The 576,716-nt window shown below is 43.1% G+C and overlaps 1 protein-coding gene across 2 annotated transcripts; it reads right to left on the bottom strand.

Annotated features, from left to right (window-relative positions):
• Positions 1-238,169: 238,169 nt before the first annotated feature.
• On the bottom strand, positions 238,170-524,258 carry fndc1 (fibronectin type III domain containing 1). Of its 2 annotated transcripts, XM_041182867.1 has the most exons (23): positions 524,046-524,258; positions 490,789-490,983; positions 490,527-490,613; positions 417,486-417,554; positions 409,024-409,197; positions 408,666-408,764; positions 407,515-407,638; positions 371,766-371,956; positions 356,573-356,680; positions 349,928-350,116; positions 345,232-347,079; positions 343,150-343,268; positions 342,898-343,009; positions 341,806-342,207; positions 331,204-331,287; positions 326,280-326,408; positions 294,218-294,448; positions 286,480-286,591; positions 281,431-281,510; positions 278,573-278,602; positions 251,967-252,128; positions 242,461-242,583; positions 238,170-240,270 (listed from the first exon to the last, which is right to left on the bottom strand). In XM_041182867.1, exons 1-23 carry the CDS (start codon positions 524,107-524,109, stop codon positions 240,140-240,142), a joined length of 4,863 nt encoding a protein of 1,620 aa, XP_041038801.1. In that variant the 5' UTR covers positions 524,110-524,258; the 3' UTR covers positions 238,170-240,139. The 2 variants fall into 2 exon arrangements, with proteins under 2 accessions (XP_041038801.1, XP_041038802.1); XM_041182868.1 differs by lacking the exons at positions 490,527-490,613; positions 490,789-490,983.
• Between the last annotated feature and the right edge of the window lie 52,458 nt (positions 524,259-576,716).

Raw genomic sequence — 576,716 nt, 5'->3', positions numbered from 1 at the left:
AGGCTTGCTCACACTCCTCCCCCTGTCTACACAGGCACTGCTGAGTGCTGCTGCTAAGGCCTTAATTGGCCCGCCCGCGTAAAATCACGGTGCGGTGCCCATCATGGGCAATGGTCGGCTTCTCGACTGCCCCCGCCGAGCACCCCCGCCATGGGCCAAAATCCTGCCACGGGAGTCAGACGCGCAGTCTCCCACGCGACTCTCTGAGCCCGCTCACCAGTTTGACTGCTCCAACAACATCCACTAAATTCTGCCAGATGTGTCCATTTCTGGTTATTACAGTTTAGGAAGCAGGTGAGGGTCCTTGAGAGGGTGCAGAGGAGGTTTACCAGAATGGTTCCAGGGACGAGCGATTTTAGCTACAAGGTTGGGTTGGAGAAGCAGCGGTTGTTCTCCTGGGAGCAAAGGAGGTTGAGGGGAGATTTGATCCAGGTGTATACAATTATAACAGGTTTAGATAAGGTAGACAAAGGAAGCTGATTATCAGATGATCGCACAAGGACTAGGAGACAGTTTCTGGGCAAGAACTTTTTTATAAAGTGAATGGGAGTGAGCTGGAATTGGCTGCCTATGAGGGTGGTGGAAGTGGTGATAATGAATGATTTCAAAAGGAAATTGAATGAACACTTTCAGGGCAATCGGGATAGGGGGGGTGGGGATTGGAAATGGGACTGACTAGATTACTCTAGAGAGCCAACATGGGCTCAATGGACCTAATGGGCTCCTTCTGTGCCATTATAACTCTATGACTAATTCAACAATTTTTTTTAGCTGAGAATTTCATATTCTAAACCTCTTTTTCGACAAAGACATTTTTTCCTAACCTCTTCATTCTTTTTTGATTATCCTAAATTGTGCCGCTCGTCACCATCTTGCTAACAATCCATCATTAATCACTCCACAAAAACATTCCAAATTTACAAACTCTCCTTTAGGTTATCACTTTAATATTCTCTTCGCCAGTTCAGAAAAATAAGCCTTTGTAGTTTAAACATAAATGAATATACTGTTTGAATTGCTACTTGAATATTTGATTTCACAGTCCATTCATAAAGTAATTTTAAAACCTTTTGAATTTTCCATTACAAGCATCAAAGTGAATAGCATGTAAGTCCAGACATGGTTCAAACACACTGTCATGTTTTATATTCTCACAGGGACTATAACCTCGGTCCAATTTCCACATTATTTTCAGTTGGATTTTCAAGTGGGTGAGTGCTTGCACAGATAGAATGTGGTAACATATTAATGTAAGTTTTTAAAAAAGTGAAACATTTTTAACAAAGTAATATTTTCTAATTTTAGCTGAGATAGTCTTACCAAGTGAGGAGTCTGAATTAATTGTAGAAACATGCAGAATGACATAGCACAAGTCAAACTGGGAAAGTAAATTACAAGCTTTCTGAGTTTTTAACCTCAAGCGTCTAAGACCATTACCCAGCACCAAAGTAATCAAGATGTGTTTTTTTATTATATCACAAAGTGAGAGCATAGTGACTTGTGCTCATTATTCTCATACAGGAAGTGAATGACTACATTTGTGCCACCGAGCTGAGGAGATACTTTCTCAGTGGAAGACCTGGACACCCTGGGTCATGTTTGTGATGATGTGGCCCAGAAAGTTGTCTGTTTCTATGATTGCTGCTCTTTTTTAGGAGCATGGAATTATATCTTAAATAATTCAAGCACTGTTTCACTCTTGAGTCTGATGGGGTTCAGTTTCCATCCTGGGTGCATTCTAGGTCAACGTGATGTCTGGCGACTATACAAAGATTTTCCACCCAATATGGTCTTATAAGGCCTCAGCAGAACTCTTCTCAGCTGAGGCAAAAGCAAAATACTGCAAATTGCTGGAAATCTAAAATAAAAACAGAAAATGCTCAAAGCACTGAAGAGGTCAGGTAGCATGATGAGCTGAAAGTCGCTGTGAATATGGGTTGGAGAATTTAAATGGAGGGAGAGATTTAGGGAGGATAAGAGGTTAGTCAACTCAAAGGAGAGAGCACAGAGGTGAGATGGAGTTTGAAATCAAGTTTGATTGTGGAGGGGGAATAAAGAGGGAAAATCCATCTTGACTATTTATGTGAACATGTTCAAAAGTGAATTTAGTAAATATGCAGCACTGCTTCTTACTCTGCACAAATGGGATATGGTGGAATCTGCGGACCCTGATTCCTAGGCCTGAACCTTCCAGACTCCACCTCCCCACCCCCACCATGGTGGGGCTGATAAGCTATTGAAATCTCCATTCATATTGGCGAGACTGGAAGATCCCGCCAGCATGAGGGGCTGGAAAATCCTGGCCCTAGTATCCAAGAACTGCAATAAGACAAACCATGCTCAAGGTGACAGCAGTGTGTCAAATTTCCTGGTAGTTGCTTTCTTTAAATGTTTTGTTTTTTAAAATCTTTTATTATTTTAATATCTTGTATTGGCATTAAATGGATTGCGCTACAAGAGTTGGTAATTGAAGCAGATAACATGTCACCATTAAAAATTAGTTAGCTGATATTGTTAAGGGTTACTTCTCCCATTCGAATGTCTGTTCTCAAAAAAATGCACATTTGACCGCCTTGTCCTTCCAAACTACCAGCCCATCTCAAACCCCCCTTTCCTCTTTAAAGTCCATCTTTCTGGCAACTCCATGTTGGAATCCTTCCAATTAGCTTTCTGCCCCACCATAGTACTGATACACTCTTATCAAAGTCACAAATGATATCCTATGTAACTAAAACAAAGGTAAACCAACTCTCCTCATCCTTCTGGACTTATCTGCAGCTTTGGACAAGGCTGACCACACTATCCTCCTCCAACACCTCCCCTCCACCATGAATGTGGCTATAGCCAGACAATTACCTGCATTGACTTCTCTTCCACTCCCACACCATTACCCTTGGAGATCCCCAAGGACCCAACATTAGACCCTTTCTATTTCCCATCCACATGCTGGCCCTCAGTGGCATGCATGCTGATGGAACCCAACTCTACTTCACAAACACTATTCTCGACTCTCCGTTGTCTCTAATTTGTGACACTGCTTGCCCAACATCCAATACTAGATTAGCAAAAACATTTCTCCAAACTAAATATTGGGAAGACTAAAGTTACCGACTTTAGCCACCACCATAAACTCCATTCCCTAGCCACTGAGCCCATCTCCCTTCCTGGCAACTCCCTCAGGCTTAACCAGACCATTCTCAATGATGGTGTTGTATTTGATCTGGAATGAGCTTCCCATTGCATATTGGTTCCATTACCAAGGCTGCTTACTTCCACGTTTGTAACAGCAGCCTATTTCAACTCTGCCTGTTTGATTTGCCGCTGAAAGCCTTGCATCTTCTAGCCACCATAATCTTCAGCTCATCTAAACTTTTGCTGCCCATAACTTAAATTGCATCAAGTCCTATTCACCTCCGTGCCCATAGACCTACACTGGCTCCAGGTCCAGCAACACCTTGATTTGAAAATTTTCATCCTTTTTTCAAATCTCTTCATTTTTATCTCTAATTTCATTCAACCCTACAAACCTCTAAGATCTGTGGGTGTACCTACGTCACATGGCCTGCAGCATTTCAAGAAGGCAGCTCACCACCCATGGACAACAAATGCTGGCCTAGCCAGCCACGTTCACATCCTGTGAAATAATTTTTAAAAGTTGTGTATTGCTATAACTCTGACCTCTTGTACATCCTTGATTTTGATTGCTCCACAATTGGTGGCTATGCCTTTGCTACCCAGGCCATAAGCTCAGGCAGCTCAACATCACTTTTTCAAGGGCATCCAGGGATGGGCAATAAAAGCTGGCCCAGCCAGTGAAGCCCACATCTTGTGAATGAATTTTTAAAAACTCTATTCCTAAATATCTCTATCTTTCTACCTCTCTCTCCTCCTTTAAAACCTACCTAGTTGATAAGTTTTTGGTCATCTATCTTAATATCTCATTATATGGCTTAGTTTCAAATTTTATTTGATAATGCTCCTATGAAGCACCTTGCATTATTTTAGTAAATTAAAGGCCCTACATAAATGTTAATTGTTGTTAGCTTGGTGAAAGGAAGAGGAATAGTGAGGTATGGGAACTGGGTGGACACATAGTGCTGGATTTTACCATCGGCGAGCGTAAAATAACGTGCGGTGATGTTGGGCAGAACTCCCGACATCACCACACCCCATTTAAGTTTTCAGGAAGACAGGGGCGCAGCAAAATCAGCTGCATGCCTGCCGACCTGTCAATGGCCAATTGAGGCCGTTGACAGAGCAATTAAAGTAATTAGTGGATCTGTCCGTCCACCCTTAAGGTTGGTGGGCAGGCCAGGAGCCCCAGTGGGAAGTAGAGAAAACATAAAACCTCATCCACAGGTGGGATGAGGTTTCATGTAGGGTTTTAAAAATTTTAATAAAGTTTTTTTGGAAATTATGAACATGTCTCAACTCATGTGACATTGTCACATGAGGGGACATGTAAGGGAAATTTTTTTTTCTATTTTTAATATTTTTGAAAATAGAGCCGATCTCCCTGAGGCAGCACTAAGCCTCAGGGAGATGAGTGCGCTCTTTCGTGTGCATGTGCGAAAGAGCGCACTCTCGATTTTAGGCATTCCCTCCCCACCCACACAGGGAGCGCATAGTGCTTCCCCACGGACGTCATGCTGGGTGGGCCTTAATTGGCCCGTCCATGTAAAATGGCGCCGCGCCACCGATCGGGTGCGCCAATCGGAAGCGCGCCCTCACGTTCCCACCCATCAACCTCCCCCCCCCGACAGGGTGAAAATTCAGCCCATAGGATAAGAACTACTGTTTGTGTGAGGGACAAACATCAATAAGGAACAAAAACAAAAATTGCTGGAAAAACTCAGCAGGTCTGACAGCATCTGTGGAGAGAAAGACAGAGTTAACGTTAACTCTGTCTTTCTCTCCACAGATGCTTTCAGACCTGCTGAGTTTTTCCAGCAATTTTTGTTTTTGTTTCAGATTTCCAGCATCCTCAGTATTTTGCTTTTAACATCAATAAGAAATTGTTTGGCTGAACAGCCTGTATCTGTGCTGTATTTTCAATGCATGTTATAAATTACATTCAATTAATAGAAATTACATTTAACACAAATTGAATTCGTGAGATCTTTTGTGCTAGTTTAGAATACTTCATACTAGAAGTCAGCCCCATCCATAAAACTGGTTGCATCCTCAGGGTGAATTAATCACCATTGAGAGCTTTCATTAACAGTGCTCGTTTGCAGGCTTTTGAGAAGCTCTAAAAGTTAAGTTGCTTCATCTGGGCACGAGGACATTAATAAGCATGTTTTAAAGTATTTGATTTTTTAAAAACTTACAAAGAAACAGAGTACTGTACCCGAATATAATTAAATTATTCTGTATATTTTTATGTCATGTTCAGTGATTTAAAATAGAGCTACTCACAGATGGTGAATTGACACTGATAAAAAAAGCTTACTTTTTTTGTAATATGTCTATTTTCAGATCTTTCATAAAACTGCACTAAATTGCCATTCTTAAATATATAAAGGAATATTTTTATAGACAAAAATAATCTTTAAATTACATATTAAAACAGTGGCTCATTGCACTGGTTCATGGCTGATTTTGTGTTTATTGATATGTGAATCAGTTGTATGGAAACTTGAGAAAAAAGTAGCTTTCAAAACTGCAATTTTGGGCACAATTTGCATTTGAGATACTGACTGCACCCAGAGTGGAAACTCTACTTCGTTATACTTAAATGCTTACTAAACTGGTAATATGTAACAGCTTGGAAGAAAATACAGGCTGAATTTTACTTGTATAAAAATGTCTATTTTTATTAGATTTGTCAACCTATTCTTTGGCCAAGATCTTATTAATATTGCAAAAAATGGAGCTAAGAAAAGAAAATGTACTTAATAAAGTTTAAAAAGTTAGCACTGAAGCCAAATTTTCCATCTGGTTCTTGTGGTGAATGCCAAACAGTTACACCATCACTGACAGGTCATTAGAGTCAACAAAGCCAATGTAAGTCACAAAACAGCCACATAAATTTCAGGAGGTGTCTGGATAAAAACTAAACTACTTACATGGAAGGAATGAGCTCACAAATCAATGGAGAACTCAAGTCTGCAGCTTGCTTACTCATTGCTAGATTTTTTAGTGTTCAATGCCAGGGATGAGCAACAAATGCTGTAGGACGCCTACATCCCATGAACGAATAAATAAAATAAAGTACCATTGAGGGTGATTGTGCAGTTTGGAATGCATCCGTGACACTGTGGGGCAATGGCTGACAAGGGGAAGGGTGGGACACAGCAACATGTGGAAATAGAGTCATAGGCCTGGATTTTTGCTCCCAAGGCTGGTATGCAGAGTTGGGAAATTTCCTGACCCGCTGAACCTGTCTTGGAAGAAACTGCTGAGTGGCTGGAGTTTCATTCTGGGAGGGTGGGGGCAAGTTGGAGTCAGGCCTGCTGACCCCAGAATCAGTAGAGATGCAGAGGCCGTACATGGGCAGGTTCAGTTATGGTATGAAAGGAGAATCTATAAGGAGTTCCTGCTATGTGGCAGGAAGTAGAGGGAAGTGCTGCTGGAGTTGTCCAACTGGTTGCTGTTGCTGGAAGAGATGGCCCATCATGGGACTTCCATAGGAAAATATAGACTTTACTGCTGCCTGTTCACCTTGTAATGAAGGAGCACACTTTCCAAAGTTAAGGCTGGAGGGGAGGTGATGGCGCAGTGGTATTGTCCTTGGACTAGTAATCCAGAGACCCAGGGTAATGTACTGGCGACCAGAATTCGAATCTCACCATGGCAGATGGTGAAATTTGAATTCAGTAAAAAAAAATTGAAAGTAAAAGTCTAACGATGATCATTTGTACAAACTCATCTTGTTCACTAATGCCCTTTAGGGAAGGCAATCTGCCATATTTATCTGGTCTGGCCTATATGTGACTCCAGACCCACAGCAATGTGGTTGACTCTTCAATGCCCTGTGACCACTCAGTTCTCAAGGGCAATAAATGTTGGTCTTGACGGTGGTGCCCACATCCCATGAACAAATAAAGAAAGACATATGGAGATAGCAGCATCAGTTGCTCATGATATTCTGCACTGACTCAGGGATGACTGATAGGCACCACATGCAGAATCTTTGCCTTCCACTGACCCTCTGTCCACTCATCTCTCAGGCCTTGCTCAGCACCCTCACAGGGTAGTTTGTGTTCAGGGGCTTTTTTAATCATCACACCAGAATGTCTCAAAGGATGCTAAATGAGGAAGGAGCAGGAGGGATAGCACACCGCTTTGAGGAGATCCAGAGATGTTGGTACACATTGCACCCGAGTGGCTAGTAGAATCCCCCTACAATCACTTAAAGGGCATGGCAGGAGATAGCCTCTGCATTGAGCGCAGCAGGAGACCATGCTAGGTATTTGATACAATGGAGGAAGAGGTTCCATGGCCAGCAGATTGAATTGTTCATCAGAAGCATATAGAGGTCCAAGAGATGGTGGCTCACATCTGAATGCATACCTATGGTGGGAGACTTGGCAAATACCTCTCCTATGGCCTGGAGGCTTGTAGGTTCAAGTTCCTCCTGTAGGTGCACACAGTAGAGATGTGAAGGACAATACCACTAGCTGCCTCAGATTTTTCAGACCCCCAACACAGGTCCGTGGTTGGCTTCTGGAGAACAAGAAGGTGGCCAGTGGTCCCCTTTAAGCAACCATACACAGTCGCCAAGAACCAACAGCTACTGTGGACCAGGACCCTTCAGCTGTGAGCAAGCATCTGGTCACTCCAGGAATCATTTTTTTTTCTGACTTTACCTGTTACTTGGCCAAGCTTTTAATATCTGATACTCTGCAGAGTTTCACTTTTTTGCATGCTTGTTTGTTGGGGAAGGGGGGGTAGTTTGGAGGTTGTGGGGGAGCGGTACGGATTGTATGTGTGTTGTTTTTGCATTAGTGGCTAGTTGGACATAGTTGTACATTTTAAACCTTTTGTTAATAATTTCTGCATCTTTACCTGAGTTTTAAGAAAAAAACTAACTCTTTACCTGTTAACCTAAGGAATATGGTTGGCTTAGTTCTTGCATCAAACTGTACACAGTTAAATATATTAAATTGGAAATATCTCCTCTTTTTTAAATTCAAGCTCTCTTATAACCAAATCAAGATTGAGACAAAGAGATGAGTCATTCACCACTGCTGATTTGATCGTAACAGTAGGAAAAAAGTTATCATCCTAAAGAGAGAGTTCCTGGAGCTAGGGAGGAAGTTAAAGAGCAGGACCTTAAAGATAGTAAGCTCTGGATTATTGCTGGTGCCAGTGCTAGTGAGTATAGGAGCCAGAGGTAAAACAGATGAGCATCTGACTGATGATGGAGGCTTTCAGATACCTGGGGCATTGGGAAGCTGTACGAGATGGACTGATTGCATTTCAAAAGGGTGATTGATGTCCATGCAGAGTTGTTAACTAGTACTGTGGGGAGGGTTTACATTAATTTGGCAGCGGGGCTGGGGGGTGGGGGTGGGGGGAGGAAACTGGGTGAAGAATTAAACTGGAGACACAGAGGCCTAAGGGGGGAAAAACAACATTGGAATAAACAGTTCAGAAATAGAGGGATCCAATATGAGAAATGTGAGGCAGACTACGATGAGCTTGGAGTGCACATGCATAAATGCACAGTGCGCTATAAAAAATGTCGGTAAGCCGCAGAAATAAGCAGCCACGTGGGATCATGATATGATGACAATAACAAACTGACCACTGTTTTAGACTTGGCACAAACAAATGGAGGAATAGGCACTTAGTAAAAGAAAGTTACTTCAGATGCTGGAACTCAAACTGAGATTGTTCTACTCTGAGCAGAGAAGAAGGTTAGGGGAGATTTGATAGCTGTTCAAAATCATAAATGGTTTTGAAAGAGTAAATAAGGAGAAACTATTTCCAGTGGCAGAAGAGTTGATAACCAAAGGAAGTTAATTGTCAAAAGATCCAGAGGTGATATGAGAAAAAAAAAAATTAAGCAGCCAGATTTTATGATTTGGAATGCACTTCCTGAAGTGATAGAAATATATTTAACAATAATTTTCAAAAGGGAATTGGGTAAATTCTTGATGTGGAAAAACTTCCTGGTTTATGGGGAGAAAGCAGAAGAATGAGGCTCATCAGATTGCTCTTTCAAAGAGTCAGCATAGGCATGATGGACAGAAATGATCCCCTACTGCGTTGAAGCATTCTATGAAGTCTGTTGTTACTGAGGTCAGACATACCAAGCATCTCAAGATGCAGACTGCATCCATCCAGGCAAAGCCTATCATGCCTGTGAAGCTGTTACACATGATTCTAAAACTAACAAGTTCAAGTTAATGATTAGTAAGTGTCAGCTTTGAATGAGTTGTTATCCCTTTCCCCTCTGAGTCAATAGGTGGTGAATGCAAGGTCCATGGCAGAGACTTGAGCACAAAATCTAGGCTGCTGCTTCAGTGCATTTCATGAGATGAGCTGCAGACATAAACTAGAGTTTGGGCTAAGAATTTAGAGTACATAAGTTCAAATTCCTCCATAGCAGTTTGGGTATTCAAATACAGTTTAAAGACTTAGAAATAAAAACTTGGTATCAGTAAAGGTGACTAGAAAGTTGTTGAAATTTTGTAAAATCAAAACTGGTTCAGTAATATCTTATGGGGAAGGAAACCTGCAGTCCACTCGTCTGGCATATCAGTGATTCATAGCCACGGGAGGAGGCCATTCAGTCCCTCGGATTTGTTCTGCCATTCAACTAGATTATGATTGACCTGTACCTCATTTTCCTGCCTTTGCTCCACATCCCTTGATATCCTCACCTAACAAAAATCTAGTAATTTCACCCTTAAAACCTCAATTGTCCTAGCATTAATAGCCTTTTAGAGGATATAGGTCCAAATTGCTACTATCCTTTGTATGAAAAAATCTTCCTGATCCTGCTCCTGAATGGCCTAAGACCAATTGTAACATTACATCCTCTTGATCTTAATTTGCCCCACAGAGGAAATAGGTGACCCATAACAGGAGGGACAAGAGCAGAGTCAGAGGGGGACAAGCACATGTGCATCTTCTGAGATCTCCGGAAGAGACAGTACACCACACCATGGGGCCGACTGTGACTGGGGCCATTACATCTGAAGGCACTGAGAATTTTCAAGATGACAGTGTTTTCCTACCTTATGCTCCTTCTCAAATTCCCCCACCTCCTTATCCTGCTACCTGGTATGATGTAGAAGCTGCAGGTGGTGTGGCCATGGGTCTCTTGCTTTCACCCCACCTTCCTTATCTGCATTGATGCTCTCAGAATCCAAGAACTGCTGCTGGGTCTGTCACTGCAGCCTCACAAGGGAGGGCAAAAGTTACACATGATCACTGAAGAAGAAGCACCATCACTTGGTTTGACAATTGTAGCCACCAGATCAGACACTGGTATTGTGCATACCTTAGAGACTAGTATAAAATCAGGATCTCCATGTGGTAGTCACCAAACAAAATTCAGATGAGGACTTTGATATGGCAGTGTACTGGAGAATGCTGATGGTCATGCACACCACGATGCTTGCTGCATTAGCAGGCCTGCCAGACAGCCTGTTGTCACTGCCAAGGGGCACAGAAGGTTACAACTCCATTTTGGCACAGCTTCGTGCAGATCTTGGAACGCATCCTTTCCAGCATGGATATGGTTGTCCAACTCCATGACAGCATTTGCAGGCCCAGCCATAATGCAATGTTTGGTGACCGAAGTTTCAGCTTCCAATAGGGCAGAGTTCAATGCTGCAGTGGAAGCTCAAACTGAACTGAGGCCATGAGATTCATGCTTGTCAATAGGAACATGCGAACAAAGGAATTAGGAGCAGGAGTAGATCATTCAGCCCCTCAAGCCTGCTCCACCATTAAACAAGATCATGGCTAATCTGATTATTGCCTCAGCTCAACATTCCACATATCCCCGATAACCTTTGAATCCCCTGTTAGTCAATAATCTATCTACCTAACTCTGCCTTAAAAATATTCATTGACCTTGCCTTCACCGATCTCTGGGGAAGAAAGTTGCAAAGATTCACAACCCTCTGAGAGAACAAATTTCTTCTTATCGCTGTCTTACATGGGAGACCGCTTATTTTTAAACTATGCTCCCTGCTTTGTTTTCAAGAAGGAGTTAGGAGTCTTGGGGTGAAAGGGATCAAAGGACCCGGGGAGAAAGTGGGAGCAGGCTATTGAGTTGGATGATCAGCCATGATCATAATGAATGGCAGAGCAGGCTCAAAGGGCCGAATGGCCTACTCCTTCTCCTTGTTTCTATGTTTCTAGTCTCTCCCACAAGGGAGGATATCTTTTCAGCATCCACCCTTTCATCCCCTTAGGATCTTATATGTTTTAATAAGACCACCTCTCAATCTTCTAAACACCAATGGATACAGGCCCAGCTTGCCCACCCTTTCCTCGTAAAATAACCCCACCATCCCAGGTATCAGTCGAGCGAACCTTTACTGAACTGTTTCTAATGCATTAATGTCCTTTCCTAAAAAAGAGACCAAAGCCATTCACAGCACTCTACTTGTGGTCTCACCGATGCCTTGTAAAACTGTACAAAAACATCCCTACTTTTATATTCCATTCCCCTTGTAATAAACAACAATATTCCATTTACTTTCCTAATCACTTGCTTTAGCTGCATACTAACCTTTCCTGATTCATATACTAGGGCACCCAAATCTCCTTTTACCTCAGAGTTCTGCAATCTCTCTCCATTTAAATAATGTACTGCTTTTCTATTCTAACTGCCTAAGTGGACAGGTTCACATTTCCTTTATTATACTTCATCTGCCAAACATTTTCCCATTCACTTAACCTTTTCCCTTTGAAGAATTCTTATGTCCTCTTCACAACTTACTTTCCTACCTATCTTTGTGTCATTCGCAAATTTAGCAATTTGGTCCCTTCATCCAACTCATTGATATAAATTGTAAATAGTTGAGGCCCCAGCATTGATCCCTGTGGTGCTCCACTTGTCACATCTTGCCAACCTGAAAAAGACCAACTTATCTCTACTCCCTATTCCTGTTAGCTAACCAATCCACTATATGTTTTTACTCATTCACGGGATGTGGGCTTCCCTGGCTGGGCCAACATTTATTGCCCATCTCTAGTTGCCCTTGAGAAGGTGGTGGTGAGCTGCCTTCTTGAACCGCTGCAGTCCATGTGGTATAGGTATACTCATGTTAGGGAGGGAGTTCCAGGATTTTGAACTAGTGACAGTGAAGGAACGGCAATATATTTCCAAGTCAGGATGGTGTGTGACTTGGAGGGGAACTTCCAGGTGGCGGTGTTCCCATGTGTCTGCTGCCCTTATCCTTCCAGGTGGTAGTGGTCATGGGGTTGGAAGGTGCTATTGAAGGAGCCTTGGTGAATTCCTGCAGTGCGTTTTGTAGATGCTACTGTGCATCAGTGGTGGAGGGAGTGAATGTTTGCCAATGGGGTGCCAATCAAGCAGGCTGCCTTGCCCTGGATGGTATCAATCTTCTTGAGTGTTGTTGGAGCTGCATTCATCTAGGCAAATGGAGAGTATTCAATCACACTCCTGACTTAAGAACATAAGAAAAAGGAGCAGGAGAAAGCAATTTGACCCCTCAAGCCTGCCCTGCCATTTAATGAGATCATGGCTGATCTGCCCCAGGCCTCAACTCCTCTTTCATGCCAGCTCCTCATAACTCTCAACTGCCCAATATTTCAAAAATTTATCTACCTCCTCTTTAAATACTTTCAGTGATCTGGCCTCCACAACTCTCTGGGGTAGAGAATTCCAGACATTCACTACCCTCTGAGAAAAGAAATTTCTTTGCATCTCAGTTTTAAATGAGTGTCCCAATATTCTGTAACCATGTCCCCTAGTTTGAGATTCGCCCACTAGTGGAAACATCTTCTTGACATCTACCCTGTCAAGCTCCCTCAGAATCTTATACATTTCAATAAAATCACCCCTCCTTCTTCTAAACTCTAATGAATAAAGGCCTAGTCTGTTCAGCTCTTCTTGATAAGTCAACCCCTTCATCCCAGGAATCAACCTAGTGAATCTCTTTTGAACAGCCTCCAATGCCAGTATATCTGTTCTTAAACACCGGGACCAAAACTGCACACAGTATTCCAGGTGCGGCCTCAACAACACCCTGTACAATCGTAACAAGGCTTCCCTATTTTTAAACTCCAACCCACTAGCAATACAGGCCAAAATTCCATTTGCTTTCTTAATTACTTGCTACACCTGCATGCTAACTTTTTGTGTTTCATGCACAGGAACACCCAGATCCCTCTGTGCTGCACTTTTTTGGAGTCTCTCCATTTAAATAATAGTCTGTCTTTTGATTTTTCCTACCAAAATGCATGACCTCACACTTTCCTACGTTAAACTCCATCCACCAAGTTTTTGCCCACTCACTCAGCCTGTCTGTATCGCCTTGCAGATTCCTTATGTCCTCATCACAACATGCCCTCCCACCTATTTTTGTATCTCAGCAAATTTGGATACATTACACTCTGCCCCCTCCTTCAAATCATTAATACAGATAGTAAATAATTGAGGCCCATGGATTAATCCTTGTGGCACTCTGCTAGTTACGTCTTTCCAACCTGAAAAAGACACATTAATCCTGACTCTCTGTCTTTTTTGTGTTAACCAATCCATGCTAATACATTACCCCCAATACCGTGAGCTCCTTTCTTGTGCAATAACCTTTTATGTGGCACCTTATCGAATGCCTTCTAGAAATCCAAATACACTGCATCTACCTGTTCCCCTTTATCAACTCTGCTTGTTAAATCCTCAAAGAAATCTAGCAAATTTGTCAAACATGATTTCCCTTTCAAAAAACCGTGTTGACTCTGTTTAATTGCATTAAGCTTGACAAAATGTCCTGCTATTTCTTCCTTAAAAATAGACTCTAGCATTTTCCCAAGGATAGATGTTAGGCTGACTGGCTTATAGTTTCCTACTTTTTGTCTCCATCCCTTCTTGAACAGGGGCATCACATTAGTGGTTTTCCAATCCGCTGGGACCCTCCCGGAATCCAGTGAGTTCTGGAATATTTTGACCAATAACTCCATCATCTCTGCAGCCACTTCCTTTAAAACCCTTGGATGCAGGCCATCGGGTCCTGGCGACTTGTCTGCCTTTAGTCCCATTAGTTTGTCAAATATTTTGTCCATCGTGATAGAGACCTTTACAAGACTTTTCCTCCCATTAGCTCCTTGTTTATCTGATATCTTTGTTTATAGTGTCCTCTACTGTGAAGACTGATGCAAAATATTGGTTTAAATTATCTGCCATTTGCCTGTTCCTTGTTATCAATTCTCCAGTTGCATCTTCCAAGGGTCCCATGCTCACTTTAGCCACTCTCTTTTTATATACCCATAGAAGCTCTTGTTGTTCGTTTTTATATTTATTGCCAGTTTACTTTCATAATCAAATTTCTCCCTCTTTATTAGCTTTTTAGTCATCTGCTGCTGCTTCCTAAAAAATTCCCAATCCTCTGGTCTACCACTAGTTTTTACTGATTTGTATGCCTTAGTTTTTGATTGGATACTCTCCTTGACCTCCTTTGTAAGCCATGGGTGGTTCATTCTTCTCATCACTTCCTTTTTTTCGACCGAGGTAAATTTTTGCTGAGCGTTATGAAATATCTGTTTAAATGTCTGCCACTGCTAATCCATTAACCTTCCCCTTAGTCTATTTTCCCAGCCCGCTTTAGGCAACTCTTTCTTTATACTTCTGTAATTGCCCTTATTTAAGTTGAGGGCTCTGGTTTGAGACCCAAGCTGCTCGCCCTCAAACTGAATTTGAAATTCCATCATGTTGTGATCACTACCCCCCTAGAGGGTCCTTAACTATGATATCTCTTATTAATCTTACCTCATTACATATTCCTAGATCTAAAATAGTCTGTTCCTTGGTAGGTTCTGCAACATTTTGCTCCAAGAAACAATCCCTGATGCACTCTACAAATTTGTCTTCCATGTTACCCCTGCCAATCTAATTTGTCCAGTCAATATGCAGATTAAAATCACCCATGATAATTGTAGTGCCCTTCTTACATGCCTCCATTATTTCCCAATTTATACTTTGTCTTCCAGTGAGGCAACTTTTCGGGGACCTACAGACAACTCCCACCCATGACTTCTTCCCCTTGCTATTCCTTATTTCCACATCACTATCTATTGCACCTATATATCTACTCAACACCACATTGATACCTTCCTTTATTAACAAAGCTACCCCACCTCCTTTTCCTTTTTGCCTATTTTCCCAGAACATCGAATACCCTTGAATATTGAGTTCCCAGTCTTCGTCACCCTGCAACCATGTCTCTGTAATGGCTGTGAAGCAATATCCATTTATTTCTATTTGTACCATCAACTCATCTTTCTTGTTACAAATGCGGCATGCATTCAGATAAAGAGCTTTAAGCTTTGTCTTTTTACCTTTATTGGTCATCCAGGTTCTAGTTTCTGCTGCATTCTTCTGCTTATATTTTCTGCCCCTTCTTGTCACTCTTTGATTATCGTTCACCTCTTCACTACCTTCACCTTTACTTTCATTTATTTTTGATTTTTAAAACTTCCCTTCAATTGTACCCTCTTCCCCACTAATTAGTTTAAAGTCCTATTTACAACCCTAGTTATACAATTCGCCAGGACACTGGTCCTAGCATGGTTCAAATGAAGTCTGTCCAATTGAACAGCTCTCTCCTTCCCCGGTACTGGTGCCAGTGCCCCATGAATCAGAACTCATTTCTCCTACACCAATCTTTGAGTCACATATTTGCCTTTCTAAACTTACTTACCCTACACCAATTTGCATGTGGTTTAGGTAGTGATCTGGAGATTATTTCCTTTGTGGTTCTTCTTTTGAATTTAGCAGAGAGATGCTCGTAGTCCCTCAGCAGAACCTGTTTTTCTAGTCCTATCTATGTCATTGATACCCACATGGACCACAACAACTGGATCCTTCCCCTCCCACTCCAGTTCCTCTTCAGCCCATAAGAGGTGTCCTTAACTTTGGCACCAGGTAGGCAACACAGCCTTCAGAACTCTCTGTCTTTGCTGCAGAGAACAGTATCTATTCCCCTAACTATGCTATCCCCTATTACTACTACATTTCTCTTTTCTCCCCCAACTTGAATGGTACTCTGTACCGTGGTTCTGTGGTCAGTTCGCTCATCCTCCCTGCAGTCTGTGCCCCCGTTCACACCGGGAGCATGAACCTTATACCTATTGGACAAGCGCAACAGCTGAGGTTTCTCCAAAGCTAAATTCTGGATCCCCATACCTGCTTCACTTGCAGTCACACTCTCCTGCCCTTGACCACGGACCAAATTTGATGTAATTAATCTAAGGGGTGTGACTGCCTCCTGAAACACAGTGTCCAGGTAACTCTCCCCCTCCCTGATGTGTCACAATGTCTGCAACTTGGTCTCCAGCTCATCACTTGCTGAGACTAAGTTCCTCGAGCAGCCAACACTTGCTACAGTTGTGGGCACTGTGGATTGCATTAGCATCCACCAGCTCCCACATAGTACAGCTGCAACACATCGCCTGCCAGCCATCACTATTCTATTTAATTAATTAATTTGGATATTAAATATTTTAAAAGTGAATTTCTTAATTGTACTCTTCAGCTAATAACGTCTCCTGACTTAAACCACTTGGCCAATTAAAAGAGACACAAAGAGGTACCCACCTGTTATGACTGATGCAGTTGAAAAAGCTGAGTTATTTAAAAATCCCAGGGGGAAACTTTAAACAACTGTCATAACCTATAATTTTAAGTGTTATGTTTGAGATGTGACTCTAAATTCAGGAATCAGACCATCAGTTCTCGAGGTTTTACATTAAACTAAGTGAAACATTTTATTAATTTACACAGGTTGAAACTATATATACACATGGCTACAAATTATTACTATCATAACTTTTAACAAATTCCCAAATTAACCTCCGTTAAGGCAACAGCAACCCATAGAGTTAATCAGACATCAGGCAAAGCATTTTCACCTTATGAATTCAAAATTCAAAATGGGGTTCTTTCACTTTGGTTGCTATGGAGCCAGTTGGAGGCTTAAAGCTACCTTTTGATCTCACATTGCCCCTGCTCTGCACACCCAAAAACTGCTGAAGTTATACCTACCACTCCCATTGAATGTTAATTCGTATTGTATCAACAGCCTCTGAACTAAAACTCTCTAACAATAAAATCCCTTTCATAGTACCAACTTTATTAGTAATATAAACATATTGCTTGGGTATCTGCTAGATAGACATCAAGTTTTCACCCCGCTTTTTGAATGCTCTATTCAAAAAAAGGAAATGCACTCTATCTCTCTTACATATCAAAACTAGTACACATCAAAGCACCCAGACTAGCTGACTTTAATTCAATTAAGACACACCCACATACTAAGCCTCTATTTTAAAAGAAAAATATTTTCCAAAATACTATATACATTAATAGTTTCATGACACCAACCAGTCACCTACCTGTTTCCCTGTAACGTCACACTTTGGCTCTGACAGGTTGAAGGGGTTCTCTGCCGCAGGTTCGTATCTCCAGCCGCCACTGCCCTTCTCATGCAGATCAGCTCTCCGTGTGTTCCCGGCTCTCCTCTCACTGTTTTAAACTCTGAAAATCCCAGCTCTCCTCAACCTGTTATAAACTGAAAATCCCAGCTCTCCTCTTGCTGTTTCAAACTTCTGCCTTATAGATGGCGGACATGCTTTGGGAAGCTAGGAGGTCAATTACTCTATGCATAATTTCCAGCCTCTGACCTGCTCTTGTAGCCACAGTATTTATATGGCAAGTCCAGTTCAGTTCCTGGTCAATGGTAAACCCCATGTTTAATAGGTGGATATCCATTTACCAAATCAGGCAGCAGAAGACATTCTGTGAATCACAACTGTTTATGGTTAAAATATAGTTCAGTACAAGTACCAGTCTCCACTCTTCCCTTATAGATTCTCTCGCTGTCCAGAAGTAAAAACCCTCTTACTAGAGAAACCCCCAGTTCTTATGTACAGACTTCAATGAGCATCACCTGCTTGCAATTCACTCCGATGCTTGTCTTGGTTTACTCTCAAAGGGACCTGCATTTCTAACATTGTCAGATTCCCTTTCTTTTAAGAAAAAAACTAACAATTACATTTGGACAAAGGCACCTAGATGTAAATATGGGAAGAAAATAATTACAAATTCCCCACTATTGGATAGCGAGACTTCCTTCTAGAACCTTCAACAATTTTTCTATAGAGGCATCCCTCTTAGTGAAACAATCTGATAGTTGATGTCTAGTATCTACCAACCTTAGCTTGGAGATTCCTTTCCTTTCCAACATCTGCTTTAAACTGGCTATGTCTATCCTAAGCCTGTCTTCATTTACACTTTTTGTAGAATGTATATTATCCCACAAAGATCAGTTATCAATGTAACATTCTATTGGTATTGTTCTTATAGTTTCTTTTTACATAGCATTTCCTCCAAGATCTTGGACAAGTGGAACGTTATGTCAACAACATCAACGAGAAGAAGAGTTTCCCAGCGGCAGGTGTGCCCTTCACCACTCTTATTTTTTTTGCCTCCCATGCCAAGGGGCAATGTTTTCCATTCTCTCCCACAAGAAATATCACAAATCCTCCTGCACTGGAAAATCCATTGCCCGGGTTTGCATGCGAGGCAAAACTAAAAATGGTTATTTTCACATCATTGGGATCACCTGAAGGTGGAAACTTCAGCATGCACTTCTCTATTTTTTAATTTTTTAAAGTTTTATTTGCTTTCAAGATGTCCTCCACTTTCAGACTTTTCACGACAAGATGGGCAGGCTGGTAGGGAGCGGGCACAGGCTGGCACAGAACCGATCACCATCCGCAATCGGCTGTGCGCCGCCATTTTACGTGGGTGGGTCAATTAAGGCCCGCCCAACGTGACACAGGCCCAGTAGTGCTCAGCACAACCTGTGCAAGTGCAGGGAGAGTCAGGGCCTGAGCTCTTTCGCTCATGTGCGTGAAAGAGCGCAGAAACCTCCCTGAAGCATGGAGCTGCCTCAGGGAGATTAACTTCAGTTTTAAAGTTGGGAAAAAAAAATTATTCAGGCATGTCCCCTCATGTGACAGTGGCACATGACCTGGGACATGTTTATGACTTTTCATTAAAATTGTTATTTAATTTATAAAACCTTCATGAAACTTCATCCCACCCATGGATGAGGTTTCATCAAAAATGCGAAAGCCGTCTGGGCTCTTCGTCTGCCCGCCCACCTTAAGTTTGGATGGGTAGCTTTCTCAATAGGGCTAATTGGCTTGTAAATGACCTTAACAGGCCATTGACAGTTTGGCGGGTGGACAGGCGACTCTGGTGCGTGCCTGCTGAACAAAAGATTGGAATGATGCGCGGTGACGTCGGGCATACATCGCTTTACGCATCGGCGTGTGGGGGTGGGCCCTGCATGCCGAACAGAAATGCTGGCTCAAGTTCTAGCAGTGCATCTAGTCTTGTCTGTGTGCCTAACCAATTGAGCTGTCCGACGAGACTCCTCAGCTATTCCATTTTATCCTTGGTAGCAGCAGCATCTTTCTGCCTGGATGTGGTAAGACTAATTGTGCAGGGATTGGCATAAGGCTGTTGATGTAAAATTGCATCTGATTCACTCTGCTTAATCTCCAAACCTGCATATTTGAAAGCCCCAGAAGCTTGACTATCAATTTTAAATTCCTTCCTAATTTGACTAATAACATTTTTCTTCAAAGTCATTAGTGCCCCCAACAAAAATCATCTACATGCATCATACAGATGCCCAAAGGTTTTCCAGTACAGTGCCAATAGAGCTTGGCTGGCTCCGCCTTCAGTTGTGAACACCCTAACTTTAACAGAATTGCATTTACCAAAAATTACTACACCTGAAAAGCGTCACTTAACCCATAAGCACATTTATTCAGTTTCCGGAGTTTCCCTTTATTCCTGGTGCTTCCTTTGAAAGTTGTAAGAGTACTTCCCTCTTGAGCAGGTTACCCTGAAGGAATGCCGCTTTGATATCTATGGAGTTACACTTCCAAGAATAAGTTGTTAAAATGGCTAAAAGGATCTTCAAAATCACATTTCACCAATCGGTTCCGTGGGAGAGTATATCCTGATCTCTCTATCCCCCAAGCATTCCACAAAACCTCTGGCTACCAACCTAGCCTTGGCCCTATGGGCCCCAAGTGGTAGGACCTTTTCTGTACAGATCCATCTGTGGGACAGAACAGGTTGTCTTCTATCATCAACGTCTGAATATATCCCAAATTCTTTCCAGCTTTGTAACTCTTAACTTACCGTCTTTTATCACCCTGTCTTCTAATCTATTATTATCTACAAACACCTCTTGATCATGGGGACTTCCTCTTCTGTCCTTTGTCCGAGAAGGCTCTCCATTACTCATGCTACACTGTTGCCTTATCAGGCAGGGGCCTCTTTTCTCTTGTTGAGAACTCTCTGGACTATTCCTATCAGAATGTCTACTACAGATCCCTTTTACTGTACATGATCTTTTTCTCCTCCTAAACCTATCTCCTGAATCAGTACTCAAACTTGTGCTATGGTTTCTTGCTCTCCACTCTTGTAGTCCCTGCTGCCAATCTACGGCCCTCACTTCTTCTCCCTCATCTTGGACATTTAAGTAACTTTTATATTTGCCAGTAGACTTTACTGCTCGTCCCAATATTGTGGCCTCCCTCTATTTGTCTGTACCACTGCAGAATTTCCAGCACCTCTTGTGAAGGTAGCTGGAAATGATTGTTTCCCCAAATATTTTTTTAGAGCAGCAGTCATTTGCACCTAAAGAGATTCATCACCATGAAAGTGAGCACCCGTCAAAACCAGGAGCCTATCCATACCTGAGATTTGTGCACAATCTAATAATTTGAATGCAAGTACAGACTCCAGAATTCTTAGGTCAAATTTCTTTAGTCTTTTATATAACTTCTCAAAATCCATGACATATTCTTCTATGGACCGATCCATCTTCTTAAATGTATCTTAAATTGACCGCACCTCATAGGCTACTAATAAGTCATCTTTTTTGTAAATTCTGTCCATAAGTTAGTAGAATCAGCAATCCCTCTTCAGTATCTAGTTACATTCAGTTCCGAAAATACTTTATTTCTAATCTTACCTCTTCCTGGTAAAGACAAGGCCAAAGCCATACCTTGCTTCCACTAGGCTAGAGGAGTGACCTGAGTCCACATCTCCACCTCATTCTTCCATTGCCCTTATGATTCCAGTTCCAAAAATCCTGGTGGGTAATCATAGATTGTCATCCTGCAGCATGACTCAGCCATTTCACCTTAAAAGCCACCAGGAGTTTTGCTTTTGTCAGGAACAGGGATTACTTTCTGTTTTCTTTATCTTCCCACCTGAAGAGATCAAGAACCATCCTCTGCTACCATGTTCACTAGATGGATATCCATTTAGCAAATCAGGCAGCAGAAGACATTCTGCGAATCACAACTGTTTTATTGTTAAACTATAGTTCAGTACAAATACTAGTTTCTACTCTTCCCTTCTAGATCTTCTCACCACTCAGAAGCAAAAAAACCCCTTACTGGGGAAAAAGTACAGGCTTCAATGAGCATCACCTGCTCTCACTTCACCCTAAAGCTTGTCCTGGTTTACTCTTAAAGGGACCTGCATTTTTGACATTGTCATCCCAGGATGTTGATAGAGGGGGATTCAGCGTTGGTAATGTCATTGAATGTCAAGGGGAGATGGTTAGATTCTCTTTGTTGGGGATGGTCATTGCCTGGCATTTGTGTGATGTGAATGTTACTTGCCACTTGCCAGCACAAGCCTAAATATTGTCCAGATCTTTCTGCATACGGACACAGACAGCTTCAGTACCTAGGAGTTGTGAATGGTGCTGAACATTGTGCAATCATCAACAAACATCCCCAGTTCTGATCTTATGATGGAGGGAAGGTCATTGATAAAGGAGCAGAAGATGTAATTGAGCAATTAACAAGTTGAAATTTTCCTAAGGGGTTTGAGTTCATGCAGCTCTTTGCACTGGAGTTAAATGGAGAAGTCTATGAGTAGGTGAGGGTTTCTGATGTGCCTACATTTTCCAGGACATTACCAATCCCTCCCTACCCACCAGTACCCACACTAATGTGCTCAATCATATTAAAATTCTCCCCATTATCACTTTTGATTCATCGTGGCTGAGTTAGAATCCTAGAAACCCCTATTGTGGAAATGCCACCATAAGGAGAGGGCCTACACCTTTCTTCTCAGAGCAACTATTGATGGACAATAAATGTGACTGTATCCCTGTCACCCAGGTTTCAAGAACAAATATTTTAAAAACCATGGCTGCATTTCTTTGTCAAGACATCCCCTGTCTTCTAATCTCTCTTAACTTGAAGACGCCCCATGTGTAATTCCATGGGATATTCAAGAGTCTTCAATAACTTATTGTGCTCCATCTCCTTTTTATTTTTCCAAATAATCAGGGAGTAAGATGTTTCTGTTTTCACAGCACAATCAGATTTGGTTTACATGGGATATTGCTGCTTTATCTTATCTCAAATAGATTTTGTGCTGTTCTAAAAATGTTACCTCTGGTTTATTATTAGACAAGCACATGTTTCTGTTTTTGATTTCTGGTGTTATTGTCAAGCATGGAAGCTGGTAATAAATGTTCTAAACATAATCTCTGTGGATTGTGGAACTGGGATGAGAATAGGAAGTAACATCACAGCTGTACAGGGGCTGACACCCATATATTAACTGGATTTGCATTTAGTTAGGCTTAATCAGGCTGCAGGTGACTGGAGTTTGTCTTTGTAACTGTCTGAGCCTTGACAATTCTCATTGATGTGAAGATGAAAAAGTTCTACTGGCTTGTGATCAGTATATATCACTACCTCATAAATCAATAACTGCATATCCCTTGAAATTAGATGAGTTTGTTGATCCCCCTGCCAAGGTTTTATCAAGGTTAAAGGATTCATTCTTTTGATAAATCTCTGAGCAGTGGAAATTTGAATCTGTGCATGTCCATCTGTTACATAATTAGATTTTATTTCAAATGTATTTTCAAACAATGATACTGAATTACTTGCATTTTCATTTTCCTTATGGTGGTCAATGGGGGAATGGCTTATTTTTTCTCACTTAATGGGTCACTAAAAAAATTGCATTCCCAGAAATTTAATCAGAGGGACCATGAAGTTGTGGGAATGGATAATTTTGGAAAATGTAATTTATTTCATGAGCCATCAATTGCAGAGATTTTAAAAGAAGTGATGCTCCTATTTTCATGTGTCAGTACAAAACTGTACTGCAAGCATTTTTCTGATAACTTGGTACACTTATTTATCTTATATTTTTCCCTTTGCATTCACACCATTATATTTAGAGTCCCCATGAATCTATCATGTTCCCCCTCCTATTTCTCATCTACATGCTGCCCCGCAATGACATCATCCAAAACTGCAATGTCAGATTTAAAGCCTATGGAATAAAAGAGATAGTGGTGGCATGGATATGAAGTTGGCTGGGTGACAAGAATCAGAATAATGGTGAACAATTGTTTTTCAGAACAAAAACAAAAACAGAATTACCTGGAAAAACTCAGCAGGTCTGGCAGCATCGGCGGAGAAGAAAAGAGTTGACGTTTCGAGTCCTCATGACCCTTCGACTGGAGAAAGGTCGATAACGGGGTTCCCCAGGGATTGGTATTTGGACCACTACTTTTCTTGATCTATATTCATGCTCTAGACTTGGGTGCACAGGGCACAATTATAAATTTTGAGGATGGCACAAAACTTGGAAGAATTGTGAATGATGAGGGTAGCAATAGTTCTCAAGAAGAGATTAAACAGGCTGGTGGAATGGTCCGACACTTTGGCAGATGTGATCAGCTTCCTGTTGTGTAAAAAAAAATTCAGTGTCTTGTCAGTAGTTCCACTTTTTCTTCCTACATGCCTTCTTTTGATGGATTTTCTTCTTGGCAGTGCTGGCTTTAATATTGGCCTTCTTTTGAATTTCACTATTGGCCAGACTTGGCTCAGTTATAAGCTTAACTTGAGTGAACTTAGTGGTTGAGTCTTCTAGCATTTCTTCATCTGTCGGTTCCTTTGAAAACTCAGGAATCTCTATTTTTAAAACTTCATGGATTTCACGTAGCTGATCATTCAGCTCTTCCATTTCTTTTTTATATTTGTTAGTTGTTTCCTGGGGAATTAAATATTGTTACATTTTCTCAGCTAATTTATTCTTCATCTCGGCCAAAGATATGCTGAATTCTTTCAGTTCTTCTTTATACCTTTTTAGTGGAACAAATTGGGATCTAAGGGAATCTTAGAATATGCAAAAGTGCTTCATCAGGTTTACTTTTTCTCTTCAGAGGTTACTGACTTCACCTTGAACCCTATCCTAAAAATTCACCTCTCTCAGTTCCTTTGTTGAGTCTTTACATATTCCTTTTCTCAAACAGTAACATTTCCTGCTTCTGATTGAGATCTCCGTAGTCTCTCAGGAATAATCTCTCTTAACCAGTTTCTTCTGAGGAGATTCAGTCCTCTGCCTGCTACCACTATTAGGGGTAGATTAACAGACTGATTTCCATACTGTACTGGAACATTCCATATACCCCTTACTCATGTGTCTTCACCAGTATACATCTGTAATTTAGCATCTGAATTTTCCAGATTTAATGGGTGGTCTCCTCCATTCAGATATTTGAATGTATGTTCTCCTGTAACTGTCGTGGATACTCCTGTATCAACCTCCATTCGGATGGATTTCTCATTGACTTTCACTGTCACGTAGGTTGGCTCAGTTTCATCCATTTTTAAATTGTGAAGTGAGTAAATATCTGACTCTGTTTCTTCTGGTTCCTCTATTATGCTGATTCCACAATTTCTATCTTTTTGCTTAAGGTTTTGTCTTAATCTGTCTTTACAATGTTGCATGATGTGTCCATTACGATCCAGAAGAAACATTAAATTCTTTTATTATTGTAAGTTTTCTCTGTTAAACCATCGCTACTTTTGCTGGCTTGTTAATGGTGGCTGTCTCCTGCCTTTTGCGCCGTTTCTAACCAATGCTTCCCTCCCAACACAAAGTACAGTGCAATTTTGTGCTCCCTTGATTGCTTCTGAATCCCTGACTGCACTCTCCATTGCAAGAACCAACTCCAGTGCCTTGCTGAAGTCTAAGTTCATTTCCGACAACAACCTATTTTGAATGGCGTCTTCATTAATCACACATACTAATTGGTCTCTTAACATGTCGTTAATCGATGTCCTGAACTCACAAAGCTCTATCAGTTGTTTTAAGGCTGCAACATAGCCTCTCCAGGGACGGGACACTTCAAATTAAAGTTAAAATGTTGCATTGTTACTGAAGATTTGGCTGAAAGTGGCTTTTTACAAGATGTACGAACTCATCAAAGCTCTTGGAATCTGGGGCGGTGGGTGCTGTTAGATTATGAATTAGGCTGTACGTTTTACTGCCACATGTCAATAAGAGGTTGCTCCCTCTTCTCCTTCCCTGTTATGTTGTTTGCCAAAAAGAAGAACGCAAGTCTTTCAATGTACTGTGACCGGTCATCGGTGGTCTAATCTAACAGTCAACAGGGCCATACTGGAGGGAGATAAGTCCGACGCCTATGATGAAGGCTGTGCTTATGAGCAGCTGCAAGATATGGCTGATTTACTTCTGTTTAATTCCTGGAGCTTTCCTTAGTGTCATCGACTGGTCACATTCTGCCTCATCACCAGTTGTCATGTTCCTTCTGTTGTGTTGCTTGCCCAACGAACACGGTTGCACACCCATCTACTGATGAGTGAGTTGGTAACCAAGATGATGTAGATGAAGAGACCATTATAAAATGCAGTACATGCTGTTTATTAACATAAGTAACAGAGCACTAACACACGCACTTCTCAATTCTAAACCCATTCTAAAACTACTGATTAATAATAAAGCCCGTGCTACGCAGCAATTGGGTAATACAATCATGTGGTCAATCTCATCACATTCTCTTAAAGGTGTATTGCACCTCAGATTACCACACATGGGAAGGGGATGAGGAGTTGGGGGTGATGGAGGGGTGGACCAGGGTGTCCCAGAGGAACAGTCCCTATGGAATGCTCAGGGGGATGAGGGGAATTTGTGTTTGGTGGTGGCAGAAATGGCGGAGGATGATCCTTTGAATCTGGAGGCTGGTAGTGTGAAAATGAAGACTAGGGGGACCCTAACATGGTTCTGGGAGGGAGGGGAATGTGTGAGGGCAGAGGTGCAGGAGATGGGTCAGACACGGTTGAGGGCCCTGTCAGCCATAGTGGGTGGGAAACCTCACCTAAGGAAGAAGGAAGACATGTCAGAAGCACCATTTTTGAAGGTGGCATCATTAGAACAGATGCGACAGGGGGCAAAGGAACTGAGAGAATGGGATGGAGTCCTTACAGGAAGCAGGGCATTAGGAGCTGTTGCCGAGGTAGCTGTGAGAGTTGGTGGGCTTGTGATGAATATTGGTGGACAGTCTATCGGCAGAAATGGAAACAGTGAGGTCAAGGAAGGGGAGATGGACCATGTGAAGGTAATAGAGGAAATTGGAAGCAAAATCGTTTATTTTTATCTGGCCCCATGAGAGCATGAAGCGGCACTGAAACAGTCATCGATGCAATGAAGAAAAGAGTTGAGGAAGGGGGCCTGAGTAGGTCTGGAACAAGGAATGTTCCACATACCCCATGAAAAGACAGGCATAACTGGGGCCCATGTGGGGACACATAGCCACACCTTTTACTTGAAGAAAATGAGACAAACCTATGGAGAAATTGTTCAGTGAGAGAACAAGTTGAGCCAGGCGGAGGAGGGTGGTGTTTTTTCAGGCCTCTGTTCAAGGAAGAAGCGGAGAGCCCTCAGACCATCCTGGTGGGGGATGGAGGTGTAGAGGGATTGGACATCCATGGTGAAGAGGAGGCGGTTAGGGCCAGGGAAATTGTTGATATGACATAGGGCATCAGAGGAATCGCAGGTGTAGGTGGGAAGAGACAAGACAAGAGGAGAGAGAATGGAGTCAAGATAGGAAGAAATGAGTTCCATGGGGCAGGAACAGGCTGACATGATCGGTCTGCCAGTATGGTCCTGTTTGTTGATTTTTGGAAGTAAGTAGAAGTGGGCCATCCGAGGTTGGGAGACTATGAGGTTGGAGGCTGTGTACGGAAGAGTTCCACAGGAATTGAGGTCAGTGATACTCCTAGAAATAATGGTTTGATGTTTGGTGGTGGGGTCATGGTCCAGGGGGAGGTAAGAAGAAGTTTCTGAGAGTGGGCACTCAACCTCTGTGAGGTAGATGACAGTGCACCGGACAACTAAAGCACTGTCTTTGTCAACAGGTTTGATAACAAAGGGCAAAATTTTTAGTTTGGTGTGCAGGTGCACGCTCAACCCACTCGACTGTAAAATAGTGCGTGATGACCTTGGGCTTGTGTTGCGACGCCATCCCACAATCGCATGATATTTCAGTCAGTGGGCACGTGCAAAAGTCGGAAGCATGCCCACTGACAATTAAGAGGGAAATTAAGCCCATTAAAGTTCCAGTTGTACCTGATCTTTTGTTGTCCGTCCAACCTTACTGTTGGTGGACTGACGAATTGGCCGGGTGGACTTTACAGTTTTGATGAAACCTCAACCAAGGGCAGGATGAGGTTTCCACTATTAAATATTAAAAAAATGTATGGACAGAAATTTCATTATGTATATGTTCAGGTGACTGATTCTGACACATGGACATTTTTCTCTGGGTTTTAAAATCTTTATTTCTTGCTTTTAAATTCTTCAGCTCCCTGAGGCAGCTCTCTGCTTTCCGGGAGCTTTCATTTTGCACTCTCCCGCGCCTGCGCTTACATCAGCGCCCGTCCTCCTCCCACCCCCACCTCGGCAGCGATGAGCATTTCAGCGCACGCTTCACACTGGCTGGACATTAATTGGCCAGCCAGCCGGAAATTGCGTTCAGGAACGATCATATGTGGCGATCCATTCCCGGGCCCACCAAACATGCCTGCACGCTGACCTAACAATCCTGCCTGAAGTCAGGGTTGGACCTGAGAGAATGGAGTGCAACATTTTAAAAGGAAATAGGTTAGAGTGGGTGAGAAGAGCAGAGAAATTGAGACGGACAATGTCATGCCGACAGTTCTCAATGAAAAGATCAAGGGCAGGTAAGAGGCCAGATGGAGGGGCCCAGGTGGAGGGAGAATACTGAAGAGAGGTGAAAGGATCTGCGGAACGAGGGGAGGACTCCTGCCCAAAGAAGTGAGCACGGAGACGAAGGCGGCGGAAGAAGAGTTCAGCGTCGTGCCAAGCCCGGAATTCATTGAGATGAGGGCGTAAGGGTATGAAGCTGAATCCTTTGCTGAGTGTAGAATGTTCAGCATCAGAGAGGGGAAGGTCAGGGGATATGGTGAATACACGGCCGGGGCTGGGATAGACGACGGGATTGAGTCAGAGGGACGGGAAGTGGTGGAGGGTCTTGGATGGGCATTGGTATCAATGAGTTGTTGGAGCTTGCATTCTTTAGCATCTGGAAGGAATAGAAAAAGTTTCTTGTTAAGGCATCAGATGAGACAAAGAATGAAATGAAGCTGGGGACAAGGACAGCTTTGAGATAGGGTGAGTCGGTGCTGCTGGAGAGAGAGGTTGAGGTCACATATGGTGGCACATGGCATTGAGTGTGGATCTCAGGATGCGGCAAGAGCAGCAGCCCGAGGAGCATTGCATGTCCCGGAGATACCTGTAATCCTGGGTCGACTTGAAACATGAGGGATGGAACTTCAGTTGGAATCTACATGGGGTAAGTCGGAGACGGAGACAGTTGCTGAAGAAGGAAATGTGGCTGTGAAAGCGAGTTTTGGTAAACACCTTATCAAACACCAGGGGGGAGATGGAAAGCAATGAGGGTGAACAGGGCAAAAGAGACAAATGGAAAACCTGTCATAGAGAAGAGCATTAGAGCATTACTTCTTCAAGGTAGGCATTCCTGGAAGAGAAGTGGCAGCGAATTAAACATTAAGATAGAGGCAAAATACTGGATGCTGGAATTCTGAAATAAAAACAGAAAATGCTGGAAAAACCCATCAGGTCTGGCAGCATCTGTGGAGAGAGAAACCGAGTTAACGTTTCGATCCATATGACCCTTCTTCAGAGCTAAAGAGAAGTGGAAATGTGAGGAAATTTATACTGTTTATAGGGAGTGGAGCAAGTGAAGCTGGATAGAAAGTCATTCATAGGTGGGGGCTAAAGAAATGTTGACAAAGATGTCATGGATACAAGGCAAAGGGAGTGTTAATGATAGTGGTGAAGACTAAAGAAGGTGCTGATAGTGGCATAAAGGTAAGAAAGCAGAATGTGTTAATAGCAGAACAAGGTTCAGCACTCTGTGAAAGAACAACATGGAAAAAGTAACAGACGGCCCTTTTAGGGTTGGGGTGTGGGGACGGGGTGTTAGTTGGGGAAAAAGGATAGGAAAAGGGATCAAAGTGGGGGGTAAAAAAGACGATAAAACAATGATTAAATAAATAAAAATAAAAATAAGTAAATAAAAAACTGAAAAAAGTCTTTAGAAGGGATTTAAAAAGGGGTTCTGGCCTGAAGTTGTTGAACTCAATGTTTAGCCTAGAAAGTTGTAAAATGCCTAATCAGTCATTAATTACCACTACCTAAAGAGCCATTGGGAGGGGGGTAAATGAAGGTGTCGGGGTGGTGAGGTTGGGAGGGGGAGAATGTAGGTGTTGGGGGTTGAAGTTGAGGGGGGCAATGGTGTCCCGGGGGTGAGGTTGGGAGGGGGGATTGAAGGTGTCAGGGGGGTGACCTTGGGAGGGGAGGAAATGAAAGCGTCGGTGGGGGGGAGTTTGGTGGGGGGAGGTAGTACAGGGAGAGGAAGGAGTTACAGGGGAGAGGATGACAACTGGGGAGGTAGGTGTAAGGGAAGGAGTTTGGAGGGGGGGAAGGAGTGTGGAGAGGGGAAGGATCCAGGGAGAGGAAGGAGTGCAGAGAGGGGAAGGAGTGCAGGGAGAGAAAGGAGTGCAGAGAGGAGAGGGAATAAAGGTGGAGGAAGAAGTAAGGGTGGAGAAGGAGTCGGGAAGGGGGAAGCTGGAGGAAGAGTTAAGGGTGCCTGAGGGAATCAGGAAGGGGTAGGAGCAAGCCTGGAGGAAGAAGTGAGGCTGGAGGAAGAGGTAAGGCTGGAGGAAAGAGTTGAGAGGCGGGAAAGGACAAAGGGTGGTGGAAGATGTAAGGGTGTCTGAAGGAGTCAGGAATGGGGAGAGACTAAGCAGGGTGAGGGAATCCAGGGGGGAAGAGGTCCGGTGGGTGGAAGGGGCTCCGGTAGGGTAAGGGGTCTGGAGGGGGTTGTGTCCAGGTGAATGTGCATGGGAGAGGTCTGAAGGATCCATTTCTGCCTCCAGGGGAGTGAACGAAGGGTGGGCATGGTACAGAGGAAGGGTGAAAATGATCGAGGACAGAATGAGGCAGTGGAGTGGGAGGGTGAGGGTTTGGTGGTAGCGATAGAAGGGATGGCGAGGGTGCCTCGTGGGCACTTGGAGTCAGACACAGATCCTGGGGTTGGGAAGAAGGAGGTCAGAGAGGTTAATGTGGATGGGGGTGGGATTTTTGGGAAGGAAAGGAATGTACACATTGACCAGGGCATCCAGAAAGAAAAGGGTTGTGGCTGGTAGGTGACGGTGGGGAGGTGGAAGGTGATGCCAGGGGGGTCAATATTGATGGGGAAAAGAAAATGGGTGACTGGGAGAGGGTAAAGGATGGGAGAGTGAAAGTAAAACTGAATTAGCACCATGCTGTCCAAAGCCAAAAGTGAAACGAGAGTTGTGGTAGGTGAGATCAGATGCTGCATGTGAATGCGATCAGTGGGTGGGTGGAGATGCAGGTCAGCTCAAAATCATAGAATCACAGAATTTTAACATCACAGAAGGAGGCCATTCAGCCCATCGTGTCTGCACCAGCTCTAGAAATGAGCGTTAGGACCTAGTGCCATTGCCCTGCCTTTTCCCCATACCCCTGCACATTGTTTCTATTCAAATAATCATCTAATGCCCTCTTGAATGCCTCAGTTGAACCTGCCTCCGCCACACACCTAGACAGTGCATTCCAGACCCGAACCATTCGTTGTGTGAAAAAGTTTATCTTCACGTCGCATTTGCTTCTTTTGCAAATCACTTTAAATCTGTGCCCTCTCGTTCTTGATCCTTTTACGAGCAGGAGCAACTTCTCCCTATATAGTCTGTCTAGCCCCCTCATGATTTTGAACATCTCTATCAAATCTCCTCTTCGCCTTCTTCTCTCCAAGGAGAACAGTCCCAACTTCCCCAATCTATCTTCGTAACTGAAGTCTCTCATCTCTGGAACCATTCTTGTAAACCTCTTCTGCACCCTCTCTAATACGTTCACATCCTTCCTGTAATGTGGCACCCAGAAATGTACATAATACTCCAGCTACGGTCTAACAAGTGTCTTATATAAATTCAGCATAACCTCCTTGGTCTTGTACTCTATGCCCCTATTAATAAAGCCCAGGGTACTGTATGCTTTATTAACTGCTCTCTCCACCTATCCTGCCACCTTCAATAATCTATGCACAAAAACACCCAGGTTTTTCTGCTCCTGCATCTCCTTCAAAATTTCACCCTTTGTTTTATATAGTCTGTCCATGTTCTACCTACCAAAATGCATCACCTCACATTTCTCCGCATTGAACTTCATGTGTCACCTATCTGCCCACACCACCAACTTGTCTATGTCCTTTTCAAGTTCTACACTCTCCTCCTCGCAGTTTACAACACTCCAAACCTTCCTATCATCTGCAAACTTTGAAATTGTCCACTGCACACCAAGGTCTAGAGCTGTAATATATATCAGGAAAAGCAAGGGTCCCAATACTGACCCCTGGGAAACTCCATGACAAACCTTCCTCCAGCCTGAAAAATATCCATTGACCATTACTCTCTGCTTCTTATTACTCAGCCAATCTTGTATCCACATCACTAGTGTCCCTTTTATTCCATGAGCAATAAATTTTCTCACAAGTCTGTTGTGTGGCACTATATCAAATACCTTTTGAAAGTCCACATCAATAGCATTACCCTCATCGACCTTTTCTGATACCTCTTCAAAAACTCCACCAAGTTAGTTAAACACGATTTCCCCTTTAGAAATCCATGCTGGGTCTTCCTTATCAATCCATATTTTTCCATGTGACTACTAATTAATCCCAAATAATTATTTCTAGACTCCTGCCCAGCACTGAAGTTAAACTACCTGGTTTGCAATTGCTGGGCTTATCCTTAAAAGCTTTTTTGAATAAAGGCGTAATGTTTGCAATTCTCCAGTCCTCTGGCACTTCCCCTGAGTCTAGGGAAGACTGAAAATTATGGTCAGTGGCCCTTCAATTTCTACTCTCACTACCTTCAATTTCCTTGGATGCATTTTGTCTGGTCCCGGTGTCTTATCAACTTTAAGTACCGAAAGCCTATTTAAAGCTTCCTCCTTATCAATTTTGAACCCTTCTAGTGACAGAGTTTCTTCGTCTGTCACCATGGCCTGGGTAACATCTACCTCCTTGGTAAAGACGGATGCAAAGTATTCATTTAATGTCATGGCTCCTTCGTACATCTGTAAATTCCCTTTTAGGTCCCTAATCGGCTCTACTCCTCCTTTTACCATCCTTATACTATTTATATGTCTATAGAAGACTTTGTGTTGGCTGCCTGCCTTTTCTCATAGCTCCTCTTCGCTTCTCTAATATGCTTTTTCACCTCCCCTCTGAACCTTCTGTACTTCTCTTAGTTCTCAAATTGTATTTTCAACCTGACACCTGTCATAAACACACTTTTTCTTCTTTATCTCCTTTTTCACCCAGGGAGCTCTGTTTGCCCTACCTTTTCCTTTTGATGAAGTATGCTTTGACTGTGCCCGAAACAATTCTTTTTTGAATGTAGCCCATTGTTCAGCTACCAGTTTTTGCCATTAATCTTTCATTCCAGGCCACCTGGTCCAGCTCCATTCTTGCCCCATCGAAGTCGGCTCATGTCCAGTTAATTATTCTTACTCTGGGTTGCCTATCGTCCTTCTCTATCATCATCCTAAAACTTACAATACAATGACCACTGTCTCCTAAATGTTCCTCCACTGACACTTATCTACTTAGCCTGCCTCATTTCCAAGAACCAGGTCCAACAGTGCGTCATTTCTTGTTAGATTGAACACCATACTGCTGTAGAAAATTTTCCTGAACACAATCTAGGAACTTTTGCCCCTCTCCACCATTTACACTACCACTGTCCCAGTCTACATTTGGGTAATTTAAGTTCCCTATTATAATTACTCTATAATGCTTGTGTCTCTCTGCAATTTCCCTGCAGATTTGTTCTTCTACATCCTTCTGGCCAGCTGGTGGTTCTATAGACTCAACAAACAATGTAATTGCATCTTTTTTGTTCCTTATCTCTAGCCAAATTGATTCTGTCCTTGAACCCTCTAGGACATCCTCTTTCTCCAGCACTCCAATGCTCTCCTTAACCAATACCACCGCCCCTCCTCCTATCTTTTCCGAACACCTTGTACCTGGGAATATTTAATACCCAGTTCTGCCCTTCCTTGAGCCAGATCTCTGTTATCGCCACAACATCATATTTCCACATGGCAATCTGCATTTGTAACACCCTAATCTTATTTACTATATTCCGTGCATTCACATACATGCATAGTAACCCCAATTTAGATTTTGTTACTTTCTTCCTCACCCCAGCTTCACCTATTAACTTACTATTCTCCAAACCAGTGCTATCTGTCCCTCCCAGTATTTTGTGCACCCTGGTATTCCTCTCTAATATTTTCTCCTGGTTCCCACACCCTTGTCAAGTTAGTTTAAAGCCCTCCCAACAGCACTAGCAAAATACCCCGCAAGGAACTCAGTCCCAGCTCTGTTCAGGTGCCATCTCCTCCAGAGCCAGTCCCAGTGTCCCAGGAATCTATAACCCTCCCTCCTGCACCATTTTTCCAGCTACACATTCATCTGCCGTATCCTCCTATTTCTGTACTCATTGGCGCTGAGAGTAATCTGGAGATTACTACACTTGATGTCCTGCTTGCTAATTTTATACATAGCTCCCTAAATTCTGATTGCAGGACCACATCCCCCTTTCCTATCGAAGTAATTGGTACCAAAGTGGACCACAACCTCTGGCTGTTCACCCTCCCCCAGAAGAATGCCCTGCAGCCGTTCTGTGACATCCTTGACCCTGGCACCAGGGAGGCAACAAACCATCCTGGAGTTGCGTCTATGGCCACAGAAATGCTTGTCTGTTCCCCTAACCAATGAATCCCCTATCACTATTGCCCTTTCTTTCTTCTTCCCCTCTCGTATAGCTGAGCCACTCGTGGTGCCACAAACTTGACTCTTACTGTACTCCTCTGAAGAACCAACTTCCAAAATAGGAAACTGATTTGTAAGACGGAACCCAGGGGACTCCTGCACCACCTGCCTACTTCTCTTGGACTGCCTGGTGGACACCCATTCCCTCTCTGTCTCCAGGCCCTTAAACTGTGGTGTGACCACTTCTCTGAACGTGCTATCCACGTAGCTCTCAGCATCACAGATGCGCCACTGTGACTCCAGCCACCACTCGAACACTGTAACTTGGAGCTCATGTTTCTGCAGCTGGCAGCACTTCCTACACCTGGGATCGTCTAGGATGCCAGTAGCATTCATGACTTTGCACACGTTATAGGACATGCATGCTACTCGACTGAGCTGTCCTGCTATGTCTTAACTCTACTTCCCTTACATTAACTTTACTCTGCTTTGGATTATTTATATTACTTAATTATGTTGGCCCTAAATTTTCCTTATTCCTGGTGCTTCTCAGTTAAATCCAAGTATAGCTACTTGTTAAAAAATATTGCACTTTTCTAATTTACTCACCAGATCCGACTTACTGTGGCCTCTGCTCTTCTTTCTGAGGAAAGGTAGAAAAGGAAGGAAGCAGATGGACAACTGAAAGCAAACCCCAGCAGGCAGCATTGAAAATGCTCAGGACGTTGAGATGAGTGTGATATGGGAAGGATCTGCGTGGGTGAGAGAGTGCTTGCATGAGGCTCCAAAAGGCTCTGCCCCACACACACTTGTCCCTTCAGAATTACTCATGGGCCAGCTTCTTCCTCTGCAGTGACAGAGAGTGAGGTTGAGGGGCCCACAGGCAACGGGGATTCGGATGGAGTGGACAGCTCCGAGATTTCTGAGTGGATGATCCAGGGGTGTCCAGCTGCCACTCCTCCTCCCTTAGGGTGTCCGAGGGCTCCAGCCTGACTTGTTGAGGGGAAGGAGCACCTGGGGGGATGTTGAGGTGCCCTGTTTCCCTCTCACTTTGCCACAGCAGGAACTCACCCATGGCTCCCGCAATGGAGTGCAGGTCTGCACACATCTTCGTGTTCTGCTGGACCAGGGTGTCCATTGCATCCATATCCTCCCCATGGAGACCTCCATACATGCACATGTGGGCACCATTTCATCAGAGAGCCGGCAGACGCACTCATCCAACTCGTGAGCCACTCTGTTGAGAGCTTCCAACAGTTCTGTGTGATGTTCCCCCGCCTTCTGCTGACTCTCCAGGATGAGTTGGGAGGCTGAATCCAGAGGCTCATCATCTGACCTGGACTTCACAGATGCCGCTTCCCCAGCAGTCCTCCAAGTGTCGGGGAGCTCGGCTGAACCTGCCTCCTCCTGCTGCGGACATGTGTCCATGCGGTGACCACCAGATTGTGAACCCAAGCCTGCTCTAGATGTAGGTCCCACCAAGATGTGTGTCTCTGCACTGGTGGAGGTTATGAGTAAGTGCTGTGATGGGTCTACCAGGCTGCTTATTTCCAGCTCTTCAATGGAGGAGGTGTCCTCTTGGCTGGAGGTAAGGATGTGGATGGAGCTGAGGGATTGGCTGGCTGAGGGCATTGGTCGCTTGGCAGGGCTCCCTGTGAAGCAAAGTAGAGATAATTAGTGCATGTCAGCAGAGCCAAAGGCAGGAGAGAGAGAGCACTCAAAGTTGCTTTGAGAGAGGACTGATGGGGTGCAGGATCCTCGTGTTGCCGCCGACCTCACTGTCGCTGCAAGCAGGGTCAACGCCCTCACTGGTCAGTGTGATGGCACACTCCTCAAAATGAGTGAGGGGCCTAATGTGGGCCACTCCAACCCCGGGCTGGGACCTCTCCCTGCTGCTGTGAGCCAGCTGATCCTGCATGAAAACAGATGGAGAGCAGGACACATGGCACTGCGTGAAATGTTTGTGTGGTGAACGGAGCCATGGACAGGATGAGGATGTGAGCTCCAGAGGATCTGAGCCTGATGGAAATCTGAGGTCGTGTGTGAGAGTTAGTGGTGTCCCTTGTGGTGTGAGATCCCTGTGGATCTGTGATGGGTTTGTGAGTGTGAGAGTTGAGAGTGATGAGAAGAGTACTGTGATGGGACAGATGAGAGCATTCATCCTGTAGCGGCACTGGTTAGCTGTCCTCTTTTCAGGGGCAATGGCACTGACCACTGCTGCCACTGCCTTCCATGCTGGATTGGTGATGCTGCTGCCATTCCAATGGCCAGATCGGCGGTAGAGGACATCACGACAAGCCTCCACAGCATCCAAAAGGCACTTGAGGGACGCATCATTGAACCTGGGGGCTGCAGTCTTTTTGCCTTTCGGGGTCATGCCTCCTTTGCAGCAGTCGTGGGCTGGAGGCACTGAGAGGTGTGCATGCGGCTGCGCTTTAAATATGGTGCCCGGTATGATGAAGCAATGAGATGATGGCATGGCGGGCGAATGAAAGCCTGCCCACAATGGAAACGGTGCATTTCCCAGGAATGCATAATTAATATGGCGGATTTGGGACAATACAACATGAAAAACCACCTTGCAAATCTGGGACGATTTCGACCTGTGTGTGTGTGTGAGGTGTGGTGAGGCGGAGTGAGAGTGTGTGTGTGTGTGTGTTGTGTGTGTGGGGGTTAGGGAGGGTATGTATGTGTGGTGGGGGTAGTGAGAGAGTGTGTGTGGGGGTGGTGGTGAGTGAGAGAATATGTGTGTGTGTGAGAGAGAGTGTGCGTGGGGGTGAGACAGAGAGAGAGTGTGAGTGTCTGCCTTACTCCCAGTCTCAGGTTTGTCCCTCCCTCCTCCACATATGCTCACTGACAGTGGTTTAGAGTGAGTAAGTGAGTACCCTGAGACTGGGAGTGAGCCAGACGCACACACACTGACGCTTTCACATTCTGGTCATTTTTATTAATTACTCTCTTTTAAATTAATAATTTATTGTTTTGGCATTGCTTTGCTTTTGCTCAGTTTCTTTTTGAAATTCAGATTATTGTTGTGCCAAACTTTATCTTTCAGAAATTTGCTCATTGGTCCCTTGAGTGAGAAAAAAATGCAAATATGTCCCCCCACTGCTCTCCACCTTCTGCCGAGTGGAAAGGTTGGACAAGCCTGCTTTAAATACTGTCCAGAGGATGAGGCTATCCTGTTGGGGCATGTCTAAGAGACTGTCTTGGTGATGAGGACATGCTGTTGGGAGCATGTTTAAGAGACTGTCCTGGCACTGTACGGGCCATGTTATAGGGCTCTGTACGACACATGTGTCTTGGTTCCAGACTTGGGTGGGGGAAGGTCTGCCCTGGCAGTGACAGTCATGCACAGAATGGTGTGTAAGACATGGTCAGTCATCTAAGTCATTTGGTCCTGGGCATTAGAGTCATAGTATTGGGAAGCAGACGGCATAGTAACATTCGGGGGGGCATTTGGATTCTGTAGGTCGGCAGCTGAAAAGTCATGAGGATGTATTGGATGGTCTCATGGGGGGATCTTGGAAGTTAGGGGTGCAAGTGGCCTTGAGAAGGAGAGGGGTCAGATCGACAAAGGAACATCAACATTAAAGGTATCAGTGGGGAGAACAGGAATATCAATGTGGACAATGATGTGGCCAAGGATAACAGGGGGAGGCTGGATAGTTACGGGAGGAATAGGAATTAGGTGATGGTTACAATGGATGAGAATGGGAGGAACTTGGTAGGTGACAAGGGGAGGTTGGAAGCTGGTCACACTCATATCTAAAGAGGACCATGTTTGCCTTCAGTAAGTAATGACGCAGTTGAATGAACGAGCTTCAAAAAAACAATATGGGAGGGGGTCTCAAGGCTTGTAGGAGGAGTTCAGCATGACTGTTTTGGGCCAGTTGAAGAGGCACCCTATTAATTACCTGCTCAAGCCACAGATAACAAACCTGAGCTGAGTACTGGTTTTGAGGGTCTAATGCCTAATGAACAAGCTTTGCTCCTTCATTAATGGCGTGCATTCAGGTGAGAATACATTAAGGCTGGGATCTTCTGGCCTACAGCAGCAGGTTTCCCTGCAGTAAATGCAGCAGGCCATTCAAATCCCCATTGACTTTGGCAGGACCAGAAGATCCCACCGGTGGGAGAGGCCAGAAAATACCACCTTAAGTCTTGGTGCTGCAGTGAGTTTGGTATAAATGGTCATCTGTTCTTGACAGAGGCATGTGAAAAGGGAAGGAGGGTCAAACAATCAAGGGCCACGGTTGCTGGATAGAAGCTAGATACACACTACAAGCCTCAATATTCTCATTTTACTGGTCATGGCTTACAGGACATCATGCTTACAGACATGATATTAGTACAAGGCTAGGGTAGCAAGAGTTAATGTCTAGACTACTGGAGGCAAGCTGACAATAGCCTGACTGAGGGTTATAGCACATGGCTGTATTCACCCTGATCAAAACCCTTGTGAATGTGCAGACATGTCTGAGGGGGAGGCTCAGCCACCTGTGGACCTCCAGGATGTGCTTCACCTGCAAGTGGTGGCCTGGGGATGCCACGTCTCAACTGAAGGCAGGCCAAGGTTTGACACTGGATTCCTGGCTTCAAGATGGAGGGAGAGCATTTAAGGAGAATTTGTAATGATGTCTCAACTCTATTTGTTCACAGATACAAGAAGGAGTGGAGAATGCAGGCTGCAGGCAATGTTGCCTTGTTGCTAGCTGTGATTCGTACAAGGAGAAGAAGGGCCTGTCGCCGATTGGCACAGGTCTGGGAGGAGCACAGCCTGAGCAGCAAGAGGCAGCAGGGACTTAGGAAGTCCCAGATGCTCCTGAGGAGGGGCAAAGTCCACAAAGACATGTGGCACGACTAAGGGCATATAGAAGATGCAGCTCATATATGGAGGTGAGGGAAAGGCAATGCCACAGGCACCTTCACTTGGCCAGGGATGTAGTAGCTCACATTTGCCACCTTCTCTGTGAGGAACTAATGCAGCAAGGACTTCGAGGGCTTCCCAGGCCAATGACTTTGAAAGTGATGGCTGTACAGCTTTTTTGTCAATGGGTCCTTCCAGGGCTCCACTGGGGATTTGCGGAATATCACAATCGGCGACACACAAATGTATAAGGGAGGTGACAGATGCCCCTTCCAATAAAACTCACCATTAGATCCAGTTCCACATGGATGATGCAAGCCAAGCTGCCAGAGCTGTTGGATTCACAACTACCTCGGGTTTACCACAAGTGCAGGGTGACATCGGCTGCACACGTGGCCTTGAGCAACAGCCAGTGAGATTCATCAATAGAAAAGGATTTCACTCTCTGAATGTCCGTGATCACAGAAAGCAGATCCTGCATGTTTGAGCTAGCTACCGAGGGAGATCTTATGATTCTTACATCTTCACTCACTCGCAGGTGCCACAGATCTTTGAGGGACCTCGGGGCTTATAGAACTGGCTCCGGGGGCACAAAGACTACCCCCAAAGATCTGACTGATGATGCCCATTCGCTGTCCACATGCTGGTGCTGAAGAGAGATACAATGTTGCACACTCCACCACATAGAGCAAATGACTGACCTCCTGAAGATGCCTTTCCGATATTTGGACAGGTCAAGCAGGACTCCAACACTCACCACAGAGAGTGTCCCACATCATAGTTGTTTGCTGCATCCTACACAGGCTTGCATTGCAAAGGTTACCTAAAGGAGAAATTGAGGAGATAGACATCTCCTCAGATAAGGAGAATGCTGAAGAAGTTGGCTTTGAAGAGGATGAGGATTTAGACAAGCCACATGAAGATGCCGTTGCAAGGGTACGACATGGCAGATAAAGCTGTGGTAACCTGATAGCTACAAGATTCCAGGAGGAATAAGGTGATAACAAATTCTCACAATCAAGATTTCCTTCAGCCTTCGATGCATGGGATGCCCCAATACCTTCATTCTCAGCTTGAAAATCTCAGGAGTGATCAAATATCTCAATATGATGTGAAAATGATTAACACTCCCTAAGCGCATGTCCTTAAGTAACTCCACATAGTATAGTCCTCTCACCCATGGCCTAACCAAGTAAGCGTGCATGGCAGCTTTTAAGCAGCTGCAATTACAAATTACACAGGGATGCATTCATGTCAGTATGACACCAGTTCTGTAAGGCAGCCTGAACACACATAGCAGTCCTTAATACTTTGCCCTTGCGCGGCTCAACAGGGAGCTGCATTTGGAGAGCTCCACTTGCCCCATTGCCAGCTCTCATCAATGCATAATGCTGAGGCTACTACCTCTCAATCACCCTTCACACATCAGGACTCAGTGATCTTTAATTCTACATCATGCAGTAAAGTTTCGAGGTTTGTTTGCATTATCCTCACTGAGAGTGCATCAACAGGACAATGGTTGGCTGAAGTGCAACCACTCGGGACCCTGCAATTGTTGGAAACCTCAGAAATCTCTGTCATAGGTGACCTTTGCATTACGGTGAAACATTGACCAGTCATTATTGACACAACAGACCATGAATACATCTTCCCTTCATGGACACTACTGAGGACTTAGGAGATTTGCAAATGTATTGCTTTCAGATCATGAGTCCTCGACATAATCCAGGTCACAAAGGCAATTCCTGTCTACATACCCTAAGTCAATGAGAACATTGTCATACAATGAATTTCAGTTTGAGTTGTGTGCTGTGCCTTTACCAAGGAGCACGGAAAGCACCCCTAAGCAGCCATCCAGGTCCAATGTAAGGAGACAGTTCAAGATAAGCACACCCCTCTGACATCATGCACTCATACCCCTTGAGCAGACATTCGTAAGTTTTCTGGTTGATTCTTATTTGCCTAGTTCAGCATCATGCATGAGGAGAGTAGGGACTCAGCAAGGAATGACGTTCAACGTAAATGCAGACACTATACCATCCTGCAGAGAGGCATGGAAATCTATGGACTTCGAAGTTTGAAACTACTTCTTTCATGACCTGACACTCATAAAGTAAATGCAGTTGCAAACTGCACATTGGACAAATGAATATAACATTAGTCGCAACTACTACTTGTGCCATCCACAAACAACAGACATCAGTGTGACAAAAGCAGGAGAATCCCTAACATTGATGAGCAATTCTCCTGATCCGAAGCACGTCTGTTTGAGATTGAAGGCCAGTGATCAGTGTCACACATGATGTGCATTCCCTGATGTCACAGATGTGGAGAGATTGTGAGATTGTGGTGAGATTGTGTGAGAATTTATGCAACTGAATATCCAGATGGGAGCTCATTAGGATGCTACATTTGGACCCTTAAATGACCACAGGACATTGAAGCAAATTGAATAGAAATGGAATCATGAGACTTGGAAAGCTAGATGAAACATATACTTACAAAAGTGAAAAGTCAACACAATGACTGAATACCCTTGCCACCAATGTGCACTCAATACTCTTAATCTTCCTAAACATATTGCTATGCCCAGCTGTAACCCTGACATCCACAGCTGAGGTAGAAGGATCCTGCTGACTGCTATGCCCTGCTGTCTGAGATGACATGGTGGCTCGAGGTCATGAGGGCCCTGGCCTGCTAAGGGACTGATGTTCAAAGGCAGGTGGGCTCTCCTCAGCCTGACCCATTGAAGTTACTGGCAGTGGCGATGTGGGGCAGCAGTGCACCCTTGGAGTGTACTGTCTGGATGCCCTGGGGTGCTTGGCTGGTGTTCCTCCTCCCCTTGGGTGCTGGTTGCCTCCCCGCTGACTCCTTGAGAAAAAGAAGAACTTGGGAAAAGGTGCCCTGACCCCCTCTTGACTAGCCACTGCTGGAATGCACTTATGGCAAAAATGATGGTGTGCAGGTCTGAGTGCAATTCAAGCAGAAATTGCTGGACCTAGGTCTCCAAGGTGGCCACCATCTTTCCAATGGAGACTTCAATGCGCTCACATGCCAGAGCCACCATAGCAGACAGAATATGGACAGACTCCTCCATCCTTTGGTCCAGTCTGTGGATGTCCTCTGACAACTCTGCCTGATGTTCCGCTGCCTGTCTCTGCATCTCAGTTCCTCAGGATATTTCCCTCAGCCCAACCATCTTCAGCTGCTTCATCAATGACCTTCCTCCCATCATAAGGTCAGAAGTGGGGATGTTCGCTGATGATTGCACAATGTTCAGCACCATTCACGACTCCTCAGAGACTGAAGCTGTCCATGTCCAAATGCAGCAAGACCTGGACAATATCCAAGCTTGGGCTGACAAGTGGCAAGTAACATTTGTGCCATACAAGTGCCAGGCAATGAACATCTCCAAGAGGAGAGAATCTAACCATCGCCCCTTTATATTCAACAATATTGCCATCACTGAATCCCCCACTATCAACATCCTGGGGATTACCATTGACCAGAAACTGAACTGGGCTAGCCATAAAATAGTATGGCTACAAGAGCAGGGAAGAGTCTAGGAATCCTGTGGCGAGTAACTCACCTTCTGATTCCCCAAAGCCTGTCCACAATCTACAAGGCACAAGTCAGGAGTGTGATAGAATACTCCCCACTTGCCTGGATGAGTGCAGCTCCAACAACACCATCCAGGACAAAGCAGCTCACTTGATTGGCACCACATCCACAAACATTCACTTCCTCCACCACCAACGAACAACTGCAGCAGTGTGTACCATCTACAAGATGCACTGCAGAAACTCACCAAGGCTCCTTAGACAGCATCTTCCAAACGCATGACTGCTTCCATCTAGAAGGACAAGGGCAGCAGACACATGGGAACACTGCTACCTGGAAGTTCCCCTCCAAGCCACTCAGCATCCTGACTTGGAAATATATCGCTGTTCATTCACTGTCACTGGGTCAAAATCCTGGAACTCCCTCCCTAACAACACTGCAGGTGTACCTATACCACAGGGACTGCAGCGATTCAAGAAGACAGCTCACAACCACCTTCTGAAGGGCAATTAGGGATGAGCAATAAATGCTGGCCTAGGCAGCAATGCCCACATCCTGTAAATGAATAAAAATAAAATCTCCAAGAGGCCTGTTAGGGCCGAGTCCAGAGGGTCATCACTGCCTCCTCCAGCTGTGGACCCGTCTGTGATGTCACCACCAGATTGTGACCCCAAGTCTACTCAAGAACTAGGTCCCACTGAGGTGCGTGTATCTGTGCTGGTGGAGGTTGCTGGTGAACGTAGTAACGGTTTTTCCTCTGAGAATAATTTTGCTTCCTCCTTGGAGGTGGCCTGGGGGCTGAAACTGAGTCTTCTGGTGGAGGACAATCTCCCCTTTTCTTGCTGGTGCCAGAACAGAGAGAAGAGAAAATTAGTGATTGACAAGGTAGGCCCATCCATCAAAGATCACTCACAGTCATTGCCCACATCTTGTCGATGTATACCCGATGCATCCTGGAGGGAAGCCGATCTCAACTTCTGCACCAGAATGATCCCTCTCCTCTCCAACGAGCTCTGTGACATGTTGCTCAAAACTTGAAAGCATTCGGATCCCTGGGGTACTCCTTCCAGTCATGGCTCGCTCTCTTTTATTATGGATAATCTTGTCCTTAAAACCAGATGGATTGACTGTGAACAAGAAAGGATGAAAGAGCAGTTCAGAAGCTTGCCTGTTGTCTCTGCTGAGCCTTCCCCAGTAAGCGATTAAGGCGCCATTTGTGCAAGAACTGACATGAGATAGAGAGCTTAAAGTGGCTGGCAGACATTAAATGCAGATATTCCATCCACTGGTAGTGTGTGACCTCCTTGTGGACTATCACCCTTGTGGACTGCCTGATGCCCTCATGAGAGTTTGAGTTTGCAGTGAGTAGAAGTCTCATTTACCCTGGTGGAACACAATAGTTCATTCATTGCTTTCCTGCTCTGCAGAGCGGTCCTTTTCTGACCCCCATGGGCACTAACCTCCCCAGCGACCTACTCCCGGGCCAGCGTGGTCAAGCAGGAGGACCTCCTGCTCCCATCCCAAGGAAAGAAGACCTCCTGCATTTCCTGGACAGCCTGGAGGAGAATCCCCAGAGAGGCCTCGCTGAACCATGGGACAGAGGATTTCCTTCGTTTTGATGCCATAGTTTTTATCGTCACCAGAACTTCTGGCCTGCAGTCTTTCCAAGTGCTGTTTAAATATGGTGCCAGGACTTTCAAATGGTAATGGTAATGGTTGCATGGGCCCCACCATGAAATTCGCTGAGCTCCTTGCTGATGCATAATTAATGAGATGAATAGCAGAAGATCGCACATGTTCAGCTGCCCAGCAGGAATCACTCCAACATTCCCACCCGCCATCGGGCAGTCTTCAGAATGGAAAATTCCGCCCATAGTTTCAAGTCAGGATGGTGTGTAGCTTGGAGGGGAACTTGCAGGTGGTGGTGTTCCCATGCATCTGCTGCCCTTGTCCTTCTAGGTGGTAAAGGTCATGGGCTTGGAAGGTGCTGTCGAAGGAATGAACCTACCTGCAGATCTAATGTAAGTTGTATCAGACTTGGGCTTGTGCGCTGCTGACATTGGGAAAAAGGTACAATAGTCACAAAAATTGTAGTGAGGGGGTGATATGCAAAGGATTGGTGGGCTTTAGCAAGTATCAATCTCGAGTCTCCTACAATGTGTATTTCTTGCTTTCAGTTAGAAGTAACATGAAATTATAATTGGAAATGACACGTGGTGCTGTAATACATTACAGCTTTAGACTTCATCTGCATTCTTTCCTTATACATTCATATGTGTTTGTTATAATGTTGGTTGGCACTGTGTCAGCAAGAGAATTGGGGTTTCAAAAGTAAAGAAATATTACCTCATAAGGGCTGAACATGGTCACTAGGTTCATGTTTTATGTATCTCTGGGCCACTTATGTCACACTATTTAAATGTTTCAATCTTGCCTCATCTCCTTTATCAAGTTTAATGCAAAATTATACTGATTGAATGTTACTTTCAGCAGTCCCGTTCCATATAGTTCTTCCCACACAGATTGCACATTTGGGAGAAGCCAGACATTCAGCCATGTGTCTTTTAAATTACCACAAATAAAACAAATACATTGGGGAGCCAGCTCTTAGAAGAAACATTCCACCAAGATTCTCAGATAATTTGCAAACATTTTCAAACTATTCCACAGTGATCAAATCATTGTGTTGTGTGGCACACCACAATACTAAATGGAATAGACTCAGAACTGATCTACCAGCTAAAAACTGGGCATCCAGGAGACTCTGTGGGACATCAGCAGCACCAAAATTGTATTCAGCCACAATCGGTAATCCCAGGTCCTGGCATATCTCTCAATTTACCTATCAAGCTGTTGAAGGAAGCCAGGAAGGAAATAACGTCTGCTCTGAGGGTCATTTTCCAATCCTCACTAGATAGGTGAGGACCCAGAGAATTGGGGGTCTGTGAACGTTGTACCGTTATTTAAAAAGGATGTGTGGGATAGGCTAGAAATTTATAGGCTGGTCAGACTGACTTTGGTGGTGGGCAAATTATTGGAAATAATTCTGAGACACAGGATGAACTGTTACTTAGAAAGCAACAGATTAATCAGGGATAGTCAGCATGGTTTTGTCAGGGTAAGATCGTGTCTTACTAACTTAATAGAATTTTTTTGAGCATGTAACAAGGAGAATTGATGAGGGTAGTGCAGTGGATGTTGTCTGCATGGACATCAGTAAGGTATTTGACAAGGTCCCACATAGCAGACTGGTCAGAAAAGTGAGATCCCATGTGATAGAGGGGAAGGTGGCAGGTTGGGTCCAAAATTGGCTCAGTGACAGGGAACAAAGGGTAATGGTCAATGTATGTTTTTGCAAATGGAAAACGGTTTCCAGTGATATTCCACAGGGCTCAGTGTTGGGCCCTTGCTGTTTGTTCTATATATTAATGATTTAGACTTAAATGTGGGAGGCATGATTGGGAAATTTGCAGATGACACAAAAATTGGCCGTGTAGCTGACAGTGAAGAGGATAGCTGTTGACCTCAGAATGATATCAGTGATGTGGTTGAGTGGGTGGAGAAGTGGCAAATGGAATTCAAACCGGAAAATTGTGAGGTAATGCATTTGGGGAGGGCAAACAAAGCAAGGGAATACTCAATAAATGAGAAGTTATTGAGAGAGATTGAGGAAGTCCTTAAAAATGGCATGACAGGTGGACAAGGTGGTCAAGGAAGCATATGAAATGCTTTCCTTTATTGGGCGAGGTATTAAATACAAAAGCAGGGATGTAATGATGGAACTGTATAAAATGCTGGTTAGGCCACAGCTGGAATTTTGTGTACAGTTCTGGTCACCACGTTACAGGAAAGACATAATTGCCCTGGAGAGACTGCAAGATTTACAAGAATGTTTCAAGGGCTTAAAAATTGCAGCTATGAAGAAAGATTGGATAGGCTAGGGTTGTTTTCCTTAGAACAAAGGAGGCTGAGGGGTAATCTAATTGAGGTGTACAAAATGAAGGGCCTCGATAGGATAGACAGGAAAGACTTGTTTCCCCTAGCTGAGGGGTCAATTACCAGGGGCCATAGGTTTAAGGTGATTGGTAGAAGGATTAGAGGGGACATGAGGAAAAACATTTTCACCCAGAGGATGGTGGGCATCTAGAATTCACTGCCTAAGTTGGTGGTTGAGGCTGAAATGCTCAACTCATTTAAAAGGTACCTGAATCTGCATCTGAAGTGCTGTAACTTGCAAGGATATGGACCAGGCGCTGGAAAGTGGGACTAAAATAAGCTAGTTTTTTTTCTCTCCTTTTGGCGTCGCAGACACGATGGGCTGATTGGTCTTTTTCTGCACCATAGCTTTTCTATGGTTCTATTACCATCCAGCCAGGTTCAGGGAGCAGTGTAGAAGAGCATGCCAGGAGCAACACTCGGTATGCCTAAAAAAATAGATGCCAACCTGGTGAAGCTATAACATAACCATGTGGTTATCATTGGAAGCAGCATGTGATAGACAGAGCTAAATGATCCTGCAATCAACAGATGAGATCAAAGCTCTGCAGCCCTTCCACATCCAGTCATGAATGGTGATGGATGATTAAACTAATCAAAGAAGGAGGTTCCATGATCATGCCCATCCTCAAGCATGGGAAAGCCCACCACATCAGTGAAAAAGACAAGGTTAAGCATTTGCAACCATCTTCAGCCAGAAGTGCTGAGGAGATAATCCATCCCAGCCTCCTCCTGAGGTCTGAAGCCTTACAGATGCCAGTCTTCAGCCAATTCGATTCACTCCACGTGAGATCAAGAAACAGTTGTAGGCACTAGATACCGCAAAGGCTATGGGCCCTGACAATATTCCAGCAATAGTACTGAAGACTTGTGCTCCAGAACTTGTTGTGTCCTTAGCCAAGCTTTTACGGTATAGCTACAACACTGGCATTTACCCAGCGATGTGGAAAGCTGCCCAGGTATGTCGTGAATGGTAGTGGACATTAAACAACTTACTGGAGGAGGAGGCTCCATAAATATCCCCACCCTCAATAATGGAGAAGCCCAGTACATCAGTGCAAAAGATAAGATTGAAGCATTCGCAACAATCTTCAGCAAGGAGTGTCAAGTGGACAATCCATCTCAGCGTCCTCTGGAGGTCCCCAGCATCACTTTTGCTAGTCTTCAGCCAATTTGATTCACTCCATGTGATATCCAGAAATGTCTAAAGGCACTGGATACAGCAAAGGTTTGGGCAACATCCCAGCTATAGTATTAGAGACGAGCTGGAATTTCCCTCTCCCGAATCGGACTGGAATGAAGACAAACACAAACAAAACTGTTGAGTGGCGTGACCAGAAATCTCGTTTCCTTTTCTGCCCTCTGCCATTTTCTGAAGGGCTGAAGATGGAGTGGGACCCAACCAGCCCTGCTCCTATTAGCAATCACATTTACACCTGAACATGTCTCTGGGAAGTTTTCTGATTTTCCATGAGATGGCTGGGAATTCAGCAGATGTTAGGATATACACCAGTTGCATGGAGGCAGGAAGAGTTTTAAAGTAAAATGATTTTGCCTTCTTTAACAGTTCATCATAAAATTATAAGTCCTGTAGCATATTTTGTATCTGTGCTCATTGAGATGATTGAAGACAGTGATGTGATTGGAACATTTATCTACCTATTAACCTATCTGCCAAAATTTTACTTCTGCCAAGTGGCAAGTAGTCAAATAAAAATCAGCAGTTTAAATGTAGAAAAGTCTTGAAATGAATTTAAAAAGTAAACAAAATTGAACAAATGGTGAAATACATTTTACAGTATTACAAGTGTATCCTGGTAAAATAAGTAACAATTTCTAAATTTTAAGCACTTTTGATTGCTCTTATGTTTCAGTTTAGATATCTGATGAGATCAGCAGTTCTGAGGTTGTTCAATTATTTATTTGGGGGATTTATGGGCTTTTGGATGCAGTCCAGCTTTTATGATAGGGCATGTAAGTTCACATGTTTATAAAGTGGGTAAGGGTGGATGGTGGGGTGTTGGGGTGGAGTGTGGGGAGACTGAGGGATGGTGGGGGCATGGGTGGAGGGTGGGTGCATGAAGGGGTTGGGTGGATGAGGGGGAATTTAAATACATTTAAATTTTAACATACTTCTGAAAAACTTTTAAAATTCTTTTAAGTTTATTTAACTAAATGTTGACATCTTCCTGACACAGCTCAGTCTTCACTGCATATCCAGTTGAAGCCGTGGGCCTTTTTGCCTTGCCTGCTCCAGAATCAGCCTGCCTCCACTCCCACAATGTTTTGGCCTACCCACCTCTTGGCCAGTTAAGGCCCCAGCGACTGCAAAATTGGATTCCCCAGCAGCTTGGAGGCAGAGGTGGGAAAGCGGCTTGGGTTCAGTCCCGACTCCTGATGACTGCCTCCCTTGGTAAAATCCCAGCACTGTGCTCCAGGTCTAGCCATGCCCTTAGCCAGCTGTTCCTGTACAACTACAGCACCCAAAAATATGGAAAATTGCCCAGTTTTCCTGTTCACAAAAAGCAGGAAAAATCCAATTCAACCAATTACTGCCTCCATCGGCTTACTCTCAATCATCAGCAAAGTGATGGAAGGTGTCATCAATAGTGCTATCAAGCAACACTTGCTCAGCAATAACCTGCTCAGTGATGCTCAGCTTGGGTTCGTCCAGGGCTACTCAGCTCCAGACCTCATTAAAGGCTTGGGGCAGAATTTTCTGCTTGACGTGCAGGGGGCAGATCCTGCACGTCAGCGTGTAAAATAACACGCGGTGACATCGGGCGAGCATCCCGAAGTCAGCACGCGCCATCACGATATTTCGCTGCACAGGCGCGCAATGAAGTTTGATGCATGCCCGCCATTAATTAACGGGCTAGTTAAGGCCCTTAAGTCGTCAATCGTTGCCGGTTTTCAGGCACCCGTGCGATCTTCGGGTCAGCGTATGGGCACAATGGGCAGGCGGGTAAGCGACTTTTTAATGAAACTAAGGGGCGGGATAAGAGGACTCAGTGGGGTCGTCAACCTGGTCTGTGAGTCTTCATTGCAGTAAGTTTTTTAAATTAGCCTGTGTGATCTGTTGCAGTTCAGAACGAATTCCAGCAGCTTTGTGTGTGTTTTGAACTTTCAGTTCAGCACTCTGCAGTCAATAATCTTTATCGGGCCTGCAGCTTTCCAGAGGCCTCCCTTTAGCCTGGGTTTGGGTTCTGACATGTCCACTGGAGGCAGCTCCTCTGAGGAGGAAGGAAGGGCTAGAATAAGGAGGAGGCCAGGAGTGGACAATCAGCCTCCAGGGGAGCTACTTTTGGGAGTACAGGCGCTTGCACAAGGGGTGCAGGGCCAAGAGGTAGTCCAAGGCGGAAGCGGTCGCAGAAAACACCACTATCCTGCTGCCAGGGTATACAGGTGGAGAAGCAGCTACCTCAATGTGACTGAGGTGCAGTGCCGAAGGAAGCTCTGTCTGTCAAGGGAGACAGTCAACTACATCTGTCAGATGATTGGTCCTGAGTTCTCCACTAACTGTGTGGGCGGACTCCCCATGCCAGCAGCTCTGAAGGTCACAGTTGCCCTCAACTTCTATGCATCTGGCTCTTTCCAGCCATCAGTGGGTGATCTTTGCAGTGTCTCCCAATCAACTGTCCACACTTGCGTCAAGCAGGTCACAGATGCTCTGTTCCGGTATGCACTGACCTTCATCCATGACAAGGCCAGCCAGACACCAGGAGCCAGAGGCTTCACAGCCATTGCTGGCTTCCCCTGCGTCCAGGGTGCTATAGACTGTACACATATGGCCATCAAGGCGCCAGCAGGTGAGCCCGGTGCCTTCATCAACAGGAAGGGATTCCACTCCATGAACGTGCAGATAGTGTGTGATCACAGGAAGCTGTTTCTACAAGTCTGTGCAAGGGACGCAGGCAGCTCCCACGACGCCTACATCCTCAGACACTCCCAGGTGCCAGGGTTCTTCAGTGCTCTAGCCGACTGGATGGATGGCTGCTGGGTGATAAGGGCCTTCCACTCAGAAGGTGGCTCATGAAGCCTCTCCGCTATCCAAGATCAGAAATTGAGCAGCGACACCTTGGGGCCACGCCTCCACAAGGGCTGTGGTGGAGAGGCCATCGGTCTTCTCAAGATGCACTTCCGATGCCTGGATCACTCAGGGGGCGCACTCCAGTACGCCCCAGATCGTGTGTCTCTGAAGGTGGTTAAATGCTGCGCTCTCCACAATCTTGCACTGGAAAGTGGGGACGCAGTGGACAATGAAGACGTCGACACAGTGGATGCGGCTGCACACGATGAGTCCAACACTGATTCGGAAGATGAGGAAGCACAGGGCAATGATGAGGGCCAGAACGTTGACCTGCACTACACCCAGGAGGCAGGGACACCTGAGAGACTTTAATCCAATGAACCTTCAGCTAGCTCCACACAAATGGATCAGCAGGACCAGCCTTGCCTGGCGATTCCATACGCAGCACTTAAGTGCTAAATCTGCCAGTTCATCAGCTGCAACTAAAGGCTTTGGACATAAACCTCAATGTCCACTCAAACACTCATGACATGTCTGTAAAACATACAAATGTAGCACAAAGGAGCCACCCTCAGCCATGGTAACACATCTGGATTTAATTTTCACCATCAGAAGTTCTCACAAATTCAAAACAAAACATTAATAAAGCAGAAACAAATAATAAGGACCTAATCTCGGGCCAACACAAAAGCACCAGTGAGAAACCCATGGTATGCCTATGGGTTTCCGGTTGCTACGTCTAGGTGCTGCCCCACTGCTTGGAATGGCATCTGAGACAGCCTGCTGATTCTGCTATCCTGTTGGCCACGATGAACTTGGCGGTTGGCCCGTGGAGCCTGTGATGGGCCCGCCTGGGAGGGATCTGCCAGTTCCACAGTTGGCATTACCCCAGTTGTCGCAGCCTTACTCAATGAAGTGGTCACTGGGAGAGGGGTGGAGCAGCTGGTTCCCCGCAGATATGACAGGCAGCTGCTGCGCCGATGTGAGATCACCCCGGACCTCCCTGCTCACCGTCAATGGATAGGCAATGAATTGGGAAGCTTGAAGCCCACACCATCTCCCACATTGGCAATGATCAGCTGTGGCCACTGGCACTGTGAGGGCTTGCAGGTCCGAGCGTAACCCCAGGAGAACCTAATCATTCTCCTGGAAGCCCCTCTCCACGAGAGTCGCCATTCTCTTCATGGGGGAAGCATGACGCTCTTCCATGAGGCTCATTGCATCACTGATGCTCCACAAGGACTCCTCCACCATGGACACTAAGCGAAGCATAGTCTCATGTAACACTCCCAGATGCTTCCGCACACCCGGCCGCATTTCCTACAGCTGCTGCATCACGGACAACTCCAGAGGCACATCATCACGCCCCGACTCAGCATGTGCCTGGTCCCCTGCAGTCCTCTGACTGCTGCACCATCGGCACTCTGTCTCTGCCAGCTCCTCCAGCGATTGTGAAGTGCCCTCTCCTCTGTGCCCCAGGACACTAACCGATGTTGGAATGCCCACTGAGGTGCTAGTATCTGCGCTGGTGCCTGCCTCACAGAAATGGTGTGATGCAAGTGACGCTTGAGGGCCCTCAGGTGTGAGAGGGGACATCTGGAATTCCTCCTGGTGGACAGGCTCTGATAATGCTGGAAATAACAACAAGGACAGTGGATCAGTTAGCGTGCACACAGTGACACGCTTCATCCCTTTCCCCCGGCTCATGTTGCGCTCAACCTTACAGAACCTATAGAAACGAATATTGGTGGAGTGGCAAATAGTGAGGATGATATGCTTACATTACAGGCAGATACAGATGTAAAAATAAAAACAAAAAACTGCGGATGCTGGAAATCCAAAACAAAAACAGAATTACCTGGAAAAACTCAGCAGGTCTGGCAGCAGACCTGCAACAGAATACAGATGGATACAAATGGGCTGGTCAGATGGCCTAAGGAATGCCAAATGGAATGTTATGTGGATAAGTGTGAGGTGCTGCCCTTGGGCAGGACATACAAGGTACGGGAATACACGAGGAATGATAGGACCATGGAAAGTAAAGAGGATCAGAGGGACCTTGCTGTGCATGTCGACAGGCCCATTAAGGTAGTGGGACAGGTACATCAGGTGTTTAGGAAGGTAAAAGCCATGCTTGCATTTATTAACTGAGGAATAGAATATAGGAACAGGGAGGTCATGTTCCAAGTGCAGAAAACGCTGCCTGGGCCAGAGCTGTAGTCCTGCGTGCAGTTGTGAAATGTGCTTCACGGGAGGGATGTGATTGGAGTGGAGAGTGTGCAGAGGTCATTGACCAGGATGCTGGCTGGGCTGAGAGTTTGATTTATGAGGAGACATAGCATAGACTGGGGTTATTTCCCCTGGAGCAGAGGAGATTGAGGGGTGACATTATTGAGGTTTATAACATTATGAGGGGCATAGATAGGGTCGACAGAAAGGGATTTTTCCCCTTGGTGGAGGGATCAGTAACCAGGTGGCATTGATTTAAGGTAAGGGGCATGTGATGAGCAACTTTTACACACAGAGTGTGTTGGGAATGTGGAGCGCACTGGCTGAAAGGGTGGTGGACGCAGAAACCCTTCTAACATGTAATAAGTATTTGGATGTGCAGTTGTAATGCCTGGCATAGAAGGCTGTGGGGATAGTGCTGGGAAATGGGATAAGGTGACTTTGGAAGGCGTTTGACGCACGCATCTTCAAAGGGCCGAAGGAACTTTTGTCTATGATCCACACCTCTGACTCTATCATTCTGTGACCAAGCAATGTTGCAACAATGACAAATCAAACAATGCTATGGATGTTGGGAGGACATAGCGGATCTCATTGTTGGCCTTAAGTAAGTGGCTGTTCCACCCCAGCCTCACCGACACCAGTTGACCCGGGCGTATGGTGCCTCTCAAGCTCCAGGGCCTCCTGTTCGAAGTGGCTTAACATCAGTAGCTGGGCCTGTCTGCCTCCAGTCATTGAACGCTCAGACGCATTGTGAGCATTCTTCTCTGGAAAAACAGAGAAGACCATTCATTGTAGCAAATCGCAAATGGACTCTGCACACACACGCCGCACCCCAACTACAGTGGCCTATATCAGGCCTCCAGCGCCTCCTCTCCCTGCTACTGCTGATCAGTCACACAAAGATAGTACGCTTGCTCCCAACACCCCCCAACGGCCACCTTGGACACATTCTGCATATATCACTTTAAGGCACACACGGTCTTTGCTCCCATAGCAAGGAAGTGCAAATACGTGCAGTGTCGAGGGCAGTAGATAGCTCTTGGCCACGAGACCTTGAGGCTCCCCTTCCACAATCTCATCACCATGAATAGGACATGTGTTGGAGTTCTGAGTATGCGCCTAGCTGCACCTCCTGCAGATTGCCTCCAGATTAATCATGTGTGACTAAGAGCAACACATGGTGCAGGCGAGAACTCAAATCCTCATGAACCACTCAGGCTGATGTAAGCATGGGCACTATCTGCTTGCCCACCCAGCGTACAAGAAATGCCCAACATGATCCAATGCAGTCACGAAAGTGAGACTTAGCGGGGAGTCCCCTCAAAGGCTAAGGCTACCTGCTGGGTTAAATGCCCAATGCCAATATGGTACTCACTCTTCCAGAACACAACAAATCATTGAAGTGCTTACGGCACTGGATCCAGGTGCACTGCACCACATCGTGGGAGCTCACCACCTCTGCCACCTCCTCCCAGGCATGTTTGGTCATGTGGGGGGGTCTCCTCCTCCCATCCTGGGGACCAGCACCTACCACCATGCTGCCACCTCCTCGAGGAGGGCAGCAAGTCAGTCATCAGAAAAGCGAGGGGCACATTGGCTCCCCGCTGGCCTACCCTGCAGCCTGCCCTGCTCCTGTGGCAGACCCTGCAGCCTCTCCTGCTCCTCTGCCCTTCCATCCAGCCTGGCCTGCTCAGCCTGTGGTGTGACCTGGAACTGGCCATTCTGAGCAGCCTACAGGAGGCTGCCAGGCCTTGCTTTAAACAGACTGCCAGGTTGCCATTGGAGCCGGCGGTCTGTGCACACCCACTGCCGCCCACACACTCCCGCTATTCACGGGAGTCGGTAAAGCGCTGGGCGGGCCTTAATTGGCCCACCTGCACAAAATGGCAGTGTGGACCCGCCCACAGCCACTCCTTCTCCGCCTGCCCGACAGGCAGAAAATTCTGCCCTTAGTTTCAAACATCGACAAAAGATCTGAATTCCAGGCCCAGAAGGAAAAAAGCAGTTTGGACCAGTTTTCTTATTTCCCAGTTTTACTGGTGTTCATTTTAAGGTAAACAAGACCTGTTTGGATCAATATTCTTATTTCCCAGTTTTTACTGTTTTTTTACTCCTGAGTAGGTGAGGTGAGAGTGATAATCCTTGACATCAATGAGACCTAGCAAAATTGAAATCAATGATCCAGATTTTGCAGGCTCAATAGTGGAGAATGCTGAAATATGTGCCGCTATTGAGGGACACAATGGCACAGCAACTTCTCCTGATCGCACTTGCACTGAAACCCAAAGGCTGAGGTGCACCTTTATGGGATTTGGCAGGGCCCCATAATTTGAGAATTTGGACCAATTGCCCACAAGTTACGTTGACTTTTATGTCTATTATCTTAAAGGTAGTTTTAGCAGACTGAGTGACAGCTCAGGAGATCCTACACTATTAGAACTGAATTCCAGAGGTGAGGTGAGAGTGACTGCCCTTGACATTAAGGCAGGATTTGACCAAGAATGGCAGCAAAGAGCCCTAACGAAACTGGAATCAATGGGAATCAGGGGGGAAACTCTCCGCTGTTTGGAGTCATACCTAGCACAAAGGAAGATGGTTGTGGTTGTTGGAGGTCAGTCATCTCAGCTCCAGGACATCGCTGCAGGAGTTCCTCAGGGTAGTGTCCTAGGCCCAACCATGTTCAGCTGCTTCATCAATGACCTTCCTTCCATCATAAGGTCAGAAGTGGGGATGTTCACTGATGATTACACAATGTTCAGCACCATTCATGACTCCTCAGGTACTGAAGCAGCCCGTGTCTAAATGCAGCAAGACCTGGGCAATATCCAGGCTTGGGCTGACAAGTGGCAAGTAACTCTTTTGGAGTTAAAACAATTAAACTAAATTAACAAGATAAGGGATAAATCAAGCACAGCTCCTAAGTCAGGTCAGCTGTAAAACCAAGGACAAAGTTTAAAGGAAACTTACAAATATTAAACCAAAATGTGATTAAAAGGGTCAATAAAACACCCCAGTCCCCACGGTGCCCACCGAGCATGGAAGGCCTCGAGAGTGTCGGCACACACCGCGTGCTCATTCTCCAGGGACACCCGGCCGCGAATGTAGCCGCGAAAGAGGGACACACAATCGGGTGGGATTCCCCCCTCGATCGCCCGCTGCCTGGACCTGTTAATGGCCAACTTGGCCAGGCCCAGGAGCAGGTTCACGAGGATGTCCTCCTCCTTCCAGACCCCCTTCCACACCAGGTGTCCGTAGATCAGGAGCGTGGGACTGAAGTGCAAACAAAACAGTAACAAAAATTTTTTAAAAATTAAAAAGGGAGTGCAGCCTACCACACCCTATGTAAGCATGTTCCACCGACTCCACAAGACCACAAAAAGGGCAGGTGTCCTGGGAGTCCGTGAACCTATGCATTCTACGATTATAAGGGACTGCTGCATGCAACACCCTCCAACCCAGGTCCCCAATAGAAAGGGGGAGGACACCTCCGTAGAGGTCCTCCCATCGGGGGCCTCCGCCGCCGGACGGCAACAAGGCACACCAGGGAGTGTCCGGGCGGCGGACAAGGGCAAGAAAATGGAAGATGTGCAGCAGCAGTCCGTACAAAAAGCTCCTCCGTGCCGTGCCAAATGGCACAGAGGGCATGTCCCCGAGGCGGCTCATATTGCAGGGCACTGGCGCCTGAGAGAGTGTTCGGGGCTTGGGGCCAATGTGGAATTCCGTCCAAACAGGGGAACGTTCAGCAGGAAGACCATCGCACACCTGGGCCACCTCGAGACCTAAAATTACATTGGGTCCGAGCATGACCATCCTTAGGTCTTGGATGGCATTGGCTACGAGCTGGACACTCACAGACGCGCGACGCGCCAACTCCTAGGGGAGCATCCAGCCCAATCCTCCGCCACCCAGCACGTCCCCAATCCTGGTCACCCCGGCAGCCACAGCCCTCCTTGCCACCAGCCCTTGAAAAGGACAGAGGGGCGGATTCCTGAGCAGCAGCTCTCTGACGATAGCCGCTACTCTTGATGGGGGAGAGCTGCGTCACGCGGTGACCATGTTCCAGACTTTGATCAGATCCTGGTAAAAGGCGGGCAAGTGGCAAGTAACATTCGTGCCACACAATGCCAGGCAATGACCATCTCCAGCAAGAGGGAATCTAACCTTTACCCCTTGACATTCAATGGCACTACCGTTGCTGAATCCCCTGCTATCAACATTTTGGAGATTACCATTGATCAGAAACTGAACTGGACTATAGCCATATAAATACTATGGCTACAAAAGCAGGTCAGAAGCTGGGAATCCTGCAGCAAGTAACTCGCCTCCTGACTCCCTAAAGCCTGTCCACCATCTACACAGCACAAGTCAGGAGTATGATGGAATACTCTCCACTTGCCTGGATGAGTGCAGCTCCAACAACACTCAAGAAGCTTGACACCATCCAGGACAAAGCATATGGCTTGATTGGCACCCCTTCCACAAACATTCACTCCCTCTGCCACCGACAATAGTGGCAGCAGTGAAGAAACTCACCAAGTCTCCTTCGGCAGCATATTCCAAACCCAAGACCGCTACCATCTAGAAGGATAAGGGCAGGAGATAGGTGGGAACACCATCACCTACAAGTTCACCTCCAAGCCATTTACCGTCCTGACTTGGAAATATATCGCCCTTCGGCCACTGTTGCTGAGTCAAAATCCCTCCTGAACAGCACTGTGCATATACCTACACCACATGGACTGCAACAGTTCAAGAAAGCAGCTCACCACTACCTTCTGAAGGGCAATTAGGGATGGGCAATAAAATGGTGGCCTAGCCAGCGATGCCCACATCCCATAAAATGAATTTTAAAAACCCTGACCTTGACTGCTACTGGCAGAGCCTGGCTATGAGTGGAGTGAGGTGTGAGCTTCTCGCCGCCAACGGAATGGATGTCTATAACCATCTGCCTCGAGAGCCGCAGTCGCCTTCCAGTTTGCTGTCATTTCCAGGCAGCTTCACCTGTTCCAGTAGATTCTCTGCTCCAGGTAGTACCTCCTTCCTCCTTCTCCTTTGTGGCTCTTGTCCCTCTGCTGTGGCATGCTGACGCCTGGGATCCCTTCTTCATTGTGCTTGCTGTCCCTGCCCTGCTTCAATGGCTTCTATTTGTGATGGTGCAGCACCCATTTCCAGGTTCCTCTTGGTCAGTTGCTGTCCAAGCAGCCTGGTTCAATGACCCAATACTCAGTCAGTGACAGCAGGATGGCTAGCCCCTGAGGTGGCAAGGACTTCACCCCTGCCTCTTCTCGCTTCCTTGATGAGTTCCTGCAACTTCTTATTCCAGCAGTGAACGCTTTCAGCCAGATCTTTTATTAAGACCTTAACAAGTTCAGTTGACCTTATAATAGGCATATGTCAGTTCTGAGGCCCGCATCTTTTCCCACACTCCTGAAAATGCCAAAGAACAGAACTTCCATCCATGCTGCTGAGCAGCCATTTTTCTCTCCATCCCACCTCTGTTCTGCCCCGATTTGGGACTTCCCTCTATGTCTGGTGTTTAAGTCCCTTTCTCCCTCTGTATGTCTGTCTGTCTCTCTCTCTGTCTGTGTCTTAATTCACTCCTGCATTTTGTTCCTCTGTCTGGATCAGGTGTCTCCCCGTCAAGCAGCATGTCTTCTGCTCCTAACATCACTAAGGGGCGTGGCTTCCCCAGCACTGTGCCATGCTGGAAGACCTCCCTGTTTTTCCTGACATTAGGCACAATTGCAGCAAGAGGAGGAGGTTCTTGCTGCAGCCTCCAGATGAGGTAAATTCAGACTTATCTGTGCAGTCAGGGTGAATGTTCCTGCTTTGCTACTGACCACAAAATCCAGGCCAATGTGAATCAGGAGGCAAAAGTGGAGTTATATCTAGCCCAAAGGAAGATGGTTGTGGTTGTTGGAGGCTAATTATCCACCCCTAAGACATCACTGCAGGAGTTCCTCAGGATAGTGTCCTCGGCCTAACCAACTTCAGCTGCTTCAGCGATGACCCAGACAAGATTCAGAACTGGTCTTAAAAGTGGCAAGTAAGGTTCACGCTACACAAGTGCCAGGTGATGACCACCTCCAATAAGAGAGAATCTAACCATCTCTCATTGACATTCAACTTCATTACCATCGCTGAATCCCTCACCGTAAACATTCTGGTGGTTACTATTGACCAGAAACTTAATTAGACCAGCCTTATAAATACTGGAAGAGCAGGCCTGAGGCTAGGAACTCTGTGGTGAGTAACACACCTCCTGACTCCCCAAAGCCTGCCTACCAACTAAAAGGCGCAAATCAGGAGTGAGCTGGAAAATTCTGCAATTGCCTGGATGAGTGCAATTCCAAAACTGTTCAAGAAGTGGCGGCATAGTGGTATTGTCACGAGACTAATTTTCCAGTAATGCTCCAGGGACCTGGGTTTGAATCACACCATGGCAGATGGTGAAATTTGAATTCAATAAAAATCTGGGAATTAAAAGTCTGATGATGACCACAAAACTATTATTGCCAACTGTTGTAAAAACCCATCTGGTTCACTATTATCCTTTAGGGAATGAAATCAGCTGTCCTTACATGGTCTGGCCTACATGTGACTCCAGATCCACAGCAGTGTGATAGACTCTTAAATGCAAAGGGCAATAAATGCTGGCCTGGCCAGTGACACCCACATCCCATAAATGAATTTTAAAAAGACACCCCATCCACCATCTTAAAAATTCGCTCCCTTCACCACTACAGTGGCAACAGCATGTACAATCAATGAGGTGCACTGCATCAACTGACCAAGTCTCCTTCAACAGCACCTTCCAAAACCCATGAACACTACCACCTCGAAGAACAAGGGCAGCAGATGAATGGGAACACCACCACTTGCATGTTCCCCTCCAAGCCATACACCATTTAGACTAGGACCTATATCACCATTCCTTTACCGTTGCTGCATCAAAGATCTGGAACTCTCTCCCTAACAGCACTGTGGGTGTACCTACACCACATGGAGTGCAGCGGTTCAAGAAGGCAGCTCACCACCACCTTAGCAAGAGCAATTGGAGATGAGTAAGAAATGTTGGCCTAGCTAGCAACACCCACATCACAAAAATGATTAAATAAAAAATACTCTGTGGATCATTTATTAAAAGCAAAGGTTAGGACAATGGGGTGACTAAATTGGAAAGCAACTGAAAACAGGCATGGAGATCATGCTGGGCGATTAACCCACAGCTGCAACGTCTGGTGCAGGTTGCATGCAATCTTTGTGCTGCCTGGCATTATAATGATCTCTATGCACAGCCACCACCAACCATGCTTTTCATTGACTGCAAGCATCAACAGAAGCAGCAAAATTTTAACTTCCCCGCACTGCTTAAAGTTAGCCTGCACCTCTTCAAGAGGAGGTGCGTTTTGACTGGAGCAGCTGCTGAGAATCATTCAGGAAGTGAATTTGTTCAAAGAAACAATGAGGAATGGCATAATACATAGAGTCAAAGAGTCATTACGGAGTCAGAAGGAGAACATTTAGCCGATTGAGACCATGGGGAGAATTTTTCTACAGTGGGCAGACGCGGAGCCGATCGCGGGCGTGCCACCATTTTACGCGGGTGGACCAATTTACATGTGCGCAAAAGAATGCAGCAATCTCCCTGAGGCATGGAGTTGCCTCAGGGAGATTGAATAGACAATAAAAAACTTTAATAAATGAAGTAAAAATTTATTTAAACATGTCCCCTGATGTGACAGTGTTACATGAGTTAGGACATGTTTGTAAAGGTGGGGAAATTAATTTATTGTTTTTATAAAAGCTTCAGGAAACCTCATCCTGCCCGTGGATGAGGTTTCCTGAAAAACTAGAAGGCCGCTTGGGCCTTTCGCCTGCCCGCCAACTTTAAGGTTGTACTGGTAACATTCTTAACTACTTTAAAAACTTCCTTAATGGCTTTAATAGGCCATTGACATTTCGGCGGGCGCGCAGCCACCTCAGATGCCCGCCCAACGAAATATCAAGATGATGTGTGTGCCGACGTCATCGTATATCATTTTGTGCGTCGGCATGTCGGGCCTGCACCCGCACGCCAACCAGAAGATTCAGCCTCATGTTGGTTTCCTTCAGAGCTATCCAATCAGTCTTACTGCACCTCTCTATCTCTGCAGCCCTGTAAGTCTCCTTTTTTCAAGTGTCCATCCAATTTCCTTCTGAAATCATTGAGTCAACTTGCACCAGACTTTTGGGCAGCAAGTTCCAGGTCATTACCACGCGATGTGTAAAAATACTTTTGCCTGCATCTCTTATCCAAAACCTTAAATCTGTGTCCCCTAGTCCTATACTTTGAGTTAATGGGAACAGCTTTTCTTTGGCTTATTGAAACCTATCATGATCTTGTACACCTCTATCAAATCTCCCTTCAATTTCCCTTGCTGAAAATAGGATGAAAAGAGAACAGCTCCAACATTCCCAACCTGACTCCACAGCTAAAATCCCCACCCTGGAACCATTCTGGTAAATCTCCTTTGCTCCCTCTCAGAGACACTCACATGTTTCCCAGAGTGTGGTGACCAGAACTGGATGCAACACTCTAGTTGTTGCCTAGCTCAGGATAATTTCCCTGCTTTTGTACTCAGTACCTCTATTTGTGAAGCCCAAGATCCAATTTGCTTTGCTAACCACTCTCTCAATATGTTCTGCCACCTTCAAGATTTCTGCACATGAATGTCCAGGTCCGTCTCTCCCTGCACAGTCTTTAGAACTGTGCCATTTATTTTATATTTCTTTCCCTATTGCTTCTTCCAAAATGCATCATCTCACACTTCTCTATATTAAACTGCATTTGCTACTTGTTTGCTCATTCTGATAGTCCATCCATGACTTGTTGCAGGTGATTAATTTCATCCTCACCGTTTGCTATCATCGACAATTTTTAAAATTTTACTCAAGTCATTTATATATACCAAAATAAAAGTTGTGATGCTGGCACTGCCACGTGGGGAAGATCACCGTCTGCCACCCTTCAGTCTAAAAATCAACCATTTACCACAACTTGCTGTTTGTTGTCATTAAACCAATTTTTAAAAAATCTGAGCTGACATTGAAACTCCTATTCCATGAGCCTCAATTCTGTTAAACAGCCTAGTGCAGTAATTTGTCAATTGCTTTACTAAAGTCCATTTAGACATCATCCACAGTATTCCCTTCATCAACTTTCTCTGTTACTTCATCAAAAAAATTAAATTAGATTAGTCAAGCATAATCTGCCTTTTACAAATCCCTGCTGGTTCTCCTTAAGTGACTCAAATCTCTCCAAATGCCTGTTGACTTTTCCCCGCTGCCCAGTTACTGCTTTAAACCTTATCCACTATTGATGTTAAACTGACTGGCCTGTAATTATAAAAACAAAAATAAAAACAAAAAACTGCGGATGCTGGAAATCCAAAACAAAAACAGAATTACCTGGAAAAACTCAGCAGGTCTGGCAGCATCGGCGGAGATGAAAAGAGTTGACGTTTCGAGTCCTCATGACCCTTCAACAGAATTGAGGCCATTGTGACCAATTAATAGCCACTTAAGGGCCGTTTACCCCCCACGTCTCAATTTTTAGGCAGTAGGACCATTGCACATCCCAAACATAAAGCAAATTGGATCTCGGGGAGAAGAGGAAGCCCCCTTCTGACTGAGGGCATCCTCCCCTTAAGGCCTGGTGACCTGCGGACCTCCCTCTACCCCCCTCCATGCCATCCTCTTCCCTGAGAACTTCATCCCCCTCCTCGCGTCACCACCCCAGGCCTTCCCTACCTCCCCTTACAATTACCTCATCTTCTGGTTCCTGGGACCTAAGCTGGAATTTTCCATCCCAGCTGGGGTCAGACATCATTGCGGGCAGGTGGGCATGTGCGAACAGCATTGCAAGAAGGCCAAAAGTCAGTTTCAGGCTATCATGAAACTAGTTTGCGATCATCTGCTCCACCTGTCAATGGTGTGGAGGGTGGTGGGGGGGTGCATTTCCCACAGCCACTTGTTGGGAACCTAATTTCAATGCTTTAGCATCTCATTATAAGCCCTGCTCACCAGAATCATCCCCCACGCTGGATCATCGGGGCACATCAGCAAGATTGCATGTTGATGCGTTTCACAACTGTACATAGGCGACATGCACCTGGCGAACTGCACTTCACTCAGGACTTCGACGTTTGTTTGCCTACCTTGCTTCGGTCAGTACTCACAGTCATCAGTGCCAGACTTCACAGACAGCACCATATCACTTTTAGGGGGCTCACGGGCAGGTCTGTACCTATCAGCCAATCATAAGGTGAGGGGGGCTTTTCAATAGCTGCAAAACTAGGGCTCACTTGAGGAAGGGGTGCATCCCAGGATGTGTGGGGACACATGTTGATCTGTGCAAGTGGCCTCAGGAAGGTGAGGGCTGAGGAGGCAGTCTCCAGAGGAGATGAGACCAGATGGAGATGTGAGGATATGTATGAGAGAGTGAGTGGTGATGTCCCTTGAGCTGGCAGTGAGTGAGATGCCAGTGAATGTGTGATGGCCTTGTGAGTGTATGAGTTTAGAGAGATGAGATGGTTGCCTTACCCTGACGACATGGATGAGATCATTCATCAGTCTTTGCACTGGATGGCTGACCTCTTCTGTGCAGCGTTGACACTGATCACCTCTGCCACCGCCTCCCATGCCCGGGTGGTGAGACTGATGGGACTCCTGAGGCCAGAGCGGAAGTAGAGGACATTATGGCGGGCCTCCCATGGTATCCAGAAGACACCCCAGGGATGCATCACTCAATTAGGCGCTGCACTCTTTTTGGCTTTTGGGGCCAGGTCTTCATCGGAGCAGTCCTGGGCTGTAAGCATTGAGAAGTTTGCATGCTGCTGCAGGTTAAATATGGCACCTGGAGTGATGAAGCGGCGGGTAAAGACGTGGTGGGCAAATCAGAGGCCACCTGCCAGCGAGATGGTGTGTTTCCTGTGGCTGCATAATTAGTGAGGTGGGAAGGGGACGATACAGCACAAAAACACGCCATGGCAGCCAGCCAGTAAAATTAGTGTTTCCCCACCCACTTCCACGCTTTGTGAAAATCTGGGACTACTCCAGCCTTAGGCCGGGATTTTCCGTGCCCTTTGGCGTCAGGCATGTTTGACGGCAAGAGCGGACAACATTGTGCAATTGGTTTCACGACAGCACAAAACCAGTTTGCGATTGTCTGCTCAGCCTGCGGATGGTAGGCCATGTTTCCTGCCATTGGATGTCGGGAACCTCATTGTAATACATCAGCATATCATTATTAGGCCTGCCCGCCAGAATCACATCCGCCCCCGCAGGCTGGATTGTCCACCCTCGTCAGCAGGAAAACACGATGTGTTTCACAACAGCACATAAGCAATCTGCACCTGTTGGGCTGCACTTTGCTCAGAACTTTAAGGTTTGTTTGCCTATCTTGCTTTGGTCAGTACTCACAGTCATCAGTGCCAGGCTTCACAACCAGCACCACATCACTTTTAGGGGGGGTCATGAGCAGGTCTCTACCTCTAGATCAGCCATAGGTGGGTGGCTTTTAAATGACTGCAGGGCTAGGGCTTGCTTGGGGAAGGGGGAGAAGTGGCCTCAGGCAAGGTAAGAGGCTGCAGAATGAGGATGTACTAGGGAAGAAGGGTAACACAGGGTGTCTGGAGGGACACCTGTTGATTTATGCAAGTGGCCTCAAGATGGTGAATGTATGATGGGCTTGAGTGTGTGAGTTTAGAGGGATGAGATGGTTGCCATACTCTGGCTGCATTGATGAGATCATTCATCCTCTCTCTGCATTGGATGGCCAACCTCTTCTGTGGAGCACTGGCACTGATCATCACTGCCACTGCCTCCCAAGCCTGGTTGGTCACACCGCTGGCTATCTAAGAGGTTTAGAGTGGGGGTAGAGGACATCGTGACAGGCCTCCACGGTGCCCAAAAGGCATTCCTGTGATACACCACAAAACCTGGGGGCTGCAGTCTTTTTGCTTTTCGTGGGCATCTTCCCTGCAGTAGTCATGGGCTGGAACCACTGAGTGTGTGTACGTGGCTGGACTTTAAACACGGTGCTCGGCATGATGAAGCGGTGAGGTGATGGCATGGTGGGCGAATAAGAGCCCGCCCGCCATTGAAACGCTGTGCTTCCCGGGAATGCATAACTAATACAGCGGATTTGGGACGAAACGGCTTGAAAACCCACTGTTGCAGCCGGCGTCATTCTACCTGCCCACTACTGCACTGGGACAATTCTGCCCTTAGTGTCAGCCTGGTTGGTACAGTTCCTATTCTGTCCACTGCAGCACTGTCACTGCAGGGACAGGAGAGTTGCCGGCCAGTCAGATTGGCCAGCTGCTCTCGAAGGCGGGATTTCCTTCTGAGTGAGGGGTGGACATCCCACCTGCTGCCAAACAACACTGACTGGAAGGGAAATTGACTGAGGGGCTGTGGGAATGGGCGGGGATGGTGTTCCTCTCATGTCTCTTCAGATGATGGGAGGCGAGCCCCCACCATCCGAAAAATCCAGGGCCCAAATTTTAATATAATCACCCCTTAATCTTCTAATTTCAAGGGAATATGACCCTAATTTGTTTAATCTCTCTTTGTAGCTTAACCCTTGAAGTCTATGTATTACTCTAGTATATAAAAACAGAATTTTCTAGAAATTCTCAGCATCTATGGAGAGAGAAACAAAGTTAACATTTCAGGTCAATGATCTTTCATCTGAACTGGGAGAAGTTAGAAATGAAATAGACATTTGGCAGTGAAAGGGGGGAGGGTTTGAAAAGATCCTTGTGGAGCACTACTAGCTGAATCCTGCCAATTACAGCACCTGTCCATTATCCCTATTCTGTCTTCTTCCACACAGCCAATTTCCTAACCAGATCAATAATTTTCCTGCAATTTATGAGCTTCAACTTTATCAAAAAGTTTTTTCTGAGGCATTTTATCAAATTGCTGGAGGTTGACTGGCTGGCTGACAGATATGAATAGAACCAGTCAAAGGCAGTCCCACTGAATTAGACAATGAACAAGGGCATTGGAGGAGGATGGTGCAGCCAACCAGGTCAAAGGCTGCAGGCTTGTTAGAAAAGTGACGGATGGTCCCTCATGTTCATAGCAATATCGGATGTAATTTGTGAGTTTGGTAAGAATTGTTTTAATGTTGTGATAGGGGCGGAAGCTTGGTTGGAGGGCTTTATGGAGTCATGGGAAACCTAGGGAGACCTGCACATACTTGAGGACTTTGAAGAGGAAAGAGAGGTTGGAGATGAGGTTCTAGTTTGCAAGCACAATGGGGACAGGGACGGGTATTTGTGGGGGGTGCTGGTTCTGGTGGCATCTGATTTTAAAGGGAGCAGAACAGTTTCAGCAGAGAGGGAACCATTATTAATATCAGCAAGAATGAGGGCCATTATTAATATCAGCAAGAATGGAATGTGGGTAGGATGTGATTTGGTGGAATTAAGGTCAAGGGAACAGAAGGTAGGGCTCATGAACAGGATGTGCTCAAAATGAGCATGAGTGAAGATAGGAGAGAAAATAAAGACCCTGGGCTTGGGCAGGGCAAACCTTGGCTGAAGTTTTGTCCAATAGGCTTGGGGAAGTAGCAGAGGCAACTGAACAACTCAAATTTTGTGACAAAGAAGTTCATGAGCTCCTTGCATGTGTTGTTGGAGGTGAGGGTAGAAGAGGAGGGGGAAAGGGTTCAAGAAGATCGTTTCTAGTCAAAAAAGGAAACTGGTGTTATCTTTATAGGCTGCCATTCATGACCTCAGAATTTCTCAAAGTGCTTCACAAAGAAATATTTTTGAAGTACAGTAAGTCCTTGATTTTAGTCACCCCACTTAAAATTATTTCATTTTAAAGTTGTTTCTTTTTCAGGGCCTGTTTCTCTGAATTACCTGTTGTCACGACCATGTAAATGGTGTTTGCTGAAAGTGGTCTGTGAGTTAAGAATGTCTGTGTGTGTGTGTGTGTGTGTGTGTGTGTGTGGATGTGCGCACGCGCGAGTGTAGCCCCTTTTAATTTATGAATGGTTCAATTTAAAAATGACTGAGCAGACAAGCTTTAGTCTTAAACAGGATAAAGGTTAGTTCATTAAAAGTTATGAATTAAGATTCAGGTACAAATATTAAAAGCAGATAAAAATAAAAAGATACTTAAAGATGAGATTTCAAATCAGCGTCTGCGAGATGTTGTTGTGGGCCCATTGCTTGAATTCCTTCTTTCCAAAGTGAGGGGGTTGAAACTTGAGGTTTGTTTAGCAGCTGCAATAGCTTCTGCAGTCTACTAGTTCGTGTTTGCCTTTTTCATGTGGAGTTAGCAGGTCAAGCGGGTTTTGGAAGAGAGAGAAAATTTCTTGCTCCTCATTAGTTCTGCAGTTACGGCACTTGCAGATTGTCTGTACTCTTCAGCAAAACAGCAGCTGATTTCTTGATGCCTTTCCCTTTGATCCCCAGTGGCAAAGAGAAAAACCCCTTTGGTGTCTCCCGGCGCTTTTTTTAGGTGTTCCTAGCTGTTTCTGCTGAGAGCTGGTGCTGTTATTGTCTCTCACACTGCCACAGGAGATGGCTTCTTACAGCCTCCTTTATACAGTTCAAAAATGCAATCAGCTAAAATTGGCTGTCCTCCAAATTTTCCTGCCCTACCCGCAATGATGCCTGCCACAAGTGGGGCTAGAAAATCCCACCCTGTGAGAGAGAAATATTTGCTACTCAACGCAGATACAGTAAAATTGCTTTCCTTGTCTCAGGGCTTGTTTGGGTGAAAAACACAGGGTACAACCTACAGGAGGCTGACTCTGAAATTGTCTGATTAATTTTGAAGCTCCCCCAAGCCTGGCCCTTGTTTAAGTCTGTAGCAGGTGAGGCAGAAGCCATTTTAAAACCAGCGAGACAGCCATTTGCTGCAGGCACAAGACAGGAGTGTGATGGAATACTCCCCACTTGCCTGGATGAATGCAGCTCCAACAACATTCAAGAAGTTTAACACCATCCAGGACAAAGCAGCTTGCTTGATCGGCAGCCCACCCACCACCTTAAACATTTACTCCCTCCACCACTGTTGCACAACGGCAGCAGTGTGTACCATCTCCCGATGCACTGCAGGAACTCACCAAGGCTCCTTCAACAGCATCTTTCAAACCCACGACCGCTACTATCTAGAGGGACAAGGGCAGCAGATGTACGGGATCATCACCAACTGCAAGTTCCCTTCCAAGTCATATACCATCTTGACTTGGAAATATATCGTCGTTCCTTCACTGTCACTGGGTCAAAATCCTGGAGCTCCCTCCCTAACAGCACTGTGGATGTACCTACACCACATGGACTGCAGCGGATCAAGAAGGCAGCTCACCACCACCTTCTCAAGCGCAATTAGGGATGGGCTATAAATGCTGGCCCAGCCAGGGATGCCCACATCCCGTGACAAAATAAAATAAAGGTGAGGCTGAGAAACCATGGAAAGAGCCATTTGCAGCAGGTGAGGCAAAGGAATCATTTTAAAACCCATTTTCAGCAGAGGGGGTCAGCATTGAAGCTCTAAATCATTCAAAGCCACCTAGTGAAATGCTTTAGGGATATCCTCAAAGCATCCCTGAAGAGGTCAAAAGCCTCCAGCCAACTCATGGTGAACCCCCAAAATGGGAAAGATTCATTTGAGAAGGCGCCGAACACAGAGAGACTTTATTGGGAACAGGCAGAGGGTAAGCCAAGGCAGTTCAGAGGATGCAAAAACCTCCAAGCAGCTCATCTAAGTGACCTTCCAAGCCAGGCCTTCTCACATGTGGCAGAGTCTGGAGATTGCGCACTAAAATACTGCGGATGCAGGAGATCTGGAATAAAAACAGTAAGTGCTGGAAAAGCTCAGCAGGTCTGGCAGCACCTGTGGAGAGAGAAGCAGAGTTAACATTTCAAATCAAATATATCTTCTTCTCAAGAGTTCCAATTGCATTTTCACTTTGAAAATAGAATTACAGCTAAAGTTAAATTGTGCCATATTGAGTGAAAACAGGAACATCCAGTCAGCTCAGGGAGGCCAGAGTCTCCTTGCACTTGTTGGCAGCCAATAGGATCTATACACACATATACAGGATACATGGTGAAATATTACAATCAGTAGAAGTGTGTTGACCATGGAGCACACTGTAGTCTCACAAAGAAATGGTAACTCTGACTGTGTATCCCCTTTATAAGAGAACACAACTATGAGTTGGAAAATGTGATCCATCATTACTTCCTGTCATTAGGGATGAAAATACTGGCCGGGATTTTTCCCTTGTTGAGTGGTCTCTGCGGCAGCGGGCCGGAGTGGTCGGGAAGCTGACTGCCAGACCACAATTTCATGCGGGCAGGCCAATTAAGGCCCCCCCAGCATGAAACATGTGCTTCAGCGCTCAGCACTGCCTGTGTGGTGAGGGAAGAGAGCGAGAGCGCAAGTTGCAAGCTGGAAAAGCTACCTGAGGCAAGAGCTGCCTCAGGGAGGTGAAGAGTTTTGAAAATTAAAACTAAAGATTTTTGAAATGTTAAAAAGCGTGTCCCCTCATGTGACTCTGTCACATGAGCAGCGACATGTTAGAAATTAGGATGAAATGTTTTTATTTTTCTTTAATGACGGATCGAAACCTCATCCCTGGCCTTTTTGCCTGCCCGCCAAACATAAGGTTGGACGGGCAGTGAAAAATTTAAATCAATGACATTGTTAATGGCCTTAATAGGCCTTTTAACTTTTGGCGGGCGCACTGCTGATTCCCGCGTGTGCTGTTCTTCATGAAATGTTAAAATTTATATTTTATTTTTAATTGCTGTTGGAAACTTCATCCTGCCCATGGATGAGGTTTCCTAAAAAGTGCAAAGGCTTTTCGCCTGCCCGCCAATTATAAGGTTGGACGGGTGGCAAAAAATAACATTCAGTTCGATCTTTAATGACCTTAACCAGTCTGTTAATTATCAGCGGGTGAGCTGCCAATTCACGCGCGCACCTGCCGCCCAAAATATCACGCGTCATTTTACACTCAAGTGGGTCGGGCACGTGCTCGCCTGCTCAGTGAAAAATCCTGCCCACTGTTCCACGTAATACGAAAGATGCATAAATACAATTAAAAAGCAAAATAATTCATTTTTCAAGTTTCTTCTCATTATCCTTTTCAGATATTTGTGCAAAATGTAATTTGTTGCAACCATTTCGTAAGAAACCTTTTAGAGCCTTCCTTCCTTCCAACTTGCTGCTGGGCCTCCCTCAGTAAGTGGGGAAAATCAGTGAAAGGAGCAGATGAAAACCATGGTCCTGTCCCACCACATGTTTTTGACTGGAAATTAGCTGATTTATAGGGCAAATTATCCTGTTTGAGAGATACAGATGGATGCTTTGTAATTTTTTTTGCGATAAATTAGATCCCTTGGAAAATAACTTGTGAGGAGCAGCCTTGTTTTGCAGGCATCTCCCAGGCAACGATTTCAAACATTACATCACAGCTTTGGGCCTCAGATGATATCATTATAACTGGATTTCACTATATTAAGCATGGAAGTTGTAGCAAATCAACTAGCACTCACTGTTGTCTAACAAAAAGAATTGTAATCCCATCAAGCCAGACAAGCTGCAACTAGCTTGACAAGTCTGATAACTGTGACTTCCAGTAGATTGTAACCTTCTCTTCCAACTGAATGGGTGTCTAAAGTTAAACACTTAAAATAAATGCTGTTTTAGATAGGAATGATTTTTCTCAAAAGATCTGAAACTTTGGAGCCTGCAGTCTATCAAATGTAGGTAATAAAAGTTATCTGTATTATATTTGTTAGACCATCATGCTGCATTCTGTTTGCATGTGCAATTTGCCAGAGTATATCTTGAAAAGCTTAAAGCAAATACTAATGTTCACACTGATTCTCCCTATAGAAGAGGGGTTTCCAATCTACAACCTGCCAAGAAGGTGTGCTATACAGACTTTGATCCCTCATTGGCTGGTTTCACATCTTAAACTTTTTAAAAAGGGACACTTCACTGGAACACACTGACTTAGAACAGCTGCCAATTTGCATCTGTATAGCCACAGTACAATTTATGGAGACATAGTGTCTATGGAGGCCCCAGCAATGATCTCCCTGGAGGTGTGAAAAGCTCCCTTCCTAACTCATCCAGATGGAGAAATGAACCACTCAGGAGTTAATTGCTGGAACATTAAAAATTAATCACCTCAGCTATCCCAATGGCTGAGCAGCTCTGCCAGACATGAGCTGATCAACTTCCTTTTTTAATATATAACCTTTTGTGTGGATATTTGAATTTGGCAGAGATATTCTAGCTTCTGGAGAGAGTGGCTGTTTTTCTTTCCCTCTATCCCATCCAAGTTTTGAACCCTGTTTTGCTGACATAACAGAGCATCCCTACAGCAGATAGTGCAAATCTGAGGCAATTCCACCCTATAAGTGCGGTAGCAGTCAGGTTTTAACGCTGCATTGTCCCAAACCCATCACCTTATTTATTCATTCCTGGGAAACATGCCATTTTGATGGTGGGCAGGCTCTCATTTGCCCACCTACCATCACCTCACCACTTCATCACGCTGGGTGCCATGTTTATAGTTCAGCCGTGCGCACGTCACATCTCAGTGCTTCCAGCCCATGACTGCTGCAGGGAAGATGTCCATGAAAGGCAAAAAAACTGCAGCCCCCAGGTTTAGCGATGCATCACTGGAATGCCTTTTGGATGCCATGGAGATCCACAGCGATATCCTCTACCCCTGCTCTGGCCACAGAATGGGCAGGGCCATGACTGACCAGGCTTGAGAAACAATGGCAGCAGTGGTCAATGCTGCTCTTCAAAGGAGGACAGCCACCCAGTGCCACAAAGGAATGAATAATCTCCATTCTGCCAGAGTAAGTCACTGTTCTCATCACTCTCAATTCACACACTCATAACCTCATCACACATCCACATGGCCTCACTCACTGCCGGTTCAAGGGACACCGCCATTCATTCTCTCACACACACCTTCATTGTCTTCACCCTGTCCATGGGACCACTCACCACTCACACATGCCAGGCTTACACTCTTTCCATCTCTGTCCATGCAGGACAAGCTGGCACACAACATGAGGGCGAGGTTACTTACCAGTGAAGGAGTGCCTGAAATCAAGGTCCTCACGGACTTTGGAAACAGAGCTATCCAGCTGGCTGGCGAGGATCTGGACTGGTCCTATGCTGACGGTGAGGTTAGAGGACCCAGCAGTGCAACGTCCATCAGACAATCATGCTGTGAATGATATGTCCTGTTTTGCAGGCCACCACCACGCACTAAATACCTCCCCTTGCTTCCGCAGGCACATCTGGGGAACAACCGATGGAGTCCATGACCTAGGGTCTCCAGTCAAGCCCCGGAGAAACCTCTGAAGAGGAAGTCCCATCACAGCACTCACCCATACCCTCCACCAGCGCAGACTCACACACCTCAGGTGGACCTAGCTTTAGAATAGCCTCGGGATCACAATCTAGTGAGCACAGCGCACTGTGGCAGGGACTTCCCAGCTGTCCGGCACTCAGAGGACTGCCGGAGGCCTGAAATTTGCTGAGTCTGAATCAGATGACAAGTCTCTGGACTCGGTCATGTCATAGTTGCTGCAGCTGTAAAGGCAAGCTCAGGAACATCAGGAAGGGTTGTCCGCTGCACTCCTCAGATTGCTAGGTATGATGGAGGAGTCCATCCACCTTCACTTTGAGGTGATAGTGTTGGCATGTCAACGCACTGAGGTCAACACTGGTAGGATGGCAGCTGCCATGGAGCCTTTGTTCCAGGACATCACTCCTGCACTGCTGAGGATATGATAGCTGAGTACGTGGAAAACAGTGGCAGAATCGGACAGAGTCAGCATGGAGTTACGAAAGGGAAATCATGCTTGACAAATTTTTCGAGAATGTAGCTAGTAGAGTTGATGAGGGGGAGCCAGTGGATGTGGTTTATTTGAACTTTCAGAAGGCTTTCAACAAAGTCCCACATAAGAGATTAGCGCATAAAATTAAAGCGCATGGGATTGGGGGTAGTTTATTGAGATGGATAGAAAACTGGTTGGCAGACAGGAAACAAAGAGTAGGAATAAACAAGTCTTTTTCTGAATGGCAGACAGTGACTAGTGGGGTACTGCAGGGATCGGTGCTGGGACCCCTGTTATTCACAATATATATGAATGATTTAGATGAGGGAATTAAATGTAATATCTCCAAATTTGCAGATGACACAAAGCTGTGTGGGAGGATGAGCTGTGAGGAGGATGCAGAGATGCTTCAGTGTGATTTGGATAAGCTGAGTGAGTGGGCAAAAACATGGCAGATGCAGTATAATGTGGATAAATGTGAGGTTATCCATTTTGGTAGCAAAAACAGGAAGGCAGATTATTATCTGAATGGCTATAAATTGAGAGAGGGGAATGTGCAACGAGATCTGGGTGTCCTTGTACACCAGTCGTTGAAGGTAAGCCATGCAGGTGCAGCAGGTGGTAAAGAAGGCAAATGGTATGTTGGCCTTCATAGCGAGAGGATTCGAGTACAGGAGCAGAGATGTCTTGCTGCAATTGTACAAGGCCTTGGTGAGACTACACCTGGAATATTGTGGGCAGTTTTGGTCTCCTTATGAGAGGAAGAATGTACTTGCTATAGAGGGAGTGCAGCGAAGGTTTACCCGACTGATTCCTGGGATGGTGGGACTGTCATATGAGGAGAGATTGAGTCAATTAGGATTATATTCACTGGAGTTCAGAAGAATGAGGGGAGATCTCATAGAAACCTATAAAATTCTAACAGGACTAGACAGGGTAGATGCAGGAAGGATGTTCCCAATGATGGGGGAGTCCAGAACCAGGGGTCACAGTATGAGGCTATGGGGTAGACCACTTAGGACTGAGAGGAGGAGAAATTTCTTCACCAGAGAGTGGTGAGCCTGTGGAATTCATTACCACAGAAAGTAGTTGAGACCAAAACATTGTATGTTTTCAAGAAGGAGTTAGATATAGCTCTTGGGGTGAAAGGGATCAAAGGGTATAGGGAGAAAGCAGGAACAGGCTATTGAATTGAATACAAAAACAGAATTACCTGGAAAAACACTGCAGGTCTGGTAGCATCGGCGGAGAAGAAAAGAGTTGACGTTTCGAGTCCTCATGACCCTTCGACAGAACTTGAGTTTGAGTCCAAGAAAGAGTTGAAATATAAGCTGGTTTAAGGTGTTGGGGGGGGGGGCGGGGGGGGGAGAGAGAGAGAAGTGGAGGGGGATGGTGTGGTTGTAGGCAAAAGCAGTGATAGAAGCAGATCATCAAAAGATGTCATAAACAACAGGACAAAAGAACACATAGGTGTTAAAGTTGGTGATATTATCTAAACGAATGTGCTAATTAAGAATGGATGGTAGGGCACTCAAGGTATAGCTCTAGTGGGGGTGGGGGGAGCATAAACGATTTAAAATATTTAAAAATAATGGAAATAGGTGAGAAAAGAAAAATCTATATAATTTATTGGAAAAAAACAAAAGGAAGGGGGAAACAGAAAGGGGGTGGGGATGGAGGCGGGAGCTCAAGACCTAAAGTTGTTGAATTCAATATTCAGTCCTGAAGGCTGGAAAGTGCCTAGTCGGAAGATGAGGTGTTGTTCCTCCAGTTTGCGTTGGGCTTCACTTGAACAATGCAGCAAGCCAAGGACAGACATCTAGGCAAGAGAGCAGGGTGGAGTGTTAAAATGGCAAGCGACAGGGAGGTTTGGGTCATTCTTGCGGACAGACCGCAGGTGTTCTGCAAAGCGGTCGCCCAGTTTACGTTTGGTCTCTCCAATGTAGAGGAGACCACATTGGGAGCAATGAATGCAGTAGACTAAGTTGGGGGAGATGCAAGTGAAATGCTGCTTCACTTGAAAAGAGTGTTTGGGCCCTTGGACAGTGAGGAGAGAGGAAGTGAAGGGGCAGGTGTTGCATCTTTTGCGTGGGCATGGGGTGGTGCCATAGGAGGGGGGTTGAGGAGTAGGGGGTGATGGAGGAGTGGACCAGGGTGTCCCGGAGGAAGCGATCCCTACGGAATGCCGCTAGGGGGGGTGAAGGGAAGATGTGTTTGGTGGTGGCATCATGCTGGAGTTGGCAGAAATGGCGGAGGATGATCCTTTGAATACGGAGGCTGGTGGGGTGATAAGTGAGGACAAGGGGGACCCTATCATGTTTCTGGGAGGGAGGAGAAGGCATGAGGGCGGATGCGCGGGAGATGGGCCGGACACGGTTGAATTGAATTGGATGATCAGCCATGATCATAATGAATGGCGGAGCAGGCTCAAAGGGCCGAATTGCCTACTCCTGCTCCTAGTTTCTATCTTTCTATGCTGCGCAGGCCCAACTCCATCGCTGATGCCATAGTTGGCTTCCAACAGTATGTAGGCAAAATGGGTGCCAGGCAGCTTGATTTCACTCCAGCTACGCCTTCTCCTCAAAGAGTCAGCCAGGGGCCCTTGGGCATCCATACGGAGGAGGATCAGCAGGTGCACATCCCGGCGTCATCCACCCAGATGATTCTGGGAGTTTCCAGCCCATCCAAATCCCCATTTCCTGTGACATCAGCAGCTCCAGCTTCACAGGCCGAGGAGAGTGCCACTGCCTCACAGTAGGACCCTGAAAGCGAACCAAAGCCCTCCAGGTCTCGGTCCTCCAGAGGACGCTCGCCAAGGCCAAGGCGTAGCAGTCAGCAGGCTGCCACCTCCTCTGCTGTGGATGTCCAGGGAGCACCAAGACTCAGCGGCAGGACTAGGAAAGTTAAATAGTTGCACAGCCTGGGCATGAGTGTTAATCACTTGTACACAATGTTCACCTTTATCAATAAACTCCCAAGAATATCTCCCTGCCTATGGCTCCTTATTCTGATGAACAGTGTTCATGTCACTCAGATGTGAAACCTTTCTGCGCCAGATAAAGTCCGGTGTCTCAGTCCAGGGCCTCTTCCCTGTGCTTTCTGCAGCCTACAGACCAAAGTGATGGTCTGGCCTCACACTCACTGGACCCATTAGTGATGCCTGCACCTCGACGGTGTTTGTCATTGCTGCCAGAATGTTGTGGGCAGGCGTGACAGATTTCTGTCATTCTGTCTGTGTGCTCTCAGCATTTTTAAGATGGCGCTGGCGCCCATCTCTTCAGCTCCTCACCCACATCCCCATCGGCGTCCTCCCCATCTGAGGAGACCTCAATCTCTATCCCCTCCTCAGCCAGCTCCTCTCCACATTTTAGCACCAGGTTTTGAAGGGTGCAGCAGTCTCGATGCATGACCAGACCAGTCCAAACACTGGAACCTCATTTTCAGCATCCCGATGGTCTGCTCCATCAATTTGCGAGTTGCAGCATGAGCCTCGTTATACCTTCACTCTGCTGCTTCTGGGGCCGCCTCATGGGTGACATCAGCCATGGCCTCTGCTGGTATTCCTTGTGCCCGAGGAGACATCACTGCAGCTTCTGTAGAACGTGGAAGACTTCAGGGATCTGAGACCTACTGAGAATGTAGGAGTTGTGCACGCTCCCTGAAACCCATACGCAAACCTGCAGGATGTGTTTCTGGTTGCCACACACCAGCTGCATATTCAGAGAATGGAGTCCCTTGCAGTTGACATGGCTGACCATGTGTTGTGACGGAGATCTGAGCACTGCATGAGTGCAGTCAATGGAACCCTGCACCTGTGGGAAACCAGAGATCTGGGCAAATCCAATCATTCTTGCATCCTGGCTGTCCTGGCACCAGGTGAAATGTATAAAGTTGTGTGCCCTCACGAAGATGGCATCCATGACCTCATGGATGCATTTGTGGGTGGAGACTTGTGATATCCACAGAGGTCACCTGTGGAACCCTGAAAGAAGCCACTGGTGTAGAAATTGAGTGCTGTGGCTACTTTCACAGCCGCTGGCAGTGGATGCCCTCCATGTCCGGGTGTCACCAAATCCTGCAGTAGCTGGCAAGGTGACAGATGTGACTGATCAGTTCCCTACACCTGTATAGTCTTTGGCGACGCTGGTTCTCGGTGATCTGCAGGAATGAAATGCAATGTCTATAGGCCCTGGGTATTGCTAGACATCGACCAGCAACGGCTCACTGTGGCTCTTAAATGGTGTGTGCGGGAGCCCCAGTCGCCCCTTCTTCTTGAGGGTGCTGCCCCTCTCTCTGCGCAGCCAGAAGCCTCAGTCGCTTTCTCCTCTGTCATCTTCCATCTCTGTAGGCCATCAGATATACAGATGATTCACCAAGCTCCATGATCCTGATGTACTCCTCCTGCAGGATGAAAGAGACAGACACGTGGGTTAGCATAGGTGTACTAAGAACCTGTTTTGGTGAAGTCTGAATGCCCCTTAATGCATCCTGGAGACTGCTGGCCACCACTTGGATCGCCAGAGAATAGTACACTGGTTGCCTGAGACTCCACCCACCTTGGCCCTACTCCACCCGACCAATTGGTTGCAGCTTTTCCCATTGGACCACATGCTGTGCTCTCAGCTCAGGTGCAGGTATTCTCCTAACCCACACTGCAAGTTTGCACTGTTAGCTTGAACCATCAGGGAGGCTAGTCCAAACCTAGGGAGCTGTGAGCGCTTCCACCAGTGACTGCTCCACGGCCAAATTTAACAAGAAGATTGTACGTGTTCAGTTGTACAACTGTTCTGCAGTCCACTAAAATGCTAATAACTTTGCAGTCTTTGCTGGGGGCACGGGTGGGGATGAAAAGCTCTGGAGCACTCGGTGACACTTTGATGCCTCTGCATTGCTTGTGTGGGCAGATAAGCTAGAGGCCCGACTCCAGTCATATCAATGGCTACATCTGAACTGTCTCAGTTGCAAAGGAATATTCACTTTATATGTGTGGCCACTTCCCTCCCCCAAACTACTACCCACCATGAATGCTTGTGCGCTATATTAGCTGCAAGGCTGCCCTTGCCCTCCCCCCACGTCACCTCAATGGCAAGGCAACCCTTGGCCCCCCTGTAATGCGCATCAACTTCTGAAGTCCAACAGGTGACCCTGGTGAGCACTGCACATCGTGGCTGTGCACTCACCTCCATGTTCCCCTTAAAGTGCAGCCTACCAAATGCATGCCTTTTATATGCTGTTGTGATACACATTGGTGGGAAAGCACCCAGCAGTGGAAGGGACGATTCTGGCGGGCTGGCCTAATAATGATATGTAGATGTACTACAGTGAGGTTCCCGACATCCGATCGTGGGAAACACGGCCCGCCATCAGTGGGCCGAGTGGACAATCGCAAACAGATCGCGCCATATTGTCCACTCATGCCACTGAACATGCCTTACACCAGTGGACACGGAAAATCCTGGCCAGCAACTCCCTACTGAAAGCCATTGGATACCTACAAAAATGTTTCAAGGAGAAAAGGGACAGGCCAGTCACGACTTTAAACCAATAGCCTCAAATGAAGAGCCAATGCCTTTGGATACAATCAGTGAATCTTTATTGACCTTTTTTAAAAATCTGCACTTCAACTTGGCCAAGTTTAACATTGAAGTCATATTTTTTCCTGCAGGCTTAGGGGTTTGAGTGTGTGGGTGCATTCGTGAGAATTAGGACATACTTGTATATTTTAAATATTTTTATCAGGGTGGGTTTTGGTACAATAAAACTAACCACTTACACATTTAACTCAAGAATACCTGTTTGGCTTAATTCTTACAAGCTGCACACAGTCAAGTACATACTGAATTGGCAATCCAGCATCTTTTAAAATTCAAAACCTCTACTATAACCAAATGGAGAGCGGGAATCAAGGAAAACCAGTCTTTCCTTCCTCACCTAGCTGTAACAAGCCCATTGGGTCACATCTGACTAGCCTGGCAATTTAGCTCTGGAAGCCCACTCATCTTAGACCTACTTGTGCTTAAGTTTATTCCTCAGTGATTTATTCAGTTTGACTTTTGTGAGCCTGGAGGTTTGAAAAGGGCTGTTCTTAGCACTGGTTAGGATTTCTAATTGTGGATAACTCCTAAATCAGAACACCATTATCTGTTAACATCATGTGATGATGGTATAAGAATTTTTATAATATTTTTCTGGCTATTGCGAAGTAGGTTTATGGGGGTAAGTATAGTTGGGTCTGTCTGTGTGTGAGCTAATTACATTTGGAGTCAAGTAGACTGCAAGATTTAAATCATCCGAAGAAGCCAGGTACTTGACATGCTAATGAGTAAACATGGATGCTGTCTTAGCATGTAAAGTGTGAAGGGATTGTTGGATTTCAAAGGGATCTTAGTCCATTTACATCTTAGTCCATTTACAACTAGCCAGATAAGCAAGGCTAAAGATCTGTTTATTTTTCCCAAAGGTTATTGACAGTGTTGACAACATAAAAGTTTTTATATTATGAGGAAGATACAGTTTTAAAGACATACGGAACAATAGAACTTACAGATTAAAAAGAGAGAAACATATATAAAGGAGAATGAAAGGCCATGTAAGATCTAACAGGAGTGTGTGAAATGGCTTTAATGAAGCCTCCAGCCTTGTGTGCATAAGTCTGCTATGTAACAAAACTGAAGTTGGGGAAAACCATTTGTAATTCCATTGTCAAGTGAGTATTGTTTAACCGCCGACCCCCCCGCCCCCCCACCCCCCACCCACACACACCTTAAACCAGCTAATATTTCACCCCTTTCTTGGACTCACTCAAGTTCTGTCGAAGGGTCATGAGGACTCAAAACATCAACTCTTTTCTTCTCCGCCGATGCTGCCAGACCTGCTGAGTTTTTCCAGGTAATTCTGTTTTTGTATTGTTTAACTTGCTGGTTCTATTTTAAATCTAAAATCTATTTGGGACCTTTGCCTTAAAGAGGGTGTAAATGAGGTCAGATTAATTAGGAATTTTAGGAGTAATTATAGGAGTAAGTAATTGTAGTCTTATGTTTGTGCTTGAAAACTTTTATTTTATTAATAAATATCTTAATTCAATTTTTAAAATCTCTAAAGGTCTTGGTAGACTTATTACTTTACTTCTGAATTCAGTGCACACATCTCTTAATAAATACAAATTGCAAAACCGTTCTGATAGCGTGACCAACTTTCCCTTGTGGATTTGGCCCGTCTGGCAAACATCGTCTGCCACGTCACAACAATCAGCAAATTGAGATGTATGTGAACTAATGGGAACATAAGTTTAAACTTAAGTCTTTCCAAGAGATGACAAGAGACTGTCTCGCTTGACCAAGCAAACCTGGACAGAGATTGCAGAGGTGGTCAGTAGCCATGGAGTCACCACCCTCCCCAAACATGGCTGCAATACCACAGAGAGGTAATGACCTTCTTCACTCCGCCATTATGCCCCCATTCCGCTCTCCTTTTTGAAGCTTGCATGTGGCAATGTGAGACACTGCATTAGATGAGGAAGTGAGTATTGAGGTGGTGACAAGGTGTTGTGACAGAGCATATCCTTTCCGATGCATGGTGCCACCTTGGTGCCAGCCAGTTGCTTGTTTTGTAGTGGACATCCAGGGGAGGCATTCATGATTCCCTATCATGTGTCTAAATGCCTGCCAGCTGCATAAGGGTTTTGCTAGTCTTTGTGGGAAAACTAACAGTGTTTAGGTTTCTGCTTGCAGAAGCAGTGGACACACAATAAAAAGAAACGGGCCAAGACTGGTGGAGGCAGCCCCAGTGTTTGTGTTCTGCCACTGACAGAGGAAGGCCCTGGAACTGGCTGGCCTGCAGAGTGGCTGCATGATTGCTGATGACAAAACAGGAGTGCCAATCTAAGAGAGTGAGTGCAAAAGTGGAGGGGTGCATTTAGGTGATACACAAGGCATTGTACTCATGTGAATCCATCACTGCACATCTGAGATCCAGGTCATGTATGTTTGAGATCAGAAAGTGTGATGTGTAGCTCTTAGCCTCTAACAGTTTGTGCTCTCTTATGCAGATCTGGTAATCCCAAAGGGCATTCAACTGAAGAGTGGAGGGGACCATCAGTCCACCTCTGAGAAGGAGGAGGGACCCTCAAAGGATGCACTGTTACATTGTGCCCCCACACCTTCCACCAGCTCAGATACTCTTACTTCAGTGGGTATGTGCTTGTAAGTAGATTCAGGATCACAAGCTGGTGAGCACTTGAGAGATGTGCCTGAGCAGCTGATGCAGGCTGTGATAGCCAATACCACTGACGTTTGGAAAACTGTGAGAAGCCAAGGCCATGCCAAACCCTTAGTTGATGATAGGCCTCTGGAGTCAACAGCACAGAACCTGCTGGAGTTACAAAGGAACAAGTAGCAGAGCTGCCAAAGACTATGCGCAGCCAAGAGCAGACAATGGAGAAATCCATCCAGGCCATGAGTGCTGACATGTCTCAGGCACGTACATGCAAGGCTTCTGCCATAGAGTCATAGAGTCATAGAGGTCTACAGCACAGAAAAAGGCCCTTCAGCCCATCAAATCTGCGCCGGTCAAACAAGTACCTAACTATTCTAATCCCGTTTTCCAGCATCAGGCCCATAGCCTTGTATGCCATGGCATCACAAGTGCACATGCAAATACTCCTGAAAGGTTATGAGGATTTCTGCCTCTACCACCCTTTCAGGCAGTGAGTTCCAGATTCCCACCACCCTCTGGGTGAAAAAATTCCTGCTCACATCCCCTCTAAACCTCCTGCCCCTTACCTTAAATCTATGCCCCCTGATTATTGATCCCTCCACCAAGGTGAAACGTTCCTTCCTGTCTACCCGATTTATGCCCCTCATAATTTTATACACCTCAATCATGTCCCCCCTCAATCTCCTCTGCTCCAGGGAAAATAACCCCAGTCTGTCCAATATCTCCTCATAACAATAACTCTCCAGCCCAAGAAACATCCTGGTAAATCTCCTCTGCACTATCTCTAGTGCAATCACATCCTTCCTATAATGCAGATTCCAGAACTGCACACAATACTCAAGCTGTGGCCGAACAAGCGTTTTATACAGTTCCAGTAAAACCTCTCTGCTCTTATATTCTGTACGCTTTCTTAACCACCACATCTACCTGCCCTGCTTTCTTAAGGGGCCGGTGGACATGCACACCAAGGTCCCTCTGATTCTCAGTATTTCCCAGGGTTCTACCATTCATCGTGTATTGCCGTGCCTTGTTTGTCCTGGCTAAGTGCATCACTTCCACTTATTCGGATTAAATTCCATTTGCTACCGATCAGCCCTTCTGACCAGCCCATCTATATCCTCCTGTAATCTAAGGCTATCCTCCTCACTATTTAGCACCCCCCCCAATTTTCGTGTCATCCGCGAATTTACTGATCAACCTTCCTAAATTCAAGTCAAAATTGTTTGTATATACCACAAACAGCAAGGGACCCAACACCATTCCCTGTGGAATCCCACTGGACCCAGGCATCCAGTCACAAAAACACCCATCGACAACCACCCTCTGTTTCCTGCCACTCAGCCAAATGTGGATCCAATTTGCCAAATTGCCTTGCATCCCATGGGCTTTTACCTTTGTTATCAGTCTCCCATGCAGGGCCTTATCAAAAGCCTTGCTGAAGTCCAAGTAGACAACATCAAATGCATTGCCCTCATCTACACACCTGGTCACCTCTTCGAAAAATTCAATCAAATTGGTCAGCCATGACCTCCCCTTAACAAAACCATGCTGACTGTCCTTTATTAATCCCTGCCTCTCCAAGTGTAGATTAATTGTGTTCCTCAGAATTGCTTCCAATAGTTTCCCCACTACTGAGATTAGACTGACAGGCCTGTAGTTCCCTCGTTTATCCCTTCCTCCCTTCTTGAATAACAGTACCACATTGGCTGTCCTCCAGTTCTCCAGCACCTCTCCTGTGGCCAGTGAGGTATTGAAAATTATTGCCAGTGCCCCTGCTATCTCCTCCTTTGCCTCACTCAACAGCCTGGGATACATTTCATCAGGACCTGGAGATTTATCTACTGTTAAGCCTGCCAGACCACTTAGAACCTCCTCCCTTTCTATGCTAATTTCTTTAATTATATCATAGCCCTTCTGCCTGATTTCCATACCCATGTCGTCCCTCTCGCTTGTGAACACCAACACAAAATATTCATTTAGAACCCAACATACGTCTTCCGGCTCCACATACAAATTACCACTATGGTCTTTAATGGGCTTGACTCTTTCCCTAGTTATCCTTACTCTTACCGCTACTGAGACCCTCATGCAGAGCCAGCTCCAGCTGATCAGTCAATGGATGCCAGAGATGTACGAACCTGTATACAATCACCTTGTCCATGAGCTCAATGCAGAAGGGGAAAAATGAGAGGGGGAGGAGTGCCTGTGGTCCCCGCCTATTCTTCATCCTTCTCACATGAGCAGGGAGATACAAGTGTGCCATGAAAGAGAGGAGGAGTGGCTGCCTTTTACATCTGGGGGCTTCTCTCCTCCCAGGCAATCTGAGTGTCAGGGGAGCTGGTGATATATTGGTAATGTCATTGAGATACTAATCCAGAGGCCCCAGCTAATACTTTGGGGACACATCAGCTGATAGAATTTAAACTCAGTTAATAATTAAAATAATTGAAATTAAAAAGTTAGTCTCGGTAATAGTGACCACAAAACCATTGTTGATTGTCGTAAAAAATCATCTAGTTCTGGTTTGGCCTACATGTGATTCCAGACCCACAGCAATGTGGTTGACTCTTAACTGCCCTCTGAAATGGCCTAGCAAGACAATCCATTGTATCAAACCACTACACAGCCTACAAAAAGGAATGAAACCGAACGGATCACCCGGCACGGACCTAGGCACCCATATTGACAATGGCAAATCCAGCCCTGTTGACCCTCCTTACCTGGGGGCTTGCACCAAAATTGGGAGAGCTGTCCCACAGGCTAGTCAAGCAACAGTCTGACATAGTCATCCTCACGGAATCATATCTCACAGGCAATAGACACCTCCATCACCATACCGACAGGATAGACCTACAAGAGGTGCTGGCACAGTGGTATTAAGTCGAGAGAGAGTTGCCCTAGGAGTTCTCAACATTGTCTCTGGGCCCCATGAAGTCTCATGGCATCAGGTTAAAAATGGACAAGGAAACCTTCTGCTGATTACCTCTTACCTCGGCCCCTCAGCTGATGAATCAATAATCCTCCATGTTGAACACCTCTTGGAGGAAGCACTGAGGGTGGCAAGGGTGAAGAATGTACTCTGGGTGGGGGCTTGAATGTCCATCAACAGGAGTGGCTCAGTAGCACGACTACTGACTGATCTGGCCAAGTCGTAAAGGACATAGCTGCTAGACTGGGTCTGTCGCAGGTGGTCAGTGAACCAACAAGAGGGAAAAATCTACCTCATCATCACTAACCTGCCTGTTGCAGATGCATTTGTCCATGACAGTATCGTTAGGAATGACCACCACACAGTCCTTGTGGAGACTAAGTCCCATTTTCACATTGAGGATACCCTCCATTGTGTCGTGTGGCACTATCACCATGCTAAATGATATCGAACAGATCTAGCAACTCAAGACTCAACAACCATGAGGCGCAGTGGGTTAAAAGCAGCAACAGAATTGTGTACAACCACAAACTGTAACCTCATGGCCCAACATATCCCCCACTCTCCCATTATCATCAAGATGGGGGATTAGCCCTGGTCCAATGAAGTGTGAAAGAGGACATGCCAGGAGCAGCGCCAAGCATACCTACAAACGAGGTGTCAAGTTGGTGAAGCTACAGCACAGGACTACTTGCGTGCCAAACAGCATGCGATAGACAGAGCTAAGCGGTCTCATAACCAACAGATCAGATCAAATCTCTGCAGTCATGTCTATAATTTAGCCATCTAGTCATAAATGGTGGTGGAAAATTAAAGAACTCACTGAAGGAGAAAGCTCCACAAATATCCCCACCCTGAATGATGGGTGAAACCAGCAGATCAGTGCAAAAGTCAAGGCTGAAGCATTTGCAACTATCTTCAGCCAGAATTGCCGAGTGGATGATGGTCCCTAGCATCACAGATGCCAGTCCTCAGCAAATTCAATTCACTCCTTGTGATGGCAAGAAATGGCTGAAGGCACTGGATACTGCAAAGTCTATGGGTCCTGACAATATTCTGGCAATAGTGCTGAAGACTTGTGCTTTAGAACTTGCTGTGCCTCTGGCGAAACTGTTCCAGTACAACTACAACACTGGTATCTACCCAGCAATGTGGAAAATTGTCCAGTTATGGCCTGTCCACAAAAAGGACAAATCCAACCCAGACAATTACCATCACAAGTGTCCACTCTAGATCAGCAGTAAAGTGATGGAAGGGGTCATCAACAGTGTTGTGAAGTGGCACGTACACAGCAATAACCTGCTCACTACTGTTCAGTTTGGGTTCCACCAGGGCTACTCAGTTCCTGACCTCATTACAGCCTTAGTCTAAACATGGACAAAAGAACTGAACTCAAGAGATACGGTGAGAGTGACATCAAGGCAGCATTTGACCAAGTGTGGCATCATGGGGCCCTAGCAAAACCGAGTTGATGGGAATCATGGGGAAAACTCTCTGCTGGTTGGAGTCATACATAGCACAAAGGAAGATGGTTGTGGTTGTTGGAGGTCAATCATTTCAGTTCCCGAATCTCACTACAGGAGTTCCTCAGGGTAGTGTCCAAGGCCCAACCATCTTCAGCTGCTTCATCAATGACCTTCCTTCCATCATAAGGTCAGAAGTGGGGATGTTCGCTGATGATTACACAATGTACAGCACTATTTGTGACTCCTCAGATACTGAAACAGTCCATGTCTTATGCAGCAAGACATGGACAATATTCAGATTTTGGCTGATAAATGGCAAGTAACATTTGAGCCACACAAGTGCCAGCAATAACCATCTCCAGCAAGACAGAATCACCCCTTGACATTCAATGACATTACCATCACTGAGACCCCCCACTATCAATATCCTGGGGTGGTTACCATTGACTAGAAACTGGACCGGCCATATGACTATTGTGGCTACAAGAAGTCAGAGGTTGGGAATTCTGCAGCAAGTAACTCACTTCCTGACTTCTCAAAGCCTGTCTACCATCCACAAGGCACAAGTCAGGAGTCTGAAGGGATACTGTCCACTCGCCCAAATGGTGCAGAACTTGAGTATTGCTGTGAAAAGAGACATGGACCTGAATTTTACCTTTGGCAGGTTCGCCCGGTTGGCAGGCCCAGGAGCAGTCAGGAAATAGGTGTCCGACTGCGATTGGCCCCCGACCAAGTAGTTGGCCAGCCAGCGTGATGAAATGCACACTGAAAAATTCAGTACTGTCAGAGTTGGGGATGTGAAGAGGGCAGGCAATGACATTTCCACGGGCACGGGTGAGCACTGAGAGAAAGCTCCCTGAAGGTAGACAGCCTGGGCCAGGATTTTTCTGTTGGAGTGCGGTGCGGGCCCAACACACCGGCACGTAAAATGATGTGCGATAATGTCAGGCGTGCATCCTGAGGTCATTGCTGTCTTGCGATGTTTCGTTCGGCAGTCATGCACCGGAGTTGGCTGCCCGCCCGCCAATAACTGATAGGCCTAGTAAGGCCATAACGAAGTAATTAATGTCAAGTTTAAGCTGCCTGTCCAACCTTAAGGTTGGCAGGTAGGCGAAAAGGCCTTTACATTTTTTAGGAAACCTCATCCACGATCGGGATGAGGTTTCCTAAAGCTTTTATGAATTAAATAAAAAGTTCTTCTGAAAAATAAAAACATGTCCCATCTCATGTGACATAGTAACATGAGGGGACATGTTTCATTAAATGAAAGAGTACTGGACCTGACTGTCCCTCCTCCCCTCACCGCATAGGTAGCAGTGCTACCATTCACGTATTAAGCTGGGCGGGCCTTAATTGGCCTGCCAGCTCAAAATGGTGGTGCAGAGACAATTGCGAGCAGTGGTCAGCTCTGCAACTGCCCCTGTCCACTCCCACCAAGCCCGCCTGACGTGGGAAAAATTCAGGTTCTGATAAAACTAAAATAACGGTTTTAAAAGCTGAAAAAATGTCCATCCATCACAATCAATCACCTGAAAATATAACTGATAAAAATGCTGCCCAGAGATATTTTTATTTTATTACATCAGGGAAATTTCATCTCGCCCTTGGATGAGGTTTGATGCAAAATGCAAAGGCCGCCTGGCCGATTCGCCTGTCCACCAACCGTAAGTTTTTTTCTTCAGACGGGCAATGAAAAATCGTAGACAATTAGGCCGTTAATGAGCTTAATTGTCCTCTTAATTGTCGGCAGGCATACTTCCGTCTTCTGCACCCGCCCTCTGAGCGAAATATCGGGCGTATGCACGTGATGTCGGGATGCTCACCCAACTTCTTCTCATGCGATTTTACGCCTGATCAGGTTGGGTGCTCACCCATCCATGGGACGCAAAATTCAGCCCATGCTGCCTAAGCTCTTGTGCTTATCAGGACAGGTTGCAAGTATACCAACAGGGAAGGGGACAACAATTTACACTGTATGAGATAAGAATGCTGATTGGTTGGCAAGTCTACCTCAGATTATCTTGGAAGCGTAAGGTTCTCAAAAAAATTGACAAACAAGCAAAGCTAGCTGTTTCTCGCTGCTACTATGCAGTAGCAACACAAGTGCTATTCTTCACTAACAGGATGCTGCCGTAAAGCCAAAATAGATGTTCTGCCTATCACACAAATGAGTAATGTGGTGTATGAATTTCAGTGCCAGTGTGATGCCAGGTATGTAGGACGTACATCCCAATTGCTGGTGGATTGTTTCAAACTGCATGTCCCAGCTCCTGTTTGCAAAAGGCAAAGTACTGACCATACTCAACCATCCTGTGCTTACAAAACTCAAAATATAATATCCAACATTAGATGCAATTCTGAGATTGGACAACACTTGTTAAACAATCCTGATTGTGCTAAGAATTACACAGAAAACCATTTTTAAATTATCAGTCAGGCTGACATATGCATACAATAAGCCACAAATATTCACACACAGGACCCTGTCCTTTGCAGACAGAAGGAACGTGTCCATGCATTGTGCCTTTTTCAACTAAATAAAAGCTTGAGGGACAGCCCTCCATTCCCTGGTTATTTCCCCATGGCAATGCCTTGACCAATCAGAGTCAACCTCCCTGGTTTGAATTTAAGCAATAGTTTCACAGTTAACTGTTCCCTGCTGCATTCCCCATGGCAACATCTCTACCAATCAGAGTTCACTTGCCAACCAATTATCAGTCTTTTCTCATGCAGTATAAATTGTTGTTCCCTTTATTGTTGGTAGTCTTGTGTTCTGTCCTGATGAGTGTAAGATGAAAACCTTGGATAGCACATCTCTTTTTCAGCAACACTCAAGAAGCTTGACACCATCCTGAACAAAGCAGCCCACTTGATTGGCATGCCATCCACTGCCTTCAATATCCACTCCCTCCACCATTGACATACAGTGGCAGCAGTGTGTGCCATCCACAAGATGCACTGCAGCAACTCCTACGACAGCACCTTCCAAACCTGTGACCTCTGTCACCTAGAAGGACAAGGGCAGCAAATGAACAGGAACACTACCCAACTGCAAGGACCCCTCCAAGTTGTAACCATCCTGACTTGGAACTATATCACCATTCCTTCACTATCACTGGGTTAATAACTTGGAACTCCCTCTCTAACAGCACTGTAGCTGTATCTTGCTCTTGCTTTCACTTGTATAACCTTATGGTAAGATATAGCCTGCAATAAGAGATATTCCAATAAAGTTAATAATTTCCTTACCTTAGCAGTCTCTGTAAATATTCTGTGTTAGCACAATAAGACCAGGAATATCATATGCTGGCAGTGAGTATGGAAGAGCAAGTATGGAAAAGTCTCTGCCATTACCGGAAAGCTTTGAACAGGTTGCAGATCTCAACTAAGTAGAGGCTTGGCTGAAATGGCACCAAAGATATACCAAATATTTCACTACATTGGGCCTTGTGGCAAAGCCGAGTGGTGAGCAGGTCAGTACAGTGTTATATGCAATGGATGGCTTTGGAGACGATATCCTAGTCAGGCAAGGGATTGACAAAGAAAAAGCTACATATGAAGTAATAAAAGCACTTGATGCCTACTTTATTCCGTGAAAGAATGCTGTTGTTGAGCGGGCTAAATTTAACAAGCATACCCAAGGACAAGGAGAAAGTATTGATACATTTATAAACAATCTTTATAGACTTGCAGAGAATTATGGATATGGCATCTTAAAAGATGAACAAATCAGGGACAAAATTGTTGCCGCAGTCTTGGATGAAGCATTGGCATGTGCAGTCGAAAGGTGATTTAACCTGAACAAAGGCAGTTCAACTGAACAGAAAAGCTGAGGTCAGGAAATAAAACCAATCAATGATTCGGGGTGACAGGGAGACCCAGATCCCAAAAATGGCTGACTCAGTGGATTATGTTAAAGTTAAAAGCAGAGAGGAGGCCGTACAAAAGCTGGGGAAGGCAGGAAGAGCATCCATCAGCTAGCCTAGATAACTGTTAATAGTGCGGCGGGAAAAAACACAGGCGAGAAAGTAGTCCTGCCAAAGAGACCAAATGTCATTTCTGCAGAAAGAAGGGTCACTTTCAGGCTGTGTGTCACAGCAAGAAACTGCTAGAGAATAAGTAAATAGAAAAGCCTTTGAAAGGTGGCAGCATCCACAGAGTAGAAGATATCAACTATATTGAGTATAAACAGAAAATGTTGGAAACACTCAGCTGGCCTGACAGTATCAGTGGAGAGAGAAACAGAGTTAACGTTTCAAATCCGTATGACTCTTCTTCAGACTCTTCTTCAAGCTCTGAAGAAGAGCCATATGGATTCGAAACATTAACTCTGCTTCTCTCTCCACAGATACTGTCGAACCTGCTGAGTTTTTCCACCATTTTCTGTTTTTATTTCATATTTGCAGCAGCCGCAGTATTTTGCTTTTACCAATGATATTGAGATTCTATCCCTTGGAGAGATTCAGGAACTAAGTGGTGGATAAATAAGACACACTTTAAGTTAGAACAGTTTCTGTTCTTTCTGATGCTGAACTGTGGTTGAAAAAAAGTTCTCTTTAGCCATCATGCAAAAAACTACACAGACCAAGAGATATAGAACTCAAGGTCTGTATGCAACTCTTCAATATAGAGAGAGAAAAATCACTGAAACCTTATGTGTGATCCTGAACCAGAATCAGATCCGACTTGGATCTGATTTGTGGAGTAGAGGAACTGGAAAACCGAGAAGATCAGCCAAAAGACTTCAGAGCTGAATTCCCACAGCTGTTCACAGGACTAGGAAAGCTGAAGACAGCATACCACGGAACTTTACATCCTGAAAGAAAGCCAGCATGTCTGTTTACATCCAGAAAAGCTCCTCACCCACTCACCAAAGATAAAGAAGGAAATTGACCCTATGTTGAAGCAAAGGGTTATTTCACCTCTGACAGAAACAATGAGCTGGTGCTAGAGGTTGTCCCAGTGCCAAAACCCAACGGGTCTATCAGAATTTGTGTGGATCTTACACAGCTGAAAGAAACAGTTGAGCACAAAGTTCATCCTATGTCGTATGTGGACAAGAGCTTAGCAATATTGGGAATAAGTTCAATCCTAACTCCTTAGCACTTAAGAACGTCGCTAAGGGTTTGCAATCTGTCTCTGCCTTGAAGTGGAGACCAAGAACATAATCTGCAAACTTTTTACAGCAACTTCTTTATCTATCACTGCATACCGCTGTTAATTCCTGCCAGTAAATGGGATGTGGGTGGCTCTGGGTTATAGTGAGCTAAAATATCAGCTGATATCAGCATCTCTTTGATTTTCTCAAAAGACCTCTGCTGTGCTTCCTCCCAGCACCATGTACTGTCTTGTCGTAACAGTTGACACAGTGACTTATTGATGACAGTGAGGTTGGGCAAGAACTTGTCGACTTGGTTTATCACACACATGAATTTCTGGAGCTCAGTCATGTTGTGACAGAGCTTCAATCTTCATGAAGCTAGAAGCAAATAATAGCCTTTATCAACTACCCCTCAATGAAGAGTTTCTCACAACCTTCATTATGCCATTTTGGAGATTTTGTTTCAACAGATCACCTTTTGGCATCGCATCAGCACCAGAAATCTTTCGGAGGACATTACCAAGTATCCTAGAAGACTGGATGAAGTCATATGTCACATGGATAATGTCCTGATCCATGGATCCACTCAAGCAGAACACAACACTAGAATGTGAGCTGTGCTGCATGCTCACAGGAAGCAGGACTTACACTCAATACAGATGTGAATTCTCGCAGCCGACTGTCAAGTTCCTTGGACGTATTATGGATGCATCCGGTGTCAGAGTTGATCCACAAAGGCAAGAGCAATCAAGGATTTCCAAATCCTCACAATGTGACTGAGCGCGTCATGCCTCTGAGTCAATTTTTGATCCAACTTGTCAGCAATGGATCACATTGACTTTTACTTTCAGGGTCAGATTGCCATGTGGGAACTTATCAAAAGCAATTCTCATCTGAACTTTCTGTATTCAGCCTGGTTCCCACTTGTATTCTCAATCTGAAACCCTTTTTCCTTCTTCATACCATACTTTACTCATCCTCAGAGGTCTGGTTTTTTTTGTCCTAACTTCCCCCTTGTGAGAATGCACCACAACTGTTTCTAAACGATGTCCTCTTTAAAAAAGCACATTTTTCCATTACCATTTTGCCTGCCAATCTTTGATTCCAATTTACTTGGGACTGATCCATTCTGACTCCACTGAAATTGACCCTTCTCTATCTAATTAAGTATTTTACCTCATTTCTCCTCATCTTCCTCCATGGCTAACCTAAACCTTAAGATACCATGATCACAGATTTCTAAATGTTCCCCAACTGACACATGATCCATTTGACCCACCTCATTCCCCAGAATCAGATCTAAAAATGCCTCCTTACCTGTTGGACAGGAAACATACTGATCTAGAAAATTCTTCTGAACTCGCTTTAGAAACTCTTTCTCCCCCTCTGTCCTTTACACTATTATTATTCCAGTTTACATTGGAATAAGTAAAGCTCCCAATATCACTACTCCATAGTTTTTGCACCTCTCTGTGATTTCCATGCATATTTGTTCCTCTATATCTTTCCCATGAGATGGCAGCCTATAGACTACACCCAATAGTGTTATGGTACCTCGATCATTTCTTCACTCTAACCAGATAGATTCTGTCCTCCACACTTCTAGGACATCCTCCCTCTCCAACACTGTAATATTTTCCTTAATCAATACTCTCACCCTTCCTTCTTTCTTTCCATCCCTACTTTTTATGAACATTTTGGATCCAGGAATATTCATTAACCAGTCCAACCTTTTTTTGTGTCGTACAATATCCACCCTTGGCCTGCAGTTCACCAACTTTATTTATCATGCCTTGTGCATTCACGTGCACATTGAAAACCTAATTTAGACATATTGCATTCCATCTTTCTGCAACATAAAAACATTAAAAAAGGAGTGGGCATTTTTTTTTTTGCCTTGTTAGTCTTCTCCAAATGCATTACCTCACACTTCTCTGCCACTGTTCTGTCCACCGGACCAGTCCATTGATATCTTCCCATAGGCCACGGCTTTCATCTTCATTATTAACACGTGGCCAATTTTTATATCATCTGTAAACCTCTCATCTTTTACATTTAAGTCCAAATCATTGATATATACCACAAAAAGCAGGAATCCACTGGAAACAGCCTTCCAGTCACAAAAACATCCATCGGCCATTGCCCTTTTCTTCGTGCTTCTGAGTCAAATTCGGATCCAACTTGCCAGCTTGCTTTGGATCACATGGGCCCCTCAAGCCTGCTCTGTCATTCAATGAGATCATGGCTGTGATGATTGTGGTCTCACCTCCACCTTCCTGCTTGACCCCCATAAACCTTGACTCCCTCGTGCATCAAATATCTGTCTAACTCAGCCTTAAATATATTTAACAACCCACCCTCTCTGCTGTCTGTGATAGAGAATTCCAGAGATTAATGACTCTCCGAGGGAAGAAATTCATCCTCATCTCTGCCTCCACCTAATGTCTTACTATTTCTTACTCTAGTGCTATCTGTCTCTTCCAATCCTTTGTAGACTTTATTTTTCCTTTCTGATGTTACACCCTGATTCCCAAATAGTTTCCCGAATAGCACTAGCAAACTGACCCTCAAGGACATTGGCACCAACTCTATTAAGGTGCTACTGGTCTGATCTTTATAGGTTCCACCTTCCCAAGAACCAGTCCCATTGGTCTTGTTTCTATTTTTAATGATGCACACAGTCCGTCGACATTGTAGTTGAGATAACTTTATTGATAACACATTTTCCTAACAGAATACATATCTGCAATGTCTGTACTCTATCATTACAGGCTCCAACATGTGCCATTTGGCTTCAACCCCCAGGTCAGGTGACCCCCATATATACTACAAAGTACCATATAGTATCTAATACTGGAGTCCACAATCACAATCAGCTATTGTCATAACACCAATGTCCCAGGAATTTAAAGGCTTGCCTCCTGCATTATCTCTCAATCTGATGACGTTTCCTGCGCATGCAGTTGTCTGGGACACAAGAAACATCCTAGAGCTCCACATGACATAGGACTATCTTATATTGATGGCCCCTGGTTCTGATTTCACTCAAAAGTGGGAATATGTTTGAAACTCCTTCATCATTTTAAAGCCCTTTATTAGGTCATCCCTTAGCCTTCTCTCATGTAGAGAAAAGAGCCCCAGTCTGGTCAATCTTTCCTGATATTTTTAGGATGTGCACTGTGTGAGACTGAGATGCCCTGTCATGCCTCTATTTGTTAGAATATTAATTAACTTAAAAGAAAAGTCTAGGACCCTTAAACAAATAAAGAATCACCAGCAGCTCACCAATCAGCTGCTTCATTGTGTGACACCACTTTATCTTAAAGGGAGGTTAAGTAAAACATTTTTACTTAAATTCTATTATCTATCTCAGATTTTAATTTACTGAAAATTTCAGTACCCTTTAATCTTACCATCCCTTGTTATTTAATTTTAATTTTATACCCCAGATTTGATTAATTAAACATTAATTGCAATTGTGGGTTGGATTTAATGGAGTGCCATAGTCCCTACCTCCATAGCTAAAAAGTCATGAGGTGCCTGCCTACCAGGGGTCCTGACAGCTGCACAGCAGCCGTTTAATAGTGAGCATTATCTGGAAGGAAGTGCTGTCTCAGAGAGCTGCTGGCCATTTGGATGGCTAGCAAAGGTGCATCCTTGGCCCCTTCATCTTCCTCATCTACAAGCAGCCCTTTGACAACATCATGCATAGACATTTACAGTAATAACCATATGATTGAATTTTTTATGTCTTACATGCATTATACACTGATGGCATCCAGTTCTGCCTCTCCACCACTTCTATATGATTGCACCTCTGGGACACCCTTGCAACCTTTTTCTAGATAAAGCAAGAAAATGGATTTGAGGTACAGCAATGTTCTAATTGAATGGCAGACCAGGTTTGAGAGGCTGAATGGTCTAACCCTGTTTCTATATTCCTTAATGGATAAGTCATTGATGTTGTTAATTGATTCTGTAAAGGGAAACAATTGGAAATATGTGTCAATCTAATGAAGAGTCCATTTGGAATTTGAACAAATCCTTCTGCTTTTAATACTTCTCAATCTGTTTTACAATTCCAAATTTTTCTGCTTTTTATTTTGAATGGATAGTTTTTAAATTTTCAAATTAATTTCTGCTTTTTGTAAATAGGGTTCACATGTAGGTAAACTGTCCTGCAGAATAGTGGCGGTGATTAGCAGTCATCATATTGCTTACATTTTAGATGAATTACAATAGATCAAATTTATATTTAAGGCAGGCTCCATCATTAAAATGTTAATGCATGCAAGGTATTAAAAATTCAATCATATGGTTATAATTGTAACAAGAATTAGAAACACTGCATTAAGCAATTTTAATATGCAGGGTCAAAACTAGCTGATTGTGATGGCAACATCGTTTCAGATTAAAATCTTTATTGACTTTAAAATAAGGAAATTACAGCATAACTCAGTCCAATGTCATATGGTAACAATATAAGTTCATTAAACCATAAGAGTTCATTTATATTCAGCAACTGAAAAGACTAGCAAGGGTTTGTACAAACTACTGGTAATGATGAACCAATCTCATTTAATTTAACTGAACCAAATAATAGAGCTGCTAAACTAGTACCCCTGGTGTACAAGGGGCCCTCAGCCCTGGCCCCTGCTCCCCAAAGCCTAGGAAACTAAGTCCCCATTTACATTTTCTGTTTGTTGGTTTCTTTCATTTGAAGTCAGTGCAAAAAAAGAGGTCATTAAATAGGTTGCCGATTAGTTATCACTCATTTTGCACTACTACAAAAGACCAACTGATTCAGTGCATGGAATTAATTTTCCTTAAATTCAACATTTTTTTCTGTTTCCTCAAGTTTAACTAAAGGATCTCATGGCACTTTTACGAAGGCAATCAAGGATATGCTCCCCAAAGCCCTGCCCAAAGGTTATTTCTCATTAACATGTTTGAAGGATCTTGTTATGTACAAACTGGCAAAACAGGACCTCCTTAAAACATGTTCATTAATGCATAGCCAATATATATGGTCATAGAGTGATAACACTTGAATAAATGACAAGGGAAGTCTCACATGTTCTTGAATGGTCATATGTGAGCAGGTCTTATTCCCCGGGGAATAGTACATCTTTTGAAAAACATAATTTGCCTTGATTTCCTGATCCTGACTAATTCGATGCTAAATTTAATTAAGCATCAAAACATCTGTGACCTCAGTTATGTAGGGGTGAACTGTACCTGGCCTGAGCCTCATCAAGACTCTTGTCATTGCCTGGAAAAGACCAATGGCAAAAAAATAAGGTGATTGCTGTCATAATGTACACTAATAGAAAATGTTTGACTAAAAATATTAAGGGTAAGGGAGTGGTGAAGGGAGATGTGGACCCTTTAAAGAGAGATGCAGGTGATAATAATTAATGGCTGACTTGTACTTTGTATTAATTTTCACATTAGAGGAAGAGGACAATGTACCAGTGATAAAAGGGAAACAAAAAACAAATCAAGGGAGGAACTTACTGGGTTCAATACAAGTTCAAAAAAGTTATTGGAGAAAATAATTGAATTTGAGATAAATATACCTCCTGAGTCAGATGGTTTCCTTCCTGAAAAGAAGTAGACCAGGGAAGTGCAGAAGTGTTAGTCTTAATCTTTCAAAGCTCTCTTGATTAGAGAATTCTTGATCTTTGACTACAGGCCTCTCTAGCCATTCTTGACTGCTTCTTCACTGCTGTTTGCCTAGAATGGGGAGGCTTTCTGATGCACTAATGCTGCTGTTACTGTACACTAAACATTAAAACAATTGAGTAATCCATTCAATTATGCTATGTTGGGGCACCATAGATTGTCTTTTGATAAGCACATGAGGGAAAAAGGAATAGAAGGTTATGCTGATCGTGTTAGATAAAGGGGGGTGGGAACAGACTCATGTGAAACATAAAAATTGGTATGGTCCAGTTGGACCGAATGTTTGTTCTTGTGTTGTGCTTTCTGTGTAATTCTCCATATTCTTAATGTCAACTTTAAAATTGGCATTATTAAGTTGAAGGTAATTGCGCGCAGATTTGTAATTTGCCTTTAATTGGCATTTCACAACAAATTTACAAAAAAAAAATTAAACTGGCCCAAGTGCATTGACAAAAAATCTGCTGATTCCAATACACAAAGCTCCTACTTATTGATCTGCATTTATCATTTGTACCAGCTGTAATGTGCAGATGAACTTAACTCTATGCATTCCACCATGAACTGATTGACAATATGGCAAATTCACTCTGTGCTTATCCTGTTGTTTGTTCTGATTTGTTAAGATTTGCACATGGAGATGGGTTTGGAATGATAGCCTGCTGTGCCTGCCACATAACAGCTACAACACTGAGTTGTATCTACATAGAATGTTTAATGTATTAAAGTTACCAAGGTACTTCACAAGATTGTTCTCAATCAAAATTTGGTATTGAGCCATATAAGGCAGATGGCCAAAAGCTTGGTCAAAGAGGTAGGTTACAAGGAGCATCTTAAAGGAAGAGAGAGGAGTAAAGAGGTGGAAAGGGTTATAGAGGAAAGTTTAGTGCTTAGGGCCTTAGCAGCTGAAAGCATGGCCAACAATTGTAGAGTAATTCAAATCAGGGACACACAAGAGAGCAGAGATAAATGAGCTGAATGGAGATATCTCAAAGGGTTGTATGGCTTTTGGACTTTACAAAGATAGGGAGAGGAAAAGGGATTTGAAAATAAGGATGAGAATTTTAAAATGAGATATTGCTTGACCAGGAGCTAATATAGGTCAGCAAGTACAGGGGTGATAGGTGAACTGGACTTGTAAAGACATGGACAACAGGGTTTTGGATGGCCTCAAGTTTATTTGAGTATAGAATATGAGACACCAGTCAGGTATGCGTTGGGCTAGTCAAGTTTACAAGTAACAAAGGCTTCAGCAGAAGATGAACTGAGGCATGGGTGGAGCCAGGCAACATTTCGGAAGTGAAAATAGGTAGGGTGTGGGTGTCACTTTTAAAATTTAGTACCGCAAAATTAAATAGTGTACACTTCTCAAAGTTCTCTTTTGAACTTAAACCAGTATATAAATAGCTGTCTAAATTTTTATTATGCCCTAAAGTAGAGACGATTCTGATAACATGCTGTGTTGATGCACCAGAGACTTGAAAATCTTGGGCCTCATCAAAATAAATGTAAGAAACTAAAAACTAGAGTGATGTAAACAGGTTGTTGACTCCAAATCACCTGCTTCATTACTGTTACAAAGTCTGGGAATGAAATCCTTAATTGTCACTAAGAGATTGCTTAAAGAAAGGTTTTACAAATCTCTGCTCCATCCGAGGTTCAATCCACCCTGCATTATCCTGTTTAAAATCTAGCAGAAGGTGGTCACACTGTAGGACTAAAATTTCTCTGTGGGGAGGATTCCTGATCATCCATTGTAACTTTGGCAAAAAAATTCCATTGAAATCCCAGAAAAAGAGCATAAAAAGCTTTTACCACAAAAAGCCTTTATAAAAAACCAATCCCAATGCTTCTAGAAATGATTTCTCTCAGGATGTTGCTGTCATACTCTTTTTTTTTGATGTTGGAGTTTCTTATTTATTAATCTCATTTTTCCACTTAATTCGCCTGTTTCTCTCACATCTCAAACAACAATTAGATTTTTAAAAATCTGTTTGCACATTTATTTAGTAGAAATGTAATGTAACAACATATGGAACCTATGAATAGGTTGTAAATTCACAGTGTATAACACAATTTGTATGGCAGCTTCTGGGGCTGGGGCAACAGCCCAGTTCTTGAGTTAAGACTATACTGAATTTTCATACCATATATCATTCTTCTCTGAAAAATTTAGATTAACAATTCAATCTACATTTTTCCTGAGCTGTTGGAAGAAGCCTGATTTACAAACCCTGGGGATACTGTTATAAGCATAAAAGGGGAAGATGCCATTTATAGTATGTTTTGGGTTGGAGGCAGAAAAGTCAGAATGGTTAGGTTGTATTAGGTGCAGAGTTTTGATTTATAAATGTAGTGATTTCTTTGTAGCCACTTTCCTAACATCAATTGATTGCTCTGGAATTAATTATCATTACAGAATCAGCATTGGGCCTCCAATTTCACCATTGCTACACAAACTCTGCCTACTATATGCAGGTGTATTGAAAGAAAGACAAACCTACATTTATACAGCACCTTTCATATGTCCCAAATTTCTTTACAATCAATTAAATGCTTGAGAGTTGCAGTAACTGGTATAATGTGGGCAATGTGAGGGGCTGAATGTCTTACACTTGCTCCTAATATGTATGTTCGTATGTCATTCTGGAGGAACAAGTTGAGCTGGGCTATATGGCCTTTGTCATCCATAATTATCTTGTGAACAGAGGGTGGAACCATGACTGGAGTTCTGTTTATTTTGGAGTTCTGTTTATTTTGTTTCTATTGTCAGTTTACTGCAAGTTTTTGTAGGGTGAAATTGCCAGGACAGGAGTATGTAATGAACTTATAGTGAATCAGTAACCTGTTTTGCACTGTACATGATCTGCAAGAGTCTTTTCCACTGACTTCAATTTTGTCCTTTTTGTCTACTTACCTATTATCGCAGTCTACCTTGGTGCTTTTATGAGTTTTTTGAGGAATGAAATATTGTGATAAAGTTGTGTTGCATAATAGATATTGAAATTATTTTGTAGTGAGAAGCAGAAATGAGCAGACTTGCTGATCAAGAAAACACAGATACGCTTGTGAACCAGTCTTTATGCTCTGGCCTCTTAAAAGTTGTGTCACACAGAGACATCCTGAGGGCTGCAATGCTTCTCACTGACAGTGAAGACATATGTTGTTCAATCATTCCACTTTCTTGCTAAGGAGTCATTTGATCGATCGTTCTACCCCTGTGAGATTATTGATAAAATAGAATCAAATTACACCCCTTGTATGAAATAATGATATTGAATAATAATATCATGCTCCCAGGCAGGAGAAAGTCTTCTAATTTTTCTACAGAATGGAAAAGATCTTGTGCAGTTTATCTAGGTTGTAAGTTTTGAATATTTCCCCCAAATATGAATTTACTGTCATTGTGTTCACATGCTGCAATGTATAGAAAACGTTAATGAGGCAGTTATCATCTGCTCAGTGTTGTAAATAATCAATAGAATATTTTCCTGTCAAATTAGTAATATTGCCTGATGTTGTTAATGTAAAATTTGTACCATCTAGGTGCTATAGGGTACGCACAAATTAATATCACATTGTATTGTTGCTGCCCTTAATATTAATGACCCATGCCGCATATATATCGGATGATATTTGTAGCCAGATGCCAACAATTGGCATCATCATTTTACTAGGAACTTTGTGCGATTGGTGAATTTATTGGTGAATCGTGTAAGAGAAAAAATATCATGTATGGTTGAGGGGGAGGGCTGGCAGAGGTGGAGGGAGGAGGCTTAAGGGGCCCAAACAGTAGAAGAACCAGGGCAAATAATTTCTCTCGCTGGCCCTGATGGAGGACAGGTTGAAAAATGGAGTTAAGGCCACAACAGATCAGCCACTATCTTAGTGAATGGTGTAGCAGGCTTAATGACCCAAATGGCCTGCTGGTGCTTCTACTTATTATGATCTTTTCATCTTATGATTTTATAAAGTCTACAATTATTTGTGTCACCATCTACTATGTTGGAAAGTTTTGTATCATCTACAAACTTTTCAATGCTTTCCCCTACACCCAAGTCTAGGTAATTTATAAACGTTGAAAATATAGTAATGAATACCACTGTGAATCATCTCCTGGGTTGAAAAAAATCCATCCACCACCCTATTTATCCTTCATTGAATCAATTCCATATCCATACTGCTACCATCTCCAAACTACTTGGGATTCTATCTTCTTAACAAACTTCCCATATGGAACTTTGCCTAATACCATCTGAAAGTCCATAAATGCAACATCTACTATACTACCTTGATAAACCTTCTCTATTACCTCATCAAAGAATTCAAACAGGTTAGCCAGACATGATTTGTCCTCTAACAATCCTCTCCATGATTAAACCATGGCCTATACTGTCCTGCTTTCTTGAACAATGGTAAAACATTAGACTTATAGAATGGTTACAGCATAGAAGGAGGCCATTCAGCCTGTCATGTCTATGTTGGCAAGAGCAATATGTGTGCCAAGTGCCACAATCAGCTTTTTTCCTGCAGCCCTGCAAATATTTCCTCAACAGATAATGATCCAAGTCTCTTTTGAAGGCCACAATTGAATCTGTCTCCACCATAGTGTTAGGCAGTGCATTCCAGGTCCTAAAAATTCACTGCATGAAGAAGTTTTTTCCCCACATTGCCGTTGTTTCCTTTTCTAATCAACTTAAATTTGTGTCCTTTTTTCTCAATCCTTTCACCACTGGAAACAGTTTCTCCCTATCTACTCTGTCTAGATCCCTCACAATTTTGAATATCTCCATCAAATCTCCTCTCAATTTTCTCCTCTTCAAGAAGAACAGCCCCAATTTCTCAATCTATCTACATAACTGAAGTTCCTTATCCATGGAAACATTTTCGTGAATCTTTTCTGCACCCTCCCTGTTACCTTCACAGTGGTGCCCAGAACTGGATGCAATACTCCAGTTGAGGCCAAATCATGTTTTATACAGGTTTATCATAACTTGCTTGTTTTTAGTCTCTAAATCCTTTTTATAAAGCCAAGATCATGTATGCTTTATTAACCACTTTCTCAACATGCCCTGCAACTTTCAATGATTTGTATATACCCAGGTTCCTCTGCTCCTGCACTCCCTTTAGAATTATGTCTTTTATTTTATATTGCTTCTCTTCATTCTTCCAAACTAAATGAATGTCTTCACACTTATCCACATTAAATTTCATTTGCCACTTGTTCACCCATTTCATCAACCTGTCTATGTTCTTTTGAAGTTTAACACTAACCTTCTCATACTTCTAAGAGGTATGTTATCCACAATTTTTGAAATTATGCCATGGATACCAATGTTTAGGTCATTAATATATATCAGATGAGAAAAGGTCCCAACACTGGCCTCTGGGCAACCCAACTATAAATCTTTTCCTCCCCCAGTCTGAACCATTCAACAGTACTCTCTGTTTCCTGTCACTCGGCCACTTTCTTATCCATGTTGCTAATGTGCCTTTCATTCCATGAGCTGTAACTTTGCTCATGTTGTATGGCAGTTTATCAAATGCCTTTTGGAAGACCATGTAACCACATCAACAACATTACCCTCATCAACCCTCTGTTACCTCATCATAAAACTTCAGCAAATTAGTTTAAACATGATTTGCCATTAAATTAACCTGCATTTGCCCAAGTGACTGTTAATTTTATCCCGAATTACCATTTCTAAAAATCTCCCCACCACCAAGATTAAACTGACTGGCTGTAGTTGCTGGGCTTATCCTTATTCCCTTTTTTGAACAAGGGTGTAATATTTGCAATTCTGCAGTCCTCCAGCGCCATCCCATATTTAAAGATTAGAAAATTATGGCCAGTGCATCTACAATTTCAATCCTTACTTCCCTCAGTACATATGGATATATCTCAAATGATCCTGGTGCTGCATTAGCTTTAAGTACAGGCAGCCTATCCAATACCTCCTCCTTATCAATTTTAAACCATTCAAGTGTCTGAATTACCTCCTCTTTCACCATGAATTGGACAGCTTCTTCTTCCCTGGTAAAGACAGATGCAAAGTATTCATTTTATACTTCACCCATGCCCCTCTACTCCAAGTGTAAAAACCCTTTCAGGTCCCTATTTGGCCCCACTCATCCTTTTACGACCTTTTTACTATTTATATGCCTGTAGAAGACTTTGCGATTCCTTTTCCTGCTAGCTGCCAGTCTCTTCTCATTAGTAACCCTCAGTCCTCCAACACCTCTTTTTTAACAGTCCCTCCAGACTGAGAATTATTTGCTTCTACTCTGATTCAACAGATCTGAGATGGCTGTTAACTCCACTGTTTGATTTGCAGACTCTGCCACATGTGGGACAGGTGGTGCTTGAAGGGTCAGGTAGATGAGTTGTTTGGAAGTTTATGCACTCTCTCCGATGCCTTGAGTTTGTATCAGCTTGTTTTGCATAAAATCTCACAGTATGTTTAGTGCCATCCCAAATGAACCTTCTCCATGTTGAAGAGTCACAAGCCAGGGACTCCCATGAGTCGGTGTGATGTTTGACCTCTTCGGAGATGCTTTGAGGACATCACCGAAGCATTTCCGCTGTCCTCCCAGGAGTCTCCTGCTGCAACCGAGTTCCAAATATAACAGTTGCTTTGAGAGTCTAGTTATTAGGCATATGAATGACTTGTCCATCCCAGCAAAGCTGATTTTGAGAGACTGGCATCTCAAAGCTGTTGTCCTACCTTTCTTGCTGCTGAATTTGGAGGATCTTGTGAGGGTACCTTTGGAGGTACTTCTCCAGTACTTTGAGGTGTCCAAGTCTCTGAAGCATATAGGAACGTGAGGATCACTGCTTCCTGATAAATAATGACCTCAGCCTTAGGCTTGAAATCCTGGTCCTCAAATATTCTTTTTCTCAGTTGGCTGAAAGCTGAGCTGGCACATTGGAGGCGATGAAGAACTTTGTTAACTACATCAAGTGCAGGCCCCCAAAATATGGAAAATGATAATATTTTCTAGGATCTCACTATTGATTAAATCAATGGAGTGAGTTGTTGTTCTTTGGTAGCTGGTTGATGGAGGGCATTAATAGTTTTCTGGATGATTACTGAAAGGCCCATTTTCTCATATGCTTTGGAGGAGGAGTTGACAATGACCTAGAGCTCAGATTTTGACTGAATGCACACACAAGTGTCATCTGCATGCTGAAGTTAAATGACTGACATTGGAGTGATTTTGGTTTTGGCTTGAAAGTGGCATAGGTTGAACAATTTTGTGTCTGTTCTATAAATCATCTCCACACCCGTAAGTAGTTTGCTGGGGCCAAGGTGCTGAATTGCAGCAAGGAAGATGGAAAGGGGAGTTGATGGGATGACACAGCCTTGTTTGACCCCGATCTTCACTGAGATAGGGACTGTGGTTGTTCATTGGTGAGGATCACAACTTGCATCTCATCATGGAATAGGTGGAGGATGGTGACAAATTCCTGACAGCAGCCAAATTTGAGGAGGAAGCACCATAAGACATCACCATAGACCAAGTCGAAGGTTTTGTGAGGTTGAAAAAGGCCATGTGCAGCGTTTGGTGTTGTCCCTTGCATTTTCTTGGATTTGCTGTGTAGTAAAGTTTGTGCCTGTGCTGCCTCTCGATGGACGAAAACTGCACTTCAACTCTGGTAGGAGCACTTCAGCCACTGGGAGGAGGCATTGAGGAGGATTCTTGCAATGATCTTCCCAATGGTTGATAGCAAGGAGACTCCAGGTGTCTTATTGGTGGATTCAGTGCTATGGTTTTAGTTTTATTGAAGGGGTGTAGTGCAGAGGTGGGGTTTTTTTTGGGGCGTGGATTGTGGGTCAAGAAATGAGACGGAAGCAGGCATTGGAGAGAGAGCAAGGGTGGGGAGGCTGGCTCGAGGCAAGTAATGGACCTGCAGGCTCGGGGGACCGGGGTTAAGTGACAAGCTGCAGTATTGGCAACGCACCCTTACTCTCCAGGGAACTGGCAGCAGCGGTGAGCCCTGCCCCAGAGGGATAGAACAATAGTTAGACAAGTGTCTGGGAGCAGGAGCCATGGATTATGTGGAGAGCAGGTGGGAGGAAGAAGAGGAAGGGGCTGGAGGGCAGAGAGGGGGGCAGCCAGGGTCTCCCTACTAGAACAAATAGCTGGGGGTAGGAAGACTCAGGAGGGCTGGTACGAGCAACAGGAGGGAGAGAAAGTCTGAGGGACAGGTCAGTGGTATGTGAATAGAAGACAACTGTAGCAAGAACCTGGAAGTAAGAGGGGATATTGCAGGGTAGAATCTGGTGAATGGAAATGGAGGTGCAGGATGGATGAATTTGGGGCATTTAAGTAACCTGCACCCCTGCGACCAATTACAAGCCAGTGTTTGATCATGCACAGACCATGTTAATATTCCACAGCAGAGCCTGACCTCCAATGGTCTTGGAGCCTCCTTGCAATTGGACCAAGGCCCTGCTCTGCTGAGACCATGTGGAAGTCAGTATGCAACAACTGCCCCACATTAAAAAACTTCCGCATGGGCATTTTCCACTTGTCAAAATGAAGTTTGGGACCTAGAGCATCAGGGTCCTCATGAACAAATCCAATCCCAACAGTGACAGACCTGAGCACCACACTGCCATCATAGCTCAGAAACTCAGGCACCTCAACACTGTCACTGCCGACCTAAGTGAGACACAAAGTGTAGCAGAAGTGCAACTGAAGGAGCAAAGTGGGTACATCTTTTTCTGGAAGGACCTTCCAGAAGAGGAATGACGCCTTCACAGGCTGAGCTCCACCATCAAAAATGATCTTGTCTGGTGCCTCAGCAACTCCTCGTCTGGGTTAAGCAAGGTACTCATGACTGCCCAGCTAACTGTCACTGTTATCAGCGCATGTGATCCTACACTTGAGGCAACAGACAAGGAATTCTACACTGACCTTGAGCAACTCCTAGCCTGAGTCCCAGCAGGCGATAATCTGATCCTTCTTGGAGATTTCAAAACCAAAGTCCAGAAGGATATAAATCTCTGGAAGGTTGTGACGGTCAAGGAAGGAATATGGAAAACAAACTCCAACCTGTCCTCCTCCTGTCAAAATCTCTAGAACATGATCTTGTCATAAATAACACCCTGTTCACCAGTGACATAAAAACAAGACCTCATGACAACACCCACAAGCCTTTGGCTCGGTCTACCATGAAGTCTAATGGCGCTTCCTCCTCAAATTTGGCTGCTGTCAGGAATTTGTCACCATCCACTCGCTACCTATTCCACAATGAGATGCAAGTTGTGATCCTCACCAATGAACAACCACAGTCCCTATCTCAGTGAAGATCGGGGTCAAACAAGGCTGTGTCATCCCATCAACTCCCCTTTTCATCTTCCTTGCTGCAATTCAGCACCTTGGCCCCAGCAAACTACTTACGGGTGTGGAGATAATTTATAGAACAGACTCAAAATTGTTCAACCTATGCCACTTCCAAGCCAAAACCAAAATCAGTCCAACATCAGTCATTGAACTTCAGCATGCAGATGACACTTGTGTGTGTATTCAGTCAAAATCTGAGCTCTAGGTCATTGTCAACTCCTCCTCCAAAGTAAATGAGAAAATGGGCCTTTCACTAAACACTCAGAAAATTATTAATGTCCTCTATCAACTCACTACCGAAGCACAACAACTCCCCCCATCGATTTAATCAATAGTGAGATCCTAGAAAATATAAATCATTTTCCATATCTTGGGAGCCTCCCCTTGATGAAGGCAGACATAGTGGATAAAGTTCTTCATCGCCTCCAGTGTTCAATCTATGCCACCTTCAGTCCAAAACCCAAATCACTCCAACACTAGCACCTATCCTACTCTAACATCGTTCAAACAAGGGACAACAGAAATATTCACATCACTCTTCCCATGACACATACCGATGACTGCTGGTCTGATCACTGTCTTATCTGATCCACAATCACCATTAGACTGCCCCCAAACAGTGGAGGCAACGGTGGAAGCAATGCTGAAAGAACATTAACACTGAAGACCTCAAAGATTCCACCATGATGCCCTTTACTGTTATCTTCTCAATCTCCAGCTACAGTGTACCCAGAGTGCCCAGTCAACCCTAAAGTCCACCATAACAAGCTCCTGCGGCGAGGTCCTTCGTCTCTCTAACTGGAAACTCCCCAACCAGCAGAATTTCAATTTGCTCTTTATATGTGTCAGCCTATCTCAGTTGGTAGCACCCTTGCCTCTGTGTCACAAGGTTCTGGATTCAAGCCCACTCCAGAGTTTGAGTACAAAAATCAAAGCTAAAACTCCAATGCAGCACTGAGGGAATGCTGCACTGTCAGAGGTACTGTCTTTTGGATGAGATGTTAAACTGAAGCTCAATCTGTCTGCTTCGGGGGATGTAGAAGGTCCCAGAGCACTATATTGAGGAAGACTGGAGGAGTTATCCCCACTGTCCTGGCTAATACTTAGCTAGTTTGACATAAACAACCAAGAGATACAGGACCTAATCGAGCATAAGTGAAAAACTTTTGCAGACTCTACCACTGCTCAAGAGAAAAGCAGCAGCCCTACTTGCATCTGAAAGCAGCAGTACAAAATAAAACTCCTGAGATAAATAACAAATGGTGAGTAGAAGGAGCACAGAATATCCAACAACTCACAGACACCAATGACATGCATTGTTTCTTCAGCACTGTCAAGATGATCTATGGCCCAAGCACTCAAGAGCCCAAATAAAAACAAAAAAACTGTGGATGCTGGAAATCCAAAACAAAAACAAAAACAGAATTACCTGGAAAAACTCAGCAGGTCTGGCAGCATCTGTTGAAGGGTCATGTGGACTCGAAACGTCAACTCTTTTCTCCTCTGCCGATACTGCCAGACCTGCTGAGTTTTTCCAAGTAATTCTGTTTTTGTTTTTGTTTTGACTCAAGAGCCCACCCTGCTGAGAGACAAGCATAGAGGGAAGATCATCAAGGACAGGGAGGCAGCCAGTGCTTGCTGTGGAGAAAAGTTTGAAGAACTCCTCAACCAAGACTCTGTCTTTGACTCAATTCCATTCTTCAATACCCTGTCCACTAGTCTCAGTGTCACCCCAGTCTGGAGAAAGTCATTCAACAGCTGAAAAACAAAGCCTCTGGAACAGATGGAATCCGAGCTGAAATTGTGACAGAGATACAGTCCTGGCAGGGCTGCACAACCTCATATCCCTTATCTGGGAGGAGGAGTGCATGCCAGGGAGTCTCAGGGACACTGTGACCATGATTATACTCCTGAAAGGAGACAGGTACTCCCTTCAGCACCACTCCTGTATCCAATAATGATTGAAAGATTGTGACCAATGCCTCTGCTATGTCTGCTTTTGCTTCTTTTGACAACCTAGGATGCATTCCATCCAGACCAAGTGACTAGCTCACTTTCAGTAATGTTAATCCATTTAGTGTATCTTCTATTTCCATTATTATCATGTACATAAATTCCCTCTCCTCTCTTAGGGTAACCTTCATATTATCCACTTTCTATGTGAAGACATTTGCACTACCTCTGCCTCTGCTTACATGAGGATTTAACTTTGTATTCTGAATAGACACAACTTTTCTCCTAGCTTACCATTTACACATCAGGCACTACAGATGAAGGAAAAAAAATAAAAGATGTAAAATAATTAAACCAGGAGAGAGAAATAAGAAATGTAATAAGATGCACAGGTTGGATATTTGGCCTAAATAAGTGTCTTTATAATATAAGTGGAGTGTAAGAAAGAAATAAAACCTACATTTGTATAGCACTTTTCACGACCACTGATATCTCAAAGCCCTTTACAGTTAATTAAGTAGTTTTGAAGGGCAAACGCTGTTGTAATGTAGGAAACAAGGTGGCCAATATTCACTCAGGAAATTGCCACCATTAATTTGATAATGACCAAATAATCTATTTTTTGTGATGTTGATTGAGAGATTAGCTAGGAAAGTGGGGATAACTTCTCCAGTTTTCCTTAAAATAGTGCTATAGGATCTTCTACATCCCCCGAAGCAGGCAGATTGAGCCTCAGTTTAACATTGCATCCAAAAGATGCAAAGTTAAACTGAGTGTTAGCTTTGATTTTTGTACTCAAACCTTGGAGCGGGCCTGAATCCAGAACCTTGTGACACAGGGGCAAGGGTGCTACCAACTGAGGTAGACTGACAGATATAAAGAACAAATTGAAATTCTGCTAGTTAGAGCGTCTAGGAAGCTGGAATTTGCATACAAGTCAGAGATACATCACATTAGAAGATCATCTACAGGATAGGGAAGTGTTGGTATGTGTCACTACCTGAAACAATGAGTAAAGCAGTACAACTGGGAAATAGATAGCTGCTGATCATATAGTCATATGAACGATCTAAACCAAAAACAGAAAATGCTGGAAAAACTCAGCAGGTCCGATCGCATCTGAGTTAATGTTTTGAGTCCGCCTGACTCTTCAAGGTATATGAATGATCTAGGCTGCTTTCCTGAGATGCCTAGAGGACAAAAAGGTTAACCTGATTAATTAGACAAGCCAGAACTCAAACAGTGTACGCACATCTTGATAAGGGAAAATGAAACGGGGAAGGAGCTAATCAGGACCATTCCGATAGTTTGGCGGTGGTGAGGCCATGTGACTAAAAGGGGTATAAAAATAATAAATGAAGCAAGAGATTATAACAGTAAAAGTTGGAGCTACACAGCAGGTCAGGTAGCATCTATGGAATGAGAAAAAGGGTTAATGTTTCAGGTCAATCACCTTTCATTGGAATCATAGAGTCAGAGAAATTTGTAGCAGCACAGGAGAATATTTGGCTCATTGTATCCCTGCCGGCTAACAAGTAGCCATCAGGCCTAATCCCACTTTCCAGCTCAAGGTCTGTAGCACTGTAAGTAATGGCACCTCAAGTGAGTATCCAAATACTTTTTAAATGCAATGAGGGTTTCTGCCTCCACCATCTTTTCAGGCAGTGAGTTCTGGATCCCCACCTCCTCTGATGAAAACATTTTCCTTTGAATCCTCTCTTAACCTCCTACCCTAAATCCTGGTTGTGGATCCTCTCAACCAAGAAGAACAGGGCTTCCTTATCCACACTACTAGACTCCTCATAATTTTATACACTTTAATTAGATCACCCCTCAGCCTCCTCTGTTCAAAACAAAATAACCCTAGCCCATCCAATCTTCCCTAATAACTAAAATTCTCCAGTCCAGGCAACATCCTTGTAAATCTCCTTTTTACCCTCTCTAGAGCAATCACATCTTTCCTATTAGAGTGGTAACCAGAACAGCACATGTACTCCAGCTGTGGCCTGACTAGTATTTTATACAGTTCCACCATTACCTCCAGGCTCTTTTTTCTATGCTTTAGCTAATAAAGGCAAGTATCCCCTATACCTCCTTGAATGCATTATCTACCTAGCTAAACCATCTTCAGGGACCTGTGGACAACAATCTTATGTGTACTTTTAGACTTAACAGATGGGAAGAAAATCACATCAAGCTAAATTGGATCATTCAATCAACTGAAGACAGGACCAGTCTTTTGCTTCAATCATGTCTTAAAGGCTTAAAACAACTGCTTTGATTCTAATTTTTTCACAAGATTCCTTCTCAACCATTGCTATGTAAACTTCCTTTAACAATGCCAGCTGATAATATATAATGTCACATTTCCCTCCTAACCTTCCTTTGTTTGGGTAATTAATTGTTGATGCATAGAACTTTGTTCAGCCCACTTCAAATAATAACTTCAAATTGATAAGAATGGATTATAATTATTAATTATTGGTCCAGGGATCTTATTGTCTTTCTCAAACTGTTGTCCAAATCTCTGCAACTAAACAAACTAGACAAATACGCCAGTGAAATCTGAACCTAGCTTTGATATGAAGTGTTAGTGAGAAAGACTCCAGTCAAGGAGGACAATCTTTCAAGAAACATGACTTCTGTCTCTGCATGTAGTAACAATGCCAATGTACCTATCAATCTTCTGTTCATTGTTTTCCAAAGGTTCATAAGCATATTCAAAACAAACAGTGAAAGACAAGGCTAATCATCAAAACAGCATGGTTTGAGAATCTGCAATTCATTAAGATTGCTTCTGGATGATTGTGGTAATTTGAAGTGCAATACACCTTTAAGAGAATGTGAGCAGATTGACCACGTGACTGTATTACCCAATTGCTGTGTAACATTGGCCAAAATGTTAATCAGTGGTTTAGAATAGTCTGGTTTGAGAAGTACACATTGGGCAGAATTTTGCCTTTGATGGGAGGGCGGGACAGCACTTAGTCTCAGGGAGCAGTGCGCTCTTTCGTGCGCATGTGCAAGAAAGCGCACTTTGACAGCTGGGGAATCCCTCCCCCCCCGCACAGGAATCGCATAGTGCTTCCCATCAGGTGGCCCACTAGGTGGGCCTTAATTAGCCCGCCCACTCAAAATGACGGCGAGCCCCGTTTTTACTAGACAGGCATCCTATACTGAAAATTGATGAAACAAAACAGAAAAAGCTGGGAAAACTCAGCAGGTTTGGCATCATCTGTGGAGAGAGAAACAGAGATAACGTTTCGAGTTCATATGGCCCTTCTTCAGAAGGTAGGCAAGCTGCTAGGGGAAACCACATATACGAAGTTCAACATGAGCCATGCTTACCAGCAAGTTGAACTAGACAAGGCCTCTCGGGACTTTGTGACTAGCGGTTTATACCAATATACCTGGTTACCCTTCGGACTCTCGTCAGCTTGTGTCATTTTCCAATGGACAATGGAAAATTTACTTCAAGGTTTGCCCCATGTTGTGGTTTCTCTCGAAGATACCATAGTAACAGGACTAACTAATGAAGAACTCCTGGCTAACCTGGAAGAGGTATTGAAGCATTTCTCACAAGCTGGAGTACGTTTGAAAAGAGAAAAACATATCTTCCAAGCAAAAGAAGTGGTTTACCTGGGTCATAGGGTCAACTCGCAGGGCATTCACCCAGTAGAAGACAACATGAGAGCTACCTGTGAGGCGCCAACACCAGAAAATGCCGCAGAACTCAAGCTTTTCTTGGGGATGATAAATTATTATGGCCGTTATCTCCCAAACTTGTGCTGATTTCATTATACAGTTTGCTCAAGAAAAACCACAGCTGGTCTTGGCAAGCTCCACAACAAGAGGTTTTTATGGCAATAAAGCAGTTGCTACATATATTGGCCCTGTTGGTACATTTCGATCCAAAGAATTAATTTTGACCTGTGATGCATCCCCTTATGGAGTAGGGGCAGTACTTTCCCACCAGGTAGCGTATGGCTCTGAACAGCTCATTGGTTACGTCTCAAGAACACTTAGTTTTGCAGAACAATGAAACTCACATATAAAGAAAGAAGGCTTTTCTATTGCATTTGGCGTTAAGAAGTTCCAGTAATACATCCATGTTCGCCACTTTACCATTGTATCCGATCACAAGCCACTATTAGGCTTGTTTGGGGGAGATAAGGCAATGCCCCCAGTTGCCTCTGCAGGCATCCAAGGGTGGGTACTGATTCTAGCTGCTTATGAATATATTTTTATCCATTGGCCAGGAAGCCAAATTGCATTTGCCAATGCACTGAGCCGATTACCTCTAAAAGACAGCAATGTGAATGCCCCAATACCTCAAAAACTTGTCTTGTTGGTAAACTTTCTGGATTCATCACCAGTACATGCCAAACAAATAAGAGAGTGGACAGACCATGGTTCAGTTTTGTCTTACATAAGGAAACAAGCCTTGCAGGGATGGTCTAAAGGGCCAAGGTCTGACGAAGTGAAGCCCTATTTTAACGGGAAATACAAGCTCACCTGCCAGGATGGCATTTTGCTGTGGGGAACGAGAGTCATTGCGCCTCCAAGGGGAAGACAACGTTATTGACCGAATTGCGTAGTGCTCACCCGGGCATCTCTAGAATGAAAATGTTGGTGCGCAGCTACTTATGGTGGCCAGGGATGGATACAGAAGTTGAAAACTTAGTCAAGAGCTGCATACAGTGCCAACAGTTACATAAATTGCCCCCTTCGGCTCCATTGCATCCCTGGGAATGGCCAGGAAGGCCATGGTTACGCCTCCATATTGACTACGTAGGGCCGATTTTGGGCACAATGTTCCTCTTGATTAAAGACGCTCGCTCGAAGTGGATGGACGTATACGAGATGAGATCACTCACATATGCTGCCCCAAAGACAGACTGTGTCAGAGTTTTGCGATACACAAGTTACCAGAGATAATAGTGTCTGATAATGGAATGGCATTCACCAGTGGAGAATTCCAAAGAGTTACAACTCTCAATGGCATAACACATGTTAAGGCTTCACCATACGACCCTGCATCCAATGGTTTGGTCGAGAGGACAGTCCTGACCTTCCATTCCGGAATGAAAAAACTGGATGGAGACTCTATTGCAATTAGATTATCACATTTCCTACTTAGTTATGGACTATGCCACACACGACCACCGCAGAGTTATTGATGAAGAGGCATCTCAGGACACGAGTAAGTCTCCTAAGGCTGAATTTAGGGGGGAGGGTAGAGAGATGTCAGGAGGCCCAGAAAAATGGATACGATTATCATGAAAGAAACTTTGCTGTTCAAGACACAATCTTTACAAAGAACTTTGGAGATGGGCCCAAATGGCTATCATATGAAGCTAGCGCTGTGGCAGGACCTCTTTCCTGTCATATATCAGTTGAAGGTCAAATAATTAGGAGACACGTAGATCACCTCAGGAAAAGGGAAACAGATCTACAAGAAAGGATGCGCCAAGCATTCCTGTTGGAGTCTACACCATATGTGGAAGGAACTCCACTAAGTTTGGAAGTGCCTGTAGGATCCGTTGAGCCTGAGAGAGTTGAAGAAACAAACTTACAGGTTCCTACTGGACAGCCTAGTGGACATATGACTCCTGAGGGGAAGGCCTTGGATAAACCATTCGAAGTCATAGAACTACGACGTTCAACACATTTGAAGAAGCCTCCAGAGAGACTGAATTTGTAAATAGTTTATTTATGTAAAGATTGTAAATTGTACTTTTGAGTAAAGGGGGAGGGATGTGGTAATCTGAGGTGCAATACACCTTTAAGAGAATGTGAGCAGATTGACCACCTGACTGTATTACCAAATGGCTCTGTAGCTCGGGTTACAATGTTAATCAGTAGTTTAGAATAGGGTCTGGTTTGAGAAGCATACATTGTGTTAGTGCTCTGTTATTTGTGTAAATAAACAGTATGTGCTTCACCTTACATCTTTGCATCTGCAGTATTTTGTTTACCAATTCACTCCTCAGTAGATAGGTGTGCAACCGTGTGGCTGAGCAAAGTGATCTGACAGTAGGAACATAACAGTGACCAGTTGTGGGATAACATAAGAACATAAGAACTAGGAACAGGAGTAGGCAATTCAGCCCCTCCAACCTGCCCCACCATTCATTACGATCGTGGCTGATCTCATTACGGCCTCAACTCCAATTTCCTGCCCTCTCCCCATAACCTTTCAACCCATTACTAATTAAAAATCTGCCTATCGCCTCCTTAAATTTATTCAGCATCATGGCATCCACTGCACTCTGAGGTAGTGAATTCCACAGATTCATGACCCTTTGAGAAAAGTAATTCCTCCCCATCTCTGATTTAAATCTACCACCCCTTAGCCTAAAACTATGGCCCCTCATTCTAGAATGACCCAGAAGGGGAAACATCTACTCCATGTCTACTTTGTCTATCCCCTTTAGCATCTTATATACCTCAATTAGATCTCCTCTCATCCTTCTAAACTCTAGCGCGTATAGGCCTAAACTGCTCAATCTCTCCTCATAAGACAAGCCCCGCAACTCTGGAATCAATTTAGTGAACCTCCTCTGAACCGCCTCCAGTGCAACTACATCTTTCCTCAATTAAGGGGACCAAAACTGTGCACAGTACTCCAGGTGCAGTCCCAGCAATGCCTTGTACAGTTGCAACAACACTTCCCTATTTTTATATTCTATTCCTTTAGTAATAAATGCCAAAATTCCATTTGCCTTCCTTATTACCTGCTGTACCTGCATACTAGCTTTCAGTGATTCATTCACGAGGACACCCAGATCCCTCTGCACTGAAGCATTTTGAAGTTTCTCTCCATTTAAATAATGTCGCCTTTTTATTCTTCTGACCAAAATGGGTAATCTCACATTTATCCACGTTAAACTCCATCTGCCAAATTTTGGCCCATTCACCTAAGCTGTCCATATCCATTTGTAAATTTCTTATTTCTTCATTGTAACTTACTTTCCCACCTATTTTGGTGTCATCTGAAAATTTAGCTATAGTACCTTCTATTTCTGAATCCAAGTCATTAATATAGATTGTAATAGTTGGGGCCCAAGGATCGAGCCCTGTGGCACCCCACTAGTTACAGCTTGCCATCCAGAAAAAGACCCATTTATCCTGATCTTCTGCTTTCTGTTGGTTAGCCAATCGTCTGTCCAAGCTAATATGTTACCCCCAACTCCGTGTGATCTTATCTTGTGCATTAGTCTTTTGTGCAGCACGTTATCAAAGGCCTTCTGGAAGTCCAGATATCCACTTTGCTTGTCACATCTTCAAAGAACTCTAGAAAATTAGTCAAACATGATTTACTCTTCGTAAAACCATACTGACTCTGATGGATTGCATTTTGACTTTCCAAATGCCCCATTACTACTTCCTTAATAATGGATTCCAACAATTTCCCAATGACAGACTTTAAACTAACTGCTCTATAGTTTCCTACTTTCTGCCTCCCCCTTTTTGAATAAGGGCATTATATTAGCATTTTCCCAATTCACTGGAACCTTTCCAGAATCCAGGGAATTTTGGAATATTATATCCAATGCATTCACAGGCCATCCCATCCCTTAAATGACAGGACAGACCACTGAGGGTAAATTCAGTGATCCCTCATTTCCAGGATGAAAATGAGGTTCAGAGAACTGACACCAAAATATTTCAGCTGTTTCTCCCACTCACATCAAGCACAACTGCAATCTGGGAATACTGGATCAATGTCAATTTATGATTCATTGGTTAGTGTGATACACTAATAATACTTGTGTTCTAAACATCACCATTGATGTTACTTTTAAAGGCAGTTGAAGATTTCAACTGTTTAGTCACAGAATTATTTGTTGAATATTTTGAATTATGTGCTGCGCATAAGTCCACCCAAAAATCTTGCACTATTACAGCCACCAGAGATGAATTGGAGCTGGTGAAAAGATGCTTTTAAAAAGGCTTCATCATCATGAAGAAGTGTTTGACAAATCATTTTTAACCGTAGATAGAATCAAGGTTGAAACTGTAGTAAACCAGAAGGTGTGAGCACCGAGCTTTCAACACATCCTTTTGGCCAAATGTCAATACCACAGGACTCCATATGATCAACCTATATAACATATATGAACCTGTAACCCTGAGCCTGGCTCCTGGGTGGGAAGGGGATCATATTCAGCAGCTTTAAGAGGGGCTGACATTGCACTGTGAAAAACTTAAAGTGGATACACAAATTAAAACAACTTTTATGAGGGCTTTGATAATAAAAGTCCTTTTTAAAGCCTTTAGAAAAAGGCTGTATGAGACTTAACACTGGCTGCCAAAGAAACAAGGGCAGAAACAGGAATTTGTGGCCAAGGGATTAATCAATTGTGATCCCTCTAAGGGTTAGCAATGAGAACATGCTCTTACATCAGGCCCTTAGAAGCCTCTTCAACTTGGAAGTGCCCGCTCACCAACTTTTTAAGACGTTTTGATTAAAAGGAAGATACAACAGCCAGGCCATTGTGTGGGGCAAATCCTAGTTGGCCTCCTTTAAATGTGGTTAACAAGGCTCTGAATGAGCCTAATTGGCACTGCAGACAGTACTGCAGCTGAGCAGAGGCCCAAGGCTGTGTGCATGCTTTGGAAGACCTGGGGAAAGATGCAGAATAAGAAAAAATTTAGAGAAGCTGCCAAATGAAGGCTTCCCAGTGGTATCAATTACTTGATCCATTTGTCAAGCATACATGTTGTTTGGTCTTAACACCAATATTGGGCTGAATTCTTGGGCCCTGCCAAGAGCAGGAATGAAGGTAGATGGCGTCCAAAAATACTAGAGCTGGATGGCGTGCTGGTTTCCTGAACTGTTCCCAGCACTGGCTATTTTTACAGAGCTGTGTTTGGGGCCAGCAATTCAGCCAATTAGGTTCAGTCAGAGCTTTGTTAACCACATTTAAAGGAGGCCAACTAGGATTTGCTCCACACAATGGCCTGACTGCTTATCTTTCTTTTAATTGTAACTTCTTAAAAAGTTGGTGACTGGGTACTTCCAAGCTGAAATGGCCTTTCAGTTACTTAGGGTGGATTTTTCTGTGTCCACCGGGTCTCTGCGCAACTCCCTGTTCTACTGATCCAGGGTCTCCATGGTATTCACCATCCTCCCCATGGAAACCTCCATGTGCACACATGTGGGCACTGCTTCATCAGAGAGCAGGCAGATGCACTCCTCTGACTCACATGCCACCCTGCTGAGGGCTTCCAACAGCTCAGCGTCATGTTCCCCCACATTCTGCTGACGCTCCATGATGACTTGGAAGACCAAATTCCAGGTTATCTGACTCACACCTCACAGATGCCCCTTCCCCAGAGGTCCTCTAAGTGCCAGGGAGCTCGGCTGAACATATCTCCTCCTGCTGTGGACACATGGTTGTGCAGTAAGCACCAGGTTGTGAACCCAAGACTGATCTAGATTGAGGTCTCACCCAAGTGTGTGTCTCTGAGCTGGTGGAGGGTGTGGGTAAGCACTGTGATAGGTCTTCCAGGTCTTCCACGAACAGAAGAGAGAGCACATCCTGAGTGGGACACAGTCAGAGTGGGTATTGGCAATTTGGTGCAAAGCGGGAATTAGGTGCATAGGGTACAAGATACTCTTTGCATTTTTTCCTTGCTATCCAACTTAAATCTTTAGAGCGTACTGCAGCAGTAGAGGCTACAAGGGAAAGAAATCACTGGTAAGTAGTGGGTAAGGTATTTACTACTTTAATCGCTTATAATTTAAGGTCTTTTTGTGCTTTACAGTTTGTATATTCTACAGTAACGAGGATCAGGAAAGAAGGGCCCCAGAGTAATTTACTTAAAAGGTTTAATTTAAAGGGATAAGTCATGGCAGGAGCACTCAAAGCCGTGGTGTGCTCCTCATGCTCCACGTGGGAAGCCGGGGACATTTCCAGTGCCCGGGACCAGCATGTGTGCAGGAAGTGTGCCCAGCTGCAGCTCCTGGAAGCTCGGGTTTCAGAGCTGGAATGGCAGCTGGGGACACTGTGGAGCATCCGCAAATCTGAGAGCGTCATGGAGAGCACGTTTAGAGAGGTGGTCACACTGCAGATGAAGGGACTTGAGGAAGGAAGGGAATGGATGACCACCAGGCAGTCCAAGAGAAACAGGCAGGTAGTTCAGGTGTCCTGCTCGCAAATCAATATTCCATTTTGGAGGCTGATGAGGGTGCTGGTTCCTCCAGGGAGTGTGGACAAAGCCAAGCTTCTGGCACCACAAGCAGCCTGTCTGTAGAGGAGGGGAGAAAGGGAAGAAGAGCAATAGTAATAGGGGATTCTATAGTCAGGGGTACAGATAGGTGCTACTGTGGCCATCAACGGGACTCCAGGATGGTATGTTGCCTCCCTGGTGCCAAGGTCCGGGATGTCACTGAACGGCTGCAGGGCATCCTGAAGGGGGAGGGTGAAAAGGCAGAGGTCATGGTACATGTTGGTACCAATGACATAGCTAGAAAGAGGGATGAGGTCTTGCTTCAAGAATTCAGGGAGCTAGGAAGTAGACTAAAAAGCAAGACCTCTTCGGTTGTAATCTCTGGATTACTCCCAGTGCCATGTGCTAGCAAGCTCAGAAATAGAAGAATAGCGCAGATGAATACGTGGCTTAAGGGTTGGTGCAGGAGGGAGGGTTTTAGATTCCTGGATCACTGGGAGAGTTTTTGGGGAAGCTGGGACCTGTACAAGCAGGATGGTCTACATCTGAACCAGAGCAGGACTAACATCCTTGTGGGTGTCTTTGCTAGTGCTGCTGGGAGGAGTTTAAATTAATTCGGCAAGAGGAGGGGACACAGAATGTTAGCAGAATAGGGACATATCATAACACAGTAAAACAATCAAGTCAGAGAGAGTACAGCTGCAGTAAGCTTCAAGGGAGTAAGGCAAGGCTGGATGGCCTCTATTTTAATACCAAGAGTATTACAGGTAAAACGGATGAGTTAAGGGTGAGGATTGATGAGGAATTATGATATAGTGGCCATCACTGAGACATGATTGAGGGAAGGGCAGGATTGGCAGCTCAACATTCCGGGATATAGAATCTTCAGGCGAGACAGGGGAGGGGTTAAAAGAGGAGGAGGCATTGCACATTATTAATTAAGGAGTCAGTTACTGCAATAAGGAGAGATGATATTTTGGAGGGGGCATCAAATGAAGCTTTGTGGGTAGAGTTTAGGAATAAAAAAGAGGCAACCATATTGTTAGGTGTTTATTATAGGCCCCCAGAGAATTAGCGGGAAATTGAGGAGCAAGTATGTTCACATTTTGTGGAGTTGTGTAAAAACAAAAAAATAGGGTAATTATATTAGATGATTTCAACTTTGCCAATATTAATTGGGATAGACATGGTGTTAAGGGCTTGGATGGAGTGGATTTCTTGAAATGTGTACAGGAGAACTTTTTAGGTCAAAATGTAGAGGGTCCAACAAGGGATGATTTGTGTCCCAGACTGCTGAGGGAGGCAAGGGGGGAGATGGCTGTGGCTCTGACCCAAATTTTTAAATCCTCTCTGGCCACGGTGGAGGTGCCAAAGGACTGTAGAACAGCTAATGTGGTTCCGCTATTTAAGAAGGGTTGTAGAGAAAAGCCAGGGAACTACAGACCTGTGAGTCTCATGTCAGTGGTAGGGAAACTGTTGGACAAAGTTCTGAAGGAGAGAATCTATCTCCATTTGGAGAGGCAATGTTTGATCAGGGATAGTCAGCATGGCTTTGTCAGAGGGAGGTCATGCCTAACAAATTTGATTGAATGTTTTGAGGAGGTGACCGGGTGTGTAGATGAGGGTAGTGCAGTTGATGTAGTTTATATGGATTTCAGCAAAGCCTTTGACAAGGTCCCACATGGGAGACTTATAAAGAAGGCAAATGCACATTGGATACAGAGTAATTTGATAAGGTGGATTCAAAATTGGCTTAGTTGTAGGAGGCAGAGGGTGCTGACAGAAGAATGCTTTAATGACTGGAAGCCAGTGTCCAGTGGTGTACCACAGGGATCTGTGCTCAGTCCCCTATTATCATCATTTATATAAACGACATAGATGACTATGTAGGGGGTAGGATTAGGAAGTTTGCGGATGACAGAAATATTGTCGGGTGGTTAACAGTAAGGTTGAGTGTCTTGGGCTACAGGAAGATATAGACAGGATGGTCAAATGGGTAGATAAGTGGCAGATGGAATTTAACCCTGAAAAGTGAGAGGTGATACACTTTGGAAGGAATAATTTGACAAGGAAGTAGTCAATGAGTGGCATGACACTAGGAAGTTCTGAGGAACAAAGGGACCTTGGCATGTGTGTCCATAGATCTCTAAAGGCAGAGGGGCATGTTAGTGGGGTGGTGTAAAAGGCATATGGGACACTTGCCTTTATCAATCAAGGCATAGATTACAAAAGTAGGGAGGTCATGTTGGAGTTGTATAGAACCTTAGTGAGGCCACAGCTAGAGTACTGTGTGCAGTTCTGGTCGCCACATTATAGGAAGGATGTGATTGCACTGGAGGGGATGCAGAGGAGATTCACCAGGATGTTACCTTCGATGAAACATTTATGTTATCAAGAGAGTTTGGATAGTCTTGGGTTGTTTTCGTTAGAGCAGAGAAGACTGAGGGGCGACCTGATCGAGGTGCACAAGATTATGAGGGGCATGGACAGGGTGGATAGGGAGCAGCTGTTCCCCTTAGTTGAAGGGTCAGTCACAAGGGGACACAAGTTCAAGGTGAGGGGTAGGAGGTTTAGGGGGAATGTGAGGAAAAACTTTTTTACCCAGAGGGTGGTGATGGTCTGGAATGCACTGCCTGAGAGGGTGGTGGAGGCGGGTTGCCTCACATCCTTTAAGAAGTACCTGGATGAGCACTTGGCATGTCATAACATTCAAGGCTATGAGCCAAGTGCTGGTAAATGGGATTAGGTAGGTAAGTCAGGTGTTTCTCATGTGTCAGTGCAGACTTGATGGGCTGAAGGGCCTCTTCTGCACTGTGTGATTCTGTGATTCTGTGATTCTGTGTTTCTGCTTATTTCCAGCTCTTCAATGGAGGAATCCTCTCAACTGGAGGTGTGCCCCTTGATGGAGCTGAATGATTTGCTGGCTGAGGGCATCAGTCAATTGGTAGAGCTCCCTGTGAATCAAAGTAGAGACAATTAGTGCATGGCAGCAGAGTCAAAAGTGGGAAAGAGAGCTCACAGTTGCTTTGAGAGAGGGCTGATGTGGTGCAGGATCCTCACGTGGTTGTTCACCACCAACCTCACTGCTGCCACAGATAGGGTCAACGTCCTCATTAATCAACGGGTTGGTACACTCCACAAAGTGAGTGAGGGGCCTGATGTGGGCCACTCCACCTCCCCCACCCCCTCCAGTCTGGGACCTCTCCCTGCTGCTTTGAGCCAGCTTCTCCTTCATGAAAACAGATGGAGAGGGTGTGAGCAGGACACATGGCACTGCTTGGAATGTTTGTGTGCTGAGTGGAGCCATTGACAGTTTGAGGGCACGAGCTCCAGAGGATATGAGCCTGATGGAGATGTGAGTGCGTGTGTGTGAGACTTAGTGGTGTTGTCCATTGAAGTGTGAGATCCCTTTGGATGAGTGATGGGTTTGAGAGTGATGAGAAGAGTGATGGAATGAAGGAGATCATTCATTCTCTTTCGCCACTGGGTGGCTGTTCTCTTTTGCACTGACAACCACTGCCACCACCTCCCATGCTGGAATGGTAATATTGCTGCCCCTCCTGCTGCCAAAGCAGGGGTAGAGGGCATCATGGCAGGCCTCCATGGCAACCAAAATGTGCTTGAGGGATGCATCATTAAATCTGGGGGCCGCAGGGGGCATGGTGGGGGGGGTGGGGGGGGTGGGGGGGCGGTGGCGGGGGTGGTGCTGAAGTTTTGTTGTCTTCCAGGGTCATGTCTTCTTTGCAGCAGCCCTGGGCTGGAAGCACTGAGAGGTGTGCATGCGGCTGCACTTTAAATATGGCGCCCGGCGTGATGAAGCAGCGGGATGACAGTGTGGCAGGCTAATGACAGCATGCCTGCCATCGACATGGCATGTTTCCCTGGAATACATAATTAATGAGGAGGGATTGGGGTGATACGGTGTGAAAAGCCGCCATTGCGGCTAATGGGTAAATCATTCTTTTTCCCGTCCACTTCCGCACTTAATGCAAATCTGGGACGATTCTGCCCTTACTCTCTGCTGCTACTCCTCTCAAGCTGGCAGGCTGCTAATTGGCCTTCTAGCTTCAAGAGACTGCCTGCCATCCTTAATTGGACAGGGAACCTGTCACCATGCCAATTAAATGGAGGCCTCTGTGAAAATCCAAAAGAGTAGCTGTATGGGGATATGTTTGAGACATTTGCCGATGATACAAAAATTAGCCATTTGAGGTCAATAATGATCAAGAGGTAAGTTGTGGATTGCAGGAAAATGTCAATTGAATAGTCAGGTGGGCAGAAGAGTAGCAAATGAAGTTCAATCCATTTCATTTTGGGGCAATTGAGAGGAAATGTAATTTGGGGAATGTTACAAAAGCAAGGGAATACACAATAAATGGTAGGATACTGAGAAGTGTAGAGGAACAGAAGGGCATGGTAGTGCAAGAGATGTCAAAGATCAAAGGCTTGAAATTTTGAAAATGAATCTGTAGACTGTTGGAGTATTTGGAGTACTGTGCACAATTCTGGTCTCCATATTATAAAAAAGATGTAGACGGACGGGTGAAAGCAAAACAAGTTTACAAGGATAATATTAGAAATGAAATGTTAAAATGATCAGGAAATTTTGGTCAGGCTGGGCTTTGGTGAGACCACATCTGGAATATTGTGGGCAGTTTTGGACTCCTTATCTGAGGAAGGTTGTACTTGCTACAGAGGGAGTGCAGCAAAGGTGTACCTGACTGATTCCTGGGATGGCAGAGCTGAGATATGAGGAGAGATTGAGTCAATTAGGATTATATCCGCTGGAGTTCAGAAGAATGAGGGGGATCTCATAGAAACTTATAAAATTCTAACAGGACTAGACAGGGTAGATGCAGGAAGGATGTTCCCAATGGTGGGGGAGTCCAGAACCAGGGGTCACAGTCTGAGGATACGGGGTAGACCATTTCGGACTGAGATGAGGAGAAATTTCTTCACCCAGAGTGTGGTGAGCCTGTGGAATTCATTACCACAGGAAGTAGTTGAGACCAAAACATTGTATGCTTTCAAGAAGGAGTTAGATATAGATCTTGGGACGAAAGGGATCAAAGGGTATTGGGAGAAAGCGGGAGCAGGCTATTGAGTTGGATGATCAGCCATGATCATAATGAATGGCCTACTCCTAGTTTCTGTGTTTCTATGTTTCCTTTCTCTAGAACTGAGAAGGCTGATGGATGAACTAAATTAGGCCTTTAAAATTAAGAAATAAATTGATCAGGTAAACATAGCGAATATATTTCCACTTGTGTGACTACCTAAACTAGTGGCCCAGAATATAAGATAGTCACTAATAAATAGTGATAAATAGATAATCACCAATGAATCAAACAGCCCTGAGGCTGTTTAGGATGTGGAACTTACAACTATGTGCATAGTTGTGGTAAATAGCATAGACAACTTTAAAGAAAAAGTACTTGAGGAAGAAAGGAATAGAAGGACATATAGGGTTAGATGAAGTAGGCTGGAAGAGACTGGTGTGGAGCACAAACACCAGTATGGACTAGTTGGGCTGAATGGCCTGATTTTGTGCTGCGAATTCAATGTCAATTAATTTTATTTATCTGCATGTAGAAACAATTCACAGTAATTGATACTAAATGCAAATCACATTTTTCTCCTTTTAACATATTGCAGCATTACATTGTTGTGGCCACCAAACAGCCATTAACAGTGCCCCAACTAGTGCTGGATGACAGGTTTCTTCATTTTGCCTGATGATGTCACTATCCTTCTATCTGCATAAGATGAATGTATTAAAATGCAGTAAATTAAATCAAAATCAATTGGAGTCACTTTGTTTTTGCTGATGGCTGAAGAGACTAATCCATTGGAGGTAGGTTTTGACACAAGTGCCACCTTTTTAAAAATATATTCATGGGGTGTAGGTGTTGCTAGGTAGGCCAGCATTTATTGTCCATCCCTAATTGCCATTGAGAATGTGGTGGTGAGCTGCTTTCTTGAACCGCTGCAGTCCATGTGGTGTAGGTACACCCACAGCACTGTTAGGGAGCGATCACAGAATCACAGTGCAGAAGAGGCCCTTCAGCCCATCGAGTCTGCACCAACATATGAGAAGCACCTCACCTACCTACCTAATCCCATTTACCAGCACTTGGCCCATAGCCTTGAATGTTATGACGTGCCAAGTGCTCATCCAGATACTTTTTAAAGGATATGAGGCAACCTGCCTCCACCACCATCCCAGGCAGTGCATTCCAGACTGTGACCACCCTCTGGGTAAAAAAGTTTTTCCTCACATTCCCCCTAAACCTCCTGCCCCTCACCTTGAACTTGTGCCCCCTTGTGACTGAACCTTCAACTAAGGGGAACAGCTGCTCCCTATCCACCCTGTCCATGCCCCTCATAATCTTGTACACCTCGATTAGGTCGCCCCCTCAGTCTTCTCTGCTCCAACGAAAACAACCCAACTCTATCCAACCTCTCTTCATAACTTAAATATTTCATCCCAGGAAACATCCTGGTGGATCTCCTCTGCACCACTCCAAGGCAATCACATCCTTCCTATAATGTGGTGACCAGAACTGCACACAGTACTCCAGCTGTGGCCTCACTAAGGTTCTATACAACTCCAACATGACCTCCTTACTTTTGTAATCTATGCCTCGATTGATAAAGGCAAATGTCCCATATGCCTTTTTCACCCACCCCAATAACTTGCCCCTCTGCCTTCAGAGATCTATGGACACACACGCCAAGGTCTCTTTGTTCCTCAGAACTTTCTAGTGTCATGCCATTCATTGAATACTTCCTTGTCAAATTACTCCTTCCAAAGTGTATCACCTCTCACTTTTCAGGGTTAAATTCCATCTGCCACTTATTTGCCCATTCGACCATCCTGTCTATATCTTCCTGTAGCCCAAGACATTCAACCTCACTGTTAACCACCCGGCCAGTATTTCTGTCATCCTCAAACTTACTAATCCTACCCCCCACATAGTCATCTGTGTCGTTTATATAAATGACAAATAATAGGGGACCCAGCACAGATCCCTGTGATACGCCACTGGACACTGGCTTCCAGTCACTAAAACATCCTTCTGTCATCAACCTCTGCCGCCTACAACTAAGCGACTTTTGAATCCACCTTATCAAATTACACTGTATACCAAGTGCCTTTGCCTTCTTTATAAGTCTCTCATGTTGGACCTTGTCAAAGGCTTTGCTGAAATCCATAAAACTACATCAACTGCAGTACCCTCAACTAGACACCCAGTCACCTCCTCAAAACATTCAATCAAATTTGTTAGGCATGACCTCTGTCTGACATAAATTGCTGACTATCCCTGATCAAATTTTGCCTTTCCAAATGGAGATAGATACTCTACTTCAGAAATTTCTCCAATATTTTCCCTACCACTGATGTGAGACTCACTGGCCTATAGTTCCTAGGTTTATCTCTACATCCCTTCTTAAATAGTGGAACCGCATTAGCTGTTCTCCAGTCCTATGGCACCTCCTCCGTGGCCAGAGGGAAGTTAAAAATTTGGGTCAGAGCCCCTGCAATCTCCTCCCTTGCCTCTCTCTGCAGTCTGGGACACAAATCATCCAGACCTGGAGATTTGTCCACTTTTAAGCCTGCCAACACCTTCAATACCTTGTCACTCCCTTTATCTGTTCCAGGATTTTCACCCAGTGACAGTAAAGGAACGGCGATATATTTCCAAGTCAGGGTGGTGAATGGCTTGGAGGGTAACTTCCAGGTGGTGGTGTTCCAATCTACCAGCTGTTCTTGTCCTTCTAGATGGTAGTGTTCGTGGGTTTGGAAAGTGCTGGCCAAGGAGCCTCTGTGAGTTTCTGCAGTGCATCTTGTAGATGGCGTACACTGCTGCCATTGTCCATCAGTGGTGGAAAGAGTGAATGTTTGTGGATGGAGTGCCAATCAGGTGGACTGCCTTGTCCGGGATGGTGTCAAGCTTCTTGAGTGTTGTGGGAGTTGCACTCATTCAGACAAGTGGGGAGTATTCCATCATACTCCTGATTTGTGCCATGTAGATGATGGACAGGAGAACATTTTAGGTCAATATGTAGAGGATCCAACAAGAGACGGTGCAGTGCTGAACCTTATTCTGGGGAATGAAGCTGGACAAGTGGCTGAGATGGTGGTGGGGGATCATTTTAGTGATTGCGACCACAATATGGTACAGTTTAAGTTTGTTATGTACAAAGAAATTGACAAGTTGCAAAAAGATATTTTGGACTGGGGGAGAATGGATTTTAGTAAAATAAGACAGGATCTGGCCAAGGTAGACTGGGAACAGTTACTTGTGGGGAAATCTACAGAAGACCAGTGGGGGGGCATTCAAAAAAGAAATGGGGAGGGTACAGGTTCCACATGTTCTCTATAGGGTGATAGGAAGGAGTAGCAAGCCTAGAGAACCATGGATGACCAGAGATATTCAGGATACGATGAGAAGGAAAAGAGAGGCTTTTAGAGGTACAAGGGGAGAAAATCAGCGGAGGCATTAGTGGAGTACAGACAGTGCAGGGTGGAGCTTAAGAAAGCAATTAGGAGAGCAAAGAGGGGATATGAGAAAGCTCTGGCTGGTAAAAGTAGGGAAAATCCCAAGATATTCTATAAGTATATCAATGGGAAGAGGATAACCAGGGTAAGAGTAGGGCCCATTAGGGACCAAGGGGGCAATCTATGAGTGGAGCCAGAGGACATCGCTAGAGTGTTGAACAAATGCTTCACATCCGTCTTCACCCAAGAGAATGAGGATGAAGGTATGGAACTCGGAGAGAGGGACTGTGAGGTTCTTGAGCAAATTGATATAGGGAGTGACAAGGTATTGGAGGTGTTGGCAGGATTAAAAGTTGACAAATCTCCAGGTTTCTGGAGATTGCCTCTGAGGGAGGCAAGGGAAGAGATCGCAGGGGCTTTGGCCTGAATTTTTAATTCCTCTCTGGCCATGGGGGAGGTGCCAGAGGACTGGAGAACAGCTAATGTGGTTCCATTATTTAAGAAGGGTTATAGAGATAAGCCAGGGAACTACCGACCAGTGAGTCTCATGTCAGTGGTAGGGAAACTGTTGGAGAAAATTCTGAAGGAGAGAATGTATCTCCACTTGTAGAGGCAAGGTTTGATTAGGGATAGTCAGCAATGGCTTTGTCAGAGGATGGTCATGCCTAACAAATTTGATTGAATTTTTTGAGGAGGTGACCGGGTGTGTAGATGAGGGTAGTGCAGTTGATGTAGTTTACATGGATTTCAGCAAAGCCTTTGACAAGGTCCCACATGGGAGACTTATAAAGAAGGCAAAGGCACTTGGGATACAGGGTAATTTGATAATATGGAATCAAAATTGGTTTAGCTGTAGGAGACCAGATGGTGATGACAGAAGGATGCTTTAGTGACTGGAAGCTGGTATCCAGTGGCGTACCACAGGGATCTGTGCTGGGTCCCCTATTATTTGTCATTTATATAAACAGCATAGATGACTATGTGGGGGGTAGGATTAGTAATTTTGCAGATGACACAATGATTGGTCGGGTGGTTAACAGTGAGGTTGAGTGTCTTGGGCTACAGATAGATATAGATGAGATGGTCAAATGGGCAGATACATGGCAGATGGAATTTAACCCTGAAAAGTGTGAGGTGATACACTTTGGAAGGAGTAATTTGACAAGGAAGTATTCAATGAACAGCATGACACTAGGAAGTTCTGAGGAACAAAGGGACCTTGGCATGTGTGGCCATAGATCTCTGAAGCGGAGGGGCAAGTTAGTGGGGTGAGTGAAAAAGTCATATGGGACACTCGCCTTTATCAATCGAGGCATAGATTACAAAAGTAGAGATATCATGTTGCAATTGTATAGAACCTTAGTGAGGCCACACCTGGAGTACTGTGTGCAGTTCTGGTCGCCACATTATAGGAAGGATGTGATTGCACTGGAGGGGGTGCAGAGGAGATTCACCAAGATGTTGCCTGGGATGAAACATTTAAGTTATGAAGAGAGGTTGGATAGACTTGGGTTGTTTTCATTGGAGCAGAGAAGACTGAGGGGCGACCTAATCGAGGTGTACAAGATTATGAGGGGCATGGACAGGATGGATAGGGAGCAGCTGTTCCTCTTAGTTGAAGGGTCAGTCACAAGGGGACATAAGTTCAAGGTGAGGGGCAGGAGATTTAGGGGGGATGTGAGGAAAAACTTTTTTACCCAGTGGGTGGTGACGGTCTGGAATGCGCTGCCTGGGAGGGTGGTGGAGGTGGGTTGCCTCACATCCTTTAAAAAGTAATGAGCACTTGGCACATCATAACATTCAAGGCTCTGGGCTAAGTGCTGGTAAATGGGATTAGGTAGCTAGGTGAGGTGTTTCTCACGTGTCGGTGCAGACTCGATGGGCTGAAGGGCTTCCTCTGCACTCTGTGATTCTGTGATTCTGTGACAGGCTTTGGCGAGTCAGGCGGTGAGTTACTTGCCGTAGGATTCCTAGCCTCTGACCTGCTCTTGTAGCCGCAGTATTTATATGGCTAATCTAGTTCCGTTTCTGGTCAATGGTAACTCCCAGGATGTGGATAGTGGGGGATTCAGTGATGGTTAGCCCATTGAACGTCCATGTGAAGTCGTTATCAGATGTCATTCTGAGTTGTTGTTTTTGGTGTTGGTGCCTGTTGCCAAGCCGATGTGGCCACTGAATGTCATGATGACCCATACGTGATGTCACCATTTTCCTCTGTTGTCGATTAATATCTCCCAGTAGTTGCAAGAATCAATGTTTAGGGCCTTCATGTCATACTTTTGAGCATCCTTGAAATGGAGCTTTGGGTATCCTACTCCAACTATCTCACTATATAGAAAATCCTTAGGTATGCAAAAGTCTTCCATCCTTCAAACATGCCCGAGCCAGTGAAGTCACCTCGGCTTGATGAGTGCCAACATACTTGGGAGATTTGCCTGAGAGAAATGCTGCATTCGTGATTTTGTCCTGCCATGTGATACCCATAATTCACTGCAAACAGAGAAGATGTAAGTTATTGAACTTGCTTTTTTTTGGTGTTTCAGAATAATGTGCTGAGAACATAGGCATCATAAACCAAATCTTGGCCCTAAGACTCAATTTGACACTATTGATTGAACATTTTGCGAGTCAGCCAGAGGTGATAGTTGCTTTCCCAATGTGTGTATCGAGATGTGCATCAAGAGATAGGTTGTCCGTCATCGTGAATCCAAGGTAGCAGAATTTGCTAACCACTTCCAGCGGGGTGTTAGTTAGTGTGATCAAAGATAGATATGCAATACTTTGTCCCATGACCACAGTTTTATTTGATGCTTATAGTCGTGGAGAACAAATTACAGGCCTGGGAGAGACAATCCATGAGTCTTTTTAGCTGTGTTTTCGTGTGTGACCAGTGCAGTATCATCAGCGTAGAGGAGTTCCCTGATGAAGACGTACTATATTTTTGTCTTTGCCTTCAGCCTGGATAGATTGCAGAACTTGCCATTTGACCTAGTATGCAGGAAACTCCTTCCATATCTGCAGGGAAGGCAAAGGTCAGGAGCATGGAGAAGAAAATAACAGACAAATGGTGGATAGGACACAGCCCTGTTTCATTCTATTCTTCATCTTGAAGTGATACCATCAAACTATGCAGTACAGTGCATGTTGTCATGAAAGGCGTGGTTGAGACTGAGGATAGTCAATTTTTTCTAAAATCTTGAGGAATCCTGTGCTGCCGTTGAATGCTTTAATGAGATCTATGAACGTAAGGTAAAGAGGTATATGCTATGCTTCTCCTGTAGCTGGTGTATGAATAAGATAATTTTCATGGAAACTGCACTGTGCTTCTGGACATACTCATTCTGCAAGTTGATGGAGTCTTTTAAGCCTGACTCTAGGGAAGGCCTTCCCAGTGACGCTAAGGAGTGAGATGCCCTGTAGTTGTTGCAATCTCCTCTGTCGCCTTTGCTTTTATATATATGATGATTTTTGCCTCAAGTATGCCCTGTGGAACAGATCCTACTTTCCAACCAAGAAAGAGGAAGCAGTAGATGGGACTTGCCATGCTTGAACAGTTCAACTAGAATTCATTCTTGCCAGATGCCTTTCTGCTTGCTAAGCAATCAATGGAGGACTCTTTGTCTAACCCACCCATGACAGGAAGCTGCAGGAGAGCATCAAATGAAGGCTGGGAGATCTCATTTGGGTATAGCTCACTGTAGTGTTCAACCCAGCGGAATATCTGTTTGCTTCTGTTGGTGAGTACTTCCCCAACTGCCGATTTCAGGGGGCAGCTTTGGTAATGGTATGACCAAGCACCCTCCTGATCCCAACATACCCAGCACATAGATTTCCATAGTCACAGGCAGTTTGGATTTCTTGACATAGTTTGATCCAGTGTTTATTTGCATAGTACCTCCCTGTCTTTTACATGACTTTTAAAGTCATACAGTGTTCGAGCTGTTGGGTTTATGTTGTGCCTCAGTTAGGCTTTGCTTTTTGCTTCAATAACAGATATCATCTCTGCTTTGTACATCTGAAACCAGTCTTTGTTGTGTGCTCCATCTTTACCAAACATTGCCTGATGGAAACAGATTTAATGGTAACTTTTGAAAGTGAATTTGATCAATATTTGAAGGATGAAAAATTGCAGAGGTTTGGGGAATGAGTCAGGGTGTGGAACTAACTGGATTGCTCTTTGAAAGAGCCAGTATAAACTCAACAGGCTGAATTATTCTATAACTGACATGAAATGGAGTAAGGGATTAGCTGTTTTATCAGCCTTGTGGCTATTAGCAAGTGAATGCATGCCATAGCTGATTCCAATGTGAATGCAGTTCAATATCCTCTTGAGTTACAGCAGAGTAACAATGCTTTTGAAGGGCTAAACAATTTAATACCAATGAGTATAACTTTTAAAGGTTTAAAACAGTAATCTGGGAGAGAGCAAGACATGAGGCAGGACTGGCTATTGTTATATGTATAAATGTACACTGGATCCTGCCAAAATCTAAAAGAAAGGAAATGAATGGTCTCATCTGGTGAGCACTGTCTAGGTTTTTGAGCCATAAATAAAGCACCTGGAAAATCATTCAGTCATTTGGAGAAGAAAGACAGACAGACCTTTACCATCCATGTAGCTCTTTCCAGCTAAGATTTTCCCATACAGTAACTCAGACTAAATTTCAATACTTTGCTGAATTTACTGTTTTAGTTCTATGCTTTTTGGCTTCTACATACTAATACTAACTCTTGTAATCCCCGCCTGGGATTAGTTTGGAAGGTTTTCACTTTCTAGTGTTTAACACAAGTAAATGGCACTTCCCAAATTTCCTTGCTCCTCCATTTTGTTAATTTTTGTTCCAAGTGAACACGTTAGACAATATGTTTCAGTGGAGCTTCCAATTCACCTAGTGAACATAAAACTTAGGACTGAATTTTTCTGCGAGTTTCAGAAGCCCATGTGAAGTGGCTCCTGAGCCCGCACTTGTTGGCAGTGGGACCTGCAATTTTACTAAATGCAGTCTCCTAATTGGCTGCTGAAGGTTGCCAGTCACTGAAGGTAAACATGCAGGTGCAGCAGGTGGTAAAGAAGGCAAATGGTATGTTGGCCTTCATAGCGAGAGGATTCGAGTACGTGAGCAGGGATGTCTTGCTGCAATTATACAGGGCCTTGATGAGACCATGGCTGGAATCCTGTGTGCAGTTTTGGTCTCCTTATCTGAGGAAGGATGTTCTTGCTATAGAGGGAGGGCAGCAAAGGTTTACCAGACTGATTCCTGGGATGACGGGACTGACATATGAGGAGACATTGAGTCGGTTAGGAATATATTTGCTGGAGTTCAGAAGAATGAGGGTGGATCTCATAGAAACCTATAAAATTCTAATAGGACTAGTCAGGGTAGATGCAGGAAGGATGTTCCTGACAGCGGGGAAGTCCAGAACCAGGGGTCACAGTCTGAGGAATCGGGGTTGACCATTTAGGACTGAGATGAGGAGAAATATCTTCACCCAGAGAGTGGTGAGCCTGTGGAATTCGCTACCACAGAAAGTTGTGTTGAGGCCTAAACATTGTATGTTTTCAAAAAGGAGTTAGATATAGCTCTTGGGGCGAAAGGGATCAAAGGGAGAAAGCGGGAGCAGGCTATTGAGTTGGATGATCAGCCTTGATCATAATGAATGGCGGAGCAGGCTTGAAGGGCCGAATGGCCTCCTCCTCCTCCTATTCTCTATGTTTCTATGTAAACCCCAGTGGGGATTGTTGGAGCTGCAGGGGTGGCCTTCCCTGCCCACAGCCCCCTCTTTAGGCTGACACAAGCAGGTCGCCTCCTTGATGCTGGTAGCCTCCCCAAGTGCCAGGACGTGCTCTGCTTTTGGCTAAAATGGCCTTACATTAGACCATTAGTTATGCAAATCAGCTTTTTGCCTCATGGAGCATGTAGCCAATCCACTTTGCAGCCTGCCACTGGGAAATTTCCCTGATGGCAGGACTGCAGCAGCAGCCATCCCAATTCAGCTTCTGATGTTTTACTGGCTTCTTCTGCCTCCATTCCCAGGACCCATGAACTGGTAAAATTCAGTGCTTAAGTTTGACTTAACCATGACTCAGTTGTAACCCTCTCATCTAGAGTCAGAAGGTCCCATTTCAATATCCACTCTGAAGAACTGAACATAGTGCTTGACATTCAGTATTAAACTGAGGGAGCGTTGCGGGGTTGGGGGTGCTGCCTTTCAGATGAGATGTTAAACTCTCAGCGAGTGTAACCGATCCCAAGTCATTATTCAAAGGAGAGCACAAGGAATTATTTTGATGTTTTGGGCAATATTTATCCCTCAGCTAACATAGTTAAAAACAGGTTCGCACTTTCAGTAATGTATGCTACAAAATGAATTGGAGATGAAGAATAAGGAAAAGACCCCGACCCATGGCATTCACAAGATGCAACTCTCCAGCAAATTCTGGGCAATGGTATAACACTTGGAATAAATCAGCTGGTCAATCAACTTACCTTGAGAATCAATACGAAGCATCCACTGGAATTAAGGTAAATGCATCAATTATATGATGGAATGAATTAGCAGACTTGGGATCCAGGTTTGAATCTATTCTAGACTGCTGATACAACAGAAGTTCCCTTTATGATGGCTCTACTTGTCTGATGTGAACAAGATTAGGTAGGTTAGTCCAATTCCTAGTGCAAAATCATGAATTTAGCACAAGTGAGCAGTAACACTGACAATGTCCCTCAAAAGAGACCATTATGATGACGGATAATGGGATGTGTAAAATAATCACACTGTTGCAGTAAAAGAACTTTTGAGATTGGCATTGAAGCACATTGAAGAAAGCAAGCATGAAGATAGCAGGTTGTCACTGTGTGCAGCTATATACAGAGGTTAGAATCATCCTGTCCCTTTGGTGGCGGACATCATGGCGAGCAGGTGAGACAATATGGCAAGAAGCCCTAAAATCGATTTCATACTGTCATGATACCAGTTTGCAAATGTCTGCTCCACCCATCAATGGCAGGCCGCAATTCCCACCACCACATATCGGGAACCTAATTTCAAAACTTTAGCATTTCATTATAAGCCCTGCTCACCGGAATCATCCCCCCACTTCAAATTTACCACCCATGTTGGCATGGCTTCAGAACAGCTTGCTTCATGACTGCCTTTAAAAGGTGTGCAACTGGCAAACTGAACTTCAAGAGGAAGTTGGAGGTGAGCACAACAACCTTGAACGGCTTTTGCGTGAATCATCCACAGTACATCAAGGAAGAGCATTCAGCAAGTCGCTATTTTCTGGTGGGCTTCTAGTGCAGTGCTGGGGCAAGGGCTCCAGTGCGGCTCAGGCCGGCGGTGGGGGGAGGTTTGAGGGGCAAGGCAACAAAGACTGAGAAGGAAGTACACAAGCAAATACTGGGAGGGGATGGTGAGGGAAGTGGCCAGGCACTTGGAAAAGCTTGTCAAATGTGAGCATTCTTCTGCACTTGAGACCATTCAGCAGCAGCTCCATTGGCGTGCTTGGAGTCGGGCCTTTGAAGGTTTTCTGCCCACTCAAGCAATGTAAAGGCATGAATGTGCCACCAAATGCTATAGAACCTTTCACCCCTCAGGTGCAGACTGCAAATTAATGTGCGTTTTAGGGGGCAGCAGAACAATTGGGCAACTGGGCAAGTTGCAGAATCTCCTTGTGACAGGTGGCTATGGGGTAGTCACTGGTAGATATGCTCACAGCCCCTTGCAATGTCTTTATTAAGGTGTGGAGCAGTACCCACTATGGTTCAAGCTAACAGGTCAAGGCTGTGGATTAGGAGAATGTCTGTGCCTGAGCTGAGAGCACAGCATGAAATCCAGTAAACAAGGCTGCCACCAATTGGTCAAGTGGAGTGGGGTGGAGGTAGTTGGGGTTTTGGACAACCATGAAGCACACTACACACTACCCATCCAAGTGGTGGCCACCATTCTCCTGCATGTGTGAAAGGGTCTTCAGACTTAAGCAAGAGAAGTTCTTAGGACACCCATGCTAACCCATGCATCTCTCTCTTTGATCCTGCAGCACAAGAACATCAGGATCATGGAGCCTGGTGATTTAGCGGTATGCCTCATGGCTTACAGGGAGCAGAGAAGAAGAAGAAGAGAGCGGTGGAGGCCCATGGCTCGGCAAAGGGAGAAGCACCTCCCTCAAGATGAGGGGGTGGCTGGGCCTGCTGCTCATGCAGCTGAAGATGCATAGAGAGCTGTCGCTCGTAGGCACCTCGCTAGACCCAGAGTCTAGAGACAGGTGCCTGCCATTTCTGCAGATGACTGAGAACCAGTGTCGCCGAAGACTGCGCATGTCAAGGGAACTTGTCGGTCACATATGCCACCTGCTGCAGGATTTGGCGCCATGGAGACAAGGACGACATCTACTGCCAGTGGCCATGAAAGTGATTGCGGCACTCAATTTTTATCCCGGTGGCTCCTTCCAGGGCTCCACAGGTGACCTGCATTGATCTTGCCAGCTTCCATGCACGAGTGTAACCAGGAGGACACGGGCGCCAACTTCGTGAAAGCGTGAAGGGTTTCCAATTGCTGAATGTTCAGCTGGCATTCGACCACGACGAACACATCGTATAGGTCTGCTCACAATTCCCAGGGAGTGTCGCTGCCTCCTGCATCCTTAGCGGGTCTCAAACTCCTGACATCTTCCAGGGTCCACAAAGACTGCAGGGTTGGCTCCTCAGAGAGGAGGGCTACCCGCAGAGGATGTGGCTGATGACGCCTGTGTGGTGGCCTCAGGCTGCAGCAGAGCAACAATATAATGAGGCTCATGCCGAGACCCGGACTTCAGTGGAGCAAACAATCGGCATTTTGAAAATGAGGTTCCAGTGCCTCGACAGGTCCAGTGGAGCACTGCAATATGGTCCCCAGAAGGTGTCACTTATCATTGTCGCTTGCTGTGCGCTCCACAGCCTGGCGCTGCAACAAGGGGAGGACCTGGCTGAGGAGGATATGGAGGAGCTGCATGTCTCCTCCAATGATGAGGAGGACATCGAAGGGGATAAAGTCCTTGAAGGCGAGGATGCCCACGATGAGGCAGCAGGCCCTCATAGCTGCACGATTCATGGAGGATCATGATGAGATGCAGTGAGGACAGTCCTGATATCCTCATCTTGCATCTGTGAACGTTTGACTCCTGTGTGGCTGATGCCAGTGCAAATACCCTCAGTGCTCAGGATCATGTCATGGAGACGCAGCAGAGGCCCTAATAGTCGCTAGATTCCAGGAGGATGATGACAGCATGCAGCGAAGACACTCCTTAGGTCTTCATATAGGTTCTGTGAATGTCTGACTCCTGTCATCCTCTGGAGGGCCCCGGCCTGTTTCCGGGGACCTGCTGTGTGGCAGTGGCACTCTCCTTGGCCTGTGGAGCTGCTGAGGTTACAGGAAGAGGGGATTCGGCTGGGCCAGATACCCCTGCAGTCACCTGGGTGGATGGGCCCAAGCTGTGCACCAGCTGATCCTCCTCCCTCTTGGAGCCCGTGGGCCACTAGTTGATTCCTTGAGGAGAAGGGGAAGCTGGAGTGAACATGAGCTACCCCACACCCCTCTCATGTTGACATTGTTAGAGATCAACTATGGCATCAGCGATAAAGTTCAGCCCATCGCAGCAGTGCAGGACCAAGGTCTCCGTGGCAGCCGCCATCCTACCATTGTTGATCGCGGTGCAATGGCTGCTGGTGCTATCACATCAGAATGAAGGTAGCGGACTCCTCCATCATGTCTTGCAAATTGAGGAGTGCAATGGACATCCCTTCCTGATGTTCCTGGCCTTGCCTTTGCAGTTCCAGCAACTGAGGTATGGCCAAGTCCAGAGGCTCCTCATCTGACTCAGACTCATCAGTGTTCTGGCCTCCAGCAGTCTTCCGAGTGCCGGAAACCTGGGAAGTCCCTGCCTCCGCCTGCTATGGATCAGACAGTGCAATGTGCTCACCAGATTGTGACCCCAAGGCTAATCTAGAACTAAGTCCCACTAAGGCATGTGTCTCTGCACTGATGGAGGGTATGGGTGAGCACTGTGTTGGATCTTCAATGAGGGTGTCATCAGATTCTTCTTCCAAGGTGTCTTTGGAGCTTGAGTCAAGGACCTTGGCTACTTCCCAGATGTGCCTGCAAAAGCAGGGAGAGATAATTAGTGCATGGCAGGGGGCTGCAGAACAGGGGAACTCACGGCATGGTTGACTGATGGATGTTGCACTGCCGGATCGTCACTTAGTTGAGCACTGCGGACCTCACCATCAGCACAGGAATGGTCCTGATCATCACCAGCCAGCTGGATTACTCTATTTTCAAAGTCTGTGAGGACCTTGATATCAGGCATTCCTCCACCAGTCTATCTCCCTTTTGTTGTGTGCCAGCTTGTCCTGTATGAATACAGATGGAGAGAAAGTAAGCAGGACAAGTGACCAGATGAGAAGGATATCTGATATGTGTGGGTTATGAGTGGTACCATGGTTGGGATGAGGACATGATCCGCAGGGCAGATGCAGGTGTGTGTGAGGTAGTGAATGGTGATGTCCCTTGAAGTGGCAGTAAGTGAAATCCCTGTGGATGTGTGATGGGTCTGTGAGTGTGTGAGTTGAGAGTAATGAGAAGAGTGATTTACCCTGGCAGGATGGAGGAGATCATTCATCCTCTTTCAGCACTGGGTGGCTGTCCTCTATTGCAGGGCTTTGTTGCTGACCTCCCATGCTGGATTGGTGACCTTACTTGCTGGTCTTCGCCCAGATCGGAGGGTAGAGGACTTCACATGGGCCTCCACCGTGCCCAGTAAGCACCCGACAGAGGTGTTGCTAAATTTGGGGACAGTATGTTTCCTCCCTTTGGCAGCCATGACTTTGCAGCAGCTTCCTATCCCTTGAAGAGTGCTCGCTCTGTGCTAGGACACCCTTTAAATGTGGCGTCTGGATTATTGATGGCCTGAGCTGACAGCGGGGCAGGCAAATCAGAGGCAGCCCCCGAAGCGATCCTGAGTGTTTCCCGTGAATGTATTTTTAATAAGGTGGGACATGCCAGGAAGGGGAGAATACAGCGTGAAAACTCACCAAACTTACATTTTTCACACCCACTAACACACTTAGTGCAAATCTGGGACCATTCCATCTATTGCCTGCAATACTTTTTCTTTGAAGGTTGCCCATTGTATAGATACCAGCTTTTCCACCAACATTTGATTCCAACTCACTCAACTCAGATGCATTCTCATCCCATCGAAGTTGGCTTTCCCTCAATTAATTATCCCTGCTCTGGATTGATCCTTGTCCTTTTCCATGGCTAACCTAAATCTTGTGATACAATGGTCACTGTCCCCTAGAGGTTCTCCCACTGAGATTTGATCCACTTGGGCCAACTCATTCCCTAGAACCAGGTCCAATAGTATCTGCCCTCTCATTGGACCGGAAACATACTGCTGCAGAAAATTATTTTGAACACATTCCAGGAACTCTCACCCTTCTTGTCCCTTTGCACTATCCCAATCCCAGTCTATATTTGGAGAATTGAAGTCCCCCATTATAATTACTCTATAATTCTTGCACCTCTGTAATTTAGTTGCAAATTTGTTTCCCTACATCCTTTCCACTCCATGGTGGTCTATATACTACACTGATCAATGTTATTGCACCTTTTTCATTCTTTACCTCTAGCCAGAGAGATTCCATCCTTGACCCCTCTGGAACATCCTCTCTCTCCAGTACTGTAATACCATCTTTAATCAATACTGCCACTCCCCCACCTATCTACCATTCCTGTCTCTCCTAAACACCTTGTACTCAGGAATATTTAACACCCAGCCCTGCCCTTCTTTGAGCCAGGTCTCTGTTTTGGCAATAATATCATAATTCCATTTGTCAACCTGTGCTGTGTAAGGAACATATCTTTTTATTCTTGTTGGACTATTGTAAAGAACATATCTTTTTATTTTCTGTTGGACTGTGGATTAAAATTAAAGTGGCTACAGCTTGAAAGACATATCCACTGGAACAGGATGAGAGATATATACAATGTTGCAGTTCTGGAACAGAGTCCTGGGCCAAGGGAGCTGCCTGGCAACAATGTTTTAATTGGCTCCTGACCTGGTGACCAGGTTTTGTGTGAGAGCAGAATAGCTCCTAGACTGAAAGGAAAGAGACCTCAAATCTCTCTCTAATGTGTGTAAGATTCCAGTAATCCTGCAGTAATAGCTGGCTGGTGTTTTTTTTTTTCCTCCTTATATCTCTATAACCTGCTCTCTCTGAAAACTCCTGTCAAGAGACAAAGGGGAAAATCATTGTTAGAGACAGTGAATGGCAAGTGCTCAACCAGTGAACTAAATACTGAAAGTGCTGGAAGACCACTTAGTGTCAGCAACAAGAACTGAAAGGAATTTGGAAGACATCGATCAAAATCAACCCCATCAAATCCTGTACTCTGGAACTGGTGCTATTGAGCTGTTTTATCCCACCCTTAAAATCCATGTTTTTGTGTGTCTAATGTGTCTTGTATGTGTGTGTGTATAGGGACTGAAGAAGGGGTAGAGGTTAGGTTATAGAATTAGAAATTAGCAGTTCAAATTTCTTTCTTTTGCCGCTGGTTAATAACAGTTTGTTCAAGAAACAGTTATTTACTTATTAAGTTTACAAACTGGTGCTTGTATTATGTTAAGCTAAATTAAGCAATTAGGTGGGTTGATCAAATTTTTTCACATTTGTCCCGGCTCAGGGAGCAGTGGGGCTTCATCTTGTAGCATACTATCGCCAGTGATTCGTGACAATGTTTGAGGGCTCATCCGAGATATTTTGGAACAAAAGACACTGACAATGTGGGTGTAGATTTAGTAAGTAATGAAAGCTAAAAGGAAACACCACGTTTGTACTGTCAAAAATAAGATGGCACTGGAAACTGCTAAAGCTTCCCTGCAAGTGGAAAAGATGTCCCTGACAATTTTACAAGGGATCCCAAAAGCCCTTGATTTGGCAAGTAAATTAAGAGTAGCTTGCCAAAGCTATGAAGGCAGAGATAATCGAAGAGATGGCACAGTATTTGAAATTGGAAGGAATACTTGAGAGACCAAGTTCTCCAAGGGGTGGTTCATTGGAATGGGCTCAAATTCAGTTGCAAATTTTAAAAAAATGAAATTAGAGGCAGCTGAAAAAGAAAGAGCAGGGGAAGAAAGAAAAAATGAAAGAGAGAGAGCATTCCAAAGGGAAAAGCCAGGAAGGGCATTCCAAGGGGAACAGGTAGAAAAGGAAAGAGAAAGGACATTTCAAAGGAAATTAGAAATGGCCAAGTTAGAAAAGGAGGAAAGAGAAAAATATAGAGAATTCCAGCTTAAAATGCTGGCAGTTAAAAAAGAGACACCAATAGGTGAGGCAGGACTTATTTCCAGATCAAAACCCAGTGGGGAGATGTTTAAATTTGTGCAAGCTCTTCCAAGTTTTGAGGAAAGGGATGTTGAAGCATTCTTTATTTGACTTGAGAAGATAACTAAACAGATGAACTGGCCACAGGAAAATTAGACATTGCCCATGCAGAGCAAATTGACAGGTAGAGCACAGGAAATTTATGCTTCACTGTCAGAGGAGGTGTCTAGGGATTATGATGTGGTGAAAAATGCCATTTTGAGTGCATATGAGTTTGTCCCTGAAGCATACAGATAAAAGTTTCAAAATTTAAGGAAACAGCCTGGGCAACCTTACATTGAATTTGAAAGGATTAAACAATGTAGTTTTGACTGGTGGATATGAGCATTAGGAGTTGAAATGACCTATGAAGTTCTTGGATAGACCATTCTCTAGGAAGAATTTAAAAAACTCCCTCCTTCTGTACTAAGAACCCATGTTGAAGACCAAAGGATTGCAACTGCTATATAGGCAGCAGTAATGGCTGACAATTATGAGCTGATCCATAAAACTAAATCTTTTTTCCATCATCAAAAACTTGAAAAGGATAGAAAGTGGGAGAGTGAAAGGAAGGCAACCAGCCAGAGTAAGGAATGGATAGGTGGGAATAGCTTGAGATCTCCTCCCCAGATCAGGAAGGAAGGTATCGAGGATGGAGGTGAAATTTGAAGGCCTAAGTGTTTCCATTGTAATAAAGTGGGACACATTCCTTCAGAATGTTGGAAGTTGTGAAGGAAGCCCATGGGACTTACTAGAGTTCGTAAGAGTGAGTTCGAAAAGGAAATCAAAAAGGAAATGCCATGGATCAAATTGTAGCTTTAACTACAAATAAGGGACTGGAACTAACCACTGCTGTGAATACAGTTGGATTGAATAAGGTAGATGAAAGATATAAAAGGTTTTTGTCTGAAGGAAAGATAACCCCTTATTCATCAAATGATGCAGCTAATCCCATTACTATATTAAGGGACACAGGAGCTACTCAAACTCTTTTACTAGAGAAAGACCTAGTTTTTCCTCCAGAGAATTCAATGAAAGCTAAAGTACTGGTAAACAGGATAAGTGGAGACCATATCGCAGTCTATTGTACAAAGTGCAATTGGAGTGTGATTTGTTGTCTGGATTGGTGGTTGTAGGAGTGGTTAAGAAATTACCCATGGATGGAGTTGATTTACTCCTGGGCAATGATTTGGCAGGAGTGAAGGTTATTGCTTCACACATAATTATGTGGAGTCCGAGAGAGACTAAAGAGTCAGAGCAATTACAAGAATGTGTTCCTGGAATTTTTCCAACGTGTGTGGTCACCAGAGCAATGACTGAACAAAGTCCTTCACCAGAGGTCAAAGTGATACCACGAGTAGATTTTAGAGTAGCCAAAACTTTCTTTAAGGATGAGGATAATTCAAACGAAGTGTTTGGCATGTCTTCATTAATTGAGGCTCAGAAAGCAGATCCAGAGTTAAACAAGTTAACACAGTCAGCTCCTACTGAAGCTGAGGTGGAAGGAGTTCCGGGGTGCTATTATCTTAAAAACGGAGTTCTGATGAGGAAATGGATACATCCTCACAGACCTGCGGATGAGGAATGGACAGTTGTTCATCAGATAGTGATACCACCCAGATATCGTAAGGAGATATTGTGTGCAGCACATGAAATGTCTATGCCAGGACATACGGAATACGGAAAACCCAAGCATTGATATACAGGCATTTTACCTGGCCAATACTTCATAAATGCAATTTTGTAAAATGTGTCATACATGTTAGGTAGTAGGTAAACCTTGACATGTAATCAAACCAGCACTTTTAATACCCATACCAGTTTTTGAAGAACCATTCAGTTGGGTATTAGTAGATTGTGTAGGACCATTACCCAAAATGAAAGGAGGACAACAGTATGTCCTTACAATCATGACAGCCTGATTTCCAGAAGCTATTCCTTTAACGACAATTACAGCTAAAGTGATAGTGGAAAAGTTAACTCAGTTTTTCACTTGTTAGGGCCTAACAATTGAAATACAATCTGACAAAGGTTCTAACTTAACGTCTAAAATTTTCCAGGGCATAATCAGCAATTTGGGTATCAAACAACCAAAATCTACCACTTATCACCCAAATCCACAGGGAGCTTCAGAGAGATACCATCAGACACTCAAAACCATGGGCAGAATATTAAGTTCAGTGGACGGGTGGGCCCGCGCCTGACTTGGCTGAATGTAAAATAACGCATGGTGACATCAGGCAAACGTCCTGAAGTCATCGCGCAGTCTCACAATATTTCGCTCAGTGGGCGCGTGCCGGAGTTGGCAGCGCACCCGGCAACAATCAAACAGCCTGTTAAGGCCATTAGAAAGGTAATTAAACTCAAATTTACACTGCCCATCCAATCTAATGGTTGGCAGGCAGGCGAAAACACCAAGCCGCCTTTGCACTTCTTAGGAAATCTCATCCACGGGCAGGATGAGGTTTCCTAAAGCAAATAAAAATCAAACAAAAATTTTACACTTAAATGAAAAACATGTCCCTGCTCACGTGACAGAGTCACATGAGGGGACGTGTTTTATGATATTTTTCTTTCTTTATTATTTTTTTAACAGTGCTTCATCTCCCTGAAGCAGCTCTGTGCCTCAGGGAGATTATGAAGTGCTCACTCGCGCGCAAGCACCAAGTTCGCACACGGCCCGCCCGCCCGCCCGCCCTCCCACCCCTGCCTGCCCAGGCAGCACTGAGCACTGCCGTTTATGTTCCATGCTGGACAGGTCTTAATTGGCCTGCCAGCATGAAATTGTGGTGCGTTGCCAATCATGAGCGGTGGTCAGCTTCCCGACTGCCCCACCAAGTGCATACGCCAACAGCAAAATTCTGCCCCATGATTAAGACCTATTGCCATTGGGACAAACGATTAGATTTCTTACTATCTGTTACTAGAAATTCTCCAAATGGATCTACCAGATTTAGTCCATCTATGGTTATAGATCTATGAAATAAGAGACCCATTAAAAGTGATTAAGCAAAAAGTTCCTAAAGCAGAAAGACAAACCCTCAATGTTGGATTATGTGTCTATGGGCAAAATTTTGCCCTTGGCATGTGGACTTGGTGGGGGCAGGGGTGGGAGGTGGGGGGTTGGGGGGGGGGGGGGGGGGGGGCGTTGGTGGAGGGGGTGTCGGTTGGGAAGCTGACCACCACTTGAGATCAGTCCAGAAGGCAATTTCATGCTGGTGGGCCAATTAAGGCCCACCCAGCATGAAACGCGAGCGGCAGCGCTCAGCGCTACCTGTGTGGGTGGGGGAGGAGTGCCAGCTAGGCAAGCGCGACCTTCACGCATGCACGAGTGCACATTACGAAATCTCCCTGAGATGAGGATATTTGAAAAAAAATTAAAGTAAAAATGTAATGAAACATGTCCCCTCATGTGACTCTGTCACATGAGCAGGAACATGTCATTAATGAAAAATTAAAGTTTTTATTTTATTTTTATTTGTTTTTGGAAACCTCATCCCGCCCATGGGTGAGGTTTCCAAAAATGTGCAAAGGCTGCTTGACTTTTTTGCCAGCCCGCCGACAGTAAGTTGGATGAGCAGTGAAAAAATTACTTTAATTAACTTTTTAATGGCCTTAATAAGCCTTTTAATTGTCAGCGGGCGTGATGCCGACTCTGGGGCACGCCTGCTGACCAAAATATCGTGTGAGTGTGTGATGACGTTGGGACACTCGCCCAACATTACTGCGTATCACTTTATGCTCAGTTGGGTCTGGCATGCACCCACCCACTGAGCGAATGATTTTACCCCATGTTTCTAGAAATACTCAGGAGCATGTAAAGTAGCATGAGATCACTTAAAAATTTCTCAGGTTAAACAAAAGAAAGGGTAGGCAAACATGCTTCAATCAGAACGTTCCAAGCAGGAGATGAAGTATTGGCATTATTACCTTTGCAGGGTGAATCCCTGAAAGCAAAATTCAGTGGCCCCTACAAGATAGTTAGGAGAGTTAGTAAAGACTTATCTGATAGATATCCTTGAGCATGGGAAGAAGAAATGGTTATGCCACATAAACATGTTGAAGCAATATCGTCACAGAGAAGATAAGGCAGAGCAAGTGTGCCAGGTGGTAGGAGTAGTGGAGGATGCCAGAGACGGTAAGAGTAAGGTAGAGGGAGAAATAGACAGTGCCCAAAGGGAACCTCCTACAATTCAACTAGCCAACACGACAATACTGGGACAGTTAGACACTGTTCTCATATTTAGAGGAAGGACCAAGGAAAGATCTATTAAGGTTACTTAGGATGCATAAGGAAATTTGTAGGGATACATTTGAATGCACTACATTAGCTAAACATGATGTGGACACAAGAAACTCAGTGCCAATAAAACAACATCATTATCGGTTGAACCCAGAAAAACAAGTTCAGTTAGAAACAGAGATCCAATAGATGCTGGACAATCAATTGATTGAGCCTAACCCAAGTGGCTGGAGTTCAGTGGCAGTAATGGTCTCTAAACTGGATGGATCCACTAGACTTTGTTTGGACTACAGGAAAGTGAATGTAGCAACAAGGACAGATTCATACCCAATTCTTCAGTTAGAAGATAGCATTGATAGGGTTAACAGTGTCTAATTTCTTTCTGAAATTGATCTGTTGAAGGTGTACTGCAAGTGCCATTAACATCAAGGGCTAAAGAAATATTCACTTTTGTTACATCAAGTGGGTTGTACCAATGTTTAGTCATGCCGTTTGGGTTTAAAAATGCCCCAGCTACATCCCAGAGACTTATGAATCAAATCATAGCTGAAGTACCTAACTGTTTGGTTTATTTAGACAATGTCTTAATATATAGTAACATATGGGAAGAACATATAAAGCATTTAGAGGACCTATTTAAGCAATTGCAGTTTGCTGGCTTATTCATAAATCTGGTCAAAAGCGAATTTGCAAAAGCAAGGGTAAGTTACCTAGGTAACATCATTGGACAAGGGCAGGTGTTGCCAAGAACAGCAAAAGTAAACACTCTAATAAAATTTCCCATTCCTAAAACTAAACGAGAAATCCTGAGATTTTTGGGAATACGTGAGTTTTATGGGAAGGTTGTGACTAACTTTAGCACAATAGCTGTACCTCTCACCAATTTGTTAAGAAAACAGGCAAAAGCAGTATGGTCAACAGAATGTCAAGCAGCCTTTGAAAAGCTGATGGAAATCTTAAAAAATGAACCAGTGTTGGCTACCCTGGACTTTACCAAACCTTTTAAAATGGCAGTTGATGCTAGTGACTTTGGGGTAGGTGCAGTCCTATTACAAGATGATCAATTAGGGATAAGGAAGCTGATGGGGTACTTTTCCAAGAAACCAAATCAACATCAGGAGAAGTACTCCATAGTAGAAAAAGAAACACTAGTATTGTTGTTGTCTCTTCAACACTTCAAAGTTTATGTATAAAATGATAAAGCAAACACTAATCTACACTGACCATAATCTGCTGGCATTCATTGAAGAGTTTAAAACGCGAAATGCAAGACTGTTTGGATGGAGTCTATTGTTTCAACCATTCAGTGTAAAGATTGTTCATATTGCTGATAAAGATAATGTGATCGTGGATTCATTGTCCCAGGTCTAAAATACTGAAATAAGTTAAAGGGGTAAGAAATGAAGATTGCATAAGATTGTATAAGAGGGAGGAAGGGTGAATGAAAGTAAGTCTCATATTTTTTTGTCCATGTGTCACATACCTTATGATGAAACACATTATTGAATTTCATCTCTTTTAAGGATGGAGGCATGTAAGAAACATATCTTTTTATTTTTGCTGGACTGTTGTGTAGAACATTTCTTTTTATTTTCTGTTGGACTGTGGATTAAAATTGTGATGGCTACAGGTTGAAAGACATGTCCACTGGAACAGGATGAGAGATATATAAAATGTTGCAGCCCTGGAACAGATTGTGCCATGAAAGACGGAATGGTGCCAGAAAGGAGTCCTGGACTAAGGGAGCTGCCTGGCAAAAACATTTTAATTGGCTCCTGACCTGGTGACCAGGTTTTGTGTGAGAGCAGTGCAGCAGAATAGCTCCCAGCCTGGGAGGAAAAAGACCTAAAACCTTTCTCTCCTGTGTTTGTAAGTTTCTACTAATCCTACAGTAATAGCTTGCTGGCCTTTTTACTCCTCTTATCTCTATAACCTGGTCTCTCTCTGAAAACCCCGGTCAAGAGGCAAAGGGGAAAATCACTGTTAGAGACATGGAAAAGCAAGTGCTCAACTAGTGAACTAAATACTGAAAGTGCTGGAAGACCAATTAGTGTCATCAACAAGAACTGAAAAGAATTTGGAAGACATCAATCAAAATCAACCCATCGAATCCTGTAGTCTGGAATTGGTGCTATTGGACTATTTTATCCCATCCTTAAAATCCATGGGCAGACTCTTCTGTTTGGTGTGCGGAGCCCGCTCCCACACACCGATACTTAAAATGACATGTTGTGATGCGGGTGTGCGTCCCAACGTCACCGCGCATTATTCCAATCTTTAGTTTGGCAGGCACGCACTGGAGTCAGCTGTGCGCCTGCCAAATTGCCAAAGGCCTGTGAAGGCCATTAATACACCAATTAAAGTAATTGTCAGGGCTGCCCGTCCAACCTTAAGGTTGGTGGGCAGGCGAAGAGTCCAGGCAGCCTTCGCATTTTTCATGAAACCTCATCCACAGGCGGAATGAGATTTCATGAAGGTTTAAAAATAAAAAACTGCGGATGCTGGAAATCCAAAACAAAAATAGAAATACCTGGAAAAACTCAGCAGGTCTGGCAGCATCGATGGAGAAGAGCAAAGTTGACATCTCGAGTCCTCATGACCCTTCAACAGAACTAGTAGAAATGGGAAAGGGGTGAAATATAAGCTGGTTTAAGGTGTGGGGGGAAAGAAGAGGGGGGGTGGTGGGTTGTTGGGACAAGCAAGCAGTGATAGGAGGAGTAACCAAAAGATGTCACAAAAAAAACAAAGAGGTGTTGAAGGTGGTGATATTATCTAAAAGAATGCTAATTAAGAGTGGAGAGCAGGTGAAGCAAGTTGGCTCTAGTGGGGGTGGGGTGAAATAACCGATGGATGGAATACATTTAAAAATAATGGAAATAAGTGGGAAAAGAAAAATCTATATAAATTATTGGAAAAAACAAAAGGGAGGGGGAAGAAATGGAAAGGGGGTGGGGATGGAGGAGGGAGTTTAAGATCTAAAGTTGTTGAGTTCAATCTTCAGTCCGGAAAGCTGTAAAGTGCCTAGTCGGAAGATGAGGTGCTGTTCCTCCAGTTTGCGTTGAGATTCATTGGAACAATTCAGCAAGCCAAGGACAGACATGTGGGCAAGAGAGCAGGGTGGAGTGTTAAAATGGCAAGCGACAGGGAGGTCTGGGTAACGCTTGCGGACAGACAGAAGGTGTCCTGCAAAGCAGTCACCCAGTCTGCATTTGGTATCTCCAATGTAGAGGAAACCGCATTGGGAGCAACGAATGCAGTAGACTAAGTTGGGGGAAATGCAAGTGAAATGCTGCTTCACTTGAAAGGAGCGTTTGGGCCCTTGGCCAGTGAGGAGAGATGAAGTGAAGGGGCAGGTGTTGCATATTTTGTGTTTGCATAGGGAGGTGCCGTAGGTGGGGGTTGAGGAGTAGGGGGTGATGGAGGAGTGGACCAGGGTGTCATGTAGGGAACAATCCCTACGGAATGTGGCGGGGGGGTTGGTGAAGGGAAGATGTGTTTGGTGGTGGCATCATGCTGGAGTTGGCGGAAATGGTGGAGGATGATCATTTGAATGCGGAGGCTGGTGGGGTGTTAAGTGAGGACAAGGGAGACCCTATCATGTTTCTGGGAGGGAGGAGAAGGCGTGAGGGCGGATGCACGGGAGATGGGCCGGACACGGTTGAGCGCCCTGTCAGCTACCGTGGGTGGAAAACCTTGGTTAAGAAAGAAGGAGGATATGTCAGAGGAACTGTCTTTGAAGGTAGCCTCATCAGAACAGATGCGACGGAGGCGAAGGAACTGAGAGAATGGGATGGAGTCCTTACAAGAATCGGGGTGTGAGGAGCTGTAGTCAAGGTAGCTGTGGGAGTCGGTTGGCTTGTAATGGATATTGGTGGACAGTCTATCATCAGAAATTGAGACAGAGAGGTCAAGGAAGGGAAGGGAAGTGTCAGAGATGGACCATGTGAAAATGATGGAGGGATGGAGACTGGAAGCAAAATTAATAAACTTTTCCTGGTCCCGACGAGAGCATGAAGCAGCACCGAAGTAATCATCGATTTACTGGAAAAAGAGTTGTGGGAGGGGGCCGGAGTAGAATTGGAACAAGAAGGTTCATGAAGGTTTTATTAATTCAATAAAAATTTTCACGAAAATTCATAAACATGTCCCAGCTCATGTGACACTGTCAAATGACGGGACAGGTCTTAATAATTTTAATTTTTCTTTTTTTCGATGTTTCATTATGAAATTAATCTCCCTCAGGCAACTCCATGCCTCAGGGAGATATCTGCACTCTTTCACATGTGTGCCCCTACTCTCCCACCTATCCCACCTGCACAGGTAGCGCTGAACGCTACCAGGTGCACGTCATGTAAAATGCCGGCGCACAGCTAATCGTGGGCAGCGCTCGGCTCCGTGCCTACCTGTGCCTGCTCCCCACCAGCCCACCTGACATGGACAAAATTCTCCCCAATGTTTTTGTGTGTCTTATGTGTCTTGTATGTGTGTGTCTAGGGATTTAAGAAGGGGTAGAGTTCAGATTATAGAGTTAGAAATGAGCAGTTCATATTTCTTCCTTTTGCCACTGGTTAATTACAGTTTGTTCAATAAACATTTATTTACTTATTAACTTTACAAACCTGGCGCTTGCATTAAACAATTAGGTAAGTTGAGCAAACTTTTTTACATTTGTCTTGGCTCAGGGAGCAGTTGGGCTTGATAATACAGCGCACTATCTGCAGTGAGTCGTGACAGCCTGTAGTTCACCAATCTTATTAACCACACTTCGTGCATTCACATACATGCGCATTAACCCTGATTGAGGCATTTTAATTTTCCCCCATACTCTCACCCCATCTAATGGCTTGTTTGGGTCAAACTTCGTAACCTGTTCTTGTACTCTAATAATTTACTCACCTGTTTTTATTTTTCTGTCCTGGCTTAATTACTTTGCACCTGTTAGTTTTCCATTTACTTGTAGTGTTGTAAAGCATAATTTCTGACTGTTACTCCATTCCGTTCCTTTTTTTTTGTTTTTGAAATATTACCATACTCCCTTTTCCACCTGAGCTCTCCCCCCACTACCCATCCCCCTAACATCCATTTTAAGGCCCTAAATATTATTTCTGCTCAGACCCTGGTCCCAGCCTGCTTTATGTGGAGTCTGTCCCTATTGAACACTTCCTTCCTGTCACAGCACTGGTGCCAGTGTCCATGAAATGAAACCCTTCATTCCCTCCGCACTCCTTTAGTCACATGCAAAACCCTAAACCCTAATCTGTTTATCCTTTTGCCAGTTTGTATATGATTCAGGAAATAATCCAGAGATTATAATCCTTTAGCTCTTAGTTCCAAGTACTCTCCCAAACAGGACATCAGGAAACAGATCATTCTCTCATTGTTATCTCCTGCTTTGTGCAAATTGGCTACTGTAATTAGCTACCTGAACAGTGACTTCATTTCATAAATAATTAGTTGGCTGTGAAATTCTCTGAGATATCCCGTGGATGTGAAAGGCACGATATCAAATTAACCTATTTCTTTATTACTTTTGGACCAACTGAAGCACAAATCATGAGCATGAACAACAGAATCCTTTCAATTCTGGGGGTCCTTTTAAATCATTCATTTCCTGTTTTATTGTATTTGACTTCCTGTTGCACTCCAGGATAGAGCTGTCAGCAAACAATCAGGATGGATTTGGTAAAGTACAATGAGTATCCATGTGGCTCATGGTGTGGTGAGTTGACTGGTTGATTCTCTAATTGAAAGCATTTGCAGCTGAATTTTTCAGTGGAAATGTTCGTAATACATGACTCAAGTATTGATGGGGTATTGGAACACTGCATGTTCGTAGATTTGACTGGAGTCTGGGCTTACAAGGTATGTGCAGTGAATATCTTTGATCACTTGAATGTGAATGTCCAGATGAATAGTTAACAGAAGTGATAACACTGCAGATGGTGAATCTTTATATTCTTAAACAGCTGAAGTTCCATGAGCTTGTCTTACAGAGAATCCATTTCTCCTTTGGAGTTGCACTTAGAGTCATCGGTATTGAATGTTCAGTTAGTCTGCATGCCTTATAGCTGTTGGAATGGAACAGCTGACAGTTTGGCCTGCTGATCCTTCGTTTAGTAGAAAACAGTCCCCAGGGTTGCAAGTTGTGATTGTTGTATGCTGCCAAACCTGTGTAATGCGCACATATGGAAGACCCATTGGAAACCATTTGTTGGTGCTCTGGATCTCATCAGTTCTCAGGAAGACTGCTGAAAATGTTTCATCTGGAGCTGACTGAAGCTGGAAGGATTGTACCTCCCATTGGCTGTGGAAGTGTGGTGGCCACTGTGAAATTTAGAGCCCAAATTTTCTACCTTTTAGACAAAGGGGAGACTCCCAGTGACATGAATTTAAACTGGTCAGTGATAAATTACATGGGGCACACATTTTGTGCTGATAAACTATTTAATGTTAAACTATCCATGAAGAAAAAATGTTTCTGAAAAAAAACGCATTTGTGTTTCTGTACTTCAAGACTGCCATTGACTCTAAATAGATATGCATATAATCTCAATGTAGCACAGCACAACGTAATAAAGGAGCATGAATAGGCATTCAGTACCTTGAGCCTAATCCACCATTTAATAAGATCGTGGCTGAATTTCTATCTCAACTCTACCTTGCTACACTATCCCCACATCCCTAAATTCCTTTAGTACCCCAAAAATTATCAATTTTTTTTATATACTCAATGACTGAGCATCCACAGTTCACTGGGCAAAAGAATTTCAAAGGTTCACAATTCCTTGTGTGAAAATATTTCTCCTCATCTCAGACCTAAATGTCTGACTCTTTAGTCTGAGACTGTGACCCATAGTTCTGCATCCAAGGGAAACATCTTCCTATTATCTACCTTGTCAAGCCATTAAGAATTTTACTTGTTTCAATTAGATCACCTTTCATTATTTACATTCTCGGAAATATAGGCCTAGTCTCATCAATCTCCTCTCACAGTACAATCTTCTCATCTGAAAAATCAGTCTAGTGAAACTTCGTTGCCCTCTCTTTACCACAGACTCACAGAATCACAGTGCAGAAGAGGCCCTTAGGCCCATCGAGTCTGCACTGACACGTGAGAAACACCTGACCTACCAACCTAATCCCATTTACCAGCACTTGGCCCAGAGCCTTGAATGTTATGACGTGCCAAGAGCTCATTCAGGTACCTTTTAAAGGATGTGAGGCAACCCACCTCCACGACCCGCCCCAGGCAGTGCATTCCAAACCGTCACCACCCTCTGGGTAAAAAAAGTTTTTCCTCACATCCCCCCTAAACCTCCTGGCCCTCACCTTGAACTTATGTCCTCTCGTGACTGACCCTTCAACTAAAGGGAACAGCTGCTCCCTATCCATCCTGTCCATGCCCCTCATGATATTGTACATCTCAATTATGTCGCTCCTCAGTCTTCTCTGCTCCAATGAAAACAACCCAAGTCTATCCAACCTCTCTTCATAAATTAAATGTTTCATCCCAGGCAACATCTTGGTGAATCTCCTCTGCACCCCCTGCAGTGCAATCACATCCTTCCTATAATGTGGCGACCAGAACTGCACACAGTACTCCAGCTGTGGCCTCACTAATGTTCTATACAACTCCAACATGACCTCCCTACTTTTGTATTCTATGTCTTGATTGATAAAGGCAAGTGTCCCATATGCCTTTTTAACCACCCCACTGACGTACCCCTCTGTCTTCAGAGATCTATGGACACACATGCCAAGGTCCCTTTGTTCCTCAGAACTTCCTAGTGCCATGCTGTTCATTGAATACTTCCTTGTCAAATTACTCCTTCCAAAGTCAAATTACTCCTTCTACCTCACACTTTTCAGGGTTAAATTCCATCTGCCACTTATCTGCACATTTGACCATCCCGTCTACATCTTCCTGTAGCCCAAGACACTCAACCTCACTGTTAACCACCCGACCAATATTTCTGTCATCCGCAAACTTACTAATCCTACCCCCCACATAGTCATCTATGTTGTTTATATAAATGACAAATAATAGGGAACCTAGGACAGATCCCTGTGGTACGCCACTGGACACTGGCTTCCAGTCACTAAAGCAGACTTCTGTCATCACCCTCTGTCTCCTACAACTAAGCCAATTTTGAACCCACCTTATCAAATTACCCTGTATCCCATGTGCATTTGCCTTCTTTATAAGTCTCCCATGTGGGACCTTGTCAAAGGCTTTGCTGAAATCCATATAAACTACATCAACTGCACTACCCTCATCTACACATCTGGTCACCTCCTCAAAAAATTCAATCAAATTTGTTAAGAATGACCTCCTTCTGACAAAGCCATGCTGACTGTCCCTGATCAAACCTTGCCTCTCCAAGTGGAGATACATTCTCTCCTTCAGAACTTTCTCCAATAGTTTCCCTACCACTGATGTGAGACTCACTGGTCTATAGTTCCCTGGCTTATCTCTACAACCCTTCTTAAATAGCGGAACCATATTAGCTGTTTTCCAGTCCTCTGGCACCTCCCCCATGGCCAGAGAGGAATTTAAAAATTTGGGTCAGAGCCCCTACGATCTCCTCTCTTGCCTCCCTCAGCAGTCCGGGGCACAAATCATTCAGGCCTGGAGATTTGTCCCCTTTTAAGCCTGTCAACAGCTCCAATACCTTGTCACTCCCTATATCAATTTGCTCAAGAATCTCGCAGTCTGTCTCCGAGTTGCATACCTTCATCCTCATTCTCTTGGGTGAAAACAGATGTGAAGTATTCATTGAACAATCTACTGATGTCCTCTGGCTCCACCCATAGATTGCCCCCTTAGTCCCTAATGGGCCCTACTCTTTCCCTGGTTATCCTCTTCCCATTGATATACTTATAGAATATCTTGGGATTTTCCCTCCTTTTACAAGCCAGAGCTTTCTCATATCCCCTCTTATCTCTCCTAATTGCTTTCTTAAGCTCCACCCTGCCCTTTCTGTACCCCACTAATGCCTCCGCTGATTTGCTCCCCTTGTACCTGCTAAAAGCCTCTCTTTTCCTTCTCATCATATCCTGAATATCTCTGGTCATCCATGGTTCTCTGTGCTTGTTACTCCTTCCTAGCACTCTAGAGGGAACATGTTGAGCCTGTGCCCTCCCCATTTCCTTTGTGAATGGCACCCCACCGCCCCCCCACTGCTCTTCTGTAGATTTCCCCACAAGTAGCTGTTCCCAGTCTACTTTTGCCAGATCCTGCCTTATTTTGCTAAAATCCGCTCTCCCCCAATCCAATACATTTTTTTGCATCTTGTCTATTTCTTTGTCCATAACAAGCTTAAATTGTACCATATTGTGGTTGCTATCAATAAAATGCTCCCTCACCACCACCTCAGCCAACCGTCCAGCTTCATTCCCCAGAATTAGGTCCCTTGTTGGACCCTCTACTTAAAAAGTCCTCCTGGTACACATTTTAAGAAATCCACTCCATCCAAGCCCTTAACACTATGTCTATCCCAATTAATGTTGGGAAAATTGAAATCACCTAATATAATTAGCCTATTGTTATTGCTTTTACACACCTCCACAAATTGTGCATATATTTGCTCCTCAATTTCCCGCTGACTACCCCTTCCCTTGTCTTGCCTGAAGATTCTATATCCTGGAATGTTGAGCTGCCAATCCTGCCCCTCCCTCAACCATGTCTCTGTGATGGCTACTATATCACAATTCCACGTGTTAATCCTCACCCTTAATTCATCCGTCACACTCTGTCTGCACTCCCTGGAGGAACCAGCGCCCTCATCAGCCTCCAAAATGGAATACAAATTTGCAAACTGTACCCCAGGGGACTCCTGATCTACCTGCCTGTTTCTCTTGGACTGCCTGGTGGTCACCCATTCCCTTCCTTCCTCAAATCCCTTCAGCTGTGGTGTGACCACCTCTCTAAACATGCTATCCACGATGCTCTCAGACTCGTGGATGCTCCATAGTGTCCCCAGCTGCCATTCCAGCTCTGAAACCCGAGCTTCCAGGAGCTGCAGCTGGACACACTTCCTGCACATATGCTGGATCCCGGGCACTGGACATGTTCCCAGCTTCCCACATGGAGCATGAGGAGCGCACCACGGCTTTGAGCTCTCCTACCATGACTTATCCCTTTAAATTAAACCTTTTAAAGCAATTGTTTTTGGGTCCTTCTCTTCTGATCCTCACTACTACAGAACATACAAACTATAAACCACAAAAAGACCTTGAACTATAAGCGATAAAAGTCGTAAATACTTACCCGACCTTACCCACTTCTTACCAGCCATCTCTCTCCCTTGTAGCCTTTACTCCTACAGCAGGGCAAGACCACTCTCTGAAGATTTAACAAGTTGGATAGCAAAGAAAAAAATGCAAAGAGTACCTCTTCCCCTCTTCACCAAATTCCCACTGTGCACCAAATTGCCAGTGCCCACGCTCACTCTGTCTGTGTCTCACTCAGGATGAGGTCTTTTCCCTGCTCATGTGTAGGGAAAAGTTTGCCCTGTCAGGAAAATAGATCCTTTGATCAGGAGACTGACATTGTATAAAATAGTCCAGGCATTGTCTCACCAATGCTCTACATAATTGTGGTTCCCTACTCTAATACTCCAATATCTTTGTAATAAGGGCTAACATATGATTTTCCTCATTAATTGCATGCTTAGCCTGAATTTTAGCTCTTTGTGATTTGTGTACAAGAACACCCAAATCCCTTTGAATACCAACATTACCCAGGCTTTTACCTTTCAAAAAATATTCTGCTTTTTTTTCTACTAAAGTGGATATCCTCACACTTGCCCACATTATATTGCTTTTGCCATTTCCTTGCCCACTCATTCAATTTGTCTATACCCATTTGCAGTTTCTTTGCGGCCAACTCACAACATATTTTCCCACCTAATTTTGTTTTGGCAACAAACTTGGAAACATTACAAATCGATGCTGTAATTGTGAGTTTCTTCCTGAGAATACATTGGGCAAGAAGATGGGAACGAGGATGTAACATTAGACAGGAAAACATGTGTATGAAAAATTGGGAGACAGATAGCATTGGTGTAAGAAATAGTATGGCATTAAGTAGGGTCAGAGTAAGAGGGAATACAATCTCAGGTCTAAATTAGGTTTATAGTGCATGGACATAGAGTGTGGCAAACTACATTGGTGAACTGCAGCTGCAGATAGTCATGTGAGAGCGTGATGTTGTGGCTATAGAGACCTAGCTCAAAAAGAGCAGAGATAAAAACAAAAAACTGCAGATGCTGGAAATTCAAAACAAAAACAGAATTACCTGGAAAAACTCAGCAGGTCTGGCAGCATCGGCAGAGAAGAAAAGAGTTGACGTTTCAAGTCCTCATGACCCTTCCACAGAACTAAGAACTCAGTTTTGTTGAAGGGTCATGAGGACTCGAAATGTCAAACCTTTTCTTCTCCGCCGATGCTGCCAGACCTGCTGAGTTTTTCCAGGTAATTCTGTTTTTGTTTCAAAAAGAGCAGAACTGAGTACTCAATACTCCTCAGTACAGGATTTTCAGGAACGATATGGTAGGGAAGAAAGGAGGAAGAGTGGCAGTACTGATTAGGGAGAATATTACAGTGCCAGAGAGAGTGGATGTCCTGGAGGGGGTCAAGGAAAGAATCTATTTGGTTAGACATAGGAAACAATAGAGGAACCATGACATTATTAGGTGTCATATATGCCACCAACTACTGGGAAAGAAATGGAGGAACAAATTTGTAGGGAAAAATTATAGAGCAGAATCGTCCTAAGTATGGTAGTGAGCCGGTAAATGACAGTTTTTCACATTGTATCATCCCAAACCTGCCTTATTAATTATGCATTCCCAGGAAGCATGCTGTTTCCATGGTGGGTGGGCTCTAATTTGCCCATCACGCTATCAATTCGCTGTTTCATCACACCGGGTGCCATATTTAAAGTGCAGCCGCTTGCACACCACTCAATTTTTTAAAATTCATTGTGAGATGCGGGCTTCACTGGCTGGGCCAGCATTTATTGCCCATCCCTAGCTGCCCTTGAGAAGGTGGTGTGAGCTGCCTTCTTGAACCGGTGACATCCCTGTGGTGCCAGTCAGGGGGGTTGCGTTTTCCTGGATGGTGTCAAGCTTCTTGAGTGTTTTAAGAGCTGCACTCATCCAGGCAAGTGGAGAGTACTCCATCACACTCCTGATTTATGCCTTATAGATGATGCACAGGCTTTGGGGAGTCAGGAGGTGAGTTACTCACCACAGGATTCCGAGCCTCTAACCTGCTCTTGAAGCGACAGTATTTATATACTGGCTAGTCCAGTTCAGTTTCTGGTCAGTGGTAACCCCCAGGATGTTAATAGTGGGGGATTCAGTGATGGTAATGCCACTGAATGTCAAGGGGCAATGGTTAGATTCTATCTTGCTGGAGATGGTCATAGCCTGGCACTTGTGTGGCGCGAATGTTACTTGCCACTTATCAGCCCAAGCCTGGATATTGTCCAGGTCTTGCTGCATTTGGACACGGGCTGCTTTAGTATCTGAGGAGTTGCGAATGTTTCTGAATGTTGTGCAATAATCAGTGAACATTTCTATTTCTGACCTTGTGATGGAAGAAAGGTCATTGATGAAGGAACTGAAGATGGTTGGGCCGAGGACACTATCCTGAGGAACTCCTGTAGCGATGTCCTGAAACTGAGATGATTGACCTCCAACAACCACAACCATCTTCCTTTGTGGTAGGTATAACTCCAACCAGTGGACACTTTCCCCCCAATTCTCATTGACTCCTGTTTTGCTAGGGCTCCTTGATGCCACACTCGGTCAAATGCGGCCTTGATTTCAAAGGCAGTCACTCTTCCCCCACCTCTGGAGTTCAGCTCTTTTGTCCATGTTTGAATCAAGGCTGTAACAAGAAGCTGAGTGGCCCTGGCGGAACCCAAACTGAGTGTCAGTGAACAGGTTATTGCTAATCAGGTGCTGCCTGATAGCACTGTTGATGACCCCTTCCATTACTTTATTGATGATGGTGAGTTGACTGATGCGACAGTAATTGGCTGGGTTATATTTGTCCTGCTTTTTGTGTAGAGGACATACCTGGGCTATCTTCCACATTGCTGGGTAGACACCAGTGTTGTAGCTGTACTGGAACAGCTTGGCTAGGGGCGCAGCAAATTCTGGAGCACAAGTCTTCAGTACTATTGCTGGAATATTGTCCAGACCCATAGCCTTTGCAGTATCCAGTGCCTTCAGCCATTTCTTCATATCACATGGAGCGAATTGAATTGGCTGACAATTTGCCTGGGTCTCTGGATTACCAGTCCAGCGACAATACCACTATGCCATCACCCTAGTAGTTGGTGGCATATATAACAGAACGTCATGAAACCGATTTTTGGCCTTCTCACCATATTGTCCGCTCACACCATCGAACACGCCCGATGCCAGCGGGCATGGAGAATTCTGCCCATAGAGTAGTCACAGTGGGGGTCTTCAATTACTTTAAAATAGATTAGGTCTGTATGATGTATAGGGCAGAGAGAGGGAAGAGTTTCTGAAGTCAGTTCAGAAAATTTTCTAAAATAAAAATAAAAATAGCTGGAAAATCTCAGCAGGTCTGGCAGCATCTGCGGAAAGGAACACAGTTAACATTTCGAGTCCATATGACTCTTCAACAGAACTAAGTAAAAATAGAGAGGTGAAGTATAAGATGGATTAAGGGGGGGTGGGACAGGTAGAGCTGGATAGAGGGCCAGTGATAGGTGAAGATAACCAATAGATGTCATAGACAAAAGGACAAAGAGGTGTTGAAGGTGGTGATATTATCTAAGGAATGGGCTAATTAAGAGTAGAAAGCAGGATAAGCAAGGTACAGATAGCCCTAGTGGGGGTCGGTTGAAGGAATTGAAATAGGCTAAAAGGTAGAGATAAAACAATGGATGGAAATACAATTAAAAATAATGGAAATAGATGGGAAAAGAAAAATCTATATAAATTATTGGAAAAAAAGGGGGGGGATCAGAAAGGGTTGGAGATGGAGGAGAGAGTTCATGATCTAAAGTTGTTGAACTCAATATTCAGTCCGGAAGGCTGTAAAGTGCCTAGTCGGAAGATGAGATGCTGTTCCTCCAGCTTGCGTTGAGCTTCACTGGAACAATGCAGCAGGCCAAGGACAGACATGTGGGCATGAGAGCAGGGTGGAGTGTTGAAATGGCAAGCGGCAGGGAGGTCTGGGTCAGAAAATTTTCTAGATCAGTACATTTCAGGTCTAAGAAGGAAAGAGGCATTTCTAGATCTGATCCTAGGGAATGAGGTGGGTCAAGTGAATCAAGTGTTGGAACATTTAAGGAAGAGCGTTCATGGTATCGTGACTTATGAGGACTATGGAAAAGCACAAGAAGCAATCCAGCATAAAAATAATGAATTGCCCAAGGGCCAATTTCTTTGGGATAAGAATGGATCTCACCAAGTTAAACTGAAATTTAAGATTGGTCAACAAAACTGTGACAGAACAATAGGCAGCCTTTAAAGAGCAAATGGTTCAGGTACAGTCAAGTTACTGTACCTCAGAGAAAAAGACAAGATTTGCAAAGCCCGGGTTCCCTGGATGAAGAAAGAGGTAGACCAAGCAGGAAATGGATGAATATGACAGATGCCAGGTGGATAACACAAGTGAGAACCAGGCTGAATATAACAAAGCTCAGAGTAGAAGTGAAAAAAAAGAGAGATGCAAAGCAAAAGTATGAGAAGTGAGTGGCAGCTAACATAAAGGGGAATTCAACAGTCATTTATAGGCACATAAATAGTAAAAAATTGGTAAAAGGAGGGATGGGGTCAATTAGAGGCCGAAAAGAAGATTGTGGCATTAAGTCAGAGGGTATTGCTGAATGAATATATTGGTCTTTATTAAGGAAGAAGATGCGACCAAAGTTATAATGAAAAGGGAGATATTTGAGACACTGGATGGGCTAAAAAGTGGGTATTACAAAGGCTGGTTGTACATAAAGTGGATAAGTCACCAGGACTGGATGGAATGCATCTGAGGATACTGAGGCAAGTAAGGATGGAAATTTTAGAGGCATAGTGGGGTAGTGCCAGAGGACAGGAGAATTGCAAGTATTACAGTCCTTATTCAAAAAAGGATATGAAAATAAGCCAGGACATATTTGTTAAGTGTAAGCTTTGTTTAACTAGCTTGATTAATTTTTTTCAGGTAACAGAAAGGGTTGATGAAGGTATTGCAGTTGATGTGGTTACATAGACTTCCAAAAGGCATTTGATGAAGTGCCACATAACAAGCTTGTCAGCAAAATTAAAGCCCATAAATAAAAGGGATTGTTGCAGCAGGGATATAAAGTTGGCTGAGTGACAGGAAACAGAGAGGAGTGGTGAAGGGTTGTTTTTATGACTAGAAGAAGATACACTGAGGGGTACATAGGGTCGGTACAAGGACCACTGCTTTTCTTGATCTATATTGATGAGTGTGCAGGTACAATTTCAAAATGTGTAGATGACACAAAACTTGGAAGTGTTGTGAACTGTGAGATGATAGTGATAGACTTCAAGAGGACATAGGCAGGCTGGTGGAATGGGCAGACAAATGACAGATGGAATTTAATGATGAGAAGTGTTAAGTGATACATTTTGGTAGGAAGAATAAGGAGAGGCATTATAAAATAAAGGGTACAATTCTAAAGGGGATGCAGGAGTAGTGGGACCTGGAGGTATATGTGCTCAAATTGTTCAAAGTGGCAGGGCAGGTTAGGGAATTGATAAATAAAACATATGGGATGCTGGGCTCTATAAAAAGAGTACAAAAGCAAAGTGGTTATGGTAAACTTTCAAAAAACACTGATTTGACCTCAGCTGGATTATTGTGTCCAATTCTGAATGCAATTGCATTAGAGAAGGCCCAGGAAAGATTTACAAGAATGGCTCCAGGAATGCGGACTTCAATTACATGGATAGATCAGAGAAGCTGAGGCTGTTCCCTTACAGAAGTTGAAAGGAAATTTGTTAGCGGAGCCTGGGCAGATAGTGTAGATAGAGTAGATAGGGAGGAACTTTTCCCATTGGTCACAAGGCTGAAAACCAAAGGTCACTAATTTAAGGTGAATGACAAAAGAACCAAAGGCATCAGAAAGAAAACTTTCTTTATGCAGCATATGTTAGGACCTGGAATGCACCCACCAGAGGTGGAGGCAGATTCAATTGTGGATTTCAAATATTATCTGCAGAGAAAATGTTTACAGGGCTAAGGGGAAAAAGGGTAAGTGGGACTAGCTGTGTTGTTTTAGTGCGGAGCTGGTCGGGACATGACAGGCTGAAAGACCTCTTTCTGTGCTATAACCGTTTTATGATTTTATTCTATCTTAAGCTTGGCATTTTGCTGCCAGGAGGGCGTCCTTCATTAATGACTAATGTTTGTGCCTATGATTATGAATTATTCTAACTGATTGTCAAAATGATCATTTACTTTTCATATTGTGTGGAAAAATGAGAACAATATTGCAGTACATGTCAGCTAATGAGCACCCTTCAGAAGATTTGATGAAGCATTGATTGCTTCTTAATACAACCAGTATCCACTTAACAGGCTGGGTAAAGGGAATATATAGCTATCAGAAAGACCTTCTACTATAATCTCATGTTGTTAGGAATATTAGATTGGCCATTGACTGAAGTGCACTTTAGTAGTCTCATTGGGGCAGGTACAGTTGGGAGGTCTGGTTTAAAGGTTATGATGAGAAAATGAGACAATGGCCAGAATTTTCAGGTCAGCAAGCAAGATGGCAGAGCCCGCTTGCCGACATGTAAAATGACGTGCAGTGACGTAGGGCGTGCATCCCGACGTCACCGCACGTCACTCAGATCTTGAGTTCAGTGGGCACGCAGTCGATTCGACTGTGTACCCGCCAAACTGTCAAAGGCCTATTAAGGCCATTTAAACACAAATTAACTAATTAACTGAGCTGCATGTCCAACCTTAAGGTTGACGGGCAGGTGAAGAGCCCAGGCAGCCTTCGCATTTATCATGAAACCACATCCACAGGCGGGATGAACTTTCATGAAGGTTTTTAAAGTTTAATAAAAATTTTTAATAAAATTCATTGACATGTCCCCGCTCAAGTGACACTGTCACAAGAGGGCACATGCCTTATATATTTTTTTCTTTATTAAAATTTTCAGAAATCAAACTAATCTCCCTGAGGCAGCTCTGTGCTTCAGGGAGATTTCTGTGCTCTTTCACGCATATGCGCGAAAGAGCGCAGGTACCAACTCAGCCTACTCCGCCTGCCCGCACAGGGAACGCACAGTGCTCCCAGGTGCGCGTCACGCTGGGGGGGCCTTTAATTGACCTGCCCACATAAAATGGCAGCATGTAGCCGATAGCAGGCGGTGATTGGCTACGCACCAGGTTAACCTAGTTGTAACACCAGGAGCTGTTCTAAGACTGCCAAACAGAAAACTGTTCTGTTCGGAGAGAACCTTGTTTTCCTCTCAGACAAATTCTTAATATGCTTTGAGCTGCCAAACTGAAAACACATGCTGACCCAACCCCACTGTGCAATTAGCTTTCTATTTGCCCTTTGCTTCATAGCTGTTCTTCCCCATGGCAACTTCAAGTCACATGGGCATTTCTTAGAGCCTAATTATGTCATAACCAGGACACCAGTTAAGCCTTGGAAATCACAACCAAGAAAATGGGAGCATTTTTCCCTCATTGGGCAGGCTCGGCGGGGCGGGCCGTGGCAGTCAGGAGCACAGAAATCTTCCTGAGGCACAGAGCTGCCTCAGGGAGATTAGTTTTGATTGTAAAAAATTTTAATAAAGAAGAAAAAAAATTTCAAGACAGGTTCTATCATGTGACAGTGTCACATGAGCTGGGGCATGTCAATGAATTTTATTAAACATTTTTATTAAACTGTAAAAACCTTCATGAAATCTCATCCCACCTATGGATGAGGTTTCATGACAAGTGTGAAGGCCGCTTGGGCTCTTTGCCTGCCCACCAACCTTAAGGTTGGATGAGCAGCTCAGTTAATTATTTTAATTGATTTTTAAATGGCCTTAATAGGCCTTTGACAGTTTGTCGGGCGCACAGCAGAGTCAGCTGCGCGCCCGCTGAACTGAGGATCTGAATGACACGCAGTAACATTGGGACCCGTGCCCGACGTCACCACACATCATTTTATGCATTGGCGAGCGGGGTCAGGCCTATGGAGTCATTATATTAAGGGACTTTAATTTCTGAATATAGATTGGGGTAGTGATAGTAGTAGTATAAAGGGTAGGGAGGGGCAAGAGATCCTAGAATGTTCTTAAGAAGATGTTCTACAGCATTATGTTTCCAGTCCAATGAGAAGGGAGGCACTGCTAGGGCTGGTTCTTGGAAATGTAATGGGTAAAGTGGACCAGGTGTTTATAGGAGAACAGTCCAGAGTAAGAATAATTAAGTGGGGGAAAGCCAACTTCAATTGTATAAGATTTGATCTACGCTAAATAAATTGGAGCCAGGGGTTGGCAGGAAAAACAATAGCTGAACAATGGGATGCCATAAAAGAAGAAATAGTTCAGACATGCTCAAGGTACATTCCCTTGAAGGGAAAGGTAGGGCAAACAAATCCAGAGCTCCATAGATGACAAAAGAGATAGAAATTAAGAAGAAAAGTGCACTTATGACAGATCTCAGGTAGAAAACACAATTGAGAACCAGGTTGAATACAAAAGGTTCAGAGGGGACGTGATAAAGCAAATAAGAGAAGCAAAGAGAGTATGAAGAGACTGGCAGCTAATATGAAAGGGAATCCCAAAGTCTTCTATAGGCATCTAAATAGTAAAAGGGTGGTAAAAGGAGAAGTAGGGCCAATTAGCGCCAGAAAGGGGATTTACACATGGAGGCAGAGGGTATAGCTGAGGTATTAAATGAATACTTTGTACCTGTCCTTGCCAAGGAAGAAGATGTTACTCAGGCCATGGTGAAAGAGGAGGCAATTCGGACACCAGAAGACTTTAAAATTGATAAGGAGAATGTTTTGGATAGACTATCTGTACTTATAGTTGATAAGGCACTAGTACTCGATGGGATACATCCAAAGATATCGAGGAAAGTTAGAGTGAAAATTGTAGAGGCGCTGGCCATAATTGTCCAGACTTCCTTCGATTCCTTAGGCTTCCTTAGGAGTGGTGCCAGATGACTGGAGAATTGCAGTTGTTACACCCCAGTTCAAAAAAAGCTGCAAAGGTAAGCCTAGCAACTATAGGCCAATCACTTTAACTTTGGTGCTGGAGAAATGTCTAGACAGAATAATTTAGGACAAGATTAACAATCACATGGACAAATGCAGGCTAATTAAGGGAAACCTGCATGGATTTCTTAAGGGAAAGTTCTGTTTAACTAACTTGCCGGAGCTTTTTGAAGAGGTAACAATGAAGGTTGATGAGGACAATGCTGTTGATGTGGTGTACATGGACTTCCGAAAGGTATTTGATACAGTGCCACATAACAATCTTGTGAGAAAAGTTATAGCTCATGGAATAAAAGGAACAGGAGCAACATGGATACAAAATTGGCTGAGTGACAGGAAATAGACAGTAGTGGTAATGGATGTTTTCAGGGCTGGAGGAAGATTAGTAATGAAGTTCCCCAGGGGTCACTGTTGGGACCCTTGCTTTTCCTGATATATATTCATGGCTATTCCTTGGTGTACAGGGCACAATTTCAAAATTTGCAGATGATATGAAAATTGGAAGCATTATGAACCATGAGGAGGATAATGTGAACTTTAAAAGGGCATGACAAGTTGGTGGAATGGGTGGACGATTGGCAGATGAAGTTCAATGTGGAGAAATGTGAGGTGATTCATTTTGGTAAGAAGAACATAGAGAGACAATATAAAATAAAGTGTATAATTCTAAAGGAGGTGCAGGCACAAGAACCTGTGGTAACATGTGCACACATCATTGAAGGTGGCAGGACAGATTAAGAGCTCAGTTAATAAACAATACAATATTCTAGGCTTTATTAATCGGGGCACAGAATACAAGAGCAAAGAGGTTATGTTGAAATTGTATAAGATATTAGTTTGACCTCAGCTGGAATATTGCACCCAGTTCTGGGTTTCACACTTCAGGAAGGATGTGAAGGCATTAAAAAGAGTCGAGAAAAGATTCCTGAGAATGGTTCCAGGTATAAGTAACTTCAGTTACGAAGATATATTAGAAAAGTTAGGACTGTTTCCCTTGGTGGATTTAGAAAGGGCACCTGGGTGTCCTCAGGCTGGCATGGACAAGATGGGCCAAATAGCCTCCTTCTGTGCTGTAACTTTTCTATGGTTCTATGGTTTTATGGAGAAAAGAAGGCTGAGAGGAGATTTGATAGAGGTTTTCAAACTCACGAGGAGCCTGGACACATTAAGAAGAAATTGTTCCCACTCATTGAGAATGAGAGGGCACAGATTTTAAGTAATTGGTAAAAGAAGAAAAAGTGAAATGGGGTAAAAAACTTTTTCACACAGTGAAGGTTAAGGTTTTGAATGCACTGCCTAAGAATGTGGGGAGACAGGTTCAACTGAAGCGTTCGAAAGGGAATTAGACTGTTATCTAAAAGGAAGAATGTGCATGGTTATGGGAGAAGTGGGTGAATGGCATTAAGTGAATTGTCCATTTGAAGAGCTGGTGCAGACACGTTGGGCCGAATAGCCTCCTTCTGCACTGTAGCAATTCTGTGATTCTGTGAATTCTTCAGTCCAGTAATGCCACCTAGAGGAGTGACCACTTCTGGGAATGCAGTAGTCCCCTGACTCGTGATGATGGAAGAGGCCCAGAGTGTAGGAAAGTGGAGTCATGTCTGTCTGGGACCAATCACGCAGGTGCCTGTGAGGGGGAGGGGGTTTTGATCACAAAGGCAGCTAGGCAATCTTCCAGCAGAGTTGGCCCTTACCATTGGGAGAGCCTCTCTGTGGACTACAAGGTGCACGAGCAGAAGGGACCAAACCTCAGGGCCCACAGCAATGCTGCCAGGTTTTACTGGGCAGACTTGACATGTGGCAAAATGCCTATTTTCCATGAGAGGAAGAGGCCCTTAAGTGGCCCTTAATAACTGTTTAATGGCCTCAATTGCCCTGCCACTGGTAAAATATCAGCAGAGACAGGAAGGCAGCAGGCAGCCATCTCATCCAATTTTATAGTTCCCCAATCCATTCCCAAGGGGGCATATAATATGGCCTGATGTTCACCATCATTTTTAGGGACAAGGCACAGCCATGAGGTGAGCCTGCTTGGAGAATGTGCCAGGCAGAAGAATGGCCCAGGTTATAACAAATCTGCTTCTCTATAAAGCAGCCTACTTCAGATCCATTGCCCTATTGTATGTGGAAGGGGAAAATCTACTGTTCTGACTTTAGTTTGCTGTGGTGCGTAAATAGCTTGACAGCATCCCTTGGGATCAGGGGAGATGTGAGAGGTTTAGTGAAACCTATAGTGGACATATACTACTGCAAGTTATATGGTGCATTATCTTCAGTGCTGAGGACAAGCTGTTTTGGATGCATACATTCTGCCATTGTGCAAATTTTACCTTACAGTGCTTTTGCGTAAATATACTTTGGATAAAATGCCTCAGGTCCCTGCTACATAGAATTACATAGAACTTACAGCACAGAAAATGACTATTTGATCTAACTGGTCTATGCAGCTGTTTATGCTCCACATGAACTGCCTTCAACCCTATTTCATCTATTTCTATCAGCATAACATTCTATTCCTTTCAACCTCATGGAGGATGATGGTGGTGCTGTGCTAATGCCAATGGGCTAGGTGCCCAGATTAATGCTCGGGGTAACATGGGTTGAAATCACACCATTGTTGCTAACGGAATTTAAATTTAATGAATAAATCTGGAATATAAAGCTAGCTTCCGTAATGATGACCGTGACAACTATCACTGATTGTTGTAAAAACCCATCTGGTTCACTAATGTTCTTTAGGGAAGGAAATCTGTCACCCTTACCTGGTCTGGCCTACATGTGACTCCAGACACACAGCAAAAATTGGCTGACTCTTAACTGCCCTCTGAAATGGCGTAGCAAGCCATTCAGTTCAAGGGCAATTAGGGATGGGCAACAAATGCTGGTCTTGCTAGTGCCACCCACATCTCATGAAAGAATTTTAAAAATTGTACTTAGGAAGTTGCACTCTCTAGATAAAAAGTTTATGCTAAATTCCTTGGGCAGAATTTTCTGCGACGTTGGCCGCACCGCCATTTTACATGGCTGGGCCAATTAAGGCTCTTTCGTGCATGCGCTTGAAAGTGCACACTCATCTCCCTGAGGTTAAGTGCAGCCTCAGGGAAATTGCCTGGACTTTGAAAAACATTAAAAATAGAAAAATAAAAATCCCTTACATGTCCCCTCATGTGACAATGTCACATGAGTTGGGACATGTTCATAATTTACTGAACAATTTTTAAAACCCTGCATGAAACCTCTTCCTGCTGATGGATGAGGTTTTATGTTTTCTCTACTTGCCGCTGGGGCTTCTGGTCTCCCACCAACCTTAAGGTTGGAAGGGCAGGTCCTTTAATTGTTTAAATGATCCTGTCATTGACGGGTCAACGGGCCCACAGCTGATTTTGCTGCAGCCCCGCTTTCCTGAAAATTTAAATGGGGTGAGGTGACGTCGGAGGCTCTGCCCAAGGTCATCTGCGCCATTTTACGCATCGGTGAGTGGGCTCACCGACAACAAAATTCTGCCCCTTATTAGGTAACAACTTTTATAGAAAAAAAGAGCCCCAGCCTTTTAAGATTTTTTCTGATTGTTATAACTTTTCAGTTCTAGTACCAGTGCCAGTACGAAACCCAACAAAGGCTTAGTATTATATTTGGATTCCCACACCACAGGTGAGTGATGGTGAGAGGGGTATCTTGGTTGGGGGGGGTGGGTTTTATGGGGAAGGGGGTTTTGGAAGGTCAGGGGGCTCCCCTTCCTGATGCCGTGTTCATCAAGTGCCTTTGAACAAGGGACCCTTACCCCACCGGGAGTCCGTGAGCAACCACACATGGGTTTACTTGTTGTACACCCCACCCGCCGGCAGGTTGATTTGCATCCCATCCACCACATTTAACACTCAGTTCCTCCACCACAGATGCATAGTGGCAGCAGTGTATATACATGCAGCAACTTGCAAAGTTTCCTTCGACAGCATCTTCTAAACCTGCAACCTCTGCTACCTAGAAGGACAAGGGCAATAGATGCATGGGAACACCATCACCTGGAAGTTCCCCTCCAAGCCACACACCATTAGAACTATATCACCATTTCCTTCATTGTCACTCAGTCAAAATGCTGGAATTCCCTTCCTAAGCGCACTGAGGGTGTTCTTACATAAGATGGACTACAGTGGTCCAAGAAAGTGGCTCACCGCAACCTTGTCAATGGCAATCAATAAATGCTAGCCTTCTCAGCGATGATCACAACCCATGAAAGAATTTTTAAAAACCTGAATGTACAAACAAGTACAGCACAAAATAAATACAGATGTGGAGTCTTTTCAATTCAGGCAAAGTAAATACAGTAAAAAACAAAAACAGAATTACCTGGAAAAACTCAGCAGCTCTGGCAGCATCGGCGGAGAAGAAAAGTGTTGACATTTCGAGTCCTCATGACCCTTCGACAGAACTTGAGTGAGTCCAAGAAAGAGTTGAAATATAAGCTAGTTTAAGGTGTGTGTGTGTGTGTGTGTGTGTGTGTGGGGGGGGGGGTGGGTGCGGAGAGAGAGAGAGAGAGAGAGAGAGAAGTGGAGGGGGTTGGTGTGGTTGTAGGGACAAACAAGCAGTGATAGAAGCAGATCATCAAAAGATGTCACAAACAACAGAACAAAAGAACATATAGGTGTTAAAGTTGGTGATATTATCTGTTTCACATCATCACCTTGAATGATTGTCAGGTTTCTGACTTCATTACTCTACATATAAGACCATTCCAAACATTGCAAGAAGAAATTCTTCCTGACATCATTGATCTTTCTGTAGTTGTAGCCTCGTTATACTTGTCTGGTCTTGTTATTCTGTTTACAATGATTGTAAGTCTCCTCTCAGCTGCTTTCTGTCAAGGCAAAACAGTCACAGCTTTCCTCCGAAATCAATCTTCTGACATCAGGATCAAGTGATCAGGCACATTACCTGTTTAGCTTACTGTCCTTCCGTGATCTATTTCAACTTCAGTTCCACGCTACTTGCAGTGTGTTTAATGCCTCTTTTCTATTTAAATACCCAGTACTTTATATTTAACGCATTAAATTTAATTTGCCACTGTTCTGCTCTTTACAGCCTTTATTAACCTGTTTTTTGTTTCTAAGAATACAAAACAAATTAGTAAACTATGAAAATACTTAAAAATTCGAAGCATCGAGATAAAAACATTTCATAACCTCAGGGCACACCCAAATATTTTACAGCTAATGAAGTACTTGCAAATAGCAGTAACTGTTCTAATGCAGGGAATCTTGTCAACCAATTTGCACACAGCAAAGTACACCAGCAGTAATGAGATAAATTATTAGACAAATTGTTTAGAGATGTTGGCATCAATATATGTTGGCTGGGGACTAAGGAAACTCTCCTGCTATTCTTCAAATAGTACCATGGAATGTTTTACTGACATGGCAGACAGAGTTTTAAGTCCATTGTAAGATGGCCCTTTCAACAGTGCAGCACTCTCTCAGTACTGCACTGGATGTCAAACTAGATTAAAGGACAAGTTGTCATCTTTGGGGTGAGAATCGGGAGTTGGGTGAATTCCTGACATTGCAAAGCCATCTGCTGACTGCCTGTGTCCACCCACTGTATTTTCATGCTGTTGAATCAGAATGGGCTGGAGTTAGAGCAGCTACCTCCCACGCCAGCACAGAGGTGCAATTGGTGGCAGAACATTGGCAGTTGCAGAAGAGTCCATTCAGGAGCAGCATGATGTCCTGCACAGAGTGCACAAGACTCTCCATAACATGGACCATTCTGTTCAGAGCTTGAATGCTGAAGGCCGTGGAGTTTGTGAGGAACTAAGAACCATGAACAGGACACTCTCATGGTGGCCCAGCAGTGGCTGGCGTGGATGTGAATTGCATCCCTTCCAGCCAACGGGAAAGCACATCAATGACCCACCCTGCATAACTAAGGAAATAGAGAGGCTTTTAAACTAATTAGTGGGGGCAAGGGATCAAATTTGGGAAGATGTGGTAAATCAAATAGTAGAGAAATAGCAAGAGGGGAAGGTATTAATATGGGAAATGATAGACAAAATGTGACAGGAAGGAATAGAGAATACAAATCTAAGGCCTGAACTTTCAGGATGGCAGGGGCTTGGTCCCAACCATCTGAAGAGTCGGCGGGGAACACATCCCCACTGACTCCAGAAACCCCGATGGCACAAGGCAGGACTTCTGCTCCCCACTCGGGAGGAAGTCCTGCCTTGGAGAGCTGAAGGCCAATCCCCAGTCTCTCTAGGCACCACGCTGCAGTGGCTTGAGGAGGCGCTGCAGGGAGCTTCGTGGCACTAAGACCCGGGAACTGGAGGAGAGGTAAGTGGCAGGTGGGGGAGGGAGCGTAAGGAAGACCTGGGGGTTCACAAGAGGGGTGAACGGGGTCTCGATGGATAGTCTGGGAGTGGAGAAGGGAGGTCTGGAGGTCACCAAGCCTTAAGGGGAGGGTGACCCCAGTCAGGAGAGGGCTTCTGATGGGGCCACCACCACCACCCCCCACCCCCCACCCCCCCAACCCACGCTCTTCCCACCTGAGATCTATCTCACTTTATTTTTGCAATTCCCCCTCTGAGCTATCATCCGCCGCCAGTCTAAAAATTGAGGCTGGGTGGGAACAGGTCCTTAAGTGTCCATCAAGTGGCCATCCAAGGCCCTGCCTGCCCCAGTATAAAATTTCTGCCAGGACAGGGTGGGCAGGAACCTGGAGGAAATCCCATCCATACAATTTGGCATCCCCCCCACGGTCTCAGAACCCGCTGAGGTGAACGGTGGGGGTGAGGGTGCGCAGGGAGCATAAAATTCTGGCCCAAGAGTAAATCAGCAGTTAAGCTTAGAGGTTACGAAAATAATAAAAGGACAAAATTAAAAGCTCTGTATCTGAATACTTGTAGCATTCGAAACAAAACAGCTGAACTGATAACACAAATAGAAATAAAGAATTACCTTGTGATAGCCATTACAGAGACATGGTTGCAGGGTGACATGGATTGGGACCTGAATATTGAAGGGTATGTGACTTTTAGGAAGGACAAGAAACTAGGAATTGGTGGAAGGGTGCTTCTGCTAATTAATGATGGTATTAGAGAGGGGTGACCTAAGTTCAGGAAATCAGGATGTAGAAACGGTTTGGGCTGAGATGAAAAATCACTTGTGGGAATGGTGTACAGGCCCCCTAATTGTAACTACATGATAGGACAGAGTATAAAGGAAGAGACAATGGGAATTTGTAAGAGAGGTACGGCGATAATCATGGGGCATTTTAATCTACATATTAGACTGGAAAAATCAGGCAGGCAAAGGTAGCCAAATGAGGAGTTCATAGAACGTTTTTGGAATAGTTTCTTAGCACAGTATGCTCTGGAGCCAACCAGAGAGCAGGCTGTACCAGACCCGGTATTGTGCAACCAGATAGGATTAATTGATGACCTCATAGTGAAGGCACCCCTGGATAGCAGCAATCATAATATGGTTGAATTTTACATATAGCTTGAGAGAGATAAGGGTGGGTCCAAGACTAGTATTTTAAACTTAAGTAAGGGCAACTTTGTGGGAATGAAAGTGGAGCTAGCTAAAGTGAAATGGCAAATTAGGCTAAGGGATAGGTTAACAGAGGTTCAGTGGTAGACATTCAAAGGGATATTTCAGAATGCACCGAATAGATACATTCCAACAAAAATGAAAAATTCCAAGGGGAGGACCCACCATCCGCGGTTAACTAAAAAAGTTAAAGACGGTATCAAACTTAAGGAAAAAGCATATAATTGCACAAAGACGGGTGGCACGTCAGAAGATTGGACAGAATATAAAGAACAGCAAAGAATGACAAAACGATTATTAAGAGGGGAAGAATTAGAGTACAAGAGAAAGCTAGCGAGAAATATAAAGACAGATAATAAGAATTTTTATACATTAATAAAAAAAGAATTAACAAAGGTCCTGTAGAAAGTGAGTCTGGGGAATTAATAATGGGAAATAAAGAAATGGCAGATGAATTAAACAGGTATTTTGCATTGGTCTTCACTATAGAGGATACAAGTAACATCCCAAAAATGGCTGTAAATCACGAATCGGAAGGGAGGGAGGAACTCAGGAAAATTACAATCACCGGGGAAGTGATACTTCGCAAATTGTTGGGGTTGCAGGTTGATAAATCCCTGGGTCCTGATGGACTTCCTCCTCGGAACTTGAAAGAAGTGGCTAGTGAGATGGTTGATGTGATGGTTTTAATTATCCAAAATTCCCTGGACTCTGGGAAGGTTCCATTAGATTGGAAAATAGTAAATGTAACTTCTTTATTCAAAAAGGGGGCAAGACAGAAAGCAGGAAACTGCTAGTTGGCTTAACATCTGTCATAGGGGAAATATTGAAAGCTATTATTAAAGAAGCAATAGCAGGACACTTGGAACATTTCAAGGCAACAAGGCAGAGTCAACATGATTTTATGAAAGAGAAATCATTTTTAACTAATTTATTGGAATTCTTTGCAGGATTCAGGCTGTGGATAAAGGGGAAACAGCGGATGTATTATACTTAGATTCCCAGAAGGTGCCACATAGAATAAAAGCTCATGGTGTTGGGGGTAACATATTGGCATGGATAGAAGATTGGCTAGCTATCAGGAAACAAAGGGTAGCCATAAATTGGTGTTTTTCTGGTTGAGGGGATGTAATGAGTGCTGTAACACAGGGATCAGTGCTGGGGCCTCAACATTTTACAGTTTATCTAAATGACTTGGATGAAGGGACAGAAGGTATGGCTGCTAGATTTTCTGATAATACGACAGTTAGGAAAGTAAGTAGTGAAGAGGACATAAGGAGGCTACAGAGGGATATAAACAAAAAACTGTGGATGCTGGAAATCCAAAACAATCCCCTTTCCTTGGATTCACCTAGTTCTGTTAAAGGGTCATGAGGACTCAAAACATCAACTCCTTTCTTCTCCACCGATGCTGCCAGACTTGCTGAGTTTTTCCAGGTAATTCTGTTTTTGTTTTACAAGGAGATATAAATAGGTTAAGTGAGTGGGCAAGGATCTGGCAAATGGAGTATACTGTGGGAAAATGTAAAATTGTCCATTTTGGTAGGAAGAATAAAAAAGAAGCATATTATCTAAATGGTGAGCGATTGCAGAATTCTGAGATGCAAAGGAATCTGGGTGTCCTAGCTCATGAGTCACAAAGGGAAAGCTAATAGAGTGTTATTGCTTATTGAGAGGGGGATTGAATTTTAAAGTAGGGAGGTTATACTTCAGTTGTACAGAACAGCAGTGAGACCACATCTGGAATACTGTGTACAGTATTGGTCTCCTTATTTAAGGAAGGATGTAAATGCATTAGAAGCCTTTCAGAGAATATTTACTAAACTAATACTTGGAATGGGCAGGTTGTCTTCGGAGGAAAGGTTGGACAGGCTGGGCTTGTATCCACTGGAGTTTAGAAGAGTAAGAGATATCTTGATTGAAATATGTAAGATCCTGAGGGATCTTGACAAGGTGGATGTGGAGAAGCTGTTTCTTCTTGTTGGAGAATCTAGAACTGGGGCGGGGGGGGTGGTCACTGTTTAAAAATAAGGGGCTTCCCATATAAGAGATGAGAAGAATTTTTTTCTCTCAGAGGGTTGTGAGTCTTTGGAGCCCCCTTCCTCAAAAGGCAGCGGAAGCTGAGTCTTTGGATGCTTTTAAGGCAGAGGCAGATGGATTGTTGATAAACCAGTGGCTAAAGGGTTATCGGGGCTAGGCGTGAGGATACAGTCAGATCAGCCATGATCTTATTAAATGGCGGAGCAGGCTTGGAGTGCCAGGTGGCCTACTCCTGCTCCTAATTTGTATATTTGTATGACTGAAGAATTTCAACAGGAGGTTGAGGGGTCATGCAGATTGAGGGAACCTCACTATCCTTAGCTTTCTTGGCCCCTTTGTCAGGGGGAGCATCAGTGAGTCAGAACCAATTGATGATGGCTGCCCCTTCTGAGATGCAGGCAGTGCACTCACAGGAAGGATCCCAACAGGCCCTTGCATGGCAAAGCCGACTTTTTAAAAATTCATTTATGGGATGTGGGCATCACTGGCTAGGCCAACATTTATTGCCTATCCCTAATTACCCTCGAGGAGGTGGTGAGCTGCCTTCTTGAACACTGCAGTCCCTGAGGTGTAGGTACACCCACAGTGCTGTTAGGGATGGAGCTCCAGAATTTTGACCCAACGACTTTGAAGGAACAACAATATATTTCCAAGTCAGGATGGTGAATGGCTTGGAGGGGAACTTCCAGGTGGTGGTGTTTCCATGTATCTGCTGCCCTTGTCCTTCTAGATGGTAGTGGTGGTGGGTTTGGAAGGTGTTGTATTAGGAGACTCGATGAATTCCTGCAGTGCACCTTGTAGATGGTATACACTGCTGTCACTGTTCTTTAGTGGTGGAGGGAGTGCATGTTTGTGGATGCGGTGCCAATCAAGTGGGCTGCTTTGTCCTGGATGGTGTGCAGCTTCTTGAGTGTTGTTGGAGCTGCACACATCCAGGTAAGTGGGGACTATTCCATCACTCTCCTCACATGTTTCTTGTAGATGGTGGACAGGCTTTGGGGAGTCACGAGGTGAGTTACTTGCTGCAGGATTCCTAGCCTCACACCTGCTCTTGTAGCCACAGTATTTTATGGCTGGTCCAGTTCAGTTCCTGGTCAATGGTAACCCCCCCAGGACGTTGATAGTGGGGGTTTCAGTGATGGTAGTGCCATTGAATATCAAGGGGCAATGGTTGGATTCTCTCTTGTAGGAGATGGTCATTGCCTGGCACTTATGTGGCGCAAATGTAAAATGCCGCTTGTTGGCCCATGGTCCTCACAGCTGCAGAGCCAAAAACATAAACAGGCTTCCTCTACCTCCTCCGAGGCAACAAGGGGAATACTGTGTAGGAGTGTGTGAGTTCACAGTGTGTGGTACATGTGTATAGATAAGTAAGTTGTTTGACACAGATTTTTAGTAAAATAACTGGTTTATGCAAATGGTCTGCAAGTTGTTTACATATTTACATCAAGTTCTCACTGATGCCAGTGGGACCGCAGCCCATATGTGTCGATTGTATTGCGAAGAATGTTGGTTTGGCAATTTTGTGAAGGCTCAGGCTTCATATAGTGCCAGGCAGGTATTCTGTCAGCAGCTACTCAGGGTGCCCTCAGTTGAACTGCAGCTAGATTAATAGGTCCATTGCAATAATGACATCCTACATGGATTCCTCACCAAATTTCTGTGCCCTTCCTGTGCCATGTCTCTGTGATCCACCTTGCGGCTCAGGCTTCTCTACCTCAGAATCCCATTGCCCTTCTCCTCCACCCTCCGCCTTCTTTCCTCTGAGTATATGGGAGTTTCCTTGCCCTCTGCCTCCTCAAGCATCAAACCCATCAGCTGCACCCTGTTGTGCAGCATGCAGCACATGACAATCATCTGACAGACCATGGCAGGTGAGTTTAGGAGCACTCCACCAGAGCAGTCAATGCTTTGAATTCACTTTTTTAGTTGTTTAGTTTGCTCAGTGAGTGTCCTGGTGTAAAGGTGCCTTTTGCTGTATCTGCGCTGGGCCTCTGTTTAAGAATCGCTCCTCAATGTGGTTAGAAACCACCTGCTCAGAGGGAATGATTATCACCCAGAATCCATCACCTGTGGGATGGAGCAGAAGAGCTGTGGCAGCCTTGACTCATGAAGTATAAATGTGTCATAGCAGCTTCCTGGGAAGAATGCACAGATGTGCAGGAAATTTTTCCTATGGTCACACATCAGTTGCACATTTATGGAATGATACCCATTCCTGTTGATAAACATGTCTGGTCTTTTTGTGCCTGCCTTCAGAGCCACATGGGTGCAGTCTATGATACCCTGGACCTTTGGGAAGCCGATTATAAATGTGAAACCAGTAGCCCTCTGTGTTTGTGAGGCTGCATCCATCGGGAAGCTAATGAAGTCAGCCACTCTGCTAAAGAGGGCATCTGCCTGTAATGGTGAGGTTGCAACCTGTACCTTTTCTCACACCACTAAAAATGGCTAGCTCTGGAGATGGGGCGGGAATTCTAGATATAGGGGGTGCCAGCCTCTTTTTTTTACCTGCCTGATGCAGGTTGGCCCACATCAGGATGGAAAATCGGGCCCTCGGTGTTCAAATCACTGGAATAGGGCTTGGACCCATGATCTTCTGACTGAGATGTAAAAGTGCCACCTTTTGCAATGGCTGTGCATGAAGATCATAAAGGACCAAATTTTAAAATCAAAACCTTCTGTAAAGAAGGAGTCTGAAGAAACTCTTCTTTGTGCATCTGTTAAGAGACTTTCCTAAATGGGACTGGAACAGAGGTAGTCAGGAACCAGAAGCAGCATAAATAGAGCCCAGGGATTGGAACACAGCCTCACCTACCTGGGATCAGAGCAGAAGTAGTCGGGAGCCAGGAACATGTCAGCTTCTGAAGAAACTGTGTCACAGGCAACCAGTAAGTTGACTGGCTGGTAAGTGCTTATGTAAGGGACATTGTATTAAAGGACAGCTAAGGACACAGGATTTAAGGTAGATCTACAAACAGCAAGAAGTAAACTTTAAAATAAAATAAAATAATTAAAATAAAATAATTAAATTAAAGACTTAAAACACATACATGTCTAATAAAGAAACATATAACTTTTAGTTGTATTTGTGGGTGGTACTAACATTTAATAAACACAGTAAATTGTAGTATACATAGGAATTATTCTAAATTAATTAAGAAAATAATTAAAGTAAATTAATAAGTTAAAATAAATTTGTAAATAAACACTGCAATAAATGCTTTATATAAAGTTTAAGGTATGTCAGTTCAGCTCAGCCATGTGGAATGTGCATCTTACAGGATGTGGGAAGTCATGCAGGCACAAAGTGCCCTCGATGACTACATTGCAGGAAGTGCCACCAGCTGCAGAAATTTGAGCACCAAGTTGCGGAACTTGAGTGGCAGTTAGAGTCACTGTGGTGCGCCCATAATGCTGGGGATTATGTGGATAGCATGTTTAGAGAGGTGGTCACACCACAGCTAAGTATACAGACAGAGAGGGAATGGGTGACCGCCAGAGTATCTAAGAGAAATAGGCAGGTAGTGCAGGAATCCCTTGAGGCTATCTTGCTGTCTAACCAGTTTTTCATTTTGGATACTGCTGAGCAAAATGGTCCCTCAGAGGACTGTAGCAAGAGCCATGTCTGTGGCACCATGGGTGGCTCAGCTGCACAAGAGGGGTGGAGGCAGAGTGGAAGTGCTATAGGGATAGGGATTCCATAGTTAGGGGAGGAATAGTTAGTGGGCATCCCCCCTTCTGGACACCTACCCTCCTGGAACTCCCTCCCGCCCCCCCGTTAGTCCTCCCAACACCCCACCACCCCTGGACTACCCCTCTGCTTAGTCCCTCCTCCTTGACTCCCTCAGATACCCTTACTTCTTCTGCCACCCTAGTCCTTCCCCCTTCCTGACTCCTTCCTCCAGCCTTACCTCTTCCTCCAGTCTCACTTCTTCCTCCAGCTTTACTCCTTCTGCCTTACCGACTCCTTCCTCCAATCTTACTTCTTCCTCCACCTTTACTCCATCCCCTCTCCATACTCCATCCTCCCCCAGTCTCCCACACCTCTTGTCCTCCCCAGGACTCCCTCCCTTTTCCGCACTCCTTCCTCCTCCTGGATTCCCTCACCTCTCCACACTCGTTCCTCCCCCTGGACACCCTCCTCTCTCCACACTCCTTCCCCCCGGATGTGAGAAAAAATTTTCACCCAGGAGGTTCTTGAAGTCTGGAACAAACTTCCTGAAAGGGTGGCAGAGGCAGGTTTGATCGAGGTATTCAAAAGGATATTTGATTGCCACCTGAAAAGAATTAATGCGCAAGTTTATGGGGATAACTAGGGGAGTGGAACTAGGTGGAATGTTCTTTCAGAGAGCCTGTGCTGATTTGATGGGCCAAATGGCCCCCTTCTGCACTGTAAAGATTCTGTGATACTTGACATTTAAGTGGGCACAACAGCTCTTCTGGTTCTGTTGGACAAATTGAAATTTTCCATTAAAATGTTACCAACTCCTGTTGAATTGGAATGTGGCTATTGGTTTGCACATGAGATTTGTAGACAAAGTTCTTATGTTTCATTGCAATTAACAGAAAAAGAACAGGGTTTTAACTATGTCATTTGACTATTTGTGGTTTCATGGTTCCATATTAATGACAATGTTAACCAGTCCATTATAAAGTGCTCTACAACATCTGGCAGAAGACAAGAGGGTGATTGGGGAATCTGATAACTCCATTAACAAAGAGCCTGGGAGATGACCCATGGTATGTCAGGCAGTCTTTCAGTGAGACTCTGTTCTGTATTTTATTTCATGCAGACATGAAGCACCTCAACAAACTGATATGAGTTAAGACAGCTGCATTCACTTAAAGTCATATTGTGGTTAATACTAATAATAAACATCTTTTTACATTTCTCTCTGTTATTTTAAAGTAAAAGACCAAGGGCTCGATAGCACTGATTGCTTTGGTGGTTATGCGGCCTCCTAATGCTCAAACATGGTGCCCAAGATGCGCAAGCGCATTTAGGATGGGAAGCGCCTTACACTTTCTTTTTGAAGGGATTTTTGAATTCATACCTAACGTCTGCTAACAGCTTGTGGAACAGGCAATTGTGATGTAAATTAGTGTGTAATCTTTTGACAACAGTGTTGCCATTTTGGAATGCTATGCCACAGTCTGCACCCTGTCTTAACCTCGCAGAGCTGAACATGACGTTTAGTAGCATGAAGGATTCCCCCACCAGTACTGCCTAAAGGGATCATGAACTAATTGTAGGTTAGTTGGTGGTTTATTTCTTCTGGCTGCTTGCACAAGTCTATGTACTTTTGGAGCTTCACTATACTTGCCTAAAATTCCACTAGCCTACAGGAAGTGGTCTGGTGGGTGCTGAAGTACTTTTATGTTCATTTAAAATATTATGCTAAATTAAGTGCTTCCAGACATGAGTGACCTGGTAGGCCTTCCTCTTGGTGTTGAGCATGACTGGGAGAAAGAAGGGAGGTCAACCAGAGCATGACAAGCTATTAGAAGAGGGGGCAGGAGGAGGATTCTCAGGAGGAGGCCTTATTCATTGGCGAGATCAAATGCTTGAGATTTCTTCACCTCACTAAAGAAGTAACTACTAAATCTAACAGCTGCTGCACCCATAACTGTACCTCAAAGCAAGGCAAGGTTTGCATTGCCTGTGGATGTCCAGGTAACTGTAGTTCTTAACTTGTATGTGTTTCCTTCCAGGCTGCTGCTGGAGATATAAGCAGCATCTTTCATTTGATGCATTAGCCAGGTTGCTGAGACTCCTTATATGAAGAGACAGATTCATCTCATTCCCTCTTGCCATTGACAAGCAGAAGGAGCTTGTGTTTGACCACAGGCAATGCATCATGTAGGTGAATGCCTCTTAACATGGCAGCAGATGGGATACTTTCATTCTGTTGCAGTCATCTGTTCCAACTGATTTGAATTACCATAGCAAATCAAAAGTCCTTAACTCATACAAATGCAGCATCTTGAGCAGAAAATTTTGTAAGAAAAGGGAGAAATGGGACGAGGGAAGAAGGATTGGGTATACAGATATTTTCATTACTGATCACTTCAATCTCACAAGGGGCCGTGTTTGTGGAGATGCCCTTCTCATGACAGCACTGGGATTTAAACCATGCAGGTATACTTGCCCTCCTCTGGTTTATTGCTGCTGCTTTCTGTTACACATTGCAGTGTTCAATGGTTTGAATGTGTTGGTCTGTTCTCTGATTTATGGAAGAGCTGTAGATGGAGTTAGTGAATTAAGTACTGACATCATACAGAAAATATTGTGAAACAATCTGGGACCTGGGCTGAGGTCATGTGTGTGTCCAAAATCCTGTGAGTTCTGACATGTTTTAAAGTGTTGTAATTAATACTGTTGTAGATTTGGAACCAGTGTCATCTCTGCATTGTTCTGAGATAGATCAGACATCTAAGGTATATAGCTAACTGGCAAATACATAATACATGTCACCAGCAAGAAAGGGGAAAGTGTATCAGTGAGTGTGGTGCAATATGTTTGGATGGCATGGCTATTGTGGGTTAATAGCTGCCAGTGTGTGTGAGTTGTGAATGTGAGGTTTGCAGCAGTACTAAGTGTGTGAAGAAGAGGTAGAGTATATATATTGTAGGATTGATAGAGATTGTGGTAGGTGAGTGATGGCAGCATGATGAATTGGTGAGGGTTTAGTGAATCGAGAATGGGTGGGGCTAGTAGTGCATTTGGTAGGATGTGCCATTTGAAGATTAAACTCAATCAACTTGACATTTTGTGTTGGAGATTGTTAAACTTCTTCCTGCACTGCATCCATGTTTGACAAGCTACCTTCCTGGCACTCACCCCCCAATGCTACCTCTTCCCAGTGCCTCCTGAGTGTATGTCCAGATGGTCTCCTGCCCCTGATGTAGGACTTCTTTCCTCCTTTCTTCCTCTTGCATCAAGACATCCAGCGCAGCCTCTAAAAACTTGGTGCATGCTCTCTTGCATGTTCAGCCATTGTTCAAAGTATCACAACATTGATTCAGTAGTCAAATAACTCCCACCTCTTCTTGCAGCCTCAATACACCTACCTCCCCTTTAAGTTATTTTTAAGACAATTTCTAAGTAGCACACTTGACAAAGGGCCAGCTGATTATGCTTGCAGCCAATGAACCAAATGGGTGGCTGTGGCTAGAAACAGCAAACGTAATGCATTAAGCAGTGTGAATTTAACATGTTGCCAGCAATGCAATGAATGGTATGGGTTAATTACATACCGTAATCCCATGCCCATTCTCTGGCATTGCCATTGCCTAAATGTTGTCAACTAAAAACTCTTCAACTATGCAGCAAATAACAGATTGGTCACTAACTTTGAATAAATAAAAAGTTCAGAACGAAGACCCATGGCGGAAGCTTGATTATTGAAAATAACTGTTTTATGATGTTTTCCCATTGATTCATGTGCAGATTCTTTGTTTTTTTGATCTGACAGTATGTAATTCATATCTAATCAGCCCATAAATAGGGCCTGGGATATTTGTCTTCAGCTTTTTGCTAAATTCCTGGGCCAAAATTTTCCGGCCATATTGGCGTCAGGCGTCATTGTGGGTGGGGGGAGAACAATGTGGTGAGAAGGCCAAGAATGGGTTTCATGCTGGTGTGAAAGCACAGCAGGATCGTCCGCTGGTGTCCGCTATGGCGGAATACCAATCCAGCTGGAGGCCGGTGTGAACCCACTTTGCACTGTGCTAATGGGCTGCAAAGTAAGGCCCAACTGGAATCGTCCCCCCACACCAGATTTTCCGTCTTGCCAACAGGAAAACATGCCAGCCCAGATCACGTCGGGGCAAGCGTGATGTGTAGAAGTCAGGACTTACTGTTAGGGCCTTGCTCAAATCGCAGACATCCGAGGAGAAGATGATGCTGGAGCCATACAGCTACCGGACACTGGAGGAACACGTGCATCCCGTGCTGGGTGGATCCTCATAGACATGGCTCCGCTGTGAAGTTGCTCACAGAAGGTGGCAGATCTCCATTGATGCTTCAGGCTTGCTTCAGAACATAATGGACTTGGCCATGGACTGCTATGGATGATCAGTGAAGGTGGGGGAGGGTTGGGGAGACGAAGGTCTAGGTTTGACTGGGAGAGGAAGGTATACCCTGGAGGAAAGGGGGAGGGGGGAGAGGAGGGATAAGAAGGTCTAGATTTGATTGGGAGAGGAAGGTGTACCCAAATGGTGAGGTTGGGAGGAGGTGATGAAGGTGTCAGGAGTGGGAAGGTGAGGCTAGGGAGGGGGGAATGAAGGTGTTGAGGGGTGAGGTTGGGTGGGGGGAGGTGGGAGAAAGTGGTAGGAGGGTGAAAAGGGGGTAAATGCGGCAAGTGGAGAGGTAGGTGTAAGGGGGGAGGAAGTGTAAGTGAAGGAGTTCGGTGGGGGGTGCAAGGAGTTTCGAAATAGGAAGAAGTTTGGAGGGGGAGGAAGGAATCCAGAGGGGGGATGGAATTTGGAGGATGGAAGGAGTCCAGAGCGGGATAAGGAGTCCAGGGGGTGGAAGGGTTCAGAGTGGGGGGGAAGGAGTGCAGAGTTGGGGGAGCGGGGGGGAGGAGTTCAGAGGTGGGGGAAGGAGTTCAGAGGTGGGGGAAGGAGTTCAGAGGGGGGGAAGGAGTTCAGAGAGGGTGAAGGAGTCCAGAGTGGGGGAAGGAATCCAGGGGGTGGAAGGTCCAGAGGAGAGGAAGGAGTCCAGAGTGGGGAAGGAGTTTGGAGAGGGAAAGAAATCCAGGAAGAGGAAGGAGTCCAGAGTGGGGAAGGAGTCCAGGGGGTAGAAGGAGTCCAGGGGAGAAAGGAGTCTGGAGGGGGGAAGGAGTTCAGTGGGGTGTCCAGGGGGAGGGAGGAGTCCAGTGGGGAGGAAAGAGTTTGGAGGGGGGAAGGAGTCCAGAGGGGAGCAAGGAGTCCAGAGTGGGGAAGGAGTCCAGGGGGTTGAAGGAGTCCAGCGGGGGAAGGAGTCCGGAGTTGGGGGAAGGAGTCTGGAGGGGGCAAGGAGTTCAGAGGTGTGTCCAGGGGCAGGGAGGAGTCCAGTGGGGAGAAAGGAGTTTGGAGGGGGGAAAGAGTTCAGTGGGGGGATGGAGTCCAGGGAGAGGAAGGAGTCCAGAAAGGAGAAAGGAGTCCATAGGGGAGGATGGTAGAGGGGGGACGAAATTCAGAGGCGGGGGGAAGGAACTCAGGAGGAGGAAGGAGTCCAGAGGGGAGGAAGAAGTCCAGAGAGGAGGAAGGAGTCCAGTGAGGAGCAAGGAGTCCAGAGAGGAGGAAGGAGTCCAGAGAGGAGGAAGGAGTTCTGAGGGGGGAAGAAGTCTAAAGGCTTGCTTTGGCTGTCCTCCTGTGGGCCAGCTGTTCCCTCTGCAGTGACAGAGGCCGAGGTTGAGGGGGGGTCACAGGCAAAAGGGTCTCAGAGGGAGAGGACAGTCTCTGAGATTCCTGAGTGGATGGTCCTGGGGTGTCCAGCTGCCACTTCTCATCCCTACAGGTGCCCAAGGACCCCGGGCTGACTCCTTAAGGAGAAGGAGCACCTGGAGGGACATCAAGGTGCCCCGTTTCCCTCATGTGTTGCCACTGTAGGAACTCACCCATGGCACCGTGATGGAACGTAGGTCTATGTGCATCTCTGCGTTTTGCTGGACCAGGGTCTCCATGCCATCCACCATCCTTCCCATGGAGACCTCCATATGCACACATGTCGGCACCGCTTCATCAGAGAGAAGGCAGTCACACTCCTCTGACTTGCGTGCCAAAAAGGGAAAGCTGCTGAGGTCTTCTAACAGCTCTGTGTGATGTTCCCCACCTTCTGCTGTCTCTCCACGATGAGCTGGGAGGCCAAATCCAGAGGCTTATCATCTGACTTGGACCTCACAAATGCCTCTTCCCCAGCAATCCTCCGATTGAACCTGCTGCCTCTTGCAGACACATATCTGTGCAGTGACCACCAGACTGTGAACCCGAGCCTGCTCTAAGTCTAGGCCCCAAAGAGGTGTGTGGCTCTGTGCTGGTGGAGGGTATGGGTAAGCACTGTGATGGGTCTACCAGGCTGCTTATTCCCAGCTCTTCAATGGAGGAGATGTCCTCTTAGCTGGAGGTGAGGACGTGGATGGATCTGAGGGACTGGCTGGCTGAGGTAGCCGGTCGCTTGGCAGAGCTCTTAATGAACCAAAGTAGAGATAATTAGTGCATGGCAGCAGAGTTAAAATCAGGAGAGAGAGCACTCACATTTGGGTTGAGAGAGGGGTGAAGGGGTGCAGGATCTTCATGAGGGTGTTTGCCGCCAACCTCACTGTTGCCGCTGGCACGGTCCACATCCTCGCCAGTCAGGCAATGGCACACTCTTCAAAGTGAGTGAGGGGCCTCAGGTGTGCCACACCACCTTGAATCTGGGACCCCTACTATTGTGAGCCAGCTTTTCCTGCATGAAAATAGATGGAGTGTGTGAGCAGGACACATGGCACTGCGTGAAATGTTTGTGTGGTGAACGGAGCCACAGACAGGATGAGGATGTGAGCTCCAGAGGATATGAGCCTGATGGAGATGTGAGGCTGTGTGTGAGAGTTAGTGATGTCATCCCTTGTGGTGCAAGATCCCTGTGGATGTGTGATGGGTTTGTCAATGTGAGACTTGAGAGTGATGAGGTGGTTGGCTTGCCCTGGCAGAATGGATGAGAGCATTCATCCTCTTCCTGCACTGGATGGCTGACCTCTGTGCTCTGGTGGCACTGACCGCTGCTGCCACCACCTCCCAGTGCAGGTTGGTGACTCTGGTGGACCTCCTGTGGCCAGACCGGGTGTAGAGGATATCATGGTGGCCTTCCACTGCATCCAGCAGGAGCCCCAGAGAGGCGTAATTAAATTTAGGTGCTGCCGTCTTCTTTGCTTTCGTGGCCTGGAGCCGTCCTGGTCTGTAGACATGAAGTGTTCTAGTGCGCTTTAAATATGGTGACCGGAGCGAGGAAGCGCTGAGGTCACAACATGGCAGGCAACCCTGAGCCCACCCAACAGCGATCTGGCATGATTCCCGTGAATGCATTATTAATGGGGCAGTGAGAATTAATGTGCTGGGAATTGGACGATGCAGCGTAAAAAGCCGCCATTACGGCCGGCAGGTAAATGTCCTTTTTCCCACCCGCTACTGCTCTTTGTGCAATACTGGAACAATTCCGCCCTTGGTCTTCAATATTAAACCCCCAAAGGGTAGGTAAGGGTCTTAGGGCAGGATTTTTAATTTGGTGGGTGCCTGTGAACGGCGGGTCCGGGAGCAGCCGGGGAACAATCCCCTGACCGCGATCGGCCCCTGACCATGATTTCACTCTGGCTGGTCAATTAATGGGCAGCCAGCATGAAAGGCACACTGAAAGGCTTAGCGCTGCCAGGTTGGGGGCAGGAGAGGAGGGTGAGTGTTGACGTCAGTGCCTGCATGGGGAGCATGGAATGAAAGCTCCCTGAAGGCAGAGAGCTGCTTTAGGGAGCTGAAGAATTTAAATGCAAAAAATAAAGGATTTGCAAACTGAGAAAAAAATGTCCATGCATCAGAGTCAGTCATCGGAACGTATGGATGATGAAAATTCTGTCTAAACTTTTTTTTAATCAATATCGGAAACCTCATCCCGCCCGTGGATGAGGTTTCCTGAAAAATGCAAAGGCCGACTGGCAGATTCGCCCACCTGCCAAAGTTGGACGGGCAATGAAAAATCTCAGTTAATTACTACTTTAATGGCTTTAATAGGCCTCTGAATTGTCCGTGGGCGTGCTGCTGACTCTCACACATGCCCACTGACTGAAATATCACATGCTATTTCACCCTTGAGCATGTTGGGCACGCCCCCGCACGCCGAGCAAAATACTCTGCCTATACTGGTGGCGTAGAGATGAATTGAAGATGTGAAATCCATGCTGCCTCAACCCAAAACACTACTCACCAATCGCTACTGCAATTTTTATTATAGGAGCAGATATAGCAGTATCAAATCTCTCACCATGGAGGCATGGAACTCTTAGTAACATATTTAAGTGAAGCTCTTACAATGCAATATACATTAATGACTTGGATGAGGGAAATGGATGTACTATTGCCAAGTTTGTGGATGACACAAAAATAGGTGGGAAGGCAAGTGGTGAGGATGACACAATGAGCCTACAGAGGGAAAAAGACAGGTTCAGTGAGTGGGCAAAAATGTGGCAGATGGAATATAATGTGGGAAAATCTGAGGTTATGCATGTTGGCAGGAAGAATAGAGGAGCTGGATATTATTTAAATGGAGAAAGGCTGAAGAAAGCTACAGCACAGAGGGATTTGGGGGTCCCTGTGAATGAATCATAGAAAGCTAGCATACAAGTTCAGCAGGTAATAGGGAAGGCAAATGGAATGTTGGCCTTTATTTCAAAGGGAATGCAGTATAAAAATAGGGAAGCCTTGCTAAAACTATACAAGATACTAGTTAGACCACACCTAGAATACCGTGAACAGTTTTGGTCCCCTTATTTAAGGAAAGATATAATGGCATTGGAGGCAGTCCAGAGAAGATTCACTAGGTTGATCCTGGGTATGGAGGGATTTTCTTATGAGGAGAGGTTGAATAGGTTGGGCCTGTACTCACTGGAGTTCCGAAGAATGAGAGAATATTGAAACATATAGGGCAGAATTTTGCTGTCAGTGAGCAGGGGGTGGGGTCCACTCGCTGACGTGCAAAATGACGCGGGATGACATCAGGGGGAACCCCCAACGTCATCCCGCCCCATTTAAATTTTCAGGAAGGCAGGGCTGCAGCCAAATCAGCTGTGCGCCCACCGACCTGTCAATGGCCAATTGAGGCCATTGACAGTCATTAAAACAATTAAAGGGCCTGCCCATCCAACCTTAAGGTTGGATTAATATCAATCATTATCGTTAAACATTAATTAATTGATATTGTCACATGAGGGGGACGTGTTAAGGATTTTTTTTCTATTTTTAATGTTTGTACAACTGTCAGCAATCTTCCTGAGGCAGCACTTAGCCTCAGGGAGATATGCGCTCTTTCATGCGCATGCGCAAAAGAGCACACTCTCGCATTAATCCCCCCCTTGCCTGCACAGGAAGCGAATTGCGCTTCCCGCTGGGCATCAAGCTGGGTGGGCCTTAATTGGCCGGCCCACTTAAAATGGCGGCGGGGATTGGCTCCCCGTCCGCCGGAGATTTGGTCAGGTCCACCTGCCCGGCAGGCAGAAAGTTCTGCCCATAAGATTATTAGGGCCTTGAATGGGTAGATGCTGAGAAGCTGTTTCCCCGTGTGGGAGGGTCTAGGACCAGAGGGCGTAAGCTCAGAGTAAGTGGGTCATCCATTTAAGACAGAGACGAGGAGGAATTTCTTCTCTCAGAAATTTGTTAATCTTGGAAATCTTTATCGCAGGGGGCTGTAAAGGCTGGGGCGTTAAGTATATTCAAAGCTGAGATAGACAGATTTTTAATCAGTAAGGGAATCAAAGGTTATGGGGACAAGGCAGGAAAGTGGAGTTGAGGGTTTGCAGATCAGCCATGATCTCATTGAATGGTGGAGCAGGCTCGATGGGCTGAACGGCGTACTTCTGCTCCTACATCTTATGGTCTTGTAATTGGGAGCGTGATATGAAATTAATGCAGCTGTCAGATGCTCTTATCCAAAGTAAAGTTTTTTCTCTCAGTTGTGGGCCAGGAGGTACTGGACTGATCCCTCCCAGTCCCCTCAAGGAAGCCTTCGGCTTTGTTAGTCTTTCCTTTCATGGGCTGCCTGTCCGAGTCTTCCCAATCTCTGGCCTTCACACCCAGCCATCCTGATTGTAGGCATCCTTCTCCCAATATTCCTATAAGAACAGAAGAAATAGGAGCAGAAGTTGGCCATTTGGCCCCTCGAGCCTACTTTGCCATTCAATAAGATCTTGGCTGATCTGATGTGGTTTTAACTCCACTTTTTTGTCTGTCCCCCATAACCCTTGATTCCCTTGTCAATCAAAAATCTGTCTAACACAGCTTTGAATATATTCAATTACACGACCTCCATTGCCAAAAATACTTTGATCCATCTTTCTAAAGCCCAGTGTGGAAGACTTCACATTTTCCCATATTGAACTCTATCCTCCACAGTTGTGTTCATTCACTTAATCTATTAATGACCCTTTGCAAATTTTTTCTCACATCTATACTATTTGCTTTGCCACCTAACTTAATTGTCATCAATAAATTTAGATATTTGGCTCTCTATTCATTCAAATAATTTAATAACATTGTAAAAAGCTGCTGCACATTAAAGATCCCTTGGGGAAGCCCATGTAAAGAACATCCAAGACACTCACTTAGCTGTTGGTTACTTCCTCAAAATATTCCTTAGTCATGGCCTACCTTTTACAAATTCATGCTGGCTCTCTCTGATCAACTTATATTTGTCCAAATGTTCAGTCACTCTGTTCCTAATAACAGATGCAAATAACTTCCCTATAACTGACATTTGACAAATAGGCTTAAAGATTCCTAGATTACATTTTTTTAACTTTCTTAAATGGTGGAGTAGCACTGGCAATTTTCTGATCCAAAGGGATAATTCCTTTAATGTCATTTTCCCTGATACCAGGTCTTTATTCAGGTATTTTTTTCCAACAAATATCATTTCCAAAAACTGCCATGGTGAACGTTTCTATATTATTAATCCAAGTTCCTATTACAGTAAGATATTCACTATGCTACTATTAAAATGTTGCTGCTTGGTTCTGGGCTAAGTATAATCTTAATGGCCTGCTGTTATCTCTGTTTCTCAGCATCTTAAAGACCTGGATAATATCCTCCCAATTTTATCTAGTAAAAGTTGGTTCAGTTCTGTAATTTTCTCCTCATTTGTTAGAGATGCAGTTCCACTTCCATTCATATAGCTGTTCTCTGAACCAAGTCCAATGTATCAGCCCCATTTTACAAAAGAGTTATGAATAAGAAATACCATTCAGTCCAACTCAACTCATTCTTTCACATCCTATAGTCGAATGGTTCAAACCACATTTGAAAATGAATGGTGTGCAGCTGTCCGTCCTCACTTTGCTCGTGACTCCCAGGTGAGTGCAACATGCAAGGCCTACCAGCAACATTGCTGCTCCGGGTTCTCACTAATGCCAGTGAGACACTACATTGGTGGGGTGTAGGGTTGAGCTGCTCACTGGCTTCTTCCACACTCCGGGAGGGCGTGTTCTGCAGGTCTCAGGCAGGGCTGGACTCTGAGATATGGACCAGCATTGTGAATGGGATGGGGGGCACGGGGAAAGGATGACCGACCTGGTGGGACGATGGACTATGGCAGTTTTTTAAAATTAGTTTCCGGGATGCGGGCATCACTGGCTAGGCCAGTATTTATTGTCTGTCCCTAGTCATCATTAGATTTTTTATTCCAGATATTTTATTGAATTCAAATTCCACCATCTGCTGTGATGGGATTTGAATCCTGATCTCTGGATTACTGGTCTAGTGACAATACCAATATGCCACCACCTTCCCCAATATCAACATTTCCAGATGATATAAAGTTGTAGGTATTGTTAGAGGAAAATGGTGACAGAATACAAGCTGACATTTACAAACTTGCAAAATTGGTGCGTAAATGGCAAATTAATTTCAATATAGATAAGAGTAAGGCGGTGTATTTCTGTAAAAGCAATAATAAGGCTACCAATTTGTTGGTGGGGTATACAAAATTAGAGGCCTTGATAGTTACTAATACATTTAGTGAAGAATTGAGGAGAAACTACTTTATACAGATAGTGGTGAGAATATGGAAGTTGTTGCCGCATTGAATGTTTGAGTTGATTACAATTGATGTATTTAAGGGAAAACAGAGTAGTACATAAAGGAGACAGTAACAGAAGGGTAAATTGATATGGTGAGATAAAGTAAGATAGAAGGATGTTTTCATGGAACATAAACATGATATAAATCAGTTGGGTCAATCTAGCCGTTTCTGTGCTTTAAAATTTTATGTACTTGGATTGTCCATTTTTTGCTCCATTATGCAGTACCTTACATTTGTTTGTATTAAGTTTAATTTGCCATTGTTCACCCTGTTTATATATTTTCAATTCTTATAAATTGTCTTCACAATCAAGCCTCATATGAATCTATTAGTAGTGTAGTGGTTACGTATGTTTCACAGATGACCTGACTAAAAATATTCATGAAGAGATACCACGGTGGTTAATAAATTTTTTAATAAGGTAATGATTTTAATGCAGTTTAATGACTCTTAAAAGGGTTTTTCTTAATAAGGCTCTTTAATAAAAATCTAAATGCAAACTAATAAAAAGAGAAATACGTTTCAACATGTGGTTATATTTTTGCAGTTCTACAAAACAAATTAGATATATCAAACCAAATGTCACTATAAATTGCAAGGCCTAATTAAAATAACCAGAACCAGAGACCTGAACTACATATGTGAAGTACAGCAAGACTTAAAAGAAAATGAATGGTATCTGGCATGTGCTGCACTTTTATTTAGATTCAAACAAGTTAAAGAAATACTCTTTCAAATTAAAGACCAGAGATCTTCAGGCACAATGGAGAAATGTAACCAAGGTTTTCATTGACCGTGAAAGGTCTGATAACATATTAGGGTCAATTTTGAAGTTTAGGCTATTCCAAAAATGATTAACATTCTGGGCAGAAGTATAAGTTTACATGCTACAATGGTTAAGACTGGAGCTCATGTCAACTCATCATTAAGGTAAACTGCCTGCCTCTTTCATTTGATCTCATTACCACCAGCTCAGAAAATAGAATCGTTCTGTGGTTTTACCCAGCACTGTGCCAACTAACTGCATTCAGTGTTCATTAGCATTGCGACAAAATGTAAAAAGCAGAGCAAAGAATATAATAGTGTCCCTATGCGCCTTATGGCTGCTAAGCCATGGGGGTCAAACACCACTTCAGGATTTAAGCATATAATGGGCACATAGGAACATTGGGCGGAATTTTACGGCCCTGTCACAGCGGGCTAAGGGCTGTAAAATGTGGCGAGCCATTCAAAAGGCGATTGTCTTCTGCAGGAACGTAAAATTCCGCCCATCAGAACAGGAGTACCCCCCCAACCCCTCGAGACTTCCACCATTCAACGAGATCATGTGACATAACTCTGGATGCTCAGTTCTAAACTTCTACCACCTTTGCACATCAAAGTGTTTTCTAAATTGACTCCTTAAAGAACTTGGTCTACTTTTCAGATATTGTCCCTTAGTCCTAAATTCCTCAAGTAGTGGAACTAGTTTCTTCCTATCTAACTAATTAGCTCACCTTAATACCTTGAATATTTCTATCAAATCACCCCTTAAACTTCTAAATTCCAGGGAGTACAAACCTAGTCTGTGTAATCTCCCCTCATAGTTTTTCCTTGGAGTCCAGGTACCATTCTAGTAAATCTACACTTCACTCCCTCCAAGACCAATACATTCCCGATGTTCCCGATCAGATGTTCCCGATGGTGGGGGAGTCCAGAACCAGGGATGACAGTCTGAGGATACAGGGTAGACCATTTAGGACTGAGATGAGGAGAAATTTATTCACCCAGAGAGTGGTGAGTCTGTGGAATTCGCTACCACAGAGAGTGGTTGAGGCCAAAACATTGTATGTTTTCAAGAAGGAGTTAGATATAGCTCTTGGGACAAAAGGGATCAATATTGTCTGTCCATGTTCTTCCTACAAAAATGCATCACATCACACTTCTTCACATTGAACTTCATCTGCCACCTATCTGCCCATTCCACCAACTTGTCTATGTCCTTTTGAAGTTCTACACTCTCCTCCTCGCAGTTTACAACACTCCCAAGCTTCGTATCAAACACAAACTTTGATGTTGTCCCCTGCATACCAAGGTCTAGATCATTAATATGTTTCAGGAAAAGCAAGGATCCCAATACCAACCCCTGGGGAATTCTATTACAAACCTTCCCCCATCCTGAAAAATATCCATTGACCATTACTCTCTGCTTCCTATTTTTCAGCCAATTTTGTATCCACGTTGCTACTGTCCTTTTTAGTCCATGAGCAATATCTTTGCTCACAAGTCTGTTGTGTGGCACTGTATCAAATGCCTTTTGAAAGTCCATATACACCACATCAACAACATTACCCTCATCAACCATTTCTGTTACCTCTTCAAAAAATTCCAGCAAGTTAGTTAAACACAGTTTCTCCTTTAGAAATCTATGCTGGCTCTTCCTTATCAACCTGCATTTTTCTATGTGATTACTAATTCTATTATGAATAATTGTTTCTAGAATCCTGCCCACCACTGAAGTTAAAATGGCTAGTCTGTAATTGCTGGGCTTATCCTTACAGCCTTTGTTGAACAAAACCATAAAATTTGCAATTTCCCAGTCTTCTGGCACCTCCCCTGAGTCTAGAGAAGACTGAAAAATTATGGCCAGTGTCCCTGCAATTTCTCATTTCCTTCAAAATCCTTGGATGCATCTCATCCGGTCCTGGTGCCTTCTAACTTTAAGTACTGACTGTCTATTCAACACTTCCTCATCAATTTGGAACCCTTCTAATGACAGAGTTTTCTTGTCTGTCACCATGGCCTGGGTAGCATCTACCTCCTTGGTAAAGATGGATGCAAAGTATTCATTTAACATCTCAGCCATGGCCCTTTCGTCCTTGTGTAAATTTCCTTTTAGGTCCCTAATCAGACCAACTCATTTAACCACTCTTTTACTATTTATATGCCTATAGATTGGGATTCCCCTTGAAGTTCACTGCCTTTTCTCATAATCCCGCTTTGCTTCACTAATATGCTTTCACACCTCCCCTCTGAACCTTCTGTATTCCTCTTGGTTCTCAATTGTATTTTCTACCTGATACCTGTCAAAGCGCACTTTTTCTTTTTTATCTTAATTTCTATCTCTTTTTCTTCTAGGGAGCTGTGGATTTATTTGCCCTATCTTTCCCTTTCATTGGAATATACCTTGACTGTGCCTGAACCAATTCTTTTTTGAAAGTAGCCCATTGTTCAGCTACAGTTTATGCCACCAATCTTTCATTCCAGTTCACCTGGCCCAGCTCCATTCTTGCCCCATCAAAGTCAGCTTTCGATCAGATAATTATTTTTACTCTGGGTTGCCTATCGTCCTTTTCTATCATCATCCTAAAACATACAATACAATGATCACAGTCTCCTAAATGTTCTCCCACTGACATTTGATCTACTTGGCCTGCTTCATTTCCAAGAACCAGGTTCAACAGTATATCTTTTCTTATTGGATTAGACACATGCTGCTATAGAAAATTTTCTTGAAAACAATCTAGAAACTTTTGCCCCTCTCCACCCTTTAATTACCCGAATGTAGACTGGGATAGTAGTAGCGTGAAGTCAACCATTATAACTATTCTACAATGCTTGCATCTCTCTGCAATTTCCCTGCAGATTTGTTCTTCAACATCCTTCTCACCAGCTGGTGGCCTATCGACTACACCAAGCAATGTAATTTCACCTATTTTATTCCTTAGCTCTAGCCAAATTGATTCTGTCCTTGAACCCTATGGGACGTCCTCCTTCTCCAGCACTGCAATGCTCTCATTAACGAATGCCGTCACCCCTCCTCCTTTCCTATCTTTCCTGAACACCTTGTACCCAGGAATATTTAACACCCAGTTCTGCCCTTCCTTGAGCCAGGTCTCTGTTATCGCCACAACATATTTCCACATGACAATCTGCGCCTGTAACTCCCCAATCTATAATCCGTGCATTCACATACATGCATAGAAACCCCAATTTAGATTTTGTTACTTTCTCCCTCACCCCGACTTCACCTATTAACTTACTATTCTCTATACTAGTGCTATCTGTCCCTCCCAGTATTTTGTGCTCCCAGTATGCCTCTTTTTGTATCTACTCTCTTGTACCTACTTTTAGTTCATAATATTTCAGTGATCTATGTACATGGACTCCCAAGCTGCTGTGAACCTCTACTGTTTCTAGCTTCTTACCATTTAGAAAGTACCCTGTTCTATCACTTGTAAGCCCGAAATGGGTGACCTTATAGTTGCCTACATTAAAATTCATTTGCCACAGTTTTGCCCAATCATTTAATCTATTAATAGCTTTGTAATTGTATGCTTTCAATGTTGCCTATCTTTTTATCATGGACAAATATGTGACTCTCTATTATGTAAACTAAGTTGTTAATGAATACAATGAATAGTTGAAGGCTTAATACAGGTTCTTATGGGATGCGACCAGTCCTGCCAATTACAGTACCTGGTTATTATCTGTTCTCTCTGTCTCCTGTCACTCAGACAATTTTGTAACCTGGTCAATAATTTGCCTTAAATTCCATTAGCTTCAACTTTAGCTCACTGTATCTTACAAAAGGCCTTAATGAGTACCTTCTTTAAGTCCACATTAATAACATCTATAGACATTTCCTTATTCACCAAAAATTCAAAAATTCAAAAAATTCAATCAGATTCATCAGGAATCACCTACCCTTTAAACATCCATACTGGTTCTCTTTGATTAGCTGAGAATTTTCAAGTAGCTCAGTACTTTAATCATTTCCCAATAGGTATTATTGCTAAATGATCTATAATTCTCTTGTCTTGCTCTCTCAGATTTCTTAAATTGTGGAGTGGAATGTGCAATTTTCCTATCTAAAGCAATGGCTCTTGAACCAAAAGATTATAGTTATGCCATCTGTAATGTTCTCACTACTATTTTTAAAACTCTGGAATGAAAACCATCTGATCCAGGGCATTTGTTGCTCTTTCGCGTCAGTCATTTATTTTACTGTTAATCTGCTTACATTAAATTTGGCAAGTGTCTAATTCTAAATTCTGTTATTTTCCACCATACTGAGGGAGTATTGTCAAAGGTACCATCTTTTGGATAGGACATTTAACCCAGCATGTTCAGACAATTGTTAATAAATCCCATGCCACCATACAGAGACCAGGGATTTCATCTAAAGTTTTGGCCAACATTCCTCTCTCAACTAGTACCAGCAGTCATTTGTCTTATTAATTGTGAGGCTCTCTGCTGTGCACAGAACATAGAATCAAAGAAATTTACAGCACAGAAGGAAGCCGTTTGGACCATTGTGGGCAAAAAATATCTAATCAGCCTAATCCCACTTTCTAGCTCAGTATGCAGCATTGTAGGTTATCATACTTCAAATCCAATTTCAGGTATTTTCCACTGAGCCAATTTTGTATCTAAATTGTTATTTTCCCTTTTATCCCAGGTGCTTTTACTTTTCTAACCAGGCTGCCATGTATGATATGACCTTGTCAAAAGCTTTGTTAAAATCCATGTAGAATATGTTAGGTGCAATCAAGTTAGTCAGACATGACCTTCCCTTAACAAATCCATGTTGACTATCTTTGACAAATCCATGGTTTACCAGATGATGATTAATAATGTTTTTCAGAATTTTTCCAATAATTTGTCCAGCACTTAGATTAAGTTGACTGACCGGTTATTTAAACAATGGTACGATATTAGTTATCCAGGGGCAGCAGGAGACAAGGCTCATTTAATTGTGCAAGAGGCAAAATGTCAGGTTTCCAATGGCAGGATGAAAGTGGAGAATTAAGGTTCTGGCTGATTGAAGGCAGATCGATCTTTCCGATGGCAAGTGGCAGGAAACTTGTTGTAATGCATGTCACGCATACTCATTAAAGCATCATTTCACAAGGTTAAAGGGTACTTTAGCAATTAATTCTGCAGCAAACAAGAAACACATGTCTTCAGATTCATAACTGGTTTAAGGTGGCAAACGGCATGAGAGGTAGTCTTCCTGGTGGGTTTGGAGTGAGTAAGGACTGCTTTTCTTTCATGGGGAGTTTTGTTGGACCATAGGAGAGGAGCCAATGATGCACTAGGTGCTGGCTGGCGGGGCAATTAGACATGGTTGACTGAGGGAGAAAGGGTGAGTCATGGTGGGTGTATGAGGGCGCATGGGAGACAGAGGAAGGAAACTGGGCTACGCACGGAAGGTCAATATCTACAGAAGCATGATTGTGCGGAGATCCAGGGTTATCAAGGGAAGATCAATGATGATGCCCTAACTGTCAAAGGTAACAGAAGGCAGTCAAAAGTGATGGAGGGACATTTGATGAGTCAGTTATAACAAAGGAAGGGGAGGATGCAAACATTATGTTTAATGAGAAGGGTTGTGAAATATTGAAGGGGTAAACATAGTGAAAGGGGAAATACTAAGGTCAAGGGTAGTGGGGGGTGCAGGTCCAAGGTGCCGGGTACAGATCAATGGTGATGGTGGGAGGTAGCCCTCGGGTGAATGAAAGTTGAGGAAGAGTGCTAATGGGTAGCTCAAAGGTCAGTGATGACAGGGCAAGGGTGGTTGAGTGAGGATCAAGGCTGATGGAGGGAAATGTATGACACAGCAGTTGGTAAAGGCTGAATTATTTAAAATCCCAGAGGGAAACTTTAAACAACTGTCACAACTTATATTTTCAATTAGTATGTTTGAGATGCAGCTTTGAATTCAGAAATGAAACTACCAAGCCTCCAGATTTTTAATATAAATTAAACATTTATTAATTTAACAAGGTATTAAACACACACGTCTACAAATCACTAACATAATGACTATTAAACAAATTCCCAAGTTCACCACTCGCAGGTAACCTTCCCCAAGGCAACAAGGATGGTATGTTGCCTCCCTGGTCCCAGGGTCCAGGATGTCACGGAGCGGCTGCAGGACATTCTGGGGATGGAAGGTAAACAGCCAGTGGTTGTGGTACACATTGGTACCAACGATATAGGTAAACTAAGGAATGAGGACCTGTAAGCTCAGTACAGGGAGTTAGGAGATAAATTAAAATACAGGACCTCAAATGTAGTAATCTCAGGATTACTCCCAGTTCCACGTGCTGGCGAGAGCAGGAATAAGAGGATAGACCAAATGAACGTATGGCTGGAGAGATGATGTAACCGGGAGGGATTCAGATTCTTGAGGCACTGGGACTGGTTCTGGGGAAGGTGGGACCTGTACAAACTGGATGGGCTGCATCCTGGCAGATCTGGGACCAGTGTCCTTGTGGGGGGCTTTTGCTAGTTCTGTTGAGGAGTATTTAAATTAGTATGGGGGGGATGGGATCCCAGGAGTAGGATCAGATAGGTCAGATTCAGATCAGAAAAATGGAGGTAGAACATTAGCTAGGGACGTTGTGATAGACATGGAGTTATAGGAGAAGCAAAGTTTAAAAAGTGTCCAGCAAGGGAAATTGACGGGGTTAAACTGTTTATGCTTCAATGCAAGGAGTATCACAAAAAGGTAGATGAGTTAAGGGCACAGGTAGACACATGGCAGCAGGATTTCATTGCTGTAGCGGAGACCTGGCTAAAGGAGGGACAAAACTGACACCTAAATATCCCTGGCTATAGAGTCTTCAGACACAATAGAGTAGGAGATAAAAAAGGAGGGGGGCGGGGTAGCACTAATGGTTAAAGAATCAATTCCAGTTGTGAGAAGGGATGATATACTAAATGGGTCAACAAACAAGGCTTTATGGATTGAGCTTAGAAATAAAAAAGGGGGCAGTCACACTACTGGGAGTATACTACAGACCCCCAAATAGTGAAAGGGAAACAGAAGAACATGTAGGCAAATTTCTGCTTGTAAGAACAAGAGGGCAATAATAGTAGGAGACTTCAACTATCCTAATATCAATTGGGATTCAAACAATATAAGGGACACTGAGAGAGAAAAATTCATGCAATGTGTCCAGGAAAATTTTTTTCAACCAATTAGTGACAAACCCAATGAGAGGAGATGCAATTCTAGACCTAGTCTTGGGGAATGAGGAAGGGCAAGTGGGTGAAGTGACAGTTGGTGACCATATCGGGGACAGTGATCACAATTCAGTTAGATTCAGCAGTACCATGGAAAAGGACAAAGATAAGGCAGGAGTAAAAGTCTTGTACTGGGGGAAGGCAAATTTTGCAGAAATGAGAAGGGACTTGGCTGAGGTTTACAAAATTATGTGTGGCATTGACAGGGTAGATAGTCAGAAGCTTTTTCCCAGGGTGGAAGAGTCAATTACTAGGGGACATAGATTTACGGTGAGAGGAGAAAACTATAAAGGTGATGTGCGGGGCAAGTTTTTTTTACACAGAGGGTAGTGAGTGTCTGGAATTCGCTGCCAGAGGAGGTGGTGGAAGCAGGTACGATAGTGGTGTTTAAGAAGCAGCTTGACAAATACATGAATAGAATGGGAATAGAGGGATTCAAAGTGCAAAATGTTTTAGTTGACGGGCAATATGATCGGCGCAGGCTTGGAGGGCAGAAGGGCCTGTTCCTGTGCTGTACTTTTCTTTGTTCTTTGTTCTTTGTTTGTTTGACTGGACAGCACTGCTGGAGGATAAAACAGTGGAAAACCAGTGGGAAGCACTAAAAAGTGATATCCTAATTGTACAAAGTAGACATGTCCCCTACAAAAATAAGAGTGGTACTGCCAAATCTAGACCTCCCTGGTTGTCTAGAGGAATACAGGGGAAGATTAAACAGAAAAAGAAAGTGTACGATAGGCACAAAGAACTAAGCACTGCAGATAGCCTTGACAAATATAGGAAGTGCAGGGATGAAGTAAAAAAGGAAATAAGGAAATCAAAGAGAGGGCATGAAAAAAGATTAGCAAGTAAAGTTAAAGATAACCCAAAGATGTTTTACCAATACATTAATGCTAAAAGGTTAGTTAAGGAAAAAGTGGGACCTTTCAGAGATGAAGATGGAAACTTGTGTGTAGATGCAGAAGCTGTGGGAAGGGTTTTGAATGAATATTTTGTCTCTGTGTTTACAAAGGAAAGGGACGATATACATATAGTAGTCCAGGAGGAACACTGCGAGATATTGGACGGGATAGTCATAAAGAAATAGGAAGTGCTCAAAGGGCTGAAATCCTTGAAAGTGGATAAGTCACCAGGGTCAGATGGATTGTTTCTGAGGCTGCTGAAGGAAGTCAGGGAGGAGATAGCAGATGCTCTGAGGATGATTTTCCAACTTTCACTAGATTCAAGGGAGGTACCGGAGGACTGGAGAAATGCAAACGTAGTTCCATTGTTTAAAAAGGGATCAAAGGAAATGCCAAACAATTATAGGCCAGTTAGTTTAACATCAGTGGTGAGCAAGTTAGTAGAATCAATGCTGAGAGATAGGATTAACTGTCATGTGGAAAGGCATGGACTAGTCAGGGATGGTCAGCATGGATTTGCTAAAGAAAGGTCTTGCCTCACAAATTTGATTGAATTCTTTGAGGAAGTGACAAGAAGGGTTGATGAAGGTAGTGCAGTGGATGTTGTGTACATGGATTTTAGCAAGACATTTGACAAAGTCCCACATGGCAGATTGGTCCGGGAAGTAAAAGCCCATGGGATTCAGAGTAATGTGGCAAACTGGATAAAAGGTTGGCTTTGTAACAGGAAACAAAGGGTAATGGTCGATGGATGCCCTTGTGAATGGAAAGTTGTCTCAAGTGCTGTTCCACAGGGCTCATTGTTGGGACCCTTGCTGTTTGTGTTATATATTAATGATTTAGACATGAATGTGGGGGGCATGATTGAGAAAGTTGCAGATGACACAAATATTGGCCGAGTAGTGGATAGTGTAGAGGATAGCCATAATCTCCAAAACAGTATAGAAGGGTTGGTGGAGTGGGCGGTAAAGTGGCAGATGGTTTTTAACATAGAGAAGTGTGAGATCATACATTTAGGGAGGTCAAACAGTTACAGGGATTACACAATAAATGGGAATATACTAAGAGGAGTAGATGAAGTGAGAGATCTTGGCGTACAAGTACACAGGTCCCTGAAGGCAGCAGTTCAAGTAGACAAGGTTGTAAAGAAGGCATATGGAATGCTCTCCTTCATTGGCAGAGGTATAGAATATAAAAGTAAGGATATAATGTTGGAATTGTATAAAGCACTGGTGAGGCCACAACTGGAGCATTGTGTGCAGTTCTGGTCACCACATTACAGGAAAGATGTAATAGCTTTGGAGAGAGTGCAGAGGAGGTTTACAAGAATGTTGCCAGGGTTAGAAAAGTGTAGGTACGAGGAGAGATTGGATAGGCTGGGGTTATTTTCCTTAGAACAAAGAAGGCTGAGAGGTGACTTGATTGAGGTGTACAAAATTATGAGAGGAATAGAGTGGACAGGATGAAATTGTTTCCCTTGATGGAGAATTCAAGAACCAAGGGACATAGATTCAAGATAAGTGGCAGAAGGTGTAGTGGGAGGGACATGAGGAAGAACATTTTTACACAGAGGGTAGTGGGTGTCTGGAATTTGCTGCCCAAGTTGGTGGTAGAGGCAGAAACTTTAAACTATTTTAAAAAGTACTTGGATCTGCCCCTAAAGTGCTGTAAGCTGCGGGGCTATGGATCGGGTGCAGGAAGGTGGGATTGGAAAGGGCACCTGGGTGTCATTGGGCTGGCATGGACATCTTGGGCTGAATGGCCTCCTTCTGTGCTGTAACTTTTCTATGGTTCTAATAACCCATAACTTAAACAGGCACAAGGCAAAGCACATTTTACCTTATGAATTCAAAATGAGAGTTCCTTTGAATTTGATTCCTTTGCTGACACCTTGGAAGGGCTTACAGACAGCATGCATCTGACCCACACACAAAACTCTTTCTATATATACCTAGCCTCCCCTTTGAATGCAAATTCTCATTGTATCACCAGGCCCTTTGAGCTCCACCTCTTCTAACAATAAAACCCCTTTCATAGTACCAATTGTATTAGTAATATAAACATATTGCTTTGTGTCTCCTAGATAGGTGCAAGATTTCACCCCCAGTCTTTGAATGGTTTATTCAACAAAATGCAAATATCCCCTCCACCTTACTGTTTACATCTCAAAACTACTATACATCAAAGCACCCAGACTAGCTGTCTTTAATCCAATTAAGACTCAGACCCTACTACAAGTGCAATTTAAAATAATTTCCAATAACATTATATACATTAATATATTCATGACAGGAAGGTCAAAGATGACTGAGGGAGGGTGCAGGGTGATAGCTTCAAGCTCCAGGGTCAAAGTAGGAGAGTCCAGGGACATAGCTGCGACAACACAGAGGTCTCCAGACTGCAGGTCGAAGATGGAAGTGTGCATGGTGGTGTGGCCAGTGCAAATGGCTCTCCATTTTGTCAAAAGTGCTCAAGGCAGGATGGACAGCCATAAAGACTGTGCTAGCCAGAACTAAGCTTGCCTTTAGTTTACAGTTCACCTCAAGATAGGTTAAGTGTATCTAGTGCTTCTGCTAACTCTATTACATCTGAAGAGGAACCGGCAGAATGTGGCCCAGGGACAGGCATAAAAATGGTCAGAACTCCAACAAGGGGCACTGGCAGAGAGTCAGGCAGCCCAGGATGCTAGCAACCAAGGATCAGTGAGTCAAAAGACTGAGGCCAGAATTTTTCTGTTGGCGTGCCGGGGCGGGACCCACATGCCAATATGTAAAATGACATGCAGTAACTTCAGGCGAGCGTCCTGATGTCACCACGCGCCATCGTAATATTTTGTTGGGCGGGCACGCAATGATATCCGACGCCTGCCCGCCATTAATTTATGGGCCACTTAAGGCCTGTGAGGCACCAATCGACAGCAATTTTTCAGCGCCCGTGCGATCTTCGGGTCAGCGCAGGGGTGGGTAGGACATATTTGCATAAACCTCATCTAAGGGTGGGATAAGATGGCTCAGTGGGGTAGCAAGTGTGCTCTGCCAAATGTTGATTTTTCAAAGTTACTGATACTTGCCTGTGTGATCTGCAATACTTCAAAATGCATACCAACTGCTTGGTCTGGACTCAACCTTCAGGTCAGCACTCTGCAGTGAGGAATCTTTTTTGGGCCTGCGGGTTTCAGGAAGCCCTCCTTTAACCTGGGAATGGGAGCTTAACTCTCCATTGGAGGCACCTCCTTTGAGGAAGAAAGGAAGGCTAGAAGGGGGAGGAGGCCAGGAGAGCACATTCAGCCTCCAGGGGAGCCTCCTTTGGGAGGACAGGCACAAGGGGTGCAGGGCCAAGAGGTAGTCTAAGACGGAAGGGGCCGGAGAAGACACCACTATCCTGCTGCAAGGGTTTACAGGAGGCAAAGCAGCTACCTCAGTATGTCTGAGGTGCAGTGCTGAAGGAGGCTCCGTCTGTCAAGGGAGACAGTCAACTATATCTGCCAGATGATTGGGCCTGAGATCTCCATTAACTGTGTGGGTGGACACCCCATGTCACAGCTGCCCTCAAGTTCTATGCCTCTGGCTCCTTCCAGGGATTGGTAGGTGATCTTTGCGGTGTCTCCCAATCAGCTGTCCACACTTGCGTCCAGCAGGTTACAGATGCTCTGTTCAGGCATGCACTGATGTTCATCCACTGGGACCAGGCCAGCCAGACACAGCGAGCCAGAGACTTAGCAGCCATTGCTGCTTCCCCCGCGACCAGGGTGCACTAGACTGTACACATGTGGCCATCAAGGCACCAGCAGGTGAGCCCAATGCCTTCGTCAACAGGAAGGGCTTCCACTCCATGAATGTGCAGATAGTGTGTGATCACAGGATGCTGACTCTACAAGTCTGTGCAAGATACCCTGGCAGTTCCCACGATGCCAACATCCTCAGACACTCCCAGGTGCCGGGGCTCTTCAGTGCTCTGGCCTGGCTTGATGGATGGCTGCTGTGTGGCCTCGATGACCTTGGCGGCCAAACTCTGGCCCGTGGAGCTGGTGCTGGCCCCGCCTGGGAGGGAGCAGCCAGTTCCACAGCTGGCATCTCCCCAGTCATCACAGCCTCATTGGATGCAATGGTCACTGGCAGAGGAGCTGCCACCCTCAGAGATGACAGGCAGCTGCTGCGCCGACATGAGGTCACTTCAGACCTCCCTGCTTACTGTGGATGGAGAGGCACCAAGCTGGGAAACTTGATGCCCAGACCATCTCCCACACTGGCACTGACCAGCTGAGGTCAATGCCAATGTGAGGGCTTGCTGATCCTAGCACATCCCCAGGAAGCCCTGATTGGTCTCCTGGAGGAGCCTCTCCATTAGAATCGCCATTGTCTCCATGGAGGATGCATGGCACTCGGCCACGAGACTCATTGCATTGGCGATAGTCTGCGTAGATTCCTCCACCACGGATGCCAAGCCAAGCATAGCCTCATGTAATTCCACCAGATGCTCCCGCACACCCGGCCGCATTTCCTGCATTTGCTGCATCGCGGACAACTCCAGAGGAACGTCATCAGCCACCAACTAAGTATGGGCCTTGTCCCCTGCAGTCCTTCGACTGCTGGCGCCATGGGCACTCTCTGCCTCTGCCAGCTCCTCCAACGGCTGTGAAGTGCCCTCACCACTGTGCCCGGGGACACTAGCCGATGTTCTAATTCCCACCGAGGTGCTAGTATCTGCGCTGGTGCCTGCCTGGTAGAGATGGTGTGACACTGGTGAGTCCGTGACTTCAGGGCCCTCAGGTGTGAGAGGGGGCCTCTGCTGCTGCTCCTCCCGGCCCTGCTCCACTGATGCTGAAAGGAAGAACAAGGACATTGGATCAGTTAACATGGAGATAATGTCAATGTGCATCCCTACCCCCCGGATCATTGCGCGCTCATCCTTGCTTAAGCCATGTTGCAAACTTCAATCACTGAACATTCATCACTGCTATGGCTGTTGGGAGAACAATGGTGACCTCACTGCTGGGCACACATTCCTGCCCATAGCACCCCAGCCTCACCGACACTGGTGGACCTGGGCACATGGTCCCTCTCCAAATCTAGGGCCTCCTGCTCAAAACAGCTGAGTATCGCCAACTGTGCCAGCCCTCCACCAGTCCTCACCCGTTTGGCTGTATTATGTGTATCCTTCTCCTGAAAAGGAGAGAAGAACATGGATTTGTGCTAATTGTACCTGAACTTTCTTCGCGGATGGCCCACACCAACCAGAGTGGAACATTGCGGGGCTCCAGTGTCTTTTCACCCCATTGCTGCTGAACATTCACACACCCCCCCACCTCCTTGGCCAAATGCTGCCTACATTCCATTAGGCACCACACGGTCTAACCTTCCACAGCAAGGAGGCACAAGCATGTGGAGCGCAGAGGGCAGCAGATGGTTCGGTGCCATGCCATCTTGAAGCTCCCCTCCCAGCTTGTCATCACCCTGACTTTGACATGTCCTGGAGCTACAGCTCTGCGCCTAGGTGCAGCTCCTCCAGGTTGCCCCCAAAACAGTCATGTGGGTCTCAGTGTACCACATGCTGCAAGGCAGAACCCACCTCTTCACCATCCTCTCAGGGTGACCTCGGCATGGGCAATCTCTGCTTGCTGGCCCACCCAGCAAAGGACACATGCCATCAATAATTCAACACTCAGACTTGGAGGGGGGGGGAGCGCAGGGGGAAAAGCCTACATGCTGGGTTAAGTGACCAATGCCAACACGGTATTCACCCTTCCAGAGTGTAACAGGTCATTGAAGCGCTTGTGACACTGGCCCCAGGTGTGCCTCACTACATCACCGGAGCTCACCACCTCTGCCACCTCCTCCCAGGCATGTTTGGTCATGTTGGGGGGCCTCCTCCTCCCATCCTGGGGGACCAGCACCTCCCACCATCTGCCACCTCCTTGAGGACAGCAGCAAGGCAATCATCGGAGAAATGAGGGGCGCACTGGCCCCCCTGCCCTACCCTCCTGCCTGGCCTGCTCAGCAGCAGCGCCCTGGGGAGCCCTTCCACTGACCATGATTCACAGCCTTGGAAAGGCTCAGCAGCTTTTTTAAACAGGCCACGGGGTTGCCATTGGACCCGGCAGTCATTGCAGACCCGCCGCCGCCCACCCACTCCCGCTGTCCTCGGGAGCCGGGATTCACGCTGGGTGGGCCTTAATTGGCCCGCCCACATAAAATGACAGCACGGACCCCGTCACAAGCAGCAATCAGGCCCGCCAACAGGCAGAAAATTCTGCCCAGAGATTTACTACTTCTGAGGCCACACAAAAAATGGAGTTTCCATAGCTCCACATCACCCACCATAGATCTTCTATGAAGTGCCATTGACATGAAATTGAATATGCCGCAGACAGTGTAACCTCCTGCAAATGTCAGAGTGGCAATGTCGCAAAGGGCTGAGGAGACTAGGGATTCTGTTACTCACCTATGTCAGCTGCTTCAGGCCGACCTATGTTCCCATGAATTGGGAGGTAATCCAATGCCGGTACTTTAAAGTCACCATGGCATTGAATTTCTAAGCCAACCAGAGCTGTACTTGGCCTTGTGTAGCATCTCACAGGCAGCCACTCACAAATGCATGAGGGATATCACCAATGCGCTGTTCACAAAAGCCAGTGAATTTGTGAGAATTACCACAGACCCTGAGCGCCAGGCAGCCAGCACTGTGGGACTCGATGCCATCACTGGATTTCTGCAGGTACAATGGGCAATTGATTGCTGATATGTGGCTTTGAGAGCTCCTTGGGAACAGCCAGAAACATTCATAAACCAAAAGGGCTTTCACTCTCTTAATGTGCAGCTGGTCTTCGATCACCACAAACAAATCCGTCAGATCTGTGCTCACTTCCCAGGGAGCTCTCATGATTCTTACATCCTCACTCACTCTCAAGAGCCACAACTGTTTGCTCTTCCTCAGCAAATGGAGGGGTGGCTCCTGGCTGATAGGAGATATTCACAGAATACCTGGCTCATGATACCTGTACAGAACCCACAAAGCCAGCAGAGGACAGGTATAACATCACTTCTGCCTCAACACCTGCTGAAGTTGAGGTTTCACAGCCTGGACCATTCAGGTGGAGCACTACAATACATGCCTCAGAGAGTCTCCAGGATCATTGTGGCTTGTTGCTTTCCCCACAACCTCATGCAGCAAAGGGTGAGAAATCAGCAGGCGGGGTGATGGAGGAGACCTCCTCAAACAAGGAAGAAAAGAAAGAACCTGATGATCCTGAGGGAATGCAAGGGGCAGCTCCAGCTGTAGATAGCAGGGCAATGGAGCAACACAGCTGACAGACCTGTGGTAGCCCTGTTGAAACCTGATTAACAAAAGCAAAGCCTTTTGATCTCTTCCTCGAGAAATATTCTGGTGAAAGTGCCACCAGATCTGGCACACTCCTTCCAGACCAGCCTAAATTCCCGTGACCTCAGGCACCTAGAAAGAAAAATACTGTTGGCCCATGGCACGAACACACTCATACGCATGGTTTCATCAAAGCCGTACACACTTGTGATTCGGAAGGAGGTTGTATATGACTCAGTGACGCACACTGCAAATGCTGGCAATGCCATACCAAGGACTCTATACATAAAATTGCAATATATGGAATGTCTCAGCTACAGGCACTGTTTAGACAATACCTTCTGATGGATGAGCACCACATACTGGCTTGCCAGCCAGGTACCTTACATAACGTACCTGAAATAGAAACCCACACATGTCAAGAGACTCAGAATTCCACCACATGCAAGGCCAAGCAGTGTTTCCATAGGTCCACACAACCCATCATAAATCATACATGAAGTGCCGCACCCTTAAATGCGCCCACCAGTTTGTACAGCTCCCAACATAATGACCATTCAACGCACATGAATAAAGTGATCCAAACCGTATATTTACACATGACTTATAATATCCATAGAATGAAAATACACCTGTGCCACCTTTGTGTCTTAGAACTTTTTCAGCTTATGTTTCCCATCACATATGTTGAGGTGCAACCCTGACATCTACAGCTGGGGCGGAGGTAGCCTGCTAAGTGCTATGCCCTTTTGTCTGAGATGACCTTGGCTGCCATCCTCCAGTGGTCTAAGGCCTAGAGGGTACAGGCCTGCTGAGGGTCTTCTACGTGGGCACTGCTCCTCCCTGTCAATGTATGATGGCACCTCCCCGATTCCAGGAGAAGAGGCAGCTGGAGGGAGATCTTGTCCCCATCTCACCTGGCCACCAATGTGTAGAGCCCATGGCAGTGTGATGGAATGCGGGCCCAAGTGTATATAGAGCTGCCACTGATTGTTCTTCTGAAAATGGCTCTCAGTCACCAACCTCTCCATGGAGGAAGCTATGAGCTCACAGTCTTGGTTCAAACATGGGCAAAAGAGCTGAACTTCCGAGGTAAGGTGAGAGTGATTGCCCTTGACATCAAGGCAGCATTTGACCAAGTGTGGCATCAAGCAGCCCTAGTAAAACTGGAGTCAATGAGAATCGGGGAAAGCTCTTCACTGGTTGAAGTTATACCTAGCACAAAGGAAGATGGTTGTGGTTGTTGGAGGGCAGTCACCTCATCTCCAGGACATCACAGCAGGAGTTCCTCAGGGTAGTGTCCTAGGTCCAACCATCTTCTGCTGCTTCATCAATGACCTACCTTCCATCATAAGGTCAGAAGTGGGAGTGTTTGATGATGATCGCACAATGTTTAGTACCATTTGCGACTCCTCAGATACTGAAGCAGTCCATGTCCAAATGCAACATAACCTGGACAATATCCAGGCATGGGCTGACAGTGGAAAGTAACATTTGCACCACACAAGTGTCAGGCAATGACTATCTCCAACAAGATCGAATCTGACCATCACTGCTTGACATTCAGTGGTACTACCATTGCTGAATCCTCCACTATCAACATCCTGGGGGCTTACTATTGACCAGGAATTGAACTGGACTAGCCATAAAATACTACATCTACAAGAGCAGGTCAGAGGCTAAGAATCCTGCAATTATTAGTTCCACCAGACAGGACACAATCAATGTATTTTTATTTTTGGATTGATGCGATTAATAAGTTACTTGAGATGTTAAAGTCACCAATGATCTCTCTTCAAATGATAAAATAATACATTTCCCACTTGAGGTTGGTGGTCGGAGTTAAATAGAAGGCAAGAAAGTGGGGGAGGGGCAGCTCCAGTGTCTTCTTTCCATGTGAATCTATTATGTTTTTCCTCTGGAGAATACAGAAAGTGTTTTTAATACAGGCATTTCCACCATGCCCCAGGGTCACTTGCAGCTGCCAAGAAAAGACATTTGTCCTTTGATGTGCTTGTAACTCCGCTCCTTTTGCTCTTTTTTGTATGTTGCTTTGCCCTACTTGAGCTGCGTGAGCCTGGAGCTTTGGAAAAGGTTGTTCTTAGCACTTGGTTCATTGATGGATAAATCTTAAATCCTGCTAACATCAGCAATGTGGGATTCATGGGACTTAATGGAAAAGGAATTTACATTTTACGGGATTGATTTCCCTCTTAGTCCTTTCTGCCCACCTCTGCTTTCTGAATGCAGCAACCAATAGGCCCCGAGGCCCAAAGATCATGCTGTTGGGAAAAAATGTCACCTACTTGTTGCCCCCGAGGTCCTCAGTATGCTCCAGAGTCCCCAGCTATCCTTCCCATTCTGTCATGATAATCGGTGATTGTGGTAGTGGATTCCAGTATTAGATACAATATGGTACTTTGCACTAGAAATGGGGTCATCTGGCCTAGGGACTTGAAGGTCAGATAGCACATGTTGGAACCTGTCTTGAAGGAATTCAGTTACTGCAGATATATGTTCACTTTAGGACAATGTGTTATCAATAAAGTAGCTCAGCTACAATGTCAACAGCCTGTGTGCATCATTGAAACCAAAACCAAGACAAGTTCTATGTCAAACTCCAGGCACCTATCCTCTGTTTGGGCCTACTATGGCTTGATAAGGGGGAAATTGAGGTTGTATGGAGGACTGGGAAAGTCTCTCCAGCCTCATATGCAGTTGCTGACCTGGTACAGCCAATTGTAAAAATGCAGCACAGTGCAGTGAAGTCAGAGACACTGATGCAAAGGCTCTCCACCTTGTTCCCGCTTTGCTGTGCCTTGGAGCTGAAGATTCCTTTGGGGCAACAAAGAGGAAATGTTCTCCAGTATATGGCCCGCAAGGCTCCATGGTACACATGTGTGGCACACAGAGCCAGATGCCTGTCACATTTGTCAGAAATGTCTCATAGTGCTTCATGTAGAACAAATGACAGTTAAAGTAGAACACAAATTTCAGTAGAAAATCAACCCATTTAACAAAGACACAGCAATAAAACATAAATGTGATCTGCAGCACTTTATACAGGGTCATGAAAATGTAATAAAACTTCCCTGTTAACTGTCATTTTTGTGAGTTGGCCGATAGCATATTAAAAATCTCCTGGTGTGCATGTGCAACTTTCCTGTTTGATCTTGCCTATCTGTTTGCTGTGTCCTTATATGATCTTCGAAATTCTCCTAAACCCTTTTAATGTATTTCTCATGTAAAGTGGATCAAGATGGTGAGCCCATGCAGGTTTATTAACTTTTAATCGTCTGTCTTTGAACAATGTTTTCTGTTTCCTGCATTACTGGATTACAGTTTAAAACATAAAAGCAAAGCTTCAAAATACATTTCATCATGATAGAACCACTTCCTCCACTGGAGTAGCCAGTAAAAATTGGCAATATTTCTGAGCAGCACTGTGGCCACTATCACACTGTCCTTTCACCCTTTGAGCCTCGGTATCCTGTTCATAGTAAAAGATGTAGAGATTAGAATTAAATTTGTGCAGACTAAATCCAAATTCAACATGCCAAAGTCTGTTCCTCCTCATTTGTCATTATTTTGTTAATATTTTCTTTAAGTATGCACCTTTCTTTAAACTATGTTCAAAGACAAAAGGGTAAAACAGGGTAATCAAGGCATGTAAACGTTTTGCTGCCTCTTCATTTCAGCATGCAGCACAGTTCAAAATGCGCCACTGACAGGCTCCAAGCTTAACAGGGGGCCCAGTAGCTTGCGTGGTTAGTACATATTTCAAACCCTTAAAACCATCCTGCTCCTCTTACAGGGAAGCTGCTCATCTATTGAAGCTTCTGCAGACTGTGGAAAATTTGGGTAGAAGCCAAAACACAGAAAATAGAGCAAAAGGCAAGCGAGAAAGGGTTCTGAGGTTTTCTGGAGGCATCAGTACAGGAGATGGTAAGGAGGAGAAATGATCTGCAGGGGCCAGGGAGCCCTCAAGGCAAATGCTGAGAAATAAATGGAAGCAGGTGACCAGGGAGGTGAAGTCCTGAAGTCTGAGGGCATGCCAGCAGTGGTGGTAAAAATTCAAAGCTCTCACATAAGTGGTCAAGGTCATTCAATGCAACTTTGTATATCCCCTACTTACTGCACCGTCAACCTGTCAGCTTATCCAGCAAGAGATGGGCATGCAACACCCAAGCCATCTGGAGGACATGGGGTAGGCGGGATGCAGATTTCAGGTTACTATCAGGTCAGCCATGATCTTATTAAATGGTGGAGCAGGCTCCAGGGACTGAATGACCGACTCCTGCTCCTTGTTCATATGTGTTCGTATGTGTATCATGGGGCCAACTGAGACTGTTGTGTCTGTATCGAACAGTGAGGATGATGCTATGTTCCTGCCTTATGCCCTCTCTCAATTCTCACCTCACCCTGCTATTTGGCATGAAGTGCAAACTGCAGATGCTGTGACCAAGGTCACCTTGCTTCCATTTCCGCTCCCCTTGCAGATTTTTTACTTTCAAATGTCCAAGAACTATAAGACCATAAGCCGCAGGAGCAGAAGGAGGCCATTCGACCCATCAAGCCTGCTCTGCCATTCAATCAGATAATGGATGATCTGATAATACTCAACTCCACTTTCCTGCCTTTTCCCATAACCCTTGATTCCTTTACTGATTAAAAATCTGTCTATCTCAACCTTGAATATACTTAACAATCCAGCCTCTACAGCCCTCTGTGGTAAAGAATTCCACAGATTCACCACCCTCTTGAGAGAAGAAATTCCTCCTCACCTCTGTCTTAAATAGGCGAGCCCTTACTCTGAGATTATACCCTCTGGTCCGAGAGTCTCCCACAAGGGGAAACAACCTCCCAGCATCTACCCTATCAAGCCTCCTCAGAATCTTTTAAGTTTCAATAAGGTCACTTCTCAATGTTATAAACTCCAATGAGTACAGGCCCAACCTACTCAACCACTTCTCATAAGAAAATCCCTCCATACCCAGGATCAGCCTAGTGAACCTTATCTGGACTGCCTCCAATACCAGTATATCTTTCCTTAGATAAGGGGACCAAAACTGTTCATAGTATTCTAGGTGTGGCCTAACTAGTGCTTTGTATATTTTTATACTCCATTCCCTTTGAAATACAGGCCAACATTCCATTTGCCTTCCCTATTGCCTGCTGAACTTGTATACTAGCTTTTTGGGATTCATGTCTGAGGACCCCCCCAAATCCCTCTGTACTGCAGCTTTCTGCAGTCTTTCTCCATTTAAATAATATTAAGTTCCTCTATTTTTCCTGCCAAACTGCATAACCTCACATTTTCCCACATTAAATTCCATCTGCCAAGTTTTTTGCCCACTGAGTTAACCTGTCTACATCCCTCTGTAGACTCTTTGCGTCATCCTCATTGCTTGCCTTCCCACTTATTTTTGTGTCATCCGCAAACTTGGTGATAGTACATTCACTTCCCTCATCCAAGCAATTAATATATATTTTAAATAATTGTGGCCCCAGCACTGATCCCTGTGACACTCCACTTGTTAAAGGTTGCCATCCTGAAAATGCCCCCCTTATCCCAACTCTTCGTCTTCTATTAGTTAGCCAATCCTCTCTCCATGCTAATGTACTACCCTCAACACCATGGGCTTTTACCTTTTTAAGTAGCCTAATGTGTAGTGCCTTATCGAACGCCTTTTGGAAATCCAAATATATTACATCTGCTGGTTCCCCTTTATCTATCCTGCTTGTTACCTCCTCAAAAAATTCTAATAAATTTGTCAGGCATGACTGCCCCTTTATGAAGCCATGCTGAATTTGCTTGATTATATTCTGCATTTCTAAATGCTCTCCTATTACATCCTTTATAATGGACTCCAACATTTTCCCAATGATGGATGTTAAGCTAACTGGCCTATAATTACCTGTTTTTTTGTCTCCCTTCCTTTTTGAATAAGGGTGTTACAATGGCATTTTCCAACCTCTGGGACTTTTCCAGAATCTAATCTTGGAAGATTACTACCAGTGCAACCACTAACTCTGTAGCTACTTCCTTTAATATCCTATGGTGCAGCCCATCAGGTACAGGGGACTTATCAGCCTTTAGCCCCATCAGTGCCCCTAGTAATTTTTCTCTAATGATCGTTATTGTATTTATTTCCTCCCCGCCTTTTACCCCTTGATTATTTAGTATTTTTGTAATGCTATTAGTGTCTTCAAATGTGAAGACTGACGCAAAGTATTTATTCAATTCCTCTGCCATTTCCTGGTTCCCCATTACTATTTCCCCAGCCTCATTCTCTAAGGGGCCTACGTTCACTTTGGCCTCTCTTTTCCTTTATATACATTTAAAGAAGCTCCTACTGTCCATTTTTATATTACTTGCTAGTTTACCCTCAAATTTATTTTCTCCCTCTTTATTGTTTTTTGGTCATCTTTTGTTGGTTTTTAAAACTGTCCCAATCCTCTGGCTTACCACTAATCTTTGCCACATTGTACATTTTTTCTTTCAATTTGATACTATCCTTAACTTCGTTGGTTAACTGTGGTTGGTTTATCCCCTTCCTATTATCCTTCTTCCTCACTGAGATATAACTTTGTTGTGAATCATGAACTATTTTCTTAAATGACCTTCTTTTCTGCTAAACTCCTTTCCCAGTTCACTCCGGCCAACTCTGTCCTCGTTTCTTTGTAATTAACTTTAAGTTTAGCACTGTTGTTTCCGATCCAAGTTTCTCACTCTCAAACTGAATGCTAAATTCTGCCATGTTATGGTCACTGTTTCCTAAGGGATCTTTTACTTTGAGATCATTTATTAAACTTGCCTCATTACACATTACCAGATCCAAAATAGCTTGATCCCTTGTTGGATCCACAACATATTGTTCTAGGAAACTGTCCCAAATACACTCTATGAATTCTTGCTCATGGCTACCTCTGCCAATTTGATTTTCCCAATCTACATGAAGATTAAAGTCACCCATAATTAATGTACTGTCTTTTTCACATGTCCCATTATCTTCTTATTTGTTCTCTGTCCTACAATATAACAGTTAGGGGGCCTATGGACTACTCCCACCAGGGTCTTCTTCCCCTTGTTATTTCTTACCTCCACCCGTATGGATTCTACATCTTCTGATCCGAGGTCATTTCTTGCTATCGTACTTATTACATCCCATACTAACAAAGCTACCCCACCACCCTTTCCTTCCTGTCTATCCTTTCAAAAGGTCATATACCCCTGAATATTTCGTTCCCAGCTTTGACCTTCATGTAACCATGTCTCCGTAAAGCCTATACGATCATACCTATTAACCTCTATTTGTGCCATTAATTCACTTACTTTGCTCTGAATACTGCATTCAATTAAAAAAAGAGCCATTAATTTTGCCTTTTTACCATTTTTTTCCCCTTTGACCCTATTTGCTGCTTTTTTTATGTTTTTACACTCTGTCCCTTCCTGTCACACTCTGGGTATCATTAGCTAAATAGCTGCCCTGCAATGCTGCCATATCTTTTTGCTTTGTATCCCCTCTCCAGAATGCGCCGCCCCCCCCCCCCCACTCTATTTAGGTTAAAGCCCTCCCTGCAGCCCTAGTTAATTTGATTCACCAGGACACTGGTCCCAGCATGGTTCAAGTGAAGCCCTTCCCACTGGAACAGCTCCTTTCTACCCCAATGCTGGTGCCCCATGAGCTGAAACCCATTCCTCCCACATCAAACTTTGAGCCACACATTTAACTCCTTGACTTTTTTTATGCCAGTTTGCATGTGGTTCAGGTAGTAATCCTGAGATTATTATCTTGGATGTTTTGTTTTTTTTAACCTATCTCCTAACTGTTTAAACTCTTTCAGCAGAACCTCCTTTCTTGTCCTATCAATGTCATCGGTTCCAATGTGGACGACGACAACTGCACCTCTCCCCTCCCACTCCAAGTTCCTCTCCAGACCTGATGAGATGTCCTTAACCCTGGCACCAGGTGGGCCACATAGCCTTCGGGATTCACACTCACGGCTGCAAAGAACAGTATCTATCCCCCTAATTAAGCTGTCCCTACCACTACTACATTCCTATTTCCTCCCACCACCACCTCCCCCCCCCGACTTGAATGGCTCCCTGTACCACGGTGCTGTGGTCAGTTCGCTCATCCTCCCTGCATTCCCCACTCCTGTCCACTCAGCTTGCAAGAACCTCATAACTGCTGGACAGTTGCAGGGGCTGAGGCTCCTCAAATGCTACCCCCTGGGTCCCCACACCTGCTTCACCTGCAGTCACACCCTCCTGTCCCTGATCACAGACTAAGTTTGAGTTACTCAATCTGAGGGGTGTGATCGCCTCCTGGAGCAAAGTGTCCAGGTAATTTTCCCTCTCCCTGATGTGGTGCAAAGTCTGCAGCTCGGACTCCAGCTCCTCAACTCAGATCCAAAGTTCCTCAAGCTGCAAACACTTACTACAGATGTGTTCACTCTGAATTAACTTGGTGTCCAGCAGTTCCCATATGCTGCAGCAGCAACACATCACCCATCCTGGCATCACTATCATATTTTACTTAGTTTATTAATTATTTACTCTAGTATCTCTGCTCTTTACACTTGAAGAATCCCCCACTCTTTACACTTTACTGTAACTGCTGCCTGGCCAGCCACTTCAGCCTCATAAGGAAAGGCACAGCCACATTTGGGCCGGGATTTTCTGTGCCCGCCAGCATCAGGCATGTTCAGTGGCGTGAGCAGACAATATGGCATGATTGGCTTCACAACGGTGTGAAACCAGTTTGCGATTATCCGCTCAGTCTGCCTCACAGCTGGAGTACTGGGGGAGACGGTGGCATAGCGGTACTGTCATGGGACTAGTAATCCAGATACCCAGGCTAATGCTCTGGTGATATTTGTTCAAATCTAACCGCCACAGCTGGTGGAATTTGAATTCAATTGATAAATCGGGAATATAAAGCTAGTCTCAGTAATGGTAACCATGAAACTATCGTTGATTGTCATAAAAACCCATCTGGTTCACTAATGTCCTTTAGGGAAGGAAATCTGCCGTCCTTATTTGGTCTGGCCTACATGGGACTCCAAACCCACAATGTGGTTGATTCTAAACAGCTCTCAATGCAGGGCAATTAGGGATGGGCAATAGATGCTGGCCTTGCCAGCGAATCCCACATCCCATCAACGAATAAGAAAAAACAATGCCCTGTATAGCTGAAGTATTAGTTCTCTATTTTTGTATTTAATTCCCCTCACAATAAACAATAACGTTCTATTAACTTTCCTAATTACTTGCTGTAACTACATGCTAACCTTTTGCGATTCATGCACTAAGACATCCAAATCCCTCTGCATCGCAGAGCTCTGCAATCTCTCACCATTCAGATATGCTTCTTTTTTTATTCTTTCTGCCAAAATTGACAATTTCACATTTTCCCACATTATACTCCATTTGCCAGATCTTTTTCTACTCACGTAAACTATTCATATACCTTTGTAGCCTCCTTGTGTCCTCTTCACCTAACTATCCTACCTATCTTTGGATCATCAACAAATCTGGCAATCATACCTTTGGTCCCTTCATCTGAGTCATTAATATAAATTGTAAAAAGTTGAGGCCTCAGCACTAATCCCTGTGGCATATCACTCGTTACATATTGCCAACCAAAAAGTGACCCATTTATGCCTACTCTTGTTTCCTGTTAGCTAGCCAATCTTCGATCCATACTAGTATGTTACCCCCTACACCATGAACTTTTATTTTCTGCACCTTTGATGTGGTACCTTTGCAAATGCCTTATGAAAATCTAAATACAGTACATGCACTGGTTCTCCTTTATCCATAGCACATGTTACTGCTTCAAAGAGCTCCAATAAATTAGTTAAACATGATTTCCCTTTCATGAAACCAACGTTGACTCTACTTGATTATCTTGAATTTATCTAAATGCCCTGCTTTCATGTCTTCAATTATAGCTTCTAACATTTTCCCTTAGACAGATGTTAAGCTAATTGGCCTGTAGCTTCCTGCTTTCTGTCTCCCTCCCTTTTTGAATAAAGGAGTTACATTTGCTATTTACCAATCTAATCGAATCTTCCCAGAATCTAGGGAATTTTGTAAAATTAAAATCAATGCATCAACTATCCCACTAGCCACTTCTTTTAAGACCTTGGGATGAAGTCCATCAGGATCTGGGGACTTGTCAGCCTGCAGCTCCAACAATTTGCTCAGTACCACTTCCCTGCTGATTGTAATTTGGTTGAGTTCCTCCCTTCCTTCCATTTCTTATCAACATCCTGGGGATTACCATTGACCAGAAACTGAACTGGATTAGCCGTATAAATACTGTGGCTTCCAGAGCAGGTCAGAGGTAAGGAATCCTGCGCTGAGTAACACACCTCCTGACTCCCCAAAGCCTGTCCACCATATACAAGGCACATGTCAGGAGTGAGATGGAATACTTTCCATCTTCTTGGATGAGTGCAGCTCCAATAACACTGAAGAAGCTTGACACCATCCAGGCCAAAGCAGCCTACTCCATCCACAAACATTCGTTCCCTCCATCACCGACACACAGAGGCAGCAGTGTGTACCATCTACAAGATGCACTGTAGAAACTCACCAAGGCTCCTTACACTGAACTTCCAAACCCGCAACTGCTACCATCTAGAAGGACAAGGGCAGCAGATACATGGGAATATTACCATCTGCAAGTGCCCCTCCAAACCACTCACCATCCTTCTTGGAAATATATCGCCATTCCTTCACTGTCACTAGGTCAAAATCCTGGAACTCCCTCCCTAACAGCACTGTGGGTGTACCTATACCACATGGACTGCATTGGTTCAAGAAAGCAGCTCACCACCACCTTCTCAAGAGAAAATAGGGATAGGCAATAAATGCTGGCTTAACCAGTGATGCCCACATCCCATGAATGTATAAAAAAATATTAGAGCTAGTTCTGGGATTTTACTTGTTCACACTTGCATCCCAGTGGTGAGGGTGGAGGTAATGGAAGAGCTAGCCTTAATCTTTCAATCCTCCCTAGATACAGGGATAATTAAGTTTGGATAATTATAACTACTCTATAATTCCTGCACCTCTCTGTAATTTCCTTTCAAATTTGTTCCTCAATACCCTTCCATCAGTTGGTGGCCTATAGACTATACTGACCGATGTAATTGCACCTTTTTTGTGCCTTATTTCTAGCCAAATAGATTCTGTCCTTGACCTCTCTGGGACATCCTCTCTCTCCAGCACTGTTATGTTCTCCTTAAAACCACAACCCCCTTATCTTCCTTCCCTATCTTCCCTGAATACCTTGTATCCAGGAATATTTAATAACCAAGCCTACTCTATTTGAGCCAGGTCTATGCTATAGCCACAACTTTGTAATTCCACATGGCAATCTATGGCTGTAAGTCACCAATCTTATTTACTACACTCTGTGCATTCACATGTAACAGTAACCTTGATTTAGGCTTTATTACTTTCTCCCTTACTCTGGCCCTACCTAATAACTTACTATTCCCTACTCTGGTGTTATCTATCTCTCCAAGTATTCTGTACATTTTGGTACATCTCTAATATTATCTCCTGGTTCCCATGCCCCAGCTGAATTAACTTAATCACTCCCCATTAGCACTAGCAAATCTTGCAAGCAACTCAGTCCCTGCCCTACTTAGATGCAACCCATCCGGCCTGTACAGGTGCCAATGTCCCAAGAATCCAAAGCCCTTTCTCCTGCACCATCTTTCCAGCCACACATTCCTCTGCTTTACCCTCTTATTTCTATACTTACTTGTACGTGGCACTGGGAGTAATCTAGAGATTACTACTTTTGAGGTCCTGCTTGCTAATTTCCTACCTAGCTCCCTATATTCTGACTGCAGGACCACATCCCTCTTTCTGCCTATGTAGTTTGCACCAATGTGGATCACATCTGCTGCCTGTTCATTCTTCCCCATCAGGGTGCTCTGCAGCCACTCAGTGACATCCTTGACCCTAGCACCACAGGGAGGCAACACATCATCCTGGATTCATGTCTGTGGCTGCAGAAACGCCTGTCTATTCCCCTAACATTTGAATCACGAATCACTATTGCTCTTCCAGTCTTCCTTGTCACCCTCCCATACAGCTGTGCCACCCGAGGTGCCATGGACTTGGCTCTGGCGGGATGAACCGTCACTCTCATCAATATTCAGAAATTGGAGAGTGGGATGCACTCCTGCATACCTGCCTGGTCACCCATCCCCTCTCTTTGTGCATATTCTTAAGCTGCCTGGTGACCACATCTATAAATATGCTATCCATGAAGCTCTCAACCTCAGAGATGCGTCATAGTGATACCAGCTGTTGCCCAAGTTCCAAAACCCAATGCTCAAGCTGCTACATCTGATGACACTTCCTGCAGACATGGTTCCTTCACACCAGAAGTGTGAAGCACAGGATGTGCACCCTTCCGATCCTCTACCTATTAGTTAGTAACCTTGCTACTGCTAATAAATCTTTCCCAATACTAATAAACCTTATTAATATTAAATGAACCTTACCAATACTAATAAACCCTACTAATACTTAATACTCATTACTAGTTGTAATAAACCTTACTTAAAAAAAAGATAAGATTCACCAGCTACTGACTCGTTACCTGCCATTAAGACTTAGGCCGGAATTTTAAGACCCCGTCACCGCGGGGACGGGCTGTAAAATGCGGCGAGCCATTCTAAATGCCATTGAATTCGGCAAAACTAAAAAATCCAGCTGCCGTAAAATTATGCCATTAGTTTTTTAAAACTTTTTTTTATCTGCCAGTTGTTTAGACTCAATCGCTAAGCAGCAATACTCACTAGCCATTCAACTCCCGACTTTCCTGTGGTGTACATTTGCATATTTTTTCCCCAAACTCCGCTCTGGACTCTGCTCCTGCCTCCGTCCCAAGGTAATATTACTAATAAACTTTACTGCTACTAATAAACCTTACTACTATTCATACATTAATCAATTCACTTCCTACTATATTAAGTTAATTTGAATTCCTAATTTCTGAGCGTCTAAAGAGAAGAATGCTCAGCAACCAATCACTTGTGCAAATATGATGGACCGAATGGCCTACTTGTGCATAGTAACTATTCTGTGACTTATCCAATTTCCTGTGACGCATGCTTTAATTTTCTTTGGAGATTTTCCGTTGGTTGCACAGTGACTCTCCTGCTCTCGCCGCCGCTTCTGTTATCCCTGTTGTGCTCTTGCCTTTCCCGCTGGTCTCACAATTAATTTTAAAGGATTGTAGCACCCTCAGACAACCACAAATTACTCCATTGTGGTTTAAGCCTCCACCTATTGTACATTGGGGGTTTCTTTGGCTTTTTGCACGATTTCTTTGGTGCTTTGTGAAGTTTTTCTATTGCCCTCTCGGCAAAGCACAGTCAAACCACAGGTGCAGCTCCTCGTATCCTCACCTATTCCTGGCTGCCCACCCGATGGAAAAAGAAGAAAAAGCTTCATATGGACATTAAAAGACTAGCAGAATGGGCAGACAAGTGACCAATGGAATTTAATACAGAGAAGTGTGAGGTGATGCATTTTAGCTGATGGGATAGGGACAGGCAACATAGACATAATGGCACTGTTCTAAAGAGTGTGCAGGGACAGAGGGACCTGGTGGTTCATGTGATTAGGGTTTTTAAGATGGCAGGACATATTGAGAGAGTGGTTAGCAAAGCATATGGAATCTTAGGCTTCATATTTACTGTGGAGACATTGAATACAAAAGCAGGAAAGTTATACTGAACCTTTATAAAGCATTGTTAGACCACAACTAGAGTACTGCATCCAGTTCTGGTCACCACACTTTAGGAAGGATGTAAGGCTCTTTGAGAGGATGCGGAGGAGATTTTCCAGAATGGTTCCTGCGACGGTGGGGGTGGGGTGGGGGGGGGAGGGGGGGGGGGTGGGGTTTAGTTACCAGATTAAGTTGGAAAGGCTAGAATTGTTCTCCTTGGAGCAAAGGAAATTGAAGGGAGATTGGATAGAGATATTAGATTATGACAGGTTTAAATTAGGTGGACAAGGAAAAACTGTTCCCATTAGCTGATGGTACAAGAACTAGGGGACACAGATTTAGATTTGGGCAAAAGACACGGGGTGAATGTGAAGAAGACCTTCTTTTGCCCAGTGAATGTTAATGAACTGGAACTTGTTATCCATGAGTGTGGCAGATGCGGAAACAACCAAGGATTTGAAAAAGGACCCTTGAAGGAAATAAACCTAGGCTGAGTGAGAGTGAGAGAGTTTTTTGGGTGCAAGGCTCCAGAATTAAAGAATCTTAGAACCAGGAGAGTTATGACCCGATAGGGCTCTGCTAAAGATGCTAGTGACATCTATGTTGAACTGGGAGTCAACAACCATGGGACAGTTGGAGGAAACTTGAAGGGACAACCTCGCCGGAAGCAATTCCTGATAAGTATCTGACTTGAGCTTATTGGGGGGTGCAAGTTAAATGGGCGTAGAAGGAAAGTTGAATTAAGAAATTCAGGGTGGAAAAGTGGCAGCTAGGTAGGGTGGTGGCAGGTGGGTAGCTTGGCAGATGGGCAGGTGGCATGCATAGGGTGGAAGGTGGGTGAGTGGGTAGATGAGTTGGCTTGTCAGGTCGGGCGGGGGAGGGGAGACGTGGTGGGGCTCAGTCAGATTTGGTCAGGGGAGTGTGTTAGGTCAGGTCAGGATGTTGTGGGCCGTCGGGGCTGGGGGAGGCTAGTCAGATCGGATTGGGGGTGTGGTCACTGTGAGTTACTGGGCAGTCAGTTTTGTAGTTACCCAGGAATTACACTAGGAATTTTCTGTCTAATATTTCCTGGGTAACTATCCAGTTAAGTACATTGGAAACCAGTGGGATCTCCCACTCAAATTTGGACTCAGGAACTTTTTTGGAGGATCCAAAGAAGCAGAGCAATTACCCATCAGAAGCTCAAACATCCCAGCTAATTCCTATGGCATCAGTGTGTTGATGTTACGACCGGGGTGGGAGAGTGCACGACTTATCAAGCTCCCCTACTCCGCAGGCCATACCATTACTTTAAATGTTTAATTTTCTCACCGAAATGGCCAATTGTTTACCTATAGTTCTAGTGCCCAGAAGAAAAGAGACTCTGAGCAGGCTTCTTTCGAAAAAACTCAGAATGATTAATTTATTTTAAAACAAAACTTCTTTTTAACAAGCTGCAAGCTCTGGCTAACACACGATTATAATTGGGAAGTATAACTATCTATCTCTTACTAAAGAACTCCCCCAGCACACACCCAGACAAAAGATAAACAGAAAGTCCCTCTCTGCAGAAATGGGTGTAAAAAAAAGGTTGAAGTTTGCAGAGTCTCAAAGCTGCCGACCTGGAGTTCTCTTGTTTGAAAACAGACTGCAGGTCCCGTTAGATGCCTGGGAGTTCTTACCAACTAGTCCAGCTTTGCAGGTCCAAATGCAGACTGGTTACACGCAGATGAGGGTTCTCTGGCTACAGATTGATAGCTACACACAATTTTAGGCAAGGTAAAGAGAGAGAGAACCTTCCTTTCTCAGCTTGTTCTTCAACAAGCCTGCCTCCAAAACAAACAGGCTCACAACTGAGGTGTTTTTCCCTCTCCCATATGATTTCCAGCTAGTTATCAACCTTTTCAGTTTTTTTTTCTCCACCAATTAAAACAAGCAACCAGATCTTCCTCAAGTACCATAAAGATCAGGTGATTTCTTGGAAGAGGCCTGCTTGCTGACAGTTCCAAGACCTTTTTAAAAAAAATCCCAGGTTAGCATCCAGATGACCAGATCATGCCAGGTCCTTCCATTTTGTAAGAGAAAGAATCATATCTCTCAAGACAGAAGTTAACAGTTGGGGCTTCCAAGGAAGCGCAGCTCCCAGGCTACATCCAGTCTCTGTTGATCCCTGGAGACTATTCCTATTTGATAGAACTTCTTATCACAAATCAGATTTTGGGCTTTGACCATAACCATAGAACCATAGAACACTCCAGCACAGAAAACAGACCATTCGGCCCTTCTGGTCTGTGCCGAAATATTATTCCGCTAATCCCATTGACCTGCACCTAGTCCATAACCCTCCAGACCTCTCCCATCCATGTATCTATCCAATTTATTCTTAAAACTTAAGAGTGAGCCCACGTTTACCACGTCAGATGGCAGCTCGTTCCACACTTTCACCACTCTCTGAGTGAAGAAGTTCCCCCTAATGTTCCCCCTAAACCTTTCCTCATTCATTCTAAAGCCATGTCCTCTTGTGTTTATCTCTCCTAATCTAAGTGGAAACAGCCTACTCGCATTTACTCTGTCTATACCCCTCATAATTTTGTAAACTTCTATCAAATCTCCCCTCATCCTTCTACGATCCAAGGAATAAAGTCCTAACCTGTTTAATCTTTCCCTGTAACTCAACTCCTTAAGACTCGGCAACATCCTAGTAAATCTTCTCTGCATTCTTTCAATCTTACTGATATCCTTCCTGTAGTTAGGTGACCAGAACTACACACAATACTCCAAAGTTGGCCTCACTAATGTCTTATACAACCTCACCATAACATCCCAACTCCTTTACTCAATACTTTGATTTATGAAGGCCAATATGCCAAAAGCTTTCTTTAAAACCCTGTCTACCTGTGACGCCACTTTCAGGGAATTATGTATCTGAACTCCCAGATCCCTTTGTTCATCCGCACTCCTCAGTGCCCTACCATTTACTTTGTATGTCCTACCTTGGTTTGTCCTTCCAAAATGCAACACCTCACACTTTTCTGCATTAAATTCCATCTGCCATTTTCTGGCCCATTTTTCCAGTTGGTCCAGATCCCTCTGCAAGCTTTGAAAGCCTTCCTCGCTGTCCAAACGCCTCCAATCTTAGTGTCATCAGCAAACTTGCTGATCCAATTTACCACATTATCATCCAAATCATTGATATAGACAACAAACAACAATGGTCCCAGCACAGATCCCTGATGCACACCACTAGTCACAGACCTCCAATCTGAGAAGCAATCATCCACTACCACTCTCTGTCTTCTCCCACACAGCCAATTGCGAATCCAGTTACAACCTCTCCATGGATACCAAGTGTCTGAACCTTCTGAACTAACCTCCCATGTGGAACCTTGTCAAAGGCCCTACTAAAATCCATGTAGGCAACATCCACAGCCTTTCCTTCATCTACTTTCTTGGTAACCTCCTCGAAAAACTCTACAAGGTTCATTAAACACGACCTACCACGCACAAAGCCATGCTGACTATCCTTAATCATGAATCAGCTCTTGGCTGTCCAAATAATTATATATCCAATCTCTCAGAACACCTTCCAATAATTTACCAGCTACTGATGTCAGGCTCAGATGTTGATATATAACATTGATAGAATATTGGCAATAAGTCATAGAATCATACAACACAGGAGGCGGCTATTCAATCCATCAGCTCTGTGTCGACTCTTTCAAGGAGATAACCAATTCACTCCTTTGTTCTTTCCACATAGCACTACAATTTTTTCTTTTTGAAAGTTTCTATTGAATCTCCTTCTACCACCCTTTCAAGCTGTGAATGTTTATTTATCCTTGTTGGGCGTCAAATTGTGTTTTGCAAATCAAGTGAGCACCGCTGATAGTCATTGATTGTGCTCTGCTTTGTTCCTTCCGTGGACAGTGAAATCATCAAGTAGGTCCCTTAACATCTGACAAGGCTGAAGAAATGAGCTTCTGGAATGCACTAGGCGCTCAACTTAATCCATGAGGCATTCTGCACACAAATTCTGAAACACACCTTCATAAGTAACAAAATCTGCATGATATTGATTTTGCTCTGCAAGACGTATCTGAAGAGAGCTCTGACGTATCAAGCGTTGTGAAGACTATGGAGTCATGCAAGGATTCTGACAGTTCTTGGATTAACTCATTACTCGTCTGGAAAGATGGCTCTGTTGACTGCCTTAAGTCGACACTTAGGGTGGTATTTTCCAACTCCGCCCGCTGTCAGGATCGTCCGATTCTGCCGAAAGTCAATGGGCTTTTGGCTGGCTCACCGCAGCCCATGCGATGGGTCCTGCCATTGCCATAGTTTAAATTTATCATTTCATTCATCCTGCAATGACTAGATTTGATATCCATGGCAATATGTAATTTTATCTGCTTTTGAGTCATTTCAGCTCCTGTGATACTTCGGCATGAATTGCAAATGGTAACCATGTCATATTTTGTGAAACTGGCAGAAACTGATGTGCCAACTTGAGGAGCATGACAGTGCCCCTTAATCTCCCTGAATCTGGTAAATAAGGAAGGATACTGGCATGTATAGTCTGTGACATCGATCACATTAATGTGTGTTCCTGTAGGGTCTTCAAGTACAGTAGTGAGAGATGACCTTAGTTCAAAAGATCAAGATGTAGAATCTGTTTGGGGAGAGATAAGAAACAGCAAAGATAAGGAGTCATATGCAGGAGTAGGTTCTAGCTCCCTAGTAACAGCTGCTACATCATTGGACAGAGTATATGGGAAGAAGCTTGAATCTAAGCATATCAAAAAGGTTTATGCACTAAAACTTCTGCCTTTAGCTACATAAAAAGTGAACCTGTCTAGGATGACATTTTTGTAGTGGACTGTTCCCAAAACCAGAATAATCAAGTCATCATGAACTCGAAGAGGGTCTGTCGCAGGAGTGAAAGAAAGTTGTGAAAAATACCGATGGCGGTATTTGTCACTTGAAATCGATGCTTTTGTACTAACATCAATAAGAAGCGATGGTGAGATATCCATGAACTCAATTGAGCATTTCTTGCAATGACCAGGTGCTTTACCATCCACAATGATATACGTATGCTGTACCTCACTCCCAGGAAGAGACACCTCCACGTGCCAAACTGATAGTCTTCTTTGATGACCTGCATATATTTGAAAAATAGTTTCACTTTAAGCAGGAGTCACACTTTTTCCTTTGACCTGGACATGGCATTGTGACTTGCTGAGCATTACCACAATTAAAAAACTGTTTTAAAGGTTTATGACCAAGATGGGGCATGTGTTGATGAGACTGCTAAGTCTTATTATCTATAAACCTTGCACTTGAGCTTATTGAGCAAGCTGTGTCTGCAACTCAATCTAAGGTTGCATTCCTGTGTAACCTCTTTTGAATTTAACATGGCAGATTCGATTTGGATTGCAAAGGCCTTGGCTTTTTCCAAGGTTAAGTCCTCATCCTCCATAAGGAGACTTTCCATAATTCAATGAATTGAAGTCTTTTCAATTAATTGGGAATGAGTTATTTTATTGGTCAGTGTGCCAAAGTTACAATTGTTGCAACCCTGCCATGTATTGTTTAATGGGAATACCATTTTCCTGGCATCTCTGATGGAATGTGGATCATTCAATGATCACACTTTTCTTTGGTCCGAAGTATTTTTTAAGAGCCATATCAAATGTAGACGTACCTTCTATGAGCTGCTTGAATATTCGTTGAGCTTGCTCTGAGACAATGTACGAGTTTTGCCTTCTTGTGAACTGCTGCTACATCCAGACTGTCTATCCCTGTAGTGAGAAAATAGGTCTTGAACTCTAAAATCCATCAATCCCATGAAATGGGAGGATCACCTGGTGATGAAAGAAACACTACTGGAGATGGTAAAGTTAAACTTTTCTCAACCAATCTTATGACCAATTTTGTTGTGTATTCGTCAGTTTGTATATCTTACATTATACATTTTATATATCTGATTTACCTCAGAGAAATGCTTTTACCTCTACAGCAGGTTTGTTTACAGTGCTTTAAAGTATCTCAGCAATTACAAATTTTCTACACATATGTTCATAGTTCAGGTTTCTTGTGTCTTTCAGGAAGCTTCTATTTACTTTGCTTCTCAGAGGCTTCACCCAGGTTTAGTCAATTAAGCACAATGATCATAGATCAGTCAACAGACTAATATAATCAAACACAGGTAAATTAAACCATTGAATGCTACAGTGAAAATTCAGGAACTACAGATGGACAGAGATTTAGGGATCAAAGCCCAGAGAAGACAACAACTAAAACTTATACGGAACCTTTAAGATAATCAAACATTCCAAGGTACCTCACAAGGGCATTATAAAACAAAATATATCATGGAACCACATTAGGATATATTAGGTCAGATAATTAAAAGCTTGGTCAAAGATCTAGGTTTTAAGCAGTGTCTTCAAGGAAGAAGTGAGGTGGAAAGGTGGATAAGTGTAAGGAGATATTCAGAACTTAGGGCTTAGGCAGCTGAAGGCATGGCCACTAATGGTGGAGGAATTAAAACCAGGAATACTCAAGAAGCCAGAATTGGATGAGTGCAGTTACCCCACAGCATTGTGGAGATTGCAGATTGGGAAGGACAAAGCCTAAGTACAGAAATCACTAAAAATTAGTAGACAAAAAAAATTCAAAAAGCTAATGGAATGTTAACCTTTATCTCAAGAAGGCTGGAACACAAATGGGTGAATGTTATGCACAGACCACATTAAGAATATTACATTCAGTTCTGGGTACCACAGTTCAGGAAGGATACATTAGCCTCGAAAGGAGTGTAGAATGGTACCAGGGCTATAAGGGTTAAATTATGAAGACAGACTGTATTGACTAGTCTTGTATCCCTTTGAATATGGAAGATTAAGGAGTGATCTAATTGAGGGCTAAGTTGCTTAAAGGATTTGCTAGGGCAGATAGGGAGAAGCTATTTCCTCTAGTGGGCGAGTCCAGAAGACATAAGTTTAAAAATACACCTCAGGGATTCAGTGGTGAGGTCAGAAAGCACTTATTCACTAAGGGTAATGAAAATCTGGAATTCTATCCTTCAACAAAGCTGTTGAGTTAAGTCAGTTGAAAATTTTGAAATTTTGATGGATTCTGTCTGGCAACACCTGTGGAGAGAAAAACAGAGTTAATATTTCAGGTCTGTGACCTTTCATCTGAACATTCATTAGAGGTATTTTCATTTCTTTGCTTATTCTTCCCTCCTCTGTGCCATTTATTACATTTATGATTAATATAAAACACAAATTGTGTTATAAGCATTATCGTTACCTTTCAGCTGTGGAGATCTTGTAAAGTTTTGCACTGTAAGATGGTGAGCACTGGGAATTGTATGTGCTGAGCTCCTAATCGAAACATCCAACCTGTTGAATGAGGATCTTCATTCTGAACATAGGAATACAAAATTGACCCCAAAATTATCAAGTCAAATTACAAATTGCTTCTGTTGTTGCACTTCTCCAAAATCAGGATAGCCTCTCAAGCAAAGCAGTTCAACAGCTATCAATATTTCAGTTTTGACTTAATAAGGCCTACATTTATCTCTCTTGCTATAACATATTATAAAAATGGATAAATCTGTTACTCTTGTCTAAATGTGAACTTCTTCCATATGCTCAATGTGCAAATAATGAAAATGAATAATGAAAAATTGCTCATGATTCTAATATATGGTTATTGTTGAGGTCAGTTGCATAGAACTGCTGGAGACTGAAAACTCAAAAGGAAGGGGACAGTTTCTCATCTAATTTGAATTGTGATTACTTTTCCAACTCAGATTAAGTGCATTTATAGTAGAACACAGTTGTCATGGCAGCCATCAATGATCTTAATCCTGACAGGCCATCCTAACAGTAGGCAGGGTCAATCAGTAATTTCATAGTACAAGATCTGCTGGGAAAAAGTGCCCATAATACAATTGAATTCCATATTAAGTTTGAAAGCAATATATTCCAGTCCCAAACAAGAATCTTAAACTAAGCCAATTACAACGGGAGAGCTGACTCAGGTTGATTGAGTAAATAGACTAAAATGTATGGCGGTAAATAAATGGAAACATTTAAAAAAACAATTCAAGCTGTTCAACAAAAATACATTACATAAAAAAATACAAAATTCATCAAGATCTCTCTTATTAGGAAAATTAATGGCAGTATTAAATTAAAAGAGGGTTATAATGATGCAAAGATAGTAGCAAGCTTCAATGATGGGTGACCAAAAAGTTGATAAAAAGGGGGAAAAATAGAATGAGAGAAACTAGCCAGGAGTATAAAAACAGATTGTAAGAGCCTTTACAAGTATATAAAAAGGAGAGCAATTGAAGGAAATGTTGATCCTTTAGAAGCAGAGACTGGAGAAATTATCATAGGGAATGAGGGACAGCAGAGACAATGACCAAATACTTCACAGTAGAAGATACAAATTACATACCACGAATAGTGGTTAACTAAGATTGTGGAACTTAAGGTAATTAATATCAGCAGAGGAAAATGTATTGGAGAAACTTAAGAGACTAATGACTGAAAAATCTCCAGAACCTGATAGCCTACATCTTAGGGTTCTAAAAGAGGTAGCTGAATATACTGGCTATGATTTTCCAAAATTCCTTCGATTCTGGGACAGTCCCAGATTGGAAGTTAGCAAATGTAACACTGCTATTCATGAATGGAAGGTGGGAGAAACCAGAGACCAACAAGTCATTGAGCCTTATATCAGTCATTGGGAAAATGCTTGGAATATATCATTAAGGAAGTCTTAATGGTGCATTTAGAAAAGGGATAGTATGACCAGACAAAGTCAACATGATTTTACAAAAGGGAAATCATGTTTGACAAATTTATTAGAGTATCAGAGTTTTTCGAGGATGTAACTAGTAGGGCGGATAGAGAACCAGTAGATGTAGTATATAAAAGCAAAATACTGCGGATGCTGGAAATCTGAAATAAAAACAAAAAATGCTGGAAATAATCAGGTCTGGCAGCACCTGTGGAGAAAAAGCAGAGTTACTGTTTCAGGTTGATCACCTTTCATCAGAACCCATCAGTTCTCATGAAAGATCATTGACCTGAAATGTTAACTCTGTTTCTCTCGCCAGATGTTACCTGACCTAGGAGTAGTGTACTTCGATTTCTAAAGGGCATTTGATAAGGTGCTACACGAAAGGTTAACGTGCATGGTAAGGGTTCATGCACTTTGGGAGTAATATATAAGCATGGATAGAGGATTGATTAACCGACTGGGATCAAGAGTAGGGATAACTGGGGCATTTTCAAGTTGGCTGGCTGTAATGATCAGTGCTGGGCCTGAGCTATTTACAATATATATTAATGACTAAGACGAAGAGGCCGAGAGTATCTAACTTTGCTAACGACACAAAGCTAGGTGGGAATGTAAGCTGTGAGGAGGTGGCAAAGAGATGTAGACAGGTTAAGTGAGTGGGCAACAAGTTAGTAGATGGAGTATAATGTGGGAAACTAGGGATGGGCAATAAATGCTGGCCCAGCCAGCGAAGCCGACATCCCGCAAATGAATAAGAAAATGCTTGAGATCATTCATTTTAGTGGTAAGAATAGAAAAACAGAATTTTTTAACAGGCTTGAAACTTGTTAATAATGATGTTCAGAGGGACCTGGGTATACTCCTACAAGAACACAAAGGGCAGAATTTTGCCCTAGGTGGGCGTGCGGGCCCCACCGGCTCGGCAGCAGGCGGACAGCTGACCCCCGCCGCCGAAACGGGGTCCACCGCCATTTTGAGTGGGCAGGCCAATTAAGGCCCCACTCAGCAGCCTGCCCGACAGGAAGCACTATGCGCTGAGGGAATCCCCAGCTATCAAAGTGTGCTCTTTCGCGCATGCATGCGAAAGAGCGCACTGCTCCCTGAGACTAAGTGCTGTCTCGGGGAAATTAGTGACAGTGCACAAATCTTAAAAAATAGAAAAATAAAAATATTATTAACATGTCCCCCTCATGTGACAATGTCACATGAGTTGGGACATGTTATTAAATATCACATTACATTTATTAAAGTTTTTAAAAAGGAACGTGAAACGTCATCACACTAATGGATGAGATTTCATGTATTATCAGAAGCCAGCTGGGGCTCTTGGCCTGCCCACCAGCCTTAAGGTTGGACGGGCAGGGCCTTTAATTACTTCAATTATCCTGCCAATGGCCTCAATTGGCCATTGACAGGTCAGCGGATGGACAGCGAAATCAGCTGTCTGCCCGCCTTCCGGAAAACTTAAAGGGACCGGGATGATGTCAGGGGTTCCTCCCGACGTCATCCCACATCATTTGCCTGTCGGCGAGTGGGCCCCGCCCCCAAATCGCTGACGGGAAAATTCTGGCCAAAGTTATCATGCAGATACAGCAAGCGATTAGGAAAACAAATGGCATGTTCGCCTTTATTGCAAGGGGACTGGAATATAAGAATAAGGAAATGTTGCTACAATTGTGCAGGACTTTGGTGAGACCACCCCTGGAGGATTGTCTCCATATTTAAGGATGTACTAGCATTGGAGCTAGAGCAACAAAAGTTCACTAGATTGGACCCTGGGATGAGTGGATTATCCGATGATGAGAAGCTGAGTAAATTGGGCCTTTGCTCTCTGGAGTTTTTTAGAATGAGAGGTGATCTGATTGAAACATACAAGTGGGTTGACAGGGTAGACACTGCAAGGTTGTTTCCCCTTTCAGGGGAATCTAGCACATGAGGGTACAGTCTTAAGATAAAGAGTTGATCATTTAGGACTGAGTTCGGAAAAATGTCTTCACCGAAAGTGCTGTGAACCTTTGGAATTCCTTACCCAGAGGGTTCTGGAAGCTCAATATATGTTGCAAAAACTTAAAGCACATTAGACAGATTTTTAGTCTCTCAGGACTTCAAGAAATATGGGAAGTGAGTGGGAAAGTGGAGTTGAGACGGAGATCAGCCAAGATCATATTGAATGGTGGAACAGGCTGGTGGGGCCATATTGTCTACTCCTGCTCCTATTTCTTGCGTTCTTAAAAACAGTTAAATGTAAATAATTATTTCTAAATAAGGAAATGTAAGCCAAAATTCTATCCAAGGCAACTTTAAAAAAATAAGCTTGTCCGTATTTCCCTGCCAGTTTATTGGAGGAATTAAGACCTCATCACAGACTTAGTTGGACTTGTGAGGGTAATATTAAGTACTTATTGTTAACTTGGTAGGAATATCGTCACCTGTACATTCAACTTAATTAAAAAGTAGATTAATGGGCAAGATTGATCAGAAGATTTATCTTGAGACTGTACCCTCATGTGCTAGATTCCCCTGAAAGGGGAAACAACCTTGCAGTGTCTACCCTGTCAACCCACTTGTATGTTTCAATCAGATCACCTCTCATTCTAAAAAACTCCAGAGAGCAAAGGCCCAATTTACTCAGCTTCTCATCATCGGATAATCCACTCATCCCAGGGTCCAATCTAGTGAACTTTTGTTGATCTAGCTCCAATGCTAGTACATCCTTAAATATGGAGACAATCCTCCAGGGGTGGTCTCACCAAAGTCCTGCACAATTGTAGCAACATTTCCTTATTCTTATATTCCAGTCCCCTTGCAATAAAGGCTAACATGCCATTTGTTTTCCTAATCGCTTGCTATTAGTCTGTGTCTTGTTCCTATGCTAAATTAAAAATTGTAGCCCAAAAGAAATAGTGTTAAGGACAATTATAAGCTTCATTAAAGACAGTATTTTTTAAGTGTCGAGCAGGAAGCTTTAATAAAAATTGAGCTCTAAACATCAATTTGACTTTGAGGTTGATACTGCTGCTTCCGAGGTGCTGCCTGTGCTTGTCCCAAATGACCTGACAACACTTTAAGATCAACTCATTGAAATATTTCAGTGGTGCTTTCAGCACATGAGGTATTGAGAGTGACAAGGGACAGGGACCTAAACACAAGGCTGCAGAAACCAGTGAAGCTTGCTAATGCCAATACAATGTCTTCTTTCCTTACTAATGGCCTGTTACTTTAGCCTCAAGTCTCTTTATTCAATTTTGTTGTGAAAGCCTTATAGTGGCAGAGGCTAATCTAACAGGAAAATTCCCATCTCTTCACAAGTCTTCCTATGTGAAATGGATACTAGGGAACTCCATTCACCTAATGGGCAAGCTCCCTTACTTGAAGACATTGGGGGCATTAATGAAGCTTACAAACACTTTGTACACAAGTGCCAAGTGTTCTAAGCAATAGCCTGTCAGATTAGGAAGCACTAAATGAATTGGGAACATTAGGCCTCAAGATTTCCACACTCAATTAAATGAGGAACTGATGCTCAAACCACATGATTCACAACAGCTGCCAGCCATCTCATTGTAAACTCCCTGGAGTCAGCTTTACGAGAGCTAGAAAATAAACTATCACAAGGACGCATCTAATAATCTGGCAGTATTTGATAAAAGTGTAATTATGCAACCAAAATAATGTAATGGAAGATCATTACTAGTGTTGTGGTTTGTAGGCACACAATGCACTGAAAAGCTTGCTACGACTTGTTAGAAGGAAGTATGTAAATAAATCAGTGTGTTGCATGAATGATGAAAGGCAAGGATTCATCAATAGAATGGTTGGGCCAAACAGACAATTTCTAAACACTTCAAAACCATTAATACATTAAACATCTTTTATCTGCATGCACTTCATGCATGCATATTTTTTTCTCACATTTTTGTAAGCTTTTGCATCTGTCATAAATGTCCAAATTATATCGGAAACTACATAAGTAAGTTTGTCATGCTGTAGTTACACCCTACCACCAGTAATGATGTTATAGTGCTGTAATTTTATGTCTCTGAATTTGGCAGAGGAACCTCTATGCTCTAATCAACTCTACTATTCTGCGTTCCAAGTTACTTTTTTTTTTGCTATTTAGCTATAAATCTCAATATTATGGGCCACACCTTGCTGGATGAGTAATGGTGTGTTAAAAATGCACATGCAGAACAGCCAGCAAATTCAGGGGATTAAGAGAATTCCTATTGTTAAGAACTTGTTAGATTTGCACATTAATTGCCCATTAAACTCACTGCAGAAAGTCACGGCTAGAACTTAATGTGCAAGTGCCTTTTTAATGACATGATAATTATCAATCCCAATCAACCCCTCTGGCTCAGAAAGGGAACAATATATACTGTTCAATTTCATTTCTGTATATAGTCAATTGTTAGGGGGTTTAAGAAGTCAAATTTGAAATTCAATTTTTTGCAGTACTTCTATCTTTTTTCCTTATTTCTCTTAATCTGATGTTTCTTACCCTATTTTTATTGTTCTTTCTGTACTGAATTTGACACACAGATAGGTATCAGTATAAGATGGAAGCATAACGTTACAGAGGGATATTAATAGGTTAAGTGAATTAGCAAAACTGTGGCAAATGGATTTTAAAACATTCAAGTGTGAAGTCATCCATTTTTGGCCAAGAAAGGAAAAACCAGAGCACTTCCTAAATGGTAAAAAGCTAGAAAGAATGGAGATTTAAAGAGATGGAGGGATCCATGCACATGCATTAAAATGTCATGGACAACTACAGAAAATTATCAAAAAGGCTAATGGAATGCTGATCTTTATATCTAGACAACTAGAATACAAGGGTTAGATGTCAAGCTACAGTTATAGAAAGCCCTGTTAGACCACACCTGGAGCACTGTGAGCAGTTCTGGACATAAACCTTTGGAAGGATATATTGGCCTTAGAGGGAGGCAATATAGTTCTAGGAGAATGATACCTGGAAACCAAAGGTTAAATTGTGAGGTGATCTTACAGGAATTTGCATTGTATTCCATGGATTTTAGAAAATTGAGTGGTTTTATTAAGCTTTCAAGATACTAAAGGAAACAGATAGGATAGACGCAGAGAAACTACTTTTGCTGTTGGGGAGTGTAGGGCTTAGGGGACATAGCAAAACATTAGAGCTTGGTCTTTCAGGACTGAAATTCAAAATCGCTTCTACATGTAAAAGTCAGGGTAGACGTTTGGAATTATCTTCCACATGTGGCAATTAATGCTAAGACGGTTGTAAGTTTGAAATCTGAGATTGATACATTTTTGTTAACCAAAGGTTTTAAGGGATTATGGAGCAATGGTGTTAGATCACATCAACCACAAATCTCACTGAATGGCAGAACAGGCACAAGGGCCAAATTGCCAACTTCTGTTCCTCTGTTCCTAATTTACTCTCCTTCTCTGATCATGTCTTGTTTAGTTATCAACCCTGAATATTCATTGGTTAAGGAGATAGGCCATTGGTCCCACCTTTCACTAATGTTCATGTTATCAGTTCACACTTCCAGCAAGTTATGGTTGAAGGGTCCAGGAACAAGTCTGACTAATGATGAACACTAAGATGTCCCACTTGAACAAGATCTAGCTCGATGTCAAAGAATTATGTAAAATAAGAACAGAAAGTATGACTTTAAAAGGAAACTTTTCTCCATCAGTGCACTCTTGTCCAAATGTCCCCTTCCCTGTAAGACTTTAAGACATTAAGGCTGACTCCCCATGAGCAATGCCACAGGAGATTAACTAGTTACTTCTCATTAAAAAAATGCCTAGCATTGTAGAAAGTTGCAACTCAGCCTTCGGAGCTTTGATGAATTTATAATTTAAAATTATTCCATGGAATATAACTGGGGAATGTCTGACTGGGTTTCTCCATGGATTGGAGTGATTCACAAGCACACCAGATAAATGTTCTTGTAAAGCTTCCTTAGTGTTAAAGTTTTTGACCACAGCCTTACACGGTGCTTTCTGACTCCAAAATGCGAGCCCATATCTGATGTTGAATCTGGCCATTAATAGAAAGATAATATAGGAACTAACCTACAATGAGGCTGCAGTAAGGGATGATAGTTGGAAGCTTCCCACCAAATGCTTTTCCACTCCTGCCTGCACCCAGGTTTCCCTCCTGTAACCAAGTCTTTTTATCTCTCTCATAAATTTGGAGATGGGGAGAGGTAAAGGCTACTGCATCAACAATCTTCCATTTCCTCAGGAATAGCCAGGAAAATGAAAAGATGCTTGCACAGTGGAAATGCTGATTCAGCAGCAATAACAACCATTCCCATTCACAGTTGCTATCAGAAGATTCGATGAAAACTTTGAAACAAACATGAAGATTGAAGTCCATAACATACATGATGAGACTCCATCCTTCCATTTTGATGAGATACCAGGATAAAGTTTGCTGGAGCATGTTGCAGGTGCAGATTCCATCTTAGGGGTTATTGATTGGAGAATCTGGTTCCAAGGTGCAGTCGTTAAAATGAAATAATGGAAAATTATGCAGGGTTGTAAAGCAGGTATATGAATCTCCACAGTGGAAGTTCCCTTGTTGCAGTGCAGTAAGTTTTGCATCAAGAACACCAATGTGTAAAGTGACTGAACTGCCTATATCTCCTTAGGTGTAAAATCTTGAAAGATGACATGGGTTAATTACACTAATTGAAAAAGTTTCACCTGGTCCCAGACTGGGTGATGAAAATGGGGAAAAAAAGACGATACAAAATCATAACAGTCACTGCATACTTTAGAAGATGCTTTCATCAATAAAACATTGCATTCTAATTGCTTTATGCTGTCTTCTACTCCTTTGGACAACACAGTGTGGATGTTTTAAGAGATGTTTCTTTGCAGCAGGGAAATAAAAGGTTACCCAGCTGTGCCGGTCATAGCTTCTCAACTGATTTATAACCCAGTTCATCAATTTAGCCAATGTTTCCTCTTCTAATACTGACTGCTTGATATTATCTTAAGCATCCGAAAAAAATGACACTCATATTGGTTTCCCTTCTCATGACACCTGGTGTAGGTTTGGTTGCCCAGGAAAACACAGTCTAAGTCTCAAGCTCCCATCTGATTTTTGGCACAGTTATAAAAATACATCTGAATGAGTACTGTAGATGCTGTTTTGCAGCCATACATTATCATTTATAAATATGGGACATTAGAAACACAAATAAAATACATTACAGCATTTCTAAGGAAGAAGGTAGGTAATATAAATTAATGACTTATGAGTCTTTTCATTCTCAGAGACAGACAAAAGAGATGATCTGGCTTTCATAACTATTTTTCATGAAGCATCCATCACTGTACAAAACAGGCATATTTTGTACAATATTTAATAAACAATCAATTTTAAATAGTTATTAACAAGGTTCAGCAGGTGGCTTAGTACACAGCTATAAGTTGTGCTGGAATGAAACGAGCATTAATAGTGCAGCTACATAGAGTAAATTCACAGCAGAGCCAGGGCTGAAAAACGGGTGCTGCAGTATGATAGCCTTATTTCTCCACTCTGAATGCAGATCATTGAACTTGCCCTCAGTTCCAGTTTACTCCTTCCCATGGTCGAAGTGAACAGTATAGTATTTACAAATTGTGTTTTTTTCATATAGCCATCAAACCGCTCACCCCACTCCCCCAGCCCTCTATCAATATTCTGTATAATCTTCAGAGAATATCCAACAAAATATTAAATGAAGTTGACCACTCTAATTGCCCAGACTTCTACCAATGCTGTGAATTGGATTTAATGGCCCAGGAGCCCTGGCATTAATATCATGGAACATCATAGGCAAAGAACTATAGCGAAATTTTAGCCAAGACACAAACAGGTTAATGTTGGGTGGAGGGTGGGGTTAAAGGCTTAAAAAGCTCAAAAGTCTTAAAGTTTCAACCAAAACCACCTCCAAAGCATCCACTTCCAGCTTGAACTTATGTTAGTAGCTGGGCAGGTGACCAATACACTTAAAGGCAATGGGCTAGCAATTTAAATATGATAAGGAAACTGTGAACCTTATTGTCTGTCAGCCTTTGAAATTTAACTGTTGCCTGTATGGTTTCCCGAGGTTCAGGAAATCTGTCAGCTGCCTCCAAGTGGATTCAGGAGGTTAAGTGCCTTTACACCTATTTCTTGGATCCAGTGTGCTTACTTGAAGAACATCCATGATCAGGTAATTCCCAAACCCCCCCCCACCGCCCGCCGTGACCTTCCCCAAGAGGCTTCCAATCGGTTTCCCCACACCAAGGCCTCTCATCCCTTCACATGTCTCAAGGGTACTTTTGGTGGGGCTTGCTTTTAAGTCAATAATAGAACTTACAGCTATCTCATGAAACTAATGTGTACTGTTGAGGCCTTAGTTTGAAATGAATTAACCTGGAAAGAACAAGCACTAAGTATGGGACTTGGGTTACATTAGGAACTGTTCCTGTAGAATGGAAGGTGGCAAACGGAACCTCACTATTTATGAAAGGAGGCAGAGAGAAAATGGGGAACTACAGACCTGTTGCCTAACATCAGTCACAGGGAAAATACTAGAATCTATAACAAAGAATATGATAATAGGACATAATATTGGGCAGAGTCAACATGGATTTATAAAAGGGAAATTGTGTTTAACAAACCTGTTGGGAGTTACTTTGAGGACGTAACTAGCAGAATAGAAACGAGGGAACTGGTGGACATTGTGTATTCAGATTTTCAGAAGGCTTTTGATAAGGTCCCACACAGAAGTTAGTAAACAAAATTAAACCACATGGGACTGGAGGTAATGTATTGACATGGATTGAGAACTGGGTAACAGATAGAAAACAGACAGGAGGAGTAAATGGGTCATTTTCAGGTTGGCAGGCTTTGATTTGTGGGGTACTGCAAGGATCAGTGCTTCAGTCCCAGCTATTCACAATCTATATCAATGCTTTGGATGTGGGGATTAAATGTAATATTTGCAAGTTTGCAGATGACACAAAACTAGGTGGAACTGAGAGTTCTAAGAAGGATGCAAAGATGTTTAAAGGGGATTTGGAGAGGCTAAGTGAGTGGGCCAAAATTTGCAAATGGAATACAATGTGGAGAAATGTACAGTTATCCACTTTGGTAGGAAAAACAAAAATACAGAATATCTTTTAAATGGTGAGAGGCTGGGGAGTGTTGAATTTCAATGGGACTTGGGTATCCTTGTTCATGAGTCACTGAAAGCTAACATGCAGGCACAGCAAACAATTAAGAAGGCAAATGGTATATTGGCCTTTATTACAAGAGGATTTGAGTATAGGAGTAAAGATGCCTTATTGCAATTATATAGAACCTTGGTGAGACCGCACCTGGAGTATTATGTGCAATTTTGGTGCCTTACCTAAGGAAAGGTATACTTCCCATAGTGGGGGTGCAACAAAGGTTCAGCAAACTAATTCCTGTAATGGAGCAATTGTCTTACAAGGAAAGATTGAATAGACTGGGCCTTTATTCTCTGGACTTTAGAAGAATAAGAGATGATCTCATTCAAACATACAAAATTCTTATAGGGATCAAGAAAGTAGATGCAGGAAGGATGCTTAATTCTGGTTGGGGGTTGGGGGGAGGGGGTGGATCTGAAACCAGAGGACACAGTCTCAGAATAAGGGGTAGGGCATTTAGGACAGTGGGATTTCTTCATTCAGAGGGTGGTGAATCTTTGGAATTCTCTGCCCCAGACTGGGAGGGTCATTCATTGTGTATGTTCAAGACTGTGATTGATAGATTTCTATATAAAAACAAAAAAACTGCGGATGCTGGAAATCCAAAACAAAAAATAAAAAATATCTGGAAAAACTCAGCAGGTCTGGCAGCATTGGCGCAGAAGAGCACAGTTGACGTTTCGAGTCCTCATTACCCTTCAACAGAACTAAGTAAAAATAGGAGAGGGGTGAAATATAAGCTGGTTTAAGGGGGGAAGGGGTGGGGGGGTTGTTGGGACAAGCAAGCAGTGATAGAATATTTATTATGTATTATTTATTTTTTATTCATTATTTATTTTTTATTGATTTTTTATTTTTTGTTTTGTTGATAGATTTCTACATGTTAAAAACATCAAGGGATAGAGGAATAGTGCAGGAAACGGTGTTGAAGGAGATGATCTGCCATGAACTCATTGGATGGCGGAGCAGGCTCGAAGGGCTTGAATGGCCTACTCCTGCTCCTATATCTTATGTTCTTATGTAAGGCCTCTGACCTCTCCACCGAGTCCTCTGGTGTTCACCCTGAGTACCCCAATCTCTTCCCAGCGGTCAATCCTCCCCAGGTTTCTGATCTCCTTTCCCAGAGAACGCTGGGATCAGCAGCTCCTCTGGGAGATTGAACATTCTCTCCAACCTGCTGGAATCAATTCCCCTTCACCACCACCCCCAACTTCAACAATATTGGCACAGACCTACCTGTTCCTGCAGCTTTCACTGACCAGTTTCCAGTCCAACAGGAGGCAAAGCCCAATAAAGCTGGTTTTCAGGTGGGGATGTCACCCATGATGTCAACCAAATGCTGTGGTATTTAAGTCCACAGTTTGCAGGGGAATCCCGACTTCTGGGTTCCCAGGCCTTCCTGACCCCACCCCTGGCAGGTCAGATAAGTTAAAATTCAGGCCTTGGAATTTAGAATGCTGCTGAGTATTATGGATCAAATGAAAGACGAGCTTGACACACAGTGTTGTGATGCAAAACAAGTTTAAATAGTGTGATATCAATTCAACGATCAGAGCCAAAAGCACAAGATACATTTCTGATACCATACATAAACTGCTTATTAGACCCAAACGCTGCACAGATCATTGTGTTGGTGCAGTTTATAATTAAAGCATTTTTTCTTTGACCTAACATGCAGACTACTATTTTCAGCTGATTTTCTCAATTTTAAAGTACAGATTTTTCTCAGGTGCAACAGGTAACAACAGATTTGGCACAACTCTTGGTTAAATGTGTGGTTCTGTATACAAGGCAACAAGATTCACAAGTTGGAAAAGCAGAAAAGCTTGTGTTTGAAATTCCCAAATTCCATTTAAATATGCTCTCTAAACAGATTTTTTTTAACTATAAAATGCACATTTTATAAAAAAAGATTTCTATGTTTAAAGGGGTTTACTTTGCACATTTAACCAAAATAACATTTAATAAAAGGCACATCAGGACATGAGGTTAAATTCCCTGATTCCACGCTCCCAGTGAATAGCCATGTTTTAGATGGTGAATGGGAGAACTGGTGCTACAGTGCTGTAGCTTTATCACTGACTACACTCCAACTAAGTGTGGCTACTTGCTGGGAACTTGCAATTAGCAAATTCACTCTCAAATATTGCTTTTTTTTTGCGCCAGCGCAATGATTTAACACACAAAGAGTTACAGGTTCACTATTGTTTTCACTACATTGTTCTGTTTGGTGCTGTTTTAAAACAGCATAAATTCATTGCGCCTGCGCAAAAAAACTTTGTCTTAAAATACTGCGCAAGAATAAAAAATGCACCAAGGAAACTGCAGGAATATATCAAGAAATTCTCCCTTGACTCTGGTTTCAAAATCAAGCCCAATCTACCCAGAGCATTCAGTTTTCACAAAAAAGTTTTTTTGAATTTTTCCAATGTAACGGACTTTTACAGATGTGAAAACTACACATTAAATATTTTGAACTTTGTGAGTTAGCTAGAAAGTGTAAATAAAAATTAGCACCACACAGGTAGCTTATCAAGATTGGCATGTGGAAATGGGATTCTATTTCAGACTCTGGACTGAAAAATATTGATGAAAGGAAGTGATGGAATGCCAAATCTCAATGTTTCGTATCCAGCCATTGATGCATTTGGATACGGATCTTCAGTGCTGTGTTCAATGTAGGCTCATTATACAATATAGTCAATTATAGGTCAGTTAAATAGAGCATGTATGACTGCATGTACACAATCCGGTATTGTATGGAAGATAAAGCAGTACATGATTTGCTTGAGACTTGCAATTTTTAAAACTGGGAAGTAAGTTAATATTCACACCAATCTTACTGATAAGCACAGATCATTTACCATGTTGATTAGTGGAAGATCAGCAGCAGCAGAGAAAATCTGTACAATTTGCAGGTACAGAAGTGAAAAAATTGAAATGAAATTTCAACAGTGGCAATTGTTAGTCGAGAATATTTTATGATGGACTATTTGAATTTCCTCTAATAGCTCAAAATGATTCTGTAATGAAATCTTTCAGTACAATGCTCTGACAAAGAATTATCTTGAAAAACTTATGAGCTTACAAGTGCAGTTCACTGAGGCTATTCTAATACCCAGGTGGAATTTCTGAAGGGTTTTTAAATCTCATGTCAACAGACCTTTGATTGTTGACTCTTTTTTCAATTCCTTCCCTATAGGTAGAAAATGGAACCACCACAAGTGAGTGCAATTATATCAGGCATGTTTATTCTAAGTCCTGGTCTTCCATTTATATATATTAAAAGGATATGATGTATATTCCAGTAAGATTGCAGTAGAAACAGTGTTTGAAATTGTGTGAAAATAATCTTGATTCTTCGACACATTGTCCAGTATTCTATAGCAAGGAGTTCTCTCAGTACTCTGTTAATTCAGCTCAGATGTAAGTCGAGTTGTTAAGTCTTGCACGAGCAATTTCAAAGGATTCATTTCATTACCATTTTCCAGGAATAGGTACTCCACATTCATACCAACCCACGTAGAAATTGGAAGTCCCACCAAACCTCCCAATTCCACCAATAAGGCCAAATGACACTGGCTCTTGGCGATAACTTCGATAATAACCTAAGAAAAATTGTATCATGGATCAGTTATTGAATTAATACAGTATTAGATCAGTAAAAACAATCAAATCTAAGTCATAATTCTTGACAAAAGCAAAATACCACAGATACTGAAAACGTGAAATAAAAACAGAAAATACTGGAAATGGACACCAGGTCAGGCAACATCTGTGGAGAGACAAATAGAGTAAACATGTCAGGCAAGTGATAGGTTCTGAAGAAAGGTCATAGACCTGACATGTTAACTCAGTTTTCCTCTCCACAAATGCTTCCTGACCTGCCGAGTATTTTCTGTTTGCTGAAATGGGAGAGGGTAGGAAAAGCACAAATGGAAGACCTTTGAGAGGGTTGAAGGCTGGAGAGATTAAATGACAAAAGAGTCGGCTATGTAGGGCCAAAGGAAGTGGTAATAGGGCAAGAAACAAAAGATGGAGGTATGATCGGCAAAATGATGAACAGCTGCAGTCCAAAAGCAAAATCAAGAGAAAACAAGAGTAAGGCCGAAATATGCAAAGAAATTAAGCAAACAAAATGGGGCAGAAATTATGGTCCGAAATTGTTGAACTTAATGTTGAGTCCAGAAAGCTGTAAAATGTCTAACTGGAAGATGAGATGTTGTTCCTCAGCTTATGTTGAACCTCATTGGAACAATGAAGTAAGCCAAGGGCAGAAAGGTCAGAGTGAAAATAAGGTGGAGAATTAAAATGTAAGCCATCAGAAGCTCAGCTCAGGGTCGTGCTTGTGTACTAAATGGAGGTGTTCCACAGAGCGTTCACCCAACCTGCATTTGGTCTCCCCAACGTAGAGAGTGGACTGCATTGTGACCGGCAAAGACAGTATATCAGATCGAAAGAAATACACATAAAACACCGTTTCATCTGGGAGGAGTGGCTGGGGCCTTGGACTTCGAGGAGAAAAGAGGTAAAAGGCAGGTGTTGCTTCTCTACCTTGCTCTCATGCTGATCTCTCCGTCCTCAGCCGCCTATAGTTCTCCAATGAACAAAACCTCATCTTTCGATTAGGCACCCTACAGCCTTCTGGACTCAACGAGTTCAAAAAATTCAGGCCTTAATCTCTGTTCCCATTTTGTTTCCTTTTCTTTGTATGTTTCGGTTTTAGTTTTATTTTCCTTTGTTTTGCTTTAGGCCGCCAGCTGTTCATCATTCTGCCATTCACACGTCCTCTAGACCCATCTTTTATTTCTTTAGTTGTGTCATCGCCACCCCCTTTGGCTGTGCATGACCAACTCTTCTGTCATTTAATCTCTCCAGTTTTCCACCCTATCACAAAATTTCCCTTCTGCTCTTTACCCACTCACTCCCATTTCACTTGCTTAAAACCCATGGCATTTTTGACTGTTCCCAGTTCTGATGAAAGGTCATTGACCTAAATATTCATTCTGCTTTTCTCTACACAGTTGTTGCCTGACATGCTCAGTATTTCCAGCACTTTCTGTTTGTATTTCAGATTTCTTTATAGGTCGAAGAACTCAGTTGAGGTGTTCAGGCCTGCCTGAAATGAGTTTAGTTTGGTTCAATCCAGTTTCATCTTAAATTCACCAAAAAACTCAAAATTATTTACGACTACTTTAACTCTGCCATTCAAGCTTTTCAATTTTTGGCTCTGGTCATCTAAAAACTGGCTACCTAAAAACTTAGCTAATTTCAAAGCCAAAGACTGATGCTGATAACTAAATTTATTCAGAAACCATTCCAGATCACCAATTAAACTTGGATACTCTAATAACCCATTAATTTTCTAGGGTCAGACTACATCCACTGCCACTCTCCAGGGTTGGCCACCAGACTAACACAGATGAATGTCCATCATGTATGAAGAGCAGGGATTGAACATGAACATATAATACCTTTCACTCTAACACATATTATGCTTGAAAGCCATCAAGTATTTTATGTATCATGGCAATAAAACATATTTAAAAATCCTCATAAGTTGTAACAGTTGAAATGTTTAAACTAATGTCACCCAGTGTGAGGTGGCCAACAAAAACATTTCAAATAATGGATAAAATGAGCAAGTTAATTGTTCGAGACAAACAGAGCTGAGAGTTAAATATTCCACCATTTTGGCCACCATAGGATCTGGATATCTTTTACACACCATCTCATTGTTATTAGTGCATTTTCTTACAAACACTTTGGAATTTGTTCTCTAGGATCTCTCTGATTACCTGGAATGATAGGCAGTGATTCCGGATATGTGTGTGTTCCTGTCCTTCCTTCCAAGAAAGAATCAACAAACTGGCAGTGGTCCTCCCCTTTCCCCCAAGCATCGCCAATGCTGTAAAATGTATCTGAAAACGATAAAGTACAGTGACTCTGACAATTGAGTTGATATTAACAAAAGGCTCCATTTGCTGTTCATGCACTGGAATAGCATTAAACTCTATTTAGTTAAAGTGAAATAGTCAAACCAAGGCTAGAAAATGTTCATAGCCCAGCAATTTTCACAAATGCAGTTTCTGTATGAATATATCTTACAATTAGCTGGGAGATTAAGTAGTAGGTTGAAAGCCCCAGTGCTATAGTTTGCTGTTCTTGATACAAGCTCAGCTCTAAATCCATGTGTGCCAACATGGGAGGGGCAAAATCTGCTGTTTCCTTGCAAGAAATGACTGAAGGAGTAAAGTAATCCAACCCTTACTGCTCGTGTGTATTTTGGCTGGAGTTGCTAACCTGGCATGGGAGACCGAGAGAAAGTAGCTTGAAGAGATTCTAAATCCTCCACAAAAATCTGTATGGTGTAATTTTATTTTGTGTGAACTAACAGAGGAACTGATTAAAGCACTGGCCAACTCAGATCTCCCATCCATATTTGCAATGTTATTTTAGTAACAGTTTCAGGCAGTGTAAGACTTTTGGTCTGTCTAATTCATATTCCCTTGATGCATTTCCAAGAACCTGAATCTTATTTGTGACCAAGAACTACTTAGTTCCTTCTTGAAATCCATTAAGATTTCATGTTCCACCATCTATGCCATCTGTTCCACCCTTTTAAAAAAGCTCCCCCTACATTTCCTACCTTTTTTTTGTCATCCTAAATTTGTAAATATGTTCCCTTCGAGTGCTTCAATTATGTATACTGCAAAAAGCAGTCCAAAGCTTTCATAATTTTAAGCATTTCTATTATACCCCTTTGCAAGTCTTCTCTTTTCCTGAAAGAAAAGAACTTGAGTAATCGGTTTTCCCTCACATGCCCTCTCTAAGTTCTAGAATCAATCATGTAGCTCTTCTCCATAACCCCTCCAATAATTGTATATCCTTTTTGATACAGAGATACTAGACCTGCCCCCAGTACTCTTAACGTGGAATTATCAGGGCTAAATAGAGTTTTAAAATTATTTCACTGGATATATACTGGATATATATGCTATGAATGTCAACATACTGTTTACTTTCTTAATAGTCTAGGAACATTATGCTATTCTTTTAGGGACCTGATTTAAACCTTAAGCAGTAGTCCATTATGTGGGCAGTGCCAAGTGTTTTGCTGACATCCACTGTTGCCCCGTATCTACTAGTGTGTTACCTGCTCAGAGAAATCCAATAAAGTAATCAGGTATGACAGCCCACTCCTAAGTCACTGTTCTCTGTCATGGATTAGTTTGTGTTCCTTCATATTGACCCTCATAATACTTTTCCAACAGTAGGAAGTTTGGAGTGTTGATTTTATGATTGTTAAAGTCAATTTCTTTCAACTGTTACCAAGGAGGTAACACTCATCTGGTAAGAAATTTGTTCCCCAGCTTATTGGGTTTCTTGTTCCTAAATTTAATGAGAAAGCTTAACTGGGCCCATCGAGCCCATTCCACTCTGGCAGCATACCTATACTCCTCATAAAGCCGACACCATTACCTCTACTAGTGGCAGCTTTAATGTTAAAATAATGGGGTGAGGGGAGGGGAAAAGAATGGCAAAACAGATTTTGGTGACTTGTCGAACCACGATGACCAGGAACACCTTGCTGATGCAGCCTTCTTCCACCTTCATAGTTGATAAGGTACACAGGCTTCCTTCGTCTATCCTGTCATTGAAGATTTCACGGACCACACTTTGTCTGGCACCTCCGGCTGTCCTTGCCACCATGGCTGGCCCTACCAGGAGCAAGAAGCTCCCAACTGCATCACTCAAGGGATCGTTGGAGCACACAAGCCTCTCCATCGTGGATATCCCCTCTGTGGATACGTCACTGAAATCTGACCACCAACCCATCAAGATCGCATGGACGATATTTATTCTGAGGACCATGGGGCATCATCAAAGTCTCGGACTTTACCAGGGTGCATTTGCTAAGTCCTTTGGTAATAGAGAGCTGGTGTTAGGACCAGGGCTGTGAACCTGGGAGTCCCTAGTCAAGGATCTGCACACAGGCAACAGATGCATGAAGGTCATTGGATACCTATGTTGGGACAGAGGTGTCTTTGAATAGCAGCACCTGTGACTGAGCAGTCCTCTTCAGAATACTTTCTGTTCACCCCAATTGATGTGGAGGCTAGAAAAGATGTCCTAAAAACAGGCTGCCCCACTTTCTCTTGGCTGGGGAACCATGCCCTGTGGGATCACCATCTTTACAATAATGGGCAATGTGGTTGGAAAGGCTGACAGAACCTTACGCATTTCGTGTTCCAGCTCCAGGACTATCTTCCAAGTTGATGGTCTCCAAGGTTCAGTATCTGCACCCAGCTGCGCAAAGCTGGAGGATCCTGCAGCCTCTGACGGGGAATGTCTACTACGGTCCCTGTCACCACCATGTTCTCCTGCTCAAATGTGATTTCTGAGGCATCATGTGACACCCAACTATTTCTTGACAGTCCCACTGAGGTGTGCATGTGTCCTACACGGTACATTGTCAGAGTGTGATTGTCCTCCTTCTGCACCACTTCCTAAGGGATGCCTGAAGGGCCTGAATGGGATGAAAGACTTGATTTAGAACTGACAAGGTTAGAGGCTGCACATATTATCATTTCTTATTGCCTGTTGGCCTGAAGTTAACATAAATACAACAATTCTGTCCCCAAGCAGCTGGGAGACCCCATCTTTCCATGTCCAATGGTCAGGAATGCCAAGACCTAGCTTATCTCCAGCAATGCCTCCTCTGCAGTTGTCAAACTGGAAATGGCTGGACAGCAACCATCAGTTCTTTGCCTCTTCCTTGTGTTCTGTGCATTCCTCTCCTGCAAGGTGAGAGAGGAGACCAGTGAATGTAAGGAATTGAATGTTTTCAGAGCATGAAAAAATATTTGTGACGGGTTACTGTTAGGGATAGGTGTGACACTGCATTAAGGTTCGGGCGCATGGCAGTGGTGAATGATCAGGTGGAGATGTTATGAGGTACCTGGACAGAGAGGGCTGGGTGTACCTGCAAGGTATGCTTGTATGAGGAGTGCAGCTGAAGACTTGGGAAGAGAGAGTGAGGATGTAGTTGATGCCACTCATCTTTCCTATCCTACGATCAGGTGATTAAATTTTTCTTCTGGTACTGTATCCAGAAGTGTAGCACCACACTCCTGCTGCTGATCTCCTCAGCCACTTGCAACCATGCCTTCTTGTTTTTGGAGGCAGGCTGCTGCTTCTTGTCCACAGAAACAGAATCTCCCTGTAGGCTTTACAGCACACAGCATCATGTCCAGAGATGGATCATTGGAAGCATGGTGCAGCCTTCATCAATGAGTCTCCATTTCTGCAGTTTCAGCATCCTTCAACTCTGATCCTCACATTGTTCCTTTGCTTGTTGAGCTGAAATAGATCGATGAAGATTGTCATCATGACCGCTTGATTCAATTGGTTGGGAAAGCTGGAAGTCAGATGCAAATACAATGGCTGCATGAAAAAGTCACTGACATACGCACTGCTGAGTTCCCCTCTGCGAGTGGGTGTGATGATGATCTGCATCAATCTAAACAATGAACGGGGTTATGGATATTGAGCTGTATATGTTTTATTCTTTACTGTAGCTCTTCATTTCCATAGAACTCCAGTTCAGTTTGTCTTTCCAGTGCAGCTGTGGATTCTGGCAGTGGACGACTATTTGAATCCCAGCAGGAGACTCAGATATCATTTACTGGAGCACAAAAATCACAAGATATAAAAAAACAAACAAGATGCTGGTAGAAAGAGGGTAAAGGACACGTGCTTTCCTAAGTTAGTTAGAGTATTGTTCCTGCTAAACAATGAAGAACATTTTCAGGGTTATTAATCTTTCTGCCAAGATGAATATTCCATAAATAATCTATTTCTCCCTCTGCTCTGACCATATATCTATATATTTCTAGCTCCTGTACATTGAACACAACAATGTTTCTTTGCACTTCATGACTTTATGATCACTGCTCTTTTTGAAAGAAGACTTGAGTTACTGAGAATCTAAGGCACGGAAACAAGTCATTTAGTTCAACTGATCTTTGCAGGTGTTTATGCTCGATATGCAACCACACTTCTTCATCTAACCCTATCAGGATATCCAATCTCATGTGTGTATCTAGTTTCTCCTCAAATACATCTATGCTATTTATCTCAATTATTCCTTGTGATAGCAGGTATCATATTCTTACCATTCTCTGGATTAAGAAGTTTCTCCTGAATTCCTTATCTAATTTTTAGTATCTATCTTCAAATTCTGACCTAGTTTTGGTCTTCCCTACAAGTGGAAATTTCTTCTCTCTGTCTATCATAACACCATAAGATATAGGAGCAGAAATTAGGCCATTCGGTCCATCGAGTCTGCTGCACCATTCAATCATGGCTGATAAGTTTCTCAACCCCATTCTCCCGCCTTCTCCCCGTAACCTTTGATCCCCTTGACAATCAAGAGCCTATCTATCTTGGTCTTAAATACACTCAATGACCTGGCCTCCACAGCCTTCTGTGGCAATGAATTCCATAGTTTCACCACTCTCTGGCTAAAGAAGTTTCTCCTCATCTCTGTTCTAAAAGGTCTTCCCTTTACTCTGAGGCTGTGCCCTCGGGTCCTAGTCTCTCCTACTAATGGAAACATCTTCCCCACGTCCACTCTATCCAGACCTTTCAGTATTCTGTAAGTTTCAATCAGATCCCCCCTCATCCTTCTAAACTCCATCGAGTATAGACCCAGAATCCTCAAACGTTCCTCCTATGTTAAGCCTTTCATTCCTGGGATCATTCTCGTGAACCTCCTCTGGACCCTCTCGAGGGCCAGCACATCCTTCCAGAGATACGGGGCCCAAAATTGCTCACAATATTCTAAATGTGGTCTGACCAGGGCCTTATAAAGCCTCAGCAGCACATCCCTGCTTTTATATTCTAGTCCTCTCGAAATAAATGCCAACATTGCATTTGCCTTCTTAACTACTGACTCAACCTGCAAGTTAACCTTAAGAGAATCCTGGACTAGGACTCCCAAGTCCCTTTGCACTCCAGATTTCTGAATTCTCTCCCCATTTAGAAAATAGTCTATGCCTCTATTCATCCTACCAAAGTGCATGACCTCACACTTCACCACGTTGTATTCCATCTGCCACTTCTTTGCCCATTCTCCTAACCTGTCCAAATCCTTCTGCAGCCTCCCCACCTCCTCAATACTACCTGTCCCTCCACCTATCTTTGTATCATCTGCAAACTTAGCCAGAATGCCCTCAGTTCCTTCATCTAGATCATTAATGTATAAAGTGAAAAGTCATGGTCCCAACACTGACCCCTGCGGAACTCCACTAGTCACCGGCCGCCATCCTGAGAAGGACCCCCTTATCCCCACTCTCTGCCTCCTGCCAGACAGCCAATCTTCTATCCATGCTATTACCTTGCCTCTAACACCATGGGCTCTTATCTTACTGAGCAGCCTCCTGTGCAGCACCTTGTCAAAGGCCTTCTGAAAGTCCAAGTAGATAACAACAATTGGTTCTCCTTTGTCTAACCTACACGTTACCTCCTCAAAGAATTCTAACAGATTTGTCAGGCATGACCTTCCCTTGATGAAACCATGCTGACTTTGCCCGATTCTATCATGCACTTCCAAGTATCCTGAAATCTCATCCTTAATAATGGACTCTAAAATCTTACCAACGACCGAGGTCAGGCTAATCGGCCTGTAATTTCCTGTCTTTTGCCTCACTCCCTTCTTAAACAGAGGTTTTACATTAGCAATTTTCCAGTCCTCTGGAACCCTCCCTAACTCCAGTGATTCCTGAAAGATCCCCACTAACACCTCCACTATCTCTTTCGCTATCTCCTTCAGAACTCTGGGGTGTAATCCATCTGGTCCAGGTGATTTATCCACCTTCAAACCTTCCAGTTTTCCTAGCACCTTTTCCTTGGTAATGGCCACCATACTCACCTCTGCCCACCGACTCTCTTGAACTTTGGGGATGTCACTCATGTCTTCCACTGTGAAGACTGACACAAATTACCTATTCAGTTCCTCCACCATTTCTTTGTTCCCCACTACGACTTCTCCAGCATCATTTTCCAGCAGCCCAATGTCCAATTTTGCCTCTCTCTTACCCTTTATATATCTAAAAAAAAACTCTTTTATATTACTGGCTAGTTTATCCTCATATTTAATCTTCTCCCTCCTTATTTCTTTTTTAGTTGTCCTCTGTTGGTCTTTGTAGGCTTCCCAATCCCCTGGTTTCTTCGCCACATTGTATGCTTCCTCTTTAGCTTTTATGCTGTCCCTGACTTTCCTTGTCAGCCATGATTGCCTCGTCCTCCCTTTAGTATGCTTCTTCGTCCTAGGGATGTATTTTTGCTGTGTCTCCCAAATTACTCCCAGAAATTCTTGCCCTGGCTGTTCCACTGTCTTTCCTGCTAGGCTCATCTCCCAGTCAATTCTGGCCAGCTCCTCCCTCATACTTCTGTAGTTGCCTTTATTCAACTGTAATACCATTACATCTGATTCCAGCTTTTTCTCTCAAATTGCAGGGTAAATTCTATCATATTATGGTCACTTCCTCCTAAGGGTTCCTTCACCTTAAACTCCCTTATCAAATCTGCCTTATTACACATCACTAAATCTAGAATTGCCTGTTCCCTAGTGGGCTCCACCACAAGCTGCTCCAAAAAGCCATCTCGTAGACATTCCACAAATTCCTTTTCTTGGGATCCACTACCAACCTGATTTTCCCAGTCCACCTGCATATTGAAATCCCCCATGATCACCATAACCTTGCCTTTCTTATACACCTTTTCTATCTCCTGGTGTATCTTGTGCCCCACATCCTGACTACTGTTCGGAGGCCTGTACATTACTCCCATTATGGTTTTTTTACCTTTGCGATTCCTCAGCTCTACCCACACAGATTCTACATCATCTGACCCTACATCATTTCTTGCTATCGATTTAATTTCATTCCTTACTAACAAAGCAACCCTACCCCCTCTACCAACCTACCTATCTTTTCGATAGTATGTATATCCTTGGATATTTAGCTCCCAGTCCTGATCCTCTTGCAGCCATGTCTCTGTAATGTCCATCACATCATACCTGCCAATTTCAAACTCCTATCAAACTCTTTCATAATCTCAATGACCTCTATCTGGTTACTTCTCAGCCATCTCTTTCCTACAGGAAAGAATCCCAGTCTGTTTAACATTTTCTTTCTCAGTTCTAATAGCATACTTGTGAATGAGTATTGCTGAAAAAAGAGACATGCTGTCGAAGCTTTTCATCTTGTGCTCTTCAGGATAGATGCAAGAATGCTAAATTTCAAAGGGCGCAACAATCCTGTTAAATTATCAGCAATATAATCACTGCCAACAGGCCGCATGGATCAGCAATGTCTTTCAAAACAAGGCAGCATGGTGATCATGAACTCCTGCCTGCTAGATCACTTCCCCCGGTACCTGCACCAGAACATACAGTGATTGGAGGTTAGTACTCATGAGGGGGCAGCTTTTCCATGTCCCTTTGCTATTACCTGTTTATTTTTGTTTAATTATGACTACCTTGGCTTTTATTGTCCTCTTTAAGTAGTACAATCACTACTCTGAAGATTTTTGCTGAACTTGGCAAATAGAATTTTAAAGCTATATTATTTTAAAACCTTTTTTAGTTTAGTTGATGGGTTTAGAGTGAAAACTGAGGCTTAGGAAGTATTCCTTTACTTAAGACCCTTCCTGGCAAATAATAAATTGACAAGATATTCTGATTATAATGTGGCTGCAATTTCCTCATGAGCTAGCACACATAGAATCACAGAATCATTATAACACAGGTGGAGGCTAGCCTTGACTGCGCTGGCTTTCCAAATAAGCAATGCTCCTAGTGCCATTCCTCTGCCTTTTCCCTGTACTCCTGCACACTCTTCCACTTGAGATAATAATCCAATTCCCTCTTGAATACCTCATTGAACCACACTCTCAGGCAGTGCATTTCAGATCCTAACCACTTGCCGCATGAAAAAGTTTTCCCTCATGTCCCCATTCCATCAATCCCCTCCAAATACAGGAAAATATCTGTTATCCAACATGCTGCAGGAATGGGAGGTGCCAGTTAATCAAATATGTTGCTTAAATAAGATGTCAGGTAAATTCTGCATTTTCATCCAATCTGAAAGCTCCAGGGTGATCATGTGAACAGTGTGATTGGGGTCTGGAACAAACTTCCTGAGAGGGTGGTAGAGGTAGGTTCGATCGAGGTATTCAAAAGCGAATTGGATTGCTACCAGAAAAGAGAGAATGTGCAAGGTTACAGGGATAAGGCAGGGGAGTGGGACTAGGTGGAATGGTCTTTCAGAGAGCTAGTGCAGACTCGATGGGCCAAATGACCTCCTTCTGCACTGTAAAGGATCCATGATTCTGTGAAGGAATATAACACTTTTGTCACAGCCAAAGTGGAGAGGTGGGAATCATGTGACTTGACCCCCTAGCTGGAAGAATTTGTAATATTGCCTTGTGGACTGTAAAGCTCAGTCTGTAATCTTCTATCTAGCAGACAGCAGCTAAGAAAAGGGCTCTGCCCAGGTTTGAACGCCAGCCCTCATCTACACTGGATTTCTGAACTTCTATACCATCACCTACAAGACTAATTCATCTCTGCATGCTTATCTCATCATGGAAGCCAACTCTAGTTCAACCTGCTGACCTCTGTGAAGGAATTCACTATTGGACTTTTGATTCTGGGATCTGGGATCTGGGCTCATCTGCAACAATAATTCCTTCCTCTGTGGTCTTCACCCAGTAAATCTGTCTTTCTCTATCCCTCTTTTGTTGTATGAATAGCACTGGTGGCTATGTAGTAACAACCCCTTCCTGTGTTTTGTGTGTGCAACAATAAACTACCCTCTGAGTTTACCATATCTTGGGTTTGCTGTGGGGTTATTAATAAATATTGGTTCACACTAAAACAGGGGTTGGGAAATACATCACCACTTATAAAGGTGGGAAATCAAAATTAAAACACCTTTCTGTTTGCGGAAGAGTGGTGAGAGGAGGAATCAGGGCTTTTTAAATTAAACCCAGTCCTGTCCGTAACAGAAAGCAATCACACATATATCTGTATGCACAAATGTTTGTACGTACACATGCGTACACAGATGCATGCATACACTCTAGTTTACATGTAAATCTGTTTTAGCGTATATGTGCATGCATGCACATTTGTCTCTGTGCATTTGCAAAGGCATGTGTCAGTGCATATATAAAGAGGATGCAGAAAGTATGCTCAGCTGCATGACAGAGTTGTAAATGTTCACTGGTCACTTACCTCTCAGGCCTTCAGCCAGGAAGATTTTGTATCGCAGTGAGTTACAGAGCACCACACCCACAAATTTCCGGTACCATGTGCGTTTCACATACTGCTTCCCTGAGCATTCGCTGGAAGAAGGTTCGAACTTGAATGTATAAGGAATCCAAATTGGCTCACCCCCTGCAGGGAACACAGAGCAATGTTTCTCATGTTATATACAATCAATGAGTCATTGAAATAAATGTTTAACCTATCAGTAAGGAACAAAGTTCTCAGCCTATCCTTTACTTGAAATGTGAGGACTGCATTCTACACATTTTCTGATATCAGTCAGTGTTTTTTTTTATTCTTTGATGGGATGTGGGCAGATTTAATTGTAGATTTTATTAATTGAATTTAAATACCACCAGCTGCCATGGTGGGATTTGAACACATGTCCCCAGGGAATTAGCCTGGGACTCAAGATTATTAATCTAGTGATATTACCAATACACCACCATGTCCCCAGTACATTTGTATATATGATGAAACAATTTCATAATAGCTGTGATATCATGCCAGTTACAAATTTTATTCAGTATGCAAAGTGAGAATTGACTGAAACATTACCTAGAACATAAGTGGGGAATGAAAGCCTGGGATGAGAGATTGGGGCTAGAGGAAGAGGTGTGAAATTGGGGGAGGAGGGATGTGAGACTGGGGGAGGAGGGATGAGAGACTGGGGTAGGAGGGATGAGAGACCAGCCCCAGTTTCTTGTACCCACTCCTCCAGCCCCAATCTCTCGTAATCCCACCAGCCACAGTCTCCCATCCTGTTAATATTCCCAGTCTTAATCTTTTGACATCTCGCTGCACCTGTGCAGCTGGTCCCGATGTTGATGTCCTGATTCTGTATATGCCAGTTTTCTGAAGCAAGGAAGGTGTGATGCCAAGGTGTGAAGTTTAAAAGCTGCAGTTTACCCGGGCTGTGAGAAGCAGTGCCTGGGAGATTTATGCCTTGTTTGAGTACATGTGCCAACATTAACCATTGATAATGGTAACTAATACTAGCAGGCCACCACAAGCCAGACTGAACTGTACCATTAAGCTTCAAGATAGAGTCTAGAACAAAAAAAGTTCTTTTAAATTAACAATACCATGAAACTTCAATGCTATAATTATATATATATATATATATATAGATTGTAGAAAAACATTACTATACATTTTGTTATCCTAACAATGAATGAAAGACTAACCATGAACTAACACATTATTTGGAAACCTCCCATTTGATAACCTCATTCCCTATCCAGTTTGATCCTTAGGAATGATATTTTCATAACTTCTGTTGTGATGTTTCACAATGTGGGAGCAAGAAAATAATTGATTTAAATTTTAGTTCAATTAATAAATAAATCTCACTGCTAAATTGCTATCAGTCTCATACTAGAACTTTGTAAGTTCTTCAATGCCACATCACAAGTGGTTTGTGGGTACGCCATACAGAGGAAACAGAAAGGTTGGTGCACACTTCCTATTGTGTTAGCTAAATGACGTTTCGGTGTTTGTGCCATCTAGACTACATGGCCCATTGCTCCATCCAAATTGATCTGAGATCTCATTTACACAAACCTGTCATAGAATCATAGAAACTTAGAGTCTAGAAGGCAGCCACTTGGCCAGTCATGTCTGTGCCAGCCAAAAAGGGCCGTCCAGCCTAATCCCACATTCCAGTTCTTGGTCCGTAGCTTTATAGATTAGCTCAAGTATCCTCTCCAGTGCAATCACCACCTTCAAAAATGCAGTGACTTAGCTGTGGCCTAACAAGTATTTTACAGTTCTAGCATAACCTCCCTGCTCTTTTATTCTAGGCCTCAACTAATAAAGTATCCCATATATCTTCTTGATCACCTCATATACCTGTCCAGTGACTTTCAGGGATTTGTGGGCATGCAGTCCAAGATTCATTTGTTCCTTTACATTTCTCAATATCCCATCATTTATTGTGTATTCCCTTGCCTTGCTTGCTCTTCCCAAATGCATTTCTCCAGATTGAATTGCATCTTCCATTTTTCTGCCCACACGACCAGTCCATTGATGCCTTCCTGCAGTATATAGCTGTCATTCTCATGATTCCCCACATGACCAATTTTTGTGTCATGTGCAAACTTCTTACTCAATACTCCTACATTTGAGTCTGAACCATTGACATGTACACATGAAAAGTAAGGGACGTGGTACTGAGCCCTGTGGAACCCCACTGGAAATCGCCTTCCAACCACAGAAACGCCTATTGCCCATTTTTAATTTTATTTCTTCATTCATGGGATGTGGGTGCCGCTGGCTAGGCCAGCATTTGTTGCCCAGCCGAAATTGCCCTTGAGGTGGTGGTGGGTGATGGAAGCTGCCTTCTTTAACCGCTGCAGTCCATGTGGCATAGGTACACCCACAGTGCTGTTTAAGGAGGGATTCCAGATATAAGAACACCTACCCACAATGCCCAGCCACAGCAAGAAGAACTTATACCTATTGATGTCTTAAATGGGTAGGTACTCCAGACTGAGATGTGTGTGGAAAGGATTAGCTGTGGTGACAAAAAAATTGAGGGAGCAGTAAAAAAGATGGGCTATGTTATAGAGTTGATTGTCCAGACAACTTTTCTTAGTGATCAGTGAGCTTGTACATGAGCAGGGGAGAGACCTCATCCTGAGTGAGACACAGCCAGAGTGAGTGTGGGTATTGGCAATTTGGTGCACAGTGGGAATTTGGTGCAGAGGGGAAGAGGTGCTCTTTGTATTTTTTCTTTGCTATCCAACTTCTTAAATCTTCAGAGAGTAGATTGCCCTGCTGCAGCAGTAGAGGCTACAAGGGAGAGAAATGACTGGTAAGTAGTGGGTAAGGTCGGGTAAGTAGTTACTACTTTTATTGTTTATAGTTTAAGGTCTTTTTGTGGCTTATAGTTTGTATATTCTGTAGTAATGAGGATCAGGAAAGAAGGGCCCTAGAGTAATTGATTTAAAAGGTTTAATTTAAAGGGATAAGTCATGGCAGGAGAGATCAAAGCCGAGGTGTGCTCCTTGTGTTCCATGTGGGAAGCTGGGAACATTTCCAGTGCCCGGGACCAGCATGTGTGCAGGATGTGTGTCCAGCTGCAGCTCCTGGAAGCTCGGCTTTCAGAGCTGGAACGGCAGCTGGGGATGCTGTGGAGCATCCGTGAGTCTGAGAGCATCGTGGATTGCATGTTTAGAGAGGTGGTCACAACGCAGCTGAAGGGACTTGAGAAGGAAAGGAATGAATGACCACCAGGCAGTCCAAGAGAAACAGGCAGGTAGTTCAGGAGTCCCCTGGGGTCCCGCTCACAAATCGGTATTCCATTTTGGTGGCCGATGAGGTGCTGGTTCCTCCAGGGAGTGCAGACAGAGCCAAGCTTTTGGCACCACAAGCAGCCTGTCTGTACAAGAGGGGAGGAAGAGCAATAGTAATAGGGGATTCCATAGTCAGAGGAACAGATAGGCGATACTGTGGCCATCAATATGACTCCAGGATGGTATATTGCTTCCATGGTGCCAGGGTCCGGGATGTCATTGAGCTGCAGCAGGACATCCTGAAGGGGGAGGGTGATAAGGCAGAGTTCATGATACATGTTGGTACCATTGACATAGGTAGAAAGAGGAATGAGGTCTTGCATCAAGAATTCAGGGAGTTAGGCAGTAGACTGAAAAGCAGGACCTCTCGGGTTGTAATCCCTGGATTACTCCCAGTGCTAGTGAGCACAGAAATAGGAGAATAGCACAGATGAATACATGGCTTAAGAGTTAGTGCAGGAGGGAGGGTTTTAGATTCCTGGATCACTGGGAGCGTTTCTGGTGAAGGTGGGACCTGTATAAGCGGGGCGGTCTATGTCTGAACCAGAGTGGGACTAACATCCTTGCGAGAATATTTGCTAGACTGTTGGGAGGAGTTTAAACTAATTCGGCAGGGGGAGGGGACACAGAATATTAGCAGAATAGGACACATCATAATACAGTAAAACAAGTCGGAGGGAGCATTAAGTTTCAGGGGTGGAAGGCAAGACTGGATGGCCTCTATTTTATTGCCAGGAGTATTACAGGTAAAACAGATGAGTTAAGGATGAGGATTGACATGTGGAATTGTGATACAGCAGCCATCACAGAAACGTGGTTGAGGGAGGGACAGGATTGGCAGCTCAACATTCCAGGATATAGAATCTTTATGTGAGACAGGGGAGGAGTTAAAATGGGAGGAGGCATTGCATTATTAGTTAAGGCGTCAGTTACTGCAGTAAGGAGAGATGATATCTTGGAGGGGGCATCGAATGAAGCTTTGTGGGCAGAGCTTAGGCATAAAAAAGGGGCAGCCACATTGTTAGGCATTTATTATAGACCCCCAAATAGTCAGCGGGAAATTGAGGAGCAAATATGTGCACAATTTATGGAGGTGTGTAAAAACAATAATAGGGTAATTATATTAGGTGATTTCAACTTTCCCAACATTAATTGGGATAGACATAGTGTTAAGGTCTTTGATGGAGTGGATTTCTTGAAATGTGTACAGGAGAACTTTTTAGGTCAATATGTAGAGGGTCCAACAAGGGATGGCGCAGTGCTGGACCTAATTCTGGGGGATGAAGCTGGACAGGTGGCTGAGGCGGTGGTGGGCGAGCATTTTAGTGATAGCGACCACAATATGGTACAATTTAAGTTTGTTATGGACCAAGAAATACACAAGTTGCAAAAAAATGTTTTGGATTGGGGAAGAACGGATTTTTGTAAAATAAGCCAAGGTAGACTGGGAACAGCTACTTGTGGGGAAATCTACAGAAGAGCAGTGGGGTGGGAGGGGGGGTGGCGTTCAAAAAGGAAATGGGGAGGGTACAGGCGTAACATGTTCCCTCCGGGATGATAGGAAGGAGTAACAAGCCCAGAGAACCATGGATGACCAGAAATATTCAAGATGTGATGCGAAGGAAAAGAGAGGCTTTCAGCAGGTACAAGGGGAGCAAATCAGCGGAGGCATTAGTGGAGTACAGAAAGTGCAGGGTGGACCTTAAGAAAGCAATTAGGAAAGCAAAGAGGGGATATGGGAAAGATCTGGCTGGTAAAAGTAGGGAAAATCCCAAGATATCCTGTAAGTATATCAATGGGATGAGGATAACCAGAAAATGTGTTAGGCTCAGTTTGTTCAGAGTGACGTTAAATTCTTCCTGTTTCTCTGTGTAATTTTTCAGAGGAACAAACTTTTACCTGAGGGAACAAAAACAGAATTACCTGGAAAAACTCAGCAGGTCTGGCAGCATCAGCAGAGAAGAAAGGAGTTGACGTTTTGAGTCCTCATGACCCATCAATAGAACTGAGTGAATATTAGGAGAGGGGGTGAAATATAAGCTGGTTTAAGGTGGGGGGGGGGGAGGTTGTGGGGGGAAGAAGTTGGGGGGGGTGGTGTGGTTGTAGGGACAAGCAAGCAGTGATAGGAGCAGATAATCAAAAGATGTCACAGACAAAAGAACACAGAGGTGTTGAAGGTGGTGATATTATCTAAACGAATGTGCTAATTAAGAATGGATGGTAGGGCACTCAATGTACAGCTCTGGGGGGGTGGAGTGGAAAGACTAGCAGGGCATAAAAGATTTAAAAATAATGGAAATAGGTGGGAAAAGAAAAATCTATATAAATTATTGGAAAAAACAAAAGGAAGGGGGAAGAAACGGAAAGGGGGTGGGGATGGAGGAGGGAGTTCAAGACCTAAAGTTGTTGAATTCAATATTCAGTCCGGAAGGCTGTAAAGTGCCTAGTCGGAAGATGAGGTGCTGTTCCTCCAGTTTGCGTTGGGCTTCACTGGAACAATGCAACAAGCCAAGGACAGACATGTGGGCAAGAGAGCAGGGTGGAGTGTTAAAATGGCAAGCGACAGGGAGGTTTGAGAAAGAAAGAACGGGGAGAGGACTCCTGCCCAAAGAAGTGAGCACGGAGACATTCAACTCATCGACACCAACACCCATCTAGGACCCTGCACCCCTGCCTGTCCCTCCTTCCCCACCCCATCTTCCAATCCCAGCCCCAGCCGTGTGTTCACTATACCCCCTGACCTTCCCCACTCCGACGCTGACGTTCAGTGCTCAGCAAAGGACTTAGTTTCATACCCTTACGCCCTCATCTCAATGAATATCAGGCTCGGCATGATGCTGAACTCTTCTTCCGCCGTCTTCGTCTCCGTGCTCACTTCTTTAGGCAGGAGTCCTCTCCCCGTTCAATGGATCCTTTTACCCACCTCCAATATTCTCCCTCCACCTGGATCCCTCCCTCTGGATTCTTACCTTCTCTTGATCTTTTCATTGAGACCTGTCGGCGTGACATTCGTTGTCTCAATTTCTCTGCTCCTCTCACCCATTCTAATCTTTCTCTCTCTGAACTTACTGCACTCCGTTCTCTCAGGTCCAACCCCAACATTGCCATCAAACCCGCTGACAAGGGTGGTGCTGTTGTTGTCTGGCGCACTGACCTCTACCTCGAGGAGGCTGAGTGTCAACTCACAGACACTTCCTCCTACCTCTCCCTGGACCATGACCCCACCACTGAACATCAAGCCATTGTTTCCAGGACTGTCACTGACCTCATCTCCTCTGGAGATCTTCCTCCCAAAGCTTCCAACCTGATAGTCGCCTAACCTCGGACGGCCCGATTCTACCTCCTACACAAAATCCACAAACAGAACTGTCCCGGTAGACCGATTGTGTCAGCCTGTTCCTGCCCCACGGAACTCATTTCTCGTTATCTTGACTCCCTTCTCTCTCCCTTTGTCTAGCCCCTTTCCACCTACATCCGTGACTCCTCTGACACCTTACATCACATCAACAATTTCCAGTTCCCTGGCCCCAAGCGCTTCCTCTTCACCATGGACGTCCAATCCCTCTACACCTCCATCCCCCACCAGGATGGTCTGAGGGCCCTTAGCTTCTTCCTCGAACAGAGGCCCGAACAATCCCCATCCACCACTACTCTCCTCCGTCTGGCTGAACTTGTTCTCACACTGAACAATTTCTCCTTCAACTCCTCTCACTTCCTCCAAACAAAAGGTGTGGCTATGGGTACCCACATGGCCCCAGCTCTGCCTGTCTCTTTATGGGGTATGTGGAACATTCCTTGTTCCAGTCCTACTCCGGCCCCCTTCCACATCTCTTTCTCCGGTACATCGATGATTACTTCGGTGCTGTTTCATGCTCTCGTTGGGACTTGGAAAAATTTATTAATTTTGCTTCCAATCTCCACCCCACCATCATTTTCACATGGTCCATCTCTGACACTTCCCTTCCCTTCCTTGACCTCTCTGTCTTAATTTCTGGAGATAGTCCACCAATATCCATTACAAGCCTACCGACTCCCACAGCTATCTAGACTACAGCTCCTCACACCCTGCTTCCTGTAAGGACTCCATCCCATTCTCTCAGTTTCTTCACCTCCATCGCACCTGTTCCGATGATGCTGCCTTCAAAAACAGTTCCTCTGACATGTCCTCCTTCTTCCTTAACCGAGGTTTTCTACCCACGGTCGTTGACAGGGCCCTCAACCATGTCCGGCCCATCTCCCACGCATCTGCCCTCACGCTTTCTCCTCCCTCCCAGAAACATGATAGGGTCCCCCTTTTCCTCACTTATCACCCCACCAGCCTCCGCATTCAAAGGATCATCCTCCGCCATTTCTGCCAACTCCAGCATGATGCCACCACCAAACACATCGTCCCTTCAACCCCCCGGCGGCATTCCGTACGGATCATTCCCTCCCGGACACCCTGGTCCACTCATCCATCACCCCCTACTCCTCAGCCCCCACCTATGGCACCTCCCCATGCCCACGCAAAAGATGCAACACCTGCCCCTTCACTTCCTCTCTCCTCACTGTCCAAGGGCCCAAACACTCCTTTCAAGTGAAGCAGCATTTCATTTGCATTTCCCCCAACTTAGTCTACTGCATTCATTGCTCCCAATGTGGTCTCCTCTACATTGGAGAGACCAAACGTAAACTGGGCGACTGCTTTGCAGAACACCTGCGGTCTGTCCGCAAGAATGACCCAAAGCTTCCTGTCGCTTGCCATTTCAACACTCCACCCTGCTCTCTTGCCCACATGTCTGTCCTTGGCTTGCTGCATTGTTCCAGTGAAGCTCAACACAAACTGGAGGAACAGCACCTCATCTTCCAACTAGGCACTTTACAGCCTTCTAGAATGAATACTAAATTCAACAACTTTAGATCATGAACTCCCTCCTCCATCCCCACACCCTTTTTGTTTCCTCCCCCCCCTTTTGTTTTTTCCAATAATTTATATCGATTTTTCTTTTCCCACCTATTTCTATTATTTTTAAATCTTTTATGCCCTGCTAGTCTTTCCACCCCACCCCCACGAGAGCTGTACCTTGAGTGCTTTGCCATCCATTCTTAATTAGCACATTCTTTAGATAATATCACCACCTTCAACACCTCTGTGTTCTTTTGTTCTTTTGTCTGTGGCATCTTTTGATTATCTGCTCCTATCACTGCTTAGTTGTCCCTACAACCACACCACCAGCTCCCCCCCCCACCACTTCTCCCTCCCTCCCCCCCACCTTAAACCAGCTTATATTTCACCCTCTCTCCTAATATTCACTCAGTTCTGTTGAAGGGTCATGAGGATTCGAAACGTCAATTCTTTTCTTCTCCGCCGATGCTGCCAGATCTGCTGGGTTTTTCCAGGTAATTCTGTTTTTGTTTTGTATTTCCAGCATCCGCAGTTTTTTGTTTTTATCTTTGACCTGAGGGATCCTTGTAGTGTATGAAGGTCTTTCAACAGGTTTCGTTTTCTTTGCGAAGCTCACTCACTTCATCTTGAATTCTGTAATTCAGCAGAGCTTCCTTGAGTTTCTTCTGCTGTTCTTCCATGTCATTGGTTAAGACAATCTTCATTTCTTCAGGTTGCTAAATGCTTACATTGAATGCTTAGACTCTCCAGGCTCTTTCTGAAGTACCTTATCTTGTTCCTTTTTCAACTCAGGAACTCTACCTGCTTCCTTTTGAAACCTCACTGGCCAATCAAGGTTAATTTACCTCAACCAATTCCATCTAGCAGGCTTGGTCCTCTGCCTTCTAATACCGTCACTGGTAGCTGTGCCGATTGGTGTCTATAATGAGCAGTTACTCCGGTGATATCTTTTACTTGGATTTCTTTGCCTGTGTACATTTTCAACTTGGCAGATGTTTGTTCCAAGTTTAATTTATTTAAATATCTGAAAGTGTGTTTTCGTATTAAAGTGGTAAAAGCACCCATGTCTACTTCCATTTTTAAGGGTTTACCATTCGCTGACAGTGTGACAATAATTGTCTCTGTCTTCCCAACTTTCATGTTGAATAATGATTTAATGTCAGGATTGGTTGTTTCTGGCTCTTCTACATTATATACTTCACTAGACTTTGATTGTTGTCTAGAAGCCTGTTTAAATATCGCTTTGCAATGTTTCATTATGTGTCCTAAATAACACTCCACCTTTTTAAATTGCCAATCATTAGGAGGATATTGTTTCCACGTTGATAAAAATTTATTTTCAACTTTGATGCTAAGCTGTTTCCTCTAAGGTTTCAGTTGGTGGGGGCTGTTTCCCGCTTCGTGGTGCAGTCCCAGCTTTTTGCACCACTTTCGGCTGACTGTTCCTGCCCAACTCGGAGAACAGTGCCATTTTATGCCCCTTGAATCTTGAATTGCTTGTGAATCCCTTACATTGCTTTCCATCACAAGTGCTATTTCTAACGCTCTCTTAAAATCAAGATTCACTGCAGCCAGTAATCTTCACTGAACAGCATCCTCTTGCACACCACTTACCAAATGAATCCTGAGCATGTCATTCAGGGTTTCATTGAAATCACAATGTTCCGTTAGTTGTTTTAATTTCACCATGTAGGTAGCAATGGTCTCCCCTGGAGCGCTATTCCATGAATTGAACCTGAGCCTCTGCATTGTGACTGAGGGCTTGGGTTGGAAATGTCCCTGAATGATGTCTACAAATTCACTGAAAATCTTCAAATCTGTGTCAGTTGGGGGCTGTCAAGCTTCAAATTAAACTTTAGGGGCTGAATTTTTTGCCCATCGGGCAGGTGGGCCCGACCCAATCTCCAGCGGGCAGGGAACTGATCCCAGCCGGAGAAGCGGGCCCCACCGCTATTTTAAGTGGGCGGGCCAATTAAGGCCCGCCCAGCGTGACATCTGCTAGGAAGCGCTATGCGCTTCCTGTGGAAGCAGGGGGGGAGGGGGATTCCTCAAAAGCGTGAGTGCGCTCTTTCGCGCATGAAAGAGCACACATCTCCCTGAGGCTAAGTGCTGCCTCAGGGAGATCGCTGAAAGGTTTTCAAACTCTAAAAATAGAAAGATAAAAAAATCATTAACATGTCCCCCTCATGTGACAATGTCACACGAGATGGGACATGTTAATAAATTTCACAAAAACTTTAATAAACTTTTTAAAAACCTACATGAAACCTCATCCTGCCGGTGGATGAGGTTTCATGTTTTCTCTATTTGCTGCTGGGGCTCCTGGCCTTGCACCAACCTTAAGGTTGGATGGGCAGGTCCTTTAATTGTTTTAATTATCCTGTCAATGGCCTCAATTGGCCATTGACAGGTTGGCAGGTGGATAGCTGATCTCACTGTGCCCCCACCTTCCTGAAGATTTAAATGGGGCGGGATGACGTCGGGAGTTCCCTCCAATGTTATCCCACGTCAGTGAGTGGGCCCCACCCCCTGCTTGCCGACAGAAAAATTCAGCCCTAGGTCTTGCTCCCACAAACACTCAGGAGAATCACTCTCCTCTTTTTTTCCCCTGTGATTTTGTTGGCTTGAAACAAGATCACGCGACATTCTATATAATGAGGCCAGTCGGCTGGTTCAAAGTGATCAATTCTGCCAAACTGTAGCATCTCAGATGATTATATCTTCTTTCCTTTTTAATGAACTTAGATACTCACAATCACTGGGCAAGGGCCAGCAACGGATATGATTTATCCTCAACACTAGTTTGTTATAGGGAAAAGATTTTTCCCCATTGGGGGGGAAGTGCAGGAGTAGGTGCGGGCAGGCACGCCTCCAATCAGAGCCCCCGATTTGGGGTGTGCCACCATTTAAGGCCTGCCCAGCATGACGTCTGCCAGGAAGCGCTGCGCACTCCCTGTGTGAGCGGGGGGGTGATTCCCTCAGCCGAGAGTGCGCTCTTTGCGCATGTGCGCGAAAGGGCACACTGATCCTCCTGAGGCTAAGTGCTGCCTCAGGGAGATTGGCTCCAAATTTAAACATGTTAAAGAGACGATATCAAAATTTCCAAAACATGTCCCCTCATGTGACACTGTCACATGAGTTGGGACATGTCCATCACTTTTAATGAAACCTTTATTAAATATTTTAAAACCCTCATGAAACATCATCCGCCCATGATGAGGTTTCATGCTTTTTCTTAAGCCTGCCACGGCTCCGGCCTGCCTGCCAACCTTAAGATTGGCAGGTCCATTAATTATGTTAAGTACTTTTTAAATGGCCTCAATTGGCTGTTGACAGGTTGGCGGCACACAGCTGATTCAACTGCGACCCTGCTGACCTGAAAATGGAAATGACGTGGGGTGACATCAGGAGTTCTGCCCGACGGCATACTGCATCATTTGACGTGTCAGCGAGCGGGCCCCATCCTGCTCACTGTCCAGAAGATCATCCAGGCAACTTTTCTTAGTGGACACATTTAACTTTATTTACAAGTCAGCAGCAGCAGCTACACGAGGACATGAAACTCTATAACTAAAGAACCCTCTCCTAGAGGTTCCCCATGCTGCTAACCCATTGGTTTACACAGATCATGTGATCTTACAACATAGGATTATTCTTAAAGGCAGAGAGTTTTTGAAAAGGTGTTTCAGAATGCAAAGCGGAAAATATTTTAGCTGTAAGTGAATTGGGTGGAAGTGGGAGAGGGGACATGAAGGAAGCCAGAATGCAAGTGCAGAGGGTGTGAAGAGAAACTTACAGCTCAATGGGCTTTTGTTACAGGAATAGGTAATGTTGGGAAGTGTAGATGAGTCTTAAAGTCACAAGTTCAAGGTCCACTCCAGAGATTTGTCTACACCATCTGGACTGACACTTATTTCCAGCATTTTGCAATATTTTATTTTTTAATTACATCATGGGTCATGAGTACTGGCAGGGAGGTATAGGTGTCATATGTGTGAAGGCATGGGTTGATAGGAAGCAAAAAGATTGGAGTGGTACCTGAAAGCAGAAGACAGGTCTGTGCTAATTTTCAGTTGCGAACAAGGGCAGTGTAACCAGAGACTGTCTGGATCACAACAACTGACATGTATGAAACAGCAATGTTCCCCTAATTTGAAAGAGTAACTGAAATCACTCAAATGGTAGCTCAAGGGCACATATGTCACAAATTGCCAGCAGCACATAATGTCCTCTTAAATCCTTAGAGAGAATATACAAATGTAATGATTACATTTTCATATATGCCAATGTTGAAAATTAGAAAAAGCTGGCAGTCGCAAAAAGCTGACAACCTCAAAATGGCTCTGATTATAAACCCATAATCTACACAAATAAATTGTTACATGGGCTTTAGAAGTGAAGCTGTGGGTACAGCCAGCATTCCTTCATTCATTGCAATAACATACACTTAAGTATATGAAAGCCTGAAGTGAAGGGGTTGGGGGAAATCAAAGGCACAACGTTAATCGTCAAATTCTAGGAGGGTTTGCTCAGGAGCATAAATCCAAAGAGAAAAAAAGAATTCCATATTCAAAACTATGCAATCTGGTTCATTTGAAACACTTTTTGCATCACAATTAATAGATTTTTGATCTTAAAAGTGGAAAACCAATGTGAATTTGGATTTTCAACAGACCATTTTACCCCAAAATTACCAAAAGTCACTTCCCATCATGCATGGAATCAGTCCATACCATAATACTGATATTATTAACAGAACAGAGAATGTTGGCAGAGGCTTAGCATAGAGCAGCAAAGTAAATATTCAAAAGGAATAAGTGACCATTTCATGTAACACCCTGAGTGTGTCAGCAGTTCAACACATGGAACTTTTTGGATGAGGAGCTGCAAGAGGAGGGACAGTGAAATACACAGACATAAAACAGATCACCAGTTTCCGTTACTAACGATCATCATCACTATGTATCCCCAGTAACCCCCTTTAATTATTTACCAGAGGACAGCTACCCAATCTTCCAATCCACTTACATGATAACCAGGCCTGAGGCTCAATATCGGATGTCTCTTGGACCTCACATCAGGATTTCTAGATCTTCACCTATTCACTCTATCCAAACCTTTTTATCATTTAGAAACCTCTATTAAATCTCCCCTTAGTCTTTTCTACAGTAGTATCTGATATCCCATCTTATAATTATTGTTCCTATTCCTGGCATCATCCTGATGAATCTATGTTGTACATTGTCTATGGTTTAATGTCTTCTCTGTGATGGTAGGGTGCTATGTACAGTTTAAACCACAATTGTGGTTCAACTATTGCTGTGTAGAATTTTATCATTACTTCTTTACATGGGTACATTGGAACATACGAATTAGGAACAGGAGTAGACCACTTGGCCCCTCAAGTACGCTCCGCCATTCAATAAGATTGTAACCTCAACTCCACATTCCCACCTACCCCCAATAACCTTTCACCCCCTTGCTTATCAAGAATCTATCTACTTCTGCCTTAAAAATATTCAAAGACTCAGCTTCCACCATCTTTTGAGGAAGAGAGTTTCAAAGACTCATGACCCTCTGAGGGACAAAACTTCTCCTCATCTGTCTTAAATAGGCAACCCCTTATTTTTAAACAGTGATCCCTTAGTTCTAGATTCTTCCACAAGAGGAAACATCCTCTCCACATCCACCCTGTCAGACCCCTCAGGATCTTTTACTCTTACTAAACTCCAGTGGCCGCTCGCTCTTCTAAATTCCAGACTAGACTGTCCAACCTTTCCACATACGACAACCCGCCCGTTCTAGATATCTGTCTAGTAAACTTTCTCTGAACTGCTTCCAACGCATTTACATCCTTTCTTTAATAAAGAGACCAATACTGAAGACAGTACTCCAGATGTGATCTCAGCAATGCCCTAAAGAACTGAAGCATAACCTCTCTACTTTTGTATTCAATTCCCCTCGCAATAAACAATAACATTCCATTAGCTTTCCTAATTACTTGCTGTACCTGCATACTAACCTTTTGCAACTCATACATTAGGACAGCCTAATCCTTCTTGTGTCTCAGAACTCTGCACTCTCTGACCATTTAGATAATATTATTTTTCCTGCCAGAATGGACAATTTCACACTTTCCTACATTATACTCCATTTGTCAGATCTTTGCTCACCCACTTAACCTATTTATCCCTTTGTATCCTTCTTACATCCTCTTTACATCTTACTATCCTACCTATCTTTGTATCATCAGCAAATTTAGCAACTATACCGTTGGTCCCTTCATCCAAGTGATTTATATAAATTGTAAAAAGTTGAAGCTCCAGCACTGGTCTCTGTGGCATACCACTTGTTACATCTTGCCAACCAGAAAATGACCCATTTATGCCAACTCTGTTTCCTGTTAGCTAGCCAATCTTCTATTCATGCCAATGTGTTACCCCCTACACCGTGAGCTTTTAGTTTCCACAATAGCCTTTGATGCGGCATTGTATCAAATGTCTTCTGCAAATCTAAGTACAGTACATCCACTGGTTTCCCTTTATCCACAGCACATTACTTCTTCAAAGAATTGCAATAAATTGGTTAAATATGATTTCCCTTTCACAAATCCATGTTGACTTTGGCCTGTAGTTTCTGGTTTCCTGTCTCTCTCCTTTTTTGAATAAAGGAGTTGCATTAGCTATTTTCCAATCTAATGGAGCCTCCCCCGAATCTAGGGAATTTTGGAAAATTAAAACCAACACATCAATTATCTCTCTAGCCACTTCTTTTAAGACCATAGGATGAAGGCAATCAGGACCCGATGACTTGTCAGCCCATAGTTCCAACAATTTGTTCAGTGCCACTTCCCTGGTGATTGTAAATTTCTTGAATTTCTCCATTTCTTCCATCTCCTGATTTACAACTATTTCTGGGATGTTACTTGCATCCTCTATAATGAAGCCTGATGCAAAGTATCTGTTCAATTCATCTGCCATCTCCTTATTTTCCATTATTAATTCCCCAGGCTCACTGTTATAGGACATGGACTCACTTTGTTAATACTTTTCTTTTTTTAAAAGTATCTATACAAACTCTTATATGCCCCGCTATAACCTCCTTAATAATAAATTCCACCAATTTCCCTATTATAGATGTTAAGCTAACTGGCCTGTAGTTTCCTGCTTTCTGTCTCCTTCCTTTCTTGAATAGAGGAGTCACAATCGTGATTTTCCAATCTGATGGGATACTTCTAAAAATGAGGGAATTTTGGAAAATTAGAACCAATGAATCCACTATTTCAACAGCCACTTCTTTTAAGGCCCTAGGATGAAGTCCATCAGGACCTGGGGATTTGTCAGCTTTTAGTTCTAATAATTTTCTCAGTATCTTTTCCCTGGCGATTGCAATTGTCTTAAGTTCCTCTGTCCTTTTCACCTCCTGACTCACAATTATTTCTGGGATATTATTTTTATCCTCTACAGTGAAGGCAGACACAAAATATCTGTTCAAATCATCTGTCATTTCCTTAATGTCCATTATTAATTCCCCGTTCTCACTCTCTAGAGGACCAACACTCACTTTACTTACTCTTTTCCTTTTTAATTATCTGTAGAAACTCTTACTGTTTTTTATATTTCTAGCTAGTTTCTCTCGTACTCTAATTTCCCCCTCCTTATTAATCTTTTAGTCATTCTTTATCATTCTTTATATTCTGTCCAGTCTCCTGACCTGCCACTCATCTTTGAAAAATTAAACACTTTTTCTTTCAATTCGATACTAGCTTTAACTGCTTTAGTTAGCCACGGATGGTGTGCCATTCCCTTTGAGTCTTTCTTTCTCATTGGAATGTACCTTTGCTGAGTATCATGAAATACTTCCTTAAATGTCTTTCACTGCATCTCTACTGACCTATTCCTTAGCCGAATTTCCCAGTTCACTTTAGCCAGCTCTGTCTTCATGCCCTCATAATTTCCCTTAATTAAGTTTGAAACGCAATGATATGCTCATGGCGGGCAAACTCTGGCTTGAGAGTGTCTGCCTGCAGACTACAGCTTCAGGTAGAATGCAGTACCTCCAGAGCTGCATTTGAGTACTCCAAGATGATTTATAATAATGTGAGGGAGGGGGGAATAAGAGGCACTTTATTTTCTTTAATAAGAACAAAATTGAGAAAAATAATTATACAAAACTTTGACTTGAGACAAAATTAATATTTTAAATAGCATTACAATTTAGGAGGGATGTCAGAGCCTTGGAATAGTTGCACAAGAGATTTACTATAGAATGGGGCTGGGATGAGGGGCTTCAGTCATGTGGAGTGTCTAGAGAATCTGGAATTGTTCTTCTTAGACTGGAGAGGTTTAAAGGGTGATTTTATCGAGTGGTTCAACATTGTGGGAGGCTTTGATAGAATAGATAAGGTGAAACTGTTTCAGTTTGCTGGAGGGTTGGTAACCAGAGGACACAGATTTCAGGTGATTGACAAATGAACCAGAGGAAAGGTGAGATTTTTTTAACTAAATGATTTGTTATTGTCTGAAATGCATTGGATGGCTGGTGGAAGCAAGTTTTGTTTAATTATTTATTTGTGCTGTTCCATCAATTTAAAATTAATATGATTTAACACCTTTAAGGTTAATGGCAGAGTGGTAAGTATAATACCCCGGACCAGAAACTGGCTGAATGATCTACATGAAGAAATGAACGTTAATAGGAACAGTATTGCACTGATGTCCCCAACTGCAAATTCTTGCCTGCTTAAAGAAACCTTTGATTTCAACAGCCTGGATTATGACACCAAAGGTAATTCATATTCCACGAGTTTTGTATGGCACATTGGCCGGGATTTTCCGTGTCAAGCATGTTTGGTGGTGTGAAACCAGTTTGTGATACTCTGCTCAGCCTGCCGATGGTGGGCCGTCTTCTCCACCATTGGACGTTGGGAACCTCATTGTAATACATCAGCTTATCAATAGTAGGTCTGCCCGCCAAAATCAGTCCCCCTGGTGGATCATCTTCCCACGGTGGCAGGAAACGCGCTGATGTGTTTCACAACAGCACATAAGCAACGTGCACTTGGTAGGCTGCATTCCGCTCAGGACTTCAAGGTTTGTTTGCCTAACTTGCTTCAATCTGCACTCGCTGTCCTCAGCGCCAGGCTTCACAGACAGCACCACATCACATTTAGGGGGGCTCACAGGCAGGTTGCTACCTACCAGACCAGCCATATCCAGGTGGCTTTTCAATGGCTGTAGGGCTAGGGCTTGCTTAGCGAAGGGGGAGAAGTGGACTCAGGCAAGGGAAGAGGTTGCAGGACAAGGGCTTTACTGGGGAAGCAGGGTAACCCAGGGTATGTGTGGGGCACATGTTGATCTGTGCAAGTGGCCTCAAGATAGTGAGAGCTGAGGAGGCAGTCTCTAGAGGAGATGAGACCAGATGGATATGTGAGGGTATGTGTGTGAGAATGGGTGGTGATGTCCCTTGAGCTGGAATGAGTGAGATGCCAGTGACTGTATGATGGGCTTGAGTGTGTAAGTTTAGAGTGATGAGATGGTTGCCACACCCTGGCCACATGGATAAAATTATTCCTCCTCTATCTGCATTGGATGGCCAATCTCTTCTGTGCAGCATTGGCACTGATCACCATTGCCACCATCTCCCAAGCCTGGTTGGTCACACCGCTGGCCATTCTGCCGTCAGAGAATGGGTAGAGGACATCGTGGCGGACCTCCACAATGTCCAAAAGGTGTTCCAGTGACACGTCACTAAACCTGGAGGCTGCAGTCATTTTGCTTTTCGTGGACATCTTCCCTGCAGTAGTCATGGGCTGGAAGCAGTGAGTTGTGTGCATGTGGCTGGACTTTAAATACAGCGCCAGGCATGGTGAAGTGGCAAGATGGTGGCATAGTGGGTGAATGAGAGCTCACCCACCATCGAAACGGTGTGTTTCCTTGGAGTGCATAAGTAACGTGGCGGGTTTGGGATAACATGGCGTGAAACCCGCCATCACAGCTGGTGGGTAAAATGTCATTTCACATGCCCACTATCGCAGGTAGTGCAAATCTGAGATGATTCCGCTCTTTGTGTTGTTGCTTCGCGATACCAATTCTTCACATGCGGTTTCCTGCATGATGAGTTCAGAATTTTAGCCCCCCGCTATTTAGTTTAAAGCCCTCTCTACCACCCTAGTTATATGACTTGCCAGAACACTCATCCCACCATAGTTCATGTGAAGACCATCCCAAAGACAGAGCTCCCACTTGCCCCAGTACTGGAGTCAGTGCCCATGAATCGAATCCCATTTCTCCCACACCAATTTTTCAGCCATGCATTTGACTCTCTAATCTGATTTAGCCTATACCAATTTGCTTGTGGCTCAGGTAATAATCCAGAGATTATTACCTTTGAGGTTCTGCTTTTTAATTTAGCTCCTAGCTGCACATATTCACTCAGCAGAACTCTTTCCTAAATCTATCTATATCATTTACCTGCCCCTCCCACTACAAATCCCTTTCCTCTACTAGACCAACTTGAATGGATTTTCACTAGTACAGCAGCATTTATTTGTTTACAATGGTCATTTTTAAAAGATTACTGTTGTGGATGGGAGATATATTTGGTAGTTGACAGCAGTAGAATATTACCTTATCTGTCTGCTGTTGCAGTTTGCTCACTCTCTATGTCATTTGTCACTATTTCTCCTCCTTTTCATGCACAGTTATACATTTCCCGCCCATAACACCAGAAATTCATTTACATAAAAAAGTAATCCATTAATTGATAGTAAGTATTAACACACTCTGAGGATTTGATGAGATAATATATTAATACAAGTTGAGAGAACTTGTACTCTTGGGTTGCTCCGGTGGGTTTTCTGGATGGATGCCGAGGGGTACAATTCCTGTCATGCCTGGGATTTCGAGCACAAGCACCTAGTGCGGCAGGCCATAAATTCTTTGTTTCTGGTGTCCCTCCGCAGCTGCAGTGATAAGGTAGTCTACGTGGTGGTGTGTTGCTAAACAACTACCACAGGCTGAGGTGCAACACAAAAGCTTAGCCCATGTGACAGGGAGTCAGAAGCAAATGAAGAGGAGGGTTAACTCTGTGCAGCTGAGAGCTGGGGCTCAGAGCAGCCCAGAAGCAGTGGTGTTCTGCTCAGAGTAGTTAGAGAACTAGAATCTTGTCAGTAATTAGATGCTGGGGTGCAGCCTAGAAAGAAGAGATTGAGCAGTTTGGAGGCGAGCAGTCATTGGGGCAGTCCAAGTTGGAATGGCTGTTGTGGAAAATTGGAAGCTATATCCTCAAAAGAGGGATCTGAAATCCCTCATGAGGAAGACAGAGTTTTAAAAGATTTTGTGACTCACTGTGATCTCTGATGTCTGGGTGGGTTGCTGAGAAAATCATGGGATCTGTCTCAGTGCCTCTGCCAGTTAATATGCAGTTTGTGTTGTGTTCAACCACAGTTTGCTTGCTAATTCAGGTTTACCTCATATTAATTCTGTATATTAGAGTATAAGATAGAGAATATTGACTGTTTGCTAAGCTGACTCTTGTATAGGATAGATTCTTCCATTTGTTTAAATCTATGGAATCTTGTGGCTTTTTCGTAGTGAGTAACTAGGATTTCAACTTTTGTCTACTTTAAAAAAAAAAGTTACTGGTCCCTAACTGGATTGTAACAAAATTTGAGGGTCTGGTTTAGTATCATAAAGTCTTTTCTTTCAATATGCAATCATTAAAATCATTGCCTTATGTAAGATTAGAGTAGCTGGTAAATGTCACTTTTATTTTTTTTTTAAATTCATTTATGGGGTGTGGATGGCCCTGACGATGACAGCATTTGTTGTCCATGTCTAATTGCCCTTGAGAAGATGGTGGTGGTGAGCTGCCTTCTTGAACCACTGCAGTCCATGTAGTGTAGGTACACCCATAGCACTGTTAGAAAGGGAGTTCCAGGTTTTGACCCGACCATAGTAAACAAACGGCAAAATAGTTCCAAGTCAGGATGGTGTGTGGCTTGGAGGGGAACTTACAGGTGATTGTGTTCCCATGCTGCCTCTATCACCCTTTCAGGCAGAATTCCAGATCCCACCACCCTGTGGGTGAAAAAAAACCCTTAACTCCCCACTAACACTTCTCATTCTGTCAATTACTTTAAATGCATGGTTACTGATCACTACACAAAGAGAAATAGGCGCTTTTTATCCATTTCATCTTGTCCCCTCAATTTTAAGCACCTCCGTTAAATCTCCCCTCAGCGTTCTCTGTTTCAAAGAAAACAACACTAGCCAGTCCAATTTTGCCTCAGAGCTAAAATTTGTCAGTCCCAGCTGTTGCATTTCTATGATAAAAAACAAATCCATGCTGACTATCCTGGATTAATCCATGCCTTTCTAAATAAGAATTAATGCTGTCCCTCTGAATTTTTGCCCATAATTTGCCCACCAGCTAGGTCAGGCCGTCCCACTTATTCATCTCTCTCTTTTCAAACAAAAGTATAACTTTAGCAGTTCTTTTCTCCCCTGGATCCATATCTGTAGTCAGGGAGGATTGGAAAAAAATGGTCAGGACCTACACTTTTTCTTCCCTTGCTTATCTTAGCTGCGTGGGATACATTTCATCTAGGCCTGGTGATTTACATGCTTTCAGAGATTCTAAACTCTCTCTCACTATGTTTACACCATCCAATATTTCACACTCCTCCTTAACTACAATGTCAGCATAATACCATCTTTTATGAAGACACATGCCTCAACATGCAGGGTTACCTTTTTGGTCTCTCATTGACTCTTTTTCCACTGCTCTTTGTGTATTTATAAAACATCATTGGATTATCCTCGATTTTATTTGCCATTAAGTTTTAATGTGTCTCTTTTCATTCCTCATTTCCTTTTTAATTTCACCCCAGCACCTTTTATACTCCTGTGGGCTTTCTGGAGTATTGAGCTCTTGGTATCTGATAAAAGCTTCCCTTTTTTTGCCTTATCCCACTCTTTATGCATTCAAAGGGGTCTAGATTTGGGAGTCCCACCGTTTTTCTTTGTGGAAACATATTTGTTCTGAACTCTCTCTATCTCCTCCTTGAATACCTCCCAATGCTCTGACATAGATTTATCTTCAAGTAGCTGTTTTTAGACCACTTTTGCCAAATCACATATCAGCTTAGTAAAATTGACCTTAAAGTTAGAAGTGGGGATGTTCGCTGATGATTGCTCAATGTTCAGGACCATTCTCGACTCCTCAGACACTGAAATAGACTGTGTCCATATGCAGCAAGGTCTGGACAATATTCAGGCTGGGGCTGATAATTGGCAAGCAAGATTCACACCACACAAGTGCTAAGCATGACAATCTCCAAAAAGAGAGAATCTAACCACCTCCTCTTGATATTCGATAACATTGCTATCCCCACTATCAATGTCCTGGGGGTTACAACTGACCAGAAACTGATCTGAACCAGCCATATAAATACAATGGTTATGAGAGCAGACTGGGAATTCTGAGGCTAGTAACTGACCTTCTGCCTGTCCACCATCTATAAGGCACAAGTCAGGAGTGTGATGGAATACTCTCCACTAGCCTGGATGAGTGCAGCTCCAACAGCACTCAAGAAGCTCAACATCATCCAAGACAAAGCAACCCACCATATTCACCACCTTAAACATTCACTCCCTCCATTACTGAGGCACAGTAGCAGCTGTGTGTACCATCTACAAGATGCACTGCAGAAACTCATCAAGGCTCCTTTGACAGCACCTTCCAAACCCACGACTACTACTATCTAGAAGGACAAGGGCAGCAGATGCACGGAACACCACCACCTGCAAGTCCCCCTCCAAGCCACTCACCATCCTGACTTGGAATTATATCGCTGTTCCTTCACTGTCACCGGGTCAAAATCCTGGAGGTCCCACCCTAACAGCACAGTACCTAAACCACATGGACTGCAGTGGTTCAAGAAGGCAGCTCACCATCACCTTCTCAAGGGTAATTATGGGTGGGCAGCAAATGCTGACCTAGACAGCGATGTCCAGCTCCTGTGAAAGAAGTAAAAATAAAATATGCACTTCAAGTACCATAACGTACAAAGCAACAGGACTAAGAGTTAGAAAGTCAGATTAGGCCAGGGAGCCCTATTATGGGCAATGCAGACACATGCGCAGAAAGGTCTCCTTCTATGCCATATTTATCTATGATTCCTTTAACAGTCAGAAAAGTGCAGAGATCACATATCGGATATGCTGATGGCGTAGTTTGATGGCAGAGCCCAACTTATGAATGTAAAAGACAAGGCTGCAGTTTTTGCAACCATCTTCAGTGAGAAATGTTGAATGAATGATCTAACCTTAGCCTCCTCCATCACAGAGTTGTCTTGAAGCCAATTCAATTCAACACATATAATATCACAAAATAACAGAGTACATTGGATACAGCAAAGGCATTGACAGTATTCTGGCTGTGGTGCTGAAGAATTGTGCTTTAGAACTGACTCTGCATTTACCAGTACAGCTACAACATTGGCATCTACCCAGCAATGTGCAAAAAGCAGGAAAATTCCAACCCATTTAATTACTGCCCCATTCCTCCCCACTCAACGTAATGAAAAGGGTCATCGACAGTGCCATCAAGTGCCACATACTCATCAATACCATGTTCAGTGATGCTCAGTGTTTGTTCCTCAAGGGCCATTCAGCTCCAGATCTCATTACATGTCCAAACATGGACAAAAAAGATGAATTCCACAAGTACGGTAAGAGTGACTGCCCTTGACAATAAGACAGTTCAAATGCAGCATCAAGGTGCTATAGTAAAACTGAAGTCATTGGAAATCAGGGAAAAGACTCTCCACTGCTGGAGGCTGATCATCACAGCCCCAGAACATCGCTGCAGGATTCCCTCAGGTCAGTGTCCTAGGCCCAAGCAGTTGCTTCAATGACCTTCCCTCCATTATAAGGTCAAAAGTAGGGACAATTTCAAATGTAGCTTTCTTTGCAACTTCTCATATAGCATAATGATCTGCACCTGCAAACTGCAATGGCATGGATTGGATTTCTCTAGAGAGCCGACGTGGAGTCAATGGGCCAAATAGCCTTCTTGTATGCTATTATGACTTTATGACCTGAACAACATACAGCTTGGGCTGATATGTGGAAAATAATATTCACATGATGTAAGTGCCATGCAATGATCATCTCCAATAAGATTCCTTACACTGCCTCTTGATACTCAAAGGCAATACCATCACTGAATCCCACCATCAACATCACCATTGAGCAGAAACCTAACCAGATCAGCTATGTAAATACTGTGGCTAGAAGAGCAGGTTGGATGCTAGGTATTCTGTGGTGAGTAATTCATCTTTTTACTCCCCAAAGCCTGTCCACCATCTATAAGGCACGATTCAGGGTTTTGATGGAATACTCTGCTTGTCTGGATGGATGCAGTTCCAACAACACTCAAGAAGCTTGACACCATCCAGGACAAAGCTCAATTGGCATCCAATCTACCTTAAACATACACTGTCTCCAATCTGGTGAATCATGGCTGTTGTGTTTTTGTTTTATTTGTTCATGGGATATGGGCATCGCTGGCTAAGTCAGCATTTATTTCCTATCCCTAATTGTCCTTGGGAAGATGGTGGTGAGCAGCTGCAGTCCATGTGCTGTAGGTACACCCACAGTACTGTTAGGGATGGAGTTCCAGGATTTTGACACAGTGACAGTGAAGGAACGACGATATATTTCCAAGTCAGGATGGTGAGTGGCTTGGAGGGGAGTCTCCAGGTGGTGGTGCTCCCATTTGTCTGTTGCCCTTGTCCTTCTAGATGGTAGCAGTCATTGGTTTGGAAGGTGCTGTCTAAGGAGGCTTGGTGAGTTTTTGCAATGCATTTGTAGATGGTACACACCACTGCCACTGTGCATCACTGGTGGAGGGGGTGAATGTTTGTGGATGGGGTGCCAATCAAGTGGGCTGCTTTGTCCTGGGTGGTGTCAAGTTTCTTGAGTGTTGTTGGAACTGCACTCATCCAGGCAAGTGGAGAGTATTCCATCGCACTCTTGACTTGTTCCTTGTAAATTGTGGACGGCCTTTGGGGGGGTCGGGGGCGAGTTACTCACAGCTACACTCAGTCAAATGCTACCTTGCTGTCAAGGGCAGTCACTTTCACCTCAAATCTGGAGTTCAGCTCTTTAATCCATGTTTGAAGCAAGGCTGTAATGAGGTCAGAAGCTGAGTGGCCCTGGTGAAATCCAAACTGAGCATGTGAACAGGTTATTGCTGGATGGATGCCAGCATAGTAGCTGTACTGGGACAGCTTGGCTAGGGGTGCAGCAAGTTTGGAGCACAAATCTTCAGTACTATCGCCAGAATATTGTCATGGCCCACAGCCTTTGCAGTGAATGGCTTTCAGCCATTTCTTGATGGCATTTGTAATGCTGAAGACTTCATGAGGAGGCCGAGAAGGGTCATCCACTCGCACTTTTGGCTGAAGATTTTGTAAATGCGTCAGCCTTATCTTTTGCACTGAGGTGCTGCGCTCCTCCATCATTGAGGATAGGGGTATTTGTGGAACCTCCTCCTCCAGTGAGCTGTTTAATTGTCCACCACCATTCATGACTTGATGTGGCAGGACTGCAGAGATTAGATCTGATCCGTTGGTTGTGGGATTGCTTAGCTCTGTCTATTGCTTTTTACTTATGCTGTTTGGCACATACGTAGTCCTGTGTTATAGCTTCACCAGTTTGACACCTAATTTTTAGATATGCCTGTCGCAGCTCCTGGCATGCCCTCCTGCACTCTTCATTGAACAAGAGTTGATCCCCTGGCTTGGTGGTAATGGTAGAGTGGGTGATTTCCTGGGCTATGAGGTTACAGGTTGTGGTTGAGTACAATTCTGTTGCTGATGGCCCACAGCACCTCATGGTTGCCCAGTCTCTAATTGCTAGATCTGTTCGAAATCTATCCCATTTAGTTTGGTGGTAGTGCCACACAACATGACTGAAGTTGTCCTCAGCGTGAAGACGGGACTTCATCTCCACTGCAGAGGTCAGACCTACAGATACTGTCATGGATAGATGCATCTGCAGTAGGCAGGTTGGTGAGGTTGAGGTCAAATGTGTTTTTCCCTCTTGTTGGTTCCCTCACCACCTGCTGCAGACCCAGCTATGTCCTTTAGGACTCAGCCAGCTCAGTCTGCACCGAGCCACACTTGGTGATGGACATTGAAGTCCCCCACCCAGAGTGCATTCTGTGCCTTTGACACCCACAGTGCTTCCTACAAGTATGTTCAACATGAGAGGAGCACTGATTCATCAGTTGAGCCAGGGGGTGGGAGGGGGGTGCTGGAGGTACATGGTAATCAACAGGAGGTTTCCTTGTTCATATTTGAACTGATGCGATAAGACTTCATGGGGTCTGGAGATGATGTTGAGGACTCCCTCCCAACTGTATACCACTGTGCCACCACATTTTGTTTGTCCATCCTGCCAGTGGTACTAGACACACCCCGGGATGATGATGGTGGCTGAGACATAGTCATACTCGCAGAATCGTACCTTACAGACAATGTCAGACTGGTGCTTGTCTAAGCTGTGAGACAGCTCTCCCAATTTTGGCTCAAGCCCCCAGATAAGGAGGGCTTTGCTGCGTTGATGGGGCTGAGTTTGCTGTTGCCGTTTCAGGTGCCTAGGTTGATGCTGGGTGGTCCATCTGGGTTTCATTCCCTTTAGACTTTTTAGTGGCTTGACACAACTGAGTGACTTGCTTGGCCATTTGAGAGAGCATTTAAGAGTCATTGGATCTGGAGACACATGTAGGCCAGACCAGGTAAGAACAGTAGATTTCCTTCACGATTTCCTTCCATGGTCATCATCAGACTTCTAATTCATTTTTATTGAATTCATCTGCCATGGTGGGATTCAAACACTGGTCCCCAAAGCATTACCCTGGGTCTCTGGATTACTAGTCCAGTGACAATACTACTGCCTCCCCCTACACCATTTACAAAATTCACTGCAGCAACTTGCCAAGGTTTCTTTGATGGCAGCCCTAAAACCTGTGATCTCTACCTCCCAAAAGGACAAAGGCAGCAGGTATATGGAAACACCAGCATCTCCAAGTTCTCCTCCAAGTAAAACACCCTTCTCACCTAGAAGTAGATCATCTTTCCATCATCATTGCTGGATCAAAGTCCCAGCACTCTCTCCGTAACAGCACTGTAGGGGTACCTTTGTCACACAGAACTGCAGCAGCTCAAGAAAGCAACACACCACCACTTTCTCAAGGGCAATTAGGGATGGGCAATAAATCCTGGCCTTGCCTGTGATGTCCACATTCGGTCAATGAATAAATTACACAAACTTACAAAACAATCAATTAGATGTTCCAAGTGAGAGTTTGGGTGCACTTACCAGGTGGCCTGATAATAATCTGTGGGTCATCTGTAAGAACAGAAAACAATGTTCAAATACCAGTGGTATTTTGATGACATTAATGAAACAGCTGTTCAACACATTGACAAGTAACTCATTCATTACATAAAAATGTAGAAATGTAAAAACATAAGAAAGAAGAGCAGGAGTAGGCAATGCGACTTGTTGAACCTGCTCTGCCATTCTATAAGATAGTGTCTGAACTTCTATATCAATTCCACTTTACCATCCTAACCCCATTTCCACTGATTCATTTGGTGTCTTTGAATCTGTTCATCTCAGTCTTAACTATTCTCACCAACTAAGCATTCACAGCTCTCCAAAGAACACCAAAGATTGACAATCCTCCGAGTAAAGGAATTTCTCCCCATCTCTGTCTGAAATGGCTGACTCCTTATGCTGAGACTATGATCCCTAGTTTTGGACCTCCAACTAGAGCAAACAGCCCTGTCAAGCCCTCTAAGAATTTTATACTTTTCAATGAGATCACCTCTCATTCTTCTACACTCCAGTGAACATAGGGCCCATCCTACTCACTTTCACCTCATCAGACAGCCCTCTCTTCCCAGGAACCAATCTCGTATTCCAGGTGTACTCTCACCGAAGTCTCATATGATTGCAACAAGACTTTTTTTATCTCATGCATTCTTCTTACATTAAACTGACTGCACTTCAAAAGTACTTCATTGGCTGTAAAGCTCTTTGAGATATCTGGTGGTCATGAAAAGCACTATATAAATATAGCACTACTTTTTATGCTTCTATACTCTAAGCTCTTTGCAATAAAGGCTAACATACCATTTGCCTTCCTGACCGTTGCTGTAGTTATATGTTAACTTTCTCTGACCTCATGTACAAGGGCATCTATATATCTCCAAAAGCCAGCATTTGCCATTAGTCTTTTAAACATTCTCAATTCTTCCTACTGAAGTGAATAATTTCACATTTCCATACATCTACCACTTTCTTGGCTAATTACTTAACTGATCTACATCCCTTTGTAGCCTCTTTGCATCCTCCTCACAGCTTGATTTCTCACTTAGCTTTGCATTATTAGCATATCTGGGCATATTACTTTCAGTTTCTTTATTGCCATCTTAACAAAGTAGACATCATTGGGTTCATTGTTTCCATTGGGAAGAGGATTGATAACTAGAGGACATGGATTAAGGTAATTGGCAAGAAGGGAGAGAAGAGATTCCTTTTATCCAGTGGGTTATTATGCATTGCCTGAAAGGGTAGTGGAAGCAAATTCTATGGTAACTTTCAAAAGGGAACTGGATACATTACATAGTTGCGAAGGAAAAAATTGCAGTGCTATAGGGAAAAAGCAGGGGAATGGAACTAATTACACAGCTTTTTCAAAGAGTCAACACTCTTTGGACCAAATGACCTCTTTGTGTGCTATGAGATTTTATGAAGCTACTACTCAAGTAAAGAAAAACATTAGACTTGGAATTTTCTCACATTCACAGTTGCATATCGAAAAATGACTTGGAGTTCTAGAGACCTGATTTTCCAAATGTGTTCTTGCATTATGAATCAGAAATTGTGTAGATCCTGCCCAGGGTTTCCTGATATGCAGTTTCAAGGGGCAAGGCCTCTCAGCAGCTGTAAAGGTTTGGAAGGTCAGCCAAACGCAAAGCTTTTAGGGCAAAATGCTGCATAATTTGAAGAGGCTAACCATGGGAATTTAGCAATCCTGCCTTTGGAGATTGGAGAGTGAGTTGAGAAATTAGCACCACTGCGCTCATCTCTGACCAGTCCCTCCAACAGTTACTGTGCTAGGATTGGGGTATAGTCCGATTTACTTTATTACTGTGACTGCTAAATACGTTCAGCATTATGAATTGCTCCATATAAAGATCAAAATTCATTATGCATTTTTAAATTTTATTTCTGCGATGTGGGTGACACTTCATTGGCTGCATTTATTGCCCATTCTTAGGTGACATGAGAAAATGTCAGCCTCCTTCTTCATTGAATACCGCTACAACTGGGTAGCTATTTAGCCACTGGAGCATTAGGGCCTCAATTTTGCTGTTCCTGCCAGAGGTCAGGGTCAAGGTCAGTTTTCTTGGGGTGAAGCCAATTCTACAAAGCAAGGGTGAGCCTGTGGAAGTATCTCTACCCTGCAGAGGAAACCCACAACTTCTGGGGTAGTGTTGCTTCACTTCAGCTCTGGCTCAAGCACTGGAAATGGACAGTCTACTGAAGGTGTGGCAAAGTTCAGTGCAAGAATCTTTGTGAATGAGTCCTATCAGTACCTAAGCAGTAGCTGCAGAAGGTAGTAGGAGAAGGGGATCGAAAATAAGATATCCTGCTGTAACAGTGGCTTTTCTACCTACCAGGTACCGATGTTGTTGTGAGTTATTGAAACTGAGGCAGGACAGAAGGGAATTCAGCCAGAGTATTATGTTCCAATCCACCTTTTAAATATAGGCAGGATGGGAAGAGGGCAGCTGGCTGACACCCATGAGGGGGTGGTTACAGGAAAATGTATTAGGGCTAAGTGTATAGTGGTAGACCTCCTCATCCTAACTTCCTTGGTGCTCTGCTCCAGGAAGAAATTTCAAGCCAGGATTCAACCATATAATGTGGAACTGGGGTCACACTAGGCTAGACTGAGTATGATGGCACATTAGTGAAACTAGAGGGTTTTGTGTCATTCCAACAGCTTTCACAGTCATACTTTCCTGATGCCAGCCCATAAATTACCATAGACATTGAACTGAATCTCACAATTTGCATAGTAACATTTGAAAACCTGACGCAAATTCTCAATCGCTGGGCTGTGAATCCAGAGCCATAATCATTTTGAAAATGTCATACATCACCTGATTCTGTCACAAAAGTCAAGGCTTCACTGATGGGGCCGTAACCATATGGGTTCGTTGCTTGAATTTTAAAATAATACCTGAAAGATAGCAAATATTAGCAATTAATTATTTAACTCACAAGTTTGGCTTACAAGATACTGATCCAATATTCCAGTTAAACCTGACAGCATATTCCATAATATCCCTTCCATTTGGCTGTGATTTTAATGAATCAAAGTAGATGAAAGCTAAATTGATATTCAATCAGAAGTGGTTTAAATTTTCCAGTACAAGCAAAGTTCCTCAATGCCAATGAATACTCAGAAAATATAAGGTAGCGATTCATTAAAACACAAAAATCTCTCAGCAAAATACGCAATGCACATCTTCCCTCCCCCACCCCGTAAGGCCTCTGAGGTAAAACTCACAGCCTTGTGTTTAAATCATGCTATGATCTTACTCCTTCCCTTTCTCTGTAACCTCCTCCAGCCCACAACCCTCTCTGTTTCTCAAGCTCTACTGTATTTTCCCCTTGCTTCACACCTCACTTGCAATGGTATTTTTAGCCACCTAGCTCTACACTCTGGAATTCCCTCCCTGAACCACTTGTTGCTTCACCTCATTCTCCTACTATCAGATCCTCCTTAAAGCTTCCATCTTTGATTCCGTCTTTGGTCACTCCCTGAAATTCATTTTTCCTGACACTTCGAAAGCACCTCAAGACCGTGTTTTAAGCAAAAGCTGTTAAATACACGTTATTGTTGTTATAATAATTGACTTAATTAAAAAGACCCAATAAATCCTTTCTCTTCTTCCTTCCTGATGACAATGGCTGGAACACTGTTCCATAAATTTAGATAGTGCTTCAACTATGTGGCCATTCTTGCTGAACTTTACACATTCAATGCTAGAGAGCATCATCGTTGAACACAATCCTGTTTTTACCAGCCATTTACTTCCCATCGGACCAGGCAGGGCAGCTATCAGGAACTGTGGCTAGCACTATATTTCCCTTAGCTCAGCCCCTAGTGCTAGCAGAGAACAGCTAATTTGGCATGTTCTGGCTACAGAATTTAGACATCTGTATAGATGGCTGAAAGTAACATTCCCTGGATACTTCTGTCATAGAAGACAAAAATGATCTCTGGATAAATCATTTAATCAGAAGCAGCTGCATCCATACTCTCTAAATACTCACTAACTTAAATGTTAAATCAAGTATGTTCATCATCCTGAGTGAAATATTTGAAAACTTCGTAGATTTATTTTTATTCATTTATGGGATGTGGGCTTTGCTAGCTGAGCCAGCATTTATTGCCCATCCCTAGATGCCTTTGAGAAAGTAGTGGTGAGTTGCCTTCTTGAACTTCTGCAGACTATGTAGTGTAGGTACACCCACAGTGCTGTTAGGAAGGGAGTTCCAGGATTTTGACCCAGCGACAGTGAAGGAACGGTGATATTTCTAAGTCAGGATGGTGAGTGACTTGGAGGGGAACTTCCAGGTGGTTGTGTTCCATGTATCTGCTGCTCTTATCCTTCTAAATGGTAGTGGTTGTGGGTTTGGAAGGTGCTATCTAAGGAGCCTTGGTGAATTACTGCAGCGCATCTTGTAGATGGTACATACTGCTGCTACTGTGCTTCAGTGGTGGAGTGAGTGTTTGTGGGTGTGGTGCCAATCAAACGGGCTGCTTTGTCCTGGATGGTATCAAGCTTCTTGAGTGTTGTGGGAGCCGCGCTCATCCAGGCAAGTGAGGAGTATTCCATCAAACTCCTGACTTGTGCCTTGTAAATGGTGGACAGGCTTTGGCACACTAGTAAAATATGTGTTCAGTAATTGCTAGGTTTATTTATAATGTTAAAAAGGAAGAATGCAGATTAATCATCCTGCAGAGATGAGGCCAATTTCTAATGATCCTTGGCTGAGGGTCAAGTTAAATCCTAGAAGAGGAGGAGCTGAGATTCTGTGAGGAAGAAAGAGTCTTGAAGGGCTTTGTGACTGAGATTAATGACCTATATGCTGAGTGGATTGCTGAGCCACTTCATAAGATCTGTCTTAGTTGTATTTGCTATTTAATGTGTAATTTATAGTTTATAATTGACCGCAATTTGTCTGTTGATTCATGTTTAACTTATGTGATTCTAGGTTTTAGAGTATAGGAGGTTATCTAAGATACTATTTAGTGTTTGCTTTGCATGACTCTTGTACAGAAGAACTTTTTTAAACTGTAGATTCTAGCCACTTCATTCTTTTAGTAAATAACTGGGATTTCAGATGTTTTTTTTTAAATGTACCTGTCTTGTCTGAGATCAAAGCAGTAATATCAAAACTACTTAGAAGATGATCAAGTAACATAGGGGGGAGGAGGGAGAGTCAGGGCCTGAGCTCTTTTGTGTATGCATGTAAAAGAGCGCAGAAGTCTCTCAGAGGCATGGAGCTGCCTCAGGGAGATTAAGTTCAGTTATAAAGATGGCAAAAAAAAATTAAGTTATTCAGACATGTTCCCTCATGTGACAGTGTCACATGAGCTGGGACATGTTTATGAATTTTCATAAAAAATTATATTTAACTAATAAACACTTCGTGAAACCTCATCCTGCCCGTGGATGAGGATTCATGAAAAATGCAAAGGCCACCTGGGCTCTACCTGCCAACCTTAAGGTTGCACGGGATGCCCTGACAATCACTTTAATTAGTTTATTAATGGCCTTAACAGGCCTTTGAATAAAGAAACCCTAGTACAACAATATGCAATGTGAATCATAAACGTCTTATTTCTGTTACAGTAGCATTCAAATCGTTAATATGTCTGTCAAATTTCTTCATATTACAAGAGCCACTTCCTGGCTATACAGCATTAAGTTCTAGTCTCTAAACTTGTATTAATTAAAATTCTGAAGTAAGCAATCTGTTCAAGAAGTCAACTGGATCAGCCAAGATTGTTGCTAAGTGACAGATCTCATATTCTATGAGAAATGGTTACAAATCTGGTTAGCCTTGATTTAATTATAAGGTCTAAAACCATATGCAATCAAGCTGTTAAAAGAAAAAAGCATGATGAAACAATAACTCATGATGAAATGATTAAATGGAAAATTATATAGTACCAATTTGTATTCATTCCAATGTTATGCACCAGTTGACTTTGTTACAATTCAGTCAATATGCCCTTGTGCATTATATTTCACATCTTAAAGTTGGAGCTCTTATTTATTTTATTTGACCACAGGCTCAAATTTCTAGTAGTGTATCTGTACTAACATTAGCTAAGGTGACACAAAGAACATACTCTCTTGCCATAGGCAGTTAGTCAGAAACTGCTGTCAGAACTCAACAGGATATGCTCAGCATCCAGCCTCTCCTAACAGTCAGATGTTAGCAACTCGTACTAGACATTGGAAAATATGCATCTGGTGCAAGCATTTATTTGTACTTTTAGAAAGTGAAGCTCATGCAATCGACTCATAAATCAACAGAAATTGCATGAGACATTTCAGGAATGGCCATGCCTACAGCAGGTGAACTGACTATTCTCCACCGAAGATAAAGAGGTTGACATGAATTTATCTGATTTCCTGCAAATCAGCAAGAGCACTATCCTGTGAACAACCTATCCAAGGTGTAAAACTGTGCTCTTTTGAGGATAACCTGGCAATTCTTTTGTCTTTAATTATAAGCACAACTCTTTGCCTGGTGAACCAAGGTCCTGTTTCCATAACATGCAAGAATAGGATCTGGGTCACAAAACTCCATTCATTACTGTGTTACACCTACTGCAGTATTGTTTGGCTACCAAACAGCTTCTTAGTGTTAAAAAAAGGAAGGCATCAAATATACTTTTGATGCTGCTAGGAATGTTGAGATTCTCAGTCAGGTTTATCCAACTGCAAATGTTTCGCTAATAACTTAAATGTGAGCCACTGGAACATCTCAAGCTAGAACTGGACCAATATCCTAAGTCTAAGCTACTAAAGAGGTTTCACTGCTGGTAACAGATCTTCCAATATCCTGATTTGCATGGGACTCCTTGTTGGATTGCCAGATTTCAAAACTTTCCTCTCAAATTCAGGATCTTGCTGTTGAGAAACATATTCAATCTGCAGTATTTTTTCTCAGTGATCTGGAAACATTCTGAAAATTAATTTAGGCCCATTTATTAAAACTGTGACTCCATTACACTCTACATGAGCTCGAGCTTAAAAAATGTCATCAATGAGCCTGCTCTGTCAAATTCCAGTGAAGCAACAGAACCATCTCCTAAGTATAACAGATTATTTCCGATTTAGGATTCCTCTATGTTACAGGAGAATTTCTTTGAAAGGTCAATATATTGATGTCAACAAAATTAGGAACTTGCAGCAGCTTCCCTGATGGCTAGATAGTACAGTCGAGTGTGGCACTAAAACCAAAGAGACCAAAATGTCTGCATACGCTGTGCTTGTGGAACATTAAAAATGTATCCAAGTTGGAGGGGGCTTCAGGAGCAGTGGTGTGGTGAATGATGTTCAAAAAAAGGGAACTTCCATCCTTATCTGGTCTGGTCTACCAATGACTGCAACCTATTAATACAATGCCCTCTTAAATGGCACAGCAAGTCACTCAGTTGTAACATATCTTTATGTTGAAAACTGAGCAAAATATCAGCTAAACTTATTGGTCACAACCCAACTATTGCAGCAGAATATGTCTTGAAGTTACCTTATTGCTGTGGATTTCAAAACTCTGAATTCTTTACCTAACACCATGGTGGGAGAATCCTCACACAAAGATTGCAGCGGCTCAAAGCAGCAATCCAGTATGATTAAGGATGGACAAAAAGCAGCCTTGCCAGCATTGTCCATATACTGAGAACACGTTTTCTCTTAAAATAACTCCCAAGCATTGTGTGCATAAATAGCAGGGTAAGGCAAGATTAAGCAGAGTGGCAGAAAGCTTGTGCAGAACATAAACATCAGTTGGGTATAATGGTCTGTAAAACTGCTGGGGACGGGTCAAATACACGAGGGGAAGTTATCAAAACTGTACAGGCGAGTGTTTTGCAGTTAGTCACATTTTTCCATCCAATATACCTTGTATTTGGCTTCAGATTTTCAATTGGTAAGTGCGTGCTGGCTGCTGTAGGCTTTGCAGACCAGTTGTTCTGCAAGATGTCATCATAAGAAGCACTATAGACAAGATAACCTGCAATTCAAATTAAGAGAAGTAAATTCAATCAGAATTTTGTTACTTTCCATTGGCAATCAGAAGTTTCAACTTATCTTAACTTAGGGATTAAAATTTTGTTTCATATTTCCTTTAGAATGTGCAGTTTCACTTGTGAATAAAACCATTGCTATCGATGAGCTAGCTTATTGTGGATGATTGCATCAACATAATAGCCTTGATGGAAACCTGGCAGAGGGCTGATGGTACCTTACCCCAAGATGAAGCCTTTCCCCTGCTAATATCTTCCACCACTTGCTTCACCCAGACTGTGAAGGTGTACCTCTTTCCACCAAATCACACCTGAGTCTGTCCCTTTTCCCTGTGAGCCAGTTGTGGCTCAGTTGGTAGCATTCTCACCTCTGAATCACAAATTTCCAGGTTTTAAGTCTCACTTGGGGCTTAAGCAGAAAATGCTGACAATCCAACACTATTGGATATGCCATCTTTCAGACGAACTGCTAAACTGAGGCCCCACTTGTCTGCTCAGGTGGATATAAAATATCCCATGGCACCATTTCGAAATAGAGTAGGGGAGTTATCCCTGGTGTCCTTGGCAATATTTATCACTGAATCCGCATCGCAAAAAGAGATTATCTGCATACGAAATAAGAGAAGTCGGTCATTCGGCCCCTCAGGCCTGCTCCACCATTCAATAAGATCATGGCTGATCTGTTTGCGTTTCGAATTCCATATTCCCATCTACCCCCGATAACCTTTGATTACCTTGCCTAACGAGAACCTATCTACCTCTGCCTTATAAATGTTCAAAAACCCCACTTCCACCGCCTTCTGAGGCAAAGAGTTCCAAAGTCGCACAACCCTCTGAGAGAAGAAACTTCTCCTCACCTCTGTCCTAAAATGGCAACCCTAATTTTAAAAAGGTGCCTCCTAGTTCTGGACTCACCCACAAGAGTTAACATCATTTTCACGTCCATCTTGTCAAGACCTTTCAGGATCTTATATACTTAATCAAGTCACCCCTCACTCCTCTAAAACTCCAGTGGAAACAAACCCAGTCTGTCCAACCTTTCCACATAAGACAACCAACTCATTCCAGGTATCAATTTAGTAAACCTTCTCTGAAGCACCTTCAACGCATTTACATCCTTCCTTAAATAAGGAGACCAAAACTGCACACCGTATTTGAGATGTGGTCTTACTAATGCCCTGTATAACTGAAGCATAACATCCTTATTTTTATGTTCAATTTCTCTTGTAACAAAGGATGGCATTCCATTAAGTCTTCTTGATTATGTGCTGTATCTGCATACTAACTTTTTGTGACACTTGCACTAGAACACCTAGATCCCTCTGCACCTCAGAATTCTGCAGCTGTTCTCCATTTAAATAATACTCTTTTTTTATTTTTCCGGTTAAAATGAACAGCTTCACAGTTTCTCACATTATACTCCATTTACCAGGTTTTTCTCCACTCACTCAACCTATCCATATCCGTCTGCAAACTCCTTACGTCTTCTTCACAACATACTTTCCTACCTATCTTTGTGTCATCTGCAAATTTAGCTACCACACCTTCACTCCCCTCATTTAGGTCATTGACATAAATTGTAAGAAGTTGAAGCCCCAGATCTCTCTGGGACTCCACTCGTCACAGCCTGCCAATCAAACAATGACCCATTCTCTGTTTTCTGCCAGCCAATCTTTTATCCATTGTCTGGTCATTATCACACTGCTGTTTGTAAGAGTTTGCCAAGTGTATATTGGCTGCCATGCTTCCAACATTACGTCAATCACTACACTTCAAAAAGTACTTCATTGGCTGTAAAGTGCTTTGAGACATCCGACAGTCATGAAATGTTAATACAACTCATTCATTTTTTCTTTCTTGCTTCTCTGGCACTTTCTCCTCCTTTGAGCATCTCACCTTGTTCCACCCCTCACTTAAAATCCTTGCTCTCCAGTGCCAACCAAGTACCATGCCAAGTTTCTCAGCGATATATATTCACTGCTTTCCTCCTTCAACCTCGGCACTGAACAACTTCTCATCCTAGGTCATATCAACCATTTCAATTCGTCACATTCTCTCTCGAGTTCACTGCTCTCCTGTCCTCCCTTAATCTCACTTTCTATAAAAACCCCCCTTCCCATATTCACAGCCACCCCTTGACCTTGCCATTTCAAGACCCTCACTGGCCTCATAGTATTAATCAAAGATAAGGACCTGTCTGATCACTTGCTTGTATCACTCTCCATCTAAACCCTGCTTCTCCCTCCAAACCCTATTTCTTTCAGTGCATGTTCCTGGAAGAAACTCTTCCCCCAATTCACTGGTATAAACCTGAATAAAACACAAGTTCAGGAAGGATGTGAAGGCATTAGAGAAAGTGCAGAAAATATTCACAAGAGATTGGAGAGTTGGGGGTGCAGGGGAGATTGGAGGCCTTTGATTGGGGGCAGCAGAGGTTGGGGGAGAAAGAGATCAGAAATCTGGAGGTGGGGTGAAATAGAGGCCTGGGGAATGAATCAAAGACCTTGTGAAGGTGCAACGAGGGGAAACGTAGGTGGTGGGAAAGATCAGAATCAAGTGCCATGACAGCGCCTGATTGCTGGGTGGATTGCCCTGTCAGGCAGCTAGTAAATGAATCTGTCAGCACTCTTCTGCATCTAGCTGTTGTGTTCCCCCAGAATCAGGAAACACACTGTCCACAGTTAAATTTCAAATGTTTAATATGAGGCCTGCAGCCTCACTATAATATTTAAAATGCCAACCCACTTTCCCGTTTCCATTATAATTGAAGATGGGCAGTTTGGAGGTGGGTTTAAGTTGGGATTCAGGTTTTTAACACTAATCTCCCAGCCAACGCAAATTCACTTTTTTGAGGTTAAAAGTCACCCCCCGTCCCAATATGTGGAACTCCTGAATTTGACACATTCTCTACAGTCCAATGGGATAGAAATTGTTCTGACTGTTTCAGATCCAAAGTGAACCTTGAATTTCAATGACCATGGATTTTCCCACTAACTTGGTCAATATCCCTTTGTAAGCGCTTGCTCCATCTGCACAATTTGTTGTCCCCCTTAATGTAATCTGGAAACTTGGATAGAAAACTTTCTATTCCTTCCTCTATGTCAGTGACATATAAGATACAAAGCTGAGGCCCCAGTACATTTTTTGGGATGAGCAGCAGTGCAAAATTATGGGATAACAAAAGAAAAATAAAGGTCAATATGGGATTACGCCTTGGGTGACATTAAATGGAAGTGTAATTTATTAGTGTAAGGCCAGTAATATAGGATTTGATCATCCTAGTACATTTTGTTATGATGTAAGACGTGCCCAATGCAATTACAGTCCCCGGTCCATAATAGTTCAGCTAGAAGAAAGAATAACAAAAGAATGGCTTATACCAACTACAATAATTGTTTTATAAAACAAAAGATTAGAACATCCGTGGAGTGGCAATCACAGTCGGGGATGGTGTGGGTTAGTCGGCGGGTCAGAAGGGGGTTTAGTCGGGCAGGTTGGGAGGATATCTGGGGATGGGGGTAGTTATGGGTCATGAGGGAAGTTGGGGGCATGGGGGATTAGTCAGGGGGTGGGGGAGTAGTCGTGAAGGTGAGGGGTTAGTCGGCAGGTAGTGAGGGGGTAGTTGGGGGTTGGTGGAGTCAGTACTATAGTTACCCAGGAGGTAGAAGTTGTTGTCATTTTTCTATCTCTTCCCAGGCAACTATTCTGCTAAGACAATTGGAACCATCCTAACTCTGTGATTTAAGTTGGAGTATTGGATGGTTCCCAGTGCAGGGTAATTGCCCAATGGAAGTTTAAGCTTCATGAGCAATTGCTGTGCAATCCTTACATGGGGACTTCTGGGTGGGTGGGGCATACATTTGCATTACTGATTATTTGCCAGGTTCCTGGACAAGATAAAATATTGAAAATTCAGTATGTGACCTAATGGTACAACTCTGACTGACCATTTTCAACATTCAGGACAAAACACCATCCCATCTACATTTAAGATACAAGTTTGGTTTCATGGGTAACTATAGTACTGACTCCACCAACCTTCAACTACCCCCTCACTACCTGCCGACTAACCCCTCACCTTCACGACTACTCCCCCACCCCATGGAGCCATTTGGCCCATTGTGTTCTTGCTGGCTCCTTGCAAGAGTAGCTTAGCTAGTCTCACTCTCTTGCCCTTACCTTGTAGCTGTACATTGTTTTTTCTGCTTCAGATAATTATGTAATTCCCTTTTGAAAGCCAAGATTGACTCTACCTCCACCATTCTCAGGTAGTGCAACCCAGGTCCAAAAAACATGCTGCATGAAAAGATTTTCCTTCATGTCAATTTTGGTTCTTTTGCTATTCGCTTTAAATTGATGTTGCCTGGTTCTCAACCCTTCCACCCATGGGAACAGCTTCTTCCTATTCGCTCACTCCAGACACGACATGATTGTGAAAACCAAACTCCTTTCAACCTTCTCTTCTTTAAGGAGAACAATCCGTTTCTCCAATCTATCCATATAACTAAATTGCCTCACCCTGGAACAATTCTTGTAAATCATTTCTGCATCCTCTCTAATGCTTTGTGTGGTGGACACAATATTCCAGTTGCTGCTGAAGCTGTGTTTTATAAAAGATTCACCATAACTTCCTGCTTTGATACTTTATGCTCCCATTTATAAAGTCCAGGATCCCATATGCCTTATTAACTACTTTTGCCACCTAACCTGTGATTTTCCCACATATACCATCCCAGGTCAGTCTGCTCCTCCATCCTCTTTAGCATTACATCAGTTGGTTTATATTGCCTCCCCTTGTTCTTTCATCAGCTTATCTATGTCCCCCTGAAGTCTATCACCATTCATCAAATGAAAACTTTGAAATTGTGCCCTGCACACCTATGTTCATTAAACATTTAGATGATGGGACAGAAAGGCACATTTCCAAATTACTGATGACACAGATAGGAGACATTGTCAGTCGCGTGGATGGAAGCACAACATTACAAAGAGATATTGATTGATAAGTGAAAGGGCAAAGCTGTGAAAATTGGATTTCAACGTAGGCAATCTTGTGGTCATCCACTTTAAATGGTGAGACACTGAAATCAGACTTGAGGTCTCATATCATTAAAATGTTGTGAAAAGATACATAAATAACCAAAAAGGCTAATGGAATGCTGGCCTTTATTTCCAGATGAAAAGAATACAAGGAGGGAAAAGTCATGCTTCAGCCCTGGTCGGACCACACCTGGATTACTGTGAACACATCAGGACACTACAGTTTAGAAAGGACATACTGCTTTTGGCAGGAGTGCAGCATAAATTTACCAGAATGATACCTGGGTTCCTGGGGTCAAATTATTAGGAGCGATTACATAAACTATTGACCGGTTCCTCTGAAGAAGAGTTATACAGACTCGAAATGTTAACTCTGTCTTTCTCTCCGCGGATGCTGTCGGACCTGCTGAGTTTTTCCAGCAATTTTTGTTTTCATTACATAAACTATGGTTGTGTTTCCTGGAATTCAGAAGGATATAGGATGATTTGGTCAACGTTTTCAAGATATTAAAGATGAACAAACAGGGTTGGTAGAGGGAACCTATTTCCACTAATTGGAGAGCCTAAGACTGGGGTGAAATTAGGAAATGGTTCTGCATACAAAGACTGGAGGAATTTTAGAACTCTCTTCCACAAGCAGCAATTGATGCTGGATCGATTGTTAATTTTAACCCAATTAGCTCCTGACATAAGCATGTCACTTCTATTTTCTCCTTTCTCTCCCATCCTTGCGTTTCTCTTTACCCCTTTTAGATCCCTCTCTTCTGCTGCCATGCCTCTTTCCACTTTTCCCCTCTTGGGTAACTTTGCCCTCCTAAAGCACATCCCCAACACTTCAGCACTCCTCAACCTTCACAGTATCATGGTGCTGTCCGGGTCATGTATCCCTCTTAGGTAAGCCTGCAGCCTTCCTCTGTGCCTCACTTTGCATCCTCTGAAGGGTCATTCGAGGCACTCATTGCTGTCTCTTTACAAGCAGCAACCCCAATATCACAACTTTCTATCACACTGACCTCCCTACCCAGTACACAAGCTGGGGGATAAAATCGTGCCTATCTCCTTCCTGTCTCACTCACCCTCCCCAAAACTGACAACATAGAATCCATGAAGGGGTAGATTATCATCGCCCTTCTCCATAACTCCTTCCTGAATGGAGTTTATAACTTATGAAAAAGTTCCTTTCAATCTAGGAGCTTATCCAAAGTCCTTGCCTGTGTGTCATCTCCCAAATCCATGCCCATTATTTCTTGCAACTCCTTGTTTGAATCACACCAATCAGGTTTTTGCCCCTGTCAGGGCACTGAAACAGCTCTTATCAAAGTTGTAATTATATCCCATGTGACTTTGACCATAGTAAAACTATCCCTCCTAATCCTTCTCAACCGTCAGCAGTCTTTAATGCAGTTGACTACACCATCTTCCTCTATAGCTAGAGACTCGCTTACAATGATTTCTCTTCCCCCTCCGTACTGTTAGCTCTCTTGCCTTACAAAGATTTATCTTTGGCTCCAACATGCTGGCCCTTGGCAACATCATTCAAAAACAAAGCATCAGTTTCCACGTGCACATTCCACTGCATCTCATGATCCCTCTAACTGGGAAGACAGAGCCATTATCCTTGGTCACTGCCATAAGCTCCTCTCCCCAGGCATAGACTCCATCCCTCTTTACCTGGCAACTGCCTGAGGCCAAAGCAGACCATTTGCAACCATGTCTGTCACATTGGACATTGAAATGAGCTTCTGACCACTTACCCATTTCATCACCAAGGCCACCTATTTCCTCTGTAACATGGGCCAAATCCATCCGTGCCTCAGCTCACCGGCTGCTGAAGCCCTCACCTGTACCTTTGCTTTCTCCAGATTTGATTATTCTAATGCTAACTTGGCCAGCCTTCCATATTCCACCCTATCTAATCTTCAGTTCATCCAAAACTCGGCTGCACAAACCCTACCTTGCACCAGCTCCCATTCATCCATCACCCCTCTACTAGTTCACCTATACTGGCTTCCCTGTCTAGTTATGCCTTGCTTTTAAAATTTTTTTTTTCAGTGCTTTCAAATTCCTCCACGGCCTTGCCCCTCCCCATATCTTTAGCATTCACCAACACTATAAGCCTTTGAAATTTCTGTGCTCTTCCAATTCTACTCTCTTGTGCATCCCCAATTTTAATCGCTCACCTTTGGCAGCCATGCCTTCAGTTCTGTCGGCCCCAAGTGTGGAAACTCCATCCCTAAATCTGTTGACCCCTCTATTGCTCTCTCCTCCTTTAAGATGCTCCTTAAAATCTCCTTGTCCAAGATTTTGGTCATCTGTTCTAGCATCTCATGTGATAATCACTCCTGTGAAGCACCTTGGACCTAAAGTCATTATACAAATGCACGTAGCTGCTGCTGTTGTAGTGATGTTTCTCAACAAAGAGATCCCTACTACCTCTATCTGGCCCAGCCTACATATCTCCCAATTCATATACTACATGGCCAACTCTTTAATGCCATCAGAGAAATTTGGGATGAGAAATAAATATTACCTTGTATAACCCAAGAGAAAATATAAAATAAATTAATCTCTACCTGTTACAAGTTCGTTCTTTAGAGGCTTTGCCCAGTCAAGAATTATGAAGGAATGGCAGCCTTCGACAGCCACAATGGTGATGTTGTGTGGAGCTTGCTCGGGAGGTAGGGTTTCATCCTGCAGGTCTTTTGGAATAATATCCACCAGTGAATCCACTTGAAAGTGCTCCAGTGCTTCTGTCAATGAACAAGGGGCTGCTGGATCTTTGCTGATGTAATTCACGTGAGCAGCTGCAACAGGTCAAAGTACTGAATAAAAATCATTCCAAAAAAATTCAGTTCCCAATGACAAAAGACATATATAGAAAACAGGCCATTTATAGATTTACCAGCTCACCAGCAGTATTTAGGGACTAAAAGTCTTATACAGTGATGAGATATCAATGTTGAGTTTTGACGGAAGGGAGGTTGAGAATCTCAGAAATTGAGGATAACTGTACAAAATGGATATACTTTTTATTCGTATGGCTGGGGAAGCAGTTACAATTCAATATCGAGGTGAACAATCCATTCAATGGCTTCAGCTGGCGCAGTGTGAATGCTTGCAATGCCACCAGGAATGGATGTCTCAGGGCAGAAATTCAGCACATGGGGGATGGTCTGACTTGGATAGCCACAGTCACATTGAGTTGTTCCACTTGCAGAGCAAGTGGTCACATCTTTCTTGGCCTGCCCTCAAGCGATTGAGGATTGTTTAGATTTCCTGTGAAGGTTGAAGCCTGGGATATACGTATAAATGCTGTTGCTTTGATTGTTTGATATATTGTTCTTTCTAAATGCTGTATTGGTAGTACAATGAGAATTCACAATGATTGTTTTTGGAAAGGAAATACAAGGAGCTCCTCTTTTATTCAATATGTTAATGATACTGATTCATTTAGATTTTTTCCTTTTAAGTAGATAATAAAATTCCTGTTTTTCATTCAAAAATGGGTTAACTGTATTTTATAGGTAGAAGGTGGAATGATGATCTGCTGCAAGAGTTTGAGGAATTAGGGTTGAAATTAACATGCAGAACGGCAAAGATAATACCACCTGGATTGTTAGCTATACCACAAACCATTTGGGAAAGGGATAGATAGATAAGAAGGTTAAACATGTGGTTGAAAGAGTGGTGTGGGAGGCAGGGGTTTCACTTCATGGATTACTGACACTAACATTGGGGAAAGAGTTCATTCTGTTGGGATGGGCTCCACTTAAATCGGTGGAGATCGGTGGCCGATGCTGCCAGACCTGCTGAGTTTTTCCAGGTAATTCTGTTTTTGTTTTGGCTTTCCAGCATCCGCAGTTTTTTTGTTTTTATCCACTTAAATCGGTTGGGATCAGTGTTGTGGCAAATCAAATAACTACAGAATTAAACAGGGCTTTAAACTGTTAAAGGTGGGAGATTGGGGGGGCGGTGGTTGTTGGGAAGGCTGGATTGGAAGGATTCAGGAAAAGGAAAATTCAAAAGCATAAAGGGAGAAATCAAAGTTCTGGAGCAGAATAGTGTTTTGGGTAATAATATGCAGAGGAGGTCAGGATCAGATAGTGAGAGCAACAAAGGTAAAAGGAGAATTACCTGGAAAAACTCAGCAGGTCTGGCAGCATTGGCGGGGAAGAAAAGAGTTGACGTTTCGAGTCCTCATGACCCTTCAACAGAACTATCGAAGAAACTGCACACCATTGCCGAAACCCTAATTCAGCTGGCAGGCAAAAATATTGAGAGCTAATGCTACCAAAGAAATCAACAAAGTTCCTCTTTCTGATATAACAATCAAATGGCGTATTGACAAAATGTTGGTTTATATCAAACAAGTGCTTCCAAGAGAAATTAGAAATGAGCAGAAAATTTGCCCTGCAGGTTGATGACTCCACAAACATGAGTGGACATTAGCAGCTCTTAGCCAATGTCAGGTATGTTGACGGGGGTTCTCTCAAAGAAAATTTCTTCTTTTGCAAAGAATTGCCCGTCAATGTGTCAGAACTGCTTATCTGGAGGAAAACAATCTACCTGGACAAAGTGCAATAGCATCTGCACCAATGGAGCAGCTTCCATGTTGGGAAAAGTCAAAGGATTCGTGAGTGATGTGAAAGAACAGAATCTTAACATCCAGGTCAGCCACTGTAAAGCCCTGTTGCCAAAACAATGCCATCTGAGTTAACTGCAGTATTAGGCCAAACAGTGGAAAGCACGAATTATGTAAAATTGAAATCACGCTTGTTAACTATTTTGTATGAAGGACAGGAGCTGAGTACCAGGGTTTGCTCATGCACACAGGAGTGCAATGGAGATCTCAGGGAAAGAACATCTCCTGTGTTAATTAGCTCTGTAATACGCTGAAAGAGTTTTCAGCTCTACATGAATTGCCACACAAAGATTTAATGTGTGACAATTCTTGGTGTGCTAAACTTGCATATCTTTCAGAGATATTTAGCCATCTGAATGAGCAAAATGTTAAAATGCAGGGGAAAAACAACAACATTCTGACTGCCAGATAAACTTCAAGAGCAGAATTTTCCCCTCATCAGGCAGGCACGTACCCGACCGGGAGAAAAACAGTGCATGATGAGGTTGGGCAAGCATCCTGATGTCACCGCATACTCTTGCGATATTTCGCTCGGATGCATGCAAGAGGTGGCAACACGTCCGCCGATAATTAAGAGGTCTATTGAGGTCCTTAACTAATTAATTAAATGGAATTTTTCGCTGCATGTCCATCCGTTTAGTTGGTGGGCGGGCGAATAGGCCAAGCAGCCTTTGCATTTTTTGCGAAACCTCATCCACGGTTGGGTTGAGGTTTCGACAGTGATTTAAAGAAAAACTTTAAAACTCATTTTAACATGTCCCTGCTCAAGTGACAGTCACATGAGGGGACACGGTTTCCTTATTTTTCCATTCTTTATTTTTAATGTTAAAAATCTTCAGCTCCCTGAGGCAGCTCTGTGCCTTCAAGAAGCTTTCACTGAGCACAGCCGCACGCATGCATTGGCACCCACACTTGCCCTCCTCCCACCCCCACCCAGTCAGCGGTGAGCATTGCAGTGCACAATTCACGGTGGCTGGCCATTAATTGGCCAGCCAGCATGAAATTGCGGTCGGAGCCTGATCGCAGGTTGTGGTCAGTTTCGAAGCCGCCCACCTGCCGCGCCCGCCTGACAAGGTAAAAATCCTACCCCAAGGCTTCAGATCAAAACTGGCCCTTTGGCAGGAAAAAGTAACAAGTGGGCTGATTGAGATGTTCAAGCTGGCATCAGTTAATCCTGCTGGCAAAACTATACTCAACTTCACCTCCACACATCATAAAACACTACAGGAGAAGTTTGAATGCTACTTCCCCTCCACGAGTATGGAAGATCTATTTAGTTCACTTTCTTCTGAATCATCAAAGAAATTGTCTTTAAAAGAACAAGAGGAATTTGCAGAGCTCTGGATGGATCATACGCTGAAACTGAATTTTCAGAGATGTCTCTGGACACATGGTTTTGATTGCTTGTGGGACATAAATATCCATGTATTTCAGATTGCTCTATAGCAGTACTCTTACCATTTCCCATAACCTACCAATGTGAGTTGGCATTCTCAACACTGGCAGATGTTAAAAAAAAACACAAAGGAAGAAACACCTGTCAGTGGAGCAAGACCTGTGATCAGTTCCTCCCTGGATCAAGAGACTCTGCTCAAAGAGGCAGGCCCAGGTGTCACACATGCACTGTCGGTAAGATGCCGCTCACAGTATTTTCTTCTTTTGTGTTTTGCGCTGATTCATATACTTATAATTTCCCTATATTTTTAATGAATGAGAAGAAACTGAATTAATTTTATATTACGAATATGAGCTTTCACATTGAGAAATGCAGACTTAAAAAAACGGAGAACAATTGAAATCTTTAATGGGAACTCATTTAAATTGTGTACATTTTTTATAAAAATATTGTATTTGACATGCAATTGGTGATGAGGCTTTCACTGTAAATGGCTTAGACCAGGCTTGTCCAACCTTTTCGCTCAGAGGGACCACATTTACATATTTTTCTCACTCAAGGGGCTGATGAGCAAACTTCGGAAAGATAAAGTTCGGCACAACATTAAACTGAATTTCAAAAAAAAAAATTGAGGTTTTAAGGAAAGAAACAATTGCTGAGCAAAAGTACAGCAATGTCATAGCAATAAATTGTTAAGTTAAAAAAAGGGTATTTAATAAAAATGGCCAGAGTGTGAGAGGGCCAGTGTGTGTGTCTGGCTCACACCCAATCTCAGAGTGCTCACCCACTCACCCTCGCCCATTGTAGGTGGATGTGTGTATGTATGTGTTGGTGGTGGTGAGAGTGAGTGAGAAACCTGAGACTGGGCACAAGGCAGACTCCCACTCACTCCCATGCGCTCAGTCAGTGTCCCTCACTCCCACGCGCTCAGTCAGCGTCCCTCACTCCCACGCGCTCAGTCAGCGTCCCTCACTCCCACGCGCTCAGTCAGCGTCCCTCACTCCCACGCGCTCAGTCAGCGTCCCTCACTCCCACGCGCTCAGTCAGCGTCCCTCACTCCCACGCGCTCAGTCAGCGTCCCTCACTCCCACGCGCTCAGTCAGCGTCCCTCACTCCCACGCGCTCAGTCAGCGTCCCTCACTCCCACGCGCTCAGTCAGCGTCCCTCACTCCCACGCGCTCAGTCAGCGTCCCTCACTCCCACGTGCTCAGTCAGCGTCCCTCACTCCCACGCGCTCAGTCAGCGTCCCTCACACCGCACCCCCCCCACCCCCCAACCCGACTCCAAGGGGCTGCATAGAAGGGCTTCGGGGGCTGGATGCGGGCTTTGGACAAGCCTGGCTAAACTAATGAAAATTGTATTAGATGGTGGCATGAACTGTGTTTAGGAGGTTTTAGAGATAAAAGGCTCGAGGGCTTTTTCAGTTGGAGAAAATAGGAGGTATGCCTCAAATTTTTTATAGCATAAAGGTGTGCCTTGACATCAAAAAAGGTTGGGAGCCACTGCCCTAGAAAATTAGCCTGGGCCTCTGGATTACTAGCCTGGTGAAACTGCCACCACGCCACTGCCTGCCTCTAAGGGGGGCTGACACAGGTCACAGGTTTACACGGAGATCTGATAAGTTGCTGCAGTGCATCCCCATATCTCTGAATTCCTTAAGTGGCCAAAAACCTATCCATCTCTGTCTTGAACATACTCAATGACTGAGCATCAACAGCCATCTGGGATATAGAATTCTAAAGATTCGCAACCTTTGAAGGAACTTCTCATCTCAATCCTAAAACTGAGCCCTAGTCCGAGACTCTCTAACCAAGTAAACAGCCATATCTGCTACATTGTCAACAGTAATTGATTAGTGTGACTTGTTGAACAATTATTAGTTGCAAATTGAACTCTCCGGCCGACACTTATTGTTAGTACATATGCTACTCCATATGCAATCCAACCTTGGATTATGTGTAGTCAAGGCTTAACAGAAATTTGGAGATAGCATTTGACCGCTATGCCATCTGGGATGATTTTAGGATAAAAGCAAGCCACCAGAATTCACAATGGATGTAAAAGCACCATCACAGAATGGAAATTTTTCAATAAGATTTCTACTTTCCGCTCAGAGAAAATGTAGCAATGATGGGAATATCAGGAAGGAACAAATGTACTAATGTGGTTTTGGTGGCCCATCAGAATGATTGGTGAAAACTGACCTAGTCATTCAAAGTAATGATTGTTGAATGTTGGATAGCCAGAGAGCTAATTATTGGCAAAGTTTCACTGAATGGATTCAAAGCTCAGAAGAGTTCTACTCAAGAAGTGCTGTTATATGCCCTAATACTGTGCCAAATTTTCATTTCAATAAACAATGGGCACAAAGGTATAGTGTGACATATCACCAGTGCCTGTGGCCTTAATGCTTATTTTTATGCATGTCAACCATTCTACTTGTTGGTTAGTTTGGTCCAGTGCTGATACAATTACTGGAGGTTATGGATTTAAAACGAGCGGTTAAACTGTGACTCTCTGTCAGGTGCCTGAGAAAGATCCCATGGCACTATTTGAAGAGCAGCGATGAGTTCACCTAGGGTCCTTGGCAACATTCATCCATCAGTAAACAGCACTAAAAACAGATTGGCTGGTTGTTTGCTCATTGTTGTTTGCTATTAGTGAAGTTCTGTCGAAGGGTCATGAGGACTCGAAACGTCAACTCTTTTCTTCTCCGCCGATACTGCCAGACCTGCTGAGTTTTTCCAGGTAATTCTGTTTTTGTTTTGGATTTCCAGCATCCGCAGTTTTTATTTTTATATTAGTGGAACCTTGTTGTGTTTCACGCCATTACAACAATGAGTGCATTTCAAAAGTGATTCCTTGATTCCAAACCAAGCGCGTGGATTGTGAAGTGCAATTAATCCATTCCTGTTCCTTCCAATTCAGGGAGCATGCAAACTTCAAGCTGCCTGCTAATTTATATCATTGTGCAGGAAAATTCAAAACACACTACTGATTGGCTGCACACCTTGGCTGGAAACAAAAGTTCTTAGCTTGACTGTGTGACTTAAAACCAGTCTGAACCTCTTAAAAAAGAGGGTCTGGTATATAAAGAGTTAATGTGGGACTGAGTACAGTGCTGCCCACACAGTAATGTAAGAAGACACATGACCCAGACCTAGAGTCAGCGTGGTGTTGAGCAGAGACATGTTAAGATCTGGCATGTAGATAATTCCTTGCTTATATCCTTTATTTATGTATGTATACAGTTACAAATAATTAATACAAATAAGACTTGCTGTTATGATACAGAAGACTACAAAGACTTCCTTAACAAACACGTTCTGTAACCAAAACCATTACATGATAGTGGCAGCTGGGGATCAAAAAACCCTCACCCTCACAAGGATGCTGAAAAACTAAGATAAACAAAATCTTCAATGGATCCTGAACTGAAAGAAGCTCCCAACTGAAGTTACAGATGCAGAAAATTCACCAGAAAAAGCTCCAGAGAGAAGAGCCAGGAAGCTAAATGCAGTGATTTTACTGCAGCAGAAGACTCCATAGAATATCTCTTGCATGTCTAACTTCAAATCTTCAGAACCCATAGCCTGTTAGTGTGACCTAAATCCTTTTAACTTCCAGTCTGTAGCCAGTCCTGAAAAGCCCCTTATACTAATTCAGTCAAAAGTGCCTTTTGAACAAAACCCATCACTAATCCTGATCCCCGACTCCAAGCCTCAGAGTTGAAAAGGAAAAAAATCAACAATTAACTTACACAACTCTTGGGAGCCTTGCGACCATCTGAATCCTTAAACAGCAAGCCTGCAGTTAATTTAATTGGCTCGCTATTCGCAATGCTACATCAATAAATAAATCAAGTTGACAGACGGCCGACTCATGCAGCCATTGTTAAAAATTCTTCTCCCAGAAGCACACTGCTGCCATTTTGCAAAGCCCGCCAAAACTGGCAAATGCAGGAAATCCATTGTTCTGCAGTAAACGGCAATGCCATTTTGGAAGCCTGTAAGCTCTTAAAGCTGTACCAATGCTTAAAATCTTAATATGGATAACAATTCCACATTTCCAACTCCACTGGGGCTCACCCAAGGCCCAGACCAGTCACAAAACTAGAGTCTTTGAGGGAAATACTTTTATGTAAAAACATTGCTCCAGACCGCAGCAAAAGTCTGCAGAGCTGTAAGCTAAGGGTTATCTTACCCTACAAAGCAATCCAGCTAGTTAGACTGTCTGAGCTATGCGAGCAACACAAGACAATCCTAAGGGGAGAGAATACAACATGGGCAGAAGCCAACCCTCAGTCTAGCTTATTAGGTCACAAAAGCAAAGGGACAATCCAAGTCATGTTCCACAACCAGAACTACTCTCTATTAAATGGCAATGCCTGTACTGAGCTTAACCTCCTGCAACAGATTGACAAGGCCAACTGTCAAGGGCCTGGCTCCAAAGACAGGTGAGAGTTCCTGAAGCTCTTCATGGGACTGGGACCATCTGAAAAATTCCTACAAGATTACAGTCACACAACCTACCAGATGGTGCTCGTGAATGGTGCCAGTCCAAAAATCGAATGGGTCTCTCCGCAACTGCATAGACCTTACACAGCTTAACAAGGCCCTAGCAAGGGAGGTCCATCCCATGTCCTCAGTGGATGAGAGCCTGACTAAACTTTCATGAAGCACGGCATTTTCCAAACTAGACACTAACAGTAGTTTCTGGCAGCTTCCCCTCAGCGAGGACTCCTGGCTCCTAACTATATTTGTTACCCACTTTGATAGATTTTGTTTCAACCATTTGCCTTTTGGGATTATGTTGGCACCAGAGATACTCCAAAGCACCATGTCAGACAGCCTGCAGGGTCTTCAAGGGGTCATTTGCCACATGAACAATATCTTGGTTCACAGGATCATGCTGGAAGAGCATGATGAAAGGCTCACGGCACTCTTGGAGAGACTGCAAGAGGCAGGGCTGACACTGAGTGATGAGTTCACCAAAACCTCCGTCCACTTCCAGGGCCATGTCATCAACAACAAAGGTATCACAACAGACAGATTCACACAAAACCAAGACCATCAGGGATTTCCCCAACCCTTCATCCAACCCTGACCTCCAGCACCTCCTTGGGATGGTCAATCAGCTGGCAAAGTTTTTATCTCACTTGGCACAGGTCATGGAACCACTGAGACACCTGTTCAAGAAGGATCAAATGTGGTACTGGGACACCTAGAAAAAAAATACATTCACTCACATCAAGGAGATTTTGTTCTCCATCAACATGCTGGCCCACGACGACCCAGCCCTCCCCACCACCATAGTGGCCGATGCTTGGTCCACAGGCCTTGGGGTGGTTTTCTTTCAGGAGGAATTGGATGGCAGTCAGCAATCTGTCCACTACGTTTCAAGAGGGCTGTTGGGCATGGAAACCAGGTAAGCTGTCATCAAGAAGAAAGCTTGTGGTCAGATAGACCTTTAAGAAGTTTCCTACAATATCGTTGGCCTCAAGGTCACGATCAAGATGGAACCATGGGTTCCTTGTTAAATGAAAAGGAGCATGCAAAGGTGCCTCCTCACATCCAAAGATTTCACCTATACCTCATGATATTTGCCAATGAGACCCTCCACTTTCAGGGGAAAAATAAGACAACATCAGATACATTTTCAAGGGCCACTATGGGCCTTCAAACCAAAAAGGACGTGGACTTTGTTGCTGAGTTGGCCTAGTTCCAAAACATTATCAGACCCCTGCCGGCACTCATGACCAGGTGAGAGTGACTGGCCTTGACATCGAGGCAGCATTTGACCAAGTGTGGCATAGAGGCGACTGGCGTCAATGGGAATTGGAGGGAAACTCTCCGCTGGTTGGAGTCATACGTAGCTCAAGGGACTATGGTTGTGGTTGTTGGAAGTCAATCTCAGTTCCAAGGCATTGCTGCAGGAGTTCCTCAGGCTTGTGTCCTAGGCCCAACCATCTTCAGCCGCTTCATCAACAACCTTCCTTCCATCATAAGGTCAGAAGTGGGGATGTTCACTGATGATTGCATAATATTCAGTACCATCTCCAACCCTCAGATACTGAAGCAGTCCATGTCCAAATGCAGCAAGACCTGCACAATATCCAGGCCTGGGTTGACAAGTGACAAGTAACATTCACACCACACAACTGCTAGGTAATGACCATCTCCAACAAGAGAGAATCTAACCAGCACCCCTTGGCATTCAATGGTATTACCATTGCCGAATCCCCCACTATCAACATCCTAGTATTTACCATTGACCAGAAATTGAACTGGGCTAGCCATATAAATATTGTGGCGACAAGAGCAGGTTAGAGGCTAGGATTCCTGTGGCGAGTAACTCACCACCTGACTCCCCCAAGCCTGTCCACCATCTACAAGGCACAAGTCAAGAATGTGATGGAATAGTCTCCACTTGCCTGGATGAGTGCAGCTCCAACAACACTCAAGAAGCTTGACACCATCCAGGACAAAGCAGCCCACTTGATTGGCACCCAATCCACCAACATTCACTCCCTCCACCACTGACAAACGATGGCAGCAGTGTGTACTATCTACAAGATACACTGTAGGAGCTCACCAAAGTTCCTTGGGCAGCACCTTCCAAATCCATGACCACTACCATCTAGAAGGACAAGGGCAGCAGATAGATGGGAAGTTCCCCACCAAGCCACTCACCATCCTGACTTGGAAATATATCGCCATTCCTTCATGGTTGCTGGGGTCAAAGTCCTGGAACTCCCTCCCTAACAGCGTTGTGGGTGTACCTACACCACAGGGACGGCAGCGGTTCAAGAAGGCAGCTCACCACAGCATTGTCAAGGGCAATTGAGAATGGGCAATAAATGTTGGCCCAGCCAGCAACACCCACATCCTGTAAAATGAATTTTAAAAAAACAGCTCTGTGATGAAGAGTGTTCCCGCATCCGCACCTACTGCCAACAAGGGTGGCCTCATCAGGGCCAAGCTGTGGTGCAGCCAAAATATGGTTCAAACAACAGAGCCAGTTCACATTCATAGAAGACCTCCTGGTCTATGATGAATCACAGAATCACACAGTGCAGAAGAGGCCCTTTAGCCCATCGAGTCTGCACCGACACATGAGAAACACCTGACCTACCGACCTAATCCCATTTATCAGCACTTGGCCCATAGCCTTGAATGTTATGACGTGTTAAGTGCTCATCCAGGAACTTTTTAAAAAATGTGAGGCAGCCCGCCTCCACCACCCTCCCAGGCAGCGCATTTCAGACCATAACCACCCTCTGGGTAAAAACGTTTTTCCTCACATACCCTCTAAACCTCCTGCCCCTCACCTTGAACTTATGGCACCTTGTGACTGACCCTTCAACTAAAGGGAACAGCTACTCCCTATTCACCCTGTCCATGCCCCTCCTAATTTTGCACACATCAATCAGGTCGCACCCCAGTCTTCTCTGCTCCAACAAAAACAAGTCAAGTCTATCCAACCTCTCTTCATAACTTAAATGTTTTATCCCAAGCAACATCCTGGTGAATCTCCCCTGCATGCCCTCCAGTGCAATCACATCCTTCCTATAATGTGGTGACCAGAACTGCACACAGTACTCCAGCTGTGGCCTCACCAAGGTTCTATACAACTCCAACATGACCTCCCTACTTGTGTAATCTATGCCTCGATTGATAAAGGCAAGTGTCCCATATGCCTTTCTCACCACCTCACTAACATGCCCCTCTGCCTTCAGAGATCTATGGACAAAAACGACAAGGTCCCTTTGTTCCTCAGCGCTTCCTTGTGTCATGCCATTCATTGAATACTCCCTTGTCAAATTACTCCTTCCAAAGTGCATCAGCTCACACTTTTCAAGGTTAAATTCCATCTGCCACTTATCTGCACATTTGACCATCCTATATGACCATAAGACAAAGGAGCAGAAGTTAGGCCATTCGGCCCATCGAGTCTGCTCCGCTATTCAATCATGGCCGATAAGTTTCTCAACCCCATTCTCCCGCCTTCTCCCCGTAACCTTTGATCCCCTTACCAATCAAGAACCTATCTATCTCGGTCTTAAATACACTCAATGACCTGGCCTCCACAGCCTTCTGTGGCAATGAATTCCATAGATTCACCATTCTTTGGCTAAAGAAGTTTCTCCTCATCTCTGTTCTAAAAGGTCTTCCCTTTACTCTGAGGCTGTGCCCTTGCGTCCTAGTCTCTCTGACTAATGGAAACATCTTCCACATGTCCACTCTTTCCAGGCTTTTCAGTATTCTGTAAGTTTCAATCAGATCCCCCCTCATCCTTCTAAACTCCATACAGTATAGAACCAGAGTCCTCATACATTCCTCATATGTTAACGCTTTCATTCCTGGGATCATTCTCGTGAACCTCCTCTGGACCGTCTCCAGGGCCAGCATATACTTCCTGAGATACGGGGCCCAAAATTGCTCACAATATTCTAAATGTGGTCTGACCAGAGCCTTAAAAAGCCTCAGCAGCAAATCCCTGCTTTTATGTTCTAGTCCTCTCGAAATAAATACCAACATTGCACTTGCCTTCCTAACTACCAACTTAACCTGCAAGTTAACCTTAAGAGAATCCTGGACTAGGACTCCCAAGTCCCTTTGCACTCCAGATTTCTGAATTATCTCCCCATTTAGAAAATAGTCTATGCCTCTATTCTTCCTACCAAAGTGCATGACCTCACACTTCCCCTCGTTGTATTCCATCTGCCACTTCTTTTCCCATTCTCCTAACCTGTCCAAATCCTTTTGCAGCCTCCCTGCCTCCTCAATACTACCTGTCCCTCCACCTGTCTTTGTATCATCCGCAAACTTAGCCAGACCGCCCTCAGTTCCTTCATTTAAATCATTAATGTATAAAGTGAAAAGTTGTGGTCCCAACACTGACCCCTGCAGAACTCCACCAGTCACCAGTCGCCATCCTGAGAAGGATCCCCTTATCCCCACTTTCTGCCTCCTGCCAGACAGCCAATCTTCTATCCATGCTAATACCTTGCCAGTAAAACCATCTCACTGAGCAGCCTCCTGTGCGGAACCTTGTCAAAGGCCTTCTGGAAGTCCAAGTAGGTAACATCTATTGGCTCTCCTTTGTCTAACCTACTCGTTACCTCCTCAAAGAATTCTAACAGATTTGTCAGGCATGACCTTCCCTTGATGAAACCATGCTGACTTTGCCCTATTTTACCATGCACTTCCAAATATTCTGAAATCTCATCCTGAATAATGAACTCTAAAATTTTACCAACAACCGAGGTCAGGCTAATTGGCCTGTAATTTCCCGTCTTTTGCCTCACTCCCTCCTTAAATAGGGCGGTTACATTATCGATTTTCCAGTCCTCTGGGACCCTCCCTGACTCCAGTGATTCCTGAAAGATCACCACTAACGCCTCCACTATCTCTTCAGATATCTCCTTCAGAACTCTGGGGTGTAATCCATCTGGTCCAGGTGATTCATCCACCTTCAGACCTTTCAGTTTTCCTAGCACCTTCTCTTTGGTAATGGCCACCATACTCACTTCTGCCCCCAACTCTCTTGAACTTTGGGGATGTTACTCGTGTCTTGCACTGACGCAAAGTAACTATTCAGTTCCTCCGCCATTTCTTTGTTCCCCACTACTACTTCTCCAGCGTCATTTTCTAGCTGCCCAATGTCTACTTTTCCCTCTATCTTACCCTTTATATATCTAAAAAAACTTTGCAATCTTCTTTAATATTACTGGCTAGTTTACCCTCATAATTAATCTTCTCCCTCCTTATTTCTTTTTTAGTTGTCCTCTGTTTGTCTTTGTAGGCTTCCCATTCCCCTGGTTTCCCAATGCTCTTCACCACATTGTTTGCTTTCTCTTTAGCTTTTATGCTGTCCCTGACTTCCCTTGTCAGCCATGGTTGCTTCGTCCTCCCTTTAGTATGCTTCTTCTTCCTAGGGATGAATTTTTGCTGTGTCTCCCAAATTACTCCCAGAAACTCCTGCCATTGCTGTTCCACTGTCTTTCCTGCTAGGCTCATCTCCCAGTCAATTCTGGCCAGCTCCTCCCTCATGCTTCTGTAGTTGCCTTTATTCAACTGTAATACCGTTACATCTGATTCCAGCTTTTTCCTCTCAAATTGCAGGGTAAATTCTATCATATCATGGTCACTTCCTCCTAAGAGTTCCTTCACCTTAAGCTCCCTTACCAAATCTGCCTCATTACACATCACTAAATCTAGAATTGCCTGTTCCCTAGTGGGCTCCACCACAAGCTGCTCCAAAAAGCCATCTCATAGACATTCCACAAATTCCTTTACTTGGGATCCACTACCAACCTGATTTTCCCAGTCAACTTGCATATTGAAATCCCCCATGATCACTGTAGCCTTGCCTTTCTTACATGCCTTTTCTATCTCCTGGTGCATCTTGTGCCGCACATCCTGACTACTGTTCGGAGTCCTGTACATAACTCCCATTATGGTTTTTTTTACCTTTGCGATTCCTCAGTTCTACCCACACAGATTCTACACCATCTGACCCTACCTCGTTTCTTGCTATCGATTTAATTTCATTTCTTACTAACAAAGCAACCCCACCCCCTCTGCCAACCTGCCTATCTTTTTGATAGGATGTATATCCTTGGATATTTAGCTCCCAGTACTGATCCCCTTGCAGCCATGTCTCTGTGATGCCCACCACATCATAACTGCCAATTTCAATCTGCGCCACAAGCTCATTTTCCTTATTTCATATACTGCGTGCATTCAGATACAACACCTTCAGTCCTGTATTTCCCATTCCCTTTCTCATTGTCATCCCTTTATCTGATGTGCTTGAAGTAAGATTCCTAACCCTTTCCAAACACTCTGTCCTATTTTGTGTTCTGGAGAATTTAAAAGCCTCTCCTGGGCCCTCCTTTCTTTTCAGTTTTTTCTTAATTTTCCATGAAGTTGAATCCACCCCCACCCACCCCACATGCTAACCTGCTGCTTTGTTTCCCATTAGTCATACTTCTTGGAGTTTTACCCTTCCCTTCCCCCCCACGTCTATATCTTCCTGTAGCCCAAGACACTCAACCTCACTGTTAACCACCCAGCCAATCTTTGTGTCATCCACAAACTTACTAATCCCACTCCCCACATAGTCATCTGTGTCATTTATATAAATGATGAATAATAGGGGACCCAGCACAGATCCCTGCGGTATGCCACTGGACATTGGCGTCCAGTCATTAAAGCATTCTTCTGTCATCACCCTCTGTCTCCTACAACTAAGCCAATTACCCTGTATCCCATGTGCATTTGCCTTCTTTATAAGTCTCCCATGTGGGACCTTGTCAAAGGCTTTGCTGAAATCCATATAAACTACACTACCTTCATCTACACACCTGGTCACCTCCTCAAAAAATTCAATCAAATTTGTTAGGCATGACCTCCCTCTGACAAAACCATGCTGACTGTCCCTGATCAAACCTTGCCTCTCCAAGTGGAGATAGATTCTCTCCTTCAGAATTTTCTCCAATAGTTTCTCTACTACTGACGTGAGACTCACTGGCCTGTAGTTCCCTGGCTTATCTCTACAACCCTTCTTAAATAGCAGAACCACATTAACTGTTCTCCAGTCCTCTGGCACCTCCCCCGTGGCCAGAGAGGAATTAAAAATTTGGGTCAGAGCCCCTGCGATCTCCTCCCTTGCCTCCCTCAGCAGTCTGGGACACAAATCATCCAAACCTGGAGCTTTGTCCACTTTTAAGCCTGCCAACACCTCCAATACCTTGTCACTTCCTATATCAAGTTGCTCAAGAACATCGCAGTCTCTCTCCCCGAGTTCCATACCTTCATCCTCATTCTCTTGGGTGAAGGCGGATGTGAAGTATTCATTCAACACTCTACTGATGTCCTCTGGCTCCACCCATAGATTTCCCCCTTGGTCCCTAATGGGTCCTATTCTTTCCCTGGTTATCCTCTTCTTATTGATATACTTATAGAATATCTTGTGATTTTCCCTACTTTTACCAGCTAGAGCTTTCTCATATCCCCTCTTTGCGCTCCTAATTGTTTTCTTAAGCTCCACCCTGCCCTTTCTGTACTCCACGAATGCCTCAGCTGATTTGCTCCCCTTGTACCTGCTAAAAGCCTCTCTTTTTCTTCTCATCGTATCCTGAATATCTCTGGTCATCCATGGTTCTCTGGGCTTGTTATTCCTTCCTATCACCCTAGAGGGAACATGTTGAGCCTGTACCCTCCCCATTTCTTCTTTGAGCGCCCCCCACTGCTCTTCTGTAGACTTCCCCACAAGTAACTGTTCCCAGTCTACCTTGGCCAGATCCTGCCTTATTTTACTAAAATCCACTCTCTCCCAATCCAAAACATTTTTTTGCAACTTGTCTTTTTCTTTGTCCATAACAAGCTTAAATTGTACCATGTTGTGGTTGCTATCACTAAAATGATCTCTCACCACCTCAGCCACCTATCTGGCTTCATTCCCCAGAATTAGGTCCAGCACTACATATTGGACCCTCTACATATTGATCTAAAATGTTCTCCTGTACACATTTCACGAAATCCACTCCAGCCAAGCCTTAACACTATGTCTAACCCAATTAATATTAGGAAAGTTGAAATCAACTAATATAATTGCCCCATTGTTCTTGTTTTTACACACCTCCACAAATTGTGCACATATTTGCGTCTCAATTTCCCGCTGACTATCTGGGGATCTATAATAAACACCTAACAATGTGGCTGCCCCTTTTTTATTTCTAAACTCTACCCACAAAGCTTCATTCGATGCCCCCTCCAAGATATCATCTGCAGTAACTGACTCCTTGACTAGTAATGCAATGTCTCCTCCTCTTTTACCCCCTTCTCTGTCTCGCCTGAAGATTCTATGTCCCAGAATGTTGAGCTGCCAATCCTGACCCTCCTTCAACCACGTCTCAGTAATGGCTATATCACAATTCCACGTGTCAATCTTCACCCTTAACTCATCCGTTTTACCTGTAACACACCTGGCATTAAAGTAGAGGCCATCCAGTCTTGCCTTACTCCCTTGAAACCTAATGCAGCTGTACTCCCTCTGACTTGATTGTTTTACTGTATTATGATGTATCCCTATTCTGCTAACATTCTGTATCCCCCTCCCCTGCTGAATTTGTTTAAACTCCTCCCAACAGCACTAGCAAATCCACCCACAAGAATGTTCAACTCACTCTGGTTCAGATGTAGACCCTTCCACTTGTACAGGTCCTACCTTGCCCAGAAATGGTCCCAGTGATCCAGGAATCTAAAAGCCTCCCCTCCTGCACCAACTCTTAAGCCACATATTCATCTGCACTATTCTCCTACTTCTGTGCTCTCTAGCCCGTGGCACTGGGAGTAATGCAGAGATTACAACCCGAGAGGTCTTGCTTTTTAGTCTACTGCCTAACTCCCTGAATTCTTGATGCAAGACCTCATCCCTCTTTCTACCTATGTCATTGGTGCCAACATGTACCATGGCCTCTGCCTTATCGCCCTCCCCCTTCAGGATGCCCTGCAGCCATTCAGTGACATCCTGGACCCTGGCACCAGGGAGGCAACACATCATCCTGGAGTCACGTTGACAGCCACAGTAGTGCCTATCTGTTCCCCTGCCTATAGAGTCCCCTATTACTATTGCTCTTCCTCTCCTCCTGTACAGACAGGCTGCTTGTGCTGCCAGAAGCTTGGCTCTGTCTGCACTCCCTGGAGGAACCAACACTCCTCATCAGCCTCCAAAATGGAATCCCAATTTGCAAGCGGGACCCCAGGGGGCTCCTGAACTACCTGCCTGTTTCTCTTGGACTGCCTGGTGGTCACCCATTCCTTTCCTTCCTCAAGTCCCTTCAACTGCGGTGTGACCACCACTCTAAATGTGCTATCCACAATGCTCTTAGACTCGCGGATGCTCCACAGTGTCCCTAGCTGCCGTTCCAGCTCTGAAACCCGAATTTCCCAGGATACAGCTGCTGGACACACTTCCTGCACACATGCTGGTCCCGGGCACTGGAAATGATCCCAGCTTCCCACATGGAGCATGAGGAACACACCATGGCTTTGAGCTCTCCTGCCATGACATATCCCTTTAAATTAAACCTTTTAAATCAATTACTCTAGGGCCCTTCTTTCCTGTTCCTCGTTACTACAGAATATACAAACTATAAACCACAAAAATACCTTAAACTATAAGCGATAAAAGTAATAAATACTTACTCAACCTTACCAGTCTTACCAGTCCCTTGTAGCCTCTACTGCTGCAGCAGGGCAAGACCACTCTCTGAAAATTTAAGAAGTTGGATAGCAAAGAAAAAATGCAAAGAGCACCTCTTCCCCTATGCACCAAATTCCCACTGTGTACCAAATTGCCAATACCCACACTCACTCTCGTTGTGTCTCACTCACGATGAGGTCTCTCCCCTGTTCGTGCGCAAGCACACTGGCTGGTCATTTTGCCTCTCTGTGGGCAGATGTCCTTCAGAAGATACACCAGCGTCATCTGGGTATCACTAAGTGCAGGGCACTGACTCAAATCACCATCTCGAGGCTGGGTACGTCCAAAGCAAGGAAACCATCAAAAATTGCCAGGTTTTTGTGTTGCGCCACCAGGACCAGAGTGAGCCACTTATTCCCATGCAATTCCCCAATAGGCTGTGGGAAATTATGGCTACACACCCGTTGGTCTACAACGGCAAATCCTTCCAATTGTTGTAGATGACTTGTCCAGATGGGTGAAGGTAAAGCAACTTCATATAATCACCACGGAGATGGGTCATCAAAGTACTTAGAGATGTATGCAAGCTATGGCATCTCAGATGAGCTGATATCTAATAACAGCCCACAACTCTCTAATGAATGCTTCACACACTTTGCAGTCCTTGCTAGCTTCTGCACTGTACCAGCTCCCCAAGAAAACAGTCAAACAGTGAAGCAGAACGAGGGGTCCATATGGTGAAAGCCCTCCTAAAGAAAAATGAGGATTTCCTTACCGCACTGCGCATTTACAGATCCATCCACTTACAGTGTGGCCTGTTCCTGTCTGAGCTCCTGATGGGCAGGAAGCTTCATACACAACTCCCGATCTTGCCAAAGAATCTCTTGACATGGTTGGTAGCCAAGGACTGCAGGATGCACATGCCAAAAAGCAATCCTACAGACAGAAACAAGCTTCTGCCTACAACATATGAACGTACAAAACAGGAGCATAAGTTGGCTGTTCAACCCCTCGAGCCTGTTCCGCCAATCATTAAGATCATGGATGATCTGTTTGTGTTTCAAACTTCACATTCCCATCTACCTTCGATAACCTTTGATTCCTTTCTATCTACCACTGCCTTAAAAATGCTCAGCGAACCTGTTTCCACCACCTCGAGGCAGGGAGTTCCAAAGACATACAATCCTCAGACAAAAAAAATCTCCTCATCTCTGTCCTAAAAGGGAAATCCCCAATTTTAAAGCAGTGCTCCCTAGCTCTGGACTTACCCACAAGAGGAATTATCCTTTCGACGTCCATCTTGTCAATACCATTCAACATCTTATATACTTCGATCAATCACCCCTCACTCTTCTAAACTCCAGTGGAAACCAGCCCAGTCTGTCCAACCTTTACTCATTAGACAATCTGCTCATACTAGGTATCAATCTAGTAAACCTTCTCTGAACTGACTCCAACATATTTACATCCTTCCTTAAATAAGGAGACCAAAACTGCAAACCGTATTTGCGATGTGGTCTCAGCAATGCCCTGTAAAACTGAAGCACAACATACTTAATTTTATGTTCAATTCCTCTCGTAATAAAGGATAGCATTCCATTAGCTGTCTTAATTACTTGCTGAAAATGCAAACTAATTTTTTATGACTCATTTGCTAGAACCCCTGCCATAGTGAACAACTTCACATTTTCCCACATTATACTCCATCTGCCAGATTTTTGTCCACTCACTCAACCTATCTATATTTGTCTGAAACCTCATGTCCTCTTCACAACATACTTTCCTCCCTATCCTTGTGTCATCTGCAAATTTAGCTACCATGCTTTCACTCCCCTCATCTAAGTCATTGATATAAATTGTAAAAGGTTGAGGCCCCAGCACAGACCCCTGCAGGACTCCACCCATCACATCCTGCCAATCAGACAAAGACCCATTTATGCATAGTCTCTGCTTTCTGCCAGCCAGCCAATCTTCTATCCATGTTAATACATTCCCCCCTACATCGTGAGCTTTTATTTTCCACAATAACCTTTGATGGGGCACCTTGTCAAATGACTTCTGGAAATCCAAGTGCAGCACGTCCACAGGCTCCCCTTTATCCACGGTGCATGTTACTTCTTCAAAAGAACTCCAATAAATTAGTTAAATATGCTATCCCTTTCACAAAACCATGCTGACTCTTCCCAATTATCTTGAGTTTTTCTAAGTGCCCAGCTATAACCTCCTTAACTATTGATTCTAACATCTTCCCCACGACAGACGTCAAGTTAACTGGCCTATAGTTTCCTGTTTTCTGCCTCCCTCCCTTCTTGAATTTGCTACTTTCCAGTCTGATGGAACTTTTCCAGAATCTAGGAAATTTAAGAAAATTAAGACCAACTACCTCATTAACCACCTCTTTTTTGACCTTAGGTTGAAGTCCATCAGGACCTGAAGTCTTGTCAGCCCACAGCTCCATCAGTTTGCTCAGTACCATTTCCCTAGTGATTGTAATTTCACCAAGTTCCCCTCTTCTTTCCACCTTCTGATTTATGACTATTACTGGAATGTTTTTTGTATCCTCTACAGTGACGACAGAAGCAAAATATTTGTTCATTTCATCTGCCATTTCCTTATTATCTACTATTAACTCCACACTGTCACTCTCTAGAGGACCGGCACTCACTTACTCTTTTCCTTTTCAAATACCTGTAGAAACTCTTGCAATCTGTTTTTACAATTCTAGCTAGCTTTCTCTCATTTTTTACTCCTGATTAACCTTTTAGTCATTCTCTGCTCTTCTTTATATTCTGACCAATCATCTGACCTGCCACTTATCTTTGTGGAGTTATATGCTTTTTCCATAAGTTTGCTTTCCTTCATTCTTTAGTTAACCATAAATGGTGGATCCTCCCTTTAGAATTTTTCCTTATCATAGGAATATACTTATTCTGAGTATTCTAAAATATCCCCTTAAATATCTCCCACTGTTTTACTATTGATCCATCCCCTAGCCTAGTACTCCAGTTCACTTCAGCTAGCCCAGCTCTCATGCCCACATAGTTGTCCCTGTTTAAGTTTAATATATGAGTTTTAGACCCACTCTTCCCCCTTTCAAACTGAATATAAAATTCAAATCATATCTTGGTTGCTGATACCTTGGGGTGCCTTCACTCTGAGGTCATTAATTAATCCTGTCACATTACACAATAAGAAGTCTAATTTCACCTGTTTTTTTGGCTGGTTCCTGAAAGTTTCTCACAGCAGCTCAATCTCGAAAGCATTCTATGAACTTGTGATGACTCTATGGAGCAGACTGGTTTCATCAAGAAACAGTTAAAATTTATTACAGAGACATTTTTATTGCTTGCAAGCTCGACCAAATCTCTCATTGGAAAATCCCCGCCCCGCAGATTACCCGTGCTAAGAGCTCACTGGTCAGAGACCCCACAGTACAACATATGACCCATGATTGGCAAGAGGGAGTAACTATACATCCAGTTACCACGTTTCCTTCCCCTTTAGTATTTTACAATTACTCTTTACAGAAAAACATTTAAACAGTCGAATAAACTTATATACAATTTCAGGTGATTTCAGACTAGAGCAGCGTAGCTCTACCACTAGAGGTTCCTGAGCAGGATCAACAGGATCTGGAACTGCACTATGAGGCACATCATCGGAACTGGGCAGCTCAGGATTTGGCAACCCCTCTGAAACATCTGGAATGTCTGTTCTAGGTCGATCACACACCTCAGAAATTGACGGTTCAATGTTAGTGCTAGGTTGGTCATTTAATTGTTGGAATGTTTTCCCTGGCATGGATGTGACCCACGTGCTTACAGATGATCCTAACTCCCACTTGTAATTGGAAAGATAGTGGACCAGTCTCTTAAACAATGGCTCCCGGAGCCCAGCAGGGTCCATTGCTGAAAGTTTGCACATACACTGTGTCACCTACACTGAATGTACGACCTTTACTGGTTAAATTTCTGATTACTCTGGTTCTGCGCTACCTTCCCCTCTAAATTCGGAAACACCAAGTGTAAACGTGTACGCATTGTTTCATTAAGAACTCCAATGGTGTTGAACCTGTAGTCAAATGCGGCTTAGCACAATAACTGAAACGAAACCAGGTAAGTTGAGATTCCAGATTGCCTTCCAATAATTTTTTCATAGAACCATAGAACACTTCAGCACAGAAAACAGGCCATTCGGCCCTTCTAGTCTGTGCCGAAATATTATTCCGCTAATCCCATTGACCTGCACCCAGTCCGTAACCCTCCTGATCTCTCCCATCCATGTATCTATCCAATTTATTCTTAAAACTTAAGATTGAGCCCGATAGCAGACTTAAAAGTTTGTACTGCCCTCTCAGCTAGACCATCTGATGAGGGATGCCAAGGAGCTGTTCTCGTATGTCGGATTCCACTCTGATACATATATTTCTGAAACTGGCTGCTGGTAAATGCTGTATCATTATCAGAAACGACAATTTCAGGTAGGTCATATATGCTGAAACTGACGTAACTTCTCGATAATTGTGTTCGACGTTGGCGATTTGACTTCGTACACATCCATTTATTATAGATGTGCATCTACAATTAACAAGAACATAGTACATAAGAATGGTCCTACATAATCTATATGTAGTCGAACCCAGGGTCAACCAGGCCATTCACGCAGATGCAGGGGAACTCAAACAGGGAACTTCTCTTGTTGCTGATGGTGGAGACAGTGGTTGACCACGCTTTCAATGTTACTGTCAATGCCTGGCCACCATACATAGCTTCACGCAAGCATTTTCATCTATGATGTGACTGGATGTGTACTGTGGAGCTCTGTCAAGGGTGGCTCTCTATCTTGTGATCGTTTGACAACTCTTGATCCCTACAACATAATTCTATGTTTCTGACATGGAATAGTCTCGGTTCTTCAGATACAGGCGAGTTCGGCCATCCTTGCAAAGCAAAGTCTCTAACTTTCGACAATATTGGATCTCTGTTCATCCAATTCCTAATTTGTTTCGCACACACAGGCAAAGAATCTAAGAAATTCAGTAATAGCACTAATTCTTGTGGAACAGGAGTATTTACAATGCTATCTGGCATCAGGGGACAACTGAGTGCATCTGCATTTGCAATCTGTAGGCCAGGGCGGTACATTTAAGTTTATTCATACACAGATAATGTCAGAGCCCAGCATTGTATTCTTGCCGATGCTATTGGCAGAATGGCCTAGTCTTCGCTGAATAATCCCATTAATGGTTTATGGTCTAACACAAGGATAAAATGTAGTCCGTGTAGGTACAGGTGAAACTTTTTTTACACTGAATACTACTGATAAACTTTCTTTCTCTGAGAATAGCCCTGCTCGGCCTGGGAGAGGGTTCTCGAGATATAGCCAATGGGCCTTTCTGATCTATTTTCCATTTTATGTTATAACACAGCTCCTACACCATAAGGAGAGGCGTCACATGTTAACACCAGCTCTTTCAATGGGTCATGGTGTACCAATAAACATGGCAAATGCAGCAATTTATTTCCTTTCGGAAAGTCTTCCTGCTGTTGTGAACCCCACGACCAATGATGGGTCTTTTTTTCAGCAGTGAGTGTAATGGTGCCAAACAATTGATAGGTTGGGTAAGATGGGACTATAGTAGTTGATCATGCCCAGGAAGGACTTGAGTTCTGTTACACTGGATGGTGATGGTGCATCTTTTATTGCCTGAACTTTATCTTCTAGTGGATGCAAACCTGTAGTGATTGAAGGTATAACCTTTCCTACTGCCTATTAAGGGTCACTTGATTGTTTTTGAAAAAGTAGCCCTAAGGGGGTATGGCTTTCTAGTCGTGGACCTGGTTCAAGCATGTAGCTTCTAAAAGAGCTCTCTGTAATAAAGTTATCTGCTTCAAGTAGAAACCCGTCCGGTCTGTCAAGTTATTGCACTTAGAGATGAGGGTAAAATATCTCCGATGCTGCACCTCACCTTGTGAATTTGAGTACATCAGTTCTTAAGAAAAGTATACTCACCAGTCATGCCACTCTTCAGCAGAATCGACCCTTATGACACATCCACTGGAGCCAATGCATAGAGCGCCTAGGGTTTTATTTCATGGTGAATGAAATAACAGCGGAGAAGAAGCAGAAAGCAATTCCTTTAAGTGTCTATGGTAGCAATACATATAACCTCATCCGCAGTCTGACGGCCCCGAATGCGCCCAATTCTAAATCTTTTAACGCATTGGTAGACCTCGTGAAGATGCATTTTCAGCCGAAGCCATCAGTAATTATGTAGAGGTTTAAGTTTAACTCCAGAGTAAGGGCCCCAGGAGAGTCCATCGAAACTTATACAGCGAAGTTGAAGCAGTTGGCTGAGCATTGCGACTTCGGACACACATTCAATGACATGTTGCAGGACCGATTAGATTGTGGTGTTCACAATGACTCCATTCAACACTGTTTACTCGCAGAAGTTAACTTCAATTTGAAGCACACCATGGGAATAGCGCTAGCCATGGAGAGTGCTGAGCGGGACTTACAGGCTTTACAGAATGTAAAACATGGCTATGTTCTTCAGGTGGGATGGGAACATATCGCTGGGCATGGTGCGAAAACAAGGGAGACAGTAGTGAAGCTGGAGACAGTCTCTGCTACTTGAAAAACAAAAAGGCCCAGTGGAAGCATTTCAGCAGCGACTCTGAAGTTAATCTATTACAGATGTGGGGATTACCATGTACCGGACAACTGCAGATTCAAGGATGCAGAATGCCATTACTGCCTTAATAAAGGCCACGTGATAAAACATTGCAGGGCAAAATCAAGACAGCCCTTAAGGCAGCAGGGCAAAGCGATAGAAATGAATAAAATAACAGAACTTGAAGCTGCCAATACCGATATTTATTCCCTGTACTATGTCAAAGCAGTAAAAGCTGAACCAATAACCGTCACAATTCAAGTGAGTGGGAAACCTCTACTCATGGAGGTAGATATGGGAGCCTCAACTAAAGTTATGGGAGAGCACACATTTAAATACCTAAAGGAAGGTACCCAGCCACTGAATTTGGAGTGAACCACGGCTCAACTAAAGACATACGCTGGAGAATCCGCACAGGTAAAGGACATCACCACAGTACGGGTGTCCTATAGGAAACAGATCATTGTGACAGATGAAGGACTCCTTTGTGTTTGCAGCTCTCCTTTGTGTCTGACAGCACATAGCTTCTTTCTTAACTTCCTTCCTGTTGGCACTGCTTCCAGGTCAAAGGTCGCCATATGAACAGGAGGAATGGAGGAGGCAACCAACACATCCTCTTTGCAGATGGGCTGTCTGTGATCAGCTCATCTGATTGCTTGGCCTTATGGGCCAAAACTGGTTACAAAAAATTAAACTCAACTGTCTGAAATATTTCACATGACAACAGGAGTTCCTGAGCTGCCAGGGAAATATGACAGTGTATTTCATGATGAATTGGGAAAATTAAAAGGCTTTCAAGCAAAATTATAAGTAGATTCACAGGCGACACCCCATTTCTTAAGGCCAGACCTGTGCCTTATGCCCTGAAGGAGAAGGTGGATGCGGAATTGTGCCACTTAGAAAAGCTAAGCATCATCCAGCCAGTCCAATTTTTGGAATGGGCAGGGTCCATAGTCCCTGTGATGAAACTATTTGCATTTGAGGGGACTACAAATTACCATTAAACAATGCAGCTAAACTAGATAAATATCCTATCCCAAGGATGGATGCCTTGTACGCAAAGTTAGCTGGAGGCAAATCCTATACCAAACTGGACATGAGCCATGCATTCCAATAGCTAGAGCTAGATACCTCAAATGAAAAAAACAGTAAAAACTGGGAAATAAGGATACTGGTCTGAACTGGTCTTGTATCCCTTAAAATGGAACACCAGTAAAAACTGGGAAATAAGAGTAGTGGTCCAAACTGTTTTTTCCTTCTGGGTAGCTCATCTAGAGGGTATGTAACCATCAAGATACACAAGGGTCTCAATCAATATACGCACCTACCCTTTGGAGCATCATCTGCCTGTGCAATTTTCCAAAGGAGCATGGATTATTTTGCAAGGACTTCCCCGAGTAGTAGTATACCTGGATGATGTTCGGATCGCAGGGTCAACAGAAGCCAAACATTTGGCCAGCCTGGAAGATGTTTTAAGATGATTCTTGGAAGCTGGTGCATGATTAAAGAAAGAGATATGTACATTCCAAGCACCAGAAGTCACTTACCTGGGTCACGGGGTGGATGCCATGGGGTTGCATTCTCTGGAGGAGAAAGTTAGGGCAATCAAAGAGGCCACTGTAACTCAACTCAAGTCTTTTTTGGGTATGATCAATTATTATAGTTGCTTATAAAGCTGAATATAAAGAAAATAGGAAGAAACTTAAGCAAGGAGTCAGGAGGGCTAAAAGGGGTCATGAAAAGTCACTGGCAAACAGGATTAAGGAAAATCCCAAGGCCTTTTATACATATGTAAAAAGCAAGAGGGTAGCCAGGGAAAGGGTAGGCCCACTCAGGGACAGAGGTGGGAATCTGTGTGGAGCCAGAAAAAATGGGAGAGACACTAAATGAATACTTCTCATCAGTATTCACCAAAGAGAAGGACTTAATGGTCGATTTGTCTAGGGAAGATGTGTAGATAGCCTGGATCATGTTGAGATCAAAAAAGAGGTGTTAGGCGTCTTGAAGAATATTAAGGTGGATAAGTCCCCCGGGCCAGATGGGATCTACCCCAGAGTACTGAGGGAGGCAAGGGAGGAGATTGCTGGGGCCTTGACAGAAAACTTTGTATCCTCACTGGCTATGGTTGAGGTCCCAGAGGACTGGAGAATGCCCAATGTCGTTCCATTGTTTAAGAAGGGTAGCAGGGATAATCCAGGAAATTACAGGCCGGTGAGTCATACGTCAGTGGTAGGGAAATTATTGGAGAAGATTCTTCGTGACAGGATTTACTACCATTTGGAAGCAAATGGGCATATTAGTGAGAGGCAGCATGGTTTTGTGAATGGGAGGTCATGTCTCACTAACTTGATTGAGTTTTTCGAGGAAGTGACAAAGATGATTGACGATGGAAGGGCAGTGGATGTTATATACATGGATTTCAGTAAGGCTTTTGACAAGGTCCCTCATGGCAGACTGGTACAGAAGGTAAAGTCGCACGGGATCAGAGATGAGCTGGCAAGATGGATACAGAATTGGCTTGGTCATAGAAGACAGAGGGTAGCAGTGGAAGGGTGCTTTTCTGAATGGAGAGCTGTGACTAGTGGAGTTCCGCAGGGATCAGTGCTGGGACCTTTGCTGTTTGTAGTATACATAAATGATTTGGAGGAAAATGTAACTGAGCTAATTAGTAAGTTTGCAGATGACACTAAGGTTGGAGGAGTTGCAGATAGTGAAGAAGATTGTCAAAGGATACAACGGGATATTGATCGGTTGAAGACTTGGGCAGAGAAATGGCAGATGGAGTTTATCCAGACAAATGCGAGGTAATGCATTTTGGAAGGTCTAATACAGGCAGGAATTATACAGTAAATGGCAGAACCCTTAAGTGCATTGACAGGCAGAGGTCCACAGATCACTGAAAGTGGCAACGCAGGTGGCTAAGGTAGTCAGGAAGGCATATGGCATGCTTGCCTTCATCAGCAGGGGTATTGAGTATAAAAGCTGGGAAGTCATGCTGCAGCTGTATAGAACCTTGGTTAGGCCACACTTGGAATATTGCGTGCAATTCTGGTTGCCACATTACCAGAAGGATATGGAGATGTTGGAGAGGGTGCAGAGGAGGTTTACCAGGATGCTGCCTGGTCTGGAAGTTATTAGCTATGAGGAGAGGTTGGAGAAACTCGGATTGTTCTCACTAGAGCGATGGAGATTGAGGGGCGACTTGATAGAAGTTTACAAAATTATGAGTGGCATGGACAGAGTAGATAGTCAGAAGCTCTTTCCCAGGGTGGAAGAGTCAATTACTAGGGGACATAGATTTAAGGTGAGAGGAGAAAACTTTAGAGGAGATATGTGGGGCAAGCTTTTTAAGCAGAGGGTAGTGAGTGTCTGGAATTCGCTGCCAGAGGAGGTGGTGGAAGCGGATATGATAGTGGTGTTTAAGAGGTAGCTTGACAAATACATGAATAGGATGGGAATAGAGGGATACGGAAGTGCAACATGTTTTAATTGACAGGCAATATGATCGGCGCAGGCTTGGAGGGCCGAAGGGCCTGTTCCTGTGCTGTACTTTTCTTTGTTCTTTGTTCTTCTTGCCAAACTTGTCAACAGTGTTAGCATCATTATGCTTGCTATTAAAATTAAATCATCCTGAGAGGATGGTGTTGGTTCTGTGCTGTGTGAGCCTGCTGTCCTCTCTCAGGATGATATAATTCATTCCGCCACCACTTCCAATCCATCAGTGCCCTTGCTGTTGACTGTCAGCCTGTTGGTTGCCCCCTCCATTTCTCCTGTTCATATGGCAACCTTTGACCTGGAAGCAGTACCAACAGGAAGGAAGTTAAGAAAGAAGCCATGTGCTGGCAGACACAAAAGAGAGCTACAAGCAGAGGAGATGGAGAGTGAAGTTGAACAGCGAACAGATGCCGACGCAAAGAGAAAGCTGACAGAGGGACACAAGAAATTCTTGTGCGGAGAAACAGCAAATCACTCTCAGTAAGAAGTTAATTTTTCTGTTTTGCAGAAACAGAAACAGGAGATCTTGGAGGTACTGTGCGGGCTGCCTAAAAAAAGGTCTAAAATCCGTAAAACTGTTTAAATAGCACAAGATGCTAAAGTGGTCAAACTGTGGACTGGGGTGTTAATGGTTGGTCAATTGAAAAGGAACTCTGGAAAGCTAAACCATCAGGACCGTCATGAGCCAAGGGAGAGAAGGTTTGTAGAAGTGTTCCTTAGTGATGATAATCATACCCACGAAACTCAAAGGCAAAAGCTGTTGTCAGATAGGACTCCTAACCTACCTTGTGTGAATAAAGAACAGCTTATTGTGGAACTGTTTTGCTATGTATTGCCAAATTTATGCAGGTGCATATGGTCACGTAGGACATATCTTTACTGTATTGACTAGTTAAAATGAAATTTACCTTTTTACTTGAAGTATCATTTGTCTGTTAATTAATGTGTAATTTGCATTAGCTCTGATTTGTGTTAAAATAAAAAAGCTACAGAGAGTGGAATTTTGTTTCTAACTTCTTTCATTTAGGGGTGATTTAGTAAATTTGGCTAATTTGGTTTATGGTTCCCCACGGAGGTCTGTGGCACAGTAGGCAGCATCTCAGCCTCTGAGCAGAAGCTCCAGGTTCAACTCCCACTCCCGGACTTACTGACCATGGAAGGTGTGTTCATAATGCAGCCAAACAGGTTGATTATCAAATGAAAGCAAAACACTGCAGATGCTGGAGATCTGAAATAAAAACAGAAAATACTGGAAAAACACAGCAGGTCTGGCAGCATCTGTGGAGAAAGAAACAGAGTTAACATTTCAAGTCCTCTTCTTTGGAACTGGAGGGAGGTAGAAATGTGATGGGTTTTATGCTGTATGGAAAATGGGGAAGGGGCAGGTGGAGCAGAACAGAAGACCAGGGATGGATATGAGGGCAGAAGAGATTAAATGGCAAAGAAGTAATGGAACACAAGACAAACGGATTGGTAATGATGGTATTAAAGACTAAATCTTTGATCCAAAATAGGTGTAGATAGCAGAATCAAGGGCAGTACTGTCCGAAAGCAAAGTAACAGAATGTCTTAATAACAGAAAAAGGATCAGCATTGTCTGAAAGCAAAATCATGAGAACAAGATATAGACTCTAAGGGGAAAGATTCAAAATGGAGGACAGAGTTCCTGTCTGAAGTTGTTGAACTCAATGTTGCATCCAGAAGGCTATAAAGTACCTAATTATAAGATGAGGTGCTGTACCTCCAGCTTGCGTTGGGCTTCTTTAGAACATAGTAGCAGGCCAAGGATAGAAATGTGAGAATGATAGCAAGATGGTGAATTGGAATGGCAAGCAGCAGGAAGGTCAGGATCATGCTTGTGAACTGAGTGAAGGTGTTTCGCAAAGCAGTCACCCTGTCTGCGTTTAGCGTTCCCAATGCAGAGGAGACCACACTGTGAGCAATGAACACAGATTTAAGATCAAGAAATGCTGGGAGGATGTGAGGAAATACAAGTGTTAATAACCTGAAGCTCGCTAGCTAGGGGGCTGATGGAAGCAGACTCAGTGAATGAAAGCAAATGAAATTGTATGTGCACTAGAGGGAAATAAACTTGTAGGGCTATGGGGATAGGGAAGGAAAATGATTGGTTTGCTCTGCACAGAACTGACATAGACTCAATGGGCTGAATGGCCTCCTTCTGTGTCATATTGGTTCCATGAATACTGCAGAGCTCTTCCAGAGTGGTCCTAGCAATGGAAGTATCGCTTAAGCACCTCAATGGTCTGCTCAGTCACATTTTGCATGGCAGAATGTCTTTCATTATATGCATGCTGCCCAAGTGTGGAGTTATGACCAGGTGGTCAGCAGATTGCCCTTGTTGCCCAGCAACACCCTTTTGTTTGATGTGATGGCTCAATGGACTGGTGCTGAATGAAGTCATTATGACTGATGCCAAGATACCAATCATTCATATACATGATATGTTGAGCATGGTCACACACTAGCTGCACATTCACGGGCCGGAACCTTTTCCAGTTGTGGTACATGTCTGACATTTAGATGTTGTGTACACAGAATCATGTGGATGGCAGCCTGCGCCACTGGGAAACCCGTTACCATGGCAAAGCCAAGTGCATGCGCTCCCTGCTTGTCTCTGATCAGAGAGAGTGCTCTGTAGAAGTTCTTCTTACATAACAGTTGATGGTAAACTGGAAATTGTCACTTGCTCCAGCTGGAAGGACCCCAACATGAAAAAGTTCATTGCTACTCACAGCACTAGATCGTCTTTCCCTGCTCTGAAGCTGCAGGTCTCCCAGCAAGAGGTGGCAGATTTCAGAGAGCACCACCTTTGTAAAGCAGAGAATTCACATACACTGCTTCTCAGTGAGGTTAAGGTATAAGAAATATTCCCTGAAACCGCAGGTACATAAGGCCTCATGTTGAAACCCCTTCTCCCCTTCCTCCTTCTGTGGGCAGTTGTCCTCCTATGCTGCCTCTGCTCATTCTCCCCATCATGCTATAGGCCAAGGGGGATGGTAACTACAACACCCATGATAGGAAGCAACTGGTCTGACCAGAACTCTTGAAGTCAGAAGACCTTCACCAAGTAAACACCACTCTGTGACGACTTCGCTAACTTTGTAGAAGCACTGTGGATTTTATACAGCTGTTTAAAGTCAGTCAGAGGCGGTAGAAATCAATCAGCAGCTAACCTGAAAGAAGTTGATGATCACTTTAAATGGCGCTGATAGGGGGTTCTTCCTTTTTCTGAATGCATGTTCAGCTCTCTGTATTTGAGAGAGGGCATAAACTGAAGTGTTAAGGTCGTAAATGGTTGCAGCGGTGCCCAATCATCATGACCTGCTTACTCTATGTACTTCTGGTGCACCTCCTACCAACATTGCCAAAGAAGTGAATAGTGCAAGCTTCAGCAAATGTATGTGTCCATTGAAAGGATACCATTTTGCAACCAAAATAGTTCATAGTGTGTCAAACATATGGGCACCACAGTCAACATTTGCAGCCTTTGTTTTATGTACTACCTCGAATGTTCCCCCATGATTAAAATTCATGCCCATTCTGCAGATATGATGACAGGCAAGAGGGTTGAGCACCTATCTCAATTTTGAACCAGTTGCTAAGAAATGTACTGAGATAAGTTTTAAAACCAAGTCTTCATTGAATAGGAAAGTTATATGAAAAATATTATACACAGTGCAATATGTAAACAAAGAGTTTGCTTAATAATGAGGGGAAGTCATGTCACACACACATCAGGGAGTCATTATTCACAAGAGTGCAATTTGGAGAATCAAGTCAACAATGTCGTCATCATACCCCTGCACTCTTGGGCTAATAGCATGAGATTATGCATCCATTTAGTAACAAGTCCCTTTGTTTCTCACGAAAAGAACACATCACTTGTCTGGCTATGTCATCTTTACCAACCAATGATCAAACAACAAGGTCTTATGGTGCAGTGGTAGCGTCCCTACCTCTACCACTGCAGTACCTTGCCAAACATAACATGGACCAAACATGTGAGTCCATGATCGCCAATACCCTCTTAGGGTCTGGTACCTGAAAAGGGAGAGAGATAGGAAAATACTGAAAGCTGCCATTAATTCTGTGAAACAGATCCCACCTTGCTACCTAAATGAGAATGCTTGATAATGAGTAAATGAAAGAAAGTTGAAAGAACTAGTAAAACCTTTAAAGCTGTGTACATACCAACAAATCGCTCATTTCCTGCCGTGTCAAACTTTAACTGGGGAATCATATGGAATGACCACGTCACAGGCTCTATTGTTGTCAGAGGTTCAGTTGTTGTAGGTAGAGTAGTCACGACCAGCTGAAAACCTTTGAAAATACAAGAAAATTGCAGTTAAAATGCTTCAAGACATGATTGATACAAACTTTCAGTATGAACTTAGTTTCAATTCTGCCTTCAAGAGGGCCCACCATTCCAAAGAATATTAGTACAGATTTACCCAGTGTCGTTTACCCCATGGCCTAAAACACTATCTAAAAATATTAGCCAATTACTGATTTGGAGGTGAGATTAAGATATCCAAATGTGTTGCCATTACAAAACAGAATATTTAAGAAGTGGATTTAAAAACTCAAAACATCAAAATGTTGTCAAATCTGCCCTTTTACTTGATTTTTAATGATGCTATCTCTGAAACACTATATGGATCCTTCCCACACCTTGACAAAAGCTCAAATTCAGGATGCCACATGTAGTGCTTTGACGCGATATTAAAGATTTAACTATAACAGTGTACCTTTTTTTAAAAAAGAAAGCAGATTAGTACTGGTCTCCAAGATGAGCAAAATGCTTTCAGTTTTTGGTATTCAAATCAACATGCTTAATAGGAATTAAATAGTTAAAAAAATTCACCAATGCTTGAAAATAAACCTTTAGCAGCAAAATATTTTTTGAACTTTTGTTTGACAAATTAACATCAGTTTATAAGCTGCAATCAGCAGCCTGAACGAAATGTCTTCAGTCCTGAAATTGGTGAAATGGCACATCTCTTAAGCAAAATTAACTGGACTTTATTCCTCACCTTTCTGATCACATTAATAGTGCACTACAAACTGCTGTAAATGCAAATTGATAATAGTGCAATGATGTCAATGACTTATCTGGGACTTCATGAATATAGACCACTGGACACAATCTCCTTAGCCATTGAAACAAAGTGATTGTGAAAGAAACAGAGTGAGTGATGGAGACAGAATATGATAAATTAGAGTTAGAGAACTTAAAAATGGAAAGGAAGAGAGTTGACTGAGAAAGAAGAGAGGCAGAAAGAAAAAGTAACACATTAAAAAAGTGCTATAAAGTAGGACTGGAAGGAATGAGACCCCATAGTTTCATTAATCCTTTTCTGAATCTCTAAGGTTGAGTGGCATGTCAGGACAATAAGCCAGATCATTAACAGTGCTTTTACAACAAAAAATACCAGCCTATATGGCTGTAATGAGATTAATTCGCATTTACAGCTCAAATCCAACAATTTATTGACATGGCAAGGTCCCAATTCTTTTGGTTCAGTTGAGGCAACAGTGGTAAAACCTGCAGGAATTTGTGGTGAAATGGAACTCATGGAATAAATTATCTTTGTCCCAGATTGCTGGGCTTTTGTGAACTGATTATGGTTGGCACTCTGACTCAACTGTTATTTTTCCAGCAATTTCAAGGTCTTCATGTCAGTTTGCTGAATACTATTAAATTCAAGTCAGCAACAAAATATCTGATACATCCAGCAAAATATTTAGTTCTTTCAAGACAGAGTAATCATTTCAGTGAACTACTTCTGTTGATTTCATTCCAAAATCCATTTGTCCCATAAAAATGATGGACCAGAAAACAGCTGTTTATCATATTTTAACTGTAACATAGTTAAACTGATGACATACATAATCACCATTGTAAAACTGCTCAAAGAGGAACACAAAAAAGGGTTTTAAACTGGTTTGGTAATCAGCACCATAATCAACCACAGCACTATCAAAGCAACAAAAAATTGAAGAGTTGGTTTCCTAGGTACAATATGCCACAGCATCCAAAACCAATGCATAAAGATTTCTTTGGGTGTATTTGCAGAAAAATTGTAATTATGATTATCATAGAAGCAACTTAATGTTTTTGTGAAAGGGAATTAAATAAATGCAGAGGAACATCAATTTATGAAAAAAACAGGTAATATTGAATAAATGTATTAAGATAGCAGCATGATAGATCTTTATTTTCAGAAAGCATTTAATCTCAAATATTGCTACTGTGAAGAAGAGCTCAGCACCTGGGAGATCTCTGGCGTACTAACCGGCCGTCAAGAGTGGGATTGCCTATGACTTGAGAAAATGCAACAATCTCTGGATGCAGGGGCTGCAAAACCCATGGACACAAAACTGGATGATGACCCCTCAAAAGAAAAAGAAGGTTCCTTAGTATACTTGTGATTAAAGTGAAAGTTTAAGTGATCCAAAGAATTTGTAATTTGTATAATTCAGTAACAATTATTACTAATGGTAGTAGTTCTTATTGGGCAACTATGATCACTGAGCTAAAAACAAAAAACTGCGGATGCTGGAAATCCAAAACAAAAACAGAATTACCTGGACAAACTCAGCAGGTCTGGCAGCATCGGTGGAGAAGAAAAGAGTTGACGTTTCGAGTCCTCATGACCCTTCAACAGAACTAGATCCCTGAGCCCCTGGCAATTGTCCAAGAATAAGGAATGTACTAGATAGCCTTGTGTCATTATAGTTTGCTATCCACCCCCTTGCTTTCAAAAGCTTCCTCTTCACTTGTGCTTTTGGTGGCCTTTTCTAAACCCACTCCTAAACACCAACCCTCTGTTTGTAAGTTCCTTGGGATTTTTTTTGTTACTTTTGAGAAAATGAATAAGTACATAATGTTGCAATAGTAACCGTGGGCAGAATTTTCCTGTTGGCGTGTGGGGACAGGCCCCGCACACATGCGCGTAAAATAACACGTGGTGACATCAGGCGAGCATCCTGACGTCACCGCACGTCATCGCAACATTTCGTTTGGCGGGTGTGCGATGTTCTCTGATGAGCACCCACCATCAATTAATGGTCCACTCAAGGTCCTTGAGGCACCAGTCGACCGCGATTTTTCGGTGCCTGTGCAATCTTCCGGTCAGCATATGGGCACAATGGGTAGGCTGGTAGGACACATTTGTATAAACCTCATCCACAGGCAGGATAAGAGGGCTCAGTGGGGTCGCGAGTGTGCTCTGTCAAATATTGATGTTTCAAAATTACTGATACTTGCCTGTGTGATATGCGAGACTTCAAAACACAAACTGGCATGCCTGGTCTGGACTCTCAAACTTCAGGTTAGCACTCCACAGTGAGGAATCTTTTTTGGGCCTGCATGTTTCAGGAAGCCTTCCCTTAGCTTGGGAATAGGAGCTGAACTCTCCACTGGAGGCACCTCCTCTGAGGAGGAAGGGAGGGATGGAAGGGGGAGGAGGCCAGGAGTGCACATTCAGCCTCCAGGGGAGCCACATTTGGGAGGTCGGGAGCTGGCACAAGGGGTGCAGGGCCAAGAGGTAGTCCAAGGCAGTAAGGGCCGCAAAAGACGCCACTATCCTGCTGCCGGGGTATACAGGCGGAGAAGCAGCTACCTCAATATGTCTGAGGTGCAGGGCCAAAGGAGTATTCAGCAGTATTGATTACATGGCCTGCATTTGGCCCATAATTGCTCATGTTACCAAATCCATTTTGTTTTATGCTTTTGGTGTCTGAATTGGGCCCATTTCTTGTTTCAATATTCCAATTGGTTAGCTTGTCATTATTTTCAAACATGATTCATACCAATGGCAAAATCAGATTTGATAAACATGGACCTGATTGGCCTTGTATGGTCTTAGAATAGCCAAGCACATGTAACCAAACCTGTATTCGTAGAAACATAGAAAATGTTTAGACCTGTTCATAAACATAGAAATACAGGAGTAGGTCATTCGGCCCTTCGGCATCATGGCTGATCCTCTATCTCAGTGCCACACTCCCGCACTCTCCCCATAACCCTTGACGCCTTTAGAGTCCAGAAATCTATCTTTTTCTTTCTTAAATATATTCAGTGACTTGGCCTCCATAGCCTTCTGTGGTAGGGAATTCCATAGGTTCACCACCCTCTGAGTGAAGAAGTTTCCCCTCATCTCAGTCCTAAACGGCCTACCCTGTACCCTGAGGTTGTGACACCTTGTTCTCGACCCTCCAGCCAGAGGAAGCACCATCCCTGCATCCAATCTGTCCAGCCCTGTCAGAATTGTATACATTTCAATGAGATCCCCTCATTCTTCTAAACTCCAGAGAATATAGGCCTAGTCGAATATCCCCTCATACGACAATCTTTCCATCACACGAATCAGTCTGGTGAATCTTTACTGTACTCCCTCTATGGCAAGCATATCCTTCCCTACATAAGGAGACCAAAGCTGCACACAATACTTCAGGTGTGGTCTCACCAAGGCCCTGTACAGCTGCAGTAAGACATCCTTGCTCCTATACTCAAGTCCTCTCGCAATGAGGGCCAACATACATTTGCCTTCTTAACTGCTTGAGCTTTCATTCCAATGTGCTACAAATACAATTTATTAGCCACCGCATTAAGCTAGCAGGCAGTTCTTTCAGCTGGACAAACTACATCTGAAACACATTCATTCTCTTCTGGTCTATATACACATGTTTTTCTGCAGAACCTGACATAATTTACACTGTGCTAATTCCAAGAGAAGCAGAAAACATTCACACAAACCAGAAAACAGAAGGAATTGTGCAAATCAAGACTGCCAATTAGTTCAAGTTATAAGGGTGACCTGAGATCACTAGTAAGATGTCATTGATTTTAAAGCCACCAGCAATCACCATTTTTGTAGTTAGTCCATACAAGCCATTCTAATGCAGTCGCATTTTATTTACCTAAGACATGCAAATCCGACTACTTTGACATAGTACCAACAGTAGCTTGGGTTAAGTATTAAATTGAAAAAAAAAACATGACATCTAGTCTTTCACCTCAAGCATGTTAGAATTTCTATACATCACAGGGCAACTTATGGAAAGTTAAAAATGCAGCACAAAATAAGCAACAGCCATACCCAGGCAGTACCTTCTTTAATGGCTAAAGCATCCAGTGCATCACGTTCCATGGGAGCTGTTATCATCATGTCAGGTTCCATCCCTGAAAACTCTTCTATTGAAGAAAGGCAAAGTTGTGCAAACAAAAAAATATGTTAGTGAGAATTTGTATTTCTGTAAATCAATGTAAAATACCACTTCACCCTGAAATTATGATGTTTAGTATTAATCAATGCTGTGGTATGTTCCAATGCAATTCCTTGGTATGCAAAGGTCTTAAGTAATTTCAAGTGGCTATGTACCTTCATAGTAGAAATGGAATTTTATTTAGACGCTATTAGGAATTAGATTTTTTTTTAATCAATCGCAGCTCACTTTGTAAGTTTACTGTGAAGCTGCATTCAATTGAATATGCAAAGAAAGCCTATTTAATTTATATTACCAGCTCAACTACACAAAAATATTTCTTAATGAAAAAGATGCTCTGCGTCCTTGTAAAATGCTTCTGTAAGAAGGTAGTTTTCACTGAGAAAGGATACTTCCTTGTTCAAACAAAAACAAAAATGTCGGAAATACACAGCAGGCCTGTCAGCACCTGTAAAGAGAATCAACAGGATAGATTTTCTGGGTGAAGACGCTTCATCAGCACCATTGTTAACTTTTCTCTTCACAGGTGCTGACTGACCTAATTCTATTTCAAGCATTTTCTGTTCTGAGTCTAGATTTCCAGCTTTTGCAGTTTCTATTTATTTATATGTGTTTATTCAATTTTAAAGAAAATTCATTCACATTAAACTGAAACCTGGTTGATAGTTTTCAGAGAGTGTCTTGTGAATCTAATGAATCTAACACGGCTTTCCTCTCTAACTTCATCTCCCTCCCAATTAATCAGCCTCTGCAAACAGATAAGGAAACAATTATAATTTATACTGTTAATTAGTTTTACCAATAGATAGAGCTAATAAGTTCTTTCAATCGGTAATTCTAATCAATAGTATAAATACGCAACTTTTACACAATTTAAAAACTTTATATTTGTATTTTTAAAAAGCCCCATGCTCAACTTTTCATTCTCTAATTTAATGTTCTCTGTGAGAAGTAGTGTTCATAAGGAATGCTGGTCAGGAAATAGCAACCTGGAGCCTTGGATATCCCGTTTATTACTTTAATTGGAGAAGGAATCAGGATTGCAATTTCCCAATGCTAGAATGTGTTTATGTATGGCTCTGGAAACAATTCCTTGATCACTTCATGCATCTTAATTGTAACCACTGATTTTACTAGCACTAAATGAATTTCAAAATGTCCTTGCAGTTAAGGAAAAATGCTGCATGTTACATATCAACACTTCAATTTCAGGAACATGAGAAAACAGAATACAAAATGTTTTATTGCCAAAGTATATCTATTTGCAGTGTGTTATGACATACTCCCCTGTGGTCAGCAAGTTTGTTGTTTTAAACAGACTACACTGCTATTTAATGAAAGCAAGATACAACCGACAATCAAAAGATGTTGCGCAGTATACTACTTTCCTCACTGTTGTGTAGTTGATTACCTTTTGGATTTGGACATGTCTGCCCATTTTAACAATATGCAGCAGAAATGCTTGCTGATTTTATATTTTCTTCATCTATGTGACTTTACAGCATGAACAAAAAAAAGCTCACCATTCCTCCCTGTTTTCAGGCTTCTCCTATCACTCACAAGAGTACATAAGTGATTTCAAACGGACAGAGATTATACTTCAACATGGCCTCTTCAATAAACGTTCATGACTCAGGTGCCCATTTTGCTCAGAATCAGCTCCTGCACTATGTCTGCTTAAGCATTCTTATAAATTATACTCAGTACAAGTTACAAGGCTCTGTTTCTTGTGTGGAAGTTCTCTCTCTGGGATCATGGATACCGTGTATCCAATTTTCCAGTGATTCAATTTTGAGAGCATCTCAAAAGGCCGCATTGAGCACCATACTCACTAACTGGACTTGAGCGAGGCTCCAAGCTGCAGCAGCTGTTAAAAATTTGACGTGATTGTGTGTTATATTCAACACTTGTAAAGTCTGAGATTTAATGAAAACAGTTACTGAAAGAAAAGATGTAACGATGTATTAAAGATAAACTCATTTCCAATCATTAAAGCACAAAGATAAATGAGTGCTATTATTATACTGGGATAATATTAAGCAACTCAAGTTAATGGAGCAGGCCATTCCACGATTCTCCTGAACTCCTGGAGTGTTATTTCATTTTTTGATTACATTTTTAAGCCAGATGCTTTATTAGATTTAACTTTAAATCTGACAATTTTGTGACCAGTCCCATTTATTATTTTTAAGGGACTTTTCCTCCTCCTCCTCTCCATTTATAGGTTTGCTTTTGCTTCCTCCTTCATATCAGTGACTGATTGATTAAAAGGGAGGGCAGTTGTCTGCTTCATTCCATTGATCGTGTGTTAGGGCTTCCAAATTCTATTACATTGCCAGGTAATCAACATCCAATAGTCACTTATGACAATAGTATTCATATCTGGACCTTGAACACAATGTCATGTTTTATATAAGTAAAAGGACTATATTCTATCAATGGTCAATACTGATGAACTTTAGATCATGCACGGCAATCCCCACTTCCCATATCAGGCATGATTCTTTCATTCTAACGTGTTCCTCCTGGTTCCACAATTTGGTAAGGAAGCCATAATATAGTTTTCCCAAATAGAGAGAAAGATATAAAATATATAAAGAGATAATGTATAGGGAAATTGCAGAGAAGTGAAAGAATTATAATGGAGGACTTCAATTATCCTAGCATAAACTGGGATAATAATAGGGCAAAAGTTAGAGAAGGAGAAGAGTTTCTGAAATGCATTCAGGAGAATTTTCTTGGCCGGCTTATTTGTGACCCAACAAGGAAGGAGGCATTGTTGGATCTGTTCTGGGGAATGAGGTGGGTCATATGTGGATAAAGTGTCAGTAGATTATTTAGGGAACAGTGATCATAACATCAGGTGGTTTAGGATAGCAATAAAAAAAGTACAAGGAGCAATCTAGAGTTAAGATATTCATTTGAAGTGCGGGGTGGGGGTGCAATTTAAGTGGGCTGAGAATGGACCTGTTCTGGGTAAATTGGAATCAAAAGATTGGCAGGTAAAATTGTAATGGAACAATGGGAGATGATTCAGGTTAAACTGGGGTACATTCCTATGTGGGAGACAAGTATGGCAATCAAAGCCAAATCTTGTGTGATTAAAGAGGCAGAGAATAAGGTTAAGCAGAAAAGGGGTTGATATGACAATGTTAGATTGATAATATAATAGAGAGCCAGGTTAAACATAAAAAGTTCAGAGGAAACAAGCAAAGCAGAGAGGTAGAGCAAAAAGGGAAGCTAACTTAAAAGAGATGCCAAATGTCTTCAACAGGCCTACAAACAGTTATGGGGTTGGAAGAGGGGATCTATACATGGAGATGAGAGCATGGATGAGGTATTAACCGAATATTTTGTATCCTACTTTACCAAGGAGGAAGATGCTGCTAGAGTCACGGTGAAAGGAGGAAGAAATAATAAAATTGATAAAGTGGATATATTTAAAAAGACTGACTATATTTAAAGTCACCAAGAACAAATTGGATTCATGCAAGGACATGGAGGTAAGGACTTAAATTATGAAGGTGCTAGCAATAACCTTCCAATCTACCTTAGATATGAGGGTGAAAGAGGACAGGAGAATTGCAAATGTTCTATCTTGTTCAAAAAATGGTGTAAGGATAAACCAAGCAACTATAGGCAGCTTAACCTTGGTGGTGGGAAAACAGTAATCTGGGACAAAATTAATAGTCATTTGAACAAATGTGGATTGATTAAGGAAAGCCAGCACTGATGTGGTAAAGGCAAATCATGTGTAACCAACTTGATTGAGTTGTTTGATGAAGCAACGGAGGGTGTTAATGGGTTGATGAGAGTACTGTGGTTGATGCGGTATACATAAACTTCCAAAAGGCATTTTGATAAAGTGCCACATAATAGGCTTGTCAGAAAATTTGAAGCAAATCCATGGATTAAAAGGGACAATGGCAGCATGGATACAAGGTTTTCTGAGTGACAGGAAGCAAGAGTGGTGAAGTAACTTGTTCCTTAAGCTGGAGGAACGTACTGGTGTTCCCCAGGGGTCAATACTTGGATCACATTGCTTTCCTCAGTCTACATTAATGACATCAACTTGGGTGTACAGGGCACAATTTCAAAATTTGCAGATGACACAAAGCCTGGAAGTATAATGAACTGTGAGGAGGATAGTGATAGACTTCAAGAGAATATATATAGGTTGGTGAAATGGAGAGGCATGCAGATGAAATTTAATGCAGAGAAATGCGAAGAGATACACTTAAGTAGGATGAACAAAAAAAGGAATATAAACTAAAGGAAACAATTTTAAAGAAGGTGTAAGAACAGAGACACGTGGAGGTCTTTGTGCACAAATCATTGAAGGTAGCAGGGCAATTTGAGAAAGGAGTTAAAAATAACATGGGGGATCCTGGCCTTTATGAATAAAGGCATGGGGCAGAATTTTTCATCCCGCGGCCCGACCCAGTGGGGAGTAAAGTAGTGCGTGATGATGTCAGGCGAGTGTCCCGTCGTCATCGTGCACTTGTGCAATATTTTGCTCAGCAGACGTGTGCTGATACTGGAGCGGCGCTTGTCATTAATTAAGCGACCACTTAAGGCCATTAACAGTGCAACTAACTGTGATTTTTGCTTTCCCATGTGATTTTCTGCATGTCGCACAGGCAAGGCAGGCAAGCAACCAGCCGACATTTTCACAAACTTCATCCAAGGGTAGGATAAAAAGGGTCAGCAGCATTGCCAGTGTGATTGGTGAGCAGTTTTAGAGGTAGTTTGTTGCTGGTTGCTTATTGGTTCTTGGCAGCTTCATTTCTGTTTGGGGCTTCATTCTTAGCATTTCCAGGCTTCATTTCAGGATTCATTGCTGTCAGGCCCCAGAGGATTCAGACCATATGGACTCTTCCAGGTATCAGACAGCCTTCCATTACCCTGGTAATGGGCATTGTGGTCTCCGCTGGAGGCACCTCCTCTGAGGAGCAAGAGAGGGGCAGAAGGGAGAGGAGGCCAAGTGTCCCTGTGCAGCTTCCAGGGACCTATGGAAGGAGAGGTGCAGACACAAGGGGTGCAGAGCCAGCAGGGAGTCCAAGGAGGAAGGGGCTGCAGAAAATGCCATTATCCTGCTGCCAGGCAGCAAATCAGCTACCTCAGTCTGTCTGAAGTGCAGTGCCAAAGGTGGTTCCGGCTCTCAAGGGAGACAGTGACCTCCATTTGCCAGATGATTGGGCCTGAGATCAGCTCCGACTGTATGGGTGGACACCCCATGCCAGTGGCTCTGAAGGTCACAGTGATCCTCAACTTCTATACCTCTGGCTCTTTCTAGGGCTCAGTGGGGGAATGTGTGTGGAGTCTCCCAATCAGCTGTCCACAGTTATGTCAAGCTGGAGACAGAAGCTCTGTTCAGGTGGATGCTGACCTTTATTCTTTACCATACGGACAAGGCCAACCAGGCTGAGCGAGCCAGAGGGTTTGCAGCAATTGCTGGGTTCCCCTGCATCCAGAGTGCAATCGACTGCGCACATGTGGCCATCAAGGCTCCAGCGAGTCAGCCGGGTGCCTTCATCAACAGGAAGGGATTCCCTCCATGAAAGTGCAAATAGTGTATGACCACAGGATGCAAATTCTGCAAGTCTGTGCAAGATACCCTGGCAGCTCCCATGATGCGTACATCCTGAGAGGTGCCAAGGTTCTCCAGTGCTTCAGCATGACTGGATGGATGGCTGCTGAGTGACAAGGGCTATCTGCTGAAGAGGTAGCGCATGACGCCACTCAAGAACAGAGGCAGAGAAGTGTTACAATACGAGTCATGCCTCCACAAGGGCAGTGATAGAGAGGACCATAGGTCTTCTCTAGATGCACTATCGATGCCTGGACCATTCAGTGTGTGCACTACAATACCCCCCTCAGTGGGTTTCATTGATTGTGGCTGCATGCTGCTCTCTCCACAATCTGGCACTAGCAAGGGGGGAACCACTGGAAGAATAGGATCTTATCATCTGTGGCCTGTGGAGCTGTGTCGAGTCCAGTAGTGAGTCAGAAGAGGGGGCAAGGTGAGGAGACTGCTGAGGGAGCGGAGCCAGATCTCAGTAACCTTCTGAGAGGCAGGGACACCAGGGACACCTTGATCCAACGCTCCTTCAGCTAGACTACCAAGGATCAGCTTCAAACGCATGCCAGGGCTGTTGTCTCCATCCCAGATGCCTGGAAGGACACTTTCATTTCATTTGAACCCAAAGAACACCCAGTGCCTGCACAATAAAGTTCAGAGCCATGCACATCCAGCATTATATACTGGCATTCCCCACACCAATGAAATAAAAAGGTGAAGCATACTCAGGCCATGACGACAAAAACACAATTTATGTCATTCTGACAGTTCAATAATCTTAACAGAAATGTTTCTGGCATTCAACATCAGACCAGTATAGATAAAGTAAACAAACATTAAGATAAAATCACCTGTGACCTGTCCCTCTTGTGCTCATGGTGCCTATAGCTTATGTTTGCGAATGCTACGTCTAGGTGCTCCCCCCTTGCTGCCACTGGCATTGGAGACAGCCTGCTGCCTCAGTTGTCTTGTTAGCCTTGATGATCTTGGCGGTCATCCTCTGGCCAGTGGAGCCTGTGCTGGCCCTGCTTGGGAGGGAGTGGCCAGTGCCACAGTTGGCATCTCCCCAATCTCTGCTGCCTCATCAGATGCCACGGTCACTGGCAGAGGGGTGAAGGAGTTGCTGCCATCATCCAGAGTGCCCTGAGAGGAGCCCGCAGGGATGACAGGCAGCTTGTGCACCAACGTGAGGTTGCTCTGAACCTCCCTGCACACAATTGATGGATGGGCAGTGTTTTGGGTGCCTCATCCATCTCCCACACTGGCACTGACCACCTGAGGTCAGTGCCTATGTGAGAGCTTGCAAATCTGAGTGCAACCCCAGGAACCCCTGATTCTGTCCCTGGAGCTGCCTCTCCATGAGAGGCACCACTCTCTCAATGGAGGAGGCAGTGTGCTCAGCCATGATGGTCACGCAGCGCTCATGCTCCACATGAACCCCTCCACGCAGACCATCGTGGATCTCTGCACATCTCACTGGACATCTGGCATCTGCCACCTAATGGATGACTCCAGATGCTCATCATCAGCCTTTGACTGAGCATCGTCCTGGTCCCCAATAGTCCTCTGACTGCCAGCGCCCTTGGCACTCTTTGCCACCATCTGCACCTCAAGTGAATGTGAAGTGCCCTCACCAATGTGCACCAACATTCTAGCCGCTGCTCTAATGCCCACCGAGGCGCTGGTAGCTGGACTGGTGCCTGCTTCAAAGAGTGGGTGTGATTCAGGTGCAAATGATGCCCAGTGGGCCTCCAGTGTCAGGGGTGACCCTTCGGGGTCCGGAGAGTGAACATCTGCTGGCGAACCTAAAAGGGAGAAGAAGGACATGTCATTAGTTAAAGTCATCACTCTGTCACTGTGTATGCCAGGTACCCTAGTGAGACAATGGAGATCTGCATCCTGGTGCCCTCGTCTTCCAATGATCAACAGGGACTCCAGGTTCGTGGCTCACATCAATGAAGGGACTACTACAGAATGGCTGCACAAGCCAAAATTCTCAATTTTGTGCACTGCGCTCTTACCTTCGTCTGGCACCGCTCTCCATGTCCAGTTGCACATGCGGTGTGCAGGCTCTCGAGCTCTAGGGTGTCTTGCTCATACTTCTAGAGGATTAAGAGGCTAGCTGGTCCACAACCTTTCTATGTTGTTGTGGGCCGTCTTCTCCTGAAACAACAGAAGAGCATTGATTAGTCCACTCTCTATCTGCAGCTCCACTGCAGTCTGGCCAACCCCAGCTGAGGAGCGCCTGACAGGGCACATCCAAGTCGTGGCCCTCAAGCCACAAGGCACTCAGTCCAAGCAGCTAGGGCTCACAACCTTGGAAAACTCCAGTGTCACTGACAGTTGGCACTCAGAGTCGAGCACACCTGAGATCCATGTGGGGACAGCCAGACCTTAACACATCTGCACACTGACCCATGCCAACATGGTACTTACCCTTCCTGAGCACAGCAGGTCATTGAAGCACTTCCAGCACTGCACCCAGGAGTGATGTATCACGTCACGTCACGACCAGCGCTGCCACCTCCTCCCATGCCCTCTTGGTGAGGTGCGGTGGCCGCCTCCTCCCATCCCTTGGGATAAGGATGCGCCCCCCCCCCCACCATCCACCTCCTCCAGGAAGATGACGAGGCACTCAGGGAAGCGGGGGCCAAGTGTCCACCCGACCTGCCCTCTCACCTGCCGTGTCCAGCTGCACTCGGGCCAAAAGTGTCGGCTTAGGGAACATACCCTGTGGCAGCCTTCCCGGGTCATCATTGAACCCGGCAGCCAACAGGCACCCACCCCCGGCCAGTGCGGAGGTGCGTTTCATGCTGGGTAAGCCTTAATTGGCCCGCCAGCATGAAACTGCGGTTGGGGCCCAATTGCAGGCAGCGGTCCATTTTGTGGCCACTTCTGGGCTTGCCGGCCGTGCCCATTGATGAAGGGAGAATCCTGCTATAGAGTTCAAATACAAGGAAGTTATGCTGAACTTTTACAAAACACTGGTACAGCCTCATTGCGTCCAATGCTGGACATCACGTTTTAGGAAGGATGAGGGACTTCAGTTATGATAGATTGTAGAGGCTTGTGTTGTTCTGAGAGAAGGGAAGGTTGAGAGGAGATTTGATAGATCTATTCATGTATTTTGTGGAGTCTAGACAGTGCAAAATAAAGAAATTGCTTCCATTGGCAGAAGGCTCAAAAACCAGAGGACACTGATTAAAGGTGATTGGCAAAAGAACCAAAGGTAACACAAGGGAAAGTACTTGACACACAGCAAGAGAGTTTTGGAAGCAAATCCAGTTATGGCTCTCTGAAGGAAATTAGATTAGCACCTGAAGATAAAAAAAATTGCAAGGCTATAGGCAAAAAGCTGGGAGTAATGCTAGCTGGATTACTCTTGCAGAGAGCCATCATGGACCGGACGAGCCAAATGGCCTCTGTCAGTGCAGTAACCATTCTATGATTCAAGTAGCAGATTCCAGCAATCCCTTTAAGGACCACAGGTTTGGCTGTCAACTGACTGAGAATGCTAACCACAGCCTGCAGCTAATTCACACATTTTAAACTCAGATGGGTGTTCAGCCTCCTATTTGCATATGCAAAGGGTCAACACGGGTATCAGCTACACGTGCTGGACACTTGTGCAGGAGCCCTTACCAGAGCAGCTGGTTTTGCAATTCTATTGAAAAATGACCACACATAAACCAGCCTCTGAACTGAAACATTAGCCACGTGTTTTCGGATTCTAAAACACGAAACACGCAAGATACAATTTTTAGGGCCTGAAGTATTGGCAGCAACATCTGGGGCAGGGTGTTCCATGCGCACCATCCGAAGTGGTAATCACAGCAGTCCCACAGCCATTTTGGAGACGGGACTTCCATCCCTCACTCAGGTGGAATCCTGCCTCACAGTTGCCAGCCGATCAGATTGGCCGACAGTTTTGTAGTCCCAGCAACACCAGTGGCAGCAATGATGGGGACTGGTACAACAAGCAGTCTCCAGATTTGAGGTCCCAGAGTCCAGGACAAGGTAAGTGCAGGGGTTCTCATGGCACGTAGGGTAGCTGAAGCCTAGGGTGGATTGGGAGAGTGGGGGGTGGTATGGGGGTAATGGAGAGGGCAGGGGAGAAGGGATTGCACTAGTGGGGCAGACCTTGGACCGGGGGCACCCAAATTGGAAAGAGGTCCCTTTATGGAGGCGCCCCTGCCGCAAAGCAGCCCCCCCACCCCCCCCACATTCGTACCTAAGCCAGGTGGCCTGCCAGGTATCCGCCTTCCCTGAAATCCACCCTCCAGCCTCAAAATTGGAGCTGGGCAAGAATTGGCCATTAAGTGGCCAATTAAGGGCCTCAATTTGGGTGAGGATAGGCAAGCTGCCCTATATGCCTCACCTGCACCACATAAAATTGTAGACAGGGGCAGACCCTGGGGCTGAGCTGGAGGGCGGTGGGGAGACCACTGAGAATTTTCCCGGCCCCCCCACTGCCTATAAGCCTGCTAATGGAGGACCATAAAGTTCTGCCCCTGGTAATAGATGGCTTATGATCTGTTGGATACCTTTCCTGTTTGTGTTGAGCACATGGCTCCTAAATCTTTTCTTTCCTAGTTGTCAGCCTGTCTGTTCAGTAGGGTTAATTCATAATTCTAGTGTTCTCCTTAATGTCTGGTCTATTCTTATGTTAGCCTGCAACATCACTCCAGAAGATAATACCCTCAATACAACAAAGTAGCCCTTTCCAAGCTGTGCCTATAACACTGACCAACAAGATAACAAATTAAGGGCAAATATCGCTACCTTGCACATTATCAGGAATGAATCAAAGATAAGTATCACAAAGCTATTCTCAGTAACAATTTGACATATGCCCTTTTGAAAACTGCATTTACAGTAGTTAACAGAATGTCCAATAGTTCTTACCTTCAGTGAAACATTCAATAGTATTAGCAGGACCTAGGATAGGATAACCATCTTCATTCAATCTTATATTACTGCCTGTGGGACATGTTGGAATGACAGTAGTAGGCTTGGTTGTTAACTCTGTTGTAGTTGGCTTGGTTGTTAACTCTGTTGTAGTTGGCTTGGTTGTTAACTCTGTTGTAGTTGGCTCTGTTGTGGTACTTCTGGTCGTTGCAGCCATGGTTGTTGTAGGTGTAGTAGTAGATGCAACTGTCGTTTCTAATTGGCGGATTAATCCGATGACGGGCTTGCCTCCGACTGACAAAATGGGCTTACCTTTTGGGTCAACTAAAGGTTTACTATCTCGTCCATGTCCAAACAGAGGTAAACCATTGGGACTCAGAATTGGGGTTCCTTTCTCATCTTTAAAATAAAAATTGAACAAAAAAAAGCCAGTCATTTTAGCGCAAGGTCTTAAATACCTTTTTATTCTCATTATTCATTCATGAGGCATGAACATTGTTGGCAAGGGCGGAATTAATAGCCCATCCCTAATTGCCCTTGAGATGGTGGTGGTGACGGCGCTTAGTGAACAATCTTGAGTGTGCTAGGAATTACACTAACAATGAGCCTCGCAATATGGCTCACTTATACCTGGTAGATGCTACATATATTCATGCGCAGGAGTCTGTCCTCTGAAAAAAGAACATGTCCCGGCATTGCACCTTTCTCAATTAAACAAAAGCATGAGATACAACTGTTCCCTGGTGCATTCCTCATGGCAACACCTTGATCAATCAGTGTTGACTTGCCTTTTTTGAATTTAAACAAAAGCTTGTGAATAACTGTTGCCCGGTGCACTCCCCATGACAATTACTCGACCAAAGTCCACTTGCCAACCAATTAGCACCCTTCTCTCATGCAGTATAAATTATTGTTTCCTTTGGAATTAGGTATTCTTATGTCTGTCCTGATGAATACAAGATGAAAAGCTTTGACAGCATATTTCTTTTGCCAGCAATAAATCTATTAAGCATCAAGTGCTGATTCAGAATCACTTTTCCTTATTTAGCCAAATTTATCTTAAAGGGGCTCCACTGGAATTGCACAAACCTAGTATAGTTCGACCATCTGCTCCCAGTTGTATTTGGAGGGGCTTTCCCTCTGTATCCTGGAGTATTTGTCCTTCAGGGTTCATCAGTATCCCTCGGTCAAAATCTACAATCTGTTTTAAAATAAAAAAACTAATATGTCACAATAGCAACCCTTGTCTGATGAGCTGATGAGAATGCTTTTTTAATTGATTTGACTCTGACATTGTTGATTTGATATTTGCATGATCCAGTTGTACTAGAAATACTCAACCCATTTAGTATCCTGAGGTCCAGCGATGACCCTACGCCCAGTTGCCTTTTCATTACTATCTCTGTCAACCGAAACTTTGCTCCCTCTGTCAGCTGTTAAATTTGGTCTCCCAGTTTTCCCTGTGATTTGACACAATATTTAAATTCATTAATATGAGTGATATTTGCTGAAAATCTATATTTATTATGGATCCTATCAAGTTTTTCAGTTGATAATTGGAATTTTTTTAATCTTATGAAAATCTAATGTAAAATACATCTTTTTCTTTACCTGAACCTAATCTTACGCATGGTCTGCAAAGGTGACAGAAGGTGCTCAAAATTGTCTACCATTCCCAACTTTACCTGAATGAGCTTATTATTCAGGGATATTACTGTGCACAAAAATAGAAACATAGGAACAGTATTGAGCCTTTTAACCCTTTGAGCAATTCAATTAGATCATGGTTGATCTGTATTTTAACTCCATGTGCCATCCATGTGCCAACCCGTCCACACCTTTGCTTAAGAACAATCCATCAATTTCGGTTTTGAAATTTTTAATTTAACTTAAAGGGAAAAGCTTCCACTGACCTTAGTGTGAAGATTAGTAAAACTCTATTTTTGAGCTTCTGGCCTCTTTTTCTGGACTTCACTAAAGGAAATAGTTTCTCTCGATCAACCACATCAGCTCCTTTAATCATCTTAAACACCTCAGTCAGACAACTTATTAATCTTCTATATTCATGGGAACATGTTAATAGGGCTGTTGCATTTTTAACACTATTTTTATAACTCAAAGCCTGCAGGTACAATTGTGTGGGTGCTTGTACCAGAACTTACAGTCATAGTTGATATGGTGAGTATGGATGGCCTGGATCCTGTACCAGCTAATCTCCCTGATATGGTTTTTTTTCATATTGTACCATTTCAGTGATGAAACACAGTGACCATCACTCTCTAAGCTATCATAATTGTTTTTAATTTATGAGCTTCCCTTCACATCCACTCTTTTATCATCTTCCTGTTCTCATGAGTTCTTGTAAATTCTTCAATTACAACTAGTTGCCTGATGATTTTGCAGGCAATATTAATCTGTTTTGTTTCTAATGCTGAGATTAGCCAAAAACCTCAAAAAAGAAAACAAAAAAGTTCCATATTAAGATTGCAGAACAAAGATTCCAATAAAAACATTTACAAATACCTAAAGAGATGCAAAATACAGTGGCTGCTGGAATTGTGAAATAAAAACAGGAAGTGCTTGAAACACTTGGGTCAGGCAGCATCTCTGGAGCAAGGAACAGAATTTGCATTTCACAATGCACTCTCCCCTGTATGGAAGAGATCAAACACAGATTGGATCATTACTCTGCTGAACATCTCCAGCAGTCTGCATGTTTGACCCTGACCACTTGGTTGTTTACCTCTTTAATTCTCTATCCCACTTCCACTTCAACCCTGAACTCTCTGCCTTCAGCCTTCTACATGTTCCAACTGAAGTTTAACTTAAGCTCAAGGAACAATACTTCACCTTTCTACTGGGCACTTTAATGCCTTCTGTACTTAAAACTAAGTTTAAAAACTCTAAATCTTAACCATTGCTCCTATTTTCTCAGACAGATGCTGGCAATGGAAAATGGCTACTGGGAGTGGTGGATGTGGGGGCTGGTATTTGGGATGGGAATTTCCTGTATATACATGGCCGACAAGGTAGTCCACACCTCTGGGGTCACATTTTTGCAGCATGCAAACTTCTCTTTGCTAGGTTTTTCTATGCATCCCTTCCCTAATACCGCTTTGTTACAAGCATTTCCACCCGTTCTGGGCTCATTTTTTGTTTCTTTACTTGTACCTTTTGCCTTGCACAATCATTCCTTTTCTCATTATAACACTCTTTACCTCCACACTATCACCGACATTTCCCCTTTGTTTTTTCTTCATTTCGTCTCCCTCTTTCCCTGGCAGTACTTTTGCATAAAATCCATTAATCTCTAATATTTTCTAGTTTTGATGGAAGATCATGCACCTTTTTCTCTTCCCACAGATGCTGCAAGTCCTGCCAAGTGTTTCCAGCACATCCTGTTCTCATTTTGTGCATACTTACATTGGTCTGGAGGAGACTTCCCAAATTTTCTAAATCTTCCTGAACGTAAAAAGTTTCCTGTGATTGTTGACCTAGAAGGAAACCGTGTTCTTATCCCTGGGAAACGGTGTCGATGTGAAGATGGTGAAAGGGGATGTGATGCAGAAAGTTGTGATGAGGATGGGGAGAAAGGCTGTCTTCTATTTATTTCCTTGGAGCCTGAAGGAAATGAAGATGCTTGTTGTCTGGAATGTCTTGAAGATGACAGAATATGTGATGAAGCAACAGACTGAGTTACAAAAGAGGTAACTGGTTTTGTTGGCAGACTGGCTACAAATTCTCTGTTGGCACCATTGGGATTTAAGTAGGAATTTTCTCGTTCAGATAGATGAGAGTGACCCTGTGAAGTTGAAGAAGAGGTAGTTTGGAATGGTACCGAAGAGAAAGATGGCTTACTTTTACTGTCAGGTATTCTAGCATTGCCAATATGGGAGGTAGAAAGGCGATTTGATGGCAAAAGTGAACGTGAGCCTTCTGAAGATTTAGAGGAGGAGGACTGGATTGATGAAGATGGATGGGACTGAGAGGAAACAGAAGAGGAAACTGGTTTTCTTTCAGCCCTTGATATCAGCATGATATTAGAGACACTAGAACCTGTGCTAGGCTTTAATAGTGAAGATTTGTCTGAACTTTCTGAGGGTGTAGAAGACGACTGAACGGGTGAAGGTGGAACATGCTGAGAGGAACTACTGGAAGTAGTTAGTTTTCTTTCAAAGGAGGATGAGGATGTTTGCTTTCTATCAGGACCAGACAATACCTTTTCATTACTGGAGCGTGTGAGAGGATCTGCCCATGAAGACCTGTGATAATTTCCTAAGGATGATGAAGAGGAGGATGAGACAAGAGGAGGAGGATTAGATCGTGGTGAAAATGTGTTTTTTGGGATCCCAGGCACAAGTTTGGTCTTAACAAAACTGGATCCTAATAAAGGGTTACTTTGTGAAGCTGAGTGTGATGAAGATGTGGAAGCGGGCTTTTTATCATGATCACTAATCACCCTTCTTCTGTTAGAACTAGACCAAGACTGGGAAGATGCAGTATGAGAAGAATTTGAATTTGAAGCTGTTCTTGAGAGTGGTCGTGTTGATCTAGGATCAGGAACAGAGAATGACTTTGGTGACTGGGAAATTGAAGTCTGTCTACTCAACATTGAATTATGGCTAGATTGCTTCAACTGTATTAAAATGCGATTCTTGTTTTTTTTGTTTCTCTCTTCGGCTTTTTCCTCCTCTTCCTCTACACTTTTCCCTTCCTTATTTTCCTCTGAAAACACAGAAGGTGATCTCGCAGAGGGAAAAGTTGAAGAAGTCAGATGTTTGGGCTGTTCTCGGCTTGGCTCTTTTGTTTCATTTTGTGTCTGAACAGATGATGAGCCAGAAGTAAATTGTTTTCTAAGACTTGCTTTGGAATTTGTTATTCTTATCTGAGTTGGGTTTCTGTTGGATGGGATTGCAGAAGAGGTAGGTCTTGTTCTAGTTAACAATTCACTGTTTCTCCTGGAGTCTGTAGCTGAATGCTTTGATGTTGTTAAGGGAAAGGAAGGAGGGATTAATGATGAAGAGGAGAAATGCAAGTTTTGAGCTGGTTTTGTATCAGAGCCATAAAATGGTGAATGGGAGTCAGGAAAGGGAGAGGAAGATTTTCTCATCTTTGATCTGAAATCAGAGATGGGTTTAGGAACAGTTGAAAAAGATGGCAAGCGTGATGAAGGCATATTGGGTAAGGACTTGGAGGCTGAAGATGATGCGAATCCTGGAGAAGTTAGAGCTTTGTCATGAGTCCTACGATGCAAAGTTGCAGCAGTATTGCCTGCCAAGAAAACCAGAGCAAACTGTTAAATAAAAGTGCTACTTTTCTGTAAGACTATATACATAAACCGCTTTTGCAATGAATAATAAAAGCAACTGATTAAAGATATTTAAAAACTTGCAGAAGTAAATAGCCATGCTCTATCATAAAATCACAGATTGCTTTATATTTTTAAAAATGGAATGCCAAGCAAACATTCAGACAGAAGAGGCTGGAAACTCTGAGTGTGGTACAGTAAGCAATGCACAGAAAATGACAACTAATGTTGCATAGGATACCAATTAAAATGATTACAGTTTTTTTATTTAAATGTGAATGGTAAGTTATAAAATCTGATGCAGAAGGGTCATGATTTATTTTATAGGCTGCACCTCTCAAAATAATTCTGGGCAAAGGACTGCCAATACTTTAAATGCTTACCTCTTCTACACTAACTGTTTCCTTCCAACTTAGAATGTATTTTTCTTTTCTTTAATAACCTTGGTTTTTATGAAAACAGAGAAATAATTAGAATAAATAAGCTAGAATACTTTTGGTGGATCAAATCCACCTATTTGACTTAATCCATTCCTCAATCCCCTCTCTTGTTGAACCATTGCTAATATCCACTTTCTCTAGTAACTTGCTCCAGAAGGATGGCACCATCCTGGTGCAGCACCGTTGGATGCCCCTCTTCTGAGCTGTTGCATGTGCCTGCACCCAACTGCATTAAGTCTGGTTGGATTTGTTCTGGAGAGATTTCATCATATGACCATCAATTGTCCCACCTCACCCAAACATTCTTATTACTGGTTGCATGACATGTCCCTCTTTGTATTTTCTGAAACAAATTAGAAAGCAAACAGATTTTTCTGATCCATTTGGATGATTTCTTGGCTGCCAATTAAACAGCTTTATTCCTCACCCCTATCCACAATATTTTTACACAAATAGTCATTTGGTCATACAGAACTTGAGTATTGCTGAAAAAAGTTTTGACAAAATGTCTTTTTTCAGCAATACGCAATATTTTTACAATTGATAAACAAAGAAATCGGGGAAAAGGCATTTATTTCATGATTCCATGATTTTTCTGTCAGATTTTTCACAAGATTACCCTGGAGGTTCTTCAATTCCTGAATGTTTTGGGTCAATCATGGAGGGTTGACATTCCTAGTGGGACTGGAGTTGCATGTAGACCAAACAAGATAAGCACAGCAGGTTTGCTTCTCTAAAGGGCATTAGTAAATCAGTTGGATTTTTAACAATCCAATAGATTCATTGTCATGTACTGTTACCAATTTTTTTATTTCTGGTGTTGTTTTTAATTCAATTTTGAAGTTATATTCTCAAACTATCATGATGGGATTTGAACTCACATTCGCTAGATTCTCCTGTCCAATAAAATAACTACATTTCTGCAACCCATAATTCATAAAATCTAAAACCATTCTTGTAATTTAGCAATTAATAAAAATCTCTGTTCTCTCTAAAACATAACTCACTATGATGAGCTTCCAAGCCATTGTGAAACCCACATGTTGTACAAAGAGAAAATTGGTCACCTTATTTAAGGAAGGATTGAAGGAAGAAGCATTGGAAGCAGTTCAGAGAAGGCTTACCAGACTTAATACCTGGAATGGGCGGGTTGTCCTTTGAGGAAAGGTTGGACAGGCTACACCTGTGTCCGCTGGAGTTTAGAAGAGTGAGGTGACTTGATTGAAACATATAAGATCCTGAGGGGTCTTGACAGGGTGGATGTGGAGAGGATGTTTCCTCTTATGAGAGAATCTAAAAGTAGGGCATCACTGTTTAAAAATAAAGGGTCACCCATTTAAAACGGAGATGGGGTGAAATTCTCTCTCTCAGAAGGTTGAGAGTAGTTGGAACTCTCTTCCTAAAAAGGCAGTGGAAGCAGAGTCTGAATATTTTTAAGGCAGAGGTTGATAGGATTCTTAGATTATCAGGGGCAGGCAGGATGCAGATTTCAAGTTACTATCAGGTCAGCCATGAATTTATTAAACGGTGGAGCAGGTTTGAGGGGCCAAATGGCCTACTCCCGCTCCTTGTTCATAACTACATCCAACAAAAGAGCTAGAAACATTCAGCAGATCAGTCAACATACATAGAGACAAATCACTCCTAGAATTAATCTGTCTTTTCTCCTTACAGATGCTGACTGATCAGCTTGTCCATTTCCAGCTATTTAGGTTTTTGCATTTCAGACAACTGCTGTTTCTAGAACAAAAACAAAATATTGTGAATGCTGGAAATCTGAAATAAGAAGAGAAAATGCTGGAAATACTCAGCTGATCTGGCAACACCAATGGACAGCAAAACAGGGTTAATATTTCAGGTTAATGAAAAAAGGTCATTAACCTGAAACATTAACTGTTTCTCTCTTCACAAATACTGCCAGACTACTGAGTATTTCCAAAACGTTGCTGTCTTTACTGCTGTTTCTATAACATTGGTTAACCACGATTTCCATTTGATAGCCATATGGCAAGCTTGGTCATCTACTCCTTTGTTGCTTAAATTCCATACTTGCATTAAAGTAAAACTAATGGTCCAAAAATTATACATTGGAATACTAGCATACAAATGCTTGGAACTTCTGTCTGAAATGTTTATCTCATTAGCGGAGGTGCTAAATTAGCAATAATTGCATTGATCATTGATAACTTAGATCCCATTGTATAATTCCATTACCCAGGTATATTATAAGGGAGTCTATAATTTTTAGTGCAACATCAGTTGTGATGAACTGTGCTCAGATAGAACTTGAAAGCAGCCATAAAATGTCATTAAAAGAATGTTTATGCTTGAAACTGCTGAAGGACACATTATAAAGGAGTACAATGCTTACTTTTTGGCATAGCAACACTGAGGGCTTTGGATTGAGGACCTTGTCCTCGCCGGTTTGCTGCTCGAATTTTGAAAATATAGCGCTCCCCGGGTTGCAGACCATCAACTACGGCAGTTGTAATGTCCCCAGTAAAAGTAATAGTCTTTGCTCCGAATGGTTTGAGAGCCGGGGTGTATGAAACAATGTATTCTGAAACAATTTGGCAGATGGTTGAAAGGAGACAACTGAAAATAACTCTGCTTTTCCACTTAAAGAACTGTATGGGAAGAATGAATCACAGGGTGCATTGCTAATGTTCACTGATTAGCAATGCACTAAACAACAACTGGAGTCTATTATAAAGATGAGATAATATTGAAACAGGGATACACTAACCCAGTCCATGAAATCCACAACTATCTAGATAGGCAAAATACTAAATAAACAAAAACTATTTTATTTAAAGAAATATTAACATGTGAGTACACAATTAGCTAGTATATATTGACAAGCTGGACTAAATTAAAACAATTACCTTACCTTTTGAAAAATAATGCAATGCTAAAGTAACATATTTAACTGACCATTCATGAAATAATTAACATATAATGTTTAGATCTTCAGTATAATACAGAATTAAAACAGATTTAAATGCAAATAAATTAATTTTTGAATGAAAAACAGTTATATTTAAAGAACATGATCTTTATCTTGCCAATTTGTTCTGCCACTTTTACCCTTCACTCCTTTCCTGAATGTTTTACTGGGTATGATCCTACAGGCAGCAGGCACCTACCAGTGCTTTTCCGAACTGGCCAATATTGACGTGCGAGTAATGATGGGGAATGTTAACACTATGGGAAGGCATCATAATTCAGCTTGGTGTTACCTTCACCTTACTGCAATACATGCAATTTGTTTTGAGGTAGTCAACAGTGATCAGAAGCAGGAACCCTATCAGATATACACCTTCCTAATTGAGGGGCCCCAAAATAACTAACTTCCCACTAATACCTCAGTTGGGATCTATTAACTGAAATAAGCCAGAAATCAAATCAGGAAGCTTTTTGTTCCATACGACTGACTAAAATAAGCTTTCTAGCCCCAGCCACGATAATTGAACTTTAAATTATAATCTGTCTTATGGATCACAGACACACTAAAAGCAGGGTTCTCAATCAATCAGTAAAAGGTGCACAAGGAGATAGGCGACAATGCCAGAGTGAGACAGAGACTGGGTGCTTAGCAACTTAGGTTCACGTGGTAAGTTCTGGGAAGTCCTGTTCAGGATTTAACTATAGTTTAAGAAGCAAGATCTGACATTGTATAACCTATAAGTAAGTTAGGTTAGCTTGTTAAAGAGAGAACCACATGGAGTGGCAGTTATCTGTCAATCATCTGAAAGCAGTTGTTTCAAGTGGTGTAATTACTATAGCAGGAAGCTAAACTCACTGGTGACTCCTCAGAGGGTCTGAAAAAGGGACAGGCTTTTCAAGCCACATAATCAGTAAGGGGCACATGAGGAGACCAATGATTATTCCGGAATAAAATAGAGACTTAGTGAGTAGCGAATTAGGTTCACGTGGGAATTAGGTGCACAGGGGAAAGAGGTGTGGTATACATAGAAATTATTCTAAGTTACTTAACTGATTAATTAAATTAAGTTAGTTAAATAATTTAAGTAACAACAGCAGGACTGGTGTTATGTTGCAGCTACAGAAGCCATTCAAGTGAGGGGAGCAAACAGGGATGTAGTGATAGTAGGGGACAGTATAGTGAGGGGGGATTGACGCTGTTGTCTGCAGCAAAGAGTGAGAGTCCAGATGGCTATGTTGCCTGCCCGGTGCCAGGGTTCAGGACATCTGCTCAGGGCTGGAGAGGAACTTATAGTGGGAGAGGGAAGATCCAGTTGTCATGGTCCATGAGGTACCAATGATATAAGCAGGACAAAGAAAGAGGTACTGCATAGTCAGTATGAGAAGCTAGGTACCAAATTAAGAAGCAGAACCTCAAAGGTAATAATCTCTGGATTATTACCTGAGCCACGTGCAAATTGGCATAGGGCAAATAAGATTAGAGGGGTGACTGTGTGGCTCAAAGACTGGTGTGGGAGAAGAGGGTTCTGGTTTGTGGGGCACTGGCACCAGTGCTGGGAAAATTGAGGGCTGTACCATTGGGATGGTCTACACTTAAACCGTGCTGGAACATGCGTTCTTGCAAATCGCATAACTAGGCCAGCAGAGATGGCTTTAAACTAAACAATGTGTGGGGGGGAGATGTTGGTGAGGGATCAAGCTTGAGTAGACGTGGAAATCCCAGGGATACCTACAAGGCAGAAGACCATAATAATAATATGGGAAATGAGGGTCATAGAACAGCAGGAAGGGACAGAGAGATAAAAGCTAAAAATACATCAATAGTCAAGACTAGATATTACAAAGATAATAAAAAGACAAAACCACATGAATGCGCATAGCATTCATAACAAAGTAAATGAATTGATAGCGCACATTGAAATCAATAATTATGAGCTGATAGCCATTATGGCAAAGTGGCTGTAAGATGACAAGGGTTGGGTCCTGAATATTGAAGGGTATATGATATTCAAGAAGAATAGGAAGTTAGGTAAAGGTGGAGGGGTAGCACTGTTGATCAAGGATGGCATTGGTGCAATTGTTATTGATGACCTTGGGTCAGGAGATCAGGTTGGAGAATCAATTTGGGTGGAGATGAGGAATAATAGGGGAAAGAAGTCATTAGTGGGGGTGTTCTACAGGGCCCCTAACAATAACCACAGTGTAGGACAAAGTATACAAGAAGAAATATTGGGTGCTTGAGATAAAGGGACGTCAATAACTGAAAAAATCAGATTGGCAGCAGTAGCTTGGATGAAGAGTTCATAGAATGCTTTCGAGATAGTTTTTATTGGAGCAGCATATTCTGGAACCAATCAGGGAGCAGGTTATATTAGATTTGGTATTGTGTAATGTGACAGGCTTAGTTAATGACCTCAGAGTGAAGGCGCCCCTAAGAAGCAGCAAGCACAATATGATTGAACATTACATCCTGTTTGAAACAGAGAAGAGTGGGTCTAAGACCAGAATTTTAAATTTAAATAAGGGCATGAAAGCTGAGCTAGCTGAAACAAACAGGGAAACTAGGTTAGGGGATGGATCAATAGAGAAGCAGTGGCAAACATTTAAGGGGATACTTCAGAACACTCAGAATAAGTATATTCCTACTATAAAGAAAAAAAATTAAGGGGAGGGTCCACTATCTGTGGTTAACCAAAGAAGTTAAGAAAAGCATCAAACTTGAGGAAAAAGCTTATAACTGCGCACAGATGAGTGGCAGATCAGATTGGTCAGTGTCTAAAGAACAGCAGAGAATGACTAAAAGGTTAATCAGGAGAAAGAAATTAGAGTGTGAGCAGAAGCTAGGTAGAAATGTAAAAATGGATTGCAAGAGTTTCTACAGGTATTTGAAAATGAAAAAAGTAAACTTAGTGTTGGTGCTTTATAGTCCGATAATGGGGAACTAATAGTAGATAATATGGAAATGGATATATGAAATGAACAAATATTTTGCTTCTGTGTTCACTACAGAGGATACAAAAAACATTCCAGCAATAGCTGTAAACCAGAAGGTGGAAGGGTGAGGGGAACTTGGTGAAATTACAATCACTGGTGAAGTGGTAATGAACGAACTGATGGAACTGTGGGCTGACAAATCTTCGGGTCCTGATGGACTTCATCCTAGGGTCTTAAAAGAGGTGGCTAGTGAGGTAGTAGATTCATTGGTTTTAATTTTCCAAAATTTGCTAGATTCTGGGAAGGTTCCATCAGACTGGAAAGTAGAAAATATAACCCCTCTAATCAAGAAGGGAGGGAGACAGAAAACAGGAAACTATAGTCCAGTTAACTTGACATTTGTCATGGGGAAGTTGCTAGAATCGATCATTAAGGAGGTCATTACTGGGCACTTAGAGAAACTCAAGGCAATCGGGAAGAGTCAGCATGGTTTTTCTGAAAGGGAAATCACGTTTAACCAATTTTATGGAGCTCTTTGAAGGAGTAACATAAAGGGGAGCCTGTAGACGCACTGGATTTCCAGAAGGCCTTTGATAAGGTGCCACATCAAAGTTCATTGCACAAAATAAAAGCTCATGGTGTAGGGGATAACGTATTAGCATGGATAGAAGATTGGCTGGCTAACAGCAAACATTGAGTATGCATAAATGGGAATTTTTCTGATTGGCAGGATGTGACCAGTGGAGTCCTGGAGAGGTCTGTGTTGGGGCCTCAACTTTTTACAATTTATATCAATGGCTTAGATGAGAGGAGTGATGGCATATTACTAAATTAGCAGATGACACACAGATAGGTAGGAAAGTATGTTGTGAAGAGGGCATAAGGAGGTTGCAGAGAGATATAGGTAGGTTGAGTGATTGGGGAAAAATCTGGCAGATGGGGTATAGTGTAGGAAAATGTGAAATTGTGTATTTTGGCAGGAAGAATAAAAAACCAGAATAATACTTAAACAGAGAATGGCTGCAGAATTCCAAGGTGCAAAGGGATCTAGATGTTCTAGTGCATGAGTCACAAAAAGTTAGTATGAAGGTACATCACATAATTAAGGCAGCTAATGGAATGTTATCCTTTATTATGAGAGGGATTGAACATGAAGTGTTCTTGAATTGAAGGATGTTATGCTTCAGTTACACAGAGCATTAGTGAGACCACACCTTGAATAGTGTACGTAGTTTTGGTCTCCTTATTTAAGGAAGGATGTAAATGTGTTGGAGGTGGTTCAAAAGAGATTTGCTAGATTGATACCTTGAATGAGCAGGTTGTCTTATGAGGAAAGGTTGGACAGACTGGGCTGGTTTCCACTGGAGTTTAGAAGAGTGAGGGGTGACTTGATTGGAGTATATAAGATCCTGAATGGTATTGACAACATGGACATGGAAAGGATGTTTCCTCTCGTGGGTGAGCTCAGAACTAGGGGGCACTGTTTTAAAGTTAGGACTGAGATGAGGAGAATTATTTTTTCTCTCAGAGGGTTGTGTAACTTTGGAACTCTCTGCCTCTAAAGGAGGTAGAGGCGGGGTCACTGAATATTTTTAAGGCAGAGGTAGATTGATTCGCTTGCCTAACAGGAATCTAAGGTTATCAGAGCTAGATGGGAATGTGGAATTCGAAAAAACAGATCAGCCATGGTCTTATTGAATAGCAGAGCAGGTTTGAGGGGCCAAATGGCCTACTTATGCTCCTATTTTGTATGTTCATACTTTGCTTCTGAGAGCCACACCCCCTCCCCCCACCCTATCATTGAACTATAGAAAAGTTATGTCACAGAAAGAGGCCACTCAGCCATTGTATCCTATAAAAATTCTATGGACCTGTAGCACAAATATTTTTAGGGTGTTAAAATTAGTAAAACTATTGAATACATTTATTATTTTTATTTTGCTTACTTCAAGTGAAACTTTTGCTTGGTGCTGAGCAATATGTCTGTTAAGACATGGAGGTATCTTAAACAAGCACATAGACATGTCATGCTAAATGTTCATCCTGGCTCTGTTATGCTTAATTTAGTAGACTCTTTCCAAGCTTTATAAGCTGTCTCCAAGATTGGGCCTCTGGGGCCAAGTGGCAGGTTCTGGTTCTTCGCAGCCTTAATGGGCCTGGGCTGGGGATTATAATGATATTGTGCTAGTGTCAATTGGTAATCAGGGGAAATTAAACACTGCACTGAATACTGTAATCTTTGAGGGTAGCCATTAATTTGACTTTAAAATACCTGCATGATGGAGACAAGGGGACAATAGCAAATCCCTTGAAATATTTGTGTGGATCCCAGATTGAGGATCCTTGCTCTAAATGACACGAGATGTTAGGATTTATTTCATAGTCAGGTGGTTCCTGTTATGAATAATATTTGCATCTCCAGGTATTTCAGGCTTATTTTCTGTGCACTGATTAGGGAATCAGTACTAACATCCCAGTAAATGATGGAACCAAAATTGGTACATTCCAGGCCTGGTGTGGAGTCTCACCTGACAGTGGGGCAGATTAGAGACCAGAGCATGGCTACTTAACCACTGGTCTCAATTCTTTAGTCTGCATTCATATCAAGAAACACTTCCGGACACAAGCCCATGGAAGCAAATAAAGGGACTTTTTGATAACTGGCAGTAGTATGCCGCCAATTTAAATAAGATAGTTTCCACCTCTTTCAGTACAACAGTTATGCAATGGGTTCTAAATTATGTCATGGATGCCAGTGTTCGCATGTTAATTTGTTTATCTGTTATTTAGTCTAACTGCTCAGATAAACGTTTTGCTATTGTTGACTCCGTATTTTAGTTTTCCGGGAAAAATTCATATTCAAAAATTTTCTTAAGAGATTGTTCAATTTTCCATTTGTGTGACTCTGAATATATTGGTTTAATGATGTTAAATTTTCCAGGAGCTTTAACATGTATAAGGGATGAACCTGTTTGGAATGGGTTTACAGCAATAGCTGCTCTCATTTCCATGGTGAGGATTCTATTTAATGTACTATTATAAAGATTCACTTTTCATCAGCTTGTAAAGCAGTAAAGAATACAATAATCTGGATATCGTTCCTGGATTTTAACAATGCTATTGTAAAATCTCTTACCTGTAACCTTTCCCTTGCTGTCATTAGGAGGGTCCCAGGATGCAGTCACTGCTACTCCTTTTTCACCTAATGGCTTCACCTCAAAGTTCTCAGGACTAGAAGTAGGAACTGCATTTGAAAGTCAGAATTAACTCAAAGAACAGGGCAGAAAATGTCTCACTCATTCTATTAAATTCAAGACGCTAAAAAACACTTGGATTCACAACTGTAATGTCATTTCAAACAAAATATATTCTGTGCTCAGAAACCCTCTAAATTGCAACCATGGTTAATACTTATTCCACTTTTATGATTTTCTATAGATCACCAACACCGAGCCATAAGCATGGGGAAAAATTGCTCCTTCTACCCCATTTATATTGCTCCATTAACTCTATACAAGGTTGTGAGTGCTTTTCTGGAGCTGTTTATTTATTTGATCCAGTGACAACTCAATACACAGATGCATCCAACTTAACACAAGTTTAAAGTGATGCCTTCTTAATTTCAAATCAAGAGAAATAATAATCTCAGTCTCACACTGTGTGTGTCTGGAAAACCTAACTTTATCAATTGATGTGATTGCACAGATTGGGAGGTCTGAAATATTTATTTCTGAGTCTATCTATTGCTATATTCATTTTATTTATATTTTAGTTTTTTCTGTAATTTTGTAATGTCTTGTGCCATGCAACTAGCTAAATATGTACAGTGACTTTGATGAATTTTAAAACGTACCGATTGCATTTCCACATTTCCTGTAGTCCATATTTCATGTGAGGCTATGCCTGGAATCCTAATTAATTCACAATAATTCCATTCAACTACTTTAAGCATTGACCCATTCCACCTCCAAAACAGGTGGAAGTCAAAAGCTTTATTATGATGCTGATAGTAGGACACCAGCTATGTAATCAGTCTCCAGATATGCCAATTCCCATAAATTAATTGCAAAAGTCTTGATCTCTGGGTAAAATTATGCTTCCTACAATTTCATGAGGGCTCCAAAATCTTGGGATTTTACTGCTTGCCTTTGTTGAAATATCAGGTGAGGCTGGTGAGAGACAGGAAGTTGGTGATGGCTATGCAACTGCAACTGTAAGGTGGAGGCCCAAGGAAGAAAGAGTATGGGCTGCTGTTAGTGGTGACAATGACTTCAGCTGTGGTGATACATCTTCAGGTCAGTGGATTGGGAGGGGTAGGAGAAGGTAAGGCTGGCTCCAGATTAGTGCCTGTATCTCTCTTGATATTGTATCTTCCTCAAGGTTTGTTCTCCTCCTCTTTTGATACCAGTGCTTGATTCAATGATGTGGTTCCATGAGTGCTGGGAGCCTTCTGGTAACTTGCCCAAGTGTCCATTCTTCATGCGTCAGCTACATTTATTTGTGATTGTCTACACTGAAGTGCATCATACCAAGCTGAATTTTAACTGATGTATTTGTGTTCCTGGTTTCCAGGAGTAACTGTATAAAACGCTGGTTAGGCCACATCTAGAGTATTGTGTGCAGTTCTGGAATCCACATTATAGGAAGGATGTGATTGCACTAGAGAGAGTGCAGAGGAGATTTACCAGGATGTTGCCTGGGCTGGAGAGTTTTAGTTATGAGGAGAGATTGGATAGATTGGGATTATTTTCCCTGGAGCAGAGGAGATTGAGGGGGGACATAATTGAGGTGTACAAAATTATGAGGGGCATAGATAGGGTAGACAGGAAGGAACTTTTCCTCTTGGTGGAAGGTTAAATAACCAGGGGGCATGGATTTAAGGTAAGGGGCAGGAGGTTTAGAGGGGATGTGAGGAAGAATGTTTTCACCTAGAGGGCGGAGGGAATGTGGAACTCACTGCCTGAAAGGGTGGTAGAGGCAGAAACCCTCATAACATTTAATAATTATTTGGATGTGCACTTGCAATGCCATGGCATACAAGGCTATGGGCCTAGTGCTGGAAAATGGGATTAGAATAGTTAGGTCCTTGTTTGACTGGCGCAGACTCGATGGGCCGAAGGGCCTTTTTCTGTGCTGTAGACCTCTATGACTAGGAGTTTATTGGAGAGTAAGCAGGAACAGAAATCCTGTCTTTTTCTCTCCTCACCCCAGATATTTTGAAGTCAACTGTAGTGCTCATACTGCTGCCTGACTAAGGTGACGAAGATCTGAGCTTGGGAACTGAAGAATCCTGCTTCAGACACCATGAAGTAGGCTTCATAGTCTAGAGTATGTCAACAGCAAGTCTTTATTAATAACTCTTAACTAAGTACATATTTACAGTAGAGCATACAGGTATGGAGCTGACTCCAGTCTAGGTCTTTACTCATCTCTAGATTGACCCTGGCTCTAGGTCATGTGCCTTCTTGTGGGTGGCACTATACTCCGTCCCACATTAAACCTTTATGTACCAGATCCTACTACCATACTTCCCCACAAGTCTTTATCCCATGGATATAGAGTTACCTTAGTTTACTTCCAATGTAGTTTACTTACATTGTTATAAGTCTCGTGCATTATCCTTATTGTTACAACCTTACTGTAATTCTAACATTATTGCTACTACAGTGTTAACATCAGCAACATTAACAACATTCTCACTAACTCCATCTCCTCCCTTCAAGTTAGAGGTTCAGGCAGTCTGGAGGCCTTATAACCCTTCCACATCTTGTTCGCTGTCCTGCTGGGATAATGGTAGGCTCTGGTGTTGCTTGTTCTTTTCGTTGGCTTGGAGGTTGGACTGGCATAAGGTACGGTTTCATCAGTTTCTTCCATTGCTTGATCTTAAACCATGCCTGGTTGGTCTGGTTGGCTTGACAGTGTAAGGCTGTTGTTATCCCTAATTGTTTATTGTGGGGTGGACGAAAATCGAATTTGTCTATTCTTTCTTTTCCATTTAGGCCATCTGGAAGCTCTCTGGGGCTGTGGAAGAGCATTCCTATGGGAAGGTGATGATTGAGTAGCACGCGCACCTCTGTTTTTTGTTGTTAATGGTGCACAACTGCTACCAAGGTCCAGCATTCCTTGTGATCTTGGCATGCTGGCTGGAATTTGCTATGTGTGCACAGTGGTTGGTGTGTCTACCAACTGAACCATCATCTTAATTAGAGGTAGAGGCTCCTCAGACTGTTGATCCTTCTCTGGTACCACTTCCACTAGAGGTGCTATGGTAATCTCATGTTCAGTTGGTTGGTCTGACCATTGAGGACTTTCCAGGACCTCGAATGACAATGGGCCAACCTGCTCCACAAAGCAAGAAGATGGATCGCAGGTGAAATCAAGTCTGAATACTCTTTAAGTGTTTGAAGGCTCAGTACAGTGCTGTCCTGGCCAGCTCATGACTGTGGTAGTCTTGACATCTTCAGCTGGCTGGAGGAGATTGAGGTGTATGCAGGCATCTCCACTCTAGAAGAGAGAAAGCTGATTGCAGACGACCTACATCAGCTCAAAGATTTGTTTATCATTGGTTCAGGGATCATACCCAAGATCGGGAGTTGGACTCCCTCTGCTCCATACAGTGGAGTATCTGGCGTTTGAATCCAAAGGTCTTCGAGCAATGGTTCTTTGTCTGACAGGACTGTTACGCTGACACCTAAATGTAATTTAAAATTGACTAGATGATCATTTACCAGGATGTCAGCATTCCCAACAGAAGAACCGCATTCTCTGATGTCCCATGAGAAGAATGGCTGTGCATCTTCTGGGCTTTCAGTCTCGATCTCGTGGATGACCTTTGGGTTATTTATGTGGTGCTGGGGTTATGACTTGCAGTTTGCCAAACAGTCCCTGTCTGTTGCACTGGAAGCTTTGGGCTGTACTCACAGGACACTGATCTTTCCTGTGACAGCACTGGCAAGGTCGCTCTGCTGGGTGATTCAGGGATTGCTTTCCCTGACTTGAGTGGTCCCAGCATTTTTGTGGCTTGATATGGTGGACTGAGAGTTGGTTTCTGCCCCATGAAGTGTTCTGTCCCCTTAGAGTGGTACTGTGTTGTTCACATAGTTCAGACAGTCAAAGTAGCTGGACTACCTTGTAAGACAGCCTCAAGCTTGCAGGTCTGCAGAGTTTTGTTTGAAGTTTAGAGAAATGCATATCTTAAGAATCAGCTCCTCCTAGGACTCCAATTGTGTGACTGACCAGAGCCATGGGTAAATCCCAGCAGAGCTGGAAGTGTGGAATAGCAATCCATTTGTGATGATTTTAAAAGCTTTAAGAGATTACAGGCTTCCGAGATGGCATTGCTGAACAAAGGATTGCTGGATTTTGACGGGCTTTTCAAAATGACAGCAGCATGCTTCTGCCTTAAGAAGGGGCTAAAATGGCAGTGGAGGTCGGCTGGCTGCCAACTTAATTCATTCAGCAGTGTTGCATTACGAGTTGGAGTTCTTGGAAAAGAACCATGGGCTTGCTGTTTCTAAACCTGGATGGCCGCAAGGTACCTGGAATGGACAAAATCAATTATTAATGATTTATTTTGCCAGGCTCGGGAGCCACATGTTGAGTCTCAGAGTCTGGGACTGGGTTTAACGATGAGTTGCTTTCAAAAGGCACTTCTGACTGAATGACTTAAGAGGTTTTCTCAGGACTAGCTGGCCTGGAATTTTTTTTTTAAATTCTCATCTTTGCAGGCTGCGAGCTCTGCTGCTGAAGATCTACCTCCCAGCAGGATGCAATGGAGCCTTCTGCTCGAGTAAAGCTTCTTCCTTTCTTGTTTGCTTCCAGTGCTTTCTGTCTCTGTAACTTTCTCCTTATTTTTTTTCTCTGGTAAGTTTTCTCAGCATCACTTGGGATTTAGGTTCAGTGCAGAATCCTCTGAAGGTGTCCTTTTTCTTAGTTTTTCAGCATTCTTGTGAGGATGAGGGTTTTAATCCCGATGCTGCAACCATGAAGAATCCTGCTTCAGCCACCATGAAGCGGGCTTCATAGCCTAGAGTATGTTAACAGCAAGTCTTTACTAAATACTCATAACAACATACATTTTTACAGTAGAGAGCACAGGTATGGAGCAGGCTCCAATCTAGGTCTTTACCCATCTCTAGACTGACCCTAACTCTGGATTATGTACCCTCTTACATCACTGTGTGGGCTGTACTATACTCAGTCCCACATTGATCCTTTATGTACCAGTCCCTACTACCACAGGAACTTCCTGATCAATATGTCCCAGCACTTCACCGTGCAGAGCATTTACAGCAAAGACAATCTTAATTTATGTGGAAGCTTGAATGTCAGAAAAATATCCTAACCAGGTGGGGATAGGGGTGGGGAAAGAAAAGCTAAAAGGAATGGGGTGGTAGACCACAAGCTCTCATGTGAGTTAGGAGAGATGACCAATAGTTTGTTTGAAAATATGAGGGAGAAGGTTTTTAAAAGTGAAGAAGTGGAAACATTTATGGAGGCAACTCCAGAAAATAACACATTATTAATGAGCCATCCAGGTTGTTTAGATAAATGCAGAGATCATAATATATAGGGGTTAGAAGTGCTCCAAATTGATGTCCATGTCCTGATTTGAAGTAGATAACTTTTACAAGAGATTATTCAGCTGTCCAGGCCAGGAAGGCCCTGAACTCTGTCTTTGAATCAGTGCTCGGTTTTCTGGGTCTAGCTGGGCAATGCAAGGGGCCCCATATGACCTCATTTTCTAATGAGCTATGGAGAAGAAAAGGTCACACAGAGTTTCTGCTCTTGAATTCTGCTTAGTGATTTCTATTTGGAAGTGTGGACCGTTACGAGTTTGTGTGCACATTGGGTAAAAACAAGATTGTGCACATCTCTGATGCCCTTCATGGTTGAACAGAATCATAGAATTTTTATAGCACATAACAGGGCATTTGGCCCATTGAGTCCATTCTAGCTCCCAGGAAGAGCATCTCAGCTAGTCCCACACACTCACCATTTCTATGTAACCCTGCAATTTTTTTTATCTTCATGTGCTTATCAGGTTTTTTTTTAAAAGCCACCATTGAATCTGCCTCCAACATATCCATAGGCACTGCATCTCCAATCCTAAACAGTTTTATGCAGCGAGTAATTTGTCATGTCATCTTTTGCTGTTTTACTAATCATGTTAAACCTGTGCACTCTGGTTCTTGATCCCTCTGTCAAAGGGAAGAGGTTCTCTCTGTTGTCTAGACCCCTCAAGATTTTGAGCACCACTCAAACTTCTCTTCTCTATGGAAAACAACTAAAGCTTCTCCAATCTATCCACCTAACTATCCCTCCTGCCTTGAACCATTCTTGTAAATCTTTTCTGCACCCTCTCTCTGAAGCTTTTACATCCTTCCAAAAGTGTGGTGCCCAGAGTTGGACATAATTCTCCAGTTGAGGCTGAACCAGTATTTCATAGCTTCCTTGCTTTTGTACTTAATGTCTGTATTTATGTTTAGGATCCCAAATATCTTTTTATCACTTTTTCAATGTGCCATGCTATCTTCAATGATTTGCGTACATGTACCCAGGTCGGTGTGTTCTGGAACCCCCTTTAGAATTATACTCTCCATTTTGTATTGCCTCTCCTCAATCCTCCTGCCAAAATTTATCATTCACATTTCTGGGTATTGACTTCATCTGCCATATGTCTGCCCATTGCACTAGCCTATGTCCTCTTGAAGTCTATCACAATTCTCCTCACAATCCACAATACTTGCAAGGTTGTGTCATCTGCAGATTTTGAAACAGTGCCATATACACCCAAGTCTGGCCCTAATACCGACCCCTGGGAATGCTATCAGATTCTTTCCTCCAGTCTGGAAAAAAAAGCTTTCCCACTACACACTGTTCCTTGCCATTCAGTCAATTTTGTATCCCTGCCAGCATTGACCCTTTTATTTCATGGACTTCAACTTCGCTGACAAGTGTTAGGTCAATAAGACATGAAAAGAAATCCAAAACTATATATATATATATAAAAACTTTATTGTTTTTTTTTGTTATTCTTAAAATGGACTTTATGCTGAACCAGAAAGATAGCTGCTACAAGTCACATAATCAGCACTTTGTTCTGGAAACTACCAAGAGAAGTTACAAGGACAAAAGAATCCTCATCATTGTGGAATCTCACACCCAAATGTAATGACATTATAATCACGAAACCAGGGGAGTTGCAGATCAAAACTCGTTATTCCTGTAGAGTTTTTAAGAGACTCATCTCATACCTGGGACTACCCAGATCCATTTCAAAAGGGGACCATTGAGGGAACAATGAATGTCATTAGCACCTTGATAAGCATACCACTCTAGCAGAGTCAGAGGGTCCGCCTAAATAATGGCTTCCCAACACAAGAACCTCAATATGGATAGTAACTCTTTCAAAAGCTAATGGCTGAAGCGTTAACAGTCCTGAAACCAAAGCCAATCGCAGACAGTAGATAAACATCCCTTTTGACATCATTGTGGAGAAAGGTCACATGACTTGAGTGACCATTTTGAAATCTCTATATTCCTTTGAGAACTGAGAAACCCTTAGTTTAACACCAAGTAGAAAGGACCCCAACAAGCAGCCAGTTACCATCTCTCAGCTCTTCAAAGTCTGTTTGATTTTAAAAGTCTCTGATCATCGCCTGTTAAATAGTCTATGCACAGAAACTCCATTGTGCTGCATCATCATTTGTTTCAAGGACTCTCATATTGTTGTCTCCAACCAGAAACTCATCTATACTGAATTCTGCCATGGAGGAAACACAACTGGACTTTGACTTCTCTGACTCTGGAAATCATGTGAACTAATATTCATCTCTGTGGTTCTCTTACTGTTGTTGCCCATAGCTATAAATCATCTTCTTTCCTATTATGTGTGCATGTGAACATGGTTGTGAACACTCACTCTCACCAAACTGGAGGAACAGCACCTCATCTTCCGACTAGGCACTTTACAACCTTCCAGACTGAATATTGAATTCAACAACTTTAGATTTTGAACTCCCTCCTCCATCCCCACCCCCTTTCCATTTCTTCCCCCTTCCTTTTGTTTTTTTCAATAATTTATATAGATTTTTCTTTTCCCACCTATTTCCATTATTTTTAAATCTATATCTTTTATGCCCTGTTAGTCTTTCCACCCCACCCCCACTAGAGCTGTAGCTTGAGTGTCCTGCCATCCATTCTTAATTAGCACATTCGTTTAGATAATATCACCACCTTCAACACCTCTGTGTTCTTTTGTCTGTGACATCTTTTGATTATCTGCTCCTATCACTGCTTGCTTGTCCCTACAACCACACCCCCCCCCACTTCTCTCCCCCCACCCCCCACCTTAAACCAGCTTACATTTCACCCATCTCCTAATATTCACTCAGTTCTGTTGAAGGGTCATGAGGACTCGAAACGTCAACTCTTTCCTTCTCTGCCGATGCTGCCAGACCTGTTGAGTTTTTCCAGGTAATTCTGTTTTTGTTTTGGATTTCCAGCATCCGCAGTTTTTTGTTTTTATTTCACTCTCACCATGTTTGAACGTGAATAAGCTAACCCAAGTCAACCATGACACGTGTTTGCTGTGTGTTATTTTTAAATTGGACCACAAAAACTGAGGGTCTGGGGAAAAACACCACAGCCTACTTTAAAAATAACTCAAAAAATTCTCTGCTTATGGTGAGACAGGGAAAGAAGACAAAGAAGTTCAGTTCCTCTCTTTCTTACCTGTAACACAGGGCTATTAAATGGAAATTTATCGAATGCCTTTAGGAAGTCCACATCAACGACATTACCCTCTTCAACCTTTGTTCCCTCATCAAAAAATTCCATTAAGTTAGTTAAATACAATTTACCTTTAACAAATCTATGCTGGCTTTCCTTAATTAATCCACGCTTGTCCCAGTGACTACTAGTTTTGTTCTGGAATATCATTCTTCACAACCGTAATTAAACTCCCCACCACCAAGGTTAAACTGACTAGCTTGTAGTTGCTTGGTTTGTCCTTGCACCATTTTTTGAACAAAGGTGTAATACTCGAAATTCTCCAGCCCTCTTGCACTTGTCTTATATCCGAGGAGGATTGGAGGATTATGGCTAATGCCTCTGCAATTTTAACCCTTACTTCCCTCAGCACCCTCAGATGCACCCCATTCAGTCCTGGTGACCTATCAACTTAAGTACAGCCAGCCTATCTAATACCTTCTCTTTATTAACTTTAACCAATCCTCTACCTCAAATATTTCCTCCTTCACTATAACCATGGCAGCATCTTCTACCTTGGTAAAGACAAAGGCAAAGTACTCGTTTAGTACCTTAGTGATGTCCCCTGCCTCCATGCATAGATCCCCTTTTGGTCCCTAATTCACCCTACCCCTCCTCTTACCAACCTTTTGCTATTTCTGTCTACAGAAGATTTTTTTATTTCCTTGTACATTAGTTGTCAGTCTTTTCTCATACTCTTCCTTTGCTTCTCTTATTTTGTGCTTCACTGTGCCTCTGAATTTTCTATAGTTGGCCTGGTTCTCAAATGTATTATCAACCTGACATCTTTCCTACGCCCTCTACTTCTGCTTCATCTTAATTTATATTTCTTTTGTCACTTAAAGAACTCTGGTTTGATTACTCTGGCTTTCCTGCTTGTGGGAATGTAGCTCAACTATACCTAAGCCATCTCCTCTTTAAAGGCAGCCCATTTGTCATTATAATTTTACCTGCTAATCTTTCATTCCAATTTACCCTGAACAGTCCATTCTCAACCTAAATTAATCCTCCTCTAATTAAGTAATTTACTCTAGATTGCTCCTTGTCTTTTTTCATACCTAATTTCAAACTTATGATACTATGATCACTGTTTGCTAAGTATTTTCCTACTGATATTTGATCCACATAATTTTCCGGAACTAGATCCAGCAATGCCCTATTCATTTTGGATTGGAAACATACTGATCCAGAAAATTCTCCTGAAAACAGTTCAGGGATACATCCACCTCTCTATCCCTTACACATAATTATTCTAATATAGACTGAAATAATAGAAGTCCCCCATTATCACAATTCTATAGTTCTTACTCCTGTATGTAATTTCCAAGAGATTTGAACATACATACATATGAACATACAAATTAGAAGCAGGAGTAGGCCACTCGGCCCCTTGAGTCTACTCTGCCATTCAATAAGACCTTGGCCGATCTGATCGTATTCTCAACCCTACATTCCTGCCTACCCCAGATTACCTTTCACCCTCTTTTTAAACAAGAATCTATCTAGCTCTGCCTTAAAAATATTCAAAGACACTGCTTTCACTGCCTTTTGAGGAAGAGAGTTCTAAAGACTCTCAATCCTCAGAGAAAAATGTCTCCTCATCTCTGTCTTAAATGAGCAACCCCTTATTTTTAAACAGTGTCTCCTAGTTCTAGATTCGCCCACCAGAGGAAACATCCGCTTCACATCCACCCTGTCAAGACCCCTCAGGATCTTAAAGGTTTCAGTCAAGTCACCTCTTATCTTCTAAACTCCAGCGGATACAAGCCTAACCTGCCCAGCCTTTCCTCATAAGACAGTCCACCCATTCCTGGTATTAGTTTAGTAAACCTTCTCTGAACTGCTTCTAACGCATTTACATCTTTCTTTAAATAAGGAGACCAGTTCTGTACACAATACTCCAGATGTGATCTCACCAATGCCCTCTACAACTGAAGCATATTCTCCCTACTTTTGTAATCAATTTCCCTCACAATAAATGATAACATTCTATTAGTTTTCCTAATTCCCTGCTGTACCTGCATACAAACCTTTTGTGGTTCATGTACTGAAACACCCAGATCCCTCAATCTCAGGCTCCTCAATCTCTCACCATTTAGATAAGAAGCTACTTTTTTTATTCTTCCTGCCAAAATGAACAATTTCACACCTGCCCACATTGTACTCCATTTGCCAAATCTTTGCCCACTCACTTAACTCATTTATGTCACTTTGTATCCTCCATACATCCTCTTCACCATTTGCTTTCCTACCTAACTTTGTGTCGCTAGAAAATTTAGCCACCATTCCTTCGGTCCCTTCGTCCACATCATTTATATAAATTGTAAAAAGTTGAGGCCCCAGCACTGATCCCTGTGGCACACCACTCATCAAATCCTGCCAACCAGAGAAATACTTTTTCCTTTACAGTAACTTAATGACTCTTTTGAGTCAAAAGCAAATAAACTAAATTAACAAATCCGGGAACAAACTAAAAAGCAGCCCCTGAAAAGGAAACTGCAACAACAAAAAACAAAATTTAAAGGAAATTTACCAATATTAAAATCAACATGTGATTAAGGGGTTCGATAAAGCACCCCAGCCCCTGCGGTGCCCACCAGGGACACCCGGTCGGGAATGTAGCTGCGGAAGAGGGGCAAACAATTGGGTTGGACAACCGCCCTCGATCGCCCGCTGTCTGGACCTGTTAATGGCCAACTTGGCCAGGCCCAGCAGCAGGTTCACAAGGAGGTCCTACTCCCTCCACATCCCTTTCTGCACCAGGTGCCTGCAGGTCAAGAGCATGGGACTGAAGTGCAAGCAAAACAGAAGCAAAAGATTTTTCAAGTAACTAAAAAGTGGGTGCAGCCTACAACAACCCATATAAGTGTGGTCCACGGACTCCAGAAGGCCGCAAAAGACACAGGTACCTTGGAAGTACATGAACTGACACATCCTACAGTTATATAGGACTGCTGCATGCAACACCCTCCAAACCAGGTTCCCGATGTAAAGGGGGAGGACTCCCGTGTAGAGAACCCTCACTGGGGACCTCTGCCACCAGGCAGCAACAAGCAGGCGAGGCCAGGGAAGTGGAGGGTGTGCAGCAGCAGCCCACACAGGAAACACCCCTCCCCCCGTGCTGCGCTAAATCACAGAGGGAATTTCTGCTAGGCGACTCAGGCTGCAGGATACCAGCTCCTGAGGGAGGGTTTGGGATTTAGTGCCAATGTGGAATTCCGTCCGAACAGGGGTACGCTCAGACAGAAGACCATCGTGCACCTGCGCGCAACCTCAAGACCCAGTATGACGTCGGGGCGGAGCAGGACTGTCCTAAGGTCTTGAATGGCGTTGGCCATGAGCCGGACATCTGCTGATGCACAATGCGCCAACTCCTGTGGAATCATCCAGCCCACTCGTCCGCCACCCAGCACATTTCCCCATCCTGGTCACCCCAGCAGCCCATGCCCTGCTCTCTGCCAGCCAACGAAAATAGCAGAGGTGTGGATTCCTGAGCAGCGGCTCTCTGATGATAGCCGCTACTCCTGATGGCAGAGAGCTGCATCGCAAGGCGACCATGTTTCAGAATTTCATCAGCTCCTGGTAAAAGATGGGCAACGCCTGCAAGGAGCCACAAAGGCCCCTCAGGTCTATAAACAGGAGCTGCATGTCATAATTCAGGCCGTGCACTTAGTGGAAGAAATGCGTTGCCAGGGCATAACATCTGGAGGGGGCTCGACGTAAAGGTATCACTGCAGGGCCTGAAGGTGGAAAGTTGCCAACTGGGTGCGTAGGCACACCAGTGCCTGACCTCCCCCCCCAGCCTACCCACCCCACGCAGGAGATTCAGAACCTCAGCAGCGGCCCAGTGCAGCCCTTTGTCCCAAAAGAAGCCGATGAGCATTCTCTGGACTTTTGTGACAAAATCCGGGGGAGGGGTCAAAGTGACCAGCCAGTACCACAACATGGTGGCAATCAGCTGGTTAATGACCAGCACTAGGCCCCAGTAAGGCAGCACTCGGAGCAGTCCTGTCCAGCACCACAGGCGAGTGGTGACTTTGGCCTCCAGTTCCTGCCAGTTCGCCAGCCAGGATTCCTCAGCAGGACAGAGGTGGACCCCCAGGTAGGGGAGACTGGTCCTGCTCCAGGTGAAAGGCCTGAGCTCCTCGAGTAGGGGATCCATCTGCCACTGACCAACCAGGAGTCCAGAACACTTGCCCCAGTTGATCCTGGCAGAGGATGTGGCAGAGTAGACCTCCTGGCACTCGCGCATCCACTGCAGGTCAACCAAGTCGGTGAACATGAGCAGCATGTCATCAGCATAAGCCAAGAGGACCACCCCGATGCCCGGTCCGCGCAACACCAATCCTGACAACCTCCTCCGCAAGAGGCACAGGAAAGTCTCCATGCAGTTAGAATACAATTGGCCAGACATGGGCAGCCGTAAAGCACTCCTCTCCCAAGCTGAAGGGACCCATTAACTTTCACTAGACACTTTGCGGCAGTGTACAGGAGTCAGATCCAGACGATGACTTAATGTTGTAGTTGCATACCTGAAAATTGCAACTTTAAATGAAGTAACATTAAGCAAATCAGATCTTTTCATCTCAACTAATGTCAAAACTGTAGTTAGGTTCTGTATCACCTTTCTCATCAGAAAAGAAGCATTAAAACATTCTGGTGGCAGCAAGCGGGAAATCAAGGTGGCGAGTGGGAAATGGAGGCAGTGGGCAAGGCAATGAGCCAGAGAGGTGATGAGCGGGAGGGAGGCAGCAAGCAGTGTGGTGAACGGGAGCGTGGTCATGAGCAGGAACTTTTTGTGACGAGCAGAAGCAAGGCTGCTTTGGTGGGGAGGCGGTGAACTGGTGAGTGGCAGTGAGCGGGAGGAAGGCGGGGAGTGGGAGGGAGGCAGCAAGCAGCAGAATGGCTGTAAGCAGCAAGATTGGGCGGCGAGCAAGCATGACTGCTCCAAAATGGCACCGATCTGGTCAGTAGGTGCAGTTTTGGCCCTGGCGCAAAATAATACTAAAACAGAAATCCCAATACTTTGTTTATGCTTCCCAATGTTACTACTTGGCTTCTGCCTCACTGCTAAGTTAGTTTAAACCCTTCCCAACAGCACTAGCAAACCACCCATGAGCAAATTGGTTGTAGCCCTGTTGAGGTGTAACCCTTCTAGCCTGCACAGATCCCACTGTCCCTCTGAACAGATCTAGTTTAATAATTTAATAAAATGCTAAGTTACATTTCCCCACCTCTGAGTTTGATTCGTTTCCATGCTTACAAAGTAAAAATAACACTGCAATACTCAACAATTAATCTCTACCTGCATTCCTATGAGGTCACCTCAATTTTTTTTTTGTTCATTTAGGGTTTGAGAATCTGAGATGCTCTGGACACTGCCACTGTGCTCTGTTTTTGTATCATCAATCCTCTCCCATGATGCTTTGTTCTCTCAATAGCTGACTGGAGGGTTATTTGAATGAGATACTAGTTGAAGTGTTGTCCCAGCAAAAGCCAGTGTCTAAAATTAGAGGGGCAGGCAGGAAAAAGGGAAATGGAAGGATAATATTTTATTAGGGTTATGGCGAAGGAACAGAAATGTGGATGAATAGATCTGCTGAGGAGCACAATAGGCTTAATGGGCTCCTTTTTCTGTATCATTTTACTGTGGCAAGAGAGCTGAGCCTTTTTTAAAACATGCGGAGATCACAGGCAGGATTTTTTAAACCAGTTTCTTCTAAAGCATTTTCAAATGTAGTAAAATGGTGTTTTTAAGAGCTCTGATCTGTTAAAGCTAAATAAGCTTATAATGTTTATAAAACAACTGCCAATCCATATTGGTTCATGTTTGGAAAAAATAGCAACTCATAACTTTTATAGCAAATCTCTTGACCTTTAAGAGTATGTCTCTTGATTTATGAGACAGTGGGATAGGCATTACTGAGTCTCGTGGCTACAAAGAATTTTAGCAATGCATTGTAGCAGTAGTATCTCTCTACTGGGCTCTCTCAATACTTTAATGCCTCACAGAAATGACAATCCATTAGAAAATTATAATCAAAACACATATGCAGAAAAAACCTCTCAAGTCCCACATAATTTCTGAGATTTGTCAGCACGTCCAGTATATATAACAGCATAGCCATATCTATACAACTTAACATGAATAGGCATGTACAGAGCTTTGTCACTCATGGGCTGTACAAGTAAGACATTCAAAAGCCAATAAGTATCAGAATTAACAACAAAGGATGATGACAGATCTATCGCCCTACTGAAAATGGAAACAATTAATCACACAGTCTTTAAGTAATGGTTGCAAGGTTATTTAATGCAAAACAAAATCAAGTCTATTCAGAACGAGCAACACCAGTGAATTCAATCCCTCTAATGTATTTGAACTACAGTCTATTCCTGATAACTCAAAGCTGCTTAATTTGAATTACCACAAAATCTAAATCTTTTAACATGAAAGATAACTTGGAACTATCAGCAGCAGATTGTACAGATAATTGCAGTTTGAGCAGAGTGTTATATTTGGAGTGACCTTTCAGTACTGAGCATTAAAAACATACCAGACTCTGGTGTTCTTTGGAAAACTGAAACACTCCATTTGCCATCTCTGTCTCCTTGTGAAGCACGAACAGCAAATTCGTATATGGAATCTGGTGTGAGCTGGTCAATCAGAACTCGCCTGTATGTCTTAGATATTTTATATTCCCATTTGGCTGATTCGCCTTTCTCTCTGTATCTAACAGTGTAATATCTGAAAGGTTAAGAAGAGCATATAAATGAAAACATTAGCCTTGCATGAAATTTTTACAGTTTTGAATCATCACTAACAGAAAATCCATGGTGGATTCAGAAAGAAACATGGCAGGTTTAAAAACAATCCACCAGTCCAGCATTGCAAGCCAACTGGAATATTTGATTCCTCCATCTTTGAACTGTTATTTGTATTGTTTTGATGCCACATGGCAATTTCCAATCAAGAATATGACTACTACTAAGGCACCTGATGTTGCTTCTCTTGAGCCAGCTGATGATTCAAAGTACGTTCAGCACATGCTGGTAAAAAAGCAATTTATTTGTTCCACACTTACCCAGATCACACAGCTGGACCATGAACCCACAATTTATGGAATCTCTGTCAACCCTAGGCCATAAAGCTTATACTTTCAATTGGTATTATTTTACTATCACTGGCACAATAATACCAATAGGTTAATATGGGCTTAAAATGCAAGAGCTTGGACCAGCAAAATGATGAGCTTTGCATTGCCACAACATCATAAAGGTTTCAACAATGTAATTCAATGATATATACCTCTACGCCAAGTCCCTGAAAAGCGCAATAGATGGGAAAGATTTCCATGATATTACTAACACAATGGCAAATTACCCTAACCTTCTATAGATAATTAGGAAAACATATTCAGTATACTGTCACCAGGTTAGGACAAGTGAATCAACTCAGCTCTTTGTCTCATTCCTATGTTGGTTATAACAGAGTTTGAATTTAAAAGGGAGCTGATATTGCCAGTTTAATATATATTTAACTGTGTATAGCTTGGTGCAGGAAATGAGCCAGCCAGGTTCCTTATGTTAACAAGTAAGGAATAAGTTTTAGTAATAGAACTCAATCAGGTAAAGATACAGAAATTATAAACAAAGGGTGTAAAATGTACATGTGTCCAACTGCCCACTAATGCAAAAACAACACACACATAAGCCCCCCCAAAGCATGCAAAAAAACTGCAGACTATCAGATCTAAAAACACTTGGCCAAGTAACAAGTCAGGAAAAAATATTCACGATGGCATAAAAATTAATATTTTATACAATACAACTTCATAACAACATTGCAAAATTTTGAGTTTAGAGCGAATGACAAGGATTATTCTAAGGCTCACAGCTCTGAGTTGTGAAGTGAGCTTCACAGAAAACTGAATGAAGAGAGCTAAAGATGCATATAAAATTTAAAAGTACCAAGTCACTTTTCAAAAAAGATGAAAATATGGGTAATCTCATCTAAAAATTAGTACCTTTAAGGATAGACAATGAAGATCCTTTTAAGACTAGGATTGATAACAATTTAGAAGGAATTAAATATTATAAGAACCATGGAAATATTATTCCAAGTGCAGTAATTAGTTAAGATAAATGTTGAATGATTTAAGGTTAAATGGATATTTTGTGGCTTCACATGATCGATTTTTGGCTGTGTGAAACAGAATCCAGAAATTTTACAGCACAGAAGGAGGGCATTTGGCCAATATGTCTGCACCAGCTCTTGGAATAAGCAATTCACTTAGTGCCAATCTCCTGCCTTCTCCCTGTAACCCTGCACACTCTTCCTTTTCAGATAACAGTCTAATTCAATTTTCAATGCTTCGATTTAACCTGTGCCTCCACCACAATCTCAGGCAATGCATTCCAGGCCTTATTAACTACTTCAACACAAAAACAGAATTACCTAGAAAAACTCAGCAGGTCTGGCAGCATCGGCGGAGAAGAAAAGAGTTGACGTTTCGAGTCCTCATGACCCTTCAGCAGAATTGCTCCGTGAAAAAGTTCTCTCTCACATCACTTTTCCTTCTTTTGCCAATTACTTTAAATCTGTGCCCTCCTGTTCTTGATACTTTTACAAGTAGGAACAGTTTCTCCCTATCTACTCTGTCCAGACCCCTCATGATTTTGAATACCTCTATCAAATTACTTCTCAGCCTCCTTTTATCCAATGAACAGTCCCAACTTTACCAATCTTTATAACTGAAGTTCCACATCCCTGGAACCATTCTCATGAATCTTTTCTGCACTCTAACACCTTCACATCATTCCTAAAGTGCAGCGTCCAGAATTGGATGCAATACTCCAGATGAGGCCGAACTAGTATCTTTCCAAGTTCAACATAACCTCTTTGCTCTTGTACTCTATGCTCCTATTAATAAAGCCAAGGATACTATAAGCTTTATTAACCCCTCTCTCAACCTGTCCTGCCACCTTCAATGACTTATGCACATATATACCTGGATCCCTCTGCTCCTGCAGTCCCTTTCAAATTGCATTCTTTACTTTATATTGTCTCTCCATGTTCTTCCTACCAAAATGAATCATTTTGAGGCTTTACACTATCCTCCTCACAATTCACAATGCTTCCAAGTTTCATATCATCCGTAAATTTTGAAATTGTGCCCTGTATACCAAGGTCTAGGTCATATATATCACGACAAGCAAGGGCCCCAATACTGACCCTGAGGAACTCCACAATAAACCTTCCTCCAGCCCAAAAATCATGCCATAACCACTACTCGGTTTCCAGCTGTCATTCAGCCAATTTTGTATCCATGTTGCTAATGTTCCTTTTATTCCACTAGCTAAAACATTGCTCACAAGCCAGCTTTTCCTAAAAAGGGGAAACTAAATGGATAGCTAAAGCTAATTAAGGATGGCCTAATGTTAATAGTATAGAATTGCCGACTCAAGTGCTCTTGTTTCAAATTCCACCATGGCAAGTTTTGGAATTGATTTTTTTTAAACTTGGTTCCAGGATGTGGGCAGTGGTAGCAAGTTTCTCCTTAGTTATTCTAAGAAGGTGATGGTGGGCTGTATCTTTGAACCATTGTAATCCTTTTCTGAATACTGTTAAGCCAGAATTCTGGAATTATAGGGGAGAATTTACTCCCTGTCAGGCAAGCCGGTTAAGACCGGACACAGAGCCAATCACCGCCCGTGATCAGCTCTGTGCCGCCATTTTACGTGGGCGGGCCAGTTAAGGCCCACCCAACTTGACGTACAGCTGGTAGCGCTCAGCGCTACCTGTGCGGGTGGGGGGGGGGGAAAGAGGGAGAGTCGAAGCCTGTGCGCAAAAGAGCACAGAAATCTCCTTGAGGCACGGAGCTGCCTCAGGGAGATTAAGTTCATGTTGGAATATTTAAATAAAGAAAGGTAAAAATTATTTAGACATGTCCCCTTATGTGACAGTGCCGCATGAGTTGGGACATGTTTACGAAATGTGAATAAATTTATTTATTTAATAAAACCTTCAGGAAACCTCATCCTGGCCATGGATGAGGTTTCCTGAAAAACGCGAAGGCCGCTTGGGCTCTTTGCCTGCCTGCCAACTTTAAGGTTGGACGGACAGCATTGACGTTACGTTAATTGGTTTTTTATTGGCCTTAACATGCCTTTGACAGTTCAGCGGGCATGCAGCCGCCTCCGGTGCGTGCCTGCTGAAAAAAAGATCTGAATGACGCGTGGTGACATCAGGACGCATGCCAGATGTCATCGTATGTCATTTTTACGTGTTGGCATGCGGGGCCTGCCACAGAATCAGCCATATAATCGTGGTGCCATAGAATCATTACAGCACAGAAGACCCATCGTGTCGGTGCTCACCCTCCATACTGCCACTCCCCCACCCCCTCCCTACATCCCTCTTTTTCAGATATTTAGAAAATTTAGAAAAAATTATGGCCCAGTAGGAGGCCACAGTGCCCACCATGTCTATGCTAGCTGAAAAACGAGCCACCCAACCCAATCCCATTTTCCAACGTTTGGTCCATAGCCTTGGAGGTTACAGGACTCCAAACGCATATGCAGACACCTTTTAAATGAATTGAGGGTTTCAGCCTCTACTATGCTTTCAGGCAGTGAGTTCCAGACCCCTACCACCCTCTGGGTGAAAACATTTTCCTCATCCTGCCCTCAAATCCTTCTACCAACCACTTTAAATAAGAATTCTACGCCAAGGGATGATGGCGGTCCAAAAGAGTGGTGTGTGACTTGGAGGTGATAGTATTCCTACACCAGAGAGAGCAAGACTGAGGGGGAAGACAATGCTGAAGACAAACCAACAGGTAAAAGTGACAGCAGGGAGTCAACGGGAGTGCTGCCCAGGAAATTAGAGTTACAGCGTGCGCTGAACAAAAATGACGTCAGGGCAGGCTTGACCAGAAGGGGGATTGGAGCAAGAGTCAAAGTGGGATAAAAAGACACCGCAGCAGAGCAAGCTTCACCAGAAGTTACCAGAGAGAAAATAGCTTATCAAAGGCAGAAATTGAAAGAGCGAGGCCAAAATAAAGTCAGAAGTAGTGCAGCAAGGAAGGAGAGGCGGAACCTGAGGGAGCTAACATTGTGATTAAAGGCATATATTAAGGTAAACATTTAAGATCTAAGATGAGGAACTGGATTAAGTAGTGTTTAAAAATGTGAGCTTTTAAATGTTAAATCTTAAACTTCTTGTAAGTTTAATTAGCAATCCAATAAACAGAAAAACGGCAGGGCACCTCAGCCCTGTGGGATGCACATCCTGACTCCATGTGTGAACTTCTTGTGCAGGAAAACCTTTTTGACACAATGAGTACTTAAGATCTGGAAAGCACTGCCTGAGACTGTGGTGGAGGCAGATTCAACTGTAGCTTTTAAAAGGGAATTGGAAAGTATCTGAAGAGAAAACAATTGCAGAGCTATAGGGAAAGGGCAGGGGAATGAGATTAACTGAGTTGCTCTTACAGAAAGCTGGCACGGACATAAAGGGGCAAATGACCTCCTTCCATGTTGTAACTGTTCTATGATCCTTGGTGGTAGAAATCACAGGACAGGGGGTGCTGCCTGAGTATCCATGGTGATTGCCTGTATATAATACATACTGCACCCACAATGCATTGATTGTGGAGGAGCCAATCCTGTAATTTGTGGGCTGGCACTATGTAAAAAAAAAAGACCATGAAAGCTGACTAATCATTGTTAAAACCCACTCTAATGTCCATAAGGGAAAGGAATCTACAACTCCTGCTTGACTCTATTCCTACACTGTGTGGCTGACACATAAAATCCTCAAGGCAAACTAGTGATGGAAAGAGATGTGGACTTTTAGCATTCCTAGGTCATCCATAGGGCTCACGGTTAACAAAAGAATTTTGAATTGTAATCACTGTTGAAATGCTCGGGAGAGTAGCAACCAACATTTGCGCTACAAAGAACTATGAACAGTTATGACATTAATGGTTAGGAAATCTGTTTCATTTGTGATGGTTGAGGCATAAATGTTGACCAGAACATTGCAAGATATCCCTACTGCAAATTGCCCATGAGATCTTTTATGCCCAACTGAGCAAACTGAGGCCTCAGTTTAGTGTTTCATCCAAAAGATAGCACATCTAACAATATAGCATTCTCCCAGTACTGCACTGAAACGTCAGCCTAGATTTATGGATTTCAGTCCTATAGGTGGGTGGTGGGGAGGGTGGTTAGTTGGAGGATGGAGAGGTCATTTGGAGGGTTGGGGGTGGGGGTGTAGTAGGGATGTCCCGTGGGTAGGGGTTTGGGTTCCCATGGGCAGTCAGGGGTGTTGGGGAGGGCATTTGGGGGGGTGGTCTTGCGGTGGGTGGGGGAGAGGGGGGTTAGTGGGAGGAGTCCTGAGGCTTGTAGGGGATAAGGGGCATTGGGGGCAGGTGCATGTGAGTCCCATGGGGGTCAGTGTGGTTCAGCGCTATAGTTATCCAGAAGTTATAAGTGGTTCTAATTCCTCTAATCTGTTCTGCGTAACTGTTATTCTAACACAGTCAGAACCATCCGAAATTTGCAATTTAAATCACGTTATCGGATGGTTCCCAGTGCAGGGAAATTGCCCATCAGAAGTTTGAACTTTCCAGGCAATTGCAAACCTTCCGTGGAACTTCCCGCGGAGCTCATCTTTGGGGTACCTCCTAGTTACACTACCTTGGATCTCGGAAGTTACAGACCATTTTTTACAAACACCTAAATAGTATTTGGAGTTACTAATGCATTTGTCCTAGTTCCTTCCCAAAACAACTGTTCGCCATTTCATTCATAAATATCAAAGCAGATGTTTAAGTTTACAATACATAAAAAATAAACTTTTTCTGCATCAGAGATTTGTAAAGTATTCATTAATGGGTGAATAAATGAAATGCTCAAGGTGCGAATTTCCATTGAATTTTCAGCTTAATGGAATTTTGAATCCTTGACGCTAAAAATCATCTATGTGAAAGCCTTCTAAATAGCGTGTACTTCCTGCAAGTGTACTGCCTGAAACATTTTCAATGTCACATTTTGTTTTATAAAGAGCATATGCTGCAGCCAATGGTGAATTCAATAAGAAATCTCCTAGTTTATGAAAACATTTCAAACAAAGGCATTAATATGGACCTGACAGCATGACCTTATCTTATATCAGAACAGGGGGCTATTCCATCAGTAAGTGCTTGGTATCTGCTCAGTACCAATCTCAAAGGGACTGCTGAGACCTGGAACTTACAATCTTGCAAAACATGTATATGAATCCTCTCTCTACTATGCAGTGGCACAGTTCATTGGAACCAATCAGCAATCATACTGCACCAACCAATGTCATATCCATAGTCAAAATCTTCTGTTTTGTGAGCAGGGGGCGGGACCCGCTTGCTGACACGCAAAATGACGTGGGGTGACGTCGGGTGTGCACCCCAGCATCACCGCGCGTCATTTCGATTTTCAGTTCGGCAGGCGGCTGCGTGCCCACCAAACTGTCAAAGGCCTATTAAAGCCATTAAAAAAGTAATTAACATGATTAGTGGACCTGCCCATCCAACTTTAAGGTTCGCGGGCAGGCCGGGAGCCCAGGCGGGCTTCTGAAGAAACATGAAACCTCATCCACGGGCATGATGAGGTTTCATGAGGGTACTAAAATTTTTATAAAATGTTTAAATAAATTAAATTGACATGTCCCAGCTCATATGGCAGTGGCACATGTCAGTAATCTTTTCCCCCTGCTTTACTGAAATTTTCAAACCTGAGCCAATCTCTCCAGGACAGCACTTTGCCTCAGGGAGATCTGTGTGCTCTATCACGCGCATGCACGAAAGAGCGCACTCCTGGCTCAGGGAATCCCCCTCGCCCGCCTTAATTGGCCCGCCCATGTAAAACATGTAAAATGGAGGCACGACCCCAACCAGGGATGCCGATCAGGAACCTGACCCCTCGTGCCCGGTCCCACACAACAACCCCCCCACCCCCAGGTCCCCCACCCCCTCCCCGATGGGGGGAAGATCCTGCCCATGTTCCAAATTAATTTGATGTGCTCACTAGTGGCATGTCAATGGGACTTGATTCTCAAAACACATCTGACTTCCCATTGGAAGGATCAGGCGCAGGTCTGAGCACTCCATTGGCCAGCCACCTCATGGTTAACATCCTTGCTAGTATTTTGAAGAATCAGGGAATGTTATATAGAACTTTCCCTCAAAAGAATAAATGAGTGGGATAGAGGACAGAGAAGAATTTGTTGGCAGTCTAAGCCTTCTCTGCTTGCTATGAAGCCCCTGTGAAATGAGTCTGAGCCTCAAATTTGACACTAATTGGCAGTAAATGACTGATAGGATGTCAGGCATGTAAAGCTGCCAAGTGTCATATTGTAAGTAGGGTGTTCTTCTGAACTTGGAGCAGATGAAATATTAGGGTAGAAACAGAGAACTTTTCTACTCCACACTTGTGTGTGCTTTACCTAATCTATTCAATGCTGGCATACTGGTGCCTGAAACAGTGAAGTGTTACATCATTTCACACTAAGCTGAGCACAAAATAAAAGCTTTTAATATATTCCTGGCTAGTTTATTCTCGCATTCTGTTTTTTCCCTATTAACTTTTTGGTTGCCCTTTTCTGGTTTCTAAAACTCTGCTCAGCCTTGCTAGTGTTAGAGTCATAAAATGGTTACAGCACAGAACTAGGCCATTTGGCCCATTGTGTGGGTGTTGTCTGTCTGAAGGAGAAATTCACCTAGTGTCATACACCTGCCTTTTCCCCACAACACTGCAACGTCTTTCCTTTTCAAATAATTATTCAATTCCCTTTTGAAAGCCTCAGTTGATCCTACCTCCACCACATTCTCAGGCAGTGCATTCCAGATCCTAGCCACTTGCTGCATGAAAAGGTTTTTCCTCATGTTGTCATTGCTCCTTTTGGCAATTATCTTAAATCTGTGCCCTCTGGCTCTAAATCCTTCAACCAATGGGAAGAGTTTCTCCCTGTCTCCTATTCAAACTCTTTATGATTTTGAATACCTCTATCAAATCTCTAAGGAGAACAGTCCCAATATCTTCAATCTTTACCACATGACAGAGGTTCCTCATCCCTGGAACCATTCTTGTGGCTATTAATTTTGACCCAAATTATCGTTTCTCAAAGCTTCACCCCCACCAAGGTTAAATTGACCGGTGTGTGGTTGTTGGGCTTATCTTTACACCCTTTTTTGAACAAAGGTGTGATATTTTTAATTCTCCTGTCCTCTGGCACCACTCTGGAGTCTAAGAAAGATTTAAAAATTATGACCTGTGCTTCTGCAATTGCCACTCTCACTTCTTTCACTATCCATGGATCCATCTCATCCAGTTCTGATGCCATATCAACTTGAATTACAGCCTGTTCAGTACCTCCTCCTTAGCAATTTTAAACCCTTCAAGTGTGTGAACCGTCTTCCTTCTCACCATGACCTGTGCAGCAGCTTCTACCTTGGGACAGATGCAAAGTACTCATTTAATACCTGAGCCATGACCCCTGCCTTCAGGCCTAAATCCCCTTTTTCACAGAATCAAGTAATTGTTATGGTCCAGGAGGAGGTATTGTGGCCCATCATATCTGCTCCGTCTCTCCAAATAAGCAACTCACCGAGGACCACTTCCACACCTTCTCCCTGAATCCTGCTTATTATTTCTTTTTGGTCCCTTAATTGGCCCCACTCTTACCACCCTTTTACTTTTTATATGCCCATAGAAGACTTTTGGATTCTCTTTTATGTTAGCTTCCAGTATCTTGTCATGCTCTCTTTGTTTCTCCGATTTGTTTTTTCAATTCCCCTTGAACCTTCTATATTCAGCCTGGTTCTCGGATGTATTATCCACCTGACATGTATCATAAGCATACTTCACAGAATCATAGAATCACACAGTACAGAAGAGGCCCTTAAGCCCATTGAGTCTGCACCAACATGTGAGAAACACCTGACCTACCTACCTAATCCCATTTACCAGCACTTGGCCCAGAGCCTTGAATGTTATGACATGCCAAGTGCTCATCCAGGTACTTTTTTAAGGATGTGAGGCAACCCGCCTCCACCACCCTCCCCAGCAGCGCATTCCAGACCGTCACCACCTTCTGGGTAAAAAGGTTTTTCCTCACATCCCCCTAAACCTCCTGCCCTCACCTTGAACTTATGTCCCTTCGTGACTGACCCTTCAGCTGAAGGGAACAGCTGTTCCCTGTCCACCCTGTCCATGCCCCTCATAATTTTGTACACTTCGATCAGGTGGTCCCTCAGTCTTCTCTGCTCCAATGAAAACATCCCAAGTCTATCCAACCTCTCTTCATAACTTAAATGTTTCATCCCAGGCAACATCCTGGTGAATCTCCTCTGCACCCCCTCCAGTGCAATCACATCCTTCCTATAATGTGGCGACCAGAACTGCACACAGTACTCCAGCTGTGGTCTCACCAAGGTTCTATACAACTCCAACATGACCTCCCTACTTTTGTAATCTATGCCTCGATTGATAAAGGCAAGTGTCCCATATGCCTTTTTCACCACCCCACTAACATGTCCCTCCGCCTTCAGAAATCTATGGACACACATGCCCTTTTGTTCCTCAGAACTTCCTAGTGTCATGTCATTCATTGAATACTTCCTTGTCAAATTACTCCTGCCAAAGTGTATCACCTCACGCTTTTCAGGGTTAAATTCCACCTGCCATTTATCTGTCCATTTGACCATCCTGTCTATATCTTCCTGTAGCCCAAGACACTCAACCTCACTGTTAACCACCCGGTCAATCTTTGTGTCATCCACAAACTTACTAATGCTACCCCCCACATAGTCATCTATGTTGTTTATATAAATGACGAATAATAGGGGACCGAGTACAGATCCCCACAGTACGCCACTGGACACTGGCTTCCAGTCACTCAAGCAGCCTTGTGTCATCACCCTCTGTCCCCTACAACTAAGCTAATTTTGAATCCACCTTATCAAATTACCCTGTATCCCATGTGCATTTGCCTTCTTTATAAGTCTCCCCTCTTGACCTTGTCAAAAGCTTTGCTGAAATCTACATAAACTACATCAACAGCACTACCCTCATCTACACACCTGGTCTCCTCCTCAAATAATTCAATCAAATTTTTTAGGCATTACCTCCCTCTGACAAAGCCATGCTGACTATCCCTGATCAAACCTTGCCTCTCCAAGTGGAGATAGATACTTAACTTCTTCATCTTAATCTCTATCTCTTTCATCATCCAAGGAGCTCTGGATTTGTCTGCTCTACCTTTCCCTTCCATGGGAATATACTTTAACTGTAACTGAACTCTCTCTTCTTTGAAGGTAGCCATTGTGCAGTTATAGTTTTGCCTGCTCATCTTTGATTCCAATTCATCTGTGCCAGATCTATTCTTCCCCCATTGAAGTTGGCTTTCCCCCAGTTAACTATTCTCACTCTAGATTACTCCTGGTCCTTTTTCATACCCTATGATACAATGATCACTGTCCCCTAAATGTTACCCTACTGACACTTCATCCACTTGTCCCACCTCATTCCCGAGAATGAGGTTCAGTAATGCCTTCTTTCTTGTTGGACTGGAAACACGCTGCTGTAGAAAATTCTCCTGAACATACCCTAGGAACTCTTGTCCTTGTCTGGCCTTTATATTGCACTATCCCACATTTTTGGATAATTATAGCCCCCATTATAACTACTCTATAATTCTCGCATTTCCCTCATCTACATCTTTCCCACTAGTCAGTGGCCTATAGGTTACATTGAGCGATGTAATTGCACCATTTTTGTTCCTTAGCTCTAACCAAATAGATTCTGTCCTTGACCACTCTGTGACATCCTCTCTCTCCAGCACTGCACCATTCTCCTTAATCAATACTGCTAGCCTTCCTCCTTTCCCATCTTTCCTAAACACTTGTATTCAGGAATATTTAATAACTAGTCCTGCCTTTCTTTGAGCCTAGTCTCTGTTATCACAACATGTGGTTATCTGCATCGGCAACTGATTAATCTTATTTATTATACTCCATGCATTCACATATATGCACTTTAACTATAGTTAAAGTCAGGCTTTACTGCTTTCCTTCTTATGCTGAACCTACCTCATACCTTACTATTTCCTACTCTGGTACTTGCTGTCTCTCCCAACATTCTTTGCACCTTGGTATTCAACTTTAAAATTACCTTCTGTTTCCCATGCCCCTCCCAAGTTAGTTTAAACCTTCCCCAATAGCACTAGCAAGGAAAGTGGGCCCGGCTCTGTTTAGGTGCAACCCATCCCAACATTTCCCAGAACTGATCCAAATATCCTAAGAATCTAAGAATCCTAAGTCTGCACCATCTCTCCATCCATGCATTCATAGAAACATAGAAAATAGGAGCAGGAGTAGGCCATTTGGCTCTTCGAGCCTGCTCCACCATTCAATATGATCATGGCTGATCATCCAACTCAATAGCCTGCTCCCGCTTTCTCCCCATATCCTTTGATCCCTTTCGACCCAAGAGCTATATCTAACTCCTTCTTGAAAACATACAATGTTTTGGCCTCAATTACTTTCTGTGGTAGCGAATTCCACAGGCTCACCACTCATCTGCTCTATCCTCCTATTTCTATACTCACTTGCACATGGTACTGGGAGTTATCGGGTGATTACTACTTTTGAGGTCCTGCTTGCTTATTTTCTTCCAAGCTCCCTAAACTCTGACCATAGGACTGAAGAGATAATTCAAGTACAGTTAAGGTATATTCCCTGTTCCTCTTTTTATTAATATCATTGATAACCAATGTGGACCACAACCACTAGCTATTCACTCTCTTTGCTCTCCCTCCCACCACCCCCCCCCCCACCCCCCTGCACCCAGGGTGCTCTGCAGCCACTCGGTGACATCCTTGACTCTGGCACCAGGGAGACAACACCACCATCCTGGATTCACATCTATGCCCATGGACACTCCTGTCTGTTCCCCTAACTATTGAATCTCTTCTCACTATTGCTCTTCTGGTCTTCTTTGTGCTCGAATGTACAGCTGAGCCAGCTGTGGTGCCATGGATGTGGCTCTGGCTGCACTCTAGATAAACCTAAATGTCTTTGCAACATTATAAGCTTTTTATTTTAACCTAATACTGACCTTAACCATCCTGTTCCAAGCTTTCTTCTTATTTCCTAAATATCTTTCTTCTTTTTCTGTTTCTGTCTTCTATCCCATTTATTCCTCTAACTCTTTCCCAATCACTGCTTATTGGATTCCCTTAACCAGAGAAACTCCTATGGACTCTAGGCTTGCTAACACTTATAGATGCTTGTATATTGTTAGGTGGTGGAATAGCGCCAGCTGTTCAACTAGCATTTATTGAATGTTTGGACAAGCCAGTGAAAACCACTGGCCTGGGTTTTGCAGTTAGCTGTAAAGCCCCTTGCAAAAAACTGCACTGAGACCTAGTGATCTTCTGTGGCAAGAACTTGAACTCTCGTGACATGCAATTAATTGCAGCATTCTTTCATGGGGATTCCTATTGCCGAGCTGCAGTGAAGTCATCAAGCTGTCAGCCAATCACATTATGTGAATTCACTGATTATTCTTCAGCTTCAATTACATTTTATATGGTGAAATACATGATTGGAGCACATACAAGGGATTAATTGGAAGCTGAAATACCATAAACACATTTAAAAAATAATTATTATAACATTTTGATCATAATAGAGAAATTTGATATTACACAAATATAAAGCTTTCTAGAACCAGAGAGATCAGCAGCAGTAATTAGGAAATGTTAAAAACCCCGTTACACCTCATTCAACAAGGTATAAATTTTCAAGAGAGTTTATAGTGAGACTAATAGCATAAAAGGGTAACTTCTCATCAGTTCATTAATTTCCAATTTATACATTCTGGGGGAACAACAACAACACATCCAATGGGGAACCACAGCATTACTGACAACAACTTCTGGATTTTCCCATTTAACTGTGCACATGTGGTTCCAGGCATTGCAGTCAGATTCAGAGGAATAATGGTGGTGAACCCTGACAGTTTCACCATCATTACAATATAAAATCTGGGCCAATGTCTCATCTGAAATGCATAGAAACAACTAAATATCAAAGGCAAGTTTTGCAAGTCCCCAGTTTGTCAGGAGGACTGCATATATGCAGCTGTCACACATTGAAATTCCATGTCTGCTTTGCTCGTGATTGCCCATCCATTAAAATCAATGGGCAGAATGTATCCAAATTTCTAATTTGACAAACTCTGTACTAGGCCCTGCAGCAGTATAGGGCCCATCAAGGGCAGGGTCTCGACGTATTTAAGAGAAGCGAACTACACCAGTCAAGTTACCACAGTGGCACATTTAACATGACCAGCTGACTTCTGAAATGGCCAAGTAAACTGCTCAGTTGTATCAAACTGCTACTAAAAAACTATCAGAATAAAATTGGAGAAACCACTTGGCATTGACCTAAGCATTGGATTCAGACATGACAAAGGCATAAGCAGCCAAGCCAACCCTGTAATGCCCTGCTCACTAATATCTGGGGACAGTTACCAAAATCAGGAAACCAGTTCCACAAACTTGTCAACTGCAGCTTGACATCGCCGTACTCACACTGGCAAGACAGACCCACCAGAGATGGCAGCACAAAGGTAAACAGGGAATGGCCCTGGGTGTCTTCAACATTGACTCTGAACCCTATGATGTTTCAGGACACCAAGCCATACATAGGCAAGGAAACCTCTTGCTGAATACCATCTACCGCCTTCCATGCCTCAGCTAATAAATCAGTACTCCCTGTTGAGCACAACTTGGAAGCAACACTGAGGGCAGCAAGAGGACAGAATGTACTCTTGGTGGGAGACTTCAATGTCCATCACCAAGAGTTGCTCAGTAGCAGTACTGACAGAGCTGGCCAAGTCCTGAAGCAAGGCTCTGAAGAAGAGTCATACGGATTTGAAACATTAACTCTGTCTTTATCCCCACAGATGCTGTCAGACCTGCTGAATTTTTCCAGCATTGTTTGTTTTTGCTCCTGAAGCATATATTTGCCAGACTGGGCCTGCAGCAGTGGTGACAGAACCAACACGAGGGAAAATCTGATTTGAGCTTGTTCCCTCTAATCTATCAATCACAGATGCATCTGTTCATGGTAAAAGTGACCATTGCCATCCTTATAGAGACAAAGTTCCACCTTCAAATTGAGGACACTCTCTAATATGTTGCCTGGCACCAGCACAATGCTAAATGATTGATTCAGAACAGATCTAGCAGCACATAACTGGGCATCTGTGATGTGCTATGGGCTATCAGACGGAGCAGAACCATAATTTGTCACCTCATGACTTTACACATCCCTCACTGCTATCAAACTAGATGACCAGCGCTGGTTCAATTAAAAGTACAGAAAAGTATGCCCCAGCAGCAACAGTATGTGCACCTAAATATTAGGTGCAAACCTGATGAAGCTACACAGGACTACACAGATGCCAAACAACAGAAACACCATACAATAGACAGAGGCAAACAATTTCACAACCAATAGATCAGATCAAAGTCTTTCCATATGGTTGTCAATACATCAGTAATTACACTGCATAGCAATTACCTTGTTAAGACAACTGCTAGTTAAACTAGGTGATTTTCATAAGTTTTCCAATCAAAACAGTATAAATAGATAAAGCTGGAACACTCTTGTGTGGAAAGGACTGCAGGAAGTCTGTAGCACTGAAGAGCTGCCTTGAGAATAAACCAGCTTGAAGTAAAACATGAGCTCTGGACTCATTCTTCCACACTTATTGTGAGTAACATGGTAGCAGAGGATGAGCTTTAAGCTTTGTTGATTGATTGCTGTATATGAAGCTTTTTGTCTCTGTCCTGAGGGAAAAGAAGTGTACTGCTGCTGACAATTTAAGTTACGGAATGGCAGAAGGATGGTGCAAAATCGCAAGCTTTATCTACCCACCAATTTTTTCCTGAGCCTGAATCATATCAGCAACGGAAGGCTGAAGTTGAGATGTGGACCCAGGTTACTTCCATACCCTGAAAGAAGCAAGGTATGGCTTTGGTGTTATCATTCCCAGCCAAAAGTAAGCCAAGAAGCATTTTCAGAATGGAACATGGATGATTTGGATAATGAGGGATTGGACCTTCTATTACAGCTTTGCCAATAAGTTTTAGGAAACTTACGAAGCCTGGTCAACCTTTGATAGACTTAAGAAAACAAATGAGCATTCCATGAGGAATATATTGTGGATTTTGATAAATGGTATCAGAGATTTGAACTTGAAATCCCGGAGTCTGTATAGGCATTTAAGTTACTCGATTGTGCACACATCCCTTACGTTCATAGACTTTTAGTACTGATGGGGATTCAATTCAGGGGAAGGATTCTCTCCTAGGCCAAGTGGCTGCTGCCCAAAAAACTTTCTGGGAAAACAGTCATTCTCAGCCACTTTCTTAGCAAATATGAACAACTATGCCGTGAAGCAAAGGATGGGAGATTCTATGGTGGCTGAATTTCAAGATTGACCAAATATTAGACGAAGATTCCAGTACAAGAACTGGGTTGCTGACAGGCGGTCTGAAAATGGTCGTGGCTTTAGTCAATTTGACAGTAGAGACAAAAAGCAGGTCTGGGATGGTAACTGTAGGCATTTGAACCTGGGAATGGTTAATCGGTGTGATTCTCAGTTTCATTACGTGATGAATCACCCACAGTGAAAGAATCATGTTTTTGATTCTTCTGAGGCTGGAAATGATGATGGTGACCGCCATGGTGGAATTGTGTTGAAGTTTGAATCCAGTGATGAGTATCTTGATGGTCGATTCAACTGCACAGTTCTGGACAGTGGTTGCGTTTCACAATGCATGAGATGGATTGGCTTAATTGCTACCTGGATGAGGCAGACTGGTGGAAGGTCAAGGAGTATGAAAGCTCTACATGTTTTAGATTTGGAGATAATAACACATTAACATCTTCCAAAAAGGTAGTCCTCCTTTGCAAGATAGCAGGCATCAGTCTGTTCATCGGTACTGATGTGGTTTCTAGTCAGATACCACTATTGTTCAGTCGATCTGTGATGAAATAGTCTCAGATGATGCTAGACGTGAAGAATGATAGAGCGGCTGTGTTCAGAAATTGTGGATCTACATTTCACTCAGTCAGGGCATTACTGCCTGCCACTAACAAAGGCAGGTATTTCTCAACAAAGTTCACAAAATTTTGTTAACTTCTGGGAATAGGAATTTGTAAAGGATTATTTCGAAGTTACATCGACAGTTTACACATCTGGTGCCACAGAAACTGAAAACTTTACTGCAAGCTGCTGGAGTGGTTGATAAAGGATACAATGACTTTATTGAACAAATCACTGTACAGTGTAAAATTTGTATTAAATAATCACAAGACACCACCACGTCCTGTTGAGGGCTTGCCACTAGCCAGGGAATTTAACGACGCACTGGCAATGGATTTAAAAGTTTGGGACAAGGATAGGGGTTTTCTTTTAAAACATTTCACAGGTATGGCAACCAGATTTAACCTGTCCACTGAAATACATAGTAAGGACAAACAAACCATTGCCAACAAGGTCATGGAGAAATGGGTGGCATTAGGAACATCAACAAAATTCTTGACTAGTGAATTCTCCACCATTACCTATGAGGAATTTTGAGACGTGCGAGAATTTGAACATCATAGTTATGCACACTGCAGCTGAGAGTCTGTTTGGTCATGGTCTTTGTGAGAGACTATGCAGTGATAGATGACACGGTACATAAGTTATTGGCTGATCAACCAGACTGCAAATTGCAAATGGCGCTGGCATAGGCAGTGCATGCAAAGAACTCTTTGCAAATGGTTGGGGAGATACAGTCCATACCGGCTGGTGTACAGAAGAAATCCGAAGTTACCTTCGGTATTATCAAATGCTCCTCCTGTTCTATGAAGGCTTAGCATTAACTCCACATTTTCTGCATGCAGGCAGAAAAGCTTTCATTGAGGCTGAGACATAAGACCATCAGGAGTACAGTTTAGACAAGGAGACATGGTATATTATACAAGAGAAAGGCCGGAAAGAGTGGATAGGCCCTGGCAAGTTGATAGGGAGTGATGGAAAAGTGGTAATTGTGCAACACGACAATCAAACTGTTAGGGTATACTCTTCGAGGTTAATTGGCACTGACTATATCTTTACAGATTCTGAACAGGATATAGAAAGTGAAGCACTTCACATACACACACTAGGCAGTTATGAGGAGCAGACTACGGCAGATAGTCAACTGACGATGAGCAAAGTGACAGAGTTACAGGGTAATACTAATCATCCAAAAAGGCAACTACCCAAAGTTAGAGCAAAGGTAACACACATGCGTGTGTGGAGGGTTACCACCATCATAGGGAGAACAGGAAAGGCCACTGGTAAATGCAAACATTGGCTAAAAGTGCAGGATGAAGGATAGGAGACAAGACCCATGGCTTGGCGAACTGAGGTAAAGAGCTGGAAGCCCAGAAAGTGCAATATGTGGTCTGACAGTGGACCAGAAAGTAGTCATGACCCCAGAAACAAAACTATGGACTTGCAAATGGGATTCTGCTCACATGAGAGAGAAATAATATAGTAGTAGTCAAGAAAGAGAGAGAGGCCATAGCTTGGCAAGCACGAGGACTATAGAACAAGTTAGGAATGCTATGAGATGTAGAAGTCCTTATTTTAGTAGCTGCTAATAAATTGGAAAATAAGCTGATAAAGGAAGCTAAACAAAGAATTGGAAAGTTGGAAGGAATATGGGGTTTATACTGAAATACCTGACAGGGGACAGCCAGCCCTATCTCACAGGTGGATTTGTACAGAAAAGATACTTCCAGACATGGCCAAAGCAATATTAGTAGCCCAAGACTTTGAAGAAAGACTCTGGGATCAGGATGTCAGGGTAGACTTGCCTACTGCAGGGAAAGTGAGTTTGAAGATATTTTTAAAGCTATTTTAGCATCATATTTCTGGGAGTGCAAAACTATTGATACAAAGGCTGTGTTTTTGCAGGGGGTGAAGTTTCAAGGAGAAGTTTTTTGAAACTGCCTAAAGAAGCTGGCGATGTAGAAGACAAGTTGTGGAAATTGAACAAGTGCTTTTTTGGGTTGAATGATGCGTCAAGAGTATGATATTTTTCTGTGAGGTCTGCCCTATTGAAAACGGGTTGCATTCATTTAAAGGTAGACCCTGCAATGTTCTAATTGTACCACAAGGAGAAACTAGCAGGAATCTCTATCATGCATGTTGATGATTTCATATGGAGAGGTTCTGTAGAATTTGAGCAATGGGCAATAAAGAAGGAATTCCAGGTTGACAGTCAGGCTTCAGGGGCCTTTAAATATATAGGTTTAGACATTAAGCAGAGCAAGTCAGGAGTGACATTGAATCAATAATCTTATCTAGAAAATGTTAATCGCATTCCTATAAATCAGATTAGAACCTCACAAAAAGAGGATCCTGCTTCTAAGGAAGAAGGAGAACAATTGAAGTTTGATTGGGCAGTTGAATTGGTTGTGCCCTCAGACTAGACCTGATGCTAGTTATGATGTGTTGGAGCTGAGTACTATGATGAAACATGCTAGATTAGAGGAAACATTAAAGAAATTAAATTCAGAAAGATGCACACGCAAGTTTCCAGCCTTGGGTGGATATTAGGTTGGTCATTTTTAGCAATGCTTCACATGCAAATCTTCAAAATGGGTATTCTAGCACAGCAGGTTTATCATATTCTTGGTGGGAAAGAATGATAAATGTTGCCCACTGGCTTGGGAGGCCAAGAAAATAAAAAGGGTAGTGAAAAGCACCTTAGCTGCTGAAACACTGGCATTAGTAGAAGCAATAGATATGGGGGTTTACTGATCCAATATACGTGTCAGAAATATTATATATTATGTGAGACACAGCCAGAGGGAGTTTGGGCATTGGCAATTCGGTGCAGAGGGGAAGAGGTGCTCTTTGCATTTTTTCTTTGCTATCCAACTTCGCAAATCTTCAGAGAGTGGTCTTGCCCTGCTGCAGCAGTAGAGGCTACAAGGGAGAAGAATGACTGGTAAGAAATGGGTAAGGTCGGGTTAGTATTTACTACTTTTATCGCTTATAGCTTAAGGTCTTTTTTGTGCTTTATAGTTGTATATTCTGTAGTAACGAGGATCAGGAAAGAAGGGCCCTTGAGTAATTGATTTAAAAGGTGTAATTTAAAGCGGTAAGTCATGGCAGGAGAGCTCAAAGCCGTGGTGTGTTCCTCATGCTCCATGTGGGAAACAGGGAACATTTCCAGTGCCCGGGACCAGGAGGCGTGCAGGAAGTGTGTCTAGCTGCAACTCCTGGAAGCTTGGGTTTCAGAGCTGGAACGGCAGCTGGGAACACTGTGGAGCATCCGCAAGTCAGAGCATCTTGGATAGCACGTTTAGAGAGGTGGTCACACTGCAGCTGAAGGGACTTGAGGAAGGAAGGGAATGGGTGACCACCAGGCAATCCAAGAGAAGCAGGCAGGTAGTTCAGGAGTCCCCTGGGGTCCTGCTCGCAAATCGGTATTCCATTTTGGAGGCTGATGAAGGCTCTGGTTCCTCTTGGAAGCACAGACAGAGCCAAGATTCTGGCACCACAAGCAGCCTGTCCATCCAGGAGCGGAGGAAGGGCAATAGTAATAGGGGATTCTATAGTCAGGGGAACAGATAGGCAACACTGTGGCTGTCAACATGACTCCAGGATGGTGTTTCCTCCCTGGTGCCAGGGTCCGGGATGTCACTGAACAGCTGCAGGGCATCCTGAAGGGGGAGGGTGATAAGGCAGAGGTCACGGTTCATGTTGGAACCAATGACGTAGGTAGAAAGAGGGATGAGGTCTTGCATCAAGAATTCAGGGAGTTAGGCAATAGACTAAAAAATAGGACCTCTCGGTAAATCCCAGGAAGGGGTGAAATATAAGCTGATTTAAGGTGGTGTGTTTGGGGGGGGGTTGGGTGGGGGGAGAGAAGTGGAGGGGGGTGGTGTGGTTGTAGGCAAAAGCAGTGATAGAAGCAGATCATCAAAAGATGTCACAGACAGCAGAACAAAAGAACACAGAGGTGTCGAAGGTGGTGATATTATCTAAATGAATGTGCTAATTAAGAATGGATGGTAGGGCATTCAAGGTATAGCTCTAGTGGGGGTGGGGAGAGCATAAAAGATTTAAAAATATTTAAAAATAATGGAAATAGGTGGGAAAAAGAAAAATCTATATAATTTATTGGAAAAAAAACAAAAGGAAAGGGGAAGAAACAGAAAGGGGGTGGGGATGGAGGAGGGAGGTCAAGACCTAAAGTTGTTGAATTCAATATTCAGTCCGGAAGGCTGTAAAGTGCCTAGTCGGAAGATGAGGTGTTGTTCCTCCCGTTTGCGTTGGGCTTCACTGGAACAATGCAGCAAGCCAAGGACAGATATGTGGGCAAGAGAGCAGGGTGGAGTGTTGAAATGACAAGCGACAGAGAGGTTTGGGTCATTCTTATGGACAGACCGCAGGTGTTCTGCAAAGCGGTCAACCAGTTTACGTTTGGTCTCTCCAATGTAGAGGAGACCGCATTGGGAGCAACGAATGCAGTAGACTAAGTTGGGGGAAATGCAAGTGAAATGTTGCTTCACTTGAAAGGAGTGTTTGGGCCCTTAGACGGTGAGGAGAGAGGAAATGAAGGGACAGGTGTTACATCTTTTGCGTGGGCATGGGGTGGTGCCATAGGTGGGGGCTGGGGAGTAGGGGCTGATGGAGGAGTGGACCAGGGTTTCCCGGAGGGAATGATCCCTACGGAATGCCGACAGTGGGGGTGAAGGGAAGATGTGTTTGGTAGTGGCATCATGCTGGAGTTGGCGGAAATGGCGGAGGATGATCCTTTAAATGCAGAGGCTGGTAGGGTGATGAGTGAGGACAAGGGGGACCCTATCCTGTTTCTGGGAGGGAGGAGAAGGCGTGAGGGCGGATGCGCGGGAGATGGGCCGGACACTGTTGAGGGCCCTGTCAACGACCGTGGGTGGATAACCTCGGTTAAGGAAGAAGGAGGACATGTCAGAGGAACTGTTTTTGAAGGTAGCATCATCAGAACAGATGCGACGGAGGCGAAGGAACTGAGAGAATGGGATGGAGTCCTTACAGGAAGCGGGGTGTGAGGAGCTGTAGTCAAGGTAGTTGTGGGAGTTGGTAGGCTCTTAATGGATATTGGTGGACAGTCTACCACCAGAGATTGAGACAGCGAAGTCAAGGAAGGGAAGGAAGTGTCAGATATGGACCACGTGAAAATGATGGAGGGGTGGAGATTGGAAGCAAAATTAATAAATTTTTCCAAGTCCCAACGAGAGCATGAAGCAGCACCGAAGTAATCATTGATGTACCAGAGAAAGAGTTGTGGAAGGGGGCCGGAGTAGGACTGGAATAAGGAATGTTCCACATACCCCATAAAGAGACAGGCATAGCTGGGGCCCCCCAGCTATGGTACAATTTAATGGTACAATTTAAATGGTACAATTTAAGCTTGTTATGGACAAAGAAAAAGACAAGTAGCAAAAAAATGTTTTAGACTGGGGGAGATCGGATTTTAGTAAAATAAGGCAGGACCTGGCCAAGGTAGACTATAAACAGCTAATTGTGGGGATATCTACAGAAGATCAATGGGGGAGGGCGGTATTCAAAAAGGAAATGGGGAGGGTATAGGGAAAACATGTTCTCTCTAGGGTGATAGGAAGGAGTAACAAGCCCAGAGAACCATGGATGACCAGAGATATTCAGGATACGATGAGAAGGAAAAGAGAGGCTTTTAACAGGTACAAGGGGAGCAAATCAGCGGAGAAATTAGTGGAGTACAGAAGTGGAGGGTGGCACTGAAGAAAGCAATTAGGAGAACAAAGAGGGGATATGAGAAAGCTCTATCTGGTAAAAGTAGGGAAAATCCCAAGATATTCTATCAGTATATCAATGGGAAAAGGATAACCAGGGAAAGAGTCAGGCTCATTAGGGACCAAGGAGGTATCGATGGGTGGAGCCAGAGAGCATCAGTAGAGTGTTGAATGAATACTTCATATCCATCTTCACCCAAGGGAATGAGGATGAAGGTACGAAACTCGGAGAGGGACTGCGAGGTTCTTGAGCAAATTGATACAGGAGGTGACAAGGTATTGGAGGTGTTGGCAGGCTTAGAAGTGGACAAATTTCTCGGTCCAGATGATTTGTGTCCCAGACTGCTGAAGGAGGCAAGGGAAGAGATCGCAGGGGCTCTTGCCCAAATTTTTAATTTCTCTGTGGCCATGGGGGAGGTGCCAGAGGACTGGAGAACAGCTAATATGGTTCCACTATTTAAGAAGAGTTGTAGAGATAAGCCAGGGAACTATAGACCAGTGAGTCTCACATCAGTGGTAGGGTAACTATTGGAGAAAATTCTGAAGGAGAGAATCTATCTCCACTTGGAGGCAAGGTTTGATCAGGGATAGTCAGCATGGCTTTGTCAGAGGGAGGTCATGCCTAACAAATTTGATTGAATTTTTTGAGGAGGTGACCATGTGCATAGATGAGGGTAGTGCAGTTGATGTAGTTTATTTGGATTTCAGCAAAGTCCTTGACTACTGGATCTAACTGTTCCTGAAAGTAATGACGATTTGAGACTTATAAAGAGGGCAAATGCACATGGGATACAGGGTAATTTAATCAGGTGGATTCAAAATTTGCTTAGTTGTAGGAGACAGTGATGACAGAAGGCTGCTTCAGTGACTGGAAGCCAGTGGCGTACCACAGGGGTCTGTGCTGGGTCCCCTATTATTTGTCATTTATATAAACAACATAGATGACTATGTGGGAGGTAGGATTAGTAAGTTTGCGGATGACACAAAATTGGCCGGGTTGTTAACAGTGATGTTGAGTGTCTTGGGCTACAGGAAGATATAGACAGGATGGTCAAATGGGCAGATAAATGGCTGATGGAATTTAACCCTGAAAAGTGTGAGGTGATACACTTTGGAAGGGGTAATTTGACAAGGAAGTATTCAATGAATGGCATGACACTAAGAAGTTCTGAGGAACAAAGGGACCTTGGTCTGTGTGCCCATAGATCTCTGAAGGCAGAGGGGCATGTTAGTGGGGTGGTGAAAAAGGCATTTAGGACACTTGCCTTTATCAATCAAGGCAAAGATTACAAAAGCAAGGAGGTCATGTTGGAGTTTTATAGAACTTTGATGAGGGCAGAGCTGGAGTGCTGTGTGCAGTTCTGGTCGCTACATTATAGGAAGGATGTGATTGCATGGAGTGGGTGCAGAGAAGATTCACCAGGATGTTGCCTGGGATGAAACATTTAAGTTATGAAGTGAGGTTGGATAGACTTGGTTTGTTTTCGTTGGAGCAGAGAAGACTGAGGGGTGACATGATCGAGGTGTACAAGATTGAGGGGCATGGACAGGCCGGATAGGGAGCAGCTGTTCCCCTTAGTTGAAGGGTCAGTCACGAGGGGACATAAGTTCAAGGTGAGGGGCAGGAGGTTTAGGGGTATTGTGAGGAAAAACGTTTTTAACCAGAGGGTGGTGACAGTCTGGAATTCACTGTCTGGGAGGATGGTGGAGGTTGGTTCCTCACATCCTTAAAAAAGTACCTGGATGAGCACTTGGCATGTCATAACATTCGAGGCTATGGGACAAGTGCTGGTGAATGGGATTCGGTAGGTAGGTCAGGTGTTTCTCACGTGTCATTGCAGACTCGATGGGCCGAAGGGCCTCTTCTACACTGTGGTTCTGTGATAAGGGGCAATGTGAGAATGATTTGCCCACAGTATGTTATTTTGAAAACTGATCTCTTTAGGATAATGTTCATTCAACGAAAAGCGTTGCTGAAAAAACTCTAAGAATAGAGCTGGCCAGCATAAAAGAGAGAAGGGAGATCTCTAAGGTACAATTTGTTGACACAAGTCACCAACTATCAGACTGTTTTAAGAAAATGTCTGCTCCAAGAAATTACTACATGTATTGGAAGTGGGGCACCTTATAATGTAATTAGGAAATGAAACAACCTATATATATATATATATATATATACTTTTTGCTTTATTGGTAAAGGAAATGTGGGATCTATAAATGTGAAAATATGTGACTTTATTTCCGTCTTTCAAAGAATTATATTTAATTTTTCAAAAGCTTTAATTTAGAAAAGAAAAGAGGGGAAATCTGTAGCACTGAAGAGCTGCCTTGAGAATAAGCCAGCTTGAGGCAAAAGATATTTGCTTTAGACTCATTCTTCCACCACAAGCACTTATTTGAGTGACAATGGTTCCATCTAGTTGTGAATGATGAACAATTAAACAACTAATGGAACAAGGAGGCTGCATGCACATGCCCATCCTCAAATGATGAGCAAGCCCAACATGTGTGCAGACAAGGCTGAAGTGTTTGCAACCACCTCCAGCTAAAAGTGCCAAGTGGATAATAGCTCTTGGCTTCCTCCTGCAGTCCCACAATCACAGATTCACTCCAAATGTAACCAAGATCACACTGGATATAGCAAAGCCCATGGGCCCGACAGCATCTGGCTGCAGTGCTGAAGACTTATACTCAAGATCTAGATGCACCTCTGGCCAAGCTGTCACAGATGCCACCAATGACATATATTTGATGAAGAGGAAAATTGCCCAGCTAAGTCCTATTCACAAAACGCAAGGCAAATTCAATCAGGTTGTTAACACCTCCATTAAACCATTCTCAATCATCAGCAAAGTGATGGATGATGTCATCGACAGCACAGCTGTTAAGCAACACTTATTCAACAACAATCTGCTGACCAATGCCGTGTTTGGCATCCACCAGGATCACTCAGCTCCAGAAGTTCAGTACAGCCTTGGCCCAAATATGGACAAGAGATTAATTCCACAGGTGAAATGAGAGTGAATGCCCTTGAAATCAAGGCAGAATTTAACAATTAAGGAGTCCTAAATTAATTGAAGCTATGGAGGTCAGAAGGAAAACTCTCCACTGGCTGGAGTTTTTTTCATTTGTTCATGGGATGTGGGTGTCGCTGGCTCAGCCAGTATTTATTGCCCTGTTCAGGGGGCATTTAAGAGTCAACCACATTGCTGTTGACCTGGAGTCACATCTAAGCCAGGTAAGGGCAGCAGATTTCCTTCCCTAAAGGGCATTAGTGAACCAGATGGGTTTTTATGACAATCGGCAATGGTTTTGTGTTCATCATCAGACTTGTAATTCCAAATTTTTATTGAATTCAGATTCCACCATTTGCTGTGGTGGGATTCGAACTCGAGTCCCCAGAGAATTACATTGGGTCTCTGAAATACTAGTCCAGTGACAATACCACTGCTGCTGTCTCCTCAGGGCCAGCACAAAGAAAGATAGTTGTGGTTGTTGCAGGCCATCAGTACATTATTGGAGGAGCTCCTCAGGGTAGTGCTCTAGGCTCATTTATCTTTACCTGCTTCATTGATTACCTTCCTTCCAATGTAAGGTCAGAATTAGGGATGTTTGTAGATGATTGTATACTGTTCAGTAGCATTCACAACTTCTCAGATACTGAAATACTCTGTGCCCTCATGCAAAAAAGTCTGGACAGCATCCAGGCTTGGGTTGATTGGCTGATAAGTGACAATACACATGCCTCATGAGTGTGAGGCAATGCCATCTCCAGTAAGAGAGAATCAAACCACCTTCATTCGATATTTAGTGACATTACCATCATTGAACCCCACCACACCAACCCTGCATGCCCCTTCCAACATTATCAAATTCCTAGGTTCACCATTGATCAGAAACTTAAATTAATCAGCCACATAAATACTTTCACTATAAGGACAGATCAGAAGCAGAGTATTCTGCAGTGAGTGACTCACCTGCCGACTCCCCATAGCTTACCTGTTACCTACAAAGCATAAGTGAGGAGTGTGGTGGAATACTCTCCATTTGTCTGGGTGAGTGCAGCTCCAAAAATATTCATAAAACTCACAATTATCCAGGACAAAACAACATGCTTTATTGGCACCTTATCTACCACCTTAAATATTCACTCCCTCCACCACAAATGTACAGTGGCTGCAGTGTGTCCAATCCATTGCAGCAACTTGTCAAAACTCCTATAGGACTTCCCCCAAACCCACAATGTCTACGTAGAAGGATGGGGAAGCAGGTGCATGGGAACACCACCATTTTCACATTAATATAAAGGCAAAATACTGTAGATGCTGGAAATCTGAAACGAAAACAAAAAATGCTAGAAAAATTCAGCAGGTCTGACAGCATCTGTGGAGAGAGAGACAGAGATAATGTTTCAAGTCTGTTCGACTCTTCTTCAGATCTAAAGGGAGGTAGAGATGTGGTGAGATATATACTGATTAAGGGGGGTGGGACAGGTGAAGCTGGAAAGAAGGCCAGTGGAGGCAAAGGAGTGATGGCAAAAGATGGCATAAACAAACGGTCAAAGAGTTGTTAATGGTGATTGTACTGGCTAATGGAGGTGCTAATGGTGACATAAGAAAGCAAAATGTGATCATGGCCAGACCAGGGTAAGCACTCTGGAAAGTGACAGATAGCCCTAGTTGGGCTGGTGTGGTGTGGGGTGGGGTGGGTGGGGGGGGGTGGAATAAAGATCGAAAATAGGCTAAAAGCTGGAGATAAAACAATGAATGAAAATGGAAATAAATTTAAAGTAATGATAAAGAAATTAGGTGGGGAAAAAAATTAATGAAAAATTTTAAAAAATGAATATGGTAAAAAGGGGGGTGAGGATGGAGGAGAGAGTTCATGATCTGAAGTTGTTGAACTCAACGTTAAGTCCGGAAGGCTGTAACATGCCTAATCAGAAGATGAGGTGCCGTTCCTCCAGTTTGCACTGAGCTTTACTGGAATGTTGCAACAGGCCAAGCACAGACATATGGGCATGAGATCAGGGTGGTGCATTGAAATGGCAAGTGACAGGAAGGTCTGGGTCATGCTTGCGGACAGACCAAAGGTGTTCCACAAAACGGTCACCCAGTCTGCGTTTGGTGTCTCCAATGTACAGGAGACCACATTGGGAGCAGTGAATGCCATAGACCAAATTGAGGGAAGTGCAAGTGAAATGCTGCTTCACCTTAAAGGAGCGTTTGGACCCTTGGACGGTGAGGAGGGGGAAGTAAAGGGGCAGATGTTGCACCCTCTGCGATTGCATGGGAAGGTACCGTGGGAAGGGAATAAGGTGTTGGGGGTGATGGAGTGGACCAGGAGGGAACAGTCCCTGCAGAATGCCAACGGGGGGTGAAGGGAAGATGTGTTCGGTGGTGGCATCATGCTGGAGTTGGCAGAAATGGTGGAGGATGATCTTTTGAATGCGGAAGCTGGTGGGGCGAAAAGTAAGGAAAAGGGGGACACTATCATGTTTCTGGGAGGGAGAGGAAGATGTGAGGGTGGACGCATGGAAGATGGGCTGGACATGGTTGAGGGCACTTCATTTTCCAATTAGGCACTCTACAGCCTTCTGGACTTAATATCAAGTTCAACAACTTCAAACCATGGGCACTCTCCTCCCCTTTTATCCATATTCATTTTAAAAAATTTTTCTTTCCCTCACTTATTTTCATTTTTATTATTTTTAAAATTTATTTCCATTTTCATTCATTGTTTTATCTCCAGCTTTTAGCCTATTTTCGATTTTTCTTCCCTCACCCCACCCCCACTCGGGCCATCTACCACTTTCCAGAGTGCTTACCCTGATCCAGCCATTATCACATTTTGCTTTCTTATGTCACCATTAACACCTCCTTTAGCCAGTACAATCACCATTAACAAACCCTTGATGTTTTGTTTATGACATCTTTTGCCATCTCTCTTTTGCCTCCACCTATTGCTGGCCTTCTATCCAGCTTCACCTGTTATACCCCCGTTAATCAGTATATATCTCACCACATCTCTACCTCCCTTCAGATCTGAAGAAATCACAAGGACTTGAAATGTTATCTCTGTCTCTCTCTCCACAGATGCTGTCAGACCTGCTGAGTTTTTCCAGCATTTTTTGTTACCATTTCCACATCCTCTTCCAGTTACACACCACTAGATCAACACCACCTTCTCACGGGTAATTACTGATATGCATCACTGGTAAGCCTAGCATATATTGTCTGTGAATTAATAAAAACATAATTTAGAAAGCATTTTGTGGCACTGGTCTAAATCAGTGTTAAAGCTTGTGTGCATTATGGGAAAATTATTCCAGGCCTGCAATAATAATCATCGGACTCTGGTTTAATAGTATTCAAAGAGCGTAATGTAGTAAGAATTTTTACAGAGGAATGGAATCAATCGGAATAATGTGCAGGAAGTTTGGAGCTTAAAAGCTACTATGTCATCAAAAATTTCTATAAATATTCAGATAATTCTGGCAATTTTGATCACCAGAGGTACTAGTGCGACTGAAACTCCTAGAATATGTTGGAATTCGTCCAATTAAAGAAATGTGTTTGAAGTCTTTGTATCATTTCTGTTGGCTTATGCAACTTTAAATTCCCAAGATTTAATGCACTTCCCTGTAACTCACGGGGGCATTAAAAAATCTTGCTATTTCTTTTGCAGACAATAAGAAATGGCTTAATCCTACTATGCTGCACTTTCTGTTGCCGCTTCTTTACTGCACTGTAGTAATAGATCAGAATCAGAATGGCTCATTGAAAAACACTTTCACGTTTAAAGCAATTCTCAGCCTATAATAGAAACTTCAAATGCAATTATACAAAACCTTCTGCTGTCTCTATTTACACTACAAACATCACAGAGAAGCTCTCCAGGTTGAGTCATTTATTTTAGTCAAACTAAACATCACTGCATTCTTTCCATTAATGTGTTCTCTGGAAGGTGTTGTGGCAAAGTGACTGGCATTGCCACAAACGTGCAGTTATGATATTATAGATTTTGAAGCACAACTGTTTGAAAAGCATATGTTTGCTAAACAAAAAGCTATTTAAAAGACTCTTAAAAAGTTCTGAAAAGTGATGTATGGTCAGACAATTTGGCAACTTTCTGTGTTGGTTTGAAACCTTATCAGGCTGCTTTTCTTAAGAAAGATCACAAAATACATTTTGAAATTCAACGAGGGTTCCACTAGTGTAAATGGGGTCCTTCCACTTGCTGGTCTGCTTTCAGAACAAAGACTGATAAGGACCTTAATGAAAAGCTAAAAAAGAACCCCGTGTGGGAGAAAGGTTGTTTGAATGGCCAATACCTAATAACATGATTCATCAGTTTGGAAGCAGCCATCTTTGGGTTTCATACTAAAAGAAAATACTGGAAGCTTCCTAAAGATCATCCTGAACATCATGAAAGAGACACCTTGAAACAGGAACTGCTTCTCAACAGGGAGAGATCAAGAAAGGTTTCCAGAAACAGTTATCGGACTGCTGTATGAAACCAAGCTACCAAGAGCCACCACCTGCAGTACCATTAAAGTGAAAACAAGAGCCTTCACTCACTCCCAGGATCTGTTCTGCTTGTTCAGTCTACCTACAAAGGCAAACTCCAAATCTTCGACTACAGAAACCCTTGCATTTGCTAAACTGAACCTTAAGTTTCAACCCCTTCACCTCAGAAAGAAGAAATTCAAGCAATGCTCCTGTGACAATAACTCACACAGACTGATTTGAAATCTCATGTTTAAGTATCTCTTTTTCATTTATCTGCATTTTAATCTATATATCCATATTATAGTTAATAACTATCATTTTTATCCAAGCAATTTTCAGCAGTAGTTTTTTGGAATGAACTAACCTTTTATCTTAGGACTAAAGCTTGTCCATTAATATATTTTTCAATGGACCACTCATAAGTTAAAATGAGGGCTACATGCATACACACAAATTCTTAGCTCACTGACCATTTTAAACCTTTACCAAGTGGAGTCTCATGTCTGAGATTGTATCCATTGCAAAACGAGCCTAATTTAATCCATTGCGAAAAGAGCCAAACTTTGAACTGCAAAGAAATTGGAAGTAGAAGGAAAGTAACAGTCCAAATTGTTTGAAACTAAACCAGAAGCAACAATAACAAGCTTTGTTTTATAAAAAGTATGAACAATAAATTAAGATGGCAACTTTTGATGCACAAGAGTTTGTTGATCAGTAGGGTTTGAATAGGCAGAAGTTAGCATCCTTAGACATGGAGCAACTGAAAACCATTGCTAGGCAGGTAGAACTTAAAATCCCCAGTAAAAAGGACACAGGAATTCCTGAAAATGCTGGCTGAACATTTTGAATTCAGTCCAGGATCAGAACAGGCAGCAGAAGCTGGTTCTGAACCAGACCGGGTTACTCTGGCCAAAATAGGATTGGAAAAGCTGAAATTGGAGCTAGAATTTCAGGAAACAGAGAATAACAAGGTCAGAAAGAAAAGGAACAGTTAGAAAGGCAAGCCCAGAAAGGAAAGGAGGAGATACTAGCCTGAGAAAAGGAGCTAGAGCTTCAAACTCAGAAATAAAGGGAACAGAGAGAGGAGATAGAGACAGGACTTTCCAGGTACAGAAGTTGGAATTGGAGCTACCAATACAAATAAATAAAGACCAAAGGTAGCTTGAAGCTGCTAGGGGAAATCTCTCTCTGCCTAATGACAGCCAAAATCCCCATAACCCTGGAACAGGCCTTGTAGCTCAAAGTCTCCAAATTTGATTCCAAATTCAAAGAGAGAGATGTAGAATACTTCTGTAGTGCTTTCAAAAAGTAGATCAGCTACATTTACCCCAGGAAGTGTGGACACTGATGATACAGGGTCAGGGAACAGGAAAAGCCCAAGAGATCTTCTCCACACTGGTCTCTGAAGTGACTGCTGGTTACAAACAGACTAAGAATGCAATCCTGAGTGCCTATGAACTCGTGCCAGAGGCATATCATCAGAAATTCTGAAATTCCCATAAAAGAGTCCACACGAACATATCTGGAATTTGAGAGAGTCAAACAGATTGCATTCGACTGATGGGTGCAAGCTTTAAGGATAGAGCGTACTCATGATGCAATAAGAGAATTGGTGTTATTAGAGGAGTTCAAAAAATGTCCCCCTTACAATACTAAAATTCACCTTGAGAAACAAAAGGTTACCTCAGCAGGAGCAGCTGCTGTGAAGGCTGAGGATAATGAATTGACTCTCAGACTTCTGAATCACAACAGGCATGGGTAAAATGGTTTGTTTCAGTAGGGAAAAAAGATAAGAGGGAGACAGAGGGAATGGAAATAGATCCTAAGGGAAAAGAGAATGGGGAAAAATGGGAAAACCCCTCCCCAACCTTGTAAAGAAATGTAGAAGGCAGAGGTACAGGACCACGCCCTATCTGTTTTAATTGTGAAAAAGTGGGCTATATAAAGGAACACTGCTTGCATGCGAAGAAAATTACAGGCAGTATTCCAACACAACCCCTATCTGTAATCACTAAAATCATAACCCTTTTGCATTTGCACAAAGAATACACAGAAACCTATCAGGATGTTGTGCGTAAAGAGAAAGTGGCCCCTTGTGGTTCCAAAGAACAAGAAAGGAGATAACGTTCCCTGGAATACAGGTGGGGTTTACAGACACTGCTAGCAGGGAGAATTGAGGTGTTCCCATGCAGAAGCAGGACAAATACCAAAGTGGTAGTCAAAGAACTAACTGGAGAAGGCGTCGAGGAATCATTGATGAAAATACACTTAAAGAATGAAATCGTGACTAGGCTGGTGACAGTGGGTGTAATCTCAAGCTTGCCTATGCAAGGGGTTAACCTTCTGCTAGGGAATGGCCTCACAGGCTGGAAAGTGTGACCCTGCAAGAACAGTGCAGTGGCGCAGAACAACCTGACAGTTTCAACAGGATTCAGAGAAGGTACAAAAAGCTGAAAAAGAAACAGGAGCTCTACAGGGGGCAACTCAGCCCAAGAAGGTTGAACTGGCTGGCCAAAAGCTCACAGAATAACACAGGGAGATTCCCACATAGGTAAAGAGACTGTGAGGGAGATGCCCCACTTAGTCAAAAAGGTTGAAGATAATCAGCCTTTTTAATTACCAAGTGAAGTCAAGCCCAGTAAGTGCAAAGGCATCTACAGAATCCCCAAATCAAAATGCACCAGAGAAGAGATTGGGATCTCACAGTGATCCTAAAAGGCTAATGGCAGCTAGCATTGAGCTGAATAGCTCTGCCTGTCCTGATGCAGCACAAAGAGCAGCCACAGCCATCAGGGTGAAATCAGAGTGAAGCTGAGAAGCAAAGTGACACTGAACTCAGTTCAAACTATGATTTTGATAAAATAATTTGTGAGCTGAGGGGTAGGCTGAAAGTATTGGAGAAAAAAGCCAAACCCAAAACAACCTAGCTCAAAAGTTATTAAATAAGATCCTAAGTGAGTGGAAAGAGGAAAAACTGAGGGATTTTAAGCTGTTCAAAACCAGACAAGAAAATCAAACATTCTTATTAAGATGCTTCTGATGTTCTAATGACATCCTTGTATCAGCAAAAAAAGACTTTGACCAAAGACAAGTTATTGGCACAGATAGTGGCCATTGCTAACTTGCTGACGCAAAGATAGAATTTAAAAGTTTTAAGTTTGGGAAGTGAACAGGAAAACACATCTAGGTGAAGCAGCAGCAATTACATATGAACATGTGGATTAGGAACAGGAGTAGGCCACTCGGTCCCTCAAACCCTCTCCTGCTAAATTGATTTAGCTTTAGATTTGCCTGACACATTCCTTGAAGGCATCAATAATGAAAATGCTAATGAAAGCTGGCCCAGGCAAGCTCCAGAATTAAAATCAGTGCAAACTCTTATAAAACCAGGGAAAAGAGAAGAAAACAGCCAGATAAAAAACCTAACTGGCAAATGTAAATAGTAGACCATATAGCATCAGCCATCTATCTGGGTGTAGAAAAATGATTGTATTTCTTTACCTGTTGTTTCCTCAATATGATTCTATAAAAAATGAAAAAACTTATATTCCATTTTATCCGGTAAGGCTGGAGATGTCACAAATGTATAGATGTGATATTATAGATTTTTAAGGACAACTGTTTGAAAAGCACATGTTTGCTAAACAAAAACTCTCAAAAAGCCTTTGTTCAGAAGAGGGATGTTTGGTCAGACAATTTGACACTTTTCTGTGTTGGTTTGAAACCTTAGGCTGCTTATCTCAAGAAGGATCACAAAAGACATTTTGTGTTCCACAAGTGTAAATGAGGTCCTTCCACTTGCTGGTCTGCTTTCAGAACAAAGACAATGAGCTGATAAGGACCTTAATGAAAAGCTAAAAAAGAACTTCATGTGGGAGAAAGGTTATTTGAATGGCCAATACCTAAAATGGAAGACACAAACAGAATTACCCGGAAAAACTCAGCAGGTCTGGCAGCATCGGCGGAGAAGAAAAGAGTTGACGTTTCGAGTCTTCATGACCCTTCAACAGAACTGAAGGGTCAGTTCTGTTGAAGGGTCATGAAGACTCGAAACGTCAACTCTTTTCTTCTCCGCCGATGCTGCCAAACCTGCTGAGTTTTTCCAGGTAATTCTGTTTTTGCTTTGGATTTCCAGCATCCGCAGTTTTTTGCTTTTATCTAAAATGGAAGCATGATTCATCAGCTTGGGAGCAGCCACCTTTGGGTTTCATACTATAAGAAAAGGTTAGAAGTTGCCAAAAGTGAAAACCATCATGAACTTCATGAGAGACACCTTGAAACAGAAACTGTTTCTCAACAGGGAGAGATTGAGGAAGGTTTCCAGAAACAGCTATCGGACTGCTGTGCTAATCAGGGTACCAAGAGCCACCAACTGCAGTACTGTAAAAGTGAAAACAGGAGCCTTCACTTGCTCCCAGGACCTGTTCTGCTTGTTGAGTCCATCTACAAAGGCAAACTCCAACTCTTCGACTACAGAAGCCCTTGTAGTTGCAAAAGTGAACTTCAAGTTTCAACCTCTTCAATTCAGAAAGAAGAAATTCAAGCAACAGGCCCACAACAATATCTTTAAGATTGATTTGAAAACTCATCTTTTAGTATATTTTTCCTTTATCTGCTTTTAATCTTTATATCTGTATCTTACTTAATAGCTATCATTTTTATCCAAGCAACTTTCAGCAGTAGTTTTTGTAATGAACTAACCTTTTATCTTGTTTAAACTAAAGCTTATCCGCTGATATATTTTAATGGAACCACTCATAAGTTAAAATGGGGGCTACATGCACACAAATTCTTAGCCCACGGACCACTTTAAGCAAAAGCTTTTCACATGGTCATAACAGGCATCCAATCACAATACATCCTAAAGCCTGAAAACATTGTGATTGATATTGTGTTTGCATGTTAGTCACATTAGGACGAGTATTTGGGGACTAGATCATAAATTTAAATATGAGCATTAGAATTTTAAATTTGCAGCGTTGGATTCACAGGAGCCAATACAGATCAGCAAGGACAGGATTAATGAGAAAGCAGGACTTGTTGAGGAATAGGATAAGGAAGGCGGAGTTTTACAAACATTAAAGTACTATGAGTATGGTAGGGTCATGGCTACTGGACCTGCAATCTAGTGGCCTGCACTATAATCATGAGTTCAAATTCCACCATGACAGTTTGATTAGTTTATTTCAGTTTTTTTTTTAAAGAACTCAAAATATAAACAAAACTGGTATTAGTAAAAAAAAGAAGCATGAAGATGGTGGTAAAACCACAATTCATCACAAATGTCCTTTAGGGAATAAAATCTGCTACCCTGTTTCCAGACTGCTCCAGTCCCACAACAACATGGGACTCTCAGCTGCTGTCTGAAGTGGTCTAGCAAACCATTCAGCATTATCAAACTTGTTCAAAGAGGCACCCCAACACATCTCCAAAATGAAAAATGTGGGCACAACAACATTTGAATAGTTGCATGATAACAAAAGCACAGATGAGTGTTTCAGCGACAGGTGGGCTCAGGCAATAGTAGAACAGGGTGACATTGAAGAGTTGTGAATATGGCACAAGGTCAGAAGCTCAGCTCAGAATCAAGTAGAATTCAAGGTTGTGGACAACCAGATTGTGGGTCTTCTGGAAGTTGGCTTTAAGACACATTTTTGAATCATTTTGATGAACACCAAAACACAAATGGGCAGACACACGCACATACCTTTAAAAAATGTTAACCAGACTTTTGTTCTCATCGACTTTTCATAAGCAGCTGTGAGGGTGTAACATTGCCAGAAGCTGTATTTTTTCACATAGATCAGGAAAGGCAGCCAAACAGGGAACACACATTAACCAATCACAATAAAGACCGCAGTTGGTTGTCCACTTACCTGTCTGAGCCAGCACCACGATTCTTTTCCTTTTGAAGTGCAGGATCGACCCATATAACAAGCACAGACTGTGGACTCACAACTCGCACTGTGATGTCTCTGGGTTCATACAATTCATTATTCTCTAAATCAATAACAGAGGTAATGATCCAAAATTAATTACTGTTATATTAAAGCAATTGTAAGGATGAAGTCAGAAATGCAAAATTAAAATTATGCAAATAGTAGGACAGGTATTAAAGTCCTGAGAAAGTGCTATTTACACAAATATATAGGGAATATATCTGAAGGATCCTGGCACCAAGTCTCAATCAATGAGAATATGGATTCGAGAAGCAGGCATGGATGGCAAAGCACCCGAGAGACAACACTTTGGATTTTCCACTTAAAGGTGGAAAATTGGCTGCAGTGCGTATGTTCAATTAAGGTCAACGCAAGCTCAAGGAACAACACCTCGTCTTTTGATTAGGTACTTTACAACCTGTCATCTTTAGCCTGGAGTTCAACAACTTCAGATCATAACAACTCCTCCCACTTCTTCCAGACAGCAAATGCCAATAATGATTCTACTGTTGCCACTTAAACCTCCTTTGGACTCATCTCTTTATCATCCTATTTTGCCTTGCACTATCAACCATCTGTAATCGCAGACCTTCTCTCCTGTTCTTTCCTACCTAGCCAACCTGCCACCACACCCCAAACCCTTTATTTTGGCTCTGATTTGTTTATAAACTGTAAAATTGCAGCTGCTTCCAGTTCTGGTCGTAGATCATCAACCTAAATGTTACCCCTGTTTCTCTTTGAAAATCTATTGCCCTGCCTCAGTTAACCTATCCTGTCCAGTGGATGGTTAACCAGCATCACCACTATGCATAGGAGTTTGCTATAAATTCAAGTGGTAACAATTTCACTAACAAGAAATTTCGAGGCTCATCCAGGCATCATCAATTTGAAATCCAACTCTACATGAAAGCCTCAACAGATGTAAGAAATGGCATGTTATTTACTTGCTGGCAATGAATATATGAACACTTTGTGAATAAGAATATCACAATTACAGTTATGTATTTGCACCTAATAGGCAACCTGTGTGGAGAAACCTAAAGCTTCGGCTACTATTTCATGCCAATAAGTTTTCCAGCCAAACCCACCTGGAACTTTGTGTTTTGTTGGGATTGCTCTGTAAACAGATTCTCTCTGCCCTAGGGCATTCCTTGCCCGAGCAGACATCCCATACAATGATTCAGGAACTGTGGAAAGATGAGACAAATGTATAGGAAAAAAATTCCACAGCAATCATTTCACTTTTCAATGTCTTATGTGTGACAGGTTCCATTGCAGTACTGAGAAACTATTTTCAAAATGATTTATCACTGCATGCATTTTACCAATTTTACAACCTTACAGTTGAATATCTGCCCCAAAATATAAAATTAAATTGCCCCAGTAATTAAAAGATTTCTGTAAAATTATCAAAGTTGTTTCAATGTTGCATGTGCTGGGACACACCAAGTTTCTGTACTTCATGTCTCCTTTGTTCTTTTGGATGTGGTGCATACTTCATTCTCCTGCCAAGCAGATAGCTTCTAGCTTGAGAGGTACGAGGTGATCTCAATCGAGGTGAAGCCTTATTGTCAGAAGATCTGACTCGCAAATGATGAGGTCCTTTTGATACGCTGCTCACTAAAGCAAAAGACATTCATGAAGTTAATTGCCTCTAGTGAGTACTAGTTGTTGCTAATTAACAACCTATATAGTTATAGCCCTTGGGGAGAAAAGGGATCAAAGGGTATGAGGAGAAAGCGGGAGCAGGCTATTGAGTTGGATGATCAGCCATGATCATAATGAATGGCGGAGCAGGCTCAAAGGGCTGAATGGTCTATTCCTGCTCCTAGTTTCTATGTTGCTAACATAGAATTATATAGGACTTACAAAAAAAGTCCTGTGGTGCTTCACAATGTCAAAAAGGAAAGAAAAAGGATGCTGAGCTAAAGCAGGATGTACTAACAAGGGTGATAGAGATAGGTTTTAAGGAAACTTTCTAAAGGAGGAGAAAAAGATTAAGAGTCACTCAGGGATGAAATTCCAGAGAGGAAGGGTCAAAATGGCTGATGGGTGAAGGGGATGGGGATGATGCACAAAAGGTTAGGGTAAGGAAAATAGTCATCTTGGAAGGTTGTGGGGCTTGAGGAAATCCCAGAGAAATGTAGAGGTCAGGTTATGAAGGGATTTCAACACAACATAAGATTTTAAATTGGTGCTCTTGGGGGCCCACAGATCAAAGTAGGGATTGTGAGTGTGCAGGACTCAGTGAAGGATAGAATACAGGCAGCAGAGTTTTGGATCACCTGAATTTCACAAAGGGTGGGAGGCCAGCCAGAAGAGCACAGAATTGTTGAGCCTGGAGGTGACAAAGACATGGCTGAAGGTTTCAACAACACTGAGCTGAGGGAGGGTAAGAGGGAGGTAAGAGGCTGTAATGCTATGAGGATGGAAATAGGTGGCCTTTTTGATTAAGAGGATTATAGGATTGAAAACTCAGCTCAGGATTCTATACTTGGGTTTAATCTGACATTGTAGCAAACAGAGAGATGAAATCTATGTCAAGTGTTTATGGCAGAGGTCAAAAACAATGGGCAAGATTTTTCAGTCAGCAAGCGGGGGTGGGCCCGACACGCTGACGTGTAAAATGACGCGTGATGACGTTAGGCGTGTGTCCCGATGTCATCCCACTGTCTCGTGATGTTTCGTTCAGCAGGCATGCGCTGGAGTTGGCTGCGCACCCATTGATACGTAACCGTCCTATTAAAGCCATTAACGAAATGATTAAGGTAATTGTTAATGCTACCTATCCAACCTTAAGGTTGGCAGGCAGGTGAAAAGGCTAAGCGGCCTTCACATTTTTTAGGAAGCCTCATCCACAAACGGGATGAGGTTTCCTAAAGCTTTTACTTATTAAGTAAAAAATCTTTCCTAAATATAAAAACATGTCCCATCTCATGTGACACAGTCACATGAGGGGACATGTTTAAATTCATTCTTAATCAATTTACTTATTAATTACAACAGCGATTCAATCTCCCTGAAGCAGCTCCATGCCTCAGAGATTGAAGTGCTCTTTCGTGCGCATGCCTGATTCTCTCTTCTCCCTACGCCCGCACAGGGAGCACTGAGCACTACGGTTCATGTCTTACACTGGGTGAGCCTTAATTGGCCGGTCCGTGTAAAATGGCAGCATGAAGCCGATCGTGACCGCCCCCGCCCGCTGCCTGAAAAATTCAGACCAATGGTTTTATCTTACCAAAGTTTAGTTGAAAGGAACTGCAGCCTATCCAAGACTGAATATCAGATAAACAACCCCACAAGACTGAGATAGTGGAAAGGTCAAAACAGGTCATGGAGAAGCAAAGCTGGGTAACAAAGTATATATGTAAGTTGACTTCATGTTTTCACCAAGCAGCAGCATGTTAATAAGGAAGGAACCAAACACAGATCCCTGGTGGATTTGAGATAATACTGAGGAAGGTAAGATTGTAGAAATGCTCTTGTTATGATTGGTTAAGCAAGTGTGGAACTAAGTGAGGGCAATTTCACTGAGCTGGACAATGAAGGACAATGGTGACGTTGACTGTACCAAAGGCTGTACAGATAATGAGTAAAGAACACATCTGGTCACATTCGTAATGAATATAATTTGTAACTGTCATAACTGTTCCAGTGCTGCAACTGGGACTGAAACTTGCTCAGTGAGATTTGAACAGGGAGCTGCAGGAAAGATGGGCATGGTTTAAGACCCAACAACACATTCAAGGACTTTGAAAAGAAAAGGGAGTTGGAGATATGATGGCAGTTTGCAATGACAGAATGATCGAAGATAGGATTTTAAAGTGGGGTGGAATGATTTCTTTTTAAAAGGGAGAGGAGCAGTACACAAGGAGAGGGAACAATTTATTACGTCAACTACATGGGGACCAGGAAGAGAAGTTTGTGGTCAGTAATTTTGCATGAATAGGTAAAGAGAGCAGGAAGTGGGTCTGACAGATAAGATGGACTCAGAGAGGCCTGAAAGGGGATTGGAATGATGCAGGTTCAGCTCAAGGCCAAGAGGTAATGGCAGAACTTAACTGATACACATCATAAGGCTGAACTGAACTGATGGACTTCTTTCTCACTAAGCCCGTGAACTCATCGCACTTGTTGTTGGAGGAATGTTCGGAGACAGTTGGTAGTGAGAAAAAAACAAGGGATAATGTTTATTCTCCGGCATGAATCTGTATAAGCAGGTGCTCTTAACAGAAGAAAAGGAAGCCTAATAGTGCTTGATATGGTCCTGTCACATTTGGTGATGTATGCCAAATACACACAAGTCTGCAAACATTAGATTTGAGGAAGAAGCAATGGAACGGAACTGTGGGAAACATCAGGATAGGAGAAAATAATGGCTTTCCTATGGGAAAGAGCATAAAATCATAAAATATATTGACAAACAAATCAATAGCTGCAGAAATATTGTGTTAAACAAAAATGTACTTACATATAGATCCATGTTGGGCCACAACTTAATTTATAGGTATATTGGTTTGATTGTAATGCTACTGCCTGAATAGAATGGAAGTCATTTGTGTGATAGTAATGCAATAATCAAAATGTGTTAAAATGATATTTTAATGGAGGCATTAATTCTGATTTTATATACATTTAATGCCAAATTAAAAGTGGAAAAAAGAACTTGACAAAAGCATTCATATTGTAACATCCTAGCATGGCTTCCAGACTTATTGGCCTCATCCTCTGCGACTAATGATAGTCAATTACCATTGACAAAGCTGCTATATGTTTTTCACGGCAAATGTGTATAAGTGTGCATGTGTGTATATATTTTGCATATTATCTATATATTATACTAATAAAAGAGGAAGTAGGAAAAAAATGTCAAACGCACTTTTACATGAATCTAGTTTAGGTAAACTGCTGGCAGCGGATGAATATATCCTACAGATATAAACAGTTATTTTGATAAAGCTATTTCTGTTGTATACAAATCTGGATATAATTGTTTTTATTTTGCCTATTACAAGACCCCAATGAACTTTTGGCATTTGTATTTTGACAATCAAAGAATCCATCAAATTCAAAGTTCAAAATTTATATTTTCTGAATGTTTATTTAGTGATAGACCAATGTTTGTAATTATTTGTTTATCTGTGTCTATCAGATCATATGTCCATCTATCTGATTGGTTAAGGCATTGCCATGGGGAATGAACCAGGTAATGGCTGTCCACCAAGCTTTTGTTTAGTTGAAAAAGGCGTAACGCATTGGCATTGCTCTTCCTGTTCACAAAAGACACGGATATGTGTGTGAATATATGTATCTTTCTAGCATGTGTAAGTGTGCCACACTGCGAGCTTGACTGCTAATCTTAAATTGGTTGTTGGTGTAATTCTTAGCACATTCAGGATTGTTTTGTAAGTGCTGTCCAATCATGGAATCACATCTAATGTTAGACACTACGTTCTGAGTTTTGCAAGAATGGGCTGGTTGAGTATGGTCAGAACTTCACTTGTTGCGAACAACCGAAGGGACGTGATATTTGATATCATCCACCAGTCGTTGGGACATTCAGCCTACATACCTGGCATCAAACTGGCACTGAAATTCATATACAACATAAACATTGGTGTGGTAGGCAGAATGTCTTTTTGGCTTAAAGGTATTATCCTATTAGTGGAGAATACCACTCATGTTGCTACAGCAATATAGCAGCATGAAATAGTTAGCTTCACCTGTTACTCAAAGTTTTGAGATACCTTCCCCTTCCAGGGTAATCTGAGGTGGACTGGACACTTTTCAGGACCAATTTCAGATCAGTTAGAGACACAGTGTGGCTCGCTTACACTACATATATTCACACACAGGGCCATGTCCTTTGCGAACAGAAAGAACAAGTCCACGCATTGCACCTTCTTCAACTAAATAAAAGCTTTGCGGACAGCCATTCCCTGGTTTATTCCCATGGCAATGCCTTGATTAGAGCCAACTCGCCTGGTTTGAATTTAAACAAAAGCTTGGCAATGAATGATTCCCTGGTGCATTCTCCATGGCAACTAATCAGCACTCTCTTTTCATGCAATATAAATTGTTCTTCCCTTTGAGATTTGGTATTCTTGCATTCATCAGGACAGATTCATAAGACAAAGAGCATTGACAGCATGTTTCTTTTCTTCAGCAATATTGAATTACCCTCGTTATGTACACATCTAATTCCCTAATTTCCTAAAACAGCACGTAACATCATTACCCATCAAAAAAGTTGATCATTTGTCGTTTTAACCTTCCCTTCCCTCACCAAGTGGCTGTTCATCCATAGTTCTGCTTTATAACTTTTTAACAAATTTGCAATTTAATTAAGATCATTTTAAATAAATAAACATGAAAGCAGAACATTTTTAGTGCAATCAATTAAAAAGAATCCCAATGGATTTATTAAAAGAGAGTCAGCTTTCAAAATTTAAATATTTTGGTTGAAGGTCCACTTTCAATACATGATAATGTCAAGGAGGGGGAAGGGGAGATTTGTACTATGTTATGTGCAGGAAAATCATTAACACATTTTTCAAGAATGTGTTTATGATTAAACTACGCAGTGCAGAGGAAATCTTATGTCTTATACTACAAAGATTCAAAACAGATGAACAGCTTTTGATCTGATGTTTTCTCTAACCTAAAATGCATAAGATATTGAGTTTGTTTACGCTGTGTATAGCAGTGAAATAGCAATGTGCACTACTTAAAAGTCATCCCAAAGAATGAACACATCCTTTTGTGTATCAAACCCGTATTTTCCATATTATATGCAATTTACTTTTAACGTGTAACTTTAACAGTTATTTACCATACAAGTTTAGTGAAAAGCAGTTCACATATTAAAAAAAAAATTCACCCGAGCACTCCACAACTTCTGAATTTGAGGAAAATCATCAACCCCAATTCTCCCAAATCAGCTGGCATTTACAAATACATTTTCTCAAATGCTTTTGATTTTAAATTTTCTTTCCCTGTATCCTTCCTACTGAGCAATCCACAATTTTAAAGCAGCAGAAGGAGCTCAGACTGAAGCTGGGAGTCAAGGGGAAAAGTTATCATTCAAGCATGATAATTCCTGAGTAATGGAACAGAATATCTGATAGAAGTATATTGACATGATTCCGCTATCCACTGGATGGGAAATCAACCTGGAGGGTAAGTAGAGGCTGCATCAGGACTTAATGCAAATAGAAGGTACTGATTCAATAAATAGGTTTAAATACAGGGCAGTTATTCAGGACTGTAACAAACCAAGCAGCAGCTGGATATATTTGCCAAGGTTTTCCAGGGGTACGACTGCACAGTCCTCCCTGCCTTTCAAGGAATATTGGTAGGGACACGTGAGCATTGTTGCAAATTTCTAGTGCATAATTCATATGTTTTAGGATATAACTTTTAGTTTTAGGAATTAAAGTTGTAGCTGTAGATAAATGGGAACATTTGATTGAGAAACTTATAAGCAAGCCCCAAGTAAATACAATTCAAACAAGCTTGGAGTTAATTACAGTTAAAAAGTAAAACCTATGTTTATCTTACAAAGTCATGTGTAGAGTTGTGAAATAAATAAATAATAGGGTGCCTTCTATCTTAGCATAATAGAGCCATTAGATCTGCCCTTCATTCAATAAAAGATTTTTATTATGTATGTTGTTCCCAGGTCAAAATAAGGTAAAAGCAGGTTGTAAACAAGAGAGTTCCTCAATAGGGTCTGAAATTCTGGGAGACAGAGTAATAAAAATGCATTAGAAATATATATTATTAATATGGGTTACAGAATCAAAAGGTAGCATGGAATGTTGTTGTGAGAGGTGGCCGAGTTGGTACTATTGATAGAGTTGATCAGCAAATGCTTCTTAGGTGGAAACTTTAGGTGGTGGAAACTTTAAAGGCAGGATATTGAGGTCGGCAAGTGGGGGGGCCAAGCTCGCTCACTGACGTGTAAAATGGCACGGGATGATGTCGGGCGGAAATCCCGATGTTGCCCCATGTCATTTCAATTTTTAGATCGGCGGTGGCTCAGTCGAAGCAGCTGTGCCAACTGGTCAACGGCCAACTGAGGCCATTTAAAAAGTAATTAGACTAGTTAATAGACCTGCCCGTCCAACATTAAGGTTGGCAGGCAGGCCAGGAGCCTTGGTGGGCTTCAGAAAAAGCATGAAACCCCATCCACTGGAAGGATGAGGTTTCATGTAGGTTTTTAAAAATTTAATAAAAGCTTACTTAAAAGTGATGGACATGTCCCAACTCATGTGACAGTGTCACATGACGGGGCATGTCAGGGAAATTTCATTTCTTTACATGTACCATTTTAAAATTTTAAACTTAGCCTCAGGGAGATGAGTGCGCTATTTCGCCTGCATGCGCGAAAGAGCGCACTCATGGCTTAGGGAATCTGGCCCCCCCCCCACCCCCACCCACACAGGGAACGCAAAGCACTTCCTGATGGATGTCACGCTGGGCAGGCCTTAATCGGCCTGCCCACGTAAAATGGCGGCGCGCCCCCGGTCAGGGGTGCCAATCGCACCTACTCCTGAACTTAACCCCCAACAGAAGGAAGATTCTTCCCTAAGTTTATTTACAAAGGTACTCAGCAGCAATTACAAGTGTGCTTTCACTTCAAACTACTCTACACTACTATCTCTACATTACTGCTGAGGAAGCCCACGTTACTCTCCCATTGGTTACTACAGATCATGTGATCTTCCTTAACAAATATTATTCTTAAAGGTACATTGCACACTAAATAAAACCATAATTACTAGAAAAGTAAAATTATTTGTTTACTTTTCTGTTTGCCACATCACTGTGGAGACAGGATGCGGAAGTGGAAGGTTCTTTGGTTTATGTTTGCTGACAGAAGCAGGCTGTTCAGTTCAGATTTTGTTTTCTCAGGAAAAGCAACTGGAAGATTTGCTCTAGCTTGCAGCTGATGGAAGAAATTGACAGTGGTCCTCATAAGAGCCTTGTGGCAGAGTGCAGTCAGCTTGAATAGTTAGCATTGAAAGAACTATACAGAAGCTGTGGGAACAGACTGGGGGAAAAAACATACATAGACGGTCCAATGCCAGAACACCAAGCTGAAGAGTGCACAATCATGAGATCTTCAAAGAAAATTGGAGGACCATTTAGCCAAAACCTAATGGAAGGATTCCCATGTAATTGGTGCCTTAAGGAATAGCTAGAATACTAAGGAGAATTAAAGAAATTTCAAGAGGGCTGTGGCACACCTTTTGGCTTGGTCCCAGGAAAAATAAATGAACTTTCAAGATTTTGCAAGATAAGGGAATTCTTCCTGGGGGTGATGGGGTCAGCAGTGGTGGGAGTAAAACATACAACTGAATTTATAGCACAAGTCCTTATAAGCTATCGTGTTAAGTTAGTGGTGTTTGCTTTGTTTAATTTCTCTCTGCATGTATGTATATATAAATATATATAAAACAAAATTTGCTTTTGTTAAAAAAACATGAAATCTTGTGGTGTAGTTCCGCTGGCTAATTGCAGGTTGTTTAGATTTCTTCTTTAAACATTAGCGGCTCTTAACAGGGTCATAACAGTGTTCAAAGAGTTAGGAAATGGTGTGCCAAGGGCAAACTAAAAGATTGAGAGTAAAAGTGGAAGTTTTACAACCATGATCACAAAATTACAATTTCTGTTACAGCTGCAAGCGAGAGCAAACCTTCCAGAATTGTTGTCTATTAATAATAAGATAAGATAATTTCCAGGTTGCCTCTCAGATGTCAATTAAATGAAATCAAATCGGAAAATGCTCAAGCAACTACGCTATGTAATACTAAAACTGATCCATTATATATTCAAAATAATCCCTCTCACAAGCAACTTCTGTTTTTAATCCCAGCCTGGGGTAAAATTACTTGTGAACGCACCTGTGATAGTTCCATTGAGAATTTGTGGACTCATATCAGAAATCCCGTCTAATTTGATCCATTCTCTCCCTGTAAACAAAAGAAAATAATGCAGCCTTTTGTTACAAAAAGGGACTCTATATTCTGTGAGAGTTTTATAATATGAATTTCTAACAGTCCATAACTTCATCATTCACTTTGCACCCATTGTAACATAGCAACTTGAATGTTACTGCTTCTTTGAGGTATTACTACTTGGCTCCCAATGATTAAATATACCATTTAGGGCTTTTTACAATGGCCTATGGAATAAAAACATTAATTGGTTTGATAGGGGAAACCCCAGATTCAAGGTTGTATTCACTACTTTGCATTGTTAGCTGATGACAACCAGAGCAACATTTGAGGTGCCCTTAGTACCCCTGGGCTAGGAGGGAAGGTGGGTAAAATTGACCAGTCGACCCCATCCATTACCTTACAGTGACCTTGCTGAAAAGTGTGCAAACATGTACATGGACATTAGATGAAAACAAGTTTTGTCTTGGCAATATTGCTCCTAACAGTTAAATAACCTGAAGACATGAACCAGCAGGAGTCGGTGTCTTCAGAAAACTGGAGTGACAATTGGGGGGGAAAAAATCCATAATTGTTTGGGTAGAGCGAAAAAAAATCACATGGGATAAATTGTGATTAATCCCACCACATTCTCATCAGAGTTGACAAATGTATTTTATACATAGCACTCATATAATAATGTATTTTACCAATATAAGTCGTGGCAAAACAGTAAATCTTGCTTATATTAGACTGTCAAAATTTTACAATACATCTCACTACATCACTGAGCAATATGAAAGCAGTATCTTAACATCTCCTTATGTAAATTTGTGGTTATGAAAGTAATATTTATTTACAAAATGTTGCAATTCAAAGTTATACATAGAACTCTAATATTTAAAGGTGTGGAAGCAAGAGTGTAAAAGAAGAAAACAAGTGACAAATGATTTTGGAACCTTTTAAATAAGCATCAGGTTGAAGTATTAGGTTGGGAGTTTATTTGCAACTTATATCCAAAATGCACAAAGAAAAGTATCATAGCAGAGAGAGAGAGAGATGATAAAGAAGTGATTAATAAAATAATTTGTTCCAAACAGAATTTACCTATATCTGGATTGTACTTTTACTGATTAGCTACAAAACATTTAAAATAAATATTGAATGTCAAGTAACATATGAATCTAGTACTTTCAAGTGCTAAAATATTGCTACCTAGACATCAAAATTGCCATGAGCTGTACATGTAATTGTGTGACATTAATTTTGAGAGCAGAGATAAATTTAGAAAATCATATCTGCAGTAAGTACACTATTTTTGTTGACCCTTTTCAGATTTCACACATCTCTTTTTTGAGGAGATTTCCAAGAAATCATCATGTTAAATACTTGAAAATTTCCAAATAGAGAGGTATATAGGTCACATTGCTTTCCTCCCCCGTAAGGTGATTTTACATCTGTTGCAAAGGAGGTGTTCATGGAAAAGCTCCACATACTGTAAAGGGGAGCAGTGGACTTACAAGCGTGAGCAGGATACTATGCTATGACAACTACAGCCTATGGTTATAAAAATTTTGTTAATGTTTTGCACTCTCCTTCCAGTATTGTCATATAGATTACCAGTGGCTGAATTATCCCAATTATTTCTGTTGATACCTACAAGTGGAGATATCCCACTTGTGTATTTACATTCTAGGCTCATGTTCTGACCCCTTCAATCTCCACCCTTTCCATAGCCACATCAGTTCTTCATCTTTGGCAGACAACTCCTCCAAGATCATAATGGCTTGCTGCTATTTGACCCCAATATTGTTGATGTGGAAGAATCATCTGTGGAAATAAAAGGGCAAGACTTTCATTTAATTTATGTTGGATGCTAATTAACTTGCACGGTGAGATCAGAACTGGACTTTGGAAATTTTTGAACATGTGAAAGCTGACAATGTTGAACTAATCCAAAAGTAGTAAGTTATGGTCTATAAATATTTATATGTGCTTAAAGGCTGTACAAATGATTTTTTCTTACACAATGTTTGGTGGAGACTATAAGATATGTAGCAATAAAACGTGGGTTTGATAAACCCCTTTTATCACTCACCACTGAATCATTGGGAGTCACAGGATGTGTCTGCTCCATGTTCCATATTGCAGCTACCCATATTGAGTTGGCACATCAGAATGTGTGTGACTTTCTTTTTATTGTTAAATGCAGTTTTATTGTGCCAAGTTCTAAATTTCCAGTTGTTAGTGGGCTTTTAACTGTCCTCAGGCACTTGAGTTACTTTGGAAACTTAGTTGATGTTTTCGACAATAACATTCCAACTGCGTCAATGACCCTCAATGTGGTCTATTTGGATTCTGCACCTAAAATTTTACCCTTTAACCATATGCCTTCTATGAATACTCTACTCTTCATTATCATGTGAAATTGTAAATATCAGCCCAAATTTGAGTACAATCTGAGGTACATTACTGAACCACCTGTTCCACAGGAGTCACATTTTGTATTGTGTGTCCATCATTTACATATTAATACATTGGAGACAATTTCTGTCTGATATATAATCATGTGTAGTGAGATGCTCTAGGATAGGACAATTCTAAGCATGAACTATGTAGGGTTGTGCTCTCAAGGCTGCTAAGTGAGAAGAAGGACATGGAAGATACTGTGCATGATTCATTAAGGCCATGAGCAATCTTACAAGGCTATTACGAAAGTAAACAGGATGTTTGGCTTTATTGCCAGGACACTTAAATGCAGACAAAGGAATATTATATTTCATTGCTGAAGGCCTAGGGCTTAGGTGGAAACATTAATATAAATAATAATTCAAAAACAAAGAAGAAGAGAATAGAGTAACAGTCAGAAATTGTGCTTTAGCATGACAGGTAAAGGGAAAACAGAAGATGTAAAGTAATGAAACCAGGAGAGAAAAAAAACAAGTGAGCAAAACACTAGAGCAGAAGGACAACTTGGGAGTATGTGGCCCAAATGAATGTTCTTTATATAAATGCATGTTGTCTCAGGAACAAACTCAATGGACAGCAAATTCAACTTGGAGGATAAGGCAGCCGTTACTGAGACATGCTTGCAAGACAGCCAGGACGGGGAACTAAATAGACCAGGGGCAGGATTTTACGCGTCGGCGAGTGGGGGCAGGGCCCGCGCGCCGATGCGTAAAATAACGCACAGTGACATCAGGCAGAACTCCTGACGTCACCACGCCCCATTTAAATTTTCAGGTAGGCGGGGGCACAGTGAAATCAGCTGCGTGCCCGCTGACCTGTCAATGCGCCATTGAGGCCATTGACAGAGACAATTAAGTAATTAAAGGACCTGCCCGTCCAACCTTAAGGTTGGTGGGCAGGCCAGGAGCCCCAGCGGGAACTAGAAAAAGCATGAATCATCATCCATGGGCGGGATGAGGTTTCATATAGGTTTTTAAAAATTTTAGTAAAGTTTTTGTGAAAATTATGTCCACGTCCCAACTCATGTGACATTGTCTTTCATGCGCAAGTGCAAAAGAGCGCACTCTAAGTTTTGGAATTCCCCCCCTGCCCACACAGGAAGTGCCCACGTAAAATGGTGCCATGCTCCCAATTGGGGGCGCCGATCAGAAGCGCACCTGTGCGCGCCCGCCCTTCAACATCATCCCCGAAGGGGAAGAATCAGCCCCGGGTTACAAGGCCTACAGGAAAGATAGGGAAAATGTAAATGGAGGAAGAGTAGCCTTAGAGTCAAGGATTAAATCACTTCAAATGATAAGAGAGGATATAACAGCAGGCAGTGGAGAATTTATGGTTAGAATTAAGATTCGGAAGAAGATTTAAGACTTTAATAGGAATTATGTATTCACCCACTATAGCAGCTGTGAAAGGTAGATTACATAGGGATTAGATAAACGTAGGGCAAAGGCAGAAAGGTCTTAATGGGGGATTTAGATTTCCTACAGCTCAGAATAAGCAGACTAGCACATGTCAGAAAGTTAGTGAAGTTCTTGAGTGCGTCTGGCATAGTTGTCTGCAGCAATATGTCCTAGAACCAACAAGAGGGGATGCCATATTAGGGTTAGCAATGAGCTGGATTTAGTTAACAACCTAATGGTGTGTGAACATTTATCTAATAACAATCATATTTTGATCAAGTTCAACATAATGTTTGAAAGTGAGAAACAGTCATTGATTCTAGATTTAGGATGACTTCCATGCAATGAGACAGAGACGGCAAACTGTGAAAGTTTGTTAATAAACAACTTGTATTTATATAATGCCTTTATCGTAATGAAATGTCCCAAGACACCTCACAGAGATACTGAAAACAAAGTGACATTGAACCACATAAGGAGATATACATCAGATGACCAAAAACTTGGTCAATGAGGTTGGATTTAAGGAGAGCCTTAAAAGAGGAAAATGAGGTGGAGAGGTTTAGGGAGGAATTTCCAGAACTCATGGTTCTGGAAGTTTATTGAAGTTATTGAAGTTATTAAAATCAGGATGCTTAAGAAGCTGGAATTAGAGAAGCACATTTATCTCAGAGGGTTGTGAGGCTGAAAGAGCTTACAGAAATAGCAAAGGATGAGGACATGGAGGGATTTGAAAGAAGGATGAGAATTTAAAATAGAGGCACTGTTTAAACAGGAGCCTATGTAGGTCAATAAGCATAGGGGTGATGGGTGAATGAGATTTGGTATAAGTTTGGGCATAGGCAGTAGAGCTTTGGGTGACCTCGAGTTTATGGAGGGTAAACTGTCTGGATATAACAAAGGCATGGATGAGAGTTTCAGCTGCTGATGCAGGGGCAGAGTCAGGCAAAGTTAGAGTTGGAAATAGTTTTAGTGACAGAGCAGATGTCGTTGGAAGCCCATCTTGAGGTCAAATATGATACCAAGGTTGTGAGCAATTGCCAGGGAAAGGAGTGGAGTTGATGGTGAGGAATCATTTTATAGTGGGGACTGAACATGTTGGCTTCAATCTTCCCATGTTTAATTGAAGGAAATTTCTGCTCATCTAATACTGGATGTTGAATAAGCAGTCTGACAACTTAAAAACAGAAAGGTTGAGAAGGGTGGCGAAGTAAATCTGGGGGTAGTCAGTGTCCATCTAGAAACTGGTGTTGTGTTTTCAGATTATGTCACTGAGGGGCAGCGTGTCTATGAGGAACTGGAGTGGACCAAGAATAGATAGAACCTTGGGACACCAGATGTACTAATGCAGAAATGGGAACAGAATGAGCCATTTATGGCAATTCTCTGGCTACGATTAAATAGATAAGATTGGAATCAGACAAGTGCAGTCCCACCTGGACAGCAAGAGAGAGGCATTGGAGGAGGGTGGGAAGATTGTTGGTCTTAAAGGCTACAGACGGGTTGAGGAGGGTGTGGAGGGATAGTTTCCTTTTGTCACAACCATATTGGATGTCATTTGTGACTTTGGTAAGAGCCATTTCTATACTACTGCAGAGCAGAAACCTGATTGGAGGGATTCCAACATGGAGTTCCAAGAAAGATGGAAACAGCAGGCAACAACACATTTAAAGGCTTTGGAGAAGAAAGCGGGGTTTGAGATGGGTGATAGTTTGCAAGAATGGAGGGGACAAAGATTTGTTTTTTTGAAGAACAAGGTGATGACAGCAGGCTTGAAGGAAAGAGAGACAGAATCTGAGGCAAGGGAATCATTAACAATGTCAGCCAACATGGGAGCGAGGAGGGGAAATTGGGTGGTCAGTGCTTTAGTGGAAATAAGGGTGAGAGAGCAGGTGATGGATCTCAGGTCAGGATGAGCTTGGAGAGAGTATGAGGGGAGATGGGAAAGAGAAAGAGAGAGATACATGTTCAGGGCAGTGGCAAGGGGGAGCCTTGGAGGATGTTTGGCCTAGTGAGTTAGGGGAAGGGAGGGAACTAGAAGGCGGCAGCTGATTAGATGGTCTTAATCTTGGTGACAAGGAAATCCATGAGTTCCACACACTTGTTGGTGGTGAGGGTGGAGGAGACAGGGGAGGGGGGTTTAAGTTGATGGCTTGTGGTACAGGAAAGAAGCCAAGGGTTACATTTGCATGCTGGAATAGTGAGCTGTTTTCGCAGATGAGAGAAAAACCCAATAGTGCTTAATGTGGTCCAGCCAGATCTGGTGGTGAACAACAAAACCAGTTGCCCACAATATCAATTCAAGTCTGTGAACCTTCAACTTAAGGGAGTGGGGAAGGGCAGAAGATATTGGGAGGTGTTTAATGAAGAATTTAACATGATATGGAAGCAGTTTATGTCCCAAATGGGCAAGAACCCAAGTGCCAAACAAAAAGCCACAGACAAATAAAGAGGACAGAGACAACATAAAACTAAAAGTAAAAGCATACAAAACTGCAAAAAAAAAGCACAGATTCTGGCATATGGAACAGATACAAAGAGCAGAACAAAGTGACAAAACACGTAGTTAGAGCTCCAGAAAGGAAGTAAAAAATAAACTTGCAATGCATATCAAAATCAGTGCAAAAAGTTTTTCACAATTACATTAATTATGACACAGGTGAATAAAGTCATAATGAAAGGAAGCCTTGATGGATAAAATTGAAAAGTTAGAGAAGTTATGCTAAACTTGTATTGAGCCTTGTTTCAGCCACATTTAGGAGACGGTGTACAGTTCCGGACACATTATAAAAAGGATATAGAGGCACTAGAGGGGACGCAAAAAAGATTTGCAAGGGTAATGTCAGAACTGTAAGGTTATACATATCATGACTGGATGAACAGGCTGGGTTTCTTATGTGGCTGAGAGTGACCTAATTGAGGTATTCAAAATTATTAAATATTTTGATAGAACGGGCACAGAGATTGTGTTTCCAATTGCAGGGAAGAGTAAAACTAAAGGCCATCAAAACAAGATATTCAAGAAATCAAATAGGTGATCTAGAAGGGAATTCTTTACTCAGAGTGATGAGAATGTGGAAGTAGTTGAGAGAAGTGGCTCTTCCCACCCAACCACCGCACCCCCCACCGGCTCCCCAACCCCCCCCCCCCCACCGGCCCCACACACCTTAAACCAGCTTATATTTCACCCCTTTCCTTGGATTCACCTAGTTCTGTTGAAGGATCATGAGGACTCGAAACGTCAACTCTTTTCTTCTCCGCTGATGCTGTAAGACCTGCTGAGTTTTTCCAGGTAATTCTGTTTTTGTTTTGGATTTCCAGCAACCGCAGTTTTTTGTTTTTATATAGTTGTACTTAAGTGGACGTGAGACAAGGATATGAGGGGAAAGGGAATATAGAGTTATGCTGATAGTTAGGTGAGGAATGCATAAATGTCAGAATGGACTGGCTGGGACAAATATTTCTGCATTGTTTCTGTGCTGTATATTTTATGTAAGAAAAAATAAATCAATAGGTTAATTGAATGGGCAAAATTGTGGCAAATGGATTTCAATGTAGGAAAACATAAGGTGATGCAAATCAAAAAAAAAGATAGAACAGAGTACTTTCAAAATGATGAAAAGCTAGAAACAGTGGAGGTCCAAAAGAGATTTGAGGTCTAGATACATAGTTCGTTAAAATTTCAGGAACAGGCTTAGAAAATAATCATAGACTAACAGAATGTTGGCCTTCGTTTCTAGAGGATTGGAATATAAAGTATAGCTATACAAAGCCCTGGTTAGATCACGGCTGGTGTAACATGAGGAGTTCTGGACAGTCTTGTTCTTTGACTTCAGCTCTGAATCTTTTCTTTACACTATAAACAGTGATGCCTCCATCACTGATCCCTGAACATCCTGATTAATTTCGTAAGCCCCTGTCCTTAATTCGGTTCTGGGCACTACGACCTAGGAAGGCTATATTGGCCTTGGAAGGAGTATTGTATAAGTTTACCAGAATGATACCTGGATGACGAGGGTTAATTTATGAAGAGGGATTACACAACCAGGGTTGTATCCTCTGGAATTTAGAAGGCTAAGGAGTGATTTGATCAAAGTTACTACACACAGATGAACACAGTTATCTTGGTGGGAATTATGGGGCTGGAGGAGTTTAGAGAGATAGGAAGTGGGGAAGCCATGGAGCAATTTGAAAAGAAGAATGAAAATTTTAAAATTGAGCTGCTTGACTGGAAGCCAAGTATCCAGTAAGCAAATAATGACTACATAGTTTACTCTTGTTCCTATGTTCCTAGATTAGATCACATCTAGAATGTGGTACCCAGTTTTAGTCCTCCTGCATGTGAGAGAACATGGTGGCCATTAAAAAGATGCATTTGAGGCTAATAGGCTGACTTTCAGAAAAGCATAGGCTTCAAAGTAATGTGATTAGTGTTTTTAAATAGTGAAAGGATTAGAATTGGTCTACAAGGAAAGGTTTGTGAGCTAGATAGATTAGGGGGAACCGGGGACATAAGCACAAAAGAAAAAAAGAATAGGAATAGGTTAAATGGTAAGATGTTAAATGGCTTCAACCTCTGAAAATTGCTGACACATACTATGAGAGTAGATTTGCTACAAACATTCAAAAGGAACTGGCTAAGGCTTTATGCTGCACAGATGAATTTCAACAGAAGTCAAGGCAGTTCTGCCTCAAGGGTACAGTTTAGCAGGCATATTTTGCAGACTTTGAGGTTTGCCCCGTGAATCTGACCAACATTATTGCATTTCCAGGAAAGATCAAGCATGAATTCATGTAGCACCTTTGATGTAGGGGAACATTCCAAAACATTTATTTGAAGATTGTGTACTATCATTTGTGTGATAGGCAGAGTAATGTGATGTATGAATTTCGGTGTCGATATGATGCTAGGTATGTAGACCAGGCATCCCAAAGACTGGCGGATTGTATCAAACAACATGTCCTTTCGGCTGTTCCCAACAGGCAAAGTACAGACCGTACCCAACCAGTATGTGCTTGCCAAACACAAAACATAATAGAACCATAGAAAAGTTACAGCACAGAAGATGGCTATTTGGCCCATTTTGTCCATGCCAGCTCGAAGACACCAAGGTGCCCTTTCTAATCCCATCTTCCTGCACCCAGCCCGTAGCCCTGCAGCTTACAGCACTTTAGGTGCAGATCCAGGTACTTTTTAAAAGAGTTTAATGTGTCCAACATGAGCTGTGATTCCATAGTAAAAACAAAAAATGCTGGAAAAACTCAGCAGGTCTGACAGCATCTGTGGAGAGAGAAACAGAGTTAATGTGTGCAGCTTTAAAGAAGAGTCATATGGACTCGAAACATTAACCCTGTTTTCTCCCCACAGATGCCGTTAGGCCTGAGTTTTTCCAGCATTTTCTGTATTTATTTTAGATTTCCAGCATCTGCAGTATTTTTGCTTTTATCTTAGAAGTGATTCCGCGATTGGACAACATTTGTTAAACAATCCTGAGTGTTCTAAGAATTACTCTGACAACCAGTTTAGGATGATCAGTTGGGCTCGCAGTGTGGTGGTGCACTTACATGTGCTGGAAGCTACATATATTAATACACTAAGCCCTGTTCTTTGCAGACAGAACATATGTACATGCATTACACCTGTTTCAACTGAACAAAATAGGCAACAGCCATTCATTCCCCAGGGCAATGCCTTGACCAATCAGAGTCAACCTGCTTGATTTGAATTTAAACAAAGCTTGGCACTTAACGATCAGTCAACAGTTAACTGGTGCATTCTCCATGGTGATGCCTACACCAATCAGAGCCCACTTGCCAAACAATCAGCACTCTCTTCTCATGAAGTATAAATTGTTGTTCCTTTTGGATTTGGTATTCTTGCAAATGAATGCAAGCAAAAGGCTTTGTCATGTCTGTTTTTTTTCCAGGGATACTCAGATTCTGTACTACTAAATGACAATTTTGCTTTTAGTCATTTGGTTAGTGCATAGTCGGTGCTGTTGGGGATGGTTTAAACTAGTTTGACAGGGGGGTGGGGGCCAGAGCATCGATTCCGTTTGGACAAAAGTCAGAAATTAAAATGAAAAGCAGAAACTTAGTGGATGAGTCTGGAAGGCAGAGGAAACAAAGGTTAAAAAATAAAATCGTTTGGCAGTGCTCAAGGGTATATACTTCATTGCAAGGATTATAGTAAATAAAGCAGATGAGCTGAGGGCACAGACAGAAACATGGCAGTATTATATCATAGTTATTATAGAAATATGGCTTAAAGAGGGACTGGAATGGCAGCTCAACATTCCTGATTACAGGGTTTTCAGATGAGATAGAAAGGGAAATAAAAAAAGGTGTGGGGAGGCGGGTCAAATATTGGTCAAAGAAACAATTGCAGCTGTAAGGAGAGATGATTTGTTAGAGGAATCATCAAATGAGGCAATATGGATTGAGCTAAGGAACAAAAAAAGAAGGGGCAGTCACACTGCTGGGAGTATGCTAAAGACCCCCAAACAGTCAGAGGGAGATAGAAGAGCAAATATGTAGGCAAATCTCTGAGAACTGCAAAAACAGTAGGACAGTAATAATATGGGACTTTAACTATCCCAATATGAACTGGGGTAGTTTCACTGTGAAGGGAATGGAGTGAACAGAATTCTTAAGGTGCATTCAAGAGAATTTTTTTGGCCAGTATGTAGCAAGTCCAACAAGAAAGGGTGCAGTTCTGGACTTAGTTTTAGGAAATTAAGCTGGGCAAGTGGAAGGACTAGTAGTTTGGTGGTAATGATTGTAATTCAGTTAGTTTTAACATAAGGAAAAGGGCAAAAATAGAACAGGAGTTAAAGTTCTAAATTGGGGCAAGACCAATTTTAATAAGCTGAGGAGTGATTTAGCAAAAATGGACTGGAAACAATTACTTGAAGGTAGATCCATGTCAGGATAGTCGGAGTCATTCAAAGGTTTCAGAGTAAACATGTTCCCACAAAGAAAAAGGGTGGAACAGCCAAATCTAGAGCCCCCTGGATGTCAAGGAGCTTACAGGGTAAGATAAGGCAGAAAAGGAAAGCTTATGTCCGACACCGAGAACTCAAACTACAGAAAGCCAAGAGGAGTATAGAAAGTGGAGGGGTGAAATCAAAAAGAAATTAGGAAAGCAAAGAGAGGGCATGAAAGAATTTCAGGAAATAAAATCAAGGAGAACCCAAAGATGTTTTATCAACACATTAAGAGTAAGAGGATAACCAAGGAAAGAGTAGAGCTCATGAAAGACTTTAAAGGTAACCTATGTGTGGAGGCAGAGAACGAGGATATGGTTCTTACTGATTACTTTGCATTCATCTTCACCAAAGGCGGGGGGCAGGGGCAATACATGTATTGTAGTTAAGGAGGAGTGTGAAGTATTAGGTGTGATAAACAGGGAGAGTTGAAGTATTAAAGCAATTAGCATCCTTGTTAGCATAAACGATGGATAACAAGTGGATAAACCACCAGGTTCAGATGAAATGTGCCCCAGACTATTAAAAGCCAGGAAGGACATTCCAGAAGGTCTGACCATAATTTTCCAATCCTCATGGGATACACATATGATGTCAAGGATTGGAGGACTGCTAATGTTGTACCTTTGCTAAAAAAGGGAATGAGGGACAGACTGAATAATTCAGGATAGTCAGTTTAACCTCAATAGTGAGCAAATTATTAGAATAAGTTCTGAGAGATAAGATAAACTGTCATTTAGTAAGGCACAGACTAATCAAGGATAATCAGTATGGATTTGTTAAGGGAAGGTCATACCTGACTAATTTGATTGAATTTTTTGAGCAAGTAGCTAGGAGGATTGATGAGGGTAGTGCAGTTGATGTGCTCTGCATGGATTTTAGCAAGGTTTTTGACAAGGTCCCACATGGAAGACTGGTTAAAAATAAAAGCCCATGGGATCCAAGGGAATGTAGCAAGCTGGATATAAAATTGGCTCGGGGCAGGAAACAAAGGGCAATTGTTGATGGATGTCTTTGTGACTGGAAGGCTGATTCCAGTGGGGTTCCAGAGGGGTCAGTACCAGGACCCCTGCTTTTTGTGGTATATATTAATGATTTGGTCATAAATGTAGGGGGAATCATCAAGGACTTTGCAGATGGTACAAAAATTGGCGGTGTGGTTGATAGCAAGGAGGACAGCTGTAGGCTGCAGGAAGATATCAATGGACTGGTCAGGTGGTCAGAAAAGTGACAAATGGAATTCAACCTAGAGAAGTATGAGGTGATGCATTTGGGGAGATCAAACAGGCAAGGGAAAACACAATAAAAGGGAGCAAACTGAGAGGTGTAGAAGAAGTGAGGGACCTTGGAGTGAATTTCCATAGATCATTAAAGGCAACAGGACAGGTTGATGAGATAGTTAAGGAGGCATAAGGAATCCTTTACTTTTTTAGCTGAGGTATAGAATATAAAGCAGGGAGGTTATGCTGGAACTATATAAAACATTAGTTAGGCCACAATTTGAGTACTGTGTGCAGTTCTGGTCACCTCATTACAGATTGCATTAGTGAGGGTACAGAGTACATTTATGAGGATATTGCCAAGACTGGAAAAATGCAGCTAAGAGAGAAGATTGGATTGGCTGGGGTTACTCTCCTTGAAACAGAGGATGCTCAGGGGAGATTTGATTGAGATGTACAAAATTGTGAGGAGCCTGCAAAGAGTGGATAGGAAGGGTCTATTTACCTTAGCAGAGAGATCAGTGACTAGGGCATAAATTTAAAGTCATTTGTAGAAAAATTAAAGGGGAGATGAGGAAACATTTTTTTCAACCAGTGGGTGATAGGTGTCTGGAATTCACAGCCTGAAAGGGTAATAGAGGCAGAAACCCTCAACTCATTTAAAAGGTGTCTGGATATGCACCTCAAGTGCCATAAGCGGGCTACGGACGAAATGCTGGGAAGTGGGGTTAGGCTGGATGGCTTGTTTTTCAGCCGGTACAAACATGATGGGCCAAGTGGCCTCTTTCTGTGCCATAAACTTTTTTATGATATAATGATTTGTTATAGTAAAAGTATTAAAATGTGAAATCCTTGACATGTCATTCTTTCAGCTATCAACTGGAAGTTCAATTTTCTTTTTAAACGTTATTGGTCTGAATGGAGACCATAACAAAACTGAGGGCTCTTTGCAGGATTTCAAATACACATCTATAGTGGATATGGCCTTTGTTTATGAAAACAAGATTTCAGTGACTTTTGCTGCATTCATTGGAAAGTTAAAAATGGCTGTCTATTGCTGAAGATTTCCTCAAAAAAGAGGATTTGTCCATGAGTGCCTTGCAACAACTGACAAAAGCTACTTTAAAAGCAGTGGCAGAAAAGTTGGAAATAGTTAAAAGTAGGAGCTATGAATGTAGAAATAGTTGAAGTATTGGCTCAACATTTGAATGTTGAGGTAGGAAAAGGTAATCCAGATAAAACGCAGATTGAGTAATCTGGGATTCAATTCCAGAAAAAGCAATTTGAATTCGAAAAATAAATTTTAAATTTGAGTTTGAGAATGAAAGAAATGAAAAGAAGTTTGAACTGGAAAGAAAAGAAAGAGGGAAAAATAAAGAAAAGGGAAAGGCAAAAGCTTGAATTAAAGTTTCAAGAGAAGTGAGAATATTTGAACTGGACAGAGAGGCGCTTCGATTACATCAACAGGGGGCAACAGGGAACTTTTATGAAGATTCCTGGCTTTGAATGAACAAGGAATATGCACCTAGTGCCTAAATTCAGTGAGGAAGGAGTTGAAATCTATTTGGTATCATTTCAGAAAATTGCTACAAAGTTACAATGGCCACAAGAAATTTGGACAATCCTATTACCCAGTCTTTCGGTATGAAAAAGCATTGGAAGTTTACTCAACTATTTCTGATGAACAGTCTACAGATTATGACAGTTAAGACTGCTATGCTCACTATGTATGAACTGATTCTAGATAAAAATTCAGAAGCTTGAGGAAGAGACAGAATCAAACGTTTGTGGAATTTGGTAGAGAAAAAGAGATGATCTTTGATCGATGGTGTAGGTCGGTAAAGTCGGAGCAAGATTTTGAAAACATTGGAGTGGTTCTTACTGGAAAAGTTTAAAAACAGTATTCCTTTAGAAATCAGGTCCCCACAAGAAGACCATAAAGTTTCTAAATTAAGGGACACTGCAGTTTTAGCTGACGGTTATGAGATATCCCACAAACACCCAAGTATTTGCAATCCACACTGAAGCTGGAGAGATAAACAAGCCAATAATGAGCAGGATACTAGTGATTATGAGGGGATGGCAAAAATGAAAGGATAAATGCTCCTGCAGAGAATAGGGATGATTCAAGAAGATGAACTTATTCTTATTGTCATGAGACAGGACATGTAAAAGCAGACTGCTGGAAGCAAAGACAAAAGCCCACAGCTTTTGAGTGTGTGTCTGGTGTTTCTGCAGAGAATGTTGTATCATTAGGGGGAGCTGGTGAAAACCAATTACATCTGATATATTTACAGTGGGTGTGAGGGGAACATAAGAGGTTATGAGAATTTTACTTTTGAGGGTGCAGTAACTTGAACGCAAAAAGATTACCCTTAGGGATACAGGTTTGGTTCAAAGCTTAACGTGAGCAAAAGATGTGAACATTTCCCCAGACAGTTCACTAAATAGAAATATATTGACACAGGGTATTGATGGAAATTGTTTATCTGTCCCATTGTGTAATGTGAATTTAAACTGTGCTTTAATCAATAGATCTGTTATTGTTGGAATAGTGACTGAATTGCCTATTAATAAGGTCGATTTCATACTAGGAAATGACCTTGAGAGGGACAAGGTATTGCCATCTCCTGGGACAGGAGACAAGTCCACTGAAATCGACAATGTAATCAAAGAAATAGGAACTATTTGTAATCCAGCTGTAGAAAGCACTGTTTCGACTAATGATGCCAAAGACCAAAAGTTCAGACTTTTAAAAGTAAAGAAGCTGTGAAACCTCTGACTGGCAACAAGGAGTTAAAGTCAAATGCAAACAAACTGAATCTGTCTGCTTTGAATGTACCTGCAGATCTTTTAAGTCACAAGTGTCAAAACAGAACACAACAGCAGTGCTCCAGGCTGATGGACAACTAAAGAAAGGCAGTGCTTTGAAGTCAAAGGACTTATTCATAGCTAATGCTGATGCAGTGGAATTATGAGACTACATTAAAGTTCTAAAGCGGAATATGAAACTCCAAAAGGCAGCAGCTGTGGCTCTCGATCAGAAAGAATCAGACAAAGTTTGTATTAAAGGGGAAGAAGAAAAACATAAACAAAGAATGCAGAAAACTGCAACAGGTAATTAAAAAAGAATATTAAGAATTTTTGTCAGAACATAAACATAATCTCAACAAGATTCTTAAAGCAATGAAGGGGAACCATAATCCTGTGTTTAAACAGGAGAAAGACAACTCAGATCTTTGCTTAGCCAAAATATCTTTTGTGGATTTACAGATTTGTTACAACACAGGAAGAGGCCATTTGGCCTGTCATGTCTGCACCAGCTATCCAAATGAGCAATTCGCCTACTGTCGTTCCCCCTCCTTCTCCCTGTAATCCTGCACATTCTTTCCAGATAGACATTAAAAACCTAAAGCCATGAAAGAAAAGAAAGATCAAATGTTAAAACTTGGGCCAAGTGGTCCACTGACTGTTTCTAAAGCAGTCTATGTCCACATGCAGCAAGAGCTGGAAAGTAACACAGGTGCTACAGAAGTGGCAAGCTATGACCAGCTCCAACAAGAGAAATGACAAAGGGCTAATTAATAACCTTGCTGTAAAGAAGCCTTTAGAATTTTACATTGGGCAGAATTTTAAGGTCAGCGTGCGGGTGCTCGCCTGACCCAATCATGCGAGAAATCACACGAGATGACCTTGGGCAAGCATCCCAACATCCTCCCCTGCTTGCGTGAAATTTCAGCCGGTGGGCACACAAGTGTCGTAAGCGTACCCGCCGACAATTAAAGTTGTTAAAGTTCCAGTTGTCCCTGACTTTCCGTGGTCCATCCAACCTTACGGTTGGCAGATGATCGAATCTGCCGGGTGGACTCTGCATTTTTGATGAAACCTCATCGAAGCGTGGGATGAGTTTCCGTTATTAAAGAAAAAAAAATGTATGGACAGAATTTTCATCATGTATATGTTCAGGTGACTGATTGTGAGGGTTGGGGATGTAGGGGGAGGAGTCAGGTTGGGTGGTCAGTTGTATAGTTACCCAGGAGCTGGTTATGTTTTTTCCTAATATTCCTATCCAGGTAAGTGAGTCAAAACCTCTGAAGTCTCCGACTGACTCATAAGAACATAAGAAATAGGAACAGGAGAAGACCATTCTGCCCCTTGAGCCTGCTCCACCATTCAATAAGATCATGGCTAACTCAAAGTTGGAGACTTTTTTGGAGGGTTCCAGAAGCAAGCTAATTGCCCATCAGAAGTTGAAATTTCCCAGGGAACTCCTTGCATGGAGTCCTTTCCTGGGGACCTCCAAAAAGCAAGAAAGTGAGGTTCTAATCTAAAATAGCATTCCCAGCTCTGGGCATCACAGTTTGGAAAAGTTTTGGAGAGGGTGCAGAGGAAATCTACCAGAATGATACCAGGAGTGAAGGAATTCAGTTACTTAGTGATGAGAGAAGGTGGGATTGGTCTAAGAGCTAAGAAGATAAATGGAAGGTTTAATACTTGTATTCAAAATTATGCAATGCAAACGGAGAGAACATTTCCACTGGGTCATTAACTGAAGGACACAGATTTAAGAAAATTGGCAAAAGAGCAGAGAAGAGTGGTGAAGGAGATGACAAACCTTTTTGCTCATTGTATTAGGACAACATGGAATGCGTTGTCTGAAAGAGTGGTTTGCCAGGTTCCACAGTAACTTTCAAAAGGGAGGTGGAAATATACTTGAAAAGAATAAAGAAAAATGCAGAGCTATAGGAATAGGGCAAAGAACTGGGCTAATTGTATAGCTCTTTCAAAGAACCATCACAGACGCAATGAACCCAATGGCCTCCCCCTGTGAATATGAGCTTATGAGTTTACATTGCATTGTTTACAATTTTGGTCACCATATCCAAAATCAGAGATGGATGAATTCAATAGGGAGTAGGATAAGCAACAAGTCTGATCCCAAAGGTAAAGATGGACTATACCATAAGAAGCTTAAAGTGACCAAGGCTTCTTCAACTAAGCACGCTGATTTGCTCAAATTTCCACTAAAATTAATAAGAAATGAGGAATCAGCATGGCTGGCATGCACCAGTGCCCTTTGAACCAGAACCAGCATGAGACTGTCTTCAAGAGGAGAAGGAGAAAAGAATGGAGAGGAGAGAATTGTGCCTAAAAATCATATCAGTTTCCACTCTGAGCCAAGAACCTCTCATGTTTTCATTGGTAAATACATGGTATGAACAAACTAAAATAATAAGTGGTCCCATCAGTAGCTATGCTTTCTCCTCACCACTTAAAGATACCTGGGAATTGGCAGTCCAAGTGGTCATGCTCCATTTATTCTAGCTGGGACATCCCAATACAGGGATACTTGATGATAATTAACTAAAAATGAATTATTATTGAAAAATGAAAAGGACAACATTTTTTCAAGCTTCATGGGTCCAGGCAACAACTTAAATGGACCTTCAGTTAGGCCTCATAACTGACTTCCAGCCTAACTCGTGGTCCTTCCATTGCAAGTTATGACAGGAGTGTACCACTGGTTTTCACCCACAAACAATTCAAGCTAACTTATTTTTTGGCAATTGACAGAATTTATAATAAAATATTTGCCTCACATTCTGTTACATTTGGATGGGTCATGCCCATAGACTGAAGATTCTCTCCAACACAGTTATGTAGTACACTTTGTGCAGCTCTCAGACACTGCATTATATTACAGCACTTATCTGAAGGAGATTTTTGAAATTAATGCATGCATAACACTTTCACATTTGCAAATGCCAGAAGTAAAGCAGAATCCATGAGGCACTAAAGATAAAAACAAAATACTGCGGATGCTGGACATCTGAAACAAAGACAGAAAATGCTGGAAAAGCTCAGCAAGTCTGACAGCATCTGTGAAGAAAGAAACAGGGTTAATGTTTCGAGTCTGTATGACTCTTCTTCAGAGCACTAAAGATAATTGGATATTGAACACGCTTGCTTTGAACCCTCCCTATTTCTTCCTTGAATGCCTCCCACTAATCTGGAACTAACTTACTTTCAAACAGTATTTTCAATTCTAGGTAAAGTGGTCGGAAACAGTTCTATGAAGGCAAATCAGTGGCAGATCCATGGGAGGTATTCAAGAAAAAAGATAGCAAGGATTCAGAGCAAGCACGTTCCCTTAAAAAATGGATGGGATTAACAAATCCAGAGCCTTGAGATGTCAAGGGGCATAAAGGAGGATAAATTTAAAACAAAAAGAGAAACTTATGGCAGATACCAAGGGCTCAGTGGTGCAGAAAACTTAAGAGTATAAAAAGGGGAGGATGAAATTAAAAAGGAAAAAGAGGGCATGAAAAAATGTTTGAAAGTAAAATCAAGGGAAACCCAAAGTTTTTTTTTATAAATACATACAGAGTAAGAGGATAACTGTGTTTGGAGGACGCTGGTATGGCTCTTAATGAATACTTCAAGTCTGTTTTCATAAAAGAGAGGGAGATACAGACTTTGCAATCAGGGAAGAGCAGTGTGAAATATTAGAAGAAATTAACAGTGAAAAAGTGAGCATTAAAGGATTAAACATCTTTGAAAGTGGATACCTCCCAGGCCCGGACAAAATGCTTCTCTTGACAGCCTAAGATACTGGAGAAGAAATAGCGGAGGTTCTGGCCATCATTTTTCAACCCCCCTGGCTACATATGTGGTACCAGACAACTGAACAGGAGATTTAAGAGGACCAGAGCATTTTCATTTTGAGGAATGAATACGCCAGGGTATTTTCTTTGGAGCAGAGGAGGCCGGGGTGAAGGGGGGCCTAGTTGATGTGTGCAAAATTATGACGGGTTTAGATAGAGTGGATAGAAAAGGTCCTATAGGTTGAGTTGTCCATAACTGGGGGCATAGATTTAGGATAAGAGATAGAAAGTGGTAGCAGTCTGGAACTAACTGCCTGAAAGGGAAGTGGAGGAAGAAACCATCATAATGTTTTTAAAAATACTGACTATGTGCTTGAAGCAACAGAGCAACAGCTGGAAAGTGGGATTAGGTTGGATGGTTACACATTGGCCCGTGAGGACAATAGGCCAAATGGCCTCCTCTGCACTGCAAATTTCTATGATTCGATGATATTCCAAGAACTACAAGAGTGGCATGTTAGGACTGACCAGAAATACATTCCAGGTTTCAAATTTATGAAAATAAATTTCCATGGAAGAAAAAAGATCTTAAGACTGAAATGAAGGTAAATCTTATTTACCTTAAGAATCAGATAAGTAGTCATTTGGTAGTACAGAACTTGAGTATCGCTGAAAAAAGACATGTCGAAGCTTTTCGCCTTGCACTCATCAGGACAATTTGCAAGAATACCAAATCCATAAGGAACAACAATTTATACTTCATGAGAAGAGATTGTTGATTGGTTGGCAAGTGGACTCTGATTGGTGTAGGCGTTACCATGGAGAATGTAACAATTGACTGATTAGTGACCATTAACTGCAAGCTTTTTTTAAATTCAAACCTGGCAGGTTGACTCTGATTGGTCAATACATTTACCTGGGGAATGAACCAGAGAATGGCTGTTGCCCATTTTGTTCAGTTGAAACAGGCACAATGTGTATACATGTTTTTTATGTCTGCAAAAAACAGAGCTCAGTTTATTAATATGTGTAGTTTCTATCATGTGTAAATGCGCCACATTGCGAGCCCGACTGATAATCTTAAATTGGTTGTCAGCGCAATTCTTAGTACACACAGGATTATTTAGCAAATGTCCAATTGCGGAATCACATCTAATATTGGACACTGTTTTGAGCTTTTCAAGCGCGGTCTGGTTGGGTATGGTTTGTACCTTGCCTTTTGCAAAAAGCTGAGAAAACATGCTGTTTGATATGATCCACCAGTCTTTGAGACATGAGGCCTACATACCTTGCATCACACTGGCACTGAAGTTCATAAAACCCATTACTCATTTGTGTGATAGGCAGAACATGCTTTTAGCTTAATGGCGAACACCATACTGCTACAGCATATTAGCAGCATGAAACAGCTAGCTTCACCTGTTATTCAAATTTTTGAGATACCTTACCCTTCCAGGGTAAACTGAGGTCGACTGGGCCCTTTTCAGAAACGACAGTGGCAGCCTTAAGCCCATTCATGAGTTTGCGCAATAAGCAGCAAGCAATGATCTGATCAGGGTAGCCATTATCTCACAGAATAGCTTTGATGCACCTTACTTCAGCATCAAGCTTGGGCCCTACTTATGAGATTGCCAATAAGACCAATCCATAATGCGTGGAACTATAGGATTCCCAACGTGTACATTGACCAGTGAAGGTTGGCTTGCGGTAGACCATAGTAGAGAACCCGCTGGCAGATTTCTCAATTAACACGTGGAGGAAAGCAAGCTAATTTGACTTCTCCATTTCATGAAGTATAAATTGTTGGGGGTTTTTTTATTCATTCATGGGATGTGGGTTTCACTGGCTGGGCCAGCATTTATTGACCATCCCTAATTGCCCTTGAGGTGGCGGTGGGGGGCTGCCTTCTTGAACTGCTGTAGTCCATGTGGTGTAGGTACACCCACAATGCTGTTGGGAAGGGAGTTCCAGGATTTTGACCCAGCGAGTGAAAGAACGGCGATCTATTTCTAAGTCAGAATGGTGAATGACTTGGAGGGGAACTTCCAGGCGGTGATGCTTCTATGTGTCTGCTGCCCTTGTCCTTCTAGATGGTAGCAGTCATGGTTTGGAAATTGCTGTCCAAGGAGCCATGGTGAATTCCTGCAGTGCATCTGTGTGTCAGTGTTGGAGAGAGTGAATGTTTGTGGATGTGGTGCCTATCAAGCGGGCTGCTTTGGCCTGAACGGTATCAAGTTTCTTGAGTGTTGTGGGTGCTGCACTCATCCAGGCAAATGGGGAATATTCCATCACACTCCTGACTTGTGCCTTGTAGATGGTGGACAGGCTTTGGGGAGTCTGGAGATGAGTTACTTGTCACAGGATTCCTAGCCTCTGACCTGCTCTTATAGCCACAGTATTTATATGGCTAGTCCAGTTCAGTTTCTGGTCAACGGTAGCCCCCAGGACATTGATAGTGGGAGATTCAGTGATGGTAATGCCTTTGAACATCAAGGGGCGATAGTTGGATTCTCTCCTGTTGGAGATGGTCATTGCCTGGCACTTGTGTGGCGTGAATGTTACTTGCCATTTGTCAGCCCAAGCCTGGATATTGTCCAGGTCATGCTGCATTTAGACATGGACTGCTTCAGTATCTGAGGGGTCGCGAATAGTGCTGAACATTGTGCAATCATCAGCGAACATCCCCACTTCTGGCTTTATGATGGAAGGAAGGTCATTGATGAAGCAGCTGAAGATCTTTGGGCCAAGGACACTACCCTGAGGAACTCCTGCAGTGATGTCCTGGAGCTGAGATGACTGACCTCCAACAGCCACAACCATCTTCTTTTATGCTAGGCATGACTCCAACCAGCAGAGAGTTTTCCCCGATTCCCATTGACTCTAGTTTTGCTAGGGCTCCTTGTTGCCATACTGGGTCAAATGTGGCCTTGAAGGAGTGCGGCAAGTTCTGGAGCTCAAGTCTTCAGTACTATTACCAGAATATTGTCAGAGCCCATAGCCTTTGCAGTATCCAGTGCCTTCAGTGGTTTCTTGACATCACATGGAGTGAGTCGAATTGGCTGAAGACTGGCATCTGTGATGCCAGGAACCTCTGGAGGAGACTGAGATATTTCCCTTTACATTTGGGGCAGAATTTTCCAGTTGGCGATTTGGGGGCCAATGAAGGCCATTGACAGGATAATTAAGCTTGATAAATGCCCTGTCCGTCCAACCTTAAGGCTGGCGGGCAGGCCAGGAGCCCCAGCGGGCTCCTGATATACATGAAACCTCATCCACTGGCAGGATGAGGTTTCATGTCTGTTTTTAAAAAGTTCAATAAAGTTTATGTACTTCTTATTAACATGTCCTATCTCATGTGACATTGTCACATGAGGGAGACATGTTAATAATTTTAATATTTTTCTATTTTTAAAGATTTTTATACTGTCAGTAATGTCCCTGAGACAGCACTTTGCCTCAGGGAGATGTGCGCTCTTTCGCACACATGCGCAGAAGAACGCACTTTGACAGATGGGGAATCCCTCCCTCTCCCACCCCCCGCACAGGAGGCGCATAGTGCTTCCTGTCGGGCAGGCTGCTAGGCGGGCCTTAATTGGCCTGCCCACTCAAAATGGCGGCGAGCCCCGTTTCGGCAGCGGAGTTCAGCTGCCCACCCACTGCCGAGCCAGTGGGGCCCGCCCGCCCATCAAGGTAAAAATTCTAGCCTTAGTATTCTTGCAAATGCCCTGATAAGTGCAAGACAAAAAGCTTCGATGTGCCTTTATTCAATGACACTCAAATCAGATAAATATTTCAAGTCAAACTAATAACTTTTTAACGTGCACTTTTTATAAATACACATTTTTATGTCCAATATTTTTCACTAGTGGGAATAGTATGTATCACCATAAAACAATCATGTACAATTTACCATTTTATGTTGTCAAGTTCTATCCATACGACTACTTGAATCTCTGGGATTAAATCTTTAAATCAAGGTCTCCTTCACTGGGAATTACACTGGAGCTGGGACACCATAATTAAGCACAATGAAGGGATGCTGCTGGTCTCGCACAAGAATGGCAAAGTAAGTCATCCTCAAACTAGGTTCCACAAAGACCTTCGGCGGCGGGGGGGGGGGGGGGGGGTCCACAACAGACAGCCAGCATTAGGAGTGAGTGCCTGCCCAGTATTCTATGGTCAAGAGTAAGCAGTGGATGGAGACATACTTTGATCTGCTCTTGCTCTGCACCCATGTTCCTGCTCTCTTCCGATTCCTGTTTTCTATGTGCTCAGCAGTCCCCATTGTGTATTGAAGACTATGTTCTGTTTCCATAATGCTCCTACTCTTCTCCCTGCTCCCCTAACGCTCTCTCCAGACTCTGCAGTGAAAAGCAGGCATTCCCATTCCACTGTTAAATGCAAGTAAATTATTCTTTTCTTCAAGACATTAAAACACTGTTTACATGCACCACTTATATTTTATATAATATGTCAATTTAGATTTGGGGAGTGGGGCGGATGTTCATGGTTGCTAATCCATTTGAAAAGGTCCACGTGCACTGTATCACACAAGATTATCATGGCAGTGGATGCGAATGTTATTCAACTGACTCAGAGCAACTAATGAATGATAAAGTAGACATAATGATCGCGATATTCAAGTGTCAAAAACAGTTTAGTATGGGTGATGGTCTGGTTGACTATTGCTGGAATCCTTCCAGTTTCTATAGATCTCTTAGAGGATCCAAAGACTAATAATGGACCTTCCCAGCATTCGACAGCAGAGAATGACATCATGTCCCAAATTTCAGCCTTTGGTCTCAATGGCATCTTCTACTTCAATAATATTCTTCATAAAAAAGTAGCTCTCTTAGAGCTGGAGTCAACTGATACCATGAAGATTAATTCATAAGTGAAAACCAAAAGGATACTGTTGAATCAACTGCTTTCAATTGCACGAGCTAGAAACGTAGCATGACTACAGAGACACAATGATTTCTGCTGTTCAAATTTTGCTTTCATAACTTGTGTGCTCTCATAGCTTCACAAAATGGTATTAACAATAGTCCAAGATGCTTTGAAATGTTTCTTGTAGGAGAGGATTCTCCTAAAATCATGTTTCACATTTACCAGACAACTGTGATATTCCCTGTCCTGAAGTGTGAAATGCTTGGACTTCATGTGGTCAGTTTAATTCATTTTGTCGTTACCTTGTTGCAATCTAGACCATTGTTTATTGTCAAAAAAGTTTTACTTTGACAAATCATCAAATAATGCATATGTTTTACTTGAATTCTCTATGCTTTGAAATTTGGCATTTTATTTACAATCTTGGTCCAAGTCTTTTGCAAAATTTTGATTTTAAGAATAGAGTTTGTACCAATAGCCATAATCATCTCTACTTTTTGACTATATCCTCAATTTTTTGCCTTTTACCACCAGTAGAGGACGCAATGCTTATTAAAATAGCTTATTTCCATTTTGTGGTATTTAATTTACATCTTACCAATTTCTGATTGAGTGTTTCAACCACCAGTTAAGGAGATATTAACTGAAAAAGTATTACATATTAGCTACCGCCCAACTGCAAATTTAACAGTCAAACTTGTTGATACCCAAATGTCTGAAATTAGTTAAAGTCAGTTTATAAAAGACATGTGGATCAGGTAGAATCCACAAAGCAATGAGCAAGGAGTCCAATAATTGCAGAAACCATACCTAAAGGCTGGAGAATGGCTGCTGTAACTTCAATTTTTGAATGCTTGCAGATACAACTGAATTTGCAGCAGGTTTATGATAAGTAGATTCCCAGCAGTCTTATGATGAGTAAACTTCCAGCAGACAGAAGTGTCCTTACACACAAATCCCACTCCTCTGGGCCATAACAATACCCTGAATTGGGATAATCTGAGCCACTCCATGGATTCAAAGGGTCCCTTCCAGTAATGCAGCCCTGGGTTTTAACTATGGCCCTGTAAAGTCTAACTTCCACAGGACAAGGAGGTTGTACATTTACATCTTTTCTAGATAGGATAAGCTCTTAATGAAGGCTGTGTTGAATAGAATGGTTAGTCTACTCCTGAGCAGCACACAACTACAGATGGGTCAACGCTCCTGATCTACGGACACCCGATGCAGAAGGGGGTCGGGATAGAGGAGGACCTCCTCGTGAACCTGCTCCTGGGCCTGGCCAAGTTGGCTATTAACAGGTCCCGGCAGCGGGCGATCGACGGGGGAATCCCGCCCGATTGTTTATCCCTCTTCCGCGGCTACGTTTGCGGCCGGATGTCCCTGGAGAGGGAGCACGCGATGTCTGCTGGCACTCTCAAGGCCTTCCATGCCCTGTGGGCACCGCGGGGGCTGAGGTGTTTTGTTGACCCCTTTAATCACATTTTGATTTAAAGTTTGTAAGTTTCCTTTAAACTTTGTTCTTGGTTTTACAGCTGACCTGAATTAGGGGCTGTGCCTGATTTATCCCAATTTTGTTAATTTAGTTTGATTGGTTTTAACTCATAAGATTTACAGATGGGTCAATAACAATGGCTTGTATTTATTTTAACATAGTAGAACATACCAAGGTACTTCACCAAAGAATTATCAGATAAAATTTGACATTGAGCCACATAGGAATAGAAAGGCATGTGACAAAAGCTTGGTCAAAGTTAGTTTTAGGAAGTGACTTGAAGGAAGAGAGGAAGTGAAGTGGAGAGGTTCAGGGTGGGAATAGAGCTTAGGATCTAGGCAGCTGAATGTTAGTCACTGTTCATACATTGAGCAAAGGATGAATCTGAAGACAGTCTTTTTCCTAATATAGGTTATTCCCAAGACTACAGAGTAAAGGTACAAATTCCTCTTGTTTCCCCCTATACCCAGTGTGAACTGGTTTTGATACACTTGCAATAATTCCCTAATCTTTCCCCAATTGGTGGCAGCTGCTCTCAATTACAAGCTTTAAGCATGCATTTCATTGCAGCATGATCCCAACATTAACAATGAAGGCACATCCACCAAACCTGGAGCAAGAGGGATCAGGAATGTGCAAGAGGCCAGAATTGGAGAAGCGCAGAGATCGCATGGGGTTAAGGGACTGAAAAAGAGACAGGGATGGCTAAGAGTGAGACCATAATGGGATTTAAACACAAGGAAGAGAATTTTAAAATTGAGGCTTTGTCAGAAAAGAAGCCAAAGTAGCTCAGTGAGCAACAATGATGATGGCCGAGTGGGACTTGGTGCAACTTTGGATATTGGCACAGATTTGGATGAGCTCAAATTTATGGAGAGTGATTGATAGAAGCCTGGCAGAAGAGCATTCTAATAGTGGGATCTGAAAGTAGTAAAAATGAAGGTTTCAGTAGTAAAAAGGCTGAGGGAGGAGTGGGGATGTGTAATGTTAAGGCGGCGCAAGTAGATGGCCTTGGTGTTGGGTCAGAAGCTCAGCTCGGATTCAGGGATGCCAAAGCTGGGAATGGTTTGGTTCAGCCTCAGGCAGTGGCCAGCGATCTGACCATCAGCATCTTTTGAGAGGCAACAGAGAGTTCAGAGTGACTGCCATTCTTTTGCCGGGGCCATTGGATGATGCACAGCTAAAAAGGGAATCTGGAAGATATTAATTGAAAGGTACAAAAGGTACTTATCCTAGAGCCAGTTGATTTTCATTAGTGCCAAGGGGTTCCTTGCAATGCCAAATTTATCCAGCTCACAATTATAGTGACACAAGCAGTTGGTGCTGAAACTCTACACCACGTCTTGAAGAAGTTGTACCTGGTAACATTTATCTCCTGAACTAGTTTTGGTTGCTTAAGGGTCAGAGATGAATTTTGCAGACTTCTATCCCCTAATAGTTTTGGGTTCTTACATGTTTTTTCACTTCTCCCAGAAGATGACATGGCTATGGGATGGAAGAGATGGTGTATCTCAACTGTACAAGACAGATAGGAATAGATGTACTGGTCCATCCAATCTGTCAATTTTTTGTATGTTTGTATAGTTAGATAATTCACAGCATTGTTACAGCCTAGAAGACCATTCAGCCCATTGTGTCTGTACAGGCTCTCCAAATGATCATTATGACTCAGCACCACATCCTCCTGCCTTTTCCCCGGAGCCCCGCACGTTGTTTCTATTTAAATAATCATCTAATGCCCTCTTCAATGCTTTGATTGAACCTGCCTCCGCCATACTTCCAGGAGTGTTTTCCAGACCCAAACCACCCACTGTGTGAAAAAGTTCTCACATCTCATTTGCTTCTTTTGCAAATCACTTTAAATCTATGCCCTCTCATTCTTGATCCTTTGACAAGAAGGAACAGTTTCTCCCTTCTACTCTATCCAGCTCCCTCATGATTTTGAACACCTCTATCAAATCTCCTCTTAGCTGCCTCCTCTCCAAGGAAGACTGTCCCAACTTTCCAATCTATTGTCATAAATGAAGTTTTTCAGCCCTGGAGCCATTTTTGTAAATCTCTTCTGCACTCTTTCCAATGCGTTCACATCCTTCCTGAAGTGTGGTGCCCAGAACTGTACACAATATTCCAGCTGAAATCTAACTATTGTCCTATATAAGTTCAGCATAACCTCCTTGCTCTTGTACTCTACGCCCCTGTTAATAAAGCCTAGGACACTGCTTTATTAACTTCTCTCTCCACCTGTCCTGCCACCTTCAATGATCTATACACCCAGATCCCTCTGCTCTTGCATAACCTTTAGAGTTATACCCCTTATTTTATATTGTCTCCCCTCATGCTCTTCCTAGCAAAATGAATCACCTCACACTTCTCTGCATTGAACTTTATCTGCCACTTCTCTGCCCACTCCACCAACTTGTCTATGTCCTTTTGAAGTTCTACACGTCCTCCTCACAGTTTACAATGCTTCCAAGTTTTGTATCATCTGAAAACTTTAAAATTGTGCCCTGCTCCAGAGCATTAATATATATCAGGAAAAGCAAGGGTCCCAATATTGACCCCTGCGAAACTCCACTGCAAACCTTCCTCCAGCCCAAAAAATATCCATTAACTATTACTCATTGTTTCCTGTTACTCAGCCAATTTTGTATCCATGTTGCTACTGTCCTTTTTATTCCATGAGCTATAACTTTTCTCAAGTCTGTTGTGCATCATTGTATCGAATGCCTTTTGGAAGTCCATGTGCACCACTCAACAGCATTACTCTCATCAACCCTCCTTGATACCTCTTCAAAAAACTACAGCAAGTTAGTTAAACACGATTTCCCCTTTAGAAATCCATGCTGGCTCTTCCGAATCAACCCACGTTTTTCCATGTGACTATTTATTCTATCAATTAATTCTAGAAGTTTCCCCATCACTGAAATTAAACTGACTGGTCTGTGATTTCTGGGTTTATCCTTAACTTTTTTTGAACAAGTGCATATTGTTTTCAGTTCTCCAGTTTCCTGGCATTTCCCGAGTCTAGGGAAGACTGAAAGACTATGGCCAGTGCCCCTACAATTTCCACTCCTACTTCCTTCAATATCCTTGGATGCATCTCATCTGGTCCTGGTGCCTTGTCAACTTTAAGTACCCACTGTTTATCCAATACCACCTCCTTATCAATTTTTAACCATTCTAGTTACAGAGTTTCCTCGTCTGTCACCATGGCCTGGGTAGCATCCGCTTCCTTGGTAAAGACAGATGACGTTTAACACCTTGCCATGCCCCCTGCCTCCATGCGTAAATCCCCTTTTTGGCCCCTAATTGGCCCTACTTTTACCATTCTTTTACTATTTATGTGCCTATTGAAGAGTTTGGTATTCCCCTTTATGTTGACTGCCAGTCTTTCTTCATAATCCCTCTTCACTTCTAGATTTGCTTCTTTATCTCTCCTCTTGACCTTCTGTATTCAGCTTGGTTCTCAATTGTATTTTCTACCTAACACTTGTTATGAGGACACTTTTGCTTCTTTATATTAATTTCTATCTCCTTTGTCATCCAGAGAGCTCTGGATTTGTTTGCCCTACCTTTCTCTTTTGAGGGAATATACCTTGACTGTGCCTGAACCATTTCTTCTTTGAAGGTAGCCCATTTTTCAGCTACAGTTTTTCCCACCAACCTCTGGTTCCAGTCTATCCGGTCCAGCTTCGCTCTTGCCCCTTTGAAGTTGGCTCTCTCTTACTCTGGATTGCCCATTGTCCTTTTCTACCATCTTCCTAAACCTTATGATACAATGATCACTGTCTCCTAAATGTTTCCCCAGTGACACTTGATCTACTTGGCCCACCTCATTTCCAAGAACCAGGTCACACTGCCTCCTTTCTTGTTGAAGTGGGCACATAGTGCCATAGGAAATTCTCCTGAGTACACAGTAGAATTGAATGATCAAATATACTGGTGCTACCACAGGCAAATCTGAATAACTAGCGCACCTGTTCCTTCATGGCAATCGGGTGGTCAGGGAGAAGGGATCGCACCAGCTGTACTGAGTACAGAACTACCATCAATCCCAGAGGTCCAAGAGTCCCCAGCAACCACAATGGAACAATAACAGTTGCCAAGGCAACAAGGGCCATGGGACCAACACTCTCTGGGCAAGGAACATCACCCAGACGATTGCACGTGCATTCTATTAAGAGACCTGCAGTTTAAAGACTGTGTGTGCAATGCATGTGCAGAGACTGACTAGTGGAACAAACAGTTGTTTATGCATGAGAATAGTGGGTGTATAGTGGGTAACTTGGGTAATTCACTGTCACACAGGATCATCCATGCAAACGTGTTTTTTTGCTTGCTAGGAAAAGGGGGATGTTTGTATCTTTTGTTCGATATGAAAAGGGGGATGTTTAGGTTTTGAAATGTAACCAGTCTGATTTACACATCTGGCTTTCTGTAGTCATGTAATTCTGCCATGAGGCAAGCACTGTAGGCTGCCAATTCTAGCCAGTTTCAATAAAGCCTCTCAGAGACAGAGATTGTTGAAGTCTGCTGTTGTCATACATGAAACAGTGGGCTAGCCTTATGAAGAAGCAAAGTGACTTACCCAACGTAAGGACAAAGACCTGGATGAAGTAATTGTTGGTAAGTCAGCCTGGTACACAGCACTGCAGTTGAATACCTAGAACATGGCAGTTGGCTAGAATGTCAAAAGTTGTTCTTCACTTGTTCTTGCATAAAGCTTGAGCATATCAGCTGTGCAGCTGATGAGAAAACTCTTAGTACTGGAAGGCATCACCTAGAGGCTGGATACAAGACCTCATAGGTGATTGTATATTCAGGACTTAGTGCCCAGCAAGATTGGATTGCAGATAGAATACACAGTTGCTGCTCAAGTTGCAGGCTTCCAGCTGTTCGAACCACCATTCAACATATTTTTTTATTAATGTTTTGACATGAGAATGTTGACAATACATTCACGAGGAAATCATGGTCTCTGCTTAATAAGGGCTGCAACCAATCCTATCAGTTATTCAGTAGCTAACTTTGAAAGGAAGATAAAGTAGGTCCTTTTGCAATCAAATTGACTCTGACATGACCCAGTAGCAATAGAAGGCAGTCAAATTGCAATGGCAGACTCAATAATCCGAGAGCTGAGTCAAACAGGTCGGCTAAAAAGCAATTGAATAATATGAATATGTAAGGAATTAAAGATCATAAAATTACTATACATTGAAAATCAAAAAATACCAATGGCACTTGCTGAGACTTGACAAATGAATGGAATGCAACTGGGCAGGATTCATATGTTAGTGGTAGAATGAAGGTCTAATGTGTTTTTACTTTATTGTCTTCCGATTCCAAAAACAGCAGTTTGCTTGCGGTTATTTACCTTTGCTCAGTTAACTAAATAAATTGGGAAAATATGCAGTAATGTAAATTATATAAATCCTTCCATTGGATCACATAGGGCAAATGAGATTTACTTATTTTATACACAATGATCTTAAGACACTTTTCCCTGGGTGATTTTTTTTTCCCATCATAACACAGTGCAACATTCAATTGGTCTGACAGTTTCAGTACTACTGGTATCACAATTCCTTTAAAATGCAAGATGACCTTTCAATACTAAATACTGGACAATATCCCAGTGAGCAGCATAAAATTCACAAATGCACCATGTTCATCATTTGTATTTTGCCTATTTAAATGAAAGACCTAATTTCTATAGCTCAATCTCAAAACATCCCAAAGCGCTTTACAGACAAGTACCTTTTGAATTATACAGCAGGATTTTTCCGTCGGTGTGTGGGGGCAGGCCCGACATGCCGCGCCGACATGTAAAATGACGTGATGACGTCGGGCGTTCCTACTGACGTTATCGCGCTAAGGAGCGATGTTTCAGTCGGCAAGCGTGCACCGGTGTCGGCTGCGCATCCGCTGATATGTAAACAGACTATTAAGGCCATTAAGGATTTAATCAAGGTTATTATAAACGGTGCCTGTCCAACCTTAAGGTTGGCGGGAAGTAAAAAGCCCAAGCGGCCTTCGCGTTTTTTAGGAAACCTCATCCATGAGCGGGATGAGGTTTCCTAAAGCTTTTATTTAAATACATTTTTAAAATGTCATTAATATAAAAACATCTCCCAACTCATGTGACACAGTCACTTGAAGGGACATGCTTAAATCAATTTATAAACCTTTAATTTAATTTTTTGAACATCAATTCAATCTCCCTGAGGCAGCTTGCGTTAATTGGCCTGCCTGCATAAAATGGAAGCGCGGAGCAGATCGTGGGCGGCGATCGGCTCCACGCCTGCCCCCTCGCCCACTCCCGCTGAGCCCACCTGCCATATGAAAAATCTTGCTCATAATCACTGTTGCAACATCAGAAAGACAGTAGCAATTTGTGCACATGAAAGCTCTCAAAAACAGCAATGGGCTCATGACCACATAATCTGGTTTTACGTGTTGCTTGAGGGATAAATATTGGTCAGGACAACAGAGAAATGTTCCCTCCACTTATTCAAAATAACAGGATTTTTTACATTGACTTGAGAGGGCACAAGGAGCCTTAGTTTAACATCTCATCCAAAGACAGCACCTCTAACATTGTTGCACTCCCTCAGTATTACACTGGATTATTATCCTAGGTTTGCTGCTCAAGACCTTGGAGTGGAACTTGAGCCCACAAATTAATGACCTTAGTAAGAGTGCTATCACTGATCCATAGTTAACATCTAAAAAAAGGGTTTTCAAAAGCCCACATAACACATACAGGCCAAGAGAGTCTGAGGTCTGATTCCTCGCCTATGCATAGTTATCAACCAAGGACCCCTACAATTGACCTCAATACCCTGAGCTAGAGATGGGAAAAGTCAGTCAGTCACACTGCTACTCCTGATGGCAATCCAATGACTCCTGATGGAAAATGCAGAGTAGGTGTTGGCCATAATATCATCAATAATTGCTATCCTGCCCACTAAGTTTACAATGAACAATAACTACCTGGCAAGATATTGGATGGCTGTAGGTGCCATAAAACTATAGCCCAGCAACATTCAGCTCATCAGGACAGGAATGGAGAAAGCTGATGCATGCAAGTTTTCAAAATAATCATTTTCCTTCACCAGGGAAAGGAACACAAGTGATGAAATGAACCTGATATTATGACAATTACTTTCTACAATAATGGAATAATGTTGAACAGATCCTTGGCAACAGGGGAAAATTTTCCAGAACAACTAAAATTTAGCCTCATGACAGAGTTAGAGTTATTTAGGGCAGAGGAGTCCATTTGGCCCATCAAGGCTACGCCAGTTCTCTGTAGAGCGATCCAGTCAGTCCTATTCTCCTGCTCTATTCCCATAGCCCAGTAAGTTTATTTCCTTCAAGTGTCCATCAAAACTCTCTTTGAAATCACCGATCATCTCTCTTTCCATCACTTACCATTTCCTGTGGTCAATGAATTCCAAGTCATTACCAATTGCTGCATAAAAAAGTTCTTCCTCGCATTCCCCTGCATCCCTTGCCCAAAAGCTTAAATCTGTGCCCCTAATCCTTGTACCATCCACTAGTGAGAACAGTTTTTATTTACCAAACCTGTCATTATTCTGCACATCTCTATCAAATCTCCTAGGGCAGAATTTTTCCATCGGTGAGCTGGAGGCAGAGCCCGCTTGCCGACGCGAAAATAACATTGGATGACATCGGGGGGGAACCCCTGACATCATCCCGCCCCATTTAAATATTCAGGAAGGCGGGATGAGGTTTCATGTCTGTTTTAAAGAAGTTTAATAAAGTTTTTGTGATATTTATTAACATGTCCCATCTCATGTGACATTGTCACATGAGGGGGACATGTTAATAATTTTTTTATTTTTCTGTTTTTAAAATTTCAAACACTGAGGAAGCACTTAGTCTCACTCTGACAGTTGGGGAATCCCTCTCCCCAACACAGGAAGCACATAGAGCTTCCCATTGGCCTGCCCACTTAAAATGACAGCGGGGCCCGTTTCAGCAGCGGTGGGCGCTTGCCCGCCCACTGCTAAGCCAGTGGGACCCACCAGCCCATCAAGGGCAAAATTCTGCCCCTAGGGTGTGTTGACCACAATTAGATGTGATACTCTAGATGTGGCCTAACCAGGGCTTTATAAAAGTTCAGCATAACTTTCTGCTTTTGTACTTAATGTCTCAATTTATGAAACCCAAGATCCTATTTGCTTAGCTAACCACTCTCTCAATATGTCCTGCTACCTTCAAAGATCTGGGCACATGCACCACTAGATCCTTCAGTGCCTTAAGTCCATATTGTGTCTCCCAATCCTTTATGCCAAAATGCATCAGCTCACACTTCTCCGTATTACATTCCATCTGCCACTTGTCTGTCCATTCTGTTAGCTTATGTCCTGTTTTAGTCTCACTGTTTGCCACCCCTCAAGTTTGGTACCTTAGGCAAATTTTTAAATTTACTCTCTATATCAATATCCAGTCATTTATTTTTTATTCATTCATGGGATGTGGGCTTTGCTGGCTAGGCTAGCATTTATTGCCCATCCCTAATTGCCCTTGTTTAGAGGGTAGTTAAGAGTCAACCACATTGCTATGGGTCTGGAGTCACATGTAGGTCAGACCAGGTAAGGACAGCAGACATACAGTTAAAAAAAAAAATGGCCCTAGAACTGACCATTGGGGAACACCATTGTCTATAATCCTCCAGTCTGAAATATAACCATTTCCCACAACTTGCTGTTTTCTATCCTTAATCTAATTTTATTCATCCAACTTGACACTGACCTTCAATTTTCTTAACCAACCTTTTCTGTGGTAGTTTGTCAAATGCTTTCTTAAAATCCATATAGACAACATCCATTGCTTTCCCTTCTCTGTTACTTAATCAAAAAAGTGAATTAGATTAGTCAAGCAAGATCTATATTTCACCTCTTTTCTATTTTTCCTTAGTTCCGTTGAAGAGTCATACAGACTTGAAACGTTAACTGTGTTCCTCTCCGCAGATGCTATCAGACCTGCTGAGTTTTTCCAGGTATTTTTGTTTTTGTTTAAGATCTGCCTTGTGCTGCTCTTCTTAATTAACTCAAACTGCTCCAAGCGTCTGTTGATTTTTTCCCCCCGATAATTTTTTTCTAAAACCTTACCCACCAGTAATGTCAAACTAATTGGTCTGTAGATGCTAGGAACATCCTTGCACCCTTTCTTGAATAAGGCATTGTTGATTGTTTCACTTGGCTGATATTTGGCTTTCTTATATCCAGAGTCACTATCTAAACACATTTAATCATTTGTTCCATCAACAAGCTGTAACCTCTATAATTTGCCAGTTCTGCCTTTTATGTTGTGCCTCATGGTTCATTTATAAAGAATGTTCCAGATACTGTGTGGAAGCTCTGTGTTCCCTCAGGTAAGTTACCAACCATCTTCTCCAGGGCAACAAATGCTGTCCTTGCCATTGTCACCCACGTTGCATGAACGAAGAAAAATTATTTGGTGACATTCCACAAAAATGCACCATGTAAAACATGATTGCCCTCTCTTATGTAATCCTCTTGACTTGCAATAACTAAGGCTCCGTTCACGTGACGATTCATGAAGCAACTACTGAGGTTTCATAATCTCACCAAGAATCCACTGCTTGGTGCTTCAATTATATCACTCATGCTGGCCTTTTGATGGGGGAAGAGAAAAGCAGAACAGCACCCTAATTTTCCCCTCTTTCTAATGAAGAAGCACAGAGTCTCTACTCAGTCCCTTCTGCTGGGACATGACGGGCTAGCAATTAAATACAGGGGTGCCACAACACTGCCTTATGTGTTACTGTTCCAACCTGCAATGGCATCACTCCATAAAATACCTATATCTTTATTTGGCTTCCAGTGATAATGAAATTATCACCAACTTCTTGACTTAACATAAAATGTTATTCAACTTGGGAGTAAACACTGTCTTTTTGACTAAGTTAAAATATGTTGATTGCCCAGCAAGTTTGTTTCATGGATTTCCCCCAAAACAGGTGATATTAGCAGAGAAAAAATGGGAAATACAGTGTAGGGAGGTCTATCGCCACACTCCAACCTTGGGTTTCCTCCTCACGGCCCTGTAGAGCATCTCTTCAATGCCACACCACATGTAAATGACAGGAATAAGGCATAGTCAGGCAAGCCACCATTCTCCCGACCTTCCCCGGCTTTTACAAATAACTCCAGGGACTGCCGGCAAAGTGCTCTATAATAGTCATTTGTCCCTCCACTCGGGCTTCAGAAATTTACCTGGTTTTAAGAGGTCTCAACCTGCCAGGGATATAAATGGAGGTTGATGAGTAGCTTTAGAGCTGTCTCTTCCTGTACCTTCACTGCAGCATCCCTATTCACTATTGTTTTGATTGGCATGTGGACTCCTGTCAGGATACTGCTACACAAGAAACAGACTGGGTTGACATCTTCTGGATTGGTCGAGGGAAATTCAATCCCAAGTAGCCAAGCTGGTTAAATGAAATTATTTTTGAATGTCAACACCAAAATTGAAAATGTTAATTCTTGAAGCTTTAGTATCTTTCAGATCCAGACGGAAGATTATAATCATTCGAGACAGAAGCTAACGTGATGGAATGTACATCACCTTTGGTTATTTTTTTAGGCTGCAGCAAACGGAAATAGTTTTGTTGAGTAATATTTCTGATGCTATTAGAAATTGATTTGGTCAAGTTTGATATCCAAGAGCCTGCCATAATCAACATCTCCATGGCAAAAAATGAAGGGAGTTCTTTTTCATGATGAACATCTTAAAAGGAGTCTTTATAGTTAGGCGATAATTGAACATCTGAAAGTAAACCTCTTACTCAGCTATGTAGCCAACTGATATTCAATTTCTAGCAGCGAATAATTGCATTATTTGGCTTCTCTTTCTCATTAAATGATACCATTTTCAAAAATGGAAGGTCCCAGATGAGGTTTAAATTTAACATTGGCACTGTTACAAATTCTGTATTCATGAAGGGTTTTTTAAAAATAACTGTAAATTTTTACTCCATAATATTTTATCAAGATAGGGAGACACCACACCAGTAAACATGGGTAAAAGCACAACACGATCTATGCAACAGAGATGGGGAAGGAAAACAACAGGAAAGACTCTGGTGTTCAGCTTAGCATCAGTCATATTTCAGTCTGTTTCTGCTAAATTCATTCTAAGCTATAAACAGGATGGGTTTACAAGTCCCAGTATGTGCAAGCTGCTTTTGAAATTGGCTGTACCGTAAATCTGGTATTAAGTACAATAATCATTCTTTTTTGCCAAGGTCAACAGTAGCTATATTGTCCTCCCCAGTAAGTGAATCCAAGCAATAGCTTTGCCACCTAGCTGCTGAGAAAGAAAACACAGATCCTCCTTGAAGGTCTAATTAGCTGAGCTGCTTGTCAGGAAATTAAAAGGAGAAATTACTCTTGAGATTGAGGGATAATGTAATTACCAGGGATGATGTGGAAGTCAGATGTAATTCTGCTAAGACTGTACTTATTACATTATCCTCATGAGAGTGCATCAGGTAATACTTTAGTCAAATATTTGGCTCAAGGAGATGATGAGCAAGCCATTTGTAACTCCGTTGGAATGCAGTAAAAAAATTTCAGGATCATTACTCCCTTTATGTTACGTTCTTCAAACAGACCGGCAGAACTTTTCTCTGCACTTCAGAAAGCTCCTGCCTTGTCACAGAAGCATTAAGGCTGTCAGTGCTCAGAGAAGACAGGGACTGCAGAATATTATCTTGTCAAAGATGAGATTGGAATTACTATGTTTATTTTCAGTTTCTAATTTGTTGACTGGGCCACTTGCTTTGATTTAGTGCATTTTTTACATCCATATGGAAGGAGGAATTGTAATGCTAGTTACTCTTGCGACACTGGGTCTATGCCTAATGTCACCCGATGGGCACAGCAAATAATAGAACCAAGCTCCAAAAGCAATATTTTGAAGAAGTGATATGCTTATTTAAAGAAATGTTCCACAGATAAGTCCCAGGTCACATGCTTGTTCCAAAACGGACCTCCCCCCAATTTTACTAATGGCATTCAAGTCACTGGAGTTGAATTTCCACATGGGTTCTCTCGACTATCAGCTGTAACTTCAACAGGATCCCTGGAGAAATGGTGTAAGTTGTGTTTTAATCATTTCTCTGGGCTTCTGCGGATCCTGCAAAGTTACACTGAACTCCTCACAGAAACTCAATCCCAATTTCTACATCATAACTCAAACATATTGGACTGAAATTCAGTCATTTTGACTTTTCTCACTGTTACACAGTTGTATGTATTTCAATTGGTTTGAAATTTGCACCAGTTTTGTTTTAAAACATAGAACTAATTTGTAACTTTTTTGAATTGACATCGCTGCATTAGCAAAGCTGTGCTCTGTAACAGAAGATAGCCCTGAAAGTGATGCTGTTGACATGCAAATGTTTTCATATTAATTTTCATGATATATTACTTAATAGGAGACATGAAATCTTTATTTTAAAACAGAGTTAATGGCTCCACTCAAACAAGAGAGCAGTTTCTAACAAACAAAAGTTCAGCATCAGTATCCCTAGGCATAATTTCAAGGTGGATTTTTAACATTGATTTCCCCATGTGTTCAACAGTATTTTAAAAAATTAAATGGAGAAGCCCTTGAGAATAAGCCCATTTTAATAGTCTTCTTGGGAAAAGGGAACTTATGCAGAACTTGAACATAGAACCATAGAAAAGTTACGGTGCAGAAAGAGACCATTTGGCACATCATGTCTGCGCTGGCCAAACAGGGGGAAATAAAACTAGCTACTTATTTTAATTCCACTTTCCAGCACCTGGTCCATATCCTTGCAGGTAACAGCACTTCAGATGCAGATCCAGGTACCTTTTAAATGAGTTGAGCATTTCAGCCTCAACCACTGATTTAGGCAGTGAATTCCAGACACCCACCACGCTCTAGGTGAAAAAGTTTATCCTCATATCCTTTCTAACCCTTCTACAAATCACCTTAAGTCTATGCCCTCTGGTAACGGATCCCTCAGCTAGAAGAAACAGGTGTTTCCTGTCTACCCTATCTAGGCCTCTCATAATTTTGTACACCTCAATTAGTTCACCCCGTAGCCTCCTCTGTTCTAAGGGAAGCAATCCTAGCCTATCCAGTCTCTCCTCATAGGTGCAATTTTCAAGCCCTGTCAACAGTTCTTGTAAATCTCCTCTGCAGTCTGTCCGGAGCAACTATGTCCTTCTTGTAATGTGGTGATGTAAGTTGTACACAAAATTCCAGCCGTTGCCTAACCAGTGTTTTATACAGTTCCATCATTATATCCCTGCTTTTGTATTCGATACCTCGCCCAACAAAGGAAAGCATTCTACATGCTTTCTTGACCACCTCGTCCCACCTGTCCTGCCACCTTCAAGGACCTGTGGGCATGCACTCCAAGGTCTCTCATTTCCTCAACCCCTCTCAATAACTTCCCATTTATTGAGCATTCCCTTGCTTTGTTTGCTCTCCCCATAATGCATTTCCTCTCACTTTTCTGGATTGAATTCCATTTTCCACTTCACCGCCCACTCAACCAAACCGTTGATATCTTTCTGGAGTCGACAGCTATCCTTTTCACTGTAGACTACATGGCCAATTTTTGTGTCATCTGCAAATTTCCCATCATGCCTCCCATATTTAAGTCTAAATTATTAATATATACAGAAACAGCAAGGTCCCCAACACTGAGCCCTGTGGAACACTACTGGAAACCAACTTCCATTCGCAAATACATCCATCGACCATTACCCTTTGTTTCCTGTCACTGAGGCAACTTGCCACCTTCCCCTGTATCCCGTGAGATCTCACTTTTCTGACCAGTCTGCCATGTGGGACCCTGTCAAATGTCTTACTGAAATCCATGTAGAAAACATCCATGACACTACCCTCATCAATCCTCCTTGTTCCTTCCTCAAAAAATTCTATTAAGTTCATAAGACATGATCTTCCCCAAACAAAATCATACTGACTATCCCTGATCAATCCATGCCTTTCTAAGTGACAGTTTATCCTGTCTCTCAGAATTGATTCCTATAATTTGACCACCAGCAAAGACAGACTGACCAGCCTATAATTTTCTGGCCTATCTCTCACACCCTTTTTAAATAATGGTGCAACGTTCGCAGACCTCCAATCCTCTGGGACCTTGCCTATACAGTGAGGATTTAAAGTAATCCTCAGAGCATCCCCCTGGAATACCATGCATCTAGCCCTGGTAATTTATCTACCTTCAAGGCTGCCAGGCCCTCCAGTACTTCCTCTCTCATTATACTTATTGTATCTAATATTTCACACTCCTCCTGTTTAACTAGAAAGCCTGCATCACCCCTCTCCTCCATGAAGATGGAGACAAAGTTCTCATTGAGAATAAAAACAAAAAACTGCGATTGCTGGAAATCCAAAACAAAAACAGAATTACCTGGAAAAACTCAGCAGGTCTGGTAGCATCGGCGGAGAAGAAAAGAGTTGACGTTTCGAGTCCTCGTGACCCCTCAACAGAACGAGGTGAATCCAAGGGGAGGGGTGAAGTATAAGCTGGTTTAAGGTGGTTCGGGGTGGGGGAGGGGGGGGGGGGGGGGGGGGGGCGGCGGTGTGGATAAGTGGAGGGGAGTGGTGTGGTTGTAGGGACAGGCAAGCAGTGATAGGAGCGGATAATCAAAAGATGTCACAGGCAAAAGAACAAAGGAACACAGAGGTGTTGAAGTTGGTGATATTATCTAAACAAATGTGCTAATTAAGAATGGATGGTAGAGCACTCAAGGTATAGCTCTAGTGGGGGTGGGGAGGGCAGAAAAGATTTAAAAATAAAGGAAATAGGTGGGAAAAGAAAAATCTATATAAATTATTGGAAAAAACAAAAGCAAGGGGAAAGAAACAGAAAGGGGGTGGGGATGGAGGAGGGAGGTCAAGACCTAAAGTTGTTGAATTCAATATTCAGTCCGGAAGGCTGTAAAGTGCCTAGTCGGAAGATGAGGTGCTGTTCCTCCAGTTTGTGTTGGGCTTCACTGGAACAATGCAGCAAGCCAAGGACAGACATGTGGGCAAGAGAGCAGGGTGGAGTGTTAAAATGGCAAGCGACAGGGAGGTTTGGGTCATTCTTGCAGACAGACCGCAGGTGTCCTGCAAAGCAGTCGCCCAGTTTACATTTGGTCTCTCCAATGTGGAGGAGACCGCATTGGGAGCAATGAATGCAGTAGACTGAGTTGGGGGAAATGCAAGTGAAATGCTGCTTCACTTGAAAGGAGTGTTTGGGCCCTTGGACAGTGAGGAGAGAGGAAGTGAAGGGGCAGGTGTTACATCTTTTGCCTGGGCATGGGGAGGTGCCATAGGTGGGGGTTGAGGAGTAGGGGGTGATGGAGGAGTGGACCAGGGTGTCCCGGAGGGAACGATCCCTACAGAATGCCCCCCGGGGGTGAAGGGAAGATGTGTTTGTTGGTGGCATCATGCTGGAGTTGGTGGAAATGGCAGAGGATGATCCTTTGAATGCGGAGGCTGGTGGGGTGATAAGTGAGGACAAGGGGGACCCTATCATGTTTCTGGGAGGGAGGAGAAGGCGTGAGGGCGGATGCGCGGGAGATGGGCCGGACACAGTTGAGGGCCCTGTCAACCACGAACCTTTGATTGTTCGGGAAGAAGAAACCAAAGAAAGCGAAGGTCCAACTTCTGAAGCACCAACAGCAGACAATACAAGGCCATTGTCAATTCAGCAACAAATTGGGTGCACCAAAGGTGGGTGCAAAAACTCGGTTAAGGAAGAAGGAGGACATGTCAGAGGCACTGTTTTTGAAGGTAGTATCATCAAAACAGATGTGGCGGAGGTGAAGGAACTGAGAGAATGGCATGGAGTCCTTACAGGAAGCGGGGTGTGAGGAGCTGTAGTCGAGGTAGCTGTGGGAGTCGGTAGGCTTGTAATGGATATTGGTGGACAGTCTATCACCAGAGATTGAGACAGAGAGGTCAAGGAAGGGAAGGAAAGTGTCAGAGATGGACCACGTGAAAATGATGGAGGGGTGGAGATTGGAAGCAAAATTAATAAATTTTTCCAAGTCCCGATGAGAGCATGAAGCAGCACCGAAGTAATCATCGATGTACCGGAGAAAGAGTTGTAGAAGGGGGCCGAAGTAGCACTGGAACAAGGAATGTTCCACATACCACATAAAGAGACAGGCATAACTGGGGACCATGCGGGTACCCATAGCCACATCTTTTATTTGGAGGAAGTGAGAGGAGTTGAAGGAGAAATTGTTCAGTGTGAGAACAAGTTCAGCCAGACGGAGGAGAGTAATGGTGGATGGGGATTGTTCGGGCCTCTGTTCGAGGAAGAAGCTAAGGGCCCTCAGACCATCCTGGTGGGGGATGGAGGTGTAGAGGGATTGGACGTCCATGGTGAAGAGGAAGTGGTTGGGGCCAGGGAACTGGAAATTGTTGATGTGATGTAAGGTGTCAGAGGAATCACGGATGTAGTTGGGAAGGGACTGGACAAGGGGAGAGAGAAGGGAGTCAAGTTAACGAGAAATGAGTTCCGTGGGGCAGGAGCAAGCTGACACGATCGATCGACCAGGACAGTTCTGTTTGTGGATTTTGGGTAGGAGGTAGAAGCGGGCTGTCCGAGGTTGGGCGACTATCAGGTTGGAAGCTGTGGAAGGAAGATCCCCAGAAGAGATGAAGTCAGTGACAGTCCTGGAAACAATGGCTTGATGTTCAGTGGTGGGGTCATGGTCCAGGGAGTGGTAGGAGGAAGTGTCTGCGAGTTGACACTCAGCCTCCACGAGGTAGAGGTCAGTGCGCCAGACAACAGCACCACCCTTGTCAGCGGGTTTGATGACAATGTCAGGGTTGGACCTGAGAGAACGGAGTGCAGTAAGTTCAGAGAGAGACAGATTAGAATGGGTGAGAGGAGCAGAGAAATTGAGACGACTAATGTCGCGCCGACAGTTTTCAATGAAAAGATCAAGAGAAGGTAAGAATTCAGAGGGAGGGGTCCAGGTGGAGGGAGAATATTGGAGGTGGGTAAAAGGATCCATTGAACAGGGAGAGGACTCCTGCCCAAAAAAGTGAGCCTGGAGACGAAGACGGCGGAAGAAGAGTTCAGCATCGTGCCAAGCCCGAAATTCATTGAGATGAGGGCATAAGGGTATGAAACTAAGTCCTTTGCTAAACACTGAATGTTCAGCATCAGAGAGGGGAAGGTCAGGGGGTATAGTGAATACATGGCTGAGGCTGGGATTGGAAGATGGGGTGGGGACGGAGGGACAGGCAGGTTTGGAGGGTCCTAGATGGGTGTTGGTGTCGATGAGTTGTTGGAGCTTGCATTCCTTAGCACTTGAGAGAAAGAGAAAAAGTTTCTTGTTGAGGTGTAGGATGAGACGAAAAATAAAATGAAACTGGGGTCACACGCAGCTCTGAAAAAGGGTACAGCAGTGTTGCTGGAGGGAGAGGTCGAGTGTGTTCATATGGCAGCGCATGGCACTGAGTGTGGATCTCAGAACGTGATGGGAATAGCAGTCCGCGAAACGTTTTATGTCCCGGAGATACCTGTAATCCTGGGTGGGTTTGAAACATGAGGTGTGGAATTTCAGTTGAAATGCACGTGGGGTAAGTCGGAGACGGAGACACAGTCACTGAGAAAGGAGATATGGCTGTGAAAGCGGGTTTTAGTAAACACTTTGTCAAACACCAGGAGAGAAATAGAAAGCAATGAAGGTGAACAAGGCAAAAGAGAGATAGGGAAATCTTGTCGCAGAGACGAACAAAACTTCTTCAAGGTAGGCATTTCTTGAAGAGGAGTGGCAATCAATTAAACACAGAGATAAAAACAAAAAACTGCGGATGCTGGAAATCCAAAACAAAAACAGAATTACCTGGAAAAACTCAGCAGGTCTGGCAGCATCGGCGGAGAAGAAAAGAGTTGACGTTTCGACCCCTCATGACCCTTCAACAGAACTAGGTGAATCCAAGGAGAGGGGTGAAATATAAGCTGGTTTAAGGTGGGGGGGGTGGGGGGGAGAGAAGTGGAGGGGGGTTGTGGTTGTAGGGACAAGCAAGCAGTGATAGGAGCATATAATCAAAGATGTCACAGACAAAAGAACAAAAGAACACAGAGGTATTGAAGTTGGTGATATTATCTAAACGAATGTGCTAAGTGAAGGGGCAGGTGTTACATCTTTTGCGTGGGCATGGGGAGGTGCCATAGGTGGGGGTTGAGGAGTAGGGGGTGATGGAGGAGTGGACCAGGGTGTCCCGGAGGGAACGATCCCTACGGAATGCCACCGGGGGGGATGAAGGGAAGATGTGTTTGGTGGTGGCATCATGCTGGAGTTGGCAGAAATGGCGGAGGATGATCCTTTGAATGCGGAGGCTGGTGGGGTGATAAGTGAGGACAAGGGGGACGCTATCATGTTTCTGGGAGGGAGGAGAAGGCGTGAGGAAGATGCGCGGGAGATGGCCGGACACGGTTGAGGGCCCTGTCAATGACCGTTGGTGGAAAACCCTCCCAGAAACATGATAGGGTCCCCCTTGTCCTCACTTATCACCGCACCAGCCTCCGCATTCAAAGGATCATCCTCTGCCATTTCCACCAACTCCAGCATGATGCCACCAAAAAACACATCTTCCCTTCACACCCACTAGCGGCATTCCGTAGGGATCGTTCCCTCTGGGACACCCTGGTCCACTCCTCCATCACTCCCTACTCCTCAACTCTCACCTATGGCACCTCCCTATGCCCACACAAAAGATGTAACACCTGCCCCTTCACTTCCTCTCTCCTCACCATCCAAGGGCCCAAACACTCCTTTTAAGTGAAGCAGCATTTCACTTGCATTTCTCCCAACTTAGTCCACTGCATTTGTTGCTCCCAATGCGGTCTCCTCCACAATGGAGAGACCAAACGTAAACTGGGCGACCGCTTTGCAGAACACCTGCGGTCTGTCCGCAAGAATGACCCAAACCTCCCTGTCGCTTGCCATTTTAACACTCCACCCTGCTCTCTTGCCCACGTCTGTCCTTGGCTTGCTGCGTTGTTCCAGTGAAGCCCAACACAAACTGGAGGAACAGCAACTCATCTTCCGACTAGGCACTTTACAGCCTTCTGGACTGAATACTGAATTCAACAACTTTAGGTCTTGAACTCCCTCCTCCATCCCCACCCCCTTTCTGTTTCTTCCCCCTTCCTTTTGTTTTTTCCAATAATTTATATAGATTTTTCTTTTCCCACCTATTTCCATTATTTTTAAATCTTTTCTTTCCCCCCCCACCCCCACTAGAGCTACACCTTGAGTGCTCTACCATCCATTCTTAATTAGCACATTTGTTTAGATAATATCACCAACTTCAGCACCTGTGTTCTTTTGTCTGTGACATCTTTTGATTATCAGCTCCTATCACTGCTTGCTTGTCCCTACAACCACACCCCCCTCCACTTCTCTCCCCCCACCACCACCAACCCCCCCCAACCCCCCACCACTACCACCTTAAACCAGCGTATATTTCACCCCTCCCCTTGGATTCACCTAGTTCTGTTGAAGGGTCATGAGGACTCGAAACGTCAACTCTTTTCTTCTCCGCCGATGCTGCCAGACCTACTGAGTTTTTCCAGGTAATTCTGTTTTTGTTCTCATTGAGAACCCTGCCCATATCTTCTGCATCAACCCACAAGCTATTCTGTACATCTCTGATAGGCCCTACCTTTTCTTTAGTTATTCTCTTGCTTTTGATATACTAGTAAAAATCTTCGGATTTTCATATCCTCTCTTCGCTTTCCTTTTTTCCATTTTTACTTCACTCCTGTACTTTCTATACTCCCCTAGGCTTTCTACAGTATTAAGTCTTTTATGACAATCATAACATTTCTTTTTCTGCTTTATGGTGCCCTGAATGCTTCTGGATAAGCAGGGGGCACTATATTTGGCAGTCCCACCCTTTTTCTTTGTGCGGACATGTCTACGCTGTCCCCATAGCATCTCACCTATGAATGCCTTCCATTGATTTGACACAGTTTTTCCTTCTAATAGTCATATTCAGTCCACCCTCGCCAGCTCACCTCTCAGCTTTGTAAAATTTATCTCCCCCCAATTTAGAACTTTTACTCCGCACTGTTACTTCATCCACTTGCCCAGCTTCATTTCCTAAGACTAAATCTGGAATTGCAACCCCTCTCGTTGGGCTTGTTACATGCTGACTAAAAAGGTTCTCTTGAATGCAGTTTAAAAATTTTGCACCTATGTGCCCTTCACACTGTTCGTACCCCAATTGATATTAGGGTAATTGAAGTCCCCAACGATTATTGCCCTATTGATTTTAGACTCAAACATCTGCCTACATATTTGCTTTTCTATCTCCCTCTCACTGTTTAAGGGTTTATAGTACACTCCTAGCAGTGTGGCTGTTCCTTTTTTATTTCTGAGCTCAACCCATATGGCCTCATTTTATGATTCATTTAGTATATCATCCCTTCTCACAGCTGTAATTGATTCTTTAGCCAATAATGCTACACCCCCACTTTTTTATCTCCCTCCCTATCCTGTCTGAAAATCCTACATCCAGGGATGTTGTGCTCCCATTTTTGCCCCTCCTTAAGCCAAGTTAAAACTATAGTGATGATATCAACATGTAAAAGTTCTTGAAGAAAAATAAATCCTTAAAGCAAATTTCAGAATTGTTGAAATCTGAAGCAATTGGCTCATCCAAAGAATTTAAGTAGTAATTAGGACAACTCAGGATTGACAAGAATGGAGAAAACAAGGGAATAAGCTGGGGAAAGGATGGTTCGAAAGAAACCAAGAATGAATCAGGATGATAATGCAAGCTGGAGGAAATGATTAGCCTGAAATTTCTTAAATTCTGTATTTTTTTATGATATACCAAAACATAGTCATGAAAACAACAACTTGCATTTGTATAGCGACTTTAACATAGCAAAATGTCCCACAATACTCGCATAAGAGCGCTATCTAATAAAATGTGACACTGAGGCATGAGGAGGTTATAAGCACAGAATCACAGTGCAGAAGAGGCCCTTCGGCCCATCGAGTCTGCACTGACACGTGAGAAACACCTGACCTACTTACCATATCCCATTTACCAGCACTTGGCCCATAGTCTCGAATGTTATGACGTGCCAAGTGCTCATCCAGGTACTTTTGAAAGGATGTGAGGCTACCCGCCTCCACCACCCTCCCAGGCAGTGCGTTCCAGACTGTCACCACCCTCTGGGTAAAAATGTATTTCCTCACATCCCCCCTAAACCTCCTGCCCCTCACCTTGAACTTATGTCCCCTTGTGACTGACCCTTCAACTAAGGGGAACAGCTGCTCCCTATCCACCCTGTCCATGCCCCTCATAATCTTGTACACCTCGATCAGGTCACCCCTCAGTCTTCTCTGCTCCAGCGAAAACAACCTAAGTCTATCCAGCCTCTCTTCATAACTTAAATGTTTCATCGAAGGTAACATCCTAGTCAATCTCCTCTGTATCCCCTCCAGTGCAATCACATCCTTCCTATAATGTGGCGACCAGAACTGCACACAGTACTCTAGCTGTGGCCTCACTAAGGTTCTATACAACTCCAACATGACCTCCCTACTTTTGTAATCTATGCCTCGATTGGTAAAGACAAGTGTCCCATATGCCTTTTTCACCACCCCACCAACATGTCCCTCTGCCTTCAGAGATCTATGGACACACATGCCCCTTTGTTCCTCAGAACTTCCTAGTGCCGTGCCATTCATTGAATACTTCCTTGTCAAATTACTGCTTCCAAAGTGTATCACCTCACGCTTTTCAGGGTTAAATTCCATCTGTCATTTATCTGTCCATTTGACCATCCTGTCTATATCTTCCTGTAGCCCAAGACACTTAACCTCACTGTTAACCACCCATCCAATCTTTGTGTCATCCACAAGCTTACTAATCCTAGCCCCCATATTGTCATCTATGTCGTTTATATAAATGACAAATAATAGGGGACTGAGCACAGATCCCTGTGGTACGCCACTGGACATGGCTCCCAGTCACTAAAGCACAAGTGATCAAAAACTCAGTAAATGATGTTTGAATTCGAATAGCCAGGCAGTGAAAGATAGAACATTGGAGCTGCACACACATGCATAAACATACATAAGCAGGGTGTGTCCCTTATTAATATCCATCACCTGAGTACAATATATAAACTGATATGTGGTTAGCAGACTCCATTACTTCACTAAATAAAAAAACTAGACTTTATGCATACAAACAAGTTTTCAAAAAGAAATTTAAAAATTCCTTAAAATGTACAAAGCATTACATTGTGAGACAACCCTTTCCCAGGACCTCTAACAATTTATTTGTATATCCATTTCTTATACTAAAACAAACTGATGTATTGAATCTATCCATTTACTTTTAGATTTTCTTTCTCTCCAGCATTTGTTTCAAGCCAGCAAAATCCATTCATAATCTTTTCTCATTCACACTTTTTGTAGTGTGCATATTACTCCACAATGAACAATTACCTACATAAACTTCAACAGGCTTCAATATCCCTCTTGTAGACTATGTCACCTAAAATATCTGGCAAATCAAATCCTCCTCCAATGCCGCTACAAGAACTAGTGTTTCAGAAGCCAGCGTACTTTTAAAAACCTTTCTTATTTTCTTGGTGACCCTAGCTAAAGGGTATCCTCTATTCTTTCCCATAAGTAGTAATATGAGACCAGCTGTACTATAATTAATGGAAACTTTCACAAATCCCACAGTTTCACCTCATAAGAAATCATTAATATGCATCATGAAAATGCTTCAAAGTTTTCCTTTGTGATACCAATGAAACCTTAAGGGTTTTGCTTTTAGTTGAACATAATCTATTTTCAGCAAAACAGATTTCACCAAAAAATGACATATCTGGAAACATTAAGCAGGTCATAGACACATTTGTTTAGTCTCCATAGTTTTCTTCCACATCTGCTGGCTCCTTTGGTGGTTTCAGAAACACTTCTCTCTGAAACGTGCCCTTTTTTTGTCAATTGATCTACACTCCCATGAATGTGACTGAAAGAGCCAAGGAGATGTTTATTATGTTTCCAGCTGTGCGAAAGGACACTTTAACATCTGCATCACCCAGTTTTTCTTCAAAACCTACTAACCTCAATTTAACCTCAACTCCCATCTGTAAGGTTCAGCACAGACCCATCTATGTGTGACAAAGCTGGCTGATCTTTATCTGGCACCTCAGAATAAACTCCAAATTCTATCCAACTATCTGACTCTCTGTTTTGTCTCTTATTTATTTATCCTCACATTTATTGGCAGCCACCAAAACATGATCATGATCATGAGGAACTCAATATATTTTGTTCTGTGAATGCCATGTGGTTTTTATTTAATTGTATGATCTATTTAAGCTATGGCCTCTATCTCCATTTTTATGTCTGTAGGGACTACAGTTGCGAGACTTTCTTCTTGTACTGTCAGAGCTTTTCTCCTGTAGTTTATAATTGTTTTCTGGTGTTCAGGACTCACTATCAAAATATATTCTGCACTTTCTTACTTGCCACTCTTTCAACCCATTCTTCCAGTCCATGGACCTCCTGCTTTATCATCTTGCTGAACATTCAATCCATATCTAAACTTACCAGTAGCACTTCCTGCATGCCCTACAATCATTGCATCTCTCCATTCATTAGTGTCCTCTGGAACATATGTTACTTCTGTGCCTATTGTGGGTAATTGCCCTGTGGATGCAATAACTCTGTCATCAGTGTGCTCACTCACATTACCAATATCAAGGCCTCGATTATTGCATTCTGTTCCTCCAGATGTTCATTACAAAACACGTGCATTTGAGGTACAATGTTTACTTCTATTAGCTGCTCAGAATCTAAGATTTTATACTTAGTTTATTCATGAGGAATGAACCTCAGCAGCTTTACTTCCATGCCTGACAAGTATTGAATCTACCATCATGAATTACCAGGGCCTTTCCATTCCCTATTGTGGTTTAAGGGGTCAACAGAATGGATAAACAAATCTATGGGGCACATGATGATGTGGCCCTGGTGCCAGGGAGACATATGCGAGGTACAGTGGTGAACAGGTGGGCAGCTCTGAGGGAAGATGTACCTTCTGATAACTGACTATATATATATGTTTTATTTAGTGTAAATTATGTACCCTTGAATAAATATCCTGACATGCCTTCAGCTCTTTGTTTTATTTAGTGTAAATTATGTACCCTTGAATAAATATCCTGACATGCCTTCAGCTCTTCCTTGCTGGAATCCTGGTCTAGCACCTTCTACAACATGGTAGCAGTGGCTGTGGCACGGTTCATTTAGTCTATTTTAGTCTATTGCTGGTACCACACAACAAACACCCACAGTCCAAGGTGACTGCAGTCGCGCTTTGGCAAGATGCCAACTTAAGCTTCCCGATGACACACTCACGGTTGACGTGTAATGATGGCAGCACTGCAAGATCAGTCACGGCCCCTAACCTGCTTATTTAAAAGCCTTAAAGGCTTATACAGAGATTGCTGTATGAAGACGTGCATCAGAAATATCCACAACCAATCCTGATTGTTTCTTTCCTTCCTTTTGTGGGACCACACTTGGTAATTCTGCCTGCCTGAAACCCACCAAAATCATACAAAAGGCAGGAACCTGCTCTGCCATTTTGAAATGTTTGCACTGTAGTGCAAGGATGCAGCGCAAACAGCAGGATTGCCCAGGAGTGCTCCCCATGCAGCAGGACGGGACATTTCTAGTGTTTTTGCTCCGTTACAGTCTCTAACAAAAAGGGCAAACGATGACACCACCAGAAATGAGCACCTATTTCACACTTCCTAGATGAAGTTCGCCAGCATTCCCAAGACTTCCGGTCCATCAATTTATAGATTAGTGGCTTCCTAACACACTTCAAACTTGACACAGGCACCAGTGTCTGTACTAGTTGATCACCTTCCATGGCTCCACACAATCCCTCTTCAGCTTGCAAACTCCTGGGGGCTGGTCAAACAAATCTACATGTTAAGGGCCACGTTACCACCATACTGTGTCATAAGGGCCAACGGATCACGGAAACCCTTTATGTTATCTGCAAACAAACCATTTCCCTACTTAGCAAGAACACGAGTAGACAGCTAGGCATGATGCAAACAGTCAATGAGATTCCCCCATCCGGCACCAGGGTCACCTTCTTCCAGGAATTTCCAAAATTTTTTCATGGGTTGGGGAAGCTGAAGACCGAATATCATATTTCTCTGTCCCTAGATGCTATGCTGTTTTTTCTGTTCACCCTTAGGAGAGTGCCACACCTCTCATTGTGGAAGATTAAGGAGGAACATGACTGCATGCTGCAAGGAACATATTTTTTAAAATTTCTGTTGGACTGTTGTAAAGAACTTATCTTTTCATTTTCTGTTGGACTGTGGGTTAAAATTACAATGGCTGCAGTTTGAAAGACATGTTCACTGGAACAGGATGAGAGATATATACAATGCTACATTCCTGGACAGGATGGTCCCAGAAAGGAGTCCTGGACCAAGGGAGCTGCTTGACAACAGCATTTTAATTGGCTCCTGACCAGGTGGCATGGGTTTATATGAGAGCAGTGCAGCTGAATAGCTCCTAGCCTAAAAGGAACAAGACCTAAAATCTCTTTCTCCTATGTCTGGAAGATTCCAGTAATTCCACAATAATACCACCACACTGTGTCATAAGGGCCGACAGATCATGGAAACCCTTTATGTTATCTGCAAACAAACCATTTCCCTATTTAGCAAGAACGCGAGTAGACAGCTAGGCATGATGCAAACAGTCAATGCGATTCCCCCATCCGGCTTTTTCTTCTCATATCTCTATAACCTGTTCTCTCTCTGAAAGCCCCTGTCAAAGGCAAAGGGGAAAATCACTGTTAGAGACTTTGAAAGGCAAGTGCTCAATCAATGAATTAAATACTGAAAGTGTTGGAAGACCACTTCATGTCACCAATAAGACCTGAAAGGAATTTGGAAGACATCCATCGATCATAATCAATCCATTGACTTCTGTACTCTGGAATTGGTGCTATCGAACTGTTTTATCCCACCCTTAAAATCCAAGTTTTTTTGTATGTCTCATGTATCTTGTATAATGAGATTTAAGAAGGGGGACAGTTTAGGTTATAAAGTTAGAGATTAGCAGGTCATATTTCTTTCTTTTGCCACTGGTTAAAGACAATTTGTTCAATAAACAGTTATTTACTTATTAATTTACAAACCTGGGGCTCGTATTCTGTTAATCTAAATTAAACAGTTAGGTAGAATTGGGGCAATCTAGTGGTTTGGTCAAACTTTTCACATTTGTCGCAGCTCAGGGAGCAGTGGGGCTTGATATTACACCGCACTATTCCCAGTGACAATGTTATGCAGGGGCGTTACTTCCCTGGTTACACAACAAACCTGGTGTTCAGATCTGGTCACTGTTCCTAAAACTAATGGCCACCTCCGGCTCTGTATGGATTTTATGCAGCTTAAAGCCGGACAGCATAAAGCCCACCTGAAGGTGTCAATAGACAATAGTTTGGCCAAGCTCACCAATAGCGTCCTTTTTATGGAGCTTGATGGAAACAGCAGGTTTTGGCAGATACCCCTTAACAAGGAATCTAGGCTCCTAACGACCTTTATCGCACTCTTTGGTCGGTTTTGCTTGAACCATCTCCCTTTCAGTATTTCATCTGCCCCTGAGATATTCCAGGGTACCATGTCAACAATCCTTGAGGGCAAACAAGGTTTTATCTGCCATATAAATGACATCCTTATCCATGGTTCTATAAAAGCCAAACACAGCTGTAGGGTAAGCAAGGTCCTCAGGACTCTCCAGGATGCAGGCTTCATGCTGAATGACAAGTATGAGTTCACCAGAATCAACAAAGTTCCTAGGACACATCACCCAATGGCATGGTATTATAGTAGATCCTCAGAAAACAAAGACTATTACTGAGTTTCCCCGACATGCATCATTCAATGCTTCCTAGGTTTAGTAAACCAGGTGGGAAAGTTTATCCCTGACTTGACCACACTTACAGAACCCTTGAAATCTCCTGTGGAAGGGTCAACAATGGTTTTGGAGTCAAAACAACTCGAGGCCTTTCAATCCATCAAAGCTTGCCAAGTTTCCTCAGATGCCCTGGCACACTATGACCCTGTATTGCCTAGTGCCATGGCCGCAAACGCCTTCTCTATGGGCCTCAGCGGTGCTCTCATCCAACTGCAAAAGAACAGTGATAGAAAACATGTCTATTTTGCTTCGATAGTCCTCGTCAAAAATGAACAAAGGTATGCTACTATTGAGAAAGAAGCACTAGTTGTTACTGTCATGTGTCTCACCTTCTGGGAGCAAGACGGCCGAACCTGCACAGGACACCTCTACTTGGACAGCAGATAAATAGAGGGCAAGGCTCAGAGCCTTCACTCACCTTCCGGGAGCAAAGACAGGCGGACCTGCGAGAGACACCTCTATTCAGGCAGCAGGCTGAGTTTAGAGAAAAAAAATCCAGGAGTGACATCACAGGAAAAGTGTAAGTTCATTGGCTGGTGAGAAGCTACTGTTAGGGAGTATGTTTAAATAGCTTAAAACTAGAAAAACGTATCATCTGTAAAGAAGTAGCTACTTGGATTTCAGTCAGGAACACTCAGAATAGGGAAGTAAAGTTAAATCAAGTCAAAGTGAAATAAAGCAATAAAGTAAACCAAAATAAGATAAAGTTAGAGCAAGTGTAGTACAGTTTATAGTAATTTATTCAACTCATTCTACTTATTCTAAGTGTAATAAATAGTTTTTAGAGTTATGGGATGGCAGGTCAGCTCAGCCAAGTGGAGTGCAGTATGTGTGAAGTATGTGTCCCAGACAAACACATCTGTAGTAAGTGCCACCAGCTGCACAAGCTTGAGCTCCGGGTTTCAAAACTTGAGCAGCGGCTGGAGTCACTGCTGTGCATCCACAAGGCAGAGGATTGCAAGAATAGCACGTTTAAGGAGGTGGTCACACCATAGGTCAGAAGCATACAGCCAGAGAGGGAATGGGTGGATGCCAGGCAGTCAAAGAGAACCAGGCAGGTAGTGCAGGAGTCCCCTGAGTCTATCCTGCTTGCTAATTGGTTTTCTATTTTGGATGTTGATGAGGGCAATGGTTCCCCAGGGGAGTAGAGCCAGATGCAAGCCTGTGCCAACACAGATGGCTCAGCTGTACAAGGGGGAGCGGGGTGGAGGAAGAAGAATGGAAGAGCAACAGTGATAGGGGATTCCATAGTCAGGAGCTCAGGAAGGCATTTCTGCGGCAATAAATGTGACTCCAGGATGATGTGTTCCTCATAGGGTGAGACATTTACAGCATAGGAGGTGACCATTAGGTCATCATGTCTGCGCCAATCAACAAAGATCTGACTACACTAATTCCATTTTCCAACACTTGGTCCATAGCCCTGGAGGCGATGGCAATGCAAGTGAAGATCTACATACTTCTTAAATATTACGGGAGTTTCTGACTCAACCACCCTTTCAGGCAGTGAGTTCCAGACTCCCACCACTCTCTGGGTGAAGAAATTTCTCAACCATCTTCTTAGCCTCTTACCTCTTTGCTTAAGTCTATGCCCCCTGCTTATTGACCCCTCTACTAATGGAAAAAGTGTCTTCCTATCCATCCTATCCATGTCCCTCATAAGCTTATACACCTCTATCAGGTCCCCTCTCAACCTTCGCTGCTCCAAGGAAAACAACCACTGTCTATCCAATCTTTCCTCGTAACTCAGACCCCCCAACCCAGGCAGCATCCTGGTAAATCTCCTCTGTACCCTCTCCAGTGCTATCACATCCTTTTTATAATGTAGTGACCAGAACTGCACGCAGTACTCCAGTTGTGGCCTAACCAGCGTTTTGTAGAGTTCCAGCCTAATCTCCATGTATTCTATGCCTCGGCTAATAATGACAAGTATCCCATATGCCTTCTTAACCATCTTATCTACCTGCCCTGCTACCTTCATCTGTGGATATGCACACTGAGGTCCCTCTAATCTTCAGTACTTTCCAGGGTCCTACCATTCATAGTGTAATCCCTTGCCTTGTTAGCCCTCCCCAAGTGCATTATCTCACACTTTTCTGGGTTGAATTTCATTTGCCACTGCTCTGCCCACCTGACCAGTCCATTGATATCCTCCTCACTATTTACCACCGTACCAATTTTCATGTCATCCCCGAACTTCTTGATCATACCCTTAGATTTAAGTCCAGATCATTTATGTACACCACAAACAGCAAGCACCCCAGCACCGAGCTCTGCAGAAACAGACTTCCAGTCACAGAAACATGCCACTGCCATCACCCTCTGCTTCCTGCCCCTCAGCCAATTTTGGATCCAATGTGCCACTTTGCCTTGGATCCCATGGGCTCTTACTTTCTTGACCAGTCTGTCATGAGGGACCTTATCAAAAGCCTTGTTAAAGTCCATGTAGATCATATCAAATGCATTACCCTCATCAGCACTCATGGTTATCTCCTCAAAAAATTTGATCAAATTTGTCAAACGCAATATTCTCTTAACAAATCTATGCTGACTATCCCTGATTAAACTGTGTCTCTCCAAGTACAGATATATTCTGTCTCTCAAGATTCTTTCCAGTAACTTCCCCACCACCAAGATTAGACTGACTGGCCTGGTCTATCCCTTCCTCCCTTTTTTAATAATGGGACAATGTTAGCAGTCCTCCAGTACTCTGGCACTTCACCTGTGGCCAGAGGATTTGAAAATTACTGCCAGGGCCCCTGACATCTCTTCCCTTGCCTCCCTCAACAGTCTGGGATACAACTCATCCGGCCCTGTGGATTTATCCACTTTGAAGGCCGCTAAACCTGCTAGTACCTCCTCTCTATGTTAATTTCCTCTAATATTTCACAGTCCTCCACCCTAATGTCTATACCTGTGTCGTCCTTTTCCATTGTGAAGACTGACACAAAGTATTCATTGAGGACTGTACCCACATCTTCTGGGTCCACACAAAGATGGTCCCTAATTGACCCTTCTCGTTCCGTAGTTATTCTCTTGTTGTTTATATATTTAAAAAATCCCTTTAGGTATTCCTTTATTCGACCCACAAATGCTTTCTCATGCACTCTCTTAGCTTTCCTAATTCCATTTTAAATCTGCTCCCCTGCACTTTTTATACTCCTCTAGGGACTCTGCCGTATCGAGCCCTCGGTATCTGCCATAAGCTTCTCTTTTTCCCTTAATCTGAACCTTTATGTCCCCTGACATCCAGGGTTCTTTGTACTTGATCTTTATCTTTGTCTTTATGGGAACATATTTGTCCTGTACTCTCGCTATTTTCTTCCTGAATGCCTCCCACTGCTTTTTGATACAGTTCTATCTGCAAGAAGCTGCTCCCAGTCCACTTGGGCCAAATCATATCTCACCTTAGTAAAATTAGCCTTTCCACAGTTTATAACTTTTATTTCTGGCCCAACCATATCCTTTTTCATAACTATCCTAAATCTAACTGAGCTAAGATCACTATCTCCAAAATGCTCCCCTCCTAATATGCCTTTCACCCGCCCAGGCTCACTTCCGAATATTAGGTCTAGAACTGCCCCCTTCCTTGTTGGGCTTTTACGTACTGGCTAAAAAAGTTCCCCTGGATGCAACTTAAGAATTTTGCTCCCTCCATACCTTGCACTGTAAAACTATCCCAGTTAATATTTGGGTAGTTAAAATCCCCTCCTATTACTGCCTTATTATTCTTATACTTTTCTGAAATTTAGTTACACATTGCCTATTGATGCTAGGATCAAGGATGTTATGGAGTGGCTGCAGGACATCCTTGTGGGGGAGGGGGATCAGCCAGAAGTCGTGGTGCACATTGGTACCAAAACATAGGTAGGAAGAGGGATGAGGTCTTGGAAGCAGATTCCAGGGAGTTAGGAAGGAAATTAAAAAGCAGGACCTCAAGAGCAGCAATCTCAGAATTCCTCCCAGTGCCACATGCTAGTGGGCATCGTAATAGGAGGATTGATCGATGAAATATGTGGCTGGAGAATTGGTGTAGGAAGGAGACCATCAGATTTCTGAGGCAGGTGGGATCTGGATAAGCTGGACGGGTTACATCTTAACAGGACTGGGACTGATATACTTACAGGGAGATTTGCTAGTGCTGTTGGGGCAGGTTTAAACTAGCTTGTCAAGGGGGTGGGAACCTGAGGAGTGGCCCAAATTGGAAGGAAGTAAAGTTGGTAACAGGAACAAGTGGTGAGACTAGAAGGCATGAGAAACAAAGCAGAGCATTGAATATGCTTCAAATGCACAATGATGTTAAAAAGACAAAGTTAAGGGCACTCTACCTGAATGCACGCAGCATTCGCAATATGGTAGATGATCTAAAGGCACAAATAGAGGTAAATGGGTATGATATAATTGCCATTATGGAAACATGGCTGCATGGTGACCAAGACTAGGAACTGAATATTCAAGGATATTTAATGTTTAGGAAGCACAGACGGGAAGGGAAAAGAGGTGGAGTTGCGCTGATAATAAAGGATGGAATGAGTGCATTAATAGGGAAGGATCTCAGATAGGAAGAACAATGTGTGGAATCTGTTCGAGTGGAGCTAAGAAACAGCAAAGGGCAGCAGACATTGGTTGGAGTTGTTTGCAGGCCACAAAATAGTAATGGTAATGCGGGACATAGTATTAATCAGGAGATGACAGAAGCTTGTAGCATGGGCAATACAGTAATCATGGGTGACTTCAATCTGCATATAGACTGGGTAAACCTATTGAACACTAATGCTGTGGAAGATAAGTTTCTGGAGTGTGCTAGGGACGGTTTTCTTGAGCAGTATGTTGAAGAGCCAACTAAAGGACAGGAAATTTCAGATCTAGTATTATGTAATGAAATTATGTATTATGCCAGAAGTAGTAGTAAACTTGAGGATTGGGAGGTTTTCAGAATATAGCAAAGGAAGACCAAGAAACTGGTAAAGAAAGAGAGAATAGAATATAAATGCAATCTTACAAAAACATAAAAATGGATTGTAAAAGCTTCTACAGGTATGTAAAAAGGAAGCATTTGGCTAAGACAAATGTGGGTCTGTTACAGACAGAGTCAGGAGAATTCATAATGGAGAATAGAGAAATGGCAGAGAAGAGAAATGGCAGAGAAGCTAGATGATTATTATGTCTGTTTTCACTGAGGAAGATACAGGAAACCTCCCAGATTTAGAGATCCAAGGGGCTAAGGAGAATAAGGAGCTGAAGAAAATTAGTATAAGTAAGAAGGTTGTATTGGAGAAATTCATGGGACTGAAAGTTGGTAAGTCCCTGGGACATGATATTCTGAATTCCAGAGTGTTGAAAGAGGTTAGAGATGGTGGATGCACTGGTGATCATTTTCCAAAATTCTATAGGTTCTGAAATGGTTCCTGAAGATTGGAAGGTAGCAAATATCACTGCACTATTTAAGAAGGAGAGAGAAAACAGGGAACTTCAGACCTGTTAGCCTTATATCAGTAGTTAGGAAAAAGCTAGATCTATTACAAAAGGTGTGATGAATGGATACTTGGATAATCATGATCTGCTTGGGCATGGTCAGCATGGATTTACAAATGGGAAATCATGTTTGACAAACTTATTGGAGTTTTTTGAGGATGTTAACAAAATTGACAAAGGAGTGTCAATGGATGTAGTATACCTGGATTTTCAGAAGGTTTTTGATACAGCCCCCCACAGGAGGTTGATTAGCAAAATAAAAGCATATCAGATAGGAGGCAATATACTGGCATGGATTAAGGTTTGGCTAACAGGCAGAAAACAGAGAGCAGGAATAAATGGGTTATTCTCGCATTGGCAGGCTGTGACTAGTGGGGTACCGCAAGGATCAGTACTTGGGCCCCAGCTGTTATATATATCAATGACTCGGATGTGGGGATCAAAGGTAATATTTCCAAGTTCGTGGATGATACAAAGTTAGGGGGGGAATGTGTGTTGTGAGGAAAATGTAAAGCTGCTACAGGAGGATTTGGACAGACTTAGTGAGTGGGCAAGAACATGGCAGATGGAATTGGATGTGGAAAAATTAGAGGTTATCCATCGGTAGAAGGAACAGATGTGCAGAATATTTCCTAAATGGTAAGGGATTAGAAAGTGTAGATGTACAAACGGACTTGGGTGCCCTTGTCCATAAGTCACAGGAAACTAACATGCAGGTGCAGCAGGCAATTAGGAAGGCTAATGGAATGTTAGCCTTTATAGCAAGAGGATTTAAGCACAGGAGTAGTGAAGTCTTGCTTTAATTGTATAGAAGCTTGGTTAGTCCGCACCTGGAACACAGTGTGCTGTTTTGGTCCACTTACCTCAGAAAGGATATTATTGCCATAGAAAGAGTGCAATAAAGGTTCAGCAGGCTTGTTCTGAGGATGGCAGGACTGACTTATGAAGAGAGATTGGAAAAGCTGGGTCTCTAGAGTTTTGAAGAATGAGAGGTGATTTCATTGAAACCTACAAAATATTTAAATAATAGACAGGGCAGATACAGATAACGTGCTTCCCCCAGCTGGGGAGTCTAGAACCAAGGGACACAATTTCAAAATAAGGGGGAAGCCATTTAGGACCGAGATGAGGAGAAATTTCTTTACTCAGAGGGTTGTGAATCTTTGGAAATCTCTACCATAGAGGGCTGTGGTAGCTCAGTCATTGAGTATATTTAAGGTAGAGATTGATAGATTTCTGATTAACAATTGTGCAAAGGATTATGGGGATAATGTGGGTAAAAGGCATCAAAGTGTTCGATCAGCCATTATCGTATTGAATGGCTGAGCAGGATCAATGGGCTGAATGGCCTTCTATTCCTATGCTAATAATGATACAAAGGCACCAATCACTCAGAAGGGATTGTGCAAACCACACTATGGGTTTATTTATTAATTCTAGGCATGTGTGAACAGACATACATAGGCAGAAAGCTTGAAGACATCAGAGCTGCAGAGCTGTGTGTCTGCTGTGTCGTGCTCCAGGCCGAAGTGAAACTGAGAATGTGTCACATGACACATGCTGCTATCTCTGAAAGGCACATTAGAAAGGTTACATGTGCTGTCAAGTGCTTTTCTGATTAGCTGATGGGGCTACCCTTCCAGGTGCAAACATACCACAAATCCCTCATAACACTCCTCAATTCCACGGAGATGGTTAAACTACCCATCCGTATTCAATAATTTTGCCACCGGTTGATGCAATACCAATATGCAGCTGATGTCCCAGCAAAGTCACAAACCACGGCTGTTGCTCTCTCCAGGGCACCGGCCAACCACACTGTCACCCTCGATCCTACATTTCCTCCACCATCATGAACCTCCTGCCCATATCTGGCATAGAGTTCCAGGATGTTTGATGCACCCAAAAAGGGGATGTTGAATGCATTCAAGTGCGGGAGTTTGGTCTCCAAGGATAGCCCAAACATAACCCAACCTATCATCTTATTTGCAAATACTATGAACAAGGAGCCCATTTGACTGTCGTGGACGATCACTTAGTTTATGACCATCATTTCGTCATTCCGCACCCATGCAACAAGATATTCTTCACAGCCTCCACGAAGGTCACCTCAGCATTGCTAAATGCAGAGCGAGAGCCTTGCAATCAGTGTGGTGGCCTGGTATCACACAAACGATACAGGATTTTCTTCTATCCTGCCACATTCACACTCCGACACCAACGGAACCCTTGGTGCTGTCTTTCCTCACCACCCATGGCAGAAGTTAGGCCTCAACCTCCTTGACTTCCACATCAAGACATACTTCATGGTTATTGATTATTATTCTCGATGGTTAGAGATAGTCAGACTCCATACAATCAGAGCAGAGTTCATTATCAAAGCGCTCCAAACCATCTTTTACACTCAGGGACTTCCGGATGAAATTATTTCCAATAATGGACCCAAATTCACAAATGACCATTTTCGATAGCTCATCGTTAATAATGGGATCTCTCATGTCACCAAATCCTCTCTTCACCACAAGCCACTGGGGAAGCTGAGCGAACAGTCCACAGTTGTAAGGATTGATGTCCAAGAATTCAGATTGTCATGTAGATTTCATGCAGTATTGGGCTACCCCTTTGGCTGACGGATTCTCTCCAGCCAAATTTCTGATGGGCCGTCATTTAAAAATACAGGTTCTCCTGTTTCCTTAGTTTCCGTAGATGCCCTGGCGCACTATGGCCCAGTGTTGCCTAGTGTCATGGCCACAAGTGCTTGCTCTACGGGTTTCGGCGGTCCCATTGTTGCCTGCATATCACTCCCACTGACCATAACATGGTAAGAGTGAAGGAGTTGAAACTCCAGGAAAAACAACGCCAATGGTACAATACAAGTCAGAGTGAAGGCTTTGCCACCTTTGATACCGGGCTAGCAAGTCTGGATCCAGGACTGAAAAGCTGAAGGCCACGTTCTCACCTGCACAAAGCACCTGTGCTTGTACTTGGTCCGGATGTTGTCTGGTACTATCCAAAAATACAGATGGGGCCTCGTTGCACTCACTCGCACCAGACCACAGGGCTTTAACTACCAAAAATGGTGCCCAGATCACTCCAGATGCCGTGAGGGGTGTTGACCCACCCCAGGACCCACTCCCGGTCCTCCAGCCCAGTGGAGCAGTCACCAGAACACACTCAGGCAGAGTGTGAAGGCTCCCCAAAGACTCTATCTGTAACTGGGACACTGCTGGGAGGGTTGACGGGTGGTGGTGGGGGTGTGGGGGGGGGGGGGGGGGGGGGGGGGGGGGGGGGGGTAGCAGATGGGGAAGGGGAGGCAGTAATATAAATAGCTTTTAAAATATCATGTAATCAGCTAAGTTCATATTGTTGTTAAAAAGATGATACTGTACTGAGGTGGAATTGTAATGCAAAGGATGAATGGATATGCTAATCTAGTGGCACATGGTGATGTGGCACTGATGCTAGGGAGACATATGTAAGGTACAGCAGGGAATTGATGGGCAGCACTGAAGTACTTTCTGATAACTTACTATGTACATGCTGTAAATAGTACAAATAAACTAGTTCTGAGTAAATGCCATGTCACGCCTGCGGCTCTCCCTTGCTAGAATCCTGGCCGAGCACATTCTACAATATCTATCACCTTCACTGTTATAGTATACCAAATCTCCTGAATTGAACTCTGACTCTGATGGTCTAATGCCTCAGTACTCTATGGATTTACTGTGATACCTCAACGTTGCTAAAAGCCTGTCTCCCTGCATGCTAAGCACTGAAATGCTCAGAAAAAATGACTAACTGTAGTACATTCTATCGCAAAGAACAAAAGCTAACTTAGAATTATGTCCATAGACTATTCATAAAGACTAAGTCCACCAACAATCTGAAGAGAATTCTTTGCATAAACTTTCCATGCTAGGACAATTGATAATTTACACTCTGGTCCATCACACCATGTCATCAATCACAGGATGATTCCTGTCACAAAGGTCATTACTAAAAGCACACTCAGCTGCTATATTCATAACAATGATATTCATATACTTACACACATCTCTAAACCCCTAATATCCTTCAGGGAAGGAAACCTGCTGTCCTTACCTTGTCTGGCCTACTTGTGACTCCAGACCCACAGCAATGAGGTTGACTCTTAAATGCCCTTTGAAAAGTGGGCCTTTGGAAAGCAAGCCACTCAATCATATCAAAGTGCTACGAAGTATAAAAAAAAGGAATGAAACCGGATGAATCATCCGGCATTGATCGAGGCACAACAACAGTATACCTGCCCTATTGACCCTGCAAAGTCCTCCTTACGAACATCTGGGGGCTTATGCCAAAATTGGGAGAAGCATCCCACAGACTCGTCAAGCAATAGCCTGATGTAATCATACTCATGGAAACATATCTCACAGAAGATGTCCCATACACCACCATCACCAACTCGGTGTCCCATGAACAGGACAGACCCACCAGAGTTGGTAGCACGGCAGTATAAAGTTGGGACAGAATAGCCTTGGGAGCCCTTAACGTTGACTCTGGATCCCATGAAGTCTCATGGTGTCAAGTCAAACATAGGCAAGGAAACCTCCTGTCGGTTACCACATACCAGCCACCCTCTCAGCTGATGAATCAGTTTTCCTCCATGATGAAGTAAGAGGGTGTTAAGGGCACTGAATGTAGTCTGGGTGTGGGGCCTTTAATGTCCATCAGCAAGAATGGCTCAGTAGCACTACTACTGACAAACTGTCCGAGGCCTAAAGGACATACATAGCTGCTAGACTGGGTCCATAGCAGGAGGAAAGGGAGTGAACAAGAGGAGAAAACCTACTTGACTTCATCCTCATCAACCTACCTGTCGCAGATGTACCTCTCTATGATAGTATTGATAGGAGTGACCACTGCACAATCCTTTTGGAGATGAAGTCCCATCTTCACATTGAGGATACCCTCCATCATGTTGTTTGGCACTACCACTGTGCTAAATGGGATAAATTGAGCAGATCTAGCAATGCAAAACTGGGCATCCATGAGGTACTGTGGGCCATCAGCAGCAGCAGAATTATATACAACCACAATCTGTAACCTCATGGCCTGGCATATCCCCCACTCTACCATTACCATCAATTTGGAGCATCAACCAGGATTCAACGAAAAGTGAAGGAGAGCATGCCAGGCACACCTAAAAAAGAGGTGTCAGCCTGGTGAAGCTATAACACAGGACTAGTTGCATGCCAAACAGCATAAGCAGCAAGTGATAGACAGAGCTAAGTGACCCCACAACCAAAGGATCAGATCTAAGTTCTGCAGTCCTGCCACATCCAGTTGTGAATGGTGGTGGACAATTCACTGGAGGAGGAGGGTCCACAAATATCCCCTTCCTCAAGATGGGGGAAGCACAGCACATCAGTGCAGAAGATAAGGCTGAAGCATTTGCTACAGTCTTCAGCCAGAAGTGCAAAGTGTTGATCTATCTCAGTGTCTTCCTGAGGTCCCAAGCATCACAGTTGCCAGTCTTCAGCCAATTTAATTCACTCCAAGTGATATCAAGAAACGGCTGAAGGCACTGGATGCTACAAAGACCATGGGCTCTGACAATATTCCAGCAATAATACTGAAGACCTGTGCTCCAGGACTTGCCGTGCCCCTAGACAAGCCATTCCAGTACAGCTACAACACTGGCATTTACCTGGCTATGTGGAAAATTGCTCAGGTATGTCCTGTCCATAAAAATTAGGACAAATCCAACACTATCAATTACTGCCCCTTCAGACTTCCCTCAATCATCAGCAAAATGATGAAAGGGTGCTATCAAGCAGCACTTGCTTAGCAATAACCTGCTCACTGATGCTCAGTTTGGGTTCCGCCAGGGCCACTCAGCTCCTGACCTCATTACAGCCTAGGTTAAAACATGGACAAAAGAGCTGAACTCAAAAGGCAATGAGAGTGACTGCTCTTGACATTAAGGCAGCATTTGACCGAGTGTGGCATCAAGAAGCCCTAGCAAAACTGGAGTCAATGGGAATCAGGTGAGAAACCATTGGTTGAAGTCATACCGAACACAAGAAGATGGTCACACATGTTAGAGGTCAATCGCCTCACTCTCAGGACTGCAGGTAGACTCCTGGGCCCAATCATCTTCCACTGCTTCATGAATAACCTTCCCAACAGCATAAGGTCAGAAGTGGGAATGTTCGCTGATGATTGCACATTGTTCAGCACCCTTCGCGACTCCTCAGATATTGAAACAGTCAGTGTCCATGTGCAGCAAGACCTGGACAACATTCAGATATGGTTTGATAAGTGACAAGTAACATTCACATCACACAAATGCCAGGCAATGACCATCTCCAACAAGAGAGAATCCAACCATCACCCCTTGACATTCAAAGGCATGACCATCACTGAATCTCTCACTATCAACATCCTGGGGGTTACTATTGACCAGAAATTGAACTGAACGAGCCACAATTGAACTGAAACAATGTGGCCACAAGAGCTGGTCAGAAGCTGGGAATTCTGCAGGAAGTAACTCTCCTCCTGACTCCCCAAAGCCTATACACCATCTACAAGGCACAAGTCAGGAGTGTCATTGAATACTCTCCACCTGCCTGGATGAGTGCAGCTCTAAAAGCACTCAAGAAGCTCAACGCCATTCAGGACAAAGCAGTCCGCTTGATTGGCACCCCATCCACCATCCTTAACATTCATTCCCTCCACCACCGATGCACAGTGGCAGCAGTGTACATCATCTACAGGATGCAATGTAGTAACTCACCAAGGCTCTTTCAACAGTATGTTTCAAAAATTTACCACCTAGAAGGACCAGGGCAGCAGATGCATGGGAACACCATCACCTGAAAGTCCCTCTCCAAGCCACACACCATCCTGACTTGGAACTATATCATAACAAGTTTTCTGTCCTTACTCTACATTTGTATAGAAATGGTACATCTCATGCCCAGACCAATGGAATAGAAGATTAATAGAAATAATAGAAAACACTCTTTGTCCCATACTGTTAGATCCATGGTCACCTCATTAAAGTATTGTATCTATGAAAGGCTTCCAATAGGCATGGGAACACCTTTTGATGCTTCTGACAGTACAATTCTCACTAATCTCTTCTATTAGCCTTGTATACTACATCAAATATATCTGCATTTTTTAAGCAAGATTTTTATCTGTTGAGAAGTAAAGTGAGCAAATTGCCTTTACAACTTCAAGCCAATTTTTTTTCCTTCTCTTAACCTTATCACCTAATGCCATTTAATACTTGTCTAACACTCTGATGAGAAGCATCAGTTTTTGTTAAGGGAATACAATTACATCCTGACTGGGTAATCAACAGATTTCCATGTCTAGTTTCATTTGTGCCTTTTTCAAGGCAGGTTTACTCAACAGCTTCAGTAGCTATACTGTATCACAGGTTCTGAAGGAGAACCATCGTTGGCTTGAAAAGTTAACTCTGTTTCACTCTCCATAGAGCTGCTAGATCTGCTGAGTATTTCCAGCACTTTTTGTTTTTATTATTATGTCATAGGCATCTCACTAAAGACTATATAAGAACTTAGAAAATGGCTTATTCCAGCTATTTTACATGGAATTACCATTCTCAAGTGACCACAATGCATTGTCAACATCAAATCTAAAGCAAGTCTTACTTTTATATTCCTTAACTTTACATCGATCATCACTGCTTACTAAAATCAAGAAAACATTTTAATCAACCTATGCCATTCTCTGATGAAGTACATGTATTATCTAACACTGCCCAATTAAAGGAATCCACAACAAATATGTTCATCATGGGACTGAAATTCCTTTGTGATTAGCATAATCAGTTAGATTCATCATTACCTCCATCCTCTTCCTCAGAATTATTTTCTTCATCTGAGATTTCACAGAGCCTACCTCTTTGCTCCCGATAATTCTTCAAGTAATACTTAGTCACGTTTGTTGACTTTACTTTGGGCATTTTTGGAATTAATTCATCCGTTATTACTGATCCAATTTTGTCTTCTGTTGATATAACCAGATTTGTTATATGCCCTTTTGTCACTATTCTGTCTGTCTTTCTGTTCCATTGATGTCTGTGTCCGTTATGTGAAATATTTCAAAACCTGGTAACCATCAAATCCGCTATCCTTTGTGTCAGAGCAGAATGTCTCATTTATTCCATTCAGGCTGTAGGAAAGGACTGCTGCTATTAAAAAAATTCTGTTCCAACAGAATCCCCTTCTCCAGGTTAAGTTAGGACCAGTTTCCTATCCATTTGAAACATCTAATCACAATCCAGTAATGTGAACAATATTAATGATCCAAGAATCCCCAATTTGAAATTTGGCAGCATTTTGTACAGTTTGTTAAGGTCCTTGAAATGTTCTTGCATGGAATGAATGCCCATTTTCTGAAAGGTATGAAAATCTGACCAGCGTTCATAAGCATTTACCTTTATTCATTTCTTTTTCTAATATAATTCCTGAATGAAATCTGAGTGTCAAAGCCTTTATCACTATTCAACTGGGTGACATCAATCTCAGAAAAAACTCAGAAAATGTCACTTTGTGCAGGAAGCGACTACACCAAGACCATTTCTTATTCCGTTTTTGGTAGGTATGTAGCCCATGTCCATATATCAACCTCAGTCTTCGACTGGTTATTTAGTTCAGGTTCCGAGAACACAAGAAAGTCATACCCCAACAATTTAAGTTTGCTTTCTGCCATTTTCCACAACAGCTTCTAGGACTTTAATTTCATGTCTGAAAAAAAAACCTGTAGTTTCCAATATTCACCTTTAGGTAACCATTCTCTTCCACCATGTTAAAACTTGTGTAGTTAGTCCGTGAAGGATAGAACACTGGAACCTAGTCTTTATACACTTACAAACTTTTATTTAGAGATATATATATTACATATGGTGTAGCTCCAATCAACAGCCTCATGTTCCTATGTATATGAGCACAGACATGCCCCCATTAATATCCACCACCCAAATATAATTAAAAACCCTATTGATATACAATTAGCAAGTTTTAAGGAGTGCCTCAAAAAAAGATGGTGGTGTTGAGATGTAGAGCAGTTTTGGTAGGGTATCCCAGAGTTTAGGGCCTAGGAGATAATGGTATGGCTGCCAATGGTGGAACCAGGGATGTTCAAGGAAGAAAGCAGAGATCTTGGATGGGTATAGGAGGTTACAGAGACAAGGAAAGGTGAGGCCATCGAAGGATTTGAAAAGAAGGATAAGAATTTTAAAATTGAGGCATTGTGGGACCAGGAACTAATGTAGGCCAGTGAACACAAGAATGATGGGTGAAATGATCTTGGTGTGGGTTAGGATATGGGGAGCAGAGTATTAAATGTGTTCAAGTTCACAGAAAGTGGAAGGCTGGCCAGGAATGCATTGGAACAGTTAAATCTAGAGCCAACAATGACAGGATGAGGTTTTCATCAGCAGATGAGTGGAGACAGGGACAGAAAAGTAAGAGTAGGCAGCTTGGTGTAAGACTGATATGCACCACAACCTACATAGGTCCCACATTTTCCTGATTCATCAATGGAGTTATTTCATGAAGTAATGCAAATTTTCAGGCCATAATCTCCAAATTCAAAAAAGACCAAGTATTTCTAAAAAAAAACCCTTCATTTTAACACTAAATTGGACCCAAACTCAATTGAAGCCAATCATTTCTAATATTAAGCAGGACTCCCTCTGCATTGTTGAGCTATCTTAAATAAGTAAGAAATGAAGAAATACAAACTACATCTTCAAATCTCTAATCCCTAATAATCAGCTGGTAAGCCTCTTCCCTTTGGTGGGATGAAATAATACATTTGAGAACTTGATTTGTTGACACTTATTATTAGCTTGGCTTAGATAATAAAATTCTAGGGCTGTTATTTTCACCATGGAGGCAGGAAACAAGAATAAGGATTGGTTTGGGGTCCTGAATCTTCGATGGAATAGTGATTAAAGTCGTGATTTTCATGGGGATGAGTCCTTAATTGATATGGAGGAAGGCTCTCTGACCAATTAGAGCCAGTGGGGCAGGAATGGAAACAGTTCAGATGAAGTAAAGTACTGATTTAGACTCCCAAGCCTGCCATCCTTAAAGTTGTTGGTGTTCTAAATCTGCTGTTTGTGTCAAAGCCTCCCACAGTACCAGAGGGAAGCAAGAGCTCACAGGGGAGCAGGGCTGCCCTCACTCCATTGTTGTCAATTTCAATGCAATGTTGGAGGCCGTGAGGAAGAAGAGGGAGGCCCTGTTCCCAAAGGGTGGAGGAGGAGGCAGCCAGCAGAAACCAAAGAAGTCCAAGTTCAATAATAAAAACAGAAAATGCTGTAAGAACTCAGCAGGTCTGGCAGCATTTGCTGAAAAGAAACAGAGCTAACGTTTCAAGTCTAATATAACTCTTCTTCAAAACTGCCTAAGTTCAGATTGCTGCCACACAAAATGGGCAAGTGCAAGATGAGAAGAAGCTGGATTCAGTGCCATAAAACTTCAAGGAGTTCTGGCAAGGTGTGTGAAAACCCCAACCCCCCAGATACATCTCAAATCTTACACCCTCCAGCAGACACACCATCTGAGGTGCCTCGGGGTACGTGCTGCTCCTGAACATTTTGAGGGGGGGGGGGGCGGCGCGGCGGTGCACCCAGGGCATTTACTGACCCCTCGGAGCCATAGTGCTGCTGAGACGTGCAGCTTCTAATGGATGGGGCTGATGACACTGAACACAGAGAACAGCGGTGTCCTATTTCACTTACTTCTGTCCTTGCAGGCGAAACACATTGTCCAGGAGAGAGCCAAGACAGGATTAGGGGTACTGTTCTTCTGCTGTATCACCCCAATGAAGCAGGCAGCAATGGAGATAGGCAGGATAGTGGAAGAGATGCAGTCAGGCCTGGTGAGTTAGGAGCCCCTGATGGACCTGGTAATTATAGAGGGCAATGTGGATCATTAAAGGTGCACTCCACCATGTCCGATAGTGGGTCTAACACTGAATAACTTTGGGTTGCCTCACCCCTGCAGTGTCTTCTCACTCCTAGTTCTGTCGTAGGGTCATGAGGACTCAAAACGTCAACTCTTTTCTTCTCCGCCGATGCTGCCAGACCTGCTGAGTTTTTCCAGGTAATTCTGTTTTTGCTTTCCCATCATCTCTTCTTGTGCCTCCCACAGGTGCAGACATCCAACCCATGGCACCCTCTTCCACTCCCTCCATGGGCCCAGAGGGCCATAGGAGATGAAGAAGTTATTGCTCATGGAATAAAAGGTACAGTAGCAACATGGATACGAAATTGGCTTAAAAATGAGGCAGAGAGTAATGGTCAATGGGTATTTTTCAGGCTGGAGGAAAGTTTGTCGTGGAGTTCCCCAGGGGTTGGTATTGGGATCCTTGCTTTTCCTGATATACATTAATGATCTAGATCTTGGTGTGCAGGGGACAATTTCAAAGTTTGTGGATGATACTAAGCTTGGGAATGTTCTGAACTGCAAGGGGGACAATATGGAGCTTCAAGAGGACATAGACAAGTTGGTGGAGTGGGCAGATAGATGGCAGATGAAATTCAATGTGGAGAACTGTGAGGTGATGCATTTTGGTAAGAAGAACATGGGCAGACAATATAAAATAAGAGGTGAAATTTTGAAGGGGGTGCAGGAGCAGAAAGACTTGGGTATATATGTGCATAAATCATTGAAGGTGGCAGGACAGGTGGAGAGCAGTTAATGAAGCATACAGTATCCAAGACTTTATTAATGGGGCATAGAGTACAAAAGCAGGAAGGTTATGCTGAATTCATATAAGACACCCGTTAGACCTCAGCTGGAGTATTATGTACAGTGTTGGGTGCCACATTACAGGAAGGATGTGAACACAATGGAGAGAGTGCAGAAGAGGTTTACAAGACTGGTTCCAGGAGAAACTTCAGTTATGAAGATAGATTGGAAAGGCTGGGACTGTTCTCCTTGGAGAGAAGAAGGCTGAGAGGAGATTTGGTAGAGATGTTCAAAATCATGAGGAGTCTAGACAGAGTAGATAGTGAGAAGCTGCTCCCATTCATAAAAAATCAAGAATGAGAGGGCACAGATTTAAAATGATTTGCAAAGGGAGCAAATGTGACATGAGAAAATCTTTTTTCACACGAGTGGTTCGGTTCTGGAATGCGCTGACTGCAAGTGTGATGGAGGTTGGTTCAATCAAGGCATTCAAGAGGACATTAGGTGATTTTTTGAATATAAACAATGTGCAGGGCATGGGAAAAGGCAGGGCAATGGCACTAGGTCATGATGCTCATTTGGAGAGCCAGTGCAGACATGATGGGCCGAATGGCTGCCTCCTGTGCCATTAAAATTCTGTGATTCTGTGAAGCGCAATCGCACATTCTGAGCACACCACCCACCAGCACAGTGAGCCCTTGAGGGCCTCGAGATAGATTGGCATTGGGTGATGATCATGACAATACTGTGCAGGAAGAAGTGCCAGAGGCAGAGGGAGTTGTGGTCAGTTTTCTTGAAGGAGGGAAAACAGACATAGCCCTGCTCAACTGGGCCCAGAAGCAGGGCCTCAGGAGTCACTGGAAAAGGGGCTCTATCTTGAACTGTAGAAAGAGATGTGCTTTCAAATCCCAGAGTTCCCTTGGGCAGAGGATGGAGGAATTAATTCAGCTTATGTGTGACACAATGGCTCAGGGCTTTAAATGCAGAAGTTCGTCCATTGAGATTGAGAGTGTGACCAATTTCATGGACAGCCATATGCAGCAGCACTTGAAGATGATGCAGGAATTGTGCACTGATCTCCACAGGATTTGAGCGACATTGGGTAGGGTGGAGCGATTAGCAAGCCTGATGGTGCAGTGATCTTTGGAGAAGATGCCAGCCACACCTCAGCTAGTGTCTTCCTCCAGGCATCCGGATCACCCAGAAAGGGCTCAGGCAGTCACAGAGGAGGGTGACAATGGTAACCCTCATTGGCCACACTCATCATCCTGGGCCTTTTTGCTCCCCTCCTGACTGAGGGACCTGTCTGTGCAGCAGGGCCCAGTGATGGAGCCTGTCCTGCAATGCTTTAGATCCAGCAGCATTGAGATGCTCCCATGGGCACATCAATGATGAGGATGACTGCCACATATGTCTCAGCCACCAGAGACAAGTGAGCAGGCTGCCCCCACTGCTTCCAAGGGGCAATATGAGTGGCTGAGCGCAGGGGCTGCTGCATCACAAAGAGCACTAAGTGGGTCACTGGGGTGTCTTCTTATAATCTCTGTCAACTATTTTCCTCTTCTTGCACTGTATAAATAATGATACTTTAAGGTAGATGCCTGGGAGTCCTTTTATTGCTGCTTTGACAGAAAAGTGGTACAAGGTTGAGAAAGACATAACAGGATCTTCCGTAAGAGGACAAAGTCTCTGGGCAGATGTTATTCCATCATTGGGAGGAAGTAATTAGATGTTCCAGCTGCATTTTAAAGCTCAGGTATCTCAAACCCCCTTCCGTGCCACGCCACTTGGTCAGAGGGGGGCTCAGCTGAAACATTCCTGAATTGGGAGATCCCTGACACTCATGGCACCCCCACAAACCCTTTGCACCACAAGCCATGCCCAGCCACCTCATGGTGCAGCCAGGCACCGCTCCGTTCAGTGGCTCCACTTCCTCCTCCACTCTCACCGCCTGCTCTTCTCCCAGCGAGCTCTCGCCTTCCAGGGCCTAACAGTCCTCAAGGCCCACACCTCTCTGAAGGGCCTTGTTAGGGAGAACGCAGCAGAACCCACAATGACCAAGACACTTGCAGGTGGGTAACGGATGAGGGCACTTGATCAGGCCAGGCACTGGTATTGCATCTTCAGAAGCCCAATGGCTTGGTCAAAAGTTGTCCTAGTAAGCAGATGGCATTGGTTGTATTGCTTCTGTGCCTCTATCTGGGGCACCCATAGAAGGTGAGTAGTCATGTCTTCAAGAGATACTCCTTATTCCGTATGATCCAGACACACACTTTAGGGTTGGCGGTGAAGATCAGAGGCAGCATGGATTGCCAGAGGTGAAGGAATCATGGCAGCTGCCAGGAAAATGAGCACACATGGAGGAAGCAGTTGTTGTAGTTACAGACCAACTGAATGTTGAGGGATGGAAGCTCTCCCTCATTATGAATCTCACTGCCTGGCTACTCGGTACCTTGGTGACCACATGAATACACTTGATGCACTGCACCTGGGACAGGCCAGCAACGGCAGCAAAGCCCAAAATGAAATGAATGCACTGTCCCTAGCAAAGAAGGTACTGATGATCTGCAAGTTGCTGTGGTGTGCAGCTGTTTGTGAGATGCCACTGAGGTCCGCAGCTGGTCCTTGGAAAGAGCCAGAAGCGAAGAAGTTCAAGGCCACAGTAACTGATGGCTATTAGCTGGACACAGTGAGCAGTGATGTGAGATGTGAGATCTTCAGAAATTAGGGCACAGATCTCTTTGGCCATTTTTGGGAGAGTTGCAGGCACAGGTTGCTGTCCTGCCCTGGTGAACATTACCAGCACCAGGAACAGCGCCTCAAAACTCGCCAGTGCCGGTATTTTACAGGCCCCACCCACCTCCATTCCCAACCTTGGGGGAGGGGCCCAAAAATTCAACACCCCATGTCTCCAAATTGTGGGCCCCAGCCCCACTCAAAGCAAACTGATACTTTGCAGTACTGAGGAACATGTGAAGCGGCAGATGTGTCATCTTTCAAACAAGCTATGAAATGAGTTCCTGTCCAAATGCAAGAGATTACACAGCATTATTTGAGGAAACACGTGGCATCGCCCTGCCAAACATTCTTCTCTTACCAACAGCATTTTTAAAAAGGCGCAGGTTAAATAATTACTCATGTAATTTGTAAGGTCTCGCTGTGTATTTGGCAACATAATCCACTGGTTGTGAAGCACTTTGGGAATGTCTTAAAGATGTGATTCAATGCTGCATCAATTCAAGTTCTTCCTTAGGATAATTCTTGGTGTTGAATGGATGTAAGCATTCACCCAATGCAGTCACTTTTATACTATAAGCTAACCATCACTGGTATGTGCACACACAAAATAAATGAACTTCAGTTTCTGCAGAATAACTTAATAGAGTATTATTCAAATATAGAAAAGCAAACATTGGAGATAAGTCAGAGCAGCTGTAATGAAACAGCACTTACTTGATGAATTTTGCATCTAGAATGTAACTCTTTCGAGTACAAACATGTTTCCATCTGTTCCTATTCAGATGAAGTTACATTGTTTCATAGTTTGCCATTGTGAGATTTGAACTCTTGATCTTGGGGTTACAAGCCCAGTACCATAACCACTTGGCTATTTAGACCAAGCGCATCTAGAATGTATTCCTGTCTTTGTCTTCCTGCTATTAACTATTGACAGATCAGCAGAACATGCAACTTACCAGCTGCACGATTGGGTCTGTACACTGGATGGCTTACTCCAACTTGGCCTTCTGCAGTCACCATCACAAAATACACTTCCCCAGGCTCTGGAACATATGGCTTACATCAGTAAATCGTCAAAACTTCAGGAAGTTAATAGTCTGAACTGAAAGCCACATTATTTCAATTGCAATACTAATAAAACTTAACCATCTGAGGAATTCAAATATGAATGGCTGGTAGCTCTACTTCACATCACAAAGATGTCAGTGACCCACTTACCTACATCCTCCAATATAAAAAACTGTTTGTCTTTCTCCACTTTGATGAACTTGAGGTTTTCCAGAGTTTTACCATAGCCAATGGTGTAGTGATCTACAAGTCTCTTAGATACATCTTGTAGTGGCTCCCAGAGGACTTTCAGTCCCTTTTCATGAGGCAGAACCTTTACATACTTCAGCTTCAAGGTGGAACCAACTGTAAAGATAGGAGATTGACAACACCTGTCAGCTTGCACAATTCATAACTCCTTGGCAAAAATGATTTTGAATTGCTGTCCACCTGATTGAGAATTCTAAATTAAAAATACTGCAGTTGCTGGAAATCTGAAATAAAAACAGAAAATGCTGGTAATACTCAGGAGGTCTGTCAGCATTTATAGAGAGAGAAAAAGAGTTAACATTTCAGGACCCTTCATCAGAACAGTCTGAAATGTTAACTCTTTGTTTCTCTCTCCACAGATGCTGCCAGATCTGCTGAGCATTTTCAGAATTTTCTGTTTATGTTTGAAAATTCTGTTTTCCTACATGTATCAGGTCTATAAAATGGGCCTACATTTACTAAACATCTGCACTTAGTAACGTTGTATATACAGCATATACCATGATTATGGTATATAAATTCCAGGAAATTATGGTGTAACTGACTAATGCCATTATTTAGATCACACCATAATTTTCCGCGACTTTTGTGCTGGTGTGTAGGGACTCTTACCAAAGAAGCTGAACAAGTAATTATCAAAACTTCATCCCATTAAACATCAATAGTGAGATTGGGTTTACTGAAATAATGGCACAACCACAAAGCCATTACAGAATGGTGCTGATCAGCTCAGTGTTCCTGATAAAATCATAGAAATAGGAAAAATCAAAACGATTTCTGTTAGGAAGTGTACATGATTGACTGACAATGTAAATAAACATATATTTGCATTAACCACTAAGTGATAACGCCATGCTTAGTGATCTATTGAACTATATTAAGTAAGCTACTTAAAAGTTGCACCATCCCATTATTGCAGTATATCACATTATCCCAACAAATGAAGAGGACACTCAGTAGAGTTCATACCTCTGTCACGCTGTGTTAACTCAATCTTATTACAATTACACAGCTCTCCTTTGAGGCTTTTCACTGCCCAGCTGATGCTGTGTAACTACAAAGCTGAAAAAATAAATATTTTTATTAAGAGTTTTCATCTCACTGAGGATGCTTCAGTCCAATCTACACCCAACAACCTGCTCTGAAAACTCTGTTCACAAGGACAGTCAGTGGCATAGTGGTATTGTCACCAGATTAGTAATCCAGAGGCCCTGGCTAATGCTGTAGGAACATGGGTCTGAATCCCATAATGGCAGCTGGAAGAATTTAAACAGCTAATGAATCTGGAATTAAAAGCTAGTCTTGGTAATAGTGATGTTTGTAAAAACCCATATCGTTCACTAATGTCCTTTAGGGAGGGAAATCTGCTGTTCTTATCTGGTCTGGCCTACATGTGACTCCAGACCTACAGCAATGTGGCAGACTCTTAAATGCCCTTAGTTGTATCAAAACTGCTACAAATCTACAAACAGGAGTGAAACCGGACAGATCATCCAGCATTGACCTTGGCACCAGCAACAAGAATCGACTGACCTTGCAAAGTCCTCCTTACTAACATCTGGGGGCTTGTGCCAAAATTGAGAGAGCTGTCCCACAGACTCAACAGCAACAGCCTGACATTGTGTAAAGTATGATTATGACTATGTCCCAGACACAAACATCACCATCCCCATACCAGGTCGGCAGCCACAGTGGTATACCGTCAGGACGGAATTGCTGTGGGAGTTCTCAACATCAACTCCAGAGCCCATGAAGTCACGTGGCATCAGGTCCAAAATGGACAAGGAAACCTCCTGTTCATTACACCAACCGGACCCCTCCCACCACTCAGCTGATGAATCAGTACTCTTCCATATTGAGGAAGCATTGAGGATGGCAAGGGCATTGAATGTACTCTAGATGAGGGACTTCAATGCCCAGCAAGAGCGGCTTGATAGCACTACTACTGGCCATATTGGAGGAGTTCTAAAAAGCATAGCTGACTCTGCAGCAGGTGGCAAGGGAACCAACTAAAGGGAAAAACCTTCTTGTCCTTGTCCTCACCAATCTACCTGTCACAGATGCATCTGTCCATGACAGTATTGGTAGGGGTGACCTGCCACACAGTCCTTGTGGAGACAAAGTCCTGTCTCCATCATGATGATGTGTATATTTTTATATTTATGTATATATTCTGAGTAGGGAAGGGTAAGATGTGTGTGTGTGTATGTGTGTGTGTGTACACAAAGGTGAGCTTGTTGGCATCAGATTGTCAGAAGTTAAGGGATGAAAAGCTACAGGTGTTATCTTCTTGCATTTTGCAATGACGCCTTAGCTTACAAAGAAACAGAGTAGTTCTGAAATTTGCATTTGGGGATGAGTTTTGAAATGGATTTGTAGCTGCTCAACAAGAGTGCAGGAGTGTCTGCCAGAGGCAGAACCAGGCATACCTAAAAATGAAGATACAACATAGGACTACTTGCAATCCTGCCACATCCAGTCGTGGACAATTAAACAACTAACTGGAGGAGGAGGCTCCACAAATATCTCCAACCTCTTTGATGGGGGAGCCCAACACACCAATGCAAAAGACAAGGCTGAAGCATTTGCAACCGTCTTCAGCCAGAAGTACCGAGTGGATGATCCACCTTGGCCTCCTCCCAGCATCACATATGCCAGTCTTCAGCCAATTCAATTCACTCCACATGATATCAAAAATTGGCTGAAGGCACTGGATAATGCAAAGGCTATGGACCCTGACAATATTCTGGCAATAGTAATGAAGACTTGTCCCTTAGCTAACCTGTTGTAGCACATCATCAACACTGACATTTACCAAGCAATGTAAAAAATTGCCTCGGTATGTCTTGACCACAAAAAGCAGGACAAATTTAACCTGGCCAATTACTGCCACATCAGTTTGCTCTCAATCATAAGCAAATTGATGCAAGGGGTCGTCGAGAGTGCTATCAAGGGTACCTACTCACAATAACCTGCTCACTAATGCTCAGTTTGGGTTCCGCCAGGGTCATTCAGCTTCTGGCTTCATTACAGTCTTGGTTCAAACACGAACTAAAGAGCTGAACTCAAGAATCTAGATGAGAGTGACTGCCCTTGACATCAAGGCAGCACTTGACTAAGTGTGGCATCAAGGAGCCTTAGCAAAACTGGGGTCAATGGGAATCAGGAGGAATGCTCTCCACTGGTTGGAATCATATCTAGCACAAAGGAAGATGGTTGTGGTTGTTGGAGATCAGTCATCTCAGTCCCAGGACATCACTGCAGGAATTCCTCAGGGTAGTGTCCGAGGCCCAACCATCTTCGGCTACTTCATCAATGGTCTTCCCTCCATCATAAGGTTAGAGGTGGCAATGTTCACTGATGATCGCACAATGTTCAGCACCATTGGTGACTCCTCAAATACTGAAGCAGTCCGTGCCAATATGCAGCAAGACCTGGACAACATTCAGTCTTGGGCTGAAAAGGGGCAAGTAACATTCACACCACACAAGTGCTAGGCAATGACCATCTCCAACAACATTCAGTGGCATTACCATTGCTCAGCTTCCCAGTATCAACATCCTGGGAATTACCATTGACCAGAAACTGAGCTGGACCAGCCATATAAATACTGTGGCTACAAGAGCACACCAGAGACTGGGAATTCTACAGAAAGTAACTCACCACCTGATTCCCCAAAACCTGTCCACCATCCAAAAGACACAAACCAGCAGTGTGATGGAATACTCTCCACTTACCTGGATGAGTGCAGCTCCAAAAACACTTGAAGTTTGACATCATCCAAGACAAAGCAGCCCACTTGATTGGCATCCCATCCACCACTTCAATATTCATGCCCTGCACCACTGACACAGTGTGACAACAGTGTGCACCATCTACAAGATGCATGGCAGTGACTCACCAAGACTCCTTCAACAGTGCCTACCAAACGTATGACCTCTACCGTCTAGAAGGACAAAGGCAGCAGATAGCTGGGAACACCACCTACAAGTTCCCCTCCAAGCCACACACCATCCTGCCTTGGAAATATATCATCATTCCTTCACTATCGGATCAAAACCTTGGAACTCTCTTCCTAACAGCGCTGTGCATGTACGTACACCATATGGACAGCAGTGGTTCAAGAAGGCAACTCACCACAATCTTCTCAAGGACAATTAGGGATGGGCAATAAATGCTGGGCTAGCCAGCAATGCCCACATTCCATGAAAGAATAATTTAAAAATTTGCAGCTCTGACAAATTGCACCACAGCACCTGAGACAATCTATAACATTTTCATTAAAACCCACAACTTTCTAAACAAAAAGTCAACTCATCCTATCTCCCAATGTTAACAGATCCTTTAAAAACTTCCAAGATCCAGATCGACATCTTTGCCACAAAAATGAATCCGTTCTTCCTTGGGCCATTCCGTGTGTAACAAGTTCCACTGAAATCCACCCATAGCTTTCAAGATATATTGTTTCCAGATAACCAGGGGTAAAAACATTATCTCAACCCAACTTCAGCGGTGTAGGTAATATTACAGTGCATCACATGTCTCAGTAATGCAATGTGCTATTCATGCACAAAGTCAAAAACATTGCCAATAGCATGGAAATGTGTCATTAATACAGCATGTCACATTTGTTATGACCACAACCGGTGTTAATTGCTGCGCAAACTAAATCCCAGAGGCAAACTTGGTTTACAGGCCACAACCTTTTTTGTATATTCTGATAATGAGAAGATGACGTACCGATCTCCACAGTAAGAGGTCGAGTAACACTTCTGGGATTTTAAAAATTAAAAAGTTTTATCGACAAGAAAGTAAAGGAAAGCTAAACACACAAGATTAGAGTTAAACAATTATGGATAGTCCAACAAAACATTCCCCCAAAAATTCTCTACTTGGTCAAACCCACAAGTAAACACTTTCCAGGCAAAACTCCCTTACTTAAATATGAAATCCGGTAATATCACACAAGACAAGTCGCTGTAGCTTCAATAAAGGTGTACCACATGGCCTTTACCCTTTTCCACTTTGCGGTGGAATTCACTTCAGAATAAAACTGCTTGCTGCAGCCCAAAGACAGCTCAAATAGCTCCTGTTATCTCCAGCTTAACCACTATACAGCCATCTCTCCAGCTCAATAGCTAAAAAGCAGCTATCCATAGTAACTCGAATATACCTTTTCTCCCTTTCATCTCAGCTCCATTGTTCTCACACTTCTTTGAAATTCAAATTCTTCCAAATGTTATAGCTTTCATGTTTCCATCTTGTCTTTACTTTTGGGTCAATAAAAATATATTATCCCCACTACTATTAATCTATGGACTCCTGCAAGATGCAAACATTTTCGTTACCTCTAACTCCCCTTTGAATTTCAAACTTCTCAACTTATCTAAAAATGCAAATGTTAGATCTAACCTATTTACTTGTGCCTCAACTTAACACATCTACACTTTTCATGTTTCCAAAACCCCAGACAACCCAACTCCTATCACCCTCTTGCCCAGCTTAATTAAATCACACACACACACACACACACACACACACACACACACACACACACACACACACACACACACACACACACACACACACACACACACACACACACAGACACAGATGCAGGCATCCAGCCTTCTTTACAGAATAAAATAGGATTCCCCAAAATATTTTAAAAATTAACATCCATTCTCACACTGTGTTGAATTGGCTTATTTCGATATTTAAAAAATATTTTGATGCACTTTGTCCAAGGGTGCAATTTGATGTGAGCTATTCAGTTTTGATGGTTTTAATTTGTACAAAGTTGTATGTGCACATGTTGTGACAGACATGACAGTGAGCATGGAGCTGGAACATATTTCAAATGAAGCATGGTATGTGTGGTGTTCATTGAAAGCAGAGATCTTCCTAACATTAGCAATAGAGTTGTTTGTCAGGAGTATGGACTTTTACACATCCTACATCCAACTGTCATCATATGTCATAAATTATTTTCTTTTAAGTGTTTTTGGGATCCAGAGAACTTGCCAAGTGTTATAGAAGTGCAAGTTATTTTTCCTTTCCCAATGGTAGCAGCTTAACTATAACATTATTTATGGAGAGTCAAAAGTTCAGCTGTTGCAAGTGGTGAGGGATATTGCCATCAAAAGCATTTGGGAAAGTTGGCAAACTATCTGCTTATAGGTTCAAATGAAATGGCTGCAAAGGCAGAAGGCAGCTTTGGCAGCAAGGTGGTCCCAGTCATCGTGGTTCAATGCAACACAGAAATCTGACCACCAACCCATCAAGATCATGTTGGCAATGCCTTAAAGTCCCCATGTTAAGCTTCTACCAGGCTCTATTTGCCAAGTACTGTGGTGATGGAGAATTGACGATGGGAACATGACTGTGAACCAGAAAAATCTAAGAAAAATGTCAAGAATAATCACAGAATCATGGATGAAATTGAATCAGAATCATGGAACAGTTACAGCATAGGAGACCAGCATTCAGCCCATCGTGTCTGTGCCAGCTTTCTGTAGGAGCAAAATATCTAGTGCCAACTTCACTGCCTTCTCCCTGCAACCCTGCATGTTCTTCCTTTTCAGATAACAACCCAATTTCCTCTTGAATAGCCTGATTGAACCTGCCTCCACCACATTATCAGGCAGTCAATTCCAGTTCCTAATCACTCGCTGCGTGAAAAAAATTTTTCCTCATGTCATCATTACTTCTTTTGCCCATTATCTTATATCAGTGCTCTCTTGTTCTTGATCCTTCCACCCAAGTGACTGTTAATTTTGTCCTGAATTATCATTTCTAAAAGTTCCTCCACCACCAAGGTCAAACTGACTGGCCTGTAGTTGAAGGACTTATCTTTAGGCCCTTTTGTGAACAAGGGTGTAACATTTGCAATTCTTCAGTCCTCTAGCACCACCCCTAAATCTGAAGGAGACTGAAAAACTATGGCCAGTGCCTCCGCAACTTCCCACAGTATCTTAGGATGTATTCCATCCAGTCCTGGTGCCTTATCAATGCCAAGTACAGACAGCTTCTTCAATACCACCTCATCAATTTTAAACCAAGTGCTCATATTATCTCCTCTTTTTGCCATGATCTACTCAGTATCTTGTTCCTTGGTAAAGACGGGTGTAAAGTATTCATTTAATCCCTCAGGCATGCCCCTAGTCTCCAAGCACAAATCCTCTTTTGATCCCTAATAGCCCCATTACTCCTTTCGCCACCCTTTTTCTATTTATATGTCTTTAGAAATTTTAGAATTCCCTTTCATATTAGCTGCCAGCTTCTTTTCATAATCTCTCTTCGCTTCTCTTATTTGCTTTTTCACTTCCCCTCTGAACCTTCTATTTTCAGCCTGGTTCTCAGTTGTATTGTGCACTTGACATCTATCATGAGCACAATTTTGCTTCTTCATCTTACTCTATTTCTTTTGCCACCCAGGGAGCTCTGGATTTGTTTGCCCTACCTTTCCATTTTGTGGAAATATACTTTGTCTGTCCCTGCTTCTCTTAAGGCTGCCCATTTTTAACCAGGAATTCTTCACTGCATTCATCAACCTGGCCAAAGCATTTGACTTAGTAAGTCACAAGGTTCTGTGGATTGTGCCCCAAAGATTTGGATGTCCAAGAATCTTCATCACAATCCTGCAATTGCTTCATGATGATATGACTGCAACAGTCTTGAGCTGAGAACTCTGAAGCAGACACTTTCAAAATCCAGACAGTGTCAAGCAAGGTTGTTTTGATGGCCCGCCCATACTATATGCAATCTACCTGATGGTGAAAGATCAACTTCCCTCTGATGTGACTCTTGAATACCAACTAGATGGAAAAATCTAACCTCAGTCACCTCCATGCCAAAACTAATCAAACCGCCTTAGATATACATGGTCCACAGTCTGCAGATGACTGCAGTGTCATTGCCAACTCTGCACCAAATGTGCAAGCCACACGCATCTCTTTAATTCTGCATACAAAAAACTCAGCTTGTCCTTGAAAACTGTCAAAACAAAATTCATATCAATCTGGTGGGCCAAATATTCCACCTCCCATATATCTTGAAGGAGACACTCTGGAATATGTTGAGCACTTCCCGTAACTTGGCAGCCACTTCCTTCAAAAAGCCATCATTGATGTGGAGATCCAATACTGGATCAGCTGCTCCAGCTCAGCCTTCTACAAACTAGGGCAGTGAGTGGCTGACAAAAACCTCCACAAGTCAACAAAGTCCTGGTATACAGAACACCACCACTCCTGTACTGCAGTGAGACCTGGACAGTCCATTAACAACACAAAAGAGTAGTAGTAGAGAAATTCCATCAGCAGTGCCACCGGATTCAGTGGGAGGACAGTGGAATAAATGTTAACATCCTTCTTGTCCAGCTCCAGAAGGATTCAGGCAAAACTACTGCAAAATCAACTTCCCCATTGATCGCCTCCAATGCCACCACATTCAGTGGAGCAAATTCCAGGAGGACAAGTGGACCCCCAACTAATGCCCACAACTTGAATACAGTGCAAGCATTTCAAAGATGTTTGTATTATAACAACATGACCAATACTCACACGCTAAAAACAAATGTTCCATTTGTACCAACAAGCGGCCATGATCAATATATGAGACAAGTCTGTTTGTTTTATTCCTTTAAAAGAATGTGGGCATAGCTGGCTAGGCCAGCATTTATTGCCCATCCCTAATTGTCCTTGAGAAGGTGGTGGTGAGCTGCCTTCTTGAACTGCTGCAGTCCATGTGGTGTAGGTACACCCACAGTGCTATTAGGAAGGGAGTTCCAGGATTTTGGCCCAGCGACAGTGAAGGAACAGTGATAGATGTCCAAGTCAGGATGGTGAGTGACCTGGATGGGAACTTGGATGGGTGGTGGTGTCCCCATGTGTCTGCTGCTCTTGTCCTTCTAAGTGGTACAGATTGCGAGTTTTGGAAGGTGCTGTTGAACGAGCCTTGGTGGGTTGCTGCAGTGCATCTTGTAGATGGTATACACTGCTGCCACAGTCTGTCAGTGATGGAGGGAGTGAATGTTTGTGGATGGGGTGCCAATCAAGTGAGCTGCTTTGTCCTGGATGGTGTCAAGCTTCTCAAGTGTTGTTGGAGCTGCATTCATCCAAGCAAGTGGAAAGTATTCCATCAGGCTCCTGACTTGTGCCTTGTAGATGGTGCACAGGCTTGGGGAGTCAGAAGGTGAATTACTCACCACAGAATTCCCAGCCTCTGACTTGCTCTTGTAGCCACAGTATTTATATGGCTGGTCCAGTTCAGTTTTTGGTCAATGGTAACCCCCAGGACTTTGATAGTGGGGGATCCAGTGATGGCAATGCCATTGAATATCAAGGGGAGATGGTACGGTTCTTTCCTGTTGGGAATTGATCATTACCTGACAAGTGTGTGGTGTGAATGTTACTTGCCGTCTAGCAGCCCAAGCCTGAAATGTTGCCCAGGTCTTGCTGCAGATGGACACGACCTTCAGTCTTGCTTTCAGACTGTTTTATAAAACTGAAGGAAATAGCTTACTCAAATATGAAGATAAGTGATAATCCAGTAGACTGGAAGGACTTCCAAAAGTGTTTGATAAAGTGCCACATAACAGATTTGTCAGCAAAGATAAAGCCCATGGAATAAAAGGGAATGTCGCAATATGGATTTGAAGCTGTCTGAGTGTCAGGAAACAAGAGAGTAGTGGTGAATGGTTTTTCCAGGTATTGTTTTTCCAGGTATTTCTGTTTTTGTTTTGGATTTCCAGCATCCGCAGTTTTTTGTTTTTGTTTTTATATCTATAGTGCTGAATGGTTGTTTTTACCAGACTCGAGGAATGTATACAGTGGATTTCCTCGCAGACTATTACTAGGAACATTGCTTTTTTTGATCTGCATTAACGAAGAGGCTCAGCTGTGTAGGGAACAAATTCAAAATTTGGAAGTATTGTGAACTGAGGGAGACAGTGAAGTACATCAAGAGGATAAAGACAAGCTGGTATAATGGGCAGACATGTGGCAGGGAACATTTAATGTAGTGTGATACAAGTGTGAAGTGATTTTTTAAAGAGTCCTAGAGTGGAGGGACCTGGGTATGTACACGCACATATCATTAAAGGCAGCAGGATAGGTTGAGAAAGCAGTTACAAAGGCTTATGGGATCCTGGTTTTTATAAAATGCAGTCAGAGTGGAGAAGGAAGATTTGGGCTCAAAAGGTCAGACATAGGTTACACAGAAATAAACAAGGTAATAGATGAGCACTTTGTATCTGTTTTCACTGGAGAGCAATAGGATAAATACAAGTGATAGAGAAAAGCTAAAAATAAATCAAGAGGGAAATTTATTGGATTGAATACAAGTAACAAAATAGTAATGGGGAAAATAATGGAATTTAGGATAGCTATTTCTCCAGGATCTCAGCGTATTAAAAATAGTAATTGAAGAAGTTAGAGAAGAATTGGCCATACCTTTCAAAGATTTCTTGATTTGGGAATTGAGCAGTTAGATTAGAAAATTGTCAATTTCTCCATTATTTAAGAAGGTGGGAAGAAAACCAGTCGACTAGTGGCCTCAGTTTAACATAACTGAGGGCAAGTTCCTAGAAACTGGTGTTAGGGTTTAAGTGGCTAAGGATGTGAATTAATATGAACTAATCAGAGACAGCCAACATGGGTTTGTCAAGGCATGTCATGCCTGACTAATTTAATTGAATAAAATAGATAACAGAGTGTCTATAGATATTACTGATATGGAGTGTCAGATGCAATAAGATTGCATACACGATAATTAGAAAAAATGAGTGCGCGCAGAATTGGAGGCAGCTTTCCGATTTGGATTGTAACTAGAACCTGCCTATGAATTGGGGCCTACAGTGTCTCACAAAGGCAAGGTTCCAACATAAGCACCATTACATGCATGTTAAATAAAGAAAATGCTAATGTATATAAATTCATTTTCTAAATGTTATTTATGTTAATCTCCATTTAAAAAAAACACAAGTAGTAAATCCTCGGCTTAGTGAAGAAGCCAAGAAGACTTAAAGAATTCTCAACAATATTTGTACAATTTTGAATATTCCACGTATTATTTATTGGTTCACATCTATAACCACCCATTTTGGGATCATAACTTTTAGAACATAATTCAAATTTTCATTTCCACTTGCTACTTCTCAATCGATACACTGCCTACAAATTAATTTATTGTTTTATATTATGCACATCCTTTGCCATGCGACAATCACATGTGCAGGAAGTATCATCAGCTAGAAGAACTCCTGGTTTCGGAGCTTATGCAGTAGTTAACATCACTGCAGTGCATTTGCGAGGCAGAGTGATTTTTGATAGCGTGTTTCAGGTGGTGGTTATACAACATTGTAAAAGTGTGAGGGCAGAGAGGGAATGGGTGACTGCTAGACAGACAAGGAGGACCAGGCAGGTAATGCAAAATACTCCAGTGCACATCTTGCCCATTAACCAATTTTTGGGTCTGAATATTAGTGATGGTGATGGTTCCTCTGGGGCTTATAGTCAGAGTCAGGTGCAAGGCACTATGGGCAGCTCAGCAGTATAGGGAGGGGAACAGGGGTGGTGGGCGAGGAAGAAGGAATGAATATAGGTCAGCAAAGCAACATTGATTGGGGACACAATATTTAGGAGAACAGGCAGGTGTTTCTGCAGCTGCAGCCATGAATGAGAATGCTACATTGCCTCCCTGATGCCAAGGACAAGGACATCAGTGAGCATAGAAATAGAAAATAGGAACAGGAGTCGGTCAATTTGGCCCTTTGAGCCTGCTCCGCCATTCAATATCGTCATGCTGCATCTCTATCTGAACACCATACTCCTGTGCTTTCCCCTTACCCCTTGATGCCTTTAGAGTCCAGAACGTCATCTACTTCCTTCTTAAATATATTCAGTGATTTGATCTCCACAGGTTCACCACCCTCTTGAGTGAAGAAATATCTCCTCATCTCAGTCTCAAATGGTCTACCCAGTATCCTGAGACTGTGACCCCCCTGTTCTAGACAACAACCCTCCAGCCAGAGGAAATGCACAAAACAGCTTTCGCAGCCTGTCTTTATCACAACCAAAGCAACATGGCTGCTGTGTTAATTTCAAATAAGCCAATGTTCCGCCAGGCAAAGAAGTTAATTACATGAAGGTGCTTTGAAGTCCCTTCCTGTCTCCTGTTCTCTCAGAAGCTAAGGAGTCTTCACACCTTTAGAAGATTCAATAGACAGCCCTGGAGGAGCCTTGCATTTTATTGACTCTGTGATTAGTTCTGGAGATAACAGTCTGACAAGGTCTGAACAATCAGAAAAGTGTCTGTCCATACTTCAGTTTGAAAAGGGCTTTTGAACTCGATTTAAAGTTTGAAAGCAAAAATGTACTTTTAAAACAGTTGTCCTTAAAATTTATATATGGCAATGGCCCTCAATTTATGAGTGGAGAATTCACCTCATAAATGATTGGGAAATTCAGCACTACACATTATCTCCACACTATCATCAGTCAAGTAGGACAGGGAGAGGTCCCAAAGGAAGAGAGAACATGGAGCGGTCTCAGAAGAATAGTCCCAGACAGGAGACATGGAAAGGTCGTAGTTAAGTTAAAAAGTAGGAAAAGGGCTGTGGGTAACAGGCTTTAAGCGAAGAGGGTTCAAGAGACACCTTGGAGATCCAAGGAGGCAGCAGAGGTTTGGTGACTCTATGGTGCGGGCCACTGGGGCAAAAGAAATCCTTAGGAGAAGCAGTGATCTAGTCAGGATGCGGTGAGGAGGGGTGGGTGGTGTGGTTGGGGGTGTCATCTTACCTGGGATAGGGGTTGGGCGGTGGGGTTATCTTGCAAACAAAGGTTGGACAGGCTTGGCCTGTATCCATTGAAGTTTAGAAGATTAAGAGGTGATCTTATTGAAACATATAAGATCCTGAGGGGACTTAACAGGGTGGATACTGAAAGGATGTTTCCCCTTGTGGGAGAGACTAGAACTAATGGACATAATTTAAAAATAAGGGGACGGGGATGAGAAGATTTTTTTTCTCTCTCTTTGGAACTCTCTTCCCTAGAGAGCAGTGGAGGCAGGGGCAATGAATATTTTTAGGACAGAGGTAGATAGATTCCTGACAAACAAGGGAGTCAAAGGTTAACCAAGGTAAGTGGAATGTAGAGTTGAGGCCACAGTCAGATCAGCAATGATTTTATTGAATGGCGGAGCAAATTCAAGAGGATGAATGGCCTACTCCTGCTCCTAATTTGTATGCTTGGCCTGGCCAAAGAGCTGAAGTTACATTTGAGAGTTGGTGCTCGAGTGCACACCCAGGAATCCAGGGAACTGAATCTCAGGAGACAAGATTGAAATCCTACGGGTTGTGCTGTTATTGATGCCATCTGAGTTAGAACGACGTTTGGAGAGAATTCCCAGTTTAGATCTTTAAAGATGAAGACAGGAATCCCTCGTGAGAGACAAGAGCTTCAGTGAGATTGGTTGACTCACAGTGTTTACTATGTCTGGGTGAGTTGTTGGGAAATCCATGGACTCTGTCTTGGTCTCATTTGCCATTTATTGTGCAGTGTGGTGGGTTTGACCAAAGTTTGCCTGTTAATTCGCATTTATCTCATTTTTACCCTCAATGTTAGAGTATAAGATAGATATTGTAAATTGTTTTATTTTTCTGTCCTTATATAAAGTTCAATTTTATTTGTTCACAAACCATGGAATCTAATGGCTTTATTCACTGAGCAAGTGTCTTGGATCTCAAATTTTGTCCACTTTAAACAAATCATTATTGGTCCCTAACCAGATATTAACAAAAACTTGGGGACTGGTATAGAATCACAACAAAAGCTAGGAAAATTAAAAAGTAGGGCCTCAAAAGGTAGTAATCTCTGGATTACTCTCGGTGCCCCGAGCTGGTTAGTGCAGAAATAGATGATAGTGCAGATGGAAGGGCTTTAGATTCTTGGGGCATTGGGAAGGAGGAGACGGAACCTGTACAAGCCGGGCAGGGCCAGGGCCAGTGTTGTGGCAGTGGAGTTTGGTGGTGCCATAGCAATACTGCTCTGATGCTAGAAATCTAAATTAAAAATAAAAAATGCTGGAAATACTCAGCAGGACTGGCAGACTCTGTGGAGAAACAGAACCAAAGTTTCAGGCCAATGGTCTTTCATTAGAACCAGGAAAATTTAGAAATGTAATAAGTTTTAAGTAGGTCAAATGGGAAAGGGTGGATAAAGAACAAAAGCGAAGACCAGTGATAGGGCGAAAGATGAGAGGTATTAAATGAGAAAAAAAAATTAAGACAGAGCCAGAGGGAGTAGTAATGGGATGAATAAAGAAACAAAATTTGGGTCCAGAGGAGGTATGAATGGCAGAATATTGAATAGCTACTGTACTGAAGCAAAAACGAGAACAACAAGATTAAGACTGACAAATGCAAAGAAATGGAAACAAAATTGGGAGGTGGGGGTCAGAGATTACAGTTTGAAGTTTTTGAACTCAGTATTGAGTCTAAGAGGCTGTAAAAAGCCGAATCAAAAGATGAGATGCTGTTCCTCAAGCTTGCATGGAGCTTCATTGGAACAGTGCAGTAGACCAAAGACGGCAAGGTCAAAGTGGGAGCAAGGTGGAGAATTAAAATGGCATGCCACCAGAAGGTTGGGGTCATTCTTGTGGACTGCATGGAGGTGTTCCACCAAGTGGTAACCCAATCTACATTTGGTTTCCCCATTGTAGAGCAGACTGCATTATGATCAGAGAATGCAATATACACTAAATTGGAACAACCAAATCACCGTTTCACCTGGAAGGAATATTTGGGGCCATGAGCAGTGAGGACAAAGGACGTGAAATGGTAGGTGTTGCACGTCCTGTGTTTGCATTGAGAGGTATTGTGAGAAGTGAACTGAGTATGAGGGGCAATTGATAAGACACCAGGGTGTCGCAGAGGGAACAGTCCCTTCAGAATGCTAAGAGGGGAGGGGAGGGGAAGATGTTTTGGTGGTGGCATCATGCTGTAGGTGGCAGATATTATGGAGGATGATCCACTGAATACGAAGGCTAGTGGGGTGGAAGGTAAGGACAAGGGTTCCGGGAGTGAGGGTAAGAGGTGAGATTAGAATTGCGTGGAATAGTTCAGACACGGTTGAAGGCACTGTCAACCACAGTAGGATAGAATCCACAGTTGAGGGAAAGGAAGACATTTCAGAAGCACTGGTGTGCAAGGTTGCATCATCAGAACAGACCGAGATGGAGAAACTGGGAGAATGGAATGGAGTCCTTCGAGGAAGCAGGTGCGAGGAAATGAAGTTGAGAGAGCTATGGGAGTCATTAACTATAATGAATAGTTGTTGCTACCCTATCCCCAGAAATAGAGACAGAAAAGTTGAGGAAAGGAAGGAAAGTGTCAGCGATGGACCAGGCGAAAATGAGAAAGGAGTGGAAATTGGAATCAAAGTTGTTGAAGCTTCTTCTTCTTTCATGTGTTGTGAGTGTCACTGGCAAGGCCAGTATTTGTTGCCCATCCCTAATTGATCTTGTGGTAGTCGTGAGCTACGTTCTTGAACTGCAGCAGTCCATCTGGCATACCTGCATGCGAAACATGCGAAAGAACCCTCATTTAAATATGATGAGGGATTTGCCTCCCCAATCAGGTTACTCAGACACTTCATACCCACCATGGCAAAAACAGTAACGGGCATATGAATAACAAATCAGGTGCCCCCATTTTGCAAATTAGGCAAATAAACCCCCTCTGACCCTCTCCTTGCTGCTGTGAGTTATCTAATTTAAACCCTGCATTTCCAAACAAAAAGATGCATAAGCCTCAGACACTGCATTCAATTCACAAAATGACCAGTATTAAAAATGCATAAGAATGGACAATTGCTCACCCTGTACAAGAAATGATGCTATTTTAATTAGTTGCTCGACAATAATCATTTCTCTAACAACAATCAGGATTGGGCCCGTATGTAGGGGGTCATCACAATTCTACCTGAAGTTACTGCACCTATAAGGCACTTTACAAGTGCATATTTTTGTATTCATTGAAAGCAGATATAAAAGTTGCAAGCCAATATTAGTACTGAAGCTGCCATAATAAGCAAGCCACGAAGCCACCATGGTGAGTTGATAGGCTTTTGATGACAGAAGAGACATTTTGTCAGCAATCTAGGCCAATCTAATACAGTCTGATCCAGCAGAAACTATCTGCCAATTCAGCTCCCAATCAAAAGCTAAAAACTTGGATGTCATCTTTGAGCTTCCCACAATGTTTAGCAAACCCCTTGAATGTCAGTCTAGAGCAGTTCACCTAGCTTAAGTTGGAGATATGTAAACATGGTTAAATGCAAATCTAATCGAGGAAGGTAGGGAGTGAGTTCAGGAGGGTTACTACACTAACATATAGAATCCCACATTTCTGACATTTTCTGCTTCAGGTTCCAATTTCAACAGTTGCAGCTTTTCTTCTGATCACTGCCATTTAATTTATTGTTAGATCTCTTCCAACTTTGAGGTAGCTTTAATAATTACAATTAACCAGCAATTTAAGTTATTTTTCCTTTTCTTTGTATTGGTGTTTTGCTCCTTATGTAACATTTTCTGAAGATGATGTAAAGCTGCAGCATTCAGTTGTTAAAATTGTAAATATCCAATTGCCAAAGTGCTGCCACTTTTCTAAAGTGCTTTGGCGAATAGGAAATAAATTGCCTCCAGCTCAGAGGAAATAGTGACAGCCACTAGAAAAAAGCTTGGTCACTTATATTTTGTGACTTCATTACTGAGAAAAGGCAATTGAGTGCAGTTTTGGAACTGAGTGCACAACTGAGAATTTGGTGAGGGAGGAGGTGTTCCTTTCCTTTTTCCTTTTCTACCTTTTTCACCCTGTAGAAATTGGTTCTTACTCTACTACAAGGAAAGGAGCTAGCTGTTTGGTGAATATACAAACATATGAAATAGGAGCAGAAGTAGGTCATTCAGGCCTCAAGCCTGCTCCACCATTCAATAAGATTGTGGCTGATCTGTTTGTGTTTCAAATTCCACACTCGCATCTACCCCCGATAACCTTTGATTCCCTCACCAAGCAAGAATCTACCAACCTCTGCCTTAAAAATATTTAATGACCCCACCTCCATCGCCTTCTGGGGAGGAGAGTTCCAAAGTCACACAACCCTCAGAAAAAATTTCTCCTCATCGCTGTCCTAAAAGGGCAACTCCTAATTTTAAAACAGTGCCCCCTAGTTCTGGACTCATCCACAAGAGGAAACATCTTTTCCACATCCACCTTGTCAATACCATTCAGAATCTTGTATACTTCAATTAAGTCACCCTTCACTCTTCTAAACTCCAGTGGAAACAAGCCAAATTGTGAGTATTTGATAAGTGGTTAAGGTCTATTCCAGCCCTAAGGTTTAAAATAGTGTATAAACTGGTGGTAAATTTAATAAAACATATAAACAAAGAAAATGAGTGAATAATATAATTAAGTAATTAACTAAAACATATTAAGGGTGGCAGGACAGGTGATGTATCAAGGCTGCAGCATGTGGGGGTTCCTGGATGCCAGCGTGATTCAGGGCAAACACGTCTGCAATAAGTGGCTTGAGGAGCTTTGGCTCAAAGTGGCTGAGCGGCAAACACTGCGACCCATCAGGGAGGGGCAAGGTTACTTGGATGCTTTGTACCAGGAGGCAGTCACACCACTTAGGATAGGGTCTTCTGATTTGGTCAATAGACAGGGGCAGGTGGGTGTGACTGCGAGTGAGGCAGGTAGGGGCACCCAGGGGGCAGCAGTCTCACCCTTTGCAATTATCCAATAGGTTTGTAGTTACCTCGGCTTGTTTGGATGAGAGGGGGTGCTGCAGGGTGGATGAGCAAACTGGCCATGGCACTTTGGTACAGGAAGCCATCCAAGTGAGGGGAGCAAAAAGAAATGCAGTTGTAGTAGGAGACAGTATAGTGAAGGGGGTTGACACTGTTCTCTGCAGCGAAGAGCAAGGGTCCATTCAGCTGTGTTGCCTGCCTGATGTGACTGTTTGGGGTATCTGTTCAGAGCTGGAGAAGAACATGGAAAGGGAGGGAAAGGATCCAGATATTGTAGTCTATGTAGGTACCAACTACATGGGCAGGACAAAGAAAGAGGTTTTCCATGGTTGGTATGAGGCACTAGGCACCAAATTAAGAAACAGAACCTCAAAGGTAATAATCTAGATTACTACCTGAGCCAAATGCAAATTGGGATAGGGCAAACAAGATTAGAGAAACGAATACATGGCTCAAAGACTCATGTGAGAGAAGTGGGTTCCAGTAAATGGACACTGGCACCAGTACAAGGGAAAGTGGGGACTGTACCATTTGGCTGGTCTACACCTGAACCGTGCTGGGACCAGTGTTCTAGCGAGCCACATAACTAGAGAAGTAGTGAGGGTTTTAAACTAAACATGAACATATGAACAAGGAGCAGGAGTAGTTCATTCAGCCCCTTGAGCCTGCTCCGCCATTTAATAAGATCATGGCTGATCTGATAGTGACCTGAAATCTGCATCCCACCTACTGCCGATAACCTATCACCCCCTTGGGGTCTATCTAACTCTGCCTTAAAAATATTCAAAGACTCTGCTTCCACATTTTCAAGAAGAGAGTTCCAAAGACTCTCAACCCTCTGAGTAAAAAAAAATTCACCTCATCTCTGTTTTAAATGGGCTATTTTTAATCAGTGACCCCTAGTTCTAGATTCTCCCACAAGAGGAAACATCCTCTCCATATCCACCCTGTAAGACCCCTCAGGATCTTCTATATTTCAGTCAAGTCGCCTCTTACTTTTCCAAACTCCAGTGGATATAGGCCAAGTCTGTCCAATCTTTCCCCATAAGACAATGCACCCATTCCAGGTATTAGTCTGGTAAACTTTCTCTGAACTGCTTCCAACGCATTTACATCCTTCCTTAAATACGGTGACCAATACTGTACACAGTACTCCAAATGTAGTCTCACCAATATCCTGTACAATTGAAGAATAACCACCCTACATTTGTATTCAATTCTTGCAATAAATAACATTCTATTAACTTTCCTAATTACTTGCTGTACCTGCATACTAGCCTTTTGTGATCCATGCACTAGGACACCCAGGTCTCTCTGCACCTCAGAGCTATGCAATCTCTCACCATTTAAATAATATGCTTCCTTTTTATTCTTCCTACCAAAATGGATAATTTCATATTTTACCACACTCCACCTGCCAGATCTTTTCCCACTCAATTAACCTATCAATACGTGCATGTAGCCTCTTTATGTCCTCTTCAGGACTTACTTTCCTACTTATCTTTGTGTAATCAGCAAATTTGGCAACCATCCCTTCAATCCCTTCATCCAAGTCATTTATATAAATAGTAAACAATTCCCAGCACTGATCCCTGTGGCACATCACTCGTTGCATCCTACCAACCTGAAAAAGACCCATTTATGCCTACTTTCTGTTTACTGTTAGCCTGACAATCTTCCATCCATCCCAATGTTACCCCCTATACCATGGCTTTTGTTTTCTGCAATAACATTTGATGTGGCATTTTATCAAATGCCTTCTAGAAATGTAAGTACCATACATTCACTGGTTCCCCTTTATCTACAGCACATGTTGCTTCCTCAAAGAATTCCAATAATTTGGTTAAACACAATTTCTCTTTCACAAAACCATGTTGACTTTGCCTGATGACCTTGAGCTTATCCAAGTGCCCTGCTATAACTCCTTTAATAATAGCATGCCTATGACAGATGTTAAGCTAACTGGCCTGTAGTCCCTCGCTTTCTGTCTCCCTCCCTTTTTGAATAATGGAGTTACATTTGCTATCTTCCAATCTAATCCTCCAACCTTTCCCAAATCTAGGTAGCTTTGAAAAATTAAAACCAATGCATCAAATATCTCACCAGACACTTCTTTTAGGATGAATTCTATCAGCACCTGAGCTCTTGTCAGCATGCAGCTCCAACAATTTACTCAGTACCTCTTCTCTGGTAACTGTTATCTTCCTGACTTCCTTCCCCACTTCCATTTCCTGTTTTATAGCTGCTTCTGGGGTGTTATTTGTATCCCCCATAGTAAAAACTGATGCAAAGTACCTGTTCATTTCACCTGCCATCTCCTTGTTTTCTATTATCAATTCTCCAGACTTACTTTCTATAGGACCAATGCCCACTTTGTTAACTCTTCTCTTTTTTAAATATTTATAAAAACTCTTACTATCTGTTTTTATATTTTTGGCTTGCTTTCTCTCATACGCTAATTTTTCCCTCCTTATTAGTATTTTAGTCATTCTTTGTTGTTCCTTATATTCTGTCCAATCTTCTGACCTTCCAATCATCTTTGCACAATTTTATGCTTTTTCTTTAAGTTTGATATTATCTTTAACCTTTCCAGTTAACCATGGATGGTGTGTCCATCCCTTGGAATTTTTCTTACTCATTGGAACGTATCTATTCTGTGCATTCCGAAATATCCCCTTAAATATTAGCCACTGCATCTCTATTGACCTATTATTTAATCTAACTTGCCAATTAACTTTTGCCAGCTCAGCTTTCATGCCCTCATAATTGTCCTTATTTAAGTTTAAAAACTTAGTCTCAGACCCACTCCTCCCTCCCTCAAACTGAATGTAAAATTCAATTATATTATAGTCACTGCTACCTAGGGGGCGCCTTCATAATGAGGTTGTTAATTGCTCCAAGCTCACTGCACAATATCAGGTCTAGTATAGCCTGCTCTCTGGTTGGCTCCAGAACATGCTGTTCAAAGAAACTATCCTGAAAATATTCAATATACTCATCTAGGCTATCTTTGCACATCCGACTTTTCCAGTCTATATGTAAATTAAAATCTCCTATGATTATTGCCATGCCTTTCTAACAAGCTCCAATTATTCCTTCCTTTATATTCCATCCTACCATGTGGTTACTGTTAGGGGGCCTGCGCATGTCTCCCACAAGTGACTTTTTGCATTTACCATTTCTCATCTCTATCCAATCCTGGTTTCCTGAACTTAGGTCATCCCTCTCTATTGTGTAATTACCATCATTAACTAACAGAGCCACCTATCCACCTTTTCCTCACGTCCTGTCCTTCCTAAATATTCTGTACCCTTCAATATTCAGTTCCCAATCCTCATCCTCCTGCAGCCATGTCTCCGTAATGGCTATCAAATCGTAATTATTTATTTCTATGTGCGCTGTCAGTTCATCTGTTTTGTTTCGAATGCTATGCGCATTCAGATACAGAGCTTTTAGTTGTATCCTTTTACTATTTTTATAACCTCTAGTCTCATCTGTCGATTTACTGTTAGATTTGTACTCTCTATTCCTTTCTGTCACGGTCTGTTTTTCATTTCCCATAACAATACCATTCTCTTTTACCTTGTCTCTACTCTTTGGTTAACCACATCTTCCCCAATTTGATCCCTTGACCCAATATTTAGTTTAAGTCTCTCTACTTTCCCAGTTATGCGGCTCGCAAGAACCACCAGTACAAGCATAGTTTGGGTGTAGACCATCCCGACAGTACAGATCCCTCTTTCCCCAGTCCTGGTGCCAGTGCACACCTCCCACCTACCACCCCCAGATAAACTGAGACTGCAAACGCAAATAAATAAGTATATGATAGCCATTACAGAGACATAGTTGCAGGATGACATAGATTGGATATTGAAGGATACATGGAAGGGAGGCAGGAACTCAGCCAACACCAGGGAAGTGGTATCGAGCAAATTGTTGGAGCTGAGGCTGACAAATCCCCATGTCCTGATGGACTCCATCCTGGGGTCTTGAAAGAAGTGGCTAGTGAAATAATTGACGCGATGGTTTTAATTTTCCAAAATTCCCTCAATTCAGGGAAGGTTCCATTAGATTGGAAAATAGCAAATGTAACTCTTTTATTCAAAAAAGGAGGGAGACAGAAAGCAGGAAACTACAGGCCAGTTAATTTAACATCTGTCTTGGGAAAAATGTTAGAAACTATTATTAAAAATATTATAGCATGGCACTTGGAAAAATTCAGGATAATCAGACAGAGTCAACATGGTTTTGGGAAAGAGAAGTGAGGTTTAGCCAACTTATTGGAGTTCTTTGAAGAAGTAACATGGACTGTGTAACATGTACCGTTGTTTAAAAACAGCTCCAAAAGTAAACCAGGTAATTACAGGCCAGTGAGCCAGATGTCAGTAGTAGGTAAATTATTGGAAGGTGTTCTGAGAGATCAGATATATAATTATTTGGACAGCCAAGGGCTGATTAAGGATGGTCAGCATGGCTTTGTGTGTGGTAGGTCATGTTTAACGAACCTTGTAGAGTTTTTCGAGGAGGTTACCAAGAAAGTAGATGAAGGAAAGGCTGTGGATGTTGTCTACATGGACTTTAGTAAGGCCTTTGACAAGGTCCTACATGGGAGGTTAGTTCAGAATGTTCAGACACTTGGTATCCATGGAGAGGTTGTAAACTGGATTCGAAATTGGCTGTGTGGGAGAAGACAGAGAGTGGTAGTGGATGATTGCTTCTCAGACTGGAGGTCTGTGACTAGTGGTGTGCCTCAGGGATCTGTGCTGGGACCATTGTTGTTTGTTGTCTATTTCAATGATTTGGATGATAATGTGGTGAATTGGATCAGCACGTTTGCCGATGACACTAACATTGGAGGCGTTGTGGACAGCGAGGAAAGCTTTCAAAGCTTGCAGAGAGATCTGGACCAACTAGAAAAATGGGCCAGAAAATGGCAGGCGGAATCTAATGTGGAAAAGTGTGAGGTGTTACATTTTGGAAGGTCAAATCAAGGTAGGACATACATAGTAAATGGTAGGGCACTGAGGGGTGCGGAGGGACAAAGGGATCTGGGAGTTCAGATACATAGTTCCCTGAAAGTGGCATCACAGGTAGACAAGGTTGTAAAGAAAGCTTTTGGCATATTGGCCTTCATAAATCAAAGTATTGAGTATAGGAGTTGGGATGTTATGGTGAGGTTGTATAAGACACTGGTGAGGCCAACTTTGAAGTATTGTGTGCTGTTCTGGTCGCCTAACTACAGGAAGGATATCAATAAGATTGAGAGAGTGCAGAGAAGATTTATTTGGATGTTGCCGGGTCTTAAGGAGTTGAGTTACAGGGAAAGATTAAACAGATTAGGACTTTATTCCTTGGAGCGTAGAAGAATGAGGGGAGATATGATAGAAGTTTACAAAATTATGAGAGGTATAGACAGAGTAAATGCAAGTAGGCTCTTTCCATTTAGATTAGGAGAAATAAACACGAGAGGACATGGCTTTAGGTTGAAAGGGGAAAGGTTTAGGGGGAACATCTTCACTCAGAGTGATGAGACTGTGGAACAAGCTGCCATCTGACGTGGTAAATGCGGGCTCACTCTTAAGTTTTAAGAATAAATTAGATAGATACATGGATGGGAGAGGTCTGGAGGGTTATGGACTAGGTGCAGGTCAATGGGACTAGCGGAATAATATTTCAGCACAGACTAGAAGGGCCGAATGGCCTGTTTTCTGTGCTGTAGTGTTCAATGGTTCTAAAGGGGAACCAGTGGATGTACTGTATTTAGATTTCCAGAAGGCACTTGATAAGGTGCCACATCAAAAGTTATTGAAAAAAATAAAAGCTCATGGTGTAGGGGGTAACATATTGACATGGAAAGAAGACATGGATTGACATATTCTGGCTAGCTAACAGGAAACAAAGGGTAGGCATAAGTGGGTCTTTTTCTGGTTGGCAAGATGCAACAAGTGGCGTGCCACAGGGATCAGTGCTGGGACCTCAACTTTTTAGGGTTTATATAAATTACTTCGATGAAGGGACGTGAGGAATGGTTGTTAAATTTGCTGATGACACAAAGATAGATAGGATAGTAAGACATGAAGAGGATGTAAGGAGGCTACAAAGATATATAGATAGGTTAATTGAGTGGGCAAAGACCTGACAAATGAAGTATAATGTGGGAAAGTGTGAAATTGGCCATGTTGGCAGGAAAAATAAAAAAAACATATCATCTAAATGGTTAGAGGTTGCAAAGCTCTGAGATGCAAGAGGGCTCTAGGTGTCCTAGTGCATGAATCTCAAAAGGCTACTATGCAGGTGCAGAAAATAATTAGCAAAGCTAATAGAATGTTCTCATTTATTGTGAGGGGAATAGAATACAAAAATGAGGAGGTTATGCTTCAGTTGTACAAGGCATTAGTGAGACCACATCTGGAGTATTGTGTACAGTATTGCTCTCCCTATTTAAGGAAGGATGTAAATGCATTGGAAGCAGTTCTGACAAGGTTTAATAAACTAATACCTGGATTGGGCAAATTGTCTTCTGCGAAAAGGTTGGACAGGCTAGTACCCACTGAGGTTGTACCCACTGCAGTTTAGAAGATTAAGAGGCAACTTGATTGAAACATGTAAGATCCTGCGGGGTCTTGACAAGGTCAATGTGGAGAGGATGTTTCCTCTTGTGGGAGAATCAAGTGCTAGGGGTTACTGTTTCAAAATAAGGGTTCGCCCATTTAGAACAGATGTAAGGAGAATTTTTTTGTCTCAGAGGGTTGAGAGTCTTTGGAGCTCTCTTCCCCAGAAGGCAGTGGAAGCAGAGTCTTTTAATATTTTTAAGGAAGAACTAGATAGATTATTGATAATCAAGGGGGTGAAAAATTATCGGGGATAGGTGGGAATGTGGAGTTGAGGTTACAATCAGATCAGCCACAATCTTATTGCATAGCAGAGCAAGCTCGAAGGGCCGGGTGGTCTACTCTGGCTCCTCATTTGTATGTTTGTAAAAGTGTAGGTGTGGCTTTTCACATCCTCACTATGTCCCATAACACCTCACAATTACTGAACTACTTTTGTAGTCACTGCTGTAAGGTCTCACAAAAAGGAATGTGGTAAAATGGTCAGAAAGTCTGTTCTTAGTGATTTTAGTTGAGGTATAAATATTGGCCACACATAGGAAGGACTCTCCTACTGGGAAGTGTCCAATCTGGAAATCTGCATTGCCAATTCTCAAGCCAGCAGACATTTGTGAATAAACATTTAATTCATGTAAATTAGGGACTGCCATTCTTTTGTTAGTCCACAGCTATTGGGCACGGTGTTGAAATTCTACCAAATTCAGTAAAAATTTATTGGTCCCAACATTCAGAAAGGTCATTAGCCTGAAACATTAACTCTGTTCCTTTCTTCACAGATGCTGCCAGACTTGTTGAGCGCTTCCAGCATCTTGCTTTTATCTCATAAGTTTATTCTCATTTCCTATTTTCTCTTCATCAATTTCTTGGTCATTCTTTGCTAAGTTTAAAATTCTCCCAGTCCACAGGCTTATTAGGCATGAATGGACCCAGCAGACTTTTGAAAAGTGAAATCCTAATCTTATCTTCTGCCAATTACGGAGGCATGGGCCAGGATTTTCCCCTCGGCGATTTGGGGGTGGGGCCTGCTCACCGAGGGGAAAATGACGCGGAATGACATCGGAAGGAATCCCCAACGTCATCCTGGTCCCTTTAAATTTTTAGGAATTTGGGCAGACAGCGAAATCAGCTGTCTACCTTCCAACCTGTTAATGGCCAATTGAGGCCATTGACAGGCTAATTAAGATAGGTAAAGACCTGCCTGTCCAAGTTTAAGGCTGGCGGGCAGGCCAGGAGCTCCAGTGGGCTCCAGATTATTCATGAAACTTTATCCACTGGCGGGATGAAGTTTCATGTCCGTTTTTTTAAAATTTAATCAATTTTAAGTGTTTTTTATTAACATGTACCATCTCATATGACATTGTCACATGAGGTGGAAATGTTAATAATTTTAATATTTTTCTATTTTTAGACTTTACTTACCTCTCATGAATCTCCCTGCGACAGGACTTTGCCTCAGGGAGCAGTGTGCTCTTTCGCACGCATGCACGAAAGAGCAGACTTTAACAGATGGGGAATCCCTCCCTCCCCCCCAACACAGGAAGCGTATAGCGCTTCCTGTCAGGCAGGCTGCTGGGCGGGCCTTAATTGGCCCACCCACTCAAAATGGCAGCGGGCCCCGTTTCGGTGGCAGGGGTCGGCTGTCCACTCGCCGCCAAGCCGGTGGGGCCCACACGCCATCCAAGGGCAAAATTCTGCCCATGGTTACAATGAGATTAAAGCTGGAAACTAAATATTAAGGTGTATGTGACTTTTCGAAAGGACAGGCAGGAAGGAAAGGGCGATGGGGTAGCTTTGTTAGTGCGAGATGGAATAAGTGCAATAGCAAAAAATGATCTTGAATCGGAAGAGGTGGAATCCATATGGGTGGAGGTAAGGGGAAGAAGGCACTGGTGGGAGTAGTCTATAGGCCCCCTAGCAGTACTATGCTGTCAGACAGAGAATAAATCAGGAAATAATGAGGACATGTAAAAAAGGCAGTACATTAATCATGGGTGATTTTAATCTCCATGTAGTTTGGGAAAATCAAATTGGCAAAAGTAGCCAATGCAAAAATTCATAGCGTATTTGGGACAGTTTCTTAGAACAATATGTTGTGCATCCAACCAGGGATCAGGCTATTTTGGATCTGGTAATGTGTAACAAGGTAGGTTTAATACATGATCTCAGAGTAAAAGATCAAGGAAACAGTGACCATAACATGGTGGAATTTAGCATCCAGTTTGAGAGTGAGAAGCTTAATTTGGAAACAATTGTGCTAAACTTAAATAAGGGTAATTACAAAGAAATTAGGACAGAGTTGGCTGGAGTGGACTGGGAAGTGAGTTTAGCAGAAAAGACAGTTGATGAACAATGGCAGATGTTTGAGAAAATAGTTCATGACTCACAACAAAGATATATCCCAGTAAGGAAGAAGGATTATAGGAAGGGGATAAACCAACCATGGTTAACCAAGCAAGTTAAGGATAGTATCTAAGTGAAAGAAAAAAACATACAATGTGGCAAAGATTAGTGGTAAGCCAGAGGATTGGAAAAGTTTTAAAAACCAACAGAAGATGACCAAAAAAATAATAAAGAGGGAGAAAATAAACTTTGAGGGTAAACTAGCAAGTGAAATTATTACTCCTATAATTTGGTATACACAAAAATTTTAAAACTACTGTTCAACTTGAACACCCATTCTATCTACACAACTCCCACTGGTGAAACACCTTAGAAGGTTTTAGTTTCAACTCCAGCATGACAAATAATAAAAAGTGCTAAGGTTGATTATTAGCATAGACACCATACTCCCGAGTAGAATAAATCACTGGAGCTGCTTGTGGGTGTCTAAGTAAAAGCTCTAATAAGATAAGAGTCCATGGTGTTGGGGGTAATGTATTAGCGTGGATAGAGGACTGGCTAACTAATAGAAGACAGAGGGCAGAATTTTGCCCTTGATGGCCGGGCGGGCCTGACCGACTCAGCGGCGGGAGGGCAGCCAATCGCCGCCGCCGAAATGAGCCCCACTGCCATTTTAAGTGGGCAGGCCAATTAAGGCCCGCCCAACATATTGCCCGACGAGAAGCACTATGCACTTCCTGTGCGAGTGGAAGGAGGGATTCCCCAACTGCTAGAGTGCACTCTTTCACATATGCGCACGAAAGAGTGCACATCTCTCTCTGGCAAAGTGCTGCCTCAGGGAGATTGCTGAAACTCTGTGAAACTCTAAAAATAGAAAGATTTAAAAATCGTTACCATGTCCCCCTCATGTGAAAATGTCACACGAGATGGGACATGTTAGTGAAGAACACAAACACTTTATTAAAAGTTTTTGAACCCGATATCAAATCCCATTCTGCCACTGGATGAGGTTTGTAAAAAAAAAAATCACTTAGCTGCCTGCCCGTTGGGCCCATGTGCCGACCCGAAGTTCACATGGGCCCCTCAAAATCCCAGTCGATTGGAGAGTTAATGGCCTTAACAAGGTCTTTAATTAATGGCGGGCACGCGTCCTGCTGCATAGCATGCTCGCCGACCGAAATATTGCGATGCCACGTGCTGACATCGGGATGCTTGCGTGACATCAGCGCGCAACATTTTAAGCACTGGCGTGCAGACTCCACCATCCACACGCCAGCCAGAAGATTCGGCCCAGAGAGTTTGGATACTGGGGGGCATTTTCAGGATGACAACCTGCACCTAGTGGAGTGGCTCAAGGATCAGTGCTGGGGCCACAATTATTCACAATATATATTAATGACTTGGATGAGGGAAGCGAATGTACTATCACCAAGTTTGCGGATGACACAAAAATAGGTGGGAAGGCAAGTAATGAGAATTACACAAATATAAAAATGGGCAGTAAGAGCTTCTTTAAATATATAAAAAGGAAGAGAGCGGCCAAAGTCAATATAGGCCCCTTAGAGAATGAGGCTGAAATAATAATCGGGAACCAGGAAATGGCAGAGGAGTTGAATAAATAAATACTTTGCATCAGTCTTCACAGTAGAACACTAAGCATACCAAAAATACCAAATAATCATGTGGCAAAAGTGGGTGGAGGAAATAAATAGAATAGCTATCACTAGAGAATAAGTACTAGGGAAACTAATGGGGCTAAAGGCCGATAATTCACCTGGACCTGATGGGTTGCATCCTAGGATATTAAAGGAAATAGCTGCAGAAATAGTGGATGCACTGGCAGTAATCTTCCACAATTATTTACAATATATATTAATGACTTGGATGAGGGAAATGAATATATTATCACCAAGTTTGCGGATGACACCAAAATAGGTGGGAAGGCAAGTGATGAGAATGACACAACGAGTCTATAGGGGGATGTGGACAGGTTAAGCGAGTGGGAAAAAACGTGGCAGGTGGAATATGATGTGGGAAAGTGTGAGGTTATGCACTTTGGCAGGAAGAATAGAGGAGCTGAATATTATTTAAATGGAGAAAGACTGAAGAAAGCTGCAGCAGAGAGGGATTTGAGGGTCCTTGTGCATGAATCACAAAAAGCTAGCATATAAGTTCAGCAGGTAATAGATAGGACAAATGGAATGTTGGCCTTTATTTCAAAGGGAATGGAGTATAAAAATAGGGAAGTTGTGCTAAAATTTTACAAGGCACTAGTTAAACCACACCTAGAATACTGTGAACAGTTTTGGTTCCCTTATTTAAGGAAAGATATACTGGCATTGGAGGCAGACCAGAAAAGGTTCACTGGGTTAATCCTGGGATGGAGGGATTTTCATTTGAGGAGAGGATGAGTAAGTTTGGCCTGTACTCATTGGAGTTTAGAAGAATGAGAAGCAACCTTATTGAAACATATAAGACTTTTAGGGGGATTGACAGGGTGGATGTTGAGAGATTGATTCCCCTTGTGGGAGAGTCTAGGATCAGAGGGGATAATCTCAGAGTAAGGGGGCACCCATTTAAGACCGAGATGAGGAAGAATTTCTTTTCTCCGAGGGCAGTCAATCTGTGGAATTCTTTATCGCAGAGGAGTGTAGAGGCTGAATCGTTAAGTCTATTCAAGGCTGAGATAGACAGATTTTTAATCAGGAATGGAATCAAGGGTTATGGGGAAAAGGCAGGAAAGTGGAGTTGAGGGTTATCAGATCAGCCATGATCTCATTGAATGGCCTACTTCTGCTCCTACATCTTATGATCTTATGGTCAATTCCAGATTGACCAGAAATGTAATTGAAGAGACGATGGTATGAATATAATAAAGTAATTCTTGAGTTTTAAGTTAAGTATTTTATCCTGTTAAATTTTAAATTAGTTTCTTTTTATCTTAAATCATGAAACCTGGAACCCTAAAGTTGTTGGTGAAGCTAAGACTCCAAGGTCATACGTCATTGTAACTGAAACCAGGAAGGAACAGAGCCCATACTCAACCTACACCTGAGCTAGAAAAGCAGAAAAGAAAATCAACAACAACAACACCACTAACCAGCAAGACAACATCAACAGCATCACCAACAAGTGATGCAACATCAACAAGTCAGACAACCAGCAAGTGAGACAACATTAGCAACACCAAGCATGACTCCTACAGCGCTAAGAGCAACACACACATCAACTGTGTAGTGCTCCGAATGACATTGAATGCCAAATCTACAAGATGGAGGCACAACATCTTACCACCTAAAAGATACCATGGATAATATCTTAGAAAAAAAACAAGCTGTAAAAGACTGTTCAAATGTTCAGTTTATTTATAAAAGTCAATCATTAATCTTTAGTTTGGAGAAAAAACTTAATGATTGGAACAGTTATATTGATATGGAGGCATTACATATTTTTTTGAAGAGGGATGTTATATTGTTATATTATCCAAAGAGAGTTAGGAACTAATCATTATGTGAATATAAATGCTAGGCATGTATGTGTATATATATATATATATATATTTATCTATATGTATGTATGGCATGTATATATTCAATCCATTTCCTCAACAGAATAAATACACTGAATAAATTCTCCAAAATCAATTAATTCTGAGGAAATAAATAATTACAGATAAGCTTAACAGAAAGAACACTCTATTAAAGTTCTCCCTTATATCCAAAGGCAATTAAGCAAGCCCTCAAGAATATCAATTTAACATACCATATAACTTTAAACATGATTCACTGAATTTCACAAATGATATTTCCATGACCTTAACAGGTCTAAAACCATATTAAATTACATATTCCACTACAGAGACTTGAGTACAATCTAGGCTGACAGTTCAGTACTGAGTTGCACCATTGGTAGTGCTATGTTTGGCTGAGACATTAAGCCAAAGCTCCGACAGCCTGTTCAGGCGGACACTATTCAAAGAAGAGCAAAGAGTTCTCCTAATGTCCTAGCCTATAAACCAGATTATCTGGTGATTTATCTTGTTGCTGTTTGTGGGATCTTGCTGTGCACAAATTGACCACCTATTACTTAGAAGCATGACAAAACTTCAAAAGCACTTCATTTGCTGTAAAGTGCTGTCAAATGTCATGACATCATTAAAGAAGCTAGACAAATGTGGGTTTTTTTTCTTTCAACATGCTTTTTTAAAAAATGTTAATTAAGACATAATTATATTTTCTGTTTTTCCTTGGCTTAAATGCCCATCATTCAAAATCCAACTTACATACTGAAAAGTGGGAGCATGTGCCGAGAATGATGAAAAAAGCCTCTTTATTTTGGTACTTTTCTGAATAGCAATGGAAAACTATGAGCACATTGCATGTTTTAGTACAAGAGTTGCCCAAAAATATGCAATGCAGCCACAAAGGAAATACAATACTGTGAATCTACTGGACAGACTAGTTCTGTTCCTTGACCCACATAAGACAGAATAGTAGAACCTAATGTCAGTCAATTAGTGCATTCCTATTGGTCAGTTTCCACTGTCCTGTCAATGAAACGGTCTTCCACATGTTCACAGGAGAGTTTTTTTTCCCCCTGAAGAACAGAACTAGCCCAATCTGAAACAATTGCCAAATTTATTCAAAACTGTCCATTTCTGATGTATTCTCCAATTTTGAAAAGGAGTTTGGCACTCATCCCTAAACAAGATTTCAGCAGGAAACCTCCCTTCAATCAGGAAATGGAATATTTTTAATAATTTCAAATAGATTTTCTTTAAAATTCCATGTGATTAAACAGAATAAAACTAACTTCCATAAAATGGTAGTCTAAATACAACAAAACAAATTAAAATAAGTAGCTTGTTATCCAATACACCTAAATTTTGTATATTTTATGAAAGGGGTTAGCAGTCAGCCATTTCAAAAACAGATTCAAAGAAACAATCTGTCTGAATGAAATAGTAACACAATTGTCCACACCTGTCAAGTGTCAGGCTTTGGAGTGCTTTTCCATACTGCAGAGATCTTTTTTTTTTCTTTTCACAGGACATGGGCATTGCTGGCTAGAAGATGATGGTGAACTGCCTTCTTGAACCACTGTAGCCCATGTGGTGTTGGTACATCCACAGTGCTGTTAGGGAGTTCTGGCTGAAGATGGTTGCAAATGCATTTGTGGTGATGTGCTGGGCTCCCCCATCATTGAGGATGAAGATATTTGTGGTGCCCCCTTTTCCAGCCAGTTGCTTAATTGTCCACCATCATTCACAACTCAATGTCATATCTCAACAAAGTGATGATCACTCATTTGAATATTGAGCCAGATTTAAACAGCTCTGCTGCATTAACTTTGAAAATCAGATTTCCTCAATTACACTAATGCTACAAATTTGCAAACAAGACCACTAATTAGGGTATCAATGGACACAGCAACTTTAATATATATTATATTTAATTAGTTAAAAAAGAGGGTTTTTTGGCTCTTGAATGGTCACTTAAAAGCAATTTTAAAAACTCTCAAACTAAAATATCGCAGTGTTCCAGAGTGATTTATAAAATGATTTGGGGGGGGAAACTAGAAATGGACAGCGGTCAAAATCCAACCAGGTCAGGCCATTTTAAAAAGAACACGGGAAATCGAATCAAAAGATTTTCCAACAAACGTTTTTAAGGCTCACTTTGCTAACAGAAATCAGTCTCAACTCAGGATTGTGTCGCTGCCCAAGTCTGAGTTGGAAGTCTCTCAATCTTGCCAGCGCTCATCTAAAGGCTTCTTAAATTCAAACGTACGTCTTTCTATTGAGGCAATTCTAAATATTGTGAACTGGTGAAATGCATTGGAACAAAAAACGTGTTTCTCAGAATGATATTTTAACAATGCAAAGCTTGAAGATAGTATTTTAAAATTGGAACATTAATTCACAAATTCAAAACTAATCCGAAATTAACATGATTGCGAAAGATGGGACGGTCAGGGCTATAGGAGAGAATGCTAAGGCAATAAGTTAGGTGGGGGGAAACCCAGTCAGTACATTACATTTAAGCTTGGATCAGTTGTTGGGATGACTTTGTGTCTTCAGCTCCAACCCAGCCCGGAATCAAAGCGCCTCTGATTAATCAGCTCAGCGGATCCAGCCTCACTGCTATTCTTAAATGACTGAAAACAATATTGGATTAAAAATGAAGCAAAATAATTCAAATTACGCCGCAGATATATTGGAGTTTTTTTTAACCAGACATGATGACCATTCATAAAAAACTTCAAAGTTGCTGTTCCCACTGACAAATGTTTGCAAAACTAAACAGTTTTAAAAGCTTCTCACAAGTTTTCCTTTAAACGTTTTTCTTAAACAAAACATTAACTAAACAATATAAACAGAAGCTGCAGCCTTCTCCCTACCTTCTTGCGGCTCTACAGCGAGGAGAATGACCATGAAGGTGAGACAAGTTGTCACTGTGAACATGTTTGGGTCTCGATGTCGAGAACAACGGCTCTCCGTTTCGGGCTGCAGCTACCACACACTCTCCGCTCGCAGGGAACAGGAGGTCTCAGGTATCCACAAGGGGAAGGCTGTCCTACACGCACACACTCCAATAACCTTTCTTCCTCCCTCTTTCCTTCCCAGCTCTCAATAGCCCGAAAACCACTGTCTCCCCCCTGCGACAGACAGTGGAAACAGCGATCTCTCTCTCAAACCACCCCCGCTATCGATCATATGTGGCATCCTGAAACCATGCAAATTCTTACATTGTCCTTACTGAGGATGAAAAAGAAGTTGTGTAAAGCAATGTTACTGAGCAAGGGCAGATTGGGCTGGACAGTTTGCAGGTCTCAGTCACCTGTATGGGAAGTGTACTGATAGATACCTCACACATTATATATGTAGAACATGTAGATAAATGTTCATACGTTTGTAGATTACGTACCTATATAGTGTGTTCAGCATTTATTCTCTATGCTCCTTTCAGTGTTTTGAACTCGTTTGCCTTTTCAATTGTTACACCATACTTACATAATCAGACATCCCAAAGAGGACCCTCTTAAAATAGATACCCAAGACATGCTCCTTGCTATTCTTGGCATACATGCTAACGCCTCCTCGTTGCATTTTCCTAGTGATACGTTAGATCATGAAACACCTGGTCCCACCCACTATCTGACAAAGAGATAAATAGATTTACCCAGGACTTGCACTGTATGCACTGGATCATATAACCTGAAGTTGTGCTTTATTAATTGCTGAATTAGGTTAGTTTACCAGAAAGATATAGGAGGTTGTAGCTTGTGGAATCTCAGGTATGCAGACGACACCACACTCATAGCCAGAACAAAGGAAGAGCTAGAGACTCTGGCAGGCCTAGTCAAAAGACACAGGGAGGAATCGTCCATACCCACTGGCATCAGGCATGTTCAGCGGCAAGAGTGGACACTATGGCGAGAAGGCCAAAAACCTGTTTCACGACGCCGTGAAACCAGTTTGCAACTATCCGTTCAGCCCATCGAGGGCGGGTCACGTTTCCGGTCATTGGACATCAGGAACCTCACTGTAATACTTCTGCATATCGTTATAAGGTCAACCCGCCAGAACCATCCCCCCATGTTGGATCATCCACCCACATCACACCGACTTGTTTCACAACAGCACATAAGTGACATGCGCTTGGCAAACTGCACCTCACTCACAACTTTGAGGCTTGTTTGCCTACCTTACTTCAGTCAGCACTTGCAATCATCAGCACCAGGCTTTCCAGACAGCACCACATCATTTTTAGGGAGGTTCACCTACCATACCAGCTTTGTACAGCTGCAGGGCTAGGGCTTTCTTGCGGAAGGAGAGAAGTGGAAAGGGAAGAGGCTGCAGGACGAGGGCTGTACAGGGTTTGTGTGTGGGCAAAAGTTGATCTGTACAAGTGGCCTCAAGATGGTGATGCCTGAGGAGGCAGTCTCCAGAGGAGGTGAGGCCAAATGGAGATGTGAGAGTGTGTGAAGGAGTGAGTGGTGATGTCCCTTGAGCTGGCAGTGAGTGAGATGCCAGTGAATATGTGATGGGCTTGAGTGTGTGAATGTAGAGTGATGAGAAGGTTGCCATACCCTGGCTGCACGGATGAAATCACTCATCCTCTATCTGCATTGGATGGCCATCCTCTTCTGTGCAGCATTGGCACTGATCACCACTGCTATTGCCTACCAAGCCAGACCGGCAATGTTGCTGCCCCTCCTGCAGCCAGAGCGGGGATAGAGGACATTAAGGCAGGCCTCCACAGCATCTAAATGGCACTCAAGGGGCCCACCGCTAAACCTGGGGGCTGAAGTCTTCTTGCCTTTCAGTGCCATGTCTTACTTTCAGCCATCCTGAGGAGGAAGCATTGAGAGGTGTGCACATGGCTGTAATTTGAATGTGGCACCCAGCATGATGATGCTGAAGTTCACCCATCATGGAAATGGCATGTTTCCCAGGAATTAATGTAAAAATCTGGAATTAGAAGTCTAATGATAACCACGAAACGATTGTCGACTGTTGTAAAAACCCATCTGGTTCGCTGTTATGACACAGCAGTTGGCAAAGCTGAGTTATTTAAAACTGCCAGAGGAAAACTTTAAACAACTGTCATAACCTATATTTTAAGTGGTATGTTTGAGGTGCAGCTCTAATTCAGGAATCAGACGATCACTTGTCAAGAAGTTTTTATATCAAACCACAGGAGACATTTATTAATTTACACAAGTTAAATATATACTCATGGCTACAAATTGCTACTATCATAACTTTTAACAAATTCCCAAACTAATCTCCATTAAGGCAAAAGCAACCCATAGACTTGAAGCAGACAAAGCATTTTCACCTTGCAAGTTCAAAATGAGGTTCTTTTCACTTTGGTTCCTTTGCAGACACAGCGGTGGGCTTACAGGCTTTGATCATACATTGCCTCTGCTCTGCACACACAAAACTGCTATCGATTATACCCAGCAGATCTCATTAAATGTAAATTCTCATTGTACCACCAGCCCCTTTGAACTCCGCCTCTTCTAACAATAAAACTCCTTTCATAGTACCAATTTTATTAGTAACATAAACATTGCTTGGTCTCTGTTAGTTAAGTGCCAGATTTCACTCCCCTTCAACAAAATGCAAATGCACTCTACCTTACTGTTCACATCTCAATACTACTATACATCAAAGCACCCAGACTAGCTGGCTTTATTAAGACACACCCACAAACTAACCCTCTATTTAAAAAAAAATTTCCAATAATGTTATATACATTAATAGCTTCATGACATCCCCCTCCATATCAAAAAATGAACCATCATAATTTTTAAAGATGGCTTCATTTTAATAACCCATCTCATACTATCTCCTATACTTATTACACGATTACATTACCAGGTGCATGCATTTTCATAACAATATATATACACAAGTCCTGGCAAGTTCTGTCTTATCGACGGAAATAACTACAGTTCAGTGTCTAGATTTTTAAAATGTCCAATTGTCCTTTGAGCTGCAAACTCTCGATAACACATCTGCAAACAAATCTTCTCTTCCAGCAATGTGTATAATGCATAGCTTAAATGGTTGTAATAATAGACTCCATCTGAAAAGCCTAGCACTTTTGTCTCGAAATTTGTCCAAAAACCTCAAAGGATTATGGTCTGCATAATGTTTCTGCATGTTGTTTCTGATGAATTGTTTGCAACATAAATTTCAAAATGCTGCATTGGTAACACCAAACTCAAGGTCTCTTTTTCAATCATTGAATATCTTCTCTGTTGTACATTCTACTTCCATGAAAAATACCCTATTGGTTTTTCAATTCCAGTGTCATCTTCTTGTAACAGTACAGCTCCAATGCCTAAATCGATTACATCAATGGCCAACTTGAATTGCTTGGCATAATTGGGTACTGCCAAAACTGGTGTCGTAGTTAATACAGTTTTCCAACTATTGAATGACTACTGACACTCCAGTGTCCATTGAAACCTCTTGTTCTTTTTTAATAGTTCAGTCAGTGGAGCAACCACTTGGCTAAAATTTGGTACAAGTTTCCTGAAAAACCACTCATGCCCAGAAATCTCAATATTTCTTGTTTCCTTTGTAGACACTGGGGAGCAGGATTTTATGCGTTGGCGGGCAGGGGCGGGACCCGCTTGCCGACATGTAAAATGACGCATGATGACGTCAGGGGGAGCCCCCGATGTCACCACGTCCCATTTAAATTTTCAGGAAGGCGGGAGCACAGCGAAATCAGCTGCACACCTGCTGACCTGTCAATGGCCAATTGAAGCCATTGACAGAGGCAATTAAGTAATTAAAGGACCTGCCCGTCCGTTAGTGCGAATTGGAAGAAGCAAGAAACCTCATCCACGGGCAGGACGAGGTTTCGTGTAGCTTTTTAAAAATTTTAATAAAGTTTTTGCGAAAATTATGGACATATCCCAACTCATGTGACAATGTCACATGAGGGGACATGTTAGGGAAATTTTATTTTTCTATTTTTATCTTTTTGACATTTACAGCCAATCTTCCTGAGGCTGCGCTTAGCCTCAGGGAGATGATTGTGCTCTTTAGTGCGCATGCGCGAAAGAGCACACTCTCAATTTTGGGATCTCCCCACCCACACAGGGAGCGCAGTTCTCCAATTAAGGCTCACCCACGTGAAATGGCCACACACCCCCAATTGGGAACGCCGATCAGAAGCGTGTGTGTGCGTGCCCGCCATTCAACTTCCCCCCCAACGGGGGGAAAATGCAGCCATGGGAGATCCATGATAGCCTTTGACTTTTGCATCTCTCAGAGCCACCTTACCATGTCCAATGGTATGGCCTAGAAACGTAACTTGCGCTTTTGTGAATTCAATTTTAGCCAAGTTCATCACCAAATTAGCTTCTTGCAGTCAAGTAAATAATTCTTCCAGATGCTGTAAATGATCCTCCCATGACTGACTAAAAATGATTAGATCAACAATATAAACTGCACAATTGCTTAAACCCACAATTACTTTGAAATGTCACAGGTGCATTCTTCATACCAAATGGTATGCCTTTAAACTGATATAGACCACTTGGCATTACAAAAGCTGATATTTCATTTGCCCTATCCAACAATGGTACCTGCCAATATCCTTTTAGCAAGTCAAACTTTGTGATAAATTTCGATTGTCCCACTTTCTCAATGCAGTCTCCCAGCTGTTTTATGGGATATGAATCCACTTATGTCACCTCATTCACTTTTCGAAAGTCCACACACAGTCTTTGTGTTCCATCCAGTTTTGGTACCAGTACAATAGATGAACCCCAGTTCCTGCAACTTGACTCAATTATATCATTTTGAAGCATGAAATCAATTTATTTTGTACTTGTGATAACTTTGCCGGATTTAATCTATAAGGATGCTACATTATTGAAAATGAAATTCCTATACATACATCATGTATATCTAAATGTGTCTTCCCCAACTTATTTCCACAAATAGGTTTGTGTGACTGCAATAGCTTTTCCAAATCACTTTGACACTTTTTTGAAGGTAACTTAAGATTTCATTTAAATTTTCAAGCACCCCCCCATTATCCAATTTGATTAGAGGAAAATCAGTTTCAGAGTCCTTTTTCTTATCATTCACCATCACTGATAACTCTTTTTGTTCCTCTTCCCTGTCAAAGAACGTTTTAAGCACATTTGTATGACACACCCTCTGCTCTTTCTTCTATCTGGAATATTTCTTTTCAATCCTGTAAGGCCTACCAAATCTTGCATTTAATGAATTACCTAGCACTGGTAACAAAACTAGTACTTTCTCTCCAGAGACAAAACTGCGAGTTTCAGCTTTCTTATCTGCTTTCACTTTCATCATTTGCTGTGATGTCTTTAAATGTTCTCTAGCCAATTCACATGCTCTCTTCAATCTTACCCTGAAATGTGATACATAATCCAGGAGAATAGTTTCTGAATTTTGACCCACCAATGCTCATGCATCAATTTCAGTGGTCCTCTTACCTCATGACCATAAATTAGTTCATAAGGGCTAAAGGGGCACCTCTAATAGCAAATAACAAAAATGGAATTCCTGTATCCCAATCCTGTACATAATCTTGACAGTATGCTTTTAGCAAAGTTTTTAAAGTTTGATCTTTCCCAAGTGCCTTGTGACTCCGGATGATAAGCTGTTGACTTAAACCGTTTTATCCCCGAACTGTTCATTACTTCCTTAAACAGCTGTGGTGTGAAATTTGACCCCTGATCTGATTGTATTTCCTTAGGTAAACCATAACTTGTAAAAAATTAATTCACTCCTCCACAATCTTCTCAGTTGTAATATTTCTTAAAGGCATCGCTTCAGGAAACCTAGTAAACACATCCATTATTGTCAGTAAATACTGATTTCCACTTTTAGTCTTAGAGAGGGGTCCTACACATTCAATCCTGCCCCTGCTAAAAGACTCTTCAAATGCAGCTATAGGGATTAAAGTATCAGCTTGTGGATGTCCTGTTATTTGACATGTATAACAGGTTCTACAGAATTTGACTACATCCCTATCCAATCCTATCCAAAAAACCCTCTGTATATTTTCCTGTGTTCTCCTAATTCCTAAATGTCCCCCCCATTGGAATTTCATAGGCAATCCTCAGAATCTCATTTCTGTAATCTAATGGGATAATAATCTGATGCACCTCCCTCCAGCTTTCATTTGCTGAGACATGATCCAACTGCCACTTTCTCATTAAAATATCTCCTTGAAGATAATAACACACTGGAATACATTTTGCTTCTGTTTCTAAATAAGCTTTCTGATATAACTGTTTTAATTGCAAATTATTTTTCTGTAGCTCCACTAACCTCCTTGAGTTAAACATTTCAACTGTACTGCTCTGTATTCCTTCCTTCTGAACAATATTTTCCAGCACAATGCCAGCTAATTGGATTTCGACACCTTCTTCTTGGCTTTGAACTGCCCGTTTATCTCATTTGTCATGTTTTTCCCTATGAGTCTTTGATCTCATTACAACATAATGAGGAAACAATCCAGGATGTTCCTTCTGTAACACCTCTGTTGAAAACACTTCTACAGGCTGCTCAACTACCATAGGCATTTCCCATATTTGTGATCCAGCTACATCATTGCCCAGAATAAATTGAGCCCCTGCAATGGGCAATTTGTCCACCACTCCAACTATAACTTCACCAGTCTTCCATTTGCTCTTTAAATTTTCCTTCCACAGTGGAATAGATTTAGCATCTCCATGAACTCCACTTATTATTACCTTCTCCTGCAATACTCCATTTGAACAACAAATATCACTATCCCACAACATTAAGGATTGACCAGCCCCTGTGTCTCTAAACATTTTAACATTTTTACCTAGTATACCTTGTACATATGGAAATACTTTCCCTTTACACATTCTCTTTAAATATTTTGGCAACCTGGCCCTCAGAATTCTCTTGAGTAAACTGTGAACACATTCCCACTTATTCACCTTTCATTGATTCTCCCTGTTTCACCTGTACACAAACCATTGTTTTTTCCTGTGCCTGAACCTCAGAACTCACAGTACTTTTACTTCCAGAAATTTTCTGTACCCCAACAATTCCAACAGATTTTTCCTGCAATCTCCAATGCACTGACTTCATGAGCCCTACTTTATTACAATGAAAACACTCCAATTTTCAAATGTCACTTCTACCTTCAGCACCTTCCTTTTTATTCTGAGAAAAAACTTCCTGGGAACTTCCAGCTGTTCCTTCACTTCACTGACTACCTACCTTCCTTTCACCTTCCCACGTTTTATTCTTTTCCAATTTGAAAGTGTGACGATAAAAAGGTTTAACTCTATGAACTAACTCATAATCATCAGCTATCTCTGCTGCTTGTCTTACAGAAGCAACCCTCTGTCCCTCACATGAGTTCTCACTACCAATGGGATTGAATCTTTAAAGTTTTCCAAAAGAATTACTTCCCTAAGAGCTGCATACATTGTTTCTATTTTAACGTCCATATCCAACAGACAAAATTACTTTGTTTTACTCTTTCAAACTCAATATAGGTTTGCCCAGGCTGTTTACTCATATTCCTAAATTTCTGCCTGTATACTTCAGGAACCAACTCATATGCACTCAAAATAGACTTTTTCACCACATCATAGTTTTCCAACATTTCTTCTAATACTGAAGCATCTACCTTGTGCGCTATACCTAACAACTTAGACTGTAATAATTATGTTTGGTTTTCCTGTGGCCATTTCATCTGTTTAGCTAGCTTCTCAAATGAAATAAAGAATGCTTCAATATCTTTTTCCTCAAACCTTGGGAGAGCTTGTACAAATTTAAACATCTCCCCACTGGGTTCTACTCTGGAGGTAAGTCCTTCATCACCTGCTGACATTTTCAGTTGGAATTCTCTCTCTGTCTCTCTTTTTCTTTTTCCCCCTTCTCTATCTGCTCAATTTTTAATTCCCTTTAACAGTTTCTTCTCTGTCCTTTGCCTCTAATTCAAGATTTTTCAGTTCCTTTGCTTGTTCAAATTCAAGCATCTTCATTTGTAACTGAAGTCTCACTACCTCCAGATGTGACTCATTATTGTCAAGTTTCACTTCCAACCGTAGATGTTGTGAAATTATATCTTTTAATTATATCTGATTTCCTAGCACCTTCAGGTAACCCCAATTTTAACTTACCTGCCAACGCCGTTAACATACTTCTGGTTATTTTTTCCAACCCAATCAGAGTTATCTCTTCTACTCCGAGACAAGTCTTAGCAATTGCCAAAGCCATATTGCAGTCTCACCACTTCTAAAATACCCCACCAACTCCTGAATTCAAAGTGCTCCTCATACTCATAACATTAAGTTTTACCAATTCCAAACCAATCAAGGAATTAGAAATATTTTTATCCCACTACAGCCCCCAAATGTTATGGCACAGCAGTTGGTAAAGCTGAGTTGTCTAAAAATCCCAGAGGGAAACTTTAAACAACTGTCATAACCTATATTTTTTAAGTGGTATGTTTGAGATGCAGCTCTAAATTCAGGAATCAAACCACCAGTTCTCAAGAGGTTTTATACCAAACTATATGAGACATTTATTAATTTACACAAGTTAAATATATACTCATGGCTACAAATTACTACTGTCATAACATTTAACAAATTCCCAAACTAATCTCCATTAAGGCTACAGCAACCCAGAGACTTGAAGCAGACACCAGGCAAAGCATTTTCACTTTACAAATTCAAAATGAGGTTCCTTTCACTTTGGTTCCTTTGCAGACACAGTGGTGGGCTTACAGGCTTTGATCTTACATTGCCTCTGCCCTGTACACACAAAACTGCTATCAGTTATACCCAGCACATCTCATTGAATGTAAATCCTCATTGCATCACCAGCCCCTTTGAACTCCACCTCTTCTAACAATAAAACCCCTTTCATAGGATCAATTTTATTAGTAATATAAGCATTGCTTGGTCTCTGCTAGCTAGGTGCCAGATTTTGCTCCCCTTCTTGAATGCTCTATTCAACAAAATGCAAATGCACTTTTACATCTCAAAACAAGTATACATTAAAGCACCCAGACTAGCTGGCTTTAATCCAATTAAAACACGCCCACAGACTAACCCTCTGCTTAAAAAAAAATTCCAATAACGTTATATACATTAATAGCTTCATGACATTCACTAATGTCCTTTAGTGAAGGAAATCTGCCATCCTTAGCTAGTCTGGCCTACATGTGACTCCAAACCCATGGTAATGTGGTTGGCTCTTAAATGCCCCCTGAACAAAGGCTATTCAGGATGGGCAACAAATGCTGTCCTAGACAGCAATTCCCACATCCCATGAATGAATAAAAAAATACAGAAGGATCTGTTGTCTGCAAAGAAAAGGAATATGTTCAAGCCTTGCACACTTTTTTAATTATCTAGAAGCATGGGGAACCGATAGTTCCACATTGTTTTCTTCATAAAACGCTGAATTGTCATAAAATCCAAGTTAGTTTGCTAATGTTCTTTGGGGAAGTAAACTTGCCATCCTTATCTGTTCTGGCCCATAGGTCACTTCAGACCAACAGCACTGTTGTTGACTCTTAAATGTTTTCTGAAATTACCTAGTTGTAACAAACTGTTATGCCAAAGTATAAAAAGGATAAAACTGTATAGACCACCTGCCATCAATCTAGGTATCAGATTTAGACACATCAAAGGCACAACCAGTAGAGTTGACCTTACAAAATCACCCTCACTAATTGCAGGGCCTTGTTCCAAATTTGGAAGACAAAGTGAAAAATTGTTCAGGAAAGATTACAAAATTAGAGAGTTTATGCTTCAGTTGTACAGGGTATTGGTGAAATCACATCTGGAGTATTGTGTACAATTCTGGTCTCCTGATTTAAGGAAAGATGTAAATGCGTTATAAGCAGTTCGGAAAAGCATTATTAGACTAATACCAGGAATGGGTGGATAGACTTGTGAGGAAAGGTTGGACAGACTGGGTTTGTATTCGCTGGAGTTTAGGAGAGTAAGAGGCGACTTGATTGAAACCTTTCATATCCTGAGGGGTCTTGGCAGGGTGGAGGTGAAGAGGATGTTTCCTCTTGTGGGAGAATCTAGAACTAGGGGTCACTGTTTAAAAATAAGGGGTCACCCAGTGAAAATGGAGATGAGGTGAAATGTTTTCACTCTGAGGGTCGTAAGTCTATGGTTGCATAGATGGTCATAATCCATTAAAGGCAGGGATGATGAGAATTTTTTTTCCCTCAGAGGGTGGTGAGTCTTTGGAACTCTCTTCCTCAAAAATCAGTAGAAGCAGAGTCTTTGAATATTTTTAAGGCAGAGGTGGATAGGGTGGATAGGGTAAAAGGTTTTCAGGGGGAGGCAGGAATGTGCGGTTAACGTTACAATCAGATCAGCATGATGTTATTGAATGGCGGAGCAAACTTGAGGGGCCGAGTGGCCTACTCCTGCTCCTAATTCATATGTTCCTATTCTCTTTCTCAAACAGCAGGACAAATACAATACAACTGGTTTCCATTATATCAGCCATCTCCATCAATCAGCAATGTAATAGAAGGTGTCACTGACAGTCCTATAAAGTGGCAGTTACTCACCTACTAACCAATGTCCAGTTTGGGTTTTGCTAGGATCGTTCAGCTCTGGACCTCATTATAGGCTTGGTTCAAACATGGTGTTACAATTTCAGTAGAGACTGATAATTTTTAAGATAAAATTCAACCCTCCAGTTATCAGCTGAAAGAGTGACTCAACAAGATTTCATGTTTTCAAACTCCCATTGCAAAAAAGTGACTAAAAAGCACAATCTACTAAACACTATTTTCATTTTATAGGCGATTTATACTTTAACTACGGAAAGTGACATTTTCCTTGTATATTTGTCACCCATCAAATTACAGTTCTTTTAGCAAACAGCCCACAGTTACTCTCAGCTTCCAATGGCCTCCTACATGCCTGCTTTGCCAAGTAATAGCTTTGAGTGACCATCTCCAGGCATTTCCTCAGTTTTTGGAAAGTTTCTTAAATCCACCACCAGCAGCAAAGCTTGTCCCAATAATTCTTCTTCCCCTGCTAATGCCAGAACAAATCTTCTGGAATCCATTGAAGGCTGCAGGATGCATCTCTTCAATTCAATTCTGCCTCCCTCCCACGTCCAGCTGTGCTGGTTCACAAAGTCAAGATAGTGCAGGAGGGAGGGATTTAGATTCCTGGGGCATTGGGACCGTTTCTTGGAGAGGTGGGAGCTGTACAAGTTGGATGGGTTACATCTGAACAGGAACTGGACCAACATCCCCGCCGGGAGGTTTGCCTATGTTGTTGGGGCGGATTTAAACTAAATTGGCAAGGAGGTGAGATCATGAAAAGTAGTTCAGAGGGCTGAGATGGAATTAGAAGTTAAAACACTAGTAAGTGAGTCTGGAAGGCAGAGGAAACATAGGCTAAATAAGAAAGAAGTGAGAAGCAAGGCGAAATGGAATATATTTTAATGCAAGGAGCCTGAGGAATAAGACAGACGAGCTGAGGGCACAGATAGGCACGTGGGAGTATGATATCATAGCTATGATCGACACTTGGCTAAAAGAAGGGCAGGATTGGCAGCTTGACATTCCTGGTTATAGGGTATTCAGACAAGATAGAGATGGGGATATTAGAGGAGGGCCGTTGCAATATTGATCAAGGAATTAATTATAGCAGTGAGGAGAGATGATATCTTGGAAGGATCATCAAATGAAGCCATATGGGTAGAAGTAAAAAATACAAAAGGGGCAAACACGCTGTTGATTGTGTACTATAGGCCCCCAAACAGTCAGGGGAAAATAGAGGTTCAAATATATAATCAAATTTCAGAGAAGTGTAAGAATAATAAGGCAGTAATAATAGGGGATTTTAACTACCCAAATATTAACTGGGATAGTTTTAGTGTGCAAGGTAGGGAGGGAGCAAAATTCTTAAGTTACATCCAGGAGACCTTTTTTTAGCTGGTACATAGAAAGCCCAACAAGGGAGGAGGCAGTTCTTCACCTAATATTCAGTAATGAGCCCAGGCAGGTGGAAGGTGTATCAGTAAGGGAGTATTTTGGAGATAGTGACCATAACTCATTTAGATCTAGGATAGTTATGGAAAAGGATAAGGTTGGGCTGGGAGTAAAAGTTCTAAACTGGGGAAAGGCTAATTTTACTAAGCTGAGATGTGATTTGGCACAAGTGGACTGGGAGCAGCTACTTGCAGATAAAATTGTTTCAGAGCAGTGGGAGGCATTCAAGGACGAAATAGCTAGAGTACAGGGCAAATATATTCCTGTAAAGACAAAGTGGGGTACCAAGTCCAGAGAACCCCAGATGTCAAGGGACATAAAGGTTAAGATTAAGAAAAAAAGAAAAGCTTATGGCAGATACCGAGGGCTCAATACAGCAGCGTCCTTAGAGGAGTATAAAAAGTGCAGAGGGGAATTTAGAAAGGAAATTAGGAAAGCTAAGAGAGTGCACAAAAAAGTATTGGTGGGTAGAATAAAGGATAACCCAAAGCGTTTTTTTAAATAAGTAAAAAGCAAGACAATAACTAAGGAAAGAGTAGAATCAATTAGGGGCCATAGAGGTAATCTACGTGAGGACCCAGAAGACGTGGGTACAGTCCTCAATGAATACTTTGTGTCGGTCTTCACAATGGAAAAGGATGACACAGGTATAGATATCAGGGTGGAGGACTGTGAAATATTAGTGGAAATTAACCCAGAAAGAGAGGAGGTACTAGCGGGTTTAGTGGCCTTAAAAATGGACAAATCCACATGCCCGGATGAGTTGTATCCCAGACTGTTGAGGGAGGCAAGGGAAGAGATATCAGGGGCCCGGAGGACAGTAATTTTCAAATTCTCTCTGGCCACAGGTGAGGTGCCAGAGGGCTGTCCCATTACTGAAAAAGAGGAAGGGATAGACCAGGAAATTACAAGCCAGTCAGTTTAACCTCAGAAAGAGCTCTGAAGGACAGGATATATCTGCACTTGGAGAAACACGGATTAATCAGGGGTAGTCAGAATGGACTTGATAAGGGAAGGTCATGTTTCACAAATTTGATCGAATTTTTTGAGGATGTAACCAGGAGTGTTGATGAGGGTAATGCATTTGATGTGGACTTTAGCAAGGCTTTTGATAAGGTCCCTCATGGCAAAATGGTCAACAAAGTAAGAGCTCATGGGACCCAAGGCAAAGTGGCACGTTGGATCCAAAATTGGCTGAGGGGCAGGAAGCAGAGGGTGATGGTAGAGAGATGTTTTTGTGACTGGAAGTCTGTTTCCAATGGGGTTCCAAAGGGCTCGGTGCTGGGGCCCTTCTTTTTTGTGGTGTACATAAATGATTTGGACTTAAATGTAGGGTGTATGATCAAGAAATTTGCGGATGAGACGAAAATTGATAGAATGGTAAATAGTCAGGAGGATAGCTGTAAACTGCAGGAGGGTATCAATGGACTGGTCAGATGGGAAGAGCAGTGGCAAATGGAATTCAACCTGAATAAGTGTGAGGTAAAGCACTTGGGGAGGGCTAACAAGGCAAGGGATTACACAGTGAATGGTAGGACCTTGGTGTGCACATCCACAGATTCCTGAAGGTAGCAGGGCAGGAAGATAAGGTGGTTAAGAAGGCATATGGGATGCTTGCCATTATTAGTTGAGGCATAGAATACAAGAGCAGGGAGATTATGCTGGAACTATATAAAATGCTGGTCAGGCCTAACTGGAGTAGTGTGTGCAATTCTGGTCACCACATTATAAAAAGGATGTGATTGCACTGGAGAAGATGCGGAGGAGATTTACCAGGATACTGCCTGGGCTGGAAGGTCTTAGCTATGAGGAAAGATTGGATAGGCTGGGGTTGTTTTCCTTGGAGCAATGAAGGTTGAGAGGGGACCTGATAGAGGTGTATAAGATTATGAGAGGCATAGATAGGGTGAATAGGAAGGCACTTTTTCCATTAGTAGAGGGGTCAATAACCAGGGGGCATAGATTTAAGGTAAGAGGTAGAAGGCTAAGAGGGGAGTTGAGGAAAAATTTTTCACACAGAGGGCGGTGGGAATTTGGAACTCACTGCCTGAAAGGGTGGTTGAGTCAGAAACTCTCATAACATTTAAGAAATATTTAGATTTTCACTTGCATTGCCATAGCCTCCAGGGTTATGGGCCAAGTGCTGGAAAATGAGATTAGTGTAGTCAGATCTTAGTTGACCAGCAGGAACATGATGGGCTGAATGGCCTCCTTCTGTGCTGTAAACATCTATGAGCCTATGATTTTATAGTAAAGTGAACATTTATTAAAAGAATAAAGAAAAAAACTAATAAAATACAATTACACTTAAACACACAAATGGCTTCACACAGTAAACAGTACTTTAAAACAATTCCACAAATCTTAACTTAAATATCCTCAGAGTTAACCTTCCCATTTTCTGCTCAGCAACTATCCTTATAGATTTTAGAATCTATAGAAGTCCAGTAATTTTTACTACACAGTGCTTTTTCCTTGAGGTGTCCTTTGAGGCTGGCAGCAACTGGTTCTTTCAGTCTGACCTTGTTCACAATGTCTTCTGGGAGATTTGACCAGATACCCCACTGTCTTCTGTATTTCCTTAAATGCGCTCCTCCACTTTGAGCTCTCTATTGTTTCCACTGGTTTCTTCAGAAATGCTTTCTTCCCAGAATTGATTAAAACATTCTTTACTTTAGCTCTTAGACTTGTAAAAACAAACTTACCCTATCTTTACTTTATTTCTTTATACCATTTTACAACCTGCATATACCTCATTTGAACTAAATCAATTCAATTCAAAACTATTCCTGTTATTGCTTTATGTAAAACTCTGATTGAAGTTCCTCTTGGTTAAATAACATATCAAAACCATTGTTGGTTTTAGACCCTTGCAGTCACTCTGTCTCTTAATCAAATTTTTTTTTTCCTTAGTTCTGATGAGGAGTCATACGGACCCAAAATGTTAACTGTTTCTCTCCGCAAGTGCTGTCAGACCTGCTGGGTTTTTCCAGCTATTTTTGTTTTTGTTTCAGATTTCCAGCATCCAAAGTATTTTGCTTTTATGTTGGCTTTAGACCCTTGCAATCACTCTGTCTCTTAATCAAATTACTATATCTACAACCCCAACAGCCTGACTTCCAGCACATAAGAAAATATGCCAGAGTTATTACCAGAAGGAAAATATTACAATTTGGTAAAAATTGTGTTATGTTGTAATTCCTGAAAGGTATTGATTGCAGTTGCTATGCGAACTTCTTTATCAACACTTAGGGATGAGCTTGACAAAGAGTCTAGCAAGAAGCTATCTTTGGAGGCTAGGGTTAGATGAGGACTTAGAAGACACAGTGAAACTGTAGAGTATGTCAAGCAGTAGAAAAGAAGTTGCCATCGGTACCTTTGCAACGATGGAAATGGCCAGCTAGAGGGTGACAGAGGCTGCACATGGATTTTGCAGAATTTGAAAGGCAACACCTATTCATTGTGACAGATAGCCATTCAGATTAGGTTGAGTGGTTTCAGATGAATTAAGCAACAACTAACAAAACTAAATATTGTGTGTAGTTTGTTTGCTGCTTATGCGTTCCCATAGAAAATTGTGTCAGACAATGGACCTCAGTTTTGTTCAGAAGAATTTGTAAAATTCATGAAAATGTATGGGGTAAAACACATGAGAGTTCCATTGTATCATCCTACTTCAAATAGAGCAGCAGAGTGCACAGAACAAATTGTTAAGCATGGTCTTGTTAAAAAAAAATGCTAGATACATTGGAGGTAACATCAGTTGTCATTGAATCATAAAATGGCAAATCTTTTTGTTTATTTATCGTAACACACCTCACACAATTTTGGCAGAATGCCAGCTGCATTGTTCCTTAGAAGACAGTGTATAACAAGCTTTTCATTGCTGTAGCTACAGTTAGCTCATTCAGTAGAAGCAAAACAATCCAAGCAGAAAGGGAATCATGGTAGGGGTACAGTGAGAGAAAGAAGTCTGAAGTTGAACTGAAGGTTATGGTGAAAGAATATCATGAAAAATGGCTGAGGTTGCTACCAGGAAGAGTCATGAAGATATGTGGTCCTGTATATATTTGGTCAAGATGTTTGGTACTGGAGAGTTTCAGTTTGTACATGGAGATCATGTTCTACCTTCAGAGGTTCATGAAGAAGGAGGGAGTTGGGAAGAATCAAATTAATCTGAATTGGATGGCTGAGACATGAGTAGAGTACCAATAGTTACTCAATATAAGTTGTGTTTGAACCTGGTTCAGACCCAAATCAGAGGCAGGCAGACATGTCTGAAGAAGTGGAAATTTCAATTGAAGTTCAAGGGCAAAATTAGTCCCTGTTGGAGAAAACTTCTCCTCAGACATCAGTCCATCTGATCACGGGCCTTCCCTAAGTTCTGAAAGTTTGGGTCAAGAAAGGTGGTATCCTCTTAGGAATAGGTTAAGTTGTGTTTGTAAATAGATGAGAAACAAGAAAAGTATATATATATATATATATACATATATATTGCATGGGATTTGAACTTTGTGTAACTTTTCCATTAAGGAGGGAATAGTGTAATAGCACCCTCTTATGACCGTTTGTGTCAGTATGCATATAAGCAATCCAGAATAAATCAGTTCGGTTGGGTACTTGAACTCCATGTGCAAGCAGCAGTATTTTTGCCTGGAAAGGTAAAACACGGAGAATATTACTGTTTTATGCCAAGTCCTGAATTTAGCAGCACTGATGACAATGAAGCTGTCAGCGTTCACTGTCATTACTCTACCAGAACTGACAATAACTTCAGCTGTCTGCCTAGATCCAGAAGAACTTGGAAATCTACAAATTGCTGTCAGTGATTATTGACTTTTCCATAACATACACTGTTGAAGCAGTTTGAAGCCCAATCAAGGAAATCAATAGAATTGATGGGAACTTCTATTCATATGCAATTAGCCTCATTGTAAAAATCCTTGAAAAGGTTACATGTTGTTGAATGAGGTGTAACTGGGTTTTTAACAGCGCACTAACGTTATAATTATTGCTAAACACCCTTACTGGCTCTGAAAAGCAACTTATATTTATTTTATATTTTACATTTCTTCATAATGATAAAAATTCAACATTTTTAAAAATATACTTTTAAATTTTTTTTTAGAAGTTTTACACTTTAGCTTCTATCTTAATCTAAACATAATGACCTGTGTTTTGCAATCAATGGTGAAGTGACTTCACTGACCATTCTGTAAAATATGCACTTACATTAGATTGGTGTGAAATTATAACTTCTTGTTGCAGCTTGGCCTGTTGACATGAGGAACAGGGAGACCTTAGAGCAAATGTAATCCACTTGAAGCCATGCCCAATGTTGGTGGCATGATCTGAAACCACGCCCACTGATGAAATCAGGAACTGAAGACACACTCATTAAGGTCAGGCTTCAGCTGAAAGGTAGGTGCATGTTTTCTAATGATCTCTGAAACCTTTAAAAACTTTGAAAAGTTTTTCAAACCTTTGAAATAATTTAATAAACCTGTGAAAGCTTCTAAAAACTTTCAAATAACAGTGAAAGATCATGGAAAAATCAGCAAAAGATGAGCTAAGTGAATCAGTTTTTTGAAAGGCATTTATTTGCTTGCTTACAGAAAAGAAGATGACAGTACAAAAGGCAGATGAGAGGAAGAGGCATCATGCTTTTAGTGATGAAGATGGCAACACATTTCTCAATGAGGTGGAGGTGAACTGTCAGTGCCTATTGGTTAAGTATAGGGCACCTAGAAAAGTTAGCATTTGGCTTGGAAGAAGGTTGCAGAGGTTGCGGCCTTCTAACAGCACCATTCCACAGACCACAGAACAATGTTTCCAAAGACTGAATAATTTAACACAATATGCCAGCAAATGTAAAGCTCTTGGAATTTTTTAATTTTAAGTTTTCATTTTAAATTTCGAAGGTTATGAAGTAAATCTTGATTATGGGTGGGTGGTGTGCTCAGGGGTCAAGATGTTTGATGGTGAAAAGTTTCAGATTGTACTTTGAGAAGGAGGGAGTTGGGAAGAAACAAATTAATCTGATGAATTGGAAAATTGACATACGAGTAGAATACCAATAGTTATTCAATATAAGTTGTGTCTGAACCTGAAGTCAAGTGGTCAGAACATTCAGTTACCACCAGAGACAGCTTCACTAAGCGCTTGTAAAGATTTCTTTCTGTAACCTACTGACTGGATGTGTGAGATTACTTTCAGTGAATGATACCTGTCACCAAACCACAAATCTTACCCAAGCTAACAAAGAAGCACATAGTATTACTTATCTTGAATATCTGTTTAAGAGTAACATGGATCATTCAGCAGGATAGTCCCCTCCCGCCATCAGCGAGATCCATGGCAGGCAGAAATGGAAGATATTGCAGCATGTAAAAAATTCAGTTTCCCAACATTGGGAAATAAAGTTGCGATCTTCCTCTCCTGACGTTCATGGCGGGTCGACTTTCCCGCTAAGCTCAGTGGGAACCCATTTTGCATCTCAAGCATACTCATTAGAAACCCAACACACCGGAATCATGTGCCCCCATCAAATCTTCCAACCCGTCAACATGAATTTACACAGTTACATTACCCGACTGCACAAACATAGCATGCACCCGATGAGGAAGGATTTCAGAACACTTACCTTTCAGTCAACGCTGGCTGTACCACTGGAGCTGACCGTAGGTATGGTGCACGCAGAATTCACAAAGTGAGGGGAATTCTGGAGGAGACGAAGCGGGAATGGGTAGAATAGACAAGGAGGGGATGGGGGGGTGGGTCTGGAGGAGATGAATGGGGGGGGTGGAAGATATGAGGATGGGGGGAGTGAGGGGGGAAGGAAGCCATGAAGATGAAGGGGGAGGGAGGAAAGCATGAATGTGAAGGTGGGGAGTGAGCGGGGAGGGGATGTGGGGCCAGAGTGTTTCAAAGGGAGGAGTTGGTTGAGTCAATGTTGGAATCCTGGAGGGAGAACTAAGGGTGCTGATGATAGGAGCAGACAGTGACTGAGAGAGGGGGAAGCAGGATGTGGTAGGTCAGGGTTTGGGTATGGCGGGTATAGTTTTCACCAGGAGGGTCACTGAGGGAGATAAGGATGGTGGCACAGATTATGGGAGTAGGTAGGATCCAGGTGGGCATAGGAATGGTGACTGGTGTGGGCTCAACACAAAGGGAAGGTATGTTCAAGTTGACAGTGATAGAGTCCAGGGTGATGGGTTACAGAGAGAAGAGTGAAGGACATATGGGGAGGAGTGGTCAATGGTGATGGGGGGAAGTTGGTGGGTGACAGGAACAGGGTAAAATGTGATGGAAATGGTCTCAAATGTTACATGCACCATCCTGAGACACAGGCAGCTCAACAGCAAGGCAATGCCCTCAATGTCCAACAGCAAAACATGGAAGTGGGAGGAGGGTCTTCTTGTGTGGGTGGAGCTGAAGGCCAGCAAAACTGGACAACTAAAGGAAAACCCTAATAGTCATGGGGATACTGTATGAGAGCTTTGTGCTTTGCAAATTCTCACTGTTTGGTGAAGGCCACACAGCAGCAGGTGTGCCCCAGAGGGTTCTCATTACAATGGGATCACAACAAGGCATTGAGTCTGAGCCATTTGCTATTGGCTCCAGTGAGAGTTAGGAAAGAAGGGAGAGAGGGAGATGCCTACAAAGGGCAAGCAGGTGAATGGCAGCCAACTCATGACTGCAAACTTCCATCCTCCCAGAGGAATGGACCTGCCTGACAAGGGCTTATGTGGTTTGTCTTTCCATAATGAGGGGAGATGATGACATCATGGTTTTGTCACTGGACTAATGCTCTGGTGACATAGGTTCAAATTCCAACATGGCAGCTGGTGGAATTTGAATATAAAACTAGTCTCAGTAATGGTGACTATGAAATTATCATTGATTGTTATAAAAACCCACCTGGTTCACTAATGCCCTTTAGGGAAGGAAATCTGCCATCCTTACCTGGTCTGTCCTACATGTGACTCCAGGCCTACAGCAATGTGATTGACTCTGAACTGCCCTCTGAAGTAGCCTAGCAAGCCTTTCAGCTCAAGGGCAGTTGGGGATGGGCAACAAATGATGGCCTTGCCAGCAATGCTCACACCCCATGAAAGAATTTTTTAAAAATTCTCTCCATAGCATCTCAAAGGCAGTGGAGACAAGCATAATAGTGTGCGTGGGGTGTCTCTCACGTATGGCAGTCATCACTCTTATCAAAGAGCAATGTGCCCATATGCAGCCATGTATTAGGAAGAGGAAGACCCATCCTTGGGTGCCCCTGGAAGCGGGGGGAGTGCACGGGACCATTAAAACAACTAGTAGCAAGAATGAATCCAGGAGACTGCCAATCTGTGCAAGCTAACATATATTTAGAAGTGCTAAAACTGTATGCTATGATTGTACACCTGTGCCACAAGCATTAATTTAAAACTTATTAATTTTCTTAACTGTACCGCTATATCTAGGTGCATCCCCAACATCTGCAGCAGACATTGAGGCAGCCTACTGACTGCCTTGCTCTCTTGTCTCTGATAACTGGAGGTATGAGACCTGGTGGGCCCTGGCTTGTTTTGATTCTCCAGCTCAGGGGCAGACCCTTCTTGGCCTGCGTAGCTGGAGCTGATGGGGTCACAGGCAGACGGGATTGGGAATGCCTGGGCACGCTTGGAGTGTCTTGGGTGGATACCCATGGGGTGTTTGCCTGGTGCCTGAGGGCCCCTCCATGACTTCTTGAGGAGAAGGGACACTTCCCCCTCTCGCATAGACACTTCAGAAGCTCATCCACGTCTAGAGTGATGGAATGTAGGTCTAAGTACATAACCGGCAGAAACTTTGCATTCTGCTGGACCAGGGTCTCCATGGTGTCTGCCATACTCCACGTGGAGACTTCCATGTGCTCACATGCCAGAGCCATGTCATCAGAGAGCACATGGACGCAATCCTCCGTCTCTCATGCCACTCTTTTGAGGGCCTCTGACACATCTACCTGACGTTCCCTTGCATCTCTTTGATACTGCAGCAACTTTTCCATGGCCACTTTGAGAAGCTCATCATCTGACTGACTTAGAAGGGGCCCTTTCTCCAGCAGTCCTCTGAGTGCCAGAGGCCTCGGCTGTCACTATGTCCACCTGCTATGGATACATGTCTGTGAGGAGACAACCAGAGTGTGATCCTGAGCCTAAACTAGATGTATGACCCACTGAGATGTGTGTTTCTGGGCTGGTGGAAGGTGGAGGAGGACTACCTTCTCAAGGGCATTTAGGGATGGGCAACCCAAATTGGCCTTGACAGTGATGCCTGAGTCCAACGACAGAAACACAAAATGAGTGGTGATGTGAGTTGGGAGAGTAGAGGGTTCACTTACCCTAGCGGCATCCATTTCCTGCACTGCAGGGCTGCCCTCTCCTGGACCCCAGTGGCACCTTCTCCCAAGCCGCCATGTCAATTGGGTGGGCCTACTACTGCCATCCCTTTGGAACAGGACATCCCACCTTCGCTGGATGGCCTGGAGGATATGCTCCACGGAGGCATCGCTAAACCATGGGGCAGGAGCTTGCTGCCTTCTGCTGCTCATCTTTGTTCCAGAGTCTTGGTGCCATTAACAATTGGCTGTCCGGGTGCCTTGTAAATATGATGCCCAGACATGACAGCAGGGCAGCCAACTTGCTGCCCGCCCCACCATAAGACTCGGTGTGAACTGCGCGCATGCATAAATAATGAGGCAGGGAACGCATGATTGCTCATAATAGCCCTCCCCATTCCATGGTGGGAGTACTCTGACTTTCTGGTCCCACCACGGAACTTAGGATGGGAGGGGACGATTCCACCAACAATGTTTGGCAGAGTTCATTGTCTGGGTTGGTGTACCTTTTCTGAAGGATCTTAATGAGCATGAAGAGAGGGTCTGACAGCTGGTGGACATCACTAACACTTCATTGTTTGGTACACAATGAAACATTGGGATGAAGAAGGGTGAGTGTCACCAGCTGAATTTTTAAACCATATATGAGCATATGAGCTACTGAGATGTAACAAATGAACATGCATCATCATTGCAAATTTGTTCTATTGACAGGTGCAGAGCGGTCTTTGGACATGAGGGCAAGGTTCAGAGGGTGCCAAGCACTGGGGCCCAGGTGCTGGGGTGGGGAGTAGGGCTAAGTGATTTAACAGCATTCTTAAATTGTCCACACTGAGCAGCTGGTGTTTCAGACCTGAAAGACCAGCTTTAAAAAATTGGAACAGACAGTCTGAGTTAAAGCCTGTCATTCAGGTCAGCTTCACTAGTTGCTGCACTGCTGCTTCTGCCCTTTAGGCAGCTTCGTGGTTCCGTTTTTTTTTAATGTGCACCAGAAAACCATGACACTGCCCAAATATGAGAAGCAGCAACATGGCAACTATCATGAGTGTGCTCTTGGTCGAAAATGGTACGTGAAATCCCTATAACTTTAGAAACAATTGGATGCTGCGTATTTATAGGGGGTGCAGTGGGGGAGGGAAGTTGGGGGCAAGTTCAAATGTTGAGGGAGGAGTTGGGAGAGGGAGGTTGGCAAGGTTGAAGGGTAGGGAAAAGTTGGAAGGGGGTGGGAGTGAGGAAGGGGAGGTTAGGTGATGTGGGGATATTGGAGGGTTGTAAGGAGGTTTGTGGGGTGGGGTGGAAGTGAGGGGGTTGAGGGGTGGGGGAGATGTTGGAGAGGATTAGGGGGTGAGGGCAAGTTGGATGTCTAGGGGGTTAAGGGAGTTTGCAGAGGGGTGGAAGGGAGTTCTGAGGGGTTTGGGGGGAGGGAGGTTGGAAGGGAGGTGGAGGGAGTTGGGGCAAGTTGGAGGGTGGGGGGATGGGTGTTGGGGGGGGTTGGTTTGGAGGGAGTGTTGAGTGTGTGGTGTCACTTTCAAAGTTTAGTACCACAAAATTAAATACTGTGCGCTTCTCAAAATTCTCTTTTGAATTTAAGCCAGTATATAAATAGCAGTCTAAATTTTTATTATACCCTAAAGTGGGCACAATTCTGATGACATGCTGTGTTGATGTACCAGAAGCTTGAGAATCTTTGGCCTCATAAAAATAAATGTAAGAAGCTAAAAACCGGAGTGATGTAAAACAGGGTGTTGACTCCCTATCGCCTGTTTTATTACTGTTGCAAAGTCTGGGAATGAAATCCCTAATTGTCACTAAGCGATTGCTTAAAGAAAGGTTTTCAAAATCTCTAATCCATCCTAGGTTCACTCCACCCTGCATTATCCGGCTTAAAATCTAGCAGAAGGTGGTCACGCTGTAGGATTACAGTGGGGGAAGGATTCCCAATCATCCATTGTAAATTTGGCAAAAAAAAAAATCCATTGAAATCTCAGAGAAACAGCATAAAGGGCTTTTACCATAAAGAATCTTTATAGAAACCCAATCCTATTACTTAAGTGCTTCTGGAAATGATTTCCCTCAGGATTTTGCTGTCACACTATTTTTTGCTGTTCGAATTTCTTATTTCTTAATTACATTTTTCTACTTATTTGCCTGTTTCTCTCACACCTCAAACAATAACTAGAATTTAAAAAAATACTATTTGCACATTCATTTAGTGCAAATGCAATGTGACATTATATGGAATATGTGGGTAGGCTGCAGATTCACAGTGTACAACATAATTGTACGACCGTGGGTTGGGGGCTGAGAAGTCAGGATGGTAAGGACCGGGACTGATGTCCTAAGGGGAAAATTTGCCAGAGTTGTTGAGGAGGGTTTAAACTAAAATGGCAGGGAGATGGGAACCTATGCAAGGAGTCAGAGGAAGGGGAATCAAAGACAAGAACAAAAAACAGAAAGCATAATAAGAAAAGTGAAAGGCAGAGAAATCAAGGGCAAGAATCAAACAGGACCTCAGTGAAAAATAGTGGGAACGGGACAAGTAATGTTAAAAAGACAAACCTTAAGGCTTTTGCCTTAACGCGAGGAGCATTCGCAATAAAGTGGATGAAGTAACCACGCAAATAGATGTAAACAGGTATGATATGGTTGGGATTATGGAGACATGGCTGCAGGATTACCAGGGATGGGAACTGAACATCCAGGGGTATTCAGTATTTAGGAAGGGCAGACAAAAATGAAAAGGCAGTGGAGTTGCATTGCTGGCTGAGGAGGAAATTAACACAATAGTGAGGAAAGATATTAGCTCCGACATTGTGGAATCTGTATGGGTAGAGCTGAGAAACACTAAGGGGCAAAAAACGTTAGCGGGGGGTTGTATATAGACCCCCAAACTGTAGTGTTGACATTGGGAATGGCATTAAACAGGAAATTAGAGACGCATGTAATAAAGGAACATCTGTAATTATGAGTGACTTTAATATGCATATATTTCGGGCAAATCAAATTAGTAACAATATTGTAGAGGAGGAATTCCTGGAGTGTATACGGGATGTTTTTCTGGACCAATACATTAAGGAACCAACAAGAGAACAAGTCATCCTCGACTGAGTATTGTGTAATGAGAAAGGAATAATTGGTAATCTAGTTGTGCTTGGCCCCTTGGGGATGAGCGACCATAATATGATAGAATTCTTCATCAAGATGGAGAGTGACGTAGTTGATTCTGAGACTTGGGTCCTGAATTTTAATAAAGGAAACTACGATGGTATGAAGCGCGAGTTGGCTATAATGGATTGGGAAATGTTACTTAAAGGGATGATGGTGGATAGGCAATGGCAAACATTCAAAGAGCGCATGGGTGAACTGCAACAATTACTTATTCCTGTCTGGTGCAAAAGTAAAACAGGAAAGGTGGCCAAACCATAGCTTGCGAGGGAAATTAGAGATAGTATTAGATCCAAGGAAGAGGCATACAAATTGGACAGAAAAAACAACAGACCTGAGGATTGAAAGCAGTTTAGAATTCAGCCAAGGAGGACCAAGGGATTGATTAAGAAGGGCAAAATAGAGTATGAGAGTAAGCTTGCAGGGAACATAAAAACTGACTATACAAGTTTCTATAGGTATGTGAAGAGAAAAAGATTGGTGAAGACAAATGTAGGTCCCTTACAGTCAGAAACAGGAGAATTTATAATGGGGAGCAAAGAAATGGCTGACCAACTAACTACATACTTTGGTTCTGTCTTCACAAAGGAGGGCACTAACAGCATACCAGAAATGTTGGGGAACACATGGTTTAGTGAGAAGGAGGAACTGAAAGAAATCAGTATTAGTAGGGAAATGGCGTTGGGGAAATTGATGGGATTGAAGGCCGATAAAACACCGGGGCCTGATAATCTACATCCCAGAGTACTTAAAGAAGTGGCCCTATAAATAGTGGATGCATTGGTGGTCAGCTTCCAAGAATCTTTAGACTCTGGAACAGTTCCTACAGATTGGAGGGTAGCTAATGTAACCTCACTATTTAAAAAGGGAGGCATAGAGAAAACAAGGAATTATAGACCAGTCAGCCTGACGTCGGTATTGGGGAAAATTATAGAGTCCATTATAAAAGATTTAATAGCTGAGCACGTGGAAAACAGTGGCAGAATTGGACAGAATCAGCATGGATTTATGAAAGGGAGATCACACTTGACAAATTCACTGGAATTTTTCGGGATGTAATTAGTAGAGTTGATGAGGGGGAGCCAGTGGATATGGTTTATTTGGACTTTCAGAAGGCTTTCGACAAAGTCCCACATCAGAGATTGGCATGTAAAATTAAAGCACATGGGATTGGGGGAGTGTATTGAGATGGATAGAAAACTGGTTGGCAGACAGGAAACGAAGAGTAGGAATAAACGGATCTTTTTCCAAATGGCAGGCAGTGACAAGTGGGGTACCGCAGGGATCGGTGCTGGGACCCCAGTTATTCACAATATATATTAATGATTTAGATGAGGGAATTAAATGTAATATCTCCAAGTTTGCAGATGACACAAGGCTGTGTGGGAGGCTGAGCTGTGAGGAGGATGCAGAGATGCTTCAGTGTGATTTGGACAAACTGAGTGAGTGGGCAAATGCTTGGCAGATGCAGTATAATGTGGATAAATGTGAGGTTATCCATTTTGGTAGCAAAAACAGGAAGGCAGATTATTATCTGAATGATTATAAATTGAGAGAGGGGAATACGCAACGAGTCCTTGTACACCAGTCGCTGAAGGTAAGCATGCAGGTGCAGCAGGTGGTAAAGAAGGCAAATGGTATGTTGGCCTTCATAACCAAAGGATTCGAGTACAGGAACAGGGATGTCTTGTTACAATTGTACAGGACCTTGGTGAGACCACACCTGGAATATTATGTGCAGTTTTGGTCTCCTTATCTGAGCAAGGATGTACTTGCTATAGAGGGAGTGCAGCGAAGGTTTACCCGACTGATTCCTGAGATGGTGGTACTGACATATGAGGAGAGATTGAGTCGATTAGGATTATATTTGCTGGAGTTCAGAAGAATGAGGGGGGATCTCATAGAAACCTATAAAATTCTAAAAGGACTAGACAGGGTAGATGCAGGAAGGATGTTCCTGATGATGGGGGAGTCCAGAACCAGGGGTCACAGTCTGAGGATATGAGGTAGACCATTTAGGACTGAGATGAGGAGAAATTTTTTCACTCAGAGAGTGGTGAGCTTGTGGAACTCGTTACCACAGAAAGTAGTTGAGACCAAAACATTATATGTTTTCAAGAAGGAGTTAGATATAGCTCATGAGGCAAAAGGGATCAAAGGGTATGGGGAGAAAGCAGGAGCAGGCTATTGAGTTGGATGATCAGCCATGATCATAATGAATGGCGGAAAAGGCTCAAGTGGCCGAATGGCCTATTCCTGTTCCTAGTTTCTATGTAAGGTCGTATTAGCTACAGAGTTGAATTGTTTTGTAAATGCAGTAATTTCTTTGTAGCCATTTTCCTGACATCAACTGATTGCTTTGTGCTTAATTTTCATTAGAAAATCAGCATTGGGCCCCCAATTTCACCATTGCTACAGTCACTCTGCCTTCTGCATGCAGGTGTAAAGAAAGAAATGCAAACGTACAGCATCTTGCATGGTGTTCTAAATCACTTTACAGCCTATTCAATACTTTTGAGTTGTAATCACTGCAGACAATTTATCAAATGGCTCAAGGGGCCAAATGGCCTTCTCCTGCTCCTAATACATATGTTCGTATGTCATTCTGGGTGGATGAGATGAGCTAGGCTGGATGGTATTTGCCATCCATATTATCTTGCAAAAAGATGGTGGAATTATGGCTGCAGTGATGTTTATTTTGATGCTCATGAACCTTTACTGTGAGCAGGCTTTGTGGGGTGAAATTACCAGGACAGAAGTACTTAATGGGCTCCTAGTGAATCAGTAACCTGTTTTACACTGTGCATGATTCTCAAGTTTTTTGATTGATTTCAATCTTGTCCTTTCATCTACTTACCCATTATCCCACTCTATCTTGGTGCTTTTTGTGAGTTTTTGAGGTATTGAAATATTGTGATAAAGTTGTGTTGCATGGTAGATATTGAAAATATACTGTAGTGAGAAGCAGCAATTAGCAGTCTTCAGACTTGTTGATCATGAAACAGGTACAATTGTGAACCATTCAGCCTTTGTCCTCTGACCTCTTAAAAGTTGTGTCGCACAGAGACACCTGAGGGCTCTAACCCTTCTCACTGACAATGAAGACCTATGTTGTTCAATCATTCCACTTTGTTGCTCAGGAGTTATTTGATCTTTCTACCCTTTGAGATTACTGATAAAATAGAATCCAATTACACCCTTTGTATGAAATAATTAAATGGAATAATATCATACACCCAGGCAGAAGAAAGTTTTCTTCTCCTTCTACAGAGTGGAAAATGTCTTGCACAATTTATCTGGGTTGCAAGTATTGAATCTTTCCCCCAATATGTATTTACTGTTGCTATTTCTATATGGTACAATATACAGAGCATATTGACGAGGGCTGAGATAGTCACCAAAATCAGTTTTATCGTCTGTACAGTGTTATAAATAACTAGTGGAATATTTTCCTGTCAATGTCACAATATTGTATGATGCTGTTAAAATAAAATTTGAACTCTCCAGTTTGTTTAATAGATGCAATGCAATCACTTAAAGGATGCACACAAACTAACACTGCATTATATCATCATTGTTCTTAATATTAATGACCCATGCTGCATATATATCGGACAATATTTGTAACCAAATACCAACAATGGGTGTTATTATTTCACTTGGACCTTTTTGTGATTGTTTGGTGAATTAATTGGTGAATCTTGAAAGGGGAAAAATATCAAGTATGATTGGGGTGTGAGGTTGGGTGGTTAATGTAAGGTGGGGGGAATAGGGGGCCAAGAAATAGGAGAAGTACATGGGCACAAGATTTTTCTCACTGGTCCTGGTTGGCAACAGCACTGGATATACAGAAATGCAGAAAGTGTTGAATCATAGGTTGCAGAGGAAAACAGGATATTAATTGAGATGGTGGAGGAGGGAGGAAAGGAGAGGCATTCAGAAGAGCAGGAGGGTGCAGAAGCTGGTTGGTGGGGGAGGGGGGCAGGCAAAGTAGCATTGTTACTCCTGTCCCCTGTAGGATCAAAATCCCCATCCAACTGAGAAATTTATGGAACATAATTTCAAACTCATGGATATGTTTTGACCTCATGATTAGAACTATGAATTACAAAAAGATAAGCTGAAGTCAGCAGTACAGGGCCAATCTGGACATTTGGTGAAAACACAGTGACACATCAAAAGGGTTTGGACATTGAATAACATGATCAAGAAGTCTGATTACTTAATACAATGGCATAAAGGACATATCATCAATACATAGGCTCAAGGAATTTTTCAACCGCCACAGACAATCGTACTCGAACAGGTTCATTCAAACCCTCATTACCTTTGGAGCCAGGTGCTGTTATGTGCTGTTACTGTGCCACCTCAATCAGCAGAATTTCTCATATAATGAGAAGTGATAATATTCATTTGGATGCATCTTCCGTGGAAAACCCTGAATTGTTTCAACTAGCAGGAGCTGATGACATTTGTCTGGACTTTGCGTGGCAGCAACTAAATGGAGATTGAAATAACAGGAAATAAGTTTTGACATGTCTAAGTTAAATTATTATAAAGGCAGAGCAGATCTGAGCACCTGTGCTGCAGTTGGAAGGAGGGTTGAGCTTGGTCACCTTGGCTCAGGCCTACAGTTAACACCGGACAGACCAGCCGTGTTGGGGATTGTAAGTGTTTTCAGCCATATCATGGTGAAACTGGCCTGAAGGTTTTGGGCTGCATTCAAGGAGGAGGATCAGGAAGGGCCAACCTGGCACGGGGACCTACAGTTCTCATTGGAGGGACCAACCGTGTGGAGGATTATAAGTTTTAGCCAAATCATAATGATATTGGTCTGAGGGTTCTGTGAAAGTTTGGAGCGAACAATTGGTGTTTTTTTGCTGGTACCTTGTAACTCGTTTCAGCCATACCTTGGTGATATTGGTCTGAGGTTTTTTTCTCTTAAGGCTTCAGGACAGGATGTGGTGTTTTGCCTGTGCTATTGTAAGCTTTAACCAAGTCATGGTGACTTTGTGTCAGCTACTGGGAATAGGTTGTTTTAAATTTTGGGTTTTGTACTGTGGGGCTATGGGTGATTCAATAAAGCAAATTTAAATTATCAGAAGAAATGTGTCTTGCTGGTCACTCTGTTCAAGCCATACTCTTGTGAATCTGGTGTAATGAACTTGAGTGTGGGGAGGGTCTCTGAGGGAAAAGGGGAAATCCTATACCCCACATTCCAACTTCAGGATGCTAATGTTGTAGGTTTTTGAGTTTGGGACGATATTCAGATCGTTACTGCTCCATCTCTTGGCCCCTCTTTCTCTGAGCAAGGCACTCATTAATGTTCTACAAGCGCCATGAAGCTGATGCTATGGGGTTACTGGGAAGTTGTGTGACAGATTGATCCAGACTGTCAGGTAGTGAGGGACATCCCAACAGTTCTTCAGAAATGAGTGGACGATATCAGCCCCACGTTGAGACTTGAAGAGGTGTTCATTGTGAAACTGAGAAATGTACTGGTGGCTCAACATGACAGGCATCTTGACTTCTCTGGACTTGCTCAACCAGAAGGTGAGGGAGTTTAAGACAGGTCTTGATCAGCAGATGGCCCTTTCTACTAAAAACCTTACTGGTGCATTGACTGCTTCAGAGCAGACCCATCTAAATCAGGATGCTGCAAGTGACTCAAGTACAAACACATGGGTTGTATGCAGCTTGTGTGGCAGTAAAACAAAGGACCTCAATAAAAACCTTTGGTGGCTCCAAGTACAGAAACAGGGCAGGCCCATGAACCAGCAGCAGAACCTCTAATAGATGCAGCTATCTGCTGCTGGGCATGCCTTTAGCACAGGAATGGTCAGGTATTAGGGAAAGATGCAGGTGGCAATGGGGACCCACTTCCATGAAGTGAACTTTTTTTTCTCACCTCTGTTATGATAGTGACCTTCAGGCATGGGGGAGGGGGGTATTCTTTGATATTTTGTTTTGAAAAATTCTTGGTGTTTCATTTTTTATTGAGAATTATATTTATAAAATATAGTTTATGTTCTGTTTGAGTCTGTTGCTGTATTTACGTATGAGCCTGTAGTTATTCTAAGCTGTTCAAGATAACTATATTAGCTTGCATCATTTTCAACATTACAACACGTTACAAAATACAAAAATAGCTAAGTAAATTACATTCAAAGAATTGCGTTAAGCACCTGAAGTTCACATTGTTCAGCAATAACTACTTCAAAAGTCTTCCAACGAGCATTTCATTGAATCATAGAATAGTTACAGCATAGAAGACCATTTGATCCATAATGTCTGTGCTGGTCCTCTGATGGAGTAATTCACCTAGTCCCACACTCCTGCCTTTTCCCCTTGGCCCTGCAATTTTTTTCCTTTTCAGATAATGATCCAATTCCCTTTTTAAAGCGTCAACTGAACCTGCTCCCAAGCACACCCTCAGGCAGTCCATTCCAGGTCCTAACCCCTAGCTGTGTGAAGAAGTTTTTCCTAATTTTGCTATTGCTTCTTTTACCAATTGCCTTAAATCTGTGCTGTCTGATTTTCAATCCTTCTACCATGGGAACGGTTCCTCCCTATGTACTCTATCCAGACCCATCATGATTTTGAATACCTTCTTTGGAAATCTCTCAATCTTCTCTTCACCACAGAGAACAGTCCCAACCTCTTCAATCTTTCAATGTAATTGCTGAAAAAAAAAGACATCTAAGCTTTTCGTCTTGCACTCATCAGGATGCTTCGCAAGAATACCAATGTAAGGAGGGAACAACAACTTATACTATATGTGCAGAGAGTGCTGATCGGTTGGCAAGTGGCGTTGCCATGGAGAATGCACCAGTGATGGTGATTGACAGTTAACTGCCAAGTATTGTTTGAAATTTAAACCAGACAGCTTGACCCTGATTGGTCAAGGCATTGCCCTGAAGAATGAGTCAGCAAATGGCTGTAACTTATTTTGTTTAGCTGAAACAGGTGCAATGTATGTATATGTTCTTTCTGCCTACAAAGAACAGGGCCCTGTGTATTAATATATGTAGTTTCCAGCGCATGCAAATGCACCACACTGAGCCCGACTAACAATCTTAAATTGGTTCTCAGCATAATTCTTAGCAAACTGAGGATTACTTAGCAAATGTTGTCCAATTGCAGAATCACATTTAATGTTGGACACTGTGTTTTGAGTTTTGCAAGCACAGGCTGGTTGGGTATGGTCTGTAGCCTGACCATTGCGAACAGCAGCTGGGACATGCTGTCTGATACAATCTGCCTGTCTTTGGGACATATGGCCTACATACCAAGCAGCACACTGGCATTGAAATTGATATACCACATTACTCCTTTGTGCGATAGGCAGAACGTCTTTTTTGGCTTGACGGCAGCATCCTGTTAGTGGCGAATACCACTCGTGTTGCTATTGTATTGTAGCAGTGTGAAACAGCTAGCTTCACCTGTTGCTCAAAATTTTGAGACACCTTGTCCTTCCAGGGTAATCTGAGGTAGACTGGGCAGTTTTCACGGCCAAAATTCACAGATTTAGGCCCATTCATGAGTTTGTGTGATACAGTGTGAAATGATCTGATCAGGGTAGCCATTATTATGCAGGATGTCTTTGATGTGCCCTATTTCAACATCCAGCTTGCATGGTGAGCAAATGACTCAGACTCTATGTGCAAGGTTGCTGATAATACCAATCTTATAGCATATGGAACTGTAAGAATCCCAGCGCGTATATTGACGAGTGAAGGTAGGCTTACATCATCTCCCCTTGTTAAATTATAGAATGCCAGAAAGAATGATGGAATTTTTAAAAGGAATGGTTGAGAAAGAAAAATTCAAAGGAATGTGGGGTGGGGAAGGCAAGGGAAAGGAACTGGCTTTTTCATATCACAAAACAAAAACAGAATTACCTGGAAAAACTCAGCGGATCTGGCAGCATCGGCGGAGAAGAAAAGAGTTGATGTTTCGAGTCCTCATGACCCTTCGACAGAACTTGAGTTTGAGTCCAAGAAAGAGTTGAAATATAAGCTGGTTTAAGGTGTGTGTGGAGGGGGTGGGGGGGGGTTGTGGGGGGAGAGAGAGAGGTCAAGGAAGGGAAGGGAAGTGTCAGAGATGGACCACGTGAAAATGATGGAGGGGTGGAGATTGGAAGCAAAATTAATAAATTTTTCCAAGTCCCGACGAGAGCATGAAGCAGCACCGAAGTAATCATCGATGTACCGGAGAAAGAGTTGTGGAAGGGGGCCGGAGTAGGACTGGAACAAGGAATGTTCCACATACCCCATAAAGGAAGGAGAAATTGTTCAGTATGAGAGCAAGGCAAAAGAGAGGTACGGAAATCTTGTCGCAGAGAAGAACAGAACTTCTTCAAGGATGTAGGCATTTCTTGAAGAGCAGTGGCAGTCAATTAAACACAGAGCTGAGTTTTTCCAGGTAATTCTGTTTTTGTTTTGGATTTCCAGCATCCGCAGTCTTTTTTTTGTTTTTATCTCTGTGTTTAACTAAGAGAAATGAGGCACTGAACAAATACATCAGGCATTGGATAGGTGTGTATGGAATACTGTGAGATAATTTGGTTGCAACTTACCCTTTATTGCTGACAACTCTTAACGTTAGTATAGCATATACAATGTTCAGGTAACAGCATAAAACAAGAAGTCTCAACATAATATACAAAGTTTGAGCAACGAAATGCAAGTCGAGTTGAGGGAAGTAACTTCATAGGTCTGATGTTGCTCAGGAAGTACAAGAAGTACAGAAATTTTACATAAAATTGAACATTTAAAACCCCTGACTTATAGAGAACCTGGTTACACACACATGAGTGGGTTGTTCAAAGCTCCTAGTTCCTATCTTGTTCTCCCAGACACTGGAATGTGGAGGGCCTCTCGTACTTGTCTTTTGCAATGCTTGGACTTCCTTGTTGTCTTTTTGCTTGTACTTGAAACAGACGTATTACGAAAATAGCTGTTGGAACATGCTTTGTTAGATATCTCTCTGCCTTATTCATACTTTAATTTGACCATTTCTGCCTATGTATTAATGCTTAATCTAATTTCTGTAAGTGTGAGCTGGTGGCATATATTAAAATACCTACTGCAAAACTGAATGGTTTATATGTTTTATACGTTAGCAGCACCTACTAAAGGTAAATTTTATATACAAGAAAAAATGCCATGTAAAAAAGCTTAATCTTACAATCTGGCCATTTAGATTGAAAGAACTAGTTCCTTCTAATTAAAGCACTCAACTCCAAGGTTTGACCTTTCTGTGGCCATCCTTTAATTGAACTTTTGAATCAACACAATCTTTCAATCATTATTATAAGTACAATTATCTTAATTATAGCAAAATCCATGAGTATTATTCCAGCCACTAGGTGTTGTCCTTTTTTTTAAACTGTTTTTTAACATTCATGATCTCCTAGCTTTTGCATCTTTTGTTCTATAAAGGCATTAGCTTGCTTCATTTTAACCAGGTGATGTTTGTGACCATACCAGCATGCACTTAAGGCTCAATGACAATGGTGGAATAGGGTAACCAAAGGGTACTATGGCTTGCAATGCCTCCTTGTAATGTGGTGTCAGATTGGGAGGCTGCATTGTCATGAGAACATGTTTCGAAAACTGAGTAATTTCTTTAGAGTAAAGAAGAATGGAGAATTTGTGTTAGGATAGATGGTAGTGCCATGCATGAATGTGTTGTCACTAGTGCTTATGCAGTATCAATTTTGGTTTGGTAGACCACATGAGTACCCATTCATCCAATGATAACGCTTTCTAGCCACTCAGGATCCTCATCCTACCAGGTGATGCAACAGGTTGACCTTCTCTGGAGTATGTCACACAGACAGATCCAGATTCCTACTACCAGTCTGCAACAAAATATGTCCAGACCATTCCATTCACCCTCAAGTCTCTTTACTATGTGTTTGGGGTATCCCCCTCAAATATGACTGACTGTGCACTAACTGCATTCCTAGGCCTCTCCTGTATCACATTAACTTTACAGTGCAGAAGGAGGTCATTCAACCCATTGAGTCTGCACTGGCTCTCTGAAAGAGCATTCCATCTAGTCCCACTCCTCTGCCTTATCCCCATAACCTTGCACCTTCTCTCTTTTCAGGTAGCAAGTCAATTTCCTTTGGAATACTTCGATCGAACCTGCCTCCACCACCCTTTCAGGAAGTTTGTTCTAGATTCCAATCACTCTCTGGATGAAAAAAATTTCCTCACATCACATTTACTCCTTTTGCCAATTATTTTGAATCCGTTCCCTCTGGTTCTTGTTGTTCTCGAGTGGGAACAATTTCTGACTATTCACCCTGTCCATACCGCTCAGCATCTTGAATATCTCTATCAAGTCACTTCTCACCCTTCTTTTCTCCAAGGAAACAGTCCTGGCCTCTCCAATCTATCCACATAGCTATAGTTCTTCATTCCGGGAATCATTCCTGTGATACTCCTCTGCACTCTCTCCAATGCCTTGAAATCCTTCCTCAATTATGGTGCCCAGAACTGGAAGCTGTACTCCTGATGAGGCCTAACTAACGTCTTAACAAGTTCAACATGACCTCTTTATTCTTGTACTCAATGCCCCTATTAATAAAGCCTAAGTTACTATATGCTTTATTAACTGCTCTCTCAACAGGCCCTGCCATCTTCAATGCCTATGTACATATTCACCAATGTCTCTCTGTTCCTGTACCTCCTTTAGAGACTCTGGCTTTATTTTATACTGTCTCACCATATTTTTCCTACCGAAATGAATCATCTCGCACTTTTCTGCATTGAACTTCATCAGCCACTTGTCTGTCCAATCCAGCAACATGTCTATGTCCTTTTGAAGTTCAAGACTATCCCCATCACAGTTGACAACATTGCCAATCATTGTATAATCTGCAAATTTTAAAATCATACTGCAACCTAGGTCATTAACATATATCAGGAAGAGCAAGGGTCCCAACACTGACCTCTGAGGAACTCCACTACAAGCTATCCTCCAATCTGAAAAACAACCATTTATCATTACTCTGTTTCCTGTCACTCAGCCAATTTCTTATCCAAGTGCCTACTTTCCCTTTTATTCCATGACCTAGAATTTTGCTCACAAATCTGTTGTGTGGCACTGTATCAAATGTCTTTTGAAAATCTATATACACCACATCAACAACATTTCCTTTATCAACCTTCTCGGTTACCTCCTGAAAAAACTACAGCAAGTTAGTTAAACATGACTTTCCCTTGATGAATCCATACTGGCTTTCCTTAATTATCCTGTACTTATCCAAATGATTATTGATTTTATCCCATACTATAGTTTACAGAAGTTTCCCTACCACTGAGGTCAAACTGACTGGTCTGTAGTTGCCAGCTTTATTCCTGCACCACTCTTTGAACAAGGGTGTAACATTTACAGTTCTTCAGTCCTCTGGCACCTCCCCTGTGTCTAAGGAAGACTGGAAGATTATCACTAGTGCCTCTGCAATTTCCACTCTCACTTCCCTCAGTCCCCTTGGTTGCATCTCATCCAGTCCTGGTACCTTATCTATTTTAAGTAAAAATAGCCTTTCCAACAACTCCTTCCTCTCGATTTTAAGTTCTTCTAGTGTACCAGTTACCTCCTGTCTCACCTCGAACTGGGCAGCAAGTTCTTCCTTTGGAAAGACAGATGAAAAGAACTTATTCAACACCTCTGCTATTTCTCCAGCGTCCACATGCAAATGCCCTTTTTTGCCCCTAATCGGCCCTATTATATTTTACCACCCTTTGATTATTTACATGCTTATAGAAGACCTTGGGATTCCCTTTTATGTTTGCTACCAGCCTCTTATCATGCTAACAGTGGAAGAACTGCTTTCCCCAATGTGGTAGTACATAGCTTGAAAATCAGATATGCCTTATAGGTTATAATCTGCCATGTACTCTACCCATAAATATTTGTCAGCAACCCATTTTGGGATTTTGTAATTCTCAATATTTGATCCTTGCTGTATCTGATGTAATACATAACCCCCATACATACTGCATGAGATATTTTTGCAATCATCCTGACCCTTATGCTGCCAATTTATTCCATTAATGATGTTATTTACCCCTGCCATTACTTGTTTCATGCCTAATGTTAGCACGGCTATTGACACCATGAGGTTTAATATATCAGATCTCTAATCCCCCTTCATAACTTTTCAATTTCTCTTAATTTGTTTGCACATTAATTCATCATGTCCTCACACTGAATTGACCCATTCCATGTGCAGTAGCCTCAATATTTTCATTATTCTACATCCCTTTTCTGTACATAATTGCCTGTTTTGTGAGGTTGTGGGTGCCAAGGTTGGTCTAATTCCCAACCTGCATGGTTTTGGTCGAAGTCATGTATTATCTCCTGCAGCAATTGCACTGCATAAATTAGCCCTGATTTTCACTCCCGAGGTAGGTTGCATGAGGCAGGAAATTTCCTGGTTGTTGAATATCCCCACTTCTGACCTTATGATGGAAGGAAGGTCATTGATGAAGCGGCTGAAGATGGTTGGGCCTAGGACACTAGCCTGAGGAACTCCTGCAGTGATGTCCTGGAACTAAAATGATTGACCTCCAACAACCACAATCATCTTCCTTTGTGCTAGGTATGACTCTAGCCAATGGAGTCTTGTGTTCTAGAACATGCTGCACCGCTAGCCAAGTTGTCCCAGTACAACTATAACACTGGCATCTACCCGGCAATGTGGAAAATTGCCCAGGTATGTCCTGTACACAAAAAGCAGGACAAAACCAACCTGGCCAAATACCGCCCAATCAGTCTACTCACGATCATCAGTAAAGTGATGGAAGGGGTCATCAACTATGCTAATCCTCTTGATTCCGATTGACCCCAGTATTGCTAGAGCTCTTTGGTGCCACACTTGGTCAAATGCTGCTTTGATGTCAAGGGCATTCACTCTCACATTATCTCTGGATTTCAGCTCTTTTGTCCATGTTTGAACCATGGCTGTAATGAGGTCAGGAGCTGAGTGATCCTGGTGGAACCCAATCTGAGCAACAGTGGGCAGATTATTTCTAAGCAAGTGCCACTTGATAGCCTGTATGTGGTAATCAGCAGGTCAGCAGGAGGTTTTCTTGCCCATGTTTGACCTGTCATGAGACTTCATTGTTTAGGCCCTCTAGTCCTTACCCCTCATAGCTCCTCATCCCCCGACTCACTTGCCATGCTCCATTCTTGCCAACTCATATCCCCACCCAACCCCATGCCAACTCATGGCCCCAACTATTCCCATGGGCCCTCATGCCCTCCATGTCAACTCATGCCTCCCCACCCCTCATACCCCCATGCCAACCTATGCCCCCACCCACCCTTATGATTCAAATGCCAACTTAATGCGTTCTCGTGATGTCTCATGACAACCCACCCACCAGGCTTTGCCCTTTTGCTGTCCATAGCATCTCATCCAATATCCACCATGGGCAGACCTCAGAAGCCATGTTAAAATTAAATAAAATAAAACCAAGCACATCCCATCATCATACGCTTACTCTGGCAACAAGAGATATCCAGGAGTTTGTGTAAGTCTGCCAATCTTGGCTTAATAGATATTGCTTCTCTGTTGGGTCATGACATATCTTTTAAATACATGGAAAGTATGATTGCCAATTAAGTTACATAATCTGCACAAGATTCTTTAAGCTACATTTTTAATCTTCTGCTTCCCATCCTGATGACCAAGGATGATGGAACACATTCAATTTCCGTGTGATTCCCATCACTTTTTGCAATTCATGAAAACCTTACCCATTGTCTACCTCTTTAAGCTAGTCCCACTTGTAGATCACCTCACTTTGCAGCAAGAGCATTGCAGTATAAAGGGTTAGCAGATGAGATATGCTCATGTATGGCGTAGATGATGATGTACCACTGATACTAGTTAGTCATGTGTTAGATTCTCTCACTCTCAAGAGATGGAGAGAGAGAGAGAGCTTGGAATCATGCTAAGAGCTATGGGCCTACTCTGTAATCTGTTTAGAAGTAATACTAATAAATAAGTGTTAAGCAGTTACCAGAGTATGTCCAAAGTCTGTCTAAGAACGTAGTCCCATGCCTAGCACCCAAGACAGAAGGACTCAAGAGCAGAACAGTAACTGCCATTTTAGTTAAAGGCCTCAATCTATTTGGTAAATTTGTTGATAATCACCGGGAAGTATTGCTGCCCCATGCTGGACCTTGGCAGTGCTGTAAAATCTATTTGAAGGTCTGTCCATGGCCCCAAAGTGGAGAAAAGCACGATTAGTGAGCAGGGAAGGATTATGTTGTAAGCAAACGAAACATCGTTTCACAATTTCATCTTTGACTGCAGGCTACAGGCAATCTTACATACTTTTTGGTGCACACCTCAGCTGAATAGTGTCTCCCTTTGCAGTAATTATGGTTTTAGTTAGTGCGTAATGTACCTTTAAGAATAATGCTTGTTAAGGAAGATCTCATGATCTGTAGTAACCAATAGGAGAGTAGCGCTGGCTCCCTCAGAAGTCAGTGTAGAGATAGAATTGGAGTTGAAAGCAGACATGTAGTTGCTGCTGAATGTATTGTAAATAAACTTAATGTTTCCACCCAGAAGTGTCTGCAGATCAACTCTATCAATAGGACCAAGTATCCTCACAATGGTACCCTCACAAAAAACTGGCAACAAGGATAAAACAGGATTGAGCAGAAGAAATCAAGATAAAAAGAAATAGGCACTGTACCTCGCCCAGTGATTGGAAGTAGCAAGCTCCATAAGAATTGAAGAAGTAATCCCCTCTCAAAACACCACAATTTAGAATTGATCCTTTTGAACCAACCACAGACAATTGGTCTCATTTCATAGAATGCCTCACGTTCTTTTTTCAAGTGAACAAGATTACAGGGGAGGAGAAGAAATGAGCAATCTTCAAGTACTTGTGCGAGAAAAACCTACACTTTGATTCAAAGTTTGATGGCACCTAATGCCCCAGATCTGAAGAATTTCGATGAATTGGTGGACCTTGTGAAGGCTCATTTTCAACCAAAGCCCTCAGTCACAATGCAGAGGTTCAGCTTTCATTCATGGAATAGAGCCTCGGGTGAGACAATTGCATGCTACGTGGCAAATTTGAAGCAGCTAATGGAACATTGTGAGTTCTGTGTGACTGTCAACTACATGCTCAGAGATCGTTTAGTGTGTAGTGTGAAAGAAGACACTATTCAGAAAAGATTATTGTCCAAAATGAATCTGGATTTCAAGAAGGCGCCAGATATAGCACTGGCCATGGAAGGTACAGTAAGAGATTCAAAAGCAATACAGGGTGTGCAAAATGGCTCCATCCTCCACAACGGGCAGGAAACCCCAGCCATAAAGGGCATAAAATTGCAAGAATCTTCTGAGAAGCAGCAAACAGCCCCGGCTAGCTGAAGAATAAAGAAAAATAACTTAGCAGTGAAATGGAAGAATAATTTTAATAGAGGTGGAAACAAGCAGTCTTTTAGCTAATGGCAGTTTTAAAAAATTGAATGCTACCATTGTCACAGAAATAGACCTGTGATGAGGCAATGCAAGGAAAGATTCAAGCAGGCTTATTAAAAAAAAAGAAGCCCAATGCAATCTACAATATAGAAGAGCCTGAAACAACAAATTCAGACATTTATTCATTGCTTAATCTGAAAGTTAGAAAGACATAACCAATACTTGTCACAGTGAAAGTAAATGACAAACCTATTAGAGTGGAAGTGGACATGGGAGCTTCCACTACAGTAACTGGGGAACAAACCTTTAAGTATTTGAATAATGGTGAACATCAATTCAGTTTAGAAGAAACAGCTGCCAAACTAAAAACATATACGGGTGAAGACTTTCAAGTAAAAGGCATAAGCAGAGTAACTGTCCGTTACGGAAGCCAATCGACAAAGCTACCCTTAATGGTGGTAGCAGGTGAAGGGCCAAGCATCCTGGGGCAAAATTGGTTAAAGGAGATTAAGCCAGAATGGGCTGAAATTTTTCAGTTGAGAACAAGTGGGCTATCAGAGCTACTTTGAAATTATGCCACTATCTTCAAGGATGAACTGGGGAAAATCCAGGGCCTGCAGGCGAAGATTCATGTGGATCCGGAAGCAACCCCTCGCTTCATGAAGGCGAGACTGGTGCCATATGCACTGCAAGAAAAAGTCGACACTGATCTGAACAGACTAGAGAAACTGGATGTTATACAACCTGTTCAGTTCTCAGAATGGGCAGCACCCATAATCCCTGTCCCTAAACCCGACCAAAGTGTCCAAATTTGTGGAGACTACAGATTGACTGTTAATAAAGTGGCTAAGTTAGACAATCACCCCATTCCAAAAATTAAAGATCTGAAGCCAAGCTGGCAGGAGGGACAATGTACACAAAGCTTGACATGAGTCATGCTTATCAACATTTGTCACAGTTAATACCCACAAAGGGTTGTACCAATATACACGATTACCTTTTGGTGTCTCCTCAGCTTGCGCCATCTTTCAGGGAACAATGGAAAACTTATGACAGAGACTGCCCCAGGTTGTAGTCTATTTAGACAATGTATTGATGACAGGATTCAAAAAAGAAAAAAGAAATGAAAGAGAGCATTTGGCAAACGTAGAAGAAGTCTTAAAATGTTTCTTGCAAGCTGCAGTGCATTTAAAAAAAGAAAAGTGCACATTCCAAGTGAGGGAGGTAATCTATTTGGGTCACCGAGTAGATTTACAGGGCCTCCACCCAGTTGAGGAGAAAGTGAGAGCCATAGGAGAGGCACCTGAGCCAAAGAACACTTCAGAGCTCAAATCATTCCTAGGAATGATCAACTATTATGGGCAGTTCCTTACCTAATTTGTCTACAGTGCTGGCTCCCCTGCATTCTCTACTCAAAATGGACCAACGTTGGTCTTGGGAGGTGCCCCAGAAAGAAGCTTTCATAAAGGTGAAACAATTGTTGCACTCATCCAATCTATTAGTGCATTATGGCCAGACGAAAGAATTGGTGCTGAGATGTGATGCATCTCCCTACGGAGTGGGAGCAGTGCTTTGCCATCTGAAGGATGAAGGCACAGAACAGCCAATAGGTTACATATCAAGAATGCTCACCCCACTGGAAAAGGGATACTCACAGATTAAAAAAGGCCTGTCCATCATCTTTGGTGTCAAGAAATTTCACCAGTACATACACAGCTGTCATTTTACAATCATTTCAGACCACAAACCATTGCTAGGATTGTTTAGTGAAGACAAGGCTATACTACCCATAGCCTCAGCAAGAACACAATGATGGACTTTAATGCTGGCAGCATACGAATACACTTTCGCACATAGGCCTGGCAATCAAATCACAAATGCCGATGCCCTTAGTCATTTGCCTTTACAAGAAAATGATGAGCACGTCCTAATCCCACAGGAACTTGTTTTACTGTTAAATTTCTTAGATTCCTCGCTGGTATCTGCTCGACAGATCAGAGACTGTACAAGTCAGGACTGAGTCCTATCTCAAGTAGGAGAACAAGTGCTGCATGATTGGTCACAGGAGCCGTATCTGATGAAATCGTACTTCAACAGAAGACATGAAATAACCAGCCAGGATGGGGATGGCATCTTATTGTGGGGCGCACAAGTGATAGTTCCTCAAAAGGGAAGAGAGTCACTTTTAGTTGAGCTATACAGTGCACATTCAGGAATTTCCTGAATGAAGAACTTAGCATGCAGCTACTTATGGTGGCCTGGGATGGATGGCTAAATAGAGAGTTTAATGAAGTGCTGTGTGCAATGTTAGCAACTGCAAAAGTTGCCAGTGACAGTTCCATTATACCTTTGGGAGTGGCCAAGTAGACCCTGGGTGCAGTTACACATTGGATCTTTCCTGTGAACAATGTTTCAGTTCATTGTCGATGCCCATTTAAAATAGTTAGACATATATGAGGTAAAGTCACCAACGTTGGCTTGTGCAATTGAGAAACTACGTCAAAGTTTTGCCATTCATGGACAACCAGAAGTAGTCGCTTCCAATAATGACACAGCATTTACGAGCTGAGATTCAACGGTTTATTAGCCTCAACAGTATTACTCATGTAAAAATTGCACCGTACCATCCTTCCTCAAATGGACTGACTGAAAGGGCGGTTCAAACACTCAGAACAGGTATGAAAAAGCTAACTGGCGATTCCTTACCAACCAAGCTATTACACTTTCTTTTTCATTGCAGGATTACCCCTCATGCAACAACAGGTGTCACACCTGTGGAGTTATTGTTGAAATGCCATCTCAGGACGCGATTGAGCTTAATAATGCCAAATTTAGAGGTGGAAAGGAGTCAGGGAAGCCAGAAAACTAGACACAACTGGCATACTCATGACAGGAAGTTTACCGTGGGAGAGATAGTATATGTGAAGAACTTCGGAGAAGGACCAAAGTGGTTACCAGGTGAAATAAGTGCAGTGACCGGATCTCTGTCTTACCATGTGGAGGTGGAAGGCCGAATCATTCGGAAACATATGGACCATTTAAGGAGGAGAGAGACAAATCACCAAGATTTGGTTCTACCAGTGATCATGACCAGGTCTGTGTTTCTTGTTGCAGATTCTCAACCCAGGACAGACATGTTTGATGTTCCTGTAAGAGTTGAGGATACAGAACTGCAAGTGCCCATTGAAGCACCTGATGTTCAGGCAACTCTGGAAAAGGAGGTTCCTGACAAAGCTTCTGAAGTTGTAGTTGGGATGTTGTGCACTTAATAGGAAACCATCTGAAAGACTGAACTTGTAAATTCCTTACCCAGAATAAATATGTTGTCTTGAAAAATTTGTACTTGTAAATATGTATAGCCGAGTTCAAGGAGGAGGAATGTGATAATTAAGATTTTATTTAGTCTGTAATATACCTTTAAGAATAATGCCTGTTAAGGAAAATCACATGATCCGTAGTAATGAATAGGAGAGTAGCACAGGCTTCCTCAGGAATCAGTATAAAGATAGAGTTGGAGTTGAAAGCATGTGTGTAGTTGCTGCTGAGTATGTTGTAAATAAGCTTAATGTTTCCACCCAAGAAGTGTCTGCAGATCAACTCTATCATTAACAGTACAACTTGGCCATTCTTACAACATCCTCTTGATATAAATGAAACGTGAACGAAAACCTCCACCAGCTGTGATGAGATACATAACTGATGTAAACTCTCCCTGTACTCAGAGCTTAGTCCCGATCACATCTGTTTGCTTCACTCAGTCAGTGACTGGGGAATGGCCTATCATTTTTTGACCACTCTATAAGGGCCAAGTATATCCTGTAGTGTTACCACATGTAAGATATCCATTGTTATGTGCTTATGTGAATGAATTCCTGGGTCTGGCCTATCCTTGCAGCTTCTATTGCTGCTTTATGAGCCTGTGAGTTACCATATGAATGCTTATCTCCTGCCTTAGTATGTGCGCTCATTTTGCCAATAGGGTATGCCATCTGCCTAGCTTTCAGCACTTTCCATAAGACATGCAGAAGTGGGGCATGGGTTACTGTTTTCCCTTTCATGGTTTTAACATTGCGCTTGTGATGCAGAGGTAGCAACAACTTTGTGTGAACTGTGTAGGTATATTCTGACCAAATATGAACCATACTCTGAGCACTACCTTTTACTGCACTGTGGAATGTAGCCAGTTCCAAGTACTGAGCCAAATTGGGTTCTAAGGATTCAGATATTAAAGGCTTCCTATTGGTATGAAATGAGTACCCATCAATATATATGTCGTAAAAATCTGGTGCATCAGAGGCAGTGGATATAGGTAAGCTTTTTTATCAAACAGAAACAGCTGTGGTAATAAAGTGTTTCTTTTTTAGTTTAGACCAAATGTCACTCAATCAGCAGTGATATCTAACAGTTTACCCTCGTGTGAGACATTGCTAGTAAGCCAGGAATAAATGTAAAATATTGAGCACTACAGTGAGTGACTAGCAAATGCCATTGAAAGGCATTGTCTGTCTTTTCCACTAATGTGAGGAATCGTGATGAATAAGCAATGGATAGAAGTAGTTGAAAGAAAAATACTACGGATGCTTGGAAATCTGAAACATAAACAGAAAATGCTGGAAAAGCTCAACAGGTCTGATAGTTTCTGTGGATAGAGAAACAGAGTCAACGCCTAAAGTCCGTATGACTTGAAGTAGCTCAGTGGAGTAGATAGAAGTATTTGTTGGACTTTCTGGCACAATGTGGCAGCCAAACACTGGTGAAAGGATTTGTTTGAGTGTCTCTGGCGATACCAGGACTTGGAAATGAACCTTCTGGATTTTGAAAATTTTCACAGTTAGGACCATTCTCATGTCCTGGACCCAATTGCAGCATCAGTGCACCTACTGGGAAATTTTATGGGTGACATCCAATTAAACACTAAATCCAGACCCTAAACAGGGGCATTTGCTCCTGTACTCTTGGCACCTACTATGCCCACTGGTACATATGCTGTTTCTTCCATTACTGACATCATTGTTGTGTGCCCATCAGCTGATGACCGTACTGGTTTGTCCTGTACCATGCTATCCGCCAGTGGCCCAAGCCCTTGCTGCCTTAACTGCTGCCTCCCGCTCACTACCCCACTCCCGAACCCTCACTGCCTCCTGCTCATCTCCCCCTCCCCACCCTTGGTGCCTCCCGCTCATTGCCTCTCTCCCAAACCCTCACTGCCTCCCGCTCACTGGCCCTCTCCCAAACTCTCCTGCCTCCCATTCACTGCGCCTCTCCCAAACCCTCACTGTCTCCCGCTCACTGGCCCTCTCCCAAATCCTCACTTCCTCCCTCTCACTGCCCCTCTCCCAAACCCTCACTGTCTCCCGCTCACTGGCCCTCTCCCAAACCCTCACTGCCTCCCATTCACTGGCCCTCTCCCAAACCCTCACTGCCTCCCGCTCGCTGGCCCTCTCCCAAACCCTCACTTCCTCCCTCTCACCGCCCCTCTCCCAAACCCTCACTGCCTACCGCTCACTGGCCCTCTCCCAAACCTTCACTTCCTCCCTCTCATTGCCCCTCTCCCAAACCCTCACTGCCCCTCTCCCAAACCTTCCTGCCTCCCTCTCATTGCCCCTCCCCTGAACCCTCACTGCCTCCCTCTCACTGCCCGTCTCCCAAACCTTCCTGCCTCCCTCTTACTGCCCCTCTCCCAAACCCTCACAGTTGCCCGCTCACTGTCCCCCTCCCAAACCCTCACTGGTTACCACTCACTACCCCTCTCTTGAAACCTCAATGCCTCCTGCTCACAGCCCCTCTCCCAAAGTCTCACTGCTCCTCGAGTATGGACTTCCTAATTGCAAAAATATCACGTGTGTCTGAAACCACTTTGCCTTGAGGATTTCCATCCCCAAGTAAATTTCCATTTGAAAGTACTATTTCTCCGCATTAAATTGTATCTGTCATGTGTCTGCTCATTTCACCAGTGTGTCTATGGCCAGAATCTTGTGCTGCTATCGGCAATGGGAAATGAGGTGGGGGGTGGGCTCACTTGATAGTGTAAAAAGCAAAAGGCCAGGCACCCGACAACAGGATGAAAGGAAGGAATTAAGGCTGTGGAGATTTTAAGGAGGATTGAGCTTCCCAGCAGCAAATGATGGGAACCTTTTAGTAATGCATTAGCATGTCATGCACACTTATTAAAACATAATTTCTCCAGATTAAATGGTACCTTTGCAATTAACTCTGCAGCAAACAAGAAACACAGGTCTTCAGATTCATAACTGGTTAAAGGTGGCACACAGCATGACAGGTAAGGTGGAATCGTACCAGATTTGCACTAAGTGTGGTAGCGTGCAGGATAAAGGATGTTTTACCTGCAGCTTTTCACACTGGATCGTCCCATTCCCGCCTCATCACACCAGGCATCTGATTCGTCAGCCCGACCATCACCTCAACCTTCAGTAAACCAGGTGCCATTTTTAAAGGCTGCCCCTGCTCTTCAAGGGATAGGAAGCTAGTGGGGACTGATGGCTGCCAAAAGGGGAAAACATGCCGCTCCTAGGTAGAGACTACTAGATGACCACTTTGAACTCCTGTATCCCAGCTCTGAGCGAAGACCAGCAAGCATGGTCACCAATCCAACATGAGAGGTGGTGGCAGCAGTGGCCAGCACCAACATCCTGCAAAAGCGGACAGGCACCCAGTGTTGAAAGAGGATGAATGATCTCTTCCGTTCCGCCAGGGTAAGTTACTCTTCTCATCATTCTCAACTCACACACTCACAAACCCATCACACATCCACAGGGATCTCACCTCAAGGGACAACACCACTAACTCTCACACGCATTCTCACATCTGCACCAGGCTTATATCCTCTGGAGCTCGCATCCTCATCCCATCTATGGCTCTGCTCACCACACAAACATTCCACACAGTGCACACACTCTCTCCATCTGTTTTCATGCAGGAAATGCTGGCTCACAACAGTAGGGAGAGGTCCCAGACTCAGGGTGGATATTAGACCTCTCATTTACTCTGAGGAACGTACCTTCGCACTGACTGGTGAGGACATGGACCGGCCTGCGGCGATGGTGATGTCAGCGGCAAACGCCCACGTAAGGATCCTGCAACACATCACACTTTCTCAATGCAACTATGAGCTCTCTCTCCTGTTTTTGACTCTGCTGCCATGCACTAATTATCTTTACTTTGGTTCACAGGGAGCTCTGCCAAGCAAATGACGCCCTCAGCCAGCCAATCCCCCAGCTCCATCCAGGTCTGTGCCTCCAGGAAAGACGACATCGTCATTGAAAAGCTGGAAATAAGCAGCCTGGAAGACTCATCACAGTGTTTACCCACACCCTCCACCAGCACAGAGACACACACCTCGGTGAGACCTAGATCTAGAGCAGGCTTGGTTTAACAATCAGGTGTTGGCTACTCCCAAAGGTGTAAATATGTTTTCAGCTCCCCCATCCATTCCCCATCACTGTTGACCCCGCCGGCATCAGCTTCCACCTCCTTACCTACTAACCAAAACCCTTGTCTTTCCAGGATGTCCAGGTGAACGTGCACATTCCCTATTTTCCCAAGAATCCCATCCTCATCCACATTAACCTTCCTGACCTCCTTCTTTCCACCCCTAAGGTCCATGTCTGCCTCCGAGTCCCCACCAACCACCCTCACTGTCCCTGTTACCACTACCGTCGCACCCTCACCCTCCCAACCTACCACCTCACTCTTTCCTCTTTCATTCTTACCATTCCCTCCTACCATGCCCACCCTCATTTTGCATTCTAGGAGGTAGCCATCAACTCCACAGACCCCTCCCTTGTACATTCACCTTGAAAACATCTCGCCCTTTACTCCTTCCTCCACCTTTACTCCTTCCTCCCCCCAGACTCCTTCCTCCCCCTGGACTCCTGCCTCCCTCCAAAACTCCCTCCTCCCTCTGAATTCTTTCTCCCCCCAGGCTCCTTTCTCCCCCTGAACTCCCTCCTCCCCTGCACACCTTCCCCCTCGAACTCCCTCCTCTCCCCAGTTTCTTGCCCCCCTCCAAACTCCTTCCTCCCCCCGGAATTCTCCCTCTTCCCCAGACTTCTTTCTCCCCCGGACTCCTTCCTCCACCTGGAATCCTGCCCCCCCTCTGAACTCCTTCCTCCCCTTGGACTCCTTCTTCTCCCCCAGACGTCTTCCTCTCCTGGACTCCTTCCTCCTCCTGGACTCCTGCTCCCCTCTGAACTCCTTCTTTCCCAGAAATCCTTCCCCCCCTCTGAACTCCTTCCCTACACCTTCCTCACCCCTTACGCCTACCTTCTCAGTTGCTGCATGCTCCCCTGTTACACCCTGCTCCCCGGTACTCTCCCGTCCCAACTTCTAAACTCAGCCCCCCTGGTATACGCTACTCTCCCAGTCAAACCTAGACTTTCCTCTCTACCCCCTCAACAATCATCTGTAGCAGACCATGGCTGAAACATGGGTGGCCTAATGCAGACCCCAGATGTCAATGGTGTCCTTTCACCTTCTGTGAGATGCTTCTCAATGGAGCCATGTCCATCAGAATCCACCCAGCATGCAATGCATGTTTTCGTCCTGGGTCGGTTCGCTGTAGGGCTCCAGTATCTTCTGCTCCTCGATGTCTGCCACACACAGGAGACAGTAAGTCCCGACTTCTGCACATCACATTGTCAAGATGTGTTCTGGGCTGGCGTGCTTTCCTGCCGACGTGGGTGGTAATTTGACCTAGGGGGTGATTCTGATGAGAAGGACTTATAATTAGATGCAGATGTATTAAAATGATATTCCTGACATTGGCAGTCAGAAAGGTGGAATGCCATTGAAGGGTCAAGCAGACGATTGCAAACTGGTTTCATGACAGCATGATTCCGATTTTTGGCCTTTCTCCCATATTGTCCTCTCATGCTCGCCTTGCCATCTGATTCAAATGGGGATGGAAAATTCGGGCTGTAGTTTTCCTGGTGTGTTTTGAGTGAGTTGGAGCTCCTTTTCTTTCATGGGGAGTTTTATTGAACCACAGGAGAGGAGGCATTGATGCATTGAGACCATGTGGTCACTGTGCAGGGGGATCGGGACATGGCTGACTGAGGGAAGGAGGGAGGGAGACAGGGTGCTGACTGTGCAGGGGGAATCGGGACATGGCTGACTGAGGGAGGAAGGGTGAGTCATGTCGTACATATGAGGGCTCGTAGGAGACAGAAGTGGAAGCTGCATTACCCAGGGAAGGTCAATATCTAGAGACAGGGGGTAAAACATAAGATCCAGGGTTATAGAGGGAAGGTCAGTGAGGCCCTGGCTGTCGAGGGTAACAGAGTGCAAGTCAAGAGTGATGGAGTGAGGTTCGGTGATGATGGATGGCAGGTCAAGGGTAACAGGGTGGCAGGACCAGCCCCCTTGGTCAGCCAGGACGGCCTCCTGCTGCCATGACTGGGAACAGGGACCTCCAATAGTTCCTGAACATACTGGAAGAGAACCTGCAGGGAAGGATTGCTAAACCCATTGCCTGCTCTGAGACATCACTTCAGAATAACAAGTGGTAGCAGCAGTTGAGATTATCAGTGGAGAAAGATGGCATGTGGTGCAGATAGTTCAATGAAGAATGCAGGACCTGCACCAGGCATACTTAAAAATGAAGTGTCAACTGGTGAAGCTACAACACAGGACTACTTGCGTGCCAAACAACGGAAGCAGCATGTGATAGTCAGAATTAAGCAATCACATAACCAATGGATCAGATCTAAGCTCCGCAGACCTGCCACATACAGTTGTGAATGGTGGTGAACAATTAAAAAACTAACTGGAGGAGAACAATCCGCAAATATCCCCATCCTCAATGATGAGGGAGCCCAGCACATCAGTGCAAATGACTAGGCTGAATCATTTGCAACTACCTTCAGCCAGAAGTGCCAAGTGGATGATTCATCTCGGCGTCTTCCGGAGGTCCCCAACATCACAGATGCCAGTTTTCAGCTAATTCAATTGACTCCACGTGATATCAAGAAATAGCTGAAGGCACTGGATACTTGCAAAGGCTTTGGGTCCTGACAACATTGCGGCAATAGTACTGAAGACTTGTGCTCCAGAACTAGCAGCATCCCTAGCCAAGCTGTTCCAGTACAGCTTCAACACAGGCATCTAACCGGTGACATGGAACATTGCCCATAAAAAGCAGGGAGATCCAACCCAGCCAATTTCTGTCCCATCAGACTACTCTCCATCATCAGCAATTTGATGTAAGTTGTCGTTGACAGTGCTATCAAATAGCACTTACTCAGCAATAACCTGCTCACTGACATGCAGTTTGGGTTCTGCCAGGGCCACTCAGCTCCTGACTTCATTACAGCCTTGACCCAAACATGGATGTAAGAGTTGAACTCCAGAGGTGAGGTAAGAGTGACTGCCCTTGACATTAAGTCAGCATTTGACCAAGATTGGTATCAAAGAGTCCTAAAAATCAGAAGTCAGTGGGGATCAGGAGGAAATTTCTCCATCTGGTTTGAGCCATACATAGCACAAAGGAAGAGGGTCATTGGAGGTCAACTATCTCAGTCCTGGGATTTTGCTACGTGTTGCTCAGGGTAGTGTCCATCTTCAGCTGCTTCATCAATGACTATCATAAGGTCAGAAGTGACTACACAATGTTCAGTACCATTTGTGATTCCTCAGATACTGAAGCAGTCCATGTCCATAAGCAACAAGACCTGGACAATATTCAGGACTAATAAGTGGCAAGAAACATTCACACCACACAAGTGCAAGGCAATGATCTTCTCCAACTAGAGAGAACCTTAGCATCACCCCTTGACATTCAATGCCATTACCATCACTGAATCCTCCACTATCAACATTTTGGGGATTACCACTGATCAAAAGCTGAACTGTGGCAACAAGAGCAGGTCAGAGGCTGGGAGTTTTGTGGAAAGTGACTCTCTACCTGACTCCCCAAAGCCTGTCCACCATCTACGAAGCACAAGTCAGGAGCGTGATGGAATACTCTCCACTTGCTTGGATGAGTGCAGCTCCAACAACACTCAAGAAGCTCGACACCATCCAGGACAAAGCAGCTCGCTTGATCGGCACCCCATCCACCACCTTAAACATTCACTCCCCTCTACCACTGAAGCACAATAGCAGCAGTTGATCCCACAGCCTTCTAACTCTGAGATCAGAATTGCTGATTCTTAACTGCTCTCTGAAGTAGCCTAGCAAGCCATTCAGTTGTATCAAATTGCTACCCATTCAAATAAAGGCCTAAAACCAACTTATCAGGACAATTAGAGATATGTGATGTATGCCAGCCTTGCAGAAACACCCATATCCTGAGAATGAGAAAAACAAGAAGTTTCCATACAGGTGGGTGAGAGAAGGCTTCAATGGAAACGAGAATTAATCTGTTACCATTAGGGTGCCAACTGTGATTAAATGTCTTCCTGGACGTTTCATCACACAACTTGCCCAACACTTCAGCCATTAGTCGACCAACACTCATCATTGTGACACACTGCCTCCCTACAGCTGGAAAGCAAAAAGACCCAACTGAGGGATGCTTGGTTGTCAGCCAAACAGACATTTTCAGAATTTTTATAGCTGGTAAAGAGAAATGTTCAAAGAAAATGACAAAAAAAACCTCTTTTTAATGTTCTGATGATTTTCCTCCAGAGTTGCAAACAGCAGTGTCTTGGAGATTGATAAAAGCAAAATACTGCAGATGCTGGAAATCTGAAATAACAACAAAAAATGCTGGAAAACTCAGCAGGTCTGACAGCATCTGTGGAGAGAGAAGCAGAGTTAATATTTTGAGTCCGCATGACTCAAAGAAGAATCTTTCCAGCATTTACTGTTTTTATTGCTGGAGATTGATCTTCAAGTCTTGGAGACTCCAGGCCAGTCCTGGTGGTTATGACAATCCTAGATACCACCCATTTTGTACCACATTAATTTTGCATTTCATCCCCAGAATTTCTATACAGTAAATTACAAATTGCTATCGCTACATTTCCATTCAATATTATCATGTCAACCATCACAATGTCGATTCCAACCATCAAGTGTCCCTGTTGCATGAGTGTATACACACACAAACACACATATGTATGACATTTAATTTTTATTATATATTTTGAATGTCACAAGTGACTTATTAGTTTAAAAATAACTTGGGGGTTGGTACTTAACCTGCACGAAATTTCAAATTACAGATTGCACCAATTCCTCCCCAGCTTTAAACATTTCAGAGGCAGGCAGAGACTAGGGAGCACAGCTCAATGCGCATATTTGAAATACGAGTGAAACTCTGTTTTGTGTGGTGACAGCAATTTCAGGGTTAATAAACCGTTGATCATCTGCTTATGGCATTAACCTGGTCTACAGTTAAATTAATGTCATAATTCAACAATATGTGTGGTTCTCAGCAGTCAGACTATTTTTTTAAAGTTGACTTTAGCAAATATCTGTAAGCTGAGTACATCCCCTGTGAATCAAATATGACACTTAAAAGAACGTGACAGAACAGCAACATGTTAGATTAGTGGAATGTGGCAAAGCAACATGAG

The sequence above is a fragment of the Carcharodon carcharias genome, chromosome 2, assembly GCF_017639515.1.
Source record: "Carcharodon carcharias isolate sCarCar2 chromosome 2, sCarCar2.pri, whole genome shotgun sequence".
Lineage (NCBI taxonomy): Eukaryota > Metazoa > Chordata > Chondrichthyes > Lamniformes > Lamnidae > Carcharodon > Carcharodon carcharias.
Note: the sequence above shows the minus strand (reverse complement) of the source record. Positions and strands in the feature narration are given on the sequence as shown.

Excerpts from the sequence above, each read along its gene's own strand:
- fndc1 (XM_041182867.1), bottom strand. The coding sequence starts at position 524,109 with ATGTTCACAGTGACAACTTGTCTCACCTTCATGGTCATTCTCCTCGCT. Across the intron at positions 342,208-342,897 it reads AGATGGTCGAACTATACTAG|ATGAGAAAGGAACCCCAATT; the intron begins GTTTGTGCAATT and ends TTTATTTTAAAG. Across the intron at positions 240,271-242,460 it reads ATCACTGCCTATCATTCCAG|GTTATTATCGAAGTTATCGC; the intron begins GTAATCAGAGAG and ends AATTTTTCTTAG.